Here is a 576,716-nt window from a genome sequence, read left to right as displayed (position 1 = left end):
CCAGCATGCTTCGGACGCATCGGCATGCTTTGGGCACTGGTTTATGTGTATGGAATTCTTCCTGGACAATTCCGCAGCCGTCAAAGACGCTACGGACGCTGCGAGTATGAAACTCGGAATTCTGCGGAATTGGGTAAGCCACCGGGTTTACCCCCTCATCCAAGACGCCGACACGTACCCGGCCGCCTGCGACATCTTAAAGGCGCATTACCAGCAGCCTACGAATGAGGTGTATGCTAGGCATCTGCTCGCTACTCGCGCACAGCGACCTGGGGAATCGGTGGAGCAGTTCCTAGGCACCCTGAAAACGCTTGGCAAAGACTGCAAGTGCCAAGATGTAAAAGCCGCAGTGTACACTGACGAGCTTGTTCGCGCTGCCTTTATCACAGGCCTCAGCTCCACTTACATCCGGCAGAGACTGCTGGAAAAAACGGGATTGGACCTGAAACAGGCTGCGGACACAGCACGATCCCTGGATGTGACCCAGAGAAACTCGGACGCCTACTCTTCAGCCCGCGCCGTCCACGCCGCCACGTGTGCACCAAGGGCGCCGCCATCTTGGAAGGCATCTTCCCCGCCCGGCAGCCCGACACCGTCGGGGCCCCGCTCTCCCCCCAGAAGCCCTACGACAGCCGCGACGCGTCGGGGACCCAACTGCTACTTCTGCGGGCAGCCGAAGCACACCAGAAACCTGTGCCCGGTGAAAGGCACCACCTGCTTTAAGTGCGGTAAGAAGGGGCACTTCGGGAAGGTGTGCAGAGGGAACCCCGCCGGAAAACCCGCCACTGCCGTGTGTGCGCCGTGGGAGCGGCCATCTTGGACGCCATCTTGCCCGACCTCGTGGGGTCCGCCATCTTGTGAGCAGACAGCGTGGATGCCATCTTGTCTCGATCAGGGCCCTACAGTGGCATCGGTCACAGTGGACCAGACCAGGCCGCACCCGCTATCCAAATCAATGGTGGACATCGAGGTAAACGGGTGCAGGGTTAAATGTTTAATGGACAGTGGAAGCACGGAGAGTTTTATCCACCCTGAACTGGTACAACAACTCTCCCTAAAGGTGGTCCCTACTCGGGGTACCATCTCCATGGCTGATAAAACCCAGACATCGACCATTATGGGTTACTGCACGGTACAATTGTCCGTTAACGGAACTGTATACGATAATTTTAAAGTATTAATCATGAAGAATCTATGTGCGAGCGTGATCTTGGGCCTGGATTTCCAGTGCTACCACCAAAGCATCACGCTCAATTACGGTGGGTCCCAGCCGCCCCTCACAGTGTGCGGTCTGGCTACCCTGAAGGTAAAGCCGCCTTCGCTATTCGCGAACCTTACCCCTAACTGCCGGCCAATAGCGACCAAAAGCAGGAGGTACAGCTGGGAGGACAGGCGGTTTATCGCGACCGAGGTAGACAGGCTCCTGAAAGAGCGCATTATTGAACGCAGCAATAGCCCGTGGCGCGCCCAAGTGGTGGTGGTAAGGGGTAGCGAGAAGAAACGGATGGTGATCGACTATAGCCAAACGATCAACAGGTACACCCAACTAGACGCCTACCCGCTACCCCGCATATCAGAAATGGTGAACCAAATCGCCCAATACCGGGTGTTCTCCACCATCGACCTCAAGTCAGCGTACCACCAGCTCCCTATCAGACCAGAGGACCGCCCGTACACCGCCTTCGAGGCGAACGGACGCCTCTACCAATTCCTCAGAGTCCCCTTTGGGGTGACGAATGGGGTCTCGGTCTTCCAGAGGGAGATTGACCGCATGGTCGATGACCACCACTTGCAGGCAACCTTCCCCTACCTCGACAACGTCACCATCTGCGGTCACAACCAGCAGGATCACGACTCGAACCTCGAGAGGTTCCTGAAAACCGCACAAAAACTCAACCTCACCTACAACGAGGACAAGTGCGTTTACAACACCACGCGCCTCTGCATACTAGGCAGCGTGGTGGAGAATGGGGAAATCGGACCAGACCCCGACCGATTGCGCCCCCTATGGGAGCTGCCCCTGCCCAACACTCCCAAAGCCCTGAAAAGGTGCCTGGGGTTATTTTCTTATTATTCCCAATGGGTCCCCAACTACTCCGACAAAGCCCGCCCCCTCTTGAAAGCATCCTCTTTTCCGCTCTCTGCTGAGGCCCATGCCGCCTTCAAAAGCATTAAGCAGGATATTGAGCGGGCCACGCTACAGGCAGTGGACGAGAACACTCCCTTTCAAGTGGAAAGTGATGCGTCTGACTTTGCCTTGGCGGCCACCCTCAACCAGGCAGGGCGGCCCGTAGCTTTCTTCTCGAGGACCCTCCAAGGGCCCGAGATCAGACACTCCTCCGTAGAAAAGGAGGCCCAAGCCATCGTGGAGGCAGTGCGCCACTGGCGCCACTACCTAGCCGGCAAACGCTTCACCCTACTTCCCGACCAGCGGTTGGTAGCGTTTATGTTCAATAATAAACAGAGGGGGAAGATTAAAAATGATAAGATTCTTAGGTGGCGGATCGAGCTCTCCACCTTCGATTATGACATCATTTACCGGCCAGGGGCCCTTAACGAATCCCCCGACGCCCTCTCACGAGGGATGTGTGCCAGCGCCACCGGGGATCGGCTACAGACCCTCCACAATGACCTCTGCCACCCAGGGGTCACGCGGCTGTTCCACTTCATAAAGTCCCGCAACTTACCCTACTCGATTGAGGAAGTTCGGTCCCTGACCAGGAACTGTCGCACTTGCGCTGAGTGCAAGCCTCGGTTCTACCGCCCAGATAGAGCCCACTTAATCAAAGCTACACGGCCCTTTGAGCGGCTCAGCTTAGATTTCAAGGGCCCCCTCCCGTCCGTCGACCGCAATGTTTACTTCCTGAACATTGTGGACGAATACTTTCGTTTCCCATTCGCCTTCCCCTGCCCAGACATGACCAGCGCCGCGGTCATTAAATGCCTCAACAGCCTGTTCTGCATGCCGAGCTACATCCATACGGATAGGGGGGCGTCCTTCATGAGTGAAGAGCTACGCCAGTACATGCTGTCCAGGGGGATCGCCACGAGCCGTACCACCAGCTACAACCCCCGGGGTAACGGTCAAGTGGAGCGAGAGAACGGGACAGTATGGAAAGCAGTCACTCTAGCTCTAAGGACCAAAGGCCTCCCTATCTCCCGCTGGCAGGAATTCCTCCCAGATGTGCTCCATTCGATACGGTCGCTATTGTGTACTGCCACTAAGGCCACGCCTCATGAGCGAATGTTTGTCTTTCCCCGGAAATCCACCTCAGGCGTATCCATGCTGTCATGGCTCTCCACCCCAGGTCCGGTATTCGTGCGAAGGCATGTGAGGGACCACAAGACAGACCCTCTCATGGAGTCAGTGCACCTACTCCACGCCAACCCCCAATACGCGTATGTCCGGCACGCCGACGGAAGGGAGGACACCGTGTCCATAAAAGACGTCACCCCAGCCGGCAATGACAACAACCACGACAACAGCAGCAACAACGACCACAGCAACTCTTACCCACCCACTACTCTTTCATCACCCCCGGAAGAACATCGACCAACGGTACCCCCACCAACTACCCCTTCAACAACCCTGGCGGCACCTCCGGCAGAGACCCAGGAGGCCACCGGGGACACCCAGCCGACACCCGCGGCACCACAACAGCCACGTCGGTCGCAGAGGACTATCAAACCCCCGAACAGACTAAATCTATAGAAGGGGTGAATGTGATGAAATATTCCATTCATCACTCATCAGTATTTCTCTGCCTGTGACTGTGGTTGGTTTCAGTTTCATTTCCATTGTATTGTACTGTGTGTAGGGCTCCTCCCATACCTGGCTCCTATGTAAGCTGGCCCAGCCTGCAGCACATCCAGTACAGCAGACCTCTGGATGGAAGATACATTCTCCTCTGTGTGTTACCTTCTAAGTCAATAAAAGCCTTGTTTTGTTTCGCTAACATCGAGTCTCGGATTTATTGAGACACATCAACATGCTAGCTGCATGGGTAGCTTTGGGTCGAAGTGTGTCAGGACCTCCGATTTCAGCAATGCTTTCTTTGCTTGGGCGAAAGCTTTGTTGCACAGTTCAGTCCATTTCCATGTTTTGCCTTGACATAGCAACTGATGTAACGGCTTCAGCAATGTTGCTAAGTCTGGAATAAACTTCCCATAGTAGTTAAGTAGCCCCAGAAATGAACGTAACTGGCTCACATTCTGGGGTGCTGGGGCCTCCACGATCACCTTGACCTTTGACGGCGCCTTATGCAGGCCAGTAGCGTCAATCACATGCCCCAGGTACTCAAATGAAGACTGAAAGAATTCACATTTGTCTTTACGAACTCTGAGTCCGTACTCTTTCAGTCGTTGTAGTGTCGCATCCAAGTTCAGAAGATGATCCTCCTCATTTGTCCCAGTGACAAGGATGTCGTCCAGGTAGCACTGGACTCCTGGCAGTCCACTCAAAATCTGATTCATTGCCCTTTGGAATAGAGCAGGGGCCGACGTAATTCCAAACTGAAGGCGGCAGTACCTGTATAGCCCCTTGTGTGTCACAATTGTCAGCAGCTCCTTTGATTTGTCATCGACATGCATTTGTAGATAAGTCTGGCATAAGTCTATTTTGCTGAACTTTTGCCCTCCGGCCAGGCCCGTAAAAAGATCATCAATGAGGGGAAGAGGGTACTGTACCGCAGACAGCACCGGGTTAATAGTCACTTTAAAATCCCCGCAGATTCGAACAGATCCATCCTTTTTCAGGACAGGAACAATGGGTGTGGCCCATTTGCTCACGCTCACAGGCTCCAGGACTCCATTCTCGACTAAGGCCTCCAAGTTAGCCTCAACTTTTGGCCTAATTGCATAGGGTACAGATCAGGCTTTGTGAAACTTTGGCTTGCTGTCAGGTTTAATGTCCAGTCTCACGCTGATCTTTTTCATGCTCCCAAGTTCCCCATTGAAGAGTTCTGCATGTTTGTTTAACACGGCAGTCAGACCTGACTCCCCTTTTGACATCATGCGGACTGCAGGCCAGTCCAGCGTGATTTTCTCTAGCCACGCACGTCCCAGTAGCGATGGGTAATTTCCCTTTACCACATATAGTGGCAGTTTTGCAGTCTGTCCGTTCAATTTAACTGTCACCTCAATGACGCCTCTCATGGCCACAGGTTCGCCGGTATACATCTTTAGCACAATGTTTGTTGGCTGAAGGGTAAGATGCTTTAGCATTTTGTTGTAGACAGTGTCTGAAACAAGGGACACAGCCGCGCCTGTGTCCACCTCCATCCGCACTGATTGTCCCTCCACCAGTGGTGACACCCAGTAGCCATTTGAATCACCTGCAACCATCAGTATGTGCACCTCTTCCTCCTCAGAGGTATCGCTCCCCTCTGTTTTGCTTGTTCCATCATACTGCACTGAATGAACACTCTTTTTCCTCTCTTGTCCAAATACAGACATTTTGCTTCCATGCTTCCCAGCTCTGTCTGTTCTTTTTTTACCTCTACAGGCACGTTCAATGTGACCCTTTTTGCCACAATTTCGGCATTCCAGCTCCGTACACCAGCAGTCATTAGCATGATGGCCCGTTTTCCCACAATGGTAACATGTGCCGTTCCGCGCACCTTTAGGCTCAGACGACACCTTGTGAACTCTCCCTGTTGAACTCAACTGGTGAGCCTCCTTTTCCGCCATCTCCATGGAGACACTAACTTCAATGGCCTTTTCAAGAGTAAGGTTGTCCTCAGTAAGAAGGCGCTTCTGTGTGGCTGCATTTTGCAGACCACACACAAGTCTGTCTCTAATGGTGTCATTCAGCACCTCCTTGAACTGGCAGTGTTCCGACAACTTTTTTAAAGCAGCAATAAACATCGTCACTGATTCCCCCTCCTCTTGATTCCGTTTGTGAAATCTAAATCTCTCAGCAATAACCAGAGGTTTTGGTGAAAAATGTGCTCCAAGAATTTCCACTAGTTGCTTATATGTTTTAGTTCCTGGCTTATCTGGCTGCACGAGGCTGCACAGTAAATTGAATGTCTTCGGCCCGATTACACTCAAAAAGGTAGGCACGACCTTTTCATTTGCCACCGCATTCGCCAATACAAAATAGTCAAAACGTTCTGTATAAGCGCTCCATTGCTCCACATTTTCATCAAAATCACCAATGTTTCCTAATATAGTAGCCATCTCACGTTTCAAATTAAATTTTCTGTTTACTCACTGCACCCGTAACGTATGCAGATTCATCCGCTCCTCGTTGCCACTTGTTGTGTCGGTACCTTTCTACCTAGACACAATTTAGGACTCAGAACTCAGAGATTCAAACATGAAGTGCTTTATTGGAAGGAAAGGAAATTCTGGAAAGTTCCGAACAAAGAGAGCTAAACTTAACAGAGAACACCCAACCATTTATCTCCTGTGACAGCGCCACCACAGGTGGGAGGAGAACACACAATAGAACACACAATACATAACAGCTGAGATCAGATAACTGACCACAGACAGGGGGTTTAAATCTGGGACCTGCCTGGTCTGTATGGCTCAGTTCCACACGAAGCACTTACCATTTGAGTTTGCATCAGCACCTTGTAATGCAGACGCTTAATCTGGTTGTTTTGAACTTTACATCAAGGCTGAGAAAGTAAAAGAAATCTTGGGCAGTTTCATGTTGGGTAATTTTGAAAATACAAAATAATTGTTACAGACCCAGAAATAAAAGTCAAGCTAATTTCAACATTCCCAAAAAACTTTGAATTTTTCAAGGCTGGAAGCTGTGACGGTCTGATGTTGGGGCTTTCATCTCAATATCAAAGTGCAGGAAAACATCTAATTAATAAGAACTATTTTGTTTAACTTTCCTCCTTCCCTGAATCTCTGAAGACAAAGTTCTAGTTATATTTAATTGAACATGGGTGTTTAAAAAAATGAGGACAAACATTGCTGTTTTCATAGGATGAAAAATCAAACCTAACTCAGTAAATGCCCTGACTCCGCTGTCCCTCCACACCGTTAGTGATATACTGCTGGTAACTGATTATAACCAGCTCAGACGTTAGCAGGAAATTTCCAATGTCCAGTAATATACCATCCACTGCAAATTGCGGTCTCGTGCCAACTGTTGGCCTGCTCTGTGGTGTTGTGTTTTTGGTACAAGCCACTTTTGCAGCTGCAATCAAAACTTCACGAGAGACACATCTCAGTTTGGTCTTGACTGCTGAATAATTTGCATTACGGAATCAGGAGGAATAGATGGACAATTTTGCCAGTTGCAGACTCTGAACAAATTACTGGGCAAAATCCATCAATTCAAAATACCTTTTACAAAAAAAAACCAAAATAAAAAATTATTGTTTGGTTCCCCACATTTATTTCTCTTTTTCCTGGTTCTCCTTACTTTCTCAATTTCTACTGCCCTTTTTTACTCATTCTCCATGTCGCTTCTCCTATTTTCTCTCAAGTTCTCGCCGTCTTACCTCCATCCCTCCAGTACTTTTGGCTTTCTTTCTTGGCCTTTCTCTGCTTACTGAGACCCGTGAACTCTCTCAGGGTTCACTTCCATCTTCTGACGAAGGGTCATTGACCTGAAACGTTAACTCTGTTTCTCTCTCCACAGATGCTGCCTGACCTGCTGAGTATTTCCAGCATTTTCTGTTTTTATTTCACTTCCATCTTGTTGTGCCCCACTTTTTGTACTTACTCCAGTTTGAGATTTTTACATGTGCTGTTGTTGGAAATTAATCTTGTGGCATGCGAGGGGTGAACACACATTATTCGCACTCTGTGTTCCTTTTCTCACTTGTCTTGCTGTTCCTTGCTCTTTTCTGTGCGGTGCTCTTCTCTAACTGAATCTCTAGCATTTATTGTTGATCTACCCATCAAACTAGCTCTAGTTTTGAGTCTTCCTGGAAAAATATGCCTGACTTCAGATGGTACAGAGGCGGTGTGTGAAGGAAGATAGAGTGGGCAGGTCTTTTGTTAAAACCCTACCATCACAATTTCCTCCGATTGCCCCAACTCTGACTGCCATCACTGGCCCTCTTCCCTCCACTTTGAAATGAAGGCAGGGGCACTTGGCCTTCTTCTCCTCAGGATTTTCCTTTAGAAGAAGTTAGCTTATTTTGACAACTATTCTACTTCTACACAACTTAGCCCAGGCATTTTCTTCAAGTTCACTAATATTTATTTTAAAACATGCGTGGTTAAAATAACATACAAGCTGGGGCTTGATGATTTACCAATAAAATTACAAACACATATTGTTACGCTCAATGTTGCTTCCTTAGATGTTGGACTTCATAAAATCATAGAAATTTACAGCACAGAAGGAGGCCATTCGGCCTATCTTGTCCATGCCGGCTGACAAAGAACTACCCAGCCTAATCCCACTTTCCAGCACTTGGTCCGTAGCCTTGTAGGTTACGGCACTTCAAGTGCATATCCAAGTACTTTTTAAATGTGATGAGGGTTTCTGCCTCTACCGCCCTTTCAGGCAGTGAGTTCCAGATCCCCACCACCCTCTGGGTGAAAGCACTTCTCCTCAAATCTCCTCTAAACCTCCTACCAATTACTTTAAATCTATGCCCCCTGGTTATTGACCTCTCTGCCAAGGGAAATAGGTCCTTCCTATCCACATATATTCCTATCTAGGCCCCTCATAATTTTATACACATCAATTAGGTAGCCCCTCAGCCTCCTCTGTTTCTTTCCAATCTTTCCTCAAAGCTAAAATTCCCCAGCCCAGGCAACATCGTCGTAAATCTCTTCTGCACCCTCTCTAATGCAATCACATCCTTCCTGTAATGTGGTGACCAGAACTGCATGCAGTATTCTAGCTGCGGCCTAACTAATGTTTTATACAGTACAAGCATAACCTCCCTGCTCTTACATTCTATGCCTCGGCTAATAAAGGCCAGTATCCTATTGTAGTGATCAATAACATGTCATTCTGTGGTGGACACTAGGTGGAGCAGTAGAGCTGTATATAGCTGTATGTATAAAACTACACTACCCAGCTATACATACATTAAGACTACATTACCCATGAGGCTAGGCTACCCACAAGGCAACAGTCAAGATGGCAGCCTGCACACAGGAGCACACATGGAAGCCTCTACAGATACTGTACCTAGAGAACGTGTACTGAATAAATAACTAGCTAGAAGCTAGCTGTGTTCATAATAATAATGTCTAGTTATTAATGAACATAACACCTATATACCTTCTTAATCACCTTATCTACCTGTCCTGCTACCTTCAGGGATCTGTGGACATGCACTCCAAGGTCCCTCTGATCCTCAGCACTTCTCAGTTTCCTACCATTTATTGGGTATTCCCTTGCCTTGTTAGCCCTCCCCAAATGCATTACCTCACACTTCTCTGAATTGAATTCCATTTACCACTGTTCTGCCCACCAGACCAGTCCATTGATATCTTCCTGCAGTCTACAGCTTTCTTCTTCATTATCAACCAAATGGCCAATTTTTGTATCATCTGCAAACTTCTTAATCATACTTCCTACATTCAAGTCCAAATCATTGATATATACCACAAAAAGCAAGGGACCTAGTACTGAACCCTGCGCAACCCCATTGGAAACCGCCTTCCAGTCACAAAAACACCCTTTGATCATTACCTTTCTTTCCTGCCTCTGAGCCAATTTTGGATCCAACTTGCCACTTTGCCTTGGATCCCATGGGCTTTTATTTTCATGACCAGTCTGCCATGTGGGACCTTGTCAAAAACCTGGCTAAAATCCATGTAGACTACATCAAACACACTACCCTCATCAACCCTACTTGTTACCTCCTCAAAAAATTCAATCAAGTTAGTCAGACACGACCTTCCCTTAACAAATCCATGCTGACTGTCCCTGGTTAATCCGTGTCTTTCTAAATGAAGATTTATACTGTCCCTCAGAATTTTTCCCAATAATTTTCCCACCACTGAGGTTAGGTTGACTGGCCTGTAATTACTCAGTCTATCCCTTTCTCCCTTTTTAAACAACGATACCATGTTAACAGTCCTCCAGTCCTCCGGCACCACACCTGTAGCCAGAGAGGATTGGAAAATTATGGTCAGAGCCTCTGCTATTTCCGCTCTTACTTCTCTTAACAATCTGGGATACACCTCATCCGGGCCTGGGGATTTATCCACTTTTAAAGATACTAAACCCTTTAATACTTCCTCTTTCACTATGAATATTTCATCTAATATTTCACAATCCTCCTCCCTGATTGCAATATCTGCATCGTCCCTCTCGATTGTGAAAACAGATGCAAAGTATTCATTAAGGACCGTACCCATATCTTCCACCTCCACATACAGGTTACCTTTATAGAAACATATAAACATAGAAGATAGGAGCAGGAGTAGGCCATTCGGCCCCTCGCGCCTGCTCCGCCATTTAATGAGGTCATGGCTGATCATCCAAATTCAGTACCCTGTCCCTGCCTTCTCCCCATATCCCTTGATCCCTTTAGCCTTAAGAAATATATCTAACTCCTTCTTGAATATATTTAATGAATTGGCCTCCACTGCCTTCTGTGGTAGAGAATTCCACAGGTTCACCACTCTCTGGGTGAAGAAATTCCTCCTCATCTCTGTCCTAAATGGCTTACCCCTTATCCTTAGACTGTGACCCCTGGTTCTGGACACCCCAGCCATCGGGAACATCCTTCCTGCATCTAGTCTGTCTAATCCTGTTAGAATTTTATAAGTTTCAATGAGATCCCCTTTCATTCTTCTAAACTCCAGCGAGTATAAGCCCAATTGACCCAATCTCTCCTCATACGTCTGCATACGCCTGCATGCTTACCTTCAGCGACTGGTACAAGGTTTTTTATAAGTATATTAAGGGCAAGAGGATAACTAGGGAAAGAGTAGGGCCCATTAGGGACCAAAGTGGCAAGCTGTGTGTAGAGCCAGAAGATATAGGTGGGGCTTTAAATGAATTTTTTGCATCTGTGTTCACTATGGAGAAGGACGATGTGGACATAGAAATCGGGCAGGGGGACTGTGATATACTTGAACATATTAGCATCGAGAGGGAGGAGGTACTAGCGGTTTTAGCAGGCTTAAAAGTGGATATATCCCCAGGCCCGGATGAGATGTATCCCAGGCTGCTATGTGAGGCAAAGGAGGAGATTGCAGGGGCTCTGACACAAATTTTCAGAACCTCTCTGGCCACAGGGGATGTGCCAGAGGACTGGAGAACAGCTAACGTAGTACCATTATTCAAGAAGGGTAGTAGGGATGATGTGCCTTCAATAACCACAAAACTAGAAGTTATAGACTTTAACAAGTTGGCTTTTAATCACTAAGATCAGAGCTAACATCTCAACACACCGACTGGCTCACAGGAATGAGTCATACAGATCCTGGGATCTTTAAGTAAGAGAAGTCAGGGGCGGAACCAAGAGCCAAGACCTGGAACCTTCCAGGTTAGTCAGGAAAGAGGAAGTGAAACTATACACCGTGTGGGGGAGGGTAATATACATGAGTGCAAAACAAATACAGGCAAGACAAACAGATTTCATTACATTCACCCCTTCTTTAGATTTAGTCCATCGGGGTGATGTTTCTTAAAAGTTGGTATAAGTGAGTCTGTCAGGAGGTTTTGCGGTTCTCAGTGATCGGCGCAAAGCCGGTTGGGGTGCCTCTAGGGGAGTGGATTCTGGTTCCTCCGCTGTCCGGGCCTCCGCAGTGTCTTCCAGGTTATCTGCAGTGTCCTCCAGGTTAAAGTTGGGTGTTGATACCTCTGGGCGTCCTGTCTCTTTTTGGTGTAGGTCTTCCTCGGGTAGTCTCTCATTGTTCTCTCCGCTCCCCGAGGGAGCGAGGTCTTTTATGGAAACAGTGTCCTCTCGCCCGTCAGAGTATTCGATATAGGTGTACTGAGGGTTTGCATGGAGGAGCTGTACCTTTTCCACAAGGGGGTCCGTTTTATGGCCTCTCACGTGCTTCCGCAATAGTACTGTCCCCGGAGACGTCAGCCACGCGGGTAGAGATATGCCCGAGGTGGATTTCCGGGGGAAAACGAACATCTTTTCGTGAGGGGTAGCGTTAGTGGCTGTACATAACAGAGACCTTATGGAGTGGAGCACGTCTGGGAGGACTTCCTGCCAGCGGGAGGTCGGAAGGCCTTTTGACTTTAAAGCTAACGTGACAGCCTTCCAAACTGTAGCATTCTCCCTTTCCACTTGCCCATTACCCCGGGGGTTGTAGCTAGTGGTTCTGCTAGTGGCTATCCCCTTTGAGAGCAAGAACTGGCACAGTTCGTCACTCATAAATGACGTCCCCCTATCGCTGTGTATGTAGTTCGGCATGCCAAACATGCAGAATAGATTACAGAGACACTTGATGACCGTGGCACTGGTCATGTCTGGGCAGGGAATGGCGAAGGGGAAGCGGGAATATTCATCGATGATATTGAGGAAGTATACGTTACAGTCGGCAGAGGGAAGGGGTCCCTTGAAGTCCAGACTTAGGCGCTCGAATGGCCGTGTGGCTTTGATAAGGTGTGCACGGTCAGGCCTGTAGAAACGAGGCTTGCATTCCGCACAGATGCGGCAGGCTCTGGTCATTGCCCTGACCTCCTCGATGGAGTGGGGCAGATTGCGGGACTTTATAAAATGGTATAGTCGGGTGACCCCTGGGTGACAGAGGTCGTTGTGGAGACCCTGTAATTTGTCCGTATGAATGCTGGCACACATTCCCCGCGATAGGGCGTCTGGGGGTTCATTAAGGGCTCCTGGCCTGTACATAATATCATAGTCAAACGTGGATAGTTCGATCCTCCACCTGAGTATTTTGTCATTCTTGATTTTCCCCCTTTGTTTGTTATTAAACATGAAAGCCACCGACCGCTGGTCGGTGAGCAGGGTGAAACGTTTGCCGGCTAGGTAGTGTCTCCAGTGCCGCACTGCCTCCACTATAGCCTGTGCCTCCTTCTCGACAGAAGAGTGCCTGATTTCAGGTCCCTGAAGGGTTCGGGAGAAGAAGGCCACAGGTCTCCCAGCCTGATTGAGGGTCGCAGCTAAGGCAAAGTCTGACGCATCGCTTTCGACTTGAAAGGGAATGCTTTCGTCCACTGCACACAGTGCAGCCCTTTCAATGTCCTGTTTGATACTGGTGAAAGCCTCCCGAGCTTCAGCTGATAGTGGGAAGGACGTCGATTTAATGAGGGGTCGGGCCTTATCAGAGTAATTGGGCACCCATTGGGCATAATACGAAAAAAATCCCAGGCACCTTTTTAAAGCTTTGGGATTGTGTGGCAGGGGCAGTTCCTTTAGGGGGCGTAATTGGTCAGGATCTGGTCCAATTACCCCATCTTCCACCACACAGCCGAGGATACAGAGACGGGTTGTGTTGAAGACACATTTGTCTTCGTTGTAGGTTAGATTCAGCTTTAGGGCAGTTTTTAAAAATCTCGCAAGATTTAGATCGTAGTCTTGCTGGTTGTGCCCGCAGATAGTGACATTGTCCAGATAGGGGTAGGTAGCTTGTAGTTTATTCTCATCAACCATGCGGTCCATCTCACATTGGAAGACCGAGACCCCATTTGTTACCCCGAAGGGCACTCTGAGAAAATGGTAGAGGCGTCCGTTCGCCTCAAAGGCGGTGTATGGGCGGTCCTCCGTTCTAATGGGGAGCTGGTGATACGCGGATTTGAGGTCGATAGTCGAGAAGACTCGGTATTGCGCAATCTGGTTGACCATTTCTGATATGCGGGGTAAAGGGTAGGCGTCCAGCTGGGTATAAATATTAACAGTCTGGCTGTAGTCAATTACCATCCGTTTCTTTTTGCTATTTTTAACTATGACTACTTGGGCACGCCACGGACTGGTACTGCATTCAATAATGCCTTCCCACAGGAGTCTGTCCACTTCCGCCTTGATAAAGTGTCTGTCTTCCAGACTGTACCGTCTACTTTTGGTCGCTATGGGCCTACAGTTCGGAGCGAGATTAGCGAATAAAGAGGGCGGGCTGATTTTTAAGGTTGATAGGCCACAGACTGTGAGTGGCGGCTGGGACCCGCCATATGCTAGCGTGACACTTTCGTGGTGGCACTGGAAGTCCAGGCCCAAGATTACATTAACACAGAGTTCTGGCATCACGAGGAGTTTAAAATCCTTGTAGTCCGTGCCTTTTACAGTCAGTGTTACCACACAGTAGCCCAAAATGTCCGAAGTGTGGGGCTTAGCAGCCATAGCAATTCTGCTCCGTTTAGGGGTTACCGTTAATGAGTGCCGCCGTACCAGGCTAGGGTGGATAAAACTCTTGGTACTCCCACAGTCAATTAAACATTTAGTTAAATTCCCGTTTACCTGTATGTCCATCATAGATTTTGTCAACGGGTGTGGCCTGGATTGATCCACCGTGATCGAAGACACTGTTGGGCCCTGGGCGGCCGTTGAGTCGGGAAAAGATGGCGGATCCCAAGATAGCGGCCCGCACGGCACGCACGAGGCGGTGACGGAGTTGGAAATCGGATTCCCCCTGCAGACTTTGCTAAAATGCCCCTTTTTCTTACATTTGAAGCATGTAGCGTCCTTCGCTGGGCATCGTTGTCTGGGGTGCTTGGCCTGGCCGCAGAAGTAGCATTTCGGGCCTCCAGACATTGCCGCTGTAGTAGGACTCTTGGGTGAACTTCTGTGTGGGGACTCCGGCGGTGTAGAGCTGGTCTGAGACCTGGATGGGGAAGATGGCTGATTCCAAGATGGCGGCCCGCTCGGCGCGCACGAGGCGGTGAGGGCCTCATGGCCGGAAGAATAACAGTCAGAGTTTTTCTGGGCCACGTCCAGCGATCGCGCAGTGGCCACTGCCTTTTTTAAGTCCAGGACCTCCTTCTCCAGCAGTCTCTGCCGGATATAATTCGATTTGAGGCCCGTGATGAAGGAATCGCGGACCAATTCGTCAGAGTAGACGTTGGCCGCCACGGCCTTGCAGTTACAGTCCCGGACCAAGTCCTTTAGGCCCTGTAAGAAATCGTCCATTGATTCCTCAGGTCGCTGCCTGCGTGTAGCCAGCAGATGTCTGGCGTACACTTCGTTTACTGGCCTCTGGCATTGGGCCTTCAGGATAGTGATGGCCTCCGTGTAAGAGGTGGCGTCCCGGATGAATGAATAAATCCGATGACTAACGCGAGTAGTCAGTAGACTCAGTTTATCTACCTCGCTAGCGGATGAGGCCCTCGCGAAGAGTTCGAAGCATTTGAGCCAGTGTCCAAATTGATTTGATGCTTCAGCAGAATGTGGATCCAAGTCCAGACGCTCTGGTTTTAGGAGTCGATCCATCCTAGTATTCTTTAGTGACCACAAAACTAGAAGTTATAGACTTTAACAAGTTGGCTTTTAATCACTAAGATCAGAGCTAACATCTCAACACACCGACTGGCTCACAGGAATGAGTCATACAGATCCTGGGATCTTTAAGTAAGAGAAGTCAGGGGCGGAGCCAAGAGCCAAGACCTGGAACCTTCCAGGTTAGTCAGGAAAGAGGAAGTGAAACTATACACCGTGTGGGGGAGGGTAATATACATGAGTGCAAAATGAATACAGGCAAGACAAACAGATTTCATTACAAGGGATAAACCAGGGAATTACAAGCCAGTGAGCCTAACATCAGTGGTAGGGAAATTATTGGAAAAAATTCTGAGGGACAGAATTAGTCTCCACTTGGAGAGGCAAGGATTAATTAGGGATAGCCAGCATGGCTTTGTCAAGGGAAGATCATGTCTGACCAATTTGATTGAATTTTTCGAGGGGGTGACTAGGTGTGTGGATGAGGGTAGTGCAGTGGATGTGGTTTACATGGATTTCAGTAAGGCTTTTGATAAAGTCCCGCATAGGAGATTGGTCAGGAAGGTAAGAGCCCATGGGATCCAGGATGCCTTGGCACATTGGATCCAAAACTGGCTTAGTGGCAGAAGGCAGAGGGTGATGGTCGAAGGTTGTTTTTGTGACTGGAAGCCTGTGTCCAGTGGGGTACCGCAGGGATCGGTGCTGGGTCCCTTGCTGTTTGTGGTCGACATTAATGATTTGGATGTGAATGTGAAAGGTATGATCAGTAAGTTCGCAGATGACATGAAAATTGGTGGGGTGGTAAATAGCGAGGAGGGAAGCCTCAGGCTACAGGAAAATATAGATGGGTTGGTCAGATGGGCGGAACAGTGGCAAATGGAATTTAACCCTGAAAAGTGTGAGGTGATGCATTTTGGAGGTACTAACAAGGCAAGGGAATACACAATGAATGGTAAGACCCTAGGAAAGACAAAGGATCAGAGGGACCTCGGTGTGCATGTACATAGATCCCTGAAGGCAGCAGAACAGGTGGATAAGGTGGTTAAAAAGGCATATGGGATACTTGCCTTCATTAGCCGAGGCATGGAATATAAGAGCAGGGAGGTTATGATGGAGCTGTACAAAACGCTGGTAAGGCCACAGCTGGAGCACTGTGTGCAGTTCTGGTCGCCACACTATAGGAAGGATGTGATTGCTTTGGAGAGGGTGCAGAGGAGAGTTACCAGGATGTTACCTGGGCTGGAGCGCTTCAGCTATGAAGAAAGACTGGACAGGCTGGGGTTGTTTACCTTGGAGCAGAGAAGGCTGAGGGGGGACCTGATTGAAGTGTACAAAATTATGAGGGGCATAGATAGGGTAGATAGAAAGGAACTTTTCCCCTTAGTAGAGGGGTCAATAACAAGGGGGCATAGATTCAAGGTAAGGGGCAGGAGGTTTAGAGGGGATTTGAGGAAAAACTTTTTCACCCAGAGGGTGGTTGGAATCTGGAACTCACTGCCTGAAAGGGTGGTAGAGGCAGGAACCCTCACAACATTCAAGAAGCATTTGGATGAGCACTTGAAATGCTATAGCATACAAGGCTACGGACCAAATGCTGGAAAATGGGATTAGATTAGACAGGGCTTGATGGCCGGCGCAGACGCGATGGGCCGAAGGGCCTCCTTCTATGCTGTATAACTCTGTGACTCTATGACTCTATGACACCCAGGTCTCGTTGCATTTCCCCTTCTCCCAATCTATTGCCATTCAGATAATAATCTGCCTTCCTGTTTTTGCCACCAAAGTGGATAACCTCACATTTATCCACATTATACAGCATCTGCCATGCTTCTGCCCAATCACCCAACCTGTCCAAATCATACTGGAGTTTCTCTGCATCCTCCTCACAGCACACACGCCCACCCAGCTTTGTGTCGTCTGCAAACTTGGAGATATTACATCTAGTTCCTTCGTCTAGATCATTTATATATATTGTGAATAGCTGGGGTCCTAGCACCAATCCCTGCGGTACCCCACTAGTCACTGCCTGCCACTCGGAAAAAGAGCCGTTTATTCCAAATCTTTGCTTCCTGTCTGCCAACCAGTTCTTTATCCAAGTCAGTACCTTGCCCCCAATCCCATGTGCCTTAACTTTACACGTTAATCTCTTATGCGGGACCTTATCGAAAGCCTTCTGAAAGTCCAAATACACCACATCCACTGGTTCTCCCTTATCTATTCTACCAGTTACATCCTCAAAAAATTCCAGTAGATTAGTCAAGCACGATTTACCTTTTGTAAATCCATGTTGACTTTGTCCGATCCTGTCACTGTTTTCCAAGTGCTCTGCTATTACATCTTTTATAATGGACTCTAGCATTTTCCCCACTACCGATGTCAGGCTTACCGGTCTATAATTCCCCGCTTTCTCTCTACCACCTTTTTTGAATAGTGGGGTAACATTAGCTACCCTCCAGTCCATGGGAACTGTTCCAGAGTCTATCGAATTTTGGAAGATGACCAGCAATGCATCTACTATTTCTAGGGCCACTTCCTTAAGTACCCTAGGATGTAGATGATCAGGCCCTAGGGATTTATTGGCCTTCAATCCCATCAATTTCCCTAACACCATTTCCCTACAAATACTGATTTATTTCAGTTCCTCCCTCTCATTGGACCCTATGGCCTAGAAATTCATTGACGCCACTTTTGGGGCGCAAAAGTGGGGCGTCCGCTAAAGTTTGCGGCCGCCACCAAATCTAGGCCACTTCTCCGATATTCATTAGCTTCGCCCTACTAGTTCGGGCGAGCGCTAAAACTGCTGCTGGACGCCTCTCTTTGGGCGCTAAGCCGGAGGTGGTGATCGATAGCGCCGAGGCCGGGCGCAGCGCAGGTGCGGCCATCTCGTGATTGACAGCAGACACCCTGGTGCCGGCCAGCTCTTAAGGGGGAAGGGTTGACTGTGTCTGCTGCCACACCCTGGATAGTGGAGCCCTCCAGCTAGGCCTGAACACTGCTGCTGGACCCAAATAGCGCCTGAAGACATGGAGAAGGCCCGTGAACGTGCGCAGCGCTTCTCAGAGCGTGATCTGAGTGTGCTGCTTGCTGCTGTGGAGAAGAGGCGCCATGTTTTGTACCCGGACAATGGCAAGAAGGCGACGGTCCGCGTCTACAGGAGAGCCTGGAGGCATGTCGCCAGCAAGCTGTCAGCCAACAGCGACGCCCCCAGGACCGGTGCCCAATGCCGCAAAAAGTTAAATGACCTCACATGCATTGTCAGGGTGAGTACCCTTTCCAATGACCTCCTCATCCTTGCATGTGCACCTCACATTATGGGCAAAGGGACCTGAAAGCTCTAATGGCCAGCCTTCATCCAGCAGCTATGGGACAGGCATGAGCATCAATTGCACATTCTGCACTTAACACACTGGCCAAGCTATTCCACCGTGGGAGGCATTGCACACCAGATCATGGTGACACACTGGCCAGGCTATTCCACCAAGGGAGGCAGTGCACACCAGATCATGGCGACACACTGGCCAGGCTATTCCACCATGGGAGGCAGTGCACACAAGATCACGGCGACACACTGTACTTAGAGGCCGTCCTTTCTCTTGCAGGCCAAGCTGGCGAATAATTGCAAGAGCCGGACTGCGACCGGGGGAGGCCGACCCCATCTCCAGCCACTCACCGACCTGCAACATCGCATGGAGCGCCTCATGGGTGGCCGGGTGATTGGGCCCGTTGCATGTGGAGATGCCGACCCTGTTCTGGGCAATGGTAAGGACATCACCTTTTGCACCTCTCTCGTCCCACTTGCGCATCAGATCTACATCCTTTGCCACTGTCCGACCAATGCGCTGAATGCCACCACTCATGCATCCCGCACTGACGCCCTCTCCTCACTCTAAAGCTACTCTTGTGCCTTCCTGCTTTCAGATGGTCAAGAGGAGGTCCCTCAACTTGCCAGTGACAGACCCTCCGAGGAGGAGCAGGAGGAGGAGCAAGAGGAAGGCGGCCCATCAGGGGAACCCTCAGCCGCGGCCACCCATGCCAATGTAGGGGACACGTCTTCCCTGGAGGGCAGCATGGCGGAAGTGTCGAAGGGGAGGGGAGCTCCTGGGACCTGCGTGCTGCAGAAAGGCGGGAGGGGGGTGGAAGCTCGGCGGCCTTCTCCCCAGAGGGGGGATGCGTCAGAGGGGAGTCCAATTGCTGGGCCCAGCGGCCTCCAGCAACGCAGGAAGGGTCGGCCAGCTCGGCGGCCTTCTCCCCAGAGGGAGAGTCCGGCCTCCAGTCAGGAGATGCTCTTCGCCGAGGAGATGGAACGCCTCGAAGACTTGTCCGCGGACTCGGAGCGCCGGCACACGGAGCTCATGGCGGCAGTGGCATGGTTGCCTGAGTCCATCGATTCCCTCTCTCGGAGTGTGGCCGAGTTCGGGCCCTTAGAGGCCACCAGTCGGGCGGAATACCGGGCAGATCTGTCAGCGACTGGCCAGGTGATCAGTGGTGCCGTCCAGTCACTGGCTGCTCTGCTGCGGTCAGTGAACAGGTCAACACGGGCACTCACTGCTGCCACACTCGCTGTGTCAGCCAGGCATCGCCAGGGCACCTGGCACGCTGCAGCAGCACAGCGGTCTGTCCCTCGGCAGATTGGTGCGCATGCTGCAGAGCTGGCCCGGGCGAGTGCCAGTGTCTCAGGCGACCAGCGAGCGCCTGCCATCCGCCAGCTTGCCGCCATTCCTCCAGCCGCCACTGCCACTCCCCCAGTGGAGCTGCCAGGAGCGGCTGCAGCGACTGATGCTGGCCAGCCACAGCTGCAGCAATCAACAGCCGGCCACTCGACGGCCAGACCTCGACTAGGCCGACCCCCAAGGGCACCTGCCGTCACGACATGTGCCCCTCAGGAGCCTGCCCCCAGCCTTGCAGCAGCCAACGGCCTTACTTTAAGGCGGAGCAGCAGGGCGGGCAGGGGCCACCCAAAGATGGCCAAGGCATCGCCCTAGCGGGCCAAATAGTCGAATGTGTGGCCATTTGTGTTTGTTTCTTGAGGCCGAGAATTGGATGTTTGTTTTTTGAAGGCCGATGATGTGATGTTTGTTTTTGACGAAGGCCGAGAATGACGGCCATTTTAGTTGCCCTATTTTGTTAATCCTCTCCAGGTTGTGGGAGCGAGTAATGTGTTTGAGTGTTTTTTGGGGGTTTCGTCTGTTTTTGGTTTTCATGTGGGAAGGGCCCAGAGTTTGTAAAATAAAGCATTTTATTTATTCACATTGTCCATGTTTGATCTTTGAAGTGTTTGTTGCCTTAACCGGCTGAGGGCTTGCGGAGCGGCTGCAATCATGTTCTATCATTGGCACAAGCCATTCCCTGACAGGGGGCCTAGAAGTGACGTTCAATAAGCCGCCGACGGGCGGCCCTTGGACATTGTGCGTCCCTCCTGGGCTGGTACTCCTCGTCCTCGTCGTCCTCATGCTCCTCCTGCTCCTCCTCCTGAGGTGGTGGTCCAACGTGAGGTGGCAGTGCCTGAGTCCTGCGGATAGCCAGGTTGTGCAGCATGCAGCAAACGACGACGAATTGGGAGACTCGATCCTGCGAATACTGGAGGGCTCCCCCGGAGTGATCGAGACAGCGGAACCGTTGCTTGAGCACGCCGATTGTTTGTTCTATGAGGTTCCTCGTCGCTTGATGGCTCTCGTTGTATGCCTCTTCAGCAGGGGTCGTGGGCGCGCGGAGCGGGGTCATGAGCCAGGTACACAAAGGATAGCCTTTGTCCCCGATAAGCCATCCTCTTGGGGGAGGCTGTGCCTGGAACATGTCAGCCACAGTTGTCTGTCGCAGGATAAAGGCATCGTGGCTGCTGCCTGGAAAGTGGGCATTGACAGCTAGGATGCGCTGCCTGTGGTCACACACCAGCTGTACATTGAGGGAATGGTAGCCCTTCTGGTTGTGGTACTCCTCGGCATGCTCAAGAGGTGCCCGCAAAGCCACATGCGTGCAGTCAATGGCGCCCTGCACCATGGGGAAGCCCGCTATTCTTGCAAACCCCACTGCACGCTGCTGCTGCTTGTCCAGGGTCATGGGGAAGGAGATGAATTGATGTCTCCTTCTGAAAAGGGCTTCGGTCACCTGGCGGATGCAGCAATGCACGGCGAACTGGGAGATGTTAGCGATGTCCCCAGTAGCGGATTGGAAGGAGCCGGAGGCATAGAAGTTGAGAGCCACCGTCACCTTCACTGCCACCGACAGAGACGTCCTGCGCATCAGCTGTGGCTGCAGATCTCTCTGAAGCAGCCGGCAGATGTCTGCAACCACCTCCCTTCGGAATCGCAGCCTCCTAACACACATCGCGGCAGACATGGTCAGATAGGAGGTCTGCTGGCGGTATACCCTGCGTGGGTAAGGCCTCAGTTGGCGACGCCTGTTGCCCCCTCTGCGTCTAGCCAGGGCTGCCACTCTCTCACGGCGTCTGTAAGCCCTTCTGGCATAAGGCTGAAATTCAGCGCTGCCACCCAATGCAGCCCCCATTATATGCTGGCAAACACTGAGCTCTGAATGAAGGCAAAGATAATTGGTAAGCTCTGGCCTGAGCCAAAAATACCTGTCCAAGTGTTGGTCCAAACCAGTAAACTCTCCTCCTTGGTCTCTGTCCAAAAAACCGTTGCACAAGAGTGAATGCTGCAAAATGGCTGGCCTTTATACTGCTGGGTAAGTGCCCTTTAATTAGCGCTCCCCGCGGCCCGGCTGGCCTGTGTACCGTTCCACTTCACAGTCGCTCGGGCCGCCCGGCGCACAATGGGCCAGCGCGAGTGAAGTTCTGGTTTGGGGCGCACAAAGGGCGTTGCACTATTAAATGACGTCATGATCTGCGCGCGCATCAGGGCGTGCGCTAAGACTTTGCGCCGGCGCTAAATGTGTCCTGAAGTTGGGGAGAGGCGCAGATCGTGCTGCGCCCGGGCGATAAACGCCTAGCGCTCGAGATCTACTCCTCCTAAGGCGCTAATGGCTGGCGCGCCCAACTGAATTTCTAGGCCTATGTTCCCCGACATCTCTGGGAGGTTATTTGTGTCCTCCTTTGTGAAGACAGAACCAAAGTATGTATTTAATTGGTCTGGCATTTCTTTGTTCCCCATTATAAATTCCCCTGATTCTGACTGCAAGGGACCTACGCTTGACTTCACCAATCTTTTTCTCTTCACATATCTATTAAAGCTTTTACAGTCGGTTTTTATGTTCACTGAAAGCTTACCCTCATACTCTATTTTCCCCCTCTTAATTAATCCCTTTGTCCTCCTTTGCTGAATCCTAAACTGCTCCCAATCCTCAGGATTACTGCTATTTCTGGCCAATTTATATGTCCTCTCCTTGGATCTTATGCTATTCCTAATTTCCCTTGTTAGCCACGGTTGAGTCACCTTTTTTGTTTTATTTTTATGCCAAACAGGGATGAACAAATTCTGTAGTTCATCCACGCGATCTTTGAATGTTTGCCATTGCCTAGCCACCGTCAACCCTTTAAGTAACATTCCCCAATCAATCCTAACCAACTCACGCCTCATACCATCGTAGATTCCTTTATTTAAATTCAGGACCCTAGTCTCTGAGTGAACTACTTCACTCTCCATCTTAATGAAGAATTCTATCATATTATGATCGCTCTGACCCAAGGGGCCTCACACAACAAGATTGCCAATTAATCCTTTCTCATTACATAATACCCAGTCTAAGATGGCCTGATCTCTACTTGGTTCCTCGACATATTGGTCCAGGAAACCATCCTGTATACACTTCAGGAATTCCTCCTCCACAGTATTGTTACTAATTTGGTTAGCCCAAGCTATATGTAGATTAAAGTCACCCATGATAACTGCCTGTGCCCTTATTGCACGCGTCTCTAATTTCCCATTTAATGCCATCCCCAACCTCCGCATTATTGTTTGGAGGTCTGTATACCACTCCCACTAACGTTTCGTGCCCCTTGGTATTTCTCAGTTCTACCCATACAGATTCCACATCATCAGAGCGAATATCCTTCCTTTCAATTGTGTTAATCCCCTCTTTAACCAGCAATGCTACCCCACCTCCTTTTCCTTTTTGCCTATTTTTCCTGAATATTGAATACCCCTGGATGTTGAGTTCCCAGCCTTGGTCACCCTGGAGCCATGTTTCCGTAATCCCAATCATATCATATCCGTTTACCTCTATTTGCGCAGCTAATTCATCCACCTTATTACAAATGCTCCTCGCATTAAGACACAGGGCCTTCAGGCTTGTATTTTTAACACTCTTACACCTTTTAGAATTATTATTTACTGCGGCCATGTTTGATTTAAACCCTTGATTTCTCTGACTGCCACCTTTGTTTTTCTCCTTCCTGTCTTTTGCTTCTATCCTTGTTTCCCTTTCTCTGTCTCCCTGCTCAGGTTCCCAACCCCATCATTTTAGTTTAAAACCTCCCCCAGAGCACTAGCAAACAATCCCCCATGGACATTGGTCCCGGTCCTGCCCAGGTGCAACCGTCCGGTTTGTACTGGTCCCACCTCCCCCAGAACTGGTTCCAATGTCCCAGGAAATTGAACCCCTCCCCCTTGCACCATTCCTCTAGCCACATATTCATCTGAAATATCCTTCTGTTTCTACACTGACTAGCAGGTGGCACTGGTAGCAATCCTGAGATTACTATCTTTGAGGTCCTATTTTTTAATTTACCTCCTAACTCCCTATATTCAGCTTTTAGGACCTCATCCCATTTTTTACCTATATCGTTGGTACCTATATGCACCACGACAACTGGCTGTTCACCCTCCCCTTCCAAAATGTTCTGCAGCCGTTCTGAAACATCCTTGACCCTTGCACCAGGGAGGCAACATACCATCCTGGAGTCATGTTTGCGGCTGCAGAAACGCCTATCTATTCCCCTTACAATAGAATCCCCTATTACTATAGCTCTCCCACACTTTTTCCTCCAGTCCTGTGCAGCAGAACCACCCATGGTGCCAGGAAGTTGGCTGCTGCTGCCTTCCTCTGATAAGCCATCCTCCCCAACAATATCCAAAACGGTATATCTGTTTGAGAGGGGGATGGTCACAGGGGACCCCTGCACTACCTGCCTGCGCCTACTACTCTGCCTGGTGGTCACCCATTCTCTTTCTGCCTGTGCAGCCTTTACCTGCGGTGTGACCAACTCCCTAAACGTGTTATCCACGACGTCCTCAGCATCGCGAATGCTTCAGTATGTATCCACTTGCAGCTCCAGCACCGCAATGCAGTCTGTCAGTAGCTGCAGCTGGATACACTTCCCGCACACATGGTCATCAGGGACACAGGAAGTGTCCCTGATTTCCCACATAGTGCAGGAGGAGCATACCACGGCACAGAGCTCTCCTGTCATGAGTTACCCTTTAATTAATTCAAATTAAATTAAATCAAATCAATCCCACCAATTACACTACAATTAAATGATATACTGAAGGGCCCTTGTTTACCAGCAGTCCCCGCTACACCACAGACCCCCTATAAACCACAAAATTTAAGTTTGGAAAAAAGGAGAAAGAGAGAAATACTCACCAACCAATCACTTACCTGCATTCTGGTAACGTCACACTTTGATTACTTTTTACTTCTCTCTCTCCCTCCCTCTGAGCTCGGAGATTGATAAGCCTACCTGCTCCTCACCTCTTTATATCACCACCGCCTCGCTCCACACAGGTCCGCCGCCGCTGTGGGGCCTACCTGCTCCTCGCCTCTTTATATCACCGCGGCCTCGCTCCACACAGGTCCGCCGCCGCTGTGGGGCCTACCTGCTCCTCGCCTCTTTATATCACCGCCACCTCGCTCCACACAGGTCCGCTGCCTAATAGACCCTACTCTTACTTTTGTTATCCTCTTGCTTGTAATGTATTTATAAAACATCTTTGGGTTTTCCTTGATTTTACTTGTCAATATTTTTTCATGCCCTCTCTTTGCTTTCCTAATTTCCTTTTTAATTTCACCCCTGCTCTTTCTATACTCCTGTAGGGTTTCTGCAGTATTGAGCCCTCGGTATCTGTCATAAGCTTCCCTTTTTTTCTTTATCCTACCCTGTATGCCCCTTGACATCCAGGGAGCTCTAGATTTGTTAGTCCCACCCTTTTTCTTTAAGGGATCATACTTGCTCTGAACCCGCACTATCTCCTCCTTGAATGCCTCCCATCACTCTGACACTGATTTACCTTCAAGTTTCTGTCTCCAGTCCACTTTGGCTAAATCACATCTCAGCTTAGTAAAATTAGCTTTTCCCCAATTGTGAACTTTTATTCCTGGTCTATCCTTGTCCTTTTCCATAACTACCCTAAATCTAATTGAATAATGATCATTACCACCAATATGCTCTCCCATGGATACCCTTTCCACCTGCCCAGCTTCATTCCCTAAAACTAGGTCCAGAGCCGCCCCCTCTCTTGTTGGGCTTGCTACGTACTGGCTAAAAAAATTCCCTGAATGCATTTTAAGATTTCTGCTCCCTCCATACCTTTAACATTAATTTTTATCCCAGTTAATATTAGAGAAGTTGAAATCCCCTACTATTACTGCCCTATTTTTGCATGTCTCAGAAATGTGCCTACATATTCGCTCTTCTATCTCCCTATGACTGTTTGGGGGTCTATAGTACACTCCCAGCAGTGTGATTGCCCCTGTTTTGTTTTTCAGTTCAACCCATATGGCCTCATTTGATGATCCTTCTAAGATATCATCCCTCCACACAGCTGTAATTGTTTCTTTAATCAATATTGCGCCCCCCTCCTTTTTTATCCCCCTCTCTATCTCGTCTGAAAACCCTGTAACCAGGAATGTTGAGCTGCCATTCCGGCCCTTCTTTCAGCCATGTCTCAGTAATAGCTATTATATCATACTCCCACGTATCTATCTATACCCTCAGCTCATCTGCTTTATTCCCTAGACTCCTTGTGTTGAAGTATACACCATTTAGCACTGCCAAACTTCCTTGTTGTTGATTTTCTAGCCTTTGTTTCCTCTGCCTTCCAAACTCGCTTACTAATTTTCTGCTTTCCATTTCCAGCTTTGCTTCTCTCCCTTCTGAATCTACTCTCAGGTTCCCATCCCCCTGCCAAGCTAGTTTAAACCCTCCCCAAAAGAACTAGAAAACCCCCCCGCAAGGATATTATTCCTGATCCTGTTGAGGTGCAACCCGTCTGGCTTGTACAGGTCCCACCTCCCCCAGAAATGGTCCCAATGCCTCAGGAATCTAAAGCCCTCCCTCCTGCACCATCTATCCAGCCACACATTCATCTACTCTATCCTCCTATTCCTGTACTCACTAGCACGTGGCACCGGGAGTAATCCGGAGATTACTACCTTTGAGGTCTTGCTTTTTAATCTCTTTCCTAGCTCCCTAAAATCTGCCTGCAGGAACTCATCTCTCTTTCTACCTATGTCGTTGGTACCGATATGGACAACGACCTCTGGCTGTTCAACCTCCCCCCTCAGAATCTCCTGCAGCCACTCAGTGACATCATTGACCCTGGCACCAGGGAGGCAACATACCATCCTGGAGTCATGTCTGCAGCCGCAGAAACGCCTGTCTGCTCCCCTAACTATCGAAACCCCTGTCATGAATCAGTCATGAAATAATACTGAGCGGCCTACGGGTGGCGCGGTCCAGGGAAAGTATAAATACTCGGGCACAGGCCCAGCTTGCGCAGGACATTCTTAACAGGAACTAGTGAAGGACACAACTAGACCTCCATGTTGTAAAACAGTTGATTAAAGCTTTGTTTAACGCTTAGACCAAGTGCCTAGTAGTTTTCTTACGTCAACCCCGATGACGATTGCTCTTCCACTCTTCTTCTTACCCCCTGTGCAGCTGAGCCACCCATGATGCTGTGGACTTGGCTCAGGCTGCAATCCCCAGAGGAACCATCGCTCCCACCAGAATTCAGAACTGAAAACCGGTTAGCGAGCAAGATGCACTTAGGGGATTCCTGCACTACTTGCTTAGTCCTCCTCTTCGGTCTGGCGGTCACCCATTCCCTCTCTGCCTGTACACTCTCAAGCTGCGGGATGACCACCTCCTGAAACGTGTTATCCACAAAGTTCTCAGCCTCACAGATGCACTGCAGTGACTCCAGCCGTCGTTCAAGCTCCAAAACCCGGAGCTTGAGCTGCTGTAGTTGGCGACACTTCCCGCACACATGGTCGTCCAGGCCATGAGAAGCATCCAGGACTTCCCACATGGCACAGGACGTGCATTCCACGGGGCTGAGCTGCCCTGCCATGCCTTTGCTTTGTAGACTACTAACTAGAAACACTTACCAGCTACTCACCAATCAGCTCCTTCCCTGGTTGTGACATCACTATAGCTATTTTGCAGTAGTTACTTTTGGTCTTTGTTTTCACTGGTGGTTTTCTGCCTCTGCGCTGCCGCCGCTTTTATCCTGCTCCACTCCCGCTCCTTCTGGTCTCAGGCCTCCTCACCATCACCACTTTTATCCTGCTCCACTCCCACATCTTCTGGTCTCAGGCCTCCTCGCCATCACCACTTTTATCCTGCTCCGCTCCCACATCTTCTGGTCTCAGGCCTCCTCGCCATCACCACTTTTATCCTGCTCCACTCCCGCTCCTTCTGGTCTCAGGCCTCCTCGCCGTCACCACTTTTATCCTGCTCCACTCCCGCTCCTTCTGGTCTCGGGCCTCCTCGCTGTCACCACTTTTACCCTGCTCCGCTCCCGCTCCTTCTGGTCTCGGGCCTCCTCGCCGTCACCACTTTTATCCTGCTCCACTCCCACTCCTTCTGGTCTCGGGCCTCCTCGCCATCACCACTTTTATCCTGCTCCACTCCCGCTCCTTCTGGCCTCGGGCCTCCTCGCCATCACCACTTTTATCCTGCTCCGCTCCCGCTCCTTCTGGTCTCGGGCCTCCTCGCCATCACCACTTTTATCCTGCTCCGCTCCCACTCCTTCTGGTCTCGGGCCTCCTCGCCGTCACCACTTTTATCCTGCTCCGCTCCCGCTCCTTCTGGTCTTGGGCCTCCTCGCTGTCACCACTTTTATCCTGCTCCGCTCCCACTCCTTCTGGTCTCAGGCCTCCTCGCTGTCACCACTTTTACCCTGCTCCGCTCCTGCTCCTTCTGGTCTCGGGCCTCCTCGCCGTCACCACTTTTATCCTGCTCCGCTCCCGCTCCTTCTGGACTTGTGAATTCCGTAAGTGAATGTCACATTATGGTTTATTTCATGTTAACATGGAATCCTACATTAACTATTTCTAGAATTTCCTTTTTGCAGCTGTGTGGTGGAAAATATGAGAAAAGTATGAAACGTGCAAAAAAAAATCCAGTAAAGTGCTCAAACTGCTCATGGTAAGCAGGTTATCTGCTGTGAATTTGTAAGAAATGACTGCAGTGAAAGAAACATAAGGTCACTGCTCCATTGAATCAGCCATGCACAAAGAACATAGACCTTGAAGAAATCATACAGCAGGGTGACTGGGAGGGTTTCTGACCATCATTAAAAACATTTGAAGAACATTTGACAGCTACTGCCCTAATAAATATAGGCTATAGCACGCTGGGGAGTTAATTACTGTAACCACAAGTGAAAATGGCTACACAGTCCATTGCTTACTAGATAACAGTCGCTGACATTAAGAAATTGTCATCTTGTCTTTCCCTAATCAGCATGAAGGATTCTGTTTATTTTATATATGCCACATATATTATCAAATATTAATTCATTAGAAGGATAATGAACAGCAATAAAATAAAACAGCGACAAGAAAGCCATTTGTTCACTTATTATGTGTAGTTTGATATCATTTTTGGATTAGTCCAGTGAGGTGTTGAGATAGTTTGGATCTCAAATAATTTTATCATGAGCAAGTTGCATTCGATATGGTGCGACTGTTTTTTATTGTTTGAACCAACAGATTTACAACAGCTTGCTCTTGCTCATGCTCAGAGCAGCAATCTGTCTAAATTGTGATTGCATGTGTCAGACTAGCAAAGTTGTGACTGGACAGCTTCATGTTGTTCAAGTTTTGGTTAACTTACATTCCACCCCTTGTCCCCACTTTCTCCCCTGACACCACCGCTCATCCCACAAATGTGAAGGCGGAGCGCTCCACACTGCATTGACCATCACCAACGCTGCTCTCTAATCGGCTGACAGGAAGACACGTTGCAGCATCAGGCAACCAGTGCAATGTTTCCTTCCCCATACAGTGGCAGCTGCGAGGAGGGTTCCAAGTTCCGATACTTTCCTGTCCAATCAGCAGAAAAAAAACTGTATCTACCTCAAAGGAAGACAAAACAAAAAAAGCAAAGGTGGGCTGTTACTTGTAATATTTTCTTTGGAGCTCTTTGGGGAAAATGTTAGAATATATTTTTTAACAAACCTTTCTGAACAACTCTTTGCAAAAATAAAAATTATCCAATAGAAACCACCAAATATATCACAGAAATCACAGAAATCACAGAAACCCCACAGTGCAGATAGAGGCCATTTCGGCCCATCGAGCCTGCACCGACACATATCCCACCCGATCCCCGTAACCCCACATATTTAATCCCCCTAACACTAAGGGTCAATTAAAAACATATTTTTTATTTTTATCATAGCCAATCAACCTAACCCGCACATTTTTGGACTGTGGGAGGAAACCGGAGCACCCGGAGGAAACCCACGCAAACACGGGGAGAATGTGCAAACTCCACACATACAGTCACCCGAGGACGGATTCGAACCCGGGTCCCTGGCGCTGTGAGGCAACAGTGCTAACCACTATGCCACCGTGCAAAGTATGAGCACACAGAATTATGATACAAGGTGAGCCATCTGTGGAACCAATTCAAAGTGTACAGGGAAAGTTTAGCATTATATCAAAAATATGAGAAACCAGAAATCATAAAATGTCACGGTAGTTTAATTGAAATATATATGGTTTATAAAACAGTAGGTGCATAAATTAACAAGTCATTGGGTAGGTTATTTTAAAAGATACTTTCTGCAAGACAGTCTGTGAAGCATGTAAGGCCTAACAATCTTCAGTAGGAGCCATTGAAACTCATTACTACTGGCTGGCATACTTCAAGCATCACAGACACTAAAAAGCAAGTTCTGCATAGCACTGCATGTGAAATATTCCATAGCTAGCAGGTGTCCCATTTAGTTTCTGGTCAAAGAAACTGGTGGAACTTATTATAATGGAGGCCAGCATACTTGATTGCTGAACAGCTCTAGGACATGATTTGTGTCAACTGGGTTGTTAACCAATGTATTCTTATGATTATGATTGTGTAAAAAAAATGCTTCCTGATTTCACTAGCACTAATTTTAGGTTGATGCCCCCTAGTTCTGGTTTCCTCCACCACAGGGAATAATTTCCTGTGTCTAACCTATCAAATCCTTTAATATTTTTAAAGACCTCAGTTAGATAACCCATCAACCTTCTAAACTCAAGGGAATACAAAGTAAATTTATGCAAACATCCCTGATAATTTAACTCTTTAAGCTCTGGTATTATTCTGGTGAATCTGCACTGTACTGCCTCCAAGACTAACATATAGTGAGGTGCAGTGCCCAAAACTAAACACAGTACACAATACTCCAGATGGGGTCTGGCCAAGGTTCTGCACAACTAAAGCATAAATTCCTCCCTTTTGTATTCCAACCGTCTTGAGATAAAGGCCAGCATTCCTTTAGCCTTTTTGTTTACTTTCTGTACCTGTGCACTAGTTTTAACGATTTGTCCACACGGACATCTAAATCCTTTTGCTCCTCCATAGCTCTTAGTCTGTCCCCATTAAAAAAAAAATCCGATTTGTCTTTTCTGAGTCGAAGGTGGATGACCTCACACTTCCCCACATTGACCTCCATCTGCCATAGTTTTTCCCACTCACTTAGTCTGTCTGTCCCTTTGTAAGTTCCTGCTCCCATCTGCACAATTTACTGCATCTCCTAACTCAGTGTCATCTGCAAACTTGGATATACTGCTCTCTATTCCTTTATCCAAATCATTAATATATATGGTGAAAAACTGAGGTCCAGTTCAGATTCCTGGGAACACAACTTGTCACATCCTGCCAATCATAGAATGTTCCCTTTATCCCTATTCTCTATCCCCCAACTCCCAACCAATTACTAACACATGTCACAAGGTTACCTCCAATTCTGTGTGCTTTCATTTTTTGCTTACCACAAAAACCATGATACCCTGATTCATTGAATGTAGTTGTATCCAAGCACAACTGGGAATGTAATTATCCCACACTTCTGCCTCTTATAAGAGTCCACGGAATTTTGGAGCGAGTGGTATAATGGGACACACACTTGTGTAACATGTGCCCCATTATACCATTGTTGTCCTCCCTCAGGTATAGGCTGCAATGAGCATATATGCTGTCCCTGTTTTACTTCTCCAATTGGTGCCAATTTAGGGACAGCGTACCCACATCGATTAAAATACACTGAATGCCCAAACTCTGTTCAATTAAGGCTCTCTCAGCCAGCAGAGGGAGGAATCTTTTATCATATTTGAATCCAGATTCCAGATGTTGGAGCTCTTTAACTTACTAAGCTGCCAAGTACTATGTCCTTATTTAATTTCTGTGTTTTGAAATTTAGAATGAAGGTTGTAAGGTATGTGAATGGAACCAAATGACAGCTGCAATTGAACATTTTTTATTATTAAACTGAGGAGACAAAATAGCAGGGTGGAAAATGCCAAAAAATTCAAACAATTGTTGAACCAAAATAACAACAGAAAATGCTGGAAAAACTCAGCAGGCCAGGCAACATTCATGGAGAGAAAATAGAGTCAACGTTTCAGGGCAAACCCTTTGTCAAGACTGGAAAAGCACAGGAAATGAAATAGATTAAGAGGCCAGGCTGGGAGAGAACAAAAGAGAAGTGAAGAGACATTAAGAGGTATTCAAAACGAGACGAGATGGTGATAGGACAAGTGGAGACAAAAGACGGCTCTAGATTAGGTGTGAAATGCACTGGCAGAATGGGAGACAGCTGCCATGTGCAGTATTTTGCTATCGTACTAATTATTGAACCAAGCTCTTCATAAATGGTTATTGTAATCAAACTGTAAAAATCTGTATATTGGTCGAGTTTTGCTTCATTCATGCATATTGGTGTAATTATAAAATATCTATGTTAATACTTTGTAATATGCTCAACTAACACACAGCATATCACACATTATCTAAGGAAGGATATACTTGCCTTAGAGGGAGTGCAACAAAGGTTCACTGGACTGATTCCTGGGATGGGGGGGACTGTTCTATGAGGAGAGATTGAGGAGACTAGGCCTATATTCCATAGAATTTAGAAGAATGAGAGGCGATCTCATTGAAACATAGAAAATTCTTACAGGGCTTGACAGAATAGATGTAGGGAGGATGTTTCCCTTGGCTGGGGAGTCTAGAACTAGGGGTCAAAGTCTCAGAATAAGGGTTCGGCCATTTAGGACTGAGATGAGGAGAAATTTCTTCACGTAAAGGGTTGTGAACATTTGGAATTCTCTACCCCAGAGAGCTGTGGAAGCTCAGTCGTTGAGTATATTCAGGACAGAGATCAATAAATTTTTGTATATTAAGGGAATCATGGGGTATGGGGATAGTGTGGGAAGGTGAGGTTGAGGTAACAGATCAGCCATGATCTTATTCAATGGTGGAGCAGGCTCAAAGGGCTGAATGGCCTACTCCTGCTCCTATTTCTTATGTTCTTACAAGGAAAAAAAGTTGCTTAAAAGAACTTGGAATCCCCAATGGTGTAAAAAACATGAATTCAGCTTTGTGCCTATTGATCCCTAGTGGTCCTTAATTTTTCTAATGTTGGTTAAATGTTTGCATAATCAAACATTGGGGCAGTAATTCCTCCCCAAACGCGTGAGTACGGAAGGGGTACTCACGCGTCTGGCCGGAGGAAATGCCGGTTTTCAGCATGCACAGCGCATGCGCTGAAAACCGGCATTTCCTCTCCTCTAACCCAAGAGTTGAAGAGGCTAGCGCGTGCGCTGTAGGGGGCAGCGCGTGCGTCTTGGATTTCCTCTGTTTTGGGGGATTTGCACATGTGTAAAGGCCTCCGGTCTTTACGCTTGTAAAAAGCACACGTAAGTATTTATTTTTACAGGTAAGTGGTGTTTTAGTGTAATTTAGAATTTTTTTTCCCACAGGTTTATTATTTTAAAGAATCTACAATAAGGTAAGTTTAGTTTTAGACCCTTTTTATTAAAAATTTATTTTTTTCAAAAAAAAAAATTATTGTTTAAATTATTTTTTTAAACTTATTTATACTTAATTTAATGATTGGGATGTTTTTTTAAATTTTTATTTAAAGTTTAAATAGTGTTTTGAGCCCCTGTAGTTTTCATGAGTTTGACAGTTCTTACTCTCAAACTCATGAATGAACCTTCCCCTCCCCTGATTGGTTGTACAGTGCTCACCTGATCCCAGCCGGCACATCGCACTAACTACGCCGCTGGATCAGGTAAGCACTGCGCGCTGACAGCTGAGCCGGGCCTGTGACAGGAAATGCAAGCAGGCCCGGGCTTCAGATGTCAGCGCGCAGGGTGAGTGCAGATCGGGGGCTTGCACGCGCGGGAAGCCCCCGACACCAAGTTCTGGGCCATTATGATTTACATCAAATATATCTAATTTGAAAATGCTTGATACAAACTCATTTGCATAGACAGCAGGCACATTTACCCAATGATTCATTTTAGTCTTTCAAATCTTCTGATGATTATAAAATGGTTAAAATAGAAGAGAATGCCATTGTGTGTAACACCATCTGGCATGTGCTAGGTCTGGAGAATCAAAACAGTGGTGTTTTTGCCTTGGAATCTGTTAAATTCCTTATATCGTGGCTGGGTGAGATTAAAATATGTTCTTCTTATGAATGTTTCTCACTTTTTCCCTCAGTTGATTTTTACTTTCATCAAGCTTCCTTCAATTCAATGGTTCAGTGAGCAAATTGCTCCAGAGCAACAATGCCAATGGTACATCATATTTAGCTAACAAGAAGCATACTCGCTGAGAGCTGAAACGTACTAGCCTAGAAATGACTGCTGTCAATATTGGAAGATGAATGCTTGATACTTTTGTACAATTTTCCCCTGTTCACTATATTAACACAGGTATTAACTTGTTTATTTTAATGCATTAATGACATTGCTGAAAGAGTGGACAAAATAATGCATTAAGCAGTCATCTGCTAATATATGCACCATAATTTCTAGGTTACTATATTGCACAGCTCTATCTCCCCAAGGTGAGATGTTTTAGTTAGACATCATGAACTACCTAACAACCTATGAGTTGCGAATTAATCATGAAGTACATCACATGTGCAACTAACAGGCTCATATCTCAGCCACACTGGCAACATGAGTAATGTGAAGAAAATGCCTTCAAGACTACTCTATTAAGCTGGCTGGGATTTATCATTTTAACAATGTTAATTTTAAGAAAGCTTATAGCAAAATCTAGACAACAGATGGAAGGATAGCAGACCAGACTGATGGGAAATCCCACCTGAATTGTATTGCCATTCTATGAATGTCAACCAACAATTTCAAAAGCTTGACAATTCATTCAATTTGGCAAACGTTTGGCAAACATAATTTCTTTTTAAGTTTCTGCCTTGATGTCCTTTTAAAATTTAATTTTTGTGCCAGTTGTGATTTTTATTTTCAGAATCTCTTATTTTCCAAAGCAGAAACTTTTTGTTTATTGCTTTGCTGAAATAGAAGTGAATTAAAGCAGCTGAATGCTAGGATTCTTAGATACCCCATTGCTGAATCATCAAAAAATAAATTTAACCCAGCTCCAGTTTGTGACCATAAACTTTGCAGAATTAGTTTATACAGAATAAATGGAGTCTATCATTTATTTACTTATTCTAAATGGACCACATGTGGAATTTCCAGTACTAAAGCTGCTTCCAGGTTTCACAATCATTCTGTAGCTGTCAGTGTAATGTATGACCATCCTCTGCTTGCTATTTTAATGCAGGGATTAAAATGCTTTTTGAAATCGGTTAATGTCTCTGCTAAAATAATAAACAAAGGAATATCATATCATCATATTTGTGTTTGCTAAAGCTGCTAAACAATCATTTCTGGCAACCACCACTGCCAGCCTACCTCCCTCTGCGAGCTCTCTGAACAGTTTTCCTAATTTGAGCCGAGTTTCCCTTCTTATCATAATAAAATGCAGTTTTAAAAGTGGAAAGATATTTGACAAAGTACATACATATACAATGTATACATTATATGCAGATCTTTTGTAATTCCCCCCCCCCCCGCCCCCCCGCCACATTTCAGTTTGTTTAACAGCATTTTAATATGGCAAGGAGACAATCCTTACTCAAAGTTAATACAATGAAAACCACTGGGAAAGAAGGTGCCAGGACAGTTGCAGTAGGCTACTAAAAGGAAGACTTGAAAGAGCAGCATTAACAGTGTAATAGCAAAATACTGTGGATGCTGGAAATCTGAAATAACAACAGAAAATGCTGGAAATACTCAGCAGGCCAGGCAACATCCGTGGAGAGAGAAACAGAGTTAACGTTTCAGGTCTGAGACCGTTCATCAGAACTGGAAAAAGCTGGAAATGTAACCGATATTAAGCAGGTGCAGAGAGGGGGGGGGGGGCGGTTTAGGAGGGGAGGAAGGAATTGAAAGAACATGCTGTGAAAATGTTGCAAATGGGAATGGCAAAATCACACTGCATGAAAAATGGGGGCAGGGATTATTATCTGAAAAATTTTGAACTCGATATTGAGTCCGGAAGGCTGTAAAGTGCCTAATCGAAAGATGAGGTGCTGTTCCTCGAGCTTACGTTGAGCTTCATTGGAACAATGTAATAGGCCGAGGGCAGAGAGATCACAGTGGGAGTGAAGCGGAGAATTAAAGTGACAGGCGACCGGAAGCTCAGGATCACTCTTATGGACTGAACGGAGGTGTTCCGCAAAGTGGTCGCCCAATCTGCGTTTGGTCTCCCCAATGTAGAGGAGACCGCATCGTGAGCAGCGAATACAGTATATTAAATTGCAAGAAGTACAAGTAAATCGCTGTTTCACCTGGAAGGGGCGTTTGGGGCCCTGGACAGTGGGAAGCGAGGAGGTAAAAGGGCATGTGTTGCATCTCCTGCGCTTGCACGGGAAGGTGCCAGGTGAAGGAGAAGGGCTGTTGGGGGTGATTGAGGAGTGGACCAGGGTGTCGCGGAGGGAGTGGTCCCTTCGGAATGCTGAAAGGGGAGGTGAGGGGAAGATGTGTTTGGTGGTGGGATCACGTTGGAGGTGGCGGAAATGGCGGAGGATGATCCGTTGAATGTGGAGGTTGGTGGGGTGAAAGATGAGGACAAGGGGAACCCTATCGTGGTTCTGGGAGGGAGGGGAAGGGGTGAGAGCAGAAGTGCGGGAAATAGAACGGACACGGTCAAGGGCCATGTCAATCACAGTAGAGGGGAATCCTCGGTTGAGGATAAAGGAAGACATGTCGGAAGCACTGGTATGGAAGGTGGCATCGTCAGAACAGATGCGGCGGAGACAGAGAAACTGGGAGAATGGAATAGAGTCCTTACAGGAAGCAGGTGGGAGGAAATGTAGTCCAAGTAGCTGTGGGAGTCAGTGGGCTTGTAGTGGATGTTTGTCGAAAGCCGATCGCCAGAAATGGAGATGGAGAAGTCAAGGAAGGGAAGGGAAAAGTCGGAGATGGACCATGTGAAGGTGAGGGAAGGGTGGAAATTGGAAGTAAAGTGAATGAACTTATCTAGTTCAGGGTGAGAGCAGGAAACGGCACCAATACAGTCATCGATGTACTGGAAAAAGAGGTGAGGGAGGGGACCTGAGTAGGACTGGAACAAAGAATGTTCCACATATCCCATGAACAGGCAGGCATAGCTAGGGCCCATGTGGGTTCCCATGGCAACACCTTTAATTTGGAGGAAGTGAGTGGAGTCAAAGGAGAAGTTGTTCAATGTGAGAACAAGTTCAGCCAGATGGAGGAGGGTGGTGGTGGATGGGGACTGGTCGGACCTCTGTTCAAGGAAGAAACGGAGTGCCCGAAGGCCGTCCTGGTGGGGGATGGAGGTGTAGAGGGATTGGACGTCCATAGTGAAAAGGAGATGGTTGGGGCCAGGAAACTGGAAACTGTTAAAGTGACGGAGGGCGTCGGAAGAGTCACAAATGTAGGTGGGAAGAGACTGGACAAGGGGAGAAAAAATAGAGTCGAGATAGGAAGAGATAAGTTCCGTGGGGCAAGAACAGGCTGAAACGATGGGTCTACCAGGGCAGTCCTGTTTGTGGATCTTGGGAAGGAGGTAGAAGCGGGCTGTGAGGGGTTGGGGGACTATGAGGTTGGCGGTCATGGAGGGAAGATCTTCAGAGGAGATGAGGTCAGTGACACACTTGGAAACAATGGATTTATGTTTGCTAGTGGGGTCATGGTCCAGGCGGAGGTAGGAGGAGGTGTTGGAGAGTTGGCGTTCAGCTTCCGCAGGGTCGAGGTCGGTTCACCAAACAACAACAGCACCACCCTTATCAGCAGGTTTAATGATAATGTTAGGGTTGGATCGGAGCGAACGGAGTGCTGCCAGTTCAGAGGGAGGTAGGTTGGAGTGAGTGAGGGGAGCAGAGAAATGGAGACGGCCGATGTCACGTCGGCAGTTAGCAATGAAAAGATCCAGAGGGTAAGAGGCCAGAGGGAGGGGTCCAAGTAGAACGAGAATTTAGAAAGCGGGAGAAAGGATCAGCCATGCGGGGGAAGACTCCTGGCCAAAGAAGTGGGCACGGAGACGAAGGCGACGGAAGAAGAGCTCAGCATCGTGCCGAGCTCGAAATTCATTCAGATGGGGACGTAAGGAGATGAAGCTCAGGCCTTTGCTGAGGACTGATCGATCGGGGTCAGAGAGGGGAAGGTCAGAGGGGATAGTGAAAACGCGGCAGGGGGTGAGATTGGAAGAAGAGATGGGATCAGAGGAAAGTAACGGGGAAGAAGGTTCTGGAGGGGCGTTGGTGTCCAAGAGTTGATGAAGCTTGTGATCCTTGACATCAGAAAGGAAGAAAAAAAGTTTTTTGTTGAAGCGTCAGATGAGTCGAAGGATGAAATGGAACTGTGGGCCTGGACAGCTTTGAAATTTATAGTGTGTCTTTTACGACCGCAGGAGGTCCCAAGGCGCTTTAAAGCCAATGAAGTACTTTTGAAGTGTAGTCACTGTTGCAATGCAGCTGGCTCAGTAGTGCATATGAATGCTCAGGACAAGTAAAGGTCATATCTTCATGCAGCCAGAAATGGCTCCAGACCATTATAATAATATTCAGAAAAACTCAGGAAGCAGAGTATCTGGATGGCATTGGAGATGGTTCCAAATTCTGTCTGTTTTTTTTGTCCACTGGCAATAACCCAAAACTAAAATGGGAAATCTGTGTGTGGAGTTATGGCGACAGTTTCGCTGACAAGCCACTTTGATGACTAGCCTGCCTCTTCCTGTAAGTTCAATAATGCCAGAACTCAGAGATGAGAAGAAATTATAAACAAGCGGTAATACTGTACAGATGCTACCACCCAGAGGAAAATTGTACCCCTGGTATCAACAAAGTAAAAAAAAAGAAGGTTGATGCATTGCACTTGTCATGTCTCTGAACAAGTCTGAAAGGCTCTCAGCCTCCCAGTGAAAAGTGCTGAGGCTAGAATTATTCACAGACAACTGGAATTCTCTCAACTGGAGGATAGCCCTATTTTTTGAATACTGGTTCTAAAAGGTATCTTCATAAGAACTTCTTCTAGTCATATTGCCGTTGCAGTTTTTATATTTCTTTCTCTCATTTATGTAACCTTTTTTTTCTTCTCGCCACACAGCACAACATTCTCAGAGTGTGGTCAAACAACCATGTTTTATTCCAATAAAGCTAAGAACTCTAAGTGCTGTGTACTAAGTGTGATATCGTAGCAGCATGTTTGTTATCCAGAGCAAACTCTGTTGCTAAGTTCAAATAAAAGTGCTGGACACAACTGAATGAAAACAAAGCAGTTCACAGAGCATGAGGAAGCATTCCATGTAGCCCAGGCCACATGCATTCTACAGATGAGCTTTTGTTACCAATGCTCTCCTGGCCGACCTCCCATTTTCCACCTTCATTAACTTGAGCACATCCAAAACTCTGCTGCCTGTAACTTGCATCAAGTCCTGTTCATCCATTACCCCTGTGCTCGCTGACCTACATTGGCCCCTGGCCCAGCAACGCCTCAATGTTAAAATTCTCATCCTTGTTTACAAATCCTTCTATGGCCTTGCTCTATAACGTACTCCAGCGCTACAACTGTTAGATCCGTGATTCTGAGGGTATGTTGTTTTTCAATAACCACACGGATGCTGTAACTTAACAATAAACAGGTATTTACTGGAGGAGGGTAGCCTCAAGACTGGGGGTACAGAGGCATGTGCAAAGCTTATATACAGGTGTGGTCACTGCCGGTACTACAGTATACAGGAGCTGTAAAAGTAGTTCTGTCTTAAAGGCACATACACTACAACAACCATCCGAGATCTCTGCACTCCTCTAATTCTGGCCTCCTGCACCTCCCCAATTTTAATCGCTCCACCATTGGTGGCCATGCCTTCAACTGCCTAGGCCCTTTGGAATTCCCTCCCCAAACCTCTCTGCCTCTCTAACTCTCTCTCCTCCTTTAAGATGCTGCTTAAAACTTAACTCTTTGACCTGTCCTAATATCTCCTTATGTGGCTCTGTGTCAGATTTTGTTTCAGAATGCTCCAGTGAAATGCTTTGGGATGTTTTACTACGTTAAATGAACTGTTTAAATGCAGCTTGTTCTTGTTGTTGTTTGATACGCCATACTGGTAGCAAACTGACCAATACACATCATTAGGCCTACTTCAGCCGTCTTTAAAGTTAAAAATCCTTTGGTTTTTCATACTGCTCACCCTAAGTCATAGCTTTTTTTTTACAGAAATATTATTATTATTGAACCTGGTATCAAAACACCCTGAACTTATGTGTCAGGCTTCAAACCAGATGTGGCAAAGCCATAGAGAGAGAGAAAGATGCCAGAGCTTGGAGATAAAGATTATACTTCAAAATTCAACCCAATGACACATTCTATTCCATAGCACCATCCTTGAGGCTATAAATCAACTTCACCAGAGCAGCCCCTTCAATGATTTTCCTTTCCCCTCACAGCCAATGATTCCCAAGTCTAACACTATGGTAATGGAGGGGATTGGTTGGAATAATAGAACCAGTTATGTGTTGAGACAGATTATTGCCTCCAACATTAGTTCCAATTGGATTTTAACCTCCCACTGCTGGCTAAAAATATCTCACTTTCTCTTTAGAAGCTATTTCAAACGAAAACATTGTTCTCACAGTAGATAGCACACATATATAAATCATATACATCAATGGTTGTTTTAGAAGAAACTAAATAGCTGCTAGGTAATTTTATTTTCCAGTTTGTGGTTTTGGAGGTGAGGGGAGGGAGGAGAGTGGAGGTGTCCATAAACAGCACATGGAGGAATGATTTTAGGATAAATTACCTCCCAAATCATGGATGAATGCACGATTCATCACATATCCTAAGAAGCACAAAAATTCTCATTGAAAATGTTTTACTTGCAGTTGGAGAAAAACTGGAAGGCACAAGTGCCATTGTGCAAGCGCAAGTCTTTTTAAAATCATTCTACTGTAACGTGCTTTCATGGTAAATACTGGTAATTAATATCATAATTTGCAATTCCAGAAATGTAAAAAGGAAAGAAAGACTTGGGTTTATAATTTATATAGATCATTACTAGGCTTCGCAAAGTGCTTCATATACAAGAACATTTTTGAAGTGCAGTGACTGTGTATGTGGACAAACATGGCGCCCACAGTAGGATGCCACAAATAGCTATGACGTAAATGACTATTAATCTGTTTTTTGATTCATGGAGGAATGTTGATCAGGATACTAGGAGAATTTGCTGCTTTCTTTTTGGAGTAGTCCTATTGGATCTTTAACGCCCACTTGAACCAGCAGATCAGGCAGACAATCTCACCTGAAGGATAGCACTTCTGACAATGCAGCACTTCCTCAGTACTGCATTGAAGTGTCAGCCTAGATTATGTGCTCAAGTCCCTGGGGTGGGGCTTGAACTCACAACCATCTGACTCAGAGGTGAGAGTGCCACCATGGAACATTTAATATACTATTCTTGGAATAATGTGTAAAATTTTAATCATCAACTTTTGACTGGTGTCTTAAAGTATTACTGCAAAGCTGAGAGGACTAAGAATAAAATGCACAGGCCACAGTTACCTTGGTTTTAGTTTCTGGGGTTTGCTTGAATTGAAGACTTTAAAGCAGAGATGTTTGTTTAATGCAAAAATGCTTAAAATTTTCAAGAACCGCCCTTTCCCCCATGTAATCTCTGAACTTCAAGGCTGGACATCTTCAGGCTCTTCTTCCTTTGTATATAAGTACATAAAATGCTAGGAATGAGAAAAGATAATTTATCTAGCCTTTCTTGTCATTTGGGTCCATGCTCAATATTCACACACCCCTTTAATTTCCTTCCTGTCTCATCAGGAAACCTGTATCTCTCTATTCACTATAGGATCATGAATTTGACCATTATTTCTAGAGGTGGAACACTTCAAATAATTAGAGGTGTCTATCTATTTCTTCAATTAACAAATGTAAATGCAAAATAGTTACTTTGTAAATTATATTAGAGTGACAGTTTCCTTAGCTAATAACCATGTCCCTAATTCTCTTCTGGTTCAGGTTAAAGACTTTTATAACAGTTACGCCATGGGAACTTTAACATCCACCTGAACTACTGGAACAGGCAGACAGAGCCTCGGTTTAATGCCTCATCCACTAATATCCTTCATGATTTTGAAACTATGGGCGCGATCTTGCCAGCCCTGGGGAGGCGGGTATGGAGGTGGTACTGCCGGGAAAATGGCAGAATTTGGGGGCGGGTGCCCAACCCGCCCCCAATCCACCTCCATGCCATCTTGCCAGAAGGCGCGTAGCCATCCCGCGCCGGGTTCCGCCTCCTTGGAGGCGGGGAGGGATTAAAGCCCATTAACTGCCTGTTAACAGCTAGTTAACAGGCAGAAAATAGGTTTATCCCCTTTTTGCCCTCACAAGTGCGGGCTTCCCGAAGGCTCCAAAACCCGCCAGGGAGATGAGGTGAGTAGTGGGTCTGCGGGGGTCGGGGGGGGGGGCTGCAAAAGTGTGCTGTGAAGATAAGTGATGGGTGCAAGAGTGTAGAGGTGAGTATCTGAGGTAAGTGCAAAGTGTTAATAAAAGTGTACTTACCTTGGTTTCTCCCTGCAGGCTTCAGTCGGTGTCTATGTGGAGAGTCTCGGATCTCCGTGTTGCAGATGAGAGATGGCCGTTGCATTCTCAGATGCAACAACCATCTAATTTCTGAAAAAGAAAGAAGTTTGATGAGGTCTTGAATCTTGGAGGATGGAGCAGTCCCGCCTCCAACGCGCCCCCATTAACAAAATCGCCCCCTTTGGCTCACATTTTCCAGCCTGCATTATTATATAGAACTTTGTACAGAAACTTGTTTAGACCATACTTGGAGTACTGTGAACAGTTCTGGTTTCCATATTATAGAAAAGGATATAGAGGCACTGGAGAAGGTGCAAAAATATTTACCAGAATGATACCAGAACTGAAAGGTTATACCTATCAGGAAAGATTGAACAGGCTGGGGCTCTTTTCTCTAGACAAGAGAAGACTGGGGGGTGACCTAATAGAGGTCTTTAAGATTATGAAAGGGTTTAACAGAGTAAACATAGAGAAGATGTTTTCACTTGAGAGGGAGACCAGAACTGGGGGCCATAAATATAAGATAATCAATAATAAATCCAATAGGGTATTCAGGAAAAATGTCTTTACCCAGCGAGTGGTTAGAATGTGGAACTCTCTATCACAAGGAGTAGTTGAGACGACTAGCACAGATGCATTTAAGGGCAAGCTAGATAAACGCATGAGAAGAAAGGAATAGAAGGATATATTGATGAGGTTAGATGAAATAGGGTGGGAGGAGGCTCGTGTGGAGTACAAACACCGGCATGGACCTGTTGGGCAGAATGGGTGTTTACGTGCTGTAAATACTATGAGCCGTATTTTCCGATTGGAGGTCTCCTGCGTGCGGAGGTCTCCGATCTGGAAAAATCTACAAACTTACCTGAGGGCTCCCGAGGCACCGATACTTCCGATCCTGGACCTCTCCAAACTCCAAGTGTGCAGGGCCCACGTATCCCAGAGGCGCAGGCAGTTCGCATGCGTCCCTGGGATCACGTGGGCCATGGGGAGCCAATAGGAGAAGGGAATCTCCCTTCATACACTTGACAGATAGACCTGTCAAATATATGAATGGAGATCACCCCAGACATAGTAAAACTTTAAATAATTTTTTTATAAATCACCTTTTTAAAATTAGTTGAAATTACAATAAATTAAATATTTTAAACAAAAATTTTATTTTTTGAAAAAAATAATTACATTTTTTTACGGGGCTAGAAATAAACTTACCTTTTTTAAAAGTATTTTTAAATGATAAATGAGTGAATTAAAAAAAACTATTTTCAACTTATATCCTGGCAAAAGCAGGCGTAAGAATTCTAAGGGTTTTCTGCAGGTGGAGGGTCTCCAGGAAGCGGAACTATCTGCCCACGGAGGCCCTTCTCCAGGGAAGGCGTCCGATCTGTCAAGAGGATTCGTGACAGACCGGAAATGCCGGTTTTCAGCGCATGCGCTGTGCATGCCTGAAACCGGCATTTCCGATGTCCCTACGGGTGGGTACACAACCCGTACGGATCGGAATATCCGGCCCTATGTAATTATTCCTTTATCAATGAGAATAGAATTAATGATCTGAGTCTCTCTCAACATCTCATTGTCATTCTGGTTGCCCTTTCTTGAAATCTTTTCAATACCTTACAGGAAACTCTTACTGATTTGGGAATTAACTCGTCTTCAGACCAGGGTTATTTGTGCAGTTCCCTGAGAGGTTTATCCACAATGCAATGAGAGTTGAAAAGAGTGAAACTACATAAATCATGCAAGACTGAGATACGATTTGACAGAGACAGAAAAAGACTGAGTGACACAAGTCTTCATGATAAAATGAGAGAATAAAACGAAGCAGAGAGGACTGGATACTGGAAGTAGATGAGAAGACAGCCACAAATCATAAGGATAAAAGTTTTTGGGGAGAGAGAGGTTTAGAAAGGATGATAAAAAGAGATCTTTGCTATTGGAGCATTCCAATATAATGAATGAAAAAGGGAGACAGGTAGATCATAAAAGAAAGGCACTCAAAAAATAAGGAGGGGCTGCAATGGTTCAGCCATTTAAGATACTGAATAGCTGAGCCTTACAAACCATGAAAATTCCAAGCTCAATCCCCAGTTATTGTTAGATAGAATTATATTGGCCCAGATTTTACAGCGCCCATGACAGCGTACGCACAGTGTACGCCATCGTAAGTGCCCCGCAAGTTCCAGCTTTCTACATGCGATGCTCATGCGCGAAAACCCGGAACTTGCGAAGGTTTATCTTAACAGATCGTACCCATCTGCTACAAAATCACTTTAGCTGGCACAGAGTTGGGCTATTTGGCCAACTACTGCCCAGTGAATACCCATAAAACCATTGCACCTGGTAAAAGCAGGCGTAAGGCCTTCTTTTACCAGTGTAAGGGTTTAAATAAATGTTAAAATAATTTTTTTAAATGATTTAAACTTTCACTTACATTTAAAATTAGTTCAGGTCAATTTTGACCTGGTTAAAAATGTTTAAATTTATTTTTCAAAAAATTAAATTTTTATTTTAAATGTTTAATTAAAAGGTATTTTAATTAATTTTGAACCTGTGATTATTTATTTTTCTTTCAGTGGTGTGAAATTTTATTTATTAGGTGATTTCTATTATGCTTATGAGGATCCGTATGTATGGCCCAGGACCGCAAGAGTCCGAAGCTGTGGAGACCGCAGGTCAGTATATACTTTTCTTGCGGTTCAGGGGCCTATGCGGGCGACAAGCCTCTGACCGCAATTTCCAAACCATAGAATTTACAGCACAGAACCAGGCCATTTGGGTCAACTGGTCTATGCCAGTGCTTATGCTCCACACGAACCACCTCCCACCTTACTTCATCTCACCCTATCAGCATATTCTTCTATTCCTTTCTCCCACATGTACTTACCTGGCTTCGTCTTAAATGCATCTATGCCATTTGCTGCAACCATTCCATGTGGTAGCATGTTCCACATTCTAACCACTCTCTGGGTAAAAAAGTTTCTCCTGAATTTCTTATTGGACTTATTAGTGATTATCTTATATTGATGCCCCTTGTTTTGAACTTCCCCACATCAGTTCTGAACCTGACGCTGCAGCTACCAGTCTAGTCATGTCTTTGTAGTGTAATTACATTATGAGTTTCTGCCCGTCTCCCCAAAAGGGAAACAAAATCAATCTCTAATTTAAAGGACTAGCATTGTCACAGGGTATTTCTGAATTTTCAGGGATTCACCTTGTGACCATTTAGCTACATATCACAACGCTGTGTGTTAAAAACTTTACACTTCCGCCCAATGATGTGAGTTACTGTAAAATTGAAACAGCATGGGAGAGTTACTCTAAACAGCAAAAGTACTTCCCTCTTTATCAGAAGAGGGTGCTGGGCTATGGAAAGTGAGCAGAGCAGTGGGATTAGATTTGGATTGTTCTAGCAAAGAGCCAGCATAAACACGATGGGCGGAATGGCCTCCTTCTGTGCTGTAAACCTCTATATGGTCACAGTGCCTGATTTAATATGCACTTTGATCAGTTTTCTTTAAGTCCAAAGTTATTCATTGTTGAATTTGTTCATCTCAGCAGGAAAGACTTTGGGGGTGCTACAACTGGCCTCAGCGCTCCAGGATAGAGAAAATAAAATTGTTGCTATCCAGTGATCTCTGCTGGAACTGCATGTATATGGACATTTGGTAAAGACAGAATCAGCTGTGACATTCTCCAAAGTGGAATAGCGTTTTAATCCTCAGAGGGTGAAACTAGTCTTCGCCAATAGCACAAAACAGGCTCATAGCGAATCGACAGCACACTTTACACTGCCCGCAATTTTCCTTTTCATGGAAATGGGCTGTCGATTCACTATGTGCCTGCTTCGCGCTACTGGTGAAGACCAATTTCATCCCCTCACTGGCTAGGCTCAGCCACAAAGAATGGTCATTTGGGTGAGGGACCAGAGGGTTCCTGCTGAACCGTACCCCAGCAGGGAATTACCATCTTGAGCAGAGAAGAAAGAAGAGAATTGGTGATGAAAGGACAGAAAATGATTAAAAAGTAGACAGCTGAAAACAAAGATTATAAATATGTTGTCAAAGGAAGTAAAATGTGAATATTTTGAAAACAATGAATGTAAGACCAACAGAGCTGCTGTCACCCACCAAACCACAGCTCTCAAACTAAGATCATTCACCCACTAAAACATACTCCAATTGCATTTGTGGAATTAATAGAATGCATTAAAGGATGCTTTATTAAATATATTCCACATATATAATGACTAGTTTAAGACATAGATAACAAGTCAGTTGGATCATTTCGTTGAAAAATTGTCCAATTCATGACCTCATTTTAAGAACATTTTGAGATGAACATAAAGTAATTGTTTTTTTATTAAGGAAGTATTAGTATTTAACTATAATTTACAATAGTGGTAACATTCTAGTTTTCTCTAAGCTCACAAAAGTTACAAGCTAATTAGCTTTGTTATACAGTTTTAGATTCTTCTCAGACTAATTAACAAGGCAAGATTCAATGAAGGAAGAAAATGTTATAAATAATGTTTGTTATTATTTCACAACAGCTTCTTTGGAGAATATTATCTCTGTAATTATTGAAATTTGCTGTATATTCTGACAGTATGCAGGTTTATGCTCTCTAGACTCCTTTATGTGCAAACTAAGAAATTAATGATGTTAGTCCTGGGAACATGGCAATAGACAGCTGGAGATAGGCACCACATTTTGTAATTAAGCAGTGATCAGCAACCTTTACATATTAATTAGTGAGCCATTGTAATGAAGCTGTACCACATTTGCACATAGCTTGCAATGCTGAAGGGTCCTTACTTCTAATTGGTTATTTAGAAAGTTAATCATGCCCTTTATGTGCAGATATTTTTCATACTATCAAGCTGATACTCTTTGTCAGCCTTGTTGATTTTTCCTAATGACCCCATATAATTTAAAAGATCTATTCGATGAGCAGTTTCCCAACACTTTCCAGTTCCTGTCTACCTTTAATCAATATAATTGTTTTTATAAACTAAGTATTAATACTTGCTAATAGGCACTGACACACTGTTGCTGCCTGGCTTCTCATTTGCTTCAGTTCGTACCTGATCACAGCAATTACTTGTCAGACACTTCACTTGCCTAATTACCAGTAGAAGCTTCTTCACAGATGAGATGCTTGAAGCAGCATTAATTAGTGCAGCATTTTTTCTGTATTTATGGAAGACATATCAAAACTAGTGTGACTTGTTTTGAGCTAAGACTTCAATGATTAATTCATGAATTATAGTTTTAAGAATGGCAAGACCTCAAAAATAATAAACCACCGCAGCTTTTTTTACCATTTCAAATTCCAGATAATTGTGCACTCCTGACTGCAATGCTGTGTGTAGTCAATGGCAACATCAAACATTTCGTTGGGAACACGTGAACAGTTTGACATATTTGGGAATGTATTTACATTATTTGTACTCGATACAACCTCTAGAGGGACTCGTCACCTTGGCTTTTGTAATCTGTGCTTTCAAAAAAAAATGCCAAGGCTAGTCATAAATGTGCAAAAACTACTGCAAGGACAGCAGTTAGCTTGTAAATTCATAATTCTGTAACCAAGCTCAAACTAATTTTTTAATTCCTTACAACGTTTTTAGATGCTCTCCCCATTCTTCTTCCAAGTAGCCTAGCAAAGACATCCTGAAGTGTCTTTTCGTTATTTTATGTAGGGATGAACATTTGGGTGTACTTATACTTCTGTTGCAGAAGGAAATAATTTGAATGTTTTCAAAGCCCCAGTGCACCATATAGGCATCATTAGGGATCAGAGGGGAACTATGGATAGAATGAACTGTAACCTGCTTAAAAGAAAAACAGGAGATTGTTTGTTCTTTACGTCAGGCAATGGAAAGAAGCATTAAAGAATTAAAAACATTGAACAAAAAAACATGTGAATAGTTAAGGCAGTAAGAGGCATGATAAGGAAGAGATGAGAAAAAAGGAAGACATTGAAAATTTGTAGATCAGGTCTGATCAGGAAATGTTATCAAAGCATGGTGGGGTCTGCGAGTCCTGAGAGATAATATAAGCAGGTCAACACCAAGAATGCAGCTTCCCCACCCAGACATTGACCAACCTCCGTCAGCAGCAGCCACCTCCACACCCACCCCGCCGAAGAATATGGAATCTATAATTAAGATCTGAAGTTACTGAAATCAATTTTCAAGCCAGAGGGCTGCAGAGTGTCCAGGAGAATGATTAGGTGCTGTTTCTGGAGCTTCATTGCAACAGCATAGAAAGCAGAAGAAGAGAGGTCAGAGTGGGATTGGGACAGGGAATTAAAATGGTGAATCACAGGGAGCTCAGGGTCATACGTATGAACAGAAGGAGGTGTATGGCAAAGTGGTCACCTAATTTGCATTTGATCTCCCCAACATAGAGCAGACTGTGCCTAAAGCAGCAAGTGCAGTGTATTAGTTTAGAGGAAGCACACGTAAATTGTTGTTTCATGCGGAAGGAATGTTTGGGGCTCTGGGCAGTGGTATGGGAAGATGTGAATGAACAGATGTTGCATCTCCTGCACTTGTATGGGAAGGTGCACAGAAGGGCAGCTGGAGGTAGGCGTGTTGTGGAGGGTACAGCTCTTTTATAAAACAGAAAAGGCAGGGAGAGGAGGGGAAGATGTGTTTTGAACTCTCCAGTACTGCTGTTTCAAGATGAGACAATGGCTGTAAAGGTAGAAAACTGGCTGACGTCTATACTGAAACATACAGAATAGCGGTGAGCTATGGAGAAAACTGTGGAATAGAAAAAATGTTTGTGCTTCTCAGACAAAATGTCTGTTGAAAACACCTGAAACATCACCTTCAAATTCAGTATAGTTAGTGAATTTAAACCAGTGCTGCAATGTGCAATTTGGTAAGTATAACAAATTAAAAAAATATGAGAGCAAATCTATTCTAGCTGGCTATCAACAAGTTAAATAGCAGCAATGTAAGCATCCTTTAAAAATGATTTTTTTCCCCCCGTTGTTTAACTTCCTTGGCAAACAGGTTATGTTATGTGCCCGGGAGTGTGGCATTTGCTTCTCAGTGCAGATGCCACAGGCTTGAATACTAAGACTCAAGGCTGCCACAGTAATCCAGTTTCATTGATTTTTGGCTGGGCTATGCACTGCAGTGTCTCCATATAGCAGGATGTCCTACTTTGGAGGGAGTGGAGGAAAAGCAGAAGGAAAAAGCATTGCTGTCTTGTCCTGGTGCCAGCGTAGTTCTTCTCATAATATTGGTGGTAGTGGTTTAGCAATCTGTAGCCTTGAATTTCAACTTTCCACACAAAGGAGGTAATATAGCCACATTGGGAAAGATGAGGAAAAACAGAACGGCCTAGAAATTCGGTGGGCTGTGCCACCAGTTAGCGCCTAAAGAGGGTACTCAGTGGCTTTAGCGCCACTGGCCACGCCTCCCGCGATATTTAGCTGGGGTGCTAATGGCGGCGTTAGCCTGTTGCGCTGCGCCGCCACCGATGACGTCATCGGTGTGCGCAGCGCCCTGCAACTGCCCCGATCTCGATATTTGGCAGCGACCGCCTCTGTAGCGCCGTTCGCTAATCGCGCCCAGCTCACGGGGCCTACCTGTGGCGGCAATGGCGCAAATTAAGGTGGAGGTGTGGGGCGGCCGTTTTTTCGGCGGCCGCCTGCCAGTACCTCCGTCCCCGGCCTCCTGATCGCCCCCCGTGTCATTGCCGGCTGTTTTCCGAGAGCCCGGCACTTCTCCTCGGTGCCGGGCTCTTTTGCCGGCACTCGCGATCTCCGATCGCGCTGGTGCAGGCCCCTCCCCCTTAAGAATGGGAGGAAGGCCTGCAGTACCGCAGCGTGCCTCACCGCAGCGTGTGGCACTGCGGCACGTTGCACTGCGATATTCAGTTTCAGCGCCCTAAGAGGGACGCAGAGCGCCTCGAGCCTCACCCCGTGTCCCTCTTGAGGCGCTCAAGCTGAATTTCCGGCAATCGCTACTGCTCCGATCGCAGCGCAAAATATGGCGCCCAGGCGAGCTTGGCGCCCCGTTTGCGGCTCCACCCAATTTCTCCCCCAAAAAGTTTACATCATTTTAAATTACTTGCAGCCTTTTTGCATTCCTGTTGACTATATTATGAGGATTTGTTGTCATTTTAATATCCTATAAAAATGTGGTTCACTTTTTAATCCTCCGTCTATTCAAGAATAATGTTTGTGTTTTTACACAACCATGCAAGAAAATGCTTCCATTCAAACTGTGTGGGAAGAAGTGTAATAAAAGCAAATTTAAAATGTGGTACCACGCAACAGTGTGGGAAACACATTAATTAATATTCAGAAGCTAAAGATTTACCACAATTTTAAAGTCGATATTTCAAAAAATATACGGTACAATGAATGCCCATTGAATGGTCATGCTGTATCTTTATTGTTTAATATATTCCTGCTTTAGTAAAATTGCTGTTGTTTAACAGTGAAGAATATACAGTTTTCACATGCTCAGTATTTGCCTTATTTAGATGTATTTCTGATTTTTTTTGGCAAGATTGCATACATAGGATTACATAGGATTACATAGGATATACAGCACAGAAACAGGCCATTCGACCCAACCAGTCCATGCCGGCATTAATGCTCCACTTGAGTCTCCTCCCATCTTTCCTCATCTAAATCTATCAGCATAACAATCTATCATTGTTAAGAGAGGAAATAGCAGAGGCTCTGACCATCATTTTCCAATCCTCTCTGGCTACAGGTGTGGTGCCAGAGGACTGGAGGACTGCTAACGTGGTACCTTTGTTTAAAAAGGGAGAAGGGGATAAACCAAGTAATTACAGGCCAGTCAGCCTAAACTCGGTGGTGGGAAAATTATTGGAAAAAATTCTGAGGGACAGAATAAGTCTTCATTTATAAAGACACGGATTAATCAAGTACATTCAGCATGGATTTGTTAAGGAAAGGTCGTGTCTGACTAACTTGATTGAATTTTTTGAGGAGGTAACAAGGAGGGTCGATGAGGGTAGTGCCATTGATGTAGTCTATATGGATTTTAGCAAAGCTTTTGATAAGGTCCTGCATGACAGACTGGTCACGAAAGTAAAAGCCCATGGGATCCAAGACAAAGTGGCAAGTTGGATCCAAAATCTTATATTGATGGCCTCTAGTTATGCTCTTCCCCACAAGTGGAAACATTCTCTCTGTATCCATTCTATAAAAACCTTTCATAATTTTAAAGACCTCTATTAGGTCACCCCACAGCCTTCTTTTTTCAAGAGAAAAGAGACCAAGTCTGTTCATCCTTTCCTGATATGTATACCCTCATATTTCTGGTATCATCCTTGTAAATCTTCTCTGCACCCTCTCCAGTGCCTCTATATCCTTTTTATAATATGGCGACCAGAACTGTACGCAGTACTCCAAGTGTGGTCTTAGCAAGGTTCGATACAGGTTTAGCATAATTTCCCTACTTTTCAATTCTGTACCTCTAGAAATAAACCCTAGTGCCTGGTTTGCCTTTTTTATGGCCTTGCTAACCTGTGTCACAACTTTTAGTGATTTGTGTATTTGTACTCCGAGATCCCTTTGTTCCTCTACCCCACCTAGACTTGCACCTTCAAAGTGATAAGTGACCTCCCTATTCTTCCTACCAAAATGTAATACCTCAAAATGTAATATGCCATAGAAACTAAGGGCTCGATTTTGTCAATGGGGAGTTTTTGGAGGCGGGACGCCCACTTTTTGGGTTGTAGTCCCGCCTCCATCAACTTCTGGCCAACCCACGCTACTTTCCCTTGATTGACCTTGTTAAGCCCGCCCAGTGGGCTCAGCAGGCCAATTAAGGGACACCTGGTTACTGGTGACGTCAGCGATTGACATTTCATCTGTCAAGAGCTTTTGACAGATGAAAAATCAGCGTGTGACAGCTCTGTGAAGCTGTCTAACACTGACAATCTGTCTTCTAACTTGAGTCCTTCTACTCAGACTCAGTTAGCGAGCTCTCCAGACCAGAAAGCAGAGGCTGCAGCTTTTGACAGTTCAGCGGCCATTCTGCTTTCTGTGCTGGTGAGCTGAGGGACTCCCGAGAACTAAAGGAAGGAAGCCTGCAGGAGAAAGTAAAGGTAAGTAAAACTTATTAAAACACTTTACACTTACCTCACACATTACCTCTGCACACATGCACCCATCACTCACCTGCACAATGGACATCTTGACCCCTCCAACCCCTGCAGACCAACAGTTCGCCTTGCTAACTTGGCGTGGTTCCGAGCAGTTGGGCAGCCCACACTTCACGGCTAAAAATAGGCCTTAGGCAAAAAACTGCCTGTTAACTCTCTGTTAACAGGCAGTTAATTGGCACTAATCCCCTTCCTGCCTCGGGGAGGTGGTTCCCAGCACAGGTCGGGTACCCACCTCCTGGTACATTGGCACAGGGGCGGAATGGGTTCCTGCCCCCCGATTCTGCAATTTTCCCATCACTCCCACCTCCAAACCCGCCTCCTCAGGGCTTGGAAAATCGAGCCCTAAGGGTGCGATCTTGCCAGCCCCGGGGAGGCGGGTATGGAGGCGGGACTGTTGGGAAAATGGCAGGATTTGGGGGCGGGTGCCCAACTCAAAGTGTTATTACCTTTGTTTCTTCTTGCAGGCTACAGTCGGTGTGTATGTGGAGAGTCTCGCACCTCTGCGGTAGAGATGACAGATGGCCGTTGCATTCTCCAATGCAACAACCATCTCATTTCTGCCAAAGAAAGAGGTTTGATGAGGTCTTGAATTCAAGACCTCGTCAAACTATAGAGAATGTCAGTGTTTGACAGTTTCACAGAGCTGTCAAATGATGACAATTCATCTGTCAAAAATTTTTGACAGATGAAACGTTATATGTTGACATTCTCTGCAACCGGCTTTCCCTTAATTGGCCTGCTAAGCCCACTGGGCAGGCTTAACAAGGTCAATCAAGGGAAAATAGCGTGGGTTGGCCAGAAGTTGATGGAGGCGGGACTAAACCCTGACAAGTAGAAGTCCCGCCCCCAAAAGCTCCCCATTGACAAAATCACCCCCTAAGTGTCATTTTTTTTGTAAGAAGCTATTTGTATTTTACATTGAGGGGTGGGGTGGGAAAGTTTCAAGGTCCAGGTCACCCTATTTAAGTCACACCTTCTGGCAAAAATTGAAATAATACCAATGTCCACTGTCCACACTGTCCTGCTCTGTCCTCATCAGAGGAGTAAGTGTGATGGGAAAGAAACGAAACAGAAAGAATGAACGAACAAGGCTGTGACGAGGTGGGGAGCTGAGTGGTAATTGACAAGGTTAGATTGATCTTGTTTTTTTGTGGATAGGACAGACCTGGGCAATTTTCCAAGTTATTGGATAAATGCTAGTGTCATAACTGGAATACCATGGCTAGGGTGCTGGCTAGAGCTGGTGTGCAGTTCTTCAGCACTGCAGACTGAATTTTTATAACTATTCCATCAAATGCAGCGAAACACTTTAAAGAGAGAAAAAAGGAATAATCAGCTAACAAGTCTCCCCACACTGCTCTTACTTATTGGGAATATTTAGAATGAAAGATTACCAAAGTCTGGGAGAAGGTCACTTAACTACCTCTCAACCAGTGATGGGAAAACTAAGTGTGTAGTTATGCCACAAATACTAATCTGAGAGTGCTACATGTTTCAGTGCACACTGGTTGGATAAGTATCTTTCCTAGCTTGTTTCCACTGGTTGGTGAGATGGTAACAAGAGGGCATAAATCGAGGATAATTTCAAAAAGAATTACTGGGGACATTAGAAAAGATTTATTTATAGAGGAGGGTTAAAATGTGGAATTCTGTCACATACTATTGTTGAAGCAGAATCTTTTCAAATATTGTTAGATGGTTGCCTGAAAAGAAGAATATTAAAGGGTTTCAGGAGTGAGCAGGAGAATGGAATTAGCCTGGGCTCCTGTGGAGAAAAGTACCTGTGCAGATGATGGGCTGGATGACTTGTTTCTGTGCTGTAGCATTCTATGATTTGCAGATGAATTTGTTGCACTCTGAGAAACATCACTGGCTTCCTGGACATGAACATATTGACATAAGTGTGGCGCCACACACAAGCAAAACACAATGCAAGATGGAGTGGATGAAAGTCACAGTTTACAGTAAAAATGATGGATTCTTTGCAGAAAACATTTTTCCTGCTACGGCCCCTTGCTGACATGGCCCCTGCTGTCATGACAGCAGAGTGGTGGCATCACACCAGTCAATAAGGGAGGGTGAAAATGAGATACTTTAAAAAAAGCTTAAAAACACAAAGGGAAGATGAACAGCAGCAGATATAGTAATACATTCTCTAAGTGTGACATTTTAGATTTTAGGGTGAGTGGGGGTTTTAACTTTAAAAGGTGTTTACTGATATCTTTCATTAACTTTAGAAATTCTACACAAGAGAAATATAATAAGGGCTATTACGTAACTGGACCAGGCATCAAATGAGTAGGCTTGCTTTGTTGGACAAATCTAGTGGCTCATTACAACACAGCCCAGAAAAATATGTCAATATCATATTAGCATATTGTGTTTAACACAACATTGCATTAAACCATGGGGGTCACAACTGAGATGCCACAGTGGAAGGTAGCTTGAAAAATGTATTAATGTAAAACACTAAAAGAAGAACAATTAGGGACAGTGAGCAAGATTTTATTTTATTATAGCTTTCAGCATTGGTGCTAATGCTGTTTCATTCTGCAGTGGGACGTATAATTATGTGCTACGGAATGAATATTTAAATCCTAATTTACATGTTCTTCTGGTATGCTTCCAGTCTGCCACTGCTGTTATTGTGCTAGACTGCTGGCAAAAAAATGGCCTCATATGGTGCCAACAATTAAAGGAACTACTCCCCTAAATGAGTAACGTTCTAAAAAAACGTAAAATTACTCAAATGCAATTTTGGGATGCTGACCCTGGTGACAATGCTTTTTAAAATGGGCTGTGGAACATAAAATCGACACAGCTTTGAACACACTGTTATCACTGGGCTTCAGTGTGTGAAATGGTACAAAGAATATCCTTTGTATACATGCCACACTACATTATAAGGGGTACACCTGGTGGTCATGGGGGGAGATGAAAAGATCAAATAAATTGCAGATAAATACTGTAAGTGTCATACATTGTACTGCAGCAATGCGACAAAATAAAATTTAAAGCAATTTTTTTTGGTCCTTATCTCTCAATTCCAAACACAGAGGTTACTGTTTCTTTATTTGGAGTAATAATCACATTTGAAATTGAAAGGCAATACAGCTTTGTAAATAATACTAGGAATAAATGTCATAAAAGAAATCTGTTCATGTTGCTATCCTCAAGGACAAGCACAAACCTTAATACAAAAGCAAAATACTGCGGATGCAGGAAATCTGAAATAAAGACAGAAAATGCTGGAAATAGCAGGTCAGGCAGCATCTGTGGACAGAGAAACAGAGTGAACGGCCGCGATTTTATCATTGCAGGGGGTTGGGTGCGGGTCAGGTGGTCGGCGGGTTCCGGTCCCGACTCCGCTTTCAGCCGGTCAGAAATTGAAATTTTACCTTAATTGGGCTATTGAATCCCTGCATGTGCGCTGCCCGGGCCAATTAGTGGTTTCGGGTCTGCTGCTCGCCTCTGCTAACATCAGCCTTCTTTCATTTTCATCCTTTTATGTTGGTTTTCGTGCTGGCACCTGCTCCCATGGCTGTTTCAAGAGCCAAGGCCTCTCCCTGCTTTGATGATGACTCCCTCCATGCTCTTGTGGAGGGAGTCAGAGGGCGCAAGGAGGTACTCTTCCCATCCTCTGGACGGAGGAAGCCTCCTCAGCAAAGCAAAGCAGCCTGGCTGCAAATTGCTGAGGAGGTCAACTCCAGATCGTTGTGTTCTCGCTCCTGGGTCCAGTGCAGGAAAAGGTTTAATGACCTGGTACGCTCAGGAAAGTGAGTACAACATCACCTTTACCCTCATTCTGCTCCCCATCTCCTCTCATCACCAGCACTCTGCATTGTCAACCTACTCCTACACATCCCACTTTACCCTTACATCCCTTTCACCCTTAACCATCCCCCTCTCTCTATGTACAGAATCACTTCACTATTCAACTATGCTGCCCTCACACTCGCTATCACTGCTATGCAATGGCAACAACTAACAACGCACAGGGAGGGCCCTTCTATTGGCAGCTCACTCCATCGTTGCCTCCTTCTAAGCATCTATGCTATGGATTCCCTACACTCACCCCAACATTCTCACTCAAACTCTACTTGTGTCCCTCATTGCAGGAAAAGAGAGCCCACAATAAGAGGGAGAGAGCTAGGACAGGAGGAGGGCCACCTTCAATTGCAGATTTGACCAATGCTGAGGAGGCTGCCCTCGAAATAATCGGAGGTGATGAGGATCTGGAAGTGGGGGACGGTCAGACGGGCGCAGCAGAGCAAGCTGGTGACAGAATAGATTTGCATCTCTCTCATTTACATTGCATGAGTGACTGATATGGCATCTGATGCTCATACAGATTGACTTATGATCATCTGCACAAGTCCATGTGCATGCTACGTTAAGATCACATGTCTAACTCATGCCTTTACTCCCCCACAGGACCATCGACAGCCCCCCCCCCCCCACTGTTCAGGAGGAACAACCTGAGCCAGAAGACTCCTCAGAGGAACCTGCAACCTCTGAGGGCGCAGCATCAGCAGAATTAAGCGCACCCAGCACCGGCGCAGACACTCACACCTCAGTGGGACCTTCGCGAGATAGAGTAGTGTTGTCACCTGGTATATCACAGCTCACAAGTGAGCATCAGCAGATGGTGGAGACAGGGACAGCAGTGGAGAGTTCTCGTCAGAGGCCGCAGGGCGCTCCCAGCTCTGCTCAGCTGCATGTGGACCCTGTGCCTCCAGGTCCATCCAGAAAGCGAGCGGTGCTGGAACTCCAGGAACAAGTGCAGGAGTCTCTGGCAGGTTTTGCATCCAGGGTTACTGCGAGTGTGGAGACGATGGAGGAGTCCATGTCTAACATGAGCAGTGCCTTTGTGGAGGCAATGGCGCATGAACGCACCACCACGGAAAGGATGGCAACCTCCGTGGAAAGGATGGCTACTTCTGTCAGAAGGATGGCTACCTCCGTCGAACGGATGGCTACCTCCATCGAAAGGATGGCTATGGCAGAGGAAAGGATGGCTACGGTCATGGAGGAAATAAGTTGCCAGAGTCAGGAAAACATGGTGAATGTTCAGAATAGATTCACATCTCTGGAGGAGCGATGGGCAGCTATTGAGCAGAGAAACCAGAGCATCATTGAAGTGTTTTTGAGGAAGACTGCTAGTGTAGATACAGGTCCTCATGGCCCCCTGATGTGCAGCAAGATGCTGTCCAGCCACTTGCTAGCACTGAAGTGGGGCTGACCCATGGGAGGGATGTTAATGGCAGGCAACAAGGAAGTGTGGGCTCCTCTCCAAGCGCTCACACTCCCATGCCACTGCGTAGCCCTTGGTCAGAGCCCCACCAGAGTCCTCACCCAACTGAGATGGGCGTCTCAGCTCCTGCACAGCCGCAGGAGGAGCAGACTATTGCCGAGCCCTCACAGGCTCGCAAACCCAGAGGATGCCCGCCAAAGGTGTCGAAGCAGGAGCAACATGAGAGTGAGGAAAGGGCCTCCACATCTGCTGAAGCCACACGGGAAGCACCACATAGAAGCACGCGTAAGAGGAAGATAAAGCACAATTAGTCACAAGGGTAGTCACTTGGGTGTTCTGTTCTGTTGTCTTTTGTTGTGTTTAATATTTGCCATTGTCATCTTTTTGTGCATGTATGAAACAAAAGTGATGGCAAACAGTTGAAGGTCTTGTCTCTGTTCTGGGAAATGGAAGTTGCACATTGAGGGCTCAGGGCGACTTACATTTGTAATGATGGTGGTGAGAGTGATAGAAACCCACAGGTTCTTGTACATTGTGTATGGTGTGATAAGAAGGTGACAGCCACATGTGTTTGATTCTTCTACCTAAGCGAATCTGGCAAAGATGAGTGCATCCCTTGCAACACGGGCAGCAATATGCTCGCGTGCTGCTGGATCTGGCTGATCTGCCTCCGCAAGGTCTTCCTCCTCCTCCTCCTCTTTCTTATCTGAGGAGGCTATGCGCTGAGCCACTTGTTCCTCAGGCAGCTGCAAACCACGATGCTGTGCGATGTTGTGTAGTGCACAGCAGACCACGATGATTCTGGAGACCCTAGCTGCTGAGTACTGTAGGGCTCCACCTGATTTGTCAAGGCATCTGAATTGCATTTTGAGCAAGCCGATGGTTTGCTCAATGATGGATCTGGTCGAAATGTGGCTGGCATTGTAGCGCTCCTCAGCTTCGTTTGATGGCCTCCTCAACGGCGTCATCAGCCACATCTTCAACGGATAGCCCTTGTCTCCAAGTAGCCATCCAGAAAGTTGGGTTGGCAGATTGAAGAGCGGAAGCACAGTAGACTGCCGCAGGATGAACGACTCATGGCCACTGCCAGGGAACTTTGCACAAACATGCATAATGTTCTTCCTGTGGTACACACCAGCTGGAACCCCTTGTAGTTGATAAATACAGCTGGGTTGTGATGGGGTGCCCTAATGGCCACGTGTGCAGTCTACGATGCCCTGTACCCTTGGCAAGCCTGCCATATTTGCAAAGCCAACTGCACGCACGGTTACACTTGCTTCATCCGTGGAGAAGTGGATGTAATTGTGCGACTTTACAAAGAGGGCATCGGTAACCTGCGTGATGCAAGTGTGTGTGGCCGACTGGGAGATGCCGCTGATGTCTGCAGATGAACCCTGGAAGGACCCTGAAGCAAAAAAATTGAGGGCGGTGGTGACTTTGACAGCCACTGGTAAGGGGTGCCCACCCGCTCCTCTGGGCTCCAGGTGTTGGTGCAGCATTGCGCAGATGTCAGTGACTACCTCTTGCAAAAGTCTCAGCCTCCTTTGGCACTGCTGCTCAGTCATGTAGAGGAAGCTCATCCTCCGCCTGTAAATCCTATGTTGGGGGTATCTCCTGCAGCCCAGTGCAGCCCTGCGCTGAAGCCCTCTGCTCTGTGCAGCATCAGGTGGCTGAGGAGGAGGTTGGCACTCCTGTTGTTGCTGCTGCTGTTGTTCCTGGTTCTGCTGCTGCCGCGGCTGCTCTTCCTCCGAATCTGAGGACCAGGATGACAGGGTATAAATGGTTCCCATGCTGCTGGTAGATATGTCAGTTGAGGAATAGAAGTTATAAGTGCTCAGTCAATGTGGGAAGAGGATTTTCCCAGGAGGTCACAGTGGAGATGGATCTCAGCTTCACCACTTACAAGATCAGTGGACCTGCAAAAAGTTTTCCAAGACCTGTAAAAACAAAGTTCTGTCATGTGTAAGTGAGCCATGTTGGAGCTCTGCTTTTATGCTGGAGCTGCAGCTGTCAAGAAGCGAGGCACTTGGTGAACCTGGCACAATCAGCTGGCGTGGTTTGAGAATGGCATGGAACACGCTGAAAATGTTATAAAATCTAAAAACGCTGTTAAAATAGGCTTATCCAGGCAGTTAACAAGCTGTTAGCTGCCTTAAGGGCATCTCGCGCCGCTTGTTGGCGGGACCGATCGGGACTCCCAAAGCCGGCATTTGGCAAAGTGGCATGGAGGTGGGTTGACGGCAGGACCGCAACCCGCCATCAATCAAAACGATTTTGACCCTTGACCCTTCTCCAAACTCGCCCTCTCAGTGCCGATAAAATCGCAGTCAACATTTCAGACCTCTCATCAGAACTGGAAAAAGTTAGAGATATAATGGGGGAAAAATTCAGTTGGTTGTGCCACCCATTCGCGCCTTAAGAGGGCGCTAAGTGGGGCGCAAACCAACTAGCGCCCGGGCGCGGCACTGCTCACGCCTCCCGCCAAATTCAGCGGGAGGTTAGTGGTGGAGCTAACCGTTAGCGCTGCTCCGCTGGCGATGTCGTCATCAGTGTGCGCAGCGCCCCGCTCACGCCCTGGCCACGATCTTCAGGAGCGACCCCTGATTTACCGCCGGACACTATGTCCGACAGGGTCAGGGTGGTGTACCTGCGGCCGGGGAGGCGCAAATTAAAGGCGAGGTGCGGGGCGGCCAGCACCTGCCTGCGCTCCCGTCCCCGGCCTCCGGAACCCCCCCCCCCCCGCGGAGTGCCGGCTGTGCACCAAGAGCCCGGCACTTCTCTTGGGTGCCGGGCTCTTTTGCCTGCGCTCCCGATACCCAGGGGCCCAGGTGGGCCCCAGATCGTGCTGCACAAGGCCTCTCCCCTTTAAGAAGGGGAGGAAGGCCTGCAATACTGCAGCGCGACGTGCCGCAGCGTGTGGCGCTGCAGCACGTAACGCCACGATATTCACTCGCAGCGCCCCAAGAGGGAGGCGGGGCACCTCCAGTAGCGCCCCGCTTCCCTTTGGGGCGCAACTGACCAATTTCCGGCGCGGGGGTGCTAATTTTTCCGGGGCACTACTTTTAGCACCCCGGCAAAGTTAGTGCCCCAAACGGGGCTATACTGAATTTTTCCCCCAATAACTTTTAGAGTCATTATACAGCACAGAAAGAGGCCCTTCGGCCCATCGTGTCGGCGCTGGCCATCAAGCCCTATCTATTCTAATCCCATTTTCCAGCACTTGGTCCGTAGCCTTGTATGCTATGGCGTTTCAAGTGCTCATCTAAATGCTTCTTGAATATTGTGAGGGTTCCTGCCTCTACCACCCTTTCAGGCAGTGAGTTCCAGATTCCAACCAACCTCTGGGTGAAAAAGTTTTTCCTCAAATCCCCTCTAAACCCCCTGCCCCTTACCTTGAAACTATGCCCCATGGTTATTGAGCCCTCCACTAAGGGGAAAAGTTCCTTTCTGTCTACCTTATCTGTGCCCCTCATACTTTTGTACACCTCAATCAGGTCCCCCCTCAGCCTTCTCTGCTCTAAGGAAAACAACCCCAGCCTGTCCAGTCTCTCTTCATAGCTGAAGCGCTCCAGCCCAGGTAACATTCTGGTGAATCTCCTCTGCACCCTCTCCAATGCAATCACATCCTTCCTATAGTGTGGCGACCAGAACTGCACACAGTATTCCAGCTGTGGCCTAACCAGCGTTTTGTACAGCTCCATCATAACCTCCCTGCTCTTATATTCTATGCCTCGGCTAATGAAGGCAAGTATCCTATATGCCTTTTTAATCACCTTATCTACCTGTCCTGCTGCCTTCCGGGATCTAGGTACATGCACACCAAGGTCCCTCTGATCCTTTGTCCTTCCTAGGGTCCTACCATTCATTGTGTATTCCCTTGCCTTGTTAGTCCTCCCAAAATGCATCACCTCACACTTTTCAGGGTTAAATTCCATTTGCCACTGTTCTGCCCATCTAACCAACCCATCTATATCGTCCTGTAGCCTGAGGATTCCCTCCTCGCTATTTACCACTCCACCAATTTTCGTGTCATCTGCAAACTTACTGATCATACCTCCTACATTCATATCTAAATCATTAATGTACACTACAAACAGCATAGGACCCAGCACCGATCCCTACGGTACACCACTGGACACAGGCTTCCAGTCACAAAAACAACCTTCGACCATCACCCTCTGCCTCCTGCTACTAAGCCAATTTTGGATCCAATGTGCCAAGTTGCCCTGGATCCCATGGGCTCTTACCTTCTTGACCAGTCTCCCATGTGGGACTTTGTCAAAAGCCTTACTGAAGTCCATGCAGACCACATCAACTGCACTACTCTCATCCACACACCTAGTCACCCCCTCGAAAAGTTCAATCAAATTGGTCAGACATGATCTCCCCCTGACAAAGCCATGCTGACTATCCTTGATTAATCCTTGCCTCTCCAAGTGGAGGCTAATTCTGTCCCTCAGAATTTTTTCCAATAATTTCCCTACCACTGATGTTAGGTTCACTGGCCTATAATTCCCTGGTTTATCCCTACTACCCTTCTTGAATAATGGTACTATGTTAGCTGTTCTCCAGTCCTCTGGCACCTCCCCTGTGGCCAGAGAGGTTCTGAAAATTTGTGTCAGAGCCCCTGCAATCTCCTCTCTTGCCTCACACAGCAGCCTGGGATACATCTCATTTGGGTCTGGGGATTTATCCACTTTTAAGCCCGCTAAAACTGCTAGTGCCTCCTCCCTCTCTTGAGCTAGTACAGAGGCAGGGAAAGGGGGGAGGGGAGGAAAGAACAAAAGGGAAATGCTGTGATAGGAGAGATTAAATGACAAAAGGAATGATGGTGCAAGGTGAAAGGAGAAGGTAATGGAATAAGTAAAGAAACAAAAGATGGGTCTAGAGGAGGTATGAATGGCAATAGCAGAATCCTTATCAAAAGCTGCTGTCCAAAAGAATGGGGGCAATGTTTATGATCTGAAATTGTTGAACTCAGTGTTGCGTCCGGAAGGCTACAACATGCCTAATTAAAAGATGTGTTGCTGTTCCTCGAACTTACGTTGATCTTCATTGGAACAGAGTAGGAGGTCGAGGACAGAGAACTCAGAGTGGGAGTGGGATGGAGAATTAAAATGATAGGCGACCGGAAGCTCAGGCTCATGCATGTGGACTGAACGAAAGTGTTCCCAACCTGCGTTTCGTCTCCCCAATGTAGAGGAGACCACATCGTGAGCAGCCAATTCAGTATACTAAATTGAAAGAAGTACAAGTAAATGATTGTTTCAGCTGGAAGGAGTGTTTGGGGCCCTGGACGGTGGGAAGGGAGGAGGTAAAAGGGCAGGTGTTGCATCTCCTGCGCTTGCACAGAAAGGTGCCAATGGAAGGGAAGGGGGTGTTGGAGATGATTGAGGAGTGGAACAGGGTCCCTTTGGAATGTTGAAAAGGGAGGGGAGGGAAAGATGTGTTTGGTGGTGGCATCACTCTGTAGGTGGCAGAAATTGCAGAGGGTGATCTGTTGAATGTGGAGGTGGTGGGGTGGAAGGTAAGGACAAGGGGATCCCTAACTTGATTCTGGGAGGGAGGGGAATGGCTGAGAGCAGAAGTGCGGGAAATGGGATGGACACAATCGAGGACCTTGATGGTGGACTAGAATCGTCGGTTGAGGAAAAAGGAAGACACAACGGAAGAACTGATATGGAAGATGGTATCATCAGAACAGATGTGATGGAGACGGGGAAACTGGGAGAATGGAATAGAGTTCTTACAGGAAGCCGGGTGGGAGGAAGTGTAGTGACAGCAGCTGTGGGAGTCAGTGGGCTTATATGTAAACCTTGTCCTTTTTTGTGAAAACCTGTTGTAAAAAGTATTGTTCCTGTTTCTTTTGGATGCTGCTGAAATAGACATGCAGCCATTTTGTAGTGGCCTCTCATTATAATAAACCTTATGTAGTTTCGAAATATAGTCAAGATTGGGATCGGGATGTGAAGGATACTGGTCCAAATTTGCTTGTTTGAAGCTGAGTCATGCATTTTCTGTTGCATAGCATGAAAGTATGAACTGAACTGTGATCTTGGAAGAATTTTGCTATTAAGATATTATCGCTGTTACTCTGAATATTTTGTGACTGTATTTTCCATTATAATGTCTTCACTATATACATAAAATGGATGAAAATATCTTAAAGCAATTCCCCATTCCCCTCAAAGAAAAATACAGATGTGAGTGTATCTAAACCCACAAAACAGCTGCACTAAATAGAATATAACTAAAATAGTGGTCACGGTGGAATCGAGTGGCGCCAGCATAAAAATATTTATAGTATTGATCCAATGGTCTGGATTACTGAGGAATGGGCTAGCTGTGTGACTATGATTTCTCATTTATTACTGCCTGATTATTTTTGTAATATTCTACTTTGGGCCCAAACAAAGTCTAATTGGTACAATTAACTTATGAGCTCATTTTGAATAGTCTTCAGTTTTAAAAGCATGTTCAATTAAAACATGGAATCAAGTTGCAATATGCAGAATACAACTTGTTTGTACTAAACATTTAATAACTGCTGTTATAATATGTCCCAATATGTTTTATCTGCAACAATAGAAGCTATAATAATATAAGAAACATGCTGCAGCTATTTAAATGATTGAAAAGTGGTGTAGTGTAGAAGGGACTTGATAGTCTTAGATGATACACTTAGCTCTCTTTCCTGAAGTTGCAGTGAAGTGGAATGCAGGACACAATTGTAGGAATCACAGCGGTCTATTAATGCAGACACATGGGCCCTGAAATTATACTTGGGATATTAGCATCTGAACACTCTTTTAGCAGTTATAAATCTATTTATTTTAAATGGGGTGATGAGGCAATATTAACTTGTGAGATTTGTGACAATCTCATCATGTGTCACTGCTGCCAAGGGAACCTCACCACTATGTTTACTGCCTCATTTCATGTTAGTCATATCAACTCATGCATTATAAATGGATGCCATCTACATTTCTATGTTCATGATTGCGAGGGACAATTTCATCAAACTGTAAACCAATGAAAAAGTACCTTTTAAGGAAACAGTACCAATGAAGAAAATGCACAGAATTATGCACAAAACCATTCAGCACAACAGCTATCTACTTGACTGAGACTAGACTAAAGGACATCATGAGGCCGATTTTCACGGCCTCCAGCTGGCGGCAAAAGGGACAGTAGCGGGCCGAAATTAGCAGTGCATCAATTAGTGCCCCGTTTCTGCTTTCCTGCTCCCAGTATGGCTGCTGCCATTTTCCTTGGGGCCTTCACACGGGTGGCCCAGGCGCAAGCTACTCTATCAGTGAGAGCCTATTTTCAGGTACCAAAGGGTGAAGCTTGCTTTGTGCACCTTGCGCAAAAGGTAGGTCAGATTGCGGCATTTTTCAACAATATTCAGAATTCAAATGAATTTCTGAATCCTGTGAATCAGGAGGCTAATTGATATCAAGCGTAGTACAACCTAACCAGCAGTCCTTAAAGGGATTGCCACAGGCGCCTCAGAAAAAGGTAAGTACAAGTTTTCTTTTTTTTTAAGTGATTTTTGTTGTGCTAGGAGGAGCATTAATCTTATGATGTGCTGCCTGCCCAGCCACCTCCCCGCCCACACTGATCTTTACACCTGAAATTTACCTGTCTTTTAGCAGCCTGCAGTGGTGCCTTTAAGGACCACTGGTTAGGCCGTTCAGTGCTTGGCACCACACTGGGCGGAGTGTGTGCTGCACCACATCTCCCTCCATTATTACTGAAAATTGTAAAGGAGTCCTACAACCATGCCGAACCCCAAATTGCATAGTCAATTAGGTTCCCGTCTGTTTTAGGCAAGAGCGTTGGCCGTCCATTTTGAGGCCCATCTGAAAATTGAGTTGGGTGAGCCTCTGGTGCCCAATGGGCTGGGGATTATTTCCAATCTTTAACTGCTGGCCACCCCATTTACACTGGAAAATAGGTTAGGCGGCAGTTGAAAATCATCCCCACTCTATCAAATTAGGAAAATATATGATTTGTAATGTTTTGCTGTCATATTGGCAAATTCCAACATTATGATTTTGCGATATGTTAAACAGCGATATTTACAGCGGGAAAATTCTTAGTAAGGAAGTGGAGGCTCTCACCTCAGCTTTTGCGACCATTTTCAAATATTGAAAACTGAAAGACCGAGCAACCTACAATCAACTTTTATGAATTCCTTCAGCTCATGAGGTCGTCCTCCATTTGGTCCCTGGCTCGGTGGTGAAATGTCATCTTCTCTTTAGTGCTTTTCTTAACATCACTGATCTTGTTTTGACCTCACATAAAGTTATTTTAGTCTTTCATATTGCATACAGCTTTCAAGCAATCTCCTCCATCTTCATGAGATTCAGAAATTCATTTGAATTCTGAATATTGTGGGAATATTCTGCAATCAGACCTATCTTATGCTCAGAATATATTGGTTTCCTGCATTGCATTTCCTGAACAGCTCTTCTTGGAGCTATTGTACCAGGTGGTAGCTTATACAGGTAAAGGGCCTCATTCTCAGCATGTACTTAACACTGATTATTGCTGCTGTCCCATGCTAGCAGTAGATTAAGTTGCAATGGCTGTGTGGTCAATGTATCAACTTAAATAGCAAAACTGTCTAAAGTGCCTTTATGTTTCATGCCCTGAATATCTGCCCTATGGTCATTGATGCTTAGTGCAGTTCCTCTCTCTGGCCACGTGATGACACAAGTAATTACAGGAAACTTTCTGGTATCTGGCACGGATGGGACCAACGTGTTGCCGGTTCATCAACAATTCCGGATAACCGAACGCTATAGTAAAAGATACGGAGCTCAGAGCTCCGTATAAAGCAACAAACCCACAGCTTCAAAACAATCGGCACAAGTTGCAAGCATCTCTGTAGCTTAGCAACAGCTTCAGCTACACCCTTGCACAGCAACAAATGGAGTAAAAAAAGTAATAAAAGTTACCTGAACCTACTCCTGAATTTTGCCGGTGGATAGAGCGTTCCGGTTATTTAGGGGCCGGTTAATCAAAAGTTTCCTGTAATTGGATTTTGAAAAATAGCCTATCACTGGAATAATGACTGGAAATAATATTATACCATAAGTGTATGTTGAGGAAGTTTGGAACTTAATTTTATAATTGCATAGAATATCAGGTGGTTCACGTACTACGTATTCTCTGTATTCAGCGGACATACATATATTGCATATGTACAATAAGTGTATTGTGCTCACACTTTGAGGATCAAATACTCCTCATTGTCGTACAGAGCCATATGATTATTTTCTTACGTGTAATTTATGTCTGCGTAATTTCAACACATGCTTCTTTATGGATTTTTTTTTTCTGCTAGTTTTCTTCCCTCCCCTGTCCTTAAAATGTTGATTCCTTAATTGAGACCAGTTTCACAGGGGCTGGTTGTCTTTCAGTACCTCGTCCAAGTTGCTATTCTTCATACAGGAGCCGGGACAATGAGTGTTGGCAGGTCATTTTAACATGAAGGCATTATAGCTGAGCTGAACCATGTGCTCACCCAATCTCCAAACATGACGGGATCACTGGATAGTGATTCGGAACAAGATTCCCAACCGACTTTCCCCTCTCAAACCCAGGGTTGCTGAGTCCGACTGTAGCACAGATCAGGGATCAAACCTGGGGTCTTCCTGATCTGTGTGGCTCAGCTTACTCACTGAATAAACTCACTGAGTTATCAGGGGAGCCTCAGTCATACTGTTCTGAAATTAACATATTTAAGGTGACAAAACATGCTCCTGTGACTCAATTAAACTTATGTGTTGCTTTATTTAAAATGAAGTTAGGAATCATAGTACTTTCTCCTCAAACTCCCTAATCTTCCCAGGCCATAGACCAGCTCAAAGAGCTGGCATGTTACCTGCTCCCAGGCTGCCACCAATGGTGCGTTAGCCGAGCACATAACTATGGCCTGGGACAACTCTCCCTCTGATGATCCCTTTGAGAGGAAGCCTTTGCCTCTTCTCTGCAGCACCCCAGAACATGCCAGATTAGGAGCTCATCAGCATGGGCAATGGGACACGCAGACCAGTGCCATTGTGTCTCACGTTGGTGATCCAATATATGTGCAGCTTTTATGTATTTTTCTTAGATTAGTGGCAAAACTAACAACAGTGAATAATTTGGATAGCTTGTCAACATTCTGATTGTGTTTTGAACAGCTGATGACACTATGTCTGTACCATGGACATACACAGGAACTGTGTTACTATATACAGTGCAACAACTCACACAACTTTTTTGTTTTCCATACATTAATGAAAGAATAAACAACTTTCAATATCTTTACACTGTAACTAATCTATAAACTTCATTGCTGATTAAAATGAAATGTAACTAGTAATGGTAACTTCGGGAAAAATTACTATATTGCTCCCATGATACAAAAAACTCTCAATTATAGTAGAAGTTCCCAATTATGTTGTCAGCAGCACTATCTTCTCACCTTATCAGCTAAAGCAAAATCCTTCGAGATGAGCAACTATAGGCTAAGGTTCCTATTCACTAAGATGTTGACAATGTGGTGTGCTGCAATTATTCCACAGAAGATATTTTTTTTCAGTAAAAAATCTGCAAACGACCAACTACAATTGTGGAAAAGCTCATTTTAGCTGATTGGCAAAAGCTCTGTGAATATGTCTTAGACTGGTTGATCAGTCATTGTCATTCACAAATGCATTGCCGTTGCAGAAAGATTTAGTCAAATCCATTTACGCAGGATGTAAACTGAATAAACAAAGGCAAATGGAAAATATTATTCGGTCTGCAGCATGTTTCTTTACTGCAGCCTGTGGAATGGTTACTTGTTAGTTTGTTTCTGTCCTTTGACGTCATTTTTCAGTCACTAGCAGATCTATTGGTTGGTTTTACAAGTTTTCAATATTATACAACTAGTTGAACATGCTGTGTTATTAACTTCACAGATTTAAGCTTCAGATTCTGACTGTGCTTTAATTAATGGCAAGCATAGTCAGAGCACAGTGGAACAAGCAAACTTGATCCAAAAAATCAAATGTGTGTGACTGGAAGACGTTTCTTCTAATTCTCCTCATTTAGCCTAGTGATCACAAACAGGGTCATAAACTACAGGCTGGCTCAAGCAGACATGAAACACCCTTCTCATCAATCAAACGAAAAATAAAGTGCGAGAATCAATATCTGGCACAAACCCATAGGCCTCCTCCACTCAATCAATTGCATATTTTTCACAGTTTTGTTCTCTCCTGTTTTTACTGTCACTGTCCTCTCCAGTGAGACTTAACAGCAGTGGCAATGAAGCAATCAATATCCTCCACTGAGCAAAGCATCTAAAGAACATTATGGCAGGCTGACAATTCAGAGACCAAATGATTTCGTCAAACTCTGCACCCTGAACTCCCTTCAAGAAGACTCAACTGCAATAATCTGTACCTTCCTGCTGATAAAATTATACACACACATTGAACGGTAATATATTCTTCATTGGAAATAGTCCAAGATTTTTCCTAAGGCTATGTTGTATAAGGTTTATTGAGAGCAGTGATGTGGATATAAATGGGTGAGATGGATGTGGGATGAGAAAAGATGATGTTGTTGTCATTGTGTCACCACAGAAACATGTATCAATCACCCGGCTTTCTGCTTTAAACAGCTGACGCGTCCCTGCTTCTTCAAGCTTTTTAATATCTCACACTTTGTACAATTTACTGTTCTGAATTTGAATCTTTAGCCTGAGTAACTCAAATTAACTTTTATTTCCTTTAATTTGACACGGCTAATTAAATAAAATATTTGCAAACAATTCTGATTTTTTTTTATTAGTAGAGGTGAACTATGAATTTCCAAATTAAATATGGGAATAATGTGTTAAGTTGCTCCATGTTATTTTTTGAGTATACAAACATATTAAAGTATTTAAATCCCAGCAGAATACTAAACAGTCTGTTACATTATATACACATTGATTGGTCTGTATGTACTCACTTAAATAAATACTAGAAATGTGCATTTATAAACATTTTAATAACAATGTAAAAATATCCTCATTTATTCTAAACTACTGGCCGATCTCCTGTGACATTACCACTGGACAGTCTGGGATTTGGAGCATGGTTGTGATGCTTGGATAGCCAACCATTGCTCAGATAATCTCTCTGGAAAATTGCTCCAAATCGGCATACCCTGATGTCATTTACTGGCTTGTTTTGTAGCTTGAAGTTACTCTAGATTAGCAGCTACTTGGCTTCTTCAGGAAATTACTGGCTTTCTTTGTCTTGTATGCTTTTTGGTGTTTCATACAATGTGTGACATCTAAAGTGTGATGAAGATTTGGCCCATTATGATTCGGAAAGTTTTATATATAAATTTTTCTTACGCTAACTAGCAATATTTAAAAGAAGATATGAGAGTATCATGGTATGCTATTCATTATTTTTCAAACCACTTTAGGATTTGGTAAGATCAAAGTATGAAACTGTTAAAATTATGATTTATTTGTAAGTTGTTTACTGTTTTAATCGTTTTACGATAAAGGTACATTTTTAAATATATACATAAAAAGATTTAGGCTGATACTCAGCTAAAAGGCTAAGGTGGAATAAAAATAAGGTCTGAACTGATTATCAGTTGACCACTGCTTGCTCTCGCTCTATTGTTAGCTGTCAAAAGAAATGTCAGCCTCCACAGGATGAAACAGATGAGTTCTGACATACTGTCTTAACTGACTTCTTTTGAAATACCATACAAAATGCCCTGGACTGTTGAAGGGAAGTGATCTATTCCAAGGTAACTGCTGAATGTCTTCATGCCCCTGTATTTCCTCAGAAAACCTTTGAAGGCAGATAATATTGTATCCAATTAACTGAAATGTTACAGTCAGTGCACTCTAGGCTTGATAGGCTCATTAAGCATTAAAAAAAACCATGACATTTTCTCCTTTGCGCAGGAAAAATAGACAGCGAAATTTTTATTTTTGCTTAAAACGCTGCCCTTTCTCCTTTCCTATGTAATGCTTAAATTCATTATAAAGTCTAAAGAAAATGGAAAATTGTAAGGTCTGCTAAGAATACAGCATACAAACTTTAATTCGCCTTAATTGGCATTCTACAACTGCAGCTGTCTAAAGTAGTCAGCTTTTTCTGCCGAGGTTGTTCTGTTGACAGCTAGCACTAGACATGCTTTTTTTCACCTAAACATAATGTCAGTGTTACCCAAAGTGAAGCGCTTCAGCTAACTGATTGGCTGAGAATAAAGCTCAGGGAAACATTTACAAACAACTTTAAATGCTTAACAATTAAGATGGAGAGATTGTTCATTGCAAATTTGTCATGAATCAGATTATTGGGCCAAATACGGTTGTATTTTAACTTAATACATATTAACTGATCTTCATGGTGTTGCTCATAGATAGTTCACAACTGTAGACATTAGCTGCCCACCCTTAAGGCTACTACTCAGGTGAGTCAGAGAAGAGGCTGTTTTAATGACAGGTGCCTTATACTATTCAATAAAGCAGATGTTACGATCTATTAGAATTGAGACTTGGTTTTTTTTGGACGGGGGAATGAAAGTTAGCACAAATATGGAGTTAATAGTTGTTTTAGTTTTACAGTAAAAGTGCAATTACTGATCATAGCATGTCAAAATTAGGAGAAGCTTGTAAATGCATAATAGAATGCGTTGAAATCAGTATAGATAGTATAAAGTTTAGAACAGAAGTGTCCAAGAAAGATACAGTAAAAATAGGTAGCAAAGTTGTAGAAGAATTGTTGAGTAAAGCGACTTTTGAGTGATTCTTATAGTCGTAGAATGTTAGGATTCGTCAAATGTTATGCAAATTTGGAAACTCAATTAATAAAAGATTGAATAATATTATAGAATCATAGAATCATAGAATGATACAGCACAGAAGGAGGCCATTCGGCCCATCGTGGCTGTGCTGGCTCTTTGGTAAAGCTATATTCAATTAATCCCACTGCCCTGCTCTTTCCCCATAGCCCTGTAAATTTTTTTCCCTTCAAGTATTTGTCTAATTGTCTTTTAAATGTTACTATTGAATCTACTTCCACCACCCTTTCAGGCAGTGCATTCCAGATCACGGTAACTTACTGTGTAAAAAAATGTTTCCTCATGTTGCCTCTGGTTCTTTTGCCAATCACCTTAAATCTGTGTCCTCTGGTTACTGACCCTTGTGCCATTGGAAACAGTTTCTCCTTATTTACTCTATTAAAACCATTCATGATTTTGAACATCTCTACTAAATCTCCTCTTAACCTTCTCTGCTCTAAGGAGAACAACCCGAGCTTCTCTAGTCTCTCCACATAATTGAAGTGCCTCATCCCTGGTACCATTCTATTAAATCTCTTCTGCATCCTCTCTGAGGTCTTGACATCTTTCCTAAAGTGCGGTGCCCAGAATTGAACACAATTCTCCGGCTGGGGCCTACAGAGTGTTTTATAAAGGTTTAGCATAACTTCCCTGCTTTTGTACTCTATTCCTCTATTAATAAAGCCAAGGATCCCATATGCTTTTTTAATGGCCTTCTCAACTTGTTCTGCCACCTTCAAAGATTTGTGTACGTACATCCCCAGGTCTCTTTGTTCTTGTACCCCCTTTAAAATTGTACCATTAATGTGTTTAATGATTTTCCCTTGATTGGGCTTGTTAAGCCTGCCCAGTGCGTTTGCTGGCCAATTAGAGGAAGCGGGTCTGATGACATCATTTGATGACGCGCTATCAGCCGGTTTCCTTAAATGGACCATGCGCAAATTGATTTTGACAGTTGTACTGTCAGTGTTCTACAGCACTGAGGTGCTGCAAACATTGACAAGCACTGCGCAGAGGTGCACAGCTGCACCCAGGCTCTCCCATGACTCACTCCACATGCTTATGGAGGGAGTCACAGCGTGCAGGGAGGTCCTCTTCCCTTCTCATGAGCGGAAGAGACCTCCCCAGGAGATCAACACAGCCTGGTTGCACATTGCAAAGGAGGGCACAAGCAGGGATGTCGTCAGGAGGACCAGGCTGCAGTGGCGCAAACCTTTTAATGATCTCAGTAGATCACAAAACATTACCGCAAAGCCACACTCAACCTCATCCTGCTGTACCTCTCATCACATCCCCATCAATCTGCCTTCCCTACCCTACTCCTGCACTACTCCTTCCCCATCTCACTAGCCACCCCTTACACTCACCCTCATCCTAGTCCAATCATATCAACTAACAACACACAAGGGTAGGCACTTGGGTGTTATGGTCAATGTTCATGTAAAGTTTCTGTTAATGTGGTGTCAAACATTGAAACCTTTTTTTCAACACTTTGCATTCTTGGACAGATTTTTTGTGCACCTTTGGAAGTGGCTTGGTGAGTTGCAGTGAATGGTGAGACATAACGGTCGCCCCGCAATGATCATGAATGTGAAAGGAATGGCTTGGACATTGTGGGGATGCTTCATGGTGTTGGTGTAGGGTGGTGCCAACTTGGCACATTATGTGGCAGCCAGGGTGTACAGCATCAAGTGATGTAAACCTAGCTATGGTGGTACCATCCCTGGCCTCCCAGGCAGTAATGTGGTCAGGTGCTGATGCCTCTGTTCTGTGCAGCATTATTTGATTGTGGAGAAAGTTGGTGTTGCTGTTGGTGCTACTGGTGTGCCTGGTGCTGCTGGTGTTGGGGCTGATCGTGGTGGGATTCTGAGGACCAAGGTGAGATAGTTTCAAGGGCACCGATGCTGATGGAATAGATGGCAGGTGAAGTTAAGATAACAGAAGCGATCTGTCAATGGTGGGAGAGGTTGTTCCAATGAGGTGACACTGGATAGAGAGTTTGCTCCAAACACTTGCAACCTGCATAAAGCTCAATGGGGGAGAAATTCGGTATCGCACCGTTTGGGGCGCAATTATCGGACGGTCGCAAAGTTTAGCGCCTGGGACTAATTATCGCCTCCGATTGCAAACATGGCTTCTATCGCCCCTGGAGGTGATTGGAGTGCTAAATCAAGTGCTACACACCTCTCTTAAGGTGCTAATGCCGAGGAATGAGGCGCTACCTCAGAGCGCTGGCGGAGCTCATGTGATGTCAGTCAACAATGGAACACAAACACACTGGCGCCAACCGGTTCTTAAAGGGGAGGGTCGATCTTGCTCTCCATTCACATCCTGCTCATTGCAGCCATGAATCTCGGCCTGGAGAGACCTGTACATCAAATCTGCTGGAAAGAACAATGGAGAGGCCCAGGGAAAGAGTCAGAGTGCAGACCCCATAGTCTCTTCTAAATCGATGCAAGGAAGGCCAAATCAAAATGAACCTGCAAAGTGCTGCTCAGTACCCAAAACTCCTTCACACAGCATTGAATCTCTCCAGAAGTCTCTGGCCTAGAAATTCACTATGGCCCCGCCAGCTGGCTAGCGCCCAAAAGTTAGCGCTGGGCGGGAAGCCTATAGCGATCGTCAGATATTCATTGTTAGCGCCCCAATTCAGAACCGGGCGCTATACCAGGGTGTGCCCGCCTCCGCTTGGGGCGCTGACACTGAATATCAGCGCTCTTGGCGCCGCTGCGCCAGCCGCTGCGGAGCGGCAGGCTGCGGTACTGCAGGCCTCCTCCTCTTAAGGGGGAGCTGCCTGCAACGGGGAGATTGCCGCTGGATAGTGCCGGCAAATGAGCCCGGCACCACGGAGAAGTGCCGGGCTCACGGAAAGCAGCCGGCAATGCTGCGGTGGGGGGGGTGGAGGAGGCCGGGGATGGAGGTGCGGGCAGGCAGCCGCCGAAAAAGCGGCCGGCCGCACCTTCCGCTTTAAAGCGCCCCACTAAGGCAGCAGGACGGCCCCGTTTTCTGGTCGCTGTTTGCGGCCGCTTCGGAGGAGGCGGCCGCAACTAAATATGGGGATCGGGCCGGTTTCGGGGCGGAACCGGGGCACTGCGCACACCGATGACGTCATCAGTGCCGGCGCAGCACTAACGGCTACCGCTGCCAATACCGCTGCGCTGAATATCTGCGCAAACTCATTTCTGGCGCAAAATCACTCTTTAGGCGTTAACTGGGCGCAAAGCTGGCAGCGCCTTAATGAATTTCTAGGCCTCTCACTCAGAATGCATGGTGCAAAAATGTCGCCGGCAAAAAAAGGCAGGAAGCTGTCGTCTTTAAAGAGCGCTCCCCCAGTCTCTTCCCGACTGCAAAACATTCCCCTCAACCTGTCGTTGGCAGGTGGAAAGGCAGGGGGCGCCACGCAATATCTGGTTCGGGGCGCTACCGGGGCGTTGCACACTTGACTGACGTCACAATCTGCGGGTGCAGGAGATCGTGGCAGTAGTGTTTAGCGGCATCGCAAAATGTCTGGGCAATTTTGTGAGCGGTGCAAACATCGCCGCGCCCGGGTGCTAGTCGTTTCGCGACCCGTTAGCGCCCTCAACGGGAGGCGAAAACAACCGAATTATCCCCCCAATCTGTCTTCCAAATGCAGTAAGCAACAGCTTCTGAGCTTGGAAAGTAAACAGCTCTGAGATGGGAGCTTTTATAGCACATTTGCAGCTGTCAAGTAATGAGATGATCCCATGTTGATTCAACTCCCAACTTCCTTACCTGACATGATCCCCGAGCAGCATGGACCCCATGGGCGACCTCATAAAATGGTATGGTGAGCTCAAAATACTGTTTAATGGGCGGTTAACAAGGTCATAATGACTTACAATGCCTCCCTCGCCGCTGCGTGTCGGGTCTGTTCAGCCCTGACTGTACCAACATCTGGGCAAGGATGTGTGGCAGCGGGATGACAGCAGGTTCCCGACCCGCTATCAGAAAAACATTTTTTCCCACCCAACCCGCCACCAATTGCGCCCGCTGAGCCCCCGAAAAATTCTCCCCTCTGTCTTTGTCCCCTCAACCACATCATCCTCTTCAGTGCTGTAATAGTTTCTTTGATCAATACTGCCACCCTGTCTTCTTTATTTCCTTCCCTATCTTTCCTGAATACCATGTAGCCAGGAATATTAAGTTCCTCCACTTCTTTGAGCCAGGTCTCTGTTAGTGTCACTATATCATAGTCCAATGTGGTGACTTGTGACTGCAGCTTATGAAGCCAAGACAAAATCTCGATCTATTTTTTGGATGCCATGAATTTTGTTGCTAGAAGTGGGATCTTGTGATAACAAGATGCAACATTGAAAACCTTTCACCACATGTGCATAGCCGGTAAAAATGAGATGTATTTGATGGAGCTCGAAGAAATTGAAGCCAACCCAGAGCTGTAGAGCTTTTGCAGCTACTTCAGCAAGCAGGATTGATCCCTGCTGATGTTCCTCAGTCTGATTATATTGCAGTTGATGACTCTTTGATCACCTGAACCTCCACTGAAGCTTTAGCTGACCTGAGCCGCAAATAAATAATAGCAAGAATTTGGAAGATGTTGACCTTGCTCTTGCTCCTTCGACTCTGTCTCAAGATGCTTTCTCACATTTGAAATTATATGCAATCTTAATCGAACGACTTATTTGCCTTAGAAATTTTGGCTAGTCTAGCAAAAATTGAAGAAGCAATCGCTCATGATTCAATTTTGAAGATAAGACAGTCCAAGATAACTGATTTTGTTAACATAAGAACATAAGAATATAAGAAATAGGAGCAGGAGTAGGCCATATGGCCCCTCGAGCCTGCTCCGCCATTCAATAAGATTATGGCTGATCATCGACCTCAACTCCACTTTTCCACCAGATCTCCATATCCCTTGATTCCCCTAGAGTCCAAAAATCTATCTCAGCCTAGAATATACTCAAAGACTCAGCATCCACAGCTCTTTGGGGCAGAGAATTCCAAAGATTCGCAACCCTCTGAGTGAAGAAATTCCTCCTCATCTCAGTCTTAAATGGCCTACCCCTTATCCTGAGACTATGCCCTCTAGCTCTAGACACTCCAGCCTGGGGAAACAACCTCTCAGCGTCTACCCTGTCAATTCCCTTCAGAATCTTGTATGTTTCAATGAGATCACCTCTCATTCTTCTAAACTCCAGAGAGTATAGGCCCATTCTACACAATCTCTCATCATAGGACAGCCCTCTCATCCCAAGAATCAATCTAGTGAACCTTCATTGCATCGCCTCCAAGGCAAGTATATCCTTCCTTAGATAAGGAAACCAAAACTGTGCACAGTACTCCAGGTGTGGTCTCACTAAGGACCTGTACAATTGTAGCAAGACTTCCTTACTCTTATATTCCAACCCCCTTACAATAAAGGCCAGCATGCCATTTGCCTTCCTTATTGATTGCTGTACCTGCATGCTAGCTTTCTGTGTTTCTTGCACGAGGATACCCAAATCTCTCTCAACACCAACATTTAAAAGTGTCTCACCATTTAAAAAATATTCTGTTTTTCTAATCTTCCTACCAAAGTGAATAATCTCACATTTCCCTACATTATACTCCATCCACCACCTTACTGCCTACTTACTTAGTCTATCTATATCCATTTGCAGACTCCTTGGCCCCGATTTTACCCATGGAGGCGGGTTGAGGGCGGGCTTCCTGGTGGGCGGGTTTCGGACCCGCTGCCAGTTTCAGCCGCTCCTGATGTCCCATTTTAGCTTAATGGGATCAATTAGTCCTGTTGTGCGCGCTGCCTGCTGAATTGACTGGGAGCGGGTCTGTTGGTTTGCACTGATGAGGTCATTGCTGCACTTGTTTTTAAGGCCTCCATGTAGCCTTAGCCTCTCACTTCTCTTCACTGTTGCTTCTTGAATGGACCACGGTGAGCATGAGTGCTGCAAAATCCAAGACTACTCCCCGATTCACTGAGGAGTCCCTGCAAACTCTTGTGGAGGAAGTAAGGGGACACAGGGAGATTCTGTTCCCTCCCGATGGCCGGAGGAATCCTCCTCAGCAGACAAAGGCCACCTGGCTGGAGATTGCTGAGGAGGTCAGCGCAAGGTTGCTATGTGAATGCACCTGGGTCCAGTGCAGAAAACGCTTCAATGATCTTGTGCGAACATCAGAAGTGAGTATCAGATCACACTTACCTTCAAACTGCTGCCCTTCTCTTCTCATCACCAGCACTCTGCATTGTCAGCCTTCTCTTCCACATCCCACCTTACCCTTACTTCCCTTGCACCCTTACCTCTTTATCTTTCTCTCTGTACTGAATCACTTCACTATTCTACTATGCACCCCTCACACTCGCTCTCACTGTTATGCAATGACAACTAACAACGCACAGGGAGGCAGCTTCCTCTTGCCACCTCACTCCATCTTGGTCTCCCTCTAAGCTTCTAGGTTTTGGATTCTTCACAGTCACTCCATCACTCTTGCTGAAACTCCACTTGTGTCCCTCCTTGCAGGAAAAGCTAGCCCACAATAAGAGGGAGAGATCAAAGACAGGAGGAGGCACACCATTCCTGGCCACCTTAATAAACACTGAGGAGGCTGCTCACGACATCGTGGGAGGTGGCGAGGATCTGGAAGTGGGGGAAGGAGAGACGGGCGCATTTGAGGAAGCTGGTGACAGAATGCATTTTCATCCCTCGCATTTACAATTCATGATTGACTGCAATGGTATATGATGCTCATAGAGGTTGACTTCTGATCATCTGCACAAAAGGATTTGTCTGCTACCTGAAAATCTGATGTCTAACTCATGCCTTTACTCTCTCACAGGACCATCGAGAGTCCCCTTCCTCACTGTCCAGGATGAAGAGGTGGACGACTCCTCAGAGGAACCTGCAGCCTCTGAGGGAGCAGCGTCACCAGGACTCAGTGAGCCCAGCACCAGCGCAGAGACGCACACCTCAGTGGGTCCTTCGCGACAGAGAGTAGTGTTATCACCTGGTGTATCGTAGCTCACAAGTGAGCATCAGCAGATGGTGGAGACAGGGACAGCAGTGGAGAGTCCTTGTCGGAGGTCGCAGGACGCTCCTAGCTCTGTTCAGCTGCATGTCGACCCTGTGCCTTTCGGGCCATCCAGAAAATTAGCAGTGCTGGGACTCCAGCAACAAGTGCAGGAGTCTCTGACAGCGTTTGCATCCAGGGTAACTGCGAGTGTGCAGAGAATGGAGGAGTCCATCTCTAACATGAGCACTGCCTTTTTGGAGGCAATGGCGCATGACCGTTCCACCATGGAGAGGGTGGCAACTGCCATGGAGGACATAAGTCGCCAGACTAGCGAAAACATGGTGACTCTTCAAAATAGATTGTCTGCAATGGAGAAGAGATGGCATCTATTGAGGAGAGACATCAGAGCTTCATGGACTTCCTTCTTATGAGGACTGCCAGTACAGAGACGGGTCCTCATGATCCTCCTGATGTGCAGCAAGGTGCTTTCCAGCCACTTGCTAGCACTGAAGTGCGGCTGACCCATGAGAGGGATGTTGGTGGCAGGCAACAAGAAAGTGTGGGCTCCTCTCCAAGTGCTCACACTCCCATGTCACTGCGGAGCCCTTGGTCAGAGCCCCGCATTCCACATCAAACTGAGATGGCCGTCTCAGCCCCTGCACAGCCGCAGGAAGAGCAGACTGTGGAGGAGCACTCCCAGGCTCCCAAACCCAGAGGACGTCCGCCAAAGGCATCTAGGCAGGCACAGCATCAAAGTGAGCAAGGTACCTCTACATATGCTGAAGCCACAGGGGAAGCACCACGTAGAAGCACGTGTAAGAGGAAGTTAACACACAAATAGTCACAAAGGTAGTCACATGGGCGTACTATTGTGCTGTAAATTATCAAGTGTCCTCCTTGTTATGAAGAAAGACTCATGAAATAACACTGGACGGCCAGCTGGTGGTTCCGTCCAAGGAGTATAAATACTCGGGTGTGGGCCCAGCTTGCCCAGGACATTTTGTAAACAGGAACTAGTGAAAGATAACTAGCCCTCCATGTTTTGAAACAAGTTGATTAAAGCCTTGCTTTATACCCGAACCAAGTGCGTAGTGAGTTTTATTGCGTCAATTTAATCAACTTGATATCGATTCCACGCTCTGAGTGATTTCGGGAACAGCCAGCTATGACTTCAACTGCAGAAGAGAACTCCGGCGTAGTAATCAATCCATCATGGACAAACTACTCAGACCCGCCAGTCTTGACCTGGACTTGAATTCACCTACAACTGCTAAGGTATGGAAACACTGGTATCGTACCTTCAGCAACTTCCTCAGGGTGTGTGGTGAGAATGTTCCTGATAAATTAGAGATACTTGCCAATTATGTATCTCCTCATGTGTTTGACTATATCGAAGACTGTGTAGACTATACTCCGCTATCCTAATATTACAGCGACTATATGTTAAGGCCCCAAATGAAATTTTTGCTCAGCATCTATTGGCCACAACTCAACAACAACCCAGGGAATCACTTGACGAATTCCTTCAAAAGCTTCGCAGGCTCAGCAAGGATTGTAACCTTAAAGCTGTCACAGCTGAGCAGTACCAGAAGGAGCTAATTCGCGATTCCTTTATTAATGGAATTACGTCTCCCTTCATACACCAGCATCTGTTGGAGAATAAAACCCTTGAGTTACAGGCTGCCTATGACCAGGTGTGTTCCCTGGACTTAGCAAAGAGGAATGCAGATACCTATCTTTTACCTCGTGCACGGGCTGCTGCTATCACTTTTAATGACTCCTTCGATAGGTCTCGGGCGGAAGTCCTCACTGATGATGACTCTAACCTAGCGGATGACAACCCTACCCTAGAAGCCTTCACTGATGACGACCCTGCCCTAGCGGCATCTTGGCAATCTGGAAGGAAGTGTTTCTCCTGTGGAGGTGCGTTCCATTATAGGAAATTTTGTCCTGCTCATAACGCAACCTGCAATCTTTGCAGCAAGAAAGGTCACTTTTCTAAGGTATGCCAGTCAAGAGCCGCTGTTAGTAAGAAAGGCCCCTTTTCTAAGGTATACCGGTTGAGAGCTCCTGTTAGTTTTGCAGCTACTATCTATAAAACTGCTCCTCCCCCAAGAGCCACTACTAAGGTTATAGCTGCTATCTATGAAACTGCTCCTCCCCCAAGAACCACTACTAAGGTTACAGCTGTCAAGGGTAAAATTGCCCCTCCTCCCATCACAGCTGTTTTTCCCCAAAGTCTGTCCCATGCAGCCATGAATTTCGGTAAATGGACACATTCTGAGCGCACTAATTGACTCATGCAGCTCTGACAGCTTCATTAGTGAGCGGGCTGTCAGTAAGTTAAAACTGCGTATTTACCCCTCGGACAGGGAAATTGCAATGGCTCTGATGACACTGACCACCAACTCTTCTGGCTTTTGTCTTGTCGACTTTATTCTCAATGGCCGCACTTATTCCTCCACCCGGCTCAGGGTGCTCAAAAGCCTATGCAGTGATGTGCTCCTGGGACAGGATTTCCAGAAACAACACAAAAGACTCACTTTCGAGTTTGGAGGGTCAAAGCCGGAGCTTACTATTTCCAAAGTACCGTTTTGTGCGCTTTCGGCGGCTTCGCTCGCCGAGCCCTCCTTGTTTGCCAATCTTTCCCCCCGATGTAAACCCATAGTCACTAAATCACGACGTTTCAGCCACGATGGTCTATCCTTTATTGAGGCAGATATCTCTCGCCTTCTAGCTGACGCTATCATTGAGCCATGTTCATCTCCCTGGCGGTCTCAAGTCGTCGTTAAAAATCCTCTGAAGCAACACAAGAAATGTCTTTGCATCGACTATTTGCAAACTATTAACCAGTATACCGACCTGGATGCCTACCCACTACCACGCATCGATGACATGGTCAATAACCTTGCCAACTACAAGGTATTTTCAACTTTTGAATTAAAGAGCTAAAAGACTGCGGCTATTCGTTGTCCGGCTAATCCGTTTAAAGGAAGTCATCGGACTTCCAAATCTTTAGGGAGGAAGAATGTTATGAATCTTATGATCCATGAAGAAAGACTCATGAAATAACACTGGACGGCCAGCTGGTGGCGCCGTCCAAGGGGTATAAATACTCGGGCATGGGCCCAGCTTGCCCAGGACATTTTGTAAACAGGAACTAGTGAAAGATAACTAGACCTCCATGTTTTGAAACAAGTTGATTAAAGCCTTGCTTTATACCCGAACCAAGTGCGTAGTGAGTTTTATTACGTCACGCCTTTTGTGATGTCATTAAACAAAAGTGATGGCAAGCAGTTGAGGTTCTGGTGTATGTGTTCTGGGAAATGGAAGTTGCACAGTGAGGGCTCAGGGCTAATTCCATTTATAATGCTGGTGGTGACAGTGATCGGAAATCACCGTTTATTAGACAGATGATGTATGGTGTGTTAAGAATCTTGACCTTATCTTCATCTCCATCTGCCAGCCACCTGTGTTTGAATTGTAAGCTCATGTGAATCTGGCATGGTTGAGTGCATCCCTTGCCTGACAGCCAGCAATGTGGTCGCCTGCTGCTGAATTGGCCACATCCGGCCCCACAAGGCGTCACTCCTCATCCTCCTCCTTGTCCTCTTCCTCGACCTCTTCATCTTCCTCCAAGGAGGCTGTGTGCTGAGCCACTTGTTCATCCGGCAGCACTAAGCCACGTTGCTCTTCCTCCGAATCTGACGACCAGGATGAGAGGATGTAAATGGTTCCCATCCCATTGTTATAGATTTCAGTTGAGGCAAGAAGCTTGCCAGCGCACACTCAAAGTGGCCTGAAATTATTCCAATCAGTTCAAACAGCAGATGTGTGTCAGCCTGATCAGTCACAATGTCAGTAGATTTCCAAAATCTTATCTCAAACCTCCAACAACAAAGTTGTTGCATTTGAATGCCAGCCATGTTACAGGAGCGCTTTTAATGTTCTGCACCAATAATGACTACAGATCATGTCCTCCACCAACTCGTCTCCTTGCAACAGGACTGTTTCTGACATGACAGGAAACAGGAGCCAGAGGCACAAAAATGAGAAACCTCTATCAAAATAGGATTATCAAGACAGTTAACAGGCTCTTAACTGCCTTAACTGCCTGTCCCACCGGTTGGAGTCAGGTCAGTTTGGGAGCAGTTGAACAGACACTGACGAAAATCACTTGGGGCGGGATGGAGGCGGGTTGGGTATCTGAAGCCATTTTTTCCAATTTTAGCAGCTGACCCGCCTCCAAACCCACCTCCTCAAGGCAGTTAAAATTGAGCCCTTTGTGTCTCCTCACAGCTTACTGTCCCACCTAGCTTTGTATCGTCAGCAAACTTGGATACATTACACTCGGTCCCTTCATCTAGGTCATTAATATAGATTGTAAATAGCTGAGGCCCCAGCACTGATCCTTTTGGCACCCCACTAGTTACAGCCTGCCAACCTGAAAAATATCCGTTTATCCCTACTCTCTGTTTTCTGTCCATTAACCAATCCTCTATCCATGCTATTATATTACCCCTAACCCCATGAGCCCTTATCTTGTGTAATAACCTTTTATGTGGCACCTTATCGAATGCCTTTTGGAAATACAAATATACTATATCCACTGGGTTCCGCTTTATCTACCCTGCTAGTTACATCCTCAAAAACTCTAATAAATTTTTCAAACACGATTTCCCTTTCATAAAACCATGTTGACTCTGCCTAATCATGTTATGATTTTCTAAGTGCCCTGATATCACTTCCTTAACAATGGATTCCAGCATTTTCCCGTTGACTGATGTAAAGCTAACTGGCCTGTAGTTCACTATTTTCTCTCTTCCCTCCTTTCTTTAAAAAATCCCTTATTCCAGTGAAATTAAGGCAACATTTTGGATTAATTTACATGTTTTTCTTGTCTTGAAATTGTAAATGCCTTCAAAACAGCCTGGAAGTGTTTACAAGTGTTTGCAAGGCAAGTGCTCCTATTGTTCTGGTGGGTATAATGTTATAATTTTATAATGTTATAATTGAGTAAACTCTCTGGAGCTTGGAAGAATGAGAGGCGATCTCATTGAAACCTAATAGATTCTGAGGCGGATTGACAGGGTAGATGCTGAGAGTCTGTTTCCCTTGGCTGGAGAGTCTAGAACTAGGGGATATAGTCTCAGGATAAGGGGTCAGCCATTTAAGACTGAGATGAGGAGGCATTTCTTCACTCAGAGGGCTGTGAATTTTTGGAATTCTCTGCCCCAAAGGACTGTGGATACTGAGTCGTTCAATATATTCAAGGCTGAGATAGATAGATTTTTGGACTCTAGGGGAATCAAGGGATTTGGGGATCGGGCAGGAAAGTGGAATTGAGGTCGAAGATCAGCCATGATCATATTGAATGGCGGAGCAGGCTCGAAGGGCCATATGACCTACTCCTGCTCCTAATTCTTATGTTCTTATGTTTATCTGGTCCAACAGAGTATAACATTAGGCAGACAGCACATCTATGCTGCAATAGAATCTTTCAAATAAACTGCACACAAATAGCCCTGTCAAAAATAGGAATTTATGACGTTCAACCAGTTGACCTACGGTTTAGCCAGCTTTATGCTCCATAAAAGACAAGTCGGGCAAACTGAAACACTTTCTGTCTGAGTTGTTTCTTCTGACACAATCCAGACTTTATTGTTTTCTGTGCTTGTAGATATCATACCATTTGCAAACTAGTTGCCATTTTTGCACGGTTAGAGCATCATGATATTTGGCAGAGCATATCCAAGTTTATCCCCAATACATTGTGAGGCTGACTTGAAGGCCAGGAGATGGCTACAAGTAGTTTTATTAAGGACATTGATAATTCAGTAACGTAGCTCCAATCTGTAGGGGTTTGGCATGTGCCCAGCCAGCTCTGCCTCTGACTCCTTTGAGCAGTTCGAATCGCTCCCACACCCCCTGGGTTCTAGACACCGGACTTAGGTACAGGCGGCGATACAGAAAATCGAGTAGACAAGTGGTTTGGTACAAGAAACCTTAATTTTTATTAAAGACAGAATAAAACACAATCTTACTGAGAATTACTGATATAATTACAGGCATATAAAATTATACTTATTGGGAATGGGGAACACGCGGCACATCGAGAGAACAAACACATTAAAAATCCCCTTATCCTTATCCCACCCCCAATACCTAACTAGATTAAGCTATGAGGGGCCAGGAATTCATGCTCACCAATTCGAAACCTGTTGGTGTAACTGGTTGTGGGTTTTAGAGGTTCACTCTTGTTGTCCTTTGGGGTTCGTCGTCGTCACGTGGTCACAAGGTGCGGCGATGGAGTTGTTTGTGCAAAGCATCCTCCTTTTCCTCCGCTAACGTCTTCGTTGAGTACTTTGTCGCGGTGGGTCTTCTTCTTCTTCAGGCGGTTCAGTCGCCGATGGTTTTGTTGCGGTTGGGGCTAGGTTGGCGGTTTTTACCGTTAGACAGATTTTTCTACCCAAGCTTCAAACGTCAACTTATTCTTAATTGACCTTGCTACCATTGTTTCGAACGGCAACTTATTCATCAAACGCCAGCTTATAACTAGGCCGTTTGTCTCGATTTCACTGTCCATGCATCAAACGCCAGCTTATAACTAGGCCGTTTGTCCCCCAATGCATTTTTCTGCTGCCCTTCTCTGCCTTTACTGGTTTTACCTTTTTTCTCCTCTCATCTCATCTCATCGCGTCTGTTCGTGGCCCTGTATGTCCTGTGCGTTTTTGATTTGGATCTCGTTCTCCTCCCGCGTTTGGCCCCTGATGTGGTAATGGGCGTCCTTGGAGTCGAGCAGCGCGGGGAGGGAGAAGAGAGGCCGCAATGAGGCACGAAGCAGCGAGAGGCAGGAGGCAAAGGCCAAGAGAGTGAGAGCTACCGGTGGGCCTACAATTAAACAGGTTCTTCACCCCTTATCTGCGCGCCAAATCAGTTCAGTCCTTTGTCTAACTTTTCGCGGGCTCATCTAAAATGATTACAGTCATTTATTTTAACAACTTCTGGGGTGGTTGTCTCCGTGTTTAATGGCTTCGATATCCTGGCTGTTTGTTATTTATGAAACTTAATCGGGTTTTCCTGGCTTGGAGGCCACGTTGATCTGTTACTGATTATGTATGCAAAAGTTGATGGCCTCAAGATTAGGCCCATTCTGGCTTGATCTGTTCCAAGGTGAAGAATGCATATTCTGTGTTTGCCTAGCTGTCTGGCTTCACAAAGTCTTTCACAGATTCATGCATGTTAAGTTTCATTTCAGGTCCTGCCTTTTGCAAGGCCTTGCTTTTAAAATCCAGTCAGTTTTGGTCACGAGGTTTCAGAAGCCATTTTGGGTACCTTTTTTAATAACTTGTCCATACAGGGTCCCTTTATCCATAACTTTGGGGAATGTGGGAATTTTGAGAACCCTACACTCCCCCCTGTTGATACTAAACTCGCTTTAAGTATCATCCTGACAAGGTGAGCAAAATTTCCGACCCTCCATAGTCAACATTCCCTGTAATTACCTATCTACGATCCCACAACACATGCTTTTCCCATTCTGTAAAAATGTAGTGTACATAAGCAAATATAGAATAATTACAGGCGTTTACACACATCCAAGCATGGAGGGGGTCCAACACCCCTGCACCGCTTGGTACACATACATCTTTATTAAAACCACACATCGAAAATCTTTATTAAAAATAACAAAAAGAACAGAAAAAACAGGAATACAAACAAAATTCAAACAGGTGTATCTCCCTCCACCTTAACATAATGTTCCTCCCAGGTCTTTTGGTTTCGGAATTCTGGTATCTGACCTTGTCCCTTGCACTGAGTGCACACTAGGTACAATACTATTCCCAGCTGGCAAACCACGAGAATGTGGGAAGCCAGTCTAATCCATGAAGGGACCTCTATGTTTTCAAAAATGTCCCACCAGGGTGGAACCACAATATCCAATATCTTGGCCCCTATCTCTACTGTTTTCTGCTCCAGAGTTTAGAAATGTTTCTGTGAGACTATTACTGCTTTGAGTATTTTGGTAAGATGTTCCAGGAGAGGGGGGATTTCGTAGCCAAAATGCTTTTGTAGGTTGGTGAAATTCTCTTTTACAGTGAGGTGAACAGTGGAGGGTTCAGGAATGGGGACAATTCGTTCCTGGGCCACTTGAACTTCTGCCTCGGGTTTAAAGCAGAAACTGCTGTCACTTACCGGACACCAGCTATGCTGTCCATGCTGGTAGTGGGGCGCACCTGTGATGACACAATATGTCCCACCTCCTATATATGCTACCTGTGGGGGAACATGGTCTTGTGCCATTACCTCCATGGTACAATTTATAGGTTTTGCGCCAGCAGCGTTAAACCCGCACTGTGGTTTTGAATAGGCATTCAAGTGCCTGGGACACAGTATTATGTGTGCTCCCCGACTCCGGCACCCCGAGAGGTCAGTACCTGTCATAGCATGCTCCCACTTTATGACATAAGGTGGGACCGCTGTGAAACGGATGTGTGCCCCCCCATGAATGACTCCAATGTTCTCTACCCTGTATACCAGTGCGGGTTGGGCTGTCCCGCCCATGACCGGCATCCTTACTACTACACCCATGATGGTATGATTAGACCGTCCACAATCTACTGGGACGGGATAGGCCTCAGAGGCTAGCCGGTGTTGACACGGGCTTAATGCATTCTCAAATGGATGGAGGGCTGTGAGGTGCTTGTTGCTGATCCAGGAGGGGACTAAACCCTATTTTAAATCCTCCAGATTACTGCGGCCCTTGCCCAGCAACCACGCCCCATACAGCATGCACACCTCATTCTGTGCAGCCTGATCCGAAGCATTTCTGTCCTCTCTTATAAGGGCATTCACGGTTTTGGCGTGTCTTTCCAGCTCAGCTATAATTTCTTTTAAATGGACCGTCATGTCCTGGTCCTCGTGCAACTCTGAGCCTACTACCTTGTTTTCATCCATCAAGATTTTCTTTAACTGTGTTTTTAAACCGTTTATCTGGGTCTGCAACTCTATATCATCCAAGCTGTTGATGACAGAGGACCCTGTGTTAAACGCAGTAAAAACATCATTCCATGCTCCCCTTCTTTGCCTCCCCGTGTTACCCAAAAACTCATGGTGTGTGGTGTACAGTTCTGTTTTGTCCACGTTGGCAAAATTGAACTCGTAAAATTTCCTAAACATCTCTTTTAACAGGGCTTGGTATAGCTGTTCTGTCTCTTTGGGGCACCACTCCGGTAAGTGTACCTCGGTGAGGTTTAAAATCACGGAGGCTACCGCGTAGTGTACTCCTGGTACAGCACCTGATCCGTAGTACCAGCCCATTCCCTGGTCCCTTGGTGGTGGCAGGGCACCCCTCCCTGTGTGTCCTTGCTGCCTGGGTTGTGGGCAGGGGCTTTCGGGGGTGGGTCACAAGTTCAGTGGCATTCACTGGGATCGGGGAGTATGGGACCGCGCACGCCTTCAGGCTGGAATCCCACTTCACCCCCTCCCGGCGTCTTGCCACTGCCGGTGGAAAATGATGGATATGCCTGTGGGGCAGACCTTCTCTGACCCCCACATACAGATATAAATCCCCGTATCCAGTTCCCACCACTTGTCCCAGCACACACTCAATCCCCCGTGAGTCCCTGTAATCGTCCGATGGGTATTGTTCCCCAATCGTTCCCATTCGACCACGGGGTTTCCCATATTCTTGCTCAGTTTTCTGAGCCACCACCACCTATCCAAAGGAATCTGTCCCTTGCATGTTAAACATACACATTTCCCTACGGTGACGCTGACCCTTGTGGCAACGACCTGTACCCTGGGGCACAGGAGGGAGGCCTCCCCGTACGTGAACCTGGTCTGGCTAGAGTACTGAGTTGAATTGGATCCCAGCCACCCTCGCCACCTTCCCTCATGGAAGTAGATGGCGAGCTCCTCCACATCCCGTTCGCTGCTTCCATCGGTCATTATCGGTGCTCTCTCTCCTGAGCACCCATAGATGTGGGATTCCTCCACGTCACCTCGCATTCCAATGCTCATTCCTATCAGGGCGAGTAGGAGTACACCCCCCTTCATCCTGAAATCCTCTCTGCAAAGAGATACAAGAACATATAGCCAGGTCCCGAGGAGTTTCTCTGGCTTGGGTGAAGCATAGTCGAGTCTTGCGACCTCGACTCAAATACAAACACTCTTAACAATACTACTACTTATATAAACTATCCATCACCTCGTTTAAACTTAAACTAAACACCCAAACTTAACGATACCAAACATAAATTACCCAAACTGTGTACATCCGCTGCCCGTCTCCGGGCGGCCAGCCTAATTCTTGTTTGGGCTGCGGCACACTGCTCCCTTCGGTGTGGCCACACTGTCCTGTACTTTCGGTCCCTCACAGCCTGTGGCTGCTGACTGGGGACCTCTGCCCTCAGACCGATCCCTGACTCGAGAGGCTGCCCTTTTTAAATGGGGAGCCGGTGACCATGGTTTCTTTGGCTGGGGTGTCCGTGGGGATATTTTGGGGACTTTGGCGGGTGGGGGTTTTCTGGCTGGTGGGCCTTTAACCCGAGCCACTGTCCCCTCCTGTGTGGTCTGTGCACTTACCACTACCGCTGGTTGGGGATATTCTTCCTCAGGCTTTACCTCTCCTGACCTGGGCTAGGGGCAGGTAACTCTTTGCAGCCTGGTGCTACAGGCTGAGAGTCTCTGCCCCCAGGTCCCAAATTTGGATCCGGGGTGGGGTCTTCGCCCTCAGGTCCCTCCTCCTCTAAACCTGGGTCCGTGGCGGGGTCTTCGCCCTCGGATCCCTCCTCCTCTAAACCTGGGTCAGGGGCGGGGTCTTCGCCCTCGGGTCCCTCCTCCTCTAAACCTGGGTCAGGGGCGGGGTCTTCGCCCTCGGGTCCCTCCTCATCTGGATCCCAGAAGAGTGGGGGAGTGTCCCAATCGGTGGGCGGGATGGCCCCTCCCCTTAAACAAGCCACAGCGCCTGCCTGTGCAGTCTGTGAACTTGTTCCCGCTGCAGGCTGAGGATTTCTATCCTCAGACCTTACCCCAACTGACTGCTCTCTCTTCTCGGGTTTAAAAGTTTACAATGATTAATATGGAACCATTTGGTGCGCCGAGGCATCTTAATGGCGTATACCATGGGGCTGGCCTTGTTTACAATGCTGTAGGGCCCCATGTATAGCGGTTCTAGACTTCCTACCCGAGCATAATTCCTCACCATGACCTGATCCCCTATCTCCCACTTGTGGTGTTTTCGGGGTTCTAACAGCAATCGGTTACTCCGATGCTGCCTTCCCATGTTCCCAGCCGCCTGCCCGTGGACCTACTTAAGGTGCTCGAAGAGGTTTCGGGTGAACCTGTCCCGGTTTACCTCCCTGAGCTGACCTTCGGTGAGCACCGGGGCTAGTACATGGCTGGGGGTCCGCATAACCCTGCCAGTCATCAGCTCGTGCGGGGAGTACCCCGTGCTTTTGGACTGGCTGGCCCAGATCCCCATCAGGATCAACGGTAGGACCCCTGCCCATTTCCGAGGCGAGTCCACTGTCTCTTTCCTCACCCTTTCCTTTAAGTTCCTGTTCATCCTCTCCACAATCCCTGATGACTGTGGGTTGTGGGCAACGTGCCACTTCCCCTCGATGCCAAGCAGCATAAGGGTATTCTGCATTACCTGCCCGGTAAAGTGACTCCCTTGGTCGGACTCCACATACTGTGGTAGCCCCCATCGCGAGAACACTTCCCGGACCAGGATCCTGGCTGTACCCAGAGCTGTGGCTGTTCTGCAGGGAAAGGCTTCTACCCATTTCGTGAACACATCTACCAGGACTAGGCAGTACTTATAGCCTCCCTGGGCGGTGGGCAGGGGCCCGATGTAGTCGACCTGTATCGACTGCCATGGTCCCTCTACACTCCTGATGTGTCCCATAGGTACCTTCCTTTTGTGGGGGGTCAGGGTCATTAGCAGCGCACACCAGACAGCCTGCACAGAACTCGCGAACATTTTCCCTGAGTTCTGGCCACCATCCCGCCTGTTCCGCCCGCTGCCAGGTGGTCTCAGGCCCGGGATGCCATGCTCCTGGACCCTCATGGGCCAGTTGAAGGAATTCCCTCCGGTGCTGCTGCAGCATAACCCACTGTTCCCCCCTAAACAGCATGCCTTCTTTCACGGAGAGGGCTGCTGTGCCGTAAGGGCCCTCTACCCTTTTTCCCTCAGTCACTGCACTGAGGACTGCCTTCAGGACGGGGTCTTGGGTTTGGACTGTCTTAAGGTCCGGGGCTAAAGCTACCCCTGCACTCCCTTGTGTCCCATCCCTACCCCTGACTGCTGCTACAGGACTGGACCCATATGGATCCCAGAAAGTGCCGGTGTGGGCACCCTCCTTAGCTAGCATGTCAGCCTGCTGGTTGCCCTGACTACGGGGTTCTGTGGAGGAATGGGCTTTCATCTTATGGATGAAAACCTCCCCTTCCTCCCCCACTGCTGCCAAGATCTTCTCCAGCAGGGGTTTTACTGTGAGGGGTCTCCCGTCAGCGGAGGTGTATCCGCGGCGGGACCAGATGGCCAGGTACTCCGTACACGAATTGCACGTGAACATACTGTCCGAGCAAATCGTGTACGGGGTGGGGAAGATTTCGGGGTGTGTAACGATGTACACTACCACGGACAGTTCAGCCTGCTGGGCGCTCATGGTGCTGGGGAGCTTAATTGCCAGGGCAATGTTTGCCGCTGGGTCATAAACTCCACACCCCGTGAGTCGCTCGCCGGCAGATACCGTGCTGGAGCCGTCCACATAGATCTCACGGCCCGTGGGATGTATCCCAGCCCGTAAACCTATGTCCACTTCCCAAACCCCTTCTATGAAACACCGGTGGGCTGTTCCAGGATATACCAGGTTGGCTGCGAGCTTTGGCTCGCAGAGACCCTTCACCTTTAGGTCCATCTGTGAGAGGAGCAGGGTCCAGCGAGCAATGCGGGCACTGCTCACCGTTCCATCCTTGATCCTCCCATCCAGAAGCATCTGGGTGGGTGTGTGATGGGTGAGGAGGGTGATGGGAGAGGCGCCTGTGAACATCAGTGATCTTTTCACAACCCAATGTGTGGCCAAGAGGTGCCGCTCACAATTGGAGTAGCTCCTCTCCACATCCGTGAGTATCCTGGAGGAGTAGACCACCAGCCTCAGCCGGCCATGCCGCTCTTGGAGAGGCACAACACTCAGGCTGTCCCCGCTGGCTGCTACCTCCAGGAAGAACTCTTTCCCCCCATCTATGGCCCTTAGAGCTGGTGCGGTCTGCAGGTCCTCCTTGAGTCTGACAAATGATGCCTGGCAACCGTCATCCCAAGCCCACTCCACTCCCTTGTGTAGGAGTCGGAGCAGAGGGACTGCTGTGGCTGCATAATCTTCAATGAAGTCTCTGCAGTACCCGGATAGTCCTAGAAATGACCTCACATCCAAAACTGAGTTGGGGACTGGTAACTCCTGTACCGCCTCCCTTCTAGCCTTATCTATGGCCCTTTCCCCAACGCGCACGGTCAGGCCCAGGAATTTCACCTCCTGCTGGCCGATCTGCGCTTTCTTCGGGTTTACTTTAAAACCCTCCTGCCTGAGCAGCTCCAGCAGTTCGGCCAGTAGTGGGCCATGCTCCTCTCTCGAATCGGTGAAGAGGAGCAGGTCATCCACATACTGTACCAACTGTCTGGGCTGGCTGAAATCCTTTAAACTGTTTGCCATGCACTGATGGAAAATGCTGGGGCTGTTGTGGAAGCCCTGAGGCAAACAGTTTCAAGTGTACTGTTGCCCTTTAAACGTAAAGGCAAACTTGTACTGGTCCTCCCTCCTTAAAGGGATGGACCAAAACCCATTGGAAATATCCAGCACCGTGAAAGTGGTCGCGGATGCTGGGCTACTTCCTATCAGGTCGGCAACTGCTGCTACCGTGGGTGCACAGGCTGGGATGTTGCTGTTGAGCACCCGATAGTCCACCATGGCCCTCCAGGAATTGTCCGGCTTTCTAACTGGCCACAGTGGAGAGTTTACGTGGGTGGCTATCGGCCTCAGAACTCCCTGCTGCACTAAGGAGGACATTGCTGCTTCCATGTCTGGCTCCGCTTCCCCGGGGAAGTTATACTGTTTCTGTGGTCGGGCCATGGGGTCCCCGTCTACGCTGACCTCAAACCTGTTGACCCTGCCGCAGTCATGTTTGTGCATGGCAAATGTGGCTAGGTGGTTGCGCACAAATGCCTGGAACTCTTTTGAGGTATTACTGACCATGAGCTCGAGGTTATAACCCTCTTTGGGCTTCATGGTGCACAGGGTCCCCTTCCCTTCTTTCCCTGGGATGACTACTACCTCACCATCCTTTCCTGTACTTGCCCCCCATAGGCAATGGTTTCTTAAATCCACCAGGATCCCGTGGCCTACAATAAAGTCGGCTCCCAGGATCCCTTTTCCATCCTCCTGTTCCCACTTCATTAGGATACAGGTCCACTTAGAGCGGAGCGTACTTAAACGAATGGAGAGCGGGATGGAAAATGAGCCAGCCTGTTCTCTGCCTGTGAATCCTGCCAGACTGTATGGGACCCAGCTAGATAGAGGTGAGGTGGTGGGGTTAGCTGAATGGACCACGGTGCATGATGCCCCCGTATCCAACAGATAGGTCCCCTTCATCTTATCTACCTCCATCTCCACGAGGGGTCTCTTCCATACATTGTACCGCAGGGAACACAGGTAAACAGGCTGCGCTGGCTCTAGTCAGGGCTGTGGGTTGGATGGGGCTGACGGGGTCAGAGCACCGGTAGCAGCTGCTATTCTCCCGTGGCCAGTCAATAAGGACCTCATGGTGTCCAAAAATGATTCGACCGTGGCGGGAGGGATCCCTGCCGCTACCTTCTGGACTGGGGCTGTGGAATTCTTTCCCTTTTATCTTTCCAAGGGTTTTTGCACTCCTTCCTCCAGTGGCCATCCTTCCCACACCCGTAGCAATTGAGGTTATTGCTAGAAGGGTTATTCCCTTCCTGATGCCACTCCTTCCTACCCTGTCCGGGTTTTACCTCATGCACCTTCCCTTTAGGTGGGTGTGCCTCGGTTCCCCTACCGTTCTTATAGGCTAGGGTCAACTGTCTGATCACCGTAAGTTCGGTGGTCTGGGGATTCCTAGGGTCGAACCAGACTTCCGCCTTGGCCCGGACCTGTGGCAAGCTGTTTGCCACCAGGCAACGGAGCCAGTGGGTCAGCTGATCCCCGTTCAGGAATGCCCGGTTAGGTGTCCCAGGACAGGCACTCCGGTACACCGGCCATAACCTGTCCGCGAAAGCCTGTGCGGTTTCCCCTGCGAGCTGCACTGTCTTCTCCACACGGGAGAAAGGACTTCCCTCATTCATCCCCATGGCCTCCAGAACTTCAACCCTGAGCTCCTCATACCCGCTCTGTCCCCTCTTACACTCGTCAGAGAGGGACTGGAGGAGCCTACTCTCCAAAGAGAACAGCAGCATGTTTGGCTGCTCAGCATCATCGCAGTTGTTGACGCTGGCTGCCTGTTCCACTTCCCTGAAGTGGATCGAGGGGTCCCCTTTCTCGGTGAGCTTTGGGATATGGCTCATCATAGCCCTAAGCTGCTGGGTGCTATAGGGTAATATGAACTGGTTTTGGAGGGGTCCCTCTTCCTCGCCATTAACGGGTGGGCCGAACCTCCAATGCCGGGCTGGGCACATCGGTCCTGGTTCTAGCCTCTCCTGCGGGGGTTGTTCCACCTCCGCTCCTACCCCTGACTTCACCCCCTTGCTGCCAGACCTTGCTAAAACCTGGCGCTACGGGTGGTGGTCGCGTGACCTCCTGTTCCTCAACCGGGTCGCCCCTTTGCACTACCTGTGGTGTCTGAACCATTCTCCCCTTGTTCCCTGTAAAATCGGCCTGGCCTGCCTTCGGGCTTATGAGGCACACCATGCCCTTTGCCTTCCTTAGGGCCAGGCTCAGATTTTCTATCTGTTCCTTGCAGGGGCCATGATCTGCGTCTTCAAACCCCTGTTCGCTTGCCAACTTATAGGCTGCCTTTACTTCCTTTACCTTTTCCTCCTGCTCTCTTACTTGTCTCGCTAGGCGGGCGTTCTTTTCCCGCAACCTCAACTCACTACCCTTGGCTTCGGTGTCTTGGCACTGTAGGTATTCCAACCTGGCCTTATGTTCTCCCATTAATTGCACCTTTTTCTGATTCAGGGCCTGCAATGCTACCAGTAACTTCTCCCCTGCTAGAGCCTTGTCCTGGACCTCCAGTGCTGACTCCTTTATCTCGGCTGCCTGTGCTGCAACGAGCCTGTCCAAAAGCTGGACCTGCTTTTTGAAGCACATCAGCCAGACTGCCTTCTCTAGGGATTTCTTGTGCTCCTTCCCTTCTGTCCACTTAGCTGCGGCATCTACCAGACGCCCAGCCTTTAACAGAGTGGTGATCCACTACATTGTGATATTCACCTTACTAAACACATAATCAGAAATCCTTTCCTCCATCATGGTTTGCTCTTCCGAACCATTGTCTACTGTATCGCACCCCTGTTGCCGGAGTCCTGCCATGGTCGCCATTTCTGTAGGGGGTGGCGTGTGCCCAGTCAGCTCTGCCCCTGACTGTCTCTGTGCAGTTCAAATCGCTCCCACACCTCCTGGGTTCTAGACACCGGACTTAGGTACAGGCGGCGATACAGAAAATCGAGTAGACAAGTGGTTTGGTACAAGAAACCGTAATTTTTATTAAAGACAGAATAAAACACAATCTTACTGAGAATTACTGATATAATTACAGGCATATAAAATCATACTTATTTGGGAATGGGGAACACATGGCACATCGAGGGAACAAAAACATTAAAAATCCCCTCATCCTTATCCCACCCCCAATACCTAACTAGATTAATCTATGAGGGGCAGGAATTCATGCTCACCAATTCGAAACCTGTTGGTGTAACTGGTTGTGGGTTTTTGAGGTTCACTCTTGTTGTCCTTTGGGATTCGTCATCATCACGTGGTCACAGGGCGTGGCAATGAAGTTGTTTGTGCGAAGCACCCTCCATTTCCCCCGCTAACATCTTCGTTGAGTACTTTGTCGCGATGGGACTTCTTCTTCTTCAGGCGGTTCGGTCGCCGACGGTTTTGTTGCGGTTGGGGCTCGGTTGGTGGTTTTTACCGTTAGACAGATTTTTCTACCCAAGCTTCAAATGCCAACTTATTCTTAATTAACCTTGCTACCCATGCTTCGAACGCCAACTTATTCATCAAACACCAGCTTATAACTAGGCCGTTTGTCTCGATTTCACTGTCCATGCATCAAACGCCAGCTTATAACTAGGCCGTTTGTCCCCCAATGCATCTTTCCGCTGCCCTTCTCTGCCTTTACCGGTTTTACCGTTTTTCTCCTCTCGTCTCGTCTGTTTGTGGCCCCGTATGTCCTGTGCGTTTTCGATTCGGGTCTCGTTCTCCTCCCGCGTTTGGCCCCCGGTGTGGTAATGGGTGTCCTTGGTGTCGAGTGGCGTGGGGAGGGAGAAGAGAAGCCGCAACGAGGCACGAAGCAGCGAGAGGCAGGAGGCAAAGGCCAAGAGAGTGCGAGCTACCGGTCGGCCTACAATTATACCCGGTTCTTCACCCCTTACCTGCGCGCCAAATCAGGTCAGTCCTTTGTCTAACTTTTGGTGGGCTCGTCTAAAATGATTACAGTCATTTATTTTAACGACTTTTGGGGTGGTTGTCTCCGTGTTTAATGGCTTCGATATCCTGGCTGTTTGTTATTTATGAAACTTAATCGGGTTTTCCTGGCTCGGTGGCCACGTTGATCTGTTACCGATTATGTATGCAAAAGTTGATGGCCTCAAGATTAGGCCCATTCTGACTTGATCTGTTCCAAGGTGAAGAATGCATATTCTGTGTTTGCCTAGCTGTCTGGCTTCACAAAGTCTTTCACAGATTCATGCATGTTAAGTTTCGTTTCAGGTCCTGCCTTTTGCAGGGCCTTGCTTTTAAAATCCAGTCGGTTTTGGTCACGAGGTTTCAGAAGCCATTTTGGGTACCCTTTTTAATAACTTGTCCATACAGGGTCCCTTTATTCATAACTTTGGGGAATGTGGGAATTTTGAGAACCCTACAAAAATGGAAAGTTGTCACGGTTACTATACTAAATGAATATATCCAATTCTTTATTCTTGGCTCTTGTGATAGTAAATTTTGATTTTTTTTTTAAACGGTGTTTCTCAATTTGGTAATTGTTTATACCTTTTTCCTTCAAAGTGGAATAGACATTAGCACATGTGAGAATCAAAGTTTAGATTCACAATTCATCCAGCTGAACCAAAAAAACTTTTGCACACAGAATTTTTTGGGTTTATCAGTCAAACACAATCTTCCAATGCATTTACCTGGCTTCCACTTGGAGCCCAGTTTCCAAAGCAACGACTTATACTGATATACATATATTATGGTGGAACCTTGATTATTTGCCACAACAGGGAGGACTTGCCCAGCAGATAATGGCAATTGGTGGTTCATCAAGATTCAGTGAGTTCTTAGCTTCTGATTGGTCTATTTAAATTACTTAATCAGGTTCCAAAAATATGTTGCTAAGATCCATGTTTTTCCATTTTAAAAATGAGATACATTCTTGAAAAAATTTGCTGACTGTCTAACTCTTGCTGATCTCTCAACACCTAGGAAAATTCTGGCAGATAATCAAGAGCATGGATTACTGAGGTTCCACCATATGTTAACTGGGGATGGCCCCTCTCAATTTTTCCATTTAAATTCTGCTGATAAGAACCAAAGAAAAATTCATTAACATTACATTGTCCAAATTTTTTTAATAGGTATGTCTATGAAACCAGCTGAAGTCATGTCCTTATCAGGACAGGATTACACCTGCTCAAATTCTCCACAATCAGCAGCAGTTTCACTGTTATTTCTTTTAAATTTGCTTTTGATGCAGAATTCACTGCTGGGTTTACCAGTGATGTAGTACATTTCGACTGTAAGAAGGACCAAATTGAAAATACTTCAATAACTCTGTTGCTGCCACCATTGCAGAATGCTGTATTTGAGACCATAGCCGAAATTTCCTAAGTACATGCCCATTACTGCCCCGCCCCCCACCTAATTATTTCCCACAGGCAATGAATCCCACTGTGGTCAACAGAATTGTCTTCTCCTTCCCTTAGTGGCACCTGAGGCAACCCATTTCTTCCACTGCTTTACATCCAGCAGATCATACTCTGGGTTATTCCTTAACAATGGCCTTTTTTACGTGGACAGGTGTTTAGTCTGATTCACAACTCCCTATCAGAAGGATAAGGTAGATGCAATTGGTGTGGGGTCGCCACTCCCCTTCCATCAGATGTCAATCCCCCGCTGGATTTCAACCCACTATTCAAAGGCCGGTCTACTGCTCTGGTCTCCTCCTTGCTGGGGCAGCCAGCAAAGTAATTCAGTAATATTTGAAGTTCAAATAAACTTGATATCATAACTTCTGTGATAACTGAACATTTATGACCATAGTTAAATAATATTAGTAATAAAAACTAAAAATTAGCTGTTACATATTTTTCTAATCTAATCGATTTGATCTCCTGTTGCATTACTCAAGGGCAACAAGAAAAATAGAATTTTTACCTCTCTCTTCCTATAACTGTCCTCTTTTTTGTCTTCTATGATTAATACTTTCTGGGGGAGAAATTCAGTTGGTTAGCGCTTCCCGTTAGCGCCTGTGGGGGCGCTAATGGGGCACTGATGCTGTAGAGCCGGGACAAGGTGAATCCAGCGCTGCACACCAAATCCGGCCTCCCGTAGCGCCACTGCTAACAGTTACCGCTGGGGACTTCAACGCCAGGCAGATCGTGACGTCAGGGAGTGTGTAACGCTCACTGGGCGCCCGGTCTGCCAAATTCATTTTCACCCCCTGCCTTAGTACCTCGCCCCGACAGCGACAGGGAGAGGAGATGTCAAGCAGGCCGATCTGGCTCCAGGGGCGCTACTTAAAGGGATCATGAGTAATGAGTCGCAGCTGTCACAGTGCTGTCACAATGCTTCCTTGTCAGTTTGAGATTGTGCAACAGTTTAATTCAGTCATTTAAAGGTTCTTTAGTTTCAGGAGTGTTGTGGCTACTGAAAATTAGTTACATTTATTCTGACAAGTGCTGCACTTGGTTACATTAATGGGGGCTGTACAGGCAGTTGACCTCACCCTCCAGGATCTACTACGGAGGGAGTGGAGGCAGCGAGAAAGACTGGAACATGTGGCCAGAGGGAGGAGGAGGGCTCTCAACAGGAGGCCTTACCCTCCAAGGGTATTCCGACAGCACTTCTCCTACCTTCAATTAAGTGAAGAGCAGTGTATTAGAGGGCTCTGCATCACCAAGGAGGTGGTCACAGAACTCTGCCACCTCCTCCAAACAGACCTCCAGCCTTACACCAGGATGACTTAAACCCTAGATCCCTTTTGCTCACCACATGCCCATCATACCATCCCTCTGTCATGCCATATCACAGTGACCTCCTGGGCGCAAAGTTGAAATGAGAGAGCCCACAAAATATTGCAAACTCCATTAATAAATATATGTATAAACATATCACATATATCACAATCATTCCAACAACTAATGACACTTGCGCCTGTCATAGCTTAATAGCTGTCATTGTGTACAAGGCATGAGATTGTTGGTAGGTAGAGATTGTTGGTGGGTGAGGGCTGGGGGTCTGGTGCTTTGGGCAGTGTGTGAAGCTTGTGGTACAGATGGTGGTATGTAGCATTTGGTGAAGCACTGAGGTGGATCTGCCATGAGCACACCTGTTTCAGTCCTCCGGCTCCTTCCTCTTGTTGTGTTTCTCCTTGCTGAGGCAGCTGCACAGCCAGCATTGCTGAGAATGAGGTGCTGCAGTATCAATGAACCTCCCCCTTTAAGTACTGGGCAAAGCCTTTGCTGATGATGACTTGTGATTAGACTACACCCGATATTGGTCAGTGCATTGAGTTTAACGCCACTGAGCTTGGCCATTAGCACTTGATTTAGCGATCCAATCCTTTCCTCCAGCAATGAGACTGAATTTTGCGTGCAGTCTGAATCATTAGCGCCTGGCGCTAAATCTCACACTTTTCTAACGAAACCACCCATTCTTGGGCTAAAATGAATTTCTTCCCCTCTGTCTCATTCCATATGTCTTCCATACTTATTCGTGGTCTCTATTCTAATTTTTAAAAATCATTCTCATTATTCATCCTTCTCTTTATTTCTTTGTCTCAGTTTCATACGTTACTTTCAGATATTGCTTTGATAGATTTGACATTCTTTACACAGCAAATAGAAGCACATGTCTTTGGATCTTCCAGAAAATCCTCACCTCCTCCTTTCATTTTCTGTTCTTTTGAATCTTCCAACCTATTGGCTGTGCTAGCTATTCATGGCAAGGAACATATACAAATAGAAGATTCTGTTCAATTCAGACTAGCCATGAATTCATACCTTTAGTAGTAATGGCCAAAAGATTGGATTCCAATGTGAGATAATTAAGCTTATTCCTCGCTGAATTCTTCAGCCAATTGTCTTTTTTCAATTGTTGGGTGTAGTTAAATTTTTAAAGAATGTCAGTGCCAGAATGCAATACTTTCTTGATTTCAGCACAGGTTGAATGGAGAGTAAATCTCATTTCATACTGCCCAACAATGTGTTTCAAGTGCAACCTGAGGAAAATTCTTCCATACACATCATCAGAAGAATGGTTATTTCTTACACCATCGATCCTTGTGGTCTCCCTAAGTCATACTGCAAATTTAGTACTCTTTCTCTGACATGGATTCTTGACCAATAGAAATTAGATTCCAACCACTCAAACCCCTTTCACTAAAGCTTTTACATTGACAGAGAGATAACACTTTTATCCAATCATTCTGGGCTAGAGTCAAACCCAGGTTATAAAGGTAAAAAGGCATCACTTTAATGAATGACACCTCTTGTAATGTATATACCTTTAAGGGGGGAACTACTTTTTACAGCTCATGTATACTGCAGTACCAGCAGTAACCACACCTGTATATAGCACTGAGTAGTAATCTGTACAGTTCAGTTCCAGAGTGAGCCACGTTGAGTAAACACCTGTTGTACCGTTCCCCCTGCAGGCTTGTGTCTTATTACTCTCGGACACAACATTGGCGACGAGACAAATTCGATCCTACCTGCAACTCTGCATCACCTCCCAGGGATTCGTTCCTGGAGACCAGTAGATTGGAGGTCAAGGCCAGAGACACGGGCGTCGACCACGGGCAACCACCCAGTCATCCAGCAGAGACTCGAGAATTGCGGGGGAGGCTGTTGAGAGCCAGGCTTGGCTTTCCAGTCACGGTGGTCCAGCGAAACGGGCTGGCAACAGGTAGTGCGCAGACCCTTCCCGGACAGCGGCGGGCTAGAGCCCGACCGAGCGGCACAGCAAAAGGGCCGAGCAGCGTTGACGGGGGAGAGAGAGAGCGGGCAGAGCGCACAGGGCGCAGCCAGTGTTCAGGGGCCGAGCAGCGTCGAGGAGAGGGAGAGAGACGCGCAGAAACCCACGAGGCGCCGCCATTGTCACGAGGACCGCCGAGAGTGGCGTTGGCAGCAGCGCAGGAGAAGTGCGCGAAACCTACAGGGCGCTGCCATTGCCATGAGGACCGCCGAGAGTGGCGTTGGCAGCAGCGGGGGAGGAAGGAAAGCGCGGGAGATGCCATTTTAAGCCGTTTTAAACAACACCCAAAATGGCGAAGAGTGGCAGTATCACCGCATTTGACAGTGAAGTCGAAGATTGGACTACATATGTCGAACAAATAGAGATATACTGCAAGGCAAATGAGGTGTCAGATGACAAGGAAGCGCCGGTATTGTTAAATTTAATGGGTGCAAAGACGTATGGCTTATTACGAAATCTAGTAACCCCAGCGGAGCCAGTGGAAAAGAGTTTTGGAGACATAGTGACGATACTACAGGAACATTTAAACCCCACACCGCTGCTGATAGCAGAAAGATTCAAGTTTCACAAACGGAACCAGCATAAGGATGAAAGCAATGCTGAATATTTAACAGAACTGTGCAAACTATCGAAACACTGCCACTTTGGAACGGGACTGGCAGATACCTTAAGGGGCAAGTTTGTGTGTGGGCTTCAAAGTGAAGGAACCCAGAAATGGCTTTTATCTGAAAAGGACCTTACGCTGGACAAGGCTTTCAGCATTGCGGTATCATATGAAGCAGCAGCACGGGGCGCTGCAGAGATACAACAGAGACCGCAAGAATATGGCACAAACGAAATGTCATACAGAACAGAGAAGTGCTATCGCTGCGGCAGAACAACACACGACCACAATGATTGCTGGTTCAAAGACAAAGTGTGCAGACAGTGTGGAAAAGTAGGACACATAGCACGAGTCTGCAGGTCGGGAAAGAAAACCAGCAATAAGAAATCTCCAAAAGAAAAGTACAAGAAGGTACATAAGGTGACGGAGAATAGTTCAGACGAACAAAAGAGTGGTACCGACTCCGAAAACAGGGAGCTGAGTTGTCTGAAACTAAATAATGTGATCAAAACGGAGGATCACCGAACCATTTGGGTCACTCTCAAGATAGCAGGAGTCCAGGTAAAAATGGAATTGGACACAGGATCAGCCCTAACAGTCATAAACCGACAGGACTATGAGCAGCTATTCTCACACATACCCTTGAGAGACACAAAAATTATTTTGAAGACATACACGGGGCAAAAAGTATACCCCAAAGGAAAAATAAGGGTGACCGTTATATATAACGGTAAGGAAACACCAAAACTAGACCTGTATGTATTGCAAGATGGAGGACCACCATTACTGGGATGTGAATGAATCCGGAAAATACAGCTGGATTGGCATTCCATACAAGCACTGACTGTGGCTGCCAAAAAGGATGACGACGTCACACCTGGGCGACTGTCAAAGATCCTAACCAACGTGCAAAAAGTGTTCCAGCAAGGACTCGGAACACTAAAAGGCATGACAGCAACAATTAAAATCGAAGAAAACGCAAGCCCAAAATTTTTTAAGGCCAGACCGGTACCTTATGCGATCTGCCCAGCCATCGAAGCAGAGCTGGAGAGTTTGGAACGTTCAGGAGTACTGTCCAAGGTAGACTGGAGCGAGTGGGCTACACCCATCATCCCTGTGATGAAAAAGTCGTTGAGCAGCATGCCTGGGGAACCAAGGAAGGTTCGCATCCGTGGGGACTTTAAGGTAACAGTGAACCCAATCCTTCGCACCGTACAATATCCACTTCCGCGGATTGAAGATATTTTCGCCTCGCTACCTGGAGGGAAACGCTTCACTAAGATTGATCTGGCCCAGGCGTATCTGCAAATGGAGGTAGAAGAAGCATCAAAAAAATACCTCACAATCAACACCCATAAAGGTCTCTACCAATACAACCGGCTGGTAGTCGGGGTAGCATCAGCTCCGGCTATTTGGCAAAGGGCAATGGAACAAGCCCTGCAAGGGATCCCAGGGACCCAGTGTTATTTGGACGACATCCTGGTCACGGGCGAAAATGACAGTGATCACCTCGCCAACCTGGAGCAGGTGCTCACTAGATTGAAGGAATATGGGCTCCGAGCTAACCGCCCCAAATGCGAGTTTTTAAAAAAACAGATCTCGTATTGTGGCCACGTTATCGATAAAGAGGGGTTACATAAGTCCCCAGAAAAGATTGAGGCAGTAGTCAAGGCTCCAGCACCGGAAAACGTGTCACAACTGAGGTCGTTCCTCGGACTGGTAAACTACTACCATAAGTTCTTGCCAAATTTGTCTACAATACTGTAATGTATGTACCTTTAAGGGGGAGAACTACTTTTTACAGCTCCTGTATCCTGTAGTACCGGCAGTGACCACACCTGTATATAAACCCTGAGTAGTGCTCTGTGCAGTCAGTTGCAGTTTGAACCCTCATTCAGTAAACACCTGTTGATTGTTCCCTGCAGTCTTTGTCTGATTATTGAAGGACACAACATTAAGATACCCGGATCTAACAAATACTACATCCACTGAACACCCTACTGCAAACTGGGGTGCCATGGAAGTGGAGTGACGAATGTAAACGAGCTTTCCCGAAGAGCAATACACTAATCACATCGAAAGAGGTATTGGCCCATTTCAACCCAGCACTACCAATTCGGTTGGCGTGTGATGCGTCACCCTACGGCATTGGAGCGGTGCTATCGCACAAATTCTTGGACAGCTCAGAGAGGCCAATAGGCTTTGCGTCACGATCACTAACCTCAGCCGAGCGTAACTACGCCCAGATTGACAGGGAGGCCCTCAGCCTAGTGTGGGGAGTGAAAAAGTTCAATCACTATCTGCACGGGCAGAAATCCACCTTGCTGACTGACCACCAGCCTCTTGTCTCCATTTTTAATCCGAAGAAGGGCGTTCCGGTGATGACTGCGCAACGACTACAAAGATGGTCACTCTTTCTAGGGGCGCACCACTATGAGATTGAATATAAGGGCAAGAAACAGCATGGAAATGCTGATGGGCTATCACGCCTGCCACTGCCTACTGCGGAGGAAGCACCAGCAGTGGATCCTGTCGAAATATTTCATTCGACTATAGTTCAATACCTACCGGTAACTAACGCTCGTATAGAACAGGAGACCCGAAATGACCCGACGCTGTCTCGGGTATATGACTTGACGGTGAAGGGATGGCCAGCACATGGTGGCTCACTGTTGCCAGCATTCTCGACAAGAAGAGAACAGCTGTCAGTGTGCCAGGGGACCTTGATGTGTGGATCCCGAGTGGTAATTCCACCCAAGTTAAGGGATAGAGTGCTCAATGAGCTTCATGAGGGTCATCTGGGAGGGGTAAAAATGAAAAGCCTTGCCAGGGCTTATGTGTGGTGGCCGGGAATCAATAAACAAATCGAGGACCTGACCAAGAGCTGCTCAGGATGCCAGAAAGTCCAAAATGCACCACCACATGCCCCTCTACACCCATGGGAGTGGCCCTCACCTCCATGGCAACGGGTGCATATTGATTTTGCTGGTCCATTCATGGACTCAATGTTTTTAATAGCCGTGGATGCGCACTCGAAATGGCCTGAGGTCATCAAAATGTCCTCCACCACCACGGAGAAAACTATTGCAGTCCTACGGACCATTTTTGCCAGGAATGGCTTGCCAGAACAGATTTGCTCCGATAACGAGCCACAGTTTGTGTCCGAAGAATTCCGGAGGTTTATGAAGAAGAATGGGGTAAGGCATTACACATCCGTCCCGGATCATCCAGCCACAAATGGATTGGCTGAGAGGTTCGTACAAACCTTTAAGAAGGCAATAAAGGCTATGTACAATGACAACATTCCGCTGCAGCATAAGGTGGACAATTTCCTGTTCGCCTACTGGAATGCGACACATGCAGTCACCAACCAGGCCCCGGCCATGATGTTCTTTAACTGAAGGTTAATGTAGTGTATGTACCTTTAAGAGGAACTATGTTTTTGAAGCCCCTGTGTACTGTAGTACCAGTAGTGACCACTCGGGTATATAAGCCTGTATAGCGTCTTGTGTAGTTAGTTCACCTCCAGACTTTGTTCAGTAAACACTTGTTAATTCAACTCCTGCATTCCGTGTCTCCATTAACACACGGATCTAACAGTGGCGACGAGTTAGAAACGAACTTACCTGCAATTCGGCAGCACCTCAAGGAGATCGATTCCTCAGCTGAAGGTCGAAGCCAGAAGCAAGTAAAAAAAAAAAAAAAACTGTGGTTTCACCAGCTAAACGGGCTGGTGGCAGGTAGTGCACTGATCCTTCCTGGGCTGCGGCGGGCTGGGGCTCGATCGGGTGGCTCTGCAGCGGGGCCGGGCAGCGAGTCGGAAAACAGAAGCAAAGAGAGACAGAGGGTGGAACACTCAGGAGGCGGCCGGTGCTGCAAAGCAGGTCGGCGTTCGGACCGAGCAGAGGGAGGGGAAAGTCCCAGAGGGTCCGCTCCATGAAGGGAACAGTTCTCCAAGTAACGGAGAAACTGTTTAAAAGATATGTATATAAAAAAAAGAAGAAAAATAGAAATACCGCGAAAAGCTGCAGGTTGCAACGGGAACCGCGGAGAACAGCGTTGGCAGCAGCGGCAGCGGCAGGAAAGCGTGGGAGGCGCCATCTTGACTCGGCGGGGAAGAAGGAAAAGCGCGGGAGGCACCATTTTTGATTTTCAGGATGCCGAAGACTGGCAATATTACTGCTTTCGATAGTGATATAGAGGATTGGACCACATATGTGGAAAGAGTGGAGGTATATTGCAAGGCGAATGAAGTAGCGGATGATAAAAAGGCATCGGTACTTCTAAATCTGATGGGCGCAAGGACATACAGGCTGTTACGAAACTTGATCACTCCAGCCAAACCGATGGACAAGAATTTTAAGGAGATTGTTGATACCTTACAGGAGCACTTAAACCTAACACCGCTGCTGATAGCGGAACGATTCAAATTCTTCAGGAGGAATCAGCACAAGAATGAAAGTAACGCTGATTACCTCACCGAATTACGAAAACTGTCAAAGCACTGCCAATTCGGGGCAGGACTGGCAGATTCTCTACGAGACAAATTCGTCTGCGGTCTCCTAAGCGAAGGAACACAGAAAAGACTACTTTCTGAGAAAGATTTGACACTGGACAAGGCTTTCAGTGTGGCTGTATCATACGAAGCAGCAGCAAGAGGAGCTGCAGAGATACAGCAAAAGCCACAGGACTTCGGCACCCATGAAATGACACGGGGTTTCGAGAGATGTTATCGCTGCGGCAGATCCACCCATGACCAGAAGGACTGCTGGTTCAAGGACAAATCATGCAGGCAATGCGGAAAGATGGGACACATTGCACATGTATGCAGATCTGGAAAAAAATCTGCTAACAGTAAAAAGGTCAATAAGGAAAAGTACAGAAAGGTACAAATGATGACGGACAGTAGCTCCGAAGACCAGAAGAGCGATAGCGACTCCGGAAACAAGAGACTAAGCTGTCTCAAATTACATAATGTAATTGCCAAAGAAGATTACCAGACCATTTGGGTTACCCTCACGATAGCGGGGTCCCCAGTCAAAATGGAGTTAGATACAGGATCAGCTCTGACCGTCATGAGTCGACGGGATTACGAGCGGCTATTTCCGCATATACCTTTGAAAGACACATCCATTATCTTGAAAACATATACGGGGCAGAAAGTATATCCCAGAGGGAAAATAAGGGTGCCTGTTGTATACAACGGCAAGGAAATACAGAAGTTGTATTTATACGTTCTGCAAGATGGTGGTCCACCGTTGTTGGGACGTGAATGGATCAGAAAGATAAGTTTAGACTGGCACTCCATTCAGGCACTGACGGTGACCAGTAAGAAAAAAAATGATGATGACGTCATACCTGGACGATTAAAAGAAATCTTGGCTAACGCCAAAGAAGTGTTTCAACAGGAACTAGGAACCCTGAAAGGCGCCACCGCCTCAATAAAAGTGGAAGATGCGGCAATTCCCAAGTTTTTTAAGGCAAGGCCGGTGCCATACGCAATTCGTCCAGCCGTCGAGGCAGAGCTGGAGCATTTGGAAAAAGCAGGCGTGTTATCCAAGGTAGATTGGAGCGAGTGGGCATCACCCATTGTCCTGGTCATGAAGAAAACGTTGAATAATGATAAATCTGAAGAACAGAGAAAAATTTGCATCTGTGGGGACTTCAAGGTGACTGTAAACCCGGTTCTTCACACGGTACAGTATCCTCTTCCGAGGATAGAAGATATTTTCGCCTCACTATCCGGAGGGAAACGTTTCACCAAAATTGACTTAGCACAGGCATATCTACAGATGGAGGTTGAGGAGGCCTCTAAAAAGTATCTCACGATAAACACACACAAAGGCCTGTACCAGTACAATTGACTGGTTTGCGGAGTGGCATCAGCTCCGGCTATCTGGCAAAGAGCTATGGAGCAAGTCCTGCAAGGGATTCCGGGGACTCAATGCTACCTAGACGACATCCTTGTAACAGGAGAAAACGACAACGAGCACCTTGCCAACTTGGAGCAGGTGCTCACGAGGCTGAGAGAACGGGGCCTACGAACAAATCGCCCCAAGTGTGAATTTTTCCAGAAACAAATATCATATTGTGGCCATGTCATTAACGAAGAAGGGCTGCATAAGTCACCTGAAAAAATTGAAGCGGTCGTAAAAGCCCCCGCGTCTGAAAATGTCTCACAATTAAGGTCGTTCCTGGGATTAATAAATTACTATCATAAATTTTTACTGAACTTGTCAACGGTTCTGCACCCTCTTAACGCACTGCTACAAACGGGAGTAATTTGGAAATGGAGCGAAGACTGTAAACGTGCCTTCCATAAATGCAAAGGCTTGATCACGTCCAGGGAAGTGTTGGCTCATTACAACCCATCACTGCCAATCAGACTGGCGTGTGATGCATCCCCTTACGGCGTGGGAGCAGTATTATCGTATAGATTCCCTGATGGCTCGGAGCGGCCGATAGCTTTTGCGTCACGCTCATTGAACTCAGCTGAGCGTAACTATGCCCAGATCGACAGGGAGGCACTCAGCCTGGTGTGGGGAGTGAAGAAATTCAACCATTACCTACACGGACAAAAATTTACCTTGTTGACTGACCATCAACCCCTCGTCTCCATATTCAACCCTAAAAAGGGTGTTCCCATTATGACAGCGCAAAGGCTACAGAGGTGGTTCCTTTTCCTAGGGGCACAATAATATGACATAGAATACAAAGGAACAAAACAGCATGGGATTGCTGACGGGTTATCGCGCCTAGCGTTGCCAACAGTAGAAGAGGCGCCTACAGTGGACCCAGTGGAGATGTTCCACTTGATCATAGTGGAATGTCTGCCGGTGACAAATTCTACCATTGAAAAGGAAACGAGAAATGACCCGACTCTCTCACGAGTCTACGATTTAACGGTGAAGGGATGGCCAGCACATGGCGAACCACTGTTGCCAGCATTCTCGCAATGAAGAGAACAGCTGTCAGTGTGCCGAGGAACCTTGATGTGTGGATCCAGAGTGGTGATTCCACCCAAACTCAAGGATAAAGTGCTAAAGGAGCTTCACGAGGGGCATCTGGGTGGAGTGAAAATGAAGAACTTAGCCAGAGCGTTTGTTGGTGGCCAGGTATTGATGGAGACATCGAAGAAATGACCAAGAGCTATCTAGGATGCCAGAAGGTCCAAAACGCCCCACCACAAGCCCCTCTACATCCATGGGAGTGGCCCTCATCTCCATGGCAAAGGGTACATATCGACTTTGCTGGTCCATTTATGGACTCAACGTTCTTAATCGCGGTGGATGCACACTCCAAGTGGCCGGAGGTAATAAAGATTACCTCCACCACCACGTAAAAAACCATCACAGTGTTAAGGACCATATTCACCAGGAATGGGCTGCCTGAACAGATCTGTTCTGATAATGGACCGCAATTTGTATCTGAAGAATTCAGGAAGTTCTTAAAAAACAATGGGGTTAAGCACTACATGTCCGCCCCATACCATCCCGCCACCAATAGATTAGCTGAAAGGTTTGTCCAGACCTTCAAGAAGAAGACATGAATCTACAACATAAGGTAGATAACTTCTTGTTTGCGTACAGGAATGCAACACATATGGTTACAAACCAAACCCCCGCCATGATGTTTTTCAATAGAAGACTAAGATGCCGGCTGGATTTGGTCAAGCCAAACGTCAGAAGGGACGTAGAGAACCGGCAATTTCAAAGCATGAATGAAAGGCCAACTAGAACCTTCCAGATAGGTCAACCAGTTTTGGCCCGGGACTACCGTACCGAGAAATGGCAGCCTGGAACTATTTGCACATGACTAGGACCGCTGATGTATACCGTGGACATTGGAGAAAGCATAATAAGGCGCCATGCTGACCAGATCATAGAGTCATCCGAAAAAGGACAACCTACACCACAACTCTATACGCCTAGTGATGAAGCAGAGATACCCATAGTATCTACCTCCGATCCGGTGATACTGGAACCAGATGAACCCGACATTGGCATTGAAGCCGAATCGACCTTGCCAAAAGAACCTACTACACCACCGAAACCTACTACACCACGGAGGCGTTATCCGGACCGAGTCAGGAAGCCTCCAGAGAGACTGAATTTGTAATTGATTAACTTCAGCAAATGTGTAGATTATTTTTCTTGTAAAAATGTTATTTAATGATTACTTAAAATGTTATGTACTATTTATCTAAAAAGGGAGGAATTGTAGTGTATGTACCTTTAAGAGGAACTATGTTTTTGAAGCCCCTGTGTACTGTAGTACCAGTAGTGACCACTCGGGTATATAAGCCTGTATAGCGTCTTGTGTAGTTAGTTCACCTCCAGACTTTGTTCAGTAAACACTTGTTAAATCAACTCCTGCATTCCGTGTCTCCATTAACACACGGATCTAACAGTTAAGATCTCGCCTGGATTTGCTCAGACCAAACGTACGAAGAGATGTTGAGAGTAAGCAGTTCCAGTACATCCATGAGAAGCCAATGTAGGGCAACCAGTCTTGACCCGCGACTACCCAACAGAAAAATGGCAGCCAGGAACGATATGCACATGGCAGGGCCCACTAATGTACACAGTGGACGTTGGGGAGAACATCGTGAGATGCCATGCTGACCAGATCCTAGAGTCACAGGAACAAGTCAACCCATGTCTTGCCCATACGCACCTGGTGAGGAACCCGACGTACAGGTCGCATCTACCCCAGAAACAGTAGCATCGGAAGCTGATGACCCAACCGACGACGGGGTGCCAGAATCGCCTCCGCACCAAGAGCGAGACACTCGGGAAAGGCGCTATCCAGAAAGGATCAGGAAGCCTCCCCAAAGACTGAATATATAAATGGACTATTTTCAGCTAATGTTGTATGTTAAAAGTGTTAATTGTAATTAGTTTGATATTTAATTGTTAAATGAGTGTTATGGTACTGTTAATCTAAAAGGGGAGGAATTGTAATGTATATACCTTTAAGGGGGGAACTACTTTTTACAGCTCATGTATACTGCAGTACCGGCAGTAACCACACCTGTATATAGCACTGAGTAGTAATCTGTACAGTTCAGCTCCAGAGTGAGCCACGTTGAGTAAACACCTGTTGTACCGTTCCCCTTGCAGTCTTGTGTCTTATTACTCTTGGACACAACACCTCTCACCGTCTTTCTAGTTTCCAAAGTAATTAGGCAGCGCTACAAAAATGTCTTGCTTTGGTCCTGTGCATTATGGATTCCAGGTGTATTTGTCTATTCAATACAAAGTGAAAACAATGCAAATGAAGCTGTATTAGTTGAGGACATGTTGAAGATGTACAGAGGACTTTTCATGCAATTAGTGATGGAAATAATTAGTAGGTGTATTAAATGAGCCTGTTCAGCAGCTCTAATGGCTGGCAAGTGTGATTCAACAGCTGCAGCTTCAGCCTTCCTATCTCCTCTACATCGTCTCTTTGCTGTTGTTCATTGCTTTACTCCTATTGTACTGTGAAGTTGTGTAACATACTACAATGATGGAGGAGACTTTGGTCGAGCTGTATTGCAGTATTCCCCATGATCTGTCCAGGCATCTGAATCACTGCTTTAACGTGCCTGTGATATATTTGGTGATGATTTGGTATGTACCTTATAATATGTTTGACAGGCACACACAGTATCATGAGCCAGGATTGCAGAGGGCTAGCTTGGTCTCCTAGGAATCAACATTCGTCTTTTCTTTCCAGGTCAAATAATGGGGAGGCATAATTGATTGTCTTAAAATAAAGGCATTAGGGTACAATTCCTATGGGGATTCTCCTGATCTCCCACTGTAACTTAAATGGAAATTCTAGCGAAATGGTGTAAATGGTTGCTGATGCTATTTTTCAGATGGTTCCCACTGATCTTTAGCTGTAGTTATGGCGAGAGCTCTGCAGAACCCTGTGAAAATTCCAACCCTTTATAACTGCTGCCTGGGGAGTTAGTGTTCATCTGCATTATCCTGTTTCGATGGTCACAGTCCAGCTGTACCTTGATGGAGTGATAGTCCTTGAAGTTCATGAATGCAGAGTTATTCGTCTGGAATTTCTTGGGGGTTCTTCCGGTCTCCCGCCAAAGTTATGATGGGTGATCATAAGAACCCCCATGGAAAGTCTACCTCATTCTGTTCAACAGCATTAATGATGCCCTGGACTTGGGGAATCTTACAACTTGAAAAAATGCATTGCCTTGTAATGTTGTCACCAGATGGCCATGAAATAGCTGGTTGTACTAAACAATGCATCAGTCACCCATTTGATATATCTGTGTACTCAAGATTAACGGATACTGCTGATATTTCTTGTGACAGCCTGAAATGAGCATGAAGTATAAAAGTTCAGGGCTGAAATGACATTGACAACCATTGGCAGTGCCGTGGCTATCCTACAGTTTGACAACTAGAGTAGAAGTGAGAATTTCTAGTTGTCAAGATGAAAGGCATAAATACCCAAGTGTCAGCATGCAACCCATAGTTCGTGCCAAGAGATGCACATGCAACGTTAGATGGGAGAATTCTTCTGGGCTGAACAAATTTAAGGATGTGAGACAAAGAACACTTCCAGGTGTAGGATGGAAATACAAAGTGCACCCTGCTGCATAATGCACATTCATTGTAAGGTTTGAAGGTATATTAAGATAGTGTGAAGGAAACCAGACATGCTTTGTACACAGCAACCTAATAAGGCTATTAAACTTCTTCTAGCACTGTTTCCAACTGCACTGTATGGTGAAGGTGGCAGTCACACTAGTCGCCACCTGTTTCCACTCTTCCTTGGCAGCTCTTTTTAGGGTGTTAACAAGGGCTTACTTCCTTCAGAAGAGTTTTTAATGGACTTTGCATCTGAGAAACAGCTTCTTGCACTCTTTACATACATCATTTGGTTCAATAAGTTTGCCACCTCGCAAATCTACAATCACCATGCCTGCCCCTTTAAACAGAAACATGCCTTAGAACCTGCAGCAGCACTTAATTTCTCACTCCCCCTGCCATGGGGAAGGTGGCGTTAGGTCCTGGGAAGTGGCGGTAATGGGCCTAGGTTCCCCCAACAATAGAGAGACCTCCATCCTGGCGAAACAACCTGCCTTGCTTTGTAAACATCAGTCTCTGCTCATGCCTACAAAGCAGTTGATCTTCTCATTTTCAGGTCACGACTGCTCTTTTAACTATACAGCTGCCTCTTGTGGGTAGGGTTCCCAAAATTCCCACATTCCCCGAAAGTTATGGATAAAGGGACCCTGTATGGGCCAGTTATTAAAAAGGGTACCCAAAATGGCTTCTGAAACCTCGTGACCAAGGCCTGCAGGATTTTAAAAGCAAGGCCCTGCAAAAGGCAGGCCCTTTCAAATCCTGAAACGAAACCTAACATGCATGAATCTGTGAAAGATTTTGTCCTTTTCTAAAGCCAGACAGCTAGGTAAACACAGAATATGCATTCTTCATCTTGGAACAGATCCAGTCAGGATGGACCTAATTTTGAGGCCATTAACTTTTTGCATAAATAATCAGTAACAGCTCAACATAGCTACCAAGCCAGGAAAAGACGATTAAATTTCATAAATATCAAACAGCCAGGATACAACTGCCCCAAAACCCATTAAAGTGGGTGACTGTAATCACTTTAGATGAGCCCACCAAAATTAGACAAAGAACTGACCTGATTTGGCGCGCAGATAAGGGGTGAAGAACCGGGTATAATTGTAGGCCCACCGGTAGCCAAGCTCTCTTGCCTCTTGCCTCTTCACTGGCTCTCTTCTTCCTCTCCTCCCTCCCCGCGCTGCTCGACACCAAGGATGCCCATTACAACACCGGGGGCCAAACGCGGGAGGAGAACGGGACCCGAATTCGAACACGCACAGGACAGACAGGGCTGCAAATGGGCAGACGAGACAAGATGAACGGCAAAAACCGATAAGCAGAGAAGGGCAGCGAAAAGAAGCGTTGGGGACGAGCGGGCACACACCCCGGCCTAGTTATAAGTTGGCGTTTGAAGCATGGGTAGGAAAATCAAGCTAACAATATAAATCGCCAACTGAGCCCCAACCACAACAAAACCATTGGCGACCAAACCACCACCAGAAGAACAATCATTTCTGCAAGGTAAAGTACCCAACAAAGACTTTACACCATTTCTCTAACGGAGGAAAAGGAGGGTACTTTACACAGACAACTCCACTGCCGTGCCCTGGGACCACGTGATGACGGCAGGCCCCAAAGGACAACAAGAGCGAACCCCAAAACCACAACCGGCTTAGTCAACAGGTTTTGAACTGTCAAGGAAACCCCATTGGTGAGTGTAGTTAGGTATTGGGGGTGGGATAAGGGTAGGGGGATTTTTAATGTGTTTGTTCCCTCAATGTGCCGTGTGTTCCCCATTCCCAAATAAGTGTAATTTTATATGCCTGTAATTATTCTAGTAATTCTTCCAGTGTTGTAATATTGTTGTGCCTTTAATAAATATTACGGTTTTCTTGTACCAAACCAACTGTCTACTCTATTTTCTGTATCACCGCCTGTACCTAAGTCCGGTGTCTAGAACCGAGGGGTGTGGGAGCGATTCGAACCGCTCAGAGACAGTCAGGGGCAGAGTTGACTGGGCACACACCACCCCCCTACAGAAATGGCGACCGCGGCAGGACACTGGCAACAGGGGTGCGATACAGTAGACAATGGTTCGGAAGAGCAAACCATAATGGAAGAGAGGATTTCTGATTATGTGTTTAGTAAGGTGAATATCACGAAGAAGTGGATCACCAATCTGTTAAAGGCTGGGCGTCCGGTAGATGCCGCAGCTAAGTGGACAGAAGGGAAGGAGCACAAGAAATCCCTAGAGAAGGCAGTCTGGCTGATGTGCTTCAAGAAGCAGGTCCAGCTCTTGGACAGGCTCGTTGCAGCACAGGCAGCCGAGATAAGGGAGTCAGCCCTGGAGGTCCAGGACAAGGCTCTAGCAGGGGAGAAGTTACTGGTAGCGTCGCAGGCCCTGAATCAGGAAAGGGTACAATTAATGGGAGAACATAAGGCCAGGTTGGAATACCTACAGTGCCAGGTCACCGAAGCCAGGAGCAGTGAGTTGAGGTTGCGGGAGAAGATGCCTGCCTAGCTAGACAAGTAAGAGAGCAGGAGGAGAAAGTAAAGGAAGTAAAGAAAGCCTATAAGTTGGCAAGCGAACAAAGGTTTGAAGATGCAGATCATGGCCCCTGCAAGGAACAGATAGAGAATCTGAGCCTGGCCCTAAGGAAGGCAAAGGGCATGGTGTGCCTCATAAGCCCGAAGGCAGGCCAGGCGGATTTTACAGGGAACGAGGGGAGAACGGTTCAGACACCACAGGTAGTGCCAAGGGATGACCTGGTTGAGGAACAGGAGGTCCCGCGACCGCCACCCGTAGCGCCATGTTTTAGCGAGGTCTGGCAGCAAGGGGGGGTGAAGTCAGGGGTAGAAGTGGAGGTGGAGGAACCCCAGCAAGAAAGGCTGGAACCAGGCCCGATGTGCCCAGCCCGGCATCGGAGGTTTGGCCCACCCGTTAATGGCGAGGATGTGGGACCCTCCAAAACCAGTTCGTACTACCCTATAGCACCCAACAGCTTAGGGCTATGGTGAGCCATATCCCAAAGCTCACCGAAAAAGGGACCCCTCGGTCCACTTCAGGGAAGTGGAACAGGCAGCCAGCGTCAATGAGTGCGATGATGCTGAGCAGGCCAAAATGCTGCTGTTCTCTTTGGAGAGTAGGCTCCTCCAGTCCCTCTCTGACGAGTGTAAGAGGGGGCAGAGCGGGTATGAGGAGCTCAGGGATGAAGTTCTGCGGGCTATGGGGATGAATGAGGGAAGTCCTTTCTCCCGTGTGGAGAAGACAGTGCAGCTCGCAGGGGAAACCGCGCAGGCTTTCGAGGACAGGTTATGGCCGGTGTACAGGAGTGCCTGTCCTGGGGCACCTAACCGGGCATTCCTGATCCGGGATCAGCTGACCCACTGGCTCCGTTGCCTGGTGGCAAACAGCTTGCCACAGGTCCGGGCCAAGGCAGAAGTCTGGTTCGACCCTAGGAATCCCCTGACCGCCGAACTTACGGTGATCAGACAGTTGACCCTAGCCTATAAGAACGGTCGGGAACCGATGCACACCCTCCTAAGGGGAAGGTGCATGAGGTAAAACCCGGACAGGGTAGGAAGGAGTGGCATCAGGAAGGGAATAACCCTTCTAGCACTAAGCTCAATTGTTATGGGTGTGGGAAGGATGGTCACTGCAGGAAGGAGTGCAAAAACCCTTGGCAAGATAACAAGGGAAAGAATTCCACAGCCCCAGTCCAAAAGGCAGAGACAGGAATCCCTCCCGCCACGGTCGAGTCATTTTTGGACACCATGAGATCCCTATTGACTGGCCAGGGGAGAGTAGCAGCCGCTACCGGTGCTCTGACCCCGTCAGCTCCGTCCAACCCACAGCCCTGACTGGAGCCAGCGCAGCCTGTTTACCTGTGTTCCCTTCGGTACGATGTATGGAAGAGACCCCTCGTGGAGATGGAGCTAGAAAAGGTGAAGGGGACCTATCTGTTGGACACGGGGGCATCATGCACCGTGGTCCATTCAGCTAACCCCACCATCTCACCTCTATCTAGCAGGGTCCCATACAGTCTGGCAGGATTCACAGGCAGAGAACAGGCCGGCTCGTTTTCCATCCCGCTCTCCCTTCGTTTCGGAACACTCCGCTCAAATTGGACCTGTATCCTAATGAAGTGGGAACAGGAGGGTGGAAAGGGGATCCTGGGAGCCGACTTTATTGTAGGCCATGGGATCCTGGTGGACTTAAGAAACCATTGCCTATGGGGGGCAAGTACAGGAAAGGAAGGCGAAGTAGTAGTCATCCCAGGGAAAGAAGGGAAGGGGACCCTGTGCACCATGAAGCCCAAAGAGGGTTATAACCTCGAGCTCATGGTCAGTAATACCCCAAAGGAGTTCCAGGCATTTGTGCAAGCCCACCTAGCCACATTTGTCACACACAAATACGACTGCGGGAGGGTCAACAGGTTTGAGGTCAGCGTAGACGGGGACCCCATGGCCCAACCACAGAAACAGTACAACTTCCCCAGGGAAGCGGAGCCAGACATGGAAGCAGCCATGTCCTCCTTAGTACGGCAGGGGGTCCTGAGACCGATAGCCACCCACGTAAACTCTCCACTGTGGCCGGTTAGAAAGCCGGACAATTCCTGGAGGGCCACGGTGGACTATCGGGTGCTCAACAGCAACATCCCAGCCTGTGCACCCACGGTAGCAGCAGTTGCCGACCTGATAGGAAGTATCCCAGCATCCGCGACCACTTTCACGGTGCTGGATATTTCCAATGGATTTTGGTCCATCCCTTTAAGGAGGCAGGATCAGTACAAGTTTGCCTTTACGTTTAAAGGGCAACAGTACGCCTGGAACTGTTTGCCTCAGGGCTTCCACAACAGCCCCAGCATTTTCCATCAGTGCATGGCAAACAGTTTAAAGGGCTTCAGCCAGCCCAGACAGTTGGTGCAGTATGAGGATGACCTTCTCCTCTTCACCAATTCGAGAGAGGAGCATGGCCCACCACTGGCCAAACTGCTGGAGTTGCTCAGGCAGGAGGGTTTTAAAGTAAACCCGAAGAAAGTGCAGATCGGCCAGCAAGAGGTGAAATTCCTGGGCCTGACCGTACGCGCTGGGGAAAGGGAAGGGCTATAGATAAGGCTAGAAGGGAACCGGTACAGGAGTTACCAGTCCCCAACACAGCCACAGGTGTGAGATCGTTTCTAGGGCTAACCGGGTACTGCAGAGACTTTATTGAGGACTATGCAGCCACAGCAGCCCCTCTGCTCTGACTCCTACACAAGGGAGTGGAGTGGGCGTGGGATGAGGGTTGCCAGGCAGCATTTCTCAGGCTCAAGAAAGACCTGCAGACCGCACCACCAGCTCTAGGGGCCATAGATGGGGGAAATGAGTTCTTCCTGGAGGTAGCAGCCAGCAGGGACAGCCTGAGTGCTGTACTACTCCAAGAGCGGCATGGCAGGCTGAGGCCGGTGGTCTACTCCTCCAGGATACTCACGGATGTGGAGAAGAGCTACTCCAATTGTGAGAGGCACCTCTTGGCCACACATTGGGTTGTGAACAGATCACTGATCTTCACAGGCACCTCTCCCATCACCCTCCTCACCCATCACACACCCACCCAGATGCTCCTGGATGGGAGGATCAAGGATGGAACGGTGAGCAGTGCCCGCATTGCTCGCTGGACCCTGCTCCTCTCACAGATGGACCTAAAGGTGAAGGGTCTCTGTGAGCCAAAGCTCGCAGCCAACCTGGTATATCCTGGAACAGCCCACAGGTGTTCCATAGAAGGGGTTTGGGAAGTGGACATATGTTTACGGGCCGGGATACACCCCACGGGCCGCGAAATCTATGCAGACGGCTCCAGCACAGTATCTGCTGGTGAGCGACTCACGGGGTGTGGAGTTTATGACCCAGCAGCAAACATTGCCCTGGCAATTAAGCTCCCCAGCACCATGAGCGCCCAGCAGGCCGAACTGTCCGCGGTAGTGTACGTCGTCACACACCCCGAAATCTTCCCCACCCCATACATGATTTGCTCGGACAGCATGTTCACATGCAATTCGTGTACGGAGTATCTGGCCATCTGGTCCCGCCGCGGATACACCTCCGCTGACGGGAGACCCCTCACAGTGAAACCCCTGCTGGAGAAGATCTTAGCAGCAGTCGGGGAGGAAGGGGATGTTTTCATCCATAAGTTGGAAGCCCATTCCTCCACAGAACCCTGTAGTCAGGGCAACCAGCAGGCTGACATGCTAGCTAAGGAGGGTGCCCACACAGGCACTTTCTGGGATCCATATGGGTCCAGTCCCATAGCAGCAGTCAGGGGTAGGGATTGGACACAAGGGAGTGCAGGGGTAGCTTTAGCCCCGGACCTTAAGACGCTCCAAACCCAAGATCCTATCCTCAAGGCAGTCCTCAGTGCAGTAACTGAGGGAAAAAGGGTAGAGGGCCCTTACGGCACAGCAGCCCTCTCCGTGAAAGAAGGCATGCTGTTTAGGGGAGACCAATGGGTAGTACCACAGCAGCACCGGAGGGAATTCCTTCAACTGGCCCATGGAGGTCCAGGAGCGGGACATCTCGGACCTGAGACCACCTGGCAGCGGTTGGAACAGGCGGGATGGTGGCCAGGACTCAGGGAAGATGTCCGCAAGTTCTGCGCCGGCTGTCTGGTGTGTGCTGCTAACAACCCTGACCCCCACAAAAGGAAGATGCCTATGGGACACATCAGGAGGGTAGAGGGACCATGGCAGTCGATACATGTTGACTACATCGGGCCCCTGCCCACCACCCAGAGAGGCTATTATTACTGCCTAGTCCTGATGGATGTGTTCACAAAATGGGTAGAAGCCTTCCCCTGCAGAACAGCCACAGCTCTGGGTACAGCCACGATCCTGGTCCGGGAAGTGTTCTCGCGATGGGGGCTACCACAGTATGTGGAGTCCGACCAATGGAGTCACTTCACCGGGCAGGTCATGCAGAATACCCTTAGGCTGCTCGGCATCGAGGGGAGGTGGCATGTTGCTCACAACCCACAGTCATCAGGGATTGTGGAGAGAATGAACAGGACCTTGAAGGAAAGGCTGAGGAAAGAGACGGTGGACTCGCCTAGTAAGTGGGCCGAGGTCCCACCGTTGGTCCTGATGGGGATCCGGGCCAGCCAGTTAAAAGCACGGGGTACTCCCCGCACGAGCTGATGACTGGCAGGGTTATGCGGACCCCCACCCATGTACTAGCCCCGGTGCTCACAGAAGGTCAGCTCAGGGAGGTAAACTGGGACAGGTTCACCCGAAACCTCTTCGAACATCTTAAGCAGGTCCACGGGCAGGCGGCTGGGAATATGGGAAGGCAGCATCGGAGTAACCGATTGCTGTTAGAACCCCCGAAACACTACGAGTGGGAAATAGGGGATCAGGTTATGGTGAGGAATTTTGCTCGGGTAAGAAGTCTACAACCGCTATACATGGGGTCCTACAGCATTGTAGAGAAGGCCAGCCCCATGGTATACGCCATTAAGATGCCTCGGCGCACCAAATGGTTCCATATTAGCCAGTGTAAACTGTTTAAGCCCGAGAGGAGAGAACAGCTAGTTGGGGCAAGGTCTGAGGATAGAGATCCTCAGCCTGCAGCAGGAGCAAGTTCACGGACTGCACAGGCAGGTGCTGTGGCTTGTTTAAGGGGAGGGGCCATCCCGCCCACAGCTTGGGACACTCCCCCACTCTTCTGTGATTCAGATGAGGAGGGACCCGAGGGTGAAGACCCTGCCCCTGACCCAGGTTTAGAGGAGGAGGAACCCAAGGGTGAAGACCCTGCCCCCGACCCAGATTTGGGACCAGAGCTACCTGCCCCTAGCCCAGGTTCAGGAGAGGTAAAGCCTGAGGATCAATATCCCCAGCCAGTGGCAGTGGGAAGCCCACAGACCGCACCGGAGTGGGCAGTGGCTCGGGTTAAAGAACCACCAGTCAGGAAATCCCCACCCGCCAAAGTCCCCAGAAGGTCCCCACGGATGCCCAGCCAAGGAAACAGTGGTCACCGGCTCCCCATTTAAAAAGGGCAGCCTCTCGAGTCAGGGATCGGTCTACAGACAGAGGTCCCCAGCTACAGCCACAGGCTGTGAGGGACCAAAGGTACAGGACGGTGCGGCCACACCGAAGGGAGCGGTGTGCCGCAGCCCGAACAGGTATTAGGCTGGCCGCCCGGAGACGGGCGGCGGATGTACATAGTTACGTAATTTAAGTGTGATATTGTTAAGTTTGGGTGTTTAGTTTAAGTTTAAACGAGGTGATTGGTAGTTTAAATAGTAGTAGTATTGTTAAGCGTGTCTATATTGAGTCGAGGTCACAAGACTCGACTATGCTTCACCCAAGCCAGAGAATCTCCTCGGGACCTGGCTATATGCTCTTGTGTCTCTTTGCAGAAAGGATTTCAGGATGAAGGGGGGCGTACTCCTACTCGCCCTGATAGGAATGAGCATTGGAAAGCGAGGTGACGTGGAGGACTCCCACATCTATGGGTGTTCAGGAGAGAGAGCACCGATAGTTGCCGATGGAAGTGGTGAACGGGATGTGGAGGAGCTCGCCGTTTACTTCCACGAGGGAAGGTGGCCAGGGTGGCTGGGGTCCAATTCGACTCAGTACTCCAGCCAGACCGGGTTCACGTACGGGGAGGCCACCCTCCTGTGTCCCAGGGTACAGGTCGTCGCTACAAGGGTCAGCGTCACCGTAGGGAAACGTGTATGGTTAACATGCAAGGGACAGATTCCTTTGGATAGGTGGTGGTGGCTCAGAAAACTGAGCAAAAATATGGGAAACCCCACAGTCGAGTGGGAACGATTGGGGAACAATACCCATCGGACGATTACAGGGACTCACGGGGGATTGAGTGTGGGCTGGGACAATTGGTGGGAACCGGATCAGGGGATTTATGTCTGTATGTGGGGGTCAGAGAAGGTCTGCCCCACAGGCATATCCATCATTTTCCACCGGCAATGGCAAGACGCCGGTGAGGGGGTGAAGTGGGATTCCAGCCTGAAGGCGTGCGCGGCCCCATATTCCCCGATCCCAGTGAATGCCACTGAACTTGTGACCCGCCCCCGAAAGCCCCTGCCCACGACCCAGGCAGCAAGGACACACGGGGAGGGGTGCCCCGCCACCACCAAGGGACCAGGGAATGGGCTGGTACTAGTGCCGACGGATCAGGTGCTATATGAGGGGGTACACTACGCGGTAGCCTCCGTGATTTTAAACCTCACCGAGGTACACTTACCGGAGTGGCGCCCCAAAGAGACAGAACAGCTATACCAAGCCCTGTTAAAAGAGATGTTTAGGAAATTCTACGAGTCGATTTTGCCAATGTAGACAAAACAGAACTGTACACCACACACAATGAGTATTTTGGTAATACGGGGAGACAAAGAAGGGGAGCCTGGAATGATGCTTTTACGGCGTTTAACACAGGGTTCTCTGTCATCAACAGTCTGGATGACATAGAACTGCAGACACAGATAAATGGTCTAAAAACACAATTGAGGAAAATCCTAATGGATGAAAATAAGGTAGTAGGCTCAGAGTTACATGAGGACCAGGCCATGACAGTCCATTTAAAAGAGATAATAGCTGAGCTGGAGAAGCACGCAAAGACTATAAATGCCCTCATAAGAGAGGACAGAAATGCTTCAGATCAGGCTGCACAGAACGAGGTGTGCATACTGTACGGGGCGTGGTTGCTGGGCGAGAGCCGCAGTAACCTGGAGGATTTAAAACAGGGTTTAGTCCCCTCCTGGATCAGCAACAAGCACCTCGCAGCCCTTCATCCATTTGAGAATGCATTAAGCCTGTGTCAACTCTGGCTAGCTTCTGAGGCCTACCCAGTAGTAAGGATGCCGGTCATGGGTGGGACAGTCCGACCCGCGCCAGTATACAGGGTAGAGAACATTGGAGTCATTCAAGGGGGTGCACACATCCGTTTCACAGCGGTCCCACCTTATGTCATAAAGTGGGAGCACGCTATGACAGGTACTGACCTCTCGGGGTGCCGGTGCCGGGGAGCACACATAATACTGTGTCCCCAGCACTTGAACGCCTATTCAAAACCACAGTGCGGGTTTAAAGCTGCTGGCGCAAAACCTATAAATTGTACCATGGAAGTAATGGCACAAGACCATGTTCCCCCACAGGTAGCATATATAGGAGGTGGGACATATTGTGTCACCACAGGTGCGCCCCACTACCAGCATGGACAGCATAACTGGTGTCCGGTAAGTGACAGCAGTTTCTGCTTTAAACCCGAGGCAGAAGTTCAAGTGGCCCAGAAACGAATTGTTCCCATTCCTGAACCCTCCACTGTTCACCTCACTGTAAAAGAGAATTTCACCAACCTGCAGAAGTATGTAGCACATTTCGGCTATGAAATCCCCCCTCTCCCAGAACATCTTACCAAGATACTCAAAGCAGTAATAGTCTCACAGAAACATTTCTACACTCTGGAGCAGAAGATGGTAGAGATAGGGGCCAAAATACTGGACATTGTAGTTCCACCCTGGTGGGACATTTTTGAAAACATAGAGGTCCCTTCATGGATTAGACTGGCTTCCCACATCCTTGTGGTTTGCCAGCTAGGAATAGTATTGTACCTAGTGTGCACTCAGTGCAAGGGAAAAGGCCAAATACTAGAATTCCGAAACCAAAGGGCCTGGAAGGAACATTATGTTAAGGTAGAGGGAGATACACCTGTTTGAATTTTTTTTTGTGTTTCTGAATGAAGATTGTTGTTTTTTTTGTGTTCTTTTTGTTATTTTTAATAAAGATTTTCGACGTGTTATTTTAATAAAGATGTGTGTGTACCAAGTGGTGCAGGGGTGATTGACCCCCTTCCATGCTTGGATGTGTGTAAACGCCTGTATTCTGTTTATGTATGCTTATGTACACTATATTTTTACAGAATGGAAAATGCATGTGTTGTGGGATTATAGATAGGTAATTACAGGGAAGGTTGACTATGGAGGGTTGGGAATTTTGCTCACCTTGTCAGGGTGATACTTAAAGCGAGTTTAGTATCAACAGGGGGGAGTGTAGGGTTCTCAAAATTCCCACATTCCCCAAAAGTTATGGATAAAGGGACCCTGTATGGACAAGTTATTATAAAGGGTACCCAAAATGGCTTCTGAAACCTCGTGACCAAGGCCTGCAGGATTTTAAAAGCAAGGCCCTGCAAAAGGCAGGCCCTTTCAAATCCTGAAACGAAACCTAACATGCATGGATCTTTGAAAGACTTTGTCCTTTTCTAAAGACAGACAGCTAGGTAAACACAGAATATGCATTCTTCATCTTGGAACAGATCAAGTCAGGATGGACCTAATCTTGAGGCCATTAACTTTTTGCATAAATAATCGGTAACAGCTCAACGTAGCTACCAAGCCAGGAAAAGACGATTAAATTTCATAAATAACAAACAGCCAGGATATTGAAGCCATTAAACATGGAGACAACCGCCCAAAAACCCGTTAAAGTGGATGACTGTAATCACTTTAGATGAGCCCGCCAAAATTAGACAAAGAACTGACCTGATTTGGCGCGCAGATAAGGGGTGAAGAACCGGGTATAATTGTAGGCCCACTGGTAGCCAAGCTCTCTTGCCTCTTGCCTCTTCGCTGGCTCTCTTCTTCCTCTCCTCCCTCCCCACGCTGCTCGACACCGAGGACACCCATTACAACACCGGGGGCCAAACGCGGGAGGAGAACGGGACCCGAATTCGAACACACACAGGACACACGGGGCCGCAACCGGGCAGACGAGACGATTGGCAAAAACCGATAAGCAGAGAAGGGCAGCGAAAAGAAGCGTTGGGGACGAGCGGGCACACACCCTGGCCTAGTTATACGCTGGCGTTTGAAGCATGGGTAGGAAAATCAAGCTAACAATATAAACCGCCAACCGAACCCCAACCGCAACAAAACCGTCGGTGATCAAACCACCACCAGAAGAACAACCATTTCTGCAAGGTAAAGTACCCAACAAAGACTTTACACCATTTCTCTAACGGAGGAAAAGGAGGGTACTTTACACAGACGACTCCACCGCCGCGCCCTGGGACCACGTGACGACGGCAGGCCACAAAGGACAACAAGAGCAAACCCCAAAACCACAACTGGCTTAGTTGACAGGTTTCGATCTGTCAAGGAAACCCCATTGGTGAGCATAAATCCCTGACCCCTCGTAGCTTAATCTAGTTAGGTATTGGGGGTGGGATAAGGGTAGGGGGATTTTTAATTTGTTTGTTCCCTCGATGTGCCGTGTGTTCCCCATTCCCAAATAAGTGTAATTTTATATGCCTGTAATTATTCTAGTAATTCTTCCAGTGTTGCAATATTGTTGTGCCTTTAATAAAAATTACGGTTTTCTTGTACCAAACCAGTTGTCTACTCTATTTTCTGTATCGCCGCCTGTACCTAAGTCCGGTGTCTAGAACCCAGGGGTGTGGGAGCGATTCGAACTGCTCAGAGACAGTCAGGGGCAGAGTTGACTGGGTACACACCACCCCCCCTACATGTGGTGCTGCAGCCGTGGTCCTACTACAGCACTACCGGAACTTCATGGCCTGGCAATGGTGGGGTCTTTCCTTGGTGGTGGGAATTCTGCCGGAAGCCTACCATTCATACGGGGCATTACCCTGACCCATGAATTGGTCTGGGTTTCTGCAGTGTCAGATGGGCAGGTGGCATTCCCACCCCCCCAGATCACTGCTGCTGGGAGGATACTCCTAGCTTAAGTCTCCACCAGCAGGTGACACCATTCCGCTTCAGACAGTGTGGTGCAGGGTAAGAAATGGCAATACACTTTATCACGGAACATCAAAAGCTAGAGGCACAGCAATAACTGGATAATAAGCTATGCCTTTCTCCAATGCAGAAGACAATGAGGATAGACAAACTAAATTATGCAGATCTGTTATAGGTTATATTATTTGAATCTCACATTATTAAAGTTACTAAAATTAGAAATGGATATTGGGCTCTTTAAACAGTCTTCAACTGACCAAAAGCACATTTAATTAAATATCACATTCTTCTATTGGAAGCTACTCGATTAACCCTATTCAATATCAAGGATGAATATGACTTGCCGTTAACTATCATAAGAATCAAACACTTGCAGCTAGATCACCCAAACTGCTTTGGCTAGCCACAGAATCTCTATTCTGGTTTATACAACATTGCAGGTATTCAGAAGTTAGAGTTATTGTATATTAGATGCCAAATTACACAAAACTTACATTTATTAAAGAGAAAAAATGTCCCAATGTGCTTCATAGAAAGACATATGGAAAACAGATACTTAGCCAGGGAGTGGGAGATTAGGAGGGGTGACCAAAAGCTTTATTGAAGAGATGGGTTTTGAGGAAGATTTTAAAATAAAAAAGAAACATGCATTTATATTGTGCCTTTCATGTCTTCAGGACATCCCAAAGTGCTCCACAGCGAATACATTACTTTTGATGTATTGTTAACATAGGCAGATACAGCAGCCTATTTGTGCACAACAAGGTCCCACAAACAACTGTGAGATAAATGACCAGATAATCTGTTTTGGTGATATTGATTGAGGGATAAATGTTGATAGGAGAACTGCCTGTCTTTCAAATAGCGTCATGGCATTTTTTTTACATCCACATGAGCAAGCAAACAGAGCTTTAGTTTAACATCTCATCCAAAAGACAGCACCTTCAATAATACAGCACTCTCTCAGTACTGCAGTGAAGTTCCAGCCTAGATTATATGCTCAAATTCATGGAGTTGGCCTTAAACCCACAACCTTCTGATTCAAAGGCATGGGTGCTATCACTGAGCACAGCAGACACTAGAGGAGAAGAAAAAGGTAGAGAAGCTGAATGGTTCAGGGAGGGAATTCCAGAGAGGACTACTCAGACAACTAAAGGCTTTGCTGCCAATTGTGGGGCAAAGGGAGGGAGAAGCACAAGAGAGCAGAATCAAAGGAATGGATCATTCAGGAGGGTATGTAGGAAATTGCAGAAATAGGGTGGGATGAGGCCATAGAGTTATTTGAGGATAAGGGTTAAACTTGAGCCATGGGACAGTGAGCCAATGTACGTCAACAAGGTCTGGGTGATGGGTGAGCAGAATGTAGTGCTAGACAGAATATGTGCAGCAGCGTTTTGAATAAATCAGAGTTTATGGAGGGTGGAAGTCTGCAAATAAAGCATTGGTGTAATTGAGTCTGGAGGTTAAAAAGGCTTGTATAAGCAGAGGGGCTGAGGTAGGGGCAGAGGTGGGCAATGTGGATGCGGAAGCAAGTGGTATGAAGCGGCAGGTGGTGAGAGAACCAACACGAGGGAAAAGCCTACTTGACTTCATCCTCACCAATCTACCTGTCGTAGATGCATCTGTCAATGATACTATTGGTACGATGACCACCGCAGTGTCCTTGTGGAGATGGAGTCCCATCTTCACACTGAGGACACCCTCCATCCTGTTATGTGGCACTACCACCATGCTAAATGGGATATATTCAGAACAGATCTAGCAGCTCAAAACTGGGCATTCATGAGGTGCTGTGGGCCATCAGCAACAGCAGAACTGTATACGACTGCAATCTGTAACCTCATGGCCCAGCATAACCCTCACTCTATCATTACCATCAAGCCAGGCGACCAACCCTGGTTCAATGAGGAGCAACACCAGGTGTACCTGAAAATGAGGTGCCAACCTGGTGAAGCTACAACACAGGACAACACACATGCTAAACAGCAGAAGCAGCATGCTATGGACAGAGCTAAGCGATCCCACAACCAACGGATCAGATCAAAGCTCTGCAGTCCTGTCACATCCAGTTGTGAATGGCAGTGGACAATTAAACAATGAATGGGAGAAGGAGGCTTCATAAACATCCCCATCTTCACCGATGGTGGAGCCCAACATGTCAGTTCAAAAGACAAGGCTGAAGTGTTTGCAACATCTTCAACCAGAAGTGCCGAGTGGATGATCCATCTCAGCCTCCTCTTGAAGGCCCCACCCTCACAGATGCCAATCTTCAGCCAATATGATTCACTCCACGTGATACCAAGAAACGGCTGAGTTCACTGGATACAGCAAACACTATGGGCCTTGAAAACATTCCGGCTGTAGTGTTGAAGACTTGTGCTCCAGAACTAACTGCACCTCTAGCCAAGCTGTTCCAGTACAGCTACAACACTGGCATCTATCCAACAAAGTGGAAAACTATCCAGGTATGTCCTGTCCACAAGAAGCAGGACAAATCCAATCTGGCCAATTACTGCCCCACCAGTCTACTGTCAATCATCAGCTAAGTGATGGAAGGTGTCATTGACAGTGCTATCAAGTGCCAATTACTCACCAATAACCTGCTCACCGATGCTCAGCTTGGGTTCTGCCAGGATCACTTGGCTCCAGACCTCATTACAGCCTTGGACCTAACATGGACAAAAAAGCTGAATTCCAGAGGTGAGGTAAGAGGGACTGCCCTTGACATCAATATAGCATTTGACCAAGTGTGACACCAAGGAGTCCTAGTAAAATTGAAGTAAATAGGAATCAGGGGGAAAACTGGCCACTGTCTTGTGTCATACCTAACACAAAGCGAGATGGTTGTGGTTGTTAGAGACCAATCATCTCAGCCCCAGGACATCGCTGCAGGAGTTCCTCAGTGCAGTGTCCTAGGCCCAACCATCTTCAGCTGCTTCATCAATGGCAGTCAATGGCAGTACCATCGCCGAATTCCCCACCATCAACAACCTGGGGGTCACCATTGACCAGAAATTTAACTGAACCGGCCACATAAGTACTGTGGCTACAAGAGCAGGTCAGAGGCTGGGTATTCTGTGGCGAGTGACTCACCTTCTAACTCTCTAAAGCCTTTCCACCATCTACAAGGCACAAGTCAGGAGTGTGATGGAATACTCTCCACTTGCCTGGATGAATGCAGCTCCAACAGCACTCAAAAAGCTCGACACCATCCAGGACAAAGCAGCCCACTTGATCGGCATCCCAACCACCACCTTGAACATTCACTCCCTCCATCACTGGCACACCATGTCTGCAGTGTGTACCATCTACAGGATGCACTGCAGCAACTCACCTCGGCTTCTTCGACAGCACCTCCCAAACCCATAACCTCTACCAGCTAGAAGGACAAGGGCAGCAGGCGCATGGGAGCACCACCACCTCCAAGCTCCCTTCTAAGTCACACACCATACCATCCTAACTTGGAAATATATCACCGTTCCTTCATCATCGCTGGGTCAAAATCCTGGAACGCCCTATCTAACAGCACTATGGGACTATCTTCACCATGGAATTAGGGGTGGGCAATAAATGCTGGCCTTGCCAACGATGCCTACATCCCGTGAATGGATAATTGAAAACAAAAGCTCAGCTTAGGGTTGAACAGAATGCTGATGTTGTGAATATCTAGCTCAGCCTAAGAAAATGGCTGGGCAGATGAATGAGTGGCAAGGGAGCAGAATTTGAGTGCTGAAGATCATGGCTTCAATCTTTGTAATGTTGAATTAGAGGAAGTAATGGTTTTAACTTTCAAATCTAGATCGCCTTATTAAATAGAACAAATCTGAAGTCTCATATCCCAGCCCTTTCCTCAGGATGACCTTTAACATTTAATTGGATTGATAAATGGGTCAATCTGTTTACACAGTTCTGATGCTCAACTGATTTCCAGTCTTGGAAAGAAATCAGCTGGAATCAAGCAATGAATACCATCAAATTTTAAAAATGACTTGGAAAGAAAACTTTTGATCAGTTCGAATTAACCCTTTCCATCCTGGCCCATTCCAAATTTTCATTATTTTCAATTACATTCTTGAAATGTCAATTCTAGAAAGGTTAAATCACTATCTCACTGTAAATCTTTTTAATGTAAAAGAAACCAATTGAAGACATTTATATTGATTTGAAGATAGAAAGTTACCGGGTTACTGGTGCCACACTTCAACAGCTTATATATAGAGTGAATAAAGTTCATAGCAGATGGAGTAATTTGTTTTCATAAGGTTCTAAAGGGCAGCAAAACTTAAGTTATAATGGTGGTTGAGCTGAAGGGCTAGGAGCCATTATGGTTCATTTTTATTTGTGTCCTGATGAGTGATGCTAGTGGTGTCATCTCAGCCAGGCTTGTTAAACTGGGCTGTCAACACTAGGCCCTTATATCTTGAAATTATGAAGCAAACTTAGGACGAGAGATTTCTGTTGTAATATTTCTTTGAATTTTTTTTTTCTAACTTTCAATTGTTAGTTGCTGGACAGAAAAGTTGCACTGAGGCTTCTCAAACATTGCAGACAGTGCTTATGTCAAAAACTTTCTGTCCTTAGTCAAACCACCTTTGCAGAAGCTGTAGTGGTTTCACAAGCTTCATTTAAAAGGCCTAATTTTGCTATCTGTAGTTTCTCCAACTACTAATGCTACTAAAACAATATTTTATTTCTCAACGATCTTTCAGCATTCACTTATTGCAGTAAATTGGGCCTGGCTGCTTTACAATCATGATTTTTTTTCTTTAATTTAGAAAACAAGGCGGAAGGCCAAGGTCCATAGTGCAGGACACTACCAAGTTTGAAAAGAATAAAAGAAAGGATGGATAAATCAGGAACTAGTAACTAGAAGATACCAAATTTAGATATTAAAACCCTAAATATTGTAGGAGGAAGGAAAGACTGATGGAGGTAAGAAATTAAGGTCCTGGGAAAGAATGAATTAGAGTAGGACACATGAGAGGCTGAATTTCCCTGGCCGTTCCTCAGCGACGTCATCCGAAAACACAAAGTCAGGTTCCACATGTACACTGGCGACACACAGCTTTACCTCACCACCACCTCTTTCGACCCCTCCACTGTCTCTAAATTGTCAGACTGCTTGTCCGACGAGCAGAAATTTCCTCCAACTAAATATTGGGAAGACCGAAGCCATTGTCTTCAGTCCGTGCCACAAACTCTGTTTCCTAGCCACCAACTACATCCCTCTCACTGGCAACTGTCTAAGGCTGAACCAGACTGTTCACAACCTTGGTGTCATACTTGACTCCAAGATGAGCTTCAAACCACATATCCGCGCCATCACTAAGACGGCCTATTTCCAGCTCCATAACGTCACCCAACTCTGCCTCGCCTCAGCTCATCTGCTGCTGAAATCCTCATCCATGCCTTTGTTACCACTAGACCTGACTATTCCAATGCATTCCTGGCCGGGTTCCCATCCTCCACCCTCCATAAACTTAAGCTCATCTAAAACTCGGCTGCCCTTATTCTAACTCACGCCAAGTCCCGTTCACCCATCACCCCTGTTCTCGCTGATCTACATTGGTTCCTGGTTAAGCAATGCCTCGATTTTAAAATTCTCTTGGTTGTTTTCAAATCCCTCTATGGCCTTGCCCCTCCCTATCTCTATAACCTGCTCTAGCACTACAACCCTCCGAGATATCTGCGCTCCTCCAATTCTGGTCTTTTGTGCATCCCCGATTTTAATCGCTCCATCATTGGCGGCCGTACCTTCAGCTGCCAAGGCCCTAAGCTGTGTAATTCCCTCCATAAACCTCTCCACCTCCCTACCTCTCTTTCCTCCTTTAAGACGCTCCAAAAATCTCTTTGGCCAAGCTTTTGGTTACCTGCCCTAATATCTCCTTATGTGGATCGGTGTCAAATTTGCTGTCTTAAAATATTCCTGTGCAGTGCCTTGGGATCAGCTACTTGTAGGAAAACCCACATCAGAGCAGTGGGAGTCTTTCAAAAAGGAAATAGAGAGAGTACAACGCCAACATGTTCCCGTAAAGGTCAAGGGTGGGACCAACAAGCCCAGGGAACCCTAGATGTCAAGGGATATACAAGAATGGATTAGGAAAAAAAGGGAGGCTTTCGGCAGATACAAAGGACTAAAAACAGTGGAAGCCCTAGAGGAGTATAGAAAGTGCAGGGGGGTACTTAAAAAAGAAATTAGGAGAGCGAAGAGGGGGCATGAAAAAACACTGGTGGGCAAAATAAAGGAAAATCCCATGGTGTTATTAAGGGCACGAGGATAACCAGGGAAAGAGTAGGACCCATTAGGGACCAAAGTGGCAATCTGTGTGTAGAGCCGGAAGATGTAGGTGAGGTTTTAAATGATTAAAAGATGTAATAGCAGAGCACTTGGAAAACAGATACAGGATCAGACAAAGTCAACATGGATTTGCAAAAGGTAGATCATGCTTGACTAATCTACTGGAATTTTTTGAAGATGTAACTCGCAAAATAGATAAGGGAGAACCAGTGGATGTGGTGTATTTGGACTTTCAAAGGGCTTTCGATGGGGTCCCACATAAGAGATTAGCATGTAAAGTTAAAGCACATGGGATTGGGAGTAAGGTACTGACTTGGATAGAGAACTGGTTGGCAGACAGGGAGCAAAGATTTGGAATAAACAGGTCTTTTTCCGAGTGGCAGGCAGTGACTAGTGGGGTACCGCAGGGATCGGTGCTAGGACCCCAGCTATTCACAATATATATTAATGATCTAGATGAGGGGACTAGATGTAATATCTCCAAGTTTGCAGATGACACAAAGCTGGGTGGGCATGTGTGCTGTGAGGAGGATGTCGAGAAACTCCAGTATGATTTGGACAGGTTGGATGATTGGGCAGATGCATGGCAAATGCAGTATAATGTGGACAAATGCGAGGTTATCCACTTTGGTGGCAAAAACAGGAAGGCAGATTATTATCTGAACGGCAATAGATTGGGAGAAGGGGAAGTGCAACGAGACCTGGGTGTCCTTGCGCACCAGTCGCTGAAGGTAAGCATGCAGGTGCAGCAGGCGGTTAAGAAGGCAAATGGTATGTTGGCCTTCATAGTGAGAGGATTCGAGTACAGGAGCAAGGATGTCTTGCTGCAGTTGTACAGGGCCTTGGTGAGACCACACCTTGAGTATTGTGTGCAGTTTTGGTCGCCTTATCTGAGGAAGGATGTTCTTGCCATGGAGGGAGTGCAGCGAAGATTCACCAGACTGATACCTGGGATGGCAGGAATGACGTATGAGGAGAGATTGGGCTTATATCCGCTGGAGTTTAGAAGAATGAGAGGGGATCTCATTGAAACTTATAGAATTCTAACAGGACTAGACAGACTAGATGCAGGAAGGATGTTCCCGATGGCAGGGGAGTCCAGAACCAGGGGAGACAGTCTAAAGATAAGGGGTAAGCCATTTAGGACAGAGATGAGGAGGAATGTTTTCACCCAGAGAGTAGTGAACCTGTGGAATTCTCTACCACAGAAGGCAGTTGAGGCCAATTCATTAAATATATTCAAGAAGGAGTTAGATATATTTCTTAAGGCTAAAGGGATCAAGGGATATGGGGAGAAAGCAGGGACAGGGTACTGAATTTGGATGATCAGCTATGATCTCATTAAATGGCGGAGCAGGCTCGAGGGGCTGAATGGCCTACTCCTGCTCCTATCTTCTATGTTTCTATGTTTCTATGAATATTTTGCATCTGTGTTCACGATGGAGAAGGACGATGTAGGCATAGAAATCAGGCAGCGGGATTGTGATATACTTGAACAAATTAATATTGAGAGGGAGGAGGTACTAGCGGTTTTAGCGGGCTTAAAAGTGGATAAATCCCCAGGCCAAAATGAGATGTATCCCAGATTGCTGTGTGAGGCAAGGAAGGAGATTGCAGGCGCTCTGACACAAATTTTCAGAAACTCTCTGGCCACCGGGGAACTGCCAGAGGACTGGAGAACAGCTAATGTAGTACCATTATTCAAGAAGGGTAGTAGGGATAAACCAGGGAATTATAGGCCAGTGAGCCTAACATCAGTGGTAGGGAAATGATTGGAAAAAATTCTGAGGGATAGAATTAGTCTCCACTTGGAGAGACAAGGATTAATCAAGAATAGCCAGCATGGCTTTGTCAGGGGGAGATCATGTCTGACCAATTTGATTGAATTTTTCGAGGGGGTGACTAGGTGTGTGGATGAGGGTAGTGCAGTTGATGTAATCTGCATGGACTTCAGCAAGGCTTTTGACAAAGTCCTGCATGGGAGACTGGTCAAGAAGGCAAGAGCCCATGGGCTCCAGGGCAATTTGGCACATTGGATCCAAAATTGGCTTAGAGGCAGGAGGCAGAGGGTGATGGTCGAAGGTTGTTTTTGTGACTGGAAGCCTGTGTCCAGTGGTGTACTGCAGGGATCGGTGCTGTGTCCTTTGCTGTTTGTAGTGTACATTAATGATTTAGATATGAATTTAGGAGGTATGATCAGTAAGTTCGCAGATGACACGAAAATTGGTGGAGTGGTAAATAGCGAGGAGGAAAGCCTCAGGCTACAGGACGATATAGATGGGTTGGTTAGATGGGCAGAACAGTGGTAAATGGAATTTAACCCTGAAAAGTGTGAGGTGATGCATTTTGGGAGGACTAATAAGGCAAGGGAATACACAATGAATGGTAGGACCCTAGGAAGGACAGAGGATCAGAGGGACCTTGGTGTGCATATACATAGATCCCTGAAGGCAGCAGGACAGGTAGATAAGGTGATTAAAAAGGCATATGGGATACTTGCCTTCATTAGCCGAGGCATAGAATATACTAGCAGGGAGGTTATGATGGAGCTGTACAAAACGTTAGTTTGGCCACAGCTGGAATACTGTGTGCAGTTCTGGTCGCCACACTATAGGAAGGATGTGATTGCATTGGAGAGGGTGCAGGGGAGATTCACCAGGATGTTACCTGGGCTGGAGCGCTTCAGCTATGAAGAGAGACTGGACAGGCTGGGGTTGTTTTCCTTAGAGCAGAGAAGGCTGAGGGGGGACCTGATTGTGGGGGGATAGATAGGGTAGATAGAAAGTGTTAGATCCGTGTATCTTGATGTTGTGTCCTTCAATAATTGGACAAGAGACTGCAGGGAACAATCAACAGGTGTTTACTGAATGAGGGTTACTCTAAAACTAACAGTACAGATCCCTACTCAGGGTTTATATACAGGTGTGGTCACTGCCAGTACTACAGTATACAGGAGCTGTAAAAAGTAGTTCTCCCCTTAAAGGTACATACACTACAATTCCTCCCCTTTTAGATTAAAAGTACCATAACATTCATTTAACAATTAAATATCAACTAATTACAATTAACACTTTTAACATGCAACATTAACTGAAAATAGTCTATTTATAAATTCAGTCTTTGGGGAGGCTTCCTGATCTTTTCTGGGTAGCACCTTTTCTGAGTGTCTTGCTCTTGGTGCGGAGGCGATTCTGGCCCCCTGTCGTCGGTTGGTTCATCAGCTTCCGATGCTACTGTTTCTGGGGTAGATGCTACCTGTATGTCGGGTTCATCACCAGGTACGCGAGACATGGGGTTGACTCGTTCCTGTGACTCTAGGATCTGGTCAACATGGCATCTCACAATGTTCTCCCCAACATCCACTGTGTACATTAGTGGCCCCTGCCGTCTGTATATCGTTCCTGGTTGCCATTTCTCTGTTCGGTAGTCGCGGGCCAAGACTGGTTGCCCTACATTGAAGCTCCTTGTCGGCTTCTCATTGATGTGCTGGAATTGCTTATTCTCAACATCTCTTCGTACATTTGGTCTGAGCAAATCCAGACGAGATCTCAACCTTCGGTTAAAGAACATCATGGCCGGGGTCTGGTTGGTGACTGCATGTGTCGCATTTCTGTAGGCTAACAGGAAATTGTATACCTTATGCTGAAGTGGAATGTCGTCATCGCACATGGCCCTTACTGCTTTTTTAAAGGTTTGTACGAACCTCTCAGCCAATCCATTTGTGGCTGGATGATACGGGGCGGATGTGTAATGCCTTACCCCATTCCTTTTCATAAATCTTCGAAACTCTTCGGACACAAACTGTGGTCCGTTATCAGAGTAAATCTGCTCTGGCAAGCCGTTCCTGGCAAATATGGTCTGTAGGACTGCAATTATTTTCTCCGTGGTGGTGGAGGACATTTTGATCACCTCAGGCCATTTCGAGTGCGCATCCACGGCTATTAAAAACATTGAGTTCATGAATGGACCAGCAAAATCAATATGCACTCGTTGCCATGGAAATGAGGGCCACTCCCATGGGTGTAGAGGGGTATGTGGTCGTGCATTTTGGACCTTCTGGCATCCTGAGCAGCTCTTTGTCAGGTCCTCGATTTGCTGATCGATCCCCGGCCACCACACATAAGCCCTAGCAAGGCTTTTCATTTTCACCCCTCCCAGATGGCCTTCGTGAAGCTCATTGAGCACTCTCTCCTTTAACTTGGGTGGAATTACCACTCGGGATCCACACATCAAGGTCCCCTGGCATACTGACAGCTGTTCTCTTCTGGATGAGAATGCTGGCAACAGTGAGTCGCCATGTGTTGGCTATCCCTTCACCGTCAAGTCATATACCCAAGACAGTGTCGGGTCATTTCGGGTCTCCTTCTCTATATCAGCGTTAGTTACTGGCAAGCGTTCAATTATAGTCGAATAAAATATTTCGACAGGGTCCACTGCTGGTGCTTCCTCCGCAGTAGGCAGTGGCAGGCGTGATAGCCCATCAGCGTTTCCACGCTGTTTCGTGCCCTTATACTCGATTTCATATTGGTTCACCCCTAGAAAAAGGGACCATCTTTGTAGCCGTTGCGCAGTCATCATCGGAACGCCCTTCTTTGGATTAAAGATGGAGACAAGTGGTTGGTGGTCAGTCAGCAAGGTGAACTTCTGCCCGTGCAGATAGTGATTGAACTTTTTCACTCCCCACACTAGGCTGAGGGCCTCCCTGTCAATCTGGGCGTAGTTACGCTCGGCTGAGGATAGTGACCGAGATGCAAAGGCTACTGGCCTCTCCGAGCCATCTGCGAATTTGTGCGACAGCACCGCTCCAATGCCATAGGGTGATGCATCACACACCAACCGAATTGGTAGTGCTGGGTTGAAATGAGCCAACACCTCTTTTGATGTGATCAATGCTTTGCTCTTCTGGAAAGCTCGTTTACATTCGTCACTCCACTTCCATGGTACCCCCATTTGCAGTAAGGTGTTCAGTGGGTGTAGGACTGTAGACAAATTCGGCAAGAACTTATGGTAGTAGTTCACCAGCCCGAGGAACGACCTCAGTTGTGACACAGTTTCCGGTGCTGGAGCCTTGACTACTGCCTCAATCTTTTCAGGGGACTTATGTAACCCCTCTTCATCAATAACGTGGCCACAATACGAGATCTGCTTCTGGAAAAACTCGCATTTGTGGCGATTAGCTCAGAGCCCATATTCCTTCAATCTAGTGAGCACCTGCTCCAGGTTGGCGAGGTGATCACTGCCATTTTCGCCCGTGACCAGGATGTCGTCCAAATAACACTGGGTCCCTGGAATCCCTTGCAGGACTTGATCCATTGCCCTTTGCCAAATAGCCGGAGCTGATGCTACCCCGAACACCAGCCGGTTGTATTGGTAGAGATCTTTATGAGTGTTGATCATGAGGTACTCTTTCGAGGCTTCTTCTACCTCCATTTGCAGGTACGCCTGGGCCAGATCAATCTTAGTGAAGCATTTCCCTCCAGATAGCGAGGCGAAAATATCTTCAATCCGCGGAAGCAGATATTGTACCGTGTGAAGGATTGGGTTCACTGTCACCTTAAAGTCCCCACAGATGCGAACCTTCTTTGGTTCCCCAGGCGTATTACTCAACGACCTCTTCATTACAGGAACGATGGGTGTAGCCCACTCGCTCCAGTCCACTTTGGACAGTACTCCTGAACGTTCCAAACCTTCCAGCTCTGCTTCGACAGCTGGGCGGATCACATAAGGCACCGGTCTGGCCTTAAAAAGCTTTGGGCTTGCATTTTCCTCTATTTTGATCGTCGCTGTTATGCCTTTTAGTGTTCCGAGTCCCTCCTGGAACACTTCTTGTGCGTCAGTTAGCATTTTTGACAGTCAGCCAGGTGTGACGTCGTCATCCTTTTTGGCATCTACAGTCAGTGCTTGCATGGAATGCCAATCTAGCTGTATCTTTTGGATCCATTCACGTCCTAGTAGTGGTGGTCCTCCATCTGGCAATACATATAGGTCCATTTTTGGTGTTTCCTTGCCGTTATATATAATGTTCACCCTTATTTTTCCTTTGGGGTAGACTTTTTGCCCCGTGTACGTCTTCAAGACAATCTCTGTATCTCTCAAGGGTATATGTGAGAATAGCCACTTGTAGTCCCTTCGGTTTATGACTGTTAGGGCTGATCCTGTGTCCAATTCCATTTTCACTTGGACTCCGGCTATCTTGAGCGTGACCCAGATAGTTTGGTGCTCCTCTGTTTTGATCACATTATGTAGTTTCAGACAACCCAGCTCCTTGCTTCTGGAGTCTGTATCACTTTTCTGTTCATCTGAACTACTCTCTGTCACCTTATGTACCTTCTTGTACTTCTCCTGTGGAGATTTCTTGCTGCTGGTTTTCTTTCCCGACCTGCAGACTCTTGCTATGTGTCCTACTTTCCCACACTGTCTGCACACTTTGTCCTTGAACCAGCAATCCTTATGGTCGTGTGTTGTTCTGCCGCAGTGAAAGCACTTCACTGTTCCGTATGACATTTCATTTGTGCCATATTCTTGCGGTCTCCATTGTATCTCTGCCGCACCCCGTGCTGCTGCTTTGTGTGATACTGCCATGCTGAAAGCCTTGTCCAGCGTAAGATCCTTTTCTGATGGAAGCCGTTTCTGGGTTCCTTCACTTTGAAGCCCACAAACAAACTTGTCCCTTAAAGTATCTGCTAGTCCCGTTCCAAACTGGCAGTGTTTCGATAGCTTGCACAGTTCCATTAAAAACAGCATTACTTTCATCTTTATGCTGGTTCCTTTTGTGAAACTTAAATCTTTCTGCTATCAGCAGCGGTGTGGGGTTTAAGTGGTCCTGTAGGATTGACACTATGTTTTCAAAATCCTTTTCCACTGGCTTCTCTGGGGTTACTAGATTTCGCAGTAAGCCATACGTTTTTGCACCCATTGAATTCAACAATACCAGCGCTTTCCTGTCATCTGGCACTTAATTCGCCTTGCAGTACACTTCTATGCGTTCGACATATGTCATCCAATCTTCGACTTCATTGTCGAACGCTGTGATACTGCCACTCTTCGGCATCCCTGGGTGTGGTTAAACTGGCTCAAAATGGCGTCTCCCGCGCTCTCCCTTCTTCTCCGCTGCGGCTCAAAATGGCGGCTCCCGCGCTTTCCTTTCTTCCCCGCTGACGCTGCTCGGCCCTTGGACACCGGCTGCGCTCTGCGCGTTTTCCTGCACGCCTCTCTCTCTCGTTGATGCTGCTCGGCCCTTGAACACCGGCTGCGCTCTGCTCTCTCTCGTTGACGCCGCTCGGTCCTGAACACCGGCTGCGCCCTATGCGCTCTACCCTCGCTCTTCTCCCGTCGACGCCGCTCGGTCCTGAACACTGGCTGCGCCCTGTGCACTCTACCCTCTCTCTTCTCCCGTCGACGCTGCTCGGCCTTTTTCTGTGCCGTCGGTCGGCTCTAGCCGCCGCTGTCCAGGAAGGGTCTGCGCCGTACCTGTTGCCAGCCCGTTTCGCTGGACCACCGTGACTGGAGAACCAAGCCCAGCTCTCAACAGCCTCCCCTGCGATGCTCAAATCTCCGCTGGATGACTGGGGGGTTTCCCGTGGTCGACGCCTGTGCTTCTGGACTCGGCCTTCTTCTTTCACTGTTCTCCAGGAGCGAATCCCTGGGAGGTGATGCAGAGTTGCAGGTAGGTTTGAATCTTCTCGTCGCCAATGTTAGATCCGTGTATCTTGATGTTGTGTCCTTCAATAATTAGACAAGAGACTGCAGGGAACAATCAACAGGTGTTTACTGAATGAGGGTTACTCTAAAACTAACTGTACAGATCCCTACTCAGGGTTTATATACAGGTGTGGTCACTGCCAGTACTACAGTATACAGGAGCTGTAAAAAGTAGTTCTCCCCTTACAGGTACATACACTACAGAAAGGAACTTTTCCCCTTAGTAGAGGGGTCAATAACCAGGGGACATAGTTTCAAGATAAGGGGCAGGAGGTTTAGAGGGGATTTGAGGAGAAACTTTTTCACCCAGAGGGTGGTTGAAATCTGTAACTCACTCCCTGAAAGGGTGGTAGAGGCAGGAACCCTCACAACATTCAAGAAGCATTTAGATGAGCACTTGGAACGCCATAGCATACAAGGCTACGGACCAAGTGCTGAAAAATGGGATTAGAATAGACAGGGCTTGATGGCCAGCGCTGACACGATGGGCCAAAGGGCCTCTTTCTGTGCTGTATAACTCTATGACAAGTTGTTGTTGTTGTTGTTAAAGGCACTGTATAAATGCAAGTTGTTGTTGTTCCACTGGATTCCCTTTGTAAATTCGTCAGGACTCTGTCAGAATGAACGACTCACAAAAAAGGCTAGGACCCAGATATACCAGATCCCAATCTCAGTTGGGAAATCCCACTCGGCCTTCTAAGGCTTCTACTTGGTGCCAAGAGTTTTTAAGCAAATGCCTTTTAGGCTATGGCACCTATATCAGTGCCCATATCGCAATGATGGTTTGGTCAGAGCTCCCTGCAGGAATTCTGCTACACAAGCTGTACAACAATTCTGCTGCTTGATGCAAGAGATGGGATATCTAGACAACATCAAGAAATCCCAGTTATCTGTGTCTTAGGATTAGATATTTTTCGGCCACATGTCCCTTCAAAAAGACTCCCTTGCAATAAAATGTTCTGAGTGATAAGTTATCTCCTTTTTATTAGTATTCCACAGTTTCCTTTTATCTATGTATCTGGAACTAATGTGCCTTTTAACATGGTTCACCATGCCATCCTCCTCCAAAGCCTCTCCTCCATTGCTAAGTTTCATGGGACTGCCCTTGCATGGTTCTGTTGCTACCGATCCAAACACAGCTCGTGCATCTCCAGCAGGAGTTTCTTTTGCCTCCCTTGCATCATCACCTTGATATCCCTGAAGGATCTATCCTTGGCCTTTTCCTCTTTCTTATCTACATTCTTCCTCCCAGTGACATCATCCGCAGGCACAGAGTCTGCTTTTACATGTGTGCCGACGATGCTGAGCTCTACTTCTCCAGCAGTTCAGTTCACTGTCTCCATGCTAGCAAGTCCTGGATGAATCACAGCTTCCTCGAGCTCAGCATTGGAAGAACCAAAGCCATTGCCTTTGGTCCTCACCACAATCTCTGCTCCTTTGGCATGCTGATTGACCATGAGCTGGGCTTTAAACCTTATGTCCTATCCATCAATAGGACCATTTATTTTAATTCCCCAATATTTCCTGCCCCCATCTCTACCACAGTACCCCCTCCCTCCCTACCCCCCCCACACACACACACTGCTTAAACCTCAATGCATCATTTTGCAACCTCCTAACTTTACTGCTCGAATGCTCTTTCTGCTGGCTTCCCGTACCCCACCATCCATAAACACTAATTTGTCCAAAACTGTACTACACATAACCTGTCCTACACTAAGCCCTGTTCTCCTTTTCTCACAGGCTTGTGTTGGTTCCCACTCCTCCAGTGCATTTAATTCAAATTCTTTGACTTCATTTATAAGTTCCTCCATGATCATGCTCCATTTTATTACTGTCATCTCCTCCAGCCCTATAATCCCCTCTTGAATATTCCATTCCTTTGATTCCAGCCTGCTGTGCATCCTCTCCTCTTTCTTCCAAGCTTTGGTGGCAGAGCCGTCAGTTGCTTTAGTCCAACTCTTTGGAACTCACTGCCTAAGCCTCTGCCTCTGCACTACTTTCACCTCCTTTAAAAGCCTGCTGAAAACCCATTTCTTTGACCTAGCTTTTGGTCACTCCTCCTAATCACTTCCTTCTTGGTTTGGTGTCAGTTTTCATTAAGCCTTTTCGCGACATGCCTTGAATTTTTTTTTTAATGTTTAAGGTTCTATATAAATGCAAGTTGTTGTTGCGATTAGTTTAAACATGTGTCCCCTTTTCCTATTGTCACAGTTTAAAGTTGGTTCTTTGATTAACCTTTTCTGTACTGTTTACTAACTTACAAACTTCTATGAGGTCACCCCTTGGTCACTTCCTTTCAAAGCTTCTTCTTCTTATCGTGTCCACGGACAGTCTATACATAGCCCAGCCAGAACTGGACACATTTTTGCGCCTTGTTGTTGGATTCGGCAAGATCTGCAACAGTGCAGGGTTCCTCTAACGATGGGCATTGCAGGAGATGTTGCATAGTCTGTGCCTCAGTTCCACATTCACAAGTTGTCGGGCTAGTTGAATATCCCCATTTGCTTAGTGACAAAACACACACCTTGCCACTGGGGCTTGGCCTGCTCAAATAGGCTGCTTAAAGGCACAGTTGTTATGAAGAGTGCTTTTTTGTCTTTTCTGTAAAATTTGCTCCAAGCATTAATTAGTTTGGCTGGGAATTCCACCATTTTTGCATTTTTTTGTTTATTTTCCTGACACTACTTACCTTCATTAATACTTGATTGCTGTTGCTATTTATATAGCACCACACAAAGTGGTGAAGTTGGTAATTCCTTTGGGGGTTGTGATAGCACTGTAGGATTCAGGAATGGAAGACAAGTTAATAATGTGGCAACAAATGGAAGTGAACAACATCTGAGGTTTTTATTCACACTCAACCCTATCCTGGGTTTAGTTGTAGAACCTACCAGCTGGACATGGCAGAGGAGACCTATCTTTGCTGCGCCTGCTTCACATAAATGGCTGGCATAGAATTGCAACATCTGAAACAGGGAAGGCTCTTCCCATAGAAGGGAAGGTTATCTGAGGATAAAACTTTCATGTTATCAGACCTTTCCAATCCATCACAGGGAATATCTGACACACCAGGCAGCCTTATAGGGTACACTTATATTAAGCAAGTGACAAGCCTATGTTTGTATTGGACAAAACCATCGTCACTTTTTCCGTGGAAAGAATGCATGTACTGGAGAGGTTGCAGAACTTTCACCAGGTGGTAGAGTTCCCTCAAATGTAAATCATTGTAGGTGGCACCCAAATGGGCATTAAAACTCTTTAAACTAACTCCACAGTCCAAAGGAGGGCCAGCACTGTATTAATGTTCAGGTGGTATCTAATGGCAGATACATCATTATACACTATCTGTGGTTGTTATGCAGGAAGCACCACAATACGTTCATTGTGCAACAGTCCACAGTGCCTGCATTATTTGGAAGGAGAAGAAACACCAGGTAAATGGCTCTTAGGAGAACATTGCAATCCTCTGCTGACTCCACTGAGAAAACCTATAATAGCAGAAGATCACTTCAGTCTGTACACCTAAGCATCTGCTTGCTATTCCTCAGCTGCCAGATTCACTTTCACGTGAAAAATTGTGTGCAATAGAGTAAGGGTTGTGTACTTTGCTTCAAATGTTACCTCACAGTGGGTAGACAGTTCCCAATTTAGGTTTTTGCCATGGTTGATGGACCCCATAAAAAATTAATACAGTTACCTTCACCTTGCTCTTGATACCAGCAAATTTCTTCTTCATTTTCAGGCAGGTTTGAAGAATCTGGGTGGCTGTAAAGACTGTTGGTAATCTCACTCCGTGCAGCTGTCAGCTTTGCTTTCATTGGGAAGTGACCTTCAACCCCAAATAGAACCATAGAAGTCTATAACACAGAAGAAAACCAAGTGGCCCATTGTGACTGTGTTGGATCTTGGCTAGAGAAATTTGAAACTATTTCCACTGCCAAGCTCTCTCCCCATAGCTCTGTATTGTCTTCTGCTTTAAATATTTGTCTATTTTTCCCTTAAAAGATGCAACTGTTTCTGCTTCACCTACTCATTGCAGAAAGCATTCTGTGCTGGATAAGTAAATGCTTCCTAGCCTCCCTCCCCTCTTTTAGTGACAATTTTAAATTGATGACCTCTGTCAAAATTCTTAACTTTAAAAACCTCTATTAAATCTCCTTTTGGCTCTCTCTTCACCAGCATCCCAGTATTGCAAGTTTCTCCTCCTAACTATAGATTTTCATCCCTGGTATTGTTCTGGTGAATCTACACTTATGCTCTCTAGGGCTTTGATGTCATTTTTATAATAGGGCACCCAAAACTACACACGGTACTTTAACCGTGGCCTAATAATTGCCTTGTACAAATTTATCATAACCTCTGTTGAGTCTGTGTGTCCCAGTTATGTTTAGGATCAATCCTGGACACAGACAACAAGAATAACTTTTAACAGGTCTTTACTATTCGGAGGTCAGGGCTGAACTGCCCAGAAAATCCTTACACAACACTTATATACCGGTGTGGCCACCACCGGTATTACAGTATACAGCAGCCAAGAGAAAGTAGTACATCTCTTAAAGTAGTTCTCTTAAGGTGGAACAGGTTACATACACCACAATCCTCCCTTTTTAGCTTAACAGTTATATCCCCATTTAACATAACATAATAACATATATACAACTTCATGCAAAACAGTTCAAAGATTCAGTCTCTGAGGAGACCTCCTGATTCGAGTTGGATAACGCCTTCCAGGGGTCTCTGATTCTCGTTGTTGGGGTGACTCATCTAGTTGGTCTCTTATGGATTGGACATCATCATCAGGTACATTCACTTCTGAGGTAGATGCTTCAGGTTCACTAACTTCTTCCATGGTTGTCTCTGCCGTAACCATGGGTTTGACCCTTGTTCTCGATTCTACCAGTTGGTCAGCATGACGCTGTATTACATTTTCACCAACATCTACCGTGTACATCAGGGGTCCTTGTCTGGCCCGAATTGTTCCAGATTGCCATTTCTCGTTTTTATAATCCCGGGCTAACACTGGTTGTCCTATTTCGAAACTCCAAGTGGTCTTGTTATTTATATGCTGGAACTGTTTGTTTTCAACTTCCCTCCGCACATTTGGTTTTAACAAGTCCAACCTGGACCGCAACCTCTTGTTATAGAACATCATGGCAGGACTTTGGTTTGTCACTGCATGGGTGGCGTTTCGATATGCCAGTAGGAATTTGTCCACCTTGTGTTGTAGTGGAATCTGATCTTCGCTCATGGCCTTTATCGCTTTTTTGAACGTTTGTACAAATCTCTCGGCCAACCCGTTTGTAGCCGGATGATATGGGGCAGAGGTATAATGTTTCACCCCATTCTTCTTCATGAATCTCTGGAATTCTTCTGACACGAACTGCGGTCCGTTGTCTGAACATATTTGTTCTGGCAATCCATTTCTTGCAAATATCGTTCTTAACACCGCGATCGTCTTTTCCGAGGTAGTGGTAGTCATCTTAATCACTTCTGGCCATTTAGAATGTGCGTCCACCGCAATTAAAAACATGGAGTCCATGAAAGGACCAGCAAAGTCAATATGTACACGTTGCCATGGGGTTGAAGGCCATTCCCATGGATGCAGCGGTGCAATCGGAGGTGCATTTTGCACTTTTTGGCACCCTGAGCAGCTTTTCGTCAGCTCCTCTACCTGTTGGTCGATACCCGGCCACTACACATAAGCCCTAGCAAGGCTTTTCGTCTTGACTCCCCCCAGATGACCTTCATGCAGTTCCTTTAGAACTCTCTCTCTTAACTTAGGAGGAATAATCACCCTTGTTCCTTACATCAATGTTCCTTGACAGACGGCCAGCTGTTCTCGTCTTGCTGAGAATGCCGGTAACAGTGGATCACCATGTGCTGGCCATCCCTTCACTGTCACTTCGTAGACCCTGGACAGTGTCGGGTCGTTCCTGGTTTCTCTTTCAATACTTGCATTGGTGACTGGTAAACATTCGATGATGGTCGAGTGAAATAACTCAACAGGGTCAACCGTCGGTGCCTCCTCCTCTGTAGGTAGTGGCAGGCGCGACAGCCCATCAGCATTACCATGCTGCTTTGTACCTTTGAATTCTATCTGATATTGATGTGCCCCTAAGAAAAGGGACCATCTCTGGAGTCTCTGTGCTGTCATCACCGAAACACCCTTCTTAGGGTTAAAAATGGATACCAACGGCTGGTGGTCTGTCAGAAGCGTAAACTTTTGGCCCTGCAGGTAATGATTAAACTTCTTTACTCCCCACACAAGGCTGAGAGCCTCCCTATCTATCTGAGCATAGTTGCGCTCAGCGGAGGTCAATGATCTGGATGTGAACGCAACTGGCCTCTCCTGGCCATTTGGCAACTTGTGTGAGAGTACTGCCCCAATACCATATGGAGAAGCATCACAAGCCAAACAAATAGGCAGCGTTGGGTTGAAGTGAGCCAACACTTCCTCTGAGGTGATCAATGCCTTGCTTTCGCGAAAGGCCCTCTTACAGTCCTCGCTCCACTTCCATGGTACTCCCTTCTGCAAAAGAGCATTCAACGGGTGCAGCACCGTGGATAAATTTGGCAGAAACTTATGGTAATAGTTAATCAACCCTAGAAACGACCTCAATTGGGATACATTATCCGGAGCGGGAGCCTTCACAACAGCTTCGATCTTGTCAGGAGACTTATGAAGCCCCTCCTGGTCAATGACATGACCACAGTACGAGATCCGCTTCTGAAAGATTTCACATTTCTGGCGATTAACTCGAAGACCATATTCTTTCAATCTGGTGAGCACCAGTTCCAAGTTTGCAAGGTGTTCCTCGTCATCATCTCCTGTAATCAGAATATCGTCCAGGTAACATTGTGTACCTGGAATTCCCTGTAATACCTGCTCCATGGCCCTCTGCCAAATTGCTGGAGCCGATGCCACTCCAAAAACCAGTCTATTATACCGGTACAAGCCTCTATGCGTGTTGATCGTGAGATACTGGCGTGACTCCTCCTCAACTTCCATCTGTAAGTACGCCTGCGCCAGGTCTATCTTGGTGAAGTGTTTCCCGCCAGACAACGAAGCGAAGATATCCTCAATCCGCGGAAGCGGATACTGCACCGTGTGAAGCACCGGATTAACAGTGATCTTGAAATCTCCACAGATGCGAACCTTCCCCGGTTCCCCCGGCTTGTTGCTCAATGAACGCTTCATGACGGGGACAATGGGCGTGGCCCACTCACTCCAGTCTACCTTAGACAGTACTCCTGAATGTTCTAGCCCTTCCAGTTCAGCTTCCACAGCAGGTCGTATTGCATAAGGTACCGGTCTGGCTTTGAAAAATTTCGGGTTTGCATGTTCTTCAACCTTGATGTTTGCCGTAATTCCTCTCAGTGTTCCCAGTCCCTGTTGGAACACCTCTTTAGCATCGTCCAATATTCTGGACAATCGTTTAGGTTTGACATCTTTTTTACCGGAATTTACCGTTAGTGCTTTTAAGGAATGCCAGTCCATATTTATTCTCCTGATCCACTCCCGTCCCAGTAGTGGTGGACCTCCCTCAGGTAGCACATATAAGTCCATTCCTCGGCTTTCTTTGCCCTTGTGGACCACCTTTACCTTTATCTTTCCGATGGGGTATACTCTTTGCCCCGTGTATGTTTTCAATACAATCTCCGTATCCCGTAGGGGAATATGTGGGAATAACCTTTTGTAATCTTGCTTATTCATGACCGTCAATGCCGATCCAGTGTCCAATTCCATCTTCACTTGGACTCCTGCTATCTGAAGTGTGACCCAGGTAGTTTGGAGGTCTGCTTCATTACCCACATTGTGTACTCTTAGACAACCCAGTTCCTTACTGCTGGAGTCTGAATCTGACTTCTGTTCATCCGAACTGTTCTCTGTCACCTTGTGTACCTTTCTGCACTTTTCCTGCGGTGACTTTTTGTTGCTGGTCTTCTTTCCTGACCGGCATACTTTAGCTATGTGACCAAGCCTGTCACATTTTCTGCATTCCTGATTTTTGAACCAGCACTGGTTCTGATCGTGCGTTGTCTTTCCACAACGATAACACTTTACTGCACCCAAGGCCATTTGATTGGTGCTGAGTTCCGATGACCTTAGCTGCATTTCCGCAGTGCCTCTCGCTGCGGCTTTGTGCGATGCTGCAATAGTGACAGCTTTATCAAGCGTAAGATCATTCTCCTCTAGCAGTCGCTTTTGTGTTCCTTCTTTTAACAATCCACACACAAATTTATCTCTCAGCGCATCTGCTAGTCCTGTTCCAAACTAACAGTACTTTGATAGCTTACGCAGTTCAATTAAAAATTCAGCGTTGCTTTCTTCTTTCAGCTGCGTTCTTCTGTAAAATTTAAATCGTTCCGCTATCAGCAGCGGCGTGGGGTTTAAATGATTTTTCAGGACAGTAACAGTATTCGCGAAAGTCTGATCCGCTGGTTTATCTGGTGATACAAGGTGCTTCAATAGCCCGTACGTCTTCGCACCCATTGAGTTTAATAAGGTTAGTGCTTTCTTATCATCTGGTACCTCATTTGCTTTACAATAAACTTCCATGCGTTCTACATACGTGGCCCAATCTTCGACATCGCTATCAAAAGCATTGATGTTACCATGTTTAGGCATCCTTGCAAGTTTCTTTAAATTTTCTTTTTCCCAAAATGGCGGCTTCCCGCGCTTGTCTTCTTCCCCCGCCTACTAAAATGGCGGCTTCCCGCGCTTGGCGGTTTTTCCCGCACTCGTCTTCTTCCCCCGCCGACTACAATGGCGGCTTCCCGCGTTTGCCTTCTTCCCCCGCTGGCTGCAATGGCGATTGCCGTGCTGCTGCCGTTCTCGCCTCCCCAGCGGTTCTCAATTCCCCGACGCTGCTTTTTGCTCCCCCGCGATTCCCGTGGGCATTCACGCTTCCCCTGCTGTTGCGCCTCTCAGCCCCGCTTGCAGGCCGGTCCTTTACACCGGCTGCGGTTGAGTTCTCCGCGGTTCTCGTGGCCTTAACGCTGCCCCAGTCGCTGCGCCTCTCGGCCCCGATTGCAGCCCGGCCCTTTTCACCGGCCGCGGTCGAGTTCTCCGCCCTTTTTCCTCCGTTTTCCCTCCCCTACTCCACAGCCAACGCGGCCGACTTTCTGCTCGTGTCGCTGATCGGCTTACCCACCACCGTGGTAGAAGGGATGATCACTGCCTGTCGCTGATGGAGGGCTTCGTGGTCAGAATTTTTCTTATTAACTCGGGTTCTCGATGCCTCCCGTGCGATGTGGTGCTCAGCAGGATGATGAGGGCGGATGCCTCTTCTCGACGCCCGTTCTGAGGACGAGCTGCCTTGGATGTAAAACTGCCGCAGGGTAAGATCGGACTCGTCGCCACTGTTGAGTCTGTGTGTCCCAGTTATGCTTATTATAAACCACTGGACACAGACAACAGGAATAACTTTAACGGGTCTTTACTATTCGGAGGTCAGGGCTGAACTGCCCAGCAAATCACTACACAACGTTTATATACCGGTGTGGTCACCACCGGTATTACAGTATACAGCAGCCAAGAGAAAGTAGTACATCTCTTAAGGTAGTTCTCTTAAGGTGGAACAGGTTACATACACCACAAAAAGGAATAACAGCAACAATTAAAATAGAGGATAATGCAAGCCCAAAGTTTCTGAAGGCCAGACCCGTGCCTTGTGCGATCAGACCAGCGGTTGAAGCAGAGCTGGAAGGGTTGGAACGTTCAGGAGTACTGTCCAAAGTGGACTGGAGCGAGTGGGCTACACCCATCATTCCTGTAATGAAGAGGTCGTTGAGTAATACGCCTGAGGAACCAAAGAAGGTCCGCATCTGTGGGGATTTTAATGTGACAGTGAACCCAGCCCTTCATACGGTGCAATATCCGCTTCCACAAATTGAGGATATTTTCGCCTCGCTATCTGGAGGTAAACGCTTCACCAAAATTGATCTAGCCCAGGCGTACTTGCAAATGGAGGTAGAAGAAGCTTCGAAACATTACCTTACGATCAACTACGGTCTCTATCAATACAACCGGCTGGTGTTTGGAGTAGCCTCGGCTCCGGCTATCTGGCAAAGGGCGATGGATCAGGCCCTGCAAGGGATTCCAGGGACCCAATGTTATTTGGACGACATCTTGGTCACGGGCGAAAATGACAGTGATCACCTCGCTAACTTGGAGAAGGTGCTCGCCAGATAAAAGGAATATGGGCTACGAGCTAATCGCCACAAGTGCGAGTTTTTCCAGAAACAGATCTCGTATTGCGGCCACATCATCGATGAAGAGGGGTTACATAAGTCCCCTGACAAGATTGAGGCAGTAGTCAAGGCTCCAGCACCGGAAAATGTGTCACAACTGAGGTCGTTCCTCGGGCTGGTAAACTATTACCACAAGTTCTTACCAAATTTGTCTACGGTATTACACCCGCTGAACACCCTACTGCAAACAGGGGTACCATGGAAGTGGGATGACAAACATAGATGAGTTTTCCAGAAGTGTAAAGAATTGATCACATCAAAAGTGGTGTTGGCCCATTTCAACCCAGCACTGCCAATTCATTTGGCATGTGATGCATCACCCTACGGCATTGGAGCGGTGCTGTCGCACAAATTCCCAGACGGGTTGGAGAGGCCAGTAGCCTTTGCGTCTCGGTCACTAACCTCAGCCGAGCGCAACTACGCCCAGATTGACAGGGAGGCCCTCAGCCTAGTATGGGGAGTAAAAAAATTCAACCATTATCTGCATGGGCAGAAGTTCACCTTGCTGACTGACCACCAACCACTTGTCTCCATCTTTAATCCTAAGAAGGGCATGCCAGTAATGACTGCACAGCGGTTACAAAGATGGTCCCTGTTTCTAGGGGCGACTCAATATGAAATAGAATATAAAGGCACGAAACAGCATGGGAACGCTGATGGGTTATCGCGCCTGCCACTGCCTGCGGTGGAGGAACCACCAGCAGTGGACCCTATCGAGATATTTTATTCGTCGATAATTGAACGATTGCCAGTAACAAACGCGGATATAGAGGAGACCCGCAATGATCCGACGCTGTCACGGGTATATGAATTGACGGTGAGGGGATGGCCAACACATGGCGACTCACTGTTGCCAACATTCTCATCCAGAAGAGAACAGCTGTCAGTATGCCAGGGGACAGTGATGTGTGGATCCAGAGTGGTGATTCCACCCAAGTTAAGGGAGAGAGTGCTAAAGGAGCTACATGAAGGTCATCTGGGGGGAGTGAAAATGAAAAGCCTTGCTAGGGCTTATGTGTGGTGGCCGGGAATCGATCAACAAATCGAAGACCTAACTAAGAGCTGCTTAGGATGCCAGAAGGTCCAAAATGCACCACCACATGCCCCTCTACACCAATGGGAGTGGCCCTCCTCTCCATGGCAACGGGTGCACATTGATTTCGCTGGTCCATTCATGGACTCAATGTTCTTAATAGCAGTGGATGCTCATTCAAAGTGGCCTGAGGTGATAAAGATGTCTTCAACCACTACAGAGAAAACGATTGCAATCCTACAGACCATATTTGCCAGAAACGGTTTGCCAGAGCAGATCTGCTCTGATAATGGACCACAGTTTGTGTCCGACGAGTTCCAAAAATTCATGAAAAGGAATGGGGTAAGGCATTACACATCCGCCCCGTATCATCCAGCCACCAATGGATTGGCTGAGAGGTTCGTACAAACCTTTAAGAAGGCGATAAAGGCCATGTGCGACGAGGATATTCCACTACAGCATAAGATGGACAATTTCTTATTAGCCTACCGAAACGCGACACATGCAGTTACCAACCAGACCCCGGCCATGATGTTCTTTAACCGAAGGTTGAGATCTCGTCTGGACTTGCTCAGACCAAATGTGCGAAGAAATGTTGAGGACAAACAATTCCAGCACATCAACGAGAAGCCGACAAGGAGCTTCAATGTAGGGCAACCAGTCTTGGCCCGTGACTATCGAACAGAGAAGTGGCAACCCGGAACGATATGTACAAGGCAGGGGCCATTAATGTACACAGTGGATGTCAGGGAGAACATTGTGAGACGCCACGTCGATCAGATCTTAGCGTCACAGGAAGGCGTCAACCCCATGTCTCGAGTACCTGGGGATGAACCCGACACACCGGTAGCATCTACATCAGACCCAATAGCAGTGGAACCCGATGAAAAGGGGTCAGAATCGCCTCTGCACCAAGAACAAGAACCTCCAGAAAGGCGCTATCCTGAAAGGGTCAGGAAGCCGCCCCAAAGACTGAATCTATAAATGGACTTTTGTTATTGAATGTACATGTAAAAATGTAATTGTTATTTGAATATTAAGGGGGTATTATTAATCTAAAAAGGGAGGAATTGTAGTGTATATGCTTTAAGTCAGAACTACTTTTTACAGCTCCTGTATACTGTAGTACCAGCAGTAACCACACCGGTATATAAGCTGTGCGCATACCTCTGTACCCCAGTCTAGAGATGACCCTCCTCCAGTAAAGACCTGTTATTTGTTTATGTACAGCATCCGTGTAATTATTTATCCACTGAACCACGGATCTAACAACAAGCATCCGTCCCCCCTAGCCAGGAAGAAGAGGCTGAGCTGCCAGACTCTTCAGAGGAAGCTGCAACCTCTGAGGGCGCAGCGTCAGCAGAATTCAGCGCACCCAGCACCAGCGCAGACACTCACACCTCGGTGGGACTTTTGGGACATAGAGTAGTGTTGTCACCTGGTGCATCACAGCTCACAAGTGAGCATCAGCAGATTGTGGAGACAGGGACAGCAGTGGAGAGTCCTAGTCGGAGGGCGCAGGACTCTGCCAGCTAGGCTCAGCAGCATGTCGACCCTCTGCCTCTGGGTCCATCCATAAGATCAGAGGTGTAGGGGTTACAGGGATCGGGTGGGATATGTGTCGGTGCAGGCTCGATGGGCCGAAATGGCCTCTATCTGCACTGTGGGGTTTCTGTGATTCTGTGATTCTGTGATGGAACTCCAGGCACAGATGCAGGAGTCTTTGGCAGGTTTTGTCTCTAGGGTCACTGTGAGTGTGGAGCGAATGGAGAAGTCCATAGCAAACATGAGCAGAGCCTTTGTGGAGTCATTGGCGCATGAATGCATCACCACGGAAAGGATGGCTACCTCCATGGTAAGGCTGGCTACCGTAGAGGAGAGGATGGCTACGGCCATGGAGGAGCTTAGTCGCCAGGGTATGGAAAACATGGTCATTTTTCGGAATAGAATGACATCTCTTGAGGAGCGATGGGCATCTATTGAACAGAGAAACCAGACCTTCATGGAAGTCCTTTTGAGTAGGACTGCCATTGCAGATATGGGTCCCCATGTCCCCCCTGATGTGCAGCAAGGTGCTCTCCAGCCACTTCCAGGCACTGGGACCTTCTGGCCTGTGCAGCTTCAGGTGAGTGAGCAGCAGCCTGGCGCTCCTGCTGCTGCTGATGTTGCTGGTGCTGCTGTTGTTCCTGGTTCTGCTGCTGCCGCATCTGGTGCTCGAGCTCCTCTAATGCCCAGATGGGAAGGAAATAAATGGCTCCCATGCTTCTGGTATATGCCTCCGTTGAGGAAGCGCTGAGTGAAGCTGGCGAGAGGGGTTTCCCAGGAGGTCACACTGGAGATGGGTGTGAGGCTCCAACCTTCGACAGGTGTGGTTAAACCTTCTAAAAGTCTGAGACAACTAAGTCCTGCCACATACAAATGATGGCTGATCAAATCTCCTCTTTAATGATTGACCTGTAGTTGATAGTCAGCAATCCAATAGTGCTCCCGCCAGGTTTCACATTCGTGTTTCCCACCAGGCGTGTTTTACGTGGGAAAAGGGTTAAATTTGCAAGGGCCTGTTAAAATAGGATTATAGAGGCCATTTAGTGGTTATTAAGGGCCTTAAAGACCAGTCCTGCCTGTTGGATGCGGGACGGAGTCGGGACCATCAGACACGCCTGAGTTAAAATTGCTTGGAGTTGGGAACCAGGCGGGGGGGTCCCGCCCGCCAGTTTTTGCGATTTTAACCCCCCGCCTGCTTCCAAGCCCGACTCCACGGCTCAATGAAAATCGAGCCCAATCTATCAATAGGCATGCAATCCAGCCCTTTCATTATTTTATGTATCTCTATCAGGTCGTCTCTAAGTCTACGTTGCTCTAAAATAAATAGTCCCATCTCTTGAAGCCTATCTGAATAGATAAGGTTCTTTAATTACATAGGGCCAGATTTTCAGTGTGCCGTGAGGCAGGCTTTTAGGCGTGCGGGGGGCAAAAATCCCGAATTCGTGGGTCCCGACACCATCCCGCCCAAAACCCGCCTCCACGTAAGTTTCAAAGGAGGCGGGCACCCGCCCCGCACTGGGACCCGCCGACCCGAGGCGGGAAGGGATTAGTGCCAATTAACTGCCTGTTAACAGCCTAATCCCTATTCTGAGGGGTGTCGTGTGGGATTCCCGATGGCTCCAAACCATGCCAGGTTAGAGCAAGCGGGCCGTCGGGTTGAAGGACTTGGAGGGGTCTCGATGTCGGTGTTCAGGTGAGTGATGGGTGCATGAGTGCAAAGGTAAGTGTGTTTGGTGTGTTTAAAGTGTGTAAATAAGTTTAAATTACCTGTACTTACTGTAGTGTATGTAACTGTTCTACCTTTAAGAGAACTATTGTATGTAACCGTCCACCTTTAAGAGAACTATTTTAGGTGTGGCACTACTTTATCCTGGCTGCTGTATACTGTAATACCGACGGTGACCACACCGGTATATAAGTGCTGTGGCAGAATTTATTGGGCAGATTCGCCCTGACCTTCGAATAGTAAAGTCCTGTTTAAGTTACTCTTGTAGTCTGTGTATTACTTCGCTATACAACCCACAGACTTTACAGTGGCGACGAGTTCGATCTTACCCTGCGGCAACAATACTTCTGAAGAAGTAAACGAGCGTCGAGAAGAGGCACCCGCCCTCGTCATTTTGCTGAGAGAAAACTCGAGTCTGCAGACCAAGAAAGGAGGAAGATTTCAAACACGAAGTCTTCCATCAGCAACAGGCATGGATTGTCCCTTCTGCCACGGTGGTGAGTGAGCCAATCAACACGAGAGGCAAGTCGGCCACGGTGACTGTGAGTAAAGGGAAAATAGAAACAAATAAACGGAGGATAAGGGCGGTGCACTCGACCACGGTCGAGGGGGAAAGGAGCTGGACAGAAGTCGGGCGCAGAGGCGCGGAGACTGGGGCAGCGTGGAGCAGAAGCCGCGGTACAAGCGGGCTGGGGAGCGTCGTGAGACGGCTAGACCGCGACGGCGAAAAAGGCCGGACAACTACCGCGACCACGAGGCGCTGCGACCGGGATCGTAAGGCGCGGGAAGATATAAAAATAAATAAGCCACGGAGAACTCAGCCGCAGCCGGGGAGGAAAGCACCGGACTGCGAGAGGGCTGGGAGGCGCGATTGGAGCGAAAAAGGCCGGGCACCTATCGAGGCCGCGAGGCGCTGCGACCGGGATCATAAGGCGCGGAGGCAATAAATAAATAAATAACTAAATAACCCGCGAAGAATCAGCCGCAGCCGGGGAGGAAAGGACCGGACTGCGGGAGGTCTGGGAGAGGCGTTTAAAGCCGCTGAGGGAGAGCCGCGCGAGCGGGAGAGACAGAGCCCGAGAGAGAGCGAGCGAGAGTTGAGCGAGCGGGAGAGACAGAGCCCGAGAGAGGGCGAGCGAGAGCCGCGCGAGCGGGAGAGACAGAGCCCGAGAGAGAGACCGAGCGAGGTTCCGGCCAGCGGCTTGCAGCAGCTGCCGTGAAGGACCAGGAGCTGGATCTGTCCGACGCTAACTGGTTGTCCCCAGCGCCGGTTGCCCCTGCCGAAAAGAAGAAGGGGGGGGACAAGGAACGCGATCGGCTTTTCTAGCGCGCGCTTCAGAATAAACTGAAGCCGGCGCACAGGCTACAAACCCCGTAAACCAGCGGTCGTCGCCCGAGGGCAAAGCTTACCCCTCCCACCAGAGGAAGAAGTCAGGAGCGGGAAACCGCCATTTTGCCAGTAGGGGGGAAGAAGACAAGCGCGTGAAACCGCCATTTTGCCAGTAGGCGGGGAAGAAGACAAGCGCGGGAAACCGCCATTTTTGAAAAAAAAAGATAAAGTTAAAAAGTTAAAGAGAAATCCTGTTGTTTCGCAGAAAGATAGTGAGAGATAGTGAAGATGCCTAAGCATGGTAACATCAACAACTTCGATGCCGAGGTGGAAGATTGGGCCACGTACGTAGAACGTATCGAGATATATTGTGAGGCCAATAAAATAGAAGATGATGATAAAGCTATAACCTTGCTAAACTCGATGGGCGCGAAGACATACGGGTTATTGAAGCATCTTCTATCACCAGCTAAACCGGCGGATCAGACTTTCGATAATATTGTTGCTGTTCTGAAGGATCACTTGAATCCCACACCGCTGATGTTGGCGGAACGATTCAAATTTTATGCGAGAACGCAACGGAAAGAGGAAAGCAACGCGGGATACTTGGTCGAACTGCGTAGACTAGCGAAATATTGCCAGTTTGGAGGAAATCTGACAGAGGCATTGCGAGACAAGTTCGTGTGCGGGTTGTCGAAGGAAGGAACGCAAAAGCGACTACTCGAAGAGAACGACCTTACACTTGAGAGGGCTGTCCTTATTGCAGCATCGCACGAAGCCTCAGCGAAAGGAACTGCGGAAATGCAGCTAAAGGCAGCGGTACTCAGTGTGGATCAAATTACTTTGGGTACAACGAAATGTTATCGTTGTGGGAAGACAACACACGACCAGAACCAATGCTGGTTTAAAAACCAGGAATGTAGAAAATGTGGCAAACTGGGTCACATAGCTAAAGTATGCCGGTCAGGAAAGAAGACCAACAACCAAAAAAAGCCATCACAGGGAAAGTACAACAAAGTACACAAGGTGGCTGAGAAGAGTTCAGACGAACAGAATTCGGATTCAGACCCAAACGGCCAGGAACTGGGTAGTCTGAGAATTCACAATGTGAGTAAGAAAGCTGACCTACAAACTATCTGGGTCATGCTAAAAATAGCCGGAGTCCAAGTGAAAATGGAGTTGGACACTGGATCAACCCTATCAGTCATAAATCGAAGGGATTACAACCGGCTATTCTCACATATACCCTTGAGAGATACCAAGTTCGTATTGTAGACATACATGGGGCATAAAGTATACCCCATGGGGAAGATAAGAGTCAAGGTGAGAGGCAGGGGCAAAGAACACCCAGGAATGGACTTATATGTACTACCTGAGGGAGGACCACCACTTCTAGGACGGGAGTGGATCAAGAAAATAGACATGGAATGGCACTACCTAAAAGCAATAACGAGTGAGGACTCGGTGCAGACAATCAGCTCAGACTCTGAAACGGATGACGATAAGACCAGCCCAAGTATGAAAGACAAGGCTAAAATGGACTTGCTGACTGAGGTTGGAAAAACGAAGGCGTGCATAAAGGCTTATGCGCCAGAGGAGAACAAAGTTTCAGAACAGAATTCCACTGAACAACAACAACATAGTTTGACAGAGAATTCTGAGTCTGTCCAGTTTACAGACATATTCATTACTGAGGAACACCGGGCTCGAACTCAACTTTATTTCAAATTACAACAGCAATTAGAACAATTGAGTCGCCGTCTTGAGCAAGAGACAACAGCAATGAAAAAGTTCTTGGACACAGAGTGGGAGAATCTGGAAAGACAACAGAAGCGGCTGAGGGAGAAAATGGAGCAGGAGCACACAAACTGTCTGCGCGAGGAGGCCAAATGAATCAAAGCTGATTCGGTTTCTGAAGGTGCGTGCTCTAATCTGGTGGAGCAAGATGTTCAGCAACTGAAGGCGCTTGTTAGCAGGTTGCAGGCAGAAAAGGCTGATTTGGTCGCCATGAATTCCGAGCTCCTACTGAAGTCGGGTGCAGCATCACCGGACGATTCAATTGTGGAAATTCGAATGATGGGGGCTGCGGATAATGGCGAAGTAGAAACAGCAAAGGAGCCCCAGGGCAAGGTTCTAAACAGCCCTGCAGCTAATGGGAAATGGATGATGGCAGAAGAGTTAACAGTCAGCCAACTCCTCCAGGGCAAGGTTATAAACAGCCCTGCAGCGAATGGGAAAGGGATGATGGCAGAAGAGTTAACAGTCAGCCAACTCCTTCATATGCTGAGGGACAAGACTCTGAAATGGGAAAAACTTTAACACGAGCCTCAATCTTCAAAGAAAAGGGGTTCGGAGCTCTCAAAAGTTATTGAAATAGCTGAAGTGGCAACACAGACGGAGAAGACTGCAGCAGAGCAGCCCTTGGATGCCAAAAGTATGCTGACTCACATCAATGTAGAACAACAGAATGCTGAAACAGCTACTTCAGTAGAGGGATTGAATAGTCCGATCAATCAATCTCCGAAGGAAGTTGAAGTATTGAAATCACAAATGAGGTCATTAGTAAAAGACTTGCTGAAAGCCCAGAAAAAGCTGGATGAAGCGGAACACATGAAGAAGTCTCTTCAGGAAAGATGTCTGGATTTGGAACAAAAGCTGGCTAACGTCCAGCTGGGTGAGGAGGAAATAGAAGACCCTCTCGCTGGCCTAGCTCAGGACGACACCGAATATTACCATGATCTGTTGAGTGACACTGAATATTACGAGGACCTGGTCTGCCCAGCTTGTGCCGAGAACTCCCAAAGTGCTGAAATCAGGATGAATCACTTAAAGTCTAAGGAACATAGGGAGATGGTGGCGTTACAGCTGGCAGCTGACAATGGAGCCCCAAGAGTCTCCAAGAAGCAAAAAAGGAAAAGACGAAGCAGAAGATGATAACCATCTGAACCATTATTACCTCTACCCAATCACACACGTGGTCCCCCGAACGGAGCCAAATCAGTTGGAAAGTAGGAATATTTCCCAAGGCAATCCAACTGTTTTTTGTTTGTTTTAAAAAAGTCAGCAATGCTGGTTCAGAAGTGATGGAAGTAAAGCTGTTAAGTCTAGGGAAGGACTATGGGAGGAGTCCCTCTAGCAAGGTGACCCGACTACACCACGGAGGCGTGGTCCGGACCGAGTCAAGAAGATCAGAGACTGAATCTGTGATCTGTTTCCCACAGAGACTGAATCTGTGAACTGTTTCCGCAGAGACTACCTCTGTGAACTGTTGTAACATGAAGTTGGATATGTTATGATGTTATGTTAATGGGGAATAAGTATGTTGTAAGCTAAAAAGGGAGGATTGTAGTGTATGTAACTGTTCTACCTTTAAGAGAACTATTGTATGTAACCGTCCACCTTTAAGAGAACTATTTTAGGTGTGGCACTACTTTATCCTGGCTGCTGTATACTGTAATACCGACGGTGACCACACCGGTATATAAGTGCTGTGGCAGAATTTATTGGGCAGATTCGCCCTGACCTTCGAATAGTAAAGTCCTGTTTAAGTTACTCTTGTAGTCTGTGTATTACTTCGTTATACAACCCACAGACTTTACACTTACCTTAACAGCCTTTCTTCTTCTAGGCGTCAGGAGTCCATCACTCAGCCGGCACTGAAAGCTGAATGGCTGCGATCTGTCAAAAGTGACAGCCTTCAGCTTTCAGTGCCGGTGAGAGTTCTAACTGAGTCTGTGTAGAAGGACTCAGGTTAGAAGTCAGACTGTCAGTGTTTGACAGCTTCAAACAGCTGTGAAACACTGATATTTCATCTGTCGTCATCGTCGTCGTCGTCATACGTGTCTTCATACTGTTCCCTTTGGGGAACTGTATGAAGTGGTGGAAGGATTTCTGGCCGCGATTAACGCTCCTTCTGTGACTGTAGCCATCTTCGTACCAGCCATTAGGGTGGTTAGTCCTATGGCGGGAGGGTTTTACGGGCTCCCACAACCCATACGACGGGGGGAGCCACCCACACCCACGGACGCAAGTATCCCGCTGGATGTCAACCCAGAATTTAGAGCCGGGGCTCCGACTCCACTTGCCGGGACTGTCTGGAGCGGGGTTCGAAACCCTACGCCTTCTGGCCCAGCGGCGGGGATGCTACCGCTACGCCAAAGGCCCACTCCATTTCATCTGTCAACACCTTGTCACAGATGAAATTTCAGTCTGTGACGTCACCTGTTGCCAGGTGGCCCTTAATTGGCCTGCTGAGCCCGCTGGGCGGGCTCAACAAGGTCAATCAAGGGAAAATCGCGTGGATTGGCCGGACGTCGATGGAGGCGGGACTAAAACCCGAAAGTTGTAGTCCCGCCTCCTTCCCGACTGCTGAATGAAAATCCAGCCCATAGTATTTACAGTACAGAAACAGGCCGTTCAATAAAACAGGTCCATGCCTGTGTTTATGCTCCACACGAGCCTCCTCCCACTGTTCTTCATCTAACCCCATCAGTATATCCTTCTATTCCTTTCTCCCTCATGTGTTTATCTAGCTTCCCCTTAAATTCATCTATGCTATTTGCCTCAACTACTCCTTGTGGTTGTGAGTTCCAGATTCCAATCACTCTCTGGGTAAAAACATTTCTCCTGAATTCTCTGTTAGATTTTAGTGCCTATCTTATATTTATGGACCCTAGTTGTGGTCTTCCCTGTAAGTGGAAACATCTTTTCTATGTCTATCCTATCAAACCCTTTCATAATCTTAAAGATCTCTATCAGGCCACCCCTCCGTCTTCTTTTTTCTAGAGAAAGGAGCCCCAGCCTGTTCAATCTTTCCTGATAGGTATAAACTCTGAATTTTGGTCTAACCTATCAATTCTGGTATCATTTTCATATATCTTTTTGGCAGCGACTGCTGACAATGCAGTTGAAGTAGTTGCGCATGCGCAGTTTGAAATGGCGGCGGTTTTTACCCAGAACACTCCCAGCGATAGAATAGGTCCAATAAATACTGCAGGGGTCTGGTGCGCGGAGAAGGCTCGGCATGGGGGGTGGGTCTTGGGGGTGCGCAGTACCGCCAGTCGGGTGATGGAGACGGAAGGCGGAGAGAAGATTCTGGAGCGGGGTGGAGGTAGCGGAGCGCTGGTGAGCAATGGAACCGGTGGGGAGGCTTTATAAACACCCAGTGTGGGCTTCAAACCCCGAACAAGAACCTACAGGTCCCTCATTAGCACTGAATGGGTCGGCAGCATCGCTACTGCCAAACAGAGCTGTGACAGGAAAAGAAAATCTGCGCCAGCAAAACTCAGCAAATGTCCATTTTTATTCATTTTCTTCTCCTTTGCCTTCACAAGGAGCTCGCGCTCTGAAACAAATAAATCTCCGCAACCCTCCCCCTGCAAAATTATTATACATTAATACTTAAACCACCCTGCGATATTATTATAAATTATTATTAAACCAGCCCAGAGCTCCACAGATTCCACAGATTTATGCGATATTATAATATTAATACTTAAACCAACACAGCTTCCATTCATTGGCAGCAGTTTCTGGTTCGTTGGCAGCAGTCACACTGTACCTTTTTTGCACCTTCTCCAGTGCCTCTGTAGCCTTTTTGTAACATGGAGACCAGAATTCTTCACAGTGTGGTCTAACCAAGGTTCTATACAAGTTTAACATAACTTCTCTGTTTTTCAATTCTATCCTTCTAGAAATGAACCCCAGTGCTTTGTATGCTTTTTTTTATGGCCTTATTAATTTGTGTCGCCACTTTTAGTGATTTGTATATCTTTACCCCTAGATCCCACTGCTCCTCTACTCCATTCAGACACTTATTTCCCGAGGAGTATGTGGCCTCCTTATTCTTTCTACCAAAATGCACCACCTCATGCTTATCTATATTGACATTCATTTGCCAGGAATCTAGGAATCATTCTTGTAGCTCTCCTCTGAACCTTTTCCAAGGCTACTATATCACCCACCATGTGAACGGACCAAAACTTGGTGCAGTATTACAGATGTGGTCTAATCAACTATAATAATAAATAAAAACAAAAAATGCTGGAAATACTCAGCAGGTCAGGCAGCATCTGTGGGGAGAGAAACAGAGTTAATATTGGCCCAGAAATTCGGGTCAGAGGCTTCCTGCGGGTGCAAGCCTCCGACCTGCACTTACCTAGCGCACCGGCCGTTGTGCTGTGGGCCTGTGTGGGATTCCGATCCTGTGCCTGCTCCAACTGCCGGCGCGCAGTGCTTGCATATCCCAGGGGCGCAGTTAGTTCGAAGCATCCCCTGGGATCACGTGGGCCATGGAGAGCCAATGGTAGCAGGGAATCTGTATTCATAGATTTGAACAATTCAGCCCCAAAACATAACTAAAACTTCAAATAAATTTTTAAAAAATCACATTTTTAAAATAACTATAAATTACATAAAATAACTATTTTAAACAATAATTTAAATTTTTGAAAAACTTAATTACCGTTTCTAACGGGGCTAAAAATAAACTCACCTTTCTTTAAAGTATTTAGAAATAATAAACCTGTGGAAAAATGTTTTAATTTTACTTAATTCACCACTTACCTTGTTAAAAGCAGGTCTTGCAACTGCTTTTTAGAAGCATAGCTCCTGGAGACTTACCCTCCTGGAGAAACCTGCAAAAAAACCGGAAGTTCCAGGCGTACGCGCTGCCTCTCCGGCGCACGCGTTCGACCTATGAACCCCTTCCTTTAAGGGAACGGAAGTTCCAGTTTCCCGCACATGCACGAAACCGGCACTTTCGTTGGGCCTACGCGTGAGTACCCAGCGCGTACTCACCCGTGGGGACCCGAAGTTCTGGCCACATATGTTTCAGGTCGATTACCTTTCATCAGAACTGGAAAAAGTTAGAGATGTAACAGATTTTAAGCAAGTACAGAGGCAGGGAAAGGGGGAGGGGAGGAAGGAACACAAGGGAAGGTCTGTGCTAGCGTGGATGGCAGGAGTGATTAAATGACAAAAGGTATGATAGTACAAAGCAGAAGGAGATGGTAATGGGACAAGTAAAGAAACAAAAGATGAGTCTAGAAGAGGTGTAAATGGGAATGGCAGAATCATCAACAGTTGCCATGTGAAAAAAATAGGGACAGAGGTCATGGTCTGAAATTGTTGAACTTGATGTTGAGTCCAGAATGCTGTAAAGTGCCTAATCAAAAGATGAGGTGCTGTTCCTCGAGCTTACGTTGAGCTTTGTTGGAACCATGTAGGAGACCGAGGACCGAGAGGTCAAAGTGGGAGTGGAGTGGAGAATTAAAGTTACAGACGACTGGAAGCTCGGGGTCACGCTTACAGACTGAACGGAGGTTCCACAAAGCGGTCACCCAATCTGCATTTGGTCTCCCCAGTGTAGAGGAGACCACATCGTGAGCAGCGAATACAGTATACTAAATTGCAAGAAGTACAAGTAAATTACTGTTTCACCTGGAAGGAATATTTGGGGTCCTGGACAGTGGGAAGGGAGGGGGTAAAAGGGCAGGTGTTGCATCTCCAGCATTTGTACAGAAAGGTGCTGTGGGAAGAGGAGGGGTTGTTCGGGGTGATAGAGGAGTGAACCAGGGTATCGTGAAGGGAGTGGTCCCTTCGGAATGCTGAAGAGGGGGAGGGGAAGATGTGTTTGGTGGTGGGATCATGCTGGAGGTTGCGGAAATGGTGAAGGATGATCCATTGAATGTGGAGGTTGGTGTGGTAAAAGATGAGGACAAGGGGAACCCAATCATGGTTCTGGAAGGGAGGGGAAGGGGTGAGAGCAGAAGTATGGGAAATGGAATGGACACGGTCGAGGGCCAGGTCAACAACGGTAGAGGGGAATCCTCGGTTGAGGGAAAAGGAAGACATATCGGAAGCATTAGTATGGAAGGTGGTATCGTCAGAACACATGCGACGGAGACGGAGAAATTGGGAGAATGGAATGGTCGAATCAACTATCAGTTTAATGACAGAATTGTGTTCTTAGATTTGTACTGAATGATTCTATTAATACATCCCAATACCCTGTTAGCTTTGGCTACTCCATCTCTGAATTGGTCATGAGCCTGAAGTGATCTGTGCACAATAACATCTAGATCCTTTTCTCTCTCAACCACTCCCTGTAAATAATAAGTATATTCTCTGTTGGTCCTACCTGTGCTTGTACTTTCAAGGAATTACATATTTTGACCCCTAGGGGACTAAATTAGATAGCCCCTGAAAACGGGCGCAGAGATCGCGATGTGCAATTAGCCCACACCCGTTGATTGAAATGCAGGCAGCATGCCAATTTACTGCCCTGAAAGCATGCCACCAGCTCAGATACTGACACTGCGCGTAATTTAGAGGCTAGGATAAAGGCAGGATCTGCATGTGGTGAGACACTGGCCACAAGTGGCCTGCAGCCAGGGCAGGGGGCAAGGATAGCGCAGGTGAATGCTCGCTGGAGGGCGTGGTCGCACACAAGTTCTGCTGCAGAGGACACAGATGAGCACTTTGATGGGGCAGGCTACAGAAGAAGGCTGATGGGTAAGCACAATGAAATGCTTGGTGCATTGGCAGGCCTGCCAGAAAGCTTGCGTGTAATGTCAAGGAGCATAGAGGAGTCCGGCACCAACTTGGCACAGGGCTTTGCGCAGAGCTTGGAGCCCATCCTTTCCAGCATGGAAGTGGTGGCCAACTCCATCAGCAGACTTGTGGATCCAACCAGGATGCAGCCTCTAATGGCCGAGATTTCAGCTCCATTGCAGCACAAGCAGCTTCCACCAGAAGTCCGAGTGCTGTATTCAAGCTCAGACTGAAGTCATGCAAGGTCAGCTTGCTGTCATGCAAACTCAGACTGCGCCCATGCAAGCTCAGACTGCTGCCAGCATGGCTGCAGATACCAGTGTTGCAAGGGGCTTGCAGGGTGTCACAGCAGTCCAGCTGATTACTTGGGATGCTGAAGTACTGCCCCGGGGGAATGGCAGTGGCAGAACCTGCTGTCCTCTCTCAGGGTGACAGTATTCATCCTCCCATTCCTGCCACTTAGTCAATGCCCTTGCTGTTGTCTGTCAGCCAGCCAGCCCAGACTGCTGCCGCCCATGCTGAGATGGTGCAGTCTGAAGCCCGGCCTTCTAGGCCCGGAGCTGCTTGATGTCATCCTCCAAGGCTGTCTGCAGCCTCTCCCACTGAACGTCAGCAGCCTTCCACCAGCCATGTCGCAGCCACTGGGATAGCACTGCGTAGGAGCACGAGGACAGGCAAAGGCACACAGAAGACAAGAACTAAGGGAATGCACAAGGGTGATTAATTGATGTTTGTATACAATCCGGCATGATTTCATTTATAAATTTGTTTTGGAATGTTTATTTTCTGGTGGCTTTTATTTTTCCTTTATGACCAGTATGTGATGATCAGTGACAGAGAGAAGGTAAGGAGTGGGACTGCTGGTGAATGGGAAATTGGGTTGGTGGTTCCTGGTATCGCACTTGAAATAGTTCTTCACATACAGCCCAGGTAGAAAGGGGCTGTCTAGGTGGCCGCCTCCCTTCCTATTACGTCCGTGAATGATTGTGACACGGATAGCAGGAGTTGAACAAAACAAGTCTTTACTGCTGGAAGTCAATAGTGAAACTGAAAAAACAGAGGCTCACTAGCGCCTTTTATACAGGGGTGGTCACTGCCGGTACTGCAGTCTGAGACCAGTTATTCTCTTAAAGGTACATACACAACAATTCCTCCCCTTTTAGATAAACAGTACATAACATTCATTTAACAACTAAATGATAACTAATTACAATCACAATTACGGTTGCTAGATACATTGGTTAAGTTTAAGCAATTATAAGTTCAGTCTTTGAGGAAGCTTCCTGATTCTGTCTGGATAACGCCTCTTTGGGGTATCAGGTTCTTCTGGCAATGTTGAGTCGGGATCAATTTCGTTGTTTGGTTCATCTGCTTCCAATATTACCGGTTCTGCGGTAGCTGCAATTGGTACATCGATTTCATTACCAGGTGTATCAGATCGTGGTGTGGAGTTGACGTTTTCCAGTGACTCTAGAATCTGGTCAGCATGGCATCTTACAATGCTCTCTCCAACGTCCACGGTATACATGAGAGGTCCTTGCCATGTACAAATCGTTCCTGGCTGCCATTTCTCAGTGCGGTAGTCCCGGGCCAAAACTGGTTGACCTATCTTAAAACTCCTGGTCGGCCTTTCATTCATATTCTGAAACTGCCTGTTCTCCACATCTCGTCGGACGTTTGGCTTAACCAAATCCAAGCGGCATCGTAGTCTTCGATTGAAGAACATCATGGCTGGAGTTTGGTTGGTAACCGCATGTGTCGCATTCCGGTAGGCAAACAAGAAGTTGTCCACCTTGTGTTGTAGGGGTATATCTTCATTACACATTGCCTTGATAGCCTTCTTGAATGTTTGGACAAACCTCTCGGCCAATCCATTAGTGGCTGGATGATATGGGGCAGATGTGTAATGCTTAACACCATTGTTCTTTAAGAACCTCCGGAACTCTTCAGACACAAACTGTGGTCCATTGTCAGAGCAAATCTGTTCAGGCAGCCCATTCCTGGCGAATATGGTTCGTAAAACTGTGATAGTTTTTTCCATGGTGGTTGAGGACATTTTTATTACCTCTGGCCACTTTGAATGTGCATCCACTGCAATTAAAAACATCGAGTCCATGAAGGGACCAGCAAAATCAATGTGCACCCTTTGCCATGGAGATGAGGGCCACTCCCATGGATGCAGAGGAGCTTGTGGTGGGGCGTTTTGGACCTTCTGGCATCCTGCACAGCTCTTGGTCATCTCTTCGATTTCTCTATCGATTCCCGGCCACCACACAAACGCTCTGGCTAAGTTCTTCATTTTTACCCCACCCAGATGACCCTCATGAAGCTCATTGAGCACTCTATCCGTCAACTTAGGTGGAATTACTACTCTGGATCCACACATCAAGGTTCCTCTGCACACTGACAGCTGTTCTCTTCTCGGTGAGAATGCTGGCAGCAGTGGTTCGCCATGTGCTGGCCATCCCTTCACCGTTAAATCATAGACCCGTGATAGTGTCGGGTCATTCCGTGTTTCCTTCTCTATGTTTGCATTCGTCACAGGGAGACAGTCGACTATGGTCGAGTGGAATAACTCCATTGGATCCACTGCAAGGTCTTCTTCTTCCACCGTCAGCAACGGTAGGCGTGACAATCCATCAGCATTTCCATGCTGTTTAGTTCCTTTGTACTTGATGTCATATTGGTGTGCCCCTAGGAAAAGGGACCACCTCTGCAGCCGTTGTGCTGTCATTATCGGTACGCCCTTCTGAGGGTTGAAAATGGAGACAAGAGGTTGATGATCGGTTAGTAGAGTAAATTTTTGACCGTGCAGGTAGTGATTGAATTTCTTCACCCCCCACACTAGGCTGAGGGCCTCTCTGTCAATATGAGCGTAGTTACGCTCGGCAGAAGTTAACGAGCGTGACGCAAAAGCTATCGGCCTCTCTAAACCATCAAGGAATTTATGTGACAGTACCGCCCCAATGCCGTAGGGAGACGCATCACACGCCAGTCTGATCGGCAGTGCTGGGTTGTAGTGAGCCAATACTTCCCTTGAAGTGATTAAGTCCTTACTCTTCTGGAAAGCCCGCTTACAATCATTGCTCCATTCCCATGCTACTCCCGTTCGTAGCAGGGCATTCAGTGGGTGCAGAATTGTCGACAAATTCGGCAAAAACTTATGGTAGTAATTCACCAATCCGAGGAATGACCTCAGTTGCGACACATTTTCAGGCACTGGGTGGGGCCTTAACAACCGCTTCAATTTTGTCAGGGGACTTATGTAACCCCTCTTCATCAATCACGTGGCCACAATACGATATCTGTTTCTTAAAAAACTCGCACTTGGGGCGGTTGGCTCGCAGCCCATGTTCCCGTAGTCTAGTGAGCACCTGTTCTAGGTTGTTAAGGTGTTCACTGTCATCGTCACCTGTCACAAGGATGTCGTCCAAGTAACACTGAGTCCCCGGAATCCCTTGCAGGACTTGTTCCATCGCTCTTTGCCATATCGCCGGAGCCGATGCTACTCCGAATGCCAATCGATGATACTGGTAAAGACCTTTGTGAGTGTTTATCGTGAGATACTGCCTAGAGGACTCTTCAACCTCCATCTGCAAATATGCTTGTGCTAGGTCAATTTTTGTAAAACGCTTCCCTCCAGAGAGTGAGGCGAAGATGTCTTCTATCCTTGGAAGAGGATATTGTACTGTGTGAAGGACTGGGTTCACCATCACCTTGAAATCCCATCCTCGTCGCCAGTTTTACGTCCGTGAATGATTGAGACACGGACAGCAGGAGTTGAACAAAACAAGTCTTTACTGCTGGAAGTCAATAGTGAAACTGAAACAACAGAGGCTCACTAGCGCCTTTTATACAGGGGTGGTCACTGCCGGTACTGCAGTCTGAGACCAGTTATTCTCTTAAAGGTACATACACAACAATTCCTCCCCTTTTAGATAAACAGTACATAACATTCATTTAACAACTAAATGATAACTAATTACAATCACAATTACGGTTGCTAGATACATTGGTTAAGTTTAAGCAATTATAAGTTCAGTCTTTGAGGAAGCTTCCTGATTCTGTCTGGATAACGCCTCTTTGGGGTATCAGGTTCTTCTGGCAATGTTGAGTCGGGATCAATTTCGTTGTTTGGTTCATCTGCTTCCAATATTACTGGTTCTGCGGTAGCTGCAATTGGTACATCGATTTCATTACCAGGTGTATCAGATCGTGGTGTGGAGTTGACGTTTTCCAGTGACTCTAGAATCTGGTCAGCATGGCATCTTACAATGCTCTCTCCAACGTCCACGGTATACATGAGAGGTCCTTGCCGTGTACAAATCGTTCCTGGCTGCCATTTCTCAGTGCGGTAGTCCCGGGCCAAAACTGGTTGACCTATCTTAAAACTCCTGGTCGGCCTTTCATTCATATTCTGAAACTGCCTGTTCTCCACATCTTGTCGGACGTTTGGCTTAACCAAATCCAAGCGGCATCGTAGTCTTCGATTGAAGAACATCATGGCTGGAGTTTGGTTGGTAACCGCATGTGTCGCATTCCGGTAGGCAAACAAGAAGTTGTCCACCTTGTGTTGTAGGGGTATATCTTCATTACACATTGCCTTGATAGCCTTCTTGAATGTTTGGACAAACCTCTCGGCCAATCCATTAGAGGCTGGATGATATGGGGCAGATGTGTAATGCTTAACACCATTGTTCTTTAAGAACCTCCGGAACTCTTCAGACACAAACTGTGGTCCATTGTCAGAGCAAATCTGTTCAGGCAGCCCATTCCTGGCGAATATGGTTCGTAAAACTGTGATAGTTTTTTCCATGGTGGTTGAGGACATTTTTATTACCTCTGGCCACTTTGAATGTGCATCCACTGCAATTAAAAACATCGAGTCCATGAAGGGACCAGCAAAATCAATGTGCACCCTTTGCCATGGAGATGAGGGCCACTCCCATGGATGCAGAGGAGCTTGTGGTGGGGCGTTTTGGACCTTCTGGCATCCTGCACAGCTCTTGGTCATCTCTTCGATTTCTCTATCGATTCCCGGCCACCACACAAACGCTCTGGCTAAGTTCTTCATTTTTACCCCACCCAGATGACCCTCATGAAGCTCATTGAGCACTCTATCCATCAACTTAGGTGGAATTACTACTCTGGATCCACACATCAAGGTTCCTCTGCACACTGACAGCTGTTCTCTTCTCGGTGAGAATGCTGGCAGCAGTGGTTCGCCATGTGCTGGCCATCCCTTCACCGTTAAATCATAGACCCGTGATAGTGTCGGGTCATTCCGTGTTTCCTTCTCTATGTTTGCATTCGTCACAGGGAGACAGTCGACTATGGTCGAGTGGAATAACTCCATTGGATCCACTGCAAGGTCTTCTTCTTCCACCGTCAGCAACGGTAGGCGTGACAATCCATCAGCATTTCCATGCTGTTTAGTTCCTTTGTACTTGATGTCATATTGGTGTGCCCCTAGGAAAAGGGACCACCTCTGCAGCCGTTGTGCTGTCATTATCGGTACGCCCTTCTGAGGGTTGAAAATGGAGACAAGAGGTTGATGATCGGTTAGTAGAGTAAATTTTTGACCGTGCAGGTAGTGATTGAATTTCTTCACCCCCCACACTAGGCTGAGGGCCTCTCTGTCAATATGAGCGTAGTTACGCTCGGCAGAAGTTAACGAGCGTGACGCAAAAGCTATCGGCCTCTCTAAACCATCAAGGAATTTATGTGACAGTACCGCCCCAATGCCGTAGGGAGACGCATCACACGCCAGTCTGATCGGCAGTGCTGGGTTGTAGTGAGCCAATACTTCCCTTGAAGTGATTAAGTCCTTACTCTTCTGGAAAGCCCGCTTACAATCATTGCTCCATTCCCATGCTACTCCCGTTCGTAGCAGGGCGTTCAGTGGGTGCAGAATTGTCGACAAATTCGGCAAAAACTTATGGTAGTAATTCACCAATCCGAGGAATGACCTCAGTTGCGACACATTTTCAGGCACTGGGTGGGGCCTTAACAACCGCTTCAATTTTGTCAGGGGACTTATGTAACCCCTCTTCATCAATCACGTGGCCACAATACGATATCTGTTTCTTAAAAAACTCGCACTTGGGGCGGTTGGCTCGCAGCCCATGTTCCCGTAGTCTAGTGAGCACCTGTTCTAGGTTGTTAAGGTGTTCACTGTCATCGTCACCTGTCACAAGGATGTCGTCCAAGTAACACTGAGTCCCCGGAATCCCTTGCAGGACTTGTTCCATCGCTCTTTGCCATATCGCCGGAGCCGATGCTACTCCGAATACCAATCGATGATACTGGTAAAGACCTTTGTGAGTGTTTATCGTGAGATACTGCCTAGAGGACTCTTCAACCTCCATCTGCAAATATGCTTGTGCTAGGTCAATTTTTGTAAAACGCTTCCCTCCAGAGAGTGAGGCGAAGATGTCTTCTATCCTTGGAAGAGGATATTGTACTGTGTGAAGGACTGGGTTCACCATCACCTTGAAATCCCATCCTCGTCGCCAGTTTTACGTCCGTGAATGATTGAGACACGGACAGCAGGAGTTGAACAAAGCAAGTCTTTACTGCTGGAAGTCAATAGTGAAACTGAAACAACAGAGGCTCACTAGCGCCTTTTATACAGGGGTGGTCACTGCCGGTACTGCAGTCTAAGACCAGTTATTCTCTTAAAGGTACATACACAACACTTCCTCTTCCTCCTCTTTCTCCTTCTCCCCCTCCTCCCTCTTCTAGCAGCTTGTCCTGCTCTGCGTGGCCTCTGCTCATTCTCCCAGTCATTCTCTATTGCAAGGGGAAGGACTACTAGTGCATCCATGCCTGACAGCAACTGGTTTGTGCAGAAGCCTTGAATTGAGAAGAAGTCCTTCAACACTTGCCACACTACTCCCTGTAGACTTTTGCAACTTGAAACAACTATGAAAAGCACCAAACACTTGTAGAATACCAACAACCAGAGGAAATCAACCTGCAACTAACATGTAAGTAGTTGAAAATTCCTTTAAATAGCGCCAGTGGAGGGTCCCTCCTGCTGCGTAATGCATGCTCAGCCATGTGAGGTTAAGAAAGGGTGTCGGCTGGAGCGTTGAGCTCCAAAATGGCAGCGTTGGTGTCAAACCAACCTGTTTGGCATACTTCTGGTGGACGTTAGCTGCGTGCATGCTAACGCCTTCACCAATATGGTGTCCAGCGCAATTTGTGGCAGAAGTGTGCACATGCGCATCGGATACCATTTTGGTCCCCAAACGGCACTCATAGCGTCCAAAAAACGGGCGCTAGCGAATCAAATTTTGCACCCCTAGTCTCTCTGTTCATCCATACTCTGCATCGTTTATTCAATGAGTGTACTTCCATTTCAATGTTTTCCCTCCCTAAATGTAGTACCTTACTCTACTCTGCATTAAATTGCATCTGCCACCTATCTTCCCATTCTGCTAGCCTGTCTATTGCTTCCTGAGGTCTTTTACAGTCCTCCTCGCAGTTTGCCAAATCTTCTACTTGTGTGTTGTCAGCAAATTTTGATTTTGTGCTCCCTATGCTCATCCAAATGATGTATTGAGAACAAAAGTAGACATAACAATAAGTCCCAGGATGCACCACTTCCAACTCTTTGTCAATTCAGGTTTGACAAAAATGTATTTTTATTTGTCTACTTTCAACATGGGTTTGGATCTTACTTAGCTGAAGGTCTTCCTTATGAGCTGTGTCTGTAGCTGTCTGGCAGCTGACAGTTACTGCTTCATAACGGAGACACAGCCTTCTGAAGCAAAAGTAAGCATTGCTCCCTTAGAGGCTGAGACACGTGAAATCATAATGGGGAATAAGGAAACGGCAGAGACTTTAAACAAATATTTTGTATCTGTCTTCACAGTAGAAGACACAAAAAGCATATCAAACATAGTGGGGAACCAAGGGGCTAATAAGAGTGAGGAACTGAAAGTAATTAATATCAGTAGAGAAAAAGTACTTAAGAAACTAATGGGACTAAAAGCCAACAAATCCCCTGGACCTGATGGCCTACATCCTAGGGTTCTAGGCTGAAGAGATAGTGGATTCATTGGTTGTGATCTTCCAAAATTTCCTAGATTCTAGAATGATCCCAACAGATTGGAAGGTAGAAAATGTAACCACACTATTCAAAAAAGAAGGGAGAGAGAAAACAGGGAACGGTGGGACTTGTACAAGTCGGACGGGTTGCACCTGAACCAGAGCGGGACAAATATCCTTGCGGGGAGGTTTGCTAGCACTGTTGGGGGGGGTTTAAACTAACTTGGCAGGGGGATGGGATACAGAGGGGAGCTGAAATAGGGGGTGATGTGCTGCCAATTATAGAGAAAAAAACAAGTCAGCTTGGTAGACAGGGCAAATATATAAGGGCAAGGCTGGATGGCATCTATTTTAATGCAAGGAGTCTTGCAAGTAAGGTGGATGAACTGAAGGTGTTGATAAACACATGGGAGTATGATATTGTTGCTATCACGGAGGCATGGTTGAGGGAGGGGCAAGACTGGCAGCTCAATATTCCGGGGTACAGAATCTTCAGGCGAGACAGAGGGGGAGGTAAAAGAGGAGGGGGTGTCGCAATATTAATTAAGGAGTCAATTACTGCAGTAAGGAGGGATGATATATTAGCAGGTTCCTCTAATGAGGCCATATGGGTGGAGCTTAAAAACAAAAAGGGGGAAAGCACTTTGCTGGGAGTGTACTATAGGCCTCCAAACAGTCAGGGGGAGATAGAGGAACAGATATGTAGGCAAATCTCAGAGAAATGTGCAAATAATAGGGTAATAATAATGGGGGATTTCAACTTCCCCAATATTAACTGGGATAGTCAAAGTGTGAAAGGCTCAGAGGGTGTGGAATTCTTAAAGTGCATCCAGGAGAGCTTTTTGAGCCAGCATGTAGAAAGTCCTACAAGAGAGGGGGCAGTACTGGACCTAATTCTAGGGAATGTGGCCGGCCAAGTGGAAAAAGTGCTAGTAGGTGAGCACTTTGGTGACAGTGACCATAATATGGTGAGATTTAAGGTGGTCATGGAAAAGGACAGGGATGGGCCGGAAATAAAGGTTCTAAATTGGGGGAAGGCCGATTTTAATAGGATAAGGCAGGATCTGGCCAAAATGGACTGGGATCAGCTACTTGTAGGAAAATCCACATCGGAGCAATGGGAGGCTTTCAGAAGGGAGATTGAGATCATACAATGGCAACATGTTCCCGTAAAGGTCAAGGGTGGTTCCAAAAACCACAGGGAACCTTGGATGTCAGGGGATATACGAGAATGGATTAGGAAAAAAAGGAGGGCTTTTGGCAGATACAAAAGGCTAAAGACAGAGGAAGCCCTAGAGGAGTACAAAAAGTGCAGGGGGATACTTAAAAAAGAAATTAGGAGATCAAGGAGGGGCCATGAAATAACACTGGCGAGCAAAATAAAGGAAAATCCTAAGATGTTTTATAAGTATATTAAGGGTAAGAGGATAACTAGGGAAAAAATAGGGCCCATTAGGGACAAAAGTGGCAATCTGTGTGTGGAGCCGGAAGATGTAGGAGGGGTTCTAAATGAATTTTTTGCATCTGTTTTCACTATGGAGGAGGACGATGTAGACATAGAAATAGGGCGGGGGGACTGTGATATGCTCGAACATATTAACATCGAGAGGGAGGAGGTATTGGCGGTTTTAGCAGGCCTAAAAATGGATAAATCCCCAGGCCTGGATGAAATGTATCCCAGGCTGCTGTGTGAGGCAAAGGAAGAGATTGCGGGGGCTCTAACACATATATTCAGGACCTCTCTGGCCACAGGGGATGTGCCAGAGGACTGGAGAACCACTAATGTAGTACCATTATTCAAGAAGGGAAGTAGGGAAAAACCGGGGAACTACAGGCCAGTGAGCCTAACATCAGTGGTAGGAAAATTATTGGAAAAAATTCTGAGGGACAAAATTAGTCTCCACTTGGAGAGACAAGGATTAATCAGGGATAGTCAACATGGCTTTGTCAAGGGAAGATCATGTCTGACTAATTTGATTGAATTTTTTGAGGGGGTGACTAGGTGTGTGGATGAGGGTAACGCAGTGGATGTGGTATACATGGATTTCAGTAAGGCCTTCGATAAAGTCCCGCACAGGAGACTGGTCAAGAAGGTAAGAGCCCATGGAATCCAGGGTGCCTTGGCACATTGGATACAAAACTGGCTTAGTGGCAGAAGGCAGAGGGTGATGGTCGAAGGTTGTTTTTGTGACTGGAAGCCTGTGGCCAGTGGGGTACCACAGGGATCGGTGCTGGGTCCCTTGCTGTTTGTGGTCTACATTAATGACTTGGATATGAATGTAAAAGGTATGACCAGTAAGTTCGCGGATGATACAAAAATTGGTAGGGTGGTAAATAGCGAGGAGGGTAGCCTCAGTCTGCAGGACGATATAGATGGGTTGGTCAGATGGGCGGAACAGTGGCAAATGGAATTAAACCCGGAAAAGTGCGAGGTGATGCACTTTGGGGGGACTAACAAGGCAAGGGAATACACAATGAATGGTAAGACCCTAGGCAAGATGGAGGTGCAGAGGGATCTGGGTGTGCAAGTACACAGATCCCTGAAGGCGGCGGAACAGGTGGATAAGGTGGTAAAAAAGGCATATGGGATACTTGCCTTCATTAGCCGAGGCATAGAATATAAGAGCAAGGAGGTTATGATGGAGCTGTATAAAACACTGGTTAGGCCACAGCTGGAATACTGTGTGCAGTTCTGGTCGCCACACTACAGGAAGGATGTGATCGCTTTGGAGAGGGTGCAGAGGAGATTCACCAGGATGTTACCAGGGCTGGAGCGCTTCAGATATGAAGAAAGACTGGGCAGATTGGGTTTGTTTTCCTTGGAGCAGAGGAGGGCTGAGGGGGGACATGATTGAGGTGTACAAAATTATGAGGGGCATAGATAGGATGGATACTGAGGAGCTTTTTCCCTTAGTAGAAGGGTCAATAACTAGGGGGCATAGATTCAAGGTAAAGGGCGGGAGGTTTAGAGGGGATTTGAGAAAGAACTTTTTCACCCAGAGGGTGGTTGGAGTCTGGAACTCACTGCCTGAAAGGGTTGTGGAGGCAGGAACCCTCACAACATTGAAGAAGCATTTGGATGAGCACTTGAAATGCCATAACATACAAGGCTACGGACCAAATGCTGGAATATGGGATTAGATTAGACAGGGCTTGATGGCCGGCACGGACACGATGGGCCGAAGGGCCTCTATCCGTGCTGTATAACTCTATGACTCTATGACATCAGTCGTCGGGAAAATGCTGGAACCCATTGTTAAGGAAGTGGTAACAGGGCACTTAGAAAATCATAACATGATTAGGCAGAGTTACCATAGTTTTATGAAAGGGAAATCGTGTTTAACAAATTTATTAAAGTTTTTTGAGGATGTAACTAGCAGGGTAGATAAAAGGGAACCAGTGAATGTAGTATATTTAGGTTTCAAAAATGCATTTGATAAGGTGCCACATAAAAGGTTATTACACAAGATAAGTGCTCATGGGGTTGGGGTAATATATTAGCATGGATAGAGGATTGGTTAACAGACAGAAAACAGAGAGTAGGGATAAACGGGTCATTTTCCGGTTGGCAGGCTGTAACTAGTGGGGTGCCGCAAGGATCAGTGTTTGGGCCTCAGCTATTTACAATCTCTATTAATGACTTAGATGAAGGGACTGAGTGCAATGTATCCAAGTTTGCTGATGATACAAAGCTAGGTGGGAAAGTAAGCTGTGAGGAGGATGCAAAGAGCCTGCAAAGGGCTAGAGACAGGTTAAGTGAGTGGGCAATAAGGTGGCAGATGGAGTATAATGTGGGGAAATGTGAGGTTATTCACTTTGGTAAGAAGAATAGAAAAATAGTATAATCTTTAAATGGTGAGAAACTATTAAATGTTGGTGTCCAGGGAGATTTGGGTGTCCTCGTACAGGAAACACAGAAAGTTAGTATGTAGGTACAGCAAGCAATTAGGAAGGCAAATGGCATGTTGGCCTTCATTGCAAGGGGGTTGGAGTACAAGAGTAAGGAAGTCTTACTACAATTGTACAGGGCTTTGGTGAGACCACACCTGGAGTACTGTGCAAAATTTTGGTCTCTTTATCTGAGAATGGACATACATGCTGTAGAGGTGGTGCAACAAAAGTTCACCAGATTGATCTCTGGGATGAGAGGGTTGTCCTATGAGGAGAGATTGAGTAGATTGGGCCTATACTCTCTGAAGTTTAGAAGAATGAGAGATGATCTCATTAAAATATGTAAGATTCTGAGGGGAATTGACAGGGTAGATGCTGAGCGGCTGTTTCCCCAGGCTGGAGAGTCTAGAACTAAGGGCCATAGTCTCAGGGTAAGGGGTTGGCCATGTAAGACTGAGATGAGGAGGGATTTCTTCAGTCAGAGAGTTGTGACTCTTTGGGATTCTCTACAACAAAGGGCTGTGGATACTGAGTTATTGAATATTTTCAAGGCTGAGATAGATAGAGAAATGAGAAAGCAATAGAGCAGAATAGAGATGGGGGAAATAATAGCCAGAGTGTGACAGGAAGGGACAGAATGTTTAAAAATAAGAGTGCAACAGAAAATGAGGCCAAAACAAGGAGGAATGGTAAAAAGACAAAGTTAAAAGCTCTATATCTGAATGCACGCAGCATTCGTAACAAGATAGATGAGTTGACGGCACAGGTAGATACAAATGGGTATGATCTGATCGCCATTACAGAGATGTGGTTGCAAGGTGATCAGGGCTGGGAACTGAATATTCCAGGGTATTTGACAATTCGGAAGGACAGCCAGAAAGGAAAGGGAGGTGGGGTGGCTTTGTTGGTAAAGGATGGGTTCAGTACAGTGGTGAGAAGAGATATTGGCTCAGAAGATCAAGATGTAGAATCGGTTTGGGTGGAGATAAAAAATAATAAAGGGAAAAAGTCTGTGGTGGGCTTAGTCTACAGGCCCCCGAACAGTAGCAATACTGTTGGACAGAATATAAATCAACAAATAATGGAGGCCTGTAAAAAAGGTACGGTAATAATCATGGGTGATTTTAATCTCCATATTGATTGGACAAATCAAATTGGCCACGGTAGCCTTGAGGAGGAGTTCATAGAGTGCATCCGGGATGGTTTCCTAGAACAGTATGTAATGGAATCAACCAGGGAGCATGCTATCTTGGATCTGGTACTATGTAATGAGACAGAATTAATAAATGATCTCATAGTAAAGGATCTTCTAAGAAAGAGTGATCATAGCATGGTTGAATTTCAAATTCAGTTGGAGGATGAGAAAGTTGTATTTCAAACCAGTGTCCTGATCTTAAACAAAGGTAATTATAGTGGCATGAGGGCAGAACTGGCTAAAGTGGACTGGAAAAATAAATTAAAGGGTAAGACGGTTAAAATGCAGTGGTGGACATTTAAGGAGATATTTCATAACTCTTAACAAAAATATATTCCAGTGAGAAAGAGAAGGAAACACCATCCGTGGCTAACTAAGGAAATAAAGGATGGTATCAAATTGAAAACAAAGGCACACAATGTTGCCAAGATTGGTGGGAGACCAGAGGATTAGGAAATTTTTAAAAACCAGCAAAGGATGATGTTGTGTCGGTACCTTTCTACCTAGACACAATTTAGGACTCAGAACTCAGAGATTCAAACATGAAGTGTATTATGTCCGTGTATAATGGAGACACGGACTGCAGGAGTTGGTTATAACAGGTCTTTACTGAATGGAGACAACCTGGAACTACTATGCAAATGTTACTACACAGGCTTATATACAGGGGTGGTAACTACTGGTACTGCAGTATACAGGGGCTGCAGAATATAGTTCCTTCTGCAAAGTACATACACTACAAAGTGCTTTATTGGAAGGAAAGGAAGTTCTGGCAAGTTCCGAACAAAGAGAGCTAAACTTAACCGAGAGAATACCCAACCATTTATCTCCTGTGACAGCGCCACCACAGGTGGGAGGAGAACACACAATAGAACACACAATACATAACATTTAAATGGAAGGTCCACAGTATTCCTCAATAGGTAAGTTACTTTCAATACACTCAACTAAACTAGGGTAGAGGTAGACTGCCTCAAACCCTGACTTTACCCTGGGGTTTATTCTGCCTCAGTCTTGTGGGTAAGTCACTAAGCCTACAGATCCAAGCGTCTTGGAGGCCGCCGCTCTCTGACAGGATACCGGCGGTCATCGCTGGCTTCCACAGCAGTCGGCATTGACACAGGCCTGGATGGAGAAGGTGCCTGTGTCAGTTGAAAGTCAGGAGTTTGCACAGGTGGAACAGTATCTTTGACTTTCTGTGTTGGAGAAGAGCACTGTGGCAAAGGATGCTGGTTTGCGGTATCATTCGGAAACAGTTCAGGCCAACCAGCCATTGGAGCCTCTGTGGCTGTCTCTGCTCCTAGCAACAGTTGATCTGTGTGTCTTCTCCAGACGATGTCCTCAGCAGTCTCAACCGTGTAAGACACAGGGCCCGTCTGCGCGATCACCGTAGCAGGAACCCATTTCGGTCCAGTGTTGTAGTTTCGAGCTAGGACGTGCTCTCCCGGATGAAACCGTCTCTCCTTGGTTCTTTTCTCTCTCTTTTCAACTTGAGCTTGTTGTTGACGATGGACAACCTGCTCTGCCCTTGGAGGTTTGAGTAAGTCAAAACTTGTCCGCAACTGCCTCTTCATCATGAGCGAAGCGGGGGAAGTTTTGGTTGTGGCATGCGGCTCGTTCCTGTAGGACAACAGGAAGCTGTTCAGACGTTGGTGGATTGAGCCCTGACCTTGCGATGCCTTCAAGGCGTGCTTCAAAGTTTGCACGAACCTTTCTGCCTGGCCGTTAGTAGAGGGATGATAGGGCGCAGACCTGATGTGTTGGACACCATTCACATGCAGGAAGGTTGCAAACTCCTGTGATGCAAATTGTGGACCATTGTCACTTACGAGTTGTTCCGGTGAGCCATAACGGCTGAACATCTCACCAAGTTTCTCAATTGTTTTCTCTGCCGTGGTAGACCTCATCACAGCGACCTCCGGCCACTTGCTACGAGCGTCCACAACCACCAAAAACATCTTCCCTTCGAAAGGACCGGCGAAGTCCACATGTACTCGCTGCCACACTTCTGCAGGCCAATCCCAGGGGTGTAGGGTTGCCAGCTGTGGAACATTCCGGACCATTTGACATGGGGAACATGTTTTGGCTTTCTCCTCAATATTCCCATCGAGACCTGGCCACCAGAAGTAGCTTCTTGCCATTTCCTTCATCCGAACCATCCCACTGTGGCCTGTATGAAATTGTTGCAGTATAGGTTCCCTCAGAGGTGGCGGAATGATGACACGGCGTCCCCAAAGAAGACAACCTGCCTGGACGGAGAGCTCATTTCTTTTTGAAACGTAAGGTTTCAAACTAGGAGAATCTCCTATCGCTCTCCCTCGAATGACATCGTCCATTACCTCAGACAGGACTGGATCGTTGCGGGTGTACTTTCGCACCTGAACTGCAGTGACAGGTGCTCCCTCCACTTGTCTAAAGTAGAAGATGTCTATCTGACGAGGCTCTGGGGGAGTAACAGGCAAGGGTAGCCTTGAGAGACCGTCTGCGTTGCCGTGCAAGTCTGATTTGCGATATTTGATGTCGTATGTGTGTCCTGACAACAGTAAAGCCCACCTTTGCATCCTGCTTGCAGCGAGAGACGGAATTCCGGTGTGGGACCCGAAGATTGAAGTCAATGGACGGTGGTCTGTCAGGAGTGTGAACCTTCTCCCAAACAGGTACTGATGAAATTTTCGAATTCCAAAAACGATTTCCAAGGCCTCGCGCTCAATCTGCGCATAGTTACTCTCGGCCTTGTTCAAGGTGCGTGATGCGAAGGCGATAGGTTTCTCTTCACCCGAAGGCATGATGTGGAATATGACTGCTCCCACACCATATGGTGATGCATCACGTGCTAGCTGCACGGGTAGCTTTGGGTCGAAGTGTGTCAGGACCTCCGAATTCAGCAATGCTTTCTTTGCTTGGGCGAAAGCTTCGTTGCACAGTTCAGTCCATTTCCATGTTTTGCCTTGACATAGCAACTGATGTAACGGCTTCAGCAATGTTGCTAAGTCTGGAATAAACTTCCCATAGTAGTTAAGTAGCACCAGAAATGAACGTAACTGGCTCACATTCTGGGGTGCTGGGGCCTCCACGATCGCCTTGACCTTTGGCGTCGCCTTATGCAGGCCAGTAACATCAATCACATGCCCCAGGTACTCAACTGAAGACTGAAAGAATTCACATTTGTCTTTACGAACTCTGAGTCCGTACTCTTTCAGTCGTTGTAGTGTCGCATCCAAGTTCAGAAGATGATCCTCCTCATTTGTCCCAGTGACAAGGATGTCGTCCAGGTAGCACTGGACTCCTGGCAGTCCACTCAAAATCTGATCCATTGCCCTTTGGAATAGAGCAGGGGCCGACATAATTCCAAACGGAAGGCGGCAGTACCTGTATAGCCCCTTGTGTGTCACAATTGTCAGCAGCTCCTTTGATTTGTCATCGACATGCATTTGTAGATAAGCCTGGCATAAGTCTATTTTGCTGAACTTTTGCCCTCCGGCCAGGCCCGTAAAAAGATCATCAATGAGGGGAAGAGGGTACTGTTCCACAGACAGCACCGGGTTAATAGTCACTTTAAAATCCCCGCAGATTTGAACATATCCATCCTTTTTCAGGACAGGAACAATGGGTGTGGCCCATTTGCTCACGCTCACAGGCTCCAGGACTCCATTCTCGACTAAGGCCTCCAAGTTAGCCTCAACTTTTGGCCTAATTGCATAGGGTACAGGTCGGGCTTTGTGAAACTTCGGCTTGCTGTCAGGTTTAATGTCCAGTCTCACGCTGATCTTTTTCATTCTCCCAAGTTCTCTATTGAAGAGTTCTGCATGTTTGTTTAACACTGCAGCCAGACCTGACTCCCCTTTTGACATCATGCGGACTGCAGGCCAGTCCAGCGTGATTTTCTCTAGCCACGCACGTCCCAGTAGCGATGGGTAATTTCCCTTTACCACATATAGTGGCAGTTTTGCAGTCTGTACGTTCAATTTAACTGTCACCTCAATGACGCCTCTCATGGCCACAGGTTCGCCGGTATACGTCTTTAGCACAATGTTTGTTGGCTGAAGGGTAAGATGCTTTAGCATTTTGTTGTAGACAGTGTCTGAAACAAGGGACACAGCCGTGCCTGTGTCCACCTCCATCCGCACTGATTGTCCCTCCACCATTGGTGACACCCAGTAGCCATTTGAACCACCTGCAACCGTCAGTATATGCACCTCTTCCTCCTCAGAGGTGTCGCTCCCCTCTGTTTTGCTTGTTCCATCATACTGCACTGAATGAACACTCTTTTTCCTCTCTTGTCCAAATACAGACATTTTGCTTCCATGCTTCCCAGCTCTGTCTGTTCTTTTTTTTACCTCTACAGTCGCGTTCAATGTGACCCTTTTTGCCACAATTTCGGCATTCCAGCTCCGTACACCAGCAGTCATTAGCGTGATGGCCCATTTTCCCACAACGGTAACATGTGCCGTTCCGCGCACCTTTAGTCTCAGACGACACCTTGTGAACTCTCCCTGTTGAACTCAACTGGTGAGCCTCCTTTTCCGCCATCTCCATGGAGACACTAACTTCAATGGCCTTTTCAAGAGTAAGGTTGTCCTCAGTAAGAAGGCGCTTCAGTGTAGCTGCATTTTGCAGACCACACACAAGTCTGTCTCTAATGGTGTCATTCAGCACCTCCTTGAACTGGCAGTGTTCCGACAACCTTTTTAAAGCAGCAATAAACATCGTCACTGATTCCCCCTCCTCTTGATTCTGTTTGTGAAATCTAAATCTCTCAGCAATAACCAGAGGTTTTGGTGAAAAATGTGCTCCAAGAATTTCCACTAGTTGCTTATATGTTTTAGTTCCTGGCTTATCTGGCTGCACGAGGCTGCGAAGTAAATTGAAAGTCTTCGGCCCGATTACACTCAAAAAAGGTAGGCACGACCTTTTCATTTGCCACCGCATTCGCCAATACAAAATAGTCAAAATGTTCCGTATATGCGCTCCATTGCTCCACATTTTCATCAAAATCACCGATGTTTCCTAATATAGTAGCCATCTCACGTTTCAAATTAAATTTTCTGTTTACTCACTGCACCCGTAACGTACGCAGATTCATCCGCTCCTCGTTGCCACTTGTTGTGTCGGTACCTTTCTACCTAGACACAATTTAGGACTCAGAACTCAGAGATTCAAACATGAAGTGCTTTATTGGAAGGAAAGGAAGTTCTGGCAAGTTCCAAACAAAGAGAACTAAACTTAACCGAGAGAATACCCAACCATTTATCTCCTGTGACAGCGCCACCACAGGTGGGAGGAGAACACACAATAGAACACACAATACATAACAGATGACTACAAAAATAACAAAGAGAGAGAAGGTGAATTATGAGAGTAAACTGGAAACATTAAAACAGATAATAAGAGCTTCTACAGGTATATAAAAAGGAAGAGGTTAGCTAAAGTAAATGTTGGTCCCTTAGAGGATGAGACTGGGGAATTAATAATGGGGAACGAGGAAATGGCAGAGACTCTGAACAAATATTTTGTATCAGTCTTCATGGTAGAAGACATTAACGACATCCCAAAAATGGATAATCAAGGGGCCACAGGAAGGGGGGAACTAAGGACAATCACTATCACTAAGGGAATAGTACTTGGTAAAATAATGGAACTAAAAGATGACAAGTCCTCTGGACCAGATGACCTACTTCCCAGGGCCTAAAAAGAAGTGGCTGCAGAGATAGTGGATGCATTGGTTGCAATATACCAAAATTCCCTGGACTCTGGAAAGGTCCCAGTGGATTGGAAAACCGCAAATATAACACCCCTATTTAAGAAAGGAGGGCGACAGAAAGCAGGAAACTATAGACCAGTTAGCCTAACATCTGTTGTTGGGAAAATGCTGGAGTCCTTCATTAAGGAAGCAGTAGCAGGGCATTTGGAAAATCATAATGCAGTCAAGCAGAGTCAACATGGTTTTATGAAAGGGAAATCATGTTTAACAAACTTGCTGGAGTTCTTTGAGGAGGTAACGAGTAGGGTGGACAAAGGTGAACCAGTGGATGTGGTGTATTTAGATTTCCAGAAGGCATTCGATAAAGTGCCACATAAAAGGTTACTGCATAAGATAAGAGCTCACGGAATTGGGGGTAATATATTAGCATCGATAGAGAATTGGCTAACTAACAGAAAGCAGAGTCGGGATAAATGGGTCATTTTCCGGTTGGCAAACAGTAACTGGTGGGGTGCCACAGGGATCGGTGCTGGGGCCTCAACTATTTACAATCTACATTAATGACTTGGATGAAGGGACCGAGTGTAATGTAGCCAAGTTTGCGGATGATACAAAGATGGGTGGGAAAGCAAGTTCTGCAGAGGATTCAAAGAACCTGCAAAGGGATATAGACAGGATAAGTGAGTGGGCAAACATTTGGCAGATGGAGTATAATGTGGGAAAGTGCAAGGTTATACACCTTGGCAGGAAAAATGAAAAAGCAAATTATTATTTAAATGGAGATTACAAAATGCTACAGTTCAGAGGGACCTGGGGGTCCTTGTGCATGAAACACAAAAAGTTAGCATGCAAGTACAGCAAGTAATCAAAATGGCAAATGGAATGTTGGCCTTTATTTCAAGGGGGTTGGAGTATAAAAACAGGGAAGTCCTGCTACAACTGTACAGGGTATTGGTGAGACCACGCCGTGAGTACTGCGTACAGTTTTGGTCTCCTTATTTAAGGAAGGATATACTTGCATTGGAGGCAGTTCAGAGATGATTCACTAGGTTAATTCCAGAGATGAGGGGGTTGACTTATGAGGAAAGGTTGAGCAGGCTGGGCCTATACTCATTGGAATTTAGAAGAATGAGAGGTGATCTTATTGAAACATATAAGATACTGAGGGGGCATGACAAGGTAAATGGAGAGAGGATATTTTCCCTCATGGGAAAATCTAGAACGCGGGGGCACAGTTTTAGAATAAAGGTTCGCCCTTTTAGAACTGAGATGAGGAGGAATTTCTTCTCTCAAAGGGTTGTAAATCTGTGGAATTCTCTGCCCCAGAGAGCTATGGAGGCTGAGTCATTAAATACATTTAAGATGGAGATAGACAAATTTTTGCAAGATAAGGGAGTGAAGGGTTATGGGGAGCGGGCTGGGAAGTGGCTTTGAGCCCAAGATCAGCCATGATCTTACTGAATGGCGGAGCAGGCTTGAGGGGCCAAGTGGCCCACTCCTGCTCCTAATTCTTATGTTCTTATGGTGAAGTAGCTGCAACTGGATCTGCAGACAGGGAGCTGTGGGTCCAAGTTGGTAGGTGCAGAGGCCATCTACATTACCTGTTCAGTCCAGCATCTCTGTGCTGTTCCTCCTGCTCCTCCTCCTCCTCTTCTTTCTCTCTAAAGCAAATGAATGGAGGAGACCTAAGACAGACTCCACTGGTTCCAAAGATCCCATATGGCATTTACCTGTCGACCCCCTCTGGCCTACCATAAGCAGGCTGCAACGTCTTGTTTCCTGAGGTGTTATTTTCTGCTGGCGGCCTGTGGGGATGGAGGAGAATTGCTCTGGTAGCTTTAAGAGCTTTTTTAGATTAGATTTTAGGCCTCCCTACCTCACCCAAAATGTATGCCAAATGATGTGGTCCTCAGTGAAATTTGCTTCCACTCGAATACTCAAATGATGAAAAATAAGTTTGAAAAACCTTTGATAACTTGTTGTTTCTTTGTTTCCTTAATAATGGAGAAATTATGCCAAATAACTCACAAAAAATGAACATTTTTAATTAAGATTATTTACCTCTGCTTTGACAACTCTAAAAGCTTCCAATGCTCATTTGTTTAAGAACATTATTCCCATTCAAATAGTTAGTAATTACAAGAACCACAATAGCAATTTCGGGAAGAGTAATTAATAGGGTTCTGATTTTAAATGAATAATCTTATCACCTGCCATAGTGATCTGGGTTGTTATGGTTGGGGTTGTCCACCGGGTGGTGCTGTAGCCAATGCTGCTGCTAAGGTCGGGGGTTTTACTTCCTGTTAAGGTCAGCAAAGGTCGAATGCCAGGATGCAGGCCTGATGTATGTGTTTCCCAGTTGTTAATAAAGTACTCGTGTTAATTCTACGATATTGCCTCTTTGAGTCCTTGTTCCACTTAATGGATTTATCACATTTGGCGACGAGGTAACTAAAGGACCCTGATGAAGAAAAGTCTGCTGGGACGTTTAAACAACAAAATTACGAGCTATGGTTAGCTACCAGTTGGAAGAGAGCATGGCTGCCACGGTAGGAATGGTCTCCGCTTTTGATATTCAAGCACAAACTTGGGAGGAATACTGTGAAGTGTTGGGTTATTTTTTCGAAGCAAATGAAATAAATGACGCCGGAAAAAGGAAAGCCATTCTGCTTAGTTCAGTGGGAAACCAGACCTACAGTTTGATGAGGAACCTGCTCAGTCCTGAAAAGCCTGGAGACAAATCATTTGGTGAATTAGTGGCCCTGCTAAAAGGACATTTCAACCCTAAGCCTAGTGAGATTGTACAGCGGTTCAAGTTTAATTCAAGGAACAGAAAAGAGGGAGAGAGTGTAATGGACTATGTAGCGGTGTTGCGTAAATTAGCACAAGATTGCAATTATGGGAACAACCTGAAGGAAATTGTGGTAAACCACTGTTATACCTGTCTGTATGTGTATGTGTATTCCACTAGGTACAGGTCTGGACATGCCTCGGCTGACTCCTCCCACTATTCCAGGTATATAAGTGACTACCTCCCAGTCCCTTAGTATTCTGGACGGGTCGACCACTCGAGACTAGACCTTCATTCTTTAGTTAATAAAAGCCTGGTTGTTACTCGCTTAACCTCAGTCTTTTGAGTAATTGATGGCGCATCAATTTTATTAACTAAATTTTTTATAATGGAGAAGATCCTCACACCAGCATGCCTGGACCTGGACAGTCGGGAAGCGGACGCTTCCACCAAGTTTGCTCACTGGCTCATGTGCTTCGAGGCATTCCTGACTGCCTCCACTGCGGTCGTAACGGATGCGAACAAACTGTCTGCCCTGATCTCCAAGGTGAACCACCGGGTGTACTCAGTCATCCGGGACGCGACCTCGTACACAGCCGCCCTCCAGCTCCTCAAGACCCAGTACACGCGCCCTGTGAACGAAGTTTACGCCAGGCACCTCCTGGGGAGTCGCAAGCAACAACCTGGGGAATCGACTGAGGAATACCTCCAAGCACTGTCCGTGCTTGGCCGGGCCTGTGGGTGTAAGGCGGTAACGCCCACTAAGTACACGGAGGAACTGATCCGGGATGCCTTCGTAGCGGGCCACAGGTCCAACTACACCCGACAGCGACTGCTGGAGCAGAGTGACCTCACCCTCGACAAAGCCTCCGAAATCGCACTAACGCTGGACGCAGCCTACCGGGGCATGGATGCCTACTCCTCTGCACCGTGGACGCCGCGGGGAACGACAACCTGGGACACGGTAGGACAGCCCCATAGCACCGTGCCACCCCAGCCACAGACCAACAACGGCCCAACCACCGCAGCAGTGTCCCAAAGCCAGACAGCAGTATCCCAAGGCCAGAAATGCTACTTCTGTGGCCAGTCCAAACACCCCAGAGCGCGCTGCCCGGCGAAGAATGTGACCTGCTCGGGCTGCGGGAAAAAGGGACACTACGCTAGCGTCTGCAAGGCCAAAGCCACCCCGAACGCCAGCAGCGCCGCGTGTGGGCCGTGCGAGCCGCCATCTTGGGCCCCCAACAGCGCCGCACGTGGGCCGTGCGGGCCGCCATCTTGGGCCTCCCCAGCCATGTGCGAACCACCGCAGCAGCAGCCATCTTGGACGACTCCAGCCACATGGGAATCATGGACACCGCCATCTTGGACACCAGCCGGGACGCAGCAGGCCGCCAACACCCCCCCCATCTGATACCAGCAGCGACACACCGACCCCTACGCTGGCCTCTGTTACGCTGGACCAAACGAGACCGCACCAACTAGCTCGGTCCAAAATGGACGTTAAGGTAAACGGCCATGCAATAAACTGCCCTTTTGACTCCGGGAGCACAGAGAGCTTCATCCACCCCGACACGGTGCGGCGTTGCTCTCTCCCAGTCCTGCCTGCGCACCAGCGGATTTCTATGGCCGCCGAGTCCCAGTCAGCGGACATTGGCGGCTACTGCGTGGTGACACTAGTAGTAGACGGGACTGTGTTCAATAATTTTAAACTCCTGGTCCTGCCCCAACTTTGCGCTGCCGTTCTACTGGGGTTGGATTTCCAGTGCCACCTCAAAAGCGTTACGATGGCATACGGTGGCCTCCTCCCCCCACTCACAGTCCGCAGCCAGCAGCCTCCAAATTGCCCGCCGCGCACCAGATGCAACCTCTCCACACTCAGAGTCCCACCCCCCCCACTGTTTGCTAACCTCACCCCTGACTGTAAGCCCATCGCCACAAAGAGCAGGCGATACAGTGCCGGGGACAGGGTATTCATCAAAACCGAAGTGGAGCGGCTCCTGAAGGAGGGGATTATTGAGGGCAGCTCCAGCCCCTGGCGAGCCCAGGTTGTGGTCGTTAAGACCGGCGAGAAACAACGCCTGGTCATCGACTACAGCCAAACAATAAACCGCTACACCCTACTGGACGCCTACCCACTCCCCCGCATAGCTGACATGGTCAACCAGATCGCGCAGTACCGCGTCTTTTCGACCATTGACCTGAAATCAGCGTACCACCAGCTCCCCATCCGCCCCGAAGACCGCCAGTATACTGCTTTTGAAGCAAACGGCCGCCTCTATCACTTCCTTAGGGTTCCCTTTGGCGTTACCAACGGGGTCTCCGTCTTCCAAAGGGAGATGGACCGGATGGTCGATCAAAACGCGCTGCAGGCCACTTTCCCTTACCTAGACAATGTGACCATCTGTGGCCATGACTTGCAGGACCATGACGCAAACCTCGAGAAATTCCTCCGCACCGCCCAACTCCTGAACCTGACATATAACAAGGAGAAGTGCATATTCCGCACAGACCGCCTCGCCATCCTTGGCTGTGTTGTGGAACACGGGTCATCGGTCCCGACCCGGACCGGATGCGTCCCCTTATGGAACTCCCGCTGCCCCACTGCCTAAAAGCTCTGAAGAGGTGCCTAGGGTTTTTTTCCTACTACGCCCAGTGGGTCCCCTACTATGCAGACAAAGCCCGTCCGCTGATCAAATCCACCTCTTTTCCCCTGATGGCAGAGGCCCGCTTGGCCTTCCACCGTATCAAGGAGGACATTGCCAAAGCCACCATGCACGCAGTGGACGAATCCATCCCCTTCCAGGTGGAAAGCGATGCGTCCGACTTCGCTCTGGCCGTCACCCTTAATCAGGCAGGGAGACCTGTGGCATTCTTCTCACGAACCCTCCAGGGCCCGGAGACCAGACACTCCGCGGTCGAGAAGGAGGCCCAGGCTATTGTGGAGGCTGTGCGGCATTGGAGGCACTACCTGGCCGGAAAACGATTTACCCTGCTCACTGACCAGCGTTCAGTTGCTTTTATGTTCAACAACAAGCAGAGGGGCAAAATCAAAAATGACAAGATCTTGAGGTGGAGAATCGAACTTTCCACCTACAATTACGAGATCTTGTACCGGCCTGGGAAGCTCAATGAACCCCCAGATGCCCTATCGCGTGGCACCTGCGCCAGCGCGCAGATCGATAGGCTGAGGGCCCTCCACAATGACCTCTGCCACCCAGGGGTCACCAGGTTCTTCCACTTCATCAAGGCCCGCAACCTGCCTTACTCCATTGAGGAGGTCAGGACCATGACCAAGAACTGCCAAGTCTGCGCTGAGTGCAAACCGCACTTTTATAGACCAGACAGAGCCCACCTGATAAAAGCCACTCGCGCTTTCGAACGCCTGAGCGTCGATTTTAAAGGGCCTCTCCCCTCCTCCGACCGCAATGTGTACTTCCTCAACATCATTGACGAGTACTCCCGTTTCCCGTTCGCTATCCCCTGCCCGGACATGACCAGTGCTGTAGTGTATGTACCCGTCTACCTTTAAGGGAACGATTGAGTGTAACCGTTCACCTTTAAGAGAACTACTTTAGGTGTGGCACTATTTGATTGGCTTCTGTATACGGTAATACCGACAGTGACCACACCAGTATATAAGTGATGTTACAGGATAACTAGGGCAGATTCGCCCTGACCTCTGAATAGTAAAGACCTGTTTGTTTGTACTTCAAAAGTCTGTGTATTTATTTACTGCACAACCCACAGACTTTACAAGTGCCACGGTCATTAAATGTCTGAACAGCCTCTTCACCCTGTTCGGTTTCCCCAGCCATATCCATAGCGACCGGGGCTCATCGTTTATGAGCGACGAACTCCGCCAGTACCTGCTCGCTAGGGGTATAGCCACAAGCAGGACCACCAGTTACAACCCCCGGGGGAACGGACAGGTGGAAAGAGAGAATGCAACAGTTTGGAAGGCCGCCCTACTAGCCTTAAAGTCTAGGGGCCTTCCGATCTCCCGCTGGCAGGAGGTGCTCCCCGATGCGCTCCATTCGATTCGGTCACTGCTTTGCACTGCCACCAATGCCACCCCTCACGAGCAAATGTTTGTCTTCCCAAGGAAGTCCACATCGGGGACAGCGTTACCGCCATGGCTGACGTCCCCAGGGCTGGTACTACTGAGAAGACACGTGAGGACCAATAAAACAGACCCCCTGGTCGAGAGGGTCGACCTCCTCCACGCCAACCCCCAGTATGCTTACATTGCGTACCCGGACGGGCGGGAGGACACAGTTTCCATACGAGACCTCGCCCCCTCGGGGACCGCTGTAACCCACTACCCATTACCACCCCCCCCACGACCCGATATCCAACCCCAGCAGCCGGCTCGCCTTGGACCGTCACCCACGAGGACTACACTCCAGTGCCCCAGCCTACACGGGACGCGACGCCAGAAGCTCCACCACCCCTGCCGTCGCCACGTCGATCACAGCGGCAGACAAGACCTCCGGAGAGACTCCAATACATGAACTTTTAAATACACTTCACCCCGCCGGACTCATTTTTAAACAAGGGGTGAATGTGGTAAACCACTGTTATACCTGTCTGTATGTGTATGTGTATTCCACTAGGTACAGGCTTGGACATGCCTCGGCTGACTCCTCCCACTATTCCAGGTATATAAGTGACTACCTCCCAGTCCCTTAGTATTCTGGACGGGTCGACCACTCGAGACTAGAGCTTCATTCTTTAGTTAATAAAAGCTTGGTTGTTACTCGCTTAACCTCAGTCTTTTGAGTAATTGATGGCGCATCAGAAATGCTGCGAGATAGGCTAGTTTGTGGAATTATGGATGACCGAATGCAGCATAGATTATTATCCGAGACTGGGCTTACTTATGAAAAAGCATTGGAACTTGCTCAAGCCATAGAGACAGCGAACCGAGATGTAAAAGAAATACAGGGTTCAGACAGGACTAATGCAACGCAAGTTGCAGGTCAGGTTGTTGTGCACAAGTTGAACATGTGTCAGAAACCACAACGTGAGCATGTGAAGGCATGTTATAGATGCAAGGGCGATCACCTGGCGAGTGAATGCCGGTTTCTGGAGGAAAAGTGCTACAAGTGTGGGAAACAAGGACTCATAAAACGAGCTTGCAGGGCGAAATCAACTGTGGAGGAATCCAAAACAAAAGGGGGAGGACAGCAAAACCAAGGGAGAGAAGTGAAAAAACATGGAGCACACCACATCAGCGGGGAAGCTGAGGAAGAACAGGACGTGTTCATAATGTATAGCATGTTAGAGAACATTCCAAAAGTGGCTCCTATCACATTGCAACTGACAGTAAATGACTCTAAGGTGAACTTTGAAGTGGATACAGGGTGCGGCGTGACCATAATGAACAAGGCAGAGTACTCAAAATTGTGGAACCGTGCAAAAGTTCCAGAGTTAAAGCCTTGCTCCCTGCATCTTAAAACATATACAGGTGAATGAGTAGCGACATTAGGTACAGCTAAGGTAACTGTGCAACACAGGGACACAGTGGAACAGCTACCTGTAGTTATAGTATTGGGTACCGGACCAAACCTGTTAGGTCGGGGCTGGATAAAAGAACTTAAATTAGACTGGGGAGCAGTACATCAAATAGATGCGGGCAAACAGTTGACTTTGCAAGAAGTGTTGAATGAACATGAGAATGTGTTCAAGGAGGAACTTGGCACATTTAATGGCCCCCCAGCTAAGATTTATGTGGACAAGGAGGCACCGCCAAGGTTTTTAAACAACGACCTGTGCCTTATGCCATGAAGCCAAAGGTAGAGGCTGAGCTTGACCGTCTATTGAGAGAGAACATACTGGAGCCAGTGAAATGTTCGGAATGGGCAGCTCCCATAGTACCTGTTTTAAAACCGGACAGTTCGGTAAGACTCTGTGGAGGCTATAAATTGACAGTCAATCGGGTGTCCAAACTAGAGCAGTATCCTATTCCCAAAACAGAGGATCTCTGCAAACCTGGCTGGAGGAAAGAAATTCATAAAGTTGGATATGAGTCATGCCTACTTGCAGATTACACTGGATGACCAATCAAAGAAGTATGTCACCATAAATACACACAAGGGCTTGTTTACATATAACCGCTTACCGTTTGGTGTCTCATCTAGTCCAGCTATCTTCCAGAGGACAATCGAAGGTGTACTGCAAGGGATTCCACATGTTTCCATCTATCTGGATGACATTCTGGTGATGGGAAGAACCGACCAGGAGCATCTGAGCACTCTGAGAGAGGTACTACAGAGATTGGAGAGGGCAGGGTTCCGGCTCAAGAGGAGTAAGTGCACTTTCCTGGGGAATGAGGCAGTGTTCCTGGGACACAGAGTGGATGCCACTGGGCTCCATCCACTCACGGAGAAGGTACAAGCACTGCAGGACGCCCCTGCTCCTACAAATGTGGCTGAGTTAAAAGCTTACCTGAGACTGCTGAACTATTATAACAGGTTTTTACCAAACTTGTCAACAGTGTTAGCACCTCTTCACAAACTACTGCGCAAGGAGACACAGTGGCAGTGGGGAGAGGAGCAGTGGGGAGAGGAGCAGGGGGTTTCATTTGAACAGTCCAAGAAACTGATGCTGTCGTCGGATGTGCTGGTTCACTACAATGCAGAGAAAGACATCATTCTCTCTTGTGACGCTTCACCTTACGGGGTGGGGGCAGTTCTTTCACACTGCATGGAAGATGGAACTGAAAGACCAATAGGGTTTATGTCACGAACTCTAACACCAGCGGAAAAAAACTATTCCCAGTTAGACAAAGAGGGGTTAGCAGTAATGTTTGGGTTACAGAGGTTCCACAAGTACATATATGGCAGGAAGTTCACCATATGCACCGATCATAAACCTCTTCTCTCTCTTTTCAATGAAATGAAAGCAGTTCCACAGATGGTGTCACCCCGGATCCAGATGTGGGCCGTGACGTTGAGGGCATATGAGTATGTCATCGTCTACAAGGCGGGCAAGTACCATGGGAACGCAGATGCCTTGAGCCGTCTTCCACTGCCAGGCACACCTATCCGTGCAGCTCCAGAGGACAGAGTTTTGATGTTGGAGGACACTGACACGGCACTTGTGACTGCAGAGCAAGTAAGAACATGGACAGGTAAAGATCCAGTACTGTCTAGAGTTTGAGAATATGTGGTGAGGGGATGGCCACAGCATCCGGAAGGGGCTGGCTTCACACCCTACAGTGTCAGGAAAACAGGGCTGTGTGTGCAGGATGGTTGTGTGTTGTGGGGAGCACGAGTGATTATTCCACAGCCAGCAAGACAGTCTATCCTAGAGCAACTACATCAGTGTCATCCTGGGGTCTCGCGTATGAAAGCCTTGGCTAGGAGTTACTTGTGGTGGCCAAAGCTAGATGAGGAGATAGAAAATCTAGTCAAGACATGCAGCACTTGTCAGGAACACCGGAAGGCACCAGCAGCAGTTCCTCTCCACCCCTGGGAGTGGCCGGATAAACCATGGAGAAGATTGCACTTGGATTATGCGGGTCCATTCATGGGGAAGATGTTCCTCATAATCATTGATGCACATTCCAAATGGATGGATGTTTATCCTGTAAATTCTGCTTCTGCCACTACTACTATAGACTGCCTGCGTCGGAGCTTCAGTAATCAAGGGCTACCGGAGATCGTGGTAAGTGATAATGCCACTTGTTTTGTGAGTACAGAGACAAAAGAGTTCTTGAGAAAAAATGGCATAGTGCAGGTGACCTCGGCTCCATATTATCCGTCCTCAAATGGACTTGCAGAGAGAGCCGTACAAACATTTAAAGAGATGATGAAAAAAAAGTGCAGAAGGGAGTTTAGCAGCCAAAGTGTTCTGTTCAGCTACAGAATAACACCTCAATCCACCACAGGACTCTCTCCTGCTGAGATGTTATTAGGTCGTAGACTACACTCCACTCTTGACTTTGTCCACCCAGACCTAAAAAGGAAAATGGAAAACAGACAAAACAAACAAAAAGAGAACCATGACAAAAGAACAAAGAGCCGAAGTTTTGGAGAAGGAGATGCGGTCCTTACCAGGAATTTCAGTTATGGACCCAAGTGGATTCCTGGCTTCATAGACTCAATGACCGGTCCAGTATCATACAAGGTCATGTTGGGAGATGGTAGGGTAGTACGCAGACATGTAGATCAGATACTTCCCAGACATGGGGAAATTGAAATGAAGGTTCCAGATGCAATGACTGAGGACAGGTTTACCCCCAGTTATCCAAGTGCATCTGTGGTGCCACCACCAGGGACAGAGAAAATTCCACAGGAACCCATTCATCAAGAGGGAACCATCGTTGCAGAGTCAGATACTCCGGGCACTGCTCAGGAGCAGCTGGTGGCTTCACCACAAACAAGCAGGGACTTTACTGTTAGACGTTCACAAAGGGCTCGCAAGCCACCAGAGAGATTGATACTGACCTGTTAGATTCGTCAAGTATAGAACATGGTGAATGGAGACTTCTTATGTGACCCTTAGGAATGGTTGTTTGTTAAGAAATTCATACTGAAATCTTAAGGGTGGAGGGTTATAGTGATCTGGGTTGTTATGGTTGGGGTTATCCACCGGGTGGTGCTGTAGCCAATGCTGCTGCTAAGGTCGGGGGTTTTACTTCCTGTTAAGGTCAGCAAAGGTCGAATGCAAGGATGCAGGCCTAATGTATGTGTTTCCCAGTTGTTAATAAAGTACTCGTGTTAATTCTACGATATCGCCTCTTTGAGTCCTTGTTCCACTTAATGGATTTATCACACTTGCATCCCAATGTGTATGCATGATTTAACATGCACATTGCTAGAAGCTCCTAAGGCATGGTTGTATTCCTATTGCAGATGCATTATGAACCTCTATAGTTCATACGTTGCCTCTATAGTAATCTGGTTGATATTGAATGATGATCAGATGACAGCTTCAGGCAATTTTGCTATATATGAAAAAGTTTATGACTGGAATGATATAATTGACATGGTCACACTAAGATGTGATGTGAGCGTGTTTTATTCACAACACAGTTCTGGGGGGGAAATAGTGTATATATAAGCCTGTAAAATATGACTAAAGAATGACTTGTGACTTGTGCAATGAGAAGTACTTGGCAAGACTTTCGCTCAAAAGAACAGCAAAGATTATTGGGTAGATGGTCATATACCTGAGATTTATGTGATAAAATATAATACTTCAAGTTCAGATCTTTAATCTTCTTAATGTGCTACCATTTTGTTGTGTTATGATATTAAAACATTTTTATGATATATATATACATTTTTGATTTTGTTTCTTTATACAACTGTAACTGTAAATATGTTTTTGCCTAATGATGTTGCTGCTTTGATATTTCTACTTATAAGACACCACGTCCTACAAGCGCTGCATTTGAATTCATGATTGCTGTTGTTATTCTTTTCCCTGTGATAGTGCCATTTTAAATAGCTAGGTAGATGTATGAAAAATCTCAAAATGGGTGAGTTTAAGAATCCCTTTCTGTATCCTAGCTGTGTCGCCAATTCCATGATAGATGAGAATTCCCATTTAGAAAGAAGCACTGCTTTTATTAATGATTTTTGAAAATGCAGGCAGCTACATCACATTTGATAAAGTAAACTACAGCAAAATGATTTTACAGCTCCTATAAAAATGGTGTGTAGTTCATTTTCCAGACTTTATATATGCACAGCTGGCCATGTGGCACACTGGGGAATGGAGTTATCCTCAGCAAGCACGTTTTTTTTAGACTGTGTCCACACATTCCTTAATCCTGTTTAGTCGCCCCAGTGTGTACATGCCTGTGAAGGTGCAGTGCTACACCGTGTTTTGGAGAATGAAGTGTCCAAACATGTGCAGTCTGTAAAATCTACCCTTTGAACTGAGCCAACATTAATCAATGCCCGAAGAGGGTGAATACACAGCAGGTCCACCAATACCTGTAAAGGAAAATAAAACGCAGGCTAACATCTTGAATGTAGACCCAGCGTGAGAACTCTCAATTCTGCAGAAAGGTCTGCACCTGAAATGTTAACCGGGAAGGGAAAGTCCGCAAGCCATCGATCCTGGCTCGGGTTGGGATCCGCTCGCTGGTGAGTTGCAGCGCGGACTTCTCCAAAGTATGCGGGCCGAGAGGAAGGTCACCTAGATTAAATAATACTAGAGCGTGCTTGCATCACCAGGGGCCGTATCTTAGCTGCCCACCAGAGGTGCTGCAGCTACCCCTGAAACGATCACGGATTTGTGCCTATTGGCTCTAAAAAAAAATGTTTAATCTTTGACGTCGGTCCAAGCCTTAGCCTAGGTCTGGACCCCCAGGTGAGCCCCGCTCATTATAGATGTCCTTATTTCAGGTGTGTAGGGCCTGCGTCCCAAACAAGGTCAGGTGGAAACTGGCGGGGATGCCAGGCTGTAGCATATCCATATCCCAGACTAGTTGCTGACTATTCTGCCACACTCCTGCCAGATGTATGGTGGGGATGTGCCAGAAGGGCTGTGGGTTTTTGCCCCCCTCCCATCTTTTATGTTTACAGATATTGCTGGACCTGCTGTGTATTAATAGCATCTTCTGTTTTCATTTTTAAAAAATCAGCATTTGTCATTTTAGTCATTATTCAGTGCCCTTCACTGAAGCTGTCAAGTTAAGCATAAGAGAGGCTGAGGATTGTAGAATTGTTTATGTGCTCAAGATGCATAAATCATTTATTTAACAACTTCAGTTTAAATGTTGCTGTACCAAATATTGTTGTGTTACTAGGGCAAAATAAACAGGATTATTGAGCAGGTCAAAATCAGGTGATTTTGCAAAGAAACAGAAAGAAACAGTCAGGAAAGAATCCTTTTATCCTAAATTCTGCACTTTGGTTTGTGAGAATCATTTTGTTCTTTTGGTGTTTCTAAGGTTGTATTCAAATCTGGAGAACTATAAAATTGCTCCTCTATCAAATTTAGTAGCCGTATTAACGTAGTAAATGGTATAATAAAATTAATTGCTTGATTTAAGTATGTAAATAATGAGGAAAAGATGGTTCATACATATCCAAATATATGAACCACTACAGGGATCTACCTCGATTGGCCACAGAGCACTCAAGGGATACTGCTTATTTCATTATAGTTACTGAACTTTCAAAGTGATCTGTACAATTGGACTGATAATGGATTCAGACATTTTGCTTAAAAGCTCAGGTAGAATCATAAGGAATTTTTTCCCCCATGAATTCCCATTTTTTATTGCACAAAAAAGTAGAAGAGGTCTAACTAAAACCATGACGCAACATTTCTGAGGTAAAGTGCTGGTATTTTTAAGGAGAATTAAAATAACTGCTAGTAAGACTGTAAAAACCCAGAAGTGTGGGTTATTGTATTTGAGTAAATGCAATTGATTTTAGTAATAAACCATAATAAAAAATATATTTCTCCACTGCTTATTGGCCAGCTAAAAGGCAAACGAGAAACCACTCTCATTTTAACTCCCCCGCAGTGCACCATGGGAAGCCAATAATTCATCCTCTAATTAGTATCCCTTCTGTTGCTGTTGGCCAAAGGACAGGCAAAGAGGTATCCGCTTCATTACAAACTTGCCTCAGTAATCTTTAAATGTCTTTTTTCTCTGCAGGGTGAAAGCACTAAACAGGGACAGATAGAATGAGCAATTAAAGAAGGTCTGCTGGCATTGCGAATGTGGCTGTACTTTTGCGGTCTAATGAGAAGGCCACAAATCAGAAGTCTGGTAGATAGAACAGCTGTGACTCTGCAGGAATTTCTTCAGTTTTTCTTCACATTCCATTTCTCAGGCCCTACATCGTCAAACAGAGAAAGAAGAGAAAAAAAGAGTAAGTGCCCCCATTGCCACATGAAAGCTGTGTTTTAATTAACAACCCATTACAGCTTACATCTCCTTTTCAGCATGAAAAATGTAATTAAATAATGCCAAGGTCATGTCACTGCTTCTTTAATCATACATCTGAATGGTACCTACAGTTCAAATCTACCTTTACAAAGAAGGTTATGGTATTATAAAGGAATTGTTAGAAAATCTATTGTGCAAACATTTCTCCTTGGCTTATTCCAATGCAGAAAAAAGCAGAGAACATCTTGTTCAACAGTACTGTCCCCTCTTTTGAAATCCTGGTTGAAACAACAAATGCTCTAGTTTAAAAATAAAAATCAAGTTTCATTGTAAACTAAAAATCTATCCATCTATATTAAAAATCTCACGTCAGCACGCACTTCCTGTCCGCAGTACTTGACTGTTGCTATGCTTTTGCCACAAGTTTTGTGCCAACAGTTTCCCATTATAAATCCCAATGTCTACATTTAACATGGGTTTTGCCTGTGTAAATGTGTCACACTGTGGGTGGCTCTTCAGCAGTTTGGCTGCCACCTTAATTTTTTTTTATCCCTGTGAATTTTCCTTTTAGATACAATAGCTGTTAACTTACATTTAAATTTTCAAAATTCATATTTTGTTTTTAAGTTTTTATGTTTCTTCTCTCCAGGTTTAATTTCTCTCTAACCCTTCCTTTTCACTCCCCCTCACCATCTTTTCTTCCCCATCACTTCCCCCTCTCTTCTTCCCCTTTTCCCTACACATCATCTGTGCCCCTCCCCTCTCCCATGACAGCAGGGGAGCTCAGCTGAAGAATGTGGAAATAATCTGCGGCTACTTCTGGTTGCCTCGCATTAATGTCTTGTTGATATAAGCCACATCCTTGAGGCCCTCTTTGTCCTGCTCATCTGTAATGGTTGCAGCCCATTGATCTCCTACAATCTAATGCCGCTCTCATTTGTGATAATATGGAGAATACAGCACATCAGCGCTATTTTGGACACATTCTCTGGGGTTTAATGGAAGACATATCCTCTCCATACTCCAGTGATGCAGGCAACAGATTTGTTGCTTCAAGACTCAAAAAGCACTGCCAGATGAGTATCCTGGTTTTCATATAAGCCTCATTGTAGCACTCCATAGTCCTATTGGCTGTCAGGGAGGAGGGTGCTCAGTTTGATATCACACATTATCTCCACATTTCTGTATGGTATGGTTTTGGCCTATTAGAGCCCAATTAAGCACGTGTGCAATCACAAAGCCTCCACCCTTGGGAACCTGTTAGTATCAAAGAAGCCTTGTTGCCTGGATGTCTGCTGCTGCAGTGCAATGCTAAAGTGCATACACTTGCGTTTGTGGCCTAACAGAACCCTGGTACACTGAAGAATGGCTCACTCCTATCAAATTCCATGCAGCTTGAAAGGACACTGAAGCATAAAAAATCAGACTGCCTGTATGAAGAATTACCCCTTCAGCTGGGTGCCAAGAGATGATACAATCCAGTAATCATCGTCCTGGGTAACCAGAATGTTCCACCAAAAATGCCAGTATGCTTTAAATACACATAGAACTCACTGCAAAATAAGTGTCAATTCATGGCCTCCATGTTTCTATCACCTTTCCTCATAACTTAGTCCTTTGATACTAGGGCTCAGCCTCATGGACATTTATCTACACTGCTACCTGGGCTTGATATTTCTCTTGTGCACGGTGACCAGAAGTAAACACAGCTTTCAAGATGCGACCAGAACACTATATAGTCAGTATGAGCTCAGCCTTGTACTTTACTGATTTGGCTGTATAGCTCAGCATTCTATTTGTTTTGTTAATTGCTGCTCTGTAATGACTGAAAATGGTTAGTGATGAGTCTACTATCATTTCCAGCTCTCTTTCAGCCACTTCCCCAGCAAGTTTGATATCATTATTTAAGTATTTATGTTACCTATGTTGCCTAATGTTCAAAACCTTGCACTAACCTGTATTGAAATCTATCTACATAGTTCTGCCCACTTACAAATATTGCCTAGATTCTTCTGTAATTCCTTAGGTGCTTCATAAAACTCTATTGTTCCTCCCTCTAGTATAACATCTGTAAACTTGACCAACTTATTTTGCATTACTGAATCCAGATGATTTAGGTAAATCAGAAATAGTAATGCTCCATCATCGATTCCTGGCACTTCATTAGTACATATCCTCAATGCAACATCACTCCCCTAAGCTAATACCTGCTGCTTTTTTTCTTTCAACCAATTCCTTATCCACCTCTGGAGTGTTACTGAGGATACCCATTGCCTTAAGCTGGTATAGCAGCCTTTCATGTGGAACTTTATCAAAAGCTTTCTGAAGGTCTACGTACGTCAGGCAGGATTTTCCTCTTGTTACTTATTGTTTTTGAGCCAGTACTGAAACATGGGGTGGTGGTTCTTTTACTTCCTGACTCTTAACCAATTGCCAATCCAACACTCCCGAAGCAAAATTCTGGGTAAACTCAATGGCCCAGAAATTCGGGTCGGAGGCTTCCCGCGGGTGCAAGCCTCCGACCTGCACTTACCTAACGCGCCAGCCGTTGTGCTGTGGGCCCGCGTGGGATTCCGATCCTGGGCCTCCTCCAACTGCCGGCGCGCAGTGCTTGCATATCCCAGGGGCGCAGTTAGTTCGATGCATCCCCTGGGATCACGTGGGCCATGGAGAGCCAATGGTAGCAGGGAAATGCCCATTCATAAAATTGACAGGAAGAGCTGTCAAAACTATAAATACTATAAGCCCCAAAACATCACTAAAACTTAAAATAAATTTTTAAAAAGGCCGAGATTTTGCCAGCGCTCAGAGGGTGGGTTTGGAGGCGGGTCAGAGGGTAAAATCGCAAATATTGACGGCGGGATCCGATCCGCCTCCGCGCAACTTTCCCAAATGCGGGATCCCAGACTCCCTATCGGTCCCACCACCAAGCGGCAGGAGAGGCCCTTAAGGCTGTTAACAGCTTGTTAACTGCCTGGATAAGCCTATTTTGACAGCGGTTTTTGATTTTTCTACATATTTGGCGTGTTCCACGCCATTCCAAAACCACGCCAGCTGATTGTGCCGAGTTCACCAAGTGGCTGACTTCTTGACAACTGCAGCTCAAGCATAAAAGTGGAGCTCGAACATGGCTCACTTACAGATGACAGGACTTTGTTTTTTCAGGTCTTGGAAATCTTATTGCAGGTCTACTGATCTTAGAAGTGGTGAAGCTGAAATCCATTTCCATTGTGACCTCCTGGGAAAACCCTCTCCCCACATTGACTGAGCGCTTCCTCAACTGAGACATCTACCAGCAGCATGGGAACCATTTATTTCCTTTCATCCTGGTCCTCAGATTCGGAGGAAGAGCAGCCGTGGCAGCAGCAGAACCAGGAACAACAGCAGCACCAACAGCAGGAGCGCCAACCTCCTCCTCACCCACCTGATGCTGCACAGGGCAGAGGGCGTCAGCGCAGGCCTGCACGTCACCGCAGGAGATACCCCCAACACTGGGTTCACAGGCCGAGGATGACCTTCCTCAACATGACTGAGCAACAGCACCAAAGGAGGCTGAGCCTTTTGCGAGAGGTAGTCGCTGACATCTGCGCAATGCTGCACTAACACCTGGAGCCCAGAGGAGCGGGTGGACACCCCTTACCAGTGGCTGTCAAAGTCACCACCGCCCTCAATTTCTTTGCTTCAGGGTCCTTCCAGGGCTCATCAGCAGACATCAGCAGCATCTCCCAGTCGGCCGCACATACTTGCATCATGCAGGTTACCGATGCCCTCTTTGCAAAGGCGCCCAACTACATCCACTTCTTCACGGATGAAGCAAGTGTAACCAGGTGTGCGGTTGGCTTTGCAAATATGGCAGGCTTGCCAAGGGTGCAGGGCGTCGTAGACTGCACACATGTGGCCATTTGGGCACCCCATCACAACCCAGCTGTTTTTGTCAAACACAAGGGCTTCCACTCCCTTAACGTCCAGCTGGTGTGTAACCACAGGAAGGACATTATACATGTTTGCGCAAATACCTTGGCAGTTGCCATGACTCGTTTATCCTGCGGCAGTCTAGTGTGCCTCCGCTCTTCAATCCGCCAAGACAACTTTCCGTATGGCTACTTGGAGACAAGGGCTATCCCCTGAAGATGTGGCTAATGATGCTGTTGAGGAGGCCATCGAACGAAGCAGAGGAACGTTACAATGCCAGCCACATTTCGACCAGATCCATCATCGAGCAAACCATTGGCTTGCTCAAAATGCGATTCAGATACCATAACAGGTCAGGTGGAGCCCTACAGTACTCAGCAGTCAGGGTCGTGGCTTGCAGCTGCCTGAGGAACAAGTGGCTCAGCGCATAGCCTCCTCAGATGAGGAGGAGGAAGACCTTGTGGAGGCGGAGGAGTCAGCTCCAGCAGCACGCAAGCACATTGCTGCCCATGTTGCAAGGGATGCACTAACCTTTGCCAGATTTGCTTAGGTAGACGAATCAAACACATGTGGCTGGCACCTTCTTATCACACCATACACAATGTACAAGAACCTGTGGGTTCCTATCACTCTCACTACCATCATTACAAATGCAAGTCGCCCTGAGCCCTCAATATGCAACTTCCATTTCCCAGAACACAGAGGCCAGAACTTCAACTGTTTGCCATCACTTTTGTTTTATACATGCACAAAAGGATGACAATTCCAAATATTAAACACAACAAAAGACAACAGAACAGAACACCCAAGTGACTACCCTTGTGGCTAATTGTGCTTTATCTTCCTCTTACATGTGCTTCTACGTGGTGCTTCCCCTGTGGTTTCTGCAGATATGGAGGCACGTTGCTCACTTTCATGCTGCTCCTGCTTCAACACCTTTGGCGAGCCTCCTCTGGGTGTGTGAGCCTGTGAGGGCTTGGCAACAGTCTGCTCCTCCTGTGCAGGGGCTGAGACGTCCATCTCAGTTGGGTGAGGACTCTGGTGGGGCTCTGACTGAGGGCTCCGCAGTGGCATGGGAGTTTGAGCGCTTGGAGAGGAGCCCACACTTCCTTGTTGCCTGCCACCAACATCCCTCTCATGGATCAGCCCCACTTCAGTGCTAGCAAGTAGCTGGACAGCACCTTGCTGCACATCAGGGGGGCCATGAAGACCCGTATCTGCACTGGCAGTCCTCCTCAAAAGGACTTCCATGAAGCTCTGGTTTCTCTGCTCAATAGCTGCCCATCGCTCCTCCAGAGATGTCAATCTATTCTGAACATTCACCATGTTTTCCTGACTCTGGCGACTTATTTCCTCCATGGCCGTAGCCAGCATTTCCACAGAGGTTGCCATCCTTTCCATGGTGGTGGCCATCCTTTCCATGGTGGTGCACTCAGGCGCCATTGCCTCCACAAAGGTTCTGCTTATGTTAGACATGGACTCCTCCATCCTCTCCACACTCGCAGTAACCCTGGATGCAAAACCTGCCAGAGACTCCTGCATTTGTTCCTGGAGTTACAGCACCACACTCTTTCTGGATGGACCTGGAGGCACAGGGTCGACTTGCAGCTGAGCAGCACTGGGAGTGCCCTGCGGCCTCTGACAAGGACTCTCCACTGCTATCCCTGTCTCCACCATCTGCTGATGCTCACTTGTGAGCTGTGATACACCAGGTGACAAAGCTACTCTATTTCCCGAAGGTCCCACCGAGGTGTGCGTTTCTGCGCTGGTGCTGGGTGCACTTAATTCTGCTGACGCTGCGCCCTCAGAGGTTGCAGCTTCCTCTGAGGAGTCTTCTGGCTCCAGCTCTTTCGCTTGGACAGTGGAGAGGGGGGCTGTCGATGGTCCTGTGGGGGAGTAAAGGCATGAGTTACACATGTGATATTAACGTAGCATGCACATCGAATTGTGCAGATGATCATAAGTCAATCTGTATGAGCATCAGATGCCATATCAGTCACTCATGCAATGTAAATGAGAGAGATGCAAATCTATTCTGTCACCAGCTTGCTCTGCTGCGCCCGTCTGACCGTCCCCCACTTCCAGATCCTCATCACTTCCAATGATTTTGAGTGCCGCCTCCTCAGCATTGGTCAAATGGGCAATTGAAGGTGGCCCTCCTCCTGTCATAGCCCTCTCCCTCTTATTGTGGGCTCTCTTTTCCTGCAATGAGGGACACAAGTGGAGTTTGAGTGAGAATGATGGAGTGCGTGTAGAGATTCCATAGCATAGATGCTTAGAAGGAGACAAAGATGGAGTGAGGTGCCAATACCAAGGGCCCTCCCTGTGCATTGTTAGTTGTTGGCATTGCATAGCAGTGATAGCGAGTGTGAGGGGTGCATAGTAGAACAGTGAAGTGATTCTGTACATAGAGAGAGGGGGATGGTTAAGGGTGCAAGGGATGTAAGGTTAACGTGGGATGTGCAGGAGTAGGTTGACAATGCAGAGTGCTGGTGATGAGAGGAGCTGGGGAGCAGATTGAGGGCAAGTGTGATGTTATACTCACTTTCCTGAGCGTACCAGGTCATTAAACCATTTCCTGCACTGGACCCAGGATCGAGTGCACACCAATCTGGAGCTGACCGCCTGAGAAATTTGCAGCCAGGCTGCTTTGCTTTGCTGTGGAGGCTTCCTCCATCCAGAGGATGGGAAGAATACCTCCTTGCGCCCTCTGACTCCCTCCACAAGAGCATGGAGGGAGTCATCACCTAAACGGGGAGAGGCCTTGGCCCTTGAAACGTTCATGGCAGCAGGTGCCAGCACGAAATCCTGCATCAAATAATGAGAGGATGAAAGAAGGCTGTGATATACCTATCAATTCGTCCAATGAAAAGCGACGAGTTAAGAAAGTAACTATAGGTTTTTATTGACTAAATAACAGAGCCCACCCTCGTGGGTGATCGGATCCAAGAAGGAGGAATACCAGCCAGTCGACCACCTTTATACCCGGGCAGGTAGGTGGAGCCATGGGCGGAGTCGGCAGTGGTCAGCCCAGGTATAGCAGCGTGACAAGAGGCGACCTCGTACAGTGATACAACAATGTGAACAGTGATAACTATAGGGAAACGATCTAACAGTGATAACTATAGTGTAACGATAGTAAACGGTAAAAGTGGTTTACCACATTCACCCCTTGTTTAGATTTGAGTCCGGCGGGGTGAAGTGTACTACCAGTTCTGGTATGTCAGTCTGTCCGGAGGCCTCGTAAGCCTGTCTGATCGTCGCAGCGGCAGTGTTGCGTTCTCCGGTGTTAATGCTGGCGTCTGCGAGGTAGGCGAAGGCTCTTGGGGTTCCGGCGTACCGTCTACCTGGGCTGGAATTGGGGGGTTGGTGGGGGGGGGTAGCGGTGGTGTCTCCGGAGTGCCCGAGGGTGCGAGGTCTCGTAAGGAGACTGTGTCCTCCCGCCCGTCTGGGTATGCCACGTAGGCGTACTGGGGGTTGGCGTGCAGGAGGTTCACCCTCTCGACCAGGGGGTCCATTTTATGGGCCCTCACGTGCTTTCGCAGCAAGACAGGCCCCGGAGAGGTCAGCCAGGTTGGTAGCGTGGTTCCCGTAGTCGACTTCCTGGGGAAAACAAACATTCGTTCATGGGGGGTGGCGTTAATGGCAGTGCAAAGTAGTGACCGGGTGGAATGCAGCGCCGCCGGGAGGACCTCCTGCCAGCGAGAGGTTGGGAGGCCCTTAGACTTTAAGGCTAAGAGGACGGCCTTCCATACCGTCGCGTTCTCTCTTTCCACCTGGCCGTTCCCTTGGGGGTTGTAGCTGGTGGTCCTGCTAGTGGCGATGCCTCTCGCTAGTAGGAACTGACGGAGTTCCTCGCTCATGAAGGAGGCGCCCCGGTCACTATGTATATAGTTTGGGAACCCGAACAAGGCAAAGAGGTCGTTCAGGCATTTAACGACCGAGGTGCTGGTCATGTCTGGGCAGGGGAAGGCAAAGGGGAAACGGGAGTACTCATCAACAATGTTGAGGAAGTACACATTACGGTCAGAGGACGGGAGGGGCCCCTTAAAATCGATGCTCAAGCGCTCGAAGGGGCGGGTGGCCTTGATCAGGCTTGCTCTGTCCGGCCTAAAGAAGTGCGGTTTGCACTCGGCACAGGTCTGGCAGTTCCTGGTCATGGTCCTGACCTCCTCGATGGAGTAGGTCAGGTTGCGGGCCTTAATGAAGTGGTAAAGCCTGGTGACCCCGGGGTGGCAGAGGTCGTTGTGGAGGGTCTGAAGTCTATCAATTTGCGCGTTGGCGCATGTAATTCGCGATAGAGCGTCAGGGGGTTCGTTCAGCTTACCAGGCCGGTACAAGATATCATAATCGTAGGCGGATAGCTCGATTCTCCACCTCAAGATCTTGTCGTTCTTGATTTTACCCCTCAGCTTGTTATTAAACATAAAAGCGACCGAACGCTGGTCGGTGAGGAGGGTAAATCGCTTGCCTGCGAGGTAATGCCTCCAGCGGTGCACCGCCTCCACAATCGCCTGGGCCTCCTTCTCGACCGAAGAGTGTCGGATCTCAGGGCCCTGGAGGGTCCTTGAGAAGAAGGCCACCGGTCTCCCCTCCTGGTTGAGGGTAGCGGCTAGGGCGAAGTCGGATGCATCGCTCTCCACTTGGAAGGGGATGGACTCATCCACTGCGTGCATAGTGGCCTTAGCAATGTCTCCCCTGATGAGGGAGAAGGCCGCGCGCGCTTCTTCCGTAAGGGGGAAGGAGGTGGACTTCATGAGGGGTCTGGCTTTGTCCGCATAATTCGGCACCCATTGGGCATAGTAGGCGAAGAGCCCCAGGGTTCTCTTCAGCGCCTTTGGACAGTGGGGAAGGGGTAGCTCCATGAGGGGACGCATTCTTTCGGGATCGGGGCCGATGATTCCGTTCTCTACTACGCAGCCGAGGATGGCAAGGCGCGAGGTGTTAAACACACATTTCTCCTTATTGTAGGTGAGGTTCAGCCGTTGGGCCGTACGGAGGAATCTTTCCAGGTTAGCGTCATGGTCTTGCCGGTCGCGGCCGCAGATGGTGACGTTATCTAGATAGGGGAACGTGGCTTGCAGCCCGTTCTGGTCAACCATCCGGTCCATCTCCCTTTGGAAGACCGAAACCCCGTTGGTGACGCCGAAGGGGACCCTAAGGAAGTGGTAGAGGCGGCCATTCGCCTCGAAGGCGGTATACTGGCAGTCCTCGGGGCGGATAGGGAGTTGGTGGTAGGCCGACTTAAGGTCGATGGTAGAGAATACCCGGTATTGAGCAATCTGATTGACCATATCAGATATGCGGGGAAGGGGGTATGCGTCCAGCTGGGTGTACCGGTTTATGGTTTGGCTGTAGTCGATGACCAGGCGGTTTTTATTGCCGGTCTTAACGACTACAACCTGGGCACGCCAGGGGCTGCTGCTCCCCTCGATGATGCCCTCCTTCAGGAGACGCTGCACCTCAGAGCTAATGAAAGCTCTGTCCCCGGCGCTGTACCGCCTGCTCTTGGTAGCGACGGGTTTGCAGTCGGGGGTGAGGTTAGCGAACAGGGAAGGTGGCGGGACCTTGAGGGTGGATAGGCCGCAGGTGTTACGCGGTGGGCGATTTAAAGGCTGCTGGTTGTCGACTGTGAGCGGGGGGAGGGGTCCACCGTATGCTAGAGTGACGCTTTGGAGGTGGGATTGAAAATCCAGCCCTAGTAGGACGGCAGCGCATAGCTGGGGCAGGACGAGGAGTTTAAAGTTTTTATACTCCGTGCCCTTAACCGACAGGGTCACAACACAGTAGCCGCTGATGTCTGTGGCGTGGGACCTCGATGCCATCGAGATCCGGTTGCGCGTTGGCTGGACAGTGAGGGAGTAGTGGCTCACCGTGTCTGGATGTATGAAGCTCTCCGTGCTTCCGCTGTCGAACAGGCAGGTCGTGGCGTGGCCGTCTACTTTGATGTCCATCATTGACTTGGACAGCTGATGCGGGCGAGCTTGGTCCAGTGTGACGGAGGCTAGTGTGTGGCTGAGCGGGTCGCTGTAGTCTGTAGGTGAAGCGGTCGTCAGGTCTGGAGGTAAGGTGGCGGTCGAGCGTGGTGGGTAAAATGGAGGCGCCCACAAGGTGGGGCAAAATGGCGGAGAAGATGGCTGCCCCCACAACCCACATGAGGCACTGCTGGCGTCGGTTGCCTGGATCAAAGATGGCCACCCCCATTGCTCATCTGTGGCCTTGATAGAAGATGGCCGCCCCCACCCCTGCTGCTCTCCCTCTGCAGGCCTTCGCGAAGTGGCCTTTCTTCAGGCAGCTGGAGCACGTCGCGTTTTTGGCTGGGCAGCGCGACCTCGGGTGTTTCGCCTGCCAACAGAAGAAGCAGCCGGCGGCCCGGTCGCGGGGGTCCGAAGTCGCAGCCGGTACCGGGGGTGGCGGTCCCGATCGGGTCCGGGATGCCGACGCTGAGGTAGGTCCCGGGGGCGGCGCTATGAGGGGTATTGCAGTCGGGGTCGGGCCCGAGTCCCAGAGTCGCAAACTGTACCTGGAATACACCTCGAGGTCCCGCTGGGTCACTTCTAGGGGGTAGGCCAAGGCTGCAGCTGTGTTCAGGTCGAGGTCCTTTGATTCCAGCAGTCTCTGCCGTGAGTAGTCGGACCGAAGGCCTTTCACGAAGGCATCGCAGATGTTATCTTCAGTGTTTTCTGCAGCCGATACTGCTTTAAAGTCACAGTCCCTGCCGAGTGTTTGTAGCGCCCGTAAAAATTCAGCTACAGACTCTCCTGGCTGTTGCGGGCGGGATCTTAGGAGGTGTCTGGCATACATGGAATTTACCGGGCTCTGGTACTGTTGTTTCAGTAGGTTGATAGCGGCCTCGTAAGTAGTAATGTCCTGGATGAGTGCGTATACTTTAGGGCTCGCTTGGGCGGTCAGAACTCTTTGTTTGGATCTCTGAGGGACGCCGGATTCTTCCAGGTAGGATTCGAAGCAGCACAGCCAGTGTTTGAAGTCGAGGGCTGCGTTTGTTGCTTGTGGGTTTAGATCCAGGTACGGTGGTTTGAGGGCTCGCAGCCAAGCCGGCTGCTGTGGCTGTTGTAGCTGGGCGTCTGGCTGGTCGTTTGGCTGCTCCGTTGACTGGTTGTTTGGCTGCTCAAGTGACGACATTTTAAAATTTAGTCAATAAAATTGATATACCTATCAATTCGTCCAATGAAAAGCGACGAGTTAAGAAAGTAACTATAGGTTTTTATTGACTAAATAACAGAGCCCACCCTTGTGGGTGATCGGATCCAAGAAGGAGGAATACCAGCCAGTTGACCACCTTTATACCCGGGCAGGTAGGTGGAGCCATGGGCGGAGTCGGCAGTGGTCAGCCCAGGTATAGCAGCGTGACAAGAGGCGACCTCGTACAGTGATACAACAATGTGAACAGTGATAACTATAGGGAAACGATCTAACAGTGATGGGAAGAATACCTCCTTGCGCCCTCTGACTCCCTCCACAAGAGCATGGAGGGAGTCATCACCTAAACGGGGAGAGGCCTTGGCCCTTGAAACAGTCATGGCAGCAGGTGCCAGCACAAAATCCTGCATCAAATAATGAGAGGATGAAAGAAGGCTGTATGGGCCCCTTAAATGCAGCTGGCTGACAAACGTCTTCAAAGGTGAGCAGCAGACCCAAAACCACTAATTGGCCAGGGTAGCGCGCACGCTGGGACTCAATAGCCCAATTAGGGTAAAATTGCAATTTTTCATCGGCTGAAAGCAGAGGTGGGACCGAAACCCGCTGACCAACTTACCCACACCCAACCCACCACCAATGAGAAAATCACGGCCTAAAGGGCTGCCACTATAATTACTTCTGTAACTGCAATTTTCCTCTGCTAACAATCTATTATTGTAAATGTTTATTCAAATTCACAAACATCAGTTGTTACAAACCTCTTATAACACATACTGACAATACAAGTCTCTCATTACTTTACACGCTGATTATTAACTTCTGTAGGGTTCAAAAATCCACAACCACGTTTTACCAAAATTGGATTGCCCTATACAGTTTAAAACCAACATTTTCGGCCAAGGCTGAGGTCCCGACAAGCAGGCTGGGATATACCTGGGACATCCGAATACAGGGGACTGTGGCTCAGAGGCGAGCCATAGATGTCGGCTGTAGTGTATGTACCTTTAAGAGAGAACTACTTTTACAGCTCCTGTATACTGTAGTACCGGCAGTGACCACACCTGTATATAAGCCTTGAGCATGCCTCTGTACTGTTAGTCTTTAGACTACCCTCCTCCAGTAAACACCTGTTGATTGTTAAGTTACAGCCTCCGTCTAGTTATTGGAAAACATCATACTTTAAGAATCACAGATTCAACAGTGGCAACGAGGTCGATTCGAATCTACCTGCAACTCTGCATTTCCTTTCAACGATTCGCTCCGGGAGGGCGGTGGAAGAAAGTCGAGGCCAGAAGCACGGGCGTCGACCACGAGCAACCGCCCAGTCATCCAGCAGAGAGTGAACATCGCAGGGGAGGCTGTTGAGAGCCGGGCTTGGTTCCCCAGCCACGACGATCCAGCAACAGACTGGCAACAGGTACAGCACAGACCCTTCCCGGACAGCGGCGGCTGGAGCCGACCGACGGCACAGAAAAGGCCGAGCAGCGTCGACGGGGTAAGAGAGAGGGTGAAGAGCACAGGGCGCAGCCGGGGGTTGAAAACCGAGCGGCGTCGAGGAAAAACAAAAAAAAGAGAGAGAGGGTAAAGCAGCAGCCGGGTTCAGGACCGAGCGGCGGCAACGGGAGAGGTGCACAGGAGAACGCGCAGAGCACAGCCAGGGCTCAAGGGCTGAACAGCGTCCGCGGGGGAAAGAAAGGAAGTGCGGGAGATGCCATTGAGCCGCGGAGAAGAAGGGAGAGTGCGGGAGACGCCATTTTAGAAGCCGCAGCGGAGAAGAAGGGCGAGCGTGGGAAACATAGAAACATAGAAACATAGAAGACAGGAGCAGGAGTAGGCCATTCGGCCCAGCGAGCCTGTTCTGCCATTTAATGAGATCATGGCTGATCATCCAAATTCAGTACCTTATCCCTGCTTTCTCCCCATATTCCTTGATCCCTTTAGCCTTAAGAAATGTATCTAACTCCTTCTTGAATATATTTAATGAATTGGCCTCAACTGCCTTCTGTGGTAGAGAATTCCACAGGTTCACCACTCTCTGGGTGAAGAAATTCCTCCTCATCTCAGTCTTAAATGACTTACCCCTTATCCTTAGACTGTGACTCCTGGTTCTGGACTCCCCCGCCATCGGGAACATCCATCCTGCATCTAGTCTGTCTAGTCCTGTTAAAATTTTATGTTTCAATGAGATCCCCTCTCATTCTTCTAAACTCCAGCGAGTATAAGCCCAATCGACCCAATCTCTGTTCATACGTCATTCCTGCCATCCCAGGTATCAGTCTGGTGAATCTTCGCTGCACTCCCTCCATGGCAAGAACATCCTTCCTCAGATAAGGCGACCAAAACTGCACACAATACTCAAGGTGTGATCTCACCAAGGCCCTGTACAACTGCAGCAAGACATCCTTGCTCCTGTACTCGAATCCTCTCGCTATGAAGGCCAACATACCATTTGCCTTCTTAACCGCCTGCTGCACCTGCATGCTTACCTTCAGCGACTGGTGCACATGGACACCCAGGTCTCATTGCACTTCCCCTTCTCCCAATCTATTGCCATTCAGATAATAATCTGCCTTCCTGTTATTGCCACCAAAGTGGATAACCTCGCATTTATCCACATTATACTGCATCTGCCATGCATCTGCCCAATTACCCAACCTGTCCAAATCTAACTGGAGTTTCTTGGCATCCTCCTCACAGCACACACGCCCACCCAGCTTTGTGTCGTCTGCAAACTTGGAGATATTACATCTAGTTCCTTCGTCTAGATCATTAATATATATTGTGAATAACTGGGGTCCTAGCACCGATCCCTGCGGTACCCCACTAGTCACTGCCTGCCACTCGGAAAAAGACCCGTTTATTCCAAATCTTTGCTTCCTGTCTGCCAACCAGCTCTCTATCCAAGTCAGCACCTCACCCCCAATCAGCAGCAAATAGTCGTCCATATTGTTTGGAAAATAGAAAGTCAACCACCACCCATCACTGGTGGACATTTTGCAATGATCTCAGATGGCATGAAACACTCTACAAATAATAATTTGCAAAACAGACGCTATGCTTTGATTAGTCCTACATTCAAATATATTCGCACCAACAAGCAGCTTGGTTAACAATGACAACTGTATTGAAGAAAGGAAAGCGCGGGAGACGCCATTTTAGACAGTTTAATCACACCCAGGGATGCTGAAGAGTGGCAGTATCACTGCGTTCGACAATGAAGTCGAAGATTGGGCGACATATGTGGAACGCATTGAGGTGTACTGCAGGGCGAATGAAGTGCCAGATGCTAGGAAAGCACTGGTTTTGTTGAATTCCATGGGTGCAAAAACTTATGGCTTACTGCAAAACCTAATAACCCCAGAGAAGCCAGTGGATAAGAATTTCGAAAGCATAGTGGAAATCCTACAGGACTACTTAAACCCCACACTGCTGCTGAAAGCAGAAAGATTTAAGTTCCACAAAAGGAACCAGCATAAAGACAAAAGCAATGCTGAGTACTTAACAGAACTGCGCAAGCTATCGAAATACTGCCAATTTGGATTGGGACTAGCAGATACGTTAAGGGACAAGTTTGTGTGTGGGCTTCAAAGTGAAGGAACCCAGAAATGGCTTCTATCAGAAAAGGATCTTAAGCTGGACAAGGCTTTCAGCATGGCAGTATCACACAAAGCAGCCGCACGGGGCGCTGCAGAGATACAACGGAGACCACAAGAATATGGCACAAATGAAATGTCATATGGAGCAGGGAAGTGTTATCGCTGCGGCAGAACAACACACGACCAGAAGGATTGTTGGTTCAAGGACCAAGTGTGCAGACAGTGTGGAAAAGCAGGACAAATAGCAAGAGTCTGCAGGTCAGGGAAGAAAACCAGCAGCAAGAAATCTCCACAGGAGAAGTACAAAAAGGTACATAAGGTGATGGACAGTAGTTCAGACGAACAGAAAAGTGATACAGACTCCGGAAGCAAGGAGCTGGGTTGTCTGAAACTACATAAGGTAATCAAAATGGAGGATCACCAGACTATCTGAGTCACGCTCAAGATAGACGGAGTCCAAGTGAAAATGGAATTGGACACAGGATCAGCTCTAACAGTCATAAACCGAAGGGACTACAAGCGGCTATTCTTACATATACCCTTGAAAGCTACAGAGATTGTCTTGAAGATGTACACGGGGCAAAAAGTCTACCCCAAAGGAAAAATAAGGGTGAACGTGATATACAAAGGCCAGGAAATACCCAAAATGGACCTATATGTATTGCCAGATGGAGGACCACCACTACTAGGATGTGAATGGATCCAGAAGATACAATTAGATTGGCATTCCATACAGGCACTGAAGGTTGAGGCCAAAAAGAATGACGACGTCACACCTGGACGACTGTCAAAAATGCTAACTGACGCAAAAGAAGTGTTCCAGGAGGGACTCGGAACACTAAAAGGCATAACAGCGACGATTAAAATAGAGGAAAATGCAAGCCCAAAGTTTTTTAAGGCCGACCAGCCGTCGAAGCAGAGCTGGAAGGGTTGGAACGTTCAGGAGTACTGTCCAAAGTAGACTGGAGTGAGTGGGCTACACCCATCGTTCCTGTAATGAAGAGGTCGTTGAGTACCAAAGAAGGGGAACCAAAGAAGGTCCGCATCTGTGGGGATTTTAAAGTGACAGTGAACCCAGTCCTTCACATGGTACAATATCCGCTTCCACGGATTGAGGATATTTTCGCCTCGCTATCTGGAGGTAAACGCTTCACCAAAATTGATCTGGCCCAGGCGTACTTGCAAATGGAGGTAGAAGAAGCCTCGAAACAATACCTCACGATCAACACCCATAAAGGTCTCTACCAATACAATCGGCAGGTGTTCGGGGTAGCATCGGCTCCAGCTATTTGGCAAAAGGCAATGGATCAAGTCTTGCAAGGGATTCCAGGGACCCAGTGTTATTTGGACGACATCCTGGTCACGGACGAAAATGACAGTGATCACCTCGCCAACCTGGAGAAGGTGCTCACTAGATTAAAGGAATATGGGCTACGAGCTAATCGCCACAAGTGCGAGTTTTTCCAGAAGCAGATCTCGTATTGTGGCCATGTTATTGATGAAGAGGGGTTACATAAGTCCCCTGAAAAGATTGAGGCAGTAGTCAAGGCTCCAGCACCGGAAAATGTGTCACAACTGAGGTCGTTCCTCGGGCTGGTGAACTACTACCATAAGTTCTTACCAAATTTGTCTACAGTATTACAACCACTGAACACCCTACTGCAAACGGGGGTACCTTGGGAGTGGAATGACGTATGTAAACGAGCTTTCCAGAAGTGCAAAGAATTGATCACATCAAAAGAGGTGTTGGCCCATTTCAACCCAGCACTACCAATTCGGTTGGCATGTGATGCATCACCCTATGGTATTGGAGCGGAGCTGTCGCACAAATTCCCAGACAGGTTGGAGAGGCCAGTAGCCTTTGCGTCTCGGTCACTAACCTCAGCCAAGCGCAACTACACCCAGATCGACAGGGAGGCCCTCAGCCTAGTATGGGGAGTAAAAAAATTCAACCACTATCTGCATGGGCAGAAGTTCACCTTGCTGACTGACCACCAACCACTTGTCTCCATCTTTAATCCAAAGAAGGGTGTTCCGGTGATGACTGCACAACGGCTACAAAGATCGTCACTTTTTCTAGGGGCGAACCAATATGAAATAGAGTATAAGGGCACGAAACAGCATGGAAACGCTGATGGGCTATCACGTCTGCCACTGCCTACGGTGGAGGAAGCACCAGCAGTGGACCCTATCGAAATATTTTATTCATCGATAATTGAACGATTGCCAGTAACTAACGCGGATATAGAGAAGGAGGTCCGCAATGATCCGACACTGTCTCGGGTATATGATTTGACAGTGAAGGGATGGCCAACACATGGCGACTCACTGTTGCCAGCATTCTCATCCAGAAGAGAACAGCTGTCAGTATGCCAGGGGACAGTGATGTGTGGATCCCGAGTGGTAATTCCACCCAAGTTAAGGGAGAGAGTGCTCAATGAGCTTCACGAAGGTCATCTGGGAGGGGTGAATATGAAAAGCCTTGCTAGGGCTTATGTGTGGTGGCCGGGGATCGATCAACAAATCGAGGACCTAACAAAGAGCTGCTGAGGATGCCAGAAGGTCCAAAATGCACCACCACATGCCCCTCTACACCCATGGGAGTGGCCCTCCTCTCCATGGCAACGGGTGCATATTGATTTTGCTGGTCCATTCATGGACTCAATGTTCTTAATAGCAGTGGATGCGCACTCGAAATGGCCTGAGGTGATCAAAATGTCCTCAACCACTACAGAGAAAACGATTGCAGTCCTACGGACCATATTTGCCAGGAACGGCTTGCCAGTGCAGATTTGCTCTGATAACGGACCACAGTTTGTGTCCGAAGAGTTTCGGAAATTTATGAGAAGGAATGGGGTAAGGCATTACACATCCGCCCCGTATCATCCAGCCACAAATGGATTGGCTGAGACGTTCGTACAAACCTTTAAAAAGGCGATAAGGGCCATGTGCGATGATGAAATTCCACTACAGCATAAGGTGGACAATTTCCTGTTAGCCTACAGAAATGCGACACATGCAGTTACCAACCAGACCCCGGCCATGAAGTTCTTTAACCGAAGGTTGAGATCTCGTCTGGATTTGCTCAGATCAAATGTGTGAAGAAATGTTGAGGATAAGCAATTCCAGCACATCAATGACAAACCGACAAGGAGCTTCAATGTAGGACAACCAGTCTTGGCCCGCGACTACCGAACAGAGAAATGGCAACCCGGAACGATATGCACACGGCAGGGGCCATTAATGTACACAGTGGATGTCGGGGAGAACATTCTGAGACGCCACGTCGACCAGATCCTAGCGTCACAGGAACGAGTCAACCCCATGTCTCGCGTCCCTGGGGATGAACCCGACATACCGGTTGCATCTACCTCAGAAACAGTAGCAGCGGAAACTGATGAACTAACCGACGAAAGGGGGCCAGAATCGCCTCCGCACCAAGAACAAGAACCTCAGGAAAGGCGCTATCCAGAAAGGATCAGGAAGCCGCCCCAAAGACTGAATCTATAAATGGACTATTTCAGTTTAATGTGCATGTTAAAGTGTTAACTGTTATTTGAATGTTATGGTACTGTTAATCTAAAAGGGGAGGATTTGTAGTGTATGTACCTTTAAGAGAGAACTACTTTTACAGCTCGTGTATACTGTAGTACCGGCAGTGACCACACCTGTATATAAGCCTTGAGCATGCCTCTGTACTGTTAGTCTTTAGACTACCCTCCTCCAGTAAACACCTGTTGATTGTTAAGTTACAGCCTCCGTCTAGTTATTGGAAAACATCATACTTTAAGAATCACGGATTCAACATCGGCCAATCAAAGCAGAGTGCATTCTCAAAGGCCAATCAGGGGACTTAGTCAGACCTGAAGCGAGGAAACCCCCGGCCAATGGGGACCACCCGGTCCAGGTTTGAATATGTGACTCACCCCTAATCGGGCTATGAATACAAGCCATCATCACCTTAATCAACTCGGACTAGGGACAATAGTCTTGGGATCACTACAGTTAAGAGGTGGCCCAAACTAATCAAGTCCCAGGACTGACACAATGGGGCAGCAGACTTGGAGGAGCCAATGTGCACTCAAAACAATACCCCTGTCCTCACACCTACCTGTATAAATATGGAACACAAGAAGGACCAATGCTGAGAGAGAACTATTACCAGAAGAACGAACAGGAGAGTGAGTTAAGACGCTGAGGGAAAAGACGAGCCCGGGAGGGACGAGCTGGGGCGAACTAACATCTAAAGAACACCAACCGCGCTGAGGAGAAGATCCACCATCAGGCCCCAGGCTCAATCGGTATACTGAAGGTTTACTCCGCTACCAGACGGCGCAACATCGCCGCAAGAAGCCGTACCGTATACCGACTCCCGTTCCGGGGAACTCGACAAGAAGACACCAATGACCGAAGTGGCTGTGGAAGACGGCATTCACTCCAGTCATTTCGGGAACCTTTTCCATCAAGCATAAACCAACCAATGACAACCGACCGAAAGCGCAATCAACAAAACCAAACTTCGAGAAAACCCGACCAGATGCAGCAAGGTCCTCTCCGAGGTTTGGGGTACGGCGAACCCCGAGGCACAGGTCGAATTCCGATGACGACAGCGACAACAACAACCCAACAACCGCACTCAAAATTCCATCTGTCAAGGGAGGAGGCTGTGAGTATAATCCAAGGGCCTGCAACTGTCAGTCTAGTTTAGGTAGGAAAGTGGGTTGGTGGGATTGGACTTGGTAAAGATAAAACTGTGTAAACATTCTCGTTGTGTCCGTTCTCTCTCATATTTTATTTATAGTTATAAATGTGTGTGTGTGTTTATTACGTTTGTGGTAGAACTTACCTTGGCAAATAAAATTGGCTGTCACCTGTTCTTTTTCCAAGAACAACTTGTCTCCGAGTGTCTATTTAAAGTGCATCGTTCTCCACCCAAATTCTGGAGTTAGAACCAGATAGGGGCATTAGGGCGCTTTGAATCCGCCAAACAAGGGAACAGCAGACTAGGGAAAAGAGAGAGGACTCCAGGAGCACTTGGGCTCAGCAGTACCCCACAGATTAGGTATAAACTGTGCGGGTCGCCACCGTATTTTAGTCCTCCTCTATAAGCTGTTGTTCTCTATCTCCTTAGAGGGTGTTTAGTGACACCCGACCTGCAGGCTAACATAAGCTGCAAGGGTATTGTTAAGACTGTGTGTTCCAGTTGTATTAAGATTAATTACTGACACAGACTACAAGAATAAAGTTCAACAGGTCTTTACTAGTTGGAGGTCAGGACTATACTAAATACAATATCACTACACAGTACTTATATACCGGTGGTCACCACCGGTATTACGTATACAGCAGCCAGAAAAAGTAGTACATCTCTTAAGGTGGAACAGGCTTAAGTTCTCTTAAGGTGGAACAGGTTACATACACCACAATCATCCCTTTTTAGCTTAACAGTCATATCCCCATTTAACATAACATCATAACATATATACATATATAACTTCAGGTATAAACAGTTCAAAGGTTCAGTCTCTCAGGAGGCCTTCTGATTCGGTTTGGATAACGCCTTTCAGGGGTCTCTGATTCTTGTTGCTGAGGTGACTCTTCTTGTTGGTTTCCTATGTATTGGACGTCATCATCAGGTACAGTCCCTGCCGAGGTAGATGCTTCAGGTTCATTAACGTCTTCCACAGTTGTCTCTGTCGCAACCATGGGTTCGACCCTTGCTCTTGATTCTACCAGTTGATCCGCATGACGCCTTATCACATTGTTACCAATATCTACTGTGTACATCAGAGGTCCTTGTCTGGCCCGAATTGTTCCGGACTGCCATTTTTCGTTTCCATAGCCCCTTGCCAACACTGGTTGTCCTACGTCGAAACTTCGAGTGGACTTGTTATTAATATGCCAGAACTGTTTGTTTTCCACTTCCCTCCGCACATTTGGTTTTAACAAGTCCAACCTGGACCGCAACTTCCTGTTATAAAACATCATGGCAGGACTTTGGTTAGTCACTGCATGAGGGGCGTTTCGATATGCCATTAGGAAATTGTCCACCTTGTGTTGTAACGGAATCTGATCATCGTTCATGGCCTTTATTGCCTTTTTGAATGTTTGGACAAATCTCTCGGCAAACCCGTTTGTCGCCGGATGATATGGGGCAGAGGTATAATGTTTCACCCCATTCTTCTTTAAGAATTTTTGGAATTCTTCCGACACGAACTGTGGTCCGTTGTCCGAACATATCTGTTCTGGCAATCCGTTCCTTGCGAATATTGTTCTTAACACCGCAATTGTCTTTTCTGAAGTAGTGGTATTCATCTTGATCACTTCTGGCCATTTGGAATGTGCGTCCACCGCAATTAGGAACATGGAGTCCATGAATGGACCAGCAAAGTCAATATGTACACATTGCCATGGGGCTGAAGGCCATTCCCATGGGTGTAGCGGTGCGATCGGAGGTGCATTTTGCACTTTTTGGCACCCAGCGCAGCTTTTTGTCAACTCCTCTATCTGTTGGTCAATGCCCGGCCACCATACATGAGCCCTAGCAAGGCTTTTCATCTTAACTCCCCCCAGATGACCTTCATGCAGTTCCTTTAGAACTCTTTCCCGTAACTTGGGAGGAATAATCACTCTTGTCCCGTACATCAAAGTACCATGGCAGACGGACAGCTGGTCTCGCCTTGCCGAGAATGCCGGTAACAGAGGATCACCATGTGTTGGCCATCCCTTCACTGTCAGCTCGTAAACTCGGGACAGTGTCGGGTCGTTCCTGGTTTCTCTTTCAATACTTGCATTGGTGACTGGTAAACACTCGATGATGGTCGAATGAAATAACTCAACAGGGTCAACTTTCGTCGTCTCTTCTGCTTCAGGTAGTGGCAGGTGCGACAGCCCATCAGCATTGTCATGCTGCTTTGTACCTTTGAATTCTATTTGATATTGATGTGCCCCTAGGAAAAGGGACCATCTCTGGAGTCGCTGTGCTGTCATCACCGAAACACCCTTCTTAGGGTTAAAAATGGATACCAACGGCTGATGGTCTGTCAGAAGTGTGAATTTTTGGCCCTGCAGGTAATGATTAAACTTCTTCACTCCCCATACAAGGCTGAGAGCCTCCCTATCGATCTGCGCATAGTTGCGCTCAGCGGAGGTCAATGATCTGGATGCAAACGCGACTGGCCTTTCCGTGCCATTTGGCAACTTGTGTGAGAGTACTGCCCCAATACCATATGGAGAAGCATCACAAGCCAACCGAATAGGCAGTGTCGGGTTGAAGTGAGCCAACACTTCCTCTGAGGTGATCAATTCTTTGCTTTTGCGAAATGCCTTCTTACAGTTTTCGCTCCATTCCCATGGTACACCCTTCTGTAAAAGAGCGTTCAGCGGGTGCAGTACCGTGGATAGATTCGGTAGAAACTTATGGTAATAGTTAATCAATCCCAGAAACGACCTCAACTGAGAGACATTATCCGGAGCGGGAGCCTTTACAACTGCCTCTATCTTGTCAGGAGACTTATGAAGCCCCTCCCGGTCAATGACATGACCACAGTACGAGATCCGCTTCTGAAAGAACTCACATTTCTGCCGATTAACTCTAAGTCCATACTCTTTCAGTCTGTTGAGCACCAGTTCCAAGTTTGTGAGGTGTTCTTCATCACCATCACCTGTAATCAGAATATCGTCCAGGTAACATTGTGTGCCTGGAATTCCCTGTAATACCTGCTCCATGGCCCTCTGCCAAATTGCCGGAGCCGATGCCACTCCAAAAACCAGCCTATTATACCGGAACAAACCTCTATGCGTGTTGATCGTGAGGTACTGGCGTGACTCTTCTTCAACCTCCATCTGCAAGTACGCCTGCGCCAGGTCTATCTTGGTGAAGTGTTTCCCGCCAGACAACGAAGCAAAAATATCCTCAATCCGCGGAAGTGGATACTGCACCGTGTGAAGCACCGGATTAACGGTGATCTTGAAATCTCCACAGATGCGAACCTTCCCTGGTTCTCCTGGCTTGTTGCTCGAAGGATGTTTCATAACGGGAACAATGGGCGTAGCCCACTCACTCCAATCTACCTTAGACAGTACACCTGAACGTTCTAGCGCTTCCAGTTCCGCTTCTACAGTAGGTCGTATTGCATAGGGTACCGGTCTGGCTTTGAAAAATTTTGGTTGTGCATGTTCATCAATCTTGATGTTTGCCGTAATTCCTTTCAGTGTTCCCAGTCCTTGCTGGAACACCTCTTTAGCATCATCCAATATTTTGGACAATCGTTTAGGTTTGACATCTGTTTCCCCGGAATCTACCGTTAGTGCTTTTAAGGAGTGCCAGTCCATATTCATTTTTCTAATCCACTCCCGTCCCAGTAGTGGTGGACCTCCTTCAGGTAGCACATATAAGTCCATTACTTGGCTTTCTTCACCCTTGTGGACCACTTTTACCTCTATCTTTCCAATGGGGTACACTCTTTGCCCCGTGTATGTTTTCAATATAATCTCCGTATCCCGTAGGGGAATATGTTGGAATAACCTTTTGTAATCTTTCTTATTCATGACCGTCAATGCCGATCCAGTGTCCAATTCCATCTTTACTTGGACTCCTGCTATCTGAAGGGTGACCCAAATTGTCTGGAGATCTGCATCCTTACCAACGTTGTGTACTCTTAAGCTACCCAGTTCATTACTGCTAGCGTCTGAATCTGACTTCTGTTCGTTCGAACTGGTCTTTGTCACCTTGTGCACCTTTATGTATTTTCCTTGCGGTGACTTTTTGTTGCTGGTCTTCTTTCCTGACCGGCATACTTTAGTTATGTGGCCAAGCCTGCCACACGTTCTGCATTCTTGGTTTTTAAACCAACACTGGTTCTGATCGTGTGTTGTCTTTCCACAACGATAACATGTTACAGTACTCAAACCCAATTTATTTGTACTGAGTTCTGGTGACCGTAGCTGCATTACTGCCGTGCCTCTCGCTGCGGCCTCGTGCGCTGCTGCCATAGTGACCGCTTTCTCAAGCGTCAGCTCATTCTCCTCGAGCAGTCGCTTTTGTGTATCTTCTTTTAATAATCCACACACAAATCTATCCCTTAGCACGTCTGTCAGTCCCGTTCCAAACTGACAGTACTTTGCCAGCTTACGCAATTCCATTAAATATTCAGCATTGCTTTCATCCTTCAGCTGCCTTCTGCTGTAAAATTTAAATCGTTCCGCTAGCATCAGCGGCGTGGGGTTTAGATGATTTTTCAGGACAGTAACAATCTCCTCGAACGTCTTATCCGCCGGTTCATCTGGTGATAAAAGGTGTTTCAATTGCCCGTATGTCTTCGCACCCATTAAGTTCAATAAAGTAAGTGCTTTCTCTGCATCTGGGATTTTATTTGCTTTACAATAATTTTGTATGCGTTCTACATACATGGCCCATTCTTCGATGTCGCCATCAAAGGTATCAATGTTCCCATGTTTAGGCATCGTTGCAATTTATTTTATCCCAAGATGGCGGCTTCCCGCTCTTGTCTTCGTCCTCCGCGTACAAAATGGCGGTTTTCCCGCGCTTGGCGGTCTTCACCCACTGGCTGCAATGGCGTTTGGCGTGCCGCTGCTGCTCCCCTTTCCCAGCGGTTAGTAACTCCCCCGACGCTGTCTCCGCTTCACCGCGGCTCCCTCGGGCATTCGCGCTTCCCCGATGTCGCGCCTCGCAGCCCTTCTTGCAGCCCGGTTATTAGCACCAGCTGCGTTCGCCTTCACCGCGGCTCTCGCGCCTTCAGTCGCCCCAGACGCTGTGCCTTTTTGGCCCGAAAGCGGCCCGGCCCTTATCACCAGCCGCGATCGATGTCCCCGCGCTGCGCCTTTCGGCCCGAATGCGGCCCGGCCCTTATCTCCGGTCGCGATCGATCTCACCGCCCTTATTCCTCCGTCTTCCTCCCCCCGTCTGTACAGCCAACGCGGCCGACTTTCTGCTCGCGTCGTTGACCGGCTTACCCACCCGAGGTAGAAAGAAGATAGCTGACTGCCGCTGATGGAGGCTTCGAGTTCAGGATGTCTTCTGCACTCCGGGTTCTCGATGCCTGCCGCGCGACGTGTCTTCCAGCAGGGTGATGAGGGTGGATGCCTCTCTTCGACGCCTGTTCTGTGGACGAAGCCGCCGTGGATATAAACTGCCGCAGGGTAAGAATCGGACTCGTTGCCACTGTTAAGACTGTGTGTTCCAGTTGTATTAAGATTAATTACTGACACAGACTACAAGAATAAAGTTCAACAGGTCTTTACTAGTTGGAGGTCAGGACTATACTAAATACAATATCACTACACAGTACTTATATACCGGTGGTCACCACCGGTATTACGTATACAGCAGCCAGAGAAAGTAGTACATCTCTTAAGGTGGAACAGGCTTAAGTTCTCTTAAGGTGGAACAGGTTACATACACCACAGGTATAAAGGAGACCGAAGCCCAATACATCAACAGGCACTAAAGACCCCTGCAATTGGGCAGAGCAGAGCCCCATTCCCCCTACACTTCCCAATAAAAAATGTTACAAACCACTCATTTAATGCTTTATTCAGTGTGCTCACAAACACTTTGATAACCTCTTAAAACATTATAGCATTGTATTGTTACAGATCTTTTTGTATTACAATTTTCTCATCTGGTCCCCTTACGCTGTGCAACAGGCTTCCTGCACCTGTTTGCAAAAGACTTAAAAATTTTCAGCGTAATTACCTCGCAGTAGGTGGGCAATTAGCTCAACTTTTCGGCAGCGCTTTGATTTGTATGAGGAGGTGAAAGACGCAGCGAAGCCTGTGTTTATTCGGAACATGACAGATCGCAAGTTCGGGGTTTAAAGCATGCAAACTCCCAAACTTGCAGTCAGTTTCAAAGGCGGTATGACGGTGTACTCTGACAGTATGCCTTCATACTGACTGCAAATTCAGGGCCATTATAACTGCTGTCCAGGAAGCAGGCATTCACCTGCTAAATTTTATGTTCGTGGTCACTAACAGTGAGGAGATTGAATGCCGTGGTATAGTGTGTAGAGGCCCTGATGGCCGCATAAGTGCCATCAGTAATGTCCTGGACTTTAGAAAGAATTGCAATGCTCGCTTTCTCTACTGCCAGTTTTCTAAGGGGAACATGATGAAGGATTTTTCCCTGGTAAGCAATGCATCAGCGACCTGCTTGATACGTTAGTGGGCTACAGATTGATTCATGTTGCTCAGTCTCTGGCAGTAATGTCCCACCTGTTCACAAAATCTGCAGGTCAGGTTCCAGCAGTTGGCAAAAGTAAGTTACTGTCTCTATGGTGAAATGGAGCCTGCAAAGGCAGTTAGTTGCCCTTGGTTGTTACCGATAGGTGTGCGTGAATCTGTACAAACAGCAATGGGGTGATGGTCAGGGAAGGACATTCCATTTCTAATGTAAGCAAACTGGCTTCTCCAAAATATGCAAAAGGAAAGACGTACTCAGTCCAATATTCATGTTATGAATTTACTTTGCAACAATTAAAAGTCCAGTAATGCAGCGTTAAGCACTCATTTCTGAGAGGCCAGAAAGTGCCTGCCTTTTATTACACATTTTCCATGGGTGAGGTGAGCACACAACGCATTCCTGATGAGAAAAGTGAGAAATGTCACCTTCAGATAATTGCCCTTCATTTGAATTTGTGTTTTTAATGTATTGTGTGAGAGCACTTAAGGAAGACCTAATAAGCTGGCCAATATATTGCTATTTTCCTGGCCCGTGTACATACGTTCCAAACCTCAACCAGTGCGGAAATCTAACCTATTCTTAGTACAAAGACCATTGCAGGCTTGCAATTTTTTTGTGGTGTTTGATTGTGCTGCTCTCATTATATTGACAGCTAATGTGTTTCTAGGCTATTTCTGTAATTGTGTTGTCTTTTCCTGTCTCTCACAAAAGGAGCACGCAGAACCCTGAAGGCCCACTGGAGTAGATTTCCGTCTTTACTGCCTGGGCATTAACTATCGCCTGGGCTGAGGGCAGACAGGAAAATCTGGCGGGGAGGATCGCAGGTTGGTATTAGATCCCGCCTGATTTTCCTTCCATTAAAATTAACGGAAGGTTCTATAAGGGGTGTGCGATTCTCCCCAGATTTTCTTTATGCCCTCTGCCCAGGCTATGCTCAACATTCAGGTGGTAAAGAAGAAAATCTAGCCCACAGTATATTAAGAAGCCTACGATACGAAAGCCCAGGAATTTGCTCAGAGCTGCTTCCGTTCCTCCGCTGTTACTTCACCAAAAGTGCGGCACAAAACCTGTTTAGTGTAAATCGATCAGCTCCACGGAAATTCCTGGCCATAGTTTATTGGACTGGGGAACTGATGGATTTATTTTAAAATGATTGCTTCTTTTTCTTTGCCTCTATTGTCTGTGACGGATTGCCTTGAAATGCTTTGTGTGAATCAGTTGACATCTCACACCTCCAAAAACTATTTTCTAAAACATATATTGATGTCACAATGTGCTAGCAAGTGTAAGTAAAGATGAAGGCCTTGAGTGCAAAAGAAATACTCATTACCAATTGCAGCTAGCGTGTTCTTTCATTTTCTGGATTGGTATCACTATGATCAGCTCACTTCTCAAACAGAAAGCTACCATTAATTATTTTGTTTCTATTGTCGTTGCGCCTTAAGCACATTTTCAGCATGCTGCATCTCATTAGAAAGTCAAGACTGGCATTAAAACAAATAGGATTGGAATTTAACCCCGAGTTACAAATGTCTTTTAAAATACACACAGTAAGTATTACGCAATATTGGGAAGATTAATTTCTCCCATCTTTTCAATGCTAAGAATTATATAAAGTAAAATCCAAGTGAATCAAACCAGAGATCCTTCATTAAATTGGACTAATTCCTGAACAGCACAAAATAAATGAAAATTCAATCCTTAATCCTTCTGGTAAATTGACCAGGCATGTTGCATTACCAGAATTTACATATGTGGGCCCATCCAAAGAAATCCAAATACAGAGATTATGGGCTGGATTTTCCTGTAAAATGGCAGGGTGGGACTTCCAGCAACCATGCGATATGGATCGTGTTTTTCATTGAGAATGCAGGGTGAGATTTCAGCGAGAAGCCCGCAGCTGACTGGGCCTCGATCACTGGGAAGAAGGGAGATTGGGGCAGGCCGCAGTGGTTAAAAGGCTGCCGCAGCTGAAATGGCCATAAGCAAAGCACGGCATTCAGATGGGCAAGAGTCAAATAGAGAGAGCTGGAGTTGTATTTCAACATTCAAAAGTGATAGCAGAAAGTGGAGCTCCATCTGGGGGGTCTGCAATGATTAAGGACCCAAGATGCTTAGAAGCTGTGGTGGAGATAATGCTGGCAGAGATAAGGGCCAGAAGACAAAGGTTCTTTGGCACTCAAGCAGTTAATTCTCATGAAAAAGGATGTGCAGACAGTCTGGCGTGAGATTGTCAGTGCCAACTCTATCCCTCACAAACAGCTATTCAGTCTCAGAAACATTTTAATGATCTCACCAGGCTGGCCAAGGTAAGTGATGGCATGAGTGCCCATGAAGATGCTCAGATATTACTGGAAACATTACTCAACTCCACATTGTCCAGGACCACATAGTTTCTGAGATAATATAAATGAGACACTTTGTAAACATGAGACTCCCAGGATCCATTCATGGGTACACTTCAACTCCTACCATTCCAGTGGGCCATATGACAGGTCCTGTAACAATTGACTGAGCAAGCAAGATACTGCTGTATTGCCTACACCTGACCACATGTTTACAAGGGAATATGGGAATGTCTGTGTACACAGTTGGGTGGAAAAATATTTTGTTTATATATAGGTAAGAGTCCAAAAAAGCTACAGGTAAGAGACCAGGTTATATATAGATAATAACACTCCAGGATAGACATGAGTAATACTCCAGGTCAGACACGGGTAACACTCCAGGTCAGACACGGGTAACACTCCAGGTCAGACACAGGTAACACTCCAGGTCAGACACGGGTAACACTCCAGGTCAGACACGGGTAACACTCCAGGTCAGACACAGGTAACACTCCAGGTCAGACACAGGTAACACTCCAGGTCAGACACGGGTAACACTCCAAGTCAGACACGGGTAACACTCCAGGTCAGTCACGGGTAACACTCCAGGTCAGACACGGGTAACACTCCAGGTCAGACACGGGTAACACTCCAGGTCAGACACGGGTAACACTCCAGGTCAGACACGGGTAACACTCCAGGTCAGACACGGGTAATACTCCAGGTCAGACACGGGTAACACTCCAGGTCAGACACAGGTAACACTCTAGGTCAGTCACGGGTAACACTCCAGGTCAGACACGGGTAACACTCCAGGTCAGACACAGGTAACACTCCAGGTCAGACACAGCTAACACTCCAGGTCAGACACGGGTAACACTCCAGGTCAGACACGGGTAACACTCCAGGTCAGACACGGGTAACACTCCAGGTCAGACACGGGTAACACTCCAGGTCAGACACGGGTAACACTCCAGGTCAGACACGGGTAACACTCCAGGTCAGACACGGGTAACACTCCAGGTCAGACACGGGTAACACTCCAGGTCAGACACAGGTAACACTCTAGGTCAGTCACGGGTAACACTCCAGGTCAGACACGGGTAACACTCCAGGTCAGACACAGCTAACACTCCAGGTCAGACACGGGTAACACTCTAGGTCAGTCACGGGTAACACTCCAGGTCAGACACGGGTAACACTCTAGGTCAGTCACGGGTAACACTCCAGGTCAGACACGGGTAACACTCCAGGTCAGACACGGGTAACACTCCAGGTCAGACACGGGTAAAACTCCAGGTCAGACACGGGTAACACTCCAGGTCAGACACAGGTAACACTCTAGGTCAGTCACGGGTAACACTCCAGGTCAGACACGGGTAACACTCCAGGTCAGACACGGTAACACTCCAGGTCAGACACGGGTAACACTCCAGGTCAGACACAGGTAACACTCCAGGTCAGACACAAGTAACACTCCAGGTCAGACACGGGTAACACTCCAGGTCAGACACGGGTAACACTCCAGTGCTTATGCAATTAAATTCAGTTAATTAAATAAATCTGGAATAAAAAGCTAGTATTAGTAATGGTAACCATCAAACTATCGTAACCATGAAAGCATTGGATTATCGTAAAAACCCATCTGGCTCACTAATGTCCTTTAGGGAAGGAAATCTGCTGTCCTTACCCAGCCTATATGAGGCTCCAGACCCACAGCAATGTGGTTGACTCTTAACTGCCCTCTGAAATGGCCTAGCAAGTCACTCAATTGTAACAAACCACTACAGAAACAAAATAACAAGAATGAAACCGGACGGACCACCTGGCATCGACCTCGGCACCGGCTACAGACACAGAAACGACACACCCATCCCAGTCAACCCTGCAAAGTCCTCCTCACCAACATCTGGGGGCTTGTGTCAAAATTGGGAGAGCTGTCCAACAGGCTAGTCAAGCAACAGCCTGACATAGCCATACTCGCAGAATCATACCTTTCAGCCAATGTCCCAAACTCCTCCATCACCATCCCTGGGTATGTCCTGTCCCACTGGCAGGACAGACCCACCCGGGGTGGTGGCACAGTGGTATACAGTTGGGAAGGAGTGGCCCTGGGAGTCCTCAACATTGACTCCGGACCCCATGAAGTCTCATGGCTTCAGATCAAGCATGGGCAAGGAAACCTCCTGCTGATTATCACCTAACACCCTCTATCAGCTGATGAAGCAGAACAGGTACTCCTCCATGTTGAACATCATTTGGAAGAAGCACTGAGAGTAGCAAGGACACAGAATGTACTCTGGGTGGGGGACTTCAATGTCCATCACCAAGAGTGGCTCGGTAGCACCACTACTGACCGAGCTGGCCGAATCCTGAAGGAGATAACTGCCAGTCTGGGTCTGCGACAGGTGGTGAGAGAACCAACACGAGGGAAAAACCTACTTGACCGCGTCCTCACCAGTCTACCTGTCCATGACAGTATTAGTAGCAGTGACCGCCGCACAGTCATTGTAGAGACGAAGTCCCGTCTTCACACTGAGGACACCCTCCATCGTGTTGTGTGGAACTACCACCGTGTTAAATGGGATAGATTCAGAACAGATCTAGCAGCTCAAAACTGGGAATCCATGAGGCGCTGTGGGCCATCAGCAGCAGCAGAATTATATTCCACCACAATCTGTAACCTCATGGCCTGGCATATCCCTCATTCTACCATTACCACCAAGCCAGGGGACCAACCCTGGTTCAATAAGGAGTGTAGAAGCGCATGCCAGGAGCAGCACCAGGCGTACCTAAAAATGAGGTGCCAACCTTGGGAAGCTACAACACAGGACTACATGCATGCTGAAAAGCGGAAGCAGCATGCTATAGACAGGGCTAAGCGATCCCACAATCAACGGATCAGATCAAAGCTCTGCAGTCCTACCACATCCAGTCGTGAATGGTAGTGGACCATCAAACAACTAACGGGAGGAGGAGGCTCCATGAATATCCCCATCCTCAGTGATGGTGGAGCCCAGCACGTGAGTGCAAAAGACAAGGTTGAAGCGTTTGCAACCATCTTCAACCAGGAGTGCTGAGTGGATGACCCATATCGGCCTCCTCCTGAGGTCCCCACCATCGCAGAAGTCAGTCTTCAGCCAATTCGATTCACTCCACGTGATATCAAGAAATGGCTGAGCGCACTGAATACAGCAAAGGTTATGGGCGCCGACAACATCCTGGCTTTTGTGCTGAAGACTTGTGCTCCAGAACTAACCGCGCCTCTAGCCAAGCTATTCCAGTATAGCTACAACACTGGCATCTATCCAACAATGTGGAAAACTGCCCAGGTATGTTCTGTCCACAAAAAGCAGGACAAGTCCAATCCGGCCAATTACTGCCCCATCAGTCTACTCTCAATCATCAGCAAAGTGATGGAAGGTGTCATCGACAGTGCTATCAAGCGGCAGTTATTCGCCAATAACCTACTCACTGATGCTCAGTTTGGGTTCCGCCAGGACCACTTGGCTCCAGACCTCATTACAGCCTTGGTCCAAACATGGACAAAGGAGCTGAATTCCAGAGGTGAGGTGAGAGTGATTGCCCTTGACATCAAGGCAGCATTTGACCAAGTGTGGCATCAAGGAGCTCAAGTTAAACTGAAGTCAATGGGAATCGAAGGGGAAAATGCTCCACTGGCTGGAGTCATACCTAGCACAAAGGAAGATGGTTGTGGTGGTTGAAGGTCAATCATCACAGCCCCAGGACATCACTGCAGGAGTTCCTCATGGCAGTGTCCTAGGCCCAACCATCTTCAGCTGCTTCATCAATGATCTTCCCTCCAACATAAGGTCAGAAATGGGGATGTTCACTGATGACTGCACAGTGTTCAGCGCCATTCACAACTCCTCAGATAATGAAGCAGTCCATGCCCGCATGCAACAAGACCTGGACGACATTCAAGCTTTGGCTGATAAGTGGCAGGTAACATTCGCGCCACAGAAGTGCCAGGCAATGACTATCTCCAACAAGCGAGAGTCTAACCACCTCCCTTTGACATTCAATGGCATTACCATCGCCAAATCCCCCACCATCAACATCCTGGGGGTCACAATTGACCAGAAACTTAACTGGACCAGCCACAAAAATACTGTGGCAACAAGTGCGGGTCAGAGGCTAGGTATTCTGCAGCGAGTGTCTCACCTCCTGACTCCCCAAAGACTTTCCACCATCTACAAGGCAGCAGTGGGGCTATAAAAGTCCCAGAGACCAGGTAAGGCCTCAGTGCGTCGGCGGGTGTTTCAGCGGCAGCAACGGGGCTATAAAAGTCCCAGAGACCCAGGTAAGGTCTCAGTGCATCGGCGGAAACTCAGCGGCAGCAGCGGGGCTATAAAAGTCCCAGAGACCAGGTAAGGCCTCAGTGCGTCGGCGGGTGTTTCAGCGGCAGCAGCGGGGCTATAAAAGTCCCAGAGACCAGGTAAGGCCTCAGTGCGTCGGCGGGTGTTTCAGCGGCAGCAGCGGGGCTATAAAAGTCCCAGAGACCAGGTAAGGCCCCAGTGCGTCGGCGGGTGTTTCAGCGGCAGCAGCGGGGCTATAAAAGTCCCAGAGACCCAGGTAAGGCCTCAGTGCATCGGCGGGAACTCAGCGGCAGCAGCGGGGCTATAAAAGTCCCAGAGACCAGGTAAGGCCTCAGTGCGTCGGCGGGTGTTTCAGCGGCAGCAGCGGGGCTATAAAAGTCCCAGAGACCAGGTAAGGCCTCAGTGCGTCGGCGGGTGTTTCAGCGGCAGCAGCGGGGCTATAAAAGTCCCAGAGACCAGGTAAGGCCCCAGTGCGTCGGCGGGTGTTTCAGCGGCAGCAGCGGGGCTATAAAAGTCCCAGAGACCCAGGTAAGGCCTCAGTGCATCGGCGGGAACTCAGCGGCAGCAGCGGGGCTATAAAAGTCCCCAGAGACCAGGTAAGGCCTCAGTGCGTCGGCGGGAATTCAGCGGCAGGAGCGGGGCTATAAAAGTCCCAGAGACCAGGTAAGGCCTCAGTGCGTCGGCGGGTGTTTCAGCGGCAGCAGCGGGGCTATAAAAGTCCCAGAGACCAGGTAGGTTTACCAATCTCCAGTCTGGCAACTCGGAGGGAAGGAGGTAAAAAGTAATCCAAGTGTGACGTCACCAGAAAGCGGGTAAGTGATTGTTTGGTAAGTATTTCTCCCTTTTTAAGCTTAAATCTCTTTGGTTTATAGTTTCTAAGGTATGATATTCACCATCTAGAATCGGGGCAGAGGGTATTTAAGAATAATATTAATAAATTTAATTAATTACATAGAATGGGAGATCAGGTGATGTGTTGCTGCTGCAATATGTGGGAGCTGGTGGACACCATTGATGCTCACGGTGATCACATTTGCAGTAAGTGTTGGCTGCTCGAGGAATTCCGGCTCCGTGTTGAAGAGCTGGAGTCCGAGCTTCAAACACTGAGACACATCAGGGAGGGGGAGAGTTACCTGGACTCTGTGTATCACAAGGTATTCACACCAATTAGATTAATTAATTCAGATGTAGTCCGTGGCCAGGGTCAGGATGGTGTGACTAGAAGTGAGGCAGGTACGGGGATCCAGGAGGTGGTGTTGGAGGAGCCGCAGCCCTTGCACTTGTCCAACAGGTTCGAGGCTCTTACTCCCTGTGAGGATGGGAACAGGGACTGCGGGGAGGATGAGTAACCTGGCCACAGCACTGTGGAGCGGGGGGCCATTCAAGTGGGGGGAGTTAAAAGAAATGTTGTAGTGGTAGGGGATAGTATCGTTCGGGGGATAGATAGAGTTCTTTGCAGCCGAGAACGAGAGTCCCGAAGGCTGTGTTGCCTGCCCGGTGCCAGGGTTAAGGACATCTCCTCTGGGCTGGAGAGAAACTTGGAGTGGGAGGGGGAGGATCCAGTTGTCGTGGTCCATGTTGGTACCAATGACATAGATAGGACAAGGAAGGAGGTTCTGCTGAGGGAGTTTGAGCAGCTAGGGGCCAAATTAAAAAGCAGAACCACAAGGGTAATAATCTCTGGATTATTACTTGAGCCACGAGCGAATTTGGCTAGGACAAATAAAATTAGAGAGTTAAATGCGTGGCTGAAAGACTGGTGTGGGAGAAATGGGTTTTGCTTTCTGGGACACTGGCACCAGTACTGGGGCAGGAGGGAGCTGTTCCGTTGGGACGGGCTTCACTTGGCCAGTGCTGGGACTAGAGTCCTGGTGGATCATATAACTAGGGCTGTAGAGAGGGCTTTAAACTAACTAGTCGGGGGGAGGTTCCTAGAGAGCAAATAATAAAAATGACAACAGAGAAGGTCATAGACTTAGATAGCAGTGGGGAAATTAAAAACCAGAGCGTGTCAGGGAGGGGCAGAAGGTATGGAGTAAAAGGTAAAGTAATAAAAAGGGCAAAAGCAGGAACTAAGTGTCACAAAACATCTTTGAAAGTTCTCTATCTGAATGCACGTAGCATTCGTAACAAAATAGACGAGTTAATGGCACAAATAACTACATATGGGTATGATCTTGTGGCCATTACAGAAACATGGCTGCAGGGTGACAATGCCTGGGAATTAAACATACCAGGTTATTTAATGATCAGGAAGGACAGGCAGGATGGAAGGGGAGGTGGGGTGGCTATGTTAATAAAGGAAGGAATCACTGTAATACAGAGAAATGATATTGGGTCAAAAGATCAGGATAATGAAACAGTTTGGGTGGAGGTAAGGAATAATAAGGGGAAAAAAACACTAGTGGGCGTAGTCTATAGGCCTCCGAACAGTGGCAACTCTGTTGGACGGAGTATCAATCAGGAAATAGTTGAGGCTTGTAATAAGGGAACATCTATAATTATGGGGGATTTTAACTATCATATTAATTGGACAAATCAAATTGGGCAGGGCTGCCTTGAGGATGAGTTCATTGAGTGTATTATGGATGGGTTTCTTGAGCAGTATGTAACTGAACCGACCAGGGGGCAAGCAACCTTAGATCTGGTCCTGTGTAACGAGACAGGATTAATTTAAAATGTCCTAGTAAAGGATCCCCTTGGAATGAGTGACCATAACATGGTTGAATTCCATATTCAATTAGAGGGTGAGAAGGTTGGATCTCAAACAAGTGTGCTAAGCTTGAATAAAGGAGACTATGAAGGTATGAGAGTGGAATTGAGTAGAGTGGATTGGGAAAATAGATTAAAGGGTAAGACGATACATGATCAGTGGTGTACATTTAAGGAGTTATTTTACAACTTCCAAAAAAAAAATATTCCACTGAGAAGAAAAGGGTGTAAAAGAAAAGACAGCCATCCGTAGCTAAGTAAACAAATTAAGGATAGTATTCGACTAAAAACAAGGGCATATAAGGTAGCCAAATCTAGTGGGAGGATAGAGGATTGGGAAAACTTTAAAAGACAGCAAAAAATAACAAAAAGATTGATTAAGAAAGGGAAGATAGATTATGAAAGTAAATGAGCAAAAAATATAAAAACAGATAGTAAGAGTTTTTATAGTTATATGAAAAGAAAAAGGGTGGCTAAAGTAAATGTTGGTCCCTTAGAGGATGAGACCGGGAAATTAATGGTGGGAAATATGGAGATGGCAAAAACACTGAATGAATATTTTATATCAGTCTTTACAGTAGAAGACACTAAGAATATCCCAACACTGGACAAACAGGGGGCTAAAGGGGGGGAGGAGCTAAACACGATCAAAATCACTAAGGAAGTGGTACTCGGTAAAATAATGGGACTCAAGGCGGATAAATCACCTGGACCTGATGGCTTACATCCTAGGGTCTTGAGGGAAGTGGCGGTAGGGATTGTGGATGCATTGGTAATAATTTTCCAAAACTCCCTGGACTCGGCAATGGTCCCGGCAGACTGGAAAACTGCTAATGTAACACCCTTATTTAAATAGGGCAGTAGACAGAAGGCTGGAAACTACAGACCGGTTAGCCTAACATCTGTGGTAGGTAAAATTTTGGAGTCCATTATTAAGGAGACAGTAACAGGACATTTGGATAATCGTAATTTAGCAGGACAAAGTCAGCATGGTTTTATGAAGGGGAAGTCATGTTTGACAAATTTGCTGGAGTTCTTTGAGGAAGTAACATATAGGGTGGATAAAGGGGAACCCGTGGACGTAGTGTATTTAGACTTCCAAAAGGCATTTGACAAGGTGCCACACAAAAGATTATTGCTTAAGATAAAAAATCACGGGATTGGGGGCAATATTCTGGCATGGATAGAGGATTGGCTATCTAACAGAAGGCAGAGAGTTGGGATAAATGGTTCATTCTCAGACTGGCAATCAGTAACTAGTGGTGTTCCGCAGGGGTCAGTGCTGGGTCCCCAACTCTTTACAATCTATATTAACGATTTGGAGGAGGGGACCGAGTGTAACATATCAAAGTTTGCAGATGATACTAAGATGGGAGGGAAAGTAGTGAGTGAGGAGGACATAAAAAACCTGCAAGGGGACATAGACAGGCTAAGTAAGTGGGCAGAGATTTGGCAGATGGAATACAATACTGGAAAGTGTGAGGTTATGCACTTTGGCAGGAAAAATCGTAGAGCAAGTTATTATCTTAATGGCAAGAAACTGGAAAGTACTGAAGTACAAAGGGATCTGGGGGTCCTGGTGCACGAAACGCAAAAGGTTAGTATGCAGGTGCAGCAAGTGATTAAGAAGGCCAATGGAATGTTGGCTTTCATTGCTAGGGGGATAGAATATAAAAATAGGGAGGTATTGCTTCAGTTGTACAAGGTATTGGTGAGACCGCACCTGGAATACTGCGTACAGTTTTGGTGTCCATACTTAAGAAAGGACATACTTGTTCTCGAGTCAGTACAAAGAAGGTTCACTCGGTTAATCCCGGGGATGAGGGGATGGACATATGAGGAGAGGTTGAGTAGATTGGGACTCTACTCATTGGAGTTCAGAAGAATGAGAGGCGATCTTATTGAAACATATAAGATTGTGAAGGGGTTGGATCGGGTGGATGCGGGGAGGATGTTCCCGATGATGGGTGAAACTAGAACTAGGGGGCATAGTCTTAGAATAAGGGGCTGCTCTTTCAAAACTGAGATGAGGAGGAACTACTTCACTCAGAGGGTGGTAGTTCCATGGAATATACTGCCCCAAAAAGCTGTAGAAGCTACATCATTACATAAATTTAAAACAGAAATAGACAGTTTCCCAGAAGTAAAGGGAATTAAGGGTTACGGGGAGCGGGCAGGAATTTGGACATGAGTCTAGGTTCGGATCGGTCATGGCCCTGTGGGTAGCGGAGTGGGCCCAGGGGCCGTGTAGCCTGATCCTGCTCCTATTTCGTGTGTCTAATTCTGTTAGATTCAGGAGATGGTTCTGTGATAGTGGATTGGCGGTTAGGATCAGATCAGCCATGATCTTATTGAATGGCGGAGCAGGCTCGAGGGGCTGATTGGCCTACTCCTACTCCTATTTCTTATGTTCTTATGTTCTTATGTAAGGAGTGAAATGGAATACTCTCCACTTGCCTGGATGAGTGCAGCTCCAACAGCACTCAAAAAGCTCGACAGCATCCAGGACAAAGCAGCCCACTTGATTGGCACCCCATCCACCACCTTAAACATTCACTCCCTCCATCACCGGCATACCGTGGCTGCAGTGTGTACCATCTACAAGATGCACAGCAGCAACTCGCCAAGGCTTCTTCGGCAGCACCTCCCAAACCCGCGACCTCTTCCACCTAGAAGGACAAGGGCAGCAGGCGCATGGGAACTCCAAGTTCCCCCCCAGGTCACACATCATCCTGACTTGGAAGTATATCGCCGATCCTTCATCGTCACTGGGTCAAAATGCCGGAACTCCCTCACTAACAGCACTGTGGGAGTACTTTCACCACACGGACTGCAGCGGTTCAAGAAGGTGGCTCACCACCACCTTATCAAGGGCAATGAGGGATGCGCAATAAATGCTGACCTTGCCAGTGACGCCCACATCCCATAAATGAATAAAAAAAACTCCAGGTCAGACACAGGTAACACTCCAGGTCAGACACGGGTAACACTCCAGGTCAGACATGGGTAACACTCCAGGTCAGACACGGTAACACTCCAGGTCAGACATGGGTAACACTCCAGGTCAGACACGGGCAACACTCCAGGTCAGACATGGGTAAAACTCCAGGTCAGACACGGGTAACACTCCAGGTCAGACACGGGTAACACTCCAGGTCAGACACGGGTAACACTCCAGGTCAGACATGGGTAACACTCCAGGTCAGACACGGGTAAAACTCCAGGTCAGACACGGGTAACACTCCAGGTCAGACACGGTAACACTCCAGGTCAGACAAGGGTAACACTCCAGGTCAGACACAGGTAACACTCCAGGTCAGACACGGGTAACACTCCAGGTCAGACACGGGTAACACTCCAGGTCAGACACGGGTAACACTCCAGGTCAGACATGGGTAACACTCCAGGTCAGACACAGGTAACACTCCAGGTCAGACACAGGTAACACTCCAGGTCAGACACGGTAACACTCCAGGTCAGACACGGGTAACACTCCAGGTCAGACACAGGTAACACTCCAGGTCAGACACGGGTAACACTCCAGGTCAGACACGGGTAACACTCCAGGTCAGACACAGGTAACACTCCAGGTCAGACACGGGTAACACTCCAGGTCAGACACGGTAACACTCCAGGTCAGACACAGGTAACACTCCAGGTCAGACACGGGTAACACTCCAGGTCAGACATGGGTAACACTCCAGGTCAGACACAGCTAACACTCCAGGTCAGACACAGGTAACACTCCAGGTCAGACACGGGTAACACTCCAGGTCAGACACGGGTAACACTCCAGGTCAGACACAGGTAACACTCCAGGTCAGACACAGGTAACACTCCAGGTCAGACAGGGGTAACACTCCAGGTCAGACACGGGTAACACTCCAGGTCAGACACAGGTAACACTCCAGGTCAGACACAGCTAACACTCCAGGTCAGACACGGGTAACACTCCAGGTCAGACACGGTAACACTCCAGGTCAGACATGGGTAACACTCCAGGTCAGACACGGGTAACACTCCAGGTCAGACACAGGTAACACTCCAGGTCAGACACAGGTAACACTCCAGGTCAGACACGTGTAACACTCCAGGTCAGACACGGGTAACACTCCAGGTCAGACACGGGTAACACTCCAGGTCAGACACAGGTAACACTCCAGGTCAGACACGGGTAACACTCCAGGTCAGACATGGGTAACACTCTAGGTCAGACACAGGTAACACTCCAGGTCAGACACGTGTAACACTCCAGGTCAGACACGGGTAACACTCCAGGTCAGACACGGGTAACACTCCAGGTCAGACACGGGTAACACTCCAGGTCAGACATGGGTAACACTCTAGGTCAGACACAGGTAACACTCCAGGTCAGACACAAGTAACACTCCAGGTCAGACACGGGTAACACTCCAGGTCAGACACGGGTAACACTCCAGTGCTTATGCAATTAAATTCAGTTAATTAAATAAATCTGGAATAAAAAGCTAGTATTAGTAATGGTAACCATCAAACTATCGTAACCATGAAAGCATTGGATTATCGTAAAAACCCATCTGGCTCACTAATGTCCTTTAGGGAAGGAAATCTGCTGTCCTTACCCAGCCTATATGAGGCTCCAGACCCACAGCAATGTGGTTGACTCTTAACTGCCCTCTGAAATGGCCTAGCAAGTCACTCAATTGTAACAAACCACTACAGAAACAAAATAACAAGAATGAAACCGGACGGACCACCTGGCATCGACCTCGGCACCGGCTACAGACACAGAAACGACACACCCATCCCAGTCAACCCTGCAAAGTCCTCCTCACCAACATCTGGGGGCTTGTGTCAAAATTGGGAGAGCTGTCCAACAGGCTAGTCAAGCAACAGCCTGACATAGCCATACTCGCAGAATCATACCTTTCAGCCAATGTCCCAAACTCCTCCATCACCATCCCTGGGTATGTCCTGTCCCACTGGCAGGACAGACCCACCCGGGGTGGTGGCACAGTGGTATACAGTTGGGAAGGAGTGGCCCTGGGAGTCCTCAACATTGACTCCGGACCCCATGAAGTCTCATGGCTTCAGATCAAGCATGGGCAAGGAAACCTCCTGCTGATTATCACCTAACACCCTCTATCAGCTGATGAAGCAGAACAGGTACTCCTCCATGTTGAACATCATTTGGAAGAAGCACTGAGAGTAGCAAGGACACAGAATGTACTCTGGGTGGGGGACTTCAATGTCCATCACCAAGAGTGGCTCGGTAGCACCACTACTGACCGAGCTGGCCGAATCCTGAAGGAGATAACTGCCAGTCTGGGTCTGCGACAGGTGGTGAGAGAACCAACACGAGGGAAAAACCTACTTGACCGCGTCCTCACCAGTCTACCTGTCCATGACAGTATTAGTAGCAGTGACCGCCGCACAGTCATTGTAGAGACGAAGTCCCGTCTTCACACTGAGGACACCCTCCATCGTGTTGTGTGGAACTACCACCGTGTTAAATGGGATAGATTCAGAACAGATCTAGCAGCTCAAAACTGGGAATCCATGAGGCGCTGTGGGCCATCAGCAGCAGCAGAATTATATTCCACCACAATCTGTAACCTCATGGCCTGGCATATCCCTCATTCTACCATTACCACCAAGCCAGGGGACCAACCCTGGTTCAATAAGGAGTGTAGAAGCGCATGCCAGGAGCAGCACCAGGCGTACCTAAAAATGAGGTGCCAACCTTGGGAAGCTACAACACAGGACTACATGCATGCTGAAAAGCGGAAGCAGCATGCTATAGACAGGGCTAAGCGATCCCACAATCAACGGATCAGATCAAAGCTCTGCAGTCCTACCACATCCAGTCGTGAATGGTAGTGGACCATCAAACAACTAACGGGAGGAGGAGGCTCCATGAATATCCCCATCCTCAGTGATGGTGGAGCCCAGCACGTGAGTGCAAAAGACAAGGTTGAAGCGTTTGCAACCATCTTCAACCAGGAGTGCTGAGTGGATGACCCATATCGGCCTCCTCCTGAGGTCCCCACCATCGCAGAAGTCAGTCTTCAGCCAATTCGATTCACTCCACGTGATATCAAGAAATGGCTGAGCGCACTGAATACAGCAAAGGTTATGGGCGCCGACAACATCCTGGCTTTTGTGCTGAAGACTTGTGCTCCAGAACTAACCGCGCCTCTAGCCAAGCTATTCCAGTATAGCTACAACACTGGCATCTATCCAACAATGTGGAAAACTGCCCAGGTATGTTCTGTCCACAAAAAGCAGGACAAGTCCAATCCGGCCAATTACTGCCCCATCAGTCTACTCTCAATCATCAGCAAAGTGATGGAAGGTGTCATCGACAGTGCTATCAAGCGGCAGTTATTCACCAATAACCTACTCACTGATGCTCAGTTTGGGTTCCGCCAGGACCACTTGGCTCCAGACCTCATTACAGCCTTGGTCCAAACATGGACAAAGGAGCTGAATTCCAGAGGTGAGGTGAGAGTGATTGCCCTTGACATCAAGGCAGCATTTGACCAAGTGTGGCATCAAGGAGCTCAAGTTAAACTGAAGTCAATGGGAATCGAAGGGGAAAATGCTCCACTGGCTGGAGTCATACCTAGCACAAAGGAAGATGGTTGTGGTGGTTGAAGGTCAATCATCACAGCCCCAGGACATCACTGCAGGAGTTCCTCATGGCAGTGTCCTAGGCCCAACCATCTTCAACTGCTTCATCAATGATCTTCCCTCCAACATAAGGTCAGAAATGGGGATGTTCACTGATGACTGCACAGTGTTCAGCGCCATTCACAACTCCTCAGATAATGAAGCAGTCCATGCCCGCATGCAACAAGACCTGGACGACATTCAAGCTTTGGCTGATAAGTGGCAGGTAACATTCGCGCCACAGAAGTGCCAGGCAATGACTATCTCCAACAAGCGAGGGTCTAACCACCTCCCTTTGACATTCAATGGCATTACCATCGCCAAATCCCCCACCATCAACATCCTGGGGGTCACAATTGACCAGAAACTTAACTGGACCAGCCACAAAAATACTGTGGCAACAAGTGCGGGTCAGAGGCTAGGTATTCTGCAGCGAGTGTCTCACCTCCTGACTCCCCAAAGACTTTCCACCATCTACAAGGCAGCAGTGGGGCTATAAAAGTCCCAGAGACCAGGTAAGGCCTCAGTGCGTCGGCGGGTGTTTCAGCGGCAGCAACGGGGCTATAAAAGTCCCAGAGACCCAGGTAAGGTCTCAGTGCATCGGCGGAAACTCAGCGGCAGCAGCGGGGCTATAAAAGTCCCAGAGACCAGGTAAGGCCTCAGTGCGTCGGCGGGTGTTTCAGCGGCAGCAGCGGGGCTATAAAAGTCCCAGAGACCAGGTAAGGCCTCAGTGCGTCGGCGGGTGTTTCAGCGGCAGCAGCGGGGCTATAAAAGTCCCAGAGACCAGGTAAGGCCCCAGTGCGTCGGCGGGTGTTTCAGCGGCAGCAGCGGGGCTATAAAAGTCCCAGAGACCCAGGTAAGGCCTCAGTGCATCGGCGGGAACTCAGCGGCAGCAGCGGGGCTATAAAAGTCCCCAGAGACCAGGTAAGGCCTCAGTGCGTCGGCGGGAATTCAGCGGCAGCAGCGGGGCTATAAAAGTCCCAGAGGCCAGGTAAGGCCTCAGTGCGTCGGCGGGTGTTTCAGCGGCAGCAGCGGGTCTATAAAAGTCCCAGAGACCCAGGTAAGGCCTCAGTGTGTTGGCGGGAACTCAGCGCCAGCAGCGGGGCTATAAAAGTCCCCAGAGGCCAGGTAAGGCCTCAGTGCATCGGCGGGAATTCAGCGGCAGGAGCGGGGCTATAAAAGTCCCAGAGACCAGGTAAGGCCTCAGTGCGTCGGCGGGTGTTTCAGCGGCAGCAGCGGGGCTATAAAAGTCCCAGAGACCAGGTAGGTTTACCAATCTCCAGTCTGGCAACTCGGAGGGAAGGAGGTAAAAAGTAACCCAAGTGTGACGTCACCAGAAAGCGGGTAAGTGATTGTTTGGTAAGTATTTCTCCCTTTTTAAGCTTAAATCTCTTTGGTTTATAGTTTCTAAGGTATGATATTCACCATCTAGAATCGGGGCAGAGGGTATTTAAGAATAATATTAATAAATTTAATTAATTACATAGAATGGGAGATCAGGTGATGTGTTGCTGCTGCAATATGTGGGAGCTGGTGGACACCATTGATGCTCACGGTGATCACATTTGCAGTAAGTGTTGGCTGCTCGAGGAATTCCGGCTCCGTGTTGAAGAGCTGGAGTCCGAGCTTCAAACACTGAGACACATCAGGGAGGGGGAGAGTTACCTGGACTCTGTGTATCACAAGGTATTCACACCAATTAGATTAATTAATTCAGATGTAGTCCGTGGCCAGGGTCAGGATGGTGTGACTAGAAGTGAGGCAGGTACGGGGATCCAGGAGGTGGTGTTGGAGGAGCCGCAGCCCTTGCACTTGTCCAACAGGTTCGAGGCTCTTACTCCCTGTGAGGATGGGAACAGGGACTGCGGGGAGGATGAGTAACCTGGCCACAGCACTGTGGAGCGGGGGGCCATTCAAGTGGGGGGAGTTAAAAGAAATGTTGTAGTGGTAGGGGATAGTATCGTTCGGGGGATAGATAGAGTTCTTTGCAGCCGAGAACGAGAGTCCCGAAGGCTGTGTTGCCTGCCCGGTGCCAGGGTTAAGGACATCTCCTCTGGGCTGGAGAGAAACTTGGAGTGGGAGGGGGAGGATCCAGTTGTCGTGGTCCATGTTGGTACCAATGACATAGATAGGACAAGGAAGGAGGTTCTGCTGAGGGAGTTTGAGCAGCTAGGGGCCAAATTAAAAAGCAGAACCACAAGGGTAATAATCTCTGGATTATTACTTGAGCCACGAGCGAATTTGGCTAGGACAAATAAAATTAGAGAGTTAAATGCGTGGCTGAAAGACTGGTGTGGGAGAAATGGGTTTTGCTTTCTGGGACACTGGCACCAGTACTGGGGCAGGAGGGAGCTGTTCCGTTGGGACGGGCTTCACTTGGCCAGTGCTGGGACTAGAGTCCTGGTGGATCATATAACTAGGGCTGTAGAGAGGGCTTTAAACTAACTAGTCGGGGGGAGGTTCCTAGAGAGCAAATAATAAAAATGACAACAGAGAAGGTCATAGACTTAGATAGCAGTGGGGAAATTAAAAACCAGAGCGTGTCAGGGAGGGGCAGAAGGTATGGAGTAAAAGGTAAAGTAATAAAAAGGGCAAAAGCAGGAACTAAGTGTCACAAAACATCTTTGAAAGTTCTCTATCTGAATGCACGTAGCATTCGTAACAAAATAGACGAGTTAATGGCACAAATAACTACATATGGGTATGATCTTGTGGCCATTACAGAAACATGGCTGCAGGGTGACAATGCCTGGGAATTAAACATACCAGGTTATTTAATGATCAGGAAGGACAGGCAGGATGGAAGGGGAGGTGGGGTGGCTATGTTAATAAAGGAAGGAATCACTGTAATACAGAGAAATGATATTGGGTCAAAAGATCAGGATAATGAAACAGTTTGGGTGGAGGTAAGGAATAATAAGGGGAAAAAAACACTAGTGGGCGTAGTCTATAGGCCTCCGAACAGTGGCAACTCTGTTGGACGGAGTATCAATCAGGAAATAGTTGAGGCTTGTAATAAGGGAACATCTATAATTATGGGGGATTTTAACTATCATATTAATTGGACAAATCAAATTGGGCAGGGCTGCCTTGAGGATGAGTTCATTGAGTGTATTATGGATGGGTTTCTTGAGCAGTATGTAACTGAACCGACCAGGGGGCAAGCAACCTTAGATCTGGTCCTGTGTAACGAGACAGGATTAATTTAAAATGTCCTAGTAAAGGATCCCCTTGGAATGAGTGACCATAACATGGTTGAATTCCATATTCAATTAGAGGGTGAGAAGGTTGGATCTCAAACAAGTGTGCTAAGCTTGAATAAAGGAGACTATGAAGGTATGAGAGTGGAATTGAGTAGAGTGGATTGGGAAAATAGATTAAAGGGTAAGACGATACATGATCAGTGGTGTACATTTAAGGAGTTATTTTACAACTTCCAAAAAAAAAATATTCCACTGAGAAGAAAAGGGTGTAAAAGAAAAGACAGCCATCCGTAGCTAAGTAAACAAATTAAGGATAGTATTCGACTAAAAACAAGGGCATATAAGGTAGCCAAATCTAGTGGGAGGATAGAGGATTGGGAAAACTTTAAAAGACAGCAAAAAATAACAAAAAGATTGATTAAGAAAGGGAAGATAGATTATGAAAGTAAATGAGCAAAAAATATAAAAACAGATAGTAAGAGTTTTTATAGTTATATGAAAAGAAAAAGGGTGGCTAAAGTAAATGTTGGTCCCTTAGAGGATGAGACCGGGAAATTAATGGTGGGAAATATGGAGATGGCAAAAACACTGAATGAATATTTTATATCAGTCTTTACAGTAGAAGACACTAAGAATATCCCAACACTGGACAAACAGGGGGCTAAAGGGGGGGAGGAGCTAAACACGATCAAAATCACTAAGGAAGTGGTACTCGGTAAAATAATGGGACTCAAGGCGGATAAATCACCTGGACCTGATGGCTTACATCCTAGGGTCTTGAGGGAAGTGGCGGTAGGGATTGTGGATGCATTGGTAATAATTTTCCAAAACTCCCTGGACTCGGCAATGGTCCCGGCAGACTGGAAAACTGCTAATGTAACACCCTTATTTAAATAGGGCAGTAGACAGAAGGCTGGAAACTACAGACCGGTTAGCCTAACATCTGTGGTAGGTAAAATTTTGGAGTCCATTATTAAGGAGACAGTAACAGGACATTTGGATAATCGTAATTTAGCAGGACAAAGTCAGCATGGTTTTATGAAGGGGAAGTCATGTTTGACAAATTTGCTGGAGTTCTTTGAGGAAGTAACATATAGGGTGGATAAAGGGGAACCCGTGGACGTAGTGTATTTAGACTTCCAAAAGGCATTTGACAAGGTGCCACACAAAAGATTATTGCTTAAGATAAAAAATCACGGGATTGGGGGCAATATTCTGGCATGGATAGAGGATTGGCTATCTAACAGAAGGCAGAGAGTTGGGATAAATGGTTCATTCTCAGACTGGCAATCAGTAACTAGTGGTGTTCCGCAGGGGTCAGTGCTGGGTCCCCAACTCTTTACAATCTATATTAACGATTTGGAGGAGGGGACCGAGTGTAACATATCAAAGTTTGCAGATGATACTAAGATGGGAGGGAAAGTAGTGAGTGAGGAGGACATAAAAAACCTGCAAGGGGACATAGACAGGCTAAGTAAGTGGGCAGAGATTTGGCAGATGGAATACAATACTGGAAAGTGTGAGGTTATGCACTTTGGCAGGAAAAATCGTAGAGCAAGTTATTATCTTAATGGCAAGAAACTGGAAAGTACTGAAGTACAAAGGGATCTGGGGGTCCTGGTGCACGAAACGCAAAAGGTTAGTATGCAGGTGCAGCAAGTGATTAAGAAGGCCAATGGAATGTTGGCTTTCATTGCTAGGGGGATAGAATATAAAAATAGGGAGGTATTGCTTCAGTTGTACAAGGTATTGGTGAGACCGCACCTGGAATACTGCGTACAGTTTTGGTGTCCATACTTAAGAAAGGACATACTTGTTCTCGAGTCAGTACAAAGAAGGTTCACTCGGTTAATCCCGGGGATGAGGGGATGGACATATGAGGAGAGGTTGAGTAGATTGGGACTCTACTCATTGGAGTTCAGAAGAATGAGAGGCGATCTTATTGAAACATATAAGATTGTGAAGGGGTTGGATCGGGTGGATGCGGGGAGGATGTTCCCGATGATGGGTGAAACTAGAACTAGGGGGCATAGTCTTAGAATAAGGGGCTGCTCTTTCAAAACTGAGATGAGGAGGAACTACTTCACTCAGAGGGTGGTAGTTCCATGGAATATACTGCCCCAAAAAGCTGTAGAAGCTACATCATTACATAAATTTAAAACAGAAATAGACAGTTTCCCAGAAGTAAAGGGAATTAAGGGTTACGGGGAGCGGGCAGGAATTTGGACATGAGTCTAGGTTCGGATCGGTCATGGCCCTGTGGGTAGCGGAGTGGGCCCAGGGGCCGTGTAGCCTGATCCTGCTCCTATTTCGTGTGTCTAATTCTGTTAGATTCAGGAGATGGTTCTGTGATAGTGGATTGGCGGTTAGGATCAGATCAGCCATGATCTTATTGAATGGCGGAGCAGGCTCGAGGGGCTGATTGGCCTACTCCTACTCCTATTTCTTATGTTCTTATGTTCTTATGTAAGGAGTGAAATGGAATACTCTCCACTTGCCTGGATGAGTGCAGCTCCAACAGCACTCAAAAAGCTCGACAGCATCCAGGACAAAGCAGCCCACTTGATTGGCACCCCATCCACCACCTTAAACATTCACTCCCTCCATCACCGGCATACCGTGGCTGCAGTGTGTACCATCTACAAGATGCACAGCAGCAACTCGCCAAGGCTTCTTCGGCAGCACCTCCCAAACCCGCGACCTCTTCCACCTAGAAGGACAAGGGCAGCAGGCGCATGGGAACTCCAAGTTCCCCCCCAGGTCACACATCATCCTGACTTGGAAGTATATCGCCGATCCTTCATCGTCACTGGGTCAAAATGCCGGAACTCCCTCACTAACAGCACTGTGGGAGTACTTTCACCACACGGACTGCAGCGGTTCAAGAAGGTGGCTCACCACCACCTTATCAAGGGCAATGAGGGATGCGCAATAAATGCTGACCTTGCCAGTGACGCCCACATCCCATAAATGAATAAAAAAAACTCCAGGTCAGACACAGGTAACACTCCAGGTCAGACACGGGTAACACTCCAGGTCAGACATGGGTAACACTCCAGGTCAGACACGGTAACACTCCAGGTCAGACATGGGTAACACTCCAGGTCAGACACGGGCAACACTCCAGGTCAGACACGGGTAACACTCCAGGTCAGACACGGGTAACACTCCAGGTCAGACACAGGTAACACTCCAGGTCAGACACAGGTAACACTCCAGGTCAGACAGGGGTAACACTCCAGGTCAGACACGGGTAACACTCCAGGTCAGACACGGGTAACACTCCAGGTCAGACACAGGTAACACTCCAGGTCAGACACAGCTAACACTCCAGGTCAGACACGGGTAACACTCCAGGTCAGACACGGTAACACTCCAGGTCAGACATGGGTAACACTCCAGGTCAGACACGGGTAACACTCCAGGTCAGACACAGGTAACACTCCAGGTCAGACACAGGTAACACTCCAGGTCAGACACGTGTAACACTCCAGGTCAGACACGGGTAACACTCCAGGTCAGACACGGGTAACACTCCAGGTCAGACACAGGTAACACTCCAGGTCAGACACGGGTAACACTCCAGGTCAGACATGGGTAACACTCTAGGTCAGACACAGGTAACACTCCAGGTCAGACACGTGTAACACTCCAGGTCAGACACGGGTAACACTCCAGGTCAGACACGGGTAACACTCCAGGTCAGACACGGGTAACACTCCAGGTCAGACATGGGTAACACTCTAGGTCAGACACAGGTAACACTCCAGGTCAGACACAAGTAACACTCCAGGTCAGACACGGGTAACACTCCAGGTCAGACACGGGTAACACTCCAGTGCTTATGCAATTAAATTCAGTTAATTAAATAAATCTGGAATAAAAAGCTAGTATTAGTAATGGTAACCATCAAACTATCGTAACCATGAAAGCATTGGATTATCGTAAAAACCCATCTGGCTCACTAATGTCCTTTAGGGAAGGAAATCTGCTGTCCTTACCCAGCCTATATGAGGCTCCAGACCCACAGCAATGTGGTTGACTCTTAACTGCCCTCTGAAATGGCCTAGCAAGTCACTCAATTGTAACAAACCACTACAGAAACAAAATAACAAGAATGAAACCGGACGGACCACCTGGCATCGACCTCGGCACCGGCTACAGACACAGAAACGACACACCCATCCCAGTCAACCCTGCAAAGTCCTCCTCACCAACATCTGGGGGCTTGTGTCAAAATTGGGAGAGCTGTCCAACAGGCTAGTCAAGCAACAGCCTGACATAGCCATACTCGCAGAATCATACCTTTCAGCCAATGTCCCAAACTCCTCCATCACCATCCCTGGGTATGTCCTGTCCCACTGGCAGGACAGACCCACCCGGGGTGGTGGCACAGTGGTATACAGTTGGGAAGGAGTGGCCCTGGGAGTCCTCAACATTGACTCCGGACCCCATGAAGTCTCATGGCTTCAGATCAAGCATGGGCAAGGAAACCTCCTGCTGATTATCACCTAACACCCTCTATCAGCTGATGAAGCAGAACAGGTACTCCTCCATGTTGAACATCATTTGGAAGAAGCACTGAGAGTAGCAAGGACACAGAATGTACTCTGGGTGGGGGACTTCAATGTCCATCACCAAGAGTGGCTCGGTAGCACCACTACTGACCGAGCTGGCCGAATCCTGAAGGAGATAACTGCCAGTCTGGGTCTGCGACAGGTGGTGAGAGAACCAACACGAGGGAAAAACCTACTTGACCGCGTCCTCACCAGTCTACCTGTCCATGACAGTATTAGTAGCAGTGACCGCCGCACAGTCATTGTAGAGACGAAGTCCCGTCTTCACACTGAGGACACCCTCCATCGTGTTGTGTGGAACTACCACCGTGTTAAATGGGATAGATTCAGAACAGATCTAGCAGCTCAAAACTGGGAATCCATGAGGCGCTGTGGGCCATCAGCAGCAGCAGAATTATATTCCACCACAATCTGTAACCTCATGGCCTGGCATATCCCTCATTCTACCATTACCACCAAGCCAGGGGACCAACCCTGGTTCAATAAGGAGTGTAGAAGCGCATGCCAGGAGCAGCACCAGGCGTACCTAAAAATGAGGTGCCAACCTTGGGAAGCTACAACACAGGACTACATGCATGCTGAAAAGCGGAAGCAGCATGCTATAGACAGGGCTAAGCGATCCCACAATCAACGGATCAGATCAAAGCTCTGCAGTCCTACCACATCCAGTCGTGAATGGTAGTGGACCATCAAACAACTAACGGGAGGAGGAGGCTCCATGAATATCCCCATCCTCAGTGATGGTGGAGCCCAGCACGTGAGTGCAAAAGACAAGGTTGAAGCGTTTGCAACCATCTTCAACCAGGAGTGCTGAGTGGATGACCCATATCGGCCTCCTCCTGAGGTCCCCACCATCGCAGAAGTCAGTCTTCAGCCAATTCGATTCACTCCACGTGATATCAAGAAATGGCTGAGCGCACTGAATACAGCAAAGGTTATGGGCGCCGACAACATCCTGGCTTTTGTGCTGAAGACTTGTGCTCCAGAACTAACCGCGCCTCTAGCCAAGCTATTCCAGTATAGCTACAACACTGGCATCTATCCAACAATGTGGAAAACTGCCCAGGTATGTTCTGTCCACAAAAAGCAGGACAAGTCCAATCCGGCCAATTACTGCCCCATCAGTCTACTCTCAATCATCAGCAAAGTGATGGAAGGTGTCATCGACAGTGCTATCAAGCGGCAGTTATTCACCAATAACCTACTCACTGATGCTCAGTTTGGGTTCCGCCAGGACCACTTGGCTCCAGACCTCATTACAGCCTTGGTCCAAACATGGACAAAGGAGCTGAATTCCAGAGGTGAGGTGAGAGTGATTGCCCTTGACATCAAGGCAGCATTTGACCAAGTGTGGCATCAAGGAGCTCAAGTTAAACTGAAGTCAATGGGAATCGAAGGGGAAAATGCTCCACTGGCTGGAGTCATACCTAGCACAAAGGAAGATGGTTGTGGTGGTTGAAGGTCAATCATCACAGCCCCAGGACATCACTGCAGGAGTTCCTCATGGCAGTGTCCTAGGCCCAACCATCTTCAGCTGCTTCATCAATGATCTTCCCTCCAACATAAGGTCAGAAATGGGGATGTTCACTGATGACTGCACAGTGTTCAGCGCCATTCACAACTCCTCAGATAATGAAGCAGTCCATGCCCGCATGCAACAAGACCTGGACGACATTCAAGCTTTGGCTGATAAGTGGCAGGTAACATTCGCGCCACAGAAGTGCCAGGCAATGACTATCTCCAACAAGCGAGGGTCTAACCACCTCCCTTTGACATTCAATGGCATTACCATCGCCAAATCCCCCACCATCAACATCCTGGGGGTCACAATTGACCAGAAACTTAACTGGACCAGCCACAAAAATACTGTGGCAACAAGTGCGGGTCAGAGGCTAGGTATTCTGCAGCGAGTGTCTCACCTCCTGACTCCCCAAAGACTTTCCACCATCTACAAGGCAGCAGTGGGGCTATAAAAGTCCCAGAGACCAGGTAAGGCCTCAGTGCGTCGGCGGGTGTTTCAGCGGCAGCAACGGGGCTATAAAAGTCCCAGAGACCCAGGTAAGGTCTCAGTGCATCGGCGGAAACTCAGCGGCAGCAGCGGGGCTATAAAAGTCCCAGAGACCAGGTAAGGCCTCAGTGCGTCGGCGGGTGTTTCAGCGGCAGCAGCGGGGCTATAAAAGTCCCAGAGACCAGGTAAGGCCTCAGTGCGTCGGCGGGTGTTTCAGCGGCAGCAGCGGGGCTATAAAAGTCCCAGAGACCAGGTAAGGCCCCAGTGCGTCGGCGGGTGTTTCAGCGGCAGCAGCGGGGCTATAAAAGTCCCAGAGACCCAGGTAAGGCCTCAGTGCATCGGCGGGAACTCAGCGGCAGCAGCGGGGCTATAAAAGTCCCCAGAGACCAGGTAAGGCCTCAGTGCGTCGGCGGGAATTCAGCGGCAGCAGCGGGGCTATAAAAGTCCCAGAGGCCAGGTAAGGCCTCAGTGCGTCGGCGGGTGTTTCAGCGGCAGCAGCGGGTCTATAAAAGTCCCAGAGACCCAGGTAAGGCCTCAGTGTGTTGGCGGGAACTCAGCGCCAGCAGCGGGGCTATAAAAGTCCCCAGAGGCCAGGTAAGGCCTCAGTGCATCGGCGGGAATTCAGCGGCAGGAGCGGGGCTATAAAAGTCCCAGAGACCAGGTAAGGCCTCAGTGCGTCGGCGGGTGTTTCAGCGGCAGCAGCGGGGCTATAAAAGTCCCAGAGACCAGGTAGGTTTACCAATCTCCAGTCTGGCAACTCGGAGGGAAGGAGGTAAAAAGTAACCCAAGTGTGACGTCACCAGAAAGCGGGTAAGTGATTGTTTGGTAAGTATTTCTCCCTTTTTAAGCTTAAATCTCTTTGGTTTATAGTTTCTAAGGTATGATATTCACCATCTAGAATCGGGGCAGAGGGTATTTAAGAATAATATTAATAAATTTAATTAATTACATAGAATGGGAGATCAGGTGATGTGTTGCTGCTGCAATATGTGGGAGCTGGTGGACACCATTGATGCTCACGGTGATCACATTTGCAGTAAGTGTTGGCTGCTCGAGGAATTCCGGCTCCGTGTTGAAGAGCTGGAGTCCGAGCTTCAAACACTGAGACACATCAGGGAGGGGGAGAGTTACCTGGACTCTGTGTATCACAAGGTATTCACACCAATTAGATTAATTAATTCAGATGTAGTCCGTGGCCAGGGTCAGGATGGTGTGACTAGAAGTGAGGCAGGTACGGGGATCCAGGAGGTGGTGTTGGAGGAGCCGCAGCCCTTGCACTTGTCCAACAGGTTCGAGGCTCTTACTCCCTGTGAGGATGGGAACAGGGACTGCGGGGAGGATGAGTAACCTGGCCACAGCACTGTGGAGCGGGGGGCCATTCAAGTGGGGGGAGTTAAAAGAAATGTTGTAGTGGTAGGGGATAGTATCGTTCGGGGGATAGATAGAGTTCTTTGCAGCCGAGAACGAGAGTCCCGAAGGCTGTGTTGCCTGCCCGGTGCCAGGGTTAAGGACATCTCCTCTGGGCTGGAGAGAAACTTGGAGTGGGAGGGGGAGGATCCAGTTGTCGTGGTCCATGTTGGTACCAATGACATAGATAGGACAAGGAAGGAGGTTCTGCTGAGGGAGTTTGAGCAGCTAGGGGCCAAATTAAAAAGCAGAACCACAAGGGTAATAATCTCTGGATTATTACTTGAGCCACGAGCGAATTTGGCTAGGACAAATAAAATTAGAGAGTTAAATGCGTGGCTGAAAGACTGGTGTGGGAGAAATGGGTTTTGCTTTCTGGGACACTGGCACCAGTACTGGGGCAGGAGGGAGCTGTTCCGTTGGGACGGGCTTCACTTGGCCAGTGCTGGGACTAGAGTCCTGGTGGATCATATAACTAGGGCTGTAGAGAGGGCTTTAAACTAACTAGTCGGGGGGAGGTTCCTAGAGAGCAAATAATAAAAATGACAACAGAGAAGGTCATAGACTTAGATAGCAGTGGGGAAATTAAAAACCAGAGCGTGTCAGGGAGGGGCAGAAGGTATGGAGTAAAAGGTAAAGTAATAAAAAGGGCAAAAGCAGGAACTAAGTGTCACAAAACATCTTTGAAAGTTCTCTATCTGAATGCACGTAGCATTCGTAACAAAATAGACGAGTTAATGGCACAAATAACTACATATGGGTATGATCTTGTGGCCATTACAGAAACATGGCTGCAGGGTGACAATGCCTGGGAATTAAACATACCAGGTTATTTAATGATCAGGAAGGACAGGCAGGATGGAAGGGGAGGTGGGGTGGCTATGTTAATAAAGGAAGGAATCACTGTAATACAGAGAAATGATATTGGGTCAAAAGATCAGGATAATGAAACAGTTTGGGTGGAGGTAAGGAATAATAAGGGGAAAAAAACACTAGTGGGCGTAGTCTATAGGCCTCCGAACAGTGGCAACTCTGTTGGACGGAGTATCAATCAGGAAATAGTTGAGGCTTGTAATAAGGGAACATCTATAATTATGGGGGATTTTAACTATCATATTAATTGGACAAATCAAATTGGGCAGGGCTGCCTTGAGGATGAGTTCATTGAGTGTATTATGGATGGGTTTCTTGAGCAGTATGTAACTGAACCGACCAGGGGGCAAGCAACCTTAGATCTGGTCCTGTGTAACGAGACAGGATTAATTTAAAATGTCCTAGTAAAGGATCCCCTTGGAATGAGTGACCATAACATGGTTGAATTCCATATTCAATTAGAGGGTGAGAAGGTTGGATCTCAAACAAGTGTGCTAAGCTTGAATAAAGGAGACTATGAAGGTATGAGAGTGGAATTGAGTAGAGTGGATTGGGAAAATAGATTAAAGGGTAAGACGATACATGATCAGTGGTGTACATTTAAGGAGTTATTTTACAACTTCCAAAAAAAAAATATTCCACTGAGAAGAAAAGGGTGTAAAAGAAAAGACAGCCATCCGTAGCTAAGTAAACAAATTAAGGATAGTATTCGACTAAAAACAAGGGCATATAAGGTAGCCAAATCTAGTGGGAGGATAGAGGATTGGGAAAACTTTAAAAGACAGCAAAAAATAACAAAAAGATTGATTAAGAAAGGGAAGATAGATTATGAAAGTAAATGAGCAAAAAATATAAAAACAGATAGTAAGAGTTTTTATAGTTATATGAAAAGAAAAAGGGTGGCTAAAGTAAATGTTGGTCCCTTAGAGGATGAGACCGGGAAATTAATGGTGGGAAATATGGAGATGGCAAAAACACTGAATGAATATTTTATATCAGTCTTTACAGTAGAAGACACTAAGAATATCCCAACACTGGACAAACAGGGGGCTAAAGGGGGGGAGGAACTAAACACGATCAAAATCACTAAGGAAGTGGTACTCGGTAAAATAATGGGACTCAAGGCGGATAAATCACCTGGACCTGATGGCTTACATCCTAGGGTCTTGAGGGAAGTGGCGGTAGGGATTGTGGATGCATTGGTAATAATTTTCCAAAACTCCCTGGACTCGGCAATGGTCCCGGCAGACTGGAAAACTGCTAATGTAACACCCTTATTTAAATAGGGCAGTAGACAGAAGGCTGGAAACTACAGACCGGTTAGCCTAACATCTGTGGTAGGTAAAATTTTGGAGTCCATTATTAAGGAGACAGTAACAGGACATTTGGATAATCGTAATTTAGCAGGACAAAGTCAGCATGGTTTTATGAAGGGGAAGTCATGTTTGACAAATTTGCTGGAGTTCTTTGAGGAAGTAACATATAGGGTGGATAAAGGGGAACCCGTGGACGTAGTGTATTTAGACTTCCAAAAGGCATTTGACAAGGTGCCACACAAAAGATTATTGCTTAAGATAAAAAATCACGGGATTGGGGGCAATATTCTGGCATGGATAGAGGATTGGCTATCTAACAGAAGGCAGAGAGTTGGGATAAATGGTTCATTCTCAGACTGGCAATCAGTAACTAGTGGTGTTCCGCAGGGGTCAGTGCTGGGTCCCCAACTCTTTACAATCTATATTAACGATTTGGAGGAGGGGACCGAGTGTAACATATCAAAGTTTGCAGATGATACTAAGATGGGAGGGAAAGTAGTGAGTGAGGAGGACATAAAAAACCTGCAAGGGGACATAGACAGGCTAAGTAAGTGGGCAGAGATTTGGCAGATGGAATACAATACTGGAAAGTGTGAGGTTATGCACTTTGGCAGGAAAAATCGTAGAGCAAGTTATTATCTTAATGGCAAGAAACTGGAAAGTACTGAAGTACAAAGGGATCTGGGGGTCCTGGTGCACGAAACGCAAAAGGTTAGTATGCAGGTGCAGCAAGTGATTAAGAAGGCCAATGGAATGTTGGCTTTCATTGCTAGGGGGATAGAATATAAAAATAGGGAGGTATTGCTTCAGTTGTACAAGGTATTGGTGAGACCGCACCTGGAATACTGCGTACAGTTTTGGTGTCCATACTTAAGAAAGGACATACTTGTTCTCGAGTCAGTACAAAGAAGGTTCACTCGGTTAATCCCGGGGATGAGGGGATGGACATATGAGGAGAGGTTGAGTAGATTGGGACTCTACTCATTGGAGTTCAGAAGAATGAGAGGCGATCTTATTGAAACATATAAGATTGTGAAGGGGTTGGATCGGGTGGATGCGGGGAGGATGTTCCCGATGATGGGTGAAACTAGAACTAGGGGGCATAGTCTTAGAATAAGGGGCTGCTCTTTCAAAACTGAGATGAGGAGGAACTACTTCACTCAGAGGGTGGTAGTTCCATGGAATATACTGCCCCAAAAAGCTGTAGAAGCTACATCATTACATAAATTTAAAACAGAAATAGACAGTTTCCCAGAAGTAAAGGGAATTAAGGGTTACGGGGAGCGGGCAGGAATTTGGACATGAGTCTAGGTTCGGATCGGTCATGGCCCTGTGGGTAGCGGAGTGGGCCCAGGGGCCGTGTAGCCTGATCCTGCTCCTATTTCGTGTGTCTAATTCTGTTAGATTCAGGAGATGGTTCTGTGATAGTGGATTGGCGGTTAGGATCAGATCAGCCATGATCTTATTGAATGGCGGAGCAGGCTCGAGGGGCTGATTGGCCTACTCCTACTCCTATTTCTTATGTTCTTATGTTCTTATGTAAGGAGTGAAATGGAATACTCTCCACTTGCCTGGATGAGTGCAGCTCCAACAGCACTCAAAAAGCTCGACAGCATCCAGGACAAAGCAGCCCACTTGATTGGCACCCCATCCACCACCTTAAACATTCACTCCCTCCATCACCGGCATACCGTGGCTGCAGTGTGTACCATCTACAAGATGCACAGCAGCAACTCGCCAAGGCTTCTTCGGCAGCACCTCCCAAACCCGCGACCTCTTCCACCTAGAAGGACAAGGGCAGCAGGCGCATGGGAACTCCAAGATCCCCCCCCAGGTCACACATCATCCTGACTTGGAAGTATATCGCCAATCCTTCATCGTCACTGGGTCAAAATGCCGGAACTCCCTCACTAACAGCACTGTGGGAGTACTTTCACCACACGGACTGCAGCGGTTCAAGAAGGTGGCTCACCACCACCTTATCAAGGGCAATGAGGGATGCGCAATAAATGCTGACCTTGCCAGTGACGCCCACATCCCATAAATGAATAAAAAAAACTCCAGGTCAGACATGGGTAACACTCCAGGTCAGACACGGGTAACACTCCAGGTCAGACACGGGTAACACTCCAGGTCAGACACGGGTAACACTCCAGGTCAGACACAGGTAACACTCCAGGTCAGACACAGGTAACACTCCAGGTCAGACACGGGTAACACTCCAGGTCAGACACAGGTAACACTCCAGGTCAGACACGGGTAACACTCCAGGTCAGTCACGGGTAACACTCCAGGTCAGACACGGTAACACTCCAGGTCAGACACAGGTAACACTCCAGGTCAGACACAGCTAACACTCCAGGTCAGACACGGGTAACACTCCAGGTCAGACACGGGTAACACTCCAGGTCAGACACGGGTAACACTCCAGGTCAGACACGGGTAACACTCCAGGTCAGACACAGGTAACACTCCAGGTCAGACACGGGTAACACTCCAGGTCAGACACGGGTAACACTCCAGGTCAGACACGGGTAACACTCCAGGTCAGACACGGGTAACACTCCAGGTCAGACACAGGTAACACTACAGGTCAGACACGGGTAACACTCCAGGTCAGACACGGGTAACACTCCAGGTCAGACACGGGTAACAGTCCAGGTCAGACACAGGTAACACTCCAGGTCAGACACGGGTAACACTCCAGGTCAGACACGGGTAACACTCCAGGTCAGACACGGTAACACTCCAGGTCAGACACGGGTAACACTCCAGGTCAGACACGGGTAACACTCCAGGTCAGACACAGGTAACACTCCAGGTCAGACACGGGTAACACTTCAGGTCAGACACGGGTAACACTCCAGGTCAGACACAGGTAACACTCCAGGTCAGACACGGGTAAAACTCTAGGTCAGACACGGGTAACACTCCAGGTCAGACACGGGTAACACTCCAGGTCAGACACGGGTAACACTCCAGGTCAGACACGGGTAACACTCCAGGTCAGACACAGGTAACACTCCAGGTCAGACATGGGTAACACTCCAAGTCAGACACGGGTTACACTCCAGGTCAGACACAGGTAACACTCCAGGTCAGACATGGGTAACACTCTAGGTCAGACACGGGTAACACTCCAGGTCAGACATGGGTAACACTCCAGGTCAGACACGGGTAACACTCCAGGTCAGACACGGGTAACACTCCAGGTCAGACACAGGTAACACTCCAGGCCAGACACGGGTAACACTCCAGGTCAGACAGGGGTAACACTCCAGGTCAGACAGGGGTAACACTCCAGGTCAGACACAGGTAACACTCCAGGTCAGACATGGGTAACACTCCAGGTCAGACATGGGTAACACTCCAGGTCAGACATGGGTAACACTCCAGGTCAGACACGGGTAACACTCCAGGTCAGACACAGGTAACACTCCAGGTCAGACACAAGTAACACTCCAGGTCAGACATGGGTAACACTCCAGGTCAGACATGGGTACCACTCCAGGTCAGACATGGGTAACACTCCAGGTCAGACACGGGTACCACTCCAGGTCAGACACAGGTAACACTCCAGGTCAGAGACAGGTAACACTCCAGGTCAGACACGGGTAACACTCCAGGTCAGACACGGTAACACTCCAGGTCAGACACGGTAACACTCCAGGTCAGAAACGGGTAACACTCCAGGTCAGACACGGGTAACACTCCAGGTCAGACACGGGTAACACTCCAGGTCAGACACAGGTAACACTCCAGGTCAGACACGGGTAACACTCCAGGTCAGACACGGTAACACTCCAGGTCAGACACAGGTAACACTCCAGGTCAGACACGGGTAACACTCCAGGTCAGACACGGGTAACACTCCAGGTCAGACACAGGTAACACTCCAGGCCAGACACGGGTAACACTCCAGGTCAGACACGAGTAACACTCCAGGTCAGACACGGGTAACACTCCAGGTCAGACACAGGTAACACTCCAGGTCAGACACGGGTAACACTCCAGGTCAGACACGGGTAACACTCCAGGTCAGACACGGGTAACACTCCAGGTCAGACACGGGTAACACTCCAGGTCAGACACGGGTAACACTCCAGGTCAGACACGGGTAACACTCCAGGTCAGACATGGGTAACACTCCAGGTCAGACACAGCTAACACTCCAGGTCAGACACGGTAACACTCCAGGTCAGACACGGGTAACACTCCAGGTCAGACACGGGTAACACTCCAGGTCAGACACAGGTAACACTCCAGGTCAGACACAGGTAACACTCCAGGTCAGACACGGGTAACACTCCAGGTCAGACACGGGTAACACTCCAGGTCAGACACGGGTAACACTCCAGGTCAGACACGGTAACACTCCAGGTCAGACACAGGTAACCCTCCAGGTCAGACACGGGTAACACTCCAGGTCAGACACGGGTAACACTCCAGGTCAGACACAGGTAACACTCCAGGCCAGACACGGGTAACACTCCAGGTCAGACACGAGTAACACTCCAGGTCAGACACGGGTAACACTCCAGGTCAGACACAGGTAACACTCCAGGTCAGACACGGGTAACACTCCAGGTCAGACACGGGTAACACTCCAGGTCAGACACGGGTAACACTCCAGGTCAGACACGGGTAACACTCCAGGTCAGACACGGGTAACACTCCAGGTCAGACACGGGTAACACTCCAGGTCAGACACGGGTAACACTCCAGGTCAGACACAGCTAACACTCCAGGTCAGACACGGTAACACTCCAGGTCAGACACGGGTAACACTCCAGGTCAGACACGGGTAACACTCCAGGTCAGACACAGGTAACACTCCAGGTCAGACACAGGTAACACTCCTGGTCAGACACGGGTAACACTCCAGGTCAGACACGGGTAACACTCCAGGTCAGACACAGGTAACACTCCAGGTCAGACACGGGTAACACTCCAGGTCAGACACGGGTAACACTCCAGGTCAGACACAGGTAACACTCCAGGTCAGACACGGGTAACACTCCAGGTCAGACACAAGTAACACTCCAGGTCAGACACAGGTAACACTCCAGGTCAGACACGGGTAACACTCCAGGTCAGACACAGGTAACACTCCAGGTCAGACACGGGTAACACTCCAGGTCAGACACAGGTAACACTCCAGGTCAGACATGGGTAACACTCCAGGTCAGACACGGGTAACACTCCAGGTCAGACACGGGTAACACTACAGGTCAGACACGGGTAACACTCCAGGGCAGACACGGGTAACACTCCAGGTCAGACACAGGTAACACTCCAGGTCAGACACGTGTAACACTCCAGGTCAGACACGGGTAACACTCCAGGTCAGACACGGGTAACACTCCAGGTCAGACACGTGTAACACTCCAGGTCAGACACGGGTAACACTCCAGGTCAGACACGGTAACACTCCAGGTCAGACACAGGTAACACTCCAGGTCAGACACGGTAACACTCCAGGTCAGACACGGTAACACTCCAGGTCAGACACGGTAACACTCCAGGTCAGACACGGTAACACACCAGGTCAGACACGGGTAACACTCCAGGTCAGACAAGGTAACACTCCAGCTCAGACACGTGTAACACTCCAGGTCAGACACGGGTAACACTCCAGGTCAGACATGGGTAACACTCCAGGTCAGACACAGCTAACACTCCAGGTCAGACACGGGTAACACTCCAGGTCAGACACAGGTAACACTCCAGGTCAGACACGGGTAACACTCCAGGTCAGACACGGGTAACACTCCAGGTCAGACACGGGTAACACTCCAGGTCAGACACGGGTAACACTCCAGGTCAGACACGGGTAACACTCCAGGTCAGACACGTGTAACACTCCAGATCAGACACGGGTAACACTCCAGGTCAGACACAGCTAACACTCCAGGTCAGACACGGGTAACACTCCAGGTCAGACACGGGTAACACTCCAGGTCAGAAACGGGTAACACTCCAGGTCAGACACGGGTAACACTCCAGGTCAGACACGGGTAACACTCCAGGTCAGACACGTGTAACACTCCAGGTCAGACACGGTAACACTCCAGGTCAGACACGTGTAACACTCCAGGTCAGACACGGGTAACACTCCAGGTCAGACATGGTAACACTCCAGGTCAGACACGGTAACACTCCAGGTCAGACACGGGTAACACTCCAGGTCAGACATGGTAACACTCCAGGTCAGACATGGTAACACTCCAGGTCAGACACGTGTAACACTCCAGGTCAGACACGGTAACACTCCAGGTCAGACACGTGTAACACTCCAGGTCAGACACTTGTAACACTCCAGGTCAGACACGGTAACACTCCAGGTCAGACACGTGTAACACTCCAGGTCAGACACGGTAACACTCCAGGTCAGACACGTGTAACACTCCAGGTCAGACACGTGTAACACTCCAGGTCAGACACGGTAACACTCCAGGTCAGACACGTGTAACACTCCAGCTCAGACAAGTGTAACACTCCAGGTCAGACACGGTAACACTCCAGGTCAGGCACGGTAACACTCCAGGTCAGACACGTGTAACACTCCAGGTCAGACACGTGTAACACTCCAGGTCAGACACGGTAACACTCCAGGTCAGACACGTGTAACACTCCAGGTCAGACACGGCTAACACTCCAGGTCAGACATGGGTAACACTCCAGGTCAGACACGGGTAACACTCCAGGTCAGACATGAGTAACACTCCAGGTCAGACACATGTAACACTCCAGGTCAGACACGGATAACACTCCAGGTCAGACACGTGTAACACTCCAGGTCAGACACGTGTAACACTCCAGGTCAGACACGGATAACACTCCAGGTCAGACATGGGTAACACTCCAGGTCAGACATGGGTAACACTCCAGGTCAGACACGGGTAACACTCCAGGTCAGACACAGGTAACACTCCAGGTCAGACACGTGTAACACTCCAGGTCAGACACGGGTAACACTCCAGGTCAGACACGGATAACACTCCAGGTCAGACATGGGTAACACTCCAGGTCAGACATGGGTAACACTCCAGGTCAGACACGGGTAACACTCCAGGTCAGACACAGGTAACACTCCAGGTCAGACACGTGTAACACTCCAGGTCAGACACGGGTAACACTCCAGGTCAGACACGTGTAACACTCCAGGTCAGACACGGTAACACTCCAGGTCAGACACGGGTAACACTCCAGGTCAGACACGTGTAACACTCCAGGTCAGACATGGGTAACACTCCAGGTCAGACATGGGTAACACTCCAGGTCAGACACAGGTAACACTCCAGGTCAGACACGGGTAACACTCCAGGTCAGACACGGTAACACTCCAGGTCAGACACGTGTAACACTCCAGGTCAGACACGGGCAACACTCCAGGTCAGACACGGCTAACACTCCAGGTCAGACATGGGTAACATGCCAGGTCAGACACGGGTAACACTCCAGGTCAGACACAGCTGACACTCCAGGTCAGACACAGGTAACACTCCAGGTCAGACACGTGTAACACTCCAGGTCAGACACGGTAACACTCCAGGTCAGACACGTGTAACACTCCAGGTCAGACACGGTAACACTCCAAGTCAGACACAGCTAACACTCCAGGTCAGACACGGTAACACTCCAGGTCAGACACGGGTAACACTCCAGGTCAGACACAGGTAACACTCCAGGTCAGACACGTGTAACACTCCAGGTCAGACACGGATAACACTCCAGGTCAGACATGGGTAACACTCCAGGTCAGCCACAGGTAACACTCCAGGTCAGACACGTGTAACACTCCAGGTCAGACATGGGTAACACTCCAGGTCAGACATGGGTAACACTCCAGGTCAGACACAGGTAACACTCCAGGTCAGACACGGGTAAAACTCCAGGTCAGACACAGCTAACACTCCAGGTCAGACGCGGGTAATATTCCAGGTCAGACACGGTAACACTCCAGGTCAGACACAGCTAACACTCCAGGTCAGACACAGGTAACACTCCAGGTCAGACACGGGTAACACTCCAGGTCAGACACGTGTAACACTCCAGGTCAGACACGGATAACACTCCAGGTCAGACACGGATAACACTCCAGGTCATACATGGGTAACACTCCAGGTCAGACACAGGTAACACTCCAGGTCAGACACAGCTAACACTCCAGGTCAGACACAGGTAACACTCCAGGTCAGACACGGGTAACACTCCAGGTCAGACACGGGTAACACTCCAGGTCAGACACGGGTAACACTCCAGGTCAGACACAGGTAACACTCCAGGTCAGACACAGGTAACACTCCAGGTCAGACACGGGTAACACTCCAGGTCAGACACGGGTAACACTCTAGGTCAGACACGGGTAACACTCCAGGTCAGACACAGGTAACACTCCAGGTCAGACATGGGTAACACTCCAGGTCAGACATGGGTAACACTCCAGGTCAGACACGGGTAAAACTCCAGGTCAGACACAGGTAACACTCCAGGTCAGACACGGGTAACACTCCAGGTCAGACACGTGTAACACTCCAGGTCAGACACAGGTAACACTCCAGGTCAGACACGTGTAACACTCCAGGTCAGACACGGGTAACACTCCAGGTCAGACACGGGTAACACTCCAGGTCAGACACAGGTAACACTCCAGGTCAGACACGGGTAACACTCCAGGTCAGACACGGGTAACACTCCAGGTCAGACACGGGTAACACTCTAGGTCAGACACGGGTAACACTCCAGGTCAGACACAGGTAACACTCCAGGTCAGACACGGTAACACTTCAGGTCAGACACGGGTAACACTCCAGGTCAGACACGTGTAACACTCCAGGTCAGACACGGGCAACACTCCAGGTCAGACACGGCTAACACTCCAGGTCAGACATGGGTAACACGCCAGGTCAGACACGGGTAACACTCCAGGTCAGACACAGCTAACACTCCAGGTCAGACACGTGTAACACTCCAGGTCAGACACAGGCAACACTCCAGGTCAGACACGTGTAACACTCCAGGTCAGACACGTGTAACACTCCAGGTCAGACACAGTAACACTCCAGGTCAGACACGGGTAACACTCCAGGTCAGACATGGGTAACACTCCAGGTCAGACACAGGCAACACTCCAGGTCAGACACGGGTAACACTCCAGGTCAGACACAGGTAACACTCCAGGTCAGACACGGGTAACACTCCAGGTCAGACACAGGTAACACTCCAGGTCAGACATGGGTAACACTCCAGGTCAGACACAGGTAACACTCCAGGTCAGACATGGGTAACACTCCAGGTCAGACACAGGTAACACTCCAGGTCAGACACGTGTAACACTCCAGGTCAGACACGGGTAACACTCCAGGTCAGACACAGCTAACACTCCAGGTCAGACACAGCTAACACTCCAGGTCAGACACGTGTAACACTCCAGGTCAGACACGGGTAACACTCCAGGTCAGACACAGCTAACACTCCAGGTCAGACACGGGTAACACTCTAGGTCAGACACGGGTAACACTCCAGGTCAGACACAGGTAACACTCCAGGTCAGACATGGGTAACACTCCAGGTCAGACATGGGTAACACTCCAGGTCAGACACAGGTAACACTCCAGGTCAGACACAGGTAACACTCCAGGTCAGACACGGGTAACACTCCAGGTCAGACACGGGTAACACTCTAGGTCAGACACGGGTAACACTCCAGGTCAGACACAGGTAACACTCCAGGTCAGACATGGGTAACACTCCAGGTCAGACATGGGTAACACTCCAGGTCAGACACGGGTAAAACTCCAGGTCAGACACAGGTAACACTCCAGGTCAGACACGGGTAACACTCCAGGTCAGACACGTGTAACACTCCAGGTCAGACACAGGTAACACTCCAGGTCAGACACGTGTAACACTCCAGGTCAGACACGGGTAACACTCCAGGTCAGACACGGGTAACACTCCAGGTCAGACACAGGTAACACTCCAGGTCAGACACGGGTAACACTCCAGGTCAGACACGGGTAACACTCCAGGTCAGACACGGGTAACACTCTAGGTCAGACACGGGTAACACTCCAGGTCAGACACAGGTAACACTCCAGGTCAGACACGGTAACACTTCAGGTCAGACACGGGTAACACTCCAGGTCAGACACGTGTAACACTCCAGGTCAGACACGGGCAACACTCCAGGTCAGACACGGCTAACACTCCAGGTCAGACATGGGTAACACGCCAGGTCAGACACGGGTAACACTCCAGGTCAGACACAGCTAACACTCCAGGTCAGACACGTGTAACACTCCAGGTCAGACACAGGCAACACTCCAGGTCAGACACGTGTAACACTCCAGGTCAGACACGTGTAACACTCCAGGTCAGACACAGTAACACTCCAGGTCAGACACGGGTAACACTCCAGGTCAGACATGGGTAACACTCCAGGTCAGACACAGGCAACACTCCAGGTCAGACACGGGTAACACTCCAGGTCAGACACAGGTAACACTCCAGGTCAGACACGGGTAACACTCCAGGTCAGACACAGGTAACACTCCAGGTCAGACATGGGTAACACTCCAGGTCAGACACAGGTAACACTCCAGGTCAGACATGGGTAACACTCCAGGTCAGACACAGGTAACACTCCAGGTCAGACACGTGTAACACTCCAGGTCAGACACGGGTAACACTCCAGGTCAGACACAGCTAACACTCCAGGTCAGACACAGCTAACACTCCAGGTCAGACACGTGTAACACTCCAGGTCAGACACGGGTAACACTCCAGGTCAGACACAGCTAACACTCCAGGTCAGACACGGGTAACACTCTAGGTCAGACACGGGTAACACTCCAGGTCAGACACAGGTAACACTCCAGGTCAGACATGGGTAACACTCCAGGTCAGACATGGGTCACACTCCAGGTCAGACACGGGTAAAACTCCAGGTCAGACACAGGTAACACTCCAGGTCAGACACGTGTAACACTCCAGGTCAGACACGGGTAACACTCCAGGTCAGACACGGATAACACTCCAGGTCAGACACGGGTAACACTCCAGGTCAGACACGGGTAACACTCTAGGTCAGACACGGGTAACACTCCAGGTCAGACACAGGTAACACTCCAGGTCAGACATGGGTAACACTCCAGGTCAGACACGGGTAACACTCCAGGTCAGACATGGGTAACACTCCAGGTCAGACACGGGTAACACTCCAGGTCAGACACAGGTAACACTCCAGGTCAGACACGTGTAACACTCCAGGTCAGACACGGGTAACACTCCAGGTCAGACACGTGTAACACTCCAGGTCAGACACGGTAACACTCCAGGTCAGACACGGGTAACACTCCAGGTCAGACACGTGTAACACTCCAGGTCAGACATGGGTAACACTCCAGGTCAGACACGGGTAACACTCCAGGTCAGACACGTGTAACAATCCAGGTCAGACATGGGTAACACTCCAGGTCAGACATGGGTAACACTCCAGGTCAGACACATGTAACACTCCAGGTCAGACACGGATAACACTCCAGGTCAGACACGTGTAACACTCCAGGTCAGACACGTGTAACACTCCAGGTCAGACACGGATAACACTCCAGGTCAGACATGGGTAACACTCCAGGTCAGACATGGGTAACACTCCAGGTCAGACACGGGTAACACTCCAGGTCAGACACAGGTAACACTCCAGGTCAGACACGTGTAACACTCCAGGTCAGACACGGGTAACACTCCAGGTCAGACACGGATAACACTCCAGGTCAGACATGGGTAACACTCCAGGTCAGACATGGGTAACACTCCAGGTCAGACACGGGTAACACTCCAGGTCAGACACAGGTAACACTCCAGGTCAGACACGTGTAACACTCCAGGTCAGACACGGGTAACACTCCAGGTCAGACACGTGTAACACTCCAGGTCAGACACGGTAACACTCCAGGTCAGACACGGGTAACACTCCAGGTCAGACACGTGTAACACTCCAGGTCAGACATGGGTAACACTCCAGGTCAGACATGGGTAACACTCCAGGTCAGACACAGGTAACACTCCAGGTCAGACACGGGTAACACTCCAGGTCAGACACGGTAACACTCCAGGTCAGACACGTGTAACACTCCAGGTCAGACACGGGCAACACTCCAGGTCAGACACGGCTAACACTCCAGGTCAGACATGGGTAACATGCCAGGTCAGACACGGGTAACACTCCAGGTCAGACACAGCTAACACTCCAGGTCAGACACAGGTAACACTCCAGGTCAGACACGTGTAACACTCCAGGTCAGACACGGTAACACTCCAGGTCAGACACGTGTAACACTCCAGGTCAGACACGGTAACACTCCAAGTCAGACACAGCTAACACTCCAGGTCAGACACGGTAACACTCCAGGTCAGACACGGGTAACACTCCAGGTCAGACACAGGTAACACTCCAGGTCAGACACGTGTAACACTCCAGGTCAGACACGGATAACACTCCAGGTCAGACATGGGTAACACTCCAGGTCAGCCACAGGTAACACTCCAGGTCAGACACGTGTAACACTCCAGGTCAGACATGGGTAACACTCCAGGTCAGACATGGGTAACACTCCAGGTCAGACACAGGTAACACTCCAGGTCAGACACGGGTAAAACTCCAGGTCAGACACAGCTAACACTCCAGGTCAGACACGGGTAATATTCCAGGTCAGACACGGTAACACTCCAGGTCAGACACAGCTAACACTCCAGGTCAGACACAGGTAACACTCCAGGTCAGACACGGGTAACACTCCAGGTCAGACACGTGTAACACTCCAGGTCAGACACGGATAACACTCCAGGTCAGACACGGATAACACTCCAGGTCATACATGGGTAACACTCCAGGTCAGACACAGGTAACACTCCAGGTCAGACACAGCTAACACTCCAGGTCAGACACAGGTAACACTCCAGGTCAGACACGGGTAACACTCCAGGTCAGACACGGGTAACACTCCAGGTCAGACACGGGTAACACTCCAGGTCAGACACAGGTAACACTCCAGGTCAGACACAGGTAACACTCCAGGTCAGACACGGGTAACACTCCAGGTCAGACACGGGTAACACTCTAGGTCAGACACGGGTAACACTCCAGGTCAGACACAGGTAACACTCCAGGTCAGACATGGGTAACACTCCAGGTCAGACATGGGTAACACTCCAGGTCAGACACGGGTAAAACTCCAGGTCAGACACAGGTAACACTCCAGGTCAGACACGTGTAACACTCCAGGTCAGACACGGGTAACACTCCAGGTCAGACACGGATAACACTCCAGGTCAGACACGGGTAACACTCCAGGTCAGACACGGGTAACACTCTAGGTCAGACACGGGTAACACTCCAGGTCAGACACAGGTAACACTCCAGGTCAGACATGGGTAACACTCCAGGTCAGACACGGGTAACACTCCAGGTCAGACATGGGTAACACTCCAGGTCAGACACGGGTAACACTCCAGGTCAGACACAGGTAACACTCCAGGTCAGACACGTGTAACACTCCAGGTCAGACACGGGTAACACTCCAGGTCAGACACGTGTAACACTCCAGGTCAGACACGGTAACACTCCAGGTCAGACACGGGTAACACTCCAGGTCAGACACGTGTAACACTCCAGGTCAGACATGGGTAACACTCCAGGTCAGACATGGGTAACACTCCAGGTCAGACACAGGTAACACTCCAGGTCAGACACGGGTAACACTCCAGGTCAGACACGGTAACACTCCAGGTCAGACACGTGTAACACTCCAGGTCAGACACGGGCAACACTCCAGGTCAGACACGGCTAACACTCCAGGTCAGACATGGGTAACACGACAGGTCAGACACGGGTAACACTCCAGGTCAGACACAGCTAACACTCCAGGTCAGACACAGGTAACACTCCAGGTCAGACACGTGTAACACTCCAGGTCAGACATGGTAACACTCCAGGTCAGACACGTGTAACACTCCAGGTCAGACACGGTAACACTCCAGGTCAGACACAGCTAACACTCCAGGTCAGACACATGTAACACTCCAGGTCAGACACGGGTAACACTCCAGGTCAGACACAGCTAACACTCCAGGTCAGACACGGGTAACACTCCAGGTCAGACACGGTAACACTCCAGGTCAGACACGGGTAACACTCCAGGTCAGACACGTGTAACACTCCAGGTCAGACACGTGTAACACTCCAGGTCAGACACGGATAACACTCCAGGTCAGACATGGGTAACACTCCAGGTCAGCCACAGGTAACACTCCAGGTCAGACACATGTAACACTCCAGGTCAGACATGGGTAACACTCCAGGTCAGACATGGGTAACACTCCAGGTCAGACACAGGTAACACTCCAGGTCAGACACGGGTAACACTCCAGGTCAGACACAGCTAACACTCCAGGTCAGACACGGGTAATATTCCAGGTCAGACACGGTAACACTCCAGGTCAGACACAGCTAACACTCCAGGTCAGACACAGGTAACACTCCAGGTCAGACACGGGTAACACTCCAGGTCAGACACGTGTAACACTCCAGGTCAGACACGGATAACACTCCAGGTCAGACACAGGTAACACTCCAGGTCAGACACGGGTAACACTCCAGGTCAGACACGGGTAACACTCTAGGTCAGACACGGGTAACACTCCAGGTCAGACACAGGTAACACTCCAGGTCAGACACGGTAACACTTCAGGTCAGACACGGGTAACACTCCAGGTCAGACACGGGTAACACTCCAGGTCAGACACGTGTAACACTCCAGGTCAGACACGGGCAACACTCCAGGTCAGACACGGCTAACACTCCAGGTCAGACATGGGTAACACGCCAGGTCAGACACGGGTAACACTCCAGGTCAGACACAGCTAACACTCCAGGTCAGACACGTGTAACACTCCAGGTCAGACACAGGCAACACTCCAGGTCAGACACGTGTAACACTCCAGGTCAGACACGTGTAACACTCCAGGTCAGACACAGTAACACTCCAGGTCAGACACGGGTAACACTCCAGGTCAGACATGGGTAACACTCCAGGTCAGACACAGGCAACACTCCAGGTCAGACACGGGTAACACTCCAGGTCAGACACAGGTAACACTCCAGGTCAGACACGGGTAACACTCCAGGTCAGACACAGGTAACACTCCAGGTCAGACATGGGTAACACTCCAGGTCAGACACAGGTAACACTCCAGGTCAGACATGGGTAACACTCCAGGTCAGACACAGGTAACACTCCAGGTCAGACACGTGTAACACTCCAGGTCAGACACGGGTAACACTCCAGGTCAGACACAGCTAACACTCCAGGTCAGACACAGCTAACACTCCAGGTCAGACACGTGTAACACTCCAGGTCAGACACGGGTAACACTCCAGGTCAGACACAGCTAACACTCCAGGTCAGACACGGGTAACACTCTAGGTCAGACACGGGTAACACTCCAGGTCAGACACAGGTAACACTCCAGGTCAGACATGGGTAACACTCCAGGTCAGACATGGGTAACACTCCAGGTCAGACACGGGTAAAACTCCAGGTCAGACACAGGTAACACTCCAGGTCAGACACGTGTAACACTCCAGGTCAGACACGGGTAACACTCCAGGTCAGACACGGATAACACTCCAGGTCAGACACGGGTAACACTCCAGGTCAGACACGGGTAACACTCTAGGTCAGACACGGGTAACACTCCAGGTCAGACACAGGTAACACTCCAGGTCAGACATGGGTAACACTCCAGGTCAGACACGGGTAACACTCCAGGTCAGACATGGGTAACACTCCAGGTCAGACACGGGTAACACTCCAGGTCAGACACAGGTAACACTCCAGGTCAGACACGTGTAACACTCCAGGTCAGACACGGGTAACACTCCAGGTCAGACACGTGTAACACTCCAGGTCAGACACGGTAACACTCCAGGTCAGACACGGGTAACACTCCAGGTCAGACACGTGTAACACACCAGGTCAGACATGGGTAACACTCCAGGTCAGACATGGGTAACACTCCAGGTCAGACACAGGTAACACTCCAGGTCAGACACGGGTAACACTCCAGGTCAGACACGGTAACACTCCAGGTCAGACACGTGTAACACTCCAGGTCAGACACGGGCAACACTCCAGGTCAGACACGGCTAACACTCCAGGTCAGACATGGGTAACACGCCAGGTCAGACACGGGTAACACTCCAGGTCAGACACAGCTAACACTCCAGGTCAGACACAGGTAACACTCCAGGTCAGACACGTGTAACACTCCAGGTCAGACATGGTAACACTCCAGGTCAGACACGTGTAACACTCCAGGTCAGACACGGTAACACTCCAGGTCAGACACAGCTAACACTCCAGGTCAGACACATGTAACACTCCAGGTCAGACACGGGTAACACTCCAGGTCAGACACAGCTAACACTCCAGGTCAGACACGGGTAACACTCCAGGTCAGACACGGTAACACTCCAGGTCAGACACGGGTAACACTCCAGGTCAGACACGTGTAACACTCCAGGTCAGACACGTGTAACACTCCAGGTCAGACACGGATAACACTCCAGGTCAGACATGGGTAACACTCCAGGTCAGCCACAGGTAACACTCCAGGTCAGACACGTGTAACACTCCAGGTCAGACATGGGTAACACTCCAGGTCAGACATGGGTAACACTCCAGGTCAGACACAGGTAACACTCCAGGTCAGACACGGGTAACACTCCAGGTCAGACACAGCTAACACTCCAGGTCAGACACGGGTAATATTCCAGGTCAGACACGGTAACACTCCAGGTCAGACACAGCTAACACTCCAGGTCAGACACAGGTAACACTCCAGGTCAGACACGGGTAACACTCCAGGTCAGACACGGATAACACTCCAGGTCAGACACGGATAACACTCCAGGTCAGACAGGGGTAACACTCCAGGTCAGACACAGGTAACACTCCAGGTCAGACACAGCTAACACTCCAGGTCAGACACAGGTAACACTCCAGGTCAGACACGGGTAACACTCCAGGTCAGACACGTGTAACACTCCAGGTCAGACACAGGTAACACTCCAGGTCAGACACGTGTAACACTCCAGGTCAGACACGGGTAACACTCCAGGTCAGACACGGGTAACACTCCAGGTCAGACACAGGTAACACTCCAGGTCAGACACAGGTAACACTCCAGGTCAGACACGGGTAACACTCCAGGTCAGACACGGGTAACACTCTAGGTCAGACACGGGTAACACTCCAGGTCAGACACAGGTAACACTCCAGGTCAGACACGGTAACACTTCAGGTCAGACACGGGTAACACTCCAGGTCAGACACGGGTAACACTCCAGGTCAGACACGTGTAACACTCCAGGTCAGACACGGGCAACACTCCAGGTCAGACACGGCTAACACTCCAGGTCAGACATGGGTAACACGCCAGGTCAGACACGGGTAACACTCCAGGTCAGACACAGCTAACACTCCAGGTCAGACACGTGTAACACTCCAGGTCAGACACAGGCAACACTCCAGGTCAGACACGTGTAACACTCCAGGTCAGACACGTGTAACACTCCAGGTCAGACACACTAACACTCCAGGTCAGACACGGGTAACACTCCAGGTCAGACATGGGTAACACTCCAGGTCAGACACAGACAACACTCCAGGTCAGACACGGGTAACACTCCAGGTCAGACACAGGTAACACTCCAGGTCAGACACGGGTAACACTCCAGGTCAGACACAGGTAACACTCCAGGTCAGACATGGGTAACACTCCAGGTCAGACACAGGTAACACTCCAGGTCAGACATGGGTAACACTCCAGGTCAGACACAGGTAACACTCCAGGTCAGACACGTGTAACACTCCAGGTCAGACACGGGTAACACTCCAGGTCAGACACAGCTAACACTCCAGGTCAGACACAGCTAACACTCCAGGTCAGACACGTGTAACACTCCAGGTCAGACACGGGTAACACTCCAGGTCAGACACAGCTAACACTCCAGGTCAGACACGGGTAACACTCCAGGTCAGACACAGCTAACACTCCAGGTCAGACACGGGTAACACTCCAGGTCAGACACAGGTAACACTCCAGGTCAGACACAGGTAACACTCCAGGTCAGACACAGGTAACAGTCCAGGTCAGACACAGCTAACACTCCAGGTCAGACACGGGTAACACTCCAGGTCAGACACGGGTAACACTCCAGGTCAGACACAGCTAACACTCCAGGTCAGACACAGCTAACACTCCAGGTCAGACACGTGTAACACTCCAGGTCAGACACAGGTAACACTCCAGGTCAGACACAGGTAACACTCCAGGTCAGACACGTGTAACACTCCAGGTCAGACACGGGTAACACTCCAGGTCAGACACAGCTAACACTCCAGGTCAGACACAGCTAACACTCCAGGTCAGACACGTGTAACACTCCAGGTCAGACACGGGTAACACTCCAGGTCAGACACAGCTAACACTCCAGGTCAGACACGGCTAACACTCCAGGTCAGACACGGGTAACACTCCAGGTCAGACACGGGTAACACTCCAGGTCAGACACGGGTAACACTCCAGGTCAGACACAGGTAACACTCCAGGTCAGACACGGGTAACACTCCAGGTCAGACATGGGTAACACTCCAGGTCAGACACGGGTAACACTCCAGGTCAGACACGGGTAACACTCCAGGTCAGACACAGGTAACACTCCAGGTCAGACACGGGTAACACTCCAGGTCAGACACGGGTAACACTCCAGGTCAGACACGGGTAACACTCCAGGTCAGACACGGGTAACACTCCAGGTCAGACACAGGTAACACTCCAGGTCAGACACGGGTAACACTCCAGGTCAGACACGTGTAACACTCCAGGTCAGACACGGGTAACACTCCAGGTCAGACACGGGTAACACTCCAGGTCAGACACGTGTAACACTCCAGGTCAGACACGGGTAACACTCCAGGTCAGACACGGGTAACACTCCAGGTCAGACACGGGTAACACTCCAGGTCAGACACAGGTAACACTCCAGGTCAGACACGGGTAACACTCCAGGTCAGACACAGGTAACACTCCAGGTCAGACACAAGTAACACTCCAGGTCAGTCACGGGTAACACTCCAGGTCAGACACAGGTAACACTCCAGGTCAGACACGGGTAACACTCCAGGTCAGACACGGTAACACTCCAGGTCAGACACAGGTAACACTCCAGGTCAGACACAGGTAACAATCCAAGGTCAGACACGGGTAAAGCTCCAGGTTAAACATGGGGAACACTCCAGGTCAGACACGGGTAACACTCCAGGTCAGACACGTGTAACACTCCAGGTCAGACACAGGTAACACTCCAGGTCAGACACGGGTAACACTCCAGGTCAGACATGGGTAACACTCCAGGTCAGACACGGGTAACACTCCAGGTCAGACACGTGTAACACTCCAGGTCAGACACGGGTAACACTCCAGGTCAGACACGGGTAACACTCCAGGTCAGACACGTGTAACACTCCAGGTCAGACACGGGTAACACTCCAGGTCAGACACAGGTAACACTCCAGGTCAGACACAAGTAACACTCCGGGTCAGACACGGTAACACTCCAGGTCAGACACGGGTAACAATCCAGGTCAGACACGGGTAACACTCCAGGTCAGACACGGGTAACACTCCAGGTCAGACACAGGTAACACTCCAGGTCAGACACGGGTAACACTCCAGGTCAGACACGGGTAACACTCCAGGTCAGACACGGGTAACACTCCAGGTCAGACACAGGTAAGACTCCAGGTCAGACACAGGTAACACTCCAGGTCAGACACGGGTAACACTCCAGGTCAGACACGGGTAACACTCCAGGTCAGACACAGCTAACACTCCAGGTCAGACACAGGTAACACTCCAGGTCAGACACAGGTAACACTCCAGGTCAGACACGGGTAACACTCCAGGTCAGACACGGGTAACACTCCAGGTCAGACACGGGTAACACTCCAGGTCAGACACAAGTAACACTCCAGGTCAGACACGGGTTACACTCCAGGTCAGACACAGGTAACACTCCAGGTCAGACACGTGTAACACTCCAGGTCAGACACGTGTAACACTCCAGGTCAGACATGGGTAACACTCCAGGTCAGACACGGGTAACACTCCAGGTCAGACACAGGTAACACTCCAGGTCAGACACGTGTAACACTCCAGGTCAGACACGGGTAACACTCCAGGTCAGACACGGGTAACACTCCAGGTACACAGGTAACACTCCAGGTCAGACACGTGTAACACTCCAGGTCAGACACGGGTAACACTCCAGGTCAGACACGGGTAACACTCCAGGTCAGACACAGGTAACACTCCAGGTCAGACACAGCTAACACTCCAGGTCAGACACGGGTAACACTCCAGGTCAGACACGTGTAACACTCCAGGTCAGACACGTGCAACACTCCAGGTCAGACACGGGTAACACTCCAGGTCAGACACAGCTAACACTCCAGGTCAGACACAGCTAACACTCCAGGTCAGACATGGGTAACACTCCAGGTCAGACATGGGTAACACTCCAGGTCAGACACAAGTAACACTCCAGGTCAGACACGGGTAACACTCCAGGTCAGACACGGGTAAAACTCCAGTTCAGACACAGGTAACACTCCAGGTCAGACACGGGTACCACTCCAGGTCAGACACGGGTAACACTCCAGGTCAGACACAGGTAACACTCCAGGTCAGACACGTGTAACACTCCAGGTCAGACACGGGTAACACTCCAGGTCAGACACAGCTAACACTCCAGGTCAGACACAGCTAACACTCCAGGTCAGACACGTGTAACACTCCAGGTCAGACACGGGTAACACTCCAGGTCAGACACGGCTAACACTCCAGGTCAGACACGGCTAACACTCCAGGTCAGACACGGGTAACACTCCAGGTCAGACACGGGTAACACTCCAGGTCAGACACAGGTAACACTCCAGGTCAGACACGGGTAACACTCCAGGTCAGACATGGGTAACACTCCAGGTCAGACACGGGTAACACTCCAGGTCAGACACGGGTAACACTCCAGGTCAGACACAGGTAACACTCCAGGTCAGACACGGGTAACACTCCAGGTCAGACACGGGTAACACTCCAGGTCAGACACGGGTAACACTCCAGGTCAGACAGGGGTAACACTCCAGGTCAGACACAGGTAACACTCCAGGTCAGACACGGGTAACACTCCAGGTCTGACACGGGTAACACTCCAGGTCAGACACGGGTAACACTCCAGGTCAGACACGGGTAACACTCCAGGTCAGACACAGGTAACACTCCAGGTCAGACACGTGTAACACTCCAGGTCAGACACGGGTAACACTCCAGGATAGACATGGGTAACACTCCAGGTCAGACACAGGTAACACTCCAGGTCAGACACGGGTAACACTCCAGGTCAGACACGTGTAACACTCCAGGTCAGACATGGGTAACACTCCAGGTCAGACATGGGTAACACTCCAGGTCAGACACGGGTAACACTCCAGGTCAGACACGGGTAACACTCCAGGTCAGACACAGCTAACACTCCAGGTCAGACACGGGTAACACTCCAGGTCAGACACGGGTAACACTCCAGGTCAGACACAGCTAACACTCCAGGTCAGACACAGCTAACACTCCAGGTCAGACACGGGTAACACTCCAGGTCAGACACAGCTAACACTCCAGGTCAGACACAGCTAACACTCCAGGTCAGACACAGGTAACACTCCAGGTCAGACACGGGTAACACTCCAGGTCAGACACGGGTAACACTCCAGGTCAGACACGGGTAACACTCCAGGTCAGACACGGTAACACTCCAGGTCGGACACGGGTAACACTCCAGGTCAGACACGGGTAACACTCCTGGTCAGACACGGTAACACTCCAGGTCAGACACGTGTAACACTCCAGGTCAGACACGGTAACACTCCAGGTCAGACACGGGTAACACTCCAGTTCAGACAGGGGTAACACTCCAGGTCAGACACAGGTAACACTCCAGGTCAGACACGGGCAACACTCCAGGTCAGACACGGGCAACACTCCAGGTCAGACACGGTAACACTCCAGGTCAGACACAGGCAACACTCCAGGTCAGACACGGGTAACACTCCAGGTCTGACACGGGTAACACTCCAGGTCAGACACGTGTAACACTCCAGGTCAGACACAGGTAACACTCCAGGTCAGACACGGGTAACACTCCAGGTCAGACACGGTAACACTCCAGGTCAGACACAGGTAACACTCCAGGTCAGACACGGGTAACACTCCAGGTCAGACACGGGTAACACTCCAGGTCAGACACGGTAACACTCCAGGTCAGACACGGTAACACTCCAGGTCAGACACAGCTAACACTCCAGGTCAGACACGGTAACACTCCAGGTCAGACACGGTAACACTCCAGGTCAGACACAGCTAACACTCCAGGTCAGACACGGTAACACTCCAGGTCAGACACGGGCAACACTCCAGGTCAGACACGGGTAACACTCCAGGTCAGACACGGGTAACACTCCAGGTCAGACACAGCTAACACTCCAGGTCAGACACGGTAACACTCCAGGTCAGACACGGTAACACTCCAGGTCAGACACAGGTAACACTCCAGGTCAGACACGGGTAACACGCCAGGTCAGACACGGGTAATACTCCAGGTCAGACACGGGTAACACTCCAGGTCAGACACGGGTAACTCGCCAGGTCAGACACGGGTAACACGCCAGGTCAGACACGGGTAACACTCCAGGTCAGACACGGGTAACACTCCAGGTCAGACACGGTAACACTCTAGGTCAGACACGGGTAACACTCCAGGTCAGACACGGGTAACACGCCAGGTCAGACACGGGTAACACTCCAGGTCAGACACGGGTAACACTCCAGGTCAGACACGGTAACACTCCAGGTCAGACACGGGTAACACGCCAGGTCAGACACGGTAACACTCCAGGTCAGACACGGGTAACACTCCAGGTCAGACACGGGAGCACTCCAGGTCAGACACGGTAACACTCCAGGTCAGACATGGGTAACACGCCAGGTCAGACACGGGTAACACTCCAGGTCAGACACGGGTAACACTCCAGGTCAGACACGGTAACACTCCAGGTCAGACACGGGTAACACTCCACGTCAGACACGGGTAGTCTTTCACCCTATTCGTCTGATTCAAGCTTAGGACGTGGAAGTGAAAGGAAAGCCTTTAAATTCACCACTCCCACCCAGTCCCTTCGCTGTCAGAGCCTCTAGCTATTTATTGTCATGAACCTATATGCAAGTGAACGAAATGCAGTCTGGGAAGCATTAACCAACACATGGACTTGTAAACCAAATACATACCATCTCAGCACAAGTGCCTGCTGTAACCAGAATAGGGTGTTAACCTGATGAATAGTTTAAACTAAATTTCCTGAACAAAACATTTCAAATAACTCCTTAAAACATTCTGTAAATTTTATTTTCATAATTTTAAGTACCGCCATGTTTTAGTTACTAATTTAAAAAACCTCTTTTATTAACTCTTCCCTTCTACTGGCCGAGTGAGATAGCATCAAGCACTGTCCATTTACACGGGAAGTGGGTAAGGATTATGGAGGGTGATTTTGACTTCGAACGGACATTGGGCGCTGATGTCCTCAGTGAGAGGTCTAAGCCATTGTGATGGCCGGGCATCATTTACATAATGTCGATGAGCTGTGAGCACCAAACCAGCACTCACAGGTAGCGCACCGGGCGGAGCTGAGCCGAACTCTCAATGTAAAGCTGGGGGAGCGTGTGGATGGGCCGCCAGCAGGCCAGAAGATTTTTCATGCTCCTCCTGGCCCCACAAAAATCTGGTACCTGGTTTTGAAGTGGTCTGCAGTGGTCCATTTAAGGACTGTTGTTAGGCCACTCTACACCTAGTACCAATCGGCAGAGCATGCACTGTACATGCTCAATGTTGGTACCTCAACATTGCATCGGGGTCTTATGTACATCAAAGGAGCCCATTTTGCATATTACAAGCAGGCTCCTGTTGGATCCGTGGTTCAGTGGATATGCAGTTATTAAATAATCACACGGATGCTGTACATTAACAATAAACAGGTCTTTACTGGAGGAGGGTAGTCTCAAGACTGGGGGTACAGAGGCATGCGCAAAGTTTATATACAGGTGTGGTCACTGATGGTACTACAGTATACAGGAGCTGTAAAAGTAGTTCTGACTTAAAGGCACATACACTACAATTCCTCCCCTTTTAGATTAGTAGTACCCCTAATATTCAAATAACAATTAACATTTCAACATGTACATTAAACAACAAAAGTCCATTTATAGATTCAGTCTTTGGGGCGGCTTCCTGACCCTTTCGGGATAACGCCTTTCCGGAGGTTCTTGTTCTTGGTGCAGAGGCGATTCTGACCCCTTTTCATCGGGTAGTTCATCGGGTTCCACTGCTACTGGGTCTGAGGTAGATGCTACCGGTGTGTCGGGTTCATCCCCAGGTACTCGAGACATGGGGTTTACGCGTTCCTGTGATGCTAAGATCTGATTGACGTGGCGTCTCACAATGTTCTCTCCGACATCCACTGTGTACATTAATGGCCCCTGCCTTGTACATATCGTTCCGGTTTGCCATTTCTCTGTTCGATAGTCACGGGCCAAGACTGGTTGCCCTACATTGAAGCTCCTTGTCGGTTTCTCATTGATGTGCTGGAATTGTTTGTCCTCAACATTTCTTCGCACATTTGGTCTGAGCAAGTCCAGACGAGATCTCAACCTTCGGTTAAAGAACATCATGGCCGGGGTCTGGTTGGTAACTGCATGTGTCGCGTTTCGGTAGGCTAATAAGAAATTGTCCATCTTATGCTGTAGTGGAATTTCATCGTCGCACATGGCCTTTATCGCCTTCTTAAAGGTTTGTACGAACCTCTCAGCCAATCCATTTGTGGCTGGATGATACGGGGCGGATGTGTAATGGCTTACCCCATTCCTTTTCATAAATTTTTGGAACTCGTCGGACACAAACTGTGGTCCATTATCAGAGCAAATCTGCTCTGGCAAACCGTTTCTGGCAAATATGGTCCGTAGGACTGCAATCGTTTTCTCTGTAGTGGTTGAAGATAGTTTTATCACCTCAGGCCACTTTGAATGAGCATCCACTGCTATTAAGAACATTGAGTCCATGAATGGACCAGCGAAATCAATATGCACCCGTTGCCATGGAGAGGAGGGCCACTCCCATGGGTGTAGAGGGGCATGTGGTGGTGCATTTTGGACCTTCTGGCATCCTAAGCAGCTCTTAGTTAGGTCTTCGATTTGTTGACCGATTCCCGGCCACCACACATAAGCCCTAGCAAGGCTTTTCATTTTCACTCCCCCTCAGATGACCTTCATGTAGCTCATTTAGCACTCTCTCCCTTAACTTGAGTGGAATCACCACTCTGGATCCACACATCACTGTCCCCTGGCATACTGACAGCTGTTCTCTTCTGGATGAGAATGCTGGCAACAGTGAGTCGCCATGAGTTGGCCATCCCCTCACCCTCAAGTCATATACCCGAGACAGCGTCGGATCATTGCGGGTCTCCTTCTCTATATCCGCGTTCGTTACTGGCAATCGTTCAATTATTGACGAATAAAATATCTCGATAGGGTCCACGGCTGGTGCTTCCTCCACAGTAGGCAGTGGCAGGCGCGATAGCCCATCAGCATTCCCATGCTGTTTCGTGCCTTTATATTCTATTTCATATTGATTCACCCCTAGAAACAGGGACTATCTTTGTAACCGCTGTGCAGTCACCACTGGAACGCCCTTCTTAGGATTAAAGATGGAGACAAGTGGTTGGTGGTCAGTCAGCAAGGTGAACTTCTGCCCATGCAGATAGTGGTTGAATTTTTTTACTCCCCATACTAGGCTGAGGGCCTCCCTGTCAATCTGGGCATAGTTGCGCTCGGCTGAGGTTAGCGACCGAGACGCAAAGGCTACTGGCCTCTCCAACCCATCAGGGAATTTGTGCGACAGCGCCACTCCAATACCATAGGGTGATGTATCACATGCCAAACGAATTGGTGGTGCTGGGTTGAAATGGGCCAACACCTCTTTTGATGTGATCAATTCTTTACACTTCTGGAAAGCTCGTCTACGTTCGTCATCCCACTTCCATGGTACCCCTGTTTGCAGTAGGGTGTTCAGTGGGTGTAATACCATAGGCAAATTTGGTAAGAGCTTGTGGTAGTAGTTTACCAGCCCGAGGAACGACCTCAGTTGTGACACATTTTCCGGTGCTGGAGCCTTGACTACTGCCTCAATCTTGTCAGGGGACTTATGTAATCCCTCTTCATCGATGACGTGGCCACAATATGAGATCTGTTTCTGGAAAAACTCGCACTTGTGGCGATTAGCTTTATTAGCATCTGGCACTTCATTCGCCCTGCAGTACACCTCAATGCGTTCCACATATGTCGCCCAATCTTCGACTTCATTGTCGAACGTAGAGATACTGCCACTCTTCGGCATCCTTGGGTGTGAGTTAACTGTCAAAAATGGCGCCTCCCGCGCTTCCCCTTCTTCTCCGCTGGCACAAAATGGCGTCTCCCACGCTTTCCTTCCTTCCCGCGCTCGCCCTTCTTCTCCGCTGCGGCTTCTAAAAATGGCGTCTCCTGCACTCTTTCTTCTTCTCCGCAGCTCAATGGCATCTCCCGCGCTCCCCTTTCTTCGCCCCGCGGACCCTGTTCAGCCCGTGAGCCCTGGCTGTGCTCTGCGCGTTCTTCTTTTTATATTTTTCGACGCCGCTCAGTCTAGAACCCGACTGTTTCTCTACCCTCTCTCTCTCCGGTTTGTTTTCTTTTTCTCGACGCCGCTCGGTGTTCAACCCCCGGCTGCGCCCTGCGCTCTTCACCCTCTGTCTTACCCCGTCGACGCTGCTCGGCTTTCTCTCCGCCGTCGGTCGGCTCCAGCCGCTGCTGCTCGGGAAGGGTCTGCGCTGGACCTGTCGTCAGTCTCTTGCTGCTCATCGTGGCTGGGGAACCAAGCCCGGCTCTGCACAGCCTCCCCTGCGAAGTTCAATCTCTGCCTGACTGCTGGGCGGTTGCTCGTGGTCGACGCCCGTGTTCCTGGCCTCGACTATATATATATTTTTCTTATGTTGCAGTTAGATTCGAATCGACACTTGTCGCCACTGTTGGATCCGTGGTTCAGTGGATATGCTGTTATTAAATAATCACACGGATGCTGTACATTAACAATAAACAGGTCTTTACTGGAGGAGTGTAGTCTCAAGACTGGGGGTACAGAGGCATGCGCAAAGCTTATATACAGGTGTGGTCACTGCCGGTACTACAGTATACAGGAGCTGTAAAAGTAGTTCTGACTTAAAGGCACATACACTACAGCTCCCACCTGAAACAGGCTGACTTCTGAGCCACCAATGTGAAGCCCCAACAAAAATGGCAGTGGGCGGATCGGGAGTGGGAACAGAGCAGTAAATTCAGCCCTGCAATTTTCGGAGCACGACTGCCCCATTCTGGCCTAGTGGAGACTGTGAAAATCATTCCTGAGTTGTCTAAATTAATTATCTTATTAAAAATTAAACTGCAATGCAATTGAAGTCATTTTTTCAACCTGCAAATTGCTGTTTGAAATACGGCTGTAACTTAATGTCAGTGATGGCTTCATGTTGCACTAGTTGCACAGGAAGGGCTAACAAACCATCGCTAATTACTTGAATTCAGCTCTTTACCTTTGAGTATCTAACTCATTATAAACGAGTCAGAATTACAATAAAGACAAAGGCTGCAAAATTCAGGGGTTTAGTGCCTGCCGTTAAGGCCAGTTTTGCTGAAAAAATGGCGGCTGCCTCGCTTCCAGTGGGTCCAATGGCAGCCACCATTTTGGGGAAGTCAGTAGCGCTGCCGCTGCCTGCGTTTGCTCCAGATATTTAGATGAGGCAGATCGTGACGTCAATGAGTGCGCAACACTGATTTGATGCACGATCTGCCATTTTCGACGTCGCCGCTCCATTTAATGTCTTCTGCTAATCGCGACCAGCTGGCCATGTGTCCAGCAGCAGGAAGGGCCCCCCAGCAGCACTATTTAAAGGGATCATCAACAACTTGCGGCTGACTTGCTTTTTGATTTCTACTGGCTCTGTCTGAGTTTGTGCAGCTGTTTGGATCTTTCTACAGTTATTTAAATTTGCTGAGGTGACAGGGAATGTTGCTGCAAGTAAAGAACACCTTGCTTTTCATTTAAAGGGTTCTGCTCACACCACTTGCTCCCAGTCATGTGGACTCTACATGCAGACCCCTCACGTCGAGTACATGGAGATGGAGCAGGAGGGGCAGGAGGACTCTCAGCAGGAGGCCTTACTGAACTTGGGTCTTCAAGGAGCACTTCTCCTACCTGCACCTAAGCCAGCAGCAGTAGATTAGGAGGCTCCGCTTCACTAAGGAGGTGGTGACAGAACTCTGCCACCTCCTCTAACTAGACCCGCAGCCTCCGAGCAGGGTGATGACGACTCTCCCAGTGGCCCTCAAGGTCATCGTGGCCAATTTTTTTGCCAGCGGATCCTTCCAGTCTGGAGCAGGAGACATAGCTAACATGCTAACATCTCCCAGTTCGCCAACCATCGCTGCATCCGGGAGCTCACTGAGGCGTTCTACTCCAGGAAAAGGGATTTCATTGCCTGAACAGAGAGAAGCAGGACGAGCGCGCTTATGGCTTTGTCAAGATAGCTGGCTTCCCCATGATGCAGGGCGCCATTGTCTACACACACGTGGCTTTGCAGGCACCTCGTACCAATCCTGAGATGTTCTGTAACCACAAAGGCTCAGTTAATTTGCGGTTGTTGTGCAACCACGCCCAGCACATCATGATAATGAATGCCCACTATCCTGGCAGCAGTCAGGATGCCTTCATCCTGCACCAGTCTGATGTGCCAGCAATTTTCCAGCCACCACATCAAACTCGAGGGTGGCTGCTCGGAGACAAGTGCAATCCGCTCTGCACCTTGCTGATGACTCCTCTAGGCAACCCCACCACTCATGGCCAGCACTCATATAATGACAGCCAAACCGCTATGAGGAACATCATCGAGCAGACCATCGGGGTGCTCAAGCAATGGTTCTGTTGCCTTGATCGCTCGGGAGGAGCCCTCCAGTACACGCCGGAGCGGGTGTCCCATTTTGTGGTGGTCTGTTGCATGCTCCACAACTTAGCCATCATGAACGTGCAGCTCTTGCTGTCACAGGTTCCAGGACCACCTCAGGTGGAGGAGGAGGAAGAGGAAGAGGAAGAAGAGCAGGAGGAGGAGGAGGGAGGAGGCAGGCAGCACGTCCCCATTCTGGATGGCCTGTCCATGAGCACCTCATCAGACTCTGGTTCCAGTGAATGAAACCCTAGATCCCTGTTGCTCACCACTTCCCCATCATACCATCCCTCTGTCATGGAACATCACAGAGTCCTCCTGGACACAAAGCTAAAATGAGAGTCACCACAAAACACACATTCCAAACATAGTTTATAAATGTATCAACTTCAAATCGAAAGAACAAAGTCAACTATTCACCCTTGTACAATCCCTTAGTGCAGGATTGTCATTGGGCTGTGGAGGCGGGATTGGAGGCGTGTGGGGGGTTAAAATCCCAAAATCAGGGGTCCCGTCCGCATCCTGCCCCCAACCCGCCTCCATGCCAGTTTCAAGGGAGGCGGGTACCCGCTCCGCACTGGGACCCGCCTCCCCAAGGCGGGAAGGGGATTAGTGCCAATTAACAGCCTGTTAACAGGTACTTAACAGGCAGTTTTTAGCCTAATCCCTATTTTTAATGTTGAAGTGTGGGATTCCCAACAGCTCCAAACCATGCCAAGTTAGAGGAGGCGGACCGTCGGGATGAAGGGCTTGGAGGGGTCGAGATGTCCGGTGTTCAGGTGAGTGATGGGTGCATGAGTGCAAAGGTAAGTGTGTTTGGTGTGTGTAAAGTGTGTAAAGAAGTTCTACTAACCTTTACTTACCTTTACAGCTTTCCTTCCTTCAGGTCTCGGGAGTCCTTCATCTCACCGGCACAGAAAGCAGAATGGCTGTGAGCTGTCAAAAATTGCAGCATTCAGCTTTCTGTTCCGGGGAGATCTCTAAATCATCCTGAGAGGAAGGAATTAACTTAGAATACAGATTGTCAGTGTTTGACAGCTTCAAACAGCTGTGAAACGCTGATATTTCATCTGTCAAAAGGTTTTGACAAAATGAAATAACAACCTGTGACGTCACCTGTGGCCGGGTGGCCTTAATTGGCCTGCTGAGCCCGCTGGACGGGCTCAACAAGGTCAATCAAGTCAAAATCGCGTGGGTTGGCTAGAACTCGATGGAGGCGGGACTACAACCCCGAAAGTTGTAGTCCCGCCTCCGACCCGACTTCTCAATGAAAATCCAGCCCTTAGTGTCTGTCTTTGGTGTTGTGTATGTACCTTTAAGGGAATAACTGGTCTCAGACTGCAGTACCGGCAGTGACCACCCCTGTATAAAAGGCCCTAGCAGGCTTCTGTAGTTTCAGTTTCCAGGTTGTCTCCATTCAGTAAAGGCTTGTTATAATCAACTCCTGCAGTCCGTGTCTCAATTATACACGGACATAATACTGGCGACGAGTAAGAAACGAACTTACCTGCAACTCGGCAGCACCTCAGATGATGTTATTGAAGGTCGGAGCCAGAAGAAAGACAAAAAAAATAATCCTAAGAAACTCGAGAAACGGGCGGCGACCGTGGGCAACCGCCCTCCAAATCATCGAATTGAAAAAATTGCAGGAGAGACTGTTGAGAGCCAGGCTTGGTTCTCCAGTCTGTGGTTTCCCAGCTAATCGGGCTGGTGGCAGGTAGTGCACTGATCCTTCCTGGGCTGCGGCGGGCTAGAGCTCGATCGGGTGGCTCTGCAACGGGGCCGGGCAGCGAGTCGGGAAGCAAAGAGAGAGAGAGAGAGGGTGGAGCACACAGGGCGCGGCCGGTGCTTCGAAGCCGGGCAGCGTTCGGACCTAAGAAGAGGGAGGGAAGTGTCCCAGAGGGTCCGCTCCACGACGGGAATGGTTCTTCAATTAACGGAGCAAATATTGAAGCGCGATAGAAAAATAAAAATACTGCGGAGAGCGGCGTTGGCAGCAGCGATCGGGGAGGCGCGAAGACCATAGGGCATCGCCATTACAGGATAGTAAAATAAATATAATCGCCAGCAACAGCGTTGGCAGCAGCGGCAGCGGCGGGAAAGCACGGGAGGCGCCATCTTAACTTGGCGGGGAAGAAGGAAAGCGCGGGAGGTGCCATCTTAGATTTTCAAAATGCCAAAGACTGGCGATATCACTGCCTTCGATAATGCAATAGAAGACTGGACCACCTATGTGGAAAGAGTCGAGGTATATTCCAAGGCAAACGAAATAGCCGATGAGAAAAAGGCATCGGTATTGCTAAATTTAATGGGCGCAAGAACGTACGGCCTATTGCGGGACCTGATTACTCTAGCCAAACCAAAGGCGAAGAGTTTTAATGAAATTGTTGCTATCCTACAGGAACACCTAAATCCTACACCGCTGCTGATAGCAGAAAGATTTAAATTCCACAGGAGAAATCAGCATAAAAAGGAGAGCAATGCTGATTACCTTACGGAACGACGCAAGCTATCAAAGCACTGCCAGTTCGGAGCAGGACTGGCAGATACCTTACGGGACAAATTTGTCTGTGGACTCCTGAGTGAAGGAACCCGGAAGAGGTTACTCTCAGGGAAAGAGCTGACGCTAGATAAAGCTTTCAGCGTGGCAGTATCGTACAAAGCAGCAGCAAGGGGAGCTACAGAAATACAACAAAAGCCACAGGAATACGGCACCCACGAAATGACACGGGGATTTGCAAAATGTTATCGCTGCGGCAGAACAAACCATGACCAGAAGGACTGCTGGTCCAAGGACAAAATATGCAGGCAATGCGGAAAGATGGGATACATTGCACGAGTTTGCAGGTCTGGGAAGAAGACCAACGACAACAAAAAGGCTACTAAGGAACCGTACAGGAAAGTACAAAGGATGACGGACAGTAGTTCCGAAGACCAGATGAGCGATAGTGAATCCGGGAACAAGAGACTAAGCTGTCTCAAACTTCACAACGTAATCGCAAAAGAGGATCACCAAACCATTTGGGTCACCCTCATGATAGCAGGGTCCCAAGTCAAAATGGAATTGGATACAGGATCAGCTCTAACCGTCATGAATCGACGAGACTACGAGCGGCTATTCTCACACATACCCTTGAGAGAGACATCCATTGTCTTGAGGACGTATACGGGGCAAAAAGTATACCCCAGAGGAAAAATAAGGGTGCCTGTCGAATACAACGGCAAGAAAATACGGAAATTGTATCTCCACATTCTGCAAGATGGTGGACCACCGTTATTGGGACGTGAATGGATCAGAAAGATAAGTTTAGACTGGCACTCCATTCAGGCACTGACGGTGGCTGGTAAAAAGGATGACGACGTCACTCCTGGACGATTGTCAACAATCTTAGCTGACGCCAAAGAGGTATTTCAACAAGAACTGGGCACTCTTAAAGGCGTAACCACCTCGATAAAAATAGAGGAGATTGCAATTCCCAAGTTTTTCAAAGCAAGACCGGTACCATATGAAATTCGCCCAGCCGTCGAGGCAGAGCTGGAGAATCTGGAGAATGCAGGCGTCTTATCTAAGGTAGACTGGAGCGAGTGGGCGACACCCATCATTCCTGTCATGAAAAAAACGTTAAACAATAAGTCTGAGGAGCCAAGGAAGGTTCGCATCTGTGGGGACTTCAAGGTGACGGTGAACCCAGTCCTTCACACAGTACAATATCCTCTTCCAAGGATAGAAGATATCTTCGCCTCACTATCTGGAGGGAAGCGTTTTACAAAAATTGACCTAGCACAAGCATATTTGCAGATGGAGGTTGAAGAATCCTCTAGGAAGTATCTCACGATAAACACTCACAAAGGTCTTTACCAGTATAATCGACTGGTATTCGGAGTAGCATCAGCTCTGGCGATATGGCATAGAGCGATGGAACAAGTCCTGCAAGGGATTCCGGGGACTCAGTGTTACTTGGACGACATCCTAGTGACAGGTGAAGATGACAGTGAACACCTTGCCAACCTAGAGCAGGTGCCCACTAGACTACGTGAACATGGGCTACGAGCCAATCGCCCCAAGTGCGAGTTTTTTAAGAAACAAATATCGTATTGTGGCCACGTGATTGATGAAGAGGGGTTGCATAAGTCCCTTGACAAAATTGAAGTGGTAGTTAAGGCTCCAGCGCCTGAAAATGTGTCGCAACTGAGGTCATTCCTCGGATTGGTGAATTACTACCATAAGTTTTTGCCGAATTTGTCCACAATTCTGCATCCACTGAACGCCCTACTATGAACGGGAGTAGCATGGAAATGGAGCGATGAATGCAAGCGGGCCTTTCAGAAGAGTAAGGACCTAATCACTTCAAGAGAAGTATTGGCTCACTACAACCCATCACTACCGATAAGACTGGCGTGTGATGCGTCTCCTACGGCATTGGGGCGGTACTGTCACATAAATTCCTTGATGGTTCAGAGAGGCCGATAGCTTTTGCATCACGCTCGTTAAGTTCAGCCGAGCGTAACTACGCCCAGATTGACAGAGAGGCCCTCAGCCTGGTGTGGGGTGTGAAGAAGTTCAATCACTACCTGTACGGTCAGAAATTTACTCTACTAACTGATCAACCTCTCGTCTCCATTTTCAACCCTCAGAAGGGCGTACCGATAATGACGGCACAACGGCTACAGAGGTGGTCCCTTTTCCTAGGGGCTCACCAATATGACATCGAGTACAAAGGAACTAAACAGCATGGGAATGCTGATGGATTGTCGCGCCTACCGTTGCCGACGGTGAAAGAAGAACTGGCAGTGGATCCAGTGGAGTTATTCCACTCGACTATAGTCGAATGTCTCCCTGTGATGAATGCAAACATAGAAAAGGAAACACAAAATGACCCGACACTCTCCTGGGTCTATGATTTAATGGTGAAGGGATGGCCAGCACATGGCGAACCACTGCTGCCAGCATTCTCGCCGAGAAGAGAACAGCTGTCAGTGTGCAGAGGAACCTTGATGTGTGGATCCAGAGTAGTAATTCCACCCAAATTGAAGGATAGAGTGCTCAATGAGCTTCATGAGGGTCATCTGGGAGGGGTAAAAATGAAAAACTTAGCCAGAGCGTTTGTGTGGTGGCCGGGAATCGATAGAGAAATCGAAGAGATGACCAAGAGCTGTACAGGATGCCAGAAGGTCCAAAACGCCCCACCACAAGCCCCTCTACATCCATGGGAGTGGCCCTCATCCCCATGGCAAAGGGTGCACATTGATTTTGCTGGTCCCTTTATGGACTTGATGTTTTTAATTGCGGTGGATGCACATTCAAAGTGGCCAGAGGTAATAAAAATGTCCTCAACCACCACAGAAAAAACTATCACAGTCTTACGAACCATATTCGCCAGGAATGGGCTGCCTGAACAGATTTGCTCTGGCAATGGACCACAGTTTGTGTCTGAAGAGTTCCGGAGGTTCTTAAAGAACAATGGTGTTAAGCATTACACATCCGCCCCATATCATCCAGCCACTAATGGATTGGCCGAGAGGTTTGTTCAAACATTCAAGAAGGCTACCAAGGCAATGTGTAATGAAGATATACCGCTACAACACAAGGTGGATAACTTCTTGTTTGCCTACCGGAATGCGACACATGCGGTTACCAACCAAACTCCAGCCATGATGTTCTTCAATCGAAGACTACGATGCCACTTGGATTTGGTTAAGCCAAACGTCAGAAGAGATGTGGAGAACAGGCAGTTTCAGAATATGAATGAAAGGCCGACCAGGACTTTTAAGATAGGTCAACCAATTTTGGCCCGGGACTACCGCACAGAGAAATGGCAGCCAGGAACGATCTGTACACGGCAAGGACCTCTAATGTATACCGTGGACGTTGGGGAGAGCATTGTAAGACGCCATGCTGACCAGATTCTAGAGTCACTGGAAAACGTCAACTCCACACCACGATCTGATACACCTGACGATGAAACCGAAGTACCAATTGCATCTACTGCAGAATCGGTGATATTGGAAGCAGACGAACCAAACAACGACATTGATCCCGACTCAACCTTGCCAGAAGAACCTGATATCCCAAAGAGGCGTTATCCAGACAGAATCAGGAAGCCTCCTCAAAGACTGAACTTATAATTGCTTAACTTCAACCAATGTATCGAGCAACCGTAATTGTAATTGTAATTAGTTATTATTAGTTGTTAAATGAATGTTATGTACTGTTTATCTAAAAGGGGAGGAATTGTTGTGTATGTACCTTTAAGGGAATAACTGGTCTCAGACTGCAGTACCGGCAGTGACCACCCCTGTATAAAAGGCCCTAGCAGGCTTCTGTAGTTTCAGTTTCCATGTTGTCTCCATTCAGTAAAGACTTGTTATAATCAACTCCTGCAGTCCGTGTCTCAATTATACACGGACATAATATTTAGTGTGCCTTTTCCTACTCTAATGCTCTTACTAAGTGCTCTCCCAGTGGCTGTAGCATGGCTGGTGGAAGGCTGATGACTTTCAATGGGGGAGACTGCAGATGGCCTTGCAGGATGACCTCGAGCAGCTCTGGCCCTAGTAGGCCTGGCTGTAGACTGCACCACCTCAGCATGGGTGGCAGCAATCTGGGCTGGCTGGCTGATAGGCAGCGGGAGGGGCAATGACAGAGTGGCGGTGGTGGGAGTAGGAATGTTGTCATCCTGAGAGAGGACAACAGGTTCTTACTCCATGGAGCTACTGCCACTCCTCCGGGGTGGCGCATCAGCATACCTAGCCATCTGTTGGAGCACATATTGATGGACTGCTGTGAAACCCTGCAAGCCCCTTTCCACACTTGTAAACCCAGCCATGATGGCAGCAGTCTGAGCTTGCATGGCAGCAAGCTGAGACTGCAGGTGAGCAGTCTGCGCTTCCACTGCAACACCGAGACATTTGGTTGCTTCTGCCTGTGCTGCAATGGAAGCTGCGAGATTACCCATCACACCGTTTGGGTCCACAAGTTATCTAATGGAGTTGCCAATCATTTCCATCCTATAAATCATGGTCTCCAATCTCCAGGCAAAGCCCCATGCAATGTTGGAGCCAGATTCCTCCAAACTCCTTGACACTGACAAGAGGCACTCTGGCAGGCTTACCATTGCACCTCACATCTCTGTGTGCATGCCTATCACCCTTCTTCTGAAGGCCGCCCCATCGAGGTCATCATCTGAGTCCTGGGCAGCAGAACTCATGCGTGAACTTGCCCTCTGGGCACTGTTGCCTCACAGCGCCAGGGACCTGGGTTCGAATCCGGCCTCAGGTGACTGTCTGTGTGGAGTTTGCACATTCTCCCTGTGTTTGCGTGGGTTTCCTCCGGGTGCTCCGGTTTCCTCCCACAGTCCAAAGATGTGCGGGTTAGGATGATTGGCTATGATAAATTGACCCTTAGTGTTAGGGGGATTAAATACGTGGGGTTACGGGGATAGGGTGGGATATGTGTTGGTGTAGGGGTTACGGGGATCGGGTGGGATATGTGTCGGCTCGATGGGCCGAAATGGCCTCTATCTGCACTGTGGGGTTTCTGTGATTTCTGTGATTTCTGTGCTTTCCCCCTGGCCTGGCTGCAACCCACTCATACCTGGCAACTCACCACGTGCAGATCCAGCCTCTATACTACCCTCTAAAATACGTGCAGTGCCATTTTCTGAGCTGGTGTCTGTGAGTGTCAGATGCAGTGATGGTGTGTCTTCTTATCCTCCATCACTCTCCTCCAGAACTTCAGGGATAGGCTGGGTTGCTGGCAGTTCTTTAGTATCTGAAAGGAGAAATGCACAAGGGTCAGGTTGTGGTGAGGGGAGGGGGGGACGCAAGATATCCATGCATAGAGCATCACAGCTTGTAAGTGAGAAGAAATTGTGGGTTGAGGGGGAACTGGGATATGAGAAGAAGGATTACATATGAGCATACCGTCATCATCAGCAATGCTTTCCACTTCCCCGCTTGCCACGGATTCTCTGACTGCCCCTCCAATTATTGCCAGCACTGCTTCCTCCAGATACGTTCGGTTCTCAATGCTGGCTTGCCCTCCACTTGTCTGCTGGTGCTTCCGGCGGTTGTGAGCCACCTTGGCCTGCAAGAGAATGGGAAGTGTGTCAGTGAGTGCGGTGCAATGTGTTTGGGTGGTGCGCCTTCCATGGTTGTATAGCAGGCAGTGTGTGTGAGGTGTGAGATGTGGATGTGAATGTTACAGCAGTGGTAAATGTGCAAGGGGGAAGTGAGCTATGATTGTGAGGTATGAGTGGTGATAGCTAGAGATTTATGGTAGGTGAGTGATGGGGGTGTGGTGCATTGAGCAGTGTGTGAAGGCTAGTGGTGCAGATGGTGGGATCTGGCATTTGATGATGCACTCATTCACCTTGACCACTCGTGTGAGGCCATTAAACTTTTTGCGGCACTGGATCCAGGTCCTGGGGACAACACTCGTCACAGTGACGGCTTGAGCAATCTCCTCCCAGATCCTTCTTGTGTTCAGCCTTGAAGGCCTTCTGCCCCCTTGTGGATAGAGGATCTCATGGTGTCGTTGGACCCCCAGGACCAAGGCCTCCAGTACTGCATCAGAAAATCTTCTAGCCCCTTCCCTCGGCTGTTGGGCCATGGCTTTGTTTAGAGTGACAACGAGGTGCTTCTGCAACAAAGCATCTCCCCTTTAAGTAGTGCAGACAGCCGAGGCCAAACTTTATTGGCCAGTAGACTGCACCGATATTGGCCCCCCTGTGAGTGCTAAGCCAATCAGCAGCATCTTTAGTGCTGAGAGCAGCTCTGCAATCATGTAACTGAGTAGGCAGCACAAATTTTGTGGGCTGCCTGCACCACTTTGAATGGGCGCAGGCAAATAGCGCTGGGCGATGCCCCTGCCCATTTTCGGACCGTATCCAATTTCTAGGCCAAACTCTATTTAGGCAGTGCCACTCTTTTAAATGGTATATATTTACATCTAGGTCTTTGCTAAAATAAAATACACACCTTAAATAAAATTAGCTGATATGGATGGAATGTTAATTTATAAATATTCATTGAAGTTTTCTCTTATTCTTAGACTGCTTCAACATAACTTTTAATTAGACAGCTCCAGCATGCAGTTTTTTTCAAACAGTTACTATCAGACATCATGGGCCGGTGGGGAAGGAGCGTGGTGGGGGGTGGGTGGCGGGGTGGGGGGGTGGTGGCGTGGGGGGGACGTTGTCATGTCATGCACGGTGGCATAGTGGTTAGCACTGTTGCCTCACAGCGCCAGGGACCCGGGTTCAAATCTGGCCTCGGGTGACTGTGTGGAGTTTGCACATTCTCCCCGTGTTTGCGTGGGTTTCCTCCGGGTGCTCCGGTTTCCTCCCACAGTCCAAAGATGTGCGGGTTAGGTTGATTGGCCCTTAGTGTTAGGGGGGATTAAATACGTGGGATTACGGGGATAGGGCTTGGGTGGGATGGCTGTCGGTGTAGGGACCGGGTGCTAGGGTTTGGATGATCAGCCATGATCTCGTTGAGTGGCGGAGCAGGCTCGAAGGGCTGAATGGCCTACTCCTGCTCCTATCTTCTATGTTTCTATGTTTCTATAACAGGAAAAGCGAGTAATGTCGAATTTAATGGCAGGTCCTCATTTGAATTTTTTGTCTCCATTTCCCGGCCGGCAACCAAGCAGCCTGATTGAGAGGCTGGCTGGCTGTTGGGCAGGAAGGCTTGTGGCACTAGGCCGCAGCCGAGGAGCGAAGAGGAGGGAAGCAGGTTGGAATGGAGGGAGGGAAGGAGGGATCGAGGGGGACGGGGGTCAGGTAAAGAGATTGCGGGTCGGGCTTCAGATCGGGGTCGGTATCAGACAGCGGGGAGGGAGGAAGGTTAGCTTGAGGGGCCGGGGGGAAGCACCTCTACTCCTTCTGGCCCACAGCAGTGCTGGAAAGGCACTTAGGTGTTGGATCCAGACGTTTTTACCTCCCTCCAGCTCCAAGCCCTGGGAAACCCGGCCCGTAGCAGTTAAATGTAAAACTATCATAAAGTTTGAGCTATCCAGCCTCAATAAAATATTTAAATTACTGACCTGCCTCTTGAGAGCAGGTTAGTTGCCCTTGCCTCCCAACCTGCCTCCGTTAAAACCACATTTCTAAATATTAAGCCCCACCCCACTCCAACCACCCCCACCCCCCCACCCCACTCCAACCACCCCACCCCCCCCCCACCCCACTCCAACCACCCTGGGGGTGGGGGGAGGGAGGGGTTGAAATTCCCTCCCATATATTTATTTTAAAAAGGAGGGCGAGAGAAAACAGGGAACTACAGACTGGTTAGCCTAACATCAGTAGCAGGGAAAATGCAAGAGTCTATTATAAAGGATGTGATAACAGGACACTTAGAAAATATCAACGGGATTAGACAAAGTCAACATGGATTTATGAAAGGGAAATCATGTTTGACAAACGTACTAGAGTTTTTTGAGGATGTAACTGGTAGAATAGATAAGGGAGAACCAGTGGATGTGATGTATTTGGATTTTCAGAAGGCCTTTGATAAAATCCCACATAAGAGATTAGTGTGCAAAATTAAAGCACATGGGATTGTGGGTAATATACTGGCATTGACTGAAAATTGGTTAACACAGGAAACAGAGAGTAGGAATAAATGGGTCTTTTTCGTGGTGGCAGGCGGTGACTAGTGGGGTACCGCAGGGATCAGTGCTTGGGCCCCAGCTATTCACAATATATATCAATGATTTGGATGAGGGAACCAAAAGTAATATTTCCAAGTTTGCTGATGACACAAAACTAGGTGGATTGTGAGTTGTGAGGAGGATGCAAAGAGGCTTCAAGGTGATTTAGACAAGTTGAGTGAGTGGGCAAATACATGGCAGATGCAATATAGCGTGGATAAATGTGAAGTTATCCACTTCGGTAGGAAAAACAGAAAGGAAGAGTATTGTTTAAATGGTGATAGATTGGAAAATGTTGATGTACAAAGGGACCTGGGTGTCCTTGTACACCAGTCACTGGAAGCAAACATGCAGGTGCAGCAAGCACTTCGGAAGGTAAATGGTATGTTGGCCTTCATTGCAAGAGGATTTGAGTACAGGAGCAAGATTGTCTTACTACAGTTATACAGGGCCTTGTTGAAACATAGAAACATAGAAACATAGAAGATAGGAGCAGGAGTAGGCCATTCGGCCCCTCAAGCCTGCTCCGCCATTCAATGAGATCATGGCTGATCATCCAAATTCAGTACCCTGTCCCTGCTTTCTCCCCATATCCCTGTCCCTGCTTTCTCCCCATATCCCTTTAGCCTTAAGAAATATATCTAACTCCTTCTTGAATATATTTAATGAATTGGCCTCTACTGCCTTCTGTGGTAGCGAATTCCATAGGTTCACCACTCTCTGGGTGAAGAAATTCCTCCTCATCTCTGTCCTAAATGGCTTACCCCTTATCCTTAGACTGTGACCCCTGGCTCTCAACTCCCTGGATATCGGCAACATCCTTCCTGCATCTAGTCTGTCTAGTCCTGTTAGAATTTTATAAGTTTCAATGAGATCCCCTCTCATTCTTCTAAACTCCAGCGAGTATAAGCCCAATCGACCCAATCTCTCCTCATACGTCATTCCTGCCATCCCAGGTATCAGCCTGATGAATCTTCGCTGCACTCCCTCCATGGCAAGAACATCCTTCCTCAGATAAGGCGACCAAAACTGCACACAATACTCAAGATGTGGCCTCATCAAGGCCCTGTACAAATGCAGCAAGACATCCTTGTTCCTGTACTCAAACCCTCTCGCTACGAAGGCCAACATACCATTTGCCTTCTTAACCGCCTGCTGCACCTGCATGCTTACCTTCTGCGACTGGTGCACAAGGACACCCAGGTCTCGTTGCACTTCCCCTTCTCCCAATCTATTGCCATTCAGATAATAATCTGCCTTCCTGTTTTTGACACCAAAGTGGATAACCTCGCATTTATCCACGTTATATTGCATCTGCCATGCTTCTGCCCAATCACCCAACCTGTCCAAGTCATACTGGAGTTTCTCAGCATCCTCCTCACAGCACACACACCCACCCAGCTTTGTGTCATTTGCAAACTTGGAGATATTACATCTAGTCCCCTCGTCTAGATCATTAATATATATTGTGAATAGCTGGGGTCCTAGGACCGATCCCTGCGGTACCCCACTAGTCACTGCCTGCCACTCGGAAAAAGACCCGTTTATTCCAACTCTTTGCTTTCTGTCTGCCAGCCAGTTCTCTATCCAAGTCAATACCTTGCCCCCAATCCCATGTGCCTTAACTTTACATGCTAATCTCTTATGCGGGACCTTATCGAAAGCCTTCTGAAAGTCCAAATACACCACATCCACTGGTTCTCCCTTATCTATTTTACCAGTTACATCCTCAAAAAATTCCAGCAGATTAGTCAAGCATGATTTACCTTTTGTAAATCCATGTTGACTTTGTCCGATCCCGTCACTGTTTTCCAAGTGATCTGCTATTACATCTTTTAGAATGGACTCTAGCATTTTCCCCACTACCGATGTCAGGCTTACCGGTCTATAATTCCCCGTTTTCTCTCTACCACCTTTTTTGAATAGTGGGGTAACATTAGCTACCCTCCAATCCAGGGGTACTGTTCCAGAGTCTATCGAGTTTTGGAAGATGACCAGCAATGCATCTACTATTTCTAGGGCCACTTCCTTAAGTACCCTAGGATGTAGATTATCAGGCCCTGGGGATTTATCGGCCTTCAATCTCATCAATTTCCCCAACACCACTTCCCTACAAATATTGATTTCTTTCAGTTCCTCCCTCTCATTAGACCCTATGTTCCCCGACATCTCTGGGAGGTTATTTGTGTCCTCCTTTGTGAAGACAGAACCAAAGTATGTATTTAATTGGTCTGCCATTTCTTTGTTCCTCATTATAAATTCCCCTGATTCTGACTGCAAGGGACCTACGCTTGACTTCACCAATCTTTTTCTCTTCACATATCTATAAAAGCTTTTACAGTCAGTTTTTATGTTCCCAGAAAGCTTACTCTCATACTCTATTTTCCCCTTCTTAATTAATCCCTTTGTCCTCCTTTGTTGAATCCTAAACAGCTCCCAATCCTCAGGTTTACTGCTTTTTCTGACCAATCTATATCTCCTTTCCTTGGACCTTATGCTATCCCTAATTTCCCTTGTTAGCCATGGTTGATTCACCTTTTTTGTTTTATTTTTATGCCAAACTGGGATGAACAAATTCTTTAGTTCATCCATGTGATCTTTGAATGCTTGCCATTGCCTATCCACCGTCAACCCTTTGAGTGACATTCCCCAATCAATCCTACCCAACTCACGCCTCATACCATCGTAGTTTCCTTTATTTAAATTCAGGACCCTAGTCTCTGAGTCAACTACTTCACTCTCCATCTTAATGAAGAATTCTATCATATGATGATCGCTCCGACCCAATGGGCCTCGCACAACAAGATTGCTAATTAATCCTTTCTCATTACATAATATCCAGTCTAAGATGGCCCGATCTCTAGTTGGTTCCTCGACATATTGGTCCAGGAAACCATCCCATATACACTCCAGGAATTCCTCCTCCACAGTATTGTTACTAATTTGGTTAGCCCAATCTATTTGTAGATTAAAGTCACCTATGATAACTGCTGTGCCCTTATTGCACGCTTCTCTAATTTCCCTTTTAATGCCATCCCCAACCTCCGCATTACTGTTTGGAGGTCTATATACCACTCCCACTAACGTTTTCTGCCCCATGGTATTTCTCAGTTCTACCCATACAGATTCCACATCCTCAGAGGTAATATCCTTCCTTACAATTGTGTTAATCCCCTCTTTAACCAGCAATGCTACCCCACCTCCTTTTCCTTTTTGCCTATCTTTCCTGAATATTGAATACCCCTGGATGTTGAGTTCCCAGCCTTGGCCACCCTCGAGCCATGTTTCCGTAATCCCAATCATATCATATTCGTTTACCTCTATTTGCGCAGCTAATTCATCCACCTTATTACGAATGCTCCTCGCATTAAGACACAAAGCCTTCAGGCTTGTTTTTTTAACGCTCTTAGACCTTTTAGAATTATTATTTCCTGTGAGACCACACCTGGAGTACTGTGTGCAATTTTGGTTTCCTTACCTAAGAAAGGATATACTTGCCATAGATGGAGTACATCGAAGGTTCACCAGACTGATTCCTGGGATGGCAGGACTGTCGTATGAGGAGAGATTGGGTCGACTAGGCCTGTATTCACTAGAGTTTAGAAGAATGAGAGGGGATCTCATTGAAACATATAAAATTCTGATGGGGCTATACAGACTGGATGCAGAGAGGATGTTTCCTCTGGCGGGGGACTCTAGAACGAGGGGTCACAGTCTCAGGATACAGGGTAGGACATTTAGGACTGAGATGAGGAGAAATTTCTTCACTCAGAGGGTGGAATTCTCTACCACAGAAGGCTGTGGAGGCCAAGTCACTGAATATATTTAAGAAGGAGATAGATAGATTTTTAGACGCAAAAGGCGTCAAGCGGTATGGGGAGAGAGCGGGAATGTGGTATTGAGATAGAGGATCAGCCATGATCATATTGAATGGCGGACCAGGCTCAGAGGGCCAAATGGCCTACTCCTGCTCCTATTTTTCTATGTTTTTATGTTGTCTGATGATTAACAGATCTATACTTTTCTGCCTATGTTAATATTAAAACTTTAACCAGAGACTTGATAAGTTACACTAAACTAGTTATTGTTCTACTGAAATCAATTGAATGAAAAATCAGGTGGGTTCTATAACAGGCGGTTGACCGGCTCCGTCAGATTACAGCCCAGGCAGTGAAGACGAAAGTCTACCCCACAGTGTTTGTCAGGCATTTTAGCATTCTTATACAGAGGAGTCTACAGTGAGGCAATAATGTAACTTAGCTTCGTTTGAATGAAAACTGAGATTAAAGACCCCAAATGGCAACATTCCATGCTGCTGCAGGGACAGTGTCGAATCCAGTGCAAGCATTTACCACTGGACAACACAATGGCATTTTAAAACTGAGCATAAGGTTGCTTAATACAGATAAGATGTCCATTAATTTTGATGCCGGAAATATAAAGTTATCATCTATTTACTTTCATCAGCTTTAAAGGTAACCTCCAAGCATTTACTTAACAGAGAGAACGCTCATCCACCTAGCTCCTAACACAATTATTTTTTTATAATTTCATCTGTGTAGTTTAATTGTGCTTCAAACTGGTTGCTTTCCACTAAGGCCCATGTCATTTTAAAGTGCATAAGCTCCTAATCGAAACATTTAAAAATAGATGGAAATTGTGGCATTGTTGCAGAGTGTCATCATATCACAAATCACTTGTGAGACCGAGCCCCAGTACTGGTGAGTGTGACATTATAAAGATGTATCCCTACTGGAAGAACCCTGAACTGTTTAAGTTGTTCCAGAACTCATCAGAGGACTATTAGCCAAGAAAGCACTTTCAAGATGCCACTGGCTTCATGAAAAAAGTACTTGTTTACAACACAATCATATCATATTGAAAAATATCATCACTTCACTTGCAGACAATGATTCGTGACATTTCTTGTTCTTCTCCATTCCCAAACAGAAAAAGTTTGGCAAACACTTGTTATGAAAGTGAGGCCCCTTGAACTACTGTGGATAGATCATCATCAGATTTTTGCGAGCAGATGCTAATGTCACATGTAGGGGACCAAGAAATTCACCTTGGGTGGTAGTGCAAATAGAGCGGCATTGCATCAGCTGCCTGTAATACGCTCCGTCCGCAGTTCAATAGGCATCAATGGAAATGAATCAAAGACGGTCAATGCAATACTGCCCAATTAAGTGCAAAAATCTGATGATGATCTATCCACAGTAGTTCAAGGGGCCTCACTTTCAATCCCAAAGTGCCTGGGGATGGCAAGGTTTTAATCCACCAAAGGGCTTGAGTGGTGTCATAGGCAGTAGGATGTCATCTAACACCTTTTATGCGATGACTATTTTGAGACTCGTGGTCCAGGTATGTTATTTGGTAAACCATGTAATATGACAAGTCTGATCCACCGCTGCCCTAAATAGCCGGCAAGCTTTATGCATCATATACGGCACTTTGGTAATTGACTTCAGTGGAAACGGCAAAATAGTTAACGCCATTTTCCTGATATAGGTGGCTGCCTGTGATAAGCGTGGTCGGTGTAAGTGGTGGGGCTGTACCTTTCTAACACAATCTAGCTACATGATGCATGTTGATTTACTGTCACACATGATGAGCAGTGTAAGTACTTGTGTGCCAAATGTTGCACTGTTTAAACCTGCAGCACCTCAAGAATTCTTTTCTATTTGCAAGACAAGATGGCAGATAACAGAAGGGAACAACCCAAACTGAAGGAGAGCCCAGAAGTGTCAAGCCTCAACTCCCTTCCAAGAGGCCACACTGACACTGTTATAACACATATTCCTGTTCTGTTTTTGGAGGCTTTGGAAGAACAGTCTGTCAGCACGGCAAGTGCGCTGAAGCATGCCAGCAGCCTACCAACTGTTGTAAGCACCAGTGCAGCTACATAAAGAGAGGATGGAGATAGTAAACATTCAGGGGTAGCGCCGTGTATGTCACTGTGCATGGGTGTAAGGAGGAGTACATCATGCTGCTACAGGATAGGCAGAATCCTGTTGGTCACAGAGCCTGCTCTCAGATCTACTCCCTTGCAGATCTGTGGTCATACTGATTGAGTATCCAGCAGTAGAGAAATGACTAGAGAAGGCATGGATAAGGCTGCTGTCTACGTTTTTAACTCTAGATATTTTTCTTGGGTTCAGCATCTCTGACCACATCTATAGGCAGGCCCTCTCTCCCTATGACCCAAAGCATGCCTTTACCTGTCCAATATTTAGGTCATTTGTAGTGGACCTAGAGATTGAACAGAAAATCTTTGCACTGATTTTCTGCTGGGGTTACATTGGCTCCCTGGTGTAATTCCAGTGAACGGGGATAGGAAATGAGTTGGAGAGCTGTTCCATCAGCACCCAGCATGATGGCGAACATAAGAAAGATCCTCCCTAATATGGGCGAGCTGTCACGGGGCCGTGCATTCGGGGCCGTTTTGCTAGGGTTTCGGTAGTAGACCCAAGTGCAGGAAACTTATCCAAGGACTCGAGACCAGGTAGAACTTGAAAGATGCTTCCTTGAGACTCGAGAACATAGAAACAGGGTAACACTCGAAAGGAGATTCACTTGAGACTCGAAAACACAGAGACATAGTAACACTCGAAAGGCGATTCCTTGAAACTCGAAAACACAGAGAGACTCGAGAGAGCTGCTACCTGCAGGCAGGCGAACCCTAGGACTCAGCAAAGAGGACAGGAAACAGGAAGCTTAAATACAGGCCAGAGTGGTCACGTGACATAATTAATCAAATGAGACAGGAGACAAATACAGAAACAAGACACAGGTGAGGCCAGAGGCATAGAGGACAAGGACAAAACCGAACAACTTTATTAACTAGCCTAATTACTCTGAGGAGATCAATTACTCGAGAAACAGGTGAGGAGAGGGGCCCAAAGGCACGGCAGCAGTGCACCGAAGCCTCAAAAACCACCCTCAGGCGGCGAGCAGAGGGAAGTGCCGCTGAAGCCATTACACGAGCATATTCAAATTAGACACAAATGACAGGAATGTGTCATGCTACGTATTTCAGTGTCATTTAATCTTTCTTTGATTGCCTATAACAAACATTGCACAGTTAAGCTTTTCGAGCATATCCTGCCGTTCCACAAATCATGGCATCCTGATTCCAGTGGAGCATATACAAAAAAAACTCCCCCCATAGTTGCAGATATTAGATTCAAAATCAGTTTGTTGTCTTTTCCAAGACTATTGCAATGTAAGAAAGAAAAATTTGCATTTATATAGCACCTTTCATGACCTCAGGATGTCAAACGGTTGTGAAAGGTGCTATATAAATGCAAGTTCTTCCTTTCAAGGTGTAGACTGGGTAGGATGGTGAATGGAGTGTGAAGAACAGCAGGAAAACTAATTACATGTGCTTTCGAACAATTGCTTTAAGCACTCCAAGTAGCTATAAAAACGACATGGTCATCTGGGACCACTACTATCATTCCGCTCCTGTCAATTCTCTGTTTAGTTATAGGTGAATGGCTCTTAGATTTTGCTGGTAAAGCATTTACATTCTATTAATTTTAAGCTCCAGGTCAAGATTTCTTTTCATTCTTTGCTATAAAGAGGCTCATCCTGAAGCAGACCCGATTACAAGCCTAGATGAACCAGCAATGCGATGCAGGCAATCAGCAAGATCTACTATAACCAAATAAGCAGTCAGTGGCAGGTTTAAACTTCATGAGATAACAAATTTACCATATTAAAGACTTCCTGCTGAATAAAGTGAATCCTGAATGATTGGCTAATTACAAGGCGTGCCCTTGTCACTGTCTAAATATTTCAAGTTTCTCGTGATACATAAAAAGTAAAGAAACCAAAGAGGATTAAATGCATTCGTTGAGAATTGATTGAGGAAACCACAAAAAAAATTGTGGAACAGCACAAAGATATGAATGTGGTAGTGGAACAGTAATACACCATGCTTAAGTGAAGACAATTCAAGCACAATAGAGTTATGGGGTTAGAGGTTCATTAGTCATGGTGAAAGGAGCTTGAAGAAATGCTCACAGCCAGCTTTGGTTTCATTAGCAACTATTCCATAAAGACTCATTAAGAGCTTGTTTATCTGTCAGCTTTAGGATTTAGCTCTTAATCTTAAAACAGGTTTATCGAGCTGCTATGGAAATGAATGTCTACACAGAACATATACTGAGTAATCCAATCTTTAGATGCAACACTATAGCTAATGTTAAATTAAAATGTTTAGTCCACATTTGCAAACATACATTTATGCTTTGAAAATAAAAGCACTGATGAACTAGGCCTTTGGGTCATGCTATTTTATAGTACATAGTTTAATCTTGAAAACTGCTCTTGTTACCATAAAATTTCAATAAAGTAATATTTGAAGTTAATTTTCAGGCAAATAGCAAATGTATAAACAATAAAACAAGCCACCGATTAAACTTTGTTCCCCAAAAGGACTTCCATTTTAAGAATGAAGCATTAATCATGAATTTAGTGTCTGTTTTAGTATGAGTAATGATCAGTTACAAAATAACTGTCCAGTATCTCCTGATGCATGTCCATCTGGTATAAGTTGATACGTAACAGTGAGAAAATAAAGAGGTTGCTAATATTGCCTATGTCCTACAACATCAAGTACTTGAATGTGACAATGCAAAAGACTGTAGGTCTAGTCTGTTCATCTTGTTGCTTATTGCTGTGGAACTTACACTCCAGCTAACCAATATGACAGTTCTCAAACTGGGGTCCGCAGACCCCTGGGGGTCGGCAGAGACATTCCAGGGAGCCCCCGAACTAAACTGCCTCCGTCACAAGTGTAATGATATCAGCAAATAGTGATGGTATTTGCCTGTTTGATTATGATGCCTTACCAGCATATTTGCCTGCTTGAGTATTTATGCCTGACCAGCAGAGGGCATGTGAGAGAGGCAGTTTAGTTTAGTTTTAGTTTCATTTTAGATGGATCTCTAAGATGGTGTTTCCTGTAATGCTGTTAACTGAGTTGAACATACTTTAGATAAAAAGTCATTCTCTTTCATGAATGTGTCGTCATTGAACCCACAAACAAATCAATACATGGTGTCAGAAGTGATTGAAAGAGATGAAGAGGAAAAATCTGAAGTTAAATCAGCTCTCCACATATTAGCAAGCCAAAAGAGAACATCGTTACTTACCATTGGAGAATAGCTAACGAAGTGAAAAAATGGTAGGATTACACCCACCGGTGAAGCTTCAGTTGACAGGTAATGTGGCTGAAAATTGGAGGAGGTTCAAACAATGTTTGGAGTTGTATTTAGCGGCAATCGGAGCTGACGAGAAAAGTGATAAAATGAAAGCGTCAGTGTTTTTACATGTTGTGGGTGATGAAGCGCTGGAGGTGTATAATAACTTCACATTCGCTGCTGATGGAGACAAAATGAAGCTGGATAAAATAATGGAACAGTTTGAGGCCTACTGCATACCTAAACATAACGTGACGTTTGAGAGGCACAGATTTTTCACATGTGTACAGAAAGCGGGTGAGACTATTGATCAGTATGTGACTGAACTGAGAAACAGAAGCAAAACGTGTGAATTTGGGGGACTGACAGACACGCTGCTAAAAGACAGACTGGTGTGTGGTATTCCAGATAATGGTCTAAGGGAAAGACTGCTAAGAGAGCAAAATCTAGACCTGGGAAAAGCCATAGCACTGTGTAGGGCTACAGAGACTGTGAAGTCGCAGGCAAAAGAACTGTTCAGTGACAGTAGCTGCAACGTGGGTGCAGTGAGAATGAACAGACACAAACCGTTTAACAAAAAGAGCGCCAATGTGAAAAAAGAGGCGTGGCCAGCGAACAAAAATGAAAGGGGCAATCGAAAGTCATGTAGTCTATGCGGTACACAGCATCCACAAAAAAAGTGTCCTGCATAGGGTAAAAAATGCAATAGTTGCAACAAAAACAACCATTATGCCCGTTGCTGTAAGAACCAAGCGCAACAAAGCAAGGTCCATACAGTAGATGAAAGCGGGATAGAGGAGTTCTATGTATATGTCGTGTCTGAAAACAAAAAAGAAAAAAGAGACTGGATGTTGACACTAAAAGTGAATGGCATACACATTCCATTTAAATTGGATACTGGAGCACAAGTTAATGTGATATCAGAGACTGATTTTAAGAAAATTAGACCCAGACCAAAGATACATGGAATAAAAGTGAAAGTGACAGGATACTCAGGTACTGATATACCAGTGAAAGGGAGATGCATTGTCAAAGTGACACACAAGGACAGAGAGCACACGCTAGCATTAATCATGGTGCCAAAGGATGTGCAAGCCATACTAGGTTTAAAAGCCTGTGAGAGACTGAACCTGGTAAAGAGAGTCCTCGTTGTGGAAAGCGAAGGAGAGACAGTCTATGTTGAACTCATGAAAGAGTACAACGACCTATTTCAGGGTCTAGGCTGCCTTCCAGGAGAACACACGATCAGAGTAGATAAAAGTATGCCAACGGTCATACATCCATGCAGAAAAGTTCCGTTTGCTCTTCAAAAGCAACTGAAGGCAGAGTTGGACAGGATGGAAAGCCTGAACGTGATTCGGAAGATAGATGAGCCAACTGAGTGGGTGAGTTCCCTCGTCGTTGTGGACAAAAAGAATGGAAAGCTCAGAATTTGCCTGGATCCAAGAGATCTAAACAGAGCAATAAAGAGAGAGCACTTCAAGCTTCCTACACATGAGGAAATCATGTCACAGTTTGCAAATGCAAAGTATTTCAGCAAGTTAGATGCATCATCAGGATTTTGGCAGATGAAATTGGATGAGGCAAGTTCAAGACTGTGCACGTTCAACAGTCCATTTGGCAGATACAGATTCCTAAGGTTACCATTTGGCATTGCCTCAGCTCCTGAAGTGTATCACAAAACTATCCATATGATCTATGAGCATCTGGAGGGAGTTGATACATCAATGGATGACATCATAGTATGGGGAACCACGAGAACTGAGCATGACGAGAGACTGAGAAAAGTGCTGGAAGCAACAAGGAAAACAAACCTGAAGCTGAATAAAGAGAAATGCCAGCTCGGGGTGACAGAACTGACATTCGTGGGAGATATCCTTAGCAGTGAGGGCATCAGACCAGATCCCAGAAAGGTGTCCGCCATTGAGAATATGCCAAAGCCACAATGCAAAAAGGACGTGCAGAGGTTTAATGGAATGATCAACTACATGGGTAAATTCATATGCAACCTCTCAGAAAAGATGGCGCCACTGAGAAGACTAACTGAAAAGAACATAGAATGGGAATGGAATCATGAGCATGAGAAGTCATGGAGCGATCTAAAGAAACTGCTCACAGAGGAACCAGTTCTGAGGTTTTATGACCCAGCGAGACCCATCAAAATATCATCAGATGCATCACAGAGTGGGCTCGGTGCCATTCTTCTGCAACAATATGACTACTGGCAACCTATTGCATATGCATCGCGCTCAATGACAGACGCGGAGACGCGATATGCTCAAATAGAAAAGGAGCTGCTCAGCATCACATACGCCTGTGAAAGATTTCACCAGTTTGTGGCAGGACAAGCAATCAGTGTAGAGGCTGACCATAAGCCCTTGATTGCATTGTTCCAAAAGCCATTAAATAGCTGTCCGCTTAGAATACAAAGAATGATGATCAGGCTGCAACGCTATACACTGAATGTTGCATACACACCGGGTAAGCTGATGTATACAGCAGACACGTTGTCCAGAGCTGTTGACCCAAGTGAGCCCGCAAACACCAAAATGGATGAAAAAGTGAATGCCTATGTGGACATGATCACAAGTGCACTGCCCATAGCAGATGCAAAAATGGAGCTCATAAAGACTGAGACAAACAAAGATGAAACAATGAGACGACTGAGGAAAAGCATCTTGGATGGATGGCCCAACATGAAGCAAGACTGCTCACCTGACATGGCAGAGTACTGGAACTGCAGGGCGGAACTATCAGTGGTCGAAGACATCATCTACAAAGGAAGTAAAATAGTTATCCCAAAGAGTCTGAGAAAAGAGATGCTAAAAAGGATCCATGGAGGACATCTGGGAGTCAAAAAGTGTAAGAAAAGAGCACGAGAGGTGATGTACTGGCCACGAATCAACCAAGATGTGACAAATGAGGTGTCAAACTGCACAATATGCCTGAAATATCGAGCAAGCAATCTGGTAGAACCAGTAAAGCCACACCCAGCGCCAGACAGACCTTACCAGAAGGTAGGCGCTGACCTATTCGTATGTCAAGGGAAGGACTATCTTGTAGTCACAGACTATTACTCCCCGTATCCAAAGGTTTGTAGACTGTACACCACCACTGCAGATGCTGTGATAAGATGTATGAAAGCCATATTCTCCAGACATGGCGTGGCAAGCGAGGTCTTCACAGACAACGGACCCCAGTTTTACAATGCAAGTTTCCGACACTATGCCAAAGAGTGGGACTTTGTCCACACAACGTCAAGTCCTCACTTTCCACAGTCCAATGGACTAGTGGAAAAATCGGTCCAGACAGTGAAAAGACTGATGTACAAGGCAAAAGACAGTGGAACTGACTTCTACCAGAGCATGCTTGTATACCGCACAATGCCGCTCGAGTGTGGTATGTCACCAGCCCAACTCCTTATGGGATGTCTGCTAAGGTCAAACCTACCCATCCCGGAGAACCTCCTGAAAACAAAAGAGGGGGAGAAAGTGAGGAAGTTCAAAGAACAGAAAGAAAAGCAAAAGTACTACTATGACAGAGGAACACAAAACCTACCTGAACTCCACACTGGTGACCAAGTAAGGTTCAAAGAGAAAACAAACATATGGACTCAGAAGGGAACTGTCCTGAGTGAAGTTCAACCAAGGTCATACACCATTCAGACAGATGAGGGTGCTGTTCTGAGAAGAAATTGTCGGGATCTTCTCATGGGACCAGCCACAGCAGGTCAAAAGACTGATACTGTTGAACAACCTGATCACACAGCAGGTCAAAAGACTGATACTGTTGAACAATCTGATCACACAGCTGAGAAACCATCATCTGAGGCAACAACTCAGATTCAAGGACAATCAATCAGAAAATCCTCAAGACACATGAAGCCTCCTGAGAGACTCATTGAGCAAGTTTAAGGACTATTGTTATAGAAGGAAGTAATGTTATCTTACTCTTTCTTCAAGTTCTAGTGTATTTACATATTTCATGTGAACACACAAAACAAGGTTAAAAAACCTTGATAATGATAATGATAATGTAAGTTCATTAAGTGTTACAGTTAAAATGCAGAGCAATACAAAGAAAACATGTAGTTAGATAAAAGTAAAATACTTTTCTTTTAAGAAAGGGAGATGTAATGATATCAGCAAATAGTGATGGTATTTGCCTGTTTGATTATGATGCCTTACCAGCATATTTGCCTGCTTGATTATTTATGCCTGACCAGCAGAGGGCATGTGAGAGAGGCAGTTTAGTTTAGTTTTAGTTTTGTTTTAGATGGATCTCTAAGATGGTGTCTCCTGTAATGCTGTTAACTGAGTTGAACATACTTTAGATAAAAAGTCATTCTCTTTCATGAATGTGTCGTCATTGAACCCACAAACAAATCAATACATTAATTGATTTGAGGATATATTATAAAAACAATCGGCGATGGAGAGCGAGTTGGTGCAGAGCGGCTGGGTGCTGCTAACGGGATGGTGAATGGTTACCACAGCAGTGGCTGTGCGATGCAGGAAGAGGAGGAGAAGGAGGGAGGGAAAAAGATGTAGACCAGGAGCGGCCGCAATGCCACCGCCAGCAACAGGAGTCAGAGGCAGGAAAGCGCGGGGCCAGCTGCTCAGGGAGGAACCTACCATCTGTAAACAAAGATCCCAGCCTGATTACATTAGATCTGTTTTTCCACAGCCAACGGCTGGCCAAGGAGCATATCTGACATAATGGGCCAGTAATTCCTGTCCCAACGCGTGAGTACGGACGGGGTACTCATGCGTGGGCCCGGAGGAATTGCCGGTTTTCAGCATGCACAGCGCATGCGGGGAAAACCGGCATTTCCTCTCCTCTGACCCAAGGGGTTAAGAGGCGGAATGCATGCGAGGTTTCAGGTAGTGCGTGCGCGCTGAACTTCCCTTTTTTTTTGAAGAGTTGCCCGTGGGGAAAAGGCTCCGGTTTTTACGCGTGGAAAAAGCAGCCGTAAGTACTTACTTTTAACAGGTAAGTGGTCTATTAAGTAAAATTAGAACATTTTTCCACAGGTTCATTTTTTTTGAAGAATTTACAGTAAGGTAAGCCTATTTTTAGCCCCGATTTTTTAGATAATAATTTTTTTCAAAATTTAAAATTATTGTTTAAAATAGTTTTTTACAGTTATTTATAGTTTATTTAAGTAGTGTGATGTTTTTTTAAATTTTCTTTCAAGTTTAAGTAGTGTTTTGGGGCCAGGAGTTTTCATGAGTTTGACAGTTCTTACTATCAAACTCATGAATTAACTTTTGCAACCTCCCATTGGTTGCCCAGTGCTCACATGATCCCAGCCGGCTCATCGCACTAAGTACGCCGCTGGGTCACGCACGCACAGCGCGGCAGGACCTGAAGCGGGCCAGTGACAGGAAATGCAATGCAGGCCAGGATTGAAATGTCAGCGCGCCGGGTACGTGCACATCGGGGGCTTGCACGCGCGGCGAGCCCCTGAACCTAATTTCTGGGCCATTATTCTGGGCAGCACTTGAATACACTGAATAACCAATGCTAGTGAGAGTTTTTCAGTAAATCTGTAATTAAAAAAAAATCAATGCTTTAAAATCACTATCATTTTATACATACATACTTGAGGGATTCCTGTTTTGTAAATGTCACTATAGCTACATTGCAATTCATTGTCAGAAGATCCTGGTACAGTATCAATACAGAGGGGCAATATAACCATACTCAAAGTGAGTGATTAGATTGCAACATTTAGGAAGAAAATTGAGATTTGGAAAACTAGACATCGCACCAAGGATAGACAGACTGTGCCGTGAGAAGCAGGCACACCCATCTCACTGATATCTGTAAGTAAATACCTGTCTTCTTACAAGCATTATTAAAACAGTCTTTACATGCAGCACTTTCATATTCTGAGTATTATTTAGTATAACTTAAATGGGGGTCAGTGATTACTAATCCATTCAACCAAGAAAGTTTAAGAACCACTGGTCTAAGGGATAATTTAAATTAGGAACTCTCATAGTTGTAAAGGACAGCAGCTTCTTTCAGTATCACTTTTAGTACAAGGTCACATGACGGGTATGGATGAGGAAGGTCTTGACTCATCTTAACTTATCTATTTAGACAGACCCAGCAGTCCCCCAGCCCCTAACACAGCATCTAATTATTTCTTCAATGATCCCAGTCTTTCATCTCCACTACCCAATCCAAGGTCCATTCCATTTGTTGATCAATCTGTGTATGAAGAAGAACTTCCGGAGACTAGTTGAAAATTTGCCTTTCACTAATATGAACCTGTGCCCCCTTGTCCTATTGTCATGGTTTATATTTTCTATGCCATTTACCATCTTATATACCTTTCTAATGTTACCTCTTCGTCACCGTCTTTCAAAGCTGAAAACTCCAAGTTTTTTCAGTCTTTTCTCATAATACAGTCCTTTCATTAGTAAAATGTTTCTGTTGAGCAGGGAGTCAATTCTCAGAAGAGCCCAGGTGTGCAGGTTTATCTGTGCCAATGTATTGTGCGAGTGCTTGATGTGGGATTACATTTCTTGCCACAAGCTCACAGTTGCATAAGCATAGCCCATTTATAAATGTGAAAATATTAATTTCATGGCTGGGAATGTCAAGGGATGGTTTTCTACGGATCTCCAAGGTTTTCCATTTCAACTGACTTTTGGCTAACATACAGGACCAGCAAATGGCGCTGCCAGTCCCCTTCCCTGAGGCAGGCTACTTCCAGAGTCCAAACTTTCTGAACCTATTTTTTCAGTAAATGTGTAATTATACTTACAATATCCCAAGGCTGAATATTAATACAACATCTGGACCTGAGCAGAGTACACAATGGTAGTAAAATTGCAATATGTCTGGTCCTTGTGTTGTGTAAATATTATCTCACACTAGAACACACACTATAGTATAATATTTATGCATTGAAAATAAAGCACTGAGAAATATCAGTGCTTTTAAAGGGGATTTATGAAAAAAATGTAGATTATTTTTAGAAGTTCAGTTCCAGTGTAGTTACTTACTTCTCCTGGGGCTCTCTGATTTGTGGCATTGTTACAGGACGTTGCTAAGGTTCTTTGCAGCCCAATGAAGGTGTGTTGTTGCCCAATGATGGGGCTACTTTGTGGTAGAAAATGTGACCAATGTCACACACCTTGAAATTAAGCTCTTCAAATATTTGTGTAAAAATTCTTAATATGCTCATATAAAACTCCTTTGCCAACTATTTTAATGGAGGCGTTAACCAGTTTCAAATAAATGGTTTAAGTTTTGGACAAAGGAATTTTAAATGAATGCTTTTAAGTGTTTGTACACCAATATTCATAATCTAATTAGGTGTCCATCGAGGCACTGCTGCAAATATTGCACAAAGAATGAAATGAGCAATGTTTAAAATGATCTATTGCTTCCATTAAATAGCAATGCATGGGCCTGACCTTAATGAAGATGCAGGAGGTGTGCCAGTATGCAGTCAGTGCCACCAAATGATTTGGGCTTGGTGCTGCATGGACTAAAATCACTGATTCACTGAGAGTAGCTAATATATGCTGTATTAACTTTAATGAGATGCTCCAGAAAATCCAGCTTATTCCACAATTAACATTAAGCTCCAGATAAGGTTGCCCTATGCAACCCACTGTGGCATTGAGGGAAATTCTATGCTGAAAGCATCTGAGTGTAAGGGAAATACAAATGTCGTTATGTGTTCTTAGACCTCAGCTGTCTGCTATTTTATTTATTCTTTTGAATAATTTATTCTGGTTTAATTCTGTGATGTATTGTAAACAGTAACAGAAACTGCATGGAACCAAAACCACAATGTAGCATTTTACTATTCAATGTGACATTTTATATAAACTAAGTGCTTCGTAGCACATAAACCAGCAAATCACCGTCCTAAATGTCCTTACAGTACCTGTTGTGCTATTATCCTGGAAAATAAGAATGTAGGTTAGTATGGAATGCGAAAAGGCCACTCAAGCTTCAGCAAACAAAAAAAAGTTGCATTTATATTGCACGTTTGACGTCCCAAGGTGCTATTAAGAGGGAGAAATAAAAAGAAGCACTGCTGAGCCATGGTGAGAGAGTTAGCAGAGGTAAACAAAAGCTTAGTGGAAAGGATGCATTTTAAGAAGCTTTTTTAAAGGTGGAAAGGGAAGTGGAGAGGTGAAGGGTTTTACCAAGGAAGATCCAGATAGTAGAACCGAGGCAGCTGAAGGCTCTGCCACCAATGGTCGGGCGAAGGGAAGGGGGATGTGCACAGTAGGCCAGAGACAGAAGGCCGAAGGATGCAGGAGGGAATGTAAGACTGGAGAAGGTTGCAGAGTGGGATGGGGTAAGGCCATAATGGGATTTGAAGATGAGAATGGTTACTTTAAATTCAGTGCTTGGGGGGGTGATGAGTGAGTGGGACAGAGTACGGGAGAAGATACAGGCAGATGAATATTTTGGGCATGTTGGAGGATGGAGATGGGAGGCTAGCAAGGAGCAATAGGGCAGATTTTCCTGTGCTGGGAATATTAGAGTGATTTTGGCACAACACATAGAGGTATATCAGGCAGAAAGATATAGAGGGACTTTACTGGCATGTGATACTGTCCTCCCAATTTTCCTCCAACGACTATGCTTAGGCAATTCTACATGCCCGAGTTCAACGGAACCCCCACCCCCATGCCAGTCATAGCAACTCTCAGCATGCTCCTACTGAGAAGGCTCCTTAAGACAGCCATTGAAAGAGGCTTCAATAATCTTAATACTCTCATAGGGTCTGTTCGCACATAGATTAGTGAGCATATTGAGACAGAGCCTTGTTCCAGGAGTAGACATGGGATGGGCTTGGATGATGCCACTGTCTCTGGATGCCAATATATCTGCACCCTTTCACCACCTCCATCAAATTACTGCACACGTGCCAGAAAGCATATGGGGCGAGGCCACTACTCAGGGTGCTGCTTATAGAGGTGCAAGACTACTACCATCTCAAAGCCCTTTGACAAGTCTCTTTAGGTCCCCATGTGATGTATTAAAGTAAAATACGATTTTAAAAAGTTACTACAATTAAAACGCTCTTACTTTTGTTACCATGACTTCAGTTAGGAATTTTTTGGCAGCTGAACTGTAAACTTAATTTGGCATCTATATCAAAATTTCATTGATGGACTTATAAGCCGTATGACTAAAATACTGGCCAAAGTATGTAAGATAGACTAAAACAGTAAAACCATGGAGTAGGATTAGCTACGGATGAAATGTGAAGTTAACCTTGAGTAGGAGAAGCCTAGTTTTAAGCCTGTTTGGTATTAAGCTGCTACACATAACCCAATAGATCCTACATTAACTAAATATCTACTTTGCATCAAATGACGGAAATCTTTTGGAGTTTAGTCAGCCAATAGTGATGAATTTGGTTGAACTCAAGGCAGCATTTGATTTTTTTTTCAGTGTCTGAAGATACTAACCTAGCAGTTCTCCAGGGGGTTTGTGTGCGTCCTCTAAAATCTTTAATGTCGTGGACTATGCATGTTGGTAGATGGTGAGCTGGGTTTATAATTTTCTATTATTGATGGAGTACTACAGAGCTAAGCTCTTTCTCCTCCTCTTTTCTGCATTGTTATGATGATAGCGCAATACTTGAAAGCTACCATGATAGGATTTACTGGAGATATCTTCTATGCACACAGTTTGCCAATTATATTATCATGCTGGACAATTATATTGATCGCTGTATAGAGGCAATGGCAACTGGCATACAGGGTATTGACCTGGAATGTGTTTCAAAGGATTGGACAATCTATGAAGCTTTCCAAGACTGGACTTGCGTATGATGGAACAAGCCAGCAAGTACGATGTTTAACCACTTTGAACTATTACTGTGTGGTGCTCAATGTTCTATGGAACTGACGCTGAAGGCTACTGACCATGCATTGCTGGATACCTTTGATTAGAAATATATTCAGAGAACTTTAGGAAACTTGTTTGCTATGTTTCCTAATATTTAACAAGCCATCCATGACACCAGTCAGCCATTTGACCGACAAGTTGAAGCTGGGGTAGTTTTTCTCTGCACTATAAATGGATGTCATACAATCTGCAAAAACAAAGGACAGGAAAGAGTAAAAGAGATGCTGAATTGCTAATATAAGGAAACAAATGCTAGTTCTATAAATCATCCTTGAGGAGGCCTTTCATAGGGCAGCCACAATGCAATGGAAGGAGTTCCTCTTTAAAACAAATAAATGATCAATTATTTCTCTGCAGCAATCTAAAGAACATTTAAAGTGAAAAATAGACTTATGAAATAATTGATAACTGAATTCAGACAGTACAAATACAGAACAAACACTTTTCCATGGTAGATTGCCAACATTCATTACTTAGAAACAATACTAATACTCATTTAATTTGTCCTTTCACTTTCCCCAAGATCTTTACTGAGCTGTACTATGTATTAAGAATCTCCCTCCTCCCCTCCCCAACATTCAAAATCTCAGTTCCTAACTTTTCTGTCTGGTCATTGTTCGGTGACTCCGTTGTAATACGTTTCTCACTTCTTAAAGTAGACTTGCACTTTAATACCCAATACATAACACTTGAAAATTATTTCCACTTCATAAACCAGCTTCTGTTTGTGATTCAGATTGGGTTTGCAGCAATCTTCCATACTTGCTATAAAATCTCACACCAGATAATGGTTTGCCCTGCGTGTTCATGATGTGGAGGAACTGACATGATTTGTACAGCAGTGACTTTGGTCATGTGATTTGATGTGTCAACAGGGATCAAGTTCACAAATGTGTCCAGGAATGAATGTTAATCTATTGAGTGGGATCTATGGTTGTTCAGCACTATGCTCTTAGTATTGTAAATTCATTTTCACTGTTTTGTACAACTAGACGTATTATTGTGCTGCATTAAGTATCATAGTTGGCCCCAACCCTGAAACATCTAAGCTTGGAAATTACTGTTTATGATATTAGCATACAAATATTCAAAGCATTTGCACAATATCCCTTTGTTTGCTATTTTAATAGAAGCATTACCAGTTTATTTTAATCATCCTTTGGACGAGATGTCTGTCTTTTAAGCAGACACTAAAGAACCCATGGCACTATCCGAAGAAGGGTAGGAAGTTCTCCTGGAGTCCACACCAACATTCTTCTTCCTACCAACACCACCAAAACTAAGTTAACTGGCAATTCATTTCACTACTGTTTGTGGAACCTTGCTAAGTGCAAAATAGCTGCCACATTTTCCTACATAGAAATAACGCTTGCAGTTCAAAGCAACTGTGCTTTTTGATCTGCTAGGATATGTGATATAAATGCAAGGGACTAGAAATTCGGCTTTGTAGCGCCCGATTTTTCAGCACTATGGGTGCCATTTTGTGACAAAAATGGCATCCGCGCCACGCGCGCACACTTCTGGTGCGTCCCATGCTGGATGCCATCTTGGTGAGGGCAGTAGGGAGGGTGTTAGGAGCATGCACTGGAAGTATGTTGAGTGGGCAGATCGTGACGTCAATCAGTGTGCAATGCTGATTTGACACCAGCACTGCCATTTTCGTCCTACACACTGGAGCTAACGCCCCATTTTAACCTCGCACAGCTGATCATGTGTTCAGCAGCAGTAAGGACCCCCCACCAGCGATATTTAAAGGGATCAGCAACCATTCTCAGGTTAGTTGCTGATTAATTTCTACTGGTAAGTTTGTGGAAGTGTTTGGAGCTTTTCATGCTGTTTAAAGTTGGTGAGGTGACAGGGAATGGTGCTGCAAGTGGAGAAGACCCTGCTTCTGACTTCAAAGGTTCTGGTTACATCACTTGCTCCCAGTCATGGGGGCTCTACTTGCAGTCCCCCTTGGCCTGCAGCATGACAAGGAGATGGAGTAGAGGCAGCGAAGAAGAGGACAAGCTGCTCACAGAGGGAGGAGGAGGAGGGGGAGAAGGGCTCTCAGCAGAAGGCCTTATCCACCTACGGTCTTCCGAGAGCAATTCTCTTACCTCAGCCTAAGCCAGGAGCAGTGCGTAAGGTGTCTGCGCTTTATGAAGGAGGTGCTCACAGAACTCTACCACCTCTTGCAACCAGACCTACAGCCTCACACCGGGGCATAGATAGTGCTTTGCGTCAGGATCAATGTTCCCTTTTAGCTGCGTTACAGAGGTCTGGAGGTACTGTGCAGGCCACTTGATGGCTTTCCACGCTCACGGAGACTTGAATGGGCCATGCAACGCGTTAAAGAGGCCGCGCACCCCAAAAGATATTAAACGGAACATTGGTCGGGATCCTTCCAAGCTGGAATAGGCAATATCTGTAACATCTCCCAGTTCGCCATCCATTGCTGCATAAGAAAGGTGACAGACACTCTTTATATCAGGAGAGGAGTGTTTGTTGCCTTCTCTCTGACTAGAGAGAAGCAGGCAGAGTGTGCACGTGGCTTTGCCAGGATAGCGGGCTTGTCCATGGTGCAGGGCACCATCGACTGCACGCATGTGGCTTTGCGGGCGCCGAATCTAAATGCTGAGATGTACCGCTACCGCGAAGGTTACCACTTGCTGAATTTGCAGTTGGTGTGCAACCATACTCAGCCCATCATGATGGTGAATGCCCAGTATCCTGGCAGCAGTCAAGATGCTTTTATTCTGCGCCAGTCCGCTGTTCCCTCAGTCTTTGGGCCACCACAACAAACTAGAAGGTGGCTACTGGGCAATGAGGACTATCCGCTGACCACTTGGCACACGTGGGTATCATGCATATAATGGAAGCCATGCTACCACATAAAATCTGATCAAGCAGACCATTGGCCTCCTTAAACAATGCTTCCTCTGCCTGGAATGCTCTGGAGGAGCCCTGCAGTACTCACCAGAACGCGTCTCAAGATTCATCGTGGTCTGCTGCATGCTCCACAACCTTGCCACCAGGCATACACCAACCAGCTGAGGAGGAGGAGGAGGAGGAACAGGTGAAGGAAGCAGAAGAGGAGGAGAAAGCAGAAGGAAGGAGGCAACACAGACAGTCCCTTTTTGCCCGGGCTGTCCGCAATTGACTCATCCGACTGCGGTACCAGTGAACGTAACCCCAATTCCCCATTCAACAATAGTCCTAACACCTTACCTTCACTCTGTTACTGACCATCACAGCATCCTCTTTGCCACACTACTGAAATAAAAGCCACCACTAAAGAAACATTCCAATCCAACCTTATACATCATTCCATCCAAAATTACAGAGCAAAGTAATTGGCCCAGAACTTGGTGTCGGGGGCTTGCCGCGCGTGCAAGCCCCCGATGTGCACTTACCCGGCGCGCCGACATCTGAAACCTGGCCCGCAGTGGATTTCCTGTCAGTGGCCCGGTTCTGATGTCGGCGCGCTGTGCTAACCTGACCCAGCGGCGTAGTTAGTGCGATGTGCCGGCTGGGATCAGGTGAGCACTGTTCAGCCAATCAGGGGAGGGGAAACTTCATTCATAAGTTTGAGAGTAAGAACTGTCAAACTCATGAAAAGTACTGCACCCCAAAACACTACTTAAATTTTAAATAAAATTTTAAAAAACATCCCAATCATTAAATTAAGTATAAATAAGTTTAAAAAAATAATTTAAACAATAATTTTTTTTTTTGAAAAAAATAAATTTTTAATCAAAAGGGTCTAAAACTAAACTTACCTTATTGTAGATTCTTTAAAATAATAAAACTGTGGAAATTTTTTTTCTAAATTGCACTAAAACACCACTTACCTGTAAAAATAAATACTTACGTGTGCTTTTTACAAGCGTAAAGACCGGAGGCCTTTACACACGCACAAATCCCCCAAAACAGAGGAAATCCAAGACGCACGCGCTGCCCCCTACAGCGCACACGCTAGCCTCTTCACCTCTTGGGTTAGAGGAGAGGAAATGCCGGTTTTCAGCGCATGCGCTGTGCATGCTGAAAACCGGCATTTCCTCCGGCCAGACGCGTGAGTACCCCTTCCGTACTCACGCGTTTGGGGAGGAATTACTGCCCCAATTAATCACCGTTGTAGATTCCATTAGTGCCTGCCTTCAGTGTGCCGTTGCCTGTCCTAGTGCTCCACGAAGCTGGTGGAAAGCTGCCATTTACCCGTAAATAATGGCGAGCGCCATTAGCCTTGCCATTATTCTGGCCCATTGTAAATAGGAGTTAAGTCACGATTAGAACCACAGGAAAGTTTATATACTTTATCTATGATACATGAGTGGTTACTTTAACCTTGAATAATTTTATATAACAACAACAACAACTTGTATTTATATAGCACCTTTAACATATTAAAACATCCCAAGGCGCTTCACAGGAGTATTATAAGACAAAAAATTTGACACCGAGCCACATAAGGAGAAATTAGGGCAGGTGACCAAATGCTTGGTCAAAAAGGTAGGTTTTAAGGAGCGTCTTAAAGGAGGAAAGAAAGGTAGCAAGGTGGAGAGGTTTAGGCAGGGAATTCCAGAGCTTAGGGCCTAGGCAAGCGAAGGCACGGCCACCAATGGTAGAGCGATTATAATCAGGGATGCTCAAGAGGGCAGAATTTGAGGAGCGCAGATATCTCGAGGGGGTGGGGTTGTGCGGCTGAAGGAGATTACAGAGATAGGGAGGGGCGATACCATGGAGGGATTTGAAAACAAGGATGAGAACTTTGAAATCAAGGCATTGCTTAACCGGGAGCCAATGCAGGTCAGCGAGCACAGGGGTGATGGGTGAACGGGACTTGGTGTGAGTTAGGACACAGGTAGCCGAGTTTTGGATGACCTCAAGTTTACGTAGCTCTTTTCATGATTTCAGGACATCCCAAAGTGCTTCATAACCAATGAAGTACTTCTGAAATGTAGTCACTATTGTAACGTAGGGAACCACGGTAGCCAATTCACGCACAACAAAGTCCCACAAACAGCAATCAGGTAAATAAGTGATCTCTCCATGCTTTGCAATTAAAATGTATTTGTATAGATATGCTTTTAAAATGATCAAAGAGTGATGTTGTTAATTTTGTTAACTATATTATAATTTGTTACTATTGAAAAAGTCTATTGAAATTATTGGGTGTGGAATTTGTTAAAATTACCACTATTACTTATTGTGATCGTGCTGAAGCAAATGGCAGGCATTATTCACAAAATAGCTAATGGATGCATCAGGAACAATGAAACATCACTACAATATACTGGTACAGCTAAATTACAGGTGACAAAGAGCATTACTTTAAAAAAAGAAAAATGTCCTCCTTTTAAGTTTTTTTCTGTTACTCACGAGCTGCTCCTAGACTCTACCAATGTCACTCTTGGCACAGTTACTCGGAGGTGCAGAAAGTAGTCCAGGGACACAAGCTGTCTAATTTCCCCTCCCCATGGAGAGGTTGCTTTGTAAGGAAACTTGGCAAGATTAAGGTTAGATGACACTATTTTTAAACCATTTATCTATACAGGTGAAATTAGTCGTGATTGAAAAATATATTCGAGCAGTCTGTTGTACCGAAAATTCCAGCTGAAGGTTAAAATGGTTTATCTGTCTTGTAACAGAGAATCTGGAAATACCCTTATAATGTAACATGTAGGCTTACAGCATTCATAAAATGCTAGCGACAATCTGTACTGTACTACAGCCAAGTCTTTCTTCCTGTCATCTCAAACAACAATGATTTTAAATGAGATGGCTCCATTATTGTGCCAACACCACGACATTACACTTGATGGAATAATTGGTGCCTAACAACAAAACACTGCTGCTGTCACATAATACAATCACTGAGCTGTAGGCTGATTGACTGACAAACTCATTTCTGCACCACTTTTTTCATTTAATGTGCTATTAATATGGAGCAGCAATAAACATGGACTGCCAAGTTCGTTTATGACTTGTAAAATTCCACTAACAAAACATAAATTCAACGTGTCAGCGCACAAAAGAGCAAAGAGAACCTGTTGCATTTTTAAGTAACTATCAGAATGACCCAAGTTAACATTATAATAATTCTTGTCTGTTTTGAAATTGAAACACAAAAAAGTGTAATAAGGTTTCTAATAACAAGGCTAATGCACAACATAAACCTGACCTTGGTTACCCTGTGGAAACATCTCACTTATGTTGTGTGTGTCATCTGTCCTTACAAAATGTGTATTGTGCAATAACTTATCATTACCGGATGCAGCCAAGGGGGAAAAAGCTTGATCATTTTTTTTTTTAAGATTGGCAATGCCTTCATGCCATGTAACAAAAATATTGTTTTATTTTGTACTGTAATACTCACAGGGGAAATTTTTGTTTATTGGTTATATGTCACTATAAATCAAGAGAATTTCCTCTGTTGCGGATCTGATGGTTCCCATCTAATGAAAGGATACCTGATTCTGGCATTCTGGGCTCATTGCAGCTACTGGTGACTCTTCTCCCACAGATGACAGATACTCTACAGTCTTCTCATCTTCCGGAACACTCCCGAGACTCCCTCCATTGGATTGCTGGATTTTTCCTACAAAATTGAGACGTGTGCATATGACAATCACTTTTCATGAAGACTGATCACTCACACAGCAAGGTCAAATCTCTTTTACATCCATGATTTTGGCAGGCAAATCAGTCATGAAGCAGACAGCTGACCATCAGTGCAGATTCTCATGGCTGTCTGGCCTGTCAAATTCTTTGGCAATAATTATACTCCGAATGTTTTGAAATGTTGATTGATACATTAGTTTGGAATTGATCGGCGTGATACCAATATTGTGTTTCTTGACATTTTCTAGACATGCATGAATCATATTAATGACAACGTGCAAACTGAATGCAGTTAAAGCAATTATAAATTGCCAGACATTCGATCAAAAAGCCAGACGATGATTTTCTAAAAAAAAATCAATCCTTTTTAATACTATTATGAGCTTAAACTAGTTTATCTAATTTTAAACCAAAAGTAGGTTTTTTCTGCTCTTCCCAGTCAAAATTACATCTACCACTACATTCTAAATACTACACCTTACAAAATGGTTGATGAGTTCTGCCACTGATTATAAAAAATCTACAAAAATTATACATGGAGCTATTGTCCTTTTTTTTCTTATGGTTCAACAGCCTATTTACTGTGCCTTTAACTGACAAAAGGTGTGACAAAAATATAATTTTGAACGTATTTTACACTATCTGAAAAATGGCAGATGCATTGGATTATTGCCTTAAATATGTACAGGGAGTTAAATTTAATTATTACATCAGACTATTTCTCAATAGTAGTAACCATGTCACACATATTAAACACCTTATGTGAACATTATCTTGCATCTAGGGCAGAGAGCACACTGACAGTTACAGCTTGCCATTCTTAGTATAAAAACTGACCAAAAACTGAATTAACGATTCCCTGTATAAAACTGAAGCAGTATATATTATAAATAGCAGCAGATACCAGGGAGTGATTTCAAGGCTGTAATCTAACCTCTATGTTCACAGAGATTCATAAATCCCTCTCACCTTGTTTGTATGACTCATTACATTACCTAAACCCTTGGTCAGGTTATATGCTTGCAACTCAATCTATGTTTTGCATTATTCTATATAAAAAGTACACAGTCAGAAATGATATGCTAATATAATTGCCAAATCTAGGCCGTGGAATTTGGCACCTTAGCAGCGGTTGTTTTGGCCGTTTAAAAAAAAATGCTGTACACCTTGCTTCTGGCCACTTCTGGCACGACCCGCGCTGTTCGCCATCTTGGTAAGGGCGATAGCGTTGGTAGTATGTGAGTGCGCCGGGAGTATGCAGATCGTGATATCAGTCAGCATGTTACGCTGATTTGATGCACCACCTGCCATCTTCGACGTTGCCGCTCCATTCAACGCCCTCTCCTAAACATGCACAGCTGAATGTACGTTCAACTGCAAGAGGGAACCCCCACCAGCGCTACTTATAGGGATACATCCAACTTGCAGGTAAGTTGATTATTGCTTTTGTACTGGCTCTTGCAGTGTTTGTAGGCGCACTGGGTTGCTGTAAGAGATTTAAAAAGTTATTAAAGTGTGCAGGGAGTGCTGCTAGGCACTGGGAAGGTGTTGGCTGCTACTGGAAGACCTCTGATTACACCACTTGCTCCCAGTCATGAGGGCTCTAGTTGCAGTCCTCCTCGCGCTGCAGAATTACAGGGAGATGGAGCAAAGGCCGCAAAGAAGACATGCTGCTGGCAGAGGAAGGAGGAGGGGTCTCAGCAGGAGGCCTTACCCACCTCGGGTCTTCAGGGAACACTTACCTGCATCTAAGCCAGGAGCAGTGTGTTCGGCGGCTCTGCTTCACCAAGGAGGTGGTCACAGAACTCTGCCACCTTTTGGTACCACACCTGCAGCCTCAGAGCAGGGTGATGACGGCACTGCCAGTGGCCCTCAAGGTGACCGTGGCCCTGAATTTTTTCACTAGTAGATCCTTCCAGGCTTGAACAGGTGACATAGCAAACATCTCACAGTTCGCCATCCATCGCCGCATCCGGGAGGTCGTAGAGGCTCTGTACTCTAGGAGAGTGGACTTCACTGTCTTCTCTCTAGACATAGAGAAGCAGAAGGAGCATGCAAGTATTTTTGCCAGGATATTGGTCTTCCCCATTGTGCAGGGGGCCATTGACTGCACACACTTGGCTTTGCGGGCCCCGCATCTCAATGGTGAGATGTTCCGTAACCACAAAGGGTACCATTTACTTAATGTGCAGTTGGTGTGTGACCATGCCCAGCATATCATGATGGTGAATGCCCGGTATCCTGGCAGCAGTTATGATGCCTTCATCCTGCGTCAGTCTGATGTGCTAGCAATCTTCCAGCCACCATGTCAAACCCAAGGGTGGCTGCTCGGAGACAAGGGCTATCGGCTCTATGCCTGGCTGATGACTCGCCTCCGCAACCCCACCACTCATGGCTAGCACTCATATAATGAGAGCCAAGAGGAGCAACATCGAACAGACCATCGGGGTGTTAAAGCAATGGTTCTGCTGCCTTGAATGCTCAGGAGAAGCCCTCCTGTACTCGCCAGAGCGAGTGTCCCAATTTGTGGTGGTCTGCTGCATCTCCACAACTTGGCTGTCTTGAGGGCGCAGCCCTTGCCACCTTGGGTTCCGCGACCACCTCAGGAGGAAGTGGATGAGGAAGAGGAGGAGGAAGAGGAGGAGGAGGAGGAGGAGGAGGAGGAGGAAGGGATGAGGCAGCCCACAAATCCATGTTCCGGAGGGCTGTCCATGAGCGCATCATCAGACTCTGCCTCCCCTGAATGAAACCCCAGGTCCCTGTTGTTCAACATTCCCCACCTTACCATCCCTCTGTCATGAACATCACAGCATTCTCTTGGCCACAATGCTGAAATGAAAGCCAACACAAACGAACATTCCAAACCTAATTTATAAATGATTCAATCCAATATTACATAACAAAGTCAACAAATCACCCTTGTGCATCCCCTTAGTGTCTGTCTACCATGTGCTTTTGCCTGTCCTAGTGCTCTTATGAAGTGCTACCCCAGTGGCTGCAGCCTGGCTGGTGGAAGGCTGCTGACTTTCAGTGGGGGAGACTGCAGATGGCCTTGCAGGATGACCTCGAGCAGCTCTGGACCTAGAGGCCCAGCTGCAGACTGCACCACCTCAGCATGGGCGGCAGCAGTCTGGGCTGGCTGGCTGACAGGCAACAGCAAAGGCACTGGCAGAGTGGCAGTGGTGGAAGTATGAATGCTGTCATCCTGAGAGAGGACAATAAGTTCATTTTCTATGGAGCCACTGGCACTCTGCCGCGATGGCGCCTCAGCAATCCTAGTAATCTGTTGGAGGACAGATTGCTGGACTGCTGTGAGACCCTGAAAACCCCTTTCCATACTGGTAAATGCAGCCACAATGGTAACAGTGTGAGCTTGCGTGGCAGCAAGCTGAGTCTGCATGAGAGCAGTCTGAGCTTGCGTGGCAGCACTGAGACATTAGGTCGCTTCCGCTTGTGCTGTAATGGAAGCTGAGACATTGCCCATCAGACCCTGCATCATGGTTGGGTCGACAAGTACTCTGATGGAGTTGCCCATCACTTCCATCCTGGAAATCATGGGCTCTAAGCTCTGTGCAAAGTCCTGTGCAAGATTGGTGCCGGACACTCCATGCTCCTTGACAGTGACAACAGATGTGATGTAGGCCCAGAAATTCCAGAACGGGGCTTGCAGCGCGTGCAAGCCCCGTATTTACACTTACCCCGCGCTACTGCCGATCAGCTCCAGGGACGCCTGGAATTGGTGTTTCCAGAAGAAGAATCCCGGGCAGCGTATGACGTCACGCCGCCCAGGAGTGCAGCCAGCGCGAAGCCAGGAACGTGCAGTGCAAGTGAGACACGCCCCTTGAGGTCTCAGTTTCACTGGACACGCCCCCAATGTTTCTGTCAAGCTGCTAACCATTTTTACATGCAAAGCAGCAATTTAAATAGGTTTTTGGAAGTTTTTTGAAGATTTTGGTAACTTTTATAAACTTTTTAAAATGTTTACATTATTTTGAGTAATCTGAAGTAGTTTTAAACAGAATTAAAGCAATTTAAAGACTTTTAAAAGCCCTAAAAGAATTTTTTTAATTCCATTTATTTATTTAGCAATGTCGTCGTCATACGTGTCTTCACACTGTTCCCTTTGGGGAACTGTATGAAGTGGTGGAAGGATTTATGGCCATGATTAACGCTCATTCCGTGACCGTAACCATCTTTGAACCAGGCATTAGGGCGGTTAGTCCTATGGCGGGAGGGTTTTAGGGGCTCCCACAAGCTATACAAGGAGGGGGGGCCACCCACACCCACGGACGCAAATATCCCACTGGATGTCAACCCAGAATTATAGAGCCGGAGCTCCGACTCCACTTGCCGGGACTGTCTGGAGCGGGGTTCGAAACCCTACCCTGATCTGGCCCAGCGGCGGGGATCCTACCGCTATGACAAAGGCCCAATCCGATTAGCAACGTGAAATGGCAGCATAGGGCTCCAGTCACGGGGAGGGAAAAGGCGCAGGAAACGTATGGGTGTCACCTTTTGTGCGGAGTGGGCCTTTTGCGTAGCATTAAGCATCCCCGCCGCTGGGCCAGAAGGAGTAGGGTTTTGAACCCCACTCCAGACAGTCCCGGCAAGTGGAGTCGGAGTTCCAACTTTAAATTCTGGGTGGACATCCAGCGGGATACTTGCGTCCGTGGGTGTTGGTGGCCCCCCCCCCCCTCAGATGGGTTGTGGGAGCCCGTAAAACCCTCCCGCCATAGGACTAACCACCCTAATGGCTGGTTCAAAGATGGTTACGGTCACGGAATGAGCGTTAATCACGGCCATAAATCCTTCCACCACTTCATACAGTTCCCCAAAGGGAACAGTGTGAGGATACGTACGATGATGACCTCTTGCGCAATGCACCTCCTTGGACCCTCAGTCGCAGATGCGAGGGGGCAAGTCGTGCAATTGTTAAATTTTTCATTTTATTGACATGTAAAATGTTGGCCCAGTAATTCCCTTCCAAATGCGCGAGTACGGTCGGGGTACTTACGCATCTGGCTGGATGAAATGCCGGTTTTCAGCATGCACAGTGCATGTGGGGAAAACCGGCATTTCCTGTCCTCTGAACGAAGGGGTTCAAAGGCAGAACGCGTGCGACTGCACAGGCAGCGCGTGCGCAGTATAATTCGCCGCTTTCATTAATGCTTTCAGTGAGGTCAAGTCATTACAACTTACACATGAAAAAAGCATGGGTACAGTTGCTCCAGAGGCTGCGGAGGAAGATATTTCTTATCGTGGAGCTTCTGAAAGTATGTATGTCTGTATATATTCCTTTGCGTGTTATGTATATATTCCTTTACTTATGTGTATGAATGTATTATTTAATTATGACTTTCAGAGAAAGTAACTTATTGGAAAATCATAATTAAAAACATACATTCATACACATTAGTAAAGGAATATAAAACATACATACATATACGTAAAGGAATATATGTGGACATACATACATAACTCATTCTCACATTCCATTCACACAGCCACAATTGCTCCTTCTACCTACCGTTCTGAAAACCCTTTTAAAAAAAAAAAAATTTTAACTTTAAAACTTACTTAAAATTTCTTAAAATAACTTCCCTCCCTTTCCCAAACAAAAATATTGGGCCAGAAATTCCAGGCCAGAAGCGTGAGTACGGTCGGCTTACTCACGCTTCTGGCCGTTGGAAATGCCGGCGTTCAGCATGAACAGCGCATGCGGGGAACGCCGGCATTTCCAGACCTCGAGCGCGTGCGACTGCACAGGCAGCGCTTGCGCAGTGAACTTCGTGGATTTCATTCATGAAATCCGTGAGGGTAAGTCCTTAGAAGTTACACTTGTAAAAAGCAAGTGTAAAGTTGTTCATTGGCTGCGGAGGAAGATATATTTTATCGTGGAGCTTTTGAAATGCAATATTTTTGTTTGGGAAAGGGAGGGAAGTTATTTTAAGAAATTTTAAGTAAGTTTTAAAGTTTAAATTTTTTTTTTTTTAAAAAGGTTTTTCAGAACGGTAGGTAGAAGGAGCAATTGTGGCTGTGTGAATGGAATGTGAGAATGAGTTATGTATGTATGTCCACATATATTCCTTTACGTATATGTATGTATGTTTTATATTCCTTTACTAATGTGTATGAATCACAGAATCACAGAAACCCCACAATGCAGATAGAGGCCATTTCGGCCCATCGAGCCTGACCGACACATATCCCACCCGATCCCCGTAACCCCTGCACCAACACATATCCCACCCTATCCCCGTAACCCCATGTATTTAATCCCCCTAACACTAAGGGTCAATTTATCATAGCCAATCAACCTAACCTGCACATCTTTGGACTGTGGGAGGAAACTGGAGTACCCGGAGGAAACCCACGCAAACACGGGGAGAATGTGCAAACTCCACACAGACAGTCACCCGAGGCCAGATTCGAACCCGGGTCCCTGGCGCTGTGAGACAACAGTGCTAACCACTATGCCACCGTGCTGCCAATGTATGTTTTTAATTATGATTTTCCAATAAGTTACTTTCTCTGAAAGTCATAATTAAATAATACATTCATACACATAAATAAAGGAATATATACATAACACGCAAAGCAATATATACAGACATACATACTTTCAGAAGCTCCACGATAAGAAATATCTTCCTCCGCAGCCTGTGGAGCAACTGTACCCATGCTTTTTTCATGTGTAAGTTGTAATGACTGGACCTCACTGAAAGCATTAATGAAAGCGGTGAATTATACTGCGCACGCGCTGCCTGTGCAGTCGCATGCGTTCTGCCTCTGAACCCCTTCGTTCAGAGGACAGGAAATGCCGGTTTTCCCCACATGCACTGTGAATGCTGAAAACCGGCATTTCATCCGGCCAGATGCGTAAGTACCCCGACCGTACTCGCGCATTTGGAGGGGAATTACTGGGCCAACATTTTACATGTCAATAAAATAAAAAATTTAACAATTGCACGACTTGCCCCCTCGCATCTGCGACTGAGGGCCCAAGGAGGTGCATTGCGCAAGAGGTCATCATCGTACGTATCCTCACACTGTTCCCTTTGGGGAACTGTATGAAGTGGTGGAAGGATTTATGGCCGTGATTAACGCTCATTCCGTGACCGTAACCATCTTTGAACCAGCCATTAGGGTGGTTAGTCCTATGGCGGGAGGGTTTTACGGGCTCCCACAACCCATCTGAGGGGGGGGGCCACCAACACCCACGGACGCAAGTATCCCGCTGGATGTCCACCCAGAATTTAAAGTTGGAGCTCCGACTCCACTTGCCGGGACTGTCTGGAGTGGGGTTCAAAACCCTACTCCTTCTGGCCCAGCGGCGGGGATGCTTACTGCTACGCAAAAGGCCCACTCTGCACAAAAGGTGACACCCATACGTTTCCTGCGCCTTTTCCCTCCCCGTGACTGGAGCCCTATGCTGCCATTTCACGTTGCTAATTGGATTGGGCCTTTGTCATAGCGGTAGGATCCCCGCCACTGGGCCAGATCAGGGTAGGGTTTCGAACCCCGCTCCAGACAGTCCCGGCAAGTGGAGTCGGAGCTCCGGCTCTAAATTCTGGGTTGACATCCAGTGGGATATTTGCGTCCGTGGGTGTGGGTGGCCCCTCCTCCTTGTATAGCTTGTGGGAGCCCGTAAAACCCTCCCGCCATAGGACTAACCGCCCTAATGGCTGGTTCAAAGATGGTTACGGTCACGGAATGAGCGTTTATCATGGCCATAAATCCTTCCACCACTTCATACAGTTCCCCAAAGGGAACAGTGTGAAGACACGTATGACGACGACATTGCTAAATAAATAAATGGAATTAAAAAATTCTTTTAGGGCTTTTAAAAGTCTTTAAATTGCTTTAATTCTGTTTAAAACTACTTCAGATTACTCAAAATAATGTAAACATTTAAAAAAGTTTATAAAAGTTACCAAAATCTTCAAAAAACTTCCAAAAACCTATTTGAACTGCTGCTTTGCATGTAAAAATCCTTAGCAGCTTGACAGAAACATTGGGGGCGTGTCCAGTGAAACTGAGACCTCAAGGGGCGTGTCTCACTTACACTGCACGCTCCTGGCTTCGCGCTGGCTGCACTCCTGGGCGGCGTGACGTCATACGCTGCCCGGGAATGTGCTTTCTATTTCTGCAAGTTCAGGCGTCCCAGAAGCTGATCGGCACGAGCGCGGGGTAAGTGCAAATACGGGGCTTGCACGCGCTGCAAGCCCTGTTCTGGAATTTCTGGGCCATTGCATTTCAGAAGCTCCACGATAAAATGTTTCTTCCTCCGCAGCCAATGAACCACTTTACACTTGCTTTTTTCAAGTGTAAATTCTGAGGACTTACCCTCACGGATTTCATGAATGAAATCTACGAAGTTCACTGCGCAAGCGCTGCCTGTGCAGTCGCACGCGCTCGAGGTCTGGAAATGCCGGCGTTCCCCGCATGCGCTGTTCATGCTGAACGCCGGCATTTCCAACGGCCAGATGCGTGAGTACCCCGAGCGCACTCACGCCTTTGGCCGCGAATTTCTGGCCCGTCGTGTGTGACGCTAGTGGTGCAGTTGGTGGGATATGGCATTTGAAGATGCATTCACTGACCTTGACCACTCATGTGAGGTCATTAAACTTCTTTCGGCACTGGGTCCAGTTCCTGGGGGAAAGACTGCTGTCAGTGACCGTTTCAGCTATCTGCTCCCACTGCCTTTGTACAGTCAGTCTGGAGGCCCTCCTGGCCCCTTGTGGGTAGAGGGCCTGCCTCCTCCTTTCGACCGCCTGCACTAAGGCCTCCAGTGCTGTGTCTGAGAACCTAGGTGCCCTTCCTCTGCCCTGTTGAGCCATAGCTACCTTACAGTTGCCTTAACAACAATTACAACGAGATCCTTCTTTCAGAAAGCACCTCCCCTTTAAGAAACGCAAACTGCATTTCAAATTGCAGGCTAGCTTTAAATAGAGATCACATCCCACGAAATTGGACCCCCTGCTGAGTGCTCAGCCAACCAGCAGCGCTCTCAGTGCTGGGCTCAACGCTTCAAACATGTTGCGTGCTGCCTGCACTACTTTCAACGGGCGCGGGCGAATTGCGCATCGTGAACCCCGTGCCCGTTTTCGGGCCTCATCGAATTTTTATCCCATAGTATCATAAAGCATTGCTAAGTATCTCATAAATCCAGCCTTGTAATTACCATCAATCTGTATATATGGTCAAGCATAGGTGACAGGATTCAACATAAAAGGGTCATAGTACATAAAAAAAGCAGGTTTAGAATTGACAAGCTGATTATAGATGTGAATAAGGTGTACTACAGCTTTCACACAATAAAAACTATTCCACAACTGATACATCAAACACTGAGCAAGTAAATGTATCAGTACTAACCCACATACACTGACACGTAGTAATGATCTGTCACAAAACACCCTAATCTGGATCATAAAGAAGTGTTGTGCTCTACTGGGAATTCAGTATACTGTCAGTTGGAAAATAACCATTGAAGCCGAATATGGTAAGTGTTAAACTTAATCATTACATTCTGTTTCTTTTAAGAAAGGAACAACAGCTCTGGGATTTGCCTTGGGACAATGTATTATTACTTTTGTCAGAAGAGGAAGTGCTACATTTTTCGAGGCGCCCTACTTTTGATGAGATGTTAAACTGAGGTCCTGTTGCCTGTTTCAACGGTTCAGGTGGATGTTAAAGATCCAATGGCACCATTTGAAAATGAGCAGGTAGTTTTCTTGCTGCACTGGCCTAACTTCTTCCCTTAGTCGATACCACTAAGGCCAGATTAACTGATCATTCATTTATTGCATGGCTTTTGGTTGGGATCTCACTGGGGCAGAATGGCTGCTGTATTTGCCTAAATAACAACAGTCACTGTATTCTAAAAAGTTATTAATTGTGTGTTGCACTTTAAGACTTTCAATGTGATATGGTGTTATATCAATGCAAGCATTCTATTTTATTCATTTAATAAACATGAAAAGGGGCGGAATTGTTCTCTTTGTGTCAACCGAGGATACTTGGCTGGTAAATATGAGTTAATCACCTGGAATTACAGTCCCCATCGCTTTGAAAGAGTTAATTGGTGTCAACGCGATTTGCCTGCTATACGCGGTGCGCAGTAAAGTCAAAAAGGTAAATAACTAAAATATTTTTAAAAACTGGGGGGGGGGGGTGGAATTTGTCCCCTTAGCACTTCCCATTAGCACCGCATAACAATCCTGAGATCTTCCTTAGCCACAAAGGCTGCAACTCACTTAATGTGCAGTTGGTGTGTGACCACAGACAGCTAATCCTCAATGTGAATGCCCGCATTCCTGGCAGCAGCCATGATGCCTTCATCTGTATTGATTTGTATGTGGGTTCAATGACGACACATTCATGAAAGAGAATGTCTTTTAATCTAAAGCATTACAGCTCAGTTAACAGCATTACAGGAGACACCATGTTAGAGATCCATCTAAAACAAAACTAAAACTAAACTGCTTGTCTCTCACATGCCCTCTGTTGGTAAGGCATAAATAATCAAACAGGCAAATATGCTGGTAAGGCATCATAATCAAACAGGCAAATACCATCACTATTTGCTGATATCATTACATCTCCCTTTCTTAAAACAAAAGTATTTTACTTTTATCTAACAACATGTTTTCTTTGTATTACTCTGCATTTTAACTGTAACACTTAATGAACTTACATTATCATTATCATGATCAAGGTTTTTTAACCTTGTTTTGTGTGTCACATGAAATATGTAAATACACTAGAACTTGAAGAAAGAATAAGATAACATTACTTCCTTCTATAACAAGAGTCCGTAAATTTGCTCAATGGGTCTCTCAGGAGGCTTCACGTGTCTTGAGGATTTTCTGATTGATTGTCCTTGAATCTGAGTTGTTGCCTCCGATGATGGTTTCTCAGCTGTGTGATCAGGTTGTTCAACAGTATCAGCCTTTTGACCTGCTGTGTGATCAGGTTGTTCAACAGTATCAGTCTTTTGACTTGCTGTGGCTGGTCCCATGAGAAGATCTCGACGATTTCTTCGCAGAACAGCACCCTCATCTGTCTGAATGGTGTATGATCTTGGTTGAACTTCACTCAGGACAGTTCCCTTCTGAGTCCATATGTTTGTTTTGTCTTTGAACCTTACTTGGTCACCAGTGTGGAGTTCAGGTAGGTTTTGTGTTCCTCTGTCATAGTAGTACTTTTGCTTTTCTTTCTGTTGTTCTTTGAACTTCCTCACTTTCTCCCCCTCTTTTGTTTTCAGGAGGTTCTCCGGGATGGGTAGGTTTGACCTTAGCCGACGTCCCATAAGGAGTTGGGCTGGTGACATACCACACTCGAGCGGCGTTGTGCGGTATACAAGCATGCTCTGGTAGAAGTCAGTTCCACTGTCCTTTGCCTTGTACATCAGTCTTTTCACTGTCTGGACCGATTTTTCCACTAGTCCATTGGACTGTGGAAAGTGAGGACTTGACGTTGTGTGGACAAAGTCCCACTCTTTGGCAAAGTGTCGGAAACTTGCATTGTAAAACTGGGGTCCGTTGTCTGTGAAGACCTCGCTTGCCACGCCATGTCTGGAGAATATGGCTTTCATACATGTTATCACAGCATCTGCAGTGGTGGTGTACAGTCTACAAACCTCTGGATACAGGGAGTAATAGTCTGTAACTACAAGATAGTCCTTCCCTTGACATACGAATAGGTCAGCGCCTACCTTCTGGTAAGGTCTGTCTGGCGCTGGGTGTGGCTTTAGTGGTTCTACCGGATTGCTTGCTCGATATTTCAGGCATATTGTGCAGTTTGACACCTCATTTGTCACATCTTGGTTGATTCGTGACCAGTACATCACCTCTCGTGCTCTTTTCTTACACTTTTTGATTCCCAGATGTCCTCCATGGATCCTTTTTAGCATCTCTTTTCTCAGACTCTTTGGGATAACTATTTTACTTCCTTTGTAGATGATGTCTTCGACCACTGATAGTTCCGCCCTGCAGTTCCAGTACTCTGCCATGTCAGGTGAGCAGTCTTGCTTCATGTTGGGCCATCCATCCAAGATGCTTTTCCTCAGTCGTCTCATTGTTTCATCTTTGTTTGTCTCAGTCTTTATGAGCTCCATTTTTGCATCTGCTATGGGCAGTGCACTTGTGTTCATGTCCATGTAGGCGTTCACTTTTTCATCCATTTTGGTGTTTGCGGGCTCTCTTGGGTCTACAGCTCTGGACAACGTGTTTGCTGTATACATCAGCTTACACGGTGTGTACGCAACATTCAGTGTATAGCGTTGCAGCCTGATCATCATTCTTTGTATTCTAAGCGGACAGCTATTTAGTGGCTTTTGGAACAATGCAATCAAGGGCTTATGGTCAGTCTCTACACTGATTGCTTGTCCTGCCACAAACTGGTGAAATCTTTCACAGGCGTATGTGATGCTGAGCAGCTCCTTTTCTATTTGAGCATATCGCGTCTCCGCGTCTGTCATTGAGCGCGATGCATATGCATTAGGTTGCCAGTAGTCATATTTTTGCAGAAGAACGGCACCGAGCCCACTCTGTGATGCATCTGATGATATCTTGATGGGTCTCGCTGGGTCATAAAACCTCAGAACTGGTTCCTCTGTGAGCAGTTTCTTTAGATCGCTCCATGACTTCTCATGCTCATGATTCCATTCCCATTCTATGTTCTTTTCAGTTAGCCTTCTCAGTGGCGCCATCTTTTCTGAGAGGTTGGATATGAATTTACCCATGTAGTTGATCATTCCATTAAACCTCTGCACGTCCTTTTTGCATTGTGGCTTTGGCATATTCTCAATGGCGGACACCTTTCTGGGATCCGGTCTGATGCCCTCACTGCTAAGGATATCTCCCACGAATGTCAGTTCTGTCACCCCGAGCTGGCATTTCTCTCCATTCAGCTTCAGGTTTGTTTTCCTTGTTGCTTCCAGCACTTTTCTCAGTCTCTTGTCATGCTCAGTTCTCGTGGTTCCCCATACTATGATGTCATCCATTGATCTATCAACTCCCTCCAGGTGCTCATAGATCATATGGATAGTTTTGTGATACACTTTAGGAGCTGAGGCAATGCCAAATGGTAACCTTAGGAATCTGTATCTGCCAAATGGACTGTTGAACGTGCACAGTCTTGAACTTGCCTCGTCCAGTTTCATCTGCCAAAATCCTGATGATGCATCTAACTTGCTGAAATACTTTGCATTTGCAAACTGTGACATGATTTCCTCACGTGTAGGAAGCTTGAAGTGCTCTCTCTTTATTGCTCTGTTTAGATCTCTTGGATCCAGGCAAATTCTGAGCTTTCCATTCTTTTTGTCCACAACGACGAGGGAACTCACCCACTCAGTTGGCTCATCTATCTTCTGAATCACGTTCAGGCTTTCCATCCTGTCCAACTCTGCCTTCAGTTGCTTTTGAAGAGCAAACGGAACTTTTCTGCATGGATGTATGACCGTTGGCATACTTTTATCTACTCTGATCGTGTGTTCTCCTGGAAGGCAGCCTAGACCCTGAAATAGGTCGCTGTACTCTTTCATGAGTTCATCATAGACTGTCTCTCCTTCGCTTTCCACAATGAGGACTCTCTTTACCAGGTTCAGTCTCTCACAGGCTATTAAACGTAGTATGGCTTGCACATCCTTGGGCACCACAATTAATGCTAGCATGTGCTCTCTGTCCTTGTGTGTTACTTTGACAATGCATTTTCCTTTCACTGGTATATCAGTACCTGAGTATCCTGTCACTTTCACTTTTATTCCATGTACCTTTGGTCTGGGTCTAATTTTCTTAAAATCAGTCTCTGATATCACATTAACTTGTGCTCCAGTATCCAATTTAAATGGAATGTGTATGTCATTCACTTTTAGTGTCAACATCCAGTCTCTTTTTTCTTCTTTTTTGTTTTCAGACACGACATCTACATTGAATTCCTCTATCTCGCTTTCATCTACTGTATGGACCTTACTTTGTTGCGCTTGGTTCTTACAGCAACGGGCATAATGGTTGTTTTTGTTGCAACTATTGCATGTTTTACCATATGCTGGACACTTTTTTGGTGGATGCTGTGTACTGCATCGACTACATGACTTTCGATTGCCCCTTTCATTTTTGTTCGCTGGCCACGCCTCTTTTTTCACATTGGCGCTCTTTTTGTTAAACGGTTTGTGTCCGTTCTTTCTCACTGCACCCACGTTGCAGCTACTGTCACTGAACAGTTCCTTTGCCTGCGACTTCACAGTCTCTGTAGCCCTACACAGTGCTATGGCTTTTCCCAGGTCTAGATCTTACTCTCTTAGCAGTCTTTCCCTTAGACCATTATCTGGAATACCGCACACCAGTCTGTCTTTTATCAGCGAGTCTGTCAGTCCCCCAAATTCACAGGTTTTGCTTCGGTTTCTCAGTTCAGTCACATACTGATCAATAGTCTCTCCCATTTTCTGTACACATGTGAAAAATCTGTGCCTCTCAAACGTCACGTTACGTTTAGGTATACAGTAGGCCTCAAACTGTTCCATTATTTTATCCAGCTTCATTTTGTCTCCATCAGCAGCGAATGTGAAGTTATTATACACCTCCAGCGCTTCATCACCCACGACATGTAAGAACACTGACGCTTTCATTTTATCTCTTTTCTCGTCAGCTCCGATTGCCGCTAAATACAACTCCAAACGTTGTTTGAACCTCCTCCAATTTTCAGCCACATTACCTGTCAACTGAAGCTTCGCCGGTGGGTGTAAACCTTCCATTTTTTCACTTCGTTAGCTATTCTCCAATGGTAAGTAACGATGTTCTCTTTTGGCTTGCTAATATGTGGAGAGCTGATTTAACTTCAGATTTTTCCTCTTCATCTCTTTCAATCACTTCTGACATCATGTATCGATTTGTATGTGGGTTCAATGACAACACATTCATGAAAGAGAATGTCTTTTAATCTAAAGTATTACAACTCAGTTAACAGCATTACAGGAGACACCATGTTAGAGATCCATCTAAAACGAAACTAAAACTAAACTCTCTCTCTCTCACATGCCCTCTGCTGGTGAGGCATAAATAATCAAACAGGCAAATATGCTGGTAAGGCATCATAATCAAACAGGCAAATACCATCACTATTTGCTGATATCATTACATCATCCTGCACCAGACTGGTGTGCCAGCACTCCTCCAGCCACCACTTCAAGCTCGAGGGTGGCTGCTCGGAGACAAGGGCTATCCGTTATCCACCTGGCTCCCCTCCGCAACCCCAACACTTGTACCCAGCACTCATATAATGAGAGCCATGCTGCCACCGGGAACATCATCGAGCAGACCATCGGCTTATTGAAGCAACGGTTCCGCTGCCTTGACCGCTCGGGAGGAGCCCTCCAGCACTCACCAGAGTGGGTGTTCCATTTCATCGTGGTCTGCTGCATGCTCCACAACTTGGCCATCATGAGGGTACAGTCCTTGCCAGCAGGGATTGCATGCTCACCTCAGGAGGAGGACGAGACAGAGGAGGATGAGGACGTGGAGGAAGAGGATGAGGAGGAGGAGGAACAGAAGGGAGGAGGCAGCGAGACACTCGGCCTTCTAGATGGGTTGTCTGTGAACGGCTCATCAGACTCCAATTCAAATGAATGAAGCCCCAGATCCCCATAGCTCACCACATCCCCATCATATAATCCCTGTCTCATGGTGTATCACAGCGGCCTCCTGGGTGCAAAGGTGAAATGAGAAAGACCACAACATTTTCCAAACATCATTAATACATTTATCTATAAACATATCACACATATCACATGGATTTTAATAACTCATGACCCTTGTGCCTGCCATAGTTGAATAGCTGTCATTGTGTACAAGGTGTCAGAAGTGGGTGTGAGTGTTGCTCGGTATAGATTGTTGGTGGGTGAGTGCTGGGGTGTGGTGCTTTGGGCAGTGTGTGAAGATTGTGATACAGATGGTGGTATGTAGCATTTGTTGAAGCATTCACTCACCCTGACCACCCGAATGAGGTCGTTAAATTTCTTCCTGCACTGTGTGTGGGTCCTGGGGACCACAGTGCTGCCCGAGACGTGCTGCGCCACCTCTCTCCACATGGTGTTGAAGACTTGTGGTGAGGGCCTCCTGCCAGTTGTCGGGTAGAGCACCGCCTTCCGTCTCTCCACAGTGAAAACCAATGCCTCCAATGCTTCATCGGAGATTCTGCGGGCTCTCTATCTGTGGCAAACACCTGAGCAGACCTGGTTCAGTCCTCCTGCTCCTTCTCCTTCTCCTTGTTCTGCTTCTGCTTCTGCTTCTGCTTCTGCTTGCTGAGGCAGCTGCACAGCCAGCAATGCTGAAAATGAGGTGCTGCAGCATCAATGAAACTCCCCTTTAAGTAGTGACAAAAGCCTGTGGCAATGATGAGTTGCAATTAGACTGCACCCGATATTGGTCCAGCCTTTAAGTATAACGCCAATGAGCTTGGGTTTTTAGACTTGATTTAAGACTCCAATGCAGTGAGCATGAATTTTGCGTGCAGTCTAGAGCATTTTCGCCTTACGCTAATTCACCATCTTTTGTCCGAACACCACCCATTCCTTGGCTATAATGAATTTCTAGCCCCCTAGGAAATCTCACTAAGCAACTGCATCTCCTAAGTTAACAGTTGCATCCAGAATCTCATCACTAAGGTAATCATACTTTAACGAGCTGCAAACAGCTGAGTGAAACTGCTTGACGACCCGACTTTAGCTGAAATCAGCACAGCCTTTTAAATGGGTATTATTGAGCTGCCCGAAATAGTTGGCACGCTAAAGAAGTTATAAACGGCACCTTTGTAATTGACTCCTATGGTTAGCATTATTTGCCCGATATAGGCAGCTGCCCGTGCTAAGCCTGGATGGTGTAATGGTGGTGACTTGCTCTGCCTGACTATCATCATGATACTTGCAGCTTGGGTTTACTTTTTATTTGAACACAGCTAGTAAACTAGTAAACAATGTAATCATGCAGGTTAAGCAGTTTAAACAGTTTACCAAAGGGAAAAGAGCCACCTGACATTTAGGGGGGAATTTTTCAGGGGGTCAGTGGATGCGATCGGTGGCGGATTGGGTTGGGAAGTGTTTTTTTTCCCCCAACGGGTCAGGACCCTGCTGTCAACCCGCAGCCACGCACCTTTCCCAAATGTCGGGCCTGTCATCACTGAGCAGACCCGACTTGCAACGGCGGGGGAGGCAATTGAGGTCATTATGACCTTGTTAACAGAGGATTAAGAACTATTTTCAGGTTTACCTGGTCACCCATGGGGTCTACGTGGCTCGGGGATCACGTCAGGTAAGCAGGGCGGGAGTTGAATGACCATGGAATCATCTCATTACTTGACAGCTGCAAATGTGCTACAAAAGCTCCCATCTCACAGCTGTTCACTTTCCAAGCTCAGAAGTTGTTGCTTACTGCATTTGGAAGACAGATTGAGCTTTATGCAGGTTGCAAGTGTTTGGAGTAAACTCTCTATCCAGTGTCACCTCATTGGAACAACCTCTCTCATTATTACAACAAAAAGAAAATACTGCAGATGCTGGAAATCTGAAATAAAAACAGAAAATGCTGGAGATACTCAACAGGTCAGACAGCATCTGTGATGAGAGAAACAGAGTTAACGCTTCAGGTCGATGACCTTTCGTCAGAACTGGAAAAAAGCAGGAAATGGAACAGATTTTTAAGCAAGTGCGGGAGCTGGGAAAGGGGGGAGGGGATGAAAGAACAAAAGGGAAGGTCTGTGATAGGATAGAAGGCAGGAGAGGTTAAGAGACATTAAGAGATATTCAAGGCAAAAGGAGATGGTAATGGGACAGGTTAAGAAACAAAGGATGGCTCTAGATGAAGAGTGAATTGCGCTGGCAGAATGAAAGACAGTTGCCATGTGGGAGAGAAGAAAAAAAGACACAGACAAAAAGTGTGGATGAAAAATATATATATGATGGGGGCCGAGGTTATGATCTGAAATTGTTGAACTCTATGTTGAGTCCGGAAGACTGTAAAGTGCCTAATCGAAAGATGAGGTGCTGTTCCTCGAGTTAACGTTGAGCTTCAGTGGAACAATGCAAGAGGCCAAGGACGGTGAGGTCTGAGTGGGAGTGGAGCAGTGAATTAAAGTGACAGGCGACCGGATGCTCGGGGTCCCCCTTACAGACTGAATGGAGGTTGTAGTGTATGTAACCTGTACTACCTTAAGAGGATACCTTAAGGTGATGGACTACTTTTTAACGGCTCCTGCACATTGTAGTACCGGTGGTGACCACACCGGTATATAAACCCTGCGGAGCAAAGTGTACCTCAGTTCCACCCTGACCCTCAATCACTAAAGACCTGTTTACTTACTTCTGTAGTCTGTGTCCTGTTATTCAGTATAACTGCACTTGTAAACACAGACTCAACAGAGGTGTTCCGCAAAGCGGTCACCCAATCTGCGTTTGGTCTCCCCAATGTAGAGGAGACCGCATCGTGAGCAGCGAATACAGTATACTAAATTGCAAGAAGTACAAGTAAATCGCTGTTTCACCTGGAAGGGGTGTTTGGGGCCCTGGACAGTGGGAAGCGGGGAGGTATAAGGGCATGTGTTGCATCTCCTGCGCTTGCACGGGAAGGTGCCGGGTGAGGGGGAGGGGGTGTTGGGGTTGATAGAGGAGTGGACCAGGGTGTCGCGGAGGGAGAGGTCCCTTCGGAATGCTGAAAGGGGAGGTGAGGGTAAGATGTGTTTGGTGGTGGGATCACGCTGGAAGTGGCAGAAATGGCGGAGGATCATCCGTTGAATGGGGAGGCCGGTGGGGTGAAGGGTGAGGACAAGGGGAACTCTATCATGGTTCCGGGAGGGAGGGGCAGGGTTGAGGGCAGAAGTGCGGGAGTTAGAACAGACACGGTCAAGGGCCGTGTCAACTGTAGTGTATGTACCTTTAAGAGAGAACTACTTTTACAGCTCCTGTATACTGTAGTACCGGCAGTGACCACACCTGTATATAAGCCTTGAGCAGGCATCTGTACTGTTAGTCTTTAGACTACCCTACTCCAGTAAACACCTGTTGATTGTTAATCTGCAGCCTCCGTCTAGTTATTGAAGAACACCATACCTTAAGATTTACGGATTCAACAGTGGCGACGAGGTCGATGCGAATCTACCTGCAACTCTGCATTTCCTTCCAAGGATTCGCCCCGGGAGGACGGTGGAAGAAAGTCGAGGCCAGAAGCACGGGCGTCGACCACGGGCAACTGCCCAGTCATCCGGCAGAGAGTGAACATCGCAGGGGAGACTGTGGAGAGCTGGGCTTGGTTCTCCAGCCAAGACGATCCAGCAACAGACTGGCAACAGGTACAGCGCAGACCCTTCCCGGACAGCGGCGGCTGGAGCCGACCGACGGCACAGAAAAGGCCGAGCAGCATCGACGGGGTAAGAGAGAGGGTAGAGCGCACAGGGCGCAGCCGGGGGTTGAAGACCGAGCGGCGTCGATGGAAAACAAAAAGAGAGAGAGGGTAAAGCACAGCCGGGGTTCAGGACCGAGCAGCGGCAACGAGAGAGGCGCACAGGAGAACACGCAGAGCGCAGCCAGGGCTCAAGGGCTGAGCAGCGTCCGCGGGGACAGAATGGGAGCGCGGGAGACGCCATTTGAGCCACGGAGAAGAAGGGAGAGCGCGGGAGACGCCATTTTTGAAGCCACAGCGGAGAAGAAGGGCGAGCGCGGGAAGAAAGGAAAGCGCGGGAGAAGTCATTTTGAGCCAGCGGAGAAGAAGGGAGAGTGCGGGAGACGCCATTTTAGAAAATCTAACCACACCCAGGGATGCCGAGGAGTGACAGTATCACTGCGTTCGACAATGAAGTCGAAGATTGGGCGACATATGTGGAACGCATTGAGGTGTACTGCAAGGCGAATGAAGTGCCAGATGTCAGGAAAGCACTGGTTTTGTTGAATTCCATGGGTGCAAAAACGTATGGCTTACTGCGAAACCTAATAACCCCAGAGAAGCCAGTGGATAAGGATTTCGAAAGCATAGTGGAAATCCTACAGGACCACTTAAACCCCACACCGCTGCTGATAGCAGAAAGATTTAAGTTCCACAAAAGGAACCAGCAGAAAGACGAAAGTAATGCTGAGTATTTAACGGAACTGCGCAAGCTATCGAAACACTGCCAGTTTGGAATGGGACTAGCAGATACGTTAAGGGACAAGTTTGTGTGTGGGCTTCAAACTGAAGGAACACAGAAACGGCTTCTATCAGAAAAGGATCTTACGCGGGACAAGGCTTTCAGCATGGCAGTATCACACGAAGCAGCCGTACGGGGTGCTGCAGAGATACAACGGAGACCGCAAGAATATGGCACCAATGAAATGTCATATGGAGCAGGGAAGTGTTATCGCTGTGGCAGAACAACACACGACCAGAAGGATTGTTGGTTCAAAGACCAAGTGTGCAAACAGTGTGGAAAAGCAGGACACAGAGCAAGAGTCTGCAGGTCAGGGAAGAAAACCAGCAGTAAGAAATCGCCACAGGAGAAGTACAAAAAGGTACATAAGGTGATTGACAGTAGTTCAGACGAACAGAAAAGTGATACAGACTCCGGAAGCAAGGAGCTGGGTTGTCTGAAACTACATAATGTAATCAAAATGGAGGATCACCAGACTATCTGGGTCATACTCAAGATAGACGGAGTCCAAGTGAAAATGGAATTGGACACAGGATCAGCCCTAACAGTCATAAACCAAAGGGACTACAAGCGGCTATTCTCACATATACCCTTGAAAGCTACAGAAATTGTCTTGAAGACGTACACGGAGCAAAAAGTCTACCCCAAAGGAAAAATAAGGGTGAACGTGATATACAAAGGCCAGGAAATACCAAAAATGGACCTATATGTATTGCCAGATGGAGGACCACCCTAGGACGTGAATGGATCCGGAAGATACAATTAGATTGGCATTCCATACAGGCACTGAAGGGTGAGGCCAAAAAGGATGACGACGTCACACCTGGACGACTGTCAAAAATGCTAACTGACGCACAAGAAGTGTTCCAGGAGGGACTAGGAACACTAAAAGGCATAACAGCGACGATTAAAATAGAGGAAAATGCAAGCCCAAAGTTTTTTAAGGCCTTATGCGATCCGACCAGCCGTCGAAGCAGAGCTGGAAGGTTTGGAACGTTCAGGAGTACTGTCCAAAGTGGACTGGAGCGAGTGGGCTACACCCATCGTTCCTGTAATGAAGAGGTCGTTGAGTAATACGCCTGGGAAACCAAAGAAGGTCCGCATCTGTGGGGATTTTAAGGTGACAGTGAACCCAGTCCTTCACACGGTACAATATCCGCTTCCACGGATTGAAGATATTTTCGCCTCGCTATCTGGAGGTAAACGCTTCACTAAGATTGATCTGGCCCAGGCGTACCTGCAAATGGAGGTAGAAGAAGCCTCGAAACAATACCTCACGATCAACACTCATAAAGGTCTCTACCAATACAACCAGCTGGTGTTCGGGGTAGCATCAGCTCCGGCTATTTGGCAAAGGGCAATGGATCAAGTCTTGCAAGGGATTCCAGGGACCCAGTGTTATTTGGACGACATCCTGGTCACGGGCGAAAATGACAGTGATCACCTCGCCAACCTGGAGAAGGTGCTCACTAGATTAAAGGAATATGGGCTACGAGCTAATCGCCACAAGTGCGAGTTTTTCCAGAAGCAGATCTCGTATTGTGGCCACGTTATTGATGAAGAGGGGTTACATAAGTCCCCTGAAAAGATTGAGACAGTAGTCAAGGCTCCAGCACCGGAAAATGTGTCACAACTGAGGTCGTTCCTCGGGCTGGTGAACTACTACCATAAGTTCTTACCAAATTTGTCTACAGTATTACACCCACTGAACGCCCTACTGCAAACGGGGGTACCATGGAAGTGGAATGACGAATGTAAACGAGCTTTCCAGAAGTGCAAAGTATTGATCACATCAAAAGAGGTGTTGGCCCATTTCAACCCAGCACTACCAATTCGGTTGGCGTGTGATGCATCACCCTATGGTATTGGAGCAGTGCTGTCGCACAAATTCCCAGACGGGGTGGAGAGGCCAGTAGCCTTTGCGTCTCGGTCACTAACCTCAGCCGAGCGCAACTACGCCCAGATTGACAGGGAGGCCCTCAGCCTAGTATGGGGAGTAAAAAAATTCAACCACTATCTGCATGGGCAGAAGTTCACCTTGCTGACTGACCACCAACCACTTGTCTCCATCTTTAATCCAAAGAAGGGCGTTCCGGTGATGACTACACAACGGCTACAAAGATGGTCCCTTTTTCTAGGGGCGAACCAATATGAAATAGAGTATAAGGGTACGAAACAGCATGGAAACGCTGATGGGCTATCACGCCTGCCACTGCCTACTGTGGAGGAAGCACCAGCAGTGGACCCTATCGAAATATTTTATTCGTCGATAATTGAATGCTTGCCAGCAACTAACGCGGATATAGAGAAGGAGACCCGAAATGATCCGACACTGTCTCGGGTATATGATTTGACGGTGAAGGGATGGCCAACACATGGCGACTCGTTGTTGCCAGCATTCTCATCCAGAAGAGAACAGCTGTCAGTATGCCAGGGGACAGTGATGTGTGGATCCCGAGTGGTAATTCCACCCAAGTTAAGGGAGAGAGTGCTCAATGAGCTTCACGAAGGCCATCTGGGAGGGGTGAAAATGAAAAGCCTTGCTAGGGCTTATGTGTGGTGGCCGGGGATCGATCAACAAATCGAGGACCTAACAAAGAGCTGCTTAGGATGCCAGAAGGTCCAAAATGCACCATCACATGCCCCTCTGCACCCATGGGAGTGGCCCTCCTCTCCATGGCAACGGGTGCATATTGATTTTGCTGGTCCATTCATGGACTCAATGTTCTTAATAGCAGTGGATGCGCACTAGAAATGGCCTGAGGTGATCAAAATGTCCTCCACCACTACAGAGAAAACGATTGCAGTCCTACGGACCATATTAGCCAGGAACGGCTTGCCAGAGCAGATTTTCTCTGATAACGGACCACAGTTTGTGTCCGAAGAGTTTCGGAAATTTATGAGAAGGAATGGGGTAAGGCATTACACATCCGCCCCGTATCATCCAGCCACAAATGGATTGGCTGAGAGGTTGGTACAAACCTTTAAAAAGGCAATAAAGGCCATGTGCGATGATGACATTCCACTACAGCATAAGGTGGACAATTTCCTGTTAGCCTACAGAAATGCGACACATGCAGTTACCAACCAGACCCCGGCCATGATGTTCTTTAACCGAAGGTTGAGATCCCCAGAGATGGAGACGGAGAAGTCGAGGAAGGGAAGGGAAGAGTCGGAGATGGACCACGTGAAGGTGAGGGAAGGGTGGAAATTGGAAGCAAAATGAATGAAATGACCTAGTTCAGGGCGAGAGCAGGAAACGGCACCGATACAGTCATCAATGTACCGGAAAAAGAGGTGAGGGAGGGGACCTGAGTAGGACTGGAACAAAGAGTGTTCCACATATCCCACGAAAAGGCAGGCATAGCTAGGACCCATGCAGGTTCCCATAGCAACACCTTTGATTTGGAGGAAGTGAGTGGAGTCAAAGGAGAAGTTGTTCAATGTGAGAACAAGTTCAGCCAGGCAGAGGAGGGTGGTGGTGGATGGGGACTGGTCGGGCCTCTGTTCAATGAAGAAGCGGAGCGCCCTCAGGCCATCCTGGTGGGAGATGGAGGTGTAGAGGGATTGTACGTCCATAGTGAAAAGGAAGCAGTTGGGGCCAGGACACTGGAAACTGTTAAAGTGGTGGAGGGCGTCGGAAGTGTCGCTGATGTAGGTGGGAAGAGACTGGACAAGGGGAGAACAAATAGAGTCAAGATAGGAAGAGATAAGTTCTGTGGGGCAAAAACAGGCTGAAACGATGGGTCTACCAGGGCAGTCCTGTTTGTGGATCTTGGGAAGGAGGTAGAAGCGGGCTGTGTGGGGTTGGGGATCTATGAGGTTGGCGGCCATGGGGGGAAGATCACCAGAGGAGATGAGGTCAGTGACAGTCTTGGAAATGGTGGCTTGATGTTCGGTAGTGGGGTCATGGTCCAGGCAGAGGTAGGAGGAGGTGTCGGAGAGTTGGCGTTCAGCTTCCGCGAGGTAGAGGTCAGTTCGCCAAACAACAACAGCACCACCCTTGTCAGCAGGTTTAATGACAATGTTGGGGTTGGATCTGAGAGAATGGATCTGAGAGAATGGATTGCTGCAAGTTCAGAGGGACATAGGTTGGAGTGAGTGAGGGGAGCAGAGATATGGTGACGGCCGATGTCACGCCGGCAGTTTGCAATGAAAAGATCTAGAGAGGTTAAGAGGCCAGAGGCAGGGGTCCAGGTAGAACGAGAATTCTGAAAGCAGGAGAAAGGGTCAGCCGTGCGGGGGGAAGACTCCTGGCCAAAGAAGTGGGCATGGAGACGAAGGTGGCGGAAAAGGAGCTCAGCATCGTGCTGAGCTTGAAATTCATTGAGGTGGGGGCGTAAGGGGATGAAGCTCAGGCCTTTGCTAAGGATTGATCGTTCAGGGTCAGAGAGGGGAAGGTCAGAGGGGATAGTGAAAATGCAGCAGGGTTTGAGATTTGGAGAAGGAATGGGGTCAGAGGAAAGTGAAGGGGAAGAAGGTTCCAGAGGGGCATTGGTGTACAAGAGTTGTTGACGCTTGCGATCCTTGACACCTGAAAGGAAGAAAAAAAGTATTTTGTTAACGCGCCGGATGAGGCGAAGGATGAAATGGAACTGTGGACCAGGACAGCTTTGAGATAGAGTGAGTCGGTGCTGCTGAAGAGAGAGGTTGAGGGTGTTCATGTGGCGTCGCATAACATTCAGCGTGGATCTAAGGATATGGCAAGAGCAGTTGTTTGAGGAACGCTGAATATCTTGGAGATATCTGTAGTCCTGGGTGGATCCAAAACACGAAGGGTGGAATTTCAGTTGGAATTCACGTGGAGACAGTTGCTGAGGAAAGATATGTGGCTGTGAAAGCGAGTTTTGGTAGATACCTGATCAAACACGAGAAGGGAGACAGAAAGCAATGAAGATGAACAAGGTAAAAAAGACAAATGGAAATCCCGTCAGAGAGAAGAGCAGAACTTCTTCATGGTGGGCATTCCTGGAAGAGAGGTGGCAGTGAATTAAATGCTAATACAAAAAGAAAATACTGCAGATGCTGGAAATCTGAAATAAAAACAGAAAATGCTGGAGATACTCAACAGGTCAGGCAGCATCTGTGAAGAGAGAAACAGAGTTAACGTTTCAGGTCGATGACCTTTTGTCAGAACTGGAAAAAAGCAGGAAATGGAACAGATTTTTAAGCAAGTGCAGGGGCTGGGAAAGGGGGGAGGAGATGAAAGAACAAAAGGGAAGGTGTGTGATAGGATAGAAGGCAGGAGAGGTTAAGAGACATTAAGAGATATGCAAGGCAAAAGGAGATGGTAATGGGACAGGTTCAGAAACAAAGGATGGCTCTAGATGAAGTGTAAATTGCATTGGCAGAATGAAAGACAGCTGCCATGTGGGAGAGAAGAAAAAAAGACACAGACAAAAAGTGTGGATGAAAAATATATATATGATAGGGGCTGAGGTTATGATCTGAAATTGTTGAACTCTATGTTGAGTCCAGAAGGCTGTAAAGTGCCTTATCTCTCACCATTGACAGATTGCTTCTGTCATCTCAACTTCACCTGCCACCTATTACATCAGAATGGGTACAGTTTATACTGTCTTACCTTGGTCCTTAGAATCCCACCACAGTCATCCCCAACACCAGCACACCATCAGCACCAACAACAACACCAACCTTTTCCGCAATCAACTGATGCTGCACGGGAGACAGGGCATCAGCACCCAACCACATTGCTGCTTGGGATGCCAGGGATGGCCTCACCATGGCTAGATTTACTTCACTTGACGCTGTACACCCTGGCTGCCACATGTTGCGCCAGGTTGGCACCACCACACACCAACACCATAAAGCATCCCTACCATGCCCAAGCCATTCCTTTCACACTCATCACCATTGCGGGGGTACCGTTATGTCTCACCATTCACTGCAACTCACTAAGCCACTTCCAAAGATGCACACAAATCTGTCCAAGAATGCAAAGTGTTCAAAATAAAGGTTTCAATATTTGACACCACATTAACAGAAACTTTACATGAACAGAGCATAAAACACCCAAGTGCCTACCCTTGTGTGTTGTTAGTTGGTATGATTGGACTAGAACGAGGGTGAGTGCGAGAGATGGCTAGTGAGATGGGGAAGTGATAATGTAGATAGAGAGGAATGGGTGGAGGTGCAAGGTAAGTTGGTGTGATTAAGGATGTGCAGGAGTAGGGTAGGGAAGGCAGAGTGATGGGGATGTGATGAATGGCATAGCAGGATGAGGTTGAGTGTGGCTTGGCAGTAACGTTTTGTGATCTACTGAGATCATTGAAAGGTTTGCACCACTGCAGCCTGGTCCTCCTGACGACATCCCTGCTTGTGTCCTCCTTTGCAATGTGCAATCAGGCTGTGTTAGTGTCCTGGGGAGGTCTCTTCCACCCATTGGAAGGGAAGAGAACCTCCCTGCGTGCTGTGACTCCCTCCAGAAGCATATGGAGAAAGTCATGGGAGAGCCTGGGTGCAGCCGTGCATCTCAGTACAGTGCTTGTCAGTGTTCGCAGCACCTCAATGCTGTAGAACACTGATAGCACAAATGTCAAAATCAATTTGCGCATGGTCCCTTTAAGGAAACCGGCTGATGACGCGTCATCAAATGATGTCATCAGACCGCTTCCTTCAATTGGCCGGGAAACACGCTGGGCAGGCTTAACAAGCCAAATCAGGGGAAAATAATTTTGGACAGCGGGCTGGAGCCAGCAGTGAGGCCGGGACCCGCCACCGACGTCGCCCGCCATGGACCCACTGAGGTTGGTAAAGTCCAGCCCTTAGTAACAAGTCAGACTTCCGCTGGGAATTTCCTCGGGGGTTCTCTCAATCAGCTGCCGTGACTTCAGTGGAATACCGGTGGGAATGAGGCTTCTGCCGATCTTCTGCGGAAGTTGCAGCAGCCGATCGAGAGAGCCCTTCATGGAAATTCCTGACGATTATCTCCAGTGAAGGCAACAGAAGTGAAATGACATGCAAACCATGTTTTTTGGGAGTATGAGATTGATATTTATAGAAATTAAATAAGCAGTTCTAGGATCAAAATGTCAACAAATTGGCCTTAAAATGTCTGGGCAAAGATTTGCCATGAGGGATCTATGGGATGCACTTAAATAGATTGAAATGTGTGGTAAGGGAGAAGATGGATTTAATGATGGTTGAAAAGAATGGGAAAAGATGGAGCTGTAACACCACACAAAGGTTATGTTGATGGGTAGAAAGAAAAGTGATCACTTTGAGCCACCTGAGTCTGGTGAGTCATTTGGCTCATGGCTGCACTCAGAGCAATCGACTTCACTCCGCTCAGAAGTAAAAACATTTTACTTCATGTTTGTTGCAACAAGTGCATCACCCAAAAGGTATTCGAATATCAGAAACAGGCACGATGGGCCGAATGGCCTCCTTCTGTGCTGTATCATACTATATGATTATTCTGTGGCAGTGGTTCAGGTGTCGCATTGGTAACACTAGAACCACCTCCATGGCAACGTACCTTGAATTTATGGTTGAAACAAAAACTGGAGGGAAAGCACGATACAACACCCAGCATGTGTGTCCTGTCACAATGTACTGGTGGTGCAGATTTTGGGTTGAGCATATAAGGAGGTGAAGTTGGACCTCATTGTGCCCGCTTACCAGGTGGAAAATACAAAAAAAACCAAGTTGTTGTTGTTGACCGATCCATCTGGACTACCTTAATACAATGCTGCAAGCCAAAACTCAGAATAGTACCCCAACTGCACCAACAGATAATTTCATTTCCCATATCTGCTAATCGTATGACTGCAAATTCTGTCCAAGCTGGATTCAAGTTCAGGTGCCAGAAATGTAAGGGCAATGACCTAAACCACCAATCTTATTCTGGCAGTGAATACTTTTGTGAGATTACAATACTATTGAACTGAAAGATGCAGAACTAAGCAGCACAGGAATGACATTACAACCTCTGGTGTCCACAGTAACACAGCTCACGGGGCACATCTCGAAGGGGTCCATCACTGTAATCTCTGCCCTTCACGCAGATCTAGTGGGAAAGAATACTGCAACTTCTAATGACTGTTCACTGGTGTTTGTTTGTCCCCGCCTTGATAACAGTAGCAATGACATTGCAGTTTTGAAAACTGCAAATGAATTTCAGTACTCAAGAGGGCAATGTTGTAAACAAGATTTTTTTCAGCTCACGTACCTGCTGAAGGTTTGTATTTGTTGTCAGCATGGGTCAAACAACGTTTTATTTTAGTTACGTGCATATTCAATTGTGTGGACTCATAGGGATGAGAAAAAAGGAAAAGTCTATGTTGTAACACAGGGGCATTTCATCTTTAGCTTGAAACTTTTCTAAAAATCTTCAGTCCCTGAGCTGCGACAATGATTTTTTTTTTAAAACACTGCTTTGAGCTGACCTTTTAGATCCTCTGGACTTTCCTCTGCAGATTTGGTCATAAAAACAGAGGTGAGGCGGGGGCAACATTTCTTGTTGGGGTTGCCTTGACTGTCAGAGTCTATAGCTTGGGTCTCGAAGCTCCTGGCTGGCTCATTTTCCTCACTCTCCTTGCACATCAGCCCTCTGTGGCCTTCTCGAGCTGTGGTGGTCTTAGTGAGAAAGATTGGGTGCAATTACTGTACAATCAGAACAATAGTATGATTCTGAAGAAAAAAAGCAACAGTAACTGGTCATTAAATTGATGAGTACAGTTGTGCCAATCGTGAAAAGAAATGCTCTGGTTGTTATGTGGAACAGCATTGTAAATGCATTTCAAAAGATTTCACTACACATAGCAATTAGAGCAATTCTTCCCTCTAAAGGATTAAAATTCTACTAGATTTCCTTTTACAGTTTGACATCCAATTAGAAACATAAAAATAAGTGGCGCACTTTTCATCGGATTACCATTTACTCAGATTCAATGCCATTTTTTGACCTGCTTACTTTCGTCAGTCACAAGCGCCCAGGTGCACATATTGGCCTGGATTTTGCAGTAATAATAATGGTGAGGCTATCAACGCTCACCATTATTATGGAGTAAATCAGTCAGCAATCTCCAGCGTTCACACATGTGCAGTTAAACACGGAAAATCTACAAGTTGTGTCCACACGCCACAGATCCCCTGTAGAGGGCATCGCACTGAAAAGGATCTCTAGTAATCGTATGTTGCCACTCAAAAGCCCATGAAAAGTTTGTGGGCAGCTGTAAACGTAATGAACGGTGACGCCGTTCTTTCGTCACTGATTGCAAAATCCGGGCCACTGTGTCTGAATTTCTCCTGCCTGTTTTGTGCATGCGTGCATAACATTTTATTACATGCAAAAGAAGGCAAGGCCGTCCCCTTTGTTTGCCCATTGTTGTCTCTCAGCAGTGGACAAATTTAAATACTAATCTGTGTTCATTCGATTCCAATTGCACACTGTATCTTGAATTGATGCTTTTGTAGCAAGTGTAATAAATTACCCAAACAGAGGTGCAAATGCGGAACTCACCACCATATGGAATAGTTGAGGCGAATAGTATAGGTATATTTAAGGGGAAGCTAGACAAGCATATGAGGGAGAAGGGAATAGAGGGTTATGCTGATAGATTTAGATGAGGAAAGCCGGGAGGAGGCTCGAGTGGAGCATAAACGCCGGCGTGGACTGGTTGGGCCGAATGGCCTGTTTCTGTGCCATATATTCTATGTAATTCGGTGTAAATACTAGACATCATTATGAAAAAACAGGAGGTGAGGTTTCAATTTTTACTTTGGGAGACACAATTCAAAATTTCAGCAATTGAAATCAGATTTCTGTTATTGCAGCATTAGCATGATAAATCTGAAAAATGAAATTAATAAGGAAGACGAAACAACCGATCTCTTCCTCCTCACACACACAGATGCTTCAACATATTGATTTCCTATTTGTTCAGGGGATAGAAAAACTGAAAACCCAGCAAATGTGTAATTTAAACTCAAATCCAATTTTGAAGAACCCTGACAGAGATGTCAGAGGGTAGGATTAGGTGAGAGAAAATAAAGACAGATAGAGATGAGTCTGTCATACCTCCTGGCTGGATGTCTTCATCTGTAGCCTGCAAGGGGGAAAAAAAGGAGTTTGGGGGAAAAATTCTAAGTAACAACAGAGTGAAGAAATCAAAGAGAGTTTCATTTACTGAAATGTTGCTGAACTCTATAGCTACATTTAGTACAAAATATTACCTAAATTTAGAAGTTAACTTTTAATATTGATGAAAGTAGCTGTGTAAAAGTATCCCTCCAGTTCACTAATCTGTTTGGCGAGGTACTGGAATTCTACACAACAAAGCTGCCTTGTCCTCAGGCGTCAGGTCTAATGGATTAGCTGTCAACAAGTGTCTTTTATTATGAATATTGTGAATATATGAATGCAAAATTGCTGATTTTACACTGCTCCACTCATTGTGAATCCCCGACATCTTTATATTAACCTGGCTCAAAAGATTTCTCTTTGCTTAGAGGAAATGGGGGAGGGCAAAGGAGGGGCTGAGCTGGGTTCTCAGTCCTTTTACCTCTGGGACAGGGGTTACAGACTGATGGAATAAAAAAGCACAAAGAAACAAAAACAACCCTTTGGAATGCACAGATAAGCTCCAGGGACAGAAAATGGCTGAGTCAGGCTGCCTGCAGGCTCTTAATTGTCTTTATGAAATGCATTTAAAAAGACAAATAAATCTGGAGTTCTTATCTGCAGCTTGTATAGGAATTAAACCCAGGGGATGGGATTAATTGGATAGCTCTACCAATGAGCCGCCACAAGCACGATGGACCGAATGCCCTCCTTCTGTGCTGTATCATTCTATGATTCTAATTCACCCAGGGTTTACCTAGCCGTGATTAGACATGGTTGGCCTAGAAATTGGACCGCGCCTGAATCAGGACCTGATGAGGCTGGCGGGTGGACCACAGCTAATTGGTCCGCCGGCCTGTTTGGATAGTACCAGTGAGCTGCGGGCGCCATTCACAGTCCAGAGAAAAGGTTGGCCAGCTCGGATGCTGCATTGCATTACATGGCACAATGCTCCTGCACCTACAGAACAGTATATCATCTGACTTAGCATGAGCAATGTAAATGATTTTCAGAGTTTGCCTTTATCCCCTCTCGCATCCCTAAGAACCAATGACTGATTATTGCAACATCATTCTACTGTGATTGGTAAGGTTTCACATGTAGCTAAAACACTGACCAGAAAAATACAAACTCAACAACCTGCTGGTCGGCTAATATTACATTTGATCAGTGCAAGGACATACACGTGTTTAATGTAACAACAAATAGTATTTCCCCCCATAAATACAGAATGCTGATATTAAATTTGACATATCTACAGCAGACAAGGTAAAAGGCAGTGGCAGGCAAAAGGGAAGGAGGCTTCTAATGCCAACAGTCATTTCATCTGACATTTGAAGCAGCAAAATACATAAATCTGTTATTAAAATAGTATAAACCAGTGCCCAGTATTTAATTTCAAATATGCACATGGGAATGACATAAATATGAATGATACAGCACAGAAGGAGGGCATTCGGCCCATCGTGCTTGTGGTGGCTCATTGGTAGAGCTATCCAATTAATCCCATCCCCTGGGTTTAATTCCTATATAAGCTGCAGATAAGAACACCGGCTTTATTAGTCTTTTTAAATGCATTTCATAATGTCAATTAAGAGAGGTCTGCACAGAGCGGGATTAAACGGAGTGGACTTGAATAAAGTGTTTTTTTTGGGAATTTGGAAAGAGTGGAAATTTGGAGAAGAGGGGGAAGGAGTTGCTGCTTTTTGCCTACACTACTTATAGTGCTTTGTGTTACAGGTAGCTATTTAATTTCAGTACCCTTAACTTAATCTAGATCAAGTAAGTCGTGAAGAATCTACACTGTAAGCTAAGTTACCTAATTACAAATGTAATTAAATTTAATTAAATAAAACAAGGTCATATAGGAATGGCAGTGCAGGTGGTGTACCACAACTGCAGCGTGTGGGAGTTTGTGGAGAGCATTATGATCCTGGACAATCACGTTTGCAGTAAGTGCCTGCATCTTGAGGAACTTCAGCTCAGAGTTTTTGAGCTGGAGTCTGAGGTGCAGTCATTGCGGAGCATCAGGGATGGGGAGAGTTACCTGGACACTTCGATCCAGGAGGCAGTCACACCCCTTAGGTTAGGTAGTGGTACAGGTCTGGTTAGTGGTCAGGGACAGGAGGGTGTGACTGCGACTCAGGCAGGTAAGGGGACCCCAGGTGCAGTGCTGGAGGAGCCTCAGCCTTTGCCCTTGCCCAACAGGTGTGAGGTTCTTGTTGCCTATGTGGATGAGGGAAAAGCCTGCAGGATGGATGAGCACGCTGACCATGGTGCAGGAGGCCATTCAAGTGGGGGGAGTGAAAGGGAATGTAGTTGTGGTAGGTGTTGTGTATGTACCTTTAAGAGAAGAACTGATTCTATACTGCAGTACCGGCAGTGACCACCCCTGTATATAAAGTCATAGCAGGCTTCTGTATTTCAGTCTTGAGTTCCCCTCTGTTCAGTAAATACCTGTTTTATTGTTCTCCTGCAGTCCGAGTATTATTGATACCCGGACACTACAGTAGGGGACAGTATAGTCAGGGGGGTAGATACTGTTCTCTACAACCGCGACCGAGAGTTCCAAAGGTTGTGTTGCCTGCCCGGTGCCAGGGTTAAAGACATCTCCTCACGGCTGGAGAAGAACTTGGAGTGGGAGAGGGAGGATCCAGTTGTGGTCCATGTAGGAACCACCGACATAGCTAAAACTAGGAATGAGGTTCTGCTGAGGGAGTTTGAGGAGCTAGGATCCAAATTAAAAAGCAGAACCTCAAAGGTAATAATCTCTGGATTGCTACCAGAGCCACATGCAAATTGGCATAGGGACAAACAGATTAGAGGTTTAAATGCATGGCTCAAAGAGTGGTGTGGGAGGAAGGGGTTTCAGTTCATGGGGCACTGGCACCAGCACTGGGGAAAGAGGGAGCTGTTCCATTGGGATGGGCTCCACTTAAACCGGACTAGGACCAGTGTCCTGGTGAACTGAATAACCACGGCAGTAGATAGGGCTTTAAACTAATGAAGGTGGGGGTGGGGAGGATTCTAAATAAAAAGCTGGGTGGGAATGTAAGTTTTGAGGAGGATGCAAGGAGGCTTCAAGGGAATATAGACAGGCTAAGTGAGTCGGCAAGAACATGGCAAATGGAGGCATAGTGGTTAGCACTGTTGCCTCACAGCGCCAGAGACCCGGGTTTGAATCCGGCCTCGGGCGACTGTCTGTGTGGAGTTTGCACATTCTCCCCGTGTTTGCGTGGGTTTTCTCCGGGTGCTCCGGTTTCCTCCCACAGTCCAAAGATGTGCGGGTTAGGTTGATTGGCTATGATAAATTGACCCTTAGTGTTAGGGGGATTAAATACGTGGGGTTACAGGGATAGAGTGGGATATGTGTTGGTGTAGGGGTTACGGGGATCGGGTGGGATATGTGTCGGTGCAGGCTCGATGGGCCGAAATGGCCTCTATCTGCACTGTGGGGTTTCTGTGATTCTGTGATTCTGTGATAATGTGGAGAAATGTGAAGTTATACACTTTGGTAGGAAAAGTAGAAAAGCAGAGTATTTTTTAAATCGTGAGAGATTGGGAAATGTTGGTGTTCAGAGGGACCTGGGTGTCCTTCCACACGAATCACTGAAAGTTAACATGCAGGTACAGCAAGCAATTAAGAAAGCAAATGGTATTTTGGCCTTTATTACAAGAGGATTTGGGTATAAGAATAAAGACGTCTTACTGCAATTATATAGGGCCCTGGTGAGACCACACCTGGAGTATTGTGTACAGTTTTGGTCTCCTTACCTAAGGAAGGATATACTTGCCATGGAGGGAGTGCAACGAAGGTTCACCAAACTGATTCCTGGGATGGGGGGATTGTCCTATGAGGAGAGATTGAGTAGACTAGGCCTATATTCTCTAGAGTTTAGAAGAATGAGAGGTGATCTCATTGAAACATATACAATTCTTACATGGCTTGACAGGGTAGATGCAGGGAGGATATTTTCCCTGGCTGGGGAGTTTAGAACCAGGGGTCACAGTCTCAGAATAAGGGGTCAGCCATTTAGGACTGAGATGAGGAGACATTTCTTCACTCAGAGGGTGGTGAATCTTTTGGAATTCTCTACCCCAGAGGGCTGTGGAGGCTCAGTCGTTGGGTATATTCAAGACAGAGATCGATAGATTTTTGAATGTTAAGAGAATCAAAGGATATGGGGATAGTGCAGGAAAGTGGAGATGAGGTAGAAGATCAGCCACGATCTTATTGAATGGCGGAGCAGGCTCTTTTTTGAGTTCCCCTTCCTCCTTACCCAGCTATATAAACTGTTCCCAGATCTCTTCCATTACACTGCTTTTAAACTAGACACTGGGTTCAGCAGAGGAGCCTGAACTTTTGATATACTTCACTTCCCACTGATTGTATTGTCTCCATTCTGTGCTTCCCTTTATGATCACTCAGCCAAGATTGGGAAATGTAGAACGTTTTAAGCAAGCTAGCACCTCACCATCCTGCAAGAGTAAACTAATGTTCTGATTCTGCACTCCTTCCCACTGTAGCACTTGCTCAGAACATTAATGTTGATCCTTTAAATTATCTTTAAATTCAGGTAGCTATTCAGGATTCAGCGCTGTCAGGGTTTCACTGGAGACTGTTTCAGTTCCTGAAGTTGTGATTTGTTTATTTTAAGCAGTGTTTGAAGCATACTAATACACAGTGGTTTGCTTTTTTGCTGCAGATAATGAATAAAGCTGGTTTCTTTACAGATATCTTAAAAGGTAATAAGGCTTGTGCTGACTAGCTTAAAACGCTATCAGAGTTGCTGCATGTCTTCACACTAATGCAAAAATATAAGTCATGTTTATGAACAAAGTGATGGCCATCGGATCCATTTTGTATCATGTTCACTGACTGTGTGGCAGGAATTAGTAGACATGGGTTAAGAGTGAATTCACCGATGTATATGTCAGTTGTCCAACTTGACAACTGTTAATTATACACAGCCGAAATAATACATGCACATCATTTGTAAAAAAATCTAATGTAGATTAGATGGATAGCCATAACTAAAAATTATAAAACCCTCATAAATTGGATCTCCACAAGAACCATATCATACCAAACACAACAATTAAGCCCAAATAAGATGAACTCATTTCATTTCCTTCTCCCAAAAGATTGGGAATTAAATTTTATCGTTAATCGAGATGCAATTAAAATAAATAATTAAGACATTTACACCAGCAACTTTCAACTTTGGTGGGAGAGCAAAACGGTCGAGTAAGGAAGATTGGACGGGGTGTATAAAGGATGGCCCATGATCTTGTCTGTTTGATGTCCCCCTCCCCGCCCCCCCACCGCCGATAAGGAGAGGTTCTTGAGGCCTCAGCGTAAAGTGGGGCACACAAACTTAATCCCACCCCGCCAGTTGGACAAAGTCCATTTTAGCTATTTAAAAATGATAATTGTATTTATGTGGCAATTCTTTATTATGCAAAAAAACTTTTAAAGAGCTTCTACACATTTTTGAGCACTATATGACAGAGTGAGACAAAACAAACTACTGCAATCTGATGAGTGTCACTGAAGGCAAGATAAAGAATTTGAGAGTTCTTCAAGTGAGTTGCAAGGTGACAAAATTTGCACTGATGAATGCTGACATACTGAATAAAATTGCTACATGTCTGCACGTAGGTCAAGAAACTACATTGTTTTGCTGAGCCACAATGACAGCTAGGTGACAAAGATTAATAGCTTTGTATTGACTGTGCAACTTCCAGTTCCTTATCTTTGTCAAGTCAAGGCTTTGTCCAAGAGCTGAAAGTGTTATTAGACTTATAATTGCAGACATTTTAAGGGTTGCCCCTTTAGGGACTGCAAAATCCAATAAACCTTTCATAAAACCTCAAGCATTCAAGTCCAAAACCATTGTCACAGAGACAGGCATGCTCTCAGCTATAACATGCAGAAACATCGAAGTCGCCAACTCCGAATAATGAGTGACTTATTAAGTCAACTTTGAATTTGGATCAGCTGTTTTATTAAAAATGTGAAAAAATGTTTGAAGTATGAGTGAGTGGCAGTCGTCCTTACCGTGATTAAACACTTTTGTGCTTCAGTTGAAAATCTTTTTTTTTCATTCTATATTTCTGCTCCAGTGTAAAAAATATTTTTACAATGTTCATTATTTAGCAATTTGATTCAATCTGGGTTATTTTTTTCAAGCTGTTTCCTTTGTCTGACTAAATTCTTGCAAAAGGTAAAAATTCAAATTTACTTGATGGACATTGAAGAATTGAGGAAAACATATATTCCAGAAGCTATTTATCCTGTGGTATTTTTCTCTGTGCAATTTCTTTGAACAAATATACGTAAAGTACTGGTTTAAACAGTAGATCAAATTCTTTTCTGAAATTTAACTAAAATCCATTGAGGTGTTGTGTAAAATCTCCCAGGAAACCAAAATTAAAGTGAATAAGAGCTTTTTCAAAACACAGCACCTGTCAAATCTTATCTTCCCTTTATACCTTCAGAGACATGAAAGTCATAAAACTGGGGTGAGATAGGGTCAGGTGTCATAGATTTATTTGATGGATGCTTTGTCACTGATCGGCTTATTTCCCCTCACAGAATTTCCTGTACAGCATTTGAATAAATATGAGCAGAATGTTCTCAAAGTTCTTGTTCTGGATTTGGAAGATGGTAGGTTGAATGCAGAACTTTATTATTGTCATCAGGATTTAATTTTATTTAAGTGAGCCGGTAGCCCCACTGTGACTTTGGATAAAATATAGGTGATGATGTATTAATGCAATTAGATAATATAGTATTGATATATAATACTTCAAAATTATATGAAAACTATGTCAGACTTGTTTAGGTTATGAGCATTACAGTTCAACACCAGGCTCTAACAAGAACTGCATTTAAAATTGGAATATTTATTCTTCACCACTTTACATGGTTAAGTTGGAATCTTCTGGAACATAGGAACAGGAGTAGGCCATTCAGCCCCTTGAGCCTGCTCTGCCATTCAATTAGATCGTGGCTGATCTGTACCTCGACTAAATTTACCTGCCTTAGCTTCATATCCCTTGATACCCTTACCTAACAAAAATCTATTGGCCCTGAATCTGCAGTGGGTATGATGGCATACTCTCAGAGTAAGTTGTCATACCGCCTTTGAAATTGACCAAAAGTTCGGGATCTCCGCATGCACTTGCGCATGTGCTAAATCCTGAAGTTGCCACCTGTCAAGTTCCGAATAGAAAGATGATCTGCTGCGACTTTCAGGTCCTCATTGAAATGACATGCTGGTGAAAAGTTGGGCTAATTGCCCACCTACTGCGGATCAATTGGAAAATTTTACAGCTGGTGCAAACAGGCGCAGGAGCCTGTTTTTTAAATTTGTTTATGGGATGTGGGCGTCACTGGCAAGGCCAGCATTTATTGCCCATCCCTAATTGCCCTTGAGAAGGTGGTGATAAGCTGCCTTCTTGAACCGCTGCAGTCCGTGTGGTGAAGGTACTCCCACAGTGCTGTTAAGGAAGGGGGTTCCAGGAATTTGAACCAGCGACGATGAAGGATCGGCGATATACTTCTAAGTCAGGATGGTGTGTGACTTGGAGGAGAACTTGGAGGTGGTGGCATTCCCATGCGCCTGCTGCCCTTGTCCTTCTAGGTGGAAGAGGTCGCAGGTTTTGGAGGTGCTGCCAAAGATGCCTTGGCGAGTTGCTGCAGTGCATCTTGTAGATGGCACTGCAGCCATGGTACGCCGGTGGTCGAGGGAGAAAATGTTTAAGGTGGTGGATGGAGTGCCAATCAAGCGGGCTGCTTTATCCTGGATGGTGTCGAGCTTCTTGAGTGTTGTTGGAGCTGCGCTCATCCAGGCAAGTGGAGAGTATTCCATCACACTCCTGACTTAACATAGAAACATAGAAGATAGGAACAGGAGTAAGCCATTTGGCCCCTCAAGCCTGCTCCACCATTCAATGCGATCATGGCTGATCATCCAAATTCAGTACCCTGTCCCTGCCTTCTCTCCATATCCCTTGATCCCTTTAGCCTTAAGATATATATCTAACTCCTTCTTGAATAATGAATTGGCCTCTACTGCCTTCTGTGGTAGAGAATTCCACAGGTTCACCACTCTCTGGGTGAAGAAATTCCTCCTCATCTCAGTCCTAAATGGCTTACCCCTTATCCTTAGACTCTGACCCCTGGTTCTGGACTCCCCAGCCATTGGGAACATCCTTCTTGCATCCAGTCTATCTAGTCCGGTTAGTATTTTATAAGTTTCAATGAGATCCCCTCTCATTCTTCTAAACTCCAGCGAGTATAAGCCCAATCGACCCAATCTCTCCTCATACGTCATTCCTGCCATCCCAGGTATCAGCCTGGTGAATCTTCGCTGAACTCCCTCCATGGCAAGAACATCCTTCCTCAGATAAGGCGACCAAAACTGCACACAATACTCCAGGTGTGGTCGCACCAAGGCCCTGTACAACTGCATCAAGACATCCTTGTTCCTGTACTCGAACCCTCTCGCTATGAAGGCCAACATACCATTTGCCTTCTTAACCACCTGCTGCACCTGCATGCTTACCTTCAGCGACTGGTGCACAAGGACACCCAGGTCTCGTTGCAGTTCCCCTTCTCCCAATCTATTGCTATTCAGTTAATAATCTGCCTTCCTGTTTTTGACACCAAAGTGGATAACCTCGCATTTATCCACATTATATTGCATCTGCCACGCTTCTGCCCAATCACCCAACCTGTCCAAATCATACTGGAGTTTCTCGGCATCCTCCTCACAGCACACACTCCCACCCAGCTTTGTGTCAACTGCAAACTTGGAGATATTACATCCAATTCCCTCGTCTAGATCATTAATATATATTGTGAATAGCTGGGGTCCCAGGACCGATCCCTGCGGTACCCCACTAGTCACTGCCCGCCACTCGGAAAAAGACCCGTTTATTCCAACTCTTTGCTTTCTGTCTGCCAACCAGTTCTCTATCCAAGTCAATACCTTGCCCCCAATCCCATGTGCCTTAACTTTACACGCTAATCTCTTATGCGGGACCTTATCGAAAGCCTTCTGAAAGTCCAAATACACCACATCCACTGGTTCTCCCTTATCAATTTTACCAGTTACATCCTCAAAAAATTCCAGTAGATTAGTCAAGCACAATTTACCTTTTGTAAATCCATGTTGACTTTGTCCGATCCTGTCACTGTTTTCCAAGTGCTCTGCTATTACATCTTTTATAATGGACTCTAGCATTTTCGCCACTACTGATGTCAGGCTTACCGGTCTATAATTCCCCGTTTTCTCTCTACCACCTTTTTTGAATAGTGGGGTAACATTAGCTACCCTCCAATCCATGGGTACAGTTCCAGAGTCTATCGAATTTTGGAAGATGACCAGCAATGCATCTACTATTTCTAGGGCCACTTCCTTAAGTACCCTAGGATGTAGATTATCAGGCCCTGGGGATTTATCGGCCTTCAATCCCATCAATTTCCCTAACATCATTTCCCTACAAATACTGATTTCTTTCAATTCCTCCCTCTCATTAGACCCTATTTTCCCCAACATCTCTGGGAGGTTATTTGTGTCCTCCTTTGTGAAGACAGAACTAAAGTATGTATTTAATTGGTCTGCCATTTCTTTATTCCCCATTATAAATTCCCCTGATTCTGACTGCAAGGGACCTGCACTTGACTTCACCAATCTTTTTCTCTTCACATATCTATAAAAGCTTTGACAGTCAATTTTTATGTTCCCTGCAAGCTTACTCTCATACTCTATTTTATCCCTCTTAATTAATCCCTTTGTCCCCCTTTGCTGAATCCTAAACTGCTCCCAATCCTCAGGTTTACTGCTTTTTCTGGCCAATTTATATGTCCTCTCCTTGGATCTTATGCTATCCCTAATTTCCCTTGTTAGCCACGGTTGAGTCACCTTTTTTCTATCCACCATCAACCCTTTGAGTGACATTCCCCAATCAATCCTACCCAACTCTTGCCTCATACCATTATAGTTTCCTTCATTTAAATTCAGGACCCTAGTCTCTGAGTCAACTACTTCACTCTCCATCTTAATGAAGAATTCTATCATATTATGATCGCTCCGACCCAAGGGGCCTCACACAACAAGATTGCTAATTAATCCTTTCTCATTACATAATACCCAGTCTAAGATGGCCTTATCTCCAGTTGGTTCCTCGACATATTGTTCCAGGAAACCATCCTGTATACACTCCAGGAATTCCTCCTCCACAGTATTGTTACTAATTTGGTTAGCCCAATCTATATGTAGATTAAAGTCACCCATGATAACTGCTGTGCTCTTATTGCACGCATCTCTAATTTCCCTTTTAATGCCATCCCCCACCACCACATTACTGTTTGGGGGTCTATGTACCACTCCCACTAACGTTTTCTGCCCCTCGGTATTTCTCAGTTCTACCTATACAGATTCCACATCATCAGAGCCAATATCTTTCCTTACAATTGTGTTAATCCCTTCTTTAACCAGCAATGCTACCCCACCTCCTTTTCCTTTTTGCCTATCTTTCCTGAATATTGAATACCCCTGTATGTTGAGTTCCCAGCCTTGGTCACCCTGGAGCCGTGTTTCCGTAATCCCAATCATATCATATTAATTTACCTCTATTTGTGCTGCTAATTCATCCACCTTATTACGAATGCTCCTCGCAATAAGACACAAAGCCTTCAGGCTTGTTTTTTTTAATGCTCTTAGACCTTTTAGAATTATTATTTACTGTGGCCATGTTTGATTTAAACCCTTGTGCCTTGTAGATGGTGGAAAGGCTTTGGGGAGTCAGGAGGTGAGGCACTCGCCGCAGAATACCCAGCCTCTGACCTGCTCTTGTTGCCACAGTATTTGCACAGCGTAAGGGTAGGGAGGATGAGAAAATTCTGTAATAATTAAAAATGAACACGTAAAAGAACCTACCAGGCAGCTGTAAAGGCTTGGTTTGAGGGATGAAATTGTTTTAATCTTTTTTTTAATCTTGCAGAGTCTTCCAGTAAATAACTGTACTTACACCAAAGTATTCCCTGTGCTTTTTAAAGCCAAGTACTGAACTTGTCAAATAAATATAATCAGCATCACACCATTTAACTTGCAACTTCTTGTGTTGAGTCTGTGTTTTCAAATGCAGTTATACTGAATAACAGGACACAGACCACAGAAGTAAGTAAACAGGTCTTTAGTGATTGAGGGTCAGGGCTGAACTGAGATACACTTTGCTCCGCAGGGTTTATATACCGGTGTGGTCACCACCGGTACTACAATGTACAGTAGCCATCAAAAAGTAGTCCATCACCTTAAGGTATCCTCTTAAGGTAGTACAGGTTACATACACTACAATTCCTCCCCTTTTAGCTTAACAGTGTACACCCCAAATTAAAACATTACATGGATAACATATATACAATTTACACACAAGAACTGTTCAAAGATTCAGTCTCTGAGGAGGCCTCCTGATCTGGCCTGGATAACGCCTTTCAGGGGTCTCTGGTTCTCGTTGCTGGGGTGGCTCATCCACTTGATCTCCTATGGATTTAACATCATCCAATACGTTCGAGTCTGAGGTAGATGCTACAGGCTCAATAAGTTCTTCAACTGGTGTCTCTGCCGTAGACATGGGGTCGACCCTTGTTCTTGATTCCACAAGTTGGTCAGCATGACGTCGTATTACGTTCTCTCCAACGTCTACCGTGTACATCAAGGGTCCTTGTCATGCACGAATTGTCCCAGTTTACCATTTATCATCCCTATAGTCCCTAGCCAACACTGGTTGTCCTATTTCAAAACTACGAGTGGCCTTGTTATTTACATGCTGGAATTGCTTGTTTTTGACTTCCCGTCGCACATTGGGTTTTAACAAATCCAACCGGGACCGCAACCTTCTGTTATAGAACATTATGGCAGGGCTTTGATTTGTCACTGCATGTGTGGCGTTTCGATACGCCATTAGGAAATTGTCCACCTTGTGTTGCAGTAGAATATGATCTTCACTCATGGCCTTTATTGCCTTTTTGAACGTTTGTACAAATCTCTCGGCCAACCCATTTGTAGCCGGATGATATGGGGCAGATGTATAGTGTTTCACCCCATTCTTTTTCATGAATTTCTGGAATTCTTCTGACATGAACTGTGGTCCGTTGTCTGAACATATTTGCTCCGGCAACCCATTCCTTGCAAATATGGTTCTTAGAACTGCGATCGTCTTCTCAGAGGTAGTGGTCGACATCTTAATCACTTCTGGCCATTTAGAATGTGCGTCTACTGCTATCAAAAACATGGAATCCATGAATGGACCTGCAAAGTTGATATGTACACGTTGCCATGGGGCTGAAGGCCATTCCCACGGATGCAGCGGTGCAATTCGAGGTGCATTTTGAACTTTTTGGCACCCTGAGCAGCTTTTAGTCAGATCCTCTATTTGTTTGTCGATACCTGGCCACCACACATAAGCCCTAGCAAGGCTTTTCATCTTGACTCCCCCGAGATGACCTTCGTGCAATTCTTTCAGAACTCTCTCCCTTAATTTAGGAGGAATAATCACCCTTGTTCCATACATCAATGTTCCTTGACATACGGACAGCTGTTCTTGTCTGGCTGAGAATGCTGGTAACAGTGGTTTGCCATGTGCTGGCCATCCCTTCACTGTCAAGTCGTAGACCCGAGACAGTGTCGGGTCATTTCGGGTCTCTCTCTCAATACCCGCATTGGTGACTGGTAAGCATTCGATGATGGTCGAGTGAAATATCTCGGCAGGGTCAACTGCTGGTGCCTCTTCCGCTGTAGGTAGTGGCAGGCGCGACAGCCCATCAGCATTACCATGTTGCTTTGTACCTTTGAATTCAATATCGTATTGATGTGCCCCTAGGAAAAGGGACCATCTCTGAAGCCTCTGCGCCATCATTACCGGAACACCCTTCTTAGGGTTGAAAATGGAAACCAACGGCTGGTGATCTGTCAGCAGTGTAAACTTTTGGCCTTGCAGGTAATGGTTAAATTTCTTAACTCCCCACACGAGGCTGAGAGCCTCCCTATCTATCTGAGTATAGTTGCGCTCAGCGGAGGTCAATGATCTGGATGCGAAAGCGACTGGCCTTTCCGAGCCATCTGGGAACTTATGTGAGAGCACTGCCCCGATACCATATGGAGAAGCATCACAAGCTAAGCGAATAGGCAGCGTTGGGTTAAAGTGAGCCAACACTTCCTTAGAGGTGATCAGTTCCTTGCTCTTTTGAAAAGCCCGCTTACAATCATCACTCTACTTCCATCGTATTCCCATTTGCAAAAGCGTGTTTAGCGGGTGTAACACCGTGGATAATTTTGGAAGAAACTTGTGGTAATAGTTAACCAACCCGAGGAACGACCTCAACTGGGATACATTTTCCGGTGCAGGAGCTTTGACAACCGCTTCGATCTTGTCAGGTGACTTATGGAGCCCCTCCTGGTCAATGACATGGCCGCAGTACGAGATTCGCTTTTGAAAGAACTCGCATTTCTGGCGATTAACTCTGAGCCCATATTCTTTCAATCTGATGAGCACCTGCTCCAAATTCGCGAGGTGATCCTTATCGTTATCTCCTGTAATCAGGATGTCATCCAGGTAGCATTGTGTGCCTGGGATTCCCTGCAATACCTGCTCCATGGCCCTTTGCCAAATCGTTGGAGCCGATGCCACTCCAAAAACCAGTCTATTATACCGATATAAGCCCTTATGTGTGTTGATCGTGAGATACTGGCGTGACGCTTCATCAACTTCCATCTGTAGGTACGCCTGCGCCAGGTCTATCTTGGTGAAGTGTTTCCCACCAGACAGCGAAGCGAAGATATCCTCAATCCTTGGAAGCGGATATTGCACCGTGTGAAGAACCGGATTAACAGTGATCTTGAAATCGCCACAGATGCGAACCTTCCCAGGTTCCCCCGGCTTGCTGCTCAACGAACGCTTCATGACAGGAACAATGGGTGTAGCCCATTCGCTCCAGTCCACCTTGGACAGTACCCCTGAACGTTCTAGCCCTTCCAGCTCTGCTTCCACAGCAGGTCATATCGCATAAGGCACCGGTCTGGCTTTGAAAAATTTTGGGTTTGCATGTTCTTCAACCTTGATGGTTGCCGTAATTCCTTTCAGTGTTCCAAGTCCCTGTTGGAATACCTCCTTAGCATTGTCTAAGATTTTGGACAGTCGTTTAGGTTTGACGTCGTCCTCCTTACAGGCATCTACAGTCAGTGCTTGTATGGAATGCCAGTCCACATTTATTCTCCGGATCCATTCCCGTCCCAGTAGTGGCAGACCTCCATCAGGTAACACATACAAGTCCATTTTCTGACTTTCTTTACCATTGTAGACCACATTTACTTTGATCTTTCCTTTGGGGTATACTATTTGCCCCGTGTATGTTTTCAATACAATCTCTGTATCCCTCAGGGGAATGTGTGAGAATAACCTTTTGTAATCTTGCTTATTCATGACCGTTAATGCCGACCCAGTGCCCAATTCCATCTTCACTTGGACTCCTGCTATCCGAAGCGTGACCCAGATAGTTTGGTGGTCTGCTGTGTTACCCACATTATGTATTTTCAGACAACCCAGTTCCTTACTGCTGGAGTCTGAATCCGTCTTCTGTTCATCCGAACTGTTCTCTGTCACCTTGTGTACTTTTTTGTACTTCTCCTGTGGTGACTTTTTGCTGCTGGTCTTCTTTCCTGACCGGCATACTCTCGCTATGTGACCAAGTTTGCCACATTGCCTGCATTCTTTGTCTTTGAACCAGCACTGGTTCTGGTCATGCGTTGTCCTTCCGCAACGATAGCACTTTACTGCACCCAATGCCATTTCATTGGTGCTGAATTCCAATGGCCTTTGCTGTATCTCTGCAGCGCCCCGTGTGGCTGCCTCGTGGGATGCTGCAATGCTGAAAGCTTTGTCCAGCATAAGATCCTTTTCCTCTAGCAGTCGCTTCTGGGTTCCTTCCCTTAGGAGCCCACACACAAACTTATCTCTCAGTGCGTCTGCTAGTCCTGTTCTGAACTGGCAGTACTTTGATAACTTGCGCAGTTCTGTTAGGAATTCAGCGTTGCTTTCTTCTTTAAATTGAATTCTTTTGTAGAATTTAAATCGTTCCGCTATCAGCAGCGGCGTGGGGTTTAAATGCTCTTGCAGGATAGTAACAATATCCGCGAAACTCTTCCCTACCGGTTTGTCTGGAGTTACAAGGTTCCTTAATAACCCGTACGTCTTCGCGCCCATCGAGTTTAATAGGGTTAGTGCTTTCTTATCATCCAGTACCTCATTCGTTGTACAGTAAACTTCGATGCATTCCACATAAGTGGCCCAATCTTCCACATCGTTATCAAAAGCAGTGATGTTACCCGTTTTTGGCATCCTTGCTGAGTTTCCCCTTCCCCTTTGGATATTATTATTATTATTTTTTTCAAGATGGCGGCTTTTCCCGCGCTTGGCGGCTTTTCCCGTGCTTGTCTTCTTCCCCCGCCAACTCAAAATGGCGATTCCCGCGCTGTTGCCGTCCACACCTCCCAGCGGTCCTTTATTTTCCCCTGCGTTGCTGCTCTTGTTCCCCCGCCGCTCCCGCGGTCCTTGTGGCCATAAACGCTTTTCTGGCTGCTGCGCGTCTCTGCCCGATTGCAGTCCGGCCCCTGACACTGGCTGCGGTCGTGTTCTCCGCCCTTTTCGTCGTTCTCCCTCCCCTTCTCCCACTGACAACTCGGCCGACTTCCCCCCCGTGCCGCTCGATCGGGCTTACCCGCCGCTGTCGTAGAAGGGATGCTCACTGATGCTTGACTTCGTGGCCAGCAAACCAACCCGGGTTTCCGATGGCCTCCCATGCGATGCAGGATGTTGAGGGCGGATGCCCTTTTTCGACGCCCGTTTCTGAGGACGAAGCTTCCTTTGATGCAAAACTGCCGCTAGGTAAGATCAGACTCGTCGCCACTGTTGAGTCTGTGTTTTCAAATGCAGTTATACTGAATAACAGGACACAGACTACAGAAGTAAGTAAACAGGTCTTTAGTGATTGAGGGTCAGGGCTGAACTGAGATACACTTTGCTCCGCAGGGTTTATATACCGGTGTGGTCACCATCGGTACTACAATGTACAGTAGCCATCAAAAAGTAGTCCATCACCTTAAGGTATCCTCTTAAGGTAGTACAGGTTACATACACTACATCTTGGATGTTGAGTTGAAATGTTTCCTGATTGGTTAGTGAAAGGAGCACCGCCCCATGTGATTCCAGGTACGCTTATGCACAACGATGTGCCCCTGGGATCCGTGGACCACTACACTGTGCACAACTCCGCAGCATTTCAAAGCAACTTCTTGAAGGGAGGTTCGCAGCAGGTGAGTGCGGATTCCGTTCGGAGGTCGGTGACTTATTCCTTAGCTATGCCGCCGACCACAAATTCAGGGTCATTGTTCTCAGTCTTGAAACCTCCAATTGTCCCAGCATCCACAGCCTTTTTGGGGAAAAGTTCAAGATTTCTACTACCCTTTGTGTGTAAAAGTGAATCCTGATTTCCCTCCTAAATGGCCTAACTCTATCCCCTCGTTCTTGATTCCCCCACCAGAAGAAATAGTTTCTCTGCATCTACCCTATCAAATCTTTTTAACACGTAAACAAAGATAATTCATATTTTCACATTTATAGGCACAATTGATACATGCTCACTTCCTGTGGGCTCCCCTCAGCAATGGTGGAGCACCATTTACAATGGGCAACATGAGCAATGATCCAAACATAGAACAGCAATGCAAGTTTCAGCCCATTGAGACTGACTTGAAAACAGAGTGCATTGAAATTCCATCACTAACATTGAGGGTTAGTTTTTTCCCCCCTATGTTTAATACACTCTGCCAGAAATAAAACTGGAAAATATGGCAATACTTTCAGGGCAAAAAAACCCCAAGTATTTACAGTATGAACAGAGAAGGATCTAAAGCTATCAAATTAAATGAATAATGGCAGGCAACCAAATTGAATAAAAGAAAGAGTGCTTATAGTTCAACATGCTGTGTGGTTGACTTTCCAAAACGCAAAGTAAAACCAAATTATGGAAAGGGTAATTTCCTCAGTGTCAGCAGTATGTACAGGCATTAACCACAAAAAACACAAAATATAAATGCACTTCACTATTATACTGAAGTATAACTTGTGTATGTTCAATAGAAACATTTGTTTACCTTTCTCTTTCTGTGCATTTCTTATTCATGGCATATAGTTCATTTTTAAATCGAACATAAAAACATAGAACATAGAAAAATAGGAGCAGGAGTAGGCCATTCAGCCCTTCGAGCCTGCTCTGCCATTCAATATGATCATGGCTGATCCTTTATCTCAATACCATATTCCTGCTCTCTCCCCATACCCCTTGATGCCTTTTGTGTCTAGAAATCTATCTATCTCCTTCTTAAATATAATCAGTGACTTGGCCTCCACAGCCTTCTGTGGTAGAGAATTCCACAGGTTCACCACCCTCTGAGTGAAGAAACTTCTCCTCATCTCAGTGTCCTAAATGTCCTACCCTGTATCCTGAGACTGTGACCCCTCGTTCTAGACCCCCCAATCAGGGGAACTGTTAACAGGTAGTTGACAGGCAGAAAATAGGATTATTTCCTTTTTGCCCTCACAAGTGCAGGCTTCCCGAAGGCTCCAAAACCCGTCAGCTCAGTGAGGTGAGTAGTGGGTCTGCGGGGGTCGGGGGGGGGGGCGGGGGCGGTGGGTGCAAAAGTGTGGAGTGAAGGTAAGTGATGGGTGTAGAGGTGAGTATTTGAGGTAAGTGCAAAGTGTTACTAAAAGTGAACTTGCCTTAGTTTCTTCCTGCAGGTTTGTATGTGGAGAGTCCCACACCTCCGCGTTGGGAATGACAGATGGCTGTTGCATTCACAGATGCAGCAACCATCTCAATTCGGTTAAAGAAAGAAGTTTGATGGGGTCTTGTATTCAAGACTTCCCCAATTGCAGAGAATGTCACTGTTTGACAGCGTCACAGAGCTGTCAAACAATGACAATTTATCTGTCAAAAACGTGCTCTGCAACCGGCTTTCCCTTAATTGGCCTGCTAAGACCGCTGGGCGGGCTTAACAAGATCAATCAAGGGAAAATAGCGTGGGTTGGCCACAAATCGATGGAGGCGGGACATCGACCTGACAAGCAGCAGTCCCGCCTCCAACGCGCCCCCAGTCACAAAATCGCCCCCTAAGAGTGGGTTGGTTTTTTAAAAGGATCATCAGAATTGATGCTTTTCAGTGTATCAGGCATTTCTATAGAACATATGGAGTGAGATAGTTTGAAGAGTTTGTCCACAGGAATATTTTTGCTTGGAGAAAGACCATTGAGAATTACAGCGGACCCATCTCAGCAAGGAAGGTGGGGAAAGTCCCACCATGATTTCGAACATTTTGTACACACCAAAAGTGGCACCATTTAATTGTGGTCTGAATCTTGAAATATATCAGAGTGAAAAACAATGGGCTGAATTTTCCGGGGTGGTAGCGGGCGAGATCGGTGGCGGGTCAGGTGGGAAGCTTGTTATTTTTGACAGCGAATCGGGACCCCGCTGTCATTTCGCTCCCACATGCCTTTCCCCAAGGCGCGTCTGTCATCGTGGAGCCAACACGACCGGCAGCAGCGGGCGACCCAATTGAGATCATTGTCATGTAGTTGACAGGCACTTAAGAGCTTTGTTCCCCCTACTTTTTAAATTTCCCTGCACGGCCACAGGATTCACGCAGCTCAGGAATCACATCTGTCAACCTGAGGTGGGAGTTCCATGGCCATTGCTCCAGCTGATTAGTTGACAGTATGGAAAACAAGCCAAAATAAAAACATGTTGATTACATCACCTACCAGATTCTGTTTTACTTGAAAAACAACTAGTAAATGTTAATTCAGAAATTCCTGAAGGAATGTAAGTGTTACCCTGGATGATGAGGGAAATACATTTTTCACTGGGCATTCTTGGCTGTTGCCTTCCAATTCAACAGTAATTGCAGTGAATTGATCTGCGCTATAAAAAAAATGACATATAGGTGGAGAAATTCGGTATCGCCCCGTTTGGGGCGCAATTATCGGCCGGGCGCAAAGTTTAGCGCCTGGCCCTAATTATCGCCCCCGACTGCAAACTTGGCTTTTATCGCCCCTGGAGGTGATTGGAGCGCTAAATCAGGCACTACACACCTGTCTTAAGGCGCAAAGGCCGAGGAGTGAGGTGCTAACTCAGAGTGCGGGCGCAGCGCAGGTGATGTCAGTTAGCAATGGAACACAGACACACTGGCGCCGGCCAGTTCTTAAAGGGGAGGGTCAATCTTGCTCTCCAGCCACACCCTGTTCATTGGAGCCTTGAATCTCGGCCTGGAGAGACCTGTGACTACATTTTCCAGCTAAGGACTGTGGAGATGGTGAGAGATTGAGCTCAGCACTTCAGTGAGTGGGCCTCGGAGGCTCTGGTTGGCACGGTGGAGCGCAGAAGATCTATACTCTACCCTGAGAGTGGCAGGAGGTCTTTGCCGTGCAACTACAGAAGAGTGTGGAGGGAGGTGGCTCAGCACATCTCCTCCAGGAACATGGTGCCCAGGACCCATACTCAATGTCGCAAAAAGTTCAACGACCTCACTCGGGTCGTCAGGGTGAGTGGCTTTTTTTCAATACCTCTCCATCCCTCCATCTCAACCTCACTCTATGGCCAGAGAGTCTTAAAACCCCAATGACCAACACTCATCCAACACCTCTCATGGCCCTCTCATGAAACACACACACACATTCCACACCTTGCATACAGTAAGGGCTATTCAATTATGGGAGGCACATCAGGCAAGACCATGGCTGTATATTTACTCAGATGCCATACTTTTTCTTGCAGGCCAAGCTATCTCATAACAGGAGACAGCAGCAATGGATGGGTGGAGGGCGGCCTCAGCTGCAACCCCTCAGCGATCTTGAGGCGCGCATCCACAGGATTGTGGCAAGCCAGGTGATCGGTCCCGTCGCCCCTGGAGAGGTCAACCCCGTTCGGGACAGCAATGGTAAGGTCATCAACTTTCTCTCCTCTCTCTTTCCACTTGTCCCTCACAACACCAGCCTTTGACACTTTCAATCCAACTTACTAAATCGCTCCACTCCTTCTTCCCTTACTGCCCCCCTGTCCTGATGCTAAAACCACTCTTGTACCTCCCTGCTTTCAGATGGTGATTCACCAGTTGAGGAGACGGGCCCTCAAGCTGCCACTGGGAGCGAAGCTGCAGGTGAGGAGGAAGAGGAAGCTGGAGCATCAGTGCCACTCTCGCCCGAGGAAGCCCATGCCCACACTGGGACCACGTCTTCCCTGGAGGGGAGCAGGGGGGGAGGGTCTGGTGAGGGTGAAGCTCCGGGACCCAATGGGCTGCAGCAACGCGATGTGGCTAGAGAAGCTCGGGGGCCCTCTCCCCGGAGGGAGAGTAGGCCAGTGAGTCCTGCTGCACTGGACGCAGAGGAGGAGCGTCTCATCGCTGAAATGAACACCCAGGCGGTGGACATACACACTCAGCTCATGGGTGCAGTGGGAAGGGTGCCCAAATGCATTCATGCACTGGCAAGGAGTGTGGAGCACTACGCTGTAGCACAACCGAATGCCACGCAAATGCTTAGTGCTGCAATTAAGTCACTGGCTGCCATGATCCAATCTCAGACTGCTCTCATGCAGACTCAGATTGAGGCCACGCAAGCACTGACTGCTGCCATTGTCGCTGGTTCGGACACATTTCCCCGGGGCTCTCACCGCACCGCAGCAGGCCAGCAATCTGTGCTCCAGCAGATTGCTCCGGATGCTGAGATGCTGCCCCGTGGGAGTGCCAGTGTGTCGGTTGAGCAGGGAGGTGCTGTCCTCCCTCAAGATGACAGCATTCCTGCTGCCACCACTGTCACTTCCCTATTGCACTTGCCACTGCCTGTAGCCCAGACTGCTGCCGCCCATGCAGAGTTGGTGCAGTCTGCAGCCGGGCCCTCCAGGCCCAGAGCTAGTCGAGGCCATCCTTCAAGGGCATCTGCAGTCTCAGGTTTTGACAATCAGCAGCCTTCCACCAGCCTTGCTGCAGCCACTGGGGCTCCATTACGGAGGAGCAGTAGGGTGGGAAAGGGGGGCGTGCGCAAGGGAAGGAGATCACCCTCGAAGGGCAAAAAGTAGGAGGTGTGACAAAATGTTGGGAATTTTTTTTATTAAAGACCGAGGTTCGTGTTCAACTTTTGTTTAGTGTTTTGGACATTATTTCCAGGTTGTGAGAACCAGTTATGTTAATTAATTATTTTTTGTGTTTGTTTCTATGAGTTTGTCATGAAGAAATGACACACACAGAGTTTATAAAATAAAAAAGTTTTTGTATTCAAACTGTACAGGTTTGTCCTTTGGAATCATTGCTGCCTTGGCTGGCTTTGGGGTTGCAGGTTGCTTTCATTCATGTTGTTCTCCATGCCAGAAGCCATTTCCTCAGTAGGGGCCTAGAAGCAGCTTGTTATCAATCGTTGACGGACGGCCCTTGCAGTTTCAACATTGTGGGCCTCCCTCCCGCCTTGGTGCTGCTGCTGATCATCCTCCTCCTCTTCCTCCTCCTCTTCCTCCTCCTCCTCCTCCAGTGGTACTCCAAGGCCTGGTGGCATTGGCTGGATCCTGAGGATTACCAGGTTATGAAGAATGCAGCACACAACTATGAAGAGGGAGGCTCGCTCAGACGAGTACTGCAGGGCTCCTCCGGAGTGGTCCAGACAGCGGAACCGTTGCTTGAGCACGCCGATCGTCTGCTCAATGATGTTTCTGGTGGCGAGATGGCTCTCATTGTACCGCAGCTCAGCAGGGGTGTTGGGGTTACAGAGCGGTGTCATCAGCCAGGTGCAGAGTGGATAACCCTTGTCCCCGAGGAGCCAACTACTTGGCTGATGCGGTGCCTGGAAAAGTTCTGGCACAGCAGTCTGGTGCAGGATGAAAGCATCGTGGCTGCTGCCAGGATAGCGGACATTGACAGCGCGTATCAGCTGTCTGTGGTCACAGACCAACTGGACGTTTAAGGAGTGGAACCCCTTGCGGTTTCGGAAAACCTCTGCATTCTCATGCGGTGCCCGCAATGCCACATGCATGCAGTCAATAGCGCCCAGCACTTTGGGGAAGCCCGCTATTCTCGCAAAGCCCATTGCGCATTCATGCTGTTTGGCCTGGGTCATCGGGAAAGAGATGTACTGGTGTTGTAGGAACGTGGGTTCCTAACTAAAAGACTGAGTTCTACTCAGGCGATCAAACAAAACGAACTTCAATGAAACAAACAGGTGTTAACAAGAAACTGCAGGATAACAACGAATGTAGGTCTGCTCTCTTTGGAGGCTCCATGAGGACTGCCCCTGCAGTCCAGTGGCTGATGTCATGACATCATCACATTCTCCCGCCAGTGGGGAATCACGTGATGAACAGCGTGACGTCATCATGTTTTAGCCGCGCTGTTAAAGTAACCTCGCTCTGTACAGTTAAACAGCATAAATAAAGATACAGACTCAGGCTGTAGCTAACATGTTGTTAAAGGAATTATATACAAACGATCTGAGTCCTTTGGTGGCTCTGCCACATGCGCCCCCCCAGAAGTTTCTTTAACAGCAAAAGTGAGGCATCGAGGAGGCCTGACAAGTCTGTCTGAGCGACTTCGGTAACCCTGCAGAGGAAGCTGATGGACGGTGGTCGAGCTGGCGGGCGGTTGTGGTTGAGCTGGCGTGGCAAGTGTGGTCGAGCTGGCGGGTGGCTGTGGTTGATCTGGCACGGCGGCTGCGGGCGGTCGGCCACGTTTTGGCGGTTGAGCGATGATGACTGGGCGGTCCAGGTCCAAGTGAGCCGGCTTCAACCAGTCCACCGAAATGTGATCCGGCTTTCCTCCGATGTCGACCAAAAAGGATTTGTCTCCTGATTCGATGACGCGGAAAGGACCAGTGTAAGGGGGCTTGAGCGGATCCCGGTGAGCGTTGTGGCGGATAAATACGTACTCAGCTTTCTTCAGATCAGCTGGCACGTGGGAGCTCTGTAGGCCGTGATTTGATGTAGGCACCGGAGCGAAGCATCTGGCCGCTTCCTGGTGGCTGACGAGTTGCTGGGAGGCGGACCATGGCTCTGTGGGAGAAGGGAGGAAATCCCCTGGTACTCGGAGCGGTTGGCCATAAACGAGTTCTGCCGAGGATGATTGCAGGTCTTCTTTGGGTGCCGTACGAAGACACAAAAGGACCCATGGGAGTCTGTCCACCCATCCCACACCTTGAAGACTGGCCCGTAGGGCAGCTTTAAGCGACCTGTGGAATCACTCGCACAGGCCGTTCGCCTGTGGATGATAGGCGGTGGTGCGATGAAGTTTGGTGCCGAGCCCCTGAGCTACAGCGTTCCAGAGCTCCGAGGAAAATTGTGGCCCATGATCAGAGGAGATGTCCGCCGGTACCCCGAAACGAGCAACCCAACAGGAGATGAAAGCTCTAGCGATGTCTGCCGAAGTGGTGGAAACCAAAGGAATTGCTTCTGGCCACCTAGTGGTGCAGTCCACCATGTGGTATAACCATGGGAAGGCGGAAGTGGCCCCACAAGGTCCACATGCATGTGGTCGAAACGACGCTCCGGAACAGCAAACGTAGCCACTGGAGCTTTTACATGAAGCTGGACCTTGGCCTTCTGGCAGACCACACAGGTGTTGGCCCAGTCACAGACATCGAGGTGCATACCCTTCCAGACGAACTTCGCCGACATTAGCCGTTGTGAAGCCTTCATACCAGGGTGCGACAACCCATGTATGGCGTCAAACACCTTCCGGCGCCATGCGACTGGCACAATAGGTTGGGGAACGCCCATGGAGACGTCGCAAAGGAGCGTGGTGCCTGCGGCCTGGAAACTGACGTCGGTCGCTTGGAAACTAGAGGGGACGGATCTGTATGATTGGACCTCTGGGTCCGAGGCCTGATCCGCAGCCATGAGGGCGTAGTCAATCCCAAGGTGAACCGCATGGACCGTCGCGTGGGAGAGGCAATCCGTTACCAGGTTGTCTTTACCAGACACATGTTGAATGTCCGTGGTAAATTCAGAAATAAACGTCAGGTGACGTTGTTGACGAGTTGACTACGGTTCGGCGGTCTTGGCCATGGCGAACGTTAGAGGCTTGTGGTCGACAAAAGCCGTGAAGGGACGTCCTTCTAATAAGAACCGGAAATGGCGGATGGCTAGTAAAAGGGCCAGCAACTTCCGATCGAAGGTGCTGTATTTTCTTTCATTTCTCTGTAGTTGACGGCTGAAAAACGCCAGCGGTTGCCACGTGCCGTTCACCCACTGCTCCTGCACTGCGCCGATGGCGTAGTCTGACGCGTCGGTGGTAAGGGCGATGGTGGCACCTGGAAGTGGGTGCGCCAGCATGGTTGCGTTGGCCAAAGCGCTCTTGGTGTTGACGAACGCCTGGTCCATCTCGGCCATCCAGCTGATTGGATCCTTACCGGACTTGCCCTTGAGGGCCCCGTACAAAGGCTGCATAAGCTGAGCTGCCTTAGGGACGAATCGGTGATAGAAATTGACCATCCCGAGGAACTCTTCCAGGGCCTTGATGGTTGGCGGGCGCGGGAAAGAGGTAACAGCTTCCACCTTCGTCAGTAAGGGGACGGCGCCGTCTGATGTGATGCTTTGTCCTAAGAAATCGATCCGCTGCAGGCCGAACTGGCACTTGGCCGGGTTGATGATCAAACCGTGCTGACTGAGGCGTGTAAAGAGAGTATGCAAATGGCAGATGTGCTCTTCCTTGCTAGCGCTGGCGATGAGAATGTCGTCGAGGTAGACGAAGATGAAGTTTCGGTCTCGGAGCGCAGAGTCCATCAAGCGCTGGAAAGCCTGTGCCGCGTTCTTCAAGCCAAACGGCATCCGCAGGAATCAAAAAGGCCGAAAGGGGTGATGACTGCGGTTTTCGGGATGTCTTGCGGGTGCACAGGAACCTGGTGATACCCCCGGACAAGGTCGACTTTTGAAAAGATAGAATTTCCCGCCAAATGGGCTGAGAAATCCTGAATATGCGGGATCGGGTACCGATCAGGAGTAGTGGCATCATTCAGTCGTCGGTAGTCACCGCATGGCCGCCAGCCGCCCCCCCGGTTTCGGAACAATGTGGAGAGGCGAGGACCAGGGACTATTCGACCGGTGAATAATCCCCAGCCGCTCCATCATGTTGAACTCCGCTTTCGCAGCCACGAGCTTGCCGGGTTCAAGCCTTCTAGCCCGTGCATAAACCGGGGAGCCAGTAGTGGTGATATGATGTTCAACACCATGCTTCATGGCCGAGGAGGAGAAGGTGGGCCTGGTCAGCTCCGGGAACTCTCCGAGGAGCCGAATGAAGTCATCCAGAGATGGGAACGCGCAGGCGATAGAGCACGACACGGCGGTACCGTGGTGGCACGGAATCGAGTGGAAGGTGGCCGCGTTGATCAACCGGCGGTGCCGGGCGTTGACGAGGAGGCCATTGGCACACAGAAAATCCACCCCTAGGATGGCCTGCGAGACTGTGGCCGTGACGAATTCCCAATGGAAGCACTGACCGCCGAAACACACTTGGACCTGCCACTTTCGGAAAGTTCGAATGGCTGCGCCATTAGCCGCCACGAGGGAAAAGCCGTGGTCCCCAGCTTGCATATCGAGATTCGACGCAGGTAAGATGCTACACTGCGCCCTGGTGTCGCAAAGGAAACGTCGACCCGATAGGGAGTCGGTAATGTAAAGAAGTTTCCCCGAAGATCCGATGGCCATCGCAGCTGCGGAGCGCCCATTAGACCCGGTCCTCCTTCGCCAGGAACGCTGCAGGAGCTTTGTTTTTTTGGGGGGCGAAAAGCTGCAGGGAGAGCGGCAGCGTCATGCTTTCATGCCAAAACGGGCGTAGTAGGAGCACCAGCCCGCTGCAAGAGGAGCTGGAGCCGCATCTGTGGGGGATGGGCGTCTCGTGGCAGCGCAGCACTGCTGGATTACTGTGAAAATCTTATCTGCTTCGGCAGCAAGCTCGGCGCAGTCGGTGACCTCGGACCTGGCTAGGGCAGCCTACACCTGCTCCGGCAGTTGGCAGAGGAATAGCTCCTGGAAAAGGAAGCATTCCGATTTGGCACCTAAGAGCGTGAGCATTTGGTTCATGAGCTCGGACGGTTTGGAGTCCCCGTGGCTGGGCATAGCGAGGAGCTGGCGAGCGCGTTATGACTTCGAGAGCCCGAAGACTTGTAGCAACCGCGCCTTTAACGTATCATACTTGCGGTCAGTAGGACTACTGAGGAGGCTGACGATCCGCGAGGCAGTGGCGCTATTGAGGGCGGAGACCACGTAGTAATAACGGGTCTGATCCGCGACGATGTTCCTGATGGTGAACTGGGCTTCAGCCTGGATAAACCATGTGGCTGGTTGTTGCTCCCAGAACTGTGGCAGTTTCAGAGTCATGGCGTTCGTTTCCATGCTGAAAATCTTCTGCGAAAACCGTTCGCGAAAGTCAGGGTCACCAATGTAGGAACGTGAGTTCCTAACTAAAAGACTGAGTTCTACTCAGGCGATCAAACAAAATGAACTTTAATGAAACAAACAGGTTTTAACAAGAAACTGCAGGATAACATCGAATGCAGGTCTGCTCTCTTTGGAGGCTCCACGAGGACTGCCCCTGCAGTCTCGTGGCTGATGTCATGACGTCATCACGTTTTCCCGCCAGTGGGGAATCACGTGATGAACGGCGTGATGTCATCACGTTTTAGCCACGCTGTTAAAGTAACCCCGCTCTGTCCAGTTAAACAGCATAAATAAAGATACAGACTCAGGCTGTAGCTCAGTTCTATCTGCCGCACTTCTGCCCTCACCCCTGCCCCTCCCTCCTGGAACCACGATAGGGTTCCCCTTGTCCTCACCTTTCCCCCCACCAGCCTCCACATTCAATGGATCATCCTCCGGCATTTTCGCTACCTCCAAAAGCGATCCCACCACCAAACGTATCTTCCCCTCCCCTCCCCTTTCAGCATTCCGTAGGGACCGCTCCCTCCGAGACACCCTAGTCCACTCCTCTATCACCCCAAACAGCCCTTCCCCTTCGCCTGGCACCTTCCCGTGCAAGCGGAGGAGATGTAACACCTGCCCCTAAACCTCCCCCCTTCCCACTGTCCAGGGCCCCAAACACCCCTTCCAGGTGAAACAGCAATTTACTTGCACTTCTCGCAATCTAGTATACTGTATTCGCTGCTCACGATGCGGTCTCCTCTACATTGGGGAGACCAAACGCAGATTGGGTGACCGCTTTGCGGAACACCTCCGTTCAGTCCATAAGGGTGACCCTGAGCTTCCGGTCGCCTGTCATTTTAATTCACCGCTCCATTCCCACTCGAACCTCACCGTCCTTGGCCTTTTGTATTGTTCCACGGAAGCTCAACGTAAACTCGAGGAACAGCACCTGATCTTCCGATTAGGCACTTTGCAGCCTTCCGGACTCAATATCGAGTTCAACAATTTCAGATCATAACCTCGGCCCCTATTACTTTTTTACTAGTAATTTTTCCACTCCTTTCCCCCCCCCTTTCCTTTTGTTTCACTCTCCCACCTGGCAGCTATCTCTTGCCCTGCCAGTACACTTCACATCTAATCTCAGCCTATTACCATCTCGTCTGGCTTCGAATACCTTTTATTGTCTCTTCTACTTCTTTTGTCTCTTTCACTTCTTTTGTCCGATCGCAGCCCTGCCTTCGATCTATTTTATTTTCTTTCCAGTTTTGAAGAAGGGTTCGACCCGAAACGTCAACTCAAATTTCTCTCCACGGATGTTGCCTGACCTGCTGAGTTTTTCCAGCATTTTCTGTTGTTAGATCTGAGTCCTTTGGTGGCTCCGCCACAGTGTCTCCTTTTATAGAGGGCATTTGTGACCTGACAGATACAGCAATGGACCGTGAACTGGGAGATATTGGCGATGTCCCCAGTAGCTGCTTGAAAGGAGCCGGTGGCATAAAAATTCAGAGCCACTGTGAAATTCACTGCCACTGACAGAGACGTCCTGGTCCTCAGTTGAGGTTGCAAGTCTGGCTGCAGCAGGTGGCAGAGCTCAGTGACCACCTCCTTGCTGAAGCACAGCCTGCGCAAACACTGCTCCTCAGACAAATTAATGTAGGAAAATTGCCCCCAGAATACCCTGGGAGGGTAAGGTCTCCTGTGCAGAGGCCTGTTGGCCCTCTTCCGTCTGGTCATGATTGCTGCTCTCTCTCTGTGTCTCTGTTGCCTCCAATTCTGCAGGCACAGGATGACGCCCGCAGCCCCCCAAGTCTCTTGGCAATCAAATTAATGAAGGTCAAATCTAAAAGTACCTGCAAAGCCAAAACTACTTCACACAGCATTGACTCTATGCAGAAGTCTCTCTATCTCTCTCTCAGAATCTCTCTCTGTCAGAATGAGTGATGCAAAAATGTCTACCACAGAAAAAGGCAGGAAGAGGGCACCTTTAAATAGTGCCCCCCCAGCCCCTCACCGACTGGGAAACATTCCAGCCTCCCTGTCGTTGCTTGCGCCAGGCGGAAAGGAGGGGGGCGCCACTCAATATCCGGTCCGGGGCTCGACTGACATCACGATCTGCGGGCGCAGGAGATCGGGGCGGTAAACTTTTGCGCCGCCGCAGAAACTCTCATCAATTTTGCGAGCGGTGCAAACATCGCTGCGCCCGGGCGCTAGTTACTTTGTGTCCCATTAGCGCCCTCTTAGGCTGCTAACGGGAGGCGCAAACCAACCGAATTTTTCCCCCATAACATTTAAATAAATTTTTGTGTTGTTTCTGGTCAGGTTTTTCTCACAGTATACTGTGATTGTTCACTTACTCATTAAATCAAGTCATCAAGCTTAACAATTTCATTCTCATCACTCATTCTACTTGTTCAATTTGCTTTCAGGCCCTGAATATAACTAGTTTAACTTTTCAGTCTGAGACTTTGGGGGTGAATTTCTGCAGAGGTTCTTTCACTTGTCCATTGTTAACTTCAACAGAAGAGCTGCAGAAATCCCAGAAACACATTGTAAGCACAACTTACACTGTTTGTCAGAGTTTCCGCAGCTCTTCCGCTGAACTTGCATAAGATTGTAAATCCACCCCCTTACAATTACATTTAAAATCTGTTTAATTTTATATATTACACATACACACATTTTTTTTGCACCAGTTACTGATACAATAGTCTATAGATTTGTGACTAAAGCACTAATAACTTCCTAATTAATGTACTTTTTACATTGGCCCAGAAATTCCAGAACGGGGCTTGCAGCGCGTGCAAGCCCCGTATTTACACTTACCCCGCGCTACTGACGATCAGCTCCAGGGACGCCTGGACTTGGTGAATGAAAAAGAAGAATCCCGGGCAGCGTATGACGTCACGCCGCCCAGGAGTGCAGCCAGCGCGAAGCCAGGAGCGTGCAGTGTAAGTGAGACACGCCCCTTGAGGTCTCAGTTTCACTGGACACGCCCCCAATGTTTCTGTCAAGCTGCTAGGCATTTTTACATGCAAAGCAGCAGTTTAAATAGGTTTTTGGAAGTTTTTTGAAGATTTTGGTAACTTTTATAAACTTTTTAAAATGTTTACATTATTTTGAGTAATCTGAAGTAGTTTTAAAGAGAATTAAAGCAATTTAAAGACTTTTAAAAGCCCTAAAAGAATTTTTTAAATTCCATTTATTTATTTAGCAATGTCGTCGTCATACGTGTCTTCACACTGTTCCCTTTGGGGAACTGTATGAAGTGGTGGAAGGATTTATGGCCATGATAAACGCTCATTCCGTGACCGTAACCATCTTTGAACCAGCCATTAGGGCGGTTAGTCCTATGGCGGGAGGGTTTTACGGGCTCCCACAAGCTATACAAGGAGGGGGGGCCACCCACACCCACGGACGCAAATATCCCACTGGATGTCAACCCAGAATTTAGAGCCGGAGCTCCGACTCCACTTGCCGGGACTGTCTGGAGCGGGGTTGGAAACCCTACCCTGATCTGGCCCAGCGGCGGGGATCCTACCGCTATGACAAAGGCCCAATCCGATTAGCAACGTGAAATGGCAGCATAGGGCTCCAGTCACGGGGAGGGAAAAGGCGCAGGAAACGTATGGGTGTCACCTTTTGTGCGGAGTGGGCCTTTTGCGTAGCAGTAAGCATCCCCGCCGCTGGGCCAGAAGGAGTAGGGTTTTGAACCCCACTCCAGACAGTCCCGGCAAGTGGAGTCGGAGCTCCAACTTTAAATTCTGGGTGGACATCCAGCGGGATACTTGAGTCCGTGGGTGTTGGTGGCCCCCCCCCCTCAGATGGGTTGTGGGAGCCCGTAAAACCCTCCCGCCATAGGACTAACCACCCTAATGGCTGGTTCAAAGATGGTTACGGTCACGGAATGAGCGTTAATCACGGCCATAAATCCTTCCACCACTTCATACAGTTCCCCAAAGGGAACAGTGTGAGGATACGTACGATGATGACCTCTTGCGCAATGCACCTCCTTGGACCCTCAGTCGCAGATGCGAGGGGGCAAGTCGTGCAATTGTTAAATTTTTCATTTTATTGACATGTAAAGTGTTGGCCCAGTAATTCCCTTCCAAATGCGCGAGTACGGTCGGGGTACTTACGCATCTGGCCGGATGAAATGCCGGTTTTCAGCATGCACAGTGCTTTTGGGGAAAACTGGCATTTCCTGTCCTCTGAACGAAGGGGTTCAGAGGCAGAACGCGTGCGACTGCACAGGCAGCGCGTGCGCAGTATAATTCGCCGCTTTCATTACTGCTTTCAGTGAGGTCAAGTCCTTACAACTTACACATGAAAAAAGCATGGGTACAGTTGCTCCAGAGGCTGCGGAGGAAGATATTTCTTATCGTGGAGCTTCTGAAAGTATGTATGTCTGTATATATTCCTTTGCGTGTTATGTTTATATTCCTTTACTTATGTGTATGAATGTATTATTTAATTATGACTTTCAGAGAAAGTAACTTATTTGAAAATCATAATTAAAAACATACATTCATACACATTAGTAAAGGAATATAAAACATACATACATATACGTAAAGGAATATATGGGGACATACATACATAACTCATTCTCACATTCCATTCACACAGCCACAATTGCTCCTTCTACCTACCGTTCTGAAAACCCTTTTTAAAAAAAAAATTTTTAACTTTAAAACTTACTTAAAATGTCTTAAAATAACTTCCCTCCCTTTCCCAAACAAAAATATTGCATTTCAGAAGCTCCACGATAAAATGTTTCTTCCTCCGCAGCCAATGAACCACTTTACACTTGCTTTTTTTAAGTGTAACTTCTGAGGACTTACCCTCACGGATTTCATGAATGAAATCTACGAAGTTCACTGCGCAAGCGCTGCCTGTGCAGTCGCACGCGCTCGAGGTCTGGAAATGCCGGCGTTCCCCGCATGCGCTGTTCATGCTGAACACCGGCATTTCCAACGGCCAGATGCGTGAGTACCCCGAGCGCACTCACGCCTTTGGCCGCGAATTTCTGGCCCATTATGTTCTTGATTGTATTTGTAGATGGCATCTTATTACTTAATGATAATATTATTTGAATATTTCTTTGTCACTCATATATATCTTTTATTATATTAGTGTAGGGTAAAAATTCAACACTCACTATTTTAGATTAAACTTAAAATATAATGTGGCCAGAGTCCCTTTAAGGATCTTGGCTGAAAACACACATGAATGACATCATCAGGTCCGCTCCAACAAATTGGGCCGGGTAATGCGCTGGGCAGGCTTAATAGGCCCCATTAAGGTAGGTTCATTTTCTGCAGTGGGATGGAGCCAGCAGTGGGGTTGCGACCCGCCTGCACTGGACCCACCCAGATAGGCAAAATTCCGGCCAATGAAGCTATCAGAAAATTAACCCAATTATGATATTGTGGGGGAGAAATTGGGCTCTGTAGGACCCATTCTTTAGGCGCTACATGGCCTCATAATGGTGGAAATGGCATCCAGGATGTGTGCGCACACTTCCAGTGTGAAGCGCATTGGACACCATCTTGGTATGTAGTAACCTGGGAGGTTATGAGTAACCTGATCCACCAGGTGGTGCTGTGGCAATTGCTCTCCTGAGTTAAGTCTGATCTGTACTGTGGTACTCTTTGTTTTTGCTGCCTCATGGCAGAAGCTTTTATGTGCAAGTGTTGATTAAACCATGTTACGGAGTTAACCGGTGTCCGTCTCCATCTATGGCCACCTCAAGATGCCACGTATGGCGACGAGAATAAAGGACGGAAAAGTTTTGGTGGATCAGTCATAGTTAGGGGGTATTCGGAAGAGGTGCTCGGGTTGGCTAGCAAACTAGTCGGAAAAGCACAAGGCTAGGCCGCGGGAGTCGAAACGGAGTTTGATTTTTTGGCTGAAGTGACCGGACTCCAAGGATGGCAGGAACGGTAGGCTCCGTGGCACCTTTTGACAGCAAGTCGCAGTCTTGGGAGGAGTATATTGAAATACTGAGCCATTTCTTTATGGCAAACGAGGTGGACAGTGCTGAAAAGAAAAGGGCCATTTTACTGAGTTGTGTGGGAGCGCAAACCTATACACGGATGAGGAATCTGCTGAGCCCGGAGCGGCAAGGAGAAAAATCTTTTGACGAGTTGGTGAGTCTACTAAAGAATCATTTCAATCCGAAACCTAGTGAAATAGTACAGAGATGGAAATTCAATTTGAGGATTAGGAGGCCGGAAGAAAGCGTTACTGAGTATGTGGAGGAGCTTCGGAAGCTCGCACAGGACTGTAATTTTGGAAATGCGCTCACAGTCATGTTAAGGGACAGACTAGTATGCGGAGTTAACGACAACAGTATACAGCAAAGGTTGCTGTCAGAAGAAGGATTAACGTTTGAGACGGCACTTAAAAAAGCACAAGCCATGGAGACGGCTAACAAGGACATTAAGGACTTAAACAGTATGAGCAAGGAGAAATGGAGTAAACCAGTGGGAGGAGCTGTTTTCAAGATGGAAGCTGGCGCGAAAAGTCCACCAGTCGGGGTTGGGGATTGCTACTGATGTGGCGGGACGAGCCATTATGCAAAGGACTGCAGGTTTGCAAAGGCAAAGTGCCACAATTGTGGAAAAATAGGGCACTTAAAGAAAGTCTGTAAAAGGGCAGTGAGTGAGAGAAGCAGTGCTAAAGGGGCAAAGCATGCAAAAGGGGGGAGGGAGAAGTACACAAAGCGGGCAAATTACATACAAGAGGAGGAAGAGTCTAGTGAGTCTAGTGAGGAGGTTTTCACTGTATACAGTATAGACACTTCAAGGCCCAACGTACCCCCTCTCACTCAGTATTTGATAGTGAACGGAGGTCAAGTAAAGTTTGAGATTGACACCGGATGTAGTGTAACCATAATGTCGCAGACTGAGTATGCCAAGCTATGGGGGGAAGCAAAAGTACCAGAGCTAGGTACATGTCCCATTATTCTCAAAACCTACACAGCACAGAAGGTGGACATTTTGGGGGTGGCCGAAGTACAAGTGGAACACAAAGGAGTCACCAAAGAGCTTACGGTGGTAGTGGTAGCAGGGTCAGGGCCAAACCTGTTAGGGCGAGGGTGGATCAGTGAGTTGAGTGTGTACTGGCAGGCAATGAATAAAATGGAGGACAGTACAGAGGCACTGCAAGAAGTGCTGATGAAGCATGAGTTAGTGTTCAAGGACGAACTGGGCACCTTAAGGGGAGCCACAGCCAAGATTCATGTAGCCAGTGATGCCACGCCTCGTTTCTTTAAACCAAGGTCGGTACCTTTTGCAATGAAAACCAAGGTTGAGGCGGAACTAGATCGCCTGCTAAGGGACAAAGTAATAGAACCAGTGAAATTTTCAGACTGGGCGGCACCAATAGTCCCGGTATTGAAGCCCGACGGTAACGTAAGGGTGTGTGGTGACTATAAGTTAACAGTGAACAGAGTATCATCACTGGAACAGTACCCCATTCCGAGAATGGAGGGCATGTTAACATCGCTCGCTGGGGGAGAAAGATTCAGCAAACTGGACATGAGTCATGCGTATCAGCAGATATTGCTAGATGAAGAATCAAAAAAGTTTGTCACGGTGAACACGCACAAGGGGCTGTTCACGTATGCCAGGTTACCATTTGGTGTCAGTTCTAGCCCAGCAATATTCCAACGGACTATGGAGGGCATTCTGCAGGGCATTCCATAGGTGGCCGTGTACTGAGATGATATTCTGCTAACAGGAAGTGACGATCAGGATCACTTAAAAACACTGGACAAAGTGCTACAGCGGCTGGAAGAGGCGGGGCTACACCTGAAATGGAGTAAGTGTAGTTTCATGGAGAAGGAAGTTACATTCCTGGGACATCGGGTGGATGCCACAGGCCTCCATCCATTACCAGGGAAAGTGCGGGCAATGCAGGATGCACCTGCACTCACCTCAGTGACTGAACTGAAAGCCTATCTAGGGCTCCTGAATTATTATAACCGGTTTCTTCCAAACTTATTGATGCTGCTGGCACCCCTGCACAAACTGCTGAGAAAGGAGGAGCCATGGCGTTGGGGGCCAGAACAAGCGAAAGCGTTTCAGCAGTCAAAGGAGCTACTTCAGTCCAGCAGGGTGTTGGTGCATTACGACGAGAAGAAGGAGCTGATAATGTCCTGCGACGCATCACCCTATGGAGTGGGGGCAGTGTTGGCCCAAAGGCCCATCGGGTTTGTTTCACGCACGCCCACAGCTGCGGAAAAGAACTACTCACAGCTTGATAAAGAGGGGTTGGCCATTATATTTGGAGTAAAGAAATTCCATAAGTACATATATGGGAGGAAGTTTGCAATCAGTACTGACCACAAGTCTCTTATTAGCTTACTGAATGAGATGAAAGCGGTGCCTCAAATGGCATCACAGAGAATAATGAGATGGGCAGTAATACTAAGAGCCTATGAATATGTGATCACGTACAGAGCCGGCAAGGAAAACGGGAACGCGGATGCTCTCAGCCGCCTGCCCCTCTCAAAATCTCCTCGCAGTACTTCCCCTGAGGAGCACGTCTTGATGCTGGATCAGGAGATCAGTCCCCTGATGACTTCAGCGCAAATCCAGGGCTGGACAGCCAAGGACCCCGTTCTGTCAAGGGTCCGTGAGTATGTGTTGAAAGGCTGGCCAGATCACCGTGAGGGACCGGAGTTCGCGCCGTACAGACAGAGACAGCACGAGCTCAGTGTCCAAGATGGATGTGTGCTATGGGGAGCACGCATCATAGTCCCAGAGCGGGGACGCTCTACTTTGATGGAACAGTTGCATCAATCACACCCAGGAATGACTAGAATGAAAGGACTGGCTAGGAGCTACCTGTGGTGGCCTAACTTGGATGCTGAAATTGAGTCAAAGGTAAAGTCATGCACTATATGTCAGGAACGGAGGAAAGCACCTGCCGGGGCATCACTCCATCCCTGGGAGTGGCCCAGCAAACCCTGGAGGAGAATTCACATAGACTATGCGGGACCTTTTATGGGCAAAATGTTTTTGGTGCTGGTTGACGCTCACTCAAAGTGGATCGACGTTTATGCAGTGAGCTCTGCAACGACTGATGCCACACTGAATTGTCTCAGGAACAGCTTCAGCACGCATGGTATTCCAGAAATGATTGTATCCGACAATGCGCAGTGTTTTGTTAGTGAAGGGAGCAAAGAATTCATGGTAAGGAATGGAATCACACATGTCACCTCGGCTCCATATCACCCAGCCTCAAATGGGTTAGCCGAGCGAGCCGTGCAGACTTTTAAGGAGCTCATGAGGAAGAGCTCAGGTGACACCCTGGAGACCAAGCTCAATAGAGCCTTGTTTAGTTATCGTATAACATCCCAAGCTACCACGGAGCTTTCTCCGGCTGAGTTGATGATGGGGAGAAAGTTGCGGTGCACGTTAGACCTGATACACCCAGATCGCAAAAGCAAGGTTGAGACAAAACAAACAAACCAAAAAGCGTACCATGACAAACATACTAAAGCTCGCCATTTCGCCATAGGGGACTCAGTGTACACCCGGAACTTCGGTTATGGACCTAAATGGATACCAGGACTAATCCAGGACATTACAGGACCTGCGTCGTACTCCGTGTTACTAGGGGATGGTCAAGGGGTTTGTCGGCATGTGGATCAGCTTTTCAGCCGGCAGCAGGGGGAACTGCCTCAGATGGAACAAAGGGCAGTAGAGGAGGCTGTTCCAGGACCCAGCATGGCTTATAAGGTGCCAGTGGACACTGGTACTGCCAGACCACAGTGGGACAGAGTAAAACCAACATCAGAGACTGCTCCAATCTCAAGTGCGAATGAATCTGAGAATCCACCACAAGTGGAATTAAGACGTTCACAAAGGATTCGCAAGCAACCAGAAAGACTTATACAAACCTGTTAAATTAGTCAGGGGTTACCCATGGTTAGAGCATACTGGCTAATTAAAACATAGTACCTAGTAAGGGTTTGTTGAGATACCGCGGCAAACATGGGAGTCGAGACCAGAGCTAGTAAATCAGAACAGCTTTTTATTTCAGCCTCATGGCAAAACAGGAACTGGAAGAGCCCGCGCCTGACTTAAATACTCCCCAGACAGGAAGTGCTCCCGGCAGCCTGTCCCTGTGGGAAACAAGTTGCTGGAGGAAAGGGCCCCCAGTTGGGGGCGTCTGCTTAAACTGTCCGTACCGCCGTGAGCGGATTGTGTCCAGTGGTGGCGTGTCACCACAAAGCTCCCCCCAGAATCCGCTTAGGAGGAGTGGACGAGTCGTGACGGTGGTCTGATGGTTCTGCCGCAGCGGCTCTGCGTGATCGCCGGTCTAGTTGGCGGGGCCTGGTGGTTCGCCGCCGGCTGTGCTGGCTTGCTGGCGGGACGGCCTCTAGTTGGAGGCCGGGCCACGGGGACCTGTTCCCCTGGTTCTGTGTGTGCTGGTTTGAGCCGGTCGATGGAGACTGTCTCGACCCTGTCGCCGAGTCGCAGCTTGAAGACCTTGTCCCCGGTTTGTAGTACTTCATACGGTCCGTCGTACGGGGGTCGCAGGGGTCCGCGGTGCGCGTCGTGTCGCACGAAGACGAAGCGCGCCTGCTGTAAATTTGGCGGAACGTGAGGTGCGAGTTCGCCGTGTCGGTTGACCGGAAGTGGGGCGAACTGCTGAGCGGAAGAGAAAAAGTTGAGCCGCTGCTGGTCGGCCGACCAAGGCGTGGTAGCCTCCGGAAGGAATTCGCCTGGGACGCGCAGCGGTTGTCCGTAGACTAACTCCGCTGCCGAGGACTGGAGGTCTTCTTTGACCGCGGTGCGTAGGCCTAGTAGTACCCATGGTAGGCGGTCAGTCCAGGTACTGTCCTGCAGGCTGGCGCGGAGTGAGGCCTTGAGTGACCGGTGGAAGCGTTCACAAAGCCCGTTGGCCTGCGGGTGGTACGCCGTGGTTCGGTGGAGCGTCACACCGAGGTTGCGTGCTGTGGCCGTCCAGAGTTCGGAGGTGAACTGGGCGCCTCTGTCGGAGGTTATGTCGGCCGGTACGCCGAACCTCGCTACCCAGGTGTTAACCAACGCCCTGGCGATGTCGGCTGTGGTGGTGGAGGTCAGCGGCACTGCCTCAGGCCAGCGTGTGTAGCGGTCGACCATCGTGAGGAGATAAGTCTGGCCTTGCGATGGCGGCAGGGGCCCGACGATGTCGACGTGTACGTGGTCGAAGCGGCGGCTGGGTACCTCGAAGTCTCCCAGGGGTGCTTTTGTATGCCGTTGTACCTTAGCCCGTTGGCAGGCGAGGCAGGAGGTGGCCCAAGTCCGAACATCTCTGCTGAGGCCGCGCCAGACGAAACGCTGGGAGAGGAGTTTGACGGACGTGCGGGAACCCGGGTGGGAGAGCCCGTGGAGCGCGTTGAAGACGCGGCGGCGCCAGGTTTCAGGGACGACCGGCCTGGGTTGGCTGAGTGTGATGTCGCAAGTAACTGCCGTGGCTTCGGGCCCGTGCACGACCTTGGCTAGGCGTAGCCCTGGCAGGCTGGTAGCCGCCGAGAGGAGGTCTGGGTCCGTGAGCTGGGCCGCTGCTAGTTGCGCGTAGTCGACCGCGAGGCGACAACGTTGTCTCTACCGGAGATGTGCTGGATGTCCGTGATAAACTCGGACGCGGCCGCGAGCTGGCGTTGCTGCCGAGTGGACCAGGGTTCGGTGTGCTTGGCCATCATGTATGTGAGTGGCTTGTGGTCCACGTACGCGGTGAAGGGGCGGCCTTCCAGGAGGAACCTGAAATGGCGGACCGACAGGTGGAGCGCGAGAAGCTCGCGGTCGAAAGTGGAGTATTTGACCTCCGGGGGGCGCAGTTGGCGGCTGTAGAAGGCAAGTGGCTGCCACGCGCCATTAACCCACTGCTCGAACACGGCCCCGACCGCGTGGTCGGAGGCGTCGGTGGTGAGCGCGACCCGGGCGTCGGCCCTCGGGTGCGCGAGCAGAGTGGCATCGGCGAGCGCGTTTTTGGTGGCATCGAAGGCGGCTGGCGTGTCAGTGGTCCAGGCTACGGCCATCTGGCCGGATTTACCTCGGAGGGAGTCGTATAGGGGCTTCATGAGGGCTGCAGCTCTGGGGATGAACCTGTTATAGAAGTTCACCATCCCGAGGAACTCCTGGAGGCCCTTGATGGTTGTGGGGCGGGGTAACTGCTGGACGGCCTGCACCTTGTTGGGCAGGGGGTCGGCCCCAGCAGGGGTGATGTGGTGACCGAGAAAATCGATCTCGGTTAGGCCGAATTGGCACTTCGCCGGGCTGAGGATGAGCCCGTGTTGGGCTAGGCGCCCGAACAGGACGCGAAGGTGTTCGAGGTGTTCCTGTTTGGAGGAGCTGGCCATGAGAATGTCATCTAGATAGACGAATAGGAAGTTCAGGTCCCGCAGGACCGAGTCCATAAGGCGCTGGAAAGCCTGGGCTGCATTCTTGAGGCCGAAGGGCATCCTCAGGAACTCGAACAGGCCGAATGGGGTGATGACGGCATTTTGGGGATGTCCGCGGGGTGTACGGGGACTTGGTGGTAACCGCGCACCAGGTCGACTTTGGAAAAGACGGTTCGTCCGGCCAGTCGGGCCGAGAAGTCCTGGATGTGAGGCACCGGGTATCGGTCGGGGGTGGTGGCGTCGTTAAGGCGGCGGTAGTCCCCACAAGGGCGCCAGCCTCCGCCGGGCTTAGGGGCGATGTGGAGGGGCGAGGCCCAGCGGCTGCTGGAGCGGCGGATGATGCCGAGTTGTTCCATGGTGGCGAACTCGGCCCGCGCGATTTCCAGCTTGGCCGGGTTGAGCCTGCGGGCGTGGGCAGAAACTGGAGGGCCGGTGGTGGGGATATAGTGCTCCACCCCGTGTTTGGCGGCTTTGGCCGAAAAGGTCGGGTTGGTGAGGGCGGGAAACTCGGCTAGGAGTGCCGAGTAGTCGTCCATGGCCCTGGCGAGGCAGTAGGTCGTCAGGCCGGCCGAACGGTCCGGGGTAAAGGCGCCGGGGATGGTGGCCATAGTGTTGGCGTCGATGAGGCGGTGCCTCGGAATGTCGACAAGGAGGCCGTGGGCGCGTAGGAAGTCGGCGCCGATGAGTGGGCAGAGGACGTCGGCGGTGAGGAACTCCCAGCGGTAGCGGCGGCCCGCGAGGTCGAGCGTGACCATGCGGGTGCCATATGTGCGGATGTCCGAGCCATTGGCGGCGGCCAGCGTGATACCTCGTGTGCCGCGTTGGATTTCGAGGGTGGAGGCGGGGGTGATGCTGTGCTGGGCCCCTGTGTCGCACAGAAATCGGCGGTTGGTTCTGTCGTCAGTGACGTACAGTAGAGGCCCCTTTTGCCCCACGGCCATCGCGGGGGCCGGTGCGGGGGGGGAGTTGAAGGTACACGGTGGCGTGCAGCGTTAGGCCTTAGTGCCAAAGCGGGTGTGGTAGTAACAGTGGCCCAGAGTGCTAGGGCGGGCGGGCCTGGTGGGCCGGGGAGATCGCGTGGTCATTGCCGCGAGGTCGGGCGTGACGTCGCGCGCGGACTGTGCAGAGAGCAGCCGGTCGGCCTTTTCTGCTATGTCATTCAGGTCCGTGGAGCCGGACTCCACAATGAGCGGGCGGATGCTGGCGGGAAGCTGCCGAATGAAAAGCGTGCGAAAGAGGGCGCCGGGGGGCTTGTCGTCCGCGAGGGACAGCATGTGGGAAAGCAGGTCTGATGGTGAAGCGTCACCGAGACCGGGGAGGTCAAGGAGTTGGCAGTGGCGCTGGTAAGAGGACGTTTGAAATTTTTTAAGGAGCGCAGCCTTCAGATGTTCGTACTTGCCAGTCTGTGGTGGGTCCTGCAGCGCTGCCCAAACTTTGGGGACGGTAGCGTACGTGAGCGAGGAGACGAGGTAGTCGTACTTCGTGGTGTCGCCTGTGATGCCTTTCAGCCGGAATCTGGACTCGGCTTGAACGAACCAGGCTTCGGCCAAGTTTTCCCAAAAGTCTGGTAATTTAACCGTGACTGCGTTTGTATCCACCATGCTAGCTTAGGATTCGTCCTGAGCGTCGGGGTCACCAGTGTTGAGATACCACGGCAAACGTGGGAGTCGAGACCAGAGCTAGTAAATCAGAACAGCTTTTTATTTCAGCCTCATGGCAAAACAGGAACTGGAAGAGCCCGCGCCTGAATTAAATACTCCCCAGACAGGAAGTGCTCCCGGCAGCCTGTCCCTGTGGGAAACAAGTTGCTGGAGGAAAGGGCCCCCAGTTGGGGGCGTCTGCTTAAACTGTCCGTACCGCCGTGAGCGGATTGTGTCCAGTGGTGGCGTGTCGCCACAGGTTATTGTTTAAGAATTGCATACGGTAATCTTAAGCGGGGAGGAGTGTAGTAACCTGGGAGGTTATGAGTAACCTGATCCACCAGGTGGTGCTGTGGCAATTGCTCTCCTGAGTTAAGTCTGATCTGTACTGTGGTACTCTTTGTTTTTGCTGCCTCATGGCAGAAGCTTTTATGTGCAAGCGTTGATTAAACCATGTTACGGAGTTTACCGGTGTCCGTCTCCATCTATGGCCACCTCAAGATACCACAGTAAAGGGGTTTTTTCCTGCGCCAAACGACCGGCAGCATGCAGAGCAGGCAGATTATGACATCAATCAATCTGCAATGCTGATTTGACACCAGCACTGCCATTTTCAAATGCCACACTCCAGCCTATGCCCTGTCTTAACCTCGCACAGCTGAATACAATGTTAAACAGCATGAAGGACGCCCCACCAGTGCTATTTAAAGGGATCATGAACTACTTGCAGGTTCGTTGCTGGATTATTTCTTCTGGCTGCTGATGCAATTGTACGCATTTCGGAGCTTTCCTATATTTGCCTAAAGTTTCAATAGTCTACAGGGAGTGGTCTGGCTGGTGCTAAAGTCATTTTTGGTCACTTAAAAGCATGTGCTGAAACAAGATGCTTCCAGACATGGGTGGCCTGGTAAGCCTTCCTCTTGGAATTAAGCATGACTGGAAGAATGAAGAGAGGCCGTGCAGAGCAGGACAAGCTGCTAGAAGAGGGAGGAGGAGGAGGAGCGGGAGAAGGGCTCTAAGCAGGAGGCCATATCCGCAGAGGATCTTTAGGGAGCAATTCTCTTAGCTCAACTTTAGTGAGGACCAATCCTTGAGACGTCTTCACTTCACTAAAGAGGTTGTGACTGAAATCTGCCAACTACTGCAGCCACAACTGCAACCTCAAAGCAGGGCAAGGACAGCATTGCCTGTGGCTGTCAAGGTGACTGTGGCTCTTAACTTCTATGCATCTGGCTCTTTCCAGGCTGGGGATTAAAGCAACATCTTGCAGTTTGCAGTACACTGCTGCATAAGGGAGGTCACTGAGGCTCTCTATACACAAGAGACAGTTTTATCTCCTTTCCCTTTTGCCAGAGACAAGCAGGCCAAGCGAGCAAAAGGGTTTACATGGATTGCAGACTCTCCCATGATGCAAGGTGCTATTGACTGTATTGATTTGTATGTGAGTTCAATGACGACACATTCATGATAGAGATGTCTTTTTATCTAAAGTCTGTTCATCTATGTTAACAGCATTTACAGGAGACACCATCTTAGAGAGCCATCTAAAAATGAAACTAAAACTAAACTGCTTGTCTCTCACATGCCCTCTGCTGGTCAGGCATAAGTAATCAATCAGGCAAACATGCTGGTAAGGCATCATAATCAAACAGGCAACTACCATCACTATTTGCTGATATCATTACATCTCCCTTTCTTAAAACAAAAGTATTTTACTTTTATCTAACAACATGTTTTCTTTGTATTACTCTGCATTTTAACTGTAACACTTAATGAACTTACATTATCATTATCATGATCAAGGTTTTTTAACCTTGCTTTGTGTGTTCACATGAAATATGTAAATACACTAGAACTTGAAGAAAGAATAAGATAACATTACTTCCTTCTATAACAAGAGTCCTTAAATTTGCTCAATGAGTCTCTCAGGAGGCTTCACGTGTCTTGAGGATTTTCTGATTGATTGTCCTTGAATCTGAGTTGTTGCCTCAGATGATGGTTTCTCAGCTGTGTGATCAGGTTGTTCAACAGTATCAGTCTTTTGACCTGCTGTGTGATCAGGTTGTTCAACAGTATCAGTCTTTTGACTTGCTGTGGCTGGTCCCATGAGAAGATCTCGACGATTTCTTCGCAGAACAGCACCCTCATCTGTCTGAATGGTGTATGATCTTGGTTGAACTTCACTCAGGACAGTTCCCTTCTGAGTCCATGTGTTTGTTTTGTCTTTGAACCTTACTTGGTCACCAGTGTGGTGTTCAGGTAGGTTTTGTGTTCCTCTGTCATAGTAATACTTTTGCTTTTCTTTCTGTTGTTCTTTGAACTTCCTCACTTTCTCCCCCTCTTTTGTTTTCAGGAGGTTCTCCAGGATGGGTAGGTTTGACCTTAGCCGACGTCCCATAAGGAGTTGGGCTGGTGACATACCACACTCGAGCGGCGTTGTGCGGTATACAAGCATGCTTTGGTAGAAGTCAGTTCCACTGTCTTTTGCCTTGTGCATCAGTCTTTTCACTGTCTGGACCGATTTTTCCACTAGTCCATTGGACTGTGGAAAGTGAGGACTTGAAGTTGTGTGGACAAAGTCCCACTCTTTGGCAAAGTGTCGGAAACTTGCATTGTAAAACTGGGGTCCGTTGTCTGTGAAGACCTCGCTTGCCACGCCACGTCTGGAGAATATGGCTTTCATACATGTTATCACAGCATCTGCAGTGGTGGTGTACAGTCTACAAACCTCTGGATACAGGGAGTAATAGTCTGTGACTACAAGATAGTCCTTCCCTTGACATACGAATAGGTCAGCGCCTACCTTCTGGTAAGGTCTGTCTGGCGCTGGGTGTGGCTTTACTGGTTCTACCGGATTGCTTGCTCGATATTTCAGGCATATTGTGCAGTTTGACACCTCATTTGTCACATCTTGGTTGATTCGTGGCCAGTACATCACCTCTCGTGCTCTTTTCTTACACTTTTCGATTCCCAGATGTCCTCCATGGATACTTTTTAGCATCTCTTTTCTCAGACTCTTTGGGATAACTATTTTACTTCCTTTGTAGATGATGTCTTCGACCACTGATAGTTCCGCCCTGCAGTTCCAGTACTCTGCCATGTCAGGTGAGCAGTCTTGCTTCGTGTTGGGCCATCCATCCAAGATGCTTTTCCTCAGTCGTCTCATTGTTTCATCTTTGTTTGTCTCAGTCTTTATGAGCTCCATTTTTGCATCTGCTATGGGCAGTGCACTTGTGATCATGTCCACGTAGGCGTTCACTTTTTCATCCATTTTGGTGTTTGCGGGCTCACTTGGGTCAACAGCTCTGGACAACGTGTCTGCTGTATACATCAACTTACCCGGTGTGTACGCAACATTCAGTGTATAGCGTTGCAGCCTGATCATCATTCTTTGTATTCTAAGCGGACAGCTATTTAGTGGCTTTTGGAACAATGCAATCAAGGGCTTATGGTCAGTCTCTACACTGATTGCTTGTCCTGCCACAAACTGGTGAAATCTTTCACAGGCGTATGTGATGCTGAGCAGCTCCTTTTCTATTTGAGCATATCGCGTCTCCGCGTCTGTCATTGAGCGCGATGCATATGCATTAGGTTGCCAGTAGTCATATTTTTGCAGAAGAACGGCACCGAGCCCACTCTGTGATGCCTCTGATGATATCTTGATGGGTCTCGCTGGGTCATAAAACCTCAGAACAAGTTCCTCTGTGAGCAGTTTCTTTAGATCGCTCCATGACTTCTCATGCTCATGATTCCATTCCCATTCTATGTTCTTTTCAGTTAGTCGTCTCAGTGGCGCCATCTTTTCTGAGAGGTTGGATATGAATTTACCCATGTAGTTGATCATTCCATTAAACCTCTGCACGTCCTTTTTGCATTGTGGCTTTGGCATATTCTCAATGGCGGACACCTTTCTGGGATCTGGTCTGATGCCCTCACTGCTAAGGATATCTCCCACGAATGTCAGTTCTGTCACCCCGAGCTGGCATTTCTCCCTATTCAGCTTCAGGTTTGTTTTCCTTGTTGCTTCCAGCACTTTTTTCAGTCTCTCGTCATGCTCAGTTCTCGTGGTTCCCCATACTATGATGTCATCCATTGATGTATCAACTCCCTCCAGGTGCTCAAAAATCATATGGATAGTTTTGTAATACACTTCAGGAGCTGAGGCAATGCCAAATGGTAACCTTAGGAATCTGTATCTGCCAAATGGACTGTTGAACGTGCACAGTCTTGAACTTGCCTCGTCCAATTTCATCTGCCAAAATCCTGATGATGCATCTAACTTGCTGAAATACTTTGCATTTGCAAACTGTGACATGATTTCCTCACGTGTAGGAAGCTTGAAGTGCTCTCTCTTTATTGCTCTGTTTAGATCTCTTGGATCCAGGCAAATTCTGAGCTTTCCATTCTTTTTGTCCACAACGACGAGGGAACTCACCCACTCAGTTGGCTCATCTATCTTCTGAATCACGTTCAGGCTTTCCATCTTGTCCAACTCTGCCTTCAGTTGCTTTTGAAGAGCAAACGGAACTTTTCTGCATGGATGTATGACCGTTGGCATACTTTTATCTACTCTGATCGTGTGTTCTCCTGGAAGGCAGCCTAGACCCTGAAATAGGTCGTTGTACTCTTTCATGAGTTCATCATAGACTGTCTCTCCTTCGCTTTCCACAATGAGGACTCTCTTTACCAGGTTCAGTCTCTCACAGGCTATTACATCTAGTATGGCTTGCACATCCTTTGGCACCACGATTAATGCTAGCGTGTGCTCTCTGTCCTTGTGTGTCACTTTGACAATGCATCTTCCTTTCACTGGTATATCAGTACCTGAGTATCCTGTCACTTTCACTTTTATTCCATGTATCTTTGGTCTGGGTCTAACTTTCTTAAAATCAGTCTCTGATATCACATTAACTTGTGCTCCAGTATCCAATTTAAATGGAATGTCTATGTCATTCACTTTTAGTGTCAACATCCAGTCTCTTTTTTCTTTTTTGTTTTCAGACACAACATCCACATAGAACTCCTCTATCTCGCTTTCATCTACTGCATGGACCTTGCTTTGTTGCGCTTGGTTCTTACAGCAACGGGCAAAATGGTTGTTTTTGTTGCAACTATTGCATTTTTTACCATATGCTGGACACTTTTTTGGTGGATGCTGTGTACCGCATCGACTACATGACTTTCGATTGTCCCTTTCATTTTTGTTCGCTGGCCACGCCACTTTTTTCACATTGGCGCTCTTTTTGTTAAACGGTTTGTGTCCGTTCTTACTCACTGCATTCATGTTGCAGCTACTGTCACTGAACAGCTCCTTTGCCTGCAACTTCACAGTCTCTGTAGCCCTACACAGTGCTATGGCTTTTCCCAGGTCTAGATCTTGCTCTCTTAGCAGTCTTTCCCTTAGACCATTATCTGGAATACCACACACCAGTCTGTCTTTTATCAGCGAGTCTGTCAGTCCCCCATATTCACAGGTTTTGCTTCGGTTTCTCAGTTCAGTCACATACTGATCAATCGTCTCTCCCGTTTTCTGTATACATGTGAAAAATCTGTGCCTCTCAAACGTCACATTATGTTTAGGTATGCAGTAGGCCTCAAACTGTTCCATTATTTTATCTAGCTTCATTTTGTCTCCATCAGCAGCGAATGTGAAGTTATTATACACCTCCAGCGCTTCATCACCCACGACATGTAAGAACACTGACGATTTCATTTTATCACTTTTCTCATCAGCTCCGATTGCCGCTAAATACAACTCTAAACGTTGTTTGAACCTCCTCCAATTTTCAGCCACATTACCTGTCAACTGAAGCTTCGCCAGTGGGTGTAATCCTACCATTTTTTCACTTCGTTAGCTATTCTCCAATGGTAAGTAACGATGTTCTCTTTTGGCTTGCTAATGTGTGGAGAGCTGATTTAACTTCAGATTTTTCCTCTTCATCTCTTTCAATCACTTCTGACACCATGTATTGATTTGTATGTGGGTTCAATGACGACACATTCATGATAGAGATGTCTTTTTATCTAAAGCCATCTTAAAATGAAACTAAAACTAAACTGCTTGTCTCTCACATGCCCTCTGCTGGTCAGGCATAAGTAATCAATCAGGCAAACATGCTGGTAAGGCATCATAATCAAACAGGCAACTACCATCACTATTTGCTGATATCATTACATTGACCACGCACACATTGGCTTGCATGCGCCTCATCTGAACTCAGCCATTTTCATGAAATAAAAGGGATTCCACTCCCTCAATGTGCAGCTGGTGTGAGACCACAAGCAGTGCATCATGCAAGTGAATGCCCGCTATCTTGGCAGCAGTCACAATTCCTTCATTATGCGGCAGTCCTCTCTGACACCTGTATTTGACCCACTGCAGCAACTCAAAGGCTGGCTACTGGGAAAAGCTGAGGAGCACAGGGAGGAGGAAATGGAGGACAGTAGCGGAGGAACAGCAAGAGGAAGGGAAGCTACAACGTAAACAGTATGCCTGTCCAGGACAAGTTGTGGTTAATTTTGGTGTACTAGACCATTATGGTCCAATCATATCTCGGTGCAGGCCCATAGCAGGGCTTTGTGCTGGGAAACAGGGGAGGAAAGTAGTGCACAGCTGCAGGCCTGGCTGCCGGCCTTGAGGGTTCTGGCTGCTACTGGAGAACTGAACTGAATTGGTGACAGGCAATGAGAAGAAAGGAAAATTTGGGAATCGCAGAGGACACAGATTTGATGCTAAGTTGTAGCCTGCGATATATAAATCACAATAAACTAAGGCACATCAGAAATAAATGCAATTTTAGCATTGAAAAATTAAGAGAACTGTTCGGGAGCTGTTAAGTGATTAATGGTGTGAAGGAGTATACTATATAACATAAGAACATAAGAAGATAAGAAGTAGGAGCAGGAGTAGGCCATACAGCCCCCCGGGCCTGCTCCGCCATTCAATAGGATCATGGCTGATCCGAACCTAGACTCACGTCCACTTCCCTGCCCGTTCCCCGTAACCCCTAATTCCCTTATCAGCTAGGAAACTGTCTATCTCCATTTTAAATGTATTTAATGTTGCAGCTTCCACAGCTCTCTGAGGTAGCAAATTCCATAGATTTACTACCCTCTGAGTGAAGAAGTTTCTCCTCATTTCAGTTTTGAAACTGCAGCCCCTTATTCTAAGATTATGCCCCCTAGTTCTAGTCTCACCCATCAGTGGAAACATCCTCCCCGCATCCACCCGATCAAGCCCCCTCACAATCTTATATGTTTCGATAAGATCGCCTCTCATTCTTCTGAATTCCAATGAGTAGAGGCCCAACCTACTCAACCTTTCCTCATAAGTCAACCCCTTCATCTCCGGAATCAACCGAGTGTACCTTCTCTGAACTGCCTCGAGAGCAAGTATACCTTTTCTTAAATATGGAAACCAAAACTGCACGCAATATTCCAGGTGTGGCCTCACCAGTACCCTGTATAACTGAAGCAAGACTTCCTTGCTTTTATACTCCATCCCCCTTGCAATAAAAGCCAAGATTCCATTGGCCTTCCTGATCACCTGCTGTACCTGCATACTAACCTTCTGTGTTTCATGCACCAAGACCCCCAGATCCCTTTGTACTGTAGCACTTTGCAGTTTCTCTCCATTTAGATAATAACTTGCTCTTTGATTTTTTCTGCCAAAGTGCATAACCTCACACTTTCCAACATTATATTCCATCTGCCAAATTTCTGCCCACTCACTTAGCCTGTCAATGTCCTTTTGCAGGTTTTTTATGTCCTTCTCACTCACTGCTTTCCCTCCCATCTTTGTATCGTCGGCAAACTTGGATATGTTGCACTTGGTCCCCTCCTCCAAATCGTTAATATAGATTGTAAAGAGTTGGCGTCCCAGCACTGACCACTGCAGAACACCACTAGTTACTGATTGCCAACCCGAGAATGAACCATTTATCCCAACTTTCTGTTTTCTGTTAGATAGCCAATCTTCCACCCATGCCAGTATATTGCCCCCAATCCCGTGATTTTTTATCTTGTGCAGTAATCTTTTGTGTGGCACCTTGTCAAATGCCTTTTGGAAGTCCAAATACACCACATCCACTGGTTCCCCTTTATCCACCCTGTTTGTTACATCCTCAAAGAATTCGAGCAAATTTGTCAAACATGACTTCCCCTTCATAAAACCATGCTGACTCTGTCCGATTAAATTATGCTTATCCAAATGTCCTGTTACTGCTTCCTTAGTAATGGACTCCAACATTTTACCAACCACAGATGTTAGGCTAACTGGTCTTAGTTTCCAGCCTTTTGTCTACCTCCCTTTTTAAATAAGGGCATTACATTAGCAGTTTTCCAATCTTGTGGGACCTTTCCTGAATCCAGGGAGTTTTGGAAAATTACCACCAATGCATCCGCAATCCCTACCGCTACTTCTCTCAAGACCCTAGGATGTAAGCCATCAGGTCTAGGGGATTTATCCGCCTTAAGTCCCATTATCTTACAGAGTACCATCTCCTTAGTGATTTTAATTGTGATTAGCTCCTCCCCCCCATAGCCCCCTGTTTGTCCTGTGTTGGGATATTTTTAGTGTCCTCTACTGTAAAGACTGATACAAAATATTTGTTCAGCGTTTTTGCCATCTCCATGTTCCCCACCACTAATTTCCCGGTCTCGTCCTCTAAGGGACCAACATTCACTTTAGCCACTCTTTTTCTTTTTATATAACCTTTTTAGAAAAATATACTATAGAGCCTTTTTTAGATACACTATCTTATGAAAAAATTCTGGCCTTGTTGAGATAAGACAGTGGTTGACCCTGAAGAGTACGTTATAAGGAACTGTACCTTATAGATTCTTTAAAACATGACAAACTGGGTTTGGAAATTTAGAAACCTAACTATGAAATAGCTATGAAAGAATTCTGTCTATTGAAACAGGACAAGTTGTTGACCCTGAATAAATAACCTTATTGAAACAGAAGAATGGGTGGCGCTGAGTGGCTGGCCTTTTGGGAACAGAACAATGGTCAACCCTGGATAAGTGAGCCAAATCAAACCTCTTAAAGATGGCACATAAGATAAGGAACATCTACCCTCGTAAAGATGACACATGAAATAAGGGACATCTGCCTTCACACCTATATGATAAAAACTCCCAATAACTATTGCCGATGTAGCAGTAAGAATTGCAAGAGGTCAGCAGAAAGATGAATAGTGATAATTAACTTGGTTCAGCAGAAACCTTATGGGATACAACTGAAAAAGTGTATAAATATTGAAGTCTCAAATGGGATATCAGACTCACTTTAATCAGGCAAAGCGATTCTCGACTACAGAGGCGGCTCTGTAGTCCTTCACTCTTTTTACCTTGGGGATCGAAGGTAATTTGATATTGATGGATATCCTGTATAGAAAATTTTAAGAACTGTAATACTGTAGCGAAGTTAAGATTTAAAATTAAGATTCTCTGTTAAAAAGATTGTATTTTTTGTCTTTTTAGAACTGTTAACGTTAATGTGGATAAATGCGAGGTTACCCACTTTGGTGGCAAAAACAGGAAGGCAGTGACATAATAAAACTCACTTGGTTTCAGCATAAAGCAAGGCTTTAATCAACTTGTTTCAGAACATGGTGGTCTAGTTGTACTTCACTAGTTCCTTGTCTTACAAAATGTCCCTGGCGAGCTGGGCCCATGCCCGAGTATTTATACTCTTTGGACGACGCCACCAGCTGGCCATCCAGCGTTATTTCATGAGTAGTTTCTTGATGATGATGAGATTTATAACAGGCAGATTATTATCTGAACGGCAATAGATTGGGAGAAGGGGAAGTGCAACGAGACCTGGGTGTCCTTGTGCACCAGTCGCTGAAGGTAAGCATGTAGGTGCAGCAGGCGGTTAAGAAGGCAAATGGTATGTTGGCCTTCGTAGCGAGAGGGTTCGAGTACAGAAACAAGGATGTCTTGCTGCAGTTGTACAGGGCCTTGGTGAGACCACATCTTGAGTATTGTGTGCAGTTTTGGTCGCCTTATCTGAGGAAGGACGTTCTTGCCATGGAGGGAGTGCAGCAAAAATTCACCAGACTGATACCTGGGATGGCAGGAATGACGTATGAAGAGAGATTGGGTCGATTGGGCTTATGCTCGCTGGAGTTTAGAAGAAGGAGAGGGGATCTCATTGAAACTTATAAAATTCTAACAGGACTAGACAGACTAGATGCAGGAAGGATGTCCCCAATGGCCGGGGAGTCCAGAACCAGGGGTCACTGTCTAAGGATAAGGGGTAAGCCATTTAGGACAGAGATGAGGAGGAATTTCTTCACCCAGAGAGTGGTGAACCTGTGGAATTCTCCACCACAGAAGGCAGCTGAGGCCAATTCATTAAATATATTCAAGAAGGAGTTAGATATATTTCTTAGGGCTAAAGGGATCAAGGGATATGGGGAGAAGGCAGGGACAGGGTACTGAATTTGGATGATTAGCCATGATCTCATTGAATGGTGGAGCAGGCTCAAGGGGCCGAATGGCCTACTCCTGCTCCTATCTTCTATGTTTCTATGATTGACTGATTCACCAACTGTAAATTGCATGTTGGTTCTTATAATAAATCTCTATATATTTTTAGTATTGTCTCACATAAGTCTTCTGTATTAATAACTCGCGAACCCAATCTCTGTACACTCTTTGGTGGAGAGGTACATTTCTGAAGGAGATCTCCGGACCCTCATAATATCTAGGATGTTACAGTTGGCTAAACTTATTAAAAGTGTTATCTGGAGGACTGTAACATTCTCGGGTTGCTCTTTTCCTTTATGGAGAGAGAGCCCGGACCTTTAGACCCAGTTAAGCCTCTTTAGGATTTGGCTACCTCAAACTTTAGTTGAAAGTGAACATCTGAGAAATACGCCTGGTCTAGGATAGCCCCAAAGTGGCTAGGACTAGTAAATATCCATTCAACGGCAGAAGAATAATTTTTATTTTCTCCTTTTCATTCTTCTTTTTCGTTTGTGTGGTAGTAGCAAAGCAAATCAAATGTCAATATCTAAGTCAGATATCCAGGTCAAAGTGTAACAGCGTGGATATCTTGTAGGCTATGTGCGAACTTCCTCTGAGGGCAGTGCTCAATGATGTGCTCCAGGGTCTGATCAGGAGCTCCTCAGTCGCAATAATGGGGATGCTTTAATTTTCCATCTATGGAGAAGGTGGCAGCATCTACCATGACCCGTTCTGAGGTGGTTGATGGTTGTCCACTGTTTGCGAGGAAGGTTTGATCCTTTAGGTTGTACTGTGGGTCCTCTATAAGGAATCTATTCCGTATGTCGCAGCTCCTCCAAGCATTTCTCCATCGATCATCAAGGCTGAGCGGAGATCACTGATGGCCTTCAGTGAAGATCCAAAATGGCCTTCTAGATCATACATCATTTCAGGCCTGACTCAGCATCTACCAATAACAATACTTCAGGATAAGATTTAGAAAAAGACTTCTGGTTCTTGGAAAGCCTGATGCTTTCTCCCTGATGACACAAGGTGCAATGGTCCCTCACCTCAGTTGGTGGTTTCCAGCTAGTGTAACTATAATTCCCTACTTCCATTGCTGCTTAAATATCCTCAGTACTGTAGAGAAAGCTACAGTATAAAGCCAGCATGAGGTGACATGTGAAGTAATAAGCAATATACCTATTCAGAAAAATATACCATTCTATAAAAGAATTCTGACTTAATTAAAACATGACATACTAGGTCTGAAAATCTAAAAACCTAACAATGGAGAAGCTGTAAACAGCATACAGGCTATTGAGATAAGATAAGTTGTTGACACTGAATCAATAACCTTATTGAAACAGGAGGTTGGAGGTTCCTGATAGTCTGAAGCCTGGGAAAGAGCACAATGGTATATCCTGTTAAGGTGTTTTAAGTTACACTTTGGAAAGAATCACATAAAAGTAAAGAAACATATGCCTTCGTAAAAATGACATCAAATGAAACATGGGAGACACGAGTCTGTGTTACAACCAGCTGAGGTAACTAAGAAGACAATGGTGCACCCGGTTGAGGTGTTTTTAATTTACACGCCGTAAAAAGACACAAACAGAAGACCTTGGTAAGAATGACATCAAATAGATGCACCTGCTCCACACCATTTTTTATGATAAGCATTGAACACCTAAGGGTAGAGACATAGGGCTCAATTTTCCAAGACCCGAGGAGGTGGGTTTGGAGGCGGGAGTGGTGGGAAATTGCAGAATCGGGGGGCAGGAACCCATCCCGCCCCCAACCCGCCTCCATGCCAATGTCCCAGGAGGCGGGTACCCAACCTGTGCTGGGAGCCGCCTCCCCGAGGCGGGAAGGGGATTAGTGCCAATTAACTGCCTGTTAACAGGTAGTTAACAGGCAGTTTTTTGCCTAATCCTTATTTTTAGCCCTGAAGTGTGGGCTGTCCAACGGCTCTGAACCACACCAAGTTAGCAAGGTGGACCGTCGGTCTGCAGGGGTTGGAGGGGCCGAGATGTCCGTTGTTCAGGTGAGTGATGAGTGCATGTGTGCAGAGGTAAGTGTGTGAGGTAAGTGTAAAGTGTTTTAATAGGTTTTACTTACCTTTACTTTCTCCTGCAGGCTTCCTTCCTTCAGTTCTTGGGAGTCCTTCATCTCACCGGCATAGAAAGCAGAATGGCCGCTGAACTGTCAAAAGCTGCAGCCTCTGCTTTCTGGTCTGGCGAGCTCTCTAACTGAGTCTGAGTAGAAGGACTCAAGTTAGAAAACAGATTGTCAGTGTTTGACAGCTTCACAGAGCTGTCAAACGCTGATTTTTCATCTGTCAAAAGCTCTTGACAGATGAAATGTCAATCGCTGACGTCACCAGTAACCAAGTGTCCCTTAATTGGCCTGATGAGTCCGCTGGGTGGGCTTAACAAGGTCAATCAAGGGAAAGTAGCGTGGGTTGGCCACAAGTCGATGGAGGCGGAACTACAACCCAAAAAGTGGGAGTCCCGCCTCCAAAAGCTCCCCATTGACAAAATCGAGCCCATAAATCTTAATGCTATAAGCTGATCTAACTGTAAAAATAGCAGGGGTCAACAGATAAATGACTAGAGATAATTAGCTTACATCAGCAGAAAACTTCAAGGGAAATACCACTGAGAAATGGTATAAAAATTGAACTTTCAAATGGGAAGATAGTCTTGCTGTAAAGGGGCAAAGCGAGTCTCGGCATCAGAGGCAAGCTCTGTAAGTCTTCAACTCTTTGTATCTTGGGGATCAAGGTATTGTATTTGATTTTGGTGGATATCCTGGAATAAACTAAGAACTGTAAAACTAGAGAACTTAAGATTTGAGAAAAAGGATCTCTGATAATAGATTTGTAAGTTTTTTGTTTTTTGAACTGTTAATGTTGCGATTGAATCACCAACTGTAAATTACATGTCGGTTCTTTAATAAATATATTTATTTTTAGAATTGTCTCACATAGTACTCTCTGTACGCTCTTTGGTGAGGAGTTGCAGAATTCTAAGGGAGTTTTCTGGACCCTCATAATATCCAGAATGTTACAGTCTAGCTAAATTTATTAAAAGTGCTATCTGGAGGATGGTAAGATCTTTAGGTTGTTCCTTTCCTTTAGGGAGAGATAGTCCGGACCTTTAGACCCAATTAAGCGTCTTTAGGATTCGGCTACCTCAAACTTTAGTTGAAAGTGAATGTCTGGGGAATACGCCTGATCTGGGGTAGCACGAAAGGGGCTAGGACTAACAATTATCCCTTCAGACACATCTCAGCCACAGAGTAATATTGGTGGGAATAAAAGGTCAGCACCTTTGATAAGGAATTCATTTTGTTTGGACTTCAGGTTCATATTTGGCTCCAATGGTCTAAGATTTGGATATCTGTGAAGTTTGATTTAATTGGAATATTCACTGCCATTTTGAATTGCATTTCAGGTCAAGTTTAACCTCAAATGCTCTGAACCATGCAAAATCTGAAAATGTCATTTCAAGCCATTTTGGGTTTGAGTTACTGTGTTAACCTTCAATTTCTGTGACTATTACTATCACATTAGAAGTGGCAGTAGTAATGTTATACTGTTATAATTAATAAATTATAAACATTTAAATAAATTGACATGCACATTCCTGATCCCAAAGTGCAGGGATTTCTCAAGGACTTACCAGTCCTTTATCAAAGCTCTTTTTTTCTCTGCATTCCTGTAATGGTGGAGGACATCGTTTCTAGTGCAAACTAAGCAATTAGTTAGCTTTCTGATGAACTAGAAATGTATTCAAATTAGATTGGAAATATTAATGTGTTCCTAATAATTTGTGTACAGTTAATCAAAATCGAATCAAATCATTGCAGATTTGAGATGAACAGTCTCTCAATTATCTTACATCTTACTGGTAAAATAAAAATTTTACCAACAGTGGATAATTCAGAATTGACTTTAGCATATTTCTACTCCAAGAACTTGATCTTTGTTTAAAAGATGAATTGATTGTATGAAGCAATGATTTGGCATGATTATCTGCTGCAAATTAGAATAATGTTCATTCATTTGATATAGATTATATAACTATAAAGGATGAAAAAGGATGAAAGGAACTTAACCTTCTACACCATAAATTGATCAAAGGGTTAGTAGTTAATTATGTCAAAGAGGGAATGTGAATCGACTGGGTTGGTGATATCCTGCTATGTGACAGCCAATTGCAGCAGCTGTCTTTCTCCACTATCCTGACCTAACTTAGAATAGGGTAGGGATTAAACATGAAGCCCCTGGTCTTTATGCCGCACTGGAGGAGTAGGCCAGAAACTGTGGCCTGGATTTTGCAGTCAGCAGCGAAGTGATGGCGCTCACCGCTGACCTCGAAGAAAGCTGCCCACAGAAATCGAGCGATCTCTGTGACGTCGATTTCACCTTTCCTGATGTTAATATGATTCTGGTACCAAGTCAAGGGGATCTCCAGCATCCAGCAACAGTGATGTCATCAAGCAGGCTAAGCAGCCAATCACATTCAAGAATTCTCACAGACAGCAAACCGGGAAGTTAAATGTACTGATTATCATTACTTTTTAATCATTTACAGAAAGCGAAATAAAGATTGGGACATACACATGGGATAAAGGTAGAAGCTGAAATATCATAAACGAACTTAAACATTTTTTTTAAAATATGGATGTTTTATCATAATGGAAAAATTTGACTTCCACAAATATAAAATTAGTTTTTCAGGGCCAGAGAGGTTGTTCAACAATAATTATGATTTATTATGCTGTTAAAAACCCAGTTACACCTCATTGAACAAGGCTTTTTCAGGGGTATTTAACAGTGATATTAGAGTGTAAAAGCTGAAGTTCTCGTCCATTCAGTGATTTCAAATAGATTGCTGTCTGTGGGGTCTTCAACAGCGTGCTAAGATTGCAAACAGTCTGGTTCAACTATTAGATATTGGCTGGTGAGAAGGATAGAACTGGTGGCAAACACGGAGTTTGTGGCAGGGCCAAAGACAATCTGACAACACAGAGGCAGTGGAGGGCTCAAGATGGGTGGTAGAGAAGTAGAACTGGGTCTCCTCAGCAAAGCGGCCTACTGCCACCTTCGACATAGCCACCCTGTGAAGCAACAATAACTGAGGTGGAGAGTAGGGAAATTCACCTGGGGCCAAGCCCTCCCAGGATTGCAGAGGAGAGTTCTCCTCTATATGTCTGCCCAGAAATTAGGACCATGTTGTTTGCAAAAGAAAATTCAGGTTATACTTTAAGGGCTGGATTTTCATTGAGGAGGCGGGTAGGAGGTGGGGCTACAACTTTCGGGGTTGTAGTCCTGCTTCCATCGAGTTGTAGCCAACCCACACGATTTTGACTTGATTGACCTTGTTGAGCCTGCCCAGCGGGCTCAGCAGGCCAATTAAGGGCCACCCGGCAACAGGTGACGTCACAGATTGATATTTCATCTGTCAAGACCTTTTGACAGATGAAGTATCAGTGTTTCACAGCTGTTTGAAGCTGTCAAACACTGACAATCTGTACTCTAAGTTAATTCCTTTCTCTCAGGATGATTCAGAGATCTCTCCGGAACAGAAAGCTGAAAGCTGAAATTTTTGACAGATCATGGCCATTCTGCTTTCTGTGCCGGTGAGATGAGGGACTCCCGAGACCTGAAGGAAGGAAGACTGTAAAGGTAAGTAAAACTTCTTTAAACACTTTAAACACACCAAACACACTTACCTCTGCACTCATGCACCCATCACTCACCTGAACATCTCGACCCCTCCAAGCCCTTCAGCCCTCAGCCCGCCTCGCTAACTTGGCATGGTTTGGGGCCATCGGGAATCCCACACTTCAAGACTGAAAATAAGGATTAGGTTAAAAACTGCCTGTTAACTACCTGTTAACAGGCAGTTAATTGGCACTAATCCCCTTCCCGCCTCGGGGAGGCGGGTCCCAGTGCAGGTCGGGTACCCGCCTCCTTTGAAACTGGCATGTGTAAGGTTCGCAAAATTCAGCAGATTCCCCAAAACCAAGAAGATTACCCTAAAGAAGGGATTTTTGGACTGTTAATAAACCATGTCAGAATGGTATAAGAATATTGGGCCAAAGAGAGATTTAAAAATCAAGGACCCCAAGTTTTTGGTTTTTATTTTTTTAAAAGCATGTTTGAGCCTGTGGAAGAAAAAGGGGCTGCAATAAAGGAATTGCGATTGGCCTCTGTAAATGGACAGTTTTGGGTATTGGCATTAACCAAGCTGTCTGGGGACTTATCTAGACTGTCTCAGTCATTTTACATACTGACAATAGACCAACGGAAAAGCAGTTCCCACCAAAATTACAGAACCATCCAAAACCTTGCATAATGCAAAACATGCCACCAACCAACAAAAGAACCCTGCCCCCCACAGGAAAAGTCAACTTTACTGCAATTAAACAAGAGGTTAAACAATCACTCAAAACCACTTAAGAATCGATGGGACCACCCCAAAACCATTTCACACAATCTTAAACCAATTAAGATCGATGGGACCATCCCGAAGCCTATTAAACAATTTTTAACCCATCAATGTTAACGAGCCCGCCAAAACTAACAATGAGACAGAGCTGATTTGGCGGGCAGATTAGCAGGCCTCAAACAGTATAATTGAGGGCCTGTTTTTACAACAGCAGTGGGAAGGAGTTCGAAGGAGTTCAAGCAGTTCAGTGCTGGAGGAAGTCCGGTTCTTCATTTATTTCAAGTCAAATCATCAAGTTCAGCCCAATCCAAGAAGAAGCATCTCGAAGCAGTTTCCCTCTCGACGAAGTAACACTACATCGGAGACCTCGCGGCAGACCAGGGCTCCACGAAACAAACAACCAAATATTACCAGCAACTGGATAATATTGGGCCACCGTGACTACCAAAATCCAACTCGGAAGAAAACCGAAGATCCGCAAGTTTTTCCACTCTACAAACTATCCTGACTTACCCCTGGGTAAGATTTTACTGAAAAGAATCTAAACCCTACTTCTAACCGAAAGAAATTGGGTACTCACCTGATAGGTCCAATACGCACCCTACCGCATCAGCGGACTCGCGAAGACCGACCAGCCACGCAGGTGAAGTCCTCTACCGTGTCTGGGGTATGGCAGGTCCCAACCGACACATCTAGAGAACCCCAAAATAGTGAATCTCTGCAACTGTCAAAGGAAGTCGTTTTGGTGAGCATTATCCCTGGTCCTCTGGAGCCCAACTTAGCTAGTGAAGTGGGATTGGGAGGGGTGAAGTATTCTGTCTATTGTTGTTTTCTCTCGTATATTCTGAAGTGTTCCCCCAATTTAGAGTGTTAAGATTATTGTGTTGTATATTTTCTTTCTCAAATAAAGATCTTATTTCATTCACCAAGATTCAGTTGTCTACTGCACTTTTCATCACAACCCCCAAATAAGTCCCAGGTCTAGAACCAAGGGAGTGGGAGCGATTCAAACCGCTCACGAGTCAGAGGTGAAGCTGACCCACACACCACCACCCCTCACACATGGAGGCGGGTTGGGGGCAGGATGGGTTCGTGCCCCCCAATTTGGGGATTTTAACCCCCCACACGCCTCCAATCCCGCCTCCACGGCCCAGTGAAAATCCTGCCCTAAGTCTCTAGCTGGATTGAAAAGTGACTAGGTAAAAGATGGCAGATGATGATAAATGGCCATGTTTTGTTTTCTGGGGAGCAGTAACTAATGGAATTCTCCATGGGTATAGGTTGGGCCATTTATGGCTTACTCTATTCACCAATGATACTAAGACTTCTAAGCATTATCAAATTAGCCAATGACACCAAGGTATGTGGCTTTGACCAGAATTGGAGAGACACAAGGGTCCTAGACAAATTAAATGAATGGAATAACAAAGGACAAATTTAATTTAATGTAAAGAAAATAAGGCCACACGTATTGGTTAAGGAATCATAAAGCAGATGAACACAATGCATAGAGTCCACTGACAAGGGTTGGAAAAAAAGGATTTGAATGTGATTTATCAACCATTCACTGGAAATAATGGGCTGGATTTTGCCAGCCCTGGGGAGGTGGGTTTGGAGGCGGGACTGCCAGGAAAATGTCAGAATTTGGAGGTGGGTGCCCAACCCGCCTCCATGCCATCTTGCCAGAAGGCGGGTATGATTCCCGCACCGGGTCCTGTCTCCTTGGAGGTGGGAAGGGATTAAAGCCACTTAACCGCCCGTTAACAGGTAGTTAACAGGCAGAAAATAGGCTTATCACCATTTTGCCCACACAAGTGTGGGCTTCCCGAAGGCTCCGAAACCCGCCAGGGTCACCGAGGCGAGTAGTGGGTCTGCGGGGGGTCAGAGGGGTCCAAAAGTGTGCTGTGGAGGTGAGTAATGGGTGCAAGTGTGCAGAAGTGAGGTAAGTGCAAAGTGTTAGAAAAAGTGTACTTACCTTTGTTTCTTCCTGTAGGCTTCAATCGGTGGGTATGCGGAGAGTCTTGCAGCTCCACGGTAGAGATGACAGATGGCCATTGCATTCTCCAATGCAGCAACCATCTAATTTATACAAAAGAAAGATGTTTGATGAGCTCTTGAATTCAAGACCTCATCAAGCTACAGAGCATGTCACTGTTGGGCAGCTTCACAGAGCTCTCAAATGATGACAATTCATCTGTCAAAAATTTTTGACAGATGAAACGTTATACATTGACGTTCTCTGTAACCGACTTTCCCTTAATTGGCCCGCTGGGTGGGCTTAACAAGGTCAAGCAAGGGAAAATAGTGTGGGTTGGCTAGAAGTCGATGGAGGCGGGACTGAAACCCGATAAGTGGGAGTCCCGCCTCCAAAAGCTCCCCATTGGCAAAATCCAGCCCAATCAGTCAATTCAAGACTGTTGTCAATAAGACTAATTAAATCCTGTCTCACATCTTGAGGGGTTTTGATTACAAACTGAAACAAACTATTTTCGCCATTACTTTAGCCTTTTATAATGGATTAGTAAGCAGTGTATTAATCATGTTCATGGTTTCATTACCCCAAGAATGATCATGTGTTTGGAATTTGATTAGCTGTATTTATCTTTTATCTCCAAACCTTCAATCGCATTCTTAAACATTTATTTAAGAGAAAAGAAAGAAAAAGAGGATTTTTTTTTTCATTTTTAAGAAAAAGAGAGACTAAACTGGAACTTCAGACCTCAGTGTAAGCTGGTGCTGATCTAATTTGTTTTTCTGCATCAGAGAACTGAAATCATAGTTAGTGATGCACTTTCATAAACTTTGTAAAAATTTCCCAAACTTTTTGTTGAGACAGTTAACATTAGTAATACAGATGTGAATGATTTGATTTGTAAGGGATTGTACTCGTGTGTGTTTCAGAGGGCATATGGTGGCTGAGAGCAGTAAACCTCACTTGTGCTGTTTTTTGTAGCAATGCTCACTTCCCAAGTAATATATCTCTTTAGAGAGTTTTGTTAGCAGTTATTGATTTCAATTAACTGTTACTTGTTAGTAGCGATGTTTTATGATTAATTTAAACCCCTTGGCCCTCATTTAGAATAATGCAGAAGATTCACAGGGTAATATTTTCCATCAGAAATCCCTGTGTTTATGTGCTTTGCATTTAAAAGCACCTTTTACCACCAATTTGTGTGATTGGAATTTCTTTGTTAGTGCATTCTTCACAGAAAAGGATCAGTGCACAAAGTACAGCTTCTAAAATATCTGACGGCAAAAAGAGGTAATTTAAAGTAACGAGTCATACAAATTAATCACTGCTGAACAAAGAAAACATTTTTGAAATAAATGTCCGGGCCTGGAATTTCCTCCATGGGTGCAACCGGAAAGCTAGACACGAAAATGCGCCCGTTCCTGCGTCCATTCTGCTAACATCATGTTACGCTCAAACTTCCTGCCAATCTCATTAGAATACGTCCAAACGTAAAAATTAACGTAAGTAATTGAGGCACAAGGAAAGCGTTGAACGCACAGTATAGTTTTTTTATTTGTGGGCATCACTGGCAAGGCCAGCTTTTATTGCCTATCTCTAATTGCCCTTGAGAAGGTGGTGGTGAGCCACCTTCTTGAACCGCTGCAGTCCGTGTGGTGAAGGTACTCCCACAGTGCTGTTAGGGAGGGAGTTCCAGGATTTTGACCCAGCGACGATGAAGGAATGGCGATATATTTCCAATTCATGATGGTGTGTTACTTGGAGGGGAACTTGCAAGTGATGGTGTTCCCATGCGCCTGCTGCCCTTATCCTTCTAGGTGGTAGAGGTCGCGGGTTTGGAAGGTGCTGCCAAAGAAGCCTTGACAAGTTGTTGCAGTGCATCTTGTAGATGGTACACAATACAGCCACAGTGCACCAGTGGTGCAGGGAGTGAATGGTTAAGGTGGTGGTTGGGATGCCAATCAAGTGAGCTGTTTTGTCCTGGATAGTGTCTAGCCTCTTGAGTGTTGTTGGAGCTGTACTCATCCAGGCAAGCGGAGAGTATTCTATCAGTTGCCTTGTAGATGGTGGAAAGGCTTTGGGAGGTCAGGAGATGAGACACTCGCTGCAGAATACCCAGCCTGTGATCTGCCCTTGTAGCCACAATATTTATGTGGCTGGTCCAGTTTAAGTTTCTGGTCAATGGTGACCCCCAGGATATTAATGGTGGGGGATTCGACAATGGTAATGTCAAGGGGAGGTGGTTAGACTCTTGCTTGTTGGCAATAGTCATTGCCTGGCACTTGTGTGGCATGAATGTTATTTGCCACTTATCAGCCCAAGCCTGAATGTCATCAAGGTCTTGCTGCATTCGGGCATGGACTGCTTCATTATCAGAGGAGTTACGAATGGAACTGAACACAGTGCAATCATCAGCGAACATCCCCACTTCTGACCTTATGATGGAGGGAAGGTCATTGAGGAAGCAACTGAAGATGGTTGGGCCTAGGACACTGCCCTGAGGAACTGGATGAGTGCAGCTCCAACAACACTCAGTTATGTCCTGGGGCTGAGATGATTGACCTCCAACAACTACAACCATCTTCCTGTGTGCTAAATATGACTCCAGCCAATGGAGAGTTTCCCCCCGGATTCCCATTGACTTCAGTTTTACTAGGACTCCATAATACCACACACGGTCAAATGCTACCTTTATGTCAAGGGTAGTGACTCTCACCTCACCTCTGGAATTCAGCTCTTTTGTCCATGTTTGGACCAAGGCTGTAATGAGGTCTGGAGCCGAGTGGTCCTGGCGGAACCCAAACTGAGCATCAGTGAGTAGGTTATTGGTGAATAACTGCCGCTTGATAGCACTGTCGATGACACCTTCCATCACTTTGCTGATGATTGAGAGTACACTGATGGGGCGGTAATTGGCTGGATTGGATTTGTCCTGATTTTTGTGGACAGGACATACCTGGGCAGTTTTCCACATTGTTGGATAGATGCCAGTGTTGTAGCTGTACTGGAACAGCTTGGCTAGAGGCGCAGCTAGTTCTGGAGCACAAGTCTTCAGCATGACAGCCAGGATGTTGTCAGGACCCATAGCCTTTGCAGTATCCAGTGTGCTCAGCCACTTCTTGATATCACGTGGAGTGAATCGAATTGGCTGAAGACTGGCTTCTGTGATGGTGGGGATCTCATAAGGAGACCAATATGGATCATCCACTCAGCACTTCTGGCTGAAGATGGTTGCAAATGCTTCAGCCTTGTCTTTTTCACTCGTGTGCTGGGCTCTGTCATCATTGAGAATGGGGATATTCATGGAGCATCCTCCTCCCCTCTTCCCGTTAGTTGTTTGATTGTCCACCACCATTCACGACTGGATGTGGCAGGACTGCAGCGCTTTGATCTGATCCGTTGATTGTGGGATCACTTAGCTCTGTCTATAGCAAGCTGCTTCCGCTGTTTAACATGCATGTAGTCCTGTGTTGCAGCTTCCCCAGGTTGGCACCTCATTTTTAGGTACACCTGGTGCTGCATCTGGCATGCTCTTCTACACTCCTCATTGAACCAGGGTTGGTTCCCTGGCTTGATGGTAATGGTAGAGCGAGGGCCATGAGGTTACAGATTGTGGTGGAATACAATTCTGCTGCTGCTGATAGCCCACAGTACCTCATGGATGCCCAGTTTTCAGCTGTTAGTTCTGTTCTGAATCTATCCCATTTAGCAAGGTGTTAGTGCCACACAACACGATGGAGGGTGTCCTCAATGTGAAGACGGGATTTCGTCTCCACAAGGACTGTGCGGTGGTCACTGCTGCCAATGCTGTCGTGGACAGATGTATCTGTGATAGGTAGGTTGGTGAGGACGAGGTCAAGTAGGCTTTTCCACTGGTATTGGATCTCTCAGCACCTGCCACAGTCCTAGTCTTGCAGCTATGTCCTTCAGGACTCGGTCAGCTCGGTCAGTATTGGTGCTACAGAGCCACTCTTGGTGATGGACATTGAAGTCCCCCACCCTTGCTACCCTCAGTGCTTCTTCCAAGTGGTGTTCAACCTGGAGGAGTACTGATTCATCAGCTGAGGGAGGGCGATAGGTGGTAATCAGCAGGAGGTTTCCTTGCCCGTGCTTGACCTGAAGCCATGAGCCATGGGGTCCGGAGTCAATGTTGAGGACTGCCATGGCCACTCCCTCCTGACTGTATACCACTGTGCCGCCACCTCTGGTGGATTTGTCCTGCCAGATGGATACACGGGGATGGTGATGGAGAAATCTGGGACATTGGCTGAAAGGTATGATTCTGTGAGTATAACTGTTGCTTGCCGAGTCTGTGTGACAGCTCTCCCAATTTTGGCACAAGTCCCCAGATGTTAGTGAGGACGACTTTGCAGGGTCGACTGGGCTGGGTGTGCCATGTCATGTCCGGTTCCGGTGCGGAGGTTGATGCCGGGTGGTCCGTCCGGTTTCATTCTTATTATTGTTTTTCATAGTGGCCATTTCAGAGGGCAGTTAAGAGTCAACCACATTGCTGTGGGTCTGGAGTCACATTTTGGCCAGACTGGGTAAGGGCGGCAGATTTCCTTCCCTAAAGGACATTAGTGAACCAGATGGGTTTTTACGACAATCCGATAGTTTCATGGTCACCATTACTGATACTAGGGGCTGGATTTTCATTCAGAAGTCGGGAAGGAGGCAGGACTACAACTTTCGGGTTTTAGTCCCGCCTCCATCGAGATGCGGCCAATCCACGCGATTTTCCCTTGATTGACCTTGTTGAGCCCACCCAGCGGGCTCAGCAGGCCAATTAAGGGCCACCCGGCAACAGGTGACGTCACAGACTGAAATTTCATCTGTCAAGACGTGCTGACAGATGAAATATCAGTGTTTTACAGCTGTTTGAAGCTGTCAAACACTGACAGTCTGACTTCTAACCTGAGTCCTTCTACGCAGACTCAGTTAGAAATCTCGCTGGCACTGAAAGCTGAAGGCTGTCACTTTTGACAGCTCGCAGCCATTCTGCTTTCTGTGCCAGCTGAATGATGGACTCCCGAAGCCTAGAGGAAGAAAGGCTGTAAAGGTAAGAACAGGTAATTTAAACTTCTTTACCCACTTTAGACACACCAAACACACTTACCTTTGCACTCATGCACCCATCACTCACCTGAACACCGACATCGCGACCCCTCCAAGTCCTTCAACCCGACGGCCTGCCTGCTCTAACCTGGCGTGGTTTGGAGCCGTTGGGAATCCCGCACGACACCCTTCAAAATAGGGATTAGGCTAAAAACTGCCTGTTAACTACCTGTTAACAGGCAGTTAATTGGCACTAATCCCTTCCCGCCTCGGGTTGGTGGGTCCTAGTGCGGGGCGGGTACCCACCTCCTTTGAAACTTACGTGGAGGCGGGTTTTGGGTGGGATGGTGTCGGGACCCCCGAATTCGGGATTTTTGCCCCCCGCACGCCTAAAAGCCCATCTCACGGCACACTGAAAATCGACCCCTAGCTTTTTATTCCAGATTTATTTAATTAACTGAATTTAAATTCCCCGGCTGCCGTGGTTGGATTTAAACTCATGTCTCTGGATCATTAGTCCTGGCCTCTGGATTTCTAGTCCAGTAACATAACCACTATGCTACCGTTCCTGGTGTATTCCTTCTTTAAGTATGAAAATTAATGTTTCAACTCAATCAACCATCATTCATGCATAATGAGCACTGCATGTTTAAGGAGCTTTTCAATTTTTAATATGACTTGTACTGATGAAATAAAAAGGCATTAAAATAAACAGAAAATACAACTAATTTTTTTTTTAAACGCTCAAAAAATTGCAACAAAATTCCAGAAAATACCTTTGTTTCCTGCTGCACCTGAAAATCTAGTAATAATTTGAAGAGAGTCTCTGAGCAATCGAGATTTGCAGGAAGCTCGTATATGAGGCTGTGTAACTTGGGGGCGAGCCCAGGTTTATCGGTGCATTCGGGCGGAGGGGTCAATAGATGACCATAAAAAAATCGAGGAGATTTGGGCATATTATACTTATCTCTGATAATGCCCCACAGCATAGAGGAGTGGAGAATTGTGCAACAAAGTGTGTGTAGCAGGTCAGTGCCACATAACTTATTGTCAGCCTTGGTTCTTTTTTTGGTCCCCACCACAACATAAATACATGAGCTAAAAGTTAAAGAAAGGAAACTGAATGCTTTCGAGTAGTTTACCACTTTGAGCGAGCAAAGCAGCTGGTGGCATTTCAACGGCTCCATTACTTTGATTTTCCTAATATGCACAATAAAAGACATATAGAAAAGACATAAAGAAAGACTTGCATTTATAAAGCGCCTTTCACGACCTCTGGACATCCCAAAGCACTTTACAGCCAATGAAGTACTTTTTGAAGTGTAGTCACTGTTGTAATGTAGGAAACGCAGCAGCCAATTTGTGCACAGCAAGCTCCCACAAACAGCAATGTGATAATGGCCAGATTATCTGTTTAGTGATGTTGGTTGATGGATAAATATCCGCCAAGAACCATGCTGTGTTGTGAACAACCATCCTCCACCCCCCAAAAAAAATCAAAATGATAAACTTCAACTTCATTCGCACACAGAATAATGTGTGACATGAAGCCCAGCGTATTTTCACCATCAGTTTACAAATAACATGGTAAATTATACAATGTGCCTTTAGATTATAGTAGTGCTCCCACATAAATGCACTACCTCCCATAATGTGGTTTTGAAATACTTCTGATAATTAAAAATTGTTTTCTGTATTGAATCCAATAATTTGAATTAAGCAACGTGAATAACAGCAAAAAGGGAAATTAGTGCTAAATGGGAACTATTTGCTAACTCTAATTAGCAGAGAGCTTGAATTAAGAGTAAATTGTATCAGCACAATGCATTTTAGCATTAGATCTTTATTTTCAGGTTTATCAATTATCTCAATGTAAAACTCTGAATAATAGTTTGAGTTTGTAATATAATATATTTGCAGCATTCATCTAAGCTGATTGCATTCAGAACTTCTTCATTTTGTTTTGTTTATGGTGTTTTGTTTAATTTGCAAGAAAAATAGAGGCCAAGCAGTTTGGGTGGTTTGTGCCACCCGTTGCCGCCATGAAATGGTGAAAAAAATGGCGGCCGCACTCTTCCGCCAGCTGGTGGCGGGTCTCGCGGTGGCTGCCGTTTTCAGCAGGTCTGCCGCTACCTGCTATCGGTGAGAGAATTTTAATGAGTTAGAGCGTGACGTCAATCGGTGTGCAATGCCGAGCTGATGCCAGCTCATCCATTTTGGAGTTCTCCGCTCGCATTGCCGCCCACGGTAAATCACACGAGTGAACATAAGAACATAAGAACATAAGAAGTAGAAGCAGGAGTAGGCCATACGGCCCCTCGGGCCTGCTCCGCCATTCAATAGGATCATGGCTGATCCGAATCTAGACTCACGTCCACTTCCCTGCTCTCTCCCCGTAACCCCTTATCTGCTAGGAAACTGTCTATCTCCGTTTTAAATGTTGCAGCTTCCACAGCTCTCTGGGGTAGCAAATTCCATAGATTTACTACCCTCTGAGTGAAGACTTTTCTCCTCATCTCAGTTTTGAAAGGGCAGCCCCTTATTCTAAGATTATGCCCCCTAGTTCTAGTCTCACCCATCAGTGGAAACATCCTCCCCGCATCCACCCGATCAAGCCCCCTCACAATCTTATATGTTTTGATAAGATCGCCTCTCATTCTTCTGAACTCCAATGAGTAGAGGCCCAACCTACTCAACCTTTACTCATACGTCAACCTCCTCATCTCCGGAATCAACCGAGTGAACCTTCTCTGAGCCACCTTGAGAGCAAGTATATCTTTTCTTAAATATGGAAACCAAAACTGCACGCAGTATTCCAGGTGTGGCCTCACCAATACCCTGTATAACTGCAGCAAGACTTCCCTGTTTTTATACTCCATCCCCCTTGCAATAAAAGCCAAGATTCCATTGGCCTTCCTGATCACCTGCTGCGCTTGCTCTTTGATTTTTTCTGCCAAAGTGCATAACCTCACACTTTCCAATATTATATTCCATCTGCCAAATCTCTGCCCACTCACTTAGCTTGTCTATGTCCTTTTGCAGGTTTTTTATGTCCTCCTCACTCACTGCTTTCCCTCCCATCTTTGTATCGTCGGCAAACTTGGATATGTTGCACTCGGTCCCTTCCTCCAAATCGTTAATATAGATTGTAAAGAGTTGGGGTCCCAGCACTGACCCCTGCGGAACACCACTAGTTACTGATTGCCAGCCCGAGAACGAACCATTTATCCCAACTCTTTGTTTTCTGTTAGATAGCCAATCTTCCACCCATGCCAGTATATTACCCCCAATCCCGTGATTTTTTATCTTGATCAGTAGTCTTTTGTGTGGAACCTTGTCAAATGCCTTTTGGAAGTACAAATACACTACATCCACTGGTTCCCCTTTAATCCACCCTGTATGTTACATCATCAAAGAATTCGAGCAAATTTGTCAAACATGACTTCCCCTTCATAAAACCATGCTGACTCTGTCCTATTAAATTATGTTTATCCAAATGCTCTGTTACTGTTTCCTTAATAATGGACTCCAACATTTTGCCAACCACAGATGTTAGGCTAACTAGTCTATAGTTTCCAGCTTTTTGCCTACTTCCCTTCTTAAATAAGGGTGTTACATTAGCAGTTTTCCAATCTGCCGGGATCTTTCCTGAGTCCAGGGAGTTTTGGAAAATAATCACCAATGCATCCACAATCCCTAGGATGTAGGCTATCAGGTCCGGGGGATTTATCCACCTTAAGTCCCATTATTTTACTGAGTACCATCTCCTTAGTGATTTTAATCGTGTTTAGCTCCTCCCCCGCCCCCCCATTGCTCCCTGTTTGTCCAGTGTTGGGATATTTTTAGTGTCCTCTACTCTAAAGACTGATACAAAATATTTGTTCAGCATCTTTGCCATCTCCATGTTCCCCACCACTAGTTTCCCGGCCTCATCATCTAAGGGACCAACGTTCACTTTAGCCACTCTTTTTCTTTTTATATAGCTGTAGAAACTCTTGCTATCTGTTTTTATATTTTTTGCTAGTTTACTTTCATAATCTATCTTCCCTTTCTTAGTTAATCTTTTAGTTATTCTTTTAAATGCTTCCCAATCTTCTATCCTCCCATTAGATTTGGCTACTTTATATGCCCTTGTTTTCAGTCGGATTGTTCTGGACCGATGGACATTATGTTTTTGTACATTCAACAAATGTATGTTGAAATGTTTAAGTGTCCTAATCCAAATTGTACACTCTCGGGAGCCGCAAGCCTACATTTCATTGTACTGCACTTGTGCACTAACAATGACAATAAAAGTTGATTTGATTTGATTTGATTTGATGTGACATTCTGGACATTTTTACATGCAATAGCACCCTCTGGTGGCGGTTATTGTGTTAACAGTTTGTATGCTGGAAAGGTCATCTGATCTTTCTTCCTGTGTGAGGTCATTTGACCTTTGTTCCTTTCTTCCTGTGTGAGGTCATTTGACCTTTGTTCCTTTCTTCCTGTGTGAGGTCATTTGACCTTTATTCCTTTCTTCCTGTGAGAGTTCATTTGACCTTCCTACCTTTCTTCCTGTTGACCCCAGGAAGCAGTTTTGCCAGGAAGAACCTGACTTGAGTAATGGAGAATTTGCTATGAGAGGTTCCATTTACAATCCAGTATAACCTGACTTCATATGTTAGGCCAAGCGCAATATCTGTGAGTATCTTTGGTTCTTAGCATAATAGCAATGTTGTCAGAGTAATATTTTGATAATACTATGTTTATTAAAGGTTAATATTTAATAGTTACAGAAGTTAGTTCAAATGTTAGTTAGTTATACAATTAGCCTATTCTACTGTTGTAAATATGTTTATATCTTGTGTAATATCGAATGTGTAGTACTCAGTTTATGTACAAAACATACTTTGTCTTTGTTTACAGTTTCACAAATTTGTTCAAGTAAAAGCTTCAAAACAGCAACCGCTTCAGGAAGAATTATTTTTGAATGAGTGTTTAACTTGCTGGATAGCTAGATAGGAGCACGTCTAGCGCAGCCAGTACACGGATACTATCCTTTATTACTTTACTAAGCCACGGATGGCTGTCTTTTCTTTTACTCCCCTTTTTCCTCAGTGGAATATATTTATCTTGAAAGATGTGAAATATCTCCTTGAATGTAGACCACTGCTCTTGTACCATCTTACACTTTAATCTGTTTTCCCAGTCCACTTTAGTCAATTCTACTCTCATACCTTCATAGTCTCCTTTATTTAAGCTCAGTACGCTGGTTTGAGATCCAACTCTCTCACCCTCAAACTGAATTTGGAATTCAACCATATTATGGTCACTCATTCCAAGGGGATCCTTTACTAGGACATTTTTTATTAATCCTGTCTCATTACACAGGACCAGATCTAAGATTGCCTGCCCCCTGGTTGGTTCAGTTACATACTGCTCAAGGAACCCATCCCTAATACACTCTATGAACTCTTCCTCAAGGCTGCCATGCCCAATTTGATTAGTCCAGTCAATATGAAAGTTAAAATCCCCCATGATTATAGCTGTTCCCTTATTACAAGCCCCAACTATTTCCTGATTTATACTCCGACCAACAGATTTGCAACTGTTAGGAGGCCTATAGACTACACCCACTAGTGACTTTTTCCCCTTATTATTCCTTATCTCCACCCAAACTGTTTCACTATCCTGATCCTTTGACCCAATATCATTTCTGACTATTGCAGTGATTCCATCCTTGATTAACATAGCAACCCCACCTCCCTTTCCTTCCTGTCTGTCCTTCCTAATTGTCAAATACCCTTGTATGTTTAATTCCCAGTCATGATCATCTTGCAGCCATGTTTCCGTAATGGCCACCAGATCATACCCATGTGTAGTTATTTGTACCGTCAACTCGTCTATATTGTTACGAATGCTGCGTGTATTCAGATAAAGAACTTTCAAATATGTTTTCTGACAATTTATTCCTGCTTTTACCCCTTTTACTACTTTACCTTTATCATTATACATTCTGTCCCTTCCTGACACGCTCTGGTTTTTAATTCCCCCATTGCTACCTTGCTCTTTGCCTTCTCCGCTGTCATTTTTATTTTTCGCTCTCTTAAAACCTCCCCCCCACTAATTAGTTTAAAGCCCTCTCTACAGCCCTAGTTATTTGATTTGCCAGGATTCTAGTCCCAGCACTGGCCAAGTGAAGTCTGTCCCAATGGAACAGCTCTCTCCTGTCCCAGTACTGATGCCAGTGTCCCAAGAAGCAAAACCCATTTCTCACACACCAGTCTTTGAGCCACGCATTTAACTCTCTAATTTTATTTACCCTAGCCAAATTTGCACGTGGCTCAGGTAGTAATCCAGAGATTATTACCCTTGTGGTTCTGCTTTTTAATTTGGCCCCTAGCTGCTCAAACTCCCTCAGCAGAACCTCTTTCCTTGTCCTATCTATGTCGTTGGTACCAACATGGACCATGACAACTCGATCCTCCCCCTCCCACTCCAAGTTTCTCTCCAGCCCAGAGGAGATGTCCTTAACCCTGGCACCGGGCAGGCAACACAGCCTTCGGGACTCTCGCTCTTGGCTGCAAAGAACCCTATCTATCCCCCTAACGATACTATCCCCTACCACTACAACATTTCTTTTAACTCCCCCCACTTGAATGGCCCCCCGCTCCACGGTACTGTGGCCAGGTTGCTCATCCTCTCCGCAGTCCCCGTTCCCATCCTCACAGGGAGTAAGAGCCTCAAACCTGTTGGACAAGAGCAAGGGCTGCGGCTCCTCCAACACTACCTCCTGGATCCCCGTACCTGCCTCACTTCTAGTCACACCATCCTGTCCCTGGCCACGGACTACATCTGAATTAATTAATCTAATTGGTGTGACTACCTCCTGAAACACAGAGTCCAGGTAACTCTCCCCCTCCCTGATGTGTCTCAGTGTTTGAAGCTCGGACTCCAGCTCTTCAACACGGAGCCGGAATTCCTCGAGCAGCCAGCACTTACTGCAAATGTGATCACCGTGAGCATCAATGGTGTCCACCAGCTCCCACATATTGCAGCAGCAACACATCACCTGCTCTCCCATTCTATGTAATTAATTAAATTAATTAATATTATTTTTAAATACCCTCTGCCCCGATTCTAGATGATGAATATCACACCTTAGAAACTATAAACCACAGAGTTTAAGTTTAAAAAGAGAGAAATACTCACCAACCAATCACTTACCCGCTTTCTGGTGACGTCACACTTTGATTATTTTTTACCTCTCTCCTTCCCTCTGAGTTCCGAGTTCGGAGACTGGTAAACCTTACCTGGTCTCTGGAGCCTTTTATAGCCCCGCTGCTGCCGCTCGAGTTTCCCGCCGACGCTCTGAGGCCTTACCTGGTCTCTGGAGCCTTTTATAGCCCCGCTGCTGCCGCTCGAGTTTCCCGCCGACGCTCTGAGGCCTTACCTGGTCTCTGGAGCCTTTTATAGCCCCGCTGCTGCTGCTGCTCGAGTTTCCCGCCGACGCTCTGAGGCCTTACCTGGTCTCTGGAGCCTTTTATAGCCCCGCTGCTGCCGCTGAATTCCCGCCGACACTCTGAGGCCTTACCTGGTCTCTGGAGCCTTTTATAGCCCCGCTGCCACCGCTGAATTCCCGCCGACGCTCTGAGGCCTTACCTGGTCTCTGGAGCCTTTTATAGTGCTGCCGCTAAAAGAGCTTTCAGCAGTGTTAATGGCCATGAGGAGTCCGGCAGGCCTAATGAAGATGGACGCCAGAACTTCCAACGCCTCTTTTGCCAAGGTTCTTCTTTTAAAGAATATTTTTTGCCCATCAGTAGTGGGGGGTGGGTATCGGGAGGGGTGGGGGGGCGGCGGTGGTGTGCCGGGGGGAGGTTACATTTTCTGTCAGCTTTCCAGGAGGCCTACAGTGTTTGCGGGTCAGTAAATCAATGGGTGAACTCCATTGCAATGACTGAAGATGATCTGTGAAAGGATCTCTTTTACCTGCATTCATATCATAAACTGTTAAAAAATCGACAAACATTGGGTGGCAGCTAATATTTTTGGAGCACGTATGGCAACTGTTCAGGTCGCTCTTTTCTTCTCCACCCCCTTACACTGCAAGCAGGAGACAGAGGCAACCTTTGGCCTCCCTCTGAGATTAGCGCTGCAAAGAGCATGTTGCACTAGAAAATCACCGCCACGCTAATGATAATGAGCAGGCAGTACCAATATGCCGGTACTGCCTGCACTCTCTCGGCCGGTGGCCGTTATCCTTGGCTGCCAATGTTACCGGCAGATTTTCAGCGTTCCCCAATTTCTAGGCCAGAGGATATACATTAAGACATGGTGGGGTTTGCAATCTGTATAATGTTCATCTGAATCCTATTAATTATGACATTCAAATTCTGTCTTTTCAGGTGTGTACTTTGCTGTTTCATTGGAATTAGTCTTGTCATTGGACGGAGCTGCTTCAAAGATTTCATCACGGGATGATTGAAGCACTGTACTGTAATCCATGTTAGAAAAAAAGACTTACATTTATATAGCGCCTTTCATGACCTCAGGACATCTCAAAGCGCCTCACAGCCAATTAAGTACTTTTGAAGTGTAGTCACTGTTGTAATGTAGGAAACTCAATAGCCAATTTGTGCAAAGCAAGGTCCCACAAACAGCCATGAGATAATGACCAGGTAATCTGTTTTTTTTAATGACGTTGGTTGAGGGATAAATATTGGCCAGGGCAGCAGGGAAAACTCCCCTGCCCTTCTTCGAAATACTGCCGTGGGATCTTTTACGTCCACCTGAGAGGGCAGATGGGGCCTCGGTTTAACGTCTCATCCGAACGACGGCATCTCCGACAGTGCAGCATTCCCTTGTACTGCACTGAAGTGTCAGCCTAGATTTTGTGCTCAAGTCCCTGGAGTGAGTCTTGAACCCACAACCTTCTGACTCAGATAAAAGTGCTACTCACTGAGCCAAGGCTGATACCTAATTGTTGGTAACAATTTTGCTAAAAGACAGGCCTGTTTTGCCTGTTGCTGCATTGTTAAGTATCAGAAAAGTGTTTTTTTGCTGAATAGCATATATGGAGCAATGACATACTTTGGAATGACTGCAATTGTAGTGGTATCCATGTGATAGCAAATGGTGTCAATGGAAAAACAGCTCATTGGGAATAAACCATCTGAGGTTTATTAGAACAAATCAAGGGAAATATAACACATCGATTAACAAAGTTTGGAAGGGAAAACCAGTACAATGATTTGTTTGCCATATGCAAATACAGCTGTTGATATATGCACTCAATAAACAGCATAATGGACTATTGGATTTCCTGGCCTCTGGCTCCAGCATCACATTCAGTTTTTAACAAGTTTATGTCAAAAATTTAAGTGCAATGCCATGGCAAACCCTACATTCTTTCCCAAAATGAACAAGAATACTTGAACTGCTACGGAATAAAAGAGGAGACAAAGTGCCATAAATTGATCATAGTTTCCCATCCACATATTCCACATCATTTCTCTGCCACCAGGTGTAGCCAGAAATGATCTCCTACATATTTACAACTGGTAATATTGTTGAGGTAATGTACTAAATTAATGTGAATAATTGTGTTTATATCATTACTCTTATAAGTAGCTTGAAATGTTAATAGCCGTGCAATAGCGAATTATTTTAAAGCCCTATCAATCTGAGCCACATTGTCGTGGAACACGAGTGCATCACTGTGATTCCCCATGTGGTCTATTCTTAATCTCAGCTGTGCCCTTGTGGAAATAGGCAAGCAAAGGTCACACACTTCTTTAAAGGGTGGGTGAAAAGTTGGAGAACATGCTACCCTGGCTGTCTCTTGTGAGTTACAAAGCTGCATTGCTAGATGCACAAGGACACGCTGGTTCGCCACTCTAGCAGTTAAGGCATGGTGCGTAGGGTAGGGAAACCCAGAGGAAAAAAACAATGGAAAATTTAGTAACATTAAAAATAATGATGCAAACATGCTCCACAAATTTTAAGTAAAAAATGCAGAGCAGGAAAATCTTGAAATTCTTATATTAAATTTGAATTGTAATATCAAATAAATTATTGCAAAGATGATAATCATCTAGTATTAAGCAGTGAGGAGTCAGCTGCATAGTTTATGTCTGGCAATTTGACCTAACCAAAAATTGATTTATCCATTTAAGGAAAGACTCTTCTGAATTGACTCAACAAAATGATAAAACAGTTAAGTCTTGGAGATTCGTTTATTTTGACTGACTTAACCCATCTCAGTAAGGCTGTATAGGGGTAGGATTACTAGTCTGAATTCCTAAAAAATAGAATGTCACCTTCAGCAAAATGTTGTAAATTAACAGTACAAATACAATATGCTCAGAAATCCAAACCCTGTACAGTCCGTCCCTAGTAATAAAAATCAAAGAGTACAGCCACATGCTACGTAATCCTATCCAATTACCATGTACATGCTGGGCACCTACTAGGCACGGCAGTGGGGAAACAATATAAGTGTGAAGAACTATAACAAAAAAGATTCTGCTCTCTTCTAGAGGGGAAACTGGATAAGATAGTCAATTAAAAATTGGGGGTAATCTTCATTTTTAAGACTCCCTACTAACTAACGCCCAAGTTGAGAGAGCAATAAGAGCTAGCTAGATTAGTCAAGAGCTGATTGTGAGAAGTCAATAAGGATATTTCCTTCTCAAAGAAGGGAATTGTAAGAAATAGCTGTTAGATTCAAAGATGGGTTTTAATTCTTAGAACAGAGACTGACAACATGCAGCTGGGACCAGATAGCAGAAATGCCAGCAAGGTTGAATATCAAGCATCAAAAGACAAATAGAAGTGATAAGGGAATCGTAAAATGCAAGGAAACAGGGCGGATAGCACCTGCTAGATAATAAAGAGCCATGAAGCCATAAAATGTCCTTAAAGAAACATAACAAAACATTCCTCAGAAAGATAAGAGGGAGGGCTTGTCAGTCATGCAGAAAGGGACAGCAAGGGATGCCTTCCCGCTTCACAATTGGACAATAGGATGGGGGATCAAATGATTGACACCAGGTAATTACCAGCCCACCGAAATAACTATAAATATAGACGACCGAGAGAGGAAATCGGGCAGCTAGGAGTGAAGGCTTCCCCGAGGTGGCTACGGCCTAACACCTTGGTCAAGTTTAGCCTCTGAGGTGGCTGACGGCCTCACACCTCCAACAGCTTGAGAGATGACCCAATGGAAGTGACCACTGCAGCAGACTGCATGAATCCACCCAATCCGAGCCCACCGTACTGCCTCCCCGTCCGTCCGGTCATGGCATTCCGATCTGGGAGTCGTAGATCGCTCCTACTGTCACGGGTTGTATGTCTATTATACTCGGCTTAAACCATATATAATACCTGATTATGCTTTAAAACTGGCTCTTTAACAAAAGCCTTGCAACTTCTAAAACCCTGTTGGGTAATCTGTGTGTGAGCCTGTGATCCTAATCTTACAACACTCACCCTCATCCTAGTCCAATCATACCAACTAACAACACACAAGGCTAGGCACTTGGCTGTTTTATGCAATGTTCATGTGAAGTTTCTGTTAATGTGGTGTCAAACATTGAAACCTTTATTTTCAACACTTTGCGTTCTTGGACAGATTTGTGTGCACCTTTGGAAGTGGCTTAGTGAGTTGCAGTGAATGGTGGGGCATAACGATACCCCCCGCAATGGCGATGAGTGTGAAAGGAATGGCTTGAGCATTGTAGGGATACTTTATGGTGTTGGTATGGGGTGGTGCCAACCTGGTGAATCATGTGGCAGCCAGGGTGTACAGCATCAAGTGAAGTAAATCTGGCCATGGTGAGGCCATCCCTGGCCTTCCAAGCAGCAATGTGGTCGGGTGCTGATGCTCTCTGTCCTGTGCAGCACCAGTTGATTGCGGAGAAGTTTGGTGTCATTGTTGGTGCTACTGATGTGCCTGGTGCTGTTGGTGTGCCTGGTGCTGCTGGTGTTGGGGCTGATCGTGGTGGGATTCTGAGGACCAAGGTGAGAGAGTATAAAGGGCACCCATGTTGATAGAATAGATGGCAGGTGAAGTAGAGATGACAGAAGTGATCTGTCAATGGTGAGAGAGGTAATGAGGTCAGACTGGGTGGAGACTTGTGTAAAGACTTGCAGCATGGTGAATCTGTTGTGGAAATGCAGTGAGGAAGAGTTTGTGGCTGAGGGAAGATGTCTCTGTAAGGTGGGAGCTTTTACTGTATGTTTGCAGCTGTCAACTCAACAGCTGATTCAATGGCCACTGAACTCCTGCCTCAGCTTAACAGACGTGTTCCACAACCAGCATGGACCCCATGGGCGAGCTGTCAAATTCAGAAGGTGAGCTGAAATTCATTCTTAAGTGGCTCTAAACAAATCACTAACTACCTGAATTGGGTCACCCACTGTGAACCTGCCGCTGCGTGTCAGGTCTGCTCAGTGCTGAAAGACCCAACATTGGGAAAGGCACGTGGCAGCGGGTTCACAGCGGGGTCCCAACCTACTGGGGAAAAGAAACACTTTCCCACCCGACCCGCTGGGGAAAAGAAACACTTTCCCACCCGACCCATCACCGATCGCGCCTGCTAAACCCCCCCCCGCAATATCTAGCCCGTTAACTCTCTCTCTCTCTCCACAGGTGATGCTTGACCTGTTGAGTGCTTTCCTGCATTTTCTGTTTTTATTTCCGATTTCCAGATCTGCAGTATTTTGTTTATGTTGTAGCTAAAAAAGCTTTTACCATCACTACCACAATTGTCCACCATCCTCTTCTCCAGTGTCTTTTTGGCTGCTGTAACAGTAGCTTTTGTGCCCTTTAAAAGTACATGATACATGTTACCTCTGCACCATAAACACCACGGCCCCAAGTTAGATTGTTTTGAGTCTGCAAATATATTTGGTGCCTGGAGCAAAGATGATCATGGCTGAGTCTGGATTACCTGAGTTTGTATGAGTTCACGATCGGGCTGCCTGTTACAGCAAGTAACAACGACTCTCATTCAGAGAAAAAAAATGGGGCAGATGGTAATTATATAGCAATTAAAAACAAATCCACATTAAAAGAAAACCTTAATTGATTTATTGCACAGTGAGTTTTAGGGAATATTTGTTAAACCGTAACGAACGCGAATGTGCTATTACATGTCCATGCTTCACAACTGCACATTGTTCCATGTAATGAAAATGACACTTGAGCACTGTCTGTTCTTTACTTAATAAATATATCAATGATCATTCTTTGGAACCAGGGCAAAATTTTATGCAGTGCCATGAGTGATAATGACTGTTTCATGGGATGCAGAGGCCCGTGGTACTCAAACAAAATACTGCATGATACAGTTTTCTCGAATAAGCATGCATTAAGCTTTAAAATAATGCTTAAATATGCATGTTGTTAAAGCAAAATGATAATATATAACATAATACAGGTGCTGTCATTACTTATGCCTTTCGAACATCAGATGACTTTCACAGCGGATGATGCTTGTGCCACTATGTACTGGAAGCAAATGCTCAGTCTACAAACTTCATAATAATTGTGTTTTGGCATATAATTAGATTAATCATTCTGTTTACTCCAGCACCGTCTGACAAAGTTGTCCATCTAGCTGTAATTTTATTTAATCAGATGTAGTTGTCTATAAATAAAGTGTGCAAATCAATATAATTACATCGGAAGCTATCCAGTCATCAAGTTCCACACAACACACTGCTCACCTGCCCTTCAGTTTAAAATCCCAACAGTGTAAACAAATAAATGAGGGCTCGGCATCTCCAAGTGCATGGTATAGTAACCCTGTCAGGAGATTGTAATTGAAGAAAATTAAATAAACTTCAATGCAGTGTATTAATTAAACAAGGTTAGGCCTGGCGCATGAATTCATTTAATAATGCATACCGCATTTACTTTTGGACATATGATACAGTGAAGGCCTTTATCATAATGAACTGAAGTGCTCGATATTTATTTTTAACATTCCCTCCCGACTAAATTTGAAAAACCTGTTAGGCAGCATTCATCCATTGTTAATACTGAGTACTGTGTTTTTCACTAATGTACAAACTTCAGTCATTTAACATTTTGGAAGCCTTTCTTGTTTAAGTCTTTGTGTGTTATGACAACAATCCGTGAACAAACAATTTTAAATACATTTTTCCAATCATCTCCCCTAACGTGTCAGCGATTTTATATAGTGAGTGGCTGAGCCACTCTGTGTAGAGTTAGATGATCTCAGCTGGAGCAGTGGTCAGGTGGCTACAATTGGCCTCAGCACCACTGAATTATTGAGGAGAAAACCACCCTGGCTTCTTGCTGCTGATCACTATGCTGTAATCCCTGCTGAAAGTGTTCATGTCTGGAAAGGATCGATCTTGGCTGTGATGCCCCCTCACACTGAAGATTGCCGACACCCAGGGCTCGATTTCAACTCCCCCTGCCTAGTGGAATCCAGGCCAGGGGGGCCTGGCAGTTAAAATGAAATGGGGTCTTTCTCACTTGTTTCCCACCCCGATCTAGCCGACTGTAATTTTAAATTGCATGTGGCAAGGACACCCGCCCCAAGCCAGCGGGGTCCTCTTTAAATATACAGGTCGGGCTCTGACCTTCCATTTTAACCTGAGGCCTGAGCGGGGGAGCACTGATGGCTTCCTCACCAGGCAAAACAGCCAGGCCCAGCGAGGTATGTTTAATTGTTTTTTTGTTTCCTTATGGGCCAAGAGGAGCAGGAGTGTCCCCCGGGCTCCACAAGAAAACCTTGGGCCTCCCCTGCCCTGGCCTCTCCCATCCCCTGACAACTACTCAAGCAAGATTTGAAGATGGTAACGAATGTTGCATTACCTATCAGTTTTTATTGGATGGTCCATTTTGACAAAATTGTCCGTACCATTAAAAGAAATAAAGACAGAAACTGGTCTGATCAAGGGTAGACACCTGAAGCATCTTTTACCAATGCTGACTGACCTGCTGGACATTTGCAGTATTTTCTGGTTTTGTTTCTGATTTCCAGCATGTGCAGTTTTTCCTTCTTTTATGGAACATCAAAAAGTTTATTTGTTAAAATTTTTACTGCTCATTATTTAACTGCACCATAGTCAGTAGGTTGTCCCTCACTTTTTAACCTCTTGTCTAAAGCCTTTCACATAGTCTTGGTACCTTCTGAATGCAGCCATGTCCACTTCATACTTGGGTCGAATTGGTATGTGGCTCCCACAGATGTAGTACAGTCGATCCACTCTGTGCGGCACTACCTTTTAAAGAATTAGACAATTAGTGATCCCCCTACAACAATTACTCTCCCATGTACTAATTCATGGCAGCATCTGTGACTAAATACAGAGCTGCCACAAATTCATTCACATCATTAAAAAAGCTCTTGTGAATTACTCAGCCAGAACTATTTTGACCGTCACCGGTCAGTAACTGGCTTGTCATTTCTTTGATTCCCATTACATCACTCCACACAATTTCCTCCATTTCCATTGCATCCAAACAGGCAGCAGGCAAGTTAAAAGCTCCATTAATAGTGTGTTAATCGAAAGTCACCTGCTGATGCTTTTATCTGAGTTCTGCAACAATGACAGAACAACACGGAATGCACTCAGTCAGACTTTCTAATGCATACAAAATACAATATTGGCAGGAAAATCTTATGAAACTTTCGAATCACTCCCCTATTTTGCTGTGGAAGATGTGTTTTCACTGGAACCTCCAGTGGCTACCAGATATTGCTTCAGTTGTACAAGGTATTGGTGAGACCGCACCTGGAATACTGCGTACAGTTTTGGTGTCCATACTTAAGAAAGGACATACTTGCTCTCGAGTCAGTGCAAAGAAGGTTCACTCGGTTAATCCCGGGGATGAGGGGATGGACATATGAGGAGAGGTTGAGTAGATTGGGACTCTACTCATTGGAGTTCAGAAGAATGAGAGGCGATCTTATTGAAACATATAAGATTGTGAAGGGGTTGGATCGGGTGGATGCGGGGAGGATGTTCCCGATGATGGGTGTAACTAGAACTAGGGGGCATAGTCTTAGAATAAGGGGCTGCTCTTTCAAAACTGAGAGGAGGAAGAACTACTTCACTCAGAGGGTGGTAGGTCCATGGAATAGTGGCATTGTGGTTAGCACTGTTGCCTCGCAGCGCCAGGGACCCGGGTTCAAATCTGGCCTCGGGCGACTGTCTGTGTGGAGTTTGCACATTCTCCCTGTGTCTGTGTGGGTTTCCTCCGGGTGCTCCGGTTTTCTCCCACAGTCCAAAGATGTGCAGGTTAGGTTGATTTGGCTATGATAAATTGACCCTTAGTGTTAGGGGATTAAATACGGGGATAGGGTGGGATATGTGTCGGTGCAGGCTCGATGGGCCGAAATGGCCTCTATCTGCACTGTAGATTCTGTGATTCTGTGAATATGCTGCCCCAAAAAGCTGTAGAAGCTACATCATTACATAAATTTAAAACAGAAATAGACAGTTTCCTAGAAGTAAAGGGAATTAAGGGTTACGGGGAGCGGGCAGGAATTTGGACATGAGTCTAGGTTCGGATCGGTCATGGCCCTGTGGGTAGCGGAGCAGGCCCAGGGGCCATGTAGCCTGATCCTGCTCCTGTTTCGTGTGTCTAATTCTGTTAGATTCAGGAGATGGTTCTGTGATAGTGGATTGGCGGTTAGGATCAGATCAGCCATGATCTTATTGAATGGCGGAGCAGGCTCGAGGGGCCGATTGGCCTACTCCTGCTCCTATTTCTTATGTTCTTATGAAGCAGAAGGGAAGTGTTCATTCCCTAGTCACATTTGCTAATGTATTTAGATGGAGCATTTCTCATTCCTTGAGAGCAATTTGAAGGGATTCTTAATCTTATGATTACCACAACTTTAATGATATTTTAATCTTTTTGTTATTTCATAATTATGTTTATGCACCGTACATTCAATACATTCCTAGTATAATTACATGTGTAAACGATGTTTCCGTCGTGCTTCCAGTGAAGTTACGGCAGTGGAACAGGAGCAGCTCTGAGGAAATTCCCAGCATGCGTAACTAAGTTTCCTCATTGTCTCAACATGATGCATTATACTGGAGGTTGCACAGTTCACTTTTTATGCTTCGCAGTATGCCTTCTTGAGTTTAAATACATAATCCACTTAGAAATTTATTGCAAATGACTGCCTTTGGGCAGTTACACAACATACATCTTTTAAAATCCATAGGAATGATATTCAGTCATGGTGCGTTTTATGTTCTGTATCCATTTGGCTGCACATGTAAATTTCACTGGAGTGTTTTATCATATTGAGTTTATGTAAATTAGATTCACAGTCTTATATAAAAAACATTACATCTATTCTTATACAAATATGCCAGTTGATTAAAAGATAAATTACAGTCAATAAGAAACTGGGTGCTACATATTCTGAGCATTTATAAGCAATTGTTAACAGACTTGTGCTTATAGTAAACACAATGAAGTGCTGCTGCTCATCATAAGAAGTGTTTGTGGTCTAATTCTTCCCCTCCCGGGCTCTGTTAGCTGCTTCAGCCGGACAACGCCCCCAGGACTCTCTGTTCCTCCAACTTTGGGCTCTTGTGCATTTCCCCTCCTTTGCCCCCATGCCCCCCCCACCCCGCAATTGGAGTCCATACTTTCAACTGTCTAGATGCCATGCTCTAGAATTCCACCCCTAAACCCCTCTACCTCTCCAGCTTTAAGACCCTCGTTAAACCCATCTCGTTGACCAAGCTTTTGGTCACCCCCTCCTAATATTTCCTTCCTTGACTCAGCATCCATGAACCGGTGAAGCAGTTTGGGAGGTTTTTCTCCATTAAAGTCGCAATATAAATTTATCAGCTGCAGTTCAGAAAGTTCTTGGATAAGAAATTGGGTATAGCCCCGCTTGGGGCGTTAGAATTGGTGGAGCGCAAATTTTATAGCCAGACGCAACTTATCAACACCTCATGTGATATTGGGTTGCAGCGCTCCAAAGGTGATTGAGGCGCGAGTTCAGGCATTACACGGGGCACCTAAGGCACTAACATGCCGGCGCAACCCAATATCGGGGCATCCAGCTGCAGCGCAGGTGCTCTCAATTACCCATGACCACAAGACTTCCAGGCGCCGGCCAGCTTTTAAAGGGGTGGGTCAGGCAGCTCCAGCATCCACACTCTGCGCCTTGTAGGCCTGCAAATCGGCGCAGGCCCTTCTCTGGCGCAAAAAACTTGGAGCATATGGAGAGGGTGAGGCAGAGAGCAGAGCGCTTCACCAATGAGTCTCTGGAGGAATTGGTGGCCGCAGTGGAGTGCCGGCGAGATGTCCTCTACCCCGACAATGGCAGGAGGCCTAATCATAAGGACTACCGACGAGCTTGGAGGGATGTTTCTCAGAGGGTCAACTCCAGCAGCATGGCAACCAGGAGCCCTGTGCAGTGCAGGAAGAAATTCAACGACCTCACTCAGGTCGTGAGGGTGAGTGGAGTTAATTTAAACTTATGCATCCCTCCATTAGCACCTGACTTTATGGCTACAGGGTATGCTATGCCCCACTGGCCATCTGTCAGCAAGCACCCATGGCCCTTTCTGGTCACACACATGCACATTTGACTCAGGGCATCATGTAAGGGCTGGTCCACCATGGGGGGCATGAGATGATAACCCAGGGCATCATGTAAGGGCTGTTCCACCATGGGGGGCATGAGATGATAACCCAGGGCATCATGTAAGGGCTGTTCCACCATGGGAGGTATGAGATCATCATTCAGGGCATCATGTAACATCACTTCCCATCCTTTGCCCTGCAGGCCAAGCTGGCGAGAAACCGCAAGGAGCAGCTTCGCACCAGAGGAAGCCGTCCTCAACTGGAGCCTCTGATGGATCTCGAGGAGAGAGTCCACCAGATTGTGGGAGGACGTCTGAGTGGTCCTGTCACCACTGCAGCTGCCGACCCCATTGTCCACAGTGATGGTAAGGTTCTCTACTATTACAGCTGTCACCTTCCAGTTGTTTCCCCTGCCAGCATGCTTTCTCAATGTGGAGCCATGTCATAGCATTGCCGCACTGTTGCATCCCTTGCTGCCAAACTGTCCTTTTGCTAAAGCCACTCTTCAACCTCCCTGCTTTCAGATGCTGCATCACCAGCTTGGGAGCTGGCCCCTCAAGCTGCCAGTGCCAGTGCCTCCGGAGGCGACGACCAGGAGGAAGCCGGACCATCCGTGCCAGCCTCAGGGGAGCCACCGCATCTGGAGACTGGGGATAGTAGCTCCCTTGAGGGGAGGGGGGGGGGCTCAGGGGGGGGGGCTCTGATGAGGAGCCAGTTGCAGGAACCAGCGGCCTGCAGCAATGCGCGGGGGGTAGGGACACTCGGGGGCCGTCTCCCCGGATGGTGAGGCAGGCCACCATGACTGTTGCACAGAGTGCAGAGGAGGTGCGTAGCCTTGCTGAGATGAGCGCCCAGGCCCGGCTCAGGCACACTGAGCTGATGGCTGCAGTGGGGAGGATGCCTGAGTTAATCGACACACTGGCAAAGAGTGTGCTGGACTTTGGGGCAGCAATGGAAAGGACTGTCCAGGGCTTCGGCCCAGCAATGGAAAGGTCTGCCCAGGGCTTTGGCCCAGCAATGGAAAGGTCTGTCCAGTGCTTGTCCGATGCAGTGGAAAGGTCTGTCCAGGGCTTGTCTGAGGCAGTGGAAACGTCTGTCCAGGGCTTGTCCGAGGCAGTGGAAAGGTCTGTCCATGCCTTGTCCGAGGCAGTGGAAAGAAGTGTTCCGGCCTTGTCCGAAGCAGTGGAAAGGACTGTCCATGGCTTATCCGAAGCACTGGCACCTGCCACGCAGGTCCTCACTGCTGCCATGCAGTCACTTGCTGGCCTCGTCCACACGCAAATTGAGGCCACGCGAACACTCTCTGCTGCCACCCTAGCTGCATCAGGCAGGATCACCCCAGGCCCTTGCAGCACCACAGCAGGCCATGAATCTGTGGAGCAGTCGATTGTGGCGTATGATCCTGTGCGGCCCCGTCAGAGTGCTAGTGTTTCGGCCGACCACGGTGCAGGTGTCCTCTCTCTGCATGTGAGCAGTCCTGATGCCACCGCTGGCACATCAGCAGAGCAGCTGCCACCACCTGCGCGGCAGACTGCTAGCAGACATGCCCAGTTGGAGCAGACTGCTTGCGGGACCTCCAAGCCCAGAGGTCGTCCAGGCCGTCCCTCAGGGGCTTCAGCGCTTCCAGACACTCAGCAGGCGTCCCCCAGCCTTGACACAGCCACTGGGGTCCAATTACGGAGGAGCTGCAGGGGGGGACGGGGCCGACCTCGTAAGAGGAGTCGGTCTCCATCAAGGGGTCACCAGTAGAGGGAGGTGCTAAGACATCTCTTTTTCTGGATTTAAGGCCGTCCACGCCTGTTGTGTTTGTTTGTAATGTTTTGGTTAGTTTCGCCGGGTTGCCAGACAGTTATCTGTTAGTTTGTTAGTTATGATTTCTGTAGTGTATGTACCTTTAAGAGAGAACTACTTTTACAGCTCCTATATACTGTAGTACCGGCAGTGACCACACCTGTATATAAGCCTTGAGCATGCCTCTGTACCCCCAGTCTTGAGACTACCCTACTCCAGTAAATACCTGTTGATTGTTAAGTTACAGCATCCGTGTGGTTATTGAAAAACATCATACTCTCAGAATCACAGATCTAACAGTGGCGATGAGTGTCGATTCGAATCTACCTGCAACTCTGCATTTCCCTTCGAGGATTCGCTCCGGGAGGGCGGTGGAAAAAAGTCGAGGCCAGAAGCACGGGCGTCGACCATGAGCAACCGCCCAGTTGTCCGGCAGAGAGTGAACATCGCAGGGGAGGCTGTGGAGAGCCGGGCTTGGTTCCCCAGCCACGACGATCAGCCACAGACTGACGACAGGTACAGCGCAGACACTTCCCGGACAGCGGCGGCTGGAGCCAACCGACGGCGGAGAAAAAGCTGAGCAGCGTCGATGGGATAAGATAGAGGGTGAAGCGCACAGGGCGCAGCCGGGGGTTGAAAACCGAGCGGCGTCGAGGAAAAACAAAACGGAGAGAGGGAGGGTAAAGCAGCAGCCGGGTTCAGGACCGAGCGGTGGAAACGGGAAAGGCGCACAGAAAAAAAACACGCAGAGCACAGCCAGGGCTCAAGGGCTGAACAGTGTCCGCGGGGAGAAGAAGGGAGAGCGCGGGAGACGCCATTGATAGAAGCCGCAGCGGAGAAGAAGGGCGAGCGCGGGAAGAAAGGAAAGCGCGGGAGACGCCATTTTGTGCCAGCGGAGAAGAAGGGAGAGCGCGGGAGACGCCATTTTTGACAGTTAAATCACACCCAGGGATGCCGAAGAGTGGCAGTATCTCTACGTTCGACAATGAAGTTGAAGATTGGGTGACATATGTGGAACGTATTGAGGTGTACTGCAGGGCGAATGAAGTGCCAGATGCTAGGAAAGCACTGGTTTTGTTAAATTCCATGGGTGCAAAAATTTATGGGTTACTGCGAAACCTAATAACCCCAGAGAAGCCTGTGAACAAGAATTTCGAAAGCATAGTAGAAATCCTACAGGACCACTTAAACCCCACACCACTGCTGATAGCAGAACGATTTAAGTTCCATAAAAGGAACCAACACAAAGACGAAAGCAATGCTGAGCACTTAACAGAACTGCGCAAGCTATCGAAACACTGCCAGTTTGGAGTGGGACTAGCAGATACGTTAAGGGACAAGTTTGTGTGTGGGCTGCAAAGTGAAGGAACCCAGAAACGGCTTCTATCAGAAAAGGATCTTACGCTGGACAAGGCTTTCAGTATGGCAGTATCACACGAAGCAGCCGCAGGGGGCGCTGCAGAGATACAATGGAGACCGCAAGAATACGGCACCAATGAAATGTCCTATGGAACAGGGAAGTGTTATTGCTGCGGCAGAACAACACACGACCAGAAGGATTGTTGGTTCAAGGACCAAGTGTGCAGACAGCGTGGAAAAGCAGGACACATAGCAAGAGTCTGCAGGTCTGGGAAGAAAACCAACAGCAAGAAATCTCCACAGGAGAAGTACAAGAAGGTACATAAGGTGATGGACAGTAGTTCAGATGAACAGAAAAGTGACACAGACTCCGGAAGCAAGGAGCTGGGTTGTCTGAAACTACATAAGGTAACCAAAATGGAGGATCACCAGACTGTCTGGGTTACACTCAAGATAGACGGAGTCCAAGTGAAAATGGAATTGGACACAGGATCAGCCCTAACAGTCATAAACCAAAGGGACTACAAGCGGCTATTTTCACATATACCCTTGAAAGCTACAGAGATTGTCTTGAAGACGTACACGGGGCAAAAAGTCTACCCCAAAGGAAAAATAAGGGTGAAAGTGATATACAAAGGCCAGGAAATACCTAAAATGGACATATATGTATTGCCAGATGGAGGACCACCACTGCTAGGACGTGAATGGATCCGGAAGATACAATTAGATTGGCATTCCATACAGGCACTGAAGGTTGAGGCCAAAAAGGATGACGACATCACACCTGGACGACTGTCAAAAATGCTAACTGACGCAAAAGAAATGTTCCAGGAGGGACTCGGAACACTAAAAGGCATAACAGCAACGATTAAAATAGAGGAAAATGCAAGGCCAAAGTTTCTTAAGGCCAGACCAGTGCCTTATGCGATCAGACCAGCTGTCGAAGCAGAGCTGGAAGGGTTGGAACGTTCAGGAGTACTGTCCAAAGTAGACTGGAGCGAGTGGGCTACACCCATCGTTCCTGTAATGAAGAGGTCGTTGAGTAATACGCCTGGGGAACCAAAGAAGGTCTGCATCTGTGGGGCTTTTAAGGTGACAGTGAACCCAGTCCTTCACACGGTACAATATCCGCTTCCACGAATTGAGGATATTTTCGCCTCGCTATCTGGAGGTAAACGCTTCACCAAAATTGATCTAGCCCAGGCGAACTTGCAAATGGAGGTAGAAGAAGCCTCGAAACAATACCTTATGATTAACACTCATAAAGGTCTCTATCAATACAACCGGCTGGTGTTCGGGGTAGCATCGGCTCCGGCTATTTGGCAAAGGGTGATGGATCAAGTCCTGCAAGGGATTCCAGGGACCCAGTATTATTTGGACGACATCCTGGTCATGGGTGAAAATGACAGTGATCACCTCGCCAACTTGGAGAAGGTGCTCACCAGATTAAAGGAATATGGGCTACGAGCTAATCGCCACAAGTGCGAGTTTTTCCAGAAGCGGATCTCGTATTGTGGCCACGTCATCGATGAAGAGGGGTTACATAAGTCCCCTGAAAAGATTGAGGCAGTAGTCAAGGCTCCAGCACCGGAAAATGTGTCACAACTGAGGTCGTTCCTCGGGCTGGTAAACTACTACCATAAGTTCTTACCAAATTTGTCCATGGTATTACACCCACTGAACACCCTACTGCAAACAGGGGTACCATGGAAGTGGAATGACGAACGTAGACGAGCTTTCCAGAAGTGTAAAGGATTGATCACATCAAAAGAGGTGTTGGCCCATTTCAACCCAGCACTACCAATTCGTTTGGCATGTGATGCATCACCCTATGGTATTGGAGCGTTGCTGTCGCATAAATTCCCAGATGGGTTGGCGAGGCCAGTAGCCTTTGCGTCTCGGTCACTAACCTCAGCCGAGCGCAACTACGCCCAGATTGACAGGGAGGCCCTCAGCCTAGTATGGGGAGTAAAAAAATTCAACCACTATCTGCATGGGCAGAAGTTCACCTTGCTGACTGACCACCAACCACTTGTCTCCATCTTTAATCCCAAGAAGGGCGTTCCAGTGATGACTGCACAACGGTTACAAAGATGGTCCCTGTTTCTAGGGGCGAATCATTATGAAATAGAATATAAGGGCACGAAACAGCATGGAAACGCTGATGGGCTATCGCGCCTGCCACTGCCTACTGTGGAGGAAGCACCAGCAGTGGACCCTATCGAGATATTTTATTCGTCAATAATTGAACGATTGCCAGTAACGAACGCGGATATAGAGAAGGAGACCCGCAATGATCCGACGCTGTCTCGGGTATATGATTTGACGGTGAGGGGATGGCCAACACATAGCGACTCACTGTTGCCAGCATTCTCATCCAGAAGAGAACAGCTGTCAGTATGCCAGGGGACAGTGATGTGTGGATCCAGAGTGGTGATTCCACCCAAGTTAAGGGAGAGAGTGCTAAATGAGCTTCATGAAGGTCATCTGGGGGGAGTGAAAATGAAAAGCCTTGCTAGGGCTTATGTGTGGTGGCCGGGAATCGATGAACAAATCGCAGACCTAACCAAGAGCTGCTCAGGATGCCAGAAGGTCCAAAATGCACCACCACATGCCCCTCTACACCCATGGGAGTGGCCCTCCTCTCCATGGCAGCGGGTGCATATTGATTTCGCTGGTCCATTCATGTACTCAATGTTCTTAATAGCAGTGGATGCTCATTCGAAATGGCCTGAGGTGATAAAAATGTCCTCAACCACTACGGGGAAAACGATTGCAGTCCTATGGACCATATTTGCCAGGAACGGCTTGCCAGAGCAGATTTGCTCTGATAATGGACCACAGTTTGTGTCCGAAGAGTTTCGAAAATTTATGAGAAGGAATGGGGTAAGGCATTACACATCCGCCCCGTATCATCCAGCCACAAATGGATTGGCTGAGAGGTTCGTACAAACTTTTAAGAAGGCGATAAAGGCCATGTGCGACGATGAAATTCCACTACAGCATAAGGTGGACAATTTCTTATTAGCCTACCGAAACGCGACACATGCAGTTACCAACCAGACCCCGGCCATGATGTTCTTTAACTGAAGGTTGAGATCTCGTCTGGACTTGCTCAGACCAAATGTGCGAAGAAATGTTGAGGATAAAAAATTCCAGCACATCAATGAGAAGCCGACAAGGAGCTTTAATGTAGGACAACCAGTCTTGGCCCATGACTACCGAACAGAGAAATGGCAACCCGGAACGATATGCACACGGCAGGGGCCATTAATGTACACAGTGGATGTCGGGGAGAACATTGTGAGACGCCACGTCGATCAGATCTTAGCGTCACAGGAATGAGTCAACCCCATGTCTCGCGTACCTGGGGATGAACCCGACATACCGGTAGCATCTACCTCCGAACCAGTAGCAGTGGAAACCGATGAACTAACCGACGAAAAGGAGCCAGAATCGCCTCCGCACCAAGAACAAGAACCTCAGGAAAGGCGCTATCCCGAAAGGATCAGGAAGTCACCCCCAAAGACTGAATCTATAAATGGACTATTGTTGTTTAATGTACATGTTAAAGTGTTAATTGTTATTTGAATATTATGGGTACTGCTAATCTAAAAGGGGAGGAATTGTAGTGTATTGTGGCGTACCGATCACAGAAAGGACACAATCCGCTTTCCGGTCCGTAGACTATAAATCAGGCGTCATGCCTTTAAGAAGGATCACACCTTTAAGAAACTCGATCTGCAACATAGTTAAGCCCAGAGCGGGGGAGGAGCAGTCGAAGCTGTGCACTGATGAAAGGCAGTCGTACTTTGTGTAGTCTCTGACTCCATTTTGTGCTCAGCATGCAGCCTCAACAATTAAACCTTTTCTGTTGAACCTCTCCGAGTTCAGTATTTTTTGCTAGGAGTACGTAGACTCCTACATTGGTGACCCCGACGCTCAGGACGACTCCTAAGCATAACCATGGCTGACACAAACGCAGTTTCTGTGAAGCTGCCGGAGTTCTGGGAGAACCTGGCCACCGCCTGGTTCCTTCAAGCTGAATCGCAATTCCGACTCCGCGGCATCACCGCCGACGCAACGATGTACGACTACCTCCTCGCCTCCCTGGGCAGCTCCACAATCACAAAAGTCTGGACAACACTACAAAACCCTCCGGAGGAAGGCAAGTACGCACATCTCAAGGCCGCGCTCATTTAAAAATTCACAGCCTCCCAATTCTTGCGCAACTGCCACCTCCTCGACCTCCCGGGCCTCGGTGACTCCATGCCGTCAGACTTGCTCTCACACATGCTTGCTCTGACCGACGAGAAACTGCCCGGCTCCCTCTTCCGCACGCTCTTTATCCGCCAACTACCTCCCAGCATCCACCCGGCGATCGTGGCGTCCAGCCTCACGGACCTCGAGGCCCTGGCCGACGAAGCCGATAAGCTCCTGTCTGCCAGCTCCAAACACGCCGTCATCCCCGACCTGGCCTCTGCAGCGTCGGCGTGCGCTCCACCCTCTATCGCGTGGCCACACAGCTCGGCCACGAGGCCCCCACGTCCCCCAAGCCCTCCGACCCAGGGCTACTGCTACTTCCATACCCGGTTCGGCGCACGGGCACGCCGCTGCAGCCATCCCTGCACATGCCCAACCACCCCCACACCGGCCTACACGATGGCCGTGGGGCAAGCAGCGCGCTGCTGTACGTTACGGACAGCACCTCCAGACGCCGTTTCCTATGCGACACGGGCGCGCAGCGCAGCATCATCCCCGCGTCCGCCCTCGAGATCCAGCGAGGCGGCCGCGGCCCTGCGCTGACTGCCGCCAACGGCACCGACATCCGGACGTACGGCACCCACACCGCCACCATCGACCTCGCAGGCCTCCGCTACCACTGGACGTTTATCACCGCCAAGGTGCTCTCCCCGCTCCTCGGTGCGGACTTCCTGTGCACCCACGGCTTGTTGGTCGACATGCCTCGGCGCCGCCTCGTGGACATGAACACCATGTCACCTATCCCGGGCGCCATGGCCCCCCCTCAACCCGCCGAAATGGCGTGGCAGTGCCGCGCCCGCTCAACAGACGACTACTCAGCACTCCTGGCTGAGTTCCCAGCCCTCACCAACCCGATCTTCTCCACGAAGGTTGCTAAGCACGGGGTAGAACACTTCATCCCCACCACAGGCCCACCGGTGTATGCCCACGCCCGCAGGCTGGACCCGGCCAAGCTGGAGATCGCGCGGGCCAAGTTCGCCACAATGGAACAGCTCGGCATCATCCGCCGCTCCAACAGCCCCGGGCCTCCCCACTCCACATCGTCACCAAACCCAATGGGGAATGGCGCCCCTGCGGGGACTACCGGCGCCTAAACGACGCCACCACGCCGGATCGGTACCCCATACCGCACATTCAAGACTTCTCGGCTAGACTGGCCAGCCGCTCAGTCTTCTCCAAAGTCGACCTGGTGCGCGGTTACCATCAGGTGCCAGTCCACCCCACGGATGTTCCCAAGACGGCCATAATCACCCCTTTTGGGCTATTCGAGTTCCTCCGAATGCCCTTCGGCCTCAAAAACGCGGCCCAGGCCTTCCAGCGGCTCATGGACTAGGTCCTCCGGGACCTGAAGTTTCTCTTTGTCTACCTGGATGACATCCTGGTAGCTAGTTCCTCCAAGCAGGAACACATCGAGCACCTCCGCACCCTGTTCCAGCGGCTCAGTGAGCACGGGCTCATCATCAGCCCAGCCAAGTGCCAATTCGGCCTCAGCAGGATCGAATTCCTCGGCCACCACATCACGCAGGACGGAGCCATTCCCCTGCCCGCCAAGGTGCAAGCCGTCCAGCAGTTCCCCCGGCTTACCACCATCAAAGGCCTCCAGGAGTTCTTGGGGATGATCAACTTTTACAACCGCTTCATTCCCGGAGTGGCCTCCCTCATGCGGCCCATATACGAAGCCCTCCGGAGTAAGAAAGACAGAATGGCGACCGAGTGGTCGGCGGACATGTTGACCGCTTTCGGCTCGACCAAAAAGGCGCTCGCCGACGCCACCATGCTCGCTCACCCACAGCCCAATGCCAGGGTGGCCCTCGCCACAGACGCCTCCGACCACGCGGTCAGCGCCGTGTACAAACAGTGGGTCGACGGGGCCTGGCAACCGCTGGCCTTTTTCAGCTGCCAACTGCGCCCCCCAGAGGCCAAATACAGCGCCTTTGACCACGAGCTCCTCGCACTGTACCTGGCAGTCCGCCATTTTAGATTTCTTCTGGAGGGCCGCCCCTTCACCGCGTTTGTCGACCACAAACCCCTGACATTCGCGATGGCGAAATCTGCGGACCCGTGGTCAGCCAGGCAACAACGCCAGCTCGCTGCAGTGTCCGAATTCACCACGGACATCCGGCATGTCTCCGGTCAAGACAACTTGGTGGCCGACTGCCTATCCCGCCCCACCGTCCACGGCGCCCACCTGGCAGTGGACTATGCTCAACTGGCAGCGGAACAACGCACCGACCCCGATCTGCTCTCCACGCCCACAACCCTCCCAGGGCTGCGACTCACCGACGTCGCCTGCGGCCCGTCCGCCGTCACAGTCAAATGTGACACCTCCTTGGCGCAACCCCGCCCCGTAGTCTCGGCGTCCTGGCGAAAACGGGTGTTCGACATCGTCCACGGCCTCTTACACCCCGGCACCCGCGCGTCCATTAGACTGGTGGCCAACCGATTTGTCTGGCGCGGCCTGCGCAAAGATGTGCGCATTTGGTCCAGATCCTGCATAGCTTGCCAGCGTGCCAAAATCCACCAGCTCGTCAAAGCCCCACTCGAGGAGTTCACCGTGCCAGAAAGAAGGTTCGACCACGTCCACATCGACCTCATCGGCCCCCTGCCGCCATCACAAGGTCACACGCACCTGCTGACAATCGTGGACCGTACCACCCGCTGGCCCGAGGCCATTCTACTGACGTCCACCACCACCGCCGACATCGCGAGGGCGTTCATCGGTACCTGGGTCGCTCGGTTCGGCATCCCCTCCGACAGGACGTCGGATAGAGGCCCGCAGTTCACCTCTGATCTGTGGGCTGCCATCGCCCGAAACCTCAGGGTGGCCGTTCACCGCACCACGGCTTACCACCCCCAAGCCAACGGACTGTGCGAGCGATTCCACAGGTCCATGAAGGCGTCCCTCTGCGCCAGCCTCGAGGACGAGGCTTGGATCGACTGCCTCCCATGGGTGCTACTCGGCCTATGCTCCGCGGTCAAGGAAGACCTGCAAGCCTCGGCGGCGGAACTCGTGTACGGCCAGCTGCTGCGCGTACCCGGAGAGTTCCTGCCCACCGCCACGACCCCCTGGTCGGCTGACCAGCAACGCCGCGCTTTCGCCAACCGAGCACAATAGTTCGCTCCGGTACCCACCGGCCGGCACAGCGAACCAGCAACCCACGTACCACCTAGCCTGCACATGGCCAAATTTGTTTTTGTGTGCCATGACGCCCACCGAGGACCTCTACGGCCCCCATACGACGGACCCTACAAGGTACTCCAGACGGGGAACAAGTTCTTCCTCCTCAAAGTGGGCGGCAGAACTGACAAGGTGTCGGTCGACCGGCTCAAGCTGGCGCACCTAGAGCCCGACGAACCCGTTCAAGTGGGCCAACCCCCACCGCGGGGCAGACCGCCTAAGAGCCCGACGCGTCCGACAGCTCCGCTCCCGACACCAACCGCCAAGTGCCGTTCCGGCCGTGCCATCAAGCCGCCACGCCGGTTCGTACACTCCGTACTAGCGGTTTCTGGGGGGAGCTGTGTGGCGTACCGATCACAGAAAGGACACAATCCGCTTTCCGGTCCGTAGACTATAAATCAGGCGTCATGCCTTTAAGAAGGATCACACCTTTAAGAAACTCGATCTGCAACATAGTTAAGCCCAGAGCGGGGGAGGAGCAGTCGAAGCTGTGTACTGATGAAAGGCAGTCATACTTTGTGTAGTCTCTGACTCCATTTTGTGTTCAGCATGCAGCCTCAACAATTAAACCTTTTCTGTTGAACCTCTCCGAGTTCAGTATTTTTTGCTGGGAGTACGTAGACTCCTACAGTATGTACCTTTAAGAGAGAACTACTTTTACAGCTCCTGTATACTGTAGTACCGGCAGTGACCACACCTGTATATAAGCCTTGAGCATGCCTCTGTACCCCCAGTCTTGAGACTGTCCTACTCCAGTAAATACCTGTCGATTTATAAGTTACAGCATCCATGAGGTTATTGAAAAACATCATACTCTCAGAATCACGGATCTAACAATTTCTGTTACCATTACGTTGTCATGCTGGAAGGAAGCACTTGTTTGAAAATAAAGAAAACTTTTCATTTACAATCGAGCTGTACACTATTTACAATCATCAAGGCCTTCATAGGCTTACAGCGAGCCGGAGGGCGCTGTTCGATTCACAGCCACCATTCCATCCGAGGGGCCTAGAACCGAGTCCTTATGAGCCTCTGACGAACGGCCCTTCCAGTTTCTGGAGCCCTCCCATCTTCCTCCTCCTCCTGATCCTCCTCACCCGCATGCTCCTCCTCCTCCTCGTCTGCCTGCTCTGCTGGACCTTGAGGGTCGGCTGGCATTGGCTGGGTGCATCGAATGGCTAGGTTGTGGAGCATGCAGCAGACAACAACGATGCGCGCCACATGCTCCAGCGAGTACTGTAGGGCACCCCCCGAATGGTCTAGACAACGTAAACGCTGCTTCAGCACACCAATTGTGCGCTCCACAATGTTCCTGGTGGCCTGATGGCTGTTATTTTAATGCTCTTCTGCCGGGGTGCTGGGCAAACGGAGCGGGGTCATGAACCATGGGCAGAGAGGATAGCCCTTGTCGCCCAGAAGCCAGCCTCGTGGGTGAGCCGGGGCCTCAAAAAGTTCAGCCACTGAGGTCTGCCGCAGGATGAACGCGTCATGGCTGCTGCCAGGGAATTGTGCGTTCACCGCCATGATCATCTGCCGGTGATCACAGACCAGCTGCACATTAAGGGAGTGGAACCCCTTTCAGTTACGGAACTTCTCCGGATTCTGTAATGGCGCCCGCAAAGCCACGTGTGTGCAATCAATGGCCCCCTGCACCATGGGGAAGTCCGCAATAGCCGCGAAGCCCTGTGCGCGCTCCCCCTGCTTCTCCAGGGTCACAGGGAAGGTGATTAAATCGCGCCTCCTTTTGTAGAGGGCAGCTGTCACTTGCCGGATGCAGCAATGCACCGCAAATTGAGAGATATTTGATATGTCCCCAGCTGCTGCCTGAAACAATCCGCTGGCGTAAAAGTTGAGCGCAACAGTGACTTTCACGGCCACCAACAGAGAGGTCCTGCACCGTATCCGTGGCTGCAGATCCTCAGCAAGCAGGTGGCACAGCTCAGTGACAACATCCTTACCAAATCTGCGCCTTCGCAGACACTGCTCCTCCGACATGGTAAGGTAGGAGACCTGCTGCCTGAAAACCCTGGCAGCGTATGGTCGGATTTGGCGACGTCCATTAGCCCTCCTCCTTCTGGCCAATCCCGGCCCTCTCTCCCTCCGTCTCTGTGCCCTTGCCAGTTGTTCAGCCAGGATGACGTTCCCCTCCAAAGCAGCTCCCATTATTCTGGCCGACGAGTAAGACGCAGTCAGCTTTCTGGATCCAACTGTTCTGGACAGGGCTGAAGGTCCCAAGGCTCCTCTGGCTCAATAAGAACAAGTCTGTGTAACTGAAGGTCTGCAACTCTCTCCAGCAGCGAGCAGTATGGCCAGGCCAAATGGCTGCCACTTTTATACTAATGCTGTCCCCTTTAAAGAGCGCCCCCTGAGTCCAAGAAGGACCTGGTAACGTTCCATCCAACTGTCACTAATAGCGCCAGGCGGAACGGAGGGGGGCGCCACTGAATTTCCGGTACGGGGCGCCAAAAAGGCATTGCACAATGAAATTACGTCATTATCTGGCTGCGCCCGCGAGCGGACACAAAGGCTTAGCGCCGGCGCTAACAGGCTACTCAATATGGCAGGATGCGCTAGGATCACTGCGCACGTCCGAAAATTGGGTAACGCCCCAAATCTCGGGCTCTTTAGGCGCTAATCGTTGGCGCAACCAACCGAATTTCTAGGCCCTTAACTCTTTAAACACTTTTAAATTTGAATTGCATGTATTTTAGTTTGGATGTATGACATTAGTTGTTTCCAGCCTCCTTAGTGTGCAGCGACAGCTCTCTGCTGTGCACACTGGCTGCTGGGTTCTGTAGCTGAGAAGATAAAAGGGAGGGCCAATTCCCTGTTAATTTTAAAATTAATCTGATCCCAGTGAGTAGAGGCACTCGACAGCAGGTCCAAATTGTTATCAATTTTTGAATCCACAATTTTTAATGAAAATGACACAGTATTTACAACACAGAAACAAACTATTCAGCCCAACAGGTCTGTGCCGGTGTTTATGCTCCTCACGAGCCTCCTCCCACCTTACTTCATCTCACCCTATCAACGAAATGAAACCAGAAAGTTTGTATTTCCAAAAAAAGCAGAAAAAAAACAAAGATTAAAATATTGCCAAACCTCTAGTTTGCTTCAAACTAGTGCAATGCTTTTTGTGTGTGAATGTTGTAGAGAAAAAGAAATATTGATTTACCAATACCGTCTACAAAATTTTAAACCACACAAATAGTCAGGAATTGAGGGTGAATTTTGCAAAAAGTCAGTTGTCGCGTTCTCAGTTCTAAATGTACTAAAACTTTTTCGACAACCTCGAAAGAACAGTTCTTTGAGATTTCAATGAATAAGTGTATTTAAGCTATGAAGCTATGTGTTTACCTGTGCTATTTGTTTGAGTGCCTTGCATTGCTCCATGGCCCTTTGCTCTTCTTGTAACCGATTCCTTTGCTGGCTGGAATCAGATGGCTGGTCTGATGCGACCCCACTTCTTCGCCTCCGGAGAATAGTGGAGCTGTGTTTGGTGGCCTGCAAAACATCGGAGCCTAATGAAAAGGCACACTTGCTCCATTTGATGCAAAGTTTTAAAATATGGCGAGCACATAAGAATGAATCAGCAGAGGGAGAGGATGGGACAAGAATGATATTGAAGACAATGTGCAAAATGGTGCAAAACAAACTTAACAATGCAGCTGTGGCGCGAACCGCTACTCAGCCACCTTTTTCAGAAATTGCCAGTCTTCCAGCAACTGTCAGCAGGCAACAGGTTGGAAGAGAAATTCCCAGCATCCTTTTCATTTCCAGATGCTGAAACAGCATAAAATAAATTGGACACACCCAAAGAGAAAAGTCCTATTCTTGTTGTACAGTAGCAGATCTCCTGTGGCATTGCTCATCCTGAATTGGAGGGTACACTGCCTTATAACATTTGGGACATTTATGCCATGCAGGGGAGATCAGAACCACTGATTCACTGTGACAGAAGAAGTCAAATTCCATTTTTATTAAGTGGTATTCTGGTAATTTTGTTAGTCCTTTGGGGATCAAACTCTATGACTGTAAAAGAGTCACCATACGCACTTTCCCATGTCCCATGGCATTGCACACGATAAGTCGGAGAATATGGTTCATCTCTTTGTGTTGCTGGTTTTCTCTCTGTCTCTCATTTCTCTACTTAACTCTTGCTTTTGTTTCTATCTTTTTCTTCTTTCCTTTCAGGTAGATGGTATGGTGTGGTGTGACAGGGAGAGGAGCCATGACTATTCCTGTTACATTTTATGTTATTTTATGAGACACTCACTGTAGTATGTCCTTTATTATTAAATAGACAAATGACAAATGGTTGACTTCCAAGATCTGTGTAAGTGATCATATTTTTAACTTCAGCTGCAAATTTGATAAACTGATTCCTCAGATTCAACTGCAGATTTGATCAGTTTGCATTGAGCTTTTGGATCTATGTTGTTAATGTAATTAGAAACAGTTGAGGTCCCAACATTGATAACCTACTCAGTACTCATCTCCACACCGCACCCCGCCATCCCCCCCCCGCCCCAACACCCCACTTGACATAACTCCTCTAACAAGGAGGCATACATTCAGGATTAGTAATAGAAGCACAACGAAGCAAGTTAGAAGAAATATTTTCACACAAATAGTTATTAGAATAAGGAATGCAATAGCACAAGTGAATTGAAGCAATATCAATTATATTTAAAAGGCAATTAGATAAATAGTTGATGAATAATACTAAAGGCATGAAGAAAGACTAGGGAAATGAAATTTGAGAAGATAACTCTGACATGGAGGTAGTGCTGTCACAGACACGATGGGGCGAGTGGTCTGCTTCTGTGCTGAAATTCTTACAATTCTATTTGTAGTTTTTTTTAAATCAACAATTTGTTACTGCATGCTACTTTCAGGTTTTTAAAGCTATACACTGCACTCTGACAACTGTCATTAGTGCAGATAAACCTTTCCACAACAAAAATCCTAACTGCAGTTTTATTTGTTTAAGTTTGTATAAAATTAGTACATGATAACAATGGAGACAATTCATTAAACCTTCCACAGGTTAGACAACTGAATATCACATGTTGGCTTATCAATTAGAGATGAGTTTCATTTGTGACTTGATGGTTATAAACCACTTATATATAACAAAGGAAAACTAAAATAACATCTTCCAACTGAGTAGCTGTAAGTTGGGAGCATTAGTTTCAAATCCCTGTACCAAACTCTGTCTCCATTGTGATTCCATTTCTGCAAGTGTCATAGGAAAATGGCATCATAAAATTCAATTAAATGTTGGCAGACAGCATGTTTTGCTACACTTGTACACCTTGTAATTTAATTTCCAATTCATTTCTGCTGATATGTGCATAAAGCTAGACAAGTGACTATTTTTCTAAATTAACCTTTCCTTGTACTCACCTGAGGGATCACACAATCTGTGATTTACAACCATTTACTGGCATTTGATTCTATTACTGAAGAAGAGAGTGTAGAATCAGTTATAGGAGAATGACCCTTTAATCTTCCTGAACCACAGATACCTTTGTTTTAGCTTTAAGAAGGGGGAGACTAAATACCACATACTGCTTACAGAAAATGCATTATATATTATACTTATAGAATTAAATGTCTTGGGAGCGATTTGAGGCCTCCCGCCCCAACAGAAACAGGGTGGTAGCACTTCAAATATGGTGGGGAATGACTTAACACCCTATTGTTGCCAACGGGGTGGCCATCCCTATCTTACCCAGGGCCTGCCACTGGGTGGCCGAAGTAACTGCCTGAGTCAGGTGGTGGGCCCTTTTAAGCAAGCCTATCAATCAGTTAAAGCTGCAGGGCATTCGGGGAAACCCGTACTCCTCCCCCTCGCCCCCCAATCCGGATGTGTGCCTCAGGAAATATCGGGGCCATAGTGTGAGTTGCAATTTTCACTGTCCACCTGTGATCTACAATACCCAGTGTAAACCACTTCCCATGACAGTCAATGGTAAAGGCCCCGGGGAGGTATCTTGTCGATTAATTGTGTGTGTGTGTGTGTGTGTGTGTGTGTGTGTATGTCTGTGTGGGTGTATGTCTGTGTGGGTGCGTATATGTGTGACATGAATCAACTGAGCAGCCGGGTGGCGCTGTCCAGGGAGAGTATAAATACTCGGGCCCGGGCCCAGCTTGCGCAGGACATTCTTAACAGGAACTAGTGAAGGACACAACTAGACCTCCATGTTGTAAAACAGTTGATTAAAGCTTTGTTTAACGCTTAGACCAAGTGCCTAGTAGTTTTCTTACGTCAATGTGTATGTGTGTGTGTGTGTGTGTGTGTATGTGTAAGTGTGTGTGTATGTGTGTGTGTATGTGTGTATATATGTGTGTGTATGTGTATGCGTGTTTGTATGTGTATGTGTGTGTATATGTATGTGTGTGTTTGTATGTGTGTTTGTGTGTATATGTGTATGTGTGTGTTTGTATGTGTGTGTGTGTATGTGTGTGTGTATGTGTCTGTGTGTTTGTATGTGTGTGTATGTGTTGTGCATTTGTATGTGTGTGTTTGTATGTGTATATGTGTGTGTTTGTATGTGTGTTTGTATGTGTGTGTGTGTGTGTATGTGTGTATGTGTTGTGCGTGTTTGTATGTGTATGTGTGTGTATGTGTGTGTGCATGTGTGTGTGTATGTATATGTGTGTGTATGTATATATATATGAGTGTGTGTATGTGTTTGTGTGTGTATGTGTTTGTATGTGTGTTTGTATGTGTGCATGTGTGTATATGTGGGTTTGTATGTGTGTGTGTGTATGTGTTTGTATGTGTGTATGTATGTGTGTGTGTGTGTTTGTATGTGTGTTTGTATGTATATGTATGTGTATGTGTGTGTGAATGTGTGTGTATATGTGTGTCTGTATGTGTGTGTGTATGTGTTTGTATGTGGGTGCATGTGTGTTTGTATTTGTATGTATGTGTGTGTATATGTGTGTGTGTATGTGTGTTTGTATGTATGTGTGTGTATGTACATGTGTATGTGTGTGTTAGTATGTGTGTGTAAGTATATGTGTATGAGTTTGTTTTTGTGTTTGTGTGTGCTTAATGTGTGTTTGTATGTATGTGTGTATATGTGTATGTGGGTTTGTATGTATGTGTGTTTGTATGTGTGTGTGTATATGTGTATATGTGTGTTTGTATGTGTGCATGTGTGTATGTATGTATGTGTGTGTATGTATATGTGTATGTGCATGTGTGTGTATGTATGTGTGTGTGTGTGTTTGTATGTTTGTGTGTGTTGTATGTGTGTGTGTTTGTGTGTGTGTATGTATGTGTGTGTATGTGTGTGTGAGTTTGTCATTGTGTGTGTTTATGCATATGTGTATGTGTGTGTGTTTGTATGTGTGTGTGTATGTGTGTGTGTGTGTTTGTGTGTGTGTGTGTATGTGTGTGTGTTTGTATGTGTGTGTGTGTGCATGTGTGTGTGTGTATATGTGTGTGTATATGTGTGTATAGCTATATATATAAACGGATCGTTCTTTCTGTCTGTCTGTCTATCTGTCTGTCCTTCTGTCTGTCTGTCTGTCCTCGGGTGTGCGTCTGTCCGGCTATGCGCTCGAAAGTTACAGAGCGTACCTACGCGTGCATTACGTCGAAAGAAAGCTCACCGTTCCAAAACGATGGTAAGCGTATTTACCTTTCGGCCGGACAAAAATTGCGCCCGCGGTATCCGAAAAACCTTCAACATTCCGCTCATTAGCATCTCATTATCCGCTCATTAGCGACAGAGTGACCTCGAGGTCGACCAATCGTACGCCGGGTTGCTGGCGCGTGAGGCCGGGCCCTCCTACGGTCGAGTGACGGGACGATTGACCAATCCTACGCTTTGGTGACCTGACGGTCGACCAATCGGTGCGTGTGTGGGTGGGCCTTATCGTTCTGAACCGAGGTGAGTAGCTGCCATCTTGCTTCCATTCTTTTTCCTGCTTTCTGCGTCTTTCTTTTCAAATATACATTTCCAGCAAAATAAAATTGCTTTTATTAATTTGTTTAAAAAAAAACTTCATTCATTTGTAAATATTTTCTCTAACCTGAAGATTCTTTTTCCTACCTTTCCCCGTTTTTGTTAGGCCTCAAAGCCTGGGCCTTTCTTGCCCAGCCAGGCCCGAGCTAGGTAATTGTCCTACGGCTTCTGCTAAGCTCCTCACCCCCCCGGTGTCACGTTACCTGGGGCAACGGCGTCAGCCACGAGGGTCAGGGTGCGCGCGCAGCAGCTGAGACGCGGCATCTCTCTCTGTTCCCCGCTCGGCTCGGGCGGGGGGGGCGGGGCTCTCGGGAGTGCGGATCTCGGGCGGGGCTTGGTGAGCGGGAAGGGTTACCCCGGCAACCGGGCCCGCCGGCCGTCTCTCACAGCCGCAATCGGCGGACTTCAAGCCGGCTCGGCCGGGGGGGCGGGACGGGGCTCGGAGAGCGGGGCTCTCGGGAGTGCGGGTCGGGGCGGCTGGGGCTCGGAGAGCGGGGCTCTCGGGAGTGCGGGGCGGGCGGGCGGGGCTCGGAGAGCGGGGCTCTCGGGAGTGCGAGGCGGGCAGGGCTCTCGGGAGTGCGGGGCGGGCGGGGCTCTCGGGAGTGCGGGGCGGGGCGGCTGGGGCTCGGAGAGCGGGGCTCTCGGGAGTGCGGGGCGGGGCGGCTGGGGCTCGGAGAGCGGGGCTCTCGGGAGTGCGGGGCGGCCGGGGCTCGGAGAGCGGGGCTCTCGGGAGTGCGGGGCGGGGCGGGGCGGCTGGGGCTCAGAGAGCGGGGCTCTCGGGAGTGCGGGGCGGCCGGGGGCTCGGAGAGCGGGGCTCGCGGGAGTGCGGGGCGGGGCAGCGCGGCCGGTGCTCGGGAGGACGGGGGCTCGGAAGGGGGGGAAGGGTTACCCCGGCAATCGGGCGTGGCTGTCTCTCAGCCTCAAGCCGGCTCACGCCTGTTCTCGGGGCTTGGCTCCATTTGCGGCCGCGGGCCACTCGCCCTCTCTCTCTCCTTCCCTCTGTCTCCCTCCCCCCTCCCCTCCTCCCCTCCCCTCCCCCCCCTTCTCTCCCCCACTCCCTCCCCCCTCTCTCCTCCCCTCCCCCCTCCCCTCCCCCCCTCCCCCTCCCCCTCCCCCTCCCCCCCTCCCTGCCCTCCCTCCCCCGCCTCCCCCTCCATCCCCGCCCTCCCCTCCCCTCCCCCTCCCTGCCCTCGCCCCCCTCCCTGCCCTCCCCCTCGCTGCCCTCCCCCTCCCTCCCCCTCCTTGCCCCTCCCCCGCCGTCGCTCTCTCTCATCCCCCCAGTCGCTCTCTCTCTTCCCCCCAGTCGCTCTCTCTCTTCCCCCCAGTCGCTCTCTCTCTTCCCTCCAGTCGCTCTCTCTCTTCCCCCCAGTCGCTCTCTCTCTTCCCCCCAGTCGCTCTCTCTCTTCCCCCCAGTCGCTCTCTCTCTTCCCCCAGTCGCTCACTCTCTCTTCCCCCAGTCGCTCACTCTCTCTTCCCCCCAGTCGCTCTCTCTCTTCCCCCCAGTCGCTCTCTCTCTTCCCCCCAGTCGCTCTCTCTCTTCCCCCCCAGTCGCGCTCTCTCTTCCCCCCCAGTCGCGCTCTCTCTTCCCCCCCAGTCGCTCTCTCTCTTCCCCCCCAGTCGCTCTCTCTCTTCCCCCCCATCGCTCTCTCTCTTCCCCCCAGTTGCTCTCTCTCTTCCCCCCAGTCGCTCTCTCTCTTCCCCCCCAGTCGCTCTCTCTCTTCCCCCCCAGTCGCTCTCTCTCTTCCCCCCCAGTCGCTCTCTCTCTTCCCCCCAGTCGCTCTCTCTCTTTCCCCCCCCCCACCAATCGCTCTCTCTCTCTCTCTTCCAACAACAACATGCCCTCGAAAAAGCCTCGGCATCGCCGGGCACTCCAGCTAGTATGTATAAATATGAGTGTTTGTATGTGTGTTTGTATGTGTGCATGTGTGTGTGTTTGTATATGTATGTGTGTATGTGTGTTTCTGTGTGTGTTTGCATATGTGTCTGTGTTTGTATGTATGTATGTGTATGTGTGTATGTATGTTTGTATGTGTATGTGTATGTGTGTGTGTGTTTGTATGTATGTGTGTGTGTATGTGTGTGTTTGTATGTGTACGTGTGTGTGTGTGCGTGTGCGCGCGTGTGTATGTGTGTGTGTCTGTTTGTATGTATGTGTGTGTGTATGTGTATGTGTGCGTGTTTGTATGTGTATGTGTGCATGTGTGTGTCTGTTTGTATGTATGTGTGTGTATGTTTGTATGTATGTGTGTGTATGTGTATGTGTGTTTGCATGTATGCGTGTATGTGTATGTGTGTTTGTATGTATGTGTGTGTGTGTATGTATGTGTGTGTGTTTGTATGTGTGTGTGTGCGCATGTGTGTGTGTGTATGTGTATGTGTTTTTGTATGTATGTGTGTATGTATCTGTGTATGTGTATGTGTGTGTATCAAAATCCACGACAAGACCTTGGACAACGTGGACCACTTTCCATACCTCAGGAGCCTACTGTCAACAAGGGCAGACGTCGACAACGAAGTCCAACACCGCCTTCAGTGTGCCAGTGCAGCCTTCGGTCGCCTGAGGAAGAGAGTGTTTGAAGACCAGGACCTCAAACCCGGCACTAAGCTCATGGTCTACAGGGCAGCAGTGATACCTGCCTCAGAGACATGGACCATGTACAGCAGGCACCTCAAAGCACTGGAGAGGTACCACTAATGCTGCCTCCGCAAGATCCTGCAAATCCATTGGCAGGATAGGCGCACCAACGTCAGTGTTCTTGCTCAGGCCAACATCCCCAGCATCGAAGCTCTGACCACGTTCAATCAGCTCCGATGGACAGGTCACATTGTCTGCATGCCTGATACGAGACTCCGAAAACAAGCGCACTACTCGGAGCTCCGGCACGGCAAGGGAGCCCCAGGTGGGCAGAGGAAACGCTTCAAGGACACCCTCAAAGCCTCCTTGAAAAAGTGTAACATCCCCACCGACACCTGGGAATCCCTGGCCCAAGACCGCACAAAGTGGAGGAGAAGCATCCAGGAAGGCGCCGAACACCTCGAGTCTCTTCGCTGGGAGCAAGCGGAAGCCAAGCGCGGGCAGCGTAAGGAGCGCACGTCAACCCAGGCACCCCACCCACCCGCCCATTCAACCACCGTCTGCCCCACCTGTGACAGAGACTGTAGGTCCTGCATTGGACTAATCAGCCGCCTGCGAGCTCATTTTTAATGTGGAAGCAAGTCATCCTCGGTTCCGAGGGACTGCCTAAGAAGAAGAAGAAGAAGAAGATGTGTGTATGTGTGTGTGTGTGTGTGTGTGTGTGTGTGATAGAGATGTACCTTTGCTCTTGTGGAATTCTAATATTCAGAGTGTATAGTGATAAACTGGTAGAAAATTTCAGCCATTTACGCAATTTTTCTCATTTAACTTCAGTCCACCCCTTACCAGACAAAGGTAGGTTAGGGTGGGGACTTTCTAAGCCAGTCGTTCCCATTCCTGGCTCTGGATGGGGACCTGCTGTATCAGTAACAGCCAGTACCCCAAGAAAGACAAGGTACACCAGCTTCCACATGGGTGCATGTGGGCCCCACCGGTGGTGTCCCAGCCTGGCCAATGACTTGAACTCCCCAGTGAGGATAATTTATTTTCTGTATTGGCCCCTGGAAAAGGTGGCAGGCTTGGGGCAGATGAGGCCTGGCACTCTTACCACCAGCCCCCGGGCAGGGTGCCATCCCAGTTTCCAGGCCATGACTCAGGCGGCTTCCAAAGAAGTGACACAAGCTGCACTTGCACCCGCCTTTCCCATGCAAACCTGGTGTCCACCCACTTACCCAGCATACTCCAGCGGTGGGGGAGGGCAGTAGTGGAGGGCACCTGCAGACATGATCCTGGCACAACCAATGTGATCGGTATCTTTTAGTATCAGTAAGGTCAATTGAAAATTTCTAAACTGAGATTGATAGATTTTTGTTAGGTAAGGATATTAAGGGATATGGAACCAAGACAGGTAAATGGAGTTAAAATGCAGATCAGTCATGATCTAATTGAATGGCGGAGCAGGGCCAAGGGGCTGAATGGCCTACTGCTGTTGATATGTTCCTAGGTGTGTGGTATTTTAGTATTATGCCATTAATGTAATAGATTGCTTCAGTAAATGTCCTGTATTACAGCAATGGGTGAAGCTTTGTGTTTAGGCTACAACAGTACCACGGTAAACATCAGGGGGGAGAAATTTGGATTCGCCCCGTTTGGGGCGCAATTATCGGCCGGGCGCAAAGTTTAGCGCCTGCCGCTAATTATCGCCTCTGACTGCAAACTTGGCTTCTAATGTTACTGGAGGTGATTGGAGCGCTAAATCAGGTGCTACACACCTCTCTTAAGGTGCAAAAACTGAGGAGCGAGGCGCTACCTCAGAGCGCTGGTGAAGCTCATGTGATGTCAGTCAGCAATGGAACACAGACACACTGGCGCCGGCCAGTTCTTAAAGGGGAGGGTCGATCTTGCTCTCCATCCACACCCTGCTTATTGCAGCCTTGAATCTTGGACTGGAGAGACTTGTATATCAAATCTGCTGGAAAGAACAATGGAGAGACCCAGGGAAAGAGCTCAGAGTGCAGCCCCCATAGTCTCTTCTAAATCGATGCAAGGAAGGTCAAATCAAAATGAACCTGCAAAGTGCTGCCCAGTACCCAAAACTCCTTCACACAGCGTTGAATCTCTCCAGAAGTCTCTCTCTCTCTCTCTCTCAGAATGCGTGCTGCAAAAATGTCACTGGCAAAAAAAGGCAGGAAGCGGTCGCCTTTAAATAGCGCTCCCCCAGTCCCTTCCTGACTGCAAAACGTTCCCCTCAACCTGTCGTTGCTAGCGGCAGGCGGAAAGGCAGGGGGCGCCACTCAATATCCGGTCCGTGACGCTACCAGGGCGTTGCACGCTCGACTGACGTTACGATCTGCGGGCGCAGGAGATCGTGGTGGTAGTGTTTAGCGCTGCCGCAAAATGTCTGGTCAATTTCGCGAATGGCGCAAACCTTGCCGCGCCTGGGCGCTAGTTGCTTTGCGACCCATTAGCGCCCTCTTAGGGCGTGAACGGGTGGCGCAAAGCAACCAAATTTTTCCCCCCAGAAGTCACACTCCAGGTCCTGGACTACTTGTGAACAATACCACAAGAGATCTACTAGTTTCTATACAACAAATAAAAAACTTGCCTTTTAAAGAAACGAAAACTCCAAAACAAAAATAGATAAAACTACCTTTCAGATTTCCCAGGTCAAATGTTTGTCCAGCTGGTTCAATTCTCATGTGGTTATGTTGATTTAATATTACATTTTTTTTGTTCCAACAGATCTTTAGAAGCAATAATGCTAGAAAAGGTTGATGCTCTGAAATTTCTTGAACCAAGTCACAGATTGAGCAATATGACACATTTGAGACCATTCTGACACAAAATCATTTATCACAACTGTCAAAAAAAGCATTTTTGTCTTATGGTTCAAATAAGAAACTATCAATGTGTTATTGGTATCCACTGATACTCTTGTCAATTTTAGGGACATCTTCACAATACAAGCTGTCAGAGTGGAATATACTGCAACAAAAGCATGGGGAAAATTATGAATGATATCCGAATATTTTTTATGGAGTTCAGCTGAAGATGAGTGCTAAGACAGACACTGACATGCTAAGCTAAAGACAAAGATTTGTTTTATCTTAATTCCTGGAGGTGGGGCAGGATGCCTCAAAGTGAGACGCATCAGTACTGGGGAATGAACCATCATAATTTTGCACTCAGAAGTGCATGGATAATGTTCTGCCTCCTGCATCTCCCATTTCTTTAAGAATGACACACTTTTCAGTTCATTATTGTCATTAAGTTATGAGTTTAGTGCGTGGTAGAAGGTAGAAACACTGGGCTAGATTTTCAGTATAGGCAGTTTTGGGGCGCTAACCTTAGTGCCCGCCCGAAGTTAGCGCCCGCCCCAAAGTAGCGCCCCGTTGCCGGAAATTCAGTGGCTTCGCCCTAAGAGGTTGGTGGAGCGCTAAAAGAGGCGTTCCACTACTATCTTTAGGCGCTAAGCTGGCGGTCCAGAGGGATAGCGCCCAGGCGGGGCGCAGCGCGGGTGCGGTCATTTTTGGACTGACAGCAGACCCCGTGGCGCTGACCAGCTCTTAAAGGGGGAAGGGACGAATTGGTCTGCTGCCACGCCCTGCACACTGCAGCCTTGCAAAGAGGCCTCAACACTGCTGCTCAGCCCCAGGGAGTCATGGCAACGCCAGAGAAGGCCCGTCAGCGTACCCTGCACTTCTCAGAGGGTGATCTGGACATAATGGTCACAGCTCTGGAGGTGAGGCGCAAGATCTTGTTCCCAGAGAGTGGGAGGAATCCAACCCACCACGACTACACCAAAGCCTGGAAGCAGATCGCCCAGAGGGTGACGTTCACCGGCGATGCCCCCAGGACCCACAAACAATGTCGTAAAAAATACAACGACCTGACCAGGATTGTCAGGGTGAGTACCCTTTCCAGTCTCCTCCTCATTCTTGCATGTACACCTGACATGATGGGCAAAGGGAGCTGAAAGTCCTATTGGCCAGCCCTCAGCCAGCAGCATTGGGACAGTCATGAGCATCAATTGGCCATTCGGCACTCTACACTCTGGCCAAGCTATTCCACCATGGGAGGCTGTGCACACTACATCAGGGCTTCACTCTTTCCAAGCTATTCCACCATGGGAGGCAGTGCACACTACATCAGGGCTTCACTCTGGCCAAGCTATTCCACCATGGGAGGCAGTGCACACTACATCAGGGCTTCACTCTGGCCAAGCTATTCCACCATGGGAGGCAGTGCACACTACATCAGGGCTACACTGCGCACTTACAGCCCGTCCTTTCTCTTGCAGGCTAAAGTAGCCTTTAATCGCCAGGCCCGTGCCAGGGGTGGCCGCGCCAAGCTGCAGAAGCTCACTCGGCTGGAGGAGCGCGTGTGTGTGCTCATGGGAGCCCGTGTGATCGTCCCCACAGCGTGCGGAGTAGCCGACCCTCCACTGCCCGGCAATGGTAAGGACCTCGCCTTTTGGCCCTCTCGCGTCGCACTGGCCCATCCGAGCTACCTCCTTTGCCACTGTCCCACCAATGCGCTGAACGCCACCAGTCCTAACTCCCTCGCTGACACCGTCTCCTCACTCTGAAGCTACTCTTGTGCATTCCTGCTTTCAGCTGGTGACGACCAGGACCCTGAAGCTGCCAGTGACAGCACCTCCGAGCAGGAGGAGGAGGAGGAGCAAGCCGGACCATTGGGGGAACAGTCACGTCCCGCAGGAGAGGAGGAAATGCTTGACACCTCCTCACTGGATGAGTGCCTGGAGGAACTGTCGCAGGGCAATGCAGCTTCTGGGACCAGTGGCGTCCAGCCACCCAGGAGCCGTGCGCGTGGCACGCGGCCTTCCCCCCAAAGGGGGGAAGGATCAGAGGGGAGTGCTGCTGATCGGCACACTCGCCGCCACCAACGTGGCAAGGGTCCCCTAGTTCGGCCCCCTCCTCCCCAGCGGGAGAGTCGCGACTCCAGTCCGGACACCTTCACCTCGGAGGAGGTGCGGAAGCTGGATAAGATGGCCGAGGATTCGGACCGGCGCCACACGGAGCTCATGAGCATGGTGGGGCGCATGCCTGAGGCCATCGAGTCGCTGGCGACCAGTGTGCACGAGTTCGGGGTAGCAACTGCCGCGAGTGGCCGCATGCTGACTGATGCCGTCAAGACCCTGGCGGATGTGATGCGGGCGCACACCAGGACAACAGGGGCACTCACTGCTGCCACACGCGCTGTCTCAGGCAGGCATCGCCAGGGCAGCCGCCGCGCTGGACCATCCCAGCAAGCCGCCCCTCGGCTGATTGTTGCGGATCCTGCAGTGCAGGCCCGGCCGAGTGCCACCGCGCCACAGCACCAGCCAGCGCATCCCAGACGCCAGCTGGCCCACATTGCGCCATCCGTCGCTGCCATTCCCCCACTGGGGCGTCAAGGGCAAGCGGCTGCAGCTGATGGTGGCCAGGCTCAGGTGCGCCACTCAGCAGACGGCCCCTCGAGGCCCAAACGCCGTGTAGGCTGCCCCACAGCGGCATCTGGCGGAAGGGCATCTGAGCCTCAGGCGCCTTCCCCCAGCCTCGCAGCAGCCACTGGGCAGAGCTTGCGAAGGAGCAGCAGGCCGGGCAGGGGAGGCAAAAGGCTGGGCAAGGTCTCGCCCTCGCGGGCCACTCAGTAGAGGGTGTGGCCAGCTTTCCTTTTATATGGCGGTGGCCATCTTTATTTTGCCCATGGTTGTGTTGTTGGAGGGCTTATTTTTTGCGTTAGGCCGATGTTGAGGCCCGGTTTGAAGAAATGTGGAGTGACTCCTCCCCAGTTTGTGGGAGTGAGTCGTTTGTTGGGCTTTTTGTGGGGCCCGTTTATTGTTTTTGGGGATTCATGTGGGAAGGGCTTTTCATTTTTGTGTAATAAATAATTATCTTTATTCATGCAGTCTCCATGGTTGTTCTTCTTAGTGTTTGTTGGCTTCGCCGGCTGAGGGCTTGCGGAGCAGCTGCATTCATCTTCCCTCATGGCCCCTGGCCATTCCCTGACAGGGGGCTTAGAAGTACCGTGTAATAAGGTGGCGTCGTGCGGCCCTTGGCCCTGGTCGCTCCCTCCTGGGAACGTACTCCTGCTCCTCCTCCTCCTCCTCCTCATGCTCCTCCTGCTCCTCCTCCTGAGGTGCTGGTCCAACGTCAGGTGGCAGTGCCTGAGTCCTGCGGATAGCCAGGTTGTGTAGCATGCAGCAAACCACCACAAATTGGGAGACCCGGTCCGGCGAATACTGGAGAGCTCCTCCGGAGCGATCAAGGCAGCGGAACCGCTGCTTGAGGACCCCAATAGTTTGCTCGATGATGTTGCGGGTGGTTTGATGGCTCTCGTTGTAGGCCTCTTCAGCAGCGGTCCTGGGCGCGTGGAGCGGGGTCATGAGCCAGGTGCACAAAGGATAGCCTTTGTCCCCGAGTAGCCATCCTCTTGGGGGAGGCTGTGCCTGGAACATGTCATGCACAGTACTCTGCCGCAGGATAAAGGCATCGTGGCTGCTGCCTGGGAAGCTGGCATTGACTGCCATGATGTGCTGCTTGTGGTCACACACCAGCTGCACATTCAGAGAATGGTAGCCCTTCCTGTTGCGATACTGCTCGCCATGCTCCAGAGGGGCCCGCAAAGCCACATGCATACAGTCAATGGCGCCCTGCACCAAGGGGAATTCCCCGAGTCTGGAAAATCCCAATGCGCGCTGATGCTGGCTCTCCAGGGCCATGGGGAAGGAGATGAATTGGCTTCTCCTTCTGAACAGTGCTTCTGTAGTGTATGTACCCGTCTACCTTTAAGGGAACGATTGAGTGTAACCGTTCACCTTTAAGAGAACTACTTTAGGTGTGGCACTATTTGATTGGCTTCTGTATACGGTAATACCGACAGTGACCACACCAGTATATAAGTGATGTTACAGGATACCAAGGGCAGATTCGCCCTGACCTCTGAATAGTAAAGACCTGTTTGTTTGTACTTCAAAAGTCTGTGTATTTATTTACTGCACAACCCACAGACTTTACAGTGGCGACGAGTCCGATCGTACCCTGCGGCAAGAATAGCAAAGTAACAAAGAGCGTCGAAGAGAGGCAACCACCCTCGTCGTGCTACCAAAAGAAAACACGAGGCTACAACAACAGAAAGTGTGGTACTTTACAGAAGCTGGAAGACTAGCAACAAAAGCTTCATCAGCAACAGGCACTGATTACCCTGCTACCACGGTGTGGAGTGAGCCGACCAGCAAGAAACAAGGCGGCCGAAGAGACTGTGAGTAGGGGAAGGGGTAGAAGTATCCGGAGGAGAAGGGCAGAGCACTCGACCTCGGTCGAGGGGGAGCTGTACCGGCCAAAAGTCGGGTCCAACGGCGTCGGGTGACAGCCGGACCGCGATCGGCGGGAAAAATCCGGGCAGCGACCGCGGCCACGAAGCGCTGAGCCTGCGAGTAGGCGCGGGAGGAGAAACCCAGCTGCAGCCGGGGAGGGAAACACCGGTCTGCGAGAGGGCTGGGGAGGCGAACGGGAACCGTGCGGGTGAGAGCCGGGTGCGGAGTGAGAGACTGCGAGGAGCCAGTCCAGCGGCTGAGCTGTTCTCCACCAACTGGGTACTCAGAGCCGGCAAAACCGAACGTGCGGGAGTGGGAGAGCGAACAGGAGCCGAGAACGGGGAGAGAGACTGCGCGAGAGCCAGTCCAGCGGCTGAACTGTTCTCCACCTACGGAGTACCCAGAGCCGGTAGAACCGAACGTGCGGGAGAGGGAGAGACAGAGCCGAGCACGGGGAGAGAGAGACTGCGCGAGGGCCAGTCCAGCGGCTGAACTGTCCTCCGTTAACGGGGTGTACCCAGAGCCGGTAGAACCGAACGTGCGGGAGAGGGAGAGACAGAGCCGAGCACGGGGAGAGAGAGACTGCGCGAGAGGCAGTCCAGCGGCTGAACTGTCCTCCGTTAACGGGGTGTACCCAGCGCCGGTAGAGCCGTGCGGGCGGGAGGAAAAGACAGAGCCGAGTAAGGGGAGCTGTGCGAGAGCCAGCCCAGCGGCTGAACCTGTCCGCTGTGGGGAAAGCATACCCCTTACACCAGGGAGAAACGCGGAAAGCCGCCATTAGGCGGAGAAGACGACAGAGGCGGGAAACCGCCATTGAAGTGGGCGGGGAGAGAAAGGAAGAGCGGGAAACCGCCATTTTCGCGGGAAAAGAACCACCATCTTAACTGCCATTGAAGTGGGCAGAGAGAGAGAGAGAGAGAGAAGGGAAGAGCGGGAAACCGCCATTTTCGCAGGAAAACCGCCATTTAAAAAAAAAAAGATAATAAATAATACTTAAAGAAATACTGTGCTGCTTCAAAGAAAGAAAGATGCCTAAGCGAGGGAATATTAACGATTTTAATTCTGAAATAGAAGACTGGGCCACGTACGTGGAACGCATAGAGATCTATTGCGAAGCCAACAAAATAGAGGAAGACGACAAGGCGATAACATTGCTAAACTCGATGGGGGCAAAAACATATGGGCTCTTGAAGCATCTAATAGCACCAGCTAAACCAGTGGATCAGACCTTCGAAGAAATTGTGGCTGTGCTGAAGGACCACTTGAACCCCACACCGTTGATGCTGGCTGAGCGATTCAAATTCTACGCAAGAACGCAGAGGAAAGACGAAAGCAATGCGGAATACTTGGTCGAACTGCGTAGGCTAGCGAAATACTGCCAGTTCGGAGGGAATCTGACAGAGGCACTGCGGGACAAGTTCGTATGCGGATTGTCCAAAGAAGGAACGCAGAAGCGACTACTGGAAGAAAACGACCTCACACTGGACAGGGCTGTCCTCATAGCTGCATCACACGAAGCCGCAGCGAAAGGAACGGCCGAAATGCAGCTAAAGGCGGCAGCACTCGGGGTGGACCAAATTACTTCGAGCACAACAAAATGCTACCGTTGTGGGAAGACCACGCACGACCAGAATCACTGCTGGTTTAAGAACCAAGAGTGTCGGAAATGTGGCAAACTGGGTCACATCGTGAAGGTATGCAGGTCCGGGAAAAAGACCAACAATCAACGGAAGCCACCACAAGAAAAGTACAACAAGGTACACAAGGTGGCTGAAAAGAGTTCAGACGAACAGAATTCAGACTCAGACCCAAACAACCAGGAGCTGGGTAGTCTGAAGATCCACAATGTGGGGAAAGAAACTGATCTACAAATGATTTGGGTCGTACTAAAAATAGCTGGAGTCCAAGTACGAATGGAGCTGGACACTGGATCAGCTCTATCAGTCATCAACCGAAGGGACTACCACCGGCTATTCTCTCACATACCTTTGAGAAATACCAAGTTCGTATTACAGACATACACGGGGCATAATGTATACCCCATGGGGAAAATAAGAGTCAAGGTGAGAGATAGAGGGAAAGAACACCCAAGAATGAATTTGTACGTATTACCTGAGGGAGGACCACCACTTCTAGGACGGGAGTGGATTAAGAAAATAGACATGGAATGGCACTACCTAAAAGCCATAATGAAGGAGGATTCGGTGCAAGCTATCAGCTCAGATTCTGAGATGGATGACGATAAGACCAATTCAAATATGCATGACAAGGCTAAAGGGGACTTGCCGACGATGGGGAAGGAAACAAAGACATGCAGAAAGACTTATGTCACCAAGAAGAATAAAGTTACAGAGCAGAACTCCAGGTTGACAGAGAATTCTGAGCCTGTTCAAGCTAAGGATTCATCCACGGCGGAAGAACACCGAGCTCGGACTCAAACTTATGTCAAAGTACGACAACAATTAGAACAGTGGAGTGACCGTCTCGTACAAGAGATGAAAAATATGGAAAAGTTCTGGGACACTGAATGGGAGAACCTGGAAAGACAACAGAGACAGCTAGCTCGAGAAAAGAGCGACCATAGAGCCATCGTGGACAAGTACCGATCACATCTCCCTGAAACTGTTCAGGAACTAGACTATTTACAGAACGACCTAAAGGAAGAGGAATCTTCAGGAAGCCAGGATTTTATCCCAGTTCATCTCTACGACTCGTTGCAAGCAGAGTGTAACAAGTTGAAGGAACAGTATGAACGGGCCCAGACTACAATCCTGGAAGGGGTTAACTCGGCAACCTCCGAAAAGCTAGTTTTAGTGAAAGCATATGAACAACTAAAGTTTGAACATGAGCGAGAATTACAAAGGCTGCAGGAAATGTTTGATGAGCTCCAGGCCAAGACAGACTCATCGGTAGAGATTCCATCCGTAGATGGAAAATTAGAGGTGGAAGACATAGCAGAACGTGAAATTCAAGATGTCCAAGAACTCGTTAAATTATTGAAGGAAACCCAAGACAAATATGAGGCGGCAATGGCAGAGGTCCAACAACTTGAAGAACATATTCAACTAGGAATCCGGGCAGTGGAAGGAAAGGCCAATGGAAGGAACACAGAGACTGTAGGAATGGCCCCTGATCAGGAGTTAGAGAACACCAAGGCGCAATTTCTTCGAGCGCTTAAAACCAAAGGACCGGAGGAAAGGAAGGTGAAAACATTGGAGGGAAAGGTGGATGAAATGGAGAAGGCGCTAATCCACAGTGTCCCCGTAGAAGAGTTAACGGCCAGCCAACTCTTATACACGCTGAGGGACAAGACTCCGAAATTGGAACACGAGTTTCAGGTTTCAAAGGGAAAGAATTCGGAGCTTCCAAAAGTCACGGAGAGAGCTGAGGGGGCAACACAGCTTGCACATGGATGTCAAAAGTATGCTGAATTACGTCAAGGGGAACAGAAGAATGCGGAAACAGCTACTTCAGTAGAAGGATTAAATAGCCTGATAACGGAATCCCCGATGGAAGGGAAGGTATTGAACTCACAAATGAGGCCAGGCGTGAAGGAATGGCAGACATCCCAGGAAGAGCGGGATGAATATGAATGCTTGAAGAAGTCTTTTCAAGAAAGATGGTCAGAGAAGGAACCACCGTCGGCTAACGTCCAGTTGGATAAGAAGGAAGTAGAAGGGCCCCTCACTGGCCTAACTCAGGACGACCCCGAATACTATCATGACCTATTGAGTGACACTGAATATTACGAGGATCTGGTCTGCCCAGTTTGTGATGAAAACTCCCAAAGTACAGAAATCCGCATGAAGCACTTAAGGTCTAGTGAACATAGAGAGTTGGTGGCGCTACAGATGGCCGCAGAGAAAGGAGCTCCGAGAGTTTCAAAAAGGCAGAAAAGAAAAAGAAGAAGCAGGAGATAATAACTGTCTAAAATACTATCATCTCAGGCGGGACACCATGAAAGGAGCTAAATTAGTTGAAAACCCGAAAATTATCAAGACAGCCAGTTGGTTGTAAAAGTCCGCACTGCTGGTTCAACAGGATGGAAGGTCAAGCTGTTACGTTAAGAAAAAGGCTATGGAGGAGTCACGCTAGCCATGTGAACCGGCTACACCAAAGAGATGCTGTTCGGAATGAGTCAAGATCAGAGACTGAATCTATGAACTGTTTCCGCAGAGACTGAACCTGTGAACTGTTCCCACCGAAAGTATATCTGTAAACTGTTTTATATGACGTTGACTCCACCGGAATTATCTCTGTAAATTGTTTGTTCTCCACCGAGAGTATATCTGTAAATTGTTATGTGAAGTTGAAGATATGTATGTTTAACGGGGACCCTGTAAGTAATAAGCTAAAAAGGGAGGATTGTAGTGTATGTACCCGTCTACCTTTAAGGGAACGATTGAGTGTAACCGTTCACCTTTAAGAGAACTACTTTAGGTGTGGCACTATTTGATTGGCTTCTGTATACGGTAATACCGACAGTGACCACACCAGTATATAAGTGATGTTACAGGATACCTAGGGCAGATTCGCCCTGACCTCTGAATAGTAAAGACCTGTTTGTTTGTACTTCAAAAGTCTGTGTATTTATTTACTGCAAAACCCACAGACTTTACAGCTTCGGTCACCTGGCGGATGCAGCGATGCGCGCCGTACTGGGAGATGTTTGCTATGTCCCCAGCAGCGTATTGGAAGGAGCCGGTGGCATAGAAGTTCAATGCCACCGTCACCTTCACTTCCACCGACAGAGACGTCCTGCACCTGAGCTTTGGCCGCAGATCTCGGCGAAGCAGGTGGCAGATCTCTGCAATCACCTCCTTTCGGAATCGGAGCCTTTTAACACATCGCGCGGCACTCATGTTTAGGTAGGAGCGCTGCTGCCTGTATAGCCTGACTGGGTAAGGCCTACGTGGCCGACGCCTGTAGCCCCCTCTGCCTCTAGCCAGGGCTGCCCCTCTCACAATGCGTCTGCGAGCCCTACGGACATGGAGCTGCAGCTCCGCGTTGGCACCCCATGCAACCCCCATCAAATCCTGGCAAACACTCAAATTTCCAAAAGGCCACTTGCAGCGCTCTGGCCTGAGTCCAAAAATACCTGAGCTCTTGCTGCTTGAAACCAGTTAGCTATCCTCCTTGTTGTGTCTCCAGAAATGCGTTGCACAAGAGTGTTTTCTGAAAAAAGGCTGGCCTTTATACTGGAGAGCACGTCCCCTTTAATTTGCGCCCCCCGGGGCCCGCGCTGGTTGTGTTGCGTTCCTTTTTCCAAACGCTCCGGCCGCCAGCCGCACAATGGGGCGGTCCGACTGAAGTTTGGAATCGGGGCGGCCAAAGGGCGTTGCACGAGGATGTGACGTCATTTTCTGCGCGCGCATCCGGCCGGGCGCTAAACTTTGCGCCGGCGCTAACGGGCAACTTAATTTGGGGCGGGGCGCAAACTGCGCTGCGCACGGGCGCTACACGCATAGCGCCCGAAAATCACTTCTCTTAAGGCGCTAACTGCTGGCGCTAGCAACTGAAAATCTAGCCCCTTGTATTTATATACTAGACTTATAATTTGGTTTGACTTGTAATACTTCACATTCGACCTTGTTCAATTATCTACCTGGGGTTTGTCAAATAGTGCAACACTTTAATAGGGAGGTGATTCTGCAAATTGTTTGAAGTCAGTTTTAATTGTTAGGGTGTTAGGTTATGATCTATGTTTTCCTGCTTACACTTATTGTGCCAATGAGCATTTACATTTTTGGTAGTGATATGATGCAAAACAAGTTGCTGTTGAGAAAGATTTGCATTGGTGCTGGTGGACTATCTTACCTCATGCAGTGGGATTATTAACATCCATGGAATCAGAAAAAAACCCAGAGAAGAGCGGAGCATAAACACATATCACTGCAAGTGCTTTAGCGATAAAAATATTCACGATCTTGATATCATCCAAATAACAAATGGGAGGAAAGTCTAACCTAATTCAAATCTTGAATAGTAAATACAACCTCCAGAGATTGCTTTGCAAAGAAAGTTGGTGGATTTAGAAAAGATTTTAACAATCATTTATTATATGGTGATTTGAGATCATCTTAGTTCCACTAAATAAATAAGTATCTTCTAAATCTATATTTTGGTACCAAATGTGGAAAACACTTTGCTTGGAAATGATTTGATATGGACATTTATTACAGCTTTTAGCACCTAGGATCGGTTAAGAAATGAGACAAAGTTGACTGGTTTTAAAAAGCTGGACTCAAAACTACTCATACAGTTTTTTTTACATTCACATAGTAATGATATTAATTTTCATTATTTTCACAAATATGCCCTTTCAGTTTACTTCCTTTCATAATTTTTTTGAATTTATTCTTCTCTTGTAAAAATAAGTCAAAATTTTTACCATTTATTTTATCTCCCACTTCAGAATTATTTTCTTGGCTCTTAGGTCCTTTCTTAATATTAATTTGGCCCAGAAATTTGGGTCTCCTCGGGTGAGTACGCACGGGGTACTCACCCGTAGGCCCGATGGAAGTGCCGGTTTCCTGCATGCACTGCGCATGCGCGGGAAACCGGCACTTCCATTCCTCTGAACGAAGAGGTTCAGAGGTCGAATGCATGCGCGGGGGAGGCAGCGCGTGCGCATCAAACTTACGTTTTTTTTACAGGTTTCTCCGGGAACGTAAGCCTGCATTATTTAGAAATGTAAAAAACAGGCGTAAGGCCTGCTTTTTACAAGGTAAGTGGTGAATTAATTAAAATTAAAACATTTTTTCCACAGGTTTATTATTTTTAAATACTTTAAAGCAAGGTAAGTTTATTTTTAGCCCCATTAGAATATAAAATTATTTTTTTCAAAAATTTAAATTATTGTTTAAAATAGTTATTTCATGTAATTTATAGTTTATTTAAAAAATGTGGTTTTTTAAAAATTTATTTGAAGGTTTAGTGCTATTTTGGGGCCGCAGTATTTATAAGTCTTGACAGCACTTCCTGTCAGACTTATGAATGGCGCATTCCCTGCTCCGATTGGCTGCCCATGGCCCACGTGATCCCAGGGGACACATCGAACTAACTGCGTCCCTGGGATACGCAAGCACTGCGCGCCGGCAGCTGGACCAGGCCCCGGATCGGAATTCCATGGGGCCCTACAGCTCAACGGCCGGCGCATTAGGTAAGTGCAGATCGGGGGCTTGCACCCGCGGGAAGCCCCTGACCAGAATTTCTGGGCCAATATATATTGTTCCTTGGTTGAGTGGGTGAGCAGGTTACTTGCTCTGAATCCCATTCTTTAACTGACCACTGGGTGGAGGACCAATACATTTCTCAACCTTTGATCTTCTTTCCATTTTGATGCGTGCATTGAAGTTCGCCGAGACTGAATGAGTTTTTCCAGACTGAGTGGATGTTTTTTTTTACTGCTTCAGTGTCTTTTTATTTTTTTAATCTTTCTTACAAATACATAACTTGAAGCACTGACCGCAGATCTTGTTCAAACTAGTTTGTACTACATTACAATAAGTGAGCAATTTCCCACATTACTTCTTTCTTTGTTTCTCTCTTTCTTTCTTTCATTCTTTCTTTCTTTCTTTCTCTCTCTTTTCTTTTCTTTCTTTACACTGGAAAAGGAGCTAGCATCCACTCAGTGCCTCTCCATGTAACCAAGTTTTAGAGCTTGTAGGAAATCAGATGTGCAAGGGCCTCATCTACTACCCTGTGGCACAGGGAGTTGATACATTAACATGTTGTGCCATCAAGTTCTGATGAAGAGCACAAGCCTGAACATCAAAACTTGTCTTTCTCTTTACAAATGCTGGGTATTTCCAGCAGTTTCTGTTTTTATTTCAAATTTCCAACATTTGTAGTGTTTTCTTTATTAATGTGAATGAACTGGGAACAGGCTATTTTTGATCTAGGGTTAATTAGCAATCTTATAGTAAAGGATCCTCTGGGGAAGAGTGATCATAATATGATAGAATTTCATATTAAGTTTAAGAGTGATGTGCTTAAGTCTGAAACTAGGGTCTTATATTTAGACAAAGCCAATTACGGCAGTATGAGGGACGAGTTGTCTGAGATAAATTGCGATTAAAAGGTATGATGGTAGATAAGCAATAGTAAACATTTAAAGAATTAATTCATAATTCTCAACTAATTATATATTCCCTTGAGGAATAAAAACTCCACTGGAAAAGTGGTTCATCCATGGCTAACTAGAGAAGTTAAGGATAGTATTAGATTAAAAGTAGAAGCTTACAAATTTGCCACAAAGAGTTGTGAGGGTTTTAAAAATCAGCAAAGGATCACCTAGAAATTGACAAAGAGGGAGAAAATAGAATGAGAATAAACTAGCAAGAAATATAAAACCAGATTGTAAGGCCTTTTACAAGTATGTAAAAAGGAAGAGATTAGCGAAAGTAAGCATGAGTCCCTTAGAGGCAGGAGACATTATAATGGAGAATAAGGAAATGACAGAGACGTTAAACAAATATTTTGGGCAGGATTTTTATTGGGCCGTGGAGGCGGGATTGGAGGCGTGTGGGGGGTTAAAATCCTGAAATCGGGGGGCACGAACCCATCCCGCTCCCAACCCGCCTCCATGCCAGTTTCAAAGGAGGCGGGTACTCGAACCACACTGGGACCCGCCTCCCCGAGGCGGGAAGGGGATTAGTGCCAATTAACTGCCTGTTAACAGGTAGTTAACAGGCAGGTTTTAGCCTAATCCCTATTTTCATTCTTGAAGTGTGGGATTCCCGACGGCTCCAAACCATGCCAAGTTAGCGAGGTGGGCCGTCGGGCTGAAGGGCTTGGAGGGGTTGAGATGTCCGGTGTTCAGGTGAGTGATGGGTGCATGAGTGCAGAGGTAAGTGTGTTTTGTGTGTTTAAAGTGTTTAAAGAAGGTTTACTTACAGCCTTCCTTCTTTCAGGTCTCGGGATCCCTCATCTCACCGGCATAGAAAGCCGAATGGCCGCGATCTGTCAAAAATTGCAGCATTCAGCTTTCTGTTCCGGTGAGATTTCTAAATCATCGTGAGAGGAAGGAATTAACTTGGAGTACAGATTGTCACTGTTTGACAGCTTCAAACAGCTGTGAAATGCTGATATTTCATCTGTCAAAAGGTCTTGACAGATGAAATATCAATCTGTGACGTCACCTGTTGCAGGGTGGCCCTTAATTGGCCTGCTGGGCGGGCTCAACAAGGTCAATCATGTCAAAATCGCGTGGGTTGGCTAGAGCTCGATGGAGGTGGGACTACAACCCTGAAAGTTGTAGTCCCGCCTCCTCAATGAAAATCCAGCCCTTTGTGTCTGTCTTCACAGTAGAGGACACAAAGAACATATCAGAAATTGTGGGGAACCCAGGGATAATGAGAGTGAGGAACTTCAAGTAACTAATATTAGTAAAGAAATATTACTGAAGAAATTAATGGGATTAAAAGCCAACAAATCCTCTGGACCCGGTGGCCTACACCTAGGGTTTTAAAAGAGGTGGCTGCAGAAATAGTTTTGATCTTCCAGAATTCCCTAGATTCTAGAAACTCCCTGTGGATTGGAAGGTAGCAAATATAACCCTGCTATTCACGAAAGGAGGGAGAGAGAAAACATGGAGTATAGGTCAGTTAGCCTGACATTGGCAGTAGGGAAAATGTTAGAATCTATTATTAAGGACGTGGTAACAGGGCCCTTGGAAAATCACAATATGATTAGACAGAGTCAACACGATTTTATGAAAGGGAAATCGTGTTTGACAAATCTATTAGAGTTTTTTGAGGGTGTAACTAGCAGGGTAGATAAAGGGGAACCAGTGGATGTAGTGTATTTGGATTTCCAAAAGGCATTCGATAAGGTGCCGCACTGGAGGCTGTACACAAGATTACGGCTTGTGGGAATGGGGGTAATATATTAGTATAGATTAAGGATTGGTTAACGGATAGAAAACAGAGAGTAAGAATAAACAAGTAATTTCTGGGATGGCAGGGTGTAACTAGTGGAATGCCACAAGGATCAGTGCTTGGGCCTCAGCTATTTACAATCTATATCAATGACTTAGATGAGGGGACCGAGTGTAATTTATCCAAGTTATCTGACGATACAAAGCTAGGTGGGAAAGTAAACTGTGAGGAGGACACAAAGAGGCTGCAAACGGATATAGACAGGTTAAGTGAGTGGGCAATAAGGTGGCAGATGGAGTATAATGTCCAGAAATGTGAAATTACCCACTTTGTTAGGAAGAATGGAAAAGAAGAATATTTTTTAGAAGGTGAGAGACTAGTATATGTTGGCATTCACAGGGATTTGGGCTTCCTTGTACATGAATCACACAAAGTTAACATGCAGGTACAACAAGCAATTCGGAAGGCAAATGGTATGTTAGCTTTTATTACAAGGGGGTTGTAGAATAAGAGTAAGGAAGTCTATTACATAGGGATTTGGTGAGACCACACCTGGAGCACTGTGTACTTGGTCGATGCTTGGTTGATAAAAGTATTCAAGACCGAGATCGATAGGCTTTTGGGCACTAAGGGAATCAAGGGCTATGGGGATTGGGTGGGAAAGTGGAGTTGATGTTGAAGATCAGCCATGATCTTATTGAATGGCGGAGCAGGCTCGATGGGCCATATGGTCTACTCCTGCTCCTATTTCTTATGTTCTTATGTTTTTCAATGGACTGCTTAGCTATTCAAAATTAATGTAACCCTATTGGTATATTATTTATAAACAGGGCACTTTCTGGAATGTTTTTGTTTTGAGCTCAGCAAGAAATTTGAGTTAGCAAAGTTTAATTTTGCTTGTATAATGGCAAAAATATATTTGTACTATATTTCACAATATATGTAAACAAAATTCTGTGAAGCAAGTAATAGGAGCCATTCCACACGTGTGGTGCATATCTTTCGCAGTGCATTGCACTGGATGGGGCAGAAGGCACATTGATATGATATTCAGATAACACTAAATATTACTTACATCTGTAGTAACCATCATGCTGCATAATACTCCATGGAGTATTGGTCGTCCAAATGTTGAAAAAATATTAATTTTGAAAACATTAGGGGATCACCCATTGAATGATATTGATGTAGAAAATGGCCTCAATATTTGTTCTATACCACAGGATAGCTGTGTGTCCTTGACATCTATCAAGAATGCTGTTGTAAACTTGGTCGTATTTACCTGTTGGCACAAATGACACCTTACACATAGAACAGAGTCGGAATGCAGTGTCAGTGTGTAAGCACCAGTGTCAATGTAATTCAAAATAGAATTCAGCACCTAGAGTATTATTGGTACACATTTATGGCTTCACAGAAATTCAGGTGAGAGATGCTGATCAAATGGGCTGTAACAATTTCTGTCTTCCTTAACTAGTAAAAAGAGCATTATTGGATGTCTAAGTGCTCTGGTTATTGTTTTTCCTTTGGAACTTTTCTAGTGGCACACTGTACAGCAACAAAAGAGAAAAGCTTCTCCTGCCTCACAGCATTAACTAGATTATTATAGAAAGGGTAAAGCAATTACAGCAGTGCACAGTAATTGAGGACAATGGTAAAAAGTAAAATCAGACTAAAATGATTTTTTTAAAAAGGAAAAGGATAATGTACAGAATATTTAAAGGGTGAAATTTAGAAAAACAAATTTATTTAACAGATATAAAGTTCAACGTGCATTTGGAACTTTATTAAAAAGGTACTTATTGTAATAATTTGCATTACTTACCATAAATGCTGTGGAAAATTATTTCATAAGGTAGAAGTCAAAAACATGCACTCTTACCCCATTTCACCCAGAATATTCTGCAGCGTGGAGCCTTCCAGGTGCAATATTACAGTGTGGGGCATCCCGGGTCATGAACTTCTCCTCCTCTTGCGCTCCAAGAAGGAAGTGGAATGCTTGATTTAGCGCTCCACTTCCCTCTTGGAGCAAAAAATGGGAATTTCAGAGAGGCTGGAAGAGGTTAACACCTGGCGCTAACTTTTCCAGCTTTTGATTTAGCGCCCCAAACAGGGCTGGAGGGGACTTTTTCCCCCAATGGGCTACAAATTTGGTGCATTTGAGCCTCTTATTAGCACCCCCGCAAACAACTTTTCCCCTAGGTGCAGCGCTGCTAACCGCTCCCGCTAAATTCAACGGGAGTTTAGCAGCGGCAGTAACCGGTTGCGCCCCGCTCCGCTGTACAGGCAATGATGACGTTATCACTGTGCACAGCATCCCATTTTTGCCCCGCCTGCAAAATTGGCCCATGCCCCCTGAATCTGCGCTGGGTGATGTCAGGGACCAATTCAGGGGGCGGAATGGAGAGGCAGGAGGCTTGTGGGGCGATAACTAAAGGAGAGGTGGCGGGCGGGGGAAAAAAATCAGCCGACTTACTTGTCGCGGCCTGTTGCATTTTTGAACGCAGGGTCCATACCGCGATCTGGCAGCCTGGCACTCCCCTTGTGTGCCGGACTTCTGGCATGGCACCCCGCTCCCCAGTGGTCCAGGTAGGGCCCCACAGAGTTGTGAGCCTGGGCCCTCCCATTTAATGAGGGGAGGAGCTCTTCCATGCAGCAGCGCTACGTGGCCCAGAGCGTAGCGCTGTAGAACGCACCGCCCCGATATTCGGGGTTAGTGCTCTAAATGGTCGCTAACGAATTTTCCCCCAATGTTCGTGAGCCAACTAATGACATTTACTATTTTCTTATTTGAGTAGTTTTACTCTTTAAATTGAATACTTTCTTTTAAATGAGAAGCTTTGGTAAATAGTCAAAATCCATATTCTAGAGTTGAAGAGGAGAGAAAATGACACGAATCAGTGCTTTAAAAGCTTGTAGATTGTAGGAGCACGAGTAGCCAGGTGGAGGTGAGGAGTTCAGTTAAAGGGAACAATCTTTAAATGCTGGAAATCAGAAATAAAAATAGGAAATGCTGTAAGATATACAGATCAGTCAGCATCTGTAAAGAGAAAAGACAGGGACATTTTATGCATTAAAGATGCTATAAAAATGTACGTTGTTGATAATGGGTACACACTTGAAACACAGTATAACCTGACTTTTCTTTTTACAGATGTCGACTGACCTGTTGTGTATTTCCAACATTTTCTGTTCTTACTTAAAATGAGCAGTTCCACAGTTTTAACTTTTGTCAATCCGAGTGAAAGTTCTTCCTGGATAGTGATTATTTAGTTCAGTCAGTGATGTACTGCTTTCCACTGGAGCATTACACTACCTTATGCATGATCACAAATCTCTGTGATTGTAAAGTCCGCGCCTCAATAATACATGGACTTCGGGAGAACAGTTTAACAGGTATTTTACTGAACAAGAGAAGCTTAAAACTGAAACTACAGAAGCCTGCTAGGGCCTTTTATACAGGGGTGGTCACTGCCGGTACTGCAGTCGAAGACCAGTTATTCCCTTAAAGGTACATACACAACAATTCCTCCCCTTTTAGATAAACAGTACATAACATTCATTTAACAACTAAATAATAACTAATTACAATTACAATTTTCTCAGTAATATATACATCAACTGAAATAGTCATTTATAAGTTCAGTCTTTGAGGAGGCTTCCTGATCCGGACTGGATAGCGCCTTTCTCGAGTATCCTGTTCTGGCGGTGGAGTCAATTCTGGCTCATTGTCATTGGCTGGTTCGTCAGCTTCCAATACCCCTGCTTCTGAGGTAGACGCAATCTGTACTTCGGGCTCATTACCAGGTGCACATGCTTGTGGTACAGGTTTGGCTTGTTCCTGTGACTCTAGAACCTGGTCAGCATGGCGTCTCACGATGCTCTCTCCAACGTCCACTGTGTACATTAGTGGTCCCTGCTGTGTGCATATCGTGCCTGGCTGCCATTTTTCTGTTCGGTAGTCGCGGGCCAAGACTGGTTGCCCTATCTTGAAGCTCCTGGTTGGCTTCTCATTTATGTGCTGGAACTGCTTATCCTCAACATCTCGTCTTATGTTTGGTTTGAGCAAATCCAAGCGACATCTTAGTCTCCGGTTGAAAAACAGTACGGCTGGAGTTTGGTTGGTTACTGCATGTGTCGCATTCTGGTAAGCAAACAGGAAGTTATCCACCTTGTGTTGCAGTGGTATGTCATCATTATACATTGCCTTTATGGCCTTTTTAAAGGTCTGAACAAACCTCTCAGCCAATCCATTTGTGGCTGGATGATATGGGGCAGATGTGTAATGTTTCACCCCATTATTCTTCAGGAACCTCCGGAAATCCTCTGACACAAACTATGGGCCATTGTCGGAACAGATCTGTTCTGGCAACCCATTCCTGGCGAAGATGGTCCTTAGGACTGCAATAGTTTTCTCCGTGGTGGTGGAGGACATTTTAATGACCTCTGGCCATTTCGAATGGGCGTCCACAGCAATTAGAAACATTGAGTCCATAAATGGACCAGCGAAATCAATGTGTACTCATTGCCATGGAGATGAGGGCCACTCCCATGGGTGTAGCGGGGCCTGTGGTGGAGCGTTTGGACCTTCTGGCATCCTGTGCATCTCTTGGTCATATCCTTGATTTCTTTATCGATTCCCGGCCACCACACAAACGCCCTGGCTAGGCTCTTCATTTTTACCCCTCCCAGATGACCTTCGTGAAGCTCATTGAGTACTCTGTCTCTCAACTTGGGTGGAATTACCACTCGGGATCCACACATCAAGGTTCCCCGGCACACTGACAGCTGTTCCCTCCTTGGCGAGAAAGCTGGCAACAGTGAGTCGCCATATGCTGGCCATCCCTTCACCGTCAAATCATAGACCCGAGAGAGTGTCGGGTCATTTCGGGTTTCCTTCTCAATACTTGCGTTTGTAACAGGCAAACATTCGACTATGGTCGCATGGAATATCTCCACAGGGTCCACTGCAGGTGCTTCTTCTGCCGTAGGCAACGGTAGGCGCGACAGCCCATCAGCGTTTCCATGTTGTTTCGTACCTTTGTACTCTATGTCATACTGATGTGCCCCTAGAAACAGTGACCATCTTTGCAGCTCTTGCGCCGTCATCACTGGAACGCCCTTCTTTGGGTTCAAAATTGAGACCAGGGGTTGATGATCAGTCAGTAGGGTGAATTTCTGCCCGTGCAGGTAGTGATTGAACTTCTTCACCCCCCACACCAGGCTGAGGGCCTCCCTGTCAATCTGGGCGTAGTTACGCTCAGCTGAGGTTAGCGAGCGCGATGCAAAGGCTATTGGCCTCTCTGAACCGTCACGAAATTTGTGTGACAGCACCGCTCCAATGCCGTAAGGTGACGCATCACATGCCAACCGAATCGGTAGTGTTGGGTTGTAGTGGGCCAATACTTCTTTTGAAGTGATTTGGCATTTACATTCCTGAAAAGCACGCTTACACTCATCACTCCATTTCCATGTTACACCAGTTTGAAGGAGGGCGTTCAGTGGGTGCAGAATTGTAGATAAATTCGGCAAGAACTTATGGTAGTAGTTCGCCAACCCGAGGAACAACCTCAGTTGCGACACATTTTCTGGTGCTGGAGCCTTGACTACAGCCTCAATCTTGTCCGGAGACTTATGCAACCCTTCCTCATCAATCATGTGGCAACAATACGAGATTTGTCTCCTGAAGAACTCGCATTTGGGGCGGTTGGCTCGTAGCCCATATTCCTGCAATCTCGTGAGCACCTGTTCCAGGTTGGCAAGGTGTTCATTGTCATTTTTGCCCGTAACCAGGATGTCGTCCAAATAACACTGGGTCCCCGGGATCCCTTGCAGGACTTGTTCCATTGCCCTCTGCCACACAGCCGGGGCCAATGCTACCCCAAATACCAGTCGATTGTACTGGTAAAGGCCTTTGTAAGTGTTTATCGTGAGGTATTTCCTAGATGCTTCTTCCACCTCCATTTGTAGATACGCTTGAGCCAGGTCAATCTTTGTAAAACGTTTCCCTCCAGATAGTGAGGCGAAAATATCTTCTATCCGCGGAAGCGGATACTGTACTGTGTGCAGGACTGGGTTCACAGTCACCTTGAAGTCCCCACAGATGCAAACCTTCCTTGGCTCCCCAGGCGTGCTGCTCAATGCTTTCTTCATTACAGGAACGATGGGTGTGGCCCACTCGCTCCAGTCCACCTTAGACAGCACCCCCGAACGCTCCAGACTGTCCAGTTCAGCTTCCACAGCTGGGCGTATCGCGTATGGCACCGGTCTGGCCTTGAAAAATTTTGGGGTTGCGTTATCCTCAATCTTTATGGTTGCCTTTACTCCTTTTAGAGTCCCAAGTCCTTGTTGGAACACCTCTTCCGCGTCAGATAGAATTTGTGACAGACGTCCAGGTGCGACGTCATCATCTTTTTTGTCAGTCACAGTTAGTGCCAGAATGGAATGCCAATCCAATTGTAGTCTTCGGATCCATTCACTTCCCAATAATGGTGGTCCTCCATCTCGTAGTATATACATGTATAGTTTCTGTGTTTCCTTTCCGTTATATTCAACTGGCACCCTTATTTTTCCTCTGGGGTAGGCCTTTTGCCCCGTGTATGTCTTCAATACAATGGACGTGTCCTTTAAGGGTATGTGTGAGAATAGCCGCTCATAGTCTCGTCGATTCATGACAGTTAGGGCTGATCCTGTGTCCAATTCCATCTTCACTGGGGACCCTGCTATCATGAGGGTGACCCAAATGGTTTGGTGATCTTCTTTTGCGATCATGTTGTGTAACTTTAAACAACTTAGTCGCCTGCTCCCTGAGTCCTTATCACTCTCCTGATCTTCTGAACTACTATCTGTCAGTTTCTTTACTTTCCTGTACTGTTCCTTAGTATCTCTTCTCGTGTTGGTCTTCTTCCCCGACCTGCAGACTCTTGCTATATGTCCCATTTTCCCGCATTGCCTGCATATTTTGTCTTTAAACCAGCAGTCCTTCTGCTCATGGGTTGTTCTGCCGCAGCGATAGCACTTTTCGGCTCCATACGCCATTTAGTTAGCGCTGTATTCTTGTGGTTTCTGTTGTATTTCCGCAGCTCCCCGTGCTGCTGCTTCGTAGGATACCGCCACGCTGAAAGCCTGTTCTAGCGTCAGGTCCTTTTTTGAAAGTAGTCGTTTCTGGGTTCCTTCACTCTGGAGCCCGCAGACAAACTTATCCCGTAAGGTGTCTGCCAGTCCTGCTCCGAACTGACAGTGCTTCGATAACTTGCGTAGTTCCGTAAGATAGTCAGCATTTCTCTCATCTTTGTGCTGGTTTCTTTTATGGAACTTGAATCTTTCTGCTATCAGCAGTGGTGTAGGGCTTAGGTGTTCCTGTAAGATATGAACAATCTCCTCAAAACTTTTCTCCATTGGTTTAGCTGGGGTAATTAAATTCCGCAATAGGCCGTACGTACTCGCACCCATCAGATTTAATAATACCGACGCACTCTTTCCATCAGCCACCTCATTTGCAGTACACTTCAATTCTTTCCACATACGTGGTCCAGTCTTCTACCTCATTGTCGAAAGCAGTGATACTGCCACTTTTCGGCATCTTGGGCGATTTAAAATGGCGCCTCCCGCGCTTTTGCTTCTTCCCCAATGGAATAAAATGGTGCCTCCTGCGCTTTTGCTTCTTCCCCTTACTGCCACGCTGCTCCTAGCATTCTACGGGGTAATGGCGGCGACCCGCAGCTTCGGCGTGTCTCGCTTTCCTTCCCCCCCGTTTAGTTTCTCTCCGCTGTCCTGTTCTCGAGCACCGACCGCGCCCTGTGTGCTCCACCCTCTCTCTCTTGTTTTCTTTTCCCGGCGATGCTGCGCGGCCCGATTTGTAGAGCCGCTCGATCAAGCTTGAGCCCGCCACAGTCCGGAAGGGTCAGTGTGCTACCTGCTACCAGCACGATTCGCTGGAACCACAGTCTCTCCTGCAATTCTCCAAACACCGATGGATTGTTTGGGCGGTTGCCCTCGGTCGACACCCGTTACTCAGACTACGACCTTCCAGGACCTTCCTTTCAGGCGAGATCCCCGTGAGATGATGCCACACTGCAGGTGAGTTCAAACTTACTCGTCGCCACTGTAAAGTCCACGCCTCAATAATACACGGACTTCGGGAGAACAGTTTAACAGGTATTTTACTGAACAAGAGGCAGCTTGAAACTGAAACTACAGAAGCCTGCTAGGGCCTTTTATACAGGGGTGGTCACTGCCGGTACTGCAGTCTAAGACCAGTTATTCCCTTAAAGGTACATACACAACAGTGATGCTGTGCACACTGGTTCCTACGAAAATAGGGCATTTAACTTTTTAGTGCAACTCTGCGATAATCCGGCTAAATAAATCAAAGAGAACCTTGTGCAATGGAAACTCCATCATCAGCTGGATCCCCAGACTGAAATTTGAGCATGTTTATACTACAGGCCCATATCACAATTTAAAAGAAATGCAACCCTCCAGCTTTATCGCCAACCTGAGGGAGATACTATTAAATCAATCTGATAATTGAAAAAAATGGTTTTCCTTTGCTTTGGAAAATCTGAGCAGCTTTGTAATTGAAGTTGATGCTGTACATGGAGATGTTTTGCATGTGTTTCTCCCCTTCTCTAATTATAATTTATATTGTGTGTGTCTCATTACGTTTACATACCAAATCTGGCAGATCTGTTAAGATTATTCCCCCCACACGTTTTTCTTTTAACTCTTGCCCTCTTTAGCTTTCTTGTGCATCATGCAACATTTTTCAGGTGTGAGCTCAGGGAGGAGGGAGGCTGTGTGTTACTGTATCAATATGCTGTGCCTCATACCCTAATTATTAATATTATTAAATAATTAATTATATTGCATGCACGTGCATGTTTTCTCATTTTGTCCAGTATTTTATCTCTTTTACTGACACATTCAGAAAGAACCGGCTGACTATAGTTTAACCAACTTGACTCCTGAGGAAGGGAGAATCTGTTTGTCCATCTCTAGTGCTTTATCTTTCTATCTACCATTCCCATTTTACAATGCAGTAAATCACAAAAGCTCCTCTCTCGCCACTTTTTCATTGCTCTCCCCCCTCCATAGTTCATATTTTACAGCAAAGCATTTTACAACCAGAATTACCTCCTTCTTCAGTGAGCTAAAAAGAAATCAAAATAGTGGCAGTCCAAGTACCATAATGGGCGGAAGAGAGCCACCTACACATCATATGAATTACAATTTATAACATCAGGAAGGACTCGTGTGAGGAATTTATATAGATATAAATTTAATAGATATAAATGTTCCAAAAGTATTTTCTGATAAGCTATACTTACCATCACAGTCACCAGCAGAAAGAAAGGAGAAAGAGAGAAAAAGAAAAAGAAAAAGAGAATGAAAGAAAGAATTTGCATTTATATAGCAGCTTTCACGACCTCAGGCCATCTCAAGGTGCTTCACAGCTAACAAAAAACTTTTGAAATGCCGTCACTGTCGTGTTGTAAGCAAAAACAGCAAACAGCAAGCTCCCACAAACAGCAATGAGATAAATGACCAGATACTTTATTTTTTTAGTGGTGTTGGATGAGAAATAAATGTTGTCTGGATACCTGGAGAACTCCCTTGCTCTTTAAATAGTGCCATGGGATATTTTACATCAACCCAAGAGGTCAGACAGGGCCTTGGTTGAACAAGTCACCTGAAAGGCGGCACCTCTGACAGTGCTGCTCACCCTCAGTCAGATTAGAAAAAGATCTCAAGTCCCTGAAGTAGGGCTTAAATCCACAAGCTTCTGAATCAGAGTGCTACCACTGAGCCAAGGCTGATGGGAGATAGGGAATGTAATGTCCGTGTGTAATTGAGACACGGACTGCAGAAGTTGGTTATAACAGGTGTTTACTGAATGGAGACAAAATTGGAACTACTATACAAAGTTAATGCACAGGCTTATATACAGGGGTGGCCACTACTGGTACTGCAGTATACAAGGGCTGCAGAATATAGTTCCTTCTTCAAAGTACATACACTACAATTCCTCCCCTTTTAGCTAAACAGTACATAACATTCAATTAATAATTAAATAACATATTTACAATTACACTTGCTAAATACATTAGCTGAAGTTAATCAATTATAAATTCAGTCTTTGAGGAGGCTTCCTGATTCTGTCCGGATAACGCCTCTTTGGGGTATCAGGTTCTTCTGGCAAAGTTGATTCGGGATCAACGTCATTGTTTGGTTCGTCTGCTTCCAATATCACCGATTCTGAGGTAGATGCAATTGGTACTTCGGTTTCATCACCAGGTGTATCGGATCGTGGTGTAGATTTGACGTTTTCCAGTGACTCTAGAATCTGGTCAGCATGGCGTCTTACAATGCTCTCTCCAACATCCACGGTATACATTAGAGGTCCTTGCCGTGTGCAGATCGTTCCTGGCTGCCATTTCTCTGTGCGGTAGTCCCGGGCCAAAACTGGTTGACCTATCTTGAAACTCCTGGTTGGCCTTTCATTCATATTCTGAAACTGCCTGTTCTCCACATCTCTTCTGATGTTTGGCTTAACCAAATCCAAGCGGCATCTTAGTCTTCGATTGAAGAACATCACGGCTGGAGTTTGGTTGGTAACCGCATGTGTCGCATTCCGGTAGGCAAACAAGAAGTTATCCACCTTGTGTTGTAGGGGTATGTCTTCATTACACATTGCCTTGATAGCCTTCTTGAATGTTTGAATGAACCTCTCAGCCAATCCATTGGTGGCTGGATGATATGGGGCGGATGTGTAATGCTTAACACCATTGTTCTTTAAGAACCTCCGGAACTCTTCAGACACAAACTGTGGTCCATTGTCGGAGCAAATCTGTTCAGGCAGCCCATTTCTGGCGAATATGGTTCGTAAGACTGTGATAGTTTTTTCTGTGGTGGTTGAGGACATTTTTATTACCTCTGGCCACTTTGAATGTGCATCCACCGCAATTAAAAACATCGAGTCCATAAATGGACCAGCAAAATCAATGTGTACCCTTTGCCATGGAGATGAGGGCCACTCCCATGGATGTAGAGGGGCTTGTGGTGGGGCGTTTTGGACCTTCTGGCATCCTGTACAGCTCTTGGTCATCTCTTCGATTTCTCTATCGATTCCCGGCCACCACACAAACGCTCTGGCTAAGTTCTTCATTTTTACCCCTCCCAGATGACCCTCATGAAGCTCATTGAGCACTCTATCCTTCAATTTGGGTGGAATTACTACTCTGGATCCACACATCAAGGTTCCTCGGCATACTGACAGCTGTTCTCTTCTCGGCGAGAATGCTGGCAACAGTGGTTCGCCATGTGCTGGCCATCCCTTCACCGTTAAATCATAGACCCAGGAGAGTGTCGGGTCATTCCGTGTTTCCTTTTCTATGTTTGCATTCGTCACAGGGAGACATTCGACTATGGTCGAGTGGAATATCTCCACAGGATCCACTGCAGGTGTTTCTTCCACCATCGGCAACGGTAGGCGCGACAATCCATCAGCATTCCCATGCTGTTTAGTTCCTTTGTACTCGATGTCATATTGGTGTGCCCCTAGGAAAAGGGACCACATCTGTAGCCGTTGTGCTGTCATTATCGGGACGCCCTTCTTAGGGTTGAAAATGGAGACAAGAGGTTGATGATCAGTTAGTAGAGTAAATTTCTGTCCGTGCAGGTAGTGATTGAACTTCTTCACCCCCCACACCAGGCTGAGGGCCTCTCTGTCAATCTGGGCGTAGTTACGCTCGGCTGAAGTTAACGAGCGTGACGCAAAAGGTATCGGCCTCTCTGAACCATCAAGGAATTTATGTGACAGTACCGCTCCAACGCCGTAGGGAGACGCATCACACGCCAGTCTTATCGGTAGTGATGGGTTGTAGTGAGCCAATACTTCTCTTGAAGTGATCAGGCCTTTACACTTCTGAAAGGCCTGCTTACATTCATCGCTCCATTTCCATGCTACTCCAGTTTGTAGCAGGGCGTTCAGTGGGTGCAAAATTGTGGACAAATTCGGCAAAAACTTACGGTAGTCATTCACCAATCTGAGGAATGACCTCAGTTGCGACACATTTTCAGGCGCTGGAGCCTTAACTACCGCTTCAATTTTGTCAGGGGACTTATGTAACCCCTCTTCATCAATCACGTGGCCACAATACTGTAGTGTATGTGCCTTTAAGTCAGAACTACTTTTTACAGCTCCTGTATACTGTAGTACCGGCAGTGACCACACCAGTATATAAGCTGTGCGCATGCCTCTGTACCCCAGTCTAGAGATTACCCTCCTCCAGTAAAGACCTGTTATTTGTTAATGTACAGCATCCATGTGATTATTTATCCACTGAACCACGGATCTAACAGTGGCGACGAGTGTCGATGCGAATCTACCTGCAACATAAAAAAAAAATAGTCGAGTTCAGGAACACGGGCGTCGACCGCGAGCAACCGGCCAGCAGTCAGGCAGAGATCCAACTTTGCTGGGGAGGCTGTGGAGAGCCGGGCTTGGTTCCCCAGCCACAACGAGCAGTAAGAGACCGACAACAGGTCCAGAGCAGACCCTTCCCAAGCAGCGGCGGCTGGAGCCGACCGACGGCAGAGAGAGAGAGCCGAGCAGCGTCAACGGGGTAAGAAAGAAGGTGAAGAGAGCAGGGCGCAGCCGGGGGTTGATCACCGAGCGGCGTCGAGGGAAAATACTGCAAACCGGAGAGAGAGAGGGTAAGAAACAGCCGGGTTCTAGACTGAGCGGCGTCAACAAATTTCAAGAGAAGAATGCGCAGAGCACAGCCAGGGATCACGGGCTGAGCAGGGTACACGGGGCGAAGCAACGGGAGATGCCATTGAGCCGCGGAGAAGCAGGGAGAGCGCGGGAGGCGCCATTGAGCCGCAGAGAAGAAGGAAGCGCGCGGGAGACGCCATTTTGCGAAGCTGCAGCGGAGAAGACGGGCGAGCACGGGAAGGAAGGAAAGCGCGGGAGACGCCATTTTGTGCCAGTGGAGAAGAATGGGAAGCGCGGGAGGTGCCATTGGTGATAGTTAACGCACAACCAAGGATGCCGAAGAGTGGCAGTATCTCTACGTTCGACAATGAAGTCGAAGATTGGGCGACATATGTAGAACGTATTGAGGTGTACTGCAGGGCGAATGAAGTGCCAGATGCTAATAAAGCACTGGTTCTGTTAAATTCCATGGGTGCAAAAACTTATGGGTTACTGCGAAATCTAACAACCCCAGAGAAGCCGGTAAACAAGAATTTTGAAAGCATAGTAGAAATCCTACAGGACCACTTAAACCCCACACCGCTGCTGATAGCAGAATGATTTAAGTTCCATAAAAGGAACCAACACAAAGACGAAAGCAATGCTGAGTACCTAACGGAACTGCGCAAGCTATCGAAATACTGCCAGTTTGGAGCGGGACTAGCAGACACGTTAAGGGACAAGTTTGTGTGTGGGCTACAAAGTGAAGGAACCCAGAAACGGCTTCTATCAGAAAAGGACCTTACGCTGGACAAAGCTTTCAGTATGGCAGTATCACACGAAGCAGCCACAAGGGGCGCTGCAGAGATACAACGGAGACCGCAAGAATATGGCACCAACGAAATGACCTATGGAACAGGGAAGTGCTATCGCTGCGGCAGAACAACACATGGCCAGAAAGATTGTTGGTTCAAGGACCAAGTGTGCAGACAGTATGGGAAAGCAGGACACATAGCAAGAGTCTGCAGGTCTGGGAAGAAAACCAACAGTAAGAAATTTCCACAGGAGAAGTACAAAAAGGTACACCAGGTGATGGACAGTGGTTCAGACGAACAAAAAAGTGACACAGACTCCGGAAGCAAGGAGCTGGGTTGTCTGAAACTACATAATGTAACCGAAATGGAGGATCACCAGACTATCGGGTTGCACTCAAGATAGACGGAGTCCAAGTGGAAATGGAATTGGACACAGGGTCAGCTCTAACAGTCATAAATCAAAGAGACTACAAGCGGCTATTTTCACACATACCCTTGAAAGCTACAGAGATTGTCTTGAAGATGTATACGGGGCAAAAAGTCTACCCCAAAGGGAAAATAAGGGTGAAAGTGACAGATAAAGGTCAGGAAATACCTAAAATGGACATATATGTATTGCCAAATGGAGGACCACCACTGCTAGGACGTGAATGGATCCAGAAGATACAAATAGATTGGCATTCCAACAGGCACTGAAGGTTGAGGCCAAAAAGGATGACGACGTCCACCTGGGCGACTGTCAAAAATGCTAACTGACGCAAAAGAAGTGTTCCAGGAGGGATTGGAACACTAAAAGGAATAACAGCAACAATTAAAATAGAGGAAAATGCAAGGCCAAAGTTTCTGAAGGCCAGACCAGTGCCTTATGCGATCAGACCAGCGGTTGAAGCAGAGCTGGAAGGGTTGGAACGTTCAGGAGTACTGTCCAAAGTGGACTGGAGCGAGTGGGCTACACCCATCGTTCCTGTAATGAAGAGGTCGTTGAGTAATACGCCTGGGGAACCAAAGAAGGTCCGCATCCGTGGGGATTTTAAGGTGACAGTGAACCCAGTCCTTCACACGGTGCAATATCCGCTTCCACGAATTGAGGATATTTTCGCTTCGCTATCTGGTGGTAAACGCTTCACCAAAATTGATCTAGCCCAGGCGTACTTGCAAATGGAGGCAGAAGAAGCTTCGAAACATTACCTTACGATCAACACCCATAAAGGTCTCTATCAGTACAACCGGCTGGTGTTTGGAGTAGCCTTGGCTCCGGCTATCTGGCAAAGGGCGATGGATCAGGTCCTGCAAGGGATTCCAGGGACTCAGTGTTATTTGGACGACATCTTGGTCACGGGCGAAAATGACGGTGATCACCTCGCTAACTTGGAGAAGGTGCTCGCCAGATTAAAGGAATATGGGCTAGGAGCTAATCGCCACAAGTGCGAGTTTTTCCAGAAACAGATCTCGTATTGCGGCCACGTCATCGATGAAGAGGGGTTACATAAGTCCCCTGACAAGATTGAGGCAGTGGTCAAGGCTCCAGCACCGGAAAATGTGTCACAACTGAGGTCGTTCCTCGGGCTGGTAAACTATTACCACAAGTTCTTACCAAATTTGTCTACGGTATTACACCCGCTGAACACCCTACTGCAAACAGGGGTACCATGGAAGTGGGATGACGAACGTAGATGAGCTTTCCAGAAGTGTAAAGAATTGATCACATCAAAAGAGGTGTTGGCCCATTTCAACCCAGCACTGCTAATTCGTTTGGCATGTGATGCATCACCCTACATCATTGGAGCGGTGCTGTCGCACAAATTCCCAGACGGGTTGGAGAGGCCAGTAGCCTTTGCGTCTCGGTCACTAACCTCAGCCGAGCGCAACTATGCCCAGATTGACAGGGAGGCCCTCAGCCTAGTATGGGGAGTAAAAAAATTCAACCACTATCTGCATGGGCAGAAGTTCACCTTGCTGACTGACCACCAACCACTTGTCTCCATCTTTAATCCTAAGAAGTGCGTGCCAGTAATGACTGCACAACGGTTACAAAGATGGTCCCTGTTCCTAGGGGCGAATCAATATGAAATAGAATATAAAGGCACGAAACAGCATGGGAACGCTGATGGGCTATCGCGCCTGCCACTGCCTACGGTGGAGGAAGCACCAGCAGTGGACCCTATCGAGATATTTTATTCGTCGATAATTGAACGATTGCCAGTAACAAACGCGGATATAGAGAAGGAGACCCGCAATGATCCGACACTGTCACGGGTATATGAATTGATGGTGAGGGGATGGCCAACACATGGCGACTCACTGTTGCCAGCATTCTCATCCAGAAGAGAACAGCTGTCAGTATGCCAGGGGACAGTGATGTGTGGAGCCAGAGTGGTGATTCCACCCAAGTTAAGGGAGAAAGTGCTAAATGAGCTACATGAAGGTCATCTGGGTGGAGTAAAAATGAAAAGCCTTGCTAGGGCTTATGTGTGGTGGCTGGGAATCGATCAACAAATCAAAGACCTAACGAAGAGCTGCTTAGGATGCCAGAAGGTCCAAAATGCACCACCACATGCCCCTCTACACCCATGGGAGTGGCCCTCCTCTCCATGGCAACGGGTGCACATTGATTTCGCTGGTCCATTCATGGACTCAATGTTCTTAATAGCAGTGGATGCTCATTCAAAGTGGCCTGAGGTGGTAAAGATGTCTTCAACCACTGCAGAGAAAACGATTGCAGTCCTACGGACCATATTTGCCAGAAACGGTTTGCCAGAGCAGATCTGCTCTGATAATGGACCACAGTTTGTGTCCGACGAGTTCCAAAAATTCATGAAAAGGAATGGGGTAAGGCATTACACATCCGCCCCGTATCATCCAGCCACCAGTGGATTGGCTGAGAGGTTCGTACAAACCTTTAAGAAGGTGATAAAGGCCATGTGCGACGAGGAAATTCCACTACAGCATAAGCTGGACAATTTCTTATTAGCCTACCGAAACGCAATACATGCAGTTACCAACCAGACCCCGGCCATGATGTTCTTTAACCGAAGGTTGAGATCTCGTCTGGACTTGCTCAGACCAAATGTGAGAAGAAATGTTGAGGACAAACAATTCCAGCACATCAACGAGAAGCCGACAAGGAGCTTCATTGTAGGGCAACCAGTCTTGGCCCGGGACTATCGAACAGAGAAGTGGCAACCCGGAACGATATGTACAAAGCAGGGGCCATTAATGTACACCGTGGATGTCGGGGAGAACATTGTGAGACGCCACGTCGATCAGATCTTAGCATCACAGCAATGCGCCAACCCCATGTCTCGAGTACCTGGGGATGAACCCGACATACCGGTAGCATCTACTTCAGACCCAGTAGCAGTGGAACCCGATGAACTACCCGATGAAAAGGGGTCAGAATCGCCTCTGCACCAAGAACAAGAACCTCTGGAAAGGCGCTATCCCGAAAGGATCAGGAAGCCGCCCCAAAGACTGAATCTACAAATGGACTTTTGTTATTGAATGTACATGTAAAAATGTAATTGTTATTTGAATATTAAGGGGGTATTATTAATCTAAAAAGGGAGGAATTGTAGTGTATGTGCCTTTAAGTCAGAACTACTTTTTACAGCTCCTGTATACTGTAGTACCGGCAGTGACCACATCGGTATATAAGCTGTGCGCATGCCTCTGTACCCCAGTCTAGAGATTACCCTCCTCCAGAAAAGACCTGTTATTTGTTAATGTACAGCATCCGTGTGATTATTTATCCACTGAACCACGGATCTAACAAATACGATATTTGTTTCTTAAAAAACTCGCACTTGGGGCGATTGGCTCGGAGCCCATGTTCTCTTAGTCTAGTGAGCACCTGCTCTAGGTTGGCAAGGTGTTCACTGTCATTTCCACCTGTCACTAGGATGTCGTCCAAGTAACACTGAGTCCCTGGAATCCCTTGCAGGACTTGTTCCATCGCTCTTTGCCATATAGCCGGAGCTGATGCTACTCCGAATACCAGTCGATTATACTGGTAAAGACCTTTGTGAGTGTTTATCATGAGATATTTCCTAGAGGATTCTTCAACCTCCATCTGCAAATATGCTTGCGCTAGGTCAATTTTTGTAAAACGTTTCCCTCCAGATAGTGAGGCGAAAATATCTTCTATCCTCGGAAGAGGATACTGTACTGTGTGAAGGACTGGGTTCACAATCACCTTGAAGTCCCCACAGATGCGAACCTTCCTTGGCTCCTCAGACTTATTGTTTAACGTTTTCTTCATGACAGGAACGATGGGTGTCGCCCACTCGCTCCAGTCTACCTTAGATAACATGCCTGCATTCTCCAGATTCTCCAGCTCTGCCTCGACGGCTGGGTGAATTGCATACGGTACCAGTCTTGCTTTGAAAAACTTGGGAATTGCATTCTTTTATATTTTTATCGAGGCAGTTATGCCTTTAAGAGTTCCCAGTCCTTGTTGAAGTACCTCTTTAGCGTTAGCTAAGATTTTGGACAATCATCCAGGTGTGACGTCGTCATCCTTTTTACCAGCCACAGTCAGTGCCTGAATGGAGTGCCAGTCTAATCTTACCTTTCTGATCCATTCACGTCCCAATAACGGTGGTCCACCATCTTGCAGTATGTACAGATACAATTTCTGTATTTCCTTGCCGTTGTATCCGACAGGCACCCTTATTTTCCCTCTGGGGTATACTTTCTGCCCCGTATATGTCTTCAAGACAATGGATGTGTCTTTCAAGGGTATGTGTGAGAATAGCCGCTCGTAGTCTCGTCGATTCATGACGGTCAGGGCTGATCCTGTCTCCAATTGCATTTTGACTTGGGACCCTGCTATCGTGAGGGTGACCCAAATGGTTCGGTGATCCTCTTTTGCGATTACGTTGTGTAGTTTGAGACAGCTTAGTCTCTTGTTCCCGGATTCACTATCGCTCTTCTGGCCTTCGGAACTACTGTCCGTCATCTTTTGTACTTTCCTGTACTTTTCCTTAGTAGTCTTTTTGTTGTCGTTAGTCTTCTTCCCGGACCTGCAAACTCGTGCAATGTGTCCCATCTTTCCGCATTGCCTGCATGTTTTGTCCTTGAACCAGCAGTCCTTCTGGTCATGGGTTGTTCTGCCGCAGCGATAACATTTTTCAAATCCCCGTGTCATTTCATGGGTGCCGTATTCCTGTGGCTTTTGCTGTATTTCCGCAGATCCCCTTGCTGCTGCTTCGTACGATACTGCCACGCTGAAAGCCTTATCTAGCGTCAGCTCTTTCTCTGAGAGCAACCTCTTCTGGGTTCCTTCACTCAGGAATCCACAGACAAATTTGTCCCGTAGCGTATCTGCCAGTCCTGCTCCGAACTGGCAGTGCTTTGATAGCTTGCGTAGTTCCGTAAGGTAATCAGCATTGCTCTCATGTTCATGCTGATTTCTCTTGTGGAATTTAAATCTTTCTGCTATCAGCAGCGGTGTAGGATTTAGGTGTTCCTGTAGGATAGCAACAATTTCGTTAAAACTCTTCTCCATCGGTTTGACTGGAGTGATCAGGTTCCGCAATAGGCCGTACGTTCTTGCGCCCATTAAGTTTAGTAGTACCGATGCCTTTTTCTCATCGGCTACTTCATTTGCCTTGCAATATACTTCGACTCTTTCCACATACGTGGTCCAGTCTTCTATTTCATTATCGAAGGCAGTGATATTGCCAGTCTTCGGCATCTTGGAAATCTAAGATGGCGCCTCCCGCGCTTTGCCTTCTTCCCCGCTGGATTAAGATGGTGCCTCCCGCGCGTTCTGTCTTTTCCGCTGCTGCCAACGCTGTTGCTGGCATTTTTATGCCTTGATGGCGACGCCCTATGGTCTTCGCGCGCTTCCCCCCGCGCTGCTGCCTACGCCGCTCTCCGCGGTCCCCGTGGCAAACTGCAGCTCCTCGCGGCTTTCTGCGCTTCTAATTTCTTTTTCTTTTATTTTAATTACTGTTCCCATCGTCAGAGCAGACCCTATGGGTCACTTTCCTCCCTCTTCTCGGGTCTGTATGCTGTCCGGCTTCGTAGCACCGGCCGCGCCCTGTGTGCTTCACCCTCTCTCTCTCTCTCTCTCTCTCCTCTTCCCGACAACGCTGCTCGGCCCCGTTGAAAAGCCACCCGATCGAGCTCTAGCCCGCCGCAGCCCAGGAAGGATCAGTGTACTACCTGCCACCAGCCCGATTAGCTGGAACACCATAGACTGGAGAACCAAGACAAGCTCTCGACAGCCTCTCCTGCAAATCTTCGAATTCGATGAATCAGAGGGCGGTTGCCCACGGTCGACACCCGTTTCTTCTGTTTGTTTTTTTTTCTTTTTGGATTTCTTCCTTCTGGCTTCGACCTCTAATAACTTCGCTTCAGGGATGGATCCCCGTGAGGTGGTGCAGAACTGTAGGTAAGTTCGGATCTGTTCGTCGCCAATGTAATGTCCGTGTGTAATTGAGACACGGACTGCAGAAGTTGGTTATAACAGGTGTTTACTGAATGGAGACAAAACTGGAACTACTATACAAAGTTACTACACAGGCTTATATACAGGGGTGGTCACTACTGGTACTGCAGTATACAGGGGCTGCAGAATATAGTTCCTTCTTCAAAGTACATACACTACAGGGAAGGTGGCATGGAGGCAGGGGAGGGTAAAGAGGAGAGGTTGAGGGGGAAGGGGAGAGAAGGATGGGGAACGGGGAATAGAGGAAGGGAGATGAGGAAGTGAAAAAGAAGAGTGGACGAGAAGGGAGGGGAAGGAAAGAGAAGGATAGGGGAAGAGTGGGTGAAGGATGTTTGGATGATTAGTGGTGTGTGGGCAACAGTTTCCCAGGAACTGTTTTGATGCTCTGTGGGGGAGGAGGGTTGGAAGGGCAAAATGCTGCTCAATGTGGGGGGGGGGGTGGAACCACTGAGTATTTCAGGGGCGGCAAAGCAGTTCATTGGTGGTGAGCGAGTGATGGGACGAGCTATGATGCCACTGGTTACCGGCAAGAAAAGCAACAAAATAATCTGCCTTTGGACCCAGCAAGCTGGGTAGAGGGAGACTTGTGTGATCAAAGGACCAAAGGGGCAGCTTAGAAAGCTGATGGGCAAACTGGTACATCAGGGCATCAGAGAAATGAAGGTGTATCGAGCTGCCAGTTGAGCCAGATAAAGGATTAGAGCGTGAGGTCAGGGAGTCTGGCAGGCATAAGGCTGGGTAGTCAGGCCAGCATTCAAGTGGCCAGAAGGGTGGGTAGCCCAGCGGGATGCATTTGTGGGTGAGCAAGGTACATTGTGCGAGCAAGTAAGCGAGTGCGGCCGGAAAAAGCATTTTTCCGTTTTTTGCTTGAACACAGAGTGGTTAACCAGTAGGGTAGGATGGCAGGAAGTCTGTGAGAGCTGTGAGGGACCAATAAATTAAAAAAAACATTTACTTCTAAAGCACAGATACTCACCTCCTGTGATTACCTATATCAACATGGCTGCTGGCTAACACAATGCTGGTTCATGGAAATAGGTTGTTTCATGGTGACACTTGGTGGCCATAGCCTGTGCCTGCATGCAGACTCACCCTTTTTGCCATTAATTTTCACCATACCATATATGAGCTATTGTTTTACAGATAACGTTACGTGACATATAACATTGAAAATCCCCTTGCACATCATCTACAGGCACAACTGGTACTGCAAGTCAATAATGCATTTTGCCATCAAGATGATATGACATATGACTTTTCAGTACATTTTGAAATGGAATGTTGCAACCCACTCAGTAATTTTAATATATGATGGATTTTACCTTGTGTTACCTCCAAATTAATCATTAGTATAAAGACCTCATTAGTTTGGAAGAATTGTATATAATATGAAGATTAATGATAGATTAACCAAACAAATCAAGCAGTTAAGAACATTACTTTGTGCCCTAAAATTATGACTGCACTCTATTCAATTAACACAACACTTATCAGATTCTTTCAACAAGGTTTTCAGTCCAGTGACTATTTTAAATCTATCTTACTCTATCCTTCTTTGAGGGTATAATGCCATCTGTTCTCCCCCACTTAGAGGTCAAATAGACAACCTGCTCAAATGCCAAAGTTATTCTGAACCAAATGCACAAAGGTGTCATAAGAGCAAAATGGGATTTCCCACTCTCTGGAGGAACGCCTGGACTTCGATGGGTAGCGCAGGAGTGCAAGGAGGTCACTCTCCCCTCTCTTTGAGGAGCCCTGGTCTCTGATCAGTGTGAAGGATTCTCTCTCGGGAGCACCTGGTCTCTCCTCAGTATGTGTGGGAGTGGAAATGAGTCACACTGTCTTTTTGGGAAACTGTCTAGTCTCTGTTCACTGTGCGAGCGGAGCAGTCACTTGCTTAGAAATTAGATTCTGCGACTGCAACTGGCACCCGTGGCTCGCCGATAGTTTGCAAATGAGACCGATGGTCCATTGTGCCGTGTCCTGTCAGAGCATGCCCCATTTCGCGTGCTTTTTAATTTCTAGGCCATTATGTCTGTTTCTCCCTCTCTTTGTAGAAAGTCCCAGTCTCGGATCTGTGGGAGTGGGATGGGCTGAGTACTGATTCCAAGCATTCCACTCACTATCTTACACTGATCATGAGCTCATCCACACTCTCTCTCACACTGATATTGAACGTTCTACCCACCCTCCTAAGAGGACCTGTAAGATTCTATATTGAGTTAGGATGCCTCACCCAACATTTCATACTGATCCTGTTGCATATGCAATCTACCCCCAAGACTGAAAGAAGGAAATGACCAGACACCTAATGTGAATTCAGAAGATGCCACTCCATTACACCGCATTCTAAATGCTGATGCAATTCAATGCCACAGTCAACCAGTCTCTTATCATTTGTAAATAAAATAAGAAACCCCATCCATAGATTCCAAGCATTGCTCCAACAGTCTGATGCTGATCCCGAGAATTTCACCCACTCACTTCTACACTGGAATCATAGACTCATAGAAGGATACAGCACAGAAGAAGGCCATTTGGCCCATCATGCCTGTGCCTGTACCAGTGCTTTGGTAGAACCATCCAATTAATCCCACTCCCCTGCTCTTTCTCCATAGTCCTGTAAATGTTTTCCCTTCAAATATTTATCCAGTTCTCTTTTGAATGTTACTATTGAATCTGCTTCCACCACCCTTTTAGGCAGTGCATTCCAGATCGCAACTCACTGTGTAAAAAAATGTTTCCTCATGTCACTTCTATTTCTTTTGCCTATCATCTTAAGTCTGTGACCTCTGGTTACCAACACTTCTGCCACTGGAAACAATTTCTCCTTATTTACTCTAACAAAACCGTTCATGATTTTGAACACCTCTATCAAATCTCCTCTCAACCTTCTCTGCTTGAAGGAGAATAGCCCCAGCTTCTCCAGTCTCTCCACATAACTGAAGTCCCTCATCCCTGGTACCATTCTAGTAAATCTCTTCTGCACCTTCTCCAAAGGCTTTGATATCCTTCCTAAAGTGTGATGCCCAGAATTGAACACAATACTCCAGCTGAGGTTTAGCATAACTTCTTTGCTTTTGTACTCTATTCCTCTATTAATAAAGCCAAATATGTTTTTTTAACAGCCTTCTCAACTTGTCCTTCAAAGATTTGTGTACCTACCCCCCCCAGATCTCTCTGTTCCTGCACCCCTTTAAAATTGTACCATTTAGTTCATATTGCCTCTCCTCATTTCTCCTACCAAAATGTATCACTTCACACTGCTCTGCATTAAATTTCATCTGCCATGTGTCTGCCCATTTCACCAGTCTACGTCCTCCTGAAGTCTGTTACTGTCCAACTCATTGTTCACTATGTTTCCGAGTTTTGTATCATCTGCAAACTTTGAAATTATGCCCTGTATATCCAAGTCCAGGTCATTAATATATATCAAAGAGAGAAGTGGTCCTAACACCCACCCCCCTGGGAAACACCACGGTATACTTTCCTCCAGTATGGAAAACAACCGTTCACCACTACTCTCTGCTTTCTGTTCCTTAGCCAATTTTGTATCCATGCTGCCACTGTCCCTTTAATCCCATGGGCTTTAATTTTGCTAACATGTCTATTATGTGGTACTTTGTCAAATGCCTTTTAAAATTCCACATACTCAACATCAACCGCACAACCTTCATCAACCCTCTCCATTACTTCATCAAAACACTCAATCAAGTTAGTCAGACAAAATTTGCCTTTGTCAAATCCATGCTGACTTTCATTTATTAACCCATACTTTCCTAATTGTCCAATTAATTATTGTCTCAAAGTTTCCCCTGACAGTAGACTGACTAGCCTGTAGGTGCCACGTTTATCTCTCTTTCTTTTAAACAGGGGTGTAACATTTGCAATCCTCCAGTCCTCTGGCACCACTCCCATATCCAAGGAGGATTGGAAGATTGTGGCCAGAGCCTCCGCAATTTCCACCCTTACTTCCCTCAGTAACCTTTTACTTTGAGAACTGCCAACCTTTTAAGAACCTCTCCTATATCTATTTTTATCCTATCCAATATCGCTACTGCCTCCTCCTTTATTGCTACATTGGCATCATCCTCTTCTCTAGTGAAGGCAGATGCAAAGTATTCATTTAGTACCTCTGCCATGCCCTCTGCCTCCACAAGAAGATTTCCTTTTTGGTCCCTAATCAGCCCCACCCTTCCTTTCACTATCCTTTTGCTATTAATGTGTTTATAAAAGACTTTTGGGTTCCCTTTTATGTTAGCCACTAATCTATTCTCATACTCTCTCTTTGCCCTTCTTATTCCTTTTTTTTAGATCTCCTCTGTACTTTCTATATTCAGCTTGGTTCTCTACTGTATTATGAACCTTACAATTGTCATAAGCCTCCTTTTATCTGTCTCATTTTAACCTCTATATCTTTAGTCATCCAGGGAGCTCCAGCTTTGTATACCCTTCCTTTCCCCCTCATAGGAATATGTCCACTCTGTACAGAAACCATCTCCTCTTTGAAGGCCTCCCGTTGTTCTATTACTGTTTTGCCTACGAATTTTTGATTCCAATCCACCTGGGCCAGATCCCTTTTCAACTCACCAATGTTAGCCCTCTTCCAGTTAATTATTTTTATGCTTGATTGTACCTTGTTCTTTTCCATAACTATTCTAAAACTGATGATATTATGATCACTGTTCCCCAAATGCTCTCCCACTGAAACCTGCTCGACTTTCTCCACTTCATTCCCCAAAACTAGATCCAGCACTGCTTCCTTCCTCGTTGGGAACACACTGATCAAGAAATTTCTCTTGTACGTATTTCAGGAACATCCTAGGGTCTTGAGGGAAGTGGCGGTAGGGATTGTGGATGCATTGGTAATAATTTTCCAAAACTCCCTGGACTCAGCAAAGGTCCCGGCAGACTGGAAAACTGCTAATGTAACACCCTTATTTAAAAAGGGCAGTAGACAGAAGGCTGGAAACTATAGACCGGTTAGCCTAACATCTGTGGTAGGTAAAATTTTGGAGTCCATTATTAAGGAGACAGTAACAGGACATTTGGATAATCATAATTTAATAGGACAAAGTCAGCATGGTTTTATGAAGGGGAAGTCATGTTTGACAAATTTGCTGGAGTTCTTTGAGGAAGTAACATATAGGGTGGATAAAGGGGAACCAGTGGACGTAGTGTAGTTAGACTTCCAAAAGGCATTTGACAAGGTGCCACACAAAAGATTATTGCTTAGGATAAAAAATCACGGGATTGGGGGTGATATTCTGGCATGGATAGAGGATTGGCTATCTAACAGAAGGCAGAGAGTTGGGATAAATGGTTCATTCTCAGACTGGCAATCAGTAACTAGTGGTGTTCCGCAGGGGTCAGTGCTGGGTCCCCAACTCTTTACAATCTATATTAACGATTTAGAGGAGGGGACCGAGTGTAACATATCAAAGTTTGCAGATGATACTAAGATGGGAGGGAAAGTAGTGAGTGAGGAGGACATAAAAAACCTGTAAGGGGACATAGACAGGCTAAGTAAGTGGGCAGAGATTTGGCAGATGGAATACAATACTGGAAAATGTGAGGTTATGCACTTTGGCAGGAAAAATCGTAGAGCAAGTTATTATCTTAATGGCAAGAAACTGGAAAGTACTGAAGTACAAAGGGATCTGGGGGTCCTGGTGCACGAAACTCAAAAGGTTAGTATGCAGGTGCAGCAAGTGATTAAGAAGGCCAATGGAATGTTGGCTTTCATTGCTAGGGGGATAGAATATAAAAATAGGGAGGTATTGCTTCAGTTGTACAAGGTATTGGTGAGACCGCACCTGGAATACTGCGTACAGTTTTGGTGTCCATACTTAAGAAAGGACATACTTGCTCTCGAGTCAGTACAAAGAAGGTTCACTCGGTTAATCCCGGGGATGAGGGGATGGACATATGAGGAGAGGTTGAGTAGATTGGGACTCTACTCATTGGAGTTCAGAAGAATGAGAGGCGATCTTATTGAAACATGTAAGATTGTGAAGGGGTTGGATCGGGTGGATGCGGGGAGGATGTTCCCAATGATGGGTGAAACTAGAACTAGGGGGCATAGTCTTAGAATAAGGGGCTGCTCTTTCAAAACTGAGATGAGGAGGAACTACTTCACTCAGAGGGTGGTAGGTCCATGGAATATGCTGCCCCAAAAAGCTGTAGAAGCTACATCATTACATAAATTTAAAACAGAAATAGACAGTTTCCTAGAAGAAAAGGGAATTAATGGTTACGGAGAGTGGGCAGGAATTTGGACATGAGTCTAGGTTCGGATCGGTCATGGCCCTGTGGGTAGCGGAGCGGGCCCAGGGGCCGTGTAGCCTGATCCTGCTCCTATTTCGTGTGTCTAATTCTGTTAGATTCAGGAGATGGTTCTGTGATAGTGGATTGGCGGTTCGGATCAGATCGGCCATGATCTTATTGAATGGCGGAGCAGGCTCGAGGGGCCGATTGGCCTACTCCTGCTCCTATTTCTTATGTTCTTATGTTCTTAATTCCTAGGGGAATGGTAGCATAGTGGTTATGTTACTGCACTAATAATCCAGAGGCCTGAAGTAATAATCCAGAAACGTGAGTTCAAGTCCCACCACAGCAGCTGGGGAATTTAAATTCAGTTAATTAAATAAATCTGGAATTTAAAAAAAGCTATCAGTAATGAATCCATGAAATTGTTGTAAAAGCCCATCTGGTTCACTGATGTCCTTTAGGGAAGGAAATCTGCTGTCCTTACCCGGTCTGGCCTACATGAGACTCCAGACCCACTGCAATGTGGTTGTCTTTTAACCTGCCCTCTGAAATGCCCACTCAGTTGTATTAAAATCGCTACAAAGAAGTCATGGACTGCAGTGGTTCAAGAAGACGGCTCACCACCACCTTCTCGAGGGCAATTAGGGATGGGCAATAAATGCTGGCCTTGCCAGTGACGTCCACATCCTGTGAACGAAAGAAAAAATTCCTCCCCCTCTTTGCCCTTTACACTGTTACTATCCCAGTCTATATTACGACAATTGAAGTCCCCCATTATCACTACGCTGTAGTTCTTGCATCTTTTTGTAATTTGCCTGCAAATTAGCTCCTCTATCGCATTCCCACTATTTGGTGTCTTATAATATATGCCTAGTAGCGTAGTAGCTCCTCCATTGTTCCTTAATTTTAACTAAATAGACTCTGTTTTGATCCCTCAATGTCATTAACCCTCTCCAGTACTACAATAGTTTCTCTGATCAATACTGCCAACCCCCTCCTTTTTTACCTTCCCTATCTTTCCTGAATACCTTGTAGCCAGGAATATTAAGTTCCCAATCATCCCCTTCTTTGAGCCAGGTCTCTGTTATTGCCACTATATCAGACTTGTGTCTGCAACTCACCAACTTTATCTCCCACGCTCCGTACATTTATGTACATGCACTTCCATCTTAGACTGCCTTTTACACTGATCCTCATTCACCCATAAGTTAATGTCAAGTTTCAAAGAAGGCAATGGCCAGACACAATGTTCAAACTTTCACTTTGTTGCATTGGAAAATTCATTTCCCCAGAACGAAGCTGGAGTCCAACCGGAATTTCCCCCCAAAAAAACGGGTGGGTTTGGAACGTGGGGGCAGTTAATTGTTAAAAATGGGATTCCCGACCTTATCCTGCCTCGAACCTGCCCACTTCCGGTTTTGATGGAGGCGGGATGGGGGCGGGCAACCAATCGCTCCCAGGGGAGCGGTATGTCAATTTAAATATTATAATGAGGCTGGAAGCTTCTTTTTTAACCTCCATTTTGTTTTTAACTGCATGTGGATGGTTTTTACACAATTCGTGAAACCCGGCAGTTAAACCAAGGCGGGGACTGCTGCATCCAGGAGGTAAATGGCTTTATAGCTACCTCCTTGATCCAGCGTCCCTACCTAACCCTCCCGCCCGTGCTCGGACACCCCTCTCACGAGGCCTCCGATCGCCTTCCCAGGCTTCTGATCCCCACCATGAGGCCAACCCCACCGATGATGCTGCGACCGGCCCCAATCCTCTGGTAGCTGGCCCCAATCCTCTCACCCCAGTCCTACCGATCCCCGATCCCGGACCCCTCCGATCCCCGGCCAACCCCCCCCACCCCCATCGACCCCCCGACCCCCTCCCACGATCCCCCAACTGCTGACCCCCCTCCCGCCATCCCCGATCATGTCGATGCCTGACCCCGCCCCCACCGATCCCTGCCGACTGCCTCCCCCCCCGAACTGATCCACGACCCCAACCCCCACAGTTCCTTCCCCGGACTGACCACTCGATCCTGCTCTGCCTCTGTGGCCTACCCGTCTGCAGCCAGCCAGCCTCTCAAGCGGGTTTCCTGCCCACCTCGGAGGCCCACCGCCCCCAACCCACTTACCTGGAGAAAATTCTGGCCTAATTATCAGTGGGGAATTAGTTGAGTACAGGAGTTTAAAGTACAATTGTATTAATGGACACCATTTGATTCATGCGCCCAATGGAAAATGGCCACTTTAGCACTGGCTATATTTTACTCACTCATTCGAATATTTAAATTGAACAATTCTACTGAAAAAGGCAGTAACAGAGTTTCCACCACTGCTAGCTACACTAGCTCACAGACACCTGTTAAGTATGTGTATTGTATTGAACAATTAACACAAAGACTTAAACGTATAACTCAAACAGGCCTTTACTGGTTGGAGGTAGGGACTGCACATAGGTCTTTACTTCATGCCCACAGGCGGGAACTGAGGGGGATCAGTACCCACAGTACTATTTATACCCCTATGGCCAGGAGTGGTACTGCGTATCACTACGCCCAACAAGTAGTGCAGTCCTGTCCATAGGTTCAAAGTAGCACACATATTACATACACAACATTCCTCCCTTCCTAGCTTTACAGTCATCTCCCCATTTAACATAACGTAATAACATATATACATATATAACTTCAGGTTTACATAACAGAATAACATAGATACATAGATAACTTCATGTCAAAAACAGATCACAGATTCAGTCTCTGCGGAAAACAGTTCACAGATTCAATCTCTGTGGTGTAGTCGGTTCACGTTGCTAGAGTGACTCATTCAATAGTCCTTCCATGGATTTAACAGTTTGAACTTCCGAACTGAATTGGCTCCGTTCGGAGGGACCACGTGTGTGATCTGGTAGAGGTGATAATGGTTCAGATGGGTCATCTTCTGTTTTTACTTTTCCTTTTCTGCTTCTTGGAGACTCTCTGGGCTCCATTGTCAGCTGCCACAGCTGCCAGCTGCATGCGCAGTTCCTCCTTCTCTTCCTCCTGTTTCCGTCGTAGAGCCAGCTTCTCCCGATGTTCCGTAGACTTTTGGTGCTCCTCCATGATTTCTGCACTTTGGGAGTCGAAGTTACAAGCTGGGCAGGACAGGACATCGTAATATTCGGTGTCGTCCTGAGCTAGACCAGTGAGAGGGTCGTCTATTTCCTCCATACCTAGCTGGACGTTAGCCAGCTCTTATTCCAAATCCAGACATCTTTCCTGAAGAGACTTCTTCATGTGTACCTCTGCATCCAGCTTTTTCTGGGCTTTCAGCAAGTCGTTTACTAGTGACCTCATTTGTGATTTTAATACTTCAACTTCCTTTGGAGATTGATTGATCGGACTATGCAATCCCTCTACCGGAGCAGCTGTTTCAGCGGTCTGTTGTTCTACGTTGACGTGAGTCAGCGTACTTTTGGCATCCAAGGGCTGCTCTGTTGCAGTCATCTCAGTCTGTGTTGCCACCTCAGCTCTTCCAATAACCTTTGAGAGCTCCGAACCCCTTTCGTTTGAATATTGAAGTTCATGTTCAAGTTTTTCCCATTTCAGAGTCCTGTCCTTCAGCATATGCAGGAGTTGGCTGACCGTTAACTCCTCTGACATCAGACGTTTTGTGTGCTCCTGCTCCATTTTCTCCATCAGCTGCTTCTGTTGTCTTTCCAGATTCTCCAACTCTATATCAAAGAACTCTTTCGTTGCATTCAACTCTTGCTCAAAACGGCGAAGCATTTGTTCTAATTGCTGTTGTAGTTTGAAATGGAGTTGAGTTCGAGCCCGGTGTCCCTCAGAAATGGGCACATCAGTAGACTTGCCAGACTCAGAATCCACAGTTAAACTATGTTGTTGTTGCTCAGTGGAATTCTGTGCTGAAACTTTGTCTTTTGCACCTGAGTTGGGCTTACCATCATCCGTTCCAGAGTCTGGGCCGACTATCTTCACCGAGTTCTCACTCGTTATTGTTTGTAGGAAATGCCAGTCCATATTCATTTTCCTAATCCACTCCCGTCCTAGTAGTGGAGGACCTCCTTCAGATATCACATATAAGTCCATTATTTGACTGTCTTCGCCCTTGTGGGCCACTGCAACCTCTATTTTCCCGATGGGGTACACTCTTTGCCCCGTGTATGTTTTCAATATAATCCCCGTATCCTGTAGGGGAATATGTTGGAATAACTTTCCGTAATCTTTCTTATTTATGACCGTCAATGCCGATCCAGTGTCCAATTCCAGTTTTACTTGGACTCCTTCTATCTGAAGAGTGACCCAAATTGTCTGGAGGTCTGCACCCTTACCAGCGTTGAGTACTCTTAAGCTAGCCAGTTCATTACAGCTTAAGCTAGCCAGTTCATTACTGCTAGCGTCTGAATCGGACTCCTGTTCGGTCACCTTGTGTACCTTTGCGTATTTTCCTTGCGGTGACTTCTTGTTGCTGGTCTTCTTCCCTGACCTGCATACTCTAGCTATATGTCCAAGCCTACCACAAGTTCTACATTCTTGGTTTTTAAACCAACACTGGTTCTGATCATGCGTTGTCTTTCCACAACGATAACATTTGCCAGAACTCACACCCAATTTGTGTGCACTGAGCTCCGGTGACCGTAGCTGCATTACTGCCGTGCCTCTCGCTGCGGCTTCGTGTGCTGCTGCCATAGTGACCGCCTTCTCAAGCGTCAGCTCATTCTCCTCGAGCAGTCGCTTTTGTGTATCCTGTTTAAATAAACCACACACAAATTTGTCTCGTAGTGCATCTGTCAATCCCGTTCCAAACTGGCAATATTTCGCTAATTTACGCAATTCCAGCAAATATTCAGCATTGCTTTCATGCTGTAGCTGCCTTCTGTCGTAAAATTTAAATCGTTCCGCTAGCATCAGCGGCGTGGGGTTTAGATGATCTTTCAGGACAGTAACAATCTCATCGAACGTCTTATCCGCCGGTTCATCTGGTGATAACAGGTGTTTCAATTGCCCGTACGTCTTCGCACCCATTAAATTTAATAATGTTAGAGCTTTATCTTGGTCACGAATTTTATTGGCCTTACAATAATTTTTTACTCTTTCAACATATATGGCCCAATCTTCGAGGTCACTATCAAAGGTGCTAATATTCCCGTGTTTAGGCATTGTAGATTTGCAATTTCTCAGATTTTATTTTCTTTACTTGTTATCAAAGATGGCGGCTTCCCGCTCTTGCCGTCGTCCTCCGCCCACAAAATGGCGGTTTTCCCGCGCTTGGCGGTCTTCACCCGTCCCCCGACGCCGTCTCCCTTCAGCCCTCGAGTGCGGCCCTTATCTTCGCCGCGATCGATAGCCCGCGCTGTGCACCGCGACTCTCGCACCTTGAGCTTCTGCAGCCGCCGCGCCTTTCAGTCCGAGTGCGGCTCTTATCTTTGGTCCCGATCGCTGGCCCGGCTGCGCCCCTCACTTCAAAGCGGCCCGGCCCTTATCTGCCGATCGCTATCGCCCTACCTCTCTCTCTTCCCCAGTCCTGTCTTTACTCCGGTTCACAAGCTGATGGAGGCTTCAGGGTCCTAATGCCTGTCGCTTCCAGTCGCTGGAAGCTGTCAGGATTTCTGCTGCCCTTCAGTTTTGAGTGGGGTGTTGAGGATTGAAACCTCTCTTCAACGTCCTGTCTTTGGACGAAGCCGCCTGGAATAACTGCCGCAGGGTAAGAGCCTGACTCGTCGCCAGTGTTAAGTATGTGTATTGTATTGAACAATTAACACAAAGACTTAAACGTATAACTCAAACAGGCCTTTACTGGTTGGAGGTAGGGACTGCACATAGGTCTTTACTTCATGCCCACAGGCGGGAACTGAGGGGGATCAGTACCCACAGTACTATTTATACCCCTATGGCCAGGAGTGGTACTGCGTATCACTACGCCCAACAAGTAGTGCAGTCCTGTCCATAGGTTCAAAGTAGCACACATATTACATACACAACAACACCCAACACTTTTGATATTTCAATTCTAATTCCTAACTGCACTTTTCAATTTCTCACCCAAACCTATGCACTGTGTGCTGGGTATAATATGAAAAACCTCTGTTGCTGCTTGAGGGACTGAGGCGAAAAGTTATTTGGATTGTACTTTTGTTAACTTGTACTTGTCAGTTGCTTCATTAGTTCAGAGGATGCAGATCAATTCAATTGTTTTAAAGAATTGACATCTTTCCTTTATTACAGATGCAATGACAAATAGACAAGAGAGACAGGGCAGCTTGTTACTGATTCATAAAGAGAAATCCACTTGCAATTAGAAAAGTACAGAAACAATCAAAGAACTGCCTAATGCTAATAATTCATTTGTATGGAGAATTTATATATGTAGTATTGCAAGCAATAGTCAACTACTCTCCAGATTATCTCCAACATTTGGTAATGACAGCAAACCGTAACTAATATAAGACCTACAGCGAGGAGATGTTGCGTAATACTGGCCTGTATGGTTTCCACATAACTATTGACTGACACAGCAAGGTTCTATGCATAACGATTTGTACTCTAGCAAGAAATCAATGCCTTCACCAAAAGGGGGGAGGGAAATTGGCATGAGGAAAAATGTCCAATCTGTCAGCTAAAGTGGTTTTAATCAGCAAAAGTGGAATGTCTGCTTGTTTAGTCCATTTAGATGTATTAACACATATTTTGGTTAACAGAAAGGTCTTGTAGAGATGCTTGCTTATCTTGGCATAGAACTTAATCATGAGATTTGGCATTATCAGTGTATACTTGAAAAAGAGGGCAGTTAACAGCTAATTACTTGGGCAATAAGACGGTATGAAGTCTTCACCATTCACAGTCTCAAATGGCGCCTGTTCTCTTCTGTGAATACCCCGATACATATATCCGCAATAAAATAGGGGTTTGTCAACAAATTCCTGTTGTGTCACATACTTTTTGCAACAACTTGTGTTGACCAAAGTTTTGATTTTTGCAACTAGTTATCAAATAAACCAACTTGTATTATTGCACTGCACATTTGGGCATTTAGGTCTTAAAGTACTATAAGTGGTCAAGAAACTGTTAGCAAAACGATACCGGTCCATAAATCAGAGCTTTGAAATATTTTACTTGAGTTCAACACACAATAGAAAAATAATAGATTAGACTTAGTATCCCAGTGAGGCATTTGTACAAGTGATAGTTAATAATTAGTCATCATATTTTCCTTCAGTTAAAGTGGCTGCTGTTAAATTGATCAGAGCAACTTCCAAAAATAATTGGGTAAAGACTAAAGTTGACAAGGACATTGGTTACAACTTTGCATTTGTAAATGTAATGGAGTAATATCGTTTTTAGCAGGTCTATCGTTATAATTTTTCTGTAACTATTCCACCTCACCCTCTGGACTAATTTTATAAAGCAGAGCATATTGAAAGTATGCCTGCAGTAAATCTTCAGTTAAAGATCAATTATTTTCACATTTACTGTGCCAGATCTTAGCGCGCTACATGTGGCCTGACCCAGATAATTAACTGATCCTTTTCTAATTTGCACATTATATATTCAGTTTCTACAGGCCTGGGTTTAAAATGTAGCACCCAGTCTAATGTTTCTGTCTTTTTTATTGTAACATTGAACCAATAATTATGGTCTTTTAGAAATTAGTCCCTAATTGTTCTCCCACAAGACCCATTGTTTCCATACATTCTGCTTTAGTTAGGAACTTGGGAATAAGGACGCTGCAGACTGTGAACAATCCACACAGAAATCATTAATGCCTTTCTGTGATCAGCCAATGGAAAGTGCAGTTGTAGCAGGAGAAGATAAGCATGACAAATGAGGCTACTAAATTTAAGTGGCAAGTAGCTCCAGGTCTACGGGCAAGCTCAAGGTAGGCCAGAAAATGAAAGGCACTCAAATTTGTTCAATTCAGCCAAACTGAAGCAGAACCTCTTATTGAACTTGGTTTGAGGATGTCCTTACAACTAAAATATACTATTACAACCCAAAGAAAGCAATATATTTTATGGTATAGTAGCCTTACTACCTTTAGATATAATCGATAAATCAACTTTATGTTGAAGTCAAAATGCCTTCACAGTACTGGTTCTATTGACCATAGTGATTCAACGCTGCAGACATAGCAGTGTCACCGCTGGAGATATATATTATCCTATCAATATAACAAGGTAATTAAAAACAGTGAAGATGCGTTGTTGAGTAAAATTCAACAATGTGTCAATATGTATTAATAAATTAGGGCTGCTATTGGTGTAGTGGGGCCTTACTTGGAAGTGGGTAATCCACCTCATGCCTCAGGTGTAAGAGGGAGCTCTCAGTATTTCCCCCCTCATCTAAATAATTATGCAATGCCTCCAGCACAGATTGGACCATGGATTAGGTATGGGTATGCTGAGTGGACAGGATATCCGGTGCAGCAGCGCAAAAGAATATTCCACAGGCCGGCAGCTACTGCCCGCAGGAGATGAATGGCTGTGCATGCATGGTGGCTGAGGTGAAGGCCAGCTCATGGTGGCTGAGGTGAAGGCCAGCTCATGGTAGCTGAGGTGAAGGCCAGCTCATGGTGGCTGAGGTGAAGGCCAGCTCATGGTGGCTGAGGTGAAGGCCAGCTCATGGTGGCTGAGGTGAAGGCCAGCTCATGGTGGCTGAGGTGAAGGCCAGCTCATGGTGGCTGAGGCGAAGGCCAGCTCATGGTGGCTGAGGCGAAGGCCAGCTCATGGTGGCTGAGGTGAAGGCCAGCTCATGGTGGCTGAGGTGAAGGCCAGCTCATGGTGGCTGAGGCGAAGGCCAGCTCATGGTGGCTGAGGTGAAGGCCAGCTCATGGTGGCTGAGGTGAAGGCCAGCTCATGGTGGCTGAGGTGAAGGCCAGCTCATGGTGGCTGAGGTGAAGGCCAGCTCATGGTGGCTGAGGTGAAGGCCAGCTCATGGTGGCTGAGGTGAAGGCCAGCTCATGGTGGCTGAGGTGAAGGCCAGCTCATGGTGGCTGAGGTGAAGGCCAGCTCATGGTGGCAATAGATTTGATGCATCAGTTCATTGAGAACATTATACAGGAATGTTTGTACTGGGGAGTATGGGCTGGATTTTGTCATTGGGGTGGGCTGGGGTTGTGTCATCCGTTTTTCATGTTATCCACCCGATTCCAAATCGACGTGGGAGATTGATGTGATTTTCACATAATTGGGCAATTGAGTTCCAGCGTGTGGGAACCCATGGCCCAATTCATTTTTTCAGTCTGAAACTCGCCTCCGATGACGTCATCATTGCTGCTGCATTTAAGGTCTGCAAGAAGCCTTGCTTCTTCTGCAGACTGCCAACCTTTTGGCCTTTGCAGTGAGAGGGACCTGGAGGCAGAATGAGCAGCGGGAGACCGAAGTCTGCTCCCAGATTTGATGACGTCACCCTGAAAGCTTTGGTGGAGGGAGCAAGAGCTAGTAAGGAGGTGCTCTTCCCTTCTTCAGGGAGGAAGAAGCCTCCCCAGCAGACAAAGGCTGTGTGGATCCAGGTGGCCCAGGAGGTCAACTCATTGGGCCAGAAATTCCAGAACGGGGCTTGCAGCGCGTGCAAGCCCCGTATTTGCACTTACCCCGCGCTCCTGCCGATCAGCTCCAGGGACGCCTGCACTTGCAGAAACTGAAAGAAGAATCCCGGGCAGCGTATGACGTCACGCCGCCCAGGAGTGCAGCCAGCGCGGAGCCAGGAGCGTGCAGTGTAAGTGAGACATGCCCCTTGAGGTCTCAGTTTCACTGGACATGCCCCCAATGTTTCTGTCAAGCTGCTTTGGTTTTTTACATGCAAAGCAGCAGTTTAAATAGGTTTTTGGAAGTTTTTTGAAGATTTTGGTAACTTTTATAAACTTTTTAAAATGTTTACATTATTTTGAGTAATCTGAAGTAGTTTTAAAGAGAATTAAAGCAATTTAAAGACTTTTAAAAGCCCTAAAAGAATTTTTTAAATTCCATTTATTTATTTAGCAATGTCGTCGTCATACGTGTCTTCACACTGTTCCCTTTGGGGAACTGTATGAAGTGGTGGAAGGATTTATGGCCGTGATTAACGCTCATTCCGTGACCGTAACCATCTTTGAACCAGCCATTAGGGCAGTTAGTCCTATGGCGGGAGGGTTTTACGGGCTCCCACAAGCTATACAAGGAGGGGGGGCCACCCACACCCACGGACGCAAATATCCCACTGGATGTCAACCCAGAATATAGAGCCGGAGCTCTGACTCCACTTGCCGGGACTGTCTGGAGCGGGGTTGGAAACCCTACCCTGATCTGGCCCAGCGGTGGGGATCCTACCGCTATGACAAAGGCCCAATCCGATTAGCAATGTGAAATGGCAGCATAGGGCTCCAGTCACGGGGAGGGAAAAGGCGCAGGAAACGTATGGGTGTCACCTTTTGTGCAGAGTGGGCCTTTTGCGTAGCAGTAAGCATCCCCGCCGCTGGGCCAGAAGGAGTAGGGTTTTGAACCCCACTCCAGACAGTCCCGGCAAGTGGAGTCGGAGCTCCAACTTTGAATTCTGGGTGGACATCCAGCGGGATACTTGCGTCCGTGGGTGTTGGTGCCCCCCCCCCCTCAGATGGGTTGTGGGAGCCCGTAAAACCCTCCCACCATAGGACTAACCACCCTAATGGCTGGTTCAAAGATGGTTACGTTTACGGAATGAGCATTAATCACGGCCATAAATCCTTCCACCACTTCATACAGTTCCCCAAAGGGAACAGTGTGAGGATACGTACGATGATGACCTCTTGTGCAATGCACCTCCTTGGACCCTCAGTCGCAGATGCGAGGGGGCAAGTCGTGCAATTGTTAAATTTTTTATTTTATTGACATGTAAAATGTTGGCCCAATAATTCCCTTCCAAATTTGCTAGTACGGTCGGGGTACTTACGCATCTGGCCGGATGAAATGCCGGTTTTCAGCATGCACAGTGCATGTGGGGAAAACCGGCATTTCCTGTCCTCTGAACGAAGGGGTTCAGAGGCAGAACGCGTGCGACTGCACAGGCAGCGCGTGCGCAGTATAATTCGCCGCTTTCATTAATGCTTTCAGTGAGGTCCAGTCATTACAACTTACACATGAAAAAAGCATGGGTACAGTTGCTACAGAGGCTGCGGAGGAAGATATTTCTTATCGTGGAGCTTCTGAAAGTATGTATGTCTGTATATATTCCTTTGCGTGTTATGTATATATTCCTTTACTTATGTGTATGAATATATTATTTAATTATGACTTTCAGAGAAAGTAACTTATTGGAAAATCATAATTAAAAACATACATTCATACACATTAGTAAAGGAATATAAAACATACATACATATACGTAAAGGAATATATGTGGACATACATACATAACTCATTCTCACATTCCATTCACACAGCCACAATTGCTCCTTCTACCTACCGTTCTGAAAACCCTTTTAAAAAAAAAATTTAAACTTTTAAACTTACTTAAAATTTCTTAAAATAACTTCCCTCCCTTTCCCAAACAAAAATATTGCATTCCAAAAGCTCCACGATAAAATATATCTTCCTCCGCAGCCAATGAACAACTTTACACTTGCTTTTTTCAAGTGTAACTTCTAAGGACTTAACCTCACGGATTTCATGAATGAAATCCACGAAGTTCACTGCGCAAGCGCTGCCTGTGCAGTCGCACGCGCTCGAGGTCTGGAAATGCCGGCGTTCCCCGCATGCGCTGTTCATGCTGAACGCCGGCATTTCCAACGGCCAGAAGCGTGAGTAAGCCGACCGTACTCACGCTTCTGGCCTGGAATTTCTGGCCCATTGTCGATGATCTGCAGAACCTGGCTTCAGTACAGGAAGAGGTTTCATGACCTTCTGCGCACTGGAAAAGTGAGTATGGCTTTGCCATCACCCTCAATTTGATCCCCATTGCCTCTCCTCACCAGCACTCAGCTTTAGCAACCTCTTCCTCCACATCCCACTTGACATTGACATCCCTGCACCCTTACCCATTCCCTCTCTCTCTACGGTCACATTCACCTAACTATTCAACTATGCAGCCCTCACACTCCCTATCACTGTGATGCTATGAAAACAGCTTACAAAACACAAGGAGGGCCCTTGGTCTTGCCAACTCACTCCATCTTTGTCTCCTTCTAACCATCAATGATATGGATTCTCTACACTCACTCCTTCATTCTCACTCAAACTCCACTTGTCTCCCTCATTGCAGGAAAAGAGAGCTCACAATAAGAGGAAAGAGTGAGGACAGGAGGAGGGCCACCCTCAGTAGCCCACCTCACCCCTTGGGAGGAGGCGCTCCTGGAGATCGTGGGACTCGAGGACGATGCCCAAGTGGGGGACGGACAGACGGGTGCATCAGAGAAAGCTAGTGACAGAATAGTTTTTCATCTCTCTCGTTGACATTGCATGAGATGCTGATAATGAATCTGAAGCTCTAACAGATGGACTTATGATCATCTGCAATATGCAATGTGCATGTAACCTTGGCCTCACATCTCTGCCTCTTTCCTTTACTCCCCCACAGGACCATCGCAAGCACCCATCCCCACTATCCAGTAGGAACAGCCTGAGCCTCCAGACTCCTCAGAGGAAGCTGCAACCTCTGAGGGCGCAGCGTCAGTAGAATTCAGCCAACCAAGCACCAGCGCAGACACTCACACCTCGGTGGGACCATCGCGAGATAGAGTAGTGTTGTCACCTGGTGTATCACAGCTCAAAAGTGAGCATCAGCAGATTGTGGAGACGGGGACAGCTGTGGAGAGTCCTAGTCGGAGGGCGCAGGACTCTCCCAACTCGGCTCAGCTGCATATCGACCCTCTGCCTCTGGGTCCATCCAGAAGAACAGCGGTGCTGGAACTCCAGGAACAGGTGCAGGAGTCTCTGACAGGTTTTGTCTCCAGGGTCACCGCGAGTGTGGAGCGAATGGAGAAGTCCATCGCGAACATGAGCAGAGCCTTTGTGGAGTCATTGGCTCATGAACGCAGCACCACAGAAAGGATGACAACCTCCATGGAAAGGATGGCTACAGTAGACGAGAGGATGGCTACGGCCATGGAGGAGCTAAGTCGTCAGAGTGTAGAAAACATGGCGAGTGTTCAGAATAGACTGACATCTCTGGAGGGGCGATGGTCAGCTATTGAACAGAGAAACCAGACCTTCATGGAAGTCCTTCTGAGTATGACTGCCAGTGCAGATACGGGTCCCCATGCTCCCCCTGATGTGCAGCAAGGTGCTCTCAAGCAACTTGCAACTGCTGAGGTGGACCTGACCCAAGAGAGGGATGTTGGTGGCAGAGAACAAGGAAGTGGGGTCTCCTCTCCAAGCGCTCACACTTCCATGCCACTGCCAAGTCCTCGGCCAGAGCCCCACCAGAGTTCCCACCCAACTGAGATCGGCGTCTCAACCCCTGCACAGCCGCAGGAGCAGCAGACTGTTGCCGAGCCCTCACAGGTTCGCAACCCCAGATGACGCCCGCCAAAGGTGTCGAGACAGGAGCAGCAAGAAAGTGAGCAAGAGAAAGATACTGCACAAATAGTCACAAGGATAGTCACTTGGGTGTAGGGTTGCAAAGGGGTGGAAAGTTTCTGGTAAATTTCCGGAAATTTTCCACGGGAAGTTTAGCTTGGGAATTTGGGGAATTTTGCCCAAAAAAGCACATGCTAGCATAATATTGTTTTTTTTGTATTTCTTTCTTTTTTTTCCACAGGTCCTCTCTTAAAATTACTAACAGAGATGGAATCTTAATTATTAAGGAATTTCTTAATCAATATATGTTTATCTTCTTACTTGGCTTGTTTTAATAATTACAAGTTTTGTGTGTGACTGTGAACAAATGTGTCCTGATTGGTTGGATGAGTGGATGAGCGATTAGCCCCCTCTATTTGTAATATTTGCATATCGAATTGTGATTGGCCTGCAGGCATCTGTAAGACTGCTATAGTTTTTTTAAGATCCAGGTTAGGGGTCCTGAGGGAAGTCATTTTGTTTTCTGCTGATGTTGTGATGATGTAGTAAGTAAATCAGACTTTATACCAAATAAACCAGTTACTTGTTGAACTCTGTTGTCCTTCAATTTAAAATATACAAAATAATACACTATTGGTGATGTAGCGTCGTGTGTGTACAGGTCATGCTTCCATCACATGGAGCATCAGCAAAAATGTACTCACCCTGTTGCAATCGTGCTGATCGACCGCAGTTCAACACAGAGATGAATGCCCTTTATTTCTCTGCATAGAACAATGCCACGTTTACCGTCGGATGTGTGGAAGCATTTTACCGCAGGCATTAAAGATGGAAAGACTGTGTACATGTGCAAACACTGTAGAAAGCCATATGTAAAGAATGCCACAAAGATGCAGCAGCATTTATCCAATGATCTTGGATCACAAAAGGTCTTTGCAGTAGTTACTGACAATGCTGCGAATATGAAGGCTGCTTGGGCTCAAGTGGAGGAGGCCTACCCTCATATTACGTCTATTGGGTGCGCAGCTCATGGGCTTAACCTGCTCCTCAAGGACATCGTGGGTTTGAGAACCATGGAAGCACTGTACAAGAGAGCCAAGCAAGTTGTTAAGTATGTCAGGGGAAAACAGGTAGTTGCAGCAACCTACAACTCCAAGCAAATGACAAAGAACAAGAACACCACACTGAAGCTGCCCAACAACACTAGATGGGGTGGTGTTGTCATAATGTACAACAGCCTTCTGGAGGGTAAGGAGTCGCTGCAAGAAATGGCAATATCCCAGTCTGGGGATATGGAAACCACCATCAAGAAAATACTGCTGGATGATGTGTTTTGGGAGAGAGTGGTTAGCAGCCTTAAACTACTCTCACCAGTAGCATCTGCAATTGCTCAGATTGAAGGAGATGACGCTGTCTTGTCAGATGTTCTCAGGCTTTTTGCTGATTTAAAAGAACAAATCAGCATTGCCCTACCCACATCCCTGCTGCTCAAAGCAGAGGAGAAGGCAATTGTTCAATTCATACAGACGCGTCAAGAATTTTGTGTCAAGCCGATTCATGCTGCAGCATACATGCTGGACCCAAAGCATGTTGGGAGACCAATACTTTCTGGAGAACAGATCAACAACGCTTACAGTGTGATTTCTACCCTCTCACACCATCTCAATCTGGATGTGGGCAAAGTTCTGGGAAGTCTGGCAAAGTTCTCTACCAAGCAAGGTCTTTGGAATGGGGATGGGATATGGGAATCATGCAAGCATATCAGTGCACATACCTGGTGGAAGGGACTTTGTGCATCTGAGGCCCTGTCATCTAGTGCATCGGTGATACTCCAAATCCCACCTTCATCAGCGGCCTCTGAACGAAACTGGTCACTTTTTGGGAATATGCATACAAAGGTGCGCAACAGGCTGACTAACAAGAGACTGGAGAAACTGGTGGCTATCCGGGCGAACCTACAACTTATTGAGCCAGATACAGAAGTGTCCACCACACAGCTAGACACTGACACAGAGGAGGAAATGGACACGTCAGAGCCAGAGTCAGAGAATCAGGAGGAGCAATGAGGAGTAGAAGACTCAGAAGACTCATGAGTAGAAGACTCTGATGCACTATCAACAACACCAAAGACTACGAGTTGAACTTATACGAAGTAGGCTTTTATTGGCTAAGAACTGGAGCATGCCTCTGCTAGTGGATCCATCCTAAGAGCTCCCGGGGGAAGGGTGGTGAGTCACCTTTATACCCGGGCTTAGGGGTGGAGCCAGGGGCGGAGACATGCCCGGACCTGTACAGAGTTAACAGTGGTTTACCACATTCACCCCTCGTTTAAAAAAGAGTCCGGCGGGGTGAAGTGTTTCAAAAGTTCGTATACGAAAGTCTCTCCGGGGGTCTTGTCTGCCATAATGATCTTTGTGGTGCCGGTTGCGGCGGTTCTTTGCCCGCGGCCGCTTCTCGCGTGGGACGGAGCACTGGCGTGTCGTCCTCTCGGGGTAGGGATGGCACCGGCATGTCGTCAGTTCGTGGTAGACACCCCGGTGGTGCATCGTGGGTAGTGGTGGTGGGTGGAGGTAGTGGATGGTGATCGATGGTGTTTCGGGTGGTACCTGAGGGTGCGAGGTCTCGAATTGAGACTGTGTCCTCCCGCCCGTCAGGATACGCCACGTAGGCGTACTGTGGGTTGGCGTGGAGGAGGTGAACCTTTTCGGCCAGGGGGTCCGTCTTATGGCTCCTCACGTGTTTCCTGAGCAGGACGGGTCCCGGAGACATCAGCCATGGCGGTAGTGATGTCCCCGAGGTGGATTTCCTGGGGAAGACGAACATCTTCTCGTGAGGGGTGGCGTTTGTGGCAGTACAGAGCAGTGATCGTATGGAGTGGAGCGCATCGGGGAGGACATCTTGCCAGCGGGAGATTGGGAGGCCCTTGGATTTTAGGGCGAGCATGGCGGTTTTCCACACCGTTGCGTTCTCCCTCTCTACCTGTCCGTTAGCCCGGGGGTTGTAGCTGGTAGTCCTGCTCGTGGCTATGCCCTTCTCGAGCAGGTACTGGCGCAGCTCGTCGCTCATGAACGACGAGCCCCTGTCGCTGTGGATGTAATTGGGGAAGCCAAATATGGCGAACAGGTCGTTGAGGCATCTGATGACTGTGGCGCTGGTCATGTCCGGGCAGGGGATGGCGAAGGGGAAACGGGAGTACTCGTCAATGATATTGAGGAAGTACGTGTTGCGGTCAGAGGAGGGAAGGGGCCCCTTGAAATCGACGCTGAGACGTTCGAAGGGGCGGGTGGCTTTAATCAGGTGTGCCCTGTCTGGCCTATAAAAATGCGGTTTGCATTCGGCGCAGACCTGGCAGTTCCTGGTCATGGTCCTGACCTCCTCGATGGAGTAAGGCAGGTTGCGAGCTTTAATAAAATGGAAGAACCTGGTGACCCCCGGGTGGCAGAGATCATTGTGGAGGGTCTGTAGCCTATCGACTTGTGCGTTGGCACATGTCCCACGGGATAGGGCGTCTGGGGGCTCATTAAGTTTCCTGGGCCGGTATAAGATATCGTAGTTGTAGGTGGATAACTCGATCCCCCACCGCAATATCTTACCATTTTTGATTTTCCCCCTTTGTCTGTTGTTAAGCATAAATGCTACTGACCGTTGGTCGGTGAGCAGGGTGAAACATTTACCGGCCAGGTAATGCCTCCAGTGCCGTACAGCCTCCACTATCGCCTGGGCCTCCTTCTCGACTGAGGAGTGTCGAATTTCGGGGCCCTGGAGGGTCCGTGAAAAGAAGGCCACGGGTCTCCCCGCCTGGTTAAGGGTTGCGGCTAGGGCGAAGTCGGATGCATCGTTCTCCACTTGGAAAGGGATGGACTCATCCACTGCGTGCATTGTGGCCTTCGGAATGTCCTCTTTTATGAGGGTGAAGGCCGCACGGGCCTCTGCCGTCAGGGGGAAGGAGGTTGACTTGATGAGGGGCCGGGCTTTGTCCGCATAGTTGGGCACCCACTGGGCGTAGTAAGAGAAGAACCCTAGGCATCTCTTCAGGGCTTTTAGGCAGTGGGGGAGGGGTAGTTCCAGGAGGGAGCGCATTCGGTCGGGGTCGGGGCTGATGACTCCGTTTTCCACCACGCAGCCAAGAATAGCGAGGCGCGTGGTGCGTAACATACATTTTTCTCTGTTGTATGTTGGATTCAGCCGTTGGGCCGTACGGAGGAATTTTTCTAGGTTGGCGTCGTGGTCATGCCGGTCATGGCCGCAGATGGTGACGTTGTCTAGATAGGGGAAGGTGGCCTGCAGCGCGTTCTGGTCAACCATCTGGTCCATCTCCCTTTGGAAGACCGAGACCCCGTTGGTGACGCCGAAGGGGACTCGGAGGAAGTGGTAGAGGCGACCGTCGGCCTTGAAGGCCGTGTACTGGCGGTCCTCAGGCCTGATGGGGAGCTGGTGGTATGCCGACTTCAGATCAATCGTCGAGAATACCCGGTATTGTGCTATCTGGTTGACCATGTCAGATATGCGGGGAAGTGGGTATGCGTCTAATTGCGTGTATCGATTGATCGTCTGGCTGTAATCAATAACCAGGCGCTGTTTTTCGCTGGTCTTCACTACCACCACTTGGGCTCGCCATGGGCTGGTGCTGCCCTCGATAATCCCTTCCCTCGGGAGTCTTTCTACTTCTGATTTAATAAAGCTCCTATCCCCGGCACTGTACCGCCTGCTTTTAGTAGCAATTGGCTTGCAGTCTTTGGCGAGGTTAGCGAACAACGGGGGGGGGGGTTTGACCTTCAGGGTGGACAGGCTGCATACTTTGCGCGGCGCCCTGTTTAAATTCTGCTGGCTGCAGACTGTAAGTGGGGGCAGGGGCCCGCCATATGCCATGGTGACACTCTCCAGATGGCACTGGAAGTCTAATCCTAGCAGTACGGGAGCGCAGAGCTGTGGCAGGACGAGGAATTTAAAATCTCTGTACTCCACGCCGTTCACTGTCAGAGTCGCTACACAGTAGCCGCCGACGTCCGTCGTATGGGACTTTGAGGCCATAAAGACCTGGTGGCGTGTGGGCATAACCGATAGGGAGTAGCGTCGCACCGTGTCGGGGTGGATGAAGCTCTCTGTGCTTCCGCAGTCGAAAAGGCAATTTGTGGCATGGCCATTTACCTTTACGTTCATCATGGACCTGGCTAGTTGATGGGGCCTAGATTGGTCCAGGGTGATGGAGGCCATCGTCGAGGTCGGTGGGTCGCTGTAGTATTCGCCCGCGCCGGGGGCCTGGTCTCGAAATGGTGTCCAAGATGGCGGCTCCCCCGCGGCTGGTGGTGCCCAAAATGGCGGCCCGCATGGCTCGCACGTGGTTGGTGGGGTCCAAAATGGCGCCCTGCACGGTTCACACGCAGCGCTGCTGGAATTGGGGGTCGATTTCGCCCTGCACACTCTCGCGTAGTGGCCTTTCTTGCTGCATTTGGAGCAGGTTGCGTCCTTTGCTGGGTATTGCTGTCTGGGGTGCTTGGCCTGGCCGCAGAAGTAGCATTTCTGGCCTCTGGTCATTGCAGCTGTAGTTGGGCTGCTGGCGGCTTGTGGCCTTACCGGGTCCCAAGATGGCTGCTCCCGTGACATCCACGTGGCCATCCGGTCAGGGGGTTAGGCGTCCATGTTCTGGAGGGCCACGTCTAATGAGTTAGCGAGGGCCACCGTCTTCTGCAGGTCGAGCCCCCTCTGTTCCAGCAGCCTCTGCCGAGTATAGTTGGACCTGATGCCGGCTACGTAGGCGTCTCGGATCAGGTCTTCCGTGCATTCCTTGGCCGTTTCTGCTTTGCAATTACAGGCCCGGCCGAGGACTCTCAGTGCCAGTAAATATTCGGCGCCCGATTCCCCGGGGCGCTGTTTTCGGGTAGCCAGGAGGTGTCTGGCGTAGACCTCGTTAACAGGCCTCACGTATTGTTCCTTTAGCGTCGCGATGGCGGCCACGTAAGTTGTGGCATCTCGGATGATCGAGTAGACTCGGTGGCTCACCCGTGAGTTCAAGACAAGCCGTTTCGCGTCATCTGTAGTGACGGTAGTGCTGGAGGCCTCCAGGAAGGCTTCGAAACAGCTCAGCCAGTGTTCAAAGTTATTGTCTGCATCTGCTGCTTGAGGATCCAGGTCTAAATGTTTCGGCTTCAAGATTTGCTCCATGTCGAAAATTTAGTCAATAAAATTGATGCACTATCAACAACACCAAAGACTACGAGTTGAACTTATACGAAGTAGGCTTTTATTGACTAAGAACTGGAGCATGCCTCTGCTAGTGGATCCATCCTAAGAGCTCCCGGGGGAAGGGTGGTGAGTCACCTTTATACCCGGGCTTAGGGGTGGAGCCAGGGGCGGAGACATGCCCAGACCTGTACAGAGTTAACAGTGGTTTACCACAGACTCAAAGGGACAAAATAAGGACAAATTACAGGCTAAATAAGCTGACGCTCTTTTTATTTTATTTTAGATGGGTCTTTTTTGTGGGGGTTCAATAAAGTTCAAAATTATAACCTAAATAAAGTTTTGAAAGCCTGTTTTTATTTGTATGGAACAGTATGTCTATTTTGACGACAAAGATAATAAGGGTCAGAGACAAAAACCATCAGTGTGCAAAAAAACTCAAAATTCCCATAAATTCCCATAAATTCCCAAAATTCCCATAAATTCCCGAAAATTCCCATGGAAAGTTTCCTCTTTTAAAAATTCCCAGAATTTTGCAACCCTACTTGGGTGAAATGTTGTGTTTATTTTTTAAATGCCATCAGTTGGTTATTGTAAATAAAAATTCTGATGGCAACTGTTGCAGTTGTGGCGTGTGTCATTTCGCAAATGGGACTTCCATATTGAGGGCTTAGGATTACTTGCAATTGTCAGTATGGTGGTCAGAGTCCTAGGAATCTGCTGGTTCATAGCCATTGTCGATGCTCTGGTAAGAAGCTGTGAGGCAAAAGTGCTTGATTGGCTAGGCTAAGCAAATCTGGCCAAGATGAGTGCGTTCCTTGCATCCTGGGCAGCAATGTTCTCGCGTACTGCTGCCGCTGGTTGATGGGCCTCTGCAAGCTGTTCGTTTTCGCTCTCCTCCTCCTCCTCCTTCTCCTCCTCCTCATCTGAGGAGGATATGTGAGGAGCCACTTGTTCCTCAGGAATCTGCAAGCCACGACGCTGTGCCATGTTGTGAAGTGCACAGCAAACCACGATGATTCTGGAGACCCTGGCTGCAGAGTACTGCAGGGCTCCACCTGATCTAGCCAGGCATCTGAAGCGCATCTTCAGCATGCCGATGGTTTGCTCGATTATGGATCCAGTGGAAATGTGGCTGTAGTTGTAGCTCTCCTCAGCTTCGTTGGATGGGCTCCTCAACGGCGTCATTAGCCACGTCTTCAGGGGATAGCCCTTGTCTCCAAGTAGCCATCCGTTAAGTTGGTCTGGCGGACTGAAGAGCGGAGGCATACTAGACTGGCGCAGTATGAAGGAGTCATGGCAACTGCCAGGGTACTTGGCACAAACATGCAAAATTACCTTCTTGTGGTCACACACCAGCTGCACATTGAGGGAGAGGAAGCCCTTGCAGTTGACAAAAATACCTGGATTACGATGGGGTGCCTTAAGGGCCACATGTGTGCAGTCAAAGATGCCCTGCACCCTCGGAAAGCCTGCCAGATTAGCTAATCCAACTGCATGCGCTGTGACACTTGCTTGATCCTTGGAGAAATGGATGTGATTGTGCGCGATGGCAAAGAGGGCATTGGTTACCTGCGTGATGCAAGTGAGTGCGGCCACCTGGGAGATGCCGCTGATGTCTGCTGCTGATCCCTGGAATGAGCCTGAAGCAAAAAAGTTGAGTGTGGTGGTGACTTTGACGGCCACTGGTAAGGGGTGACCACCTGCTCCTCTGGGCTCCAATCTTGCTGCACCATTGCGCAGATGTCACCCACTACCTCTTGCGAAAGTCAGAGCCACCTTTGGCACTGCTGCTCACTCATGTCGAGGTAGCTGATCCTCTGTCGGTAGACCATTTGGGGGGTATCTCCTACGTCGACGGGCTTCCATGGGCTGGCGCCTTCTGGCCTGTGCAGCTTCAGGTGGGTGAGCAGCAGCTTGGCGCTCCTGTTGTTGCCGCTGCTGTTGGTGCTGCTGTTGTTCATGGTTCTGCTGCTGCTGTGGCTGGTCTTTGTCCGAATCTGATATCCAAGAGGAAAGGAAATAAATGGTTCCCATGCTTCTGGTAGATGCCTCAGTTGAGGAAGCGCTTAGTCAAGGTGGCGAGAGGGGTTTCCCAGGAAGTCACACTGGAGATGGGTGTCAGGCTCCAAACTTCCACAGCTATGGTTATGCCTGCTAAAAGTTCCCCCAGACCTGAGATAACAAAGTCCTGCCACCTGTAAATGATGACTGATCAAATCTCCTATTTAATGGTGGAGCTGCATCTGATAGTCAGCAATCCAATTGTGGTCCCACCAGGTTTCACCGTCGTGTCTCAGAGGAGACGTGAATCATGTGGGAAACATGTTAAAATCGGAAATGCCTCTCAAAATGCGATTACAGAGGCAATTTAGTGGTTGTTAAGAGCCTTAAGGGCCTATCCCGCCTCTTGGAGGCAGGACGGAGACAGGATCAGAAACCATGCATTTGGGAAAATTGCTTGGAGGCGAGATGGAGGCGGGGTCAGGACCGCCCACCACTTTTTGCAATTTTAACACCCCACATGCAAACTGGCATCATTCGCTGTCATTTCGTCTTTGAAACTGACTGCAACCTTAGGATTTAGTGCATGCGCAGCCTAATGCAGAAATCCTGAAGTTGCGGTCTGTCATTCACTGCTCCTCCACAGGGTGGGCTGTGCCCCCACCCACCCACCCCTCCCCTCCCCTCCCCCCTCCCCACACAGAGCCGGCAATCAGTGAAATCTCTCAAATCATGGAAACTGATGGAAACTTCCACTCTTGCGCAGTAATTACGCTGTTAAATATCCCATTAAAAGTTAGACCCGAAGGGATTAGGTGTAACTGGGGTTTTAACAGCGTATTGACTGCTAAACAAAGGTTATGGCCCTGAAAAACTAATTTGCATTTTTTGCAGTGTCAAATTTATCCATTTATCCATTTTAATAAAATATATCCATTTTAATAAAAACATTATTTTAAAAAAAAAGTTTGCTGATCTTTATTTCAGGTTTACCTTTTCCCCATGTCAGAGCCCCAATCTTTGTTTTGCTCTCTCTAACACTTCGAAAAAGTTAGAATTTTAGGCGCTTCGCCGCTTCCTGGTTTGCTGTCTGTGAGAATTTTGTGTTTTGATTGGCTGCTTAGACAGCTTGTTGACGTCACGGTAGCTCTTCGCTGGGAATCCCCATTAGCTTCCATTGATTTCAACTACCCGTCGGAAAACGCAAAATTCTCGACACAGAGATCGCGAGATCTTTGTGCGAAACTTACATCCGGGGCAGTGGCGAGCGCCTTTGCTTAGCCGCTGACCGCAAATTCCGGGCCAATAGGACACCCCAGATCTACCTTTGTTTTAGTATGCTGAAGGTTAAGCGCCCGAATGACTGGGATGGATTTAATTGACTTTTCAAATCAAGTGATAGCATGTGTGAGCCTTCCTGTTTGTTCATCCTAACTTTACACATGTTTGTTTCTACAACAATCAATGGCAACAATTGATGTTGCAGGCCTGCCCTGTCCTGTCCTGAGAGATTTCTCTTTGGGGAACCTGAACATATTTTGTACTCTGAATTCTGGAAATGAAACTAATTCTTAATGAATGTTTCTTAAGTTGTTTGAAAAATTTTTTGAACACATAGAAATAGACAGGTAAGAATTCTGTTTTATTGGCCGGAAGGCTTTGCTGTATCTTTGGCAAAGATTCATGCTGTGACCACTTATTTTCAAATGATATTTATGTCAGTGAAAGTACTTCCAAACATGCTTTGATCATGTCTGTATTTAGACATGGCTTTGACTATAAAGGTTTTTTTTGAGTATGATGGTATTGGACTTGAAATGCATTTCAAACATTACTCTGAGTAAGGGATTTCCTATCAATTTGAGTTCCCTTACTACCACTTAGCTTCCTAGCTATAAAGAGTAGCTCATCAGTTTACCAGCCCCACACTAAAATACTAGAATATTAGGGGTGGATGGAGGAACTGCCCAGTTTATTCATCCACTGAACAAATCCTAATTGCAGGCCATTACGGTAATTGTTATTGTAACCTGAAGGTCAACATATAATTACAGCATTAAAATACATTACGTTAAAAAGGCATCATAATTAAAATCAATGATAATTATCGGTACAAACATTCCTGTATCATGTTCTCATTTAGATCTATGACAACTTTGTAGTGTTCGGGTATCAATAATACTCGGACTGCAGGAGAACAATAAAACAGGTATTTACTGAACAGCGGGGAACTCAAGAATGAAATACAGAAGCCTGCTATGGCTTCATATACAGGGGTGGTCACTGCCGGTACTGCAGCATAGAATCAGTTCTCTTAAATGTACATACACAACAATTCCTCCCCTTTTAGATAAACAGTACATAACATTCATTTAACAACTAAATAATAACTAATTACAATTACAATTTTCTCTGTACTATATACATCAACTGAAATAATCATTTATAAGTTCAGTCTTTGAGGAGGCTTCCTGATCCTGACTGGATAGCGCCTTTCTTGAGTATCCTGTTCTTGTGGCGGAGTTGATTCTGGTTCATTGTCATTGGTTGGTTCATCAGCTTCCAATACCACTGCTTCTGAGGTAGACGCAATCTGTACTTCGGGTTGATTACCAGGTGCACCTGCTCATGGTATGGGTTTGGCTTGTTCCTGTGACTCTAGAATCTGGTCAGCATGGCGTCTCACGATGCTCTCTCCAACGTCCACTGTGTACATTAGTGGTCCCTGCTGTGTGCATATCGTTCCTGGCTGCCATTTTTCTGTTCGGTAGTCGTGGGCCAAGACTGGTTGCCCTATCTTGAAGCTCCTGGTTGGCTTCTCATTTATGTGCTGGAATTGCTTATCCTCAACATCTCGTCTTATGTTTGGTTTGAGCAAATCCAGGCGACATCTTAGCCTTCGGTTGAAGAACATTATGGCTGGACCTTGGTTGGTGACTGCATATGTCGCATTCCGGTAAGCAAACAAGAAATTATCCACCTTGTGTTGTAGTGGTATGTCGTCATTATGCATTGCCTTTATAAAGGTCTGAACAAACCTCTCAGCCAATCCATTTGTGGCTGGATGATAGGGGGCAGATGTGTAATGCTTCACCCCATTATTCCTCAGAAACCTCCGGAAATCCTCTGACACAAACTGTGGCCCATTGTCGGAGCAAATCTGTTCTGGCAAGCCATTCCTGGCGAAGATGGTCGGTAGGACTGCAATAGTTTTCTCCGTGATGGTGGAGGACATTTTGATGACCTCTGGCCATTTCGAATGGGCGTCCACAGCGATTAGGAACATTGAGCCCATAAATGGACCAGCAAAATCAATGTGTACCCATTGCCATGGAGATGAGGGCCACTCCCATGGATGTAGCGGGGCCTGTGGTGGAGCGTTTTGGACCTCCTGGCATCCTGTGCATCTCTTGGTCATATCCTCAATTTCTTTATCGATTCCCGGCCACCACACAAACGCCCTGGCTAGGCTCTTCATTTTTACCCCTCCCAGATGACCCTCATGAAGCTCATTGAGCACTCTATCTCTCAACTTGGGTGGAATTACCACTCGGGATCCACACATCAAGGTCCCCCGGCACACTGACAGCTATTCTCTCCTTGGCGAGAATGCTGGCAACAGTGAGTCTCCATGTGCTGGCCATCCCTTCACCGTCAAATCATAGACCCGAGAGAGTGTCGGGTCATTTCAGGTTTCCTTCTCTATACTTGAGTTTGTAACAGGTAGACAGTCGACTATGGTCGCATGGAATATCTCAACAGGGTCCGCTGCAGGTGCTTCCTCTACCGTAGGCAACGGTAGGTGCGACAGCCCATCAGCGTTTCCATGCTGTTTCGTACCCTTGTACTCTATGTCGTACTGATGTGCCCCTAGAAACAGTGACCATCTTTGCAGCCGTTGCGCCGTCATCACCGAAACGCCCTTCTTTGGGTTAAAAATGGAGACCAGGGGCTGATGATCAGTCAGTAGGGTAAATTTCTGCCCGTGCAGATAGTGATTGAACTTCTTCACCCCCCACACCAGGCTGAGGGCCTCCCTGTCAATCTGGGCATAGTTATGCTCGGCTGAGGTTAACAAGCGCGACGCAAAGGCTATTGGCCTCTCTGAACCGTCAAGGAATTTGTGTGACAGCCCTGCTCCGATGCCATAGGGAGACACATCACATGCTAACCGAATCGGTAGTGTTGGATTGTAGTGGGCCAATACTTCTTTTGAAGTGATTAGGCATTTACATTTCTGAAAGGCATGCTTACACTCATCACTCTATTTCCATGTTACTCCAGTTTGCAGCAGGGCATTCAGTGGGTGCAGAATTGTAGATAAATTCGGCAAGAACTTATGGTAGTAGTTCACCAACCCGAGGAACGACCTCAGTTGCGACATATTATCCGGTGCTGGAGCCTTGACTACAGCCTCAATCCTGTCCGGCGACTTATTCAACCCTTCCTCATCAATCATGCGGCCACAATACGAGATTTGTCTCCTGTAGAACTCGCATTTGGGGCGGTTGGCTCGTAGCCCATATTCCTGTAATCTCGTGAGCACCTGCTCCAGGTTGGCAAGGTGTTCACTGTCATTTTCGCCCGTAACCAGGATGTCATCCAAATAACACTGGGTCCCCGGGATTCCTTGCAGGACTTGTTCCATTGCCCTCTGCCAAATAGCCGGGGCTGATGCTACCCCGAATACCAGTCGATTGTACTGGTAAAGGCCTTTGTGAGTGTTTATCGTGAGGTATTTCCTAGATGCTTCTTCCACCTCCATTTGTAGATACGCTTGGGCCAGATCAATCTTTGTAAAGTGCTTCCCTCCAGATAGTGAGGCGAAAATATCTTCTATCCATGAAAGTGGATATTGTACTGTGTGCAGGACTGGGTTCACAGTTACCTTGAAGTCCCCACAGATGCGAACCTTCTTCGGTTCCCCAGGCGTGCTGCTCAATGATTTCTTCATTACAGGAACGATGGGTGTGGCCCACTCACTCCAGTCCACCTTGGACAGCACACCCGAACGCTCCAGACTCTCCAGCCCTGCTTCAACGGCTGTCCTTAAAAAATTTTGGCTTTGCGTTATCTTCGATTTTTATTGTTGCGGTTACTCCTTTTAGAGTCCCAAGTCCTTGTTGGAACACTTCTTTCGCGTCAGTTACAATTTTTGACAGTCGTCCAGGTGTGACGTCATCATCCTTTTTATCAGTCACAGTTAGCGCCTGAATGGAATGCCAATCCAATTGTATTTTTCGGATCCATTCACATCCCAATAATGGTGGTCCTCCATCTGGTAGTATATATAGATACAGTTTCTGTGTTTCCTTGTCGTTGCATTCAACTGGCACCCTTATTTTTCCTCTGGGGTAGACTTTTTGCCCCGTGTATGTCTTCAATACAATGGATGTGTCCTTCAAGGGTATGTGTGAGAATAGCCGCTCATAGTCTCGTCTATTCATGACAGTTAGGGCTGATCCTGTGTCCAATTCCATCTTTACTGGGGACCCTGCTATCATGAGGGTGACCCAAATGGTTCGGTGATCCTCCTTTGCGATCACGTTGTGTAACTTTAGACAACTTAGTCTCCTGCTCCCGGAGTCCTTATCACTCTCCTGATCTTCCAAACTACTGTCTGTCAATTTCTTTACTTTCTTGTACTTTTCCTTAGTAGTTCTTGTAGTGTTGGTTTTCTTTCCCGACCTGCAGTCTCTTGCTATGTGTCCCATTTTCCCACATTGCCTGCATACTTTGTCCTTAAACCAGCAGTCCTTCTGGTCATGGGTTGTTCTGCCGCAGCGATAGCACTTTTCTGCTCCATACGCCATTTCATTAGCGCTGTATTCTTGTGGTTTCTGTTGTATTTCTGCAGCTCCCCGTGCTGCTGCTTCGTAGGATACTGCCACGCTGAAAGCCTGTTCTAGCGTCAGGTCCTTTTCCGAAAGTAGCCGTTTCTGGGTTCCTTCACTCTGGAGCCCGCAGACAAACTTATCCCGCAAGGTGTCTGCCAGTCCTGCTCCAAACTGGCAGTGCTTCGATAACTTGCATAGTTCCGTAAATAGTCAGCATTGCTCTCATCTTTGTGCTGGTTTCTTTTATGGAACTTGAATCTTTCTGCTATCAGCAGCGGTGTAGGGTTTAGGTGTTCCTGTAAGATATTAACAATCTCTTCAAAACTTTTCTCCATTGATTTAGCTGGGGTAATTAAATTCCGCAATAGGCCGTACGTTCTCGCGCCCATCAAATTTAATAATACCGACGCCTTCTTTCCATCGGCCACCTCATTTGCCTCGCAGTACACTTCAATTCTTTCCACATACGTGGTCCAGTCTTCTACCTCATTGTCGAAAGCAGTGATACTGCCACTCTTCGGCATCTTGAGTGATTTAAAATGGCGCCTCCTGCGCTTTTTCTTCTTCCCCAATGGAATAAAATGTCGCCTCCCGCGCTTTTCCTTCTTCCCCAATGGAATAAAATGGCGCCTCCCGCGCTTTTCCTTCTTCCCCTTGCTGCCACGCTGCTCCTAGCGTTCTACAGGGTAATGGCGGCGACCCGCAGCTTCGGCGCGTATCACTTTTCCTTCCCCGCGTTCTATCCTCTCCACGTTGCCCTGTTCTTGAGCAGCGACCACGCCCTGTGCGCTCCACCCTCTCTCTCTCTCTCTTCCTCCCGACGACGCTGCACAGCCCCTTTGCAGAGCCGCTCGATCGAGCCCGAGCCCGCCGCAGTCCGGAAGGGTCAGCACACTACCTGCTACCAGCACGACTTGCTGGAACACCTCGACTGGGGAACCAGGCCCAGCTCTCCACAGCCTCCCCTGCAACTCTCCGATGGATCCCTGGGTGGTTGCCCGCGGTCGACACCCGCCGTTCTGACTTCGACCTCCAAGAAGCTTCTCTTCAGGGAAAAGATCCCCGTGAGGTGATGCAGTACTGCAGGTGAGTTCAAACCTGCAGGTATTTACTGAACAGCGGGGAACTCAAGACTGAAATACAGAAGCCTGCTATGGCTTTATATACAGGGGTGGTCACTGCCGGTACTGCAGTATAGAATCAGTTCTTCTCTTAAAGGTACATACACAACAAACTTCAAAAATATAGAGCATCAGTCTTTATAGTCACAGGCATTAAGTTTTTAAGACCAGTTTTTTGATAGTTATCAAATAAAATGCCAACAGAATTTGTGCAAAATAATTGTCAGGAATTAGTTAACAATGCCTGAAAAGATTGCTGAGTAACAACAATCATACCAGTTAATTGTGAAAGTAATTAATAGGTATGTTCAGAATAAGGTAAAATGTCAGGTGTCATGTTACAGACTATAAGTAAGAGTGTGCTCTGAGGATCTTCTTCATGACTAAAAGAACACGGATTATGTGACAGTGCTGGAAGCTCTATTTTATTCTTCATCATTTTTAGGCTCTGGTTTAACAACACGACTGAGGGTTGGGGGTGTCAGATAGGTTTTGTAGCAGGCTGATGTATAAATACACTGTACCATACAGTCTTCAATCACGGCTTTACACCTGCAAATCCCTATGCAGAGGAATTTATTATCCTGGCTAGATTGCCACGAAAGGCAGAGAGTGAAGGCCAATGGAAGAGAAAATTGTTTGCAAAATCCCTAGTGGCAAGTTACAGAATAGCATCGACAGAGGCCTCAAAGCAGATTGGTCACTTGGCCTCTTGACCAGGGTTTAGCAAAAGCACTTACACTATCTTGACACAACTTCCCACTGGCCAGTAACATCCGTGATGTAGCAGTTAGTGGGAATTGAAATATAACTTAATTTTTTTCACCGTAATACAGCTTCTGCCAAAATTACCACCAATATGTATTCTACCCTGCTTCTGAGCACTAGTGATTGGGAATTACCATGGGGTTGGCGGTGGGCAGGGGCGGGTTGGTCGGAGGGGAGAGAGTCATAGACAGTAATGCCATCTTTGATGAGTAATTAGGCCAAAGTTGGTATAAATACCGTCATCACCACCACAACAGCACATACAGGTCCATTGAAGGAAATCCCATTCTGAGGTCCTGTCTGTGGACAAAATTCCAAACATGCATGGCAGAATCAAAATTCAGCCATTACTTCATGGGGGTAAGTATCACTTGTATCCCTGATGAGCAGATAGTTCACCCAATGGGTATTAAAATTTGCCTCCAAGGAAAATGGTAATTCACCGGACACGTGAAAGGTAGATTCCTACTATGAAGTACAGTATTAGTGCAGGTAGAACAAATGTTTCAGGGGTGACTTACTATATGTCTTGCTAATAGTTTGAGTGCTGAATTAATAGGGTAAGTAGTTTTGAGTTTTAATTATATACTAGTTAGTATTCATTCAACAGGTCAGAATGGACTTTTGTGATAAATCCCTGTTCATCTGTATCTCTACATATACAAAACCCTGGTTAGACCACACCTGGAGCACTGTGAGCAGTTCTGGGCACCACACCTTAGGAAGGATATACTGGCCTTGGAGGGAGTGCAGTGTAGATTTACCAGAATGATCCCTAGACTCCAAGGGCTAAATTATGAGGAGAGATTACACAAACTAGGATTATATTGGGCCAAAAATTTGGGTCGGGGGCTTCCCGCGGGTGCAAGCCCCCGATCTGCACTCACCCTGCGCGCTGACATCTGAAGCCCGGGCCTGCTTGCATTTCCTGTCACAGGCCCGGTTCAGATGTCAGCGTGCAGTGCTTACCTGATCCAGCGGCGTAGTTAGTGCGATGTGCCGGCTGGGATCAGGTGAGCACTGTACAACCAATCAGGGGAGGGGAAGGTTCATTCATGAGTTTGAGAGTAAGAACTGTCAAACTCATGAAAACTACGGGGGCCCAAAACACTATTTAAACTTTAAATAAAAATTAAAAAAACATCCCAATCATTAAATTAAGTATAAATAAGTTTAAAAAAATAATTTAAACATATTTTTTTTTTGAAAAAAATAAATTTTTAATAAAAAGGGTCTAAAACTAAACTTACCTTATTGTAGATTCTTTAAAATAATAAACCTGTGGGAAAAAAATTCTAAATTACACTAAAACACCACTTACCTGTAAAAATAAATACTTACGTGTGCTTTTTACAAGCGTAAAGACACATGTGCAAATCCCCCAAAACAGAGGAAATCCAAGACACACGCGCTGCCCCCTACAGCGCACGCGCTAGCCTCTTCAACTCTTGGGTTGGAGGAGAGGAAATGCCGGTTTTCAGCGCATGCGCTGTGCATGCTGAAAACTGGCATTTCCTCCGGCCAGACGCGTGAGTACCCCTTCCGTACTCACGCGTTTGGGGAGGAATTTCTGCCCCATTCTCTGGAATTTAGAAGGGTAATTTTCAAGATATTAAGGGAACTTTTAGGGTAGATAGAAAGAAACTATTTCTGCTGGTTGGGGAGTCTAGGACTAGGGGGCATAGTCTAAAAATTAGAGCCAGGCCTTTTAGGAGTGAAGTTAGGAAACATTTCTACACGCAAAAGGTGGTAGAAGTTTGGAACTCTCTTCTGCAAATGGCAATTGATGCTTGGTCAATTGTTAATTTTAAATCTGCAAATGATAGATTTTTGTTAACCAAAGGTATTAATGGTTATGGGGCAAAGGCAGGTATATGGAGTTAGGCCGCAGATAAGCCATGATCTCACTAAATGGTGGAACAGGCTCGAGGGGCTAAATGGCCTACTCCTGTTCCTATGTATATATTCTTATTAGGGAAGGTGTAGCTCGTCAGTATTGATACAAGTTTAATTGAAGCTTCTTTTTATTGGGGGAAGTTGGAGAATCCCAAATCCCTAACTGGCATACAAACTGCTTATAGACAGCCTCCCTTCAAAGCGAATTGTATGATTGGTTAAGTAGATGTCATTTATGACTGAATTGGTCATCTTGCCTAACAAATGATGGTAGATGCCGAGTCCACCTAGTTGATTGGCAAAGATCACTGGGCTACCCATTAGCTGCTATATGATTGCAAATGACAAGCCATTATTTGTATTGCCAGCTACCCAGGGAAGACTCGCCCACTGTAGGAGTGTTGCCTTTTTCTAAATATATGAAAATTAAATTAGGAAACCTCACAGGCAACCTTTGTGTCTCTGAATTCTATTTTGATGGATAGCTTTAATTAATTCTGGAGGTACATTTTTTCATCTTCTGTTCCAGCCTGGATCAAAGCGGAAGAGAGATATATAGCTCCTTGCTTGCTTGCCAGTTCCCTCCTCGCTGTAGGACTGGAGTACTTCCCTCATGTAAAACTTGACACTGAAGAGAGCTGCTAATTTTTTTTGTAAAAGCCTTTATTGTTTTGAAATTGTTGTGGTGAGAAATCAATATCGGCAATTTCTGCAGGGATTCTTCCGATTTCCGGCCATAACTTCAGCAGAAACCCCAGAGAAATGGCTAAACCATAACCCCCATGGGAATTCAACCCCCCAGTATCCTATTACAGTATTCATTCTGTTGATGAATCCATTTTTCTTCTGTATTATTTTGGTCTGTTATTAGAAACTAATGAGTAGTTTTTAGCCTGAGTAACTGGTCTGTCCAAATGGTTAATTTCCACAAATTTGAGAGAGATCAGGAGAGTGGCCGAGTTTCCCGCAGGTCCTGCTGACTTTAATGGCAGGGCCTGATTTGAATGTATTCCCGCCTGCAGCCAGCCCGATTGAGAGGCTGGCTGGCTGTGGGCGGGTAGGCCTCAGAAGCGAGGGGCCGGTCCGGGGGAGTTATGGTGGGGGGGGGGAGAAATCGGCAATCAGCAGGGGTCAGGGATCAGGAGGGGGGAAGAGAGCATCGGCGGGGTTGGGAATCACAGGGGGTGGTGGGGCAGTAGAGAATATCTGCAGGGGTCAGTGATTGGGAAGGGGTTGGCCGGGGAGCACAGTGGGTGGACAAGGGGAGGAAGAGAGAGGATCGTGGCCGGTCTCATCATCATCATTGGGGGGGAGCGGGAGAGGGGTGGGGAAGCCTGGGAAGGTGATCGGAGGCCATGGGGATCTCCGATCGAGGGGGATGGGTATGGTCAGGACCCTGGATCCAGGAGGTAGGTAGAAAGCCACTTACCTCCTGGATGCAGCAATACCCGCCTCTGTTTAGCTACTGGGTTTCACAAATTGTGTGAAATCTGTCCACAAGCAGTTAAACACAAAATGGAAGGGGAAAAAAAGACTTCCAGCCTCATTACAATATTTAAATTGAGGTAACGCCCCCTGGGAGCGGGTTGGTCACGCACCCCGTCTTGCCTCCAGTAAAACCGGAAGAGGCGGGATCAGGTCGGGAATCCCATTTTTAACACTTTAACTATCCCCATGCTCCAAAGCCACCCTTTTTTTTTTAAAAGGGGAAAATTCTGGCTAATATGTCTTAATGCGTCCTCATTTCACATTTCAGGCCATAGGGAGATAAAGTTTGTTTGCAGAAATGGATTATTGCAATTAGCATGTGCAAAAAAAAAGTTCTGCGCGAGAGTCCGAAAGATAAAAAGGTGTATCACACCTCAATGGCACTCACTCACAGCCAGTGAAAGTCAACTCCACTGGAGAAATTAGTGCTGAGTGATACTGGTAATTACTGAAGAGCCCAGTAGGGAACTCTGCTTTGCTCTGATGAAGGATCGGACACACTTGAGAGGACTCATAAAGGTTGCAAAGCAATTGGATTAAAATTCATTGAAACTACTTGAAGGTTAGAAACACTAGAAACATTCCAAATTTCTCTTGGCATCACTTTCAGCTTTAGGAGCAATTGAGCTTTATTGAAACATGGGGTGAATATTTGTGCTTTCTGTAACATTTTGTGAGTAAACAAAAACTGATATTTCTTTCACCATTCGCCACCCTTCATAAACACCTGCCATAAAAATGCCATGGGCTGGAATGAACCCATTAAGAGAATGGAATGGAAGGGAATGGAAATAAAAAAAGAAAGAGAAAGAGAATGGGAAAGGGAAAGGGAAGGAAGAAAGGCAAACCCTATGTAAAAGATAGGACCAGCCAACAAAGGTAAACAACATTTTTATTGATGGGCTTTCCTTTTACAATTGCCGCTGAACAACTGCACTGCAGCGGAGGTGTTCCAACTGCATTATGGGAAGAAATCCCAATTAAATTACATTGGCGGAGAGTAGGTTCTGAGTACCACTGATGCTTTGGGGGCACTTTATAAGGTTTTATACGCAGAATACATTTTGCAGGCCTCAAACTTCAGAGTCCCATAATACAGGGAGCTGATGCCCAATGTATATCAGTGTTATGGGCAGAGAGCATCAAGTCATCAGCTCATTCAGTGCTGTATTTACGCAATTGTTTTTTAAAATTTAGTTTTCTGCCAGTTGCACATAGATAAAAGCAAATGAGAGAACTGTGAACAAACCACAGGACAGAAAGAAGTGGGAGGGAGGTGCCAGCTATGCCTTTTTTCATGCAGCGAAATCTAGGTTCCCATTTAGCGATATGTGAATTCCGAAACAAGAAATTGTTTCATATGTGAGACAACTCATTAAGGTGAGTTTTGGGCAGCTAGCTGAGTTCAGCTGGTTTAGTATTCCAAAAGGACATTAGATTGAGCATATTAGCATGCAAATCCAATGTTCTTCTGGAATACTAAGCACAACATTAAAAAAACACAATGGAAAATTCTTGGTTCTGAGAATACTTGCTATATATGAATTTGCGATGAGCCACATTAAACTTTTATAGAATTTTATAAAATTAGAATAGACAGAAGCAATGTACCATATGTATTTAGTTAGGTTGCAGCACAGATTCATTCAACTGGCCGTCTTTTCTTTGTTGCAGCTCCACCATGACTAGTAACAGTGATATATTCTCAGAATCAGTTTCATGTTGGTATCCTGCTAAACTACAGTCACTTCAAATTCTATTAGAACTTTACAGAAAGACATTTTTCCCTCAACAGAGGCCAAATATAATTTAGACTGCACAGGTTGGATTTCTTGGTATTTTTCCACTTAATTTTGGGCCAATTTGGGGAAGGCAGGGCGCAGAATGGAGAAGGGATGCTTAATACCACATTACCATCCATAAGAATAGCTGTTAATATTTTGCACCTGAATGATGGTAATGGTTAGGAGCACCTGACCAAATATGGGCAACCGCTTTAAAATTTTATTTCAATTGCCAGACAATTTTTTAACTGTAGTGTCTTTGGTCCACTGAACATTGAGAACACCACTAAATAAGAGGCATCCAATGTTGTGTAGACCTTTCAAGTGCTCTAACTTTCCTGCTTTATATTCAACCAAGAGCTGAGCTTCTAGTGCCATATCCTCTCCATCACAAAGACAGCCTACTTCCGCCTCTGTAGCATCACCCACCTCCGCCGTTTCCTCAGCCCATCTGCTACTGGAACTATTTTCCATGCTTTTGTCATTTCCAGACTCAGCTATTCCAATACTTGGCTCGGTCGCCCACATCCTATCCCACACCAAGTCCTGTTTGCCCATCTCCCCTGAACTCACTGGCCTACATTAGCTCCTGGTTCCCCAATGCCTCAAACTTAAAATTCTCATCCTCATGTTTAAATCCCTTTGTGAGCCCTTACTACCTCTGTAATCTCCTCAATCCCTACACCGCCCCCCCACCCCGCAAACTCTCTGGCCTACAAAATTCTCCCCTCTTAACATCTCCTTCTTAGGCTTGGCATTCCATTTTATTGATTACACCTCTGTGAAGTGCTTTGGGAGTTGAACTACTGGTCATTTGGATTATTGGACCAGGCCTCTGGATTGCTAGTCCAGTAACATAACCACTACACTATCGTACCCTGTCTCATGATGATTGGTGATGTGCCCTACAGAGGCTGAAGGGATATGAAAGACGAATTGTATGACTGCCACCTGCCCTTCTACTTCCCTTTCTTCACTCCTTTTGCTGGGCTGCCTCCTTATATTGGGCAAGAGGATGGAGACGAGAGTAATGGGTAATCCACCACCCATGGCTGTTCTCTGGTGTTGGTTTTGGGGAACTTTCCCCTTTAAGAAGTAAGTAGACAGCGTGAAGGTCCTAATTTGTCATTATATGAAGTCCAACCCGAATATCAATAAACATTTCTTAAATCAGAGTAATAATAGGTACAGGAAACAAGTAACATCTGAAGCTTTCACTACTGCCCTTCACCTTAGGCTATGAGTGAAAGGACACTTGCAAGGGAAGGAAGAAGGTATGAAAGGTATTGTGTAATTGGTGTTGAACACGATGACAGCAATGAAAACATGCTTATTACAGTGCATTGGTACAAGGTCTGACTACCTCCTTTTGCCTTAGCTGTGCTGGTGAAGTCACTGAAGTTCTTGAGGCACTGAGTTGTGGTGTGAAGGTTGGTAGAAATGCCACTGGCCACCAAGGCCATCTCCTTCCACTGTGCCAGGTCCTTTCCTTTTGTTGCTCTCCCTCAGCCTCAAGTATTTTCTCCTTCCTTCTCTTTATTCAGGACAATAAAAACTCTACCGAGAAGTCTATGAACTTCGTGGCTCTGTGTTCCACTCCGCATTCTCAGAAATACTTATTTTTGCCACAGTAAACAAAGTCCCAGATCAGTGGCCAGCCTCAAAGCTGCTGCAGCAGCAATTTACATTTTCCTCCCTGCCAAGTTAAGCTCCTGATAAAGTGCTAGAAGCCCACCCGCATTATAAAAGCAAGGCTGACACCACACAATTTGGCAGAATCAGAGCGATGTCCCAACTCCATGCATTTCTGGTGGGAAGCCCCCACTGATTTGAAAAATCCAGCTTGATATGGACCTGTCACAGTCACGTCATTGTACACCTGGAATATTACTGCCTTTGCTTCAATGGTGCAGCAATCAGTGTAATTGAATTCATCTGTTCTCAGTCTGTTCACCCACATACCTTAATGTATCCAACAGCCTGTCCTAGCCATAAAGCAACTTTTGACTTAATCTTTGACACAAACAAATGGAAATCCATCCAGGAGAGACATTTCCCATTGCCACAATCAGATTAAATGTAACTGACTGCACATTGGCCATTCTTGCTACAGAACCACTGAGCTTCATCCAGAGATACTTTTAGCTGGTCAATTTTTAAATCCCATTTACCCTGTCAATCTAAAAATATAATACAGAATCTCGTCTTTAGTCACATGTAGAATAAAGCCTTCATCACTCTCTATCAATACACCTTGCAGAAGGAAAGAAATCTCAATGAATAAGGTCATCCTACAGTCTTTGGGGAGACATTCACTATCGCCATGTTTAGGGCGTAATACTCGAGCGGGTGCGAAATTTAGCGCCCGGCGCAAATTATCACCACCTACTGCTAAATTGACCTGCTTTGCCCCGGGAGGTACTTGGAGCGCTAAAACAGGCGCTGCACAACTGTCTTAAGGCGCAGCGCAGGTGCAGCCAGTTAGCAATTGCACGCAGACACGCTGGCGCCGGTCAGCTCTTAAAGGGGAGGTTCGATCTTGGATTGCAGCCACACCCTGCGCATCGGAGCCCTGATTCTCGGCCTGGACAGACCTGCTGCCACATTCTAATGCCTAGGACCATGAAGAGGGCCAGGGAGCGAGCGCAGCGGTTCAGTGAGGGGGCCTTGCAGGTTCTGGTTGGCGCGGTGGAGCGCAGGCGACCCATCCTGTTTCCGGGCAGTGGCAGGAGGCCGCTGTCCAATGACAATCGCAAAGCTTGGAGGGAGGTGGCTCACAGAGTGACCTCCAGCAGCTTGGTGCCTAGGACCCCTGTGCAATGCAGGAAGAAGTTCAACGACCTCACTCGGGTCGTCAGGGTGAGTACCCTTTTCAGTATCCTCTTCATCCCTGCATGTCCACCTCACTTTATGGCCAAAGGGTCCTGAAAGCCCCAATGCCCAGCCCTCATCCAACACCTATGGGTCTTTCATGAAACTCACACGCACATTCAGCACTTTACACACTGTAAGGGCTAATCGACCATGGGAGGCAGTGCAGCCAAGATCAGGGCTTCACACTGTAAGGGATATTTGACCATGGGAGGCAGTGCAGCCAAGATCAGGGCTTCACACTGTACTCAGAGCCCGTCCTTTCTCTTGCAGGGCAAGCTGGCCCATAACAGGAAGCAGCAGCAACGGACCGGGGCAGGCCGGCCTCACCTTCAAGCCCTCACCGATCTGGAGCAGCGAGTCCAGCAGAATATGGCAGGCCGGATGATTGGCCCTGTCGCCACTGGAGATGCCAACACCGTTCTGGACAGCAATGGTAAGGTCATCACCTTTTTGACCTCTCTCCTTCCACTTGTGCCTCACACCAGCATCCTTTGCCACTATCGAACCAAGACAGTGCATTGCAGCACTCGTGCCTCCCTCGCTGCTGCCCTGTCCTCGCGCTAAAGCAACTCTTGTACCTCCCTGCTTTCAGATGCTGATTCGCCAGGTGAGGAGGCGGGCCCTCAAGCTGCCACTGTGAGTGACTCTGAAGGTGAGGAGGAAGAGGAAGCCGGACCATCAGTGCCACCCTCAGCCGAGGCAGCCCATGGCCATAATGGGGACACGTCTTCCCTGGAGGGGAGCAGGGGGGAATGGTCTGAGGAGGGTGAAGCTCCGGCCAGCGGGCTGCAGCAACGCGGGGGGAGGTTAGGGAAGCTCGGCGGCCTTCTCCCCGGAGGGAGAGTCTGGCCTCGAGTCCTGCTACAGTGAGCGCAGAAGAGGTGCAGCTCCTCGCTGAAATGAGTGCCCAGGCGGAGCACAGGCACACTGAGCTCATGGCTGCAGTGGCAAGGATGCCCAAATCCATTGAGTCACTGGCAAGGAGTGTCCAGGACTTCGGCGCAGCACTGGCAAGGAGCCTGCAGGACTTCGGTGCAGCACTGGCAAGGAGTCTGCAGGACTTCAGCGCAGCACAGGCAAGGAGTCTCAAGGACTTCGGCGCAGCACAGGCAGCACAGGCGGCTTCCACGCAAGTGCTTAGTGGTGCAATGCAGTCAGTGGCTGGTCTGATGCAGACACAGATTGAGGCCACACGAGCACTGACTGCTGCCACCCTCGCTGGATCAGGCACGAATCACCGGGGCCCTCGCCACGCCACAGCAGGCCAGCAGTCTGTGCTTCAGCAGATTGCTCTGCATGCTGCAGTGCTGCCCCGTGGGAGTGCCAGTGTGTCGTCCGACCAGGGAGTGCTGTCCTCTGTCAGGATGGCAGCATTCCTGCTGCCAACACTGTCACTTCTCCACTGCAGCTGCCACCACCTGTAGGACAGACTGCTGCTGCCCATGCAGAGTTGGAGCAGTCAGCAGCCGGGCCCTCCAGGCTCAGAGCTGGTCCAGGCCATACCTCAAGGGCATCTGCCGACTCAGTTTCTGACCCTCAGCAGCCTTCCCCCAGCCTTGCTGCAGCCACTGGGGTCCCATTGCAGAGGAGCTGCAGGGTGGGAAGGGGCCAATCTCGCAAGCGAAGCAGATCACCCTCGAAGAGCAAAAAGTAGGAGGTGTGGCAAAATGCTGTTAAATTTTTTATTGAAGGCCGAGGATCGCGGTCATTTTTTGGTTACTCTTTTGTTCATTGTCTCCAGGTTGTGAGAGCCAGTTATGTGTCTGACTGCTTTTTTGGGGGTTTCTCTCTATTACTTTGTCATGCGGGAAGGGCACACAGTTTGTTAAATAAAGAAGTGTCTTTATTCAGAATGTGCATGTTTGCTCTTTGAACTATTTGTTGCCTTGACCGGCTTAGGGGTTGCGGAACGGTTCCATTCATGTTCTTTCAATGGCACAAGCCATTCCCTCAGAGGGGGCCTAGAACCGACTTGCAATAAGCCGCTGACGGACGGCCCTTGCACCTTGTGCCTCCCTCCCGTCTTGGTGCTCCTCCTCCTCCTCCTCCTCCTCTGCTGGTGCTCCAATGTCTGGTGGCAGTGGCTGAGTCCTGAGGATTGCCAGGTTATGCAGCATGCAGCACACTACAACGAAATGGGAGACTCGCTCAGGTGAGTACTGAAGGGCTCCCCCGGAATGGTCCAGACAGCAGAACCGTTGCCTGAGCATGCCAATTGTGTGCTCAATGTTGTTCCTGGTCGATTGATGGCTCTCATTGTATCATTCTTCAACAGGGGTGCTGGGTGCACGGAGCGGGGTCATCAGCCAGGTGCACAGAGGATAGCCCTTGTCCCCAAGAAGCCAGCCTCCTGGGTGAGCCGGGGCTTCGAAAAGGTCTGCCACAGAAGTCTGGCGCAGGATGAAGGCATCATGGCTGCTGCCTGGAAAGCGGGCATTGACAGCGAGTATCAGCTGTCTGTGGTCACACACCAACTGGACGTTCAACGAATGGAACCCTTTCCGGTTGCGGTAATCCTCGGCATTCTCTTGCGGCGCCCGCAAAGCCACATGTATGCAGTCAATGGCGCCCTGGACCATGGGGAAGCCCGCTATTCTTGCAAATCCCATTGCGTGCTCTTGCTGCTTGTCCAGGGTCATGGGGAAGGAAATGTACTGACGTCTCCTTTTAAAGAGTGCATTCGTGACTTGACGGATGCAGCAATGCACCGCGAACTGGGAGATATTGGCAATGTCCCCAGTAGCGGATTGGAAGGAGCCGGTGGCATAGAAGTATAGAAGTTGAGAGCCGCTATGACCTTCACTGCCACCGACAGAGACGTCCTGCTCCTCAGCTGAGGCTGCAGATCTGGCTGAAGCAGGTGGCAAAGCTCAGTGACCACCTCCCTGCTGAATCGCAGCCTCCGAAAACACTGCTCCTCAGACATGTTGAGGTATGAGAACTGTTGGCGGAAAACCCTGGGACGGTAAGGTCTCGTGTGCTGCCGCCTGTTGGCCTTCCTCCATCTGGCCATGATTGGCACTCTCTCTCGGCGTCTCTGTGCCCTTTCAATGTAATGGAGAAGCCCGACGTTTCCACCCATTGCAGCCCCCAAAGTATGTGGCCACTCAAGGTTATGCCAGTGAAAAAGCAAACCAACTACAAAGTTCTGGTCAGAAGCCAGAAGTACCTCTGCGAGCGCTGACTCAATGCAGAAAGCTGTCTCCCTTTGTCTCTCTGCAAATCTCCCTCTCTCTCACAGAAGGAGTGGTCCAAAAATGGCTACCACAAAGAAGCCAGGAAGAGCCCCCTTTAAATAGCGCCCCCCCCCCAGCCCCACAGCGACTGGGAACCATTCCAGTCAACCAGTCGCTAGGAGCGCCAGGCGGAAAGGAGGGGGGCGCCACTGAATTTCCGGTTCAGGGCGCCCCAAGGGCGTTGCACCATGAAATGATGTCAGGAGCTGCGCGCGCAGCTGAGCGGGCGTTGCGGTTTTGCGCCGCCACTAAATGTCCGCTCAATTTTGCGAGAGGCGCAGGTCTCGCCGTGCCTGGGTGCTAGCCGCCTCGCGCCCCACTTATCGCCCTCTTAAGGCGCTAACGGGTGGCGCAAACAACTGAATTTCTCCCCCCTTGTCTGTCTGTATATTTGAGCCTTTTGAATGAATTGTCAACATTGTGCACCACTTCCACGTCCTCTGGCAACTTAATCTAGATTTTGCATGAACCCCATTTATGCACTGATCAGGAAATGCTCAGGAGACAGTTGCATCCCGATTATCCTCCTTCCCCTTGTCCCGGAGAAGTCAGGCACCAGCCTTTTCACGAGTGCCCAATTTGTCCTCAGCTGAACCCAACTGCTTTTCCAGGTTCAGCGCCTTTAACTGGTCTGTGCGAGCTTGGGAATCAGCGCTCATGCCAAATTGGAGGAGAGACGTTGACCTTAATGTCCCATGACAGCGTAATGTAAATTTTCTGCAGTTTCTTGGCCCCTAGCTACTGTTGGAAACAGCAGCCAAATTGCTTCCACCCCTGCTGCATGGAAAATGTAACAAATTTACACAAAATTGCTGGCTCCCATCGTGTGATCGGAAAGGGCCGCTCTGTAATCTCAAAGCCCCAGTTTACTTGGACATTTTTCCAGGGTAGGCAACCCCACTCGGCAGAATCCCTGGACAAGGACATGGGTTGGCATTACGTCATTCCCATCTAAATTCGCCTGTCAATTTCAGGTGGAGACTTCCCGATCATTTCCTCACTTCCTGCCGGCCTCCCATCCTCTACCCTCCGGAAACTTGAGGTCACCCAAAACTCTGCTGCCTGATTCCTATCACGCACCAAGTCCCACTCACTCTTTGCCCCCGTCCTTACTGACTTACATTGAATGCTGGTCCCTCAATGTCTCCAATTTAAAATTCTCACCCTTGTCTTTAAATCCCTTCCTACTGTAAGCTCCTCCAGCCCCACAATTACCCTGAACTCTCCATTGCTCCGGCTCTGGCCTTTTGTAAATTTCCCCCTTCATTGTGGCCTACCGTTGGTGGCCATGCCTTCAGTCACATAAACCACGTGTACTGGAATTCTCTGCCTAAACGCCCCCACTTCTCCATCTCAATCTTGTCCTTTACAGGCCAGATCCAATTATTTTGATAATTATTAAATATTAAAGCTCTCAATCATTAACTCCAACCAATTAATTGATACTACTTTAGTTTAAACTCCACCACTAGCAGTTAAAATCTGATAATTGGGAGATTGCTCGTGAAAATTAGATTCTGAGTTTCCTCATTAATTCCTCTTGAGAGCTCAAAGACCTTTTCAGCTTTCCGAACAGACATTGTTTCTGTTGCATATCCTCTGCAAAAAGAAAGTGCTGTCAATGTTATAAAGTAGAACTAGAGGAATGTACAGATCCATAGAATATCAGTTAGTTCAGAGTATGTTTAGATTGAACCAAAAATGAAACAGTAATTGTTCCAATTTTCCCTTTACTGCAGTCATGAAAACATTAAACAAATTCCATGGGTTGTGATTTAAATCCATTGGGAATTTATTAGTGCCCGTTATAACATTCCTCATAAAGGAACATGGTCATTAATAGGAATCAACCGTATTACCTGCCACTTCCAGCTAGTTGTAAATGACAGAATGTCACATCAGTAACAACACACACTTCAAGAAGCTGTGAAATTACATCAGTATCTGTCCTCAGATATGACTGAAAAATCACATTATTTGAGATATTAAAATAATCTCCACAGGAGATAACATTGACTGATTGTCTTATTATTATTCTGTGGGCATTGGGGATCATTTCATTACTTAGTGATGTGATAACTCATAACAGTGAAATTAAAACCAAAACTGCACTGCGGTGATTTGCTCCTTCCTAGCATTCATTCTACAATGTCTGACCCCAAATTCAAACTAGAGTATTAATATCCATGGCAATATAATACTTTTACTTATGAAAAATATCCAGAACTCCTCTTTCTTTTTCTGCCTCTCTTCATCCATTCACCCAACAGGTGAATAGACTGCAATAGACTAATAATAGACTAATAATAGACTGCAAATATACAAACCTACCACTTAACTGACTGGCACACTGCTTTCCTTGCCTGGGACCAGCTGAATGTGTTAGCATTGGCAGTCACCTTCAGTGCAAGGAGCTTTTTGTACGCTATCCCTGCCTTGAGAACCAATAACACAAATCCTCCTTCAACCCTCTTCAAAGCAACTCTAAAGTCCAATACTCAAGCATGTAAACACTAACCAGAAAAGTCCCCACCCTCACATCTTCAACCCAGTTCCTACTACCGCCACAATACTTAGTGTACCATTTACGCTTCAAGTTGCTTCTAATTTATACCGTTCTAAAAGGTCCACATATAGAGTATTAGATTACAAGAAAGCTGATATTTTTTAAAATGCCAAAATCATGTCAACTAGTTGTACTGGCGAAATACAGACAGGAGAACTAGGATGCTGCAATTTGTCTCAGTTACAGCACAATCTTTCATTGGTACATTGTTGGTACAGTATAGCTTGGATCTTGTGAATCCCGGAGATGGCACAAAGCTTCACAGGCAGTGGTGGGAATCAGAAAATCAGGTGCACAATGGACGATTTGGGAGTAAATAATAGGGCAATGCGACCGGCATGTGTGGCCTAAATTTAACATGTTAAGCTAACTGAAAAGAGTTTCATGTTCTTGGGTGAGGATCCACCCACTGTGCAAGGGGGATAGCCAGCAGACTTTGGTAAGTGGCAGAAAAAGTCTTTTAAGTGCATTTACTGAATTTTAGTGAGTAAAAAAGTGAATTATTTGTAGTAAGTTAAATTTTTTAGAGTAAATTAAGCTGTTGGGGAGTTTAAACCGGAAGTAGAATCTGGGTATAAAAAGGGGTGGGCTTAGTGCGGTAGCGCTGGGTGCGGTCGCATTGAGTGTAAGTAGAGTTTGGTAAGTGTGAGAGTTCGGGCAAGTGGGAGGTGAGGGGGTGCTTTTTGCTCTGTTTTGCTTCCCTCTCTCAGGCTAATCCAACACTGCGGACATGGAGCAGCGAGACAATTCAACCGGACAGGTCCCCCAGACAGCATTCACGAGGGAGGTTGGTGATCAGCTGGTTGGTAGGCCCTCTTCCTTCTCTTCTATACCTTTAAGTTGGTAAGTCCTATTAAATAGTGGTGTAATATTATCATCTATATCGGGGCAGAGGGTCTTCATAACTAATAATAAGAAATTTAATTAATTACACAGATATGGGTGAACAGGTGATGTCACTGTTGCGAAATGTGGGAGCTGGTGGACCCCATTGAGGCTCACGGTGATTACATTTGCGATAAGTGTTTGCTGCTAGAGGAACTCAAGCTCCATGTTAAAGAGCTTGAGACCGAGCTTCAGATGCTGCGACACATCAGGGAGGGGGAGAAGTTCCTGGACTCTATGTTTCAGGAGGTGGTCACACCTATAAAATTAATTACTGCAGATGTAGTCCGTGGTCAGGGACAGGACGGTGTGACTACGAGTGAGGAAGGTACAGGGATCCAGGATGTAGTGTTGAAGGAGCCGCAGCCCTTGCTCTTGTCAAGCAGGATCGAGGTTCTTACTCCCTGTGAGGGTGGGAGCGGGGACTGCAGGGAGGATGAGCAACCTGGCCACAGCACCGTGGTACAGGGGGCCATTCAAGTGGAGGGAGTAAAAAGAAATGTTGTAGTGGTAGGGGATAGTATCATTAGGGGGATAGATAGGGTTCTCTGCAGTCAAGAGCGGGAGTCCCGAAGGCTGTGTTGCCTGTCCGGTGCCAGGATTAAGGACATCTCTTCTGGGCTGGAAAGAAACTTGGAGTGGGAGGGGGAGGATCCAGTTGTCGTGGTCCATGTTGGTACAAACAACGTAGATAGGACAAGGAAGAAGGTTCTGTTAAAGGAGTATGAGCAGTTGGGGTCAAATTAAAAAACAGAACCTCAAGGGTAATAATCTCTGGATTATTACCTGAGCCACGAGCAAATTTGGCTAGGATAAATAAAATTAAAGAGTTAAATGCGTGGCTCAAAGACTGGTGTGGGAGAAATGGGTTTTGCTTCTTGGGACACTGGCACCAGTACTGGGACAGGGGGGAGCTGTTCCGTTGGGACGGACTCCACTTGGCCAGTGCTGGGACTAGAGTCCTGGCGAATCATATAACTAGGGCTGTAGAGAGGGCTTTAAACTAATTAGTGGGGGGGGGGGTTCTAGAGAGCAAATAACAGAAATGACAATGGAGAAGGTCATAGACTTAGGTAGCAGTGGGGAAATTAAAAAACAGAATGTGTCAGGAAGGGACAGAAGGTATGGAGTAAAAAGTAAAGTAGTAAAAGTGAAAAAAACAGGAACTAAGTGTCACAAAACATATTTGAAAGTTCTTTATCTGAATGCATGTAGCATTCGTAACAAAATGAATGAGTTAACGGCACAAATAACTACATATGGGTATGATCTTGTGGCCATTACAGAAACATGGCTGCAGGGTGACCATGACTGGGAATTAAACATACAAGGTTATTTAACAATCAGGAAGGACAGGCAGGAAGGGAGGGGAGGTGGGGTGGCTATGTTAATAAAGGAAGGAATGATTATAATACAGAGAAATGTTGAAAGCACGCGACGCAGCATTTAAATCTGGCGACGCGGCGGCTCACAGTGCAGCTAGGACCAACCTAAAAAAGGGTATCAGGACTGCCAAAAGGAAACAGACACTGTGGATAGAGGATCACTTCCGCAACAACTCGGACCCCCGGCGCATGTGGCAAGGCATCCAGTCCATCACTGACTACAAGGGCAAAAACACCAGTCCCCCGGTTAGCGATGCCTCCCTTCCGGAGGAGCTTAACAACTTCTACGCTCGCTTCGACAGGGACAACATGGAGCCGGCTACCAAAGCCTTGCCACCCCCGGAAGACCAGGTGCTCACTCTGTCGACCTCCAACGTAAGGGGTCTTCTACGCGGAGTGAACACACGAAAGGCTGCTGGACCGGATAGCATCCCTGGACGGGTACTCAAGGAATGTGCTGATCAGCTGGCTGATGTCTTCACCGCCATCTTCAATCTGTCATTGGCCCAGGCAGTAGTCCCTACATGCTTCAAGACCGCTACCATTATTCCTGTGCCAAAACAAACGGCTGTGACGTGCCTGAATGACTATCGACCTGTCGCACTCACACCCATCATAATGAAGTGTTTCGAGAGACTGGTCTTAGCCCACATCAATGCCAGTGTTCCTGCCTCCCTTGACCAACACCAGTTTGCCTATCGTGCAAACAGATCAACGGAGGATGCAATCACAACTGCTCTACACTCAGCACTGAATCACCTAGATGGTAAGGAGACCTACATCAGAATGCTGTTTATAGACTACAGCTCAGCATTCAACACTATCGTCCCCAACAAGCTGACCACCAAACTCCAAACTCTTGGCCTGAACACTTCCCTCTGCAACTGGACCCTGGACTTCCTAACAAACAGACCCAGTCTGTCAAATTAGGTAACCACACCTGCCCCCCCCTGACCCTGAACACGGGGGCCCCACAAGGATGTGTGCTGAGCCCCCTCCTCTACTCCCTCTTCACCCACGACTGTGTGGCTGTTAATGGTTCCAACACCATCATCAAGTTTGCGGATGACACCACGGTAGTAGGCCAGATCACCAACAACGATGAGTCAGCCTACAGGGAGGAGGTCCAGCATCTCATGAAGTGGTGCGCCGATAACAACCTGGCCCTTAACACCAAGAAAACAAAAGAAATCATTGTGGACTTCAGGAAGTCCAAAGGCGGAAGTCACACCCCCATCCACATCAATGGGGCTGTGGTGGAAAGGGTGGACAGCTTTAAGTTCCTCGGAGTCCACATCACGGAAGACCTCTCCTGGTCCCTCAACACCTCCTCTCTGGTGAAGAAGGCCCAGCAGCGCCTATATTTCTTAAGGAGGCTGAAGAGATGTAATCTGTCACCCCTGATCCTCTCTAACTTTTACCGCTGCACTATAGAGAGCATCCTGACAAACTGTATCACAGTATAGTATGGCAGCTGTAGCTACTATGACCGGAAAGCCCTGCAGCAGGTAGTCAAAACTGCCCAACGCATTACCGGCACTCGGCTACCGACCATAGAGCACATATACCAGAAACGCTGTCTACGGAGGTCACGGTCCATCATCAAAGACCCTACCCACCCCAGCCACAGTCTGTTCACCCTCCTACCATCTGGGAGATGCTACAGATGCATTTGCACCCGTACGACCAGATTTAGGAACAGCTTCTTTCCCAGGGCTGTCATCCTACTGAACTCCACAAATAAACTCTAAAGCCTGCACATCTGCCAATGCACTTTATTATGATCATATTTATGTTAATATACTACAAGCCAAATGTATGTTGAATGTTTAAATGTCTTAATCCAAATGTACACTCTCGGGAGCCGCAAGCCTACATTTCGTTGTACTGCACTTGTGCACTAACAATGACAATAAAAGTTGATTTGATTTGATTTGATTTGAAATGATATTGGGTCAAAGGAGCAGGATAGTGAAACAGTTTGGATGGAGATAAGGAATAATAAGGGGAAAAAAACACTCGTGGGCGTAGTCTATAGGCCTCCGAACAGTTGCAACGCTGTTGGACGGAGTATTAATCAGGAAATAGGTGAGGCTTGTAATAAGGCAACAGCTATAATTATGGGGGATTTTAACTATCATATTAACTGGACAAATCAAATTGGGCAGAGCAGCCTTGAGGATGAGTTCATTGAGTGTATTAGGGATGGGTTTCTTGAGCAGTATGTAACTGAACCGACCAGGGGGCAAGCAACCTTAGATTTGGTCCTGTGTAATGAGACAGGATTAATTAAAAATGTCCTAGTAAAGGATCCCCTTGGAATGAGTGACCGTAACATGGTTGAATTCCATATTCAAGTAGAGGGTGAGAAGGTTGGATCTCAAACAAGCGCGCTGAGCTTGAATAAAGGAGACTATGAAGGTATGAGAGCGGAATTGATTAGAGTGGACTGGGAAAATAGATTAAAGGGTAAGACGGTACATGATCAGTGGTGTACATTTAAGGAGTTATTTTACAACTTCCAAAAAATATATATTCCACTGAGGAAAAAAGGGTGTAAAAGAAAAGATAGCCATCCATGGCTAAGTAAAGTAATTAAGGATAGTATCCAACTAAAAACAAGGGCATATAAGGTAGCCAAATCTAGTGGGAGGATAGAAGATTGGGAAGTCTTTAAAAGACAGCAAAATATAACTAAAAGATTGATTAAGAAAGGGAAGATAGATTATGAAAGTAAATTAGCAAAAAATATAAAAACAGATAGCAAATGTTTCTATAGTTATATAAAAAGAAAAAGGGTGGCTAAAGTAAATGTTGGTCCCTTAGAGGATGAGACCAGGAAATTAATGGTGGGATACATGGAGATGGCAAAAACGCTGAACAAATATTTTGTATCAGTCTTTACGGTAGAGGACACTAAGAATATCCCAACACTGGACAAACAGGGGGCTCCAGGGGGAGAGGAGCTAAATACGATTAAAATCACTAAGGAAGTGGTACTTGGTAAAATAATGGGACTCAAGCCGGATAAATCCCCTGGACCTGATGGCTTACATCCTAGGGTCTTGAGGGAAGTGGCGGTAGGGATTGTGGATGCATTGGTAATAATTTTCCAAAACTCCCTGGACTCAGCAAAGGTCCCGGCAGATTGGAAAACTGCTAATGTAACACCCTTATTTAAAAAGGGTAGTAGGCAGAAGGCTGGAAACTATAGACCTGTTAGCCTAACATCTGTGGTTGGTAAAATGTTAGAGTCCATTATTAAGGAGACAGTAACGGGACATTTGGATAAACATAATTTAATAGGACAAACTCAGCATGGTTTCATGAAGGGGAAGTCATGTTTGACAAATTTGCTTGAGTTCTTTGAGGAAGTATCATACAGGGTGGATAAAGGAGAACCAGTGGACGTAGTGTATTTAGACTTCCAAAAGGCATTTGACAAGGTGCCACACAAAAGATTATTGCTCAAGATAAAAAATCACAGGATTGGGAGTAATATTCTGGCGTGGGTGGAGGATTGGCTCTCTAACAGAAAGCAGAGAGTTGGGATAAATGGTTCGTTTTCAGACTGGCAATCAGTAACTAGTGGTGTTCCACAGGGGTCAGTGCTGGGTCCCCAACTCTTTACAATCTATATTAACGATTTGGAGGAGGGGACCGAGTGTAACATATCAAAGTTTGCAGATGATACAAAGATGGGAGGGAAAGTAGTGAGTGAGGAGGACATAAAAAACCTGCAAAGTGACATAGACAGGCTAAGTAAGTGGGCAGAGATTTGGCAGATGGAATACAATACTGGAAAGTGTGAGGTTCTGCACTTTGGCAGGAAATATCATAGAGCAAGTTATTATCTTAATGGCAAGAAACTGGAAAGTACTGTAGTACAAAGGGATCTGGGGGTCCTGGTGCACGAAACTCAAAAAGTTAGTATGCAGGTGCAGCAAGTGATCAAGAAGGCCAATGGAATGTTGGCTTTTATTGCTAGGGGGATAGAATATAAAAACAGGGAGGTATTGCTGCAGTTATACAAGGTATTGGTGAGACCGCACCTGGAATACTGCATGCTGTTTTGGTGTCCATACTTAAGAAAAGACATACTTGCTCTCGAGTCAGTACAAAGAAGGTTCACTCAGTTAATCCCGGGGATGAGGGGGTGGTCATATGAGGAGAGGTTGAGTAGATTGGGACTCTACGCATTGGAGTTTGTGAATATAAGATTGTGAAGGGCTTGATCGGGTGGATGCGGTGAGGATGTTCCCAATGATGGGTGAAACTAGAACTAGGGGGCATAATCTTAGAATAAGGGGCTGCTCTTTCAAAACTGAGATGAGGAGAAACTTCTTCACTCAGAGGGTGGTAGGTTTGTGAAATTTGCTGCCCCAAAAAGCTGTGGAAGCTACATCATTAAATAAATTTAAAACAGAAATAGATAGTTTCCTAGAAGTAAAGGGAATTAAGGGTTACGGGGAGCGGGCAGGAAATTGGACACGAGTCTAGGTTCGGAATGGTCATGGCCCTGTGGGTAGTGGAGCAGGCCCAGGGGCCGTTTAGCCTGATTCTGCTCCTACTTCTTGTGTTCTAATTCTGTGTTAGATTTCAGGAGATGGTTTTATTCCTGTTCCTGGCTGGGGTGGAGATCGCCTTTACAGAAGGTAAGTACTGTAGAAAATATAGGGACAGAGTGATCTCCTGGACGAGTTTCGATCGCCTAGATGGGTCAGAGAGGAATTTCCCAGATTTTTTCTCCCAAATTGGCCATTGGGTTTTTAATCTGGTTTTTCGCCTCTCCCGGGAGATCACATGGGTTCGGGTGGGATGGAGAGTGATAGAAGATTTGGGGTTAGGATCGGGTCAGCCGTGATCTTGTTGGGGGGTGGAGCGGGCTCGAGGGGCCGACTGGCCTACTCCTGCTCCTATTTATTATGTTCTTATGTACTGAGGAGGACTGTAATAAATTACAGGTGGACATTGATAAACTTGCAGAATGGGCAAATAATTGGCAAATGAAGTTCAACACAGATAAATGTGTGGTATTACATTTTGGTAGGAAGAATAGGGAGGTCACCTATTACTTGGAGGGTGCGAGACTAGGTGGGGTAGAGGAACAAAGGGATCTCGGAGTACAAATACACAAATCACTAAAAGTTGCGACACAGGTTAACAAGGCCATAAAAAAAAGCAAACCAAGCACTAGGGTTTATTTCTAGAGGGATAGAATTGAAAAGTAGGGAAGCTATGCTAAACCTGTGATGTGCCTCAATAATTCCGAGACTCGATGTTAGCGAAACAAAACAAGGCTTTTATTAACTTAGAAGGTAACACGTAGTGGAGAGAGGTATCTTCCATCCGGAGGGCTGCAGTACTGGATATGAGGCCAGACTGAGCTTGCTTACATAGGGGCCAGGTATGGGCGGAGCCCTACACACAACACATTCCAATATACAATACAATGGTGAGGAAACGGAACTGGGGGAAGGGAAATGAAACTGAAACCGACCACAGTCACAGGCAGTGATGAATGGAATATTTCATCACATTCACCCCTTCTATAGATTTAGTCTGTTCGGGGGTTTGATAGTCCTCTGCGACCGACGTGGCTGTTGCGGTGCCGCGGGTGTCGGCTGGGTGTCCCCGGTAGCCTCCTGGGTCTCTGCCGGGGGTGCCGCCAGGGTTGTTGAAGGGGTAGTTGGTGGGGGTGCCGTTGGTCGATGTTCTTCCGGGGGTGATGAAAGAGTAGTGGGTGGGTAAGAGTTGCTGCGATCGTTGTCGCTGCTATCGCCGTGGTTGTTGTCGTTACCGGCTGGGGCGACGTCTTTTATGGACACGGTGTCCTCCCTTCCGTCGGCGTGCCGGACATATGCGTATTGGGGGTTGGCATGGAGTAGGTACACTGGCTCCACGAGAGGATCCGCCTTGTGGCCCCTCACATGGCTTCGCACGAATACCGGACCTGGGGTGGAAAGCCATGACGGCATGGATACGCCTGAGGTGGATTTCCAGGGAAAGACAAACATTCGTTCATGAGGCGTGGCATTAGTGGCAGTACACAATAGCGACCGTATCGAATGGAGCACATCCGAGAGGACTTCCTGCCAGCAGGAGATAGGGAGGCCCTTGGTCCTTAGAGCTAGGGTGACTGCTTTCCATACTGTCCCGTTCTCTCGCTCCACTTGGCCGTTACCTGGTTGTAGCTGGTGGTACGGCTCGTGGCGATCCCCCTGGACAGCATGTACTGGCGTAGCTCTTCACTCATGAAGGATGCCCCCCTATCCGTATGGATGTAGCTCGGCATACCGAACAGGCAGAACAGGCTGTTGAGGCATTTAATGACCGTGGCGCTGGTCATGTCTGGGCAGGGGAAGGCGAATGGGAACCGGGAGTATTCGTCCACAATGTTCAGGAAGTAAACATTGCGGCCGACGGACGGGAGGGGGTCCTTGAAATCTAAGCTGAGCCGCTCAAAGAGCCGTGTAGCTTTGATTAAGTGGGCTCTATCTGGACGGTAGAACCGAGGCTTGCACTCAGCGCAAGTGCGGCAGTTCCTGGTCAGAGACCGAACTTCCTCAATCGAGTAGGGTAAGTTACGGGACTTTATGAAGTGGAACAGCCATTTGACCCCTGGGTGGCAGAGGTTGTTGTGGAGGGTCTGTAGCCGATCCCCGGTGGCGCTGGCACACGTCCCTCGTGAGAGGGCGTCAGGGGATTCGTTAAGGGCCCCTGGCCGGTAAATGATGTCATACTCGAAGGTGGAGAGCTCGATCCGCCACCTAAGAATCTTATCATTTTTAATCTTCCCCCTCTGTTTATTATTGAACATAAACGCTACCGACCGCTGGTCGGTAAGTAGGGTGAAGCGTTTGCCGGCTAGGTAGTGGCGCCAGTGGCGCACTGCCTCCACGATGGCTTGGGCCTCCTTTTCCACGGAGGAGTGTCTGATCTCGGGCCCTTGGAGGGTCCTCGAGAAGAAAGCTACGGGCCGCCCCGCCTGGTTGAGGGTGGCCGCCAAGGCGAAGTCAGACGCATCACTTTCCACTTGAAATGGAGTGTTCTCGTCCACTGCCTGTAGCGTGGCCCGCTCAATATCCTGCTTAATGCTTTTGAAGGCGGCGTGGGCCTCAGCAGAGAGCGGAAAAGAGGATGCTTTCAAGAGGGGGCGGGCTTTGTCGGAGTAGTTGGGGACCCATTGGGAATAATAAGAAAATAACCCCAGGCACCTTTTCAGGGCTTTGGGCGTGTTGGGCAGGGGCAGCTCCCGTAGGGGGCGCAATCGGTCGGGGTCTGGTCCGATTTCCCCATTCTCCACCACGCTGCCTAGTATGCAGAGGCGCGTGGTGTTGAAAATGCACTTGTCCTCGTTGTAGGTGAGGTTGAGTTTTTGTGCGGTTTCCAGGAACCTCTCGAGGTTCGAGTCGCGATCCTGCTGGTTGTGACCGCAGATGGTGACGTTGTCGAGGTAGGGGAAGGTTGCCTGCAAGTGGTGGTCATCGACCATGCGGTCCATCTCCCTCTGGAAGACCGAGACCCCATTCGTCACCCCAAAGGGGACTCTGAGGAATTGGTAGAGGCGTCCGTTCGCCTCGAAGGCGGTGTACGGGCGGTCCTCTGGTCTGATAGGGAGCTGGTGGTACGCTGACTTAAGGTCGATGGTGGAGAACACCCGGTATTGGGCGATTTGGTTCACCATTTCTGATATGCGGGGTAGCGGGTAGGCGTCTAGTTGGGTGTACCTGTTGATCGTTTGGCTATAGTCGATCACCATCCGTTTCTTCTCGCTACCCCTTACCACTACCACTTGGGCGCGCCACGGGCTGTTGCTGCGTTCAATAATGCGCTCTTTCAGGAGCCTGTCTACCTCGGTCGCGATAAACCGCCTGTCCTCCCAGCTGTACCTCCTGCTTTTGGTCGCTATTGGCCGGCAGTTAGGGGTAAGGTTCGCGAATAGCGAAGGCGGCTTTACCTTCAGGGTAGCCAGACCGCACAGTGTGAGGGGCGGCTGGGACCCACCGTACTTGAGCGTGATGCTTTGGTGGTTGCACTGGAAATCCAGGCCCAAGATCACGCTCGCACATAGATTCTTCATGATTAATACTTTAAAATGATCATATACAGTTCCGTTAACGGACAATTGTACCATGCAGTAACCCAGAATGGTCGATGTCTGGGTTTTATCAGCCATAGAGATGGTACCCTGAGTAGGGACCACCTTTAGGGAGAGTTGTTGTGCCAGTTCAGGGTGGATAAAACTCTCCGTGCTTCCACTGTCAATTAAACATTTAACCCTGCACCCGTTTACCTCGATGTCCACCATTGATTTGGATAGCGGGTGCGGCCTGGTCTGGTCCACTGTGACCGATGCCACTGTAGGGCCCTGATCGAGACAAGATGGCGTCCACGCTGTCTGCTCATAAGATGGCGGACCCCACGAGGTCGGGCAAGATGGCGTCCAAGATGGCCGCTCCCACGGCGCGCACGCGGCGGTGGCGGGTTTTCCGGCGGTTGGTTTTCCAGCGGGGTTCCCTCTGCACACCTTCCCGAAGTACCCCTTCTTACCGCACTTAAAGCAGGTGGTGCCTTTCGCCGGGCACAGGTTTCTGGTGTGCTTTGGCTGCCCGCAGAAGTAGCAGTTGGGTCCCCGACGCGTCGCGGCTGTCGTAGGGCTTCTGGGGAGAGAGCGGGGCCCCGACGGTGTCGGGCTGCCGGGCGGGGAAGATGCCTTCCAAGATGGCGGCGCCCTTGGTGCACACGTGGCGCGTGGACGGCGCGGGCTGAAGAGTAGGTGTCCGAGTTTCTCTGGGCCACATCCAGGGATCGCGCGGTGTCCGCAGCCTGTTTCAGGTCCAATCCCGTTTTTTCCAGCAGTCTTTGCCGGATGTAAGTGGAGCTGAGGCCTGTGATAAAGGCATCGCGAACAAGCTCGTCAGTGTACACTGCGGCTTTCACATCTCGGCACTTGCAGTCTTTGCCAAGCATTTTCAGGGTGCCTAGGAACTCCTCCACCGATTCCCCAGGTCGCTGTGCGCGAGTAGCGAGCAGATGCCTAGCATACACCTCATTCGTAGGCTGCTGGTAATGCGCCTTTAAGATGTCGCAGGCAGCCAGGTACGTGTCGGCGTCTTGGATGAGGGGGTAAACCCGGTGGCTTACCCAATTCCGCAGAATTCCGAGTTTCATACTCGCAGCGTCCGTAGCGTCTTTGACGGCTGCGGAATTGTCCAGGAAGAATTCCATACACATAAACCAGTGTCCGAAGCGTGCTGATGCGTCCGGAGCATGCTGATCCAAATCCAAACGTTCGGGTTTCAGGGGTTGATCCATTGTGTTGAAAAATAAGTTAATAAAATTGATGTGCCTCAATAATTCCGAGACTCGATGTTAGCGAAACAAAACAAGGCTTTTATTAACTTAGAAGGTAACACGTAGTGGAGAGAGGTATCTTCCATCCAGAGGGCTGCAGTACTGGATATGAGGCCAGACTGAGCTTGCTTACATAGGGGCCAGGTATGGGCGGAGCCCTACACACAACACATTCCAATATACAATACAATGGTGAGGAAACGGAACTGGGGGAAGGGAAATGAAACTGAAACCGACCACAGTCACAGGCAGTGATGAATGGAATATTTCATCACAACCTGTATCGAACCTTGGTTAGACCACACTTAGGGGGAGAAATTGGGTATCGCCTTGTTTGGGGTGCTAGTTCTGGCGAAGCGCAAAGCCTAGCACCAGTCGCGATTTAGTGCCACCTGGCGCGATATTGGGTCATTGCGCCCCTGAGGGTGATTGCGGCGCTAAATCAGGCGCTGTACGAGGCTCTTAAGGCGCTAACCTGGCGGCGCAACCCAATTTAGCGGCGGCGGGGCGCAGCGCAGGTGCTGTCAATAATCACTTTCCCTGAGACACACTGGCGCCGGCCAGCTCTTAAAGGGGCATGTCAATTGGCATCACCAGACACACTCACTGCCGTGTAGGCCTTCAAAGCGGTGGGAGCCTACCTGTGGCGCACCAGCCTAGCAAGACATGGAAAGGGTGAGGCAGAGGGCGGAACGCCTCACTGATGGGGCATTGGATGCTTTGGTTGGCACAGTGGAATCAAAGCCAAGGAAGATGGTCGGAATGTGATTTATGTTTTGGACAGTCTCCTGGGTGTGAGAGGCAGTTATGTGTCAGTGTATTAGTTTTGCTTTCTGTTGCCATAGCTTTCTCATGTTTGAAGGAATCACATTTTGTGTAATGAAACACTTTCTTCATTTACAATGGCCATGCCTGCTATTTACATGCATCTTGCCCTTCACAGGCTTGGGGGTATCAGACCGGTTCCATTCCTGTTCTTGGAATGGCAGCAAGCATTCCGTGAGAGGGGCCTAGAAGCTACTTCTGATCAGCCTCTGACGCGCAGCCTAAGAAGAGCCGCTCGTGTAGAAGTTCAGGCCAGCAGGCATCTTCTCAGCCACCAACAGAGATATCCTGCACCTTATCTGAGGCTGCAGATCTGGCTGAAGCAGCTGGCACAGCTCAGTCACCACCTCCTTTCTAAATCGCAGCCTTCTGACACACTGCTCCTCCGACATGTTCATGTAGGAAAACTGCTGTCGGAAAACCCTGCCAGCGTAAGGTCTGCTGTGGCGACGTCTGTTGGCCATCCTCCGTCTGGCCATGCCCGCCCCCCTCTCCCAGTGTCTCAGTGCCCTTTCCAGATGATTCAGCAGCAGGACGTTCCCCTCCAATGCAGCCCCCATAATAAGTGCCCACAGGAAGGTTCCCCGTTGTTAAGGCTCACCAACAGCAAGGTGATGGTCAGAAGGCTGAAGATTGTCTGCCTGCGCTGGCTCAGTGGTCAAATAGCTCTCAGTGTGCAGCTCAGCAACTCTTTGTAGCTCTCGAGGAAGTTGTGCTCCAGAAATGGCTGCCGTTTTTAAACCACACCAGTCCCCTTTAAATAACGCCTCCCCAGGCCGAGAGCGATTGGGTAAGGTTCCCTGTAAGCTGTCACTAATAGCGCCAGGCGCTACGGAGGCGGGCGCCACTGAATTTCCGGTCCGGGGCGCCCAAAAGGCGTTGCACACTGAAATGACGTCATAATCTGCCTGTGCCCATGAATGGGTGCTACGAGTTTGCGCCGGCGCTAAATGCATGGTCAATATGGGGCGAGGCGCTAGGCACCCTGCGCCCGCCAGGAAATTGGCTAGTGCCCCACTTCTCGGCCTCTTTAGGCATTAATCGGTGGCGCTACCAACCGAATTTCTCCCCCTTAGATTACTGCGTACATTTCTGGTCGCTGTATTATGAAAAGGAAATAGAGGCACTGGAGAGGGTGCAGAGAAGATTTACAAGGATGATACCAGAAATGCGAGGGTATACATAACAGGAAAGGATGAACAGGCTGGGTCTCTTTTCTCTTGAAAAAAGAAGGCTGAGGGGTGACCTAATAGAGGTCTTTAAAATTATGAAAGGTTTTGGTAGAGTAGATACAGAGAGACTGTTTCCACTTGTGGGGAAGAGCATAACTAAAGGCCATCAATATAAGATAGTGACCAAGAAATTCAATAGGGAATTCAGAAGAAACTTCTTTACCCAAAGAGTGGTAAGAATGTGAAGCTCGCCACCACAGGGAGTGGTTGAAGTGAATAGTATAGATGTAGATGCATTTAAGGGGAGGCTGGACAAGCATATGAGGGAGAAGGGAATAGAGGGTTATGCTGATAGATTTAGATGGAAAGGCTGGAGGAGGTTCAAGTGGGGCATAAACGCCGGCATGGACTGGTTAGGCCGGATGGCCTGTTTCTGTGCTGTATATCCTATGTAATCCTATATAATCCTGTGAGCCTTGTCCATCAAAGGCTGGGATAGGGAAATCTGACTCAAGTAGGCCCCCTAAAGGCAGATAGAAATTTCTGCTCTGGGTAAGGTTTATTTTTGCACATTCAATAACCTTGTGCTGTTTTTTTCTCCATGCATTAATTGGTTTTGCTGGATAGTCGATCAATTTAGAATTTTCCAGTGTTTCCCAGACAATAAATATTTGGAGTGATTATTTGCACCACATTTTTTGCTCCCTCTGCGCATGCACGTCTGTTTGGTACCGTGCATCTGCACTCGATCCAGTTGCACTATTCACCCAACGGTGCCGCGGCTGTGGCCTGCACCGCCACGCTTCACTTGGCTCCGTGCAGAGGTGGTCAGGGGATCAATTGGTGGCTGAAGCGGGAGGGGGGAGAGGGGATCGAAGGGGGCGGGGGCAGAGAAGATCGAGGAGGGGAAGAGAGGATTGAAGGGGGGGGAGAAGTGAGGAGAGTGGATGAGAGAGGAGAGGGGATTGAGGGGGGAGAGGAGAGCTGAGCAAAGAGGGGAGAGGCAAATGGGTCGAAGGGGGAGGGAGGGGAGAGTAGATTGAAGGAGGGAGAGAGGAGAGTGGATCAAAGGGGGGAGAGGAGAGTGGATCGAAGGGGGAGAGAGGAGAGTGGGTCGAAGGGGGAGAGAGGAGAGTGGATCAAAGGGGGGTGAGTGGATGAGAGAGGAGAGAGGATCGAAGAGGGTGGGGGGAGGAGAGCGGATCTGAGGGGGGAAGAGAGAGGAGAAGAGCTCAGAGTGAGGGTAGGAGGCCAGGAGCTCGGGGGAGAGGAGATCAGGAACTCGGGGGAGGGGGGTGTTGGTGGGTGGAAGAGCATGGAGAGAACAGTAGCGATGGGGGAAGAATATTATCCAGGTCTAAGAGGGGGAGGAATGAGAGCGAGAACGTGATCCAGATGGGAAGATGGATCACGTTCTCCCCCCTCTCTTAAACGTGGATCACGTTCTTCCAACTCTACCCCACACCCCCTTTACAGCCACCCATGTTCTCCCTGTCCTCCCCCTAGACCTGGTTTATTTCTCGGAAAGCGTGTGCGGCAAGTGACATCATTGGACTGGGTGAAATCCAGAAGTCATGACACCATCACTATTCACTTCATAACCAATAAACCTGTTAACAATCCATGACCCACACACAATTCCCCATCTATGGGGGGCAGAGAAGGTCAGGAACTTGTTGGTCGCGGGAGGGCGGAAAAGGTCAGGAACTTTTTGGGATTCAGGAACTTGTTGCCGGGGTGGGGGGGAGAGAAGATCAGGAGTTTGTTGGGGAGGTCAGGAACTCGGGGGCAGGGGGGGGGGACAGTGGTGAAGGTCAGGAACTTGTCGGGGAGGGAAAATGTCAGGACCTTGTTGGGGGGTGGGGGGAGAGAAGGACAGGGACACGGGAGTGGGGGAGAAAGTTAGGAATTTGTTGGGTGGGGGAGGTCAGGAACTTGTTCAGGGGAGGAAAAGGTCCTAGCCCACGAGGGTGAGCCCTATTATTTGAAAGCAGTACTGTGAGCTCTGTCTAGAGCCCAGCAGACAGAATGAATGGATCAAATTACACATTACGAAGTACTTGATTACTCAGGCAGGCAGGATCTAATTACACATTCCAAACAAACTGCTGGGTGTGTCTTGTCCGCCAAGGGGACCAATCAGAAATCTGGTTGTCATCCAAGGGGACCAATCAGAACTTTGGTGTTGCAAATATACATTGCCATAAATATTCTGGAGCTGAGAATTTCCTTGAAGTTGCCCCCGCACTACATTATTGGGGTTTCTATCCCATTACAGTGACAGCAGCTCCGAGGAAATTCCCAACCCTTGCTTGCTGCTGGCATCTATATCATACCATACAAAGGGGTGAGCATAAGTATATCTTTAGTGAAATAAGGAAGAAAAGTTTATGATGTGCCAACAAATGCAATGACCCAAGAGGCATATTTTCCAGAGCTGTCATTACCATGAGACCTACATTTATAGAACCCTCCATTTAGTTCACAATGTTGCGATTGTGTGCTAAATTGTTCTGTCTAAAGATACAATGCAATGCTATATCTTTCCCAATTATTTATTCATCACTGGAACAAACAATTCAATATCCTTAGCTTCCTTCAGTACAATATTGTGCTGGTTTTTCAGGTCTCTTAATTGAATCACAGTGTCACGTAAGAAAGTTAGTATTTTAAACTTTCTAAAGGCTATCTAGCCTTTTGTGGACCCTGTCCCTGTTCCAGATTTACCAGAACACGACTCTCTGACGAGGCAGTGATGACCATTTGGGTTTTGAATTGATAAAGCCTAAAATTGAGGGGTAGCATGTAAATGATGAATCAGAAGGGACAAAAGATGGAGCCGTGGGGACACCACAGACGACCTTGTGTGCACGATGGAACACACCGTTTCAGGAGATGCAGTGGTTGCAATGGAACCATGACAGCAGCAGTAAAGAGATGCACTGCCGAGAAAAAGTGATGGAAGAGAACGGAATGGCCAACAGTGCCAAAGGTGACAAAAAGCTCAACAGGTACAAGTAGGATCAGCAAGCCATGGTCAGAGTCACACAGAATGTTGTTGGTAACTTTGACTAAGGTGGGCTATGGGTATGGCAGAAACTGTATTTGAAGGGCTCAAACAGTGGGTGAGACACTAAGCTATACAATGGCAGGATAATGTCCATCTTTCACTTACCTTAATTTTTTTTAAACATAAGTAAACCAACAAGTTTTTTCTGATTAAAAAGATCTGTAAATCCTATTAGCTCTTTTCAGTTGGTAGAAAATGCAATGGTGGTACAGGAGACCAATAGAATTCAAGCCTTTGAGTGTAGATGTATGGAACTCTGCTATTCTGCACCATTTGCGGACAATATAACTGAGCACTCCCCTATTGTACTGCTGCAGAAATGGTGCAAAGGATCAAAACTACCACAATTGATAGTGTGACGAACCTCTACGTTCCCAAGTTATGTGTTGAGCACATAATTCAACTGTAGTATTCGCTGAGCCTTTTACAGTGAAATTGTGTAATCAGATCTTACTGAGATTCCACAAGGGGTGGCCACATCTAATTTTGTTGGATCAAAATCCTGAAGCTCTTGAACAGAATTAGTTTATTTTCATGTTTTGTAAGCACACCCTTATTGGGTGATTCAGTCATGACAAGTTTATCAATGGCTCTAAATGATCAAAATGCTCTAAATCTCTGTTCCTTTTTGAATCGATCATTCTCTTCTATATCCATCTATGTGTAACTGTGGTTCTCTTCTTTCTACCCCTGTGTGTATCTGTAGTTCTCCATCACTACGTGTCTAAACTTCTCCTTCCTTGTGTCTGAGATTCTTTATCTCCTGGAATGCTGAAACTTTTCTCTCTGTGTCTGATCTTGCTTCTCTCTCCCGGTTTCTAAATGTCTCTATCACTTCCATGTGTCTGAACATCTCTCTCCTCTCTCTCTCTCTCTCTCTCTCTCTCTCTCGGAACTTCTTGCTCATTCAATAAATAATTCCTGTGAAGTAATTCTAGCAGTAGCACATATTTGCATTTTAGATTTGCAAACACTTTGCAAATTTGCTGCAAGATACCCACCTCGTTCCTTCAACCGATCATTAGACATTACAAATCACACAGAAAGTGAGACTGTTTGTTACTGTACTCACGTCCCATCTAGCAGAGGAAACCACCACAGCCCTGATTCCCTTGGCACCTGGACTGCCAGGAATATTGTGTAGCACCTTCTGGTACACTTGCGGTAGTGGCACTTCTTTTATCTGGATGCGTGTCCCAAATGCATTTCCTTTCACTGACTTGCTGATATGAAGTTCATCTAGTGTATAGAGGTCCTTTAAAATAGGAGTAATTTACATTCAATTTAATAACTTCAAAAATAATAATTTTTCTATAATTAGAGTGTAAACCTCTTCTTAAAAAGAAACTCGACCTTATTGAAATAAAAAGCAATACCCATGTTGTTTTTATATTTAATAGTCAGTTAAAAGTGATTTTTTTGTCTAGTGTAGGGATATTGATTGAGCCAGAATTCAGCGTTACCAAAATGTTTTCTTCAATTGAGTCCTGAAAGGATTCATCAATAAGATGTCTGTATTAAAGCTGGAAGAAAGATAAAATATGAGGCTTGCATCCTAATTTAAATATTTAAATGAGCAAACCGCCTCCTGGGAGCGGGTTGGTCGCCTGCCATTAAAACCGGAAGTGGGCAGGTTGGGTTCGGGTTTGAGATCTTCTAAATTTTAACATGTCACCTGAATTACATTGTCAGAGAAATCATTTACAGGGAGACAGACCTTTTTTTGCTGAACTTTTCTGATGATGGTGGGATGGACAAAGGATTCATACAAGTCTACTTTGGTCTTCTGGGTCACAGGGGATGCATGATGTAGGTTTATGGTTCAGTAAACTATTGAGTGAGGTGATCAAATTGTAGCAGCCAAACTCTTGGAGTGTGTTAGTTTTCTGTAAATCCTATTTTGTATTTTGTTGCATTGCCAATTTTCTCAATTTGTTATTTATTTTTAAGATTTAGACAAAATATAGTTGTTTTATTCAGAAAAGGAGTTTCCTTGATGTAATGTGGCTAAATGCTCCATTATACTGAAGCACAGACACGCAGCAGTTGGGCGCTCAGGTGGAAATGGATTGCCTGGTTTTTGTATTACAGAGGAGTAGAAAACAGCAGTCAAACTTTTCATTTTTTTAAAATTTAATTGGATGAACAAAAAAAAATCAAAAATGAAAGAGAAAAAAATGGCCTCTACAGATCTTGCCGGGGTTTACTTGGATGAACAGAAGAACATGCAGAAACATGTTAAAAGGGTGATCAGAAGGACAAAGATGGATCTAGAAAATAGCATCACTGCAGCTGCAACACAAAAACAAGTTCTTTCAGTACTTTAGCAGTGAGATCAGTCAGAGATGAGGCAAGAACCATAAAAATGCAAATATGCTTGAGACAGAGAATGAATGACTACTTCCTTTAAGTATTCACAAGGAAAGACATGAGCAATATACTCTCCACAAAGAGCTAACTCAGGCAAATGACTGATATAAATTAGATTTGCATGAAATTACACAGACTAGACAGCACAGTAACAGGCCATTCGGCCCAACTGATCTATGCCGGTGTTTATACTTCACACAAGCCTTCTGCCACTCCAATTACCTCTTCCCACTCTGACCCTGTATCTATCTATTCACTTCTCCCTCATGCATGCATCAAGCCTCTCCTTAAGTGCATCACTTCTATCTGCATCAACCACTCCATGTGGCAGCGAGTTCCACTAGACACAAGTCCTAGACATGCCAAAAGATCTAAAAAAAATCCTCAGAGATAGACAATTTTTATTCCAGAGTGTTAAATGAGACTAGAGAGGAGATTCATGAGGCACGGACAGTCATTATGAGGGAGTCACTGGCAATGTTCCCTTTAAGCTGTGTGGCCGCGCAGTGGTTTGGAGCTCCCGTGCAGGCCACTCGCCAGCTTTTCAATTGGAATAACCGCACATGCGCAAAAATTTAATGGGCCGCGCACCAAAAAAGAAATTACGGGGATCATTGGTCATGGGGTAGTTACCCATAGATTGGAAACAGGCCCATATTCAAAAAGGGCAACCATCAGAAACTGGCAACAATAGACCCACCTGCCTTAACATCAATTCCATGTAAAATAATGGATTTGATTATCAAGTATAAACTTTAAGATTATCTGTACAATAATAACTTATTAAACAACAGCTAAAATAAATTCAGAAAGGAGGATCCTGCATGACCAATCTCCTTGACTTCTTTGAAGTGGACAGTGGTAAGTTTTATGACAGGTTGTATCTCGACTTCCAGAAAGCATTTGACAAAGTTTCATACAAAATACAAAAGCCACGGGCTATTCAGGGTAAATCTTGGGTATGGATACAAATAGGCTGAAAAGTAGAAAGGTTGGGGGAAGTACAGAGTGGGGTGCCCTAGGGATTGATGTTGGGACCACTAATATTTATAACATACCTCAATGACATGGACCGGAAATCCAATGAAAACTGGTCAAATTTGCAGATGAAACTAAACCAGGAGGAGCAATGAAATCAGAAGAGGCAGGAATTCCAGAATAAGCTGGACAAAATATGTAAGTAGGCAAAACAATCGTTGATGAAAGATAATGCCAACAAATGTGGAGTACTGCACATCAGAAGGAAAAATGGGCAACCCACATATCCAACAAATGGTTTTGAAATAGTTAAGGATGAAGTTGAAAGAAACCTAAGTGTCTTCATAGCCTCGATGCTCAACATGTCCAACTGATGCAGAATAGCAAACAACAAAGCCAATAGAATTTTGAACTATATAGCCAAAATAGGAGAATAAAAGTCAGAGGAAATCATGATGAAACTGTAGAGTGCTCTGGTCAGATCACATCTTGAGTACTATGTCGTGTTCTGGTCACCAAGACACAAGGGAAACATTCAAGCACTGTAGGCAGTGCAGAGAAGACCCACAGTATTGATTCATGGGCTGGATTTTCATTAAGCTGTTAGGAAGGAGGCGGGACTACAACTTTCTGGTTTTAGTCCCGCCTCCATCGACGTCCGGCCAATCGACGCGATTTTCCCTTGATTGACCTTGTTGAGCCCGCCCAGCGGGCTCAGCAGGCCAATTAAGGGCCACCCAGCAACAGGTGACGTCACAGACTGAAATTTCATCTGTCAAGAGTTTTTGACAGATGAAATATCAGTGTTTCACAGCTGTTTGAAGCTGTCAAACACTGACAGTCTGACTTCTAACCTGAGTCCTTCTACACAGACTCAGTTAGAACTCTCACCGACACTGAAAGCTGAAGGCTGTCACTTTTGACAGATCGCAGCCATTCTGCTTTCAGTTTTGGCTGAGTGATGGACTCCCGACGCCTAGAGGAAGAAAGGCTGTTAAGGTAAGTACAGGTAAGTAAAGCTTCTTTACACACTTTAGACACACCAAACACACTTACCTTTGCACTCATGCACCCATCACTCACCTGAACACCGACATCGCGACCCCTCCAAGTCCTTCAACCCGACGGCCCACCTGCTCTAACCTGACGTGGTTTGGAGCCATCGGGAATCCCACACGACACCCCTCAAAATAGGGATTAGGCTAAAAACTGCCTGGTAACTACCTGTTAACAGGCAGTTAATTGGCACTAATCCCGTCCCGCCTCGGGTCAGCGGATCCCAGTGCGGGGCGGGTACCCGCCTCCCTTGAAACTTACGTGGAGGCGGGTTTTGGGCGGGATGGTGTCGGGACCCCCGAATTCGGGATTTTTGCCTGCCTCACGGCACAATGAAAATCTGGCCCTATAGTGTTAGAGGTCTGAGTTATAATGAGAGACCGGTCAGTCTTGAAAGGAGGAGTTTTAAAAGGCAATCTTATAGATGTATGTAAGATAGCAAACTACATGGGAAATAACAGAGCTCAGTTTCTCTTTTATTCCATTAATGAGGTACATTACAATAATTTTTTTTAAAAAGGACTGAGTGCAATTCAGGACTATAGTAGTAAACTATTGCCCTCATATTCACAGGATGACTAATCTATGTTATCATCTCCCAAATTCAAAACTGGAGCATTATTTTATATATTTTTGTAACCAGTTAACAACTTTTCAATTAATAAATTATGTTAGCATTAATTTGATTACATCTTCGATTATTACTTTAATGGGAATTTCTATTTGTGTTTTGGGGAACACTTGTGCAGCCTATGCTTTGTGAAATTCGTGGGCGATATTACTGTTTAACTATCCCTGAATCTAGTTTACTAAAGTCTAGTGCCCAATGGCACTGATCACTGGACAGCCATTCATATTTAGTGTATTCATCTCGAGCATTGGGCCAGAAATTTGGGTCGGAGGCTTCCCGTGGGCGCAAGCCCCCGACCTGCACTTACATAGCGCCTGCCGTTGTGCTGTGGGGCCGCATGGGATTTCGATCCTGGGCCTCCTCCAGCTGCCGGTGTGCAGTGCTTGCGTATCCCAGCGGCGAAGTTAGTTCGCAGCGTCCCCTGGGATCACGTGGGCCATGGGGAGCCAATTGGAGCAGGGAATCTCTATTCATAGATTTGACAGGAAGACCTGTCAAATCTATGAATAGAGATCGGCCCCAAGACCTAAGTAAAACTTCAAATACATTTTTTTTTAAATCACATTTTTAAAATAACTATAAATTACATAAATTAACTATTTTAAACAAAAATTTAAATTTTTGAAAAAATTAATTAAAGTTTTTAACGGGGCTAAAAATAAACTTATGTTTCTTTAAAGCATTTTAAAATGATAAACCTGTGGAAAAAATGTTTTAATTTTACTTAATTAACCTCTTACCTTGTTAAAAGCAGGCCTTGCGACTGCTTTTTTCACGCGCAGCTGCTAGGGGCTTACTCGCACGGAGAAACCTTTAAAAAAATCGGAAGTTCCAGGCATACGCGCTGCCTCTCTGGCGCATGTGTTTGACCTGTGAACCCCTTCCTTCAAGGGAACGGAAGTTCTGGTTTCCAGCACATGCGCAGTGCATGCATGAAACCGGCACTTTCATTGGCCCTACACGTGAGTACACAGCGCGTACTCACCTGTGGGGACCCAAATTTCTGGCTCAATGTGATAAATTATCAAATCCATTTTGTTAAAAATTGCAGTGCAACAAAAATATTGTAACCAGCAAAGCTAATTGTGCAGTACAACTCGAGTGGTGTCAGCTGGATTACATTCCGACAAGAACTGTGATACAGCTTTAAAGATGTATTCTCATATCACTTCCACTTCCTGCCGGCTGAAGTATAGTTTCAATTTGTACAATGTGAAGTTTAAAATATTCCCAGGCCATCAGCTAAATAATTCTGTCGGCACTTTCCCAACATGAAAAAAAATAACTGGCATTGCTCTGATTTGTATGACCAGAATACAATGTAGAGATGGCAAAATAACTTGGGCCTGTTTGTTTTGCATTGCCCTAATCAAGTAATCATCTCAAACTGTTACCCATAGCACTCTTGCTGTGTTTTTAATTATTCTGTAGAGCCTGATCTATACAACTCACCAGTTATAAGCAGACTTATTAAAATACCATCTTAAGTCTCAATTACACATTGACAATTCTGTGAAGAAGGTTATTTGATCCATAGTTGCTTTCATCCAAAACAGTGTTTTATATTGAAAGGTCACAGATCAGACATGGTATATGACTTCATCAATGACTTTGGCTCATTAATCAAAGCCCATTGTAACATAAACTCTATCCTGTTCATTAAAAAGCATTTTTGTACTTCATCACAATGACTCATTATAATATGTAATGCAGGGATAACAGAGTGTGAAAGACTTGCTTAATGAGATTTCATAGCTGCTTACTATGGGACTCTTCACCAGCTTCAGCTCATGAAAATAGCCGTCAGCCAGTCAGTGGATTATAGGGATTTACCTGCCGAAGAGATGTGGGGAGAAGGTTTCACTGGGAAATCTGTCAGCTATTGTACACTGATCTGTACAGACTCAGCCACCCTGTCAGCGGCACTGTCAATCTTCCAAGGACTACAACTGGAAAACTAATTGCACTCACCGAGTAGACGACATTTTGCTCCCGATCAATGCTACTAGGCATGTTTTGTCGGCTACGCATGGGAGGTGGGCTATGCCAAGACACACAAGCTGTTGGTGGGTCCATCCTTTAAGCAAACGTTCCTGCTAAAATAATAAAAGAATGAAGGGTAGTTAAATACAGAATGATAGATGGTCAAGGACGAGTCAGACAATTATATTTCCTGATATTAGTTTTGAATTCCAAAGAAAAGAATTGGGTGAACTCCATTCTTTTAAAGAACCTGTATTTCAACCATGCATGACTGTCCATTATTGTCTATAATGTTAGCTCATTTCCTGTGGTGTTGCACCTGTGTAGTCTGAATCTGGAACATTGTTGTGATGTTTAGCGGCGACTCAGGCCTGTCTCTTTAAGCCCTCTGCTCAAGTACTCCAAATGGTTTAAATAGTCACATCCTGAAGTCAAATACAAGCCGGTTGCTGTTGCTAATTTCTCAGGACTGGCAGTTGCTTGGCTTGTCACCTTGGAGTGTCCAGATTATCTGAAGTTCAGAAAAAAAACCAGCAGGAAATAACTGGCTTTTTTTTTAAGATTGTTATTTTTTACAAATTCCGATGGGTGCACTGGATGAAAGATAGATAATTGATCCCTTGGCATTGCTGGCAGCCTCAAAGAGTAGCCCTGGACTCCCAATTGCCACCACCTGTGCATTTCGTTGGGAAATTCAAACAATGCAGCTGGCCTGTACAAGTGAGAGCAAAGTTAACAAAGCTGTAATAAAAAACTAGGATAAGGGATCTCAAGTTTTATAAATACGGACATAGATTTTTTTTTGTTCATGGGATGTGAGCATCACTGGCAAGGCCAGCATTTATTCCCCATCCCTCATTGCCTTTGAGAAGGTGGTGCTGAGCCATCTTCTTGAACCGTTGCAGTCCATATGGTGAAAATACTCCCACAGTGCTGTTAGGTAGGGAGTTCCAGGATTTGATTCGGCGACGATGAAGGATCGGCGATATATTTCCTAGTTAGGATGGTGTGTGACTTGGAGGGGAACTTGGAGGTGGTGGTGGTGTTCCCATGCACCTGCTGCCCTTGTCCTTCCAGGTGGTAGGGGTCACGGGTTTGGGACGTGCTGTCGAAGAACCATTGGCAAGTTGCTGCAGTGCATCTTGTAGATAGTATGCACTGCAGACATGATGCGCCAGAGTGAATGCTTAAAGCAGTGGATGGTATGCCAATCAATCGGGTTGCTTTGCCCTGGATGATGTTGAGCTTCTTGAGTGTTGTTGGAGCTGCACTCATCCAGCCAAGTGGAGAGTATTCCATCACACTCCTGACCTGTGCCTTGTAGATGATGGAAAGGCTTTGGGGAGTCAGGATGTGAGTCAGTCACCATAGAATACCCAGCCTCTGACCTGCTCTTGTAGCCACTGTATTTATTTGGCTGGTCCAGTTAAGTTTCTGGTCAATGGTGACCCCCAGGATGTTGATGGTGGGGGATTTGATGATGGTAACGCCATTGAATGTCAAGGGGAGGTGGTTAGACTTTCTCTTGTTGGAGATGTTCATTGCCTTGCACTTTTGTGGCATGAATGTTATTTGCCACTTATCAGCCCAAGCCTGACTGTTGTCCAGGTCTTGCTGCATGCAGGCATGGAGTTGCAAATGGAACGGAACACTGTGCAGTCATCAGCGAACATCCCCATTCTTGATCTTAAGATGGAGGGAAGGTCATTGATGAAGCAGCTGAAGATGGTTGGGCCTAGGACACTGCCCTGAGGAACTCCTGCAGCAAAGTCCTGGGGCTGAGATAATTAGCCTCCAACAACCACAGCCATCTTCCTTTTTGCTAGGTACGACTCCAGCCAGTGGAGAGCTTTCCCCCCGATTCCCATTGACTGTTGTTTTACTAGGGCTCCTTGATGCCACACTTGGTCAAATGCTGCCTTGATGTCAAGCACAGTCACTCTCACCTCACCTCTAGAATTCAGCTCTTTTTTCCATGTTTGGACCAAGGCAGTAATGGGGTCTGGAATCGAGTGGTCCTGGTGGAACCCAAACTGAACATCGGTGAGCAGGTTATTGGTGAGTAAGTGCTGCTTGATAGCACTGTTGACGACACCTTCCATCACATTGCTGGTGATTGAGTGTAGCTTTTTGTGGATAGGACAGACCTGGGCAGTTGTCCACATTGTTGGGTAGATGCCAGTCATAGAGTCATAGAGTTTTACAGCACAGAAAGAGGCCCTTCGGCCCATCGTGTCTGCGCCGCCCATCCCTCCCTGTCCAGTCTAATCCCATTTTCCAGCATTTGGTCCATAGCCTTGTATGCAATGGCATTTCAAGTGCTCATCCAAATGCTTCTTGAATGTTGTGAGGGTTCCTGCCTCTACCACCCTTTCAGGCAGTGAGTTCCAGCTTCCAACCACCCTCTGGGTGAAAAAGTTCCTCCTCAAATCCCCCCTAAATCTCCTGCCCCTTACCCTGAATCTGTGCCCCCTTGTTATTGACCCCCCTACTAAGGGGAAAAGTTCCTCTTTATCTACCCTATCTATGCCCCTCATCATTTTGTACACCTCAATCAGGTCCCCCCTCAGCCTTCTTTGCTCCAAGGAAAACAACCCCAGCCTGTCCAGTCTCTCTTCATAGCTGAGGCGCTCCATCCCAGGTAACATCTTGGTGAATCTTCTCTGCACCCTCTCCAAAGCCAGTGTTTTAGCTGTACTGGAACAGCTAGGCTAGAGGCGCAGCTAGTTCTGGAGCACAAGTCTTCAGCATGACAGCTGGGATGTTGTTGGGGCCGATAGCCTTTGCTGTATCCAGTGTGCTCAGCCATTTCTTGATATCACATGGAGTGAATCGAATTGGCTGAAGACTGGGTTCTGTGATGGTGGGAACCTCAGGAGGAGGCCGATATGGATCATCCACTCGGCACCTCTGGTTGAAGATGGTTGCAAACACTTCAGCCTTGTCTTTTGCACTCATGTGCTGGGCTCCACCATCGTTGAAAATGGGGATGTTTATGGCGCCGCCTCCTTCCGTTAATTGTTTAATTGTCCACCACCATTCACGACTGGATATGATAGGACTACAGAGCGTTGATCTGATCCATTGGTTGTGGGATTGCTTAGCTCTGTCTATAGCATGCTGCTTCCACTGTTTAGCATGCATGTAGTCCTGTGTTGCAGCTTCCTCAGGTTGGCACCTCATTTTTAGATACGCCTGGTGCTGCTCCTGGCATGCTCTTCTACACTCCTCATTGAACCAAGGTTGGCCCCCTGGCTTGATGGTAATGGTAGTAAGGGATGTGCCTGGCCATGAGGTTACAGATTGTGGTGGGATAAAATTCTGCTGTTGCTGATGGCCCACAGTGCCTCATGGATGCCCAGTTTTGAGCTGCTAGATCTGTTCTGAATATATCCCATTTAGCATGGTGGTAGTGTCACACAACATGATGGAGGGTGTCATCAGTGTGAAGATGGGACTTCGTCTCCACAAAGATTGTGCGGTGGTCACTCCTACCAATACTGTCATGGAAAGATGCATCTGCAACAGGTAGATTGGCAAGGACGAAGTCAAGCAGGTTTTTCCCTCGTGTTTGTTCTATCACCATTTGCTGCAGGCTCAGACTGGTAGCTATGTCCTTCAAGACTCAGTAGTGGTGCTACTGAGCCACTCTTGGCGATGGACATTGAAGTCCACCACCCAGAGTACATTCTGCATCCTTGCTACCCTCAGTGCTTCTTCCAAGTGGTGTTCAACATGGAGAAGTATTATCTTAGTGAATCTCTTCAGCATCCTGTCCATGGTCTTGACATCTCTCAAAAGCAAAGAGGTAATGGCAAGCCTATACAACTATTGTTCAGGCTGTAGTTAGAGTACTGTATCCAGTACTTTAGGAAAGAGGCCAAGACCATGGAGAGGATGCTGAAGAGATTCATTGATAATACCATGGATGAGAGGCTTTAATAATGAGAAAAGACTGGAGAAACTGGGGCCATTTTCACTAGGACAGAAAAAGCTAATATGATACAGAAATGAAAAATTCTGAATGGTTTTAATGAGTTAAATAGGGAAAAGCTATTTACATTGAATCATAGAATGATACAGCACAGAAGGAGGCCATTCATCCCATCGTGCCTGTGGTAGAGCTATCCAATGAATTCCACTCCCCTGCTCTTTCCCCATAGCCTTGTAATTTTTTTCTCTTCAAGTACTGGTCAGAAAAGTAAAAGCCCATGGGATACTGGTCAGAAAAGTAAAAGCCCATGGGGATCAAAGGAAAAGTGGCAAGTTGGATCCAAAATTGGCTCAGTGGCAGGAAGCAATGGTCGACAGGTGTTTTTGTGACTGCAAGGCTGTTTCCAGTGGAGTTCCGCTGGGCTTAGTGCTAGGTCCCTTGCTTTTTGTGGTATATATCAGTGATTTCGACTTCAATGTAGGGGGCATAATTAAGAAGTTTGCAGATGACACAAAAATTGGCCGTGTGGTTGATAGTGAGGAAGAAAGCTGTAGACTGCAGGAAGATATCAATGGACTGATCAGGTGGGCGGAAAAGTGGCAAATAGATCTATTCCAGAGAAGTGTGAGGTAATGCATTTGGGTAGGGCTAACAAGGCAAGGCAAAACACAATAAATGGTAGGATACTGAGATGTGTAAATTATTAAGGAAGCAGTAACAGGACATTTGATAAGCATAATTTAATCGGACAGAGTCAGCATGGTTTTATGAAGGGGAAGTCATGTTTGACAAATTTGCTCGAATTCTTTGAGGATGTAACAAACAGGGTAGATAAAGGGGAACCAGTGGATGTGGTGTATTTGGACTTCCAAAAGGCATTTGACAAGGTGCCACACAAAAGATTACTGGACAAGATAAAAAATCACGGGATTGGGGGTAATACACTGGCATGGGCGGAAGATTGGCTATCTAACAGAAAACAGAGAGTTGGGATAAATGGTTCATTCTCGGGTTGGCAATCAGTAACTAGTGGTGTTCCACAGGGGTCAGTGCTGGGACCCCAACTCTTTACAATCTATATTAACGATTTGGAGGAGGGGACCAAGTGCAACATATCCAAGTTTGCCGACGATACAAAGATGGGAGGGAAAGCAGTGAGTGAGGAGGACATAAAAAACCTGCAAAAGGACATAAACAGGCTAAGTGAGTGGGCAGAAATTTGGCAGATGGAATATAATGTTGGAAAGTGTGAGGTTATGCACTTTGGCAGAAAAAATCAAAGAGCAAGTTATTATCTAAATGGAGAGAAACTGCAAAGTGCTACAGTACAAAGGGATCTGGGGGTCCTGGTGCATGAAACACAGAAGGTTAGTATGCAGGTACAGCAGGTGATCAGGAAGGCCAATGGAATCTTGGCTTTTATTGCAAGGGGGATGGAGTATAAAAGCAGGGAAGTCTTGCTTCAGTCATACAGGGTACTGGTGAGGCCACACCTGGAATACTGCGTACAGTTTTGGTTTCCATATTTAAGAAAAGATATACTTGCTCTCGAGGCAGTTCAGAGAAGGTTCACTCAGTTGATTCTGGAGCTGAGGGGGTTGACTTATGAGGAAAGGTTGAGTAGGTTGGGCCTCTACTCATTGGAATTCAGAAGAATGAGAGGCGATCTTATCGAAACATATAAGATTGTGAGGGGGCTTGATCGGGTGGATGCGGGGAGGATGTTTCCACTGATGGGTGAGACTAGAACTAGGGGGCATAATCTTAGAATAAGGGGCTACCCTTTCAAAACTGAGATGAGGAGAAACTTCTTCACTCAGAGGGTAGTAAATCTATGGATTTTGCTACCTCAGAGAGCTGTGGAAGCTGCGACATTAAATAAATTTAAAACGGAGATAGACAGTTTCCTAGCTGATAAGGGAATTAGGGATTACGGGGAGCGGGCAGGGAAGTGGACGTGAGTCTAGGTTCGGATCAGCCATGATCCTATTGAATGGCGGAGCAAGCCCGAGGGGTCGTATGGCCTACTCCTGCTCCTACTTCTTATGTTTATATTTATGTAAAGGAACAGAGGGACCTTGGAGTGCATGCCCACAGATCCCTGAAGGTAGCAGGACAGGTAGATAAGGTAGTTAAGAAGGCATACAGGATACTTTCCTTCATTAGCTATGCCATAGAATATAAGAGCAGGGAGGTTATGCTTGAACTGCATAAAACACTAGTTAGGCCACAGCTAGAGTACTGCATACAGTTCTGGGCACCACATTACAGGAAAGATGTGATTGCATTAGATAGGGTACAGAGGAGATATATTAGGATGTTACCTGGTCTGGAGAATTTTAGCTACGAGGAAAGATTGGATAGGCTGGGGTTGTTTTCTTTGGAACAGAGGAGGCTGAGTGGAGACTTAATTGAGGCATATAAAATTGAGGAGCCTAGATAGAGTGGATAGGAAGGACCTGTTTCCCTTAGCAGAGAAGTCAATTCAGGGGGCATAGATTTGAAGTAATTGGGAGAAGGATTAGAGGGGAGTTGAGGAGAACCTTTTTCACCCAGAGGGTAGAGGGTGGGGAGTGGGGGGTGGGGGGATGCTGGGGGGGCAGGGGGTGTGGTGCAGGATCTGGAACTCACTGCCTGAAAGGACGGTGGAGGCAGAAACCCTTGTCGCATTTAAAAAAGTACTTGGATGTGCACTTGAAGTGCCATAACCTACAAGGCTATGGACCAAGAGCTGGAAAGTGGGATTAGGCTGGATGGCTCTTTTTCGGCCGGCACAGACACAATGTGCTAAATGGCCTCCTTCTGTGCCGTAAATTTCTATGATTCTATGATTTATCCAATTCTCTTTTGAATGTTACTATCAACTCTGCTTCCACTACTCTTTCAGGCAGTGCATTCCAGATCACAACAACTCACTGTGTAAAAAAAAATTCCCATGTCGCCTCTGGTTCTTTTGCAAATCACCTTAAATCTGTGTCCTCTGGTTACCGACCCTTCTGCCACTGGAAACAGTTCCTCTTTATTTATTCCATCAAAACCATTCATGATTTTAAACACCTCTGTCAAGTCTCCTCTTAACTTTCTCTGCTTGAAGGAGAACAACCAGTGTCTCCGTTCTCTCCACGTAACTGAAGTCCCTCATCCCCGGTACCATTCTAGTAAATTTCTTCTGTACCCTCACCAAGGCACCTTGGCATCCAACCTAAAGTATGGTGCCCAGAACTGAATGAGGATCACCAAAAGAACAAAGAAAGAGGTTAAAAGATTTTTTTTATATGCAGAGGATTATTACAACATGGAATGATCTCCCAGAGACAAAGGTGGAAACAAAATCCATTGTAGCTTTTAAATTAAGAGTGGATAAATATTTGAAAAAGAAACAAAGCCAAAAGGGTATGGGGATAGACCAGGGGAATAAGACTAAATGGATAGGCCTTGCAGAGATCCAACACAGATACGATGAGCCAAATGGTCTCCTTCTGTGCTATAAAATTCTATGATTCTATTCTGCATAATAAAATCTCCCTGAATAATATTCATTTTCCTACAGGATCACATTCCTGTGGTCAGAAACCATCTGCACATTTATGGAGAGTCCCACCCATTTTAACATAAAAGAGGATAAATTACAGTAAATTAAGATATATCAGCACAAAGAATATTTTGTGTAATCTGAGGTATGAAGCTTGAAAGCACTCGGGGAAGGTAGGAATGAGTGGGGATCTGGCAGAATTAGGGTCTGGAGTCTGGGAGCACTTTGGGAAATGGCAGCACTTGGGGTGGCTTGGACTTGGATTTTCTTTCCTGCGCTGGCTGTTTTGAAGGAAGGGAAAATAATTGCAAGGAAGAAAATGGGAGAAAATGAGCAGAAAAAAAAAACGAATAGACAGGAAATTGTGCAGCCCGACTTTCTTTCTTTTGGCAGCAAAGAAATAAATTCAATTGTGCTGCTACATTTATTTCAGCAGAGAAAAATGAGATCTTGGCGTCTCCTAACAATCATAGATGGCAACCACAGGGAAAGAACTAAGGTTTTTCATGCTCTGAACTCCAGAGCCCAAGCCCCAACCCCAGTGAAAGAATCAGGTCTGTGTGAAGAATTACAGAGGATTACAGAGGATATACGGCACAGGAACAGGCCATTCGGTCCAAGTCGGCATTTATGCTCCACTCGAGCCTCCTCCCGCCTTTCCTCATCGAAATCTATCGGCATAACCTTCTATTCCCTTCTCCCTCATATGCTTGTCCAGCCTCCCTTAAATGCATCTATACTATTCACACCAACTACTCCCTGTAGTAGCGATTTCCACATTCTCACCACTCTTTGGGGGCAAAATTTGGTTGCTTTGCGCCTCCAGTTAACGCCTTAAAGGGACAATAATGGGGCGCAAAGCAAATAGCGCCCGGGCACGCTGCCGCTAATGCCTCCCGTGAAATTCAGCAGGCGGTTAGTGGCGGTGGTAGCGCCCCATGGCGCTGGGCCTCCGGCAATGACGTCATCGCTGTGCGCAGCTCCCCGCTCGCGCCCTGGCCGCAAACTTCAGTCGCTCCCCCAACGTACTGCCGGACTCTATGCCCGACAGGGTCAGGGGGGCGTACGTGTGGCCGGGGCGGTGATATTTAAAGGGGAGGTGCCGGGTGGCCAATTTTTTTGCTGGCCACTTGCCAGCACCTGCCCCCTCTGCCATCCCCCCACGGAGTGCCGGCCGTAATCGGTCAGTGCGCCACTCCTCTTGAGCGCCATGCTCTTTAGCCGGCACCCCGCTCCCCGGTGGTCCAGCTGGGCCCCAGTGCATGCTGCACTGGGCCCCTCCCCTTTAATCAGGGGAGGAAGGCCTGCAGTGCCACGATATTGGGCTGGAGCACCCCAAGAGGGGGGGGATCACTTCCAGTAGCGCCCCGCCTCCCTCTTGGGGCGCTACCATTGAATTTTGGGCGCTGGGGTGCTAACTTTTTGGGGCGCCAAAAGTAGCCCCCCGGCGAAGTTAGCGTCCCAAAGGGGGCGCGACCCAATTTTTGCCCCTTTGAGTAAAGAAGTTTCTTCTGAATTCCCTATTGGATTTCTTGGTGACGATTTTATATTGATGGCCACTAGTTATGCTCTTTCCCACAAGTGGAATCATTCTCTTTGTATCCACTCTATCAAAGCCTCTCATAATTTTAAAGACCTCTATTAGGTCACCCCTCAACCTGTTCATCCTTTCCTGATATGTATACCCTTGCATTTCTGGTATCATCCTTGTAAATCTGCTCTGCATCCATTCCAGTGCCTCTATATCCTTTTTATAATATGGCGACCAGAACTGCACGTAGTACTCTAAGTGTGGTCGAACCAAGGTTTGATACAGGCTTAGCACAACTTCCCTACTTTTCAATTTTATCCCTCTAGAAATAAACCCTAGTTCTTGGTTTGCTTTTTTTATGGCCTTGCTAACCAGTGGTGCAACTTTCAGTGATTTGTACTTCGATATCCCTTTGTTCCTCTACCCCACCTAGACTCGCAACCTCCAAGTGATAAGTGACCTCCCTATTCTTCCTACCAAAATGTAATACCTCACATTTATCTGTGTTGAACTTCATTTTCCAACTATGTGCCCATTCTGCAAGTTTATTAATGTCCTCCTGTAATTTGTTGCAGTATTCCTCAGTATTGACTATTCCCCCAATTTGGTATCATCCGCAAATTTAGAATTTGTGTTTTTGATTCCAAAGTCTAAATCGTTAATGTAAATTGTGAACAGCAGTGGTCCCAGCACTGATCCTTGTGGAACACCACTACCCACCTTATGCCACTGTGAATAGCTACCTTTTACTCCCACTCTCTGCTTTCTGTCTTGAAGTCAGCTATCAATCCATTCTGCTACTTGTCCCCTGACTCTGCATTCTCTGACCTTATTCATTAGTCTATTATGGGGTACCTTATCAAAGGCTTTTCAAAAATCTAGATAAATTACATCTACTGCATTACCATTGTCTATTCGCTCTGTTACCTCTTCAAAAAATTCAATAAGGTTGGTCAAGAAAGATTTTCCCTTTTGAAATCCATGCTGACTATTCATTATTATACTTTACATTTCTAGATGTTCTTTTATTCTCTCCTTTAGTTGGGATTCCATTATTTTTCCTACCACCGATGTTAAGCTGACTGGTCTATAATTCCCTGGATATGTTCTATTTCCCTTCTTAAATATAGATATTACGTTAGCTATCCGCCAGTCCTCTGGCACTATACCTTTTTCTAATGAATTATTAAGCATGTGTAGTAATGCCTCTGCTATCTCTTCCCTAGATTATTTTAAAATGCATGGATGCAATCCATCCAGACCAGGGGTTTTATCCTTTTTGAATTTGATTAGTTTATTTAATATGTCCCCTTTTTTTTAATTGCACTTATCTCATTACTCAGCTCACCATCCAATGTCATGTCCACTTGTTCTATCTCCCTGGTAAATACTGAAGCGAAATAATGATTTGATATTTCTGCCATCTCCCTATTGTTACCTGTGGTATTGTCCTGTCTATCCGTTAATGGCCCTATTCCCGCTTGTAGTTATTTCTAAAAGAAAATAGTTACGTTTATGAACAGGTTTAATGATATTTTTAAGAAGTGTTTTTAATATGGTATAGATTTAATTTTTAGGCATATAATCATCAGTGACTTGAAAACCAACATGGCCTCCAAAAGATGTTGGAAACATATTTTGAGTGATTTGATTGGTTGGTTTTGTGGTGGGTTCTCATTGCTCATCTTTTCGCGCTTGTTAGTTGTTGAGTGTTAATTTTTTTGCTGCTCGTTTATTTTTCATCGGTAATTTTCTACTTACTTATTTATATTTGAAGTAATTTGCATTGTTCAGATGCAGTTGCTTTTTGTGATACTGGAGATAATCAAGATTTTTTGACCAGCAAGTTCAATGGCTTATGAACTTCTTAATTATATACATTGTGCCAAAAAATCAGTGCTGAAGGGAATGAAGTAGAGATATTCATAGGCTTCTTGTTGATTTGAGCTTACATATGTACCTGCGACATCACCACACCTATTGGCTAAAACTCTATTTGCAATTCACCTGATCACACATTAACTAATCTAAGTAATGTAGTGTATGTACCTTTAAGAGCCCCTGTGTACTGTAATACCGGTAGTGACCACTCGGGTATATAAGCCTGTATAGCGTCTTGTATCTTTTAGTTCACCTCCAGACTTTGTTCAGTAAACACCTGTTAAACCAACTCCTGCATTCCGTGTCTCCATTAACACACGGATACAACAGTGGCGACGAATTGGAAACGGACTTACCTGCAATTCGGCAGCACCTCAAGGAGATTGATTCCTCAGACGAAGGTCGAAGAAAAAAAAAAACTGTGAGTTCACCAGCTAGCCGGGCTGGTGGCAGGTACTGCACTAATCCTTCCTGGGCGGCGGGCTGGGGCTCGATCGGGTGGCTCTGCAGCGGGGCCAAGCAGCGAGTCGGAAGGCGGAGGCAAACAGAGATGGAGGGTGGAGCACTCGGGAGACGGCCGGCGCTGCAAAGCAGGTCGGCGTTCGGATCAAGCAGAGGGAGGGAAAAGTCCCAGAGAGTCCGGCGGGAACGAGTCTCCAACTATTAAAAATATCTGTGTAAATAAAAACCACGGAGAACAGCGTTGTCAGCAGCGGTAGCAGCGGGAAAGCGCGGGAGGCGCCATTTTTTCTCGGCAGGGAAGAAAGGAAAGCGCGGGAGGCACCATTTTTGATTTTCAGGATGCCTAAGACTGGCAATATTACTGCTTTCGATAGTGATATAGAGGATTGGACCACATATGTGGAAAGAGTGGAGGTATATTGCACAGCAAATGAAGTAGAGGATGATAAAAAGGCATCGGTACTTCTAAATCTGATGGGCGCAAGGACATACGGGCTGTTACGAAACTTAATCACTCCAGCCAAACCGATGGACAAGAATTTTAAGGAGATTGTTGATACCCTACAGGAGCACTTAAACCCAACACTGCTGCTGATAGCGGAATGATTCAAATTCTTCAGGAGGAATCAGCACAAGAATGAAAGTAACGCTGATTACCTCACCGAATTAAGAAAGTTGTCAAAGCACTGCCAATTCGGGGCAGGACTGGCAGATTCTCTACGAGACAAATTCGTCTGTGGTCTCCTAAGTGAAGGAACACAGAAAAGGCTACTTTCTGAGAAAGATTTGACACTGGACAAGGCTTTCAGTGTGGCTGTATCATACGAAGCAGCAGCAAGAGGAGCTGCAGAGATACAGCAAAAGCCACAGGACTTCGGCACCCATGAAATGACACGGGGTTTTGAGAGATGATATCGCTGCGGCAGATCCACCCATGACCAGAGGGACTGCTGGTTCAAGGACAAAGCATGCAGGCAATGCGGAAAGATGGGACACATTGTATGTGTATGCCGATCTGGAAACAAAAAATCCACTGACAGAAAAAAAATCAATAAGGAAAAGTACAGAAAGGTACAAATGATGACGGACAGTAGCTCCGAAGACCAGAAGAGCGATAGCGACTCCGGAAAAAAGAGACTAAGCTGTCTCAAATTACATAATGTAATTGCCAAAGAAGATTACCAGACCATTTGGGTTACCCTCACGATAGCGGGGTCCCCAGTTAAAATGGAGCTAGATACAGGATCAGCTCTGACCATCATAAGTCGACGGGATTACGAGTGGCTATTTCCGCATATGCCTTTGAAAGACACATCCATTATCTTGAAGACATATACGGGGCAGAAAGTATACCCCAGAGGGAAAATAAGGGTGCCTGTTGTATACAACGGCAAGGAAATACAGAAGTTGTATTTATACGTTCTGCAAGATGGTGGTCCACCGCTGTTGGGACGTGAATGGATCAGGAAGATACGTTTAGACTGGCACTCCATTCAGGCACTGATGGTGACCAGTAAGAAAAAAAATGATGATGACGTCATACCTGAACGATTAAAAGACATCTTGGCCAACGCCAAAGAAGTGTTTCAACAGGAACTAGGAACCTTGAAAGGCGTCACCGCCTCAATAAAAGTAGAAGATGCGGCAATTCCCAAGTTTTTTAAGGCAAGGCCGGTGCCATACGCAATTCGTCCAGCAGTCGAGGCAGAGCTGGAGAATTTGGAAAAGGCAGGCGTGTTATCCAAGGTAGATTGGAGCGAGTGGGCAACACCCATCGTCCCGGTCATGAAGAAAACGTTGAATAATGATAAATCTGAAGAACAGAGAAAAATTCGCATCTGTGGGGACTTCAAGGTGACTGTAAACCCGGTCCTTCACACGGTACAGTATCCTCTTCCGAGGATAGAAGATATTTTCGCCTCACTATCCGGAGGGAAACGTTTCACCAAAATTGACTTGGCACAGGCATATCTACAGATGGAGGTTGAGGAGGCCTCTAAAAAGTATCTCACGATAAACACACACACAGGCCTGTACCAGTACAATCGACTGGTTTTCGGAGTAGCATCAGCTCCAGCTATCTGGCAAAGAGCTATGGAGCAAGTCCTGCAAGGGATTCCGGGGACTCAATGCTACCTAGACGACATCCTTGTAACAGGAGAAAACGACAACGAGCACCTTGCCAATTTGGAGCAGGTGCTCACTAGGCTGAGAGAACGGGGCCTACGAGCAAATCGCCCCAATTGCGAATTTTTCCAGAAACAAATATCATATTGTGGCCATATAATTAATGAAGAAGGGTTGCATAAGTCACCTGAAAAAATTGAAGCGGTCATAAAAGCCCCAGCACCTGAAAATGTCTCACAATTAAGGTCGTTCCTGGGATTGATAAATTACTATCATAAATTTTTAACGAACTTGTCAACTGTTC

At 47.3% G+C, this 576,716-nt stretch overlaps 1 protein-coding gene across 1 annotated transcript; it reads right to left on the bottom strand.

The window, feature by feature from the left end:
- Nucleotides 1-194,888: 194,888 nt before the first annotated feature.
- On the bottom strand, nt 194,889-563,104 carry LOC147116492 (uncharacterized). Its single transcript, XM_085991496.1, has 8 exons — nt 562,934-563,104; nt 557,000-557,182; nt 445,384-445,530; nt 427,998-428,092; nt 348,304-348,331; nt 346,670-346,859; nt 317,939-318,066; nt 194,889-197,135 (listed from the first exon to the last, which is right to left on the bottom strand). Exons 1-8 carry the CDS (start codon nt 563,036-563,038, stop codon nt 197,115-197,117), a joined length of 897 nt encoding a protein of 298 aa, XP_085847622.1. The 5' UTR covers nt 563,039-563,104; the 3' UTR covers nt 194,889-197,114.
- Nucleotides 563,105-576,716: the final 13,612 nt, after the last annotated feature.

Source organism: Somniosus microcephalus, chromosome 6, assembly GCF_052327205.1.
Source record: "Somniosus microcephalus isolate GS21.2 chromosome 6, FLI_Smic_1.0, whole genome shotgun sequence".
NCBI classification, from domain to species: domain Eukaryota; kingdom Metazoa; phylum Chordata; class Chondrichthyes; order Squaliformes; family Somniosidae; genus Somniosus; species Somniosus microcephalus.
The sequence above is the reverse complement of the archived record's forward strand: the minus strand, read 5'-3'. Positions and strand labels throughout refer to the sequence as shown.

Excerpts from the sequence above, each read along its gene's own strand:
- LOC147116492 (XM_085991496.1), bottom strand. The coding sequence starts at position 563,038 with ATGGACCCACCAACAGCTTGTGTGTCTTGGCATAGCCCACCTCCCATG. Across the intron at positions 346,860-348,303 it reads TGAAGACATCCAGCCAGGAG|ACCACCACAGCTCGAGAAGG; the intron begins GTATGACAGACT and ends TTTCTCACTAAG. Across the intron at positions 318,067-346,669 it reads AAGTCCAGAGGATCTAAAAG|GAAAAATCCAGCAATCCAAT; the intron begins GTCAGCTCAAAG and ends TCAATTTTGTAG.